General features: G+C 43.0%; 5 protein-coding genes and 3 long non-coding RNA genes across 18 annotated transcripts; 4 read left to right on the top strand and 4 right to left on the bottom strand.

Annotated features, from left to right (window-relative positions):
- The first annotated feature begins 2,983 nt into the window (after positions 1-2,983).
- On the top strand, positions 2,984-75,072 carry MOB1B (MOB kinase activator 1B). Its single transcript, XM_042856338.2, has 6 exons — positions 2,984-3,141; positions 45,183-45,349; positions 56,097-56,190; positions 69,396-69,529; positions 71,353-71,516; positions 72,248-75,072. Exons 1-6 carry the CDS (start codon positions 3,128-3,130, stop codon positions 72,323-72,325), a joined length of 651 nt encoding a protein of 216 aa, XP_042712272.1. The 5' UTR covers positions 2,984-3,127; the 3' UTR covers positions 72,326-75,072.
- LOC135983537 (SRRM2 protein homolog rsr-2-like) lies at positions 50,748-53,228 on the bottom strand. The gene is made up of 2 exons (XM_065595963.1): positions 52,543-53,228; positions 50,748-51,377 (listed from the first exon to the last, which is right to left on the bottom strand). The coding sequence occupies exons 1-2, from the start codon at positions 53,084-53,086 to the stop codon at positions 50,785-50,787; spliced, it is 1,137 nt and encodes a 378-aa protein (XP_065452035.1). The 5' UTR covers positions 53,087-53,228; the 3' UTR covers positions 50,748-50,784.
- A 3,482-nt stretch (positions 75,073-78,554) lies between the features above and the next one.
- On the top strand, positions 78,555-83,025 carry LOC122174298 (uncharacterized). Its single transcript, XR_006175909.2, has 2 exons — positions 78,555-81,756; positions 81,985-83,025. It is a non-coding gene; the product is annotated as an uncharacterized LOC122174298 (long non-coding RNA).
- A 7,284-nt stretch (positions 83,026-90,309) lies between these two features.
- On the top strand, positions 90,310-107,607 carry DCK (deoxycytidine kinase). The gene is made up of 7 exons (XM_005304121.4): positions 90,310-90,713; positions 93,980-94,095; positions 97,459-97,652; positions 98,578-98,725; positions 102,738-102,853; positions 103,435-103,534; positions 106,237-107,607. Exons 1-7 carry the CDS (start codon positions 90,644-90,646, stop codon positions 106,261-106,263), a joined length of 771 nt encoding a protein of 256 aa, XP_005304178.1. The 5' UTR covers positions 90,310-90,643; the 3' UTR covers positions 106,264-107,607.
- A 58,115-nt stretch (positions 107,608-165,722) lies between these two features.
- On the bottom strand, positions 165,723-174,601 carry LOC135983536 (uncharacterized). The gene is made up of 2 exons (XR_010601213.1): positions 173,836-174,601; positions 165,723-172,373 (listed from the first exon to the last, which is right to left on the bottom strand). It is a non-coding gene; the product is annotated as an uncharacterized LOC135983536 (long non-coding RNA).
- A 199-nt stretch (positions 174,602-174,800) lies between these two features.
- On the top strand, positions 174,801-428,523 carry SLC4A4 (solute carrier family 4 member 4). Of its 11 annotated transcripts, none has more exons than XM_065595954.1 (27): positions 174,801-174,934; positions 204,873-204,946; positions 222,261-222,440; positions 281,830-281,965; positions 289,358-289,518; positions 296,333-296,512; positions 305,406-305,501; positions 314,855-314,931; positions 340,356-340,513; positions 348,439-348,526; positions 350,222-350,376; positions 351,165-351,278; positions 352,957-353,131; positions 365,570-365,703; positions 372,659-372,930; positions 384,036-384,106; positions 390,000-390,188; positions 394,562-394,675; positions 395,847-396,008; positions 405,194-405,372; positions 407,141-407,213; positions 412,331-412,399; positions 413,929-414,102; positions 416,213-416,374; positions 419,729-419,825; positions 422,381-422,460; positions 424,102-428,523. In XM_065595954.1, exons 2-26 carry the CDS (start codon positions 204,874-204,876, stop codon positions 422,422-422,424), a joined length of 3,333 nt encoding a protein of 1,110 aa, XP_065452026.1. In that variant the 5' UTR covers positions 174,801-174,934; position 204,873; the 3' UTR covers positions 422,425-422,460; positions 424,102-428,523. The 11 variants fall into 11 exon arrangements, 10 of the variants coding, with proteins under 10 accessions (XP_065452026.1, XP_042712269.1, XP_023964214.1 ...); XM_024108446.3 differs by lacking the exon at positions 174,801-174,934 and adding an exon at positions 175,170-175,304; XM_042856335.2 differs by lacking the exon at positions 419,729-419,825.
- LOC122174297 (uncharacterized) lies at positions 416,946-480,763 on the bottom strand. Its single transcript, XR_006175908.2, has 5 exons — positions 480,177-480,763; positions 465,488-465,669; positions 456,100-456,304; positions 424,080-427,644; positions 416,946-417,335 (listed from the first exon to the last, which is right to left on the bottom strand). It is a non-coding gene; the product is annotated as an uncharacterized LOC122174297 (long non-coding RNA).
- A 25,254-nt stretch (positions 480,764-506,017) lies between these two features.
- GC (GC vitamin D binding protein) lies at positions 506,018-549,329 on the bottom strand. Its single transcript, XM_024108425.3, has 13 exons — positions 549,170-549,329; positions 535,392-535,461; positions 534,416-534,548; positions 529,610-529,821; positions 527,063-527,195; positions 521,809-521,903; positions 518,916-519,045; positions 515,618-515,820; positions 514,711-514,843; positions 514,417-514,514; positions 513,485-513,617; positions 508,363-508,450; positions 506,018-506,222 (listed from the first exon to the last, which is right to left on the bottom strand). The coding sequence occupies exons 1-12, from the start codon at positions 549,228-549,230 to the stop codon at positions 508,397-508,399; spliced, it is 1,455 nt and encodes a 484-aa protein (XP_023964193.1). The 5' UTR covers positions 549,231-549,329; the 3' UTR covers positions 506,018-506,222; positions 508,363-508,396.
- Positions 549,330-558,719: the final 9,390 nt, after the last annotated feature.

Raw genomic sequence — 558,719 nt, 5'->3', positions numbered from 1 at the left:
CACAGCACCCTCATGAAATAGGGAACTATTGTCTTTGCAGCAGATGGGAAACTGAGGCACAGAATGATTATGCGATTTACCCAAGGACAGACATGAAATCTGTGAGTCAGTTGGGAAATGGACCCAGGTTTTCAGAGTCCCAGTCCAGTGCCTTGTCCACTGTACTAATCTTGTTACTGGGAGATGCTAGTGCAGAATGGTGGGTGTTGGGAATGGGGTGTAGTGGGGGAGTCTTCAGTTTAGAGAAATGCTAATGGGGAGGTGTTGAGGGTATGTTATGAGGAAAATACTGGTAGGGGCTTTGGATGGGGCAAGTACTAATGAAGGTTTGGGGGAAGGTCTGGAATGCTGATAGGTTTATTATGAGGGAAATGCTATTGGGGATTTGGTGGAGACAGTTGTCCTGTTGCAGATGGATTCTTGGAGGTTAGGAAGGAGGCAATAGGGGGAGAGGTGGGAGGTATTTGGAGGAAGTGCTGGTAGGGGGGTGCCTTGATTGGGGAGAGGGTGTTGCAGGAAGTAGTGTTAGGTGAGTGAGGTGCTGTAAAAATGGGGTGTAGTGTTTGGATGGGAGGAAGTAGGGTGCTATGGGTGGTGTTTGGAGAGGGGGTGCAGTGTATAGGGGAGGCAGTGGGGCACTGTGGGCAGTGTTTGGGGAGGGGGTGTTGGGGTAGGGTTAGTGCCAGGGGGCACTGGTATGTGGTGTTTGGGGGAAGCAGTAGTAGGTGGTTTTGGTGGGCAGTGGGGGAAGTGTTGGGATGGGGGAGTGTGGGAGAGGCAGTGGCAGGTGGTTTTTGGGGGTGGCAGGGATGCTGGGGGCAGTGTTTGGGGGGGTGTTTGGGGCAGTGGTGGAGAATGCTGGGGGCGGTGGGGAACGGCTGGGACGGCGGTGGGGGTGTCTGGGGGCAATGTCAGGGTGTGTGGGGGGCAGTGGTAGGTGGTTTTGGGGGTGGCAGGGATGCTGGGGGGGGTGTTTGGGGGTGTGTGTGGGACAGTGGTGGAGGATGCTGGGGGTGGTGGGGGGTGGCTGGGGGCAATGTCAGGGTGTGTGGGGGGCAGTGGTAGGTGGTTTTGGGGGTGGCAGGGATGCTGGGGAGGGTGTTTGGGGCAGTGGTGAAGGATGCTGGGAGTGGTGGGGGGTGGCTGGGGCAATGTCAGGGTGTGTGGGGGGCAGTGGTAGGTGGTTTTGGGGGTGGCAGGGATGCTGGGGGCGGTGTTTGAGGGGGTGTTTGGGGCAGTGGTGAAGGATGCTGGGGGTGGTGGGGGGTGGCTGGGGGCAATGTCAGGGTGTGTGGGGGGCAGTGGTAGGTGGTTTTGGGGGTGGCAGGGATGCTGGGGGTGGTGTTTGGGGCAGTGGTGAAGGATGCTGGGGGTGGTGGGGGGTGGCTGGGGGCAATGTCAGGGTGTGTGGGGGGCAGTGGTAGGTGGTTTTGGGGGTGGCAGGGATGCTGGGGGTGGTGTTTGGGGCAGTGGTGAAGGATGCTGAGGGTGGTGGGGGGTGGCTGGGGCAATGTCAGGGTGTGTGGGGGGCAGTGGTAGGTGGTTTTGGGGGTGGCAGGGATGCTGGGGGTGGTGTTTGGGGGGTGTTTGGGGCAGTGGTGAAGGATGCTGGGGGTGGTGGGGGGTGTCTGGGGGCAATGTCAGGGTGTGGGGGGGACAGTGGTAGGTGGTTTTGGGGGTGGCAGGGATGCTGGGGGTGGTGTTTGGGGCAGTGGTGAAGGATGCTGGGTGTGGTGGGGGGTGGCTGGGGGCAATGTCAGGGTGTGTGGGGGGCAGTGGTAGGTGGTTTTGGGGGGTGGCAGGGATGCTGGGGGTGGTGTTTGGGGCAGTGGTGGAGGATGCTGGGGGCGGTGGGGGGTGTCTGGGGGCAATGTCAGGGTGTGTGGGGGGCAGTAGTAGGTGGTGTTTGGGGGTGGCAGGGATGCTGGGGGCAGTGTTGGGGGGGTGTTTGGGGCAGTGGTGGAGGATGCTGGGGGCGGTGGAGAACGGCTGGGACGGTGGTGGGGGGTTTCTGGGGGCAATGTCAGGGTGTGTGGGGGGCAGTGGTAGGTGGTTTTGGGGGTGGCAGGGATGCTGGGGGGTGTGTGTTTGGGGCAGTGGTGAAGGATGCTGGGGGTGGTGGGGGGTGGCTGGGGGCAATGTTAGGGTGTGTGGGGGGCAGTGGTAGGTGGTTTTGGGGGTGGCAGGGATGCTGGGGGTGGTGTTTGGGGCAGTGGTGAAGGATGCTGGCGGTGGTGGGGGGTGGCTGGGGGCAATGTCAGGGTGTGTGGGGGGCAGTGGTAGGTGGTTTTGGGGGTGGCAGGGATGCTGGGGGTGGTGTTTGGGGGTGTTTGGGGCAGTGGTGAAGGATGCTGGGGGTGGTGGGGGGTGGCTGGGGGCAATGTCAGGGTGTGTGGGGGGCAGTGGTAGGTGGTTTTGGGGGGTGGCAGGGATGCTGGGGGTGGTGTTTGGGGCAGTGGTGGAGGATGCTGGGGGCGGTGGGGGGTGTCTGGGGGCAATGTCAGGGTGTGTGGGGGGCAGTAGTAGGTGGTGTTTGGGGGTGGCAGGGATGCTGGGGGCAGTGTTGGGGGGTGTTTGGGGCAGTGGTGGAGGATGCTGGGGGCGGTGGAGAACGGCTGGGACGGTGGTGGGGGGTTTCTGGGGGCAATGTCAGGGTGTGTGGGGGGCAGTGGTAGGTGGTTTTGGGGGTGGCAGGGATGCTGGGGTGTGTGTGTTTGGGGCAGTGGTGAAGGATGCTGGGGGTGGTGGGGGGTTTCTGGGGGCAATGTCAGGGTGTGTGGGGGGCAGTGGTAGGTGGTTTTGGGGGTGGCAGGGATGCTGGGGGGGTGTTTGGGGCAGTGGTGAAGGATGCTGGGGGTGGTGGGGGGTGTCTGGGGGCAATGTCGGGGTGTGTGTGGGGAAGAGATGGGGTGGCCTGAAGCAGCGGGGATGGAGGAGCCCAAGGGCACTGCCGGGGCAGCCGCCGTGCGGACTGGCTGCGGGGATCCCGGCCCCGCACGGCGGAGGGAGGCCCCGGCTCTCCGCGCCCCGCCCCGCGCTCTCCCCCGCCCCCCTGCGCCGGCCGCTGCCGTTGGGAGCCGAGAGCGGAGCCACTCGCTGGTCCCGCGCCGCCGCCGCCGCCTGCGCCATGAGCTTCTTGTTGTGAGTAGCGCCGGGCTCGTGCTGCCCCCGCCAGCTCCCCGCCCCCCCCCCCCCGCCGGGCCTTGGGTCGGGGTCCCCCCGCACCCCGTCTCTGCTTCTTTGCCCTGGAGCCCCCCCCCCCCCCATCTTCCTTCCTTCTTCCCTGTCTCCCATGCAGCCAGCCAGGGCTTGTGTACAGCGCGGTACCCGGCCCCGGGCTGCTGCCTTGGGCTTAGGAAGCCGCTCAGAGGCTCCCTAGTGGTTCCTCACAGCCACCATGAGCGGGTCCCTCTCGCAGCATAGGCGCTCTGCTCACCCCCTTCGCCCGGCTCTTGGCTCCCCGGCTCTCCCCCGGCGCCCCACAGCCGTGCCCGGCTGAAGAGAGCGGCGCTCTCCCTGCCAGGGCTGCCCTCGATTCAAGTAGGCACAGCACGATCGCCCCTGCCACCAGCCCACACGGCTTATTTCTCTGGTTTTGGCTAAGGCCAGCAGTGAGTACAGCCGTTGCTGTAGAGAAATGGACATCTTGGACAATAACCCTGAGAAATCCCCATCCTCCTTTCTATACTGGCCCCGAACCAGCCATGCAAGTGTTGGTGTAACATGGTGTTCTATTCTTCCTGTTACATGTATCTTAACATCAACCCTAGGGTTTGGGGCAATGGGAAGGAATGGTTCTTGTGAGTCCTGTTTTTTTTTTGTTTTGTTTAACTTTTTCTTTTTAAAGGGTAGATTTCTAAAATTAGAAGGTCATGATTACACAGGACTGGGACCACCAGACAGCCTTGTAAATATCTCTCGGGCATGCAGAGGGCACAGTTTGTTTTCATAGAGGGAAACATGTTGGCATATTTCGTTCCTCGAGCCTGTAAATAATAAAATAAAATAAAAAAAACGAAAAGGGAGGGAGAGGTTTAAAGGGAAAAAAATACAGGAAATAAATCACTGCACTCCGTTAATATAGAGAAGTGAGACTTTCTCAAATGTTACTGTGCAAAGACTATTCTGAATTTGCTCAACTGGTAATATTTGGTACGGAAATAGGCCAATGTTCGTAAAAAAAAAAAAAAAAAAATTTGTAGAGGGGGAAAAAAAATCTGTAGAGGGAAACACTATGAAGGTACTAAGTTAGACTTTTTCTTTTCAAACTAAATAAAAATATGTGCAGCAAAAACCTTTTACCATGAGGTATTTTGGCTGATGTGTTAATGTAGTCTATTCAGCCTTATAAAACATTATAAATTAAAAGTTAATTAAGGATTCAGATACTCCTTGTGCAGATTACTACCTTTCATCTGCTATAAACATAGCAAGCCAAGTAGGTAAGAAGGTGCTGACTGGATAGATAATAATGAGAAGGCAATTGTTTACTGCAAGGATACAAAGATCCTATAGGAATTAGTGACAAATCAGATACATGTAATACTTATGTTCTTGCTATTCAGCTTCATAGACTAGAGTGGAACTGAATGATCCTTGTTTCTCCCCTTGGGAGTGGAAAGAAGGTACTTAAGACAATTAATGTAAACCAGTTCAGTGACCTATTAACTAAACTGAGATGCACTCCAAAGAAGGAGGAGGGGGTGGAATTACACAGCTGAAAAAGATACCATTTAATAGTTAAACTCCATTTAGGCCCCAATTTACAAAACCTACTGGTGCTTAAAATTAAGCACATACATAAGTCTTTGCTGGACCAGTGGCATGGTATCTGAAAGTTGGTGAAGGCTTATATTGATAACTGTTAGATGCCATATGGTTGGCCTAATTCTAAAAAGCATGGGAGGAGATACTTTCCTCTTGGGAACTGGAGTAGTAGTGACTCTCTCATCATGGAGAGACACTATTCTCTCTCTAATTAAGATTGATACTAGCTTCCTTTTATAAATCTAGTCATTACATTGATTAAGTTTGCCAACACCAACCCAATTCACCTGAAATTGCAGATGCAGTATCTTAGTCCAGGCTAGAATTGGTAGATATCTACCAGCTGAATGACCAAGCTTGCTAGTCAGAGGTAGATACAAAAGATTATTGGGTGGCTGGCGCACTGTCCTGGTTAGAAGCTTAGCTGTGTCCCTCCTCCACCATCCCAAGCTGCTGGGAATGAGGGAGGGTAACACCAGAATGCTGTCCTTGGATACTGGTGTGTGTTGTGGGGGGCGTTGATTTCATAATCCATGGCCCCTGGCTAATTGGTGTCAGTAAAATATGAAGCTCTACCTTCTTTGGCTGCTGAAAGAGAAAGATAAACTTCTGTCTCTTCTCCTTTTCCAGAGCCTCCTGGCTTCTGGAATGGGGTGAAACAGGTCTCTGCTACTCTACCATTTCCTCCTAGCCTCCATTGGTCATGGTCAACTTCCTGTACGAATAACTTCAGTGCCTGTTTCTGTTGCTGCTCAGCAAAGCTAGGAACAGCAGCAAAGGTACTGGAGCTGTCTGCAGACTCAGGAGGACAGCACTGCATTTGCTTATAATTGAAAGAGTTTCTTTCAAATCTTAAGGTCTAGAAACGTAAATGTTTTTTTAAAGTTTAAATAGAGCAGAAATTTATGCCTGTTCTCTTCCCCACCTTTCAGCTTCCTATTGGCAAGTAGATATTTCAAGCATTTTAGATATTTCAAGCATTCTCCTAAAAAAGGTTAATGTTATGTCTCCTAAATTCTTCTCTCCCTCCCCCCCCCCTCCCCGGAATTATCTTTTATTATCCTGGTTACACCCATCAAAAACAAAATCTTATATAACACATGAATGTGTTTACATATTCAATATCTCACTCACTTTTTAGGCTACAAAATAAACACACTTTTTTAGACATAGCTTCAGGAGAAGGCTTAATTGCTGCTGTAGGTAACAGTGTTTTTCCCTCCTTCCCCCCCCCCCTTTTCTCCAGTCCAATCATACAGTGCTCTCTTTTTATTTTCCAACTGGTTACACATTTTTATATTTATCTGGTGCAGTTTTATTATGAAGGTTTTATAAAGATGCTTCTGTTAGGTGTACCATATGGTGATGTACCAATCCTCTATACAAGTGCAGGTTATATCTTCAGTAAATGCTGTAATTCTCCAATTTGCCACTGAAGAACAAGATAAAATCCCACGTTCTCTTTGTCAACTGGGTTTCCAAAAAACACAGCAGTCATGCTGGGTACTGAGCGCCTCCTGTAATGTGAGGAATATTCTCAATTTCCATTTATCAGACCCATGATTATTCCATTATTTTGATAGGGTCAGTGAGTGGTCAGCATGGAGTGAATTTGGCTCACTCTTATCTAGCTATGTAGGAAGAATTCAACATGACATTTTCAACTGGAAAATAGCATTTCTTTTAAAATAAAAGTGTACCTACTATTACCAAAAATAATATCTAATGTTATCATTGAGAGAAGTTAATGAATTTAAAAAATGTTTTATTTACTGCTTGTATTTGACAGCAGTGTTGCATGTTGTCACTTTCACTGTTTTCTCTGTATAATCAGTATTTCCAGGGTTGAAAAGATCCTTGTAGGGGAACAAAAAAAGAGATACAGAATATACTCTTTAACAGGTCGTGCTATCAAAAGCAGGGTAAAAAATAAAAAAGTTTGACAGATTCCTTTCAAAAAGAAATTACAGCAGAGTTTCAGAAATCATAGTCTGCATCTCCAAGGAAGAAATTAAAGATAGTTCTGTAGGCGTACCATCTGGCAACTTGCTACTGCTATCCTGAATTACTAAAACTGCCCTAGCAAAGAAGCTACATCAAAAATGATTTTTAATAAAAATCCCTGTCATAATTCAGGATCCTAAAGTATTTATCTAACAGTTGTGTACCCTTAAGATTATGTAACCCCCCATCCGTCAGGCCAATATACAGTTTCATATTTTTTATTAAAATGAGCAGTCAGAATTGACAAGTGCAGATTTCCGGTGAAAAAGAGCTGTAGGAAACAATTTCTGGGAGTTAAGAGGGATAAGCTTATATTTGTTGGGATGTATGCATTATTTATTGGTAACATGTATGTGAGCAATCTCCCAATAAACATCAGTGTGAATGTGGCCTGTAAACAAAGGGAAAAAATGTGCTTCTGACGATATCGTTTTTTGTTTCTTCATGATGTATAGATAAGACCCGACTTCTTTGTTTTTAAATCTACTAAATTCAGGCTTCCTTTATACATATGGAGGCCAAAAAGGGAATGTGTCTCTACTCTTCTCCCACCTTCCTTCCTTCACTACTTCTTGCAGGTCCGCTTCAAAATCAGAACTATAAAAATCATAAACACATTTCATAGCAGATACATTGCAGAATACATATACTTTAGACTGATAAGTACTGTCTTTTGTGCCTCCTCTAGCCCACTCAGTGGTCTTGAAGAACTGTCTGGCTATTCTCTACTTTTCTCAGCTTTGCCAGAAGTCAAGCCAGTCTATTGTTCTGCTCCCTACAATAATCTCTCTCTCTCTTTCCTCCTCCCGCTCTAGTGTCCTGGCTGCTGCAATAGGAGGTTGCGGGGGAGTTTCCACTACTTTATCTGTCCCTAACCTATATTGTTGGGGGATCCTTCCCAGTGATGCTTCTTGTAAGATTCTTAAGGTTCTGCAGAATGAAACTGACCTGATTCTGGTCAGTTTCATTGATGCTCATTGGGTTCCCAATAACAGTTGTGAAAACCCACCATCTGTTCAGTTTACACTCTGCTACAGTTTGGGAGACCTCAGAGCTACAGTACTGTAAAGGCATTGGAACACACTGTTTGCAGATTCTGAAGGACACCCATATTGATGACATTCTGTTTGTGTTTGGAAGGTTTTCTTTGCAACTATAAGGGGCTAGAAACTTCCTTTTTTTAAAAACTGAAACTCATGAGAGTTTAGATTTTGCTGAAGCTAATGAAACTTAGCTGGGAAAGCATCCTACTCACCATATGCAAGGGAATTTTCCAAGCCCTGGTGGCAGCAGTGCCAGGTCTCAAGTAAACCTTACTTACTGTGAAATTAAAGTGTCACGACTCATAGACTTTAAGGTCAGAAAGGACCATTATGATCTTCTAGTCTGACCTCCTGCACAACGCAGGCCACAGAATCTCACCCACCCACTCCTGTAATAAACTCCTGACCTATGTCTGAGCTATTGAAGTCCTCAACTTGTGGTTTAAAGACTTCAAGGTGCAGAGAATCCTCCAGCAAGTGACCCGTGCCCCACGCTGCAGAGGAAGGCAAAAAAAAAAAAAAAGGGCCTCTGCCAATCTGCCCTGGAGGAAAGTTCCTTCCTGACCCCAAATATGGCGATCAGCTAAACCCTGAGCATGTGGGCAAGACTCACCAGCCAGACACCCAGGAAAGAATTCTCTGTAGTAACTGAGATCCCACCCCATCTAACATCCCATCACAGGCCATTGGGCATATTTACCGCTAATAGTCAAAGATCAATTAATTGCCCAAATTAGGCGATCCCATTATACCATCCCCTCAGTAAACTTATCAAGCTTAGTCTTGAAGCCAGATATGTCTTTTGCCTCCACTGCTCCCCTTGGAAGACTATTCCAGAACTTCAGTCCTCGGATGGTTAGAAACCTTTGTCTAATTTCAAGTCTAAACTTCCTGATGGCCAGTTTATATCCATTTGTTCTTGTGTACACATTGGTACTGAGCTTAAATAATTCCAGCTGGTTCCATATGCCACAGCCTCATCCAAAGAGTCCTGATAATAATCCCTCTTGAGGCTATGGTATATGGAACCAGTTTGTGACACTTAATTTCACAGTAAGGATTTTTAGTAATTATAAAGATGATTGGATTATGGGTTTTACCAAAAATCTGTTTAACATTATTTAAACAAAGTATTTTCAAATGCTGTAGCTAAAGTACTCAGCACTTCTGAGTACTTCTGTTCAGCTCCTATTTTCAAAGGGTCAGGGTCCAAGGATTTGCTCCCATGCTGGCAGCTCCGGTCTTTCACTTTGTATCCCTTTGTGATCCCTTCTTTGAAAGCTGTCGGAAACCCTAATGCTGAACACAGTACTAAAACCTAAATGAAAACCCCCATTTTCCTAGTTGCCCCATATTTAATATAATTTATTTTGCAATTATCAGACTGTCTTGACAATGTCTCTTAAAATGCTTGTTGCTTTATTTTTCCCTTTTATAATCCCTTGGGAACTCAGAAAAGTTCTAGAAAACTTTTCTTCAGTATTACACATACACTGCCTTATCATAGGGTTGCTCCCAAGCCCTGGGCCACTGGGACAGACTTTCTCCTTCATCAGTGCCACTACCCCACCCCATTCATTGAACCAAAATAAAAACTGAAATACCTCCTGATGCGGGGAACCCCATATGCTCTTACAAAGAACTGTAGGGTCTTTTTTCCCCCCAAATAGATTTGTGTCTACCATGCTTGAGCTCTTGCTCCTTCTCCCTCAGATTATTATTGGTGGGCTGTGGAGCCAAAGCTGTGTGGTATGCTCATTTGAGCTCCCAGGTCCCAGCTACAAGATGAAATAGTACTACCCTGGGAGTGGTAGAATGATGGGGATAACTTTAAAGCTCCATGATATTAGTGATGTTGCAATGAATTTTAAAGTCCAGAGATCACAACTGAAAAACTTCTGCACATAAAATTTAATGTTCTGAGATACATAAATGAAGGACTGAATGGATGCTGCTGTTGGGCTTTGTTATTTATTTATGCCAATTGGTAAAGAAGCATTAGTTTATAAAACAAACAAGAAGACATTGACAAAGAAATGAATAGTTCATTGTGGAGATTTCTTACATGTTCACCACCACAATTTTAACTACTGCATCTTAATTGCTTCCTAAGTGTGTGCTTTTATGCCAAAATTGTTTCATACTTCTAATTTCCCCTTGATGTTTATTTTTCTGAGCCTATACTACTAGCTATTATAGTTGTAAAATGAAAATAAGAACACAACCCTGACCACTTTCAAAGGCAAGATTTCTGTGTGCAACATTGGTTATTTTGATCCTATAATAATATTTCTTTTGAAAGTACATCCTAAGCGTTTTTGATAAGACTGTACTGAGTCCTTTAACTGAGAACTGTACCATTCTACAGGAGATTGTGGTAACAAGATACCAGAGGTACATTTTTTTTGTCCCCTATTTGCAAAGGGACAAAGATGGGTATTGGAAGTGATTGTATATTAACTGTTGTTGCAAATGTTACTTTTTTAAAACTTCATAAACATGGTGATATTCTGGTACATTGACACAAATCGGATATGTTCATGAAACTGCTTGCCTATATTAGCAAATCTTGACAATTCCATTATGTGTTTAGACCTCTACTTATCCTCCCTTGGCACTAGACTATTGTTGTTTCCATTAGTACTTAACTTGCAGCCTCAGTGCTCAACTTTACGCTAAAGAAAATAAGTAAATGAAACTTAACTAGGAAAATAAAACCTCTCTTGATTTTATTTTAAAAAGGAAAAACTAGAAGGCTATTTTTAATTAATTTAGTCTATCTTAGCTCTGCAGTAGTATACAATAGGAAATACTGTGGTACTGGAGATATTAAGAGGACATTTTACCGGCAAATAAAATAAACTGCAACATATGCCTTGGCATGTCTTATTGCTTAATTAACCAAAATGTTCCGACTAAATCTGGGGAACAGTGAGCTTGCTGAAAAAATTAGATGTAACTGTATGAGAAACTTTACTGTCAGAGGATTAGAGCAAGGAAGGTCATCAGTCATATTGACTCAGTTGTTGCAGAATCCCTTTCTGGCAATGAGTGAATATTCCTTTGTCACATCCTACAGACCATCTTTTATTTTCTTCCCATTACATTTAAATTGAGTGGGATTGCATGAATCTAGTGTTTAGCTTTGCCTTCTCATGGTTTTTTTTACATAGCCATCTAGAAGCATCTTGTAGAATCATCGTTTGGCTTGACATTGCTTGCTCTGTACCTGGTTTTGCTTTTGTGGCAATAACACATAACTGGCAAGAGTTGCTCTAGATCAATGGTTCTTAACCTGGGGTGCACGCACTCCCTGGGGGTGCGAGATGCCCTTTCTGGGGGTAGGAGACATGCCAGGATTTTTTAGAAGGTAAATCATCGAAACCTATGTATTTATTAACATTATACATTTTTTAAAGATTACTGTAATATACAAATTTTATCATTCTATAGTTATGATATATCTAGGTTTAAAGAACTGACCTACTTAAACAATTTTTGATAAGGGGTGTGAGAACATATTTTGAGAACCAAAGGGGTTCTCAAAAGGTTAAGAACCCCTACTCTAGATCATCTGTTTCATGACACTGCTAGCACCATTGAAGGAGAACTACTGGAATGCATTTGTATCATCATGCTGAGTATTATCCTCTGGGGAACAGCAGAGACTGAGCTATCAAAAGGTAGCTGAAAAAAATCTAAAAACTCCTTTGAAAGTATGGATGAGAGTTCTTTTGTTCCTTCTTACTTTTCTCACTGACTCCGGTGGGAGCTCTTCCTGAGTAAACCCTTTGTATGACTCATCTTTTCATGAAGAAATACATGGAAGGTTAAAAATGAGATTACTCCTATAGAGAGATACTCTGAAGTATTATAGTAACATGCAGTGGTTCTGACTGAATTTTCTCAAACAGTGTGTGTCCAGCCATTTTGAGTATGGACCAGTTTAAATATAACTGATTACAAGATGGATCTTCTATTCACTTCACTTCTCTACAGGAGGTGCTTTTCATATGACCTGCTTTTTCATTAATAGAGTCCAATGCCAAAAGGGAACATTGTGATCATTTAGTCTGACCTCCTGTATAAACAGACCATGGAACTTCCCCCAAAATAATTCCTAGAGCACATCTTCTAAAAAACATTCAGTCTTGATTTAAAAATTGTCAGTGATGGAGAATCCACCATGACCCTTGATAAGTTGTTCCAATGATTAATTACTGTCAGTTAAAAATTTATCCCTTATTTCCGATCTGAATTTGTCTAGCTTCAGCTTCCAGTAATTGGCTCATGTTATACCCTTCTCTGCTAGATTGACGAGCCCATTTTTCAGCATAACTGTCTTACTGCATTCACTTTCCCAGGGCTGGCCCAGCAGCACTCCCATGTTGACACATCAGGTGCATCCAGAACACATTAAGGTCTATGCAGGGACTCTGGAAGTGGGAACAGAAGTGTGGTAGAAGGGAAGAAGAGCTAGAGGGTGAGGATCTAGAGACACCTGGTGGATGCTTCAAGCCCCACTTCAGAGAAAATTCACCTTACTTCTCTCCTCTCCACCCCCTTTAGATTTTTTTTCTGAACTCCCCACTCTGTCTACAAAGTAGCACTGCAGTCTCCTAGTACTACAGAGCTGCTGTTAGTTTTGCTGGAGGGGCAGGAGTAGCTCCTGTTGCTAAGGTGTTCAGAACATCATCCTGATACTAGTGCATCATTCTGTTCTTGTGAATATGATCATTAACTTACTGATTAGAATTCTCCTAAATTGTTAGCAGTCTCACTGTTCCACTCTCACATATTACATCATTTCTACCAGAAATTATATTTTAAATGACTGGAAGCATTGCTTCCAGTAGTGGGTTGAGTCTCCAATTCTATAGCTCTCAACTTTGTTACACATTTCTGTAGTGCTCTGTTAAATTGGTGGCTTTTCTTTCCATCTAAATGTGTGAATTGACTCAGCAGTTCCTCATTTTTTCATTGTACAAAATCATTGTCTCAAATGCACAAAGACAAAAACCCCATTCTTTTGTAATTAATGAATGTAAAAGTATTTTTTTCTCCCTGAGACTGTGTCTAAATGTTTATAAGCAGTGAATTTTTTGTGATTCAGAAGTGAATGGCTTCCATTCTCTTCTCCCATTCCCTCTCCACTTGCCTGCAGGAAAAAATATGGACATTAAGAGCCTTTTGGTCTATTAAGCCTTGACCTTAAATACATTGACTTATATCACTTCAATATAACTTCAAATATCTAGAAGGTTATAGGCATTCTTCCCTTCCCCCACAAAAAAAATCTCGTTTCCTCTTGAAGTATTTCTGGTTCCAAATTTCCGTCTGTCTTTTGTGTGAAGACATTTCTGCCTCACTTGTTTACCCTCTGTTTAGTCTCTCTCTCCCCCTTTACTACAGTCCACAGCTGCCATTTAGCATCAGTCCATTTATATACTTACTGTGATCCTACCTGTCTTGGTTCTCTTTACTCTAAGCCAGAGGTTCCCAAAGTGGGCGATACCGCCCCCTGGGGGGTGCTGGAACGATCCAGGGGGGCAGTAGTAGCCTCGGGTGCAATTGGGGGGCGTTGAATAAAAATAAGGGGGCGGTGGAAGCATAAAGAAAGAAGAGAATATAAGAAAATTTTGAAAAACCGTTCGTACATGTTTCATCTGTTGTGTAACATAGAGTTAAAGTTGTAGTGATTACTTTATTTTCCAAATAAATTCACAAATTATAACCAATCAGGTGTCAAGTCCGCCAACAGCTCTTAACAAGCAAGTGTTGGCAGGCGAGCATGTCGCGCATTGTCGGGAAGTCCAGCATGCATCGGCAGGAATATGTGCGTGTAATGACTTGTTTACAATACGATACTATAAATAGGCGACATGTATGAAATCTAATTTAGATTGTTTCTGAATTGTGTAAAAAGCAGTTAACAATCGTGCAGTAAGTATTTAAAATTTTTTATTCATATTCGATACCTTCGATCTTTACGGATTACGGATCACATACAAAGCAAATTGTATTATTGTTGTTTCAATAAAACAGCAATTTACACCTGAGTATTTTTATACATTTTCTTACATATCTACCGTACGTTTCTGTGTCTCTAGTGCTTACTAATAATAAAATCGTAGCAGGCTTGTGTCGGTACAGTACTATTTGAAGTGTACAGTCAATATATTTGTCATATTTTTATTACAATATTAATGAAAACGGGAATGAAATAGTAAAAAAAACTGTTAACTATTAACATTTATTTCTATCTATCGAATCATCTGTGTTAATTGATAAATAAGGCGTGTGTTAATAAGGAACAATTATTTAAATAAGGGCAAACTAAATTAAAACTATTAACTGATTTTTAATTGCATATTGATTATTTTTTAAATTAATTATTTCTTGATAAATTTAGTTTGATATTTGACAATTTAATATCAAATACATAAATCTAATGCTGAGCAAAGAACAAAACCCAGTTTATTAGATTCATTAGTATTTTAGTTTGGTTGTCTTTTGCTGTCTTACGCAAAAGCCACTGTATACCTGCTGTCGTGGGCGATAATCTAATAACACATCTTTCTTTACTATATTGTAGGACGTAGGTAGAAATATAGATACATGAAAGAACGCAAATTTGTCACTGCATCTTTCTGTTTGTTCGCTTAAAGAAGGTAGATTTCCAGGGGGGCGCTGAGTAATTTTTTTTCTGAAAAGGGGGCGGTAGGCCAAATAAGTTTGGGAACCTCTGCTCTAAGCAGTATAGCTTCGTCCCCTCTCTCTGAGTTATTTTGGTTGCCCTTCATTGCACCTTTTTGAATATGGCAATATCCCTACAGGGATCATTATCTGTGTCCTGGGGATACAGTCCTATTAAATCTAGGAATTTGCCACTTTCAATGGCAAAGTTGACTAAATTACAGATACACTTTCAAAATCCCTGAACTTCTTGTCCTTATTAAAAGTCTAATTGTTCTGTTTACGACAGGGAGAGACAATGATTCTTAAATAGTTAGGTAACTAGCTGCAGTAGAGACATGCTGTTGCTAAAAGTTAAGCGGGATTCCTTTTGAAGGAAGAGGATTTGGGCCCAAAGCACATTCTGTTGGGCTTCCTTTGTTAAATTTAATACAAATAACCCACATTTGGTCTGACTACTTCTGATTATAGTTAGACTTCTACCAACTTGCACTCTTCAGCTCTTGTTTTACTTCAAAGCCTCATTTATAGTCTTCCATTGTCAAATGCAGTGGTAATATTTTTAGGGTTTCAGAACTTTCCATTCAAGACCAATAAATGAAATTGGTAGTTAGTACGCTTGTATCCTTTCTCAGCACATTTTATGGCTACACAAAGATCTTATTTAAACTTAAAAAACATAAACTTTCAAATTCATCTGATTCCAAACATGAATTTAAAGTAACTTCTGGTGCACTTCCTGTCCTTGATTCTGCTGGCTTATATTTTATGGTTTTACAATCATTTTCCTATATATTTTTTTAAATGTTATTCTTTCCTCTGTTGCATTGTGTGTGTCAAGCAAGGGAATCTGAATAAGTAAACAGGAAAAACAGGAAACTGACCATGTACAAAAAGTGCTGTCAAAAGCACAAAGTAAAACAGAAAAAAGAGAAATAGATATATTTTTCTTAGTCTCTTTTCTGTTGTCTTGTGAGTTGTAATGATAGTAGGTAACACTTGTTCAGACATCTGTATTTTCGTTTTTACTATATGATACTTCTTTGCAGGAGTCAAGCAATTTTAGCTGACATTAGTTATATCATGATATGAAATCTGGTACATGTTGCATTAAATATTGAGGATTATGTAATGAAGCTTTGGTGGTGGTGTAGTATATTATAGTATAGATTTTGTAGAATCTCTGATAGGTGATTCATGATCACCTCCTATCCCTTAAGTCTTTCTGTTGTGGTTTGATTTCGGGCTAGTCTACCCTAGAAGCGCTATACCCATGCAGTTGCACCGCTGTAGCGCATCTGGTGAAGACACTTTATGCCGACGGGAAAGCTCTCTCCCGTTGGCATAATAAAACCACCTCCATGAGAGTTGGTAGCTATGTCAGCAGGAGAAGCTCTCCCGCAAACATAGTGCTGTCTACACCGGTGCTTAGGTGCAACTTGCATCGCTCAGGAGGGTGTCTTATTCACGCCCCCTGAGTGACATAAGCTATATTGTCGTAAGTGGTAGTGTGTACAATTTATCTTGCCCTTAATCTCTTGCCTCTGAGTATTTTAGTCTTTATTTTATTTCCTTAAGTGAACACAATGTACCATTAATCAACTCAGAAGTGTAATCTAAGGCCTGGTCTACTCCTAATAATTAGTTTGACCTAGCTACATTTCTCAGGGCTGTGAAAAATGTCATGCCCTATGCAATGTAGTTAGGTCGACCTAACCTTCTATTGTAGAAACAGCTAGGTTGACAGAAGAATTTGTCCATTGACCTACCTACCATCTTTCGGAGAGATGGATTTACTACATTGACAGAAAAAAACTTTCCAGCAATGTAGGATGTAGCTACACTACAGAGCTACAGAGGCATAGCTGTGCTGCTGTAGTGTAGACATACCTAAGTGTGTACCTTCAGGTTTCTACATGATGTTTGCACTACTTTTTCTGGTTTTCATGTTTGTATCATCAGCCAGTTTTATTTATCTTATAGAAAGAGGTAGAATTACAAACATGTATTTTAATAGTGTGACCCTTTGTGAAATGCATCTCTTTTTTGCAAATCTCTTAACTATTTCTTATTGATATCTTAAAAATAAATAAATAAACAAAGCTTTGAACCCTGTTTCTAAACTATCTAGATAGCGTGGTAACAAAAGAAACTCTGCCCCTGCAGGTCAACCGTTTGTGTGTCCGGTTGGATTTGCCTTAGCTATTCACAGAGTGTTTTTCAAAAAAGTACTGATCAGTTACAGCTGTTTTTTGTGCACTAACAATATCAAATCGGTTCCTTAAATTCAGTTTTGTTTGTTTCTAATTTGCTCTTTAATTCGTTAACTTCAAGAATTTGTGTACAGTTTGAGTTCTGAAAATCCATGATTCCTACCTTCCATTATGTTGTGTCTAAATAGATTTGAAGGATGTTAATATCACAAATAAATTATTTAGGCTGCAAAGGAATATAACTAGAAATAATGAAGTGACATTAAGAATAGTTTGGCTTGAAATTTCTTATCGATGAGATCTGTATAATTATAGAATAGTATCTCAATGGAAGAGGTAGAAGCCTGTTGTATGAAACATTTTCACCTTGACTGGATAACGAATAGGGGGCGGGGGAAGTATTGTAGTGAACACTACAGCACTGAGAAGTCAAAAATGGGAAAGTCTTGTTAATCATCTAGCCTAGACCTATATGAGTCTGTAAATGACATACAAATGTTATTCCTTTTTTAATGTTTCTCATATCTATTGTGTAGTTGCAGTCAGACTTGGTATCAAAAGTGGGCTTGATGTGTTTTTTAATTTCTTTTGGAATCTACATAACTTTATCATCAGTAATGGTGATTTATAATCTTCATAGATTCATAGATTCTAGGACTGGAAGGGACCTCGAGAGGTCATCGAGTCCAGTCCCCTGCCTGCATGGCATGTCTGATCTCTTGTGGACACTGGGCATGTGTGTTGTCCTGTCTGTCTTATTTGTACCCATTTGTCCTTCATCCCATGGCCCCACCACATTACTACCTTCTTTGAAACACTCCATTGTCTCACTCTTACCATTGCATTAAGTGCAGGTTCCTCATCCTCTCAGATACCTACATGTCTGTGCACATGCTTGTATCTCTCCATCTTCCTGATTGCCTGTCCCTTGTCACTTCACCTATGCTACTCTTGTATGGAATGCCTTTCCAACCGTTTGCCACGTGTCCTCCCTCTCTACACTTGAATCTCTTCAGAACTAACTTCTTCTGCAAGAATTTTCTGTGTCAAGACTTCTGAAAGCCTACTGACATTATAATCCCACAAGCAGTCTAGACCTTCTTTCTACACTTTTTCTGTTCTGTGTGTTTAACCTGTATGTGACAAATCTAACAGAACTGCTGTCTAATATTTAGACTTTATAATCTGCAGAGCAGAGACTGTGTTTTCTTCCATGTTCTGTACAGTACTGAGCATGTTGTTGGCATTTGTTAACATTATAAAAATACTGTTCTGTTGCAGGGCTCTACTTTTACTGACAACTAATCTTAGTCTGCCATTGCATAAATTGCATGGTGCATGGCCTTAGTTTTCATTCTTGTTGCAGGATGCACTTGGAATCTTTCTCAGTGGCATATGGACCTTTTCTGATGGCCTGATATTTACAACTGTATTGTGCTCTGCTTCTGTAAAGGGGAATGTACTTTACATTCAAGTACGGTAGAAATATTAAAGTATTCCAATTTCTTTTTTAAGGCCAGATTTTATGTTTAGGGAAAGATGGGCTTCACAGAAATCTGAATGATTTATTGCTTAACCTTTCTTGGCTGATTTGTTTAGCATATTCAGACATTACTGAGTGATTCCCAGAGTCCTCTGCCATGTTTGCATGCCCAGATGCTTGTGGTAGAAAAACTTGACTGCGTTTAAACTTTTAATTTTTGGAACCTTTTCAGTGAAAGGAGGGAGGAACCTTGTTCTGAATATTTTAATACCTACAGGTTGTCAAGGAAGCAAATATCGTCCAACTCTTTCCCTCTAAGTAATTTTGAAAATAAAACTGGGTGAAAATTTAACTCTTGTTTTGAATTTGCCCTATGACTTTTTTAAAAGCAAGTTAATGCTAGTGTAAAGAAATAAGGACGTATGCAAACATAGTAAGTGGAAAAAGTAATACTAGGGAGAAAGTAGTCCTGTTAATTAATTATAAGTAAAATTAAGTTAGTGACTCAGTTAAAATGTTGAACCCCTTCTTTACATCTGTTGTAGAAAAATATCAAAGTTTTAACAGTAGACTAGGAAGGCCAACTCTGTTCATATATTTAAAAATAAAAAAGTTACTATCAATTTTAGAATAGGTAAATGAATACTTGAAAAAATGAGCCTACACAAGTGGTCCAACGTATCTTATACATCCTAGGATATTAAGGAAATTGTCCAACAAATTTATTGGACTACTGACAATTCTATTTGAAAAATCATGGACATCTTCAAGAAAGCAAAGTATTGATTTTTAAAAATTGTTTTCAAATAAGCAAAGACTGATCCTGGCAGTTTAACTTCTTGCAAGTCTAATTTCACTTGGTATTTTTACTCATTTTACTACAGATAGAAAAGTCACTGGACATCTAAAGAGTAGTGAAATCATGAACAACAAGAAACATGGAGTTTGTAATTAAGAAATTATGCCAGACAAACTTGATTTGCTTTTTATAATACCCTTGGTGGAAGGGAATGCAATAGATATATTTAGACTCTAGAAGGAATTTGGAACTGTCTCACAGATTTAATTGAAAAATTAATTTAAACGGTCTTTGAAAAAGTTATTCCAGGTCATTTTTAAAACTGTCTGAAAGTCCATAAAGAAAAAGTAATGACAAACAACAATTCATTGAGTTGGGGCAAGAGGTGTCTAGTGAGCTAGTGAAGGTCAGTGGTAGGAGTGGTCTTACTTAACACTTTCAAGTGTTCTCCCTCTTCCAGAGCATACATGAATTTCATCAACATGCTTGTAGATTGGGAGGAATTGCACACATCACTAAGTATAGAGAAGTAATAAAAAGGGACTTAGAAGTAAGTGTGCTAGATAAAATTGAATTAGAAAGATGTGTAGTAAAATTTCCTGAATAGCTTCTTGTGAGGGACTTTGTCAAAGACTTCTTTAAAGGCCAAATAAACTGTTAATTGGTTCTCCCATATTTGCTATTTCTTCACCTGTAATAATGCATTCAGTGGTGGACACTGTTACCAGAAAGATATTGTCAAACTGAAGGGAATTCAGAGAAGAGGCTAGAAATATTGACTTATGAGGAAAGTATAAAAGAGCAAAATACCTATAGCCTGGAAAACAACTACAGGGATGTAGGAAATATTGCATCCTTTATATGTGTGTAGACTTAAACATCAAAGATGCTTAGAGACTCCGTGTGATATATAAGGGTATTACTAAGAGTAAGAGCCTACAGCTAAGAGAGAAACTTCCTGACAATGAGATTTATTTAACTGTGGAATAACACAACTAGAGAAACTGTGGAAGCCTCATCACTTGGAACTTCTCAGTTTGGCTCAGACTGGCCAAAATCCTAGGAAATTTACTGTAAGGAACAATCCTGTATTAGCAGGGAGATGGACTAGGTGACAGGTTTCTTCTGTTTCTAACTACTCTGAATCTATACGGTATTATTCACTTTCTAGTGTGAAGTAATAGAGGTACCGTAAGAAATTTGTTTCCTGAAACCAGTGAAAAGTATTTCCCCCCCCCTTGCTCTGGATGCTTTTTAGAGATTAAACTTGTACTTCTGCAACCAGTTGTTTGATTCCACCTAGAGCACTTGCTGCTCAACACAGAGCAACAGACACTGAATATTTGAACTGTTGTCTTATTTTTCTCTTCTTCCCTTCCTTCAGAATACAGGGAAATACAGTAAGTTTGTTTTATCTATATGTGACATTTTGAATTGTAGATCAGTTTGTTTTGGGTGAGAAGGGCAGCATAAACCCTACCTTCTGTACCTGCAAGAGCCAAAGTCTGTGGGAAGCTTGAATTGCTTTGGCTGCTAGAGCAGTTTCAGGGGCCCCTTGCCCTCTTCCTGACATGGCACCCAGCCAACTCTTTGACTTCTTGGTCCATTGTAGTTCTTCAGTGTGTGTTGTGCCAAAAGGAAACTTCATCTCCACATTGTGATTGATTTATCTCCTGTCTCTCTTTTTAATCGGTGAAAACAGGAGCACCAGGAAGCAATTGACTAAGTGCTCTGCTGCTACAATATTTGCTGTGTAGAGACCTGCACTGTTTAAAGGCTTTACTCACTGCTGACTGCTGCTGTTGAAGGCTGCTTGTGGCCCACAGGCTGCCCCTTGGCTGTTAGGCTTTGTATAGTTTGTGTTAATTAATGAACAGGCTATTGCTGGTTTCCTTTTAAAGCTGTAGCATAGTCTGTTGCTATCAAGTAATAAATGAAAGTCTATGAAATTGAATAGCCACTTGTTTCATCTTAATGTATAATGATGAAATATATGGTACCTTTTAAAAATAGCCATAATAACCATTCAATCAGTAATGTTGTAGTCTTCTTGTAGGGGAGGCCATGAGGAAAAAGCTGTGGAAGAATCTAAGGGAGATAAATAAGTAACATGGCCATTTTTTCCATTTCTCCCGCCGCACCCCCTCCTTTCATTTCTGCTTGTCTGGGTGATCTAAGTAAGACTGTAGCCTTTTTCATTGTGACCTGCTTTTTGCCTTTTTGATCTCAGCTCTTCCCTGTTGAATCATCCTGTCAGCTTCACTTTCTCTTCACTCCCCCTTCTTCAGTGCTGCTGTTTGTGCTACTGTGGGGAAAACTTTATAAAGTTAAGCCACTTTTACAACCAGTAGGCTCTTCCGGGAGTCAGTTCAGCTGTGTTTTACAGTGTGTGGAACTTGGTACAGTAGTATCCAGTGATTCCAGCTCTGCCTTGCATTGCTCTCTGAAGGTTCCCCAGAGGTCAAAAGTACATGAAATGATCACATGTAAAAACATGGGTGCATTTATTTCAGGGTGTGAGCATATCCAACCTTTGCCTATTTCCTGGTTTAGAAGCCACACTTTGTTTGCATTGCACTATGGAGAAATGCTGCAGCAAACCCTATAAATTCCTGTTGATACCACAACTCTGTCTAGGTACTTGTGATCTCCCATCACCATAGTAACTGTGAACATCACAAATGTTGACGACAATATTTTGAGAAGTAAGGTAAGTGTAATCTTCCTTTTGCAGGTTAGAAAACAGGTACAGAGACTAAGGCTACATCTACACTACAACCTAGGGGTCTGAATCTCCTGCTCGTGTACACATGTTCACGCTAGCTCTCCGTGAGCAAGCACAAACATAAATAGCAGTGTAGCCATGGTAGCAGCTTTAGCTGTGTCAAGTACATACTTCGTCAAGTTTGTACTTGGCATGGCTCAGCCATGTCTCTGTTGCCGCTGCTAGCACGGCTGCACTGCTGTTTATACTTGGGCTAGCCTATTGAAAGTGTACATGTGTATGTGTCCTTGAGCAAGGGAAATCACATCCCTAGCTTGTAGTGTAGATATAGCCGAAGTGACTTGCTGCATAGGAAGCATATGGCCAAGCCAGGCGTTGAACCTTGATCTCCTAAATCCTAGTATAGTTCCTTAACCACAAAGCCATCCTTCTGCCCTCGTTTAAGATAAGGTGTTCAGTAACCCAATATTAAAGACAACACCTGCTCCTTCTTTCTTTCTAACACAGGCATGTTCTTTCTGACATTTGTATGTTCATTACATTTCTGCTAGGTGAATTCTAGACTTGGGGTTTGCTTTAAAGCAAAGCCAAAGTCTAGAATTCACCTAGCAGAAATTTAAGAAGCCACTTCCCTAACAAATAACATCTGTTACTTTGCCAGTGTTGCCAACCCCAAGTGTTAAAAAAAATCATAATTGGCTTAAAAATTATAAATGCGGGGTGCTTTTTATTTGCCTCAACATTTTTGAGGCTTTAGAGTTGACATATTCACGTTTTTCTTAGCAATCATGATGGCTAACTTCTTTCATTGAAATTTGAGGTTTTCAGAATCACGTGACTTGGAGGAGTTGGGGCTTTAAGAGAAACATCAGAAGACTTGCAATAAAATTGCAAGCGTTGGCAGCATTTTTGCTCACTTCTAAGTGTACGTAGGAGTTGAACAGGCTGGAACTGGGAAGTAGGAGTTGCTAAATATACACACACACACTCTGAGTATCCTGACCAGCCTTTTTTCACGTTGCGTACTGTAACATTCCTCCTTGACCTAGGTCTTGGGCACCAAGCCAGAAAGAAAGGTGTGGTCATGCATTGTCTTCAGTTTAAAGTGGTCAAGAGCAGGCGCTTGAACCAGGAAATGAAGCTCCCTTCCTGGCACAGTGGGGTCAAACAGCAGAATCTCCAGGAAGCATTTCAAATGAGGATTTGGAAAGCTGTCTTATTTTGAAGTGTGCAGGAGCTGTGAATGAAATACAGTGTGGTTGAGTATCGGGGGTAGCCGTGTTAGTCTGTATCCATAAAAACAACAAGGAGTTCGGTGGCACCTTAAAGACTAACAGATTTATTTGGGCATAAGCTTTTGTGGGTAAAAAACCTCACTTCTTCAGACGCATGGAGTGAAAGTTACAGATGCAGGCAGTGTGATTGAGTTTGTCTGAAAATGTTTGGAAGCCAAATCAGTATTTTCACTGTAGTATCACATAGTTATTCTTAAGGATTAGCCTGAAGGCTCATTGAATAACACTACTACAACAGGGTGGACCTATCTATGGGGAAAATCTTAATTCTTGTTGCGTGGGTTGCAAAATTTGACAAGTCCTAGGGAAATAGTTGGGAATGAGGAAGAGGTGCAAGCTGGTGCAAGTCTTCCGTAACCTCAACAACTGGTTGAAGCCTTGGTATACAGTAGGCGTGCACCTCGCATGAAAGGGTAAAAGGCATTCCTGAATGACGAGATTGTTGAAAACTCTGGTTGCTGCTGTCTCTAGGTAAGAATACTATGTTATTAGCCTTGAGGAGAGGAACAGCACATCTTCCGTCCCTCAAACAAGTTATTGTTTGAAGTCTAGAGCTCCGACATTTTACTTTAGGTACAATGGTTACATTTATACCATATATTAGCAGCTAAGGGAAATGGCAGCTTTTCAAGACATTTATCAAAGGGCTTGCAGTTGCCATTTTATTTTATGGCAGGTGAAACAATAAATAGCAACTAGACTGTATCCAGAGGTGTGTGTGTAATAGGAAGGATGCTGGATACCCGGGATTAAAAATTAATACCAGACTTTTGCCAGTTGCAGTTCAGAATAAAAAAGCATTTACCCTTGAATTACCTTAATCTAAAAACAACAAACCGTGGTGAATGGAAGGGATGTCTAGGTGAACTCGTTTGTAACTTGCATAGTATGGCATTCTGTTCATTTCCACAGATGTTCCCCTTCTCAAGCCCCTTCTCCAAAATATTGGGATGTGTTTTTGACAGCTTTATGTCATAAATCAAAAGTTTCCATTGGCTGTTTTTTCTTGGCATGTATCTTACATCTGTATGTCTCATCAGTTTAATGCCACTGCTTGATGGGAAACAGAAGGAAGTAAAACTGACACTTCGTACTGAGACTGGAAGCAGAATAAAATGGCCATGCATATGCGCTATTTTTTCTAAATAATTCAGGCGAGTAGTCAGAGAGTACAGTAGGGTATTAATTTGTCATCTTTGAAGACCTGGATTCAAATCCTAATTGGGTTACAGGTGAAAATGACTTGGGATTTTGCAACCTGGGTCCAAATGTATATTGCTATTCTGAAAACTACTGTACAGTTTGATGCAACTGGGAGTGTCCCTTCATTAGAAAGTCCAGGCCTAGAATAGCAAAGGGGCTATCCCAGAGTCTATTCTAGTGGTCAGAATATGGGAGTTCTGAGTTATTTTCCAGGCTTTGCTGCTTTAATCTGTGTGTGATATTGGCAGGGTCACTTACCCTCCCTGTGAAATGGGACTGATCTATACTTTCCTCATGGTGTGGTATAAAATTCTCGGCTTTTGGGGGAAATGTGCTGTGTTAGCAAGCAGCATTTATTAATATTGCTCAGGATGGAGATATAGTGGCAGATATCTGAGGAACCCCACATGTTGTCCGGGTAGGAAGGCTTTCCAAGTGAGAGCTATCAATTTATGCAGAATCTAAGCATTTACTACTCCCATCTCTCATTTTTTCATAATCACCACACAACATAGGATTTTCTGGCCCTGAGAGTTGCGGTGAAAACCTTCCAAACATGAACGGAGTGTAAACCAGTATTGTGCTAACTTCATGCATCTACAGACAAACACTTTTTAGTGCCTTAAAAAACAGAGGCTGGGTAGATTAGCACAGGCCCAACCTCTTCCCTGAGCAGCCTGGAAACTCTTAGGTTAGGAAGCAGGAATACAGAGAGAGAGAATACCTCTTCTGCAGTGTTGTCAAGACTTGCGATTTTGTCATGTCTTGCCATATTTGATGTTTTCCATCAAAACCCAGCACATAGAGAGAGGAGATTATGGAAGAATCCCATCTTTAATTTTTTTTAAATAAAGCATGTTTCTAGACTTCATGGTTGTAGAGAAAAGCTTGAAAATGTGATGTGTGTGTACCCTGAAGGCTCAAATAACAAACAGCAAATTAAGAGCCCAAAATATATTATATTTGTAAAATCTCATGAGGTTTTTGTAACCTGACTCATCCATTTTGAATGCTTGGGGTTGGCAATACTGCTTCCAGCAGCCAAAAGGGAAGGAGGATAGGCTTCAAATTAGTCAGACACTTCGTATTTAGAGAAAAGATGGAGCCTCTGGCTATCCTTTGTTCAGCCAATTTTCATGTCTTGCACATTGTTCATCTGGTCTGTGCATGTATTCAACCAGTCTTATCAATTCTTAATTTTCAAGGATGGTTTTTCAGCAAACTAATCACAAACGTTTTTTTTTAGAATGCTTTGGATTATATCGGGAACTTCTTTCCAACTCCAGACAGACCTTGCCCTTGAAACTGTGATAATTCAGAAACAAATGAAATAACAAAACTGCTGTTGCCTTTTGCACTATAAGCTCACTGAGTGGTCTGCTTCCCGCTGTCCAGTTTGTCTGTTTGGTAAAACTGTGGGCAGATTTTACACTGAATATTCATCTTGACATCTGAGACTTGTAGTAGACTGTCTTGATTGCCTTCAGTCAGTGCACTGACCCAGGACATTGGGAACAGACTGAGTGGCTGTTGAGCTGTTATAGTTTATAGTAGGGTGACCAGATAGAAAGTGTGAAAAATCAGGACGGGGGTGGGGGATAATAGGTACCGATATAAGAAAAATTCCCAAATATCAGGACTGTCCCTATAAAATGGGGACATCTGGTCACCCTAGTTTATAGTAATGTATGGCGGTGCTGCTTTGGGGGGTTGAATGGAAGAGACTTGTGCAAGGACTATGTCACGTTACTCATGTGGCTTTGTCCTCTCGAAATGTTAAATGCTGTATGGTCCTTTACGAGCACAGTGAGTCTAAGAAGGCCTTGAGACTCAGAGTGATGTCCAATTTCCAGAAACTCTAAATCCTTCCCACTTTGCTCTCTTTTCCCAGTCAGACCATAACAGAACTAGAGCCCTGCTTTTGGTCAGGAGCTACATACGGAAGTAAAAATAATACTAGCCTACAGAAAGATTTGGGGTTAAATGTTGCTTTTCTCACACTTGTTCCATTGAAATGAAATGTAGGGATCACTCCCATGATTTGTGGCTTAATTTTCTCTGTTATTTAAAAATAATAGTTTTACCTAAAAAAGGGGTTTGGTAGGAAAATTACAACATGTTACAATTTGTGCGTGTGTGTGTGTACGTGCCCCAATATTTAATGTATGTGGGTGGGTTGTTAGGTGTGCACAGCTGGCCCTGCCTGACTCCCAGTTGTCCCCCTAGTCTTTGCGGGGTGGGATTGTCCCCCCCCCCCACTCCCCAGAGTTGCCCCAGATTCTTAGAGGGGTGGGGGAGAGAGCTGATTCGCCTTCCCCTCTCTTGTGATTTTTGTTAAAGGCTGCCGCCTCTTCAGATGCTGATGTTCCCACTGGCCTCTTACCATTGTGCTGTAGGAATCTACCTGAACGGGGGCGGGGCTTCAGCATGCAGAGAGGAAGTGAAAGAAGATCAATTGCAGGACCCCTAAAATGCATTCAAAACTTTTAAAAATGTATATTCTATATTTTAGGTCACATTTTGCCACTTAACTTGGTGTTCCTTTTTAACAACTATTTATTTAGGAAGTTTTAGCGGTTTACAAATCACTTCCATGTAAATATCAGAAACAATAGCTTTGTTTAGAGAGAGATTGCGCATTAAGAAAATCAGATCTCTCTAGTTAACAAAGTAAACAGGGGTTCTCAAACTTGGGGTTGAGGTTATTATGTGGAGGTCGTGAGCTGTCAGCCTCTGCCTAGCCTCCAGCATTTATAATAGTGTTAAATATAAAAAAAAGTGTTTTTAATGTATAATGGGGAGTCACATTCAGAGGCTTGCTATGTGAAAGGGGTCACCAATATAAAAGCTTGAGAACCATATTAGAGTGAGCCTCTTTACGTCATGTTGTTTTTGTGTATTTTATCAAATTGAGTGAAACTACTCATTCTACTTGTATTGTCTTATTTAATGTTAATATTCAAGAAAATTGGACAGGGGTGCTGTGTTTTTGCAGACAGGCATACTTTGAATATTGAATAAATGGTGACCAAATGTCTAAGCATCTAATTGGCCTCTGTTTTGCTGGGTATGTAATGGATGTGTTATTTTTTCCATAAAACAACAGCCTCCCATAGTTTTTGGAACCATTTCTGTAGTTTTGGACTATTTCTCTTTCCAGTGAGAGGCTACTGCTAGTCCGGTGGCTACTAGCCAATCAGAGATTAATTCTTCATTTCTTTGAGAGTAATTCTTTCTGCTAGGCGGTTTGCCAGAGGATCTTTTAGTAACAGATATCCAACAATTTGTAATATTTCGTTATGAATTGCATTGTGATATTCTCTAATGACTAGACATGTCTACCATATATGCATAAAATCACCTCTATCACCACAGTATCTCCAACACTTATCGCTATTAACTCTCTCTATTTTTAATATTTTTAATGCCGTGAGGTGCCATTGAAACAGTATCTTTAAAGAAATTTTATTTGATCGTGCTACAGACTGAGGTTGCTGGTCTTCTTTTTCATATCAAAGCTCATTTCTCTGGGGTAATTTCTCTGTCCATAATCTTTTCCCACTGTGTTATATATGGACAATTCTTTTAGGAAAGTCGCCTCCAAAGATGGATATTAATTAGTTATACTTTTTTTGTTTCCTCATCAACTAGAAACCCCTATTAAAGTTTGTATTCTGTATGAAACAAGTTTTCTAGGAAGCTGAGAAAAATAATGCCTAACTTGAAGGTATTGGTACCATAGGAGAAGTGGGCCAGTTAAAGTTAGCTTGGATTTCTAAATAAATTAGAAAAGCTTCTTTGGTGAACAACTGGTCAACCATATGTGTTCCATGGCTCTCCCAATCTTTAAACTCTGTGGTTCCAGATTTGGATAGAAATCTGAATTATTTGCAATGGTTGTTACTGGGGAGAGAAAGTAATTTATCTCTAGTTCTATTCCAAACCCACAGAGTAACCTTTGCAAGAGATGTATATACATTTCTGGAGGTTGTGATCTTTTTAATAAATATTTATTTATTAATCTGTGGTAACCTAGCAATATTTACACTGCCACAATTTTTTGTTCAATGAAGAGTTAGTGTTTGACTAGATTAGCGCACCCACAGTCTATTATTGCTTTGAGTTGGTTGGTTTGGTACTACTATAATATTTGGAACAGCTTAGTCTATCCTGTTAATGTTCCTGATGTTCACTTTTATTAAAAGTTATTGGTAAGTAAACCCACACATCAAATATTATCTGTGTAACTTAAATACATCTGGCTTATTGGGAACCTAGTCATACTGAACATAGTTGAAGAACTTTTTATGACCCATTGTTGGGGACAGCATGTCAGAAACATGCAACTGAGGACTTTGTGGTAGCTAGCTCCATGGTGACTGCCATAAAGAGCAAGTGATTGCTGCTCCACCGTGTCCTTTTTTCTTTTTTAAAATTTGTCTCGAGATGCTGCATGATGGCTAACCAGAGGAATGGATGATTTGTAAAGTTAGGCAATTGTTCTAACTTCTTGCATTGATTTGCTACATCCAGATTAAAATGGCCGGATGGAACAGATTTAATTTAGCATGTAGGAGCACAGCTAAAAAAATTAAGATTTCTGTCTTTGTGAACAGAATAAAGTGGCTTATAATGAACTAAATGGAAGCTGAAAACACCTGGCTCACTTACCTTTTCTCTTCAGAGTAGAAATGTTGTGACACATCAGTGCTATGAATAAAAATGTTTAAGTTCAATTCCTAAGTATAGATTTGAGCATGTAAAGTTTTTATTTCCTGCTGTCCCTCAAATATACCTTCATTGCCATGGAGACAACACATCCAAATGCCAAACCTATTGATTTCTTTTTTTAAAGATATTAAAATATTTACCCCATGCTGATATGTTAGTTATTGGGCGATGGCATATTGGAACATAACCAAGCCTAACATAAGTTGTTTTGGTGCCACTGGAAATAAATGACATTACTGTCACAGCTAACCACCATGGCAGATGAAATCTCCATCTCTTTTGCAACAGGTAGAAAGAGGTAGACTCTGTCTAGATTAGTAAAATAGATGGAGTTTTAAAACATGTTAGCTAGCCCATTACGATTAACGTGTTTTTGAACGCCACTTAGCAGCTCATGTAGAAAGGGTTTAACGCTAGGGTTAAAAACACATTAAGTAAAGCATGTTGGCTAGTATGTGTTAAAACATCACTTATTTACCTCATCTAGACAGGGCCTAACATTTTCTCCAATACTGAAGTGTGTGTTTGGCTATTTTTGGCAAAGCTGTATAATTTGAAGCCCAGCATGCTTCATGTTTGATCGTCTAAAATGGTTAATTATCTGGAGTTTAGCTCTGCCTGTCTAGTGTTTTTGTGCATCACTTTAAAAAGAAGCACCGTATGAGTAATGTGACTGGGAGCCAGGAACTTCAGTTCTAATTTTGTATTTAGCACAGATTTCCTCTTTGGAGTTGGGCAAATCACTTAGAGTATGTGCAGAACCCTGCAGTAAAACACCCACAGCTGGCCCGGAGCAGCAGCTGACTTGGGCTTATGGGGCTCCGGCTGTGGGGCTATAAAATAGCAGGGTAAACGTTTGGGCTGAGACTGGAGCCAGGGCTCTGAAACCCCATGAGGAGGAGGAGCCCAGGCTCCAGCCAAGCCCAAATGTCTACGTTGCAATTTTGTAGCCCTGAGAGCCTGAGTCAGCTGACCTTGGCCAGGCGTGGGTGTTTTATTGTAGTGTAGACTTACCTTTAATCTCACTACTTCAGTTTTTCCATCTGTAAAATGGAGGTAATGATGCTTACTTCAAAGGTATGTTGTAAAGATTAATGAATGTTTATAAAGTCCTTTGAAGATGAAAAGCCGGAGTTCTAAGTATTATTTCAAAACCAAGCTGTCCAAGCCCCAGGTACATGTTCTGTGAACTGTCTGAATTATGCTTATTCAGACTGTGCCAAATTGTCACAAATATTTGCTTAGAAAGCTACTTTGAGGGACTCACTTTAATTGTACTGCAGTAATCTCTCTTGAGAGTTTTTCCCCGAGTCCTGCAGCTCGCCTTGTTGAAGTTGGTATGTCTGACATTGCATCTCTGGGGAGAAAAATAAAGACTACGTCCTCCTCACAGCAAATCATATGCACAAATCAAAGACACACAAGTACCCAGGGTGACGTTAGAGAAAGTGATCTGGCCTGCTTAAAGTATGCTGATGGCTCCTACAATAGAATCAGATTCTGCAGATTTTTTTTTTTTAATTTTTAATTTTTTTAAAGTAAGTTTCTGGTCCTTATGATTTCAAAGAAAACTCTCTGAAGATGAAGCTCCTTGAGGATTAAAGTACAGTGAACTACAGTTACTGTATTCCAGAGACCAAGCACCTCATAGGGGGTTTAACATGCTTTAATTTCTGTGCATTGACTTTACACCTTTAGTTGGTTCGCCTTAACTTTCTTGAGTCTCTCCCATGTAAATATACCCTAAGGATGCATCTTTACTACAGAGTTAACCCCGGTGATGAGAACCCAGGCTGGAGCATGCTGGTTAGACTACATTGGGTGTGAGCCATACTTGAGTTACAAGGCCCACTATGGTGCTGTACTCATTCATGAGTGGCATTAGGACTTCTGGAACTTTGGGATGTATTCCATGGTGGTTCTTTGAGTGCTTGCTCATGTCCATTCCACATTAGGTGTGTGTGCTCACCACATGCACCGGTGCTGGAAGTTTTTCCCTCAGCAGTATCCGTAGGGGAGTGGCTCTGGCACCCTTTGGAGTGGCGCCCACACGGCGCAGTGTAAGGGTTGCCGCCGGCTGCCCCCAACCTCCGTTCCTTCTTGCCACCAGTGATGGTGCATGGAACATTCACTGCTCTTACTAGCGTTGCTTAGGCTTCATTCGTACAAATTAGAGTTCTTGTAAAGTTAGTGTACATAGTTAGTAGTTGAGTTAGTTAGCCCTTAGCAATAGTTAGAATTTTGTTAGTCCCGTTGGGGACTTAGCCGGGAGACAGGGCATGCCTCGCTCCCCAGGCTTTAAGCCCTTTGATCACTGCAACCGGCCCTTCTTGGCCACTACGACTTTAATATGTGGCAAGCCACGGCCAAGTTCGAGAATGTCCTCCTGGAAGGTTCCCGTAAAGAATTCCAGGCTATCTTCGATGAGGGCACGGCTTCTGCCAGGGCGGCCCTTCAAGTAGCGTCTGATGCATCAGACTTAGTCGCCTGCACCATGGCGTCCGCCATCTCCATGTGGCAAGCGTCCTGGGTGCTCCTCTCTCGGTTGTCCTCCAAGGCTCAGCAGTCGATTCAGGACCTCCCCTTCGATGGCCAGGCCCTGTTTGCGGAGCAGACGGACAACAAATTACATGGGCTGAAGGACTCCTGAACCACCCTAAAAACCCTGGGGCTCTACGTTCCGGACCCAGCACGTAAGCGGTTCAAACTGCAACTATCCCAGGGGCAAGAGAGCCAGCCCCGGCAGGACCCGCTGCACAAAACGTCCAAGGGCTATAGACGGCGCACAAGCCACCTGCCCCCACCCTCTGCCCAGTCGGGCTAGACCCGCTCCAAGCAAGGAGCTAAAAAGTCATTTTGAGGGTACATGTGAGGGCGACCTACCAGTTTTTGCAACCGCCTTTTCTTTTTCCTCCCTGCATGGTCGGCGATAACTTCGGACCACTGGGTCCTCAGTACGGTGGCGCACGGTTACACACTCCAATTTATTTCCACCCCTCCTCCCACCTTCCCTTCCCGTCCCTCTTCAGACACCCTTCTCATGAGAGTCTTTTTGAGCAGGAGGTTCAGGGGCTCTTACAGCTGGGGGCAGTGGATGAGGTCCCCGCCTCCTTACCGGAACAAGGGTTTCTATTCCTGGTATTTTCTGATCCCAAAGGCCAAGGGAGGTCTGCGTCCCATCCTGAACCTGCAAGACCTCAATAGATACCTAAAGAAGGTAAAGTTTCCCATGGTCTCCCTGGCCTCCATTATCCCCTCCCTGGATCCGAGAGACTGGTATGCCGCCCTCAACCTGAAAGACGCATACTTTCTCTCAGTGATCTTCCCAGGACACAGACGCTTTCTCCGTTTTACTCTGGGTTCGGCCCACTACCAGTTTGCAGTCCTTCCGTTTAGCCTGGCTACAGCACCAAGGGTGTTTACAAAGTGCATGGCGGTAGTCGCGGCCTACCTCAGGCGTCGGGGTTTCCAAATTTACCCGTACCTCGACTACTTGCTGGTCAAAGGCAGCTCCAAGGCTCAGGTCCAACATGACGTTGCGGTACTACAAGCCACGTGCCGCTCCTTGGAACTACTGGTCACCCACAAAAAGTCATGTTAGTTCCAGTTCAAAAGATAGGCTGTGCTTGACTTGACCCGGGCGAGAGAGTTCCTGCCCTTAGACAGGATTCAGGCCCTGACGGATCTCATCATGGAAGTGTCTGCATTTCCTCTAACAATGGCCAGGGTGTACCTGCGCCTGCTAGGCCACATGACAGCTTGCACATACGTGGTCCGCCATGCCAGGTTCTGCATGCAGCCTCTGCAGCAATGGCTGGCGTCAACCTATTCCCAATCCAGGGACCACCTGGAGAAGATCGTCACCATTCCCCCAGCGGGTCTCACCTCACTGTAGTGGTGGATTGATCGCAAGAAGGTCCTGGAAGGAGTCCAATTCGACAGTCCTGCTCCATTTGTCGAGCTAGTGTTGGATGCTTCGGACCTCGGTTGGGGGGCGCACCTCGGACATCTCCGGACCCAGGGGATGTGGACTCTGGAGGAGGCAACGTTACACATAAACATCAAGGAGCTCAGAGTGGTCCGTCTGGCCTGCAGGGTCTTCCTGACACACCTGTCGGGCAAAGTGGTGAGAGTCCTGATGGACAACACCGCCTCGATGTTTTACATCAACAGGCAAGGAGGAGTGCCTTGATGTAAAAGGCTCTCTGCCAAGAGGCTCTCTGCCAAGAGGCTCTCCATCTCTGGGACTTCTGCATCAGCCCCGGCATCCATCTGGAAGCTGGTCACCTCCCCGGCATCAGGAACGCCATAGCAGATCACCTCAGTAGGGACTTCTCTCACCACGAGTGGTGGCTCCACCAGAGGTGGCCTGCATGATCTTCCAGAGGTGGGGAACTCCCCAATAGATCTGTTTGCCACCAGGCGAAACAGAAAGTGCCATTGGTTTTGCTCCCGGCATGGCCTGAGCAAATGCTCCCTCTCCGATGCCTTCCTCATGTTGTGGTCCAAGGGTTGATGTATGCAATCCCTCTGGTCAGCCGGGTCCTAGAAAAGATCAAGAGGGACAAGGCACAGGTTATCGTGATCACCCCTCCATGGCCTTGCCAGCACTGGTTCAGCATGCTCATGAACATGGTGGTGGCCTCTCCCTGGCCCCTTCCCTACTGTCCGGACCCACTGTCACAGGATCACCATTTGCTCCTACACCCCAGCCTCAAGTTTCTACACCTCTTGGCGTGGATGCTCTGTGGTTGAACCTGGAGGAGCGTACCTGCTCAGAGGAGGTCCAGCAGGTCCTCCTGGGAAGTAGGAAGCCATCCATGAGACTAACTTACCTGGCCAAGTGGACGAGGTTTTCCCACTGGGCATTGGAGCGCAGCATTTCTCCCTCACGTTCTTCAGTGCAGTCCATCTTGGACTACTTACTGCAGCTCAGGAATCAGGGTCTGGAACATTCTTCCATCAGAATGATGGCCATCTCTGTGTTCTACCAGCCGATCCAAGGTCAGACAGTCTTTTCTCATGACATGACTGTCAGGTTCCTGAGGGGCCTCGAGAGGCTTTACCTGCAGGTACGGGCCCTTGTCCCACAGAGGGACCTTAACCTGGTCCTTTCCAGGCTCACCGGCCCGCCTTTCCAGCCGCTGGGCTCCTGCTCCCCTTCCTACTTGTCCTGGAAGGTCGCTTTCCTGGTGGTGGTGACATCGGCGAGACGAGCCTTAGAAATAAAGGCCTTGACCTCGGAACTGCCTTACACAGTGTTTTATAAGGACAAGGTCCAGCTGCGGCCCCACCCAGCCTTCCTGCCAAAGGTGGTATCTTGCTTCTACATGAGCCAGGACATATTCCTGCCACTGTTCTGTCCCAAGCCGCACAAGACCAGTGAGGAGAGGCGTCTGCACATGCTGGACATCTGGAGGGCCTTGGCTTTTTACTTGGCGCGTACCAAGCCTTTCCGTAAATCGACCCAGCTCTTCATCGCTATGGCGAATAGGATGAAGGGCCTTCCAGTTTCTTAACAGAGGATTTCCAACTGGATCACCTCTTGCATAAAGACCTGTTACGAGCTAGCAAAGGTCCCACCACTGCCGATCGTCAGAGCCCATTCGACTAGAGTGCAAGTGTCTTCGGCGGCCTTCCTGGCGCACATCCCAATCCAGGACATCTGTAGAGCCACGACGTGGTCCTCGGTCCACATGTTCACGTCTCATTATGCCATTACTCAGCAGGCCAGAGACGACACTGTGTTCGGCAGAGCTGTACTACAATCTGCGCAGCCGTGAACTCCTACCCGCCTCCACGGGAACTGCTTGGAGTCACCTAATGTGGAATGGACATGAGCAAGCACTCGACGAAGAAAAGACAATTACCTGTTCTGTAATGGGTGTTCTTCAAGATGTGTTGCTCATGTCCATTCCATGACCTGCCCTCCTTCCCCACTGTCGGAGTTTCCGGCAAGAAGGAACTGAGGGTGGGGAGAGCTGGCAGCGCTCCTTATACTGCACCATGTGGGCACCACTCCAGCGGGTGCCAGAGCTGGTCCCCTACAGATACTGCTGAGGGAAAAACTTCCGGCACCAGTGCATGTGGTGAGCACGCACATCTAATGTGGAATGGACATGAACAACACATCTCGAAGAATACCAGTTACGGAACAGGTAACTGTCTTTTCTTAATGCTGCAGTAAGCTGAGCTGCTCTTATTCTTTCCAGTGAATTGTGGGAGATCTTATCTTCCTTTTGGGCACATATGAGGAATTGTGGGAAGGCACTGGAGGACTACTAGCATTTAAGTGGTTTAGTGTGTGTCCTCACTGCAAAGTGGACAAGTTACTACCCTGAGGGTAGGTCTATACTTACCTCCGGGTCCGGCGGTAAGCAATTGATCTTCTGGGATCGATTTATCACGTCTTGTCTAGACGCGATAAATCGATCCCGGATCAATCCCGGAAGTGCTCGCCGTCGACACCGGTACTCCTGCTCCACGAGAGGAGTACGCGGAGTCAATGGGGGAGGCTGCCTGCCGCGTCTGGACCCGCAGTAAGTTCGAACTAAAGTACTTCGACTTCAGCTACGTTATTCAAGTAGCTGAAGTTGCGTATCTTAGTTCGAAGTGGGGGGTTAGTGTGGACCAGGCCTGAGTGTAAGCGGCACTTGGGTTTCAGCCTATGCTACAGGATGGACCAGACAGCCTGTAAAGCACTACCACACCCACGTCAGAGGGCTGTGTGTGTTTGTGAATGGGAGTTGGGTAGAAGAGGCAACACCCAAGCAAGAGCATGAGTTAAGTCTGCAGTGAAAATGCCCTTGAAGTTTTAGTTATTGCATAAGGGCCATAGATTATCCTCAATCTCTGTGCAAACCTACCTGGATGTACTGCAAATAATGAGTAGATGGCCCAAACTCTGAAGACCCAACCCATGGAACATAATTAAAATATAATTGGGCGTTTTCACTGAATGAGTCTGACAATCCTTTCCTAGAGTTTTCCCTTAGGAGTAAGGTGTTTTAGGTAGGCATTCTTTTTGGTAATCCCTTTCCAGTGTTAATTAAGGATAGCAAGAACTTAGGTTAAATACTTAGTACTTGGATCTTGATAGCTTTACCTCCATCAGATGTTGAATCTAGATTACCATGGTAGGCTATCCAAGTGGTTTAATGGATTATGACGTCTGATGTTTGCAAGACACCCTGAGAATATTGCTTTTCAGAAATGTAGAATCATATTTCTAGGAGGAAAAGGGTGTAGGCTCTAGCACTCAGACTTCCCCATCAGTAGATGATTTGGTAGAATTGTATCTGCGGAAGAAGTTAGCCCTTGACCACAGGAATGTTGTGATGATTTTGCCAAGGCAATGAAGTGGGTGAGACTGTTAGACAATGGGAAGAATTTGTTTGGCTGAGGGGGTGTGGGCTGCCTGGTGACTTTTTGGCTAGTGAGTCAGTTGCTTAACATTCCACTAGACATATTGCCTGGCTCAGTCGTCGATAAATCTGCATCTGGAGGCTGAATCTCTGCAGTTATTTCCAAGTATAGAACAGGTTGAGAGATGTTTCTAGAAATGTTTGAGGTGGGAATCAGGTGAACTAAATGTACTTAAAACCTCAAGAATGTGTAGAAACTTAGGTCAACTGAGAAGAAACTCATTAAGTTGATTGAGACAAATATTGGGGAGGACCTGATACTTGGATGCGTTTCTCATTCTTTGATGCATTTAACACGGTTACTGAACAATTATCCGTCTATTTAATTTAAAAGAAAAATGGAAGTTTTAGCATTACAAAAATTCCTTTTCCTTTTATTTCTCTTTTGTCCATGAGTAAATGTCATTCACCTGAGTTTGACAGTTTAGGGAATGAAACAGGCAAGGGGGAGTTTCACATACTGGCTCACAATGAAATAATCTTAAACCTTAAATTGGGACACAGAAGAAACTGACTTTATTTTTATATAATACTAGGTTAGCACAATGATGATAATAAATCTATCATTTCAGTGGCCACCAAACAAAACACTCTGTAGTCAGATACTTGGTTATTTGTGTCTGAGGATTTAGGGAAGCTGACATGAGACAATAAGAGTTTTTATAATCTCATTTCACACAAACCAATTTATAACAAATAGAAGGGGTTAAGTGGATTTTTAGCTGCCTCCTGTTGCTCAGTTTTGGAAAGCATATATAGTGTGGGCAAACAAAGACTAAGGTGGTGGATTTTACAATCTATTTTGACACTGCTTAATTTCATTGAGGAAGAGAAGTTACTAAGCGTGGCAAACAGGTGTTGGGGTATAACTGAGTAATGCGATGAAATTAAGAAAAAGATGATTTCGGGTAAGTAGGAGAACACCAGGACAGTTAAGTAGTCAAAACCGTATCAGTAGTGACATTTAAAACCAGACTGGACAAAGCACAAGAAAACATCTGGCATGGAACAAACTTGCCCTGGAAGGGGGTTGGCATAGAGATGCTGTACTAGGTTCTTGCTGCTCTAAACTCTACTGTATGTACAGTATGTGACCTCATGAATGCAATTGGAATACTACTTGTGTGCTTAATCTCCCAATCGCATGGGAATGATAAACCGGCCTCAACATTATAAATATTTCTGTAGCGTTTTATGACCACTGTCCTGGATTTTCCTTCCTCTCTCTACCTCGCGGCTTTGAATCTTTACCTTTTCTCCCTCTCTGGAAATATTACATTACACCATCTCTTGCTGTCTGGAAATGATTGGATTGTGTAGTGGCACAGAGATTGTGGGCTGGAATAGGAGAATGGCAGTGCGGGGTCTGTAACTCAGGGAATTGATTGTATTTAGTCACATGGACCATGTTTGTATTTAGTCACATGGACCATGTTTATCAATGTGGTTTTTGACCAGCTTGGTAGGCGGGGGAAGAAACCAAGATGTGATTGTATGTATTTGGAGGTTGAGGGTGCATATTTGGGGCTAATGTGGGGCTTGGTTAATCTTTTATTTTTTCAAGTCTACAATTCTGTACTTTTTTCATTTAAAGAGACACCCGACCAACATACCGGTTTACTGACTCAACCTGCTACCTACTGAATTGCCAAAATGTCCTACTTTTCCTTTTTTTAAGGAAGGTCTCCCATCCAGGGATTGAACAGGCCTGAGCCTGTGTAACTTAGCTGATGAGCTCTCAGCCTGAACTACGTATGGCTGCAGTCACTTTTTAGGACTGCCGCCTCTCCCCCCCCCCATCTTTTATCTACACTTGCTCTTTCCTTGTCCCGGAAACCTCACCTATGCTTTGTACTTATTCTATGATTATGTAAAAGCAAACAGTTCATCTGTCCTCTATATCAAATATTGAATTTCTTCACTTTTGTCTGATCCCATCCCCTCTAGCACAGAGATGAAGTCTTGAGTGGGACACTGAAGAATTTTATATACCTTTTGTACAGCTAGCTTCTTTGCTTCTAAATCTGCCTGCCAAGATCCACTCTTTGTATCTTAAATTACAAATCAGAGTTGTTTACGTCCCACAGAGATCCATCTGTCGCATAGTCTATATAACTAGGGTGTACATTCTGCCTCAAGCACCGGATTAGTCACAGCAGTTAGTTTTTCAGTATTAATCATTTATATTGGTAAAACGTTGGCCAGGGTTGCAGGCCAGGGTGGGTGAAGGCACCCTGCAAAGAGTGGATGGGTATTCTTGCTCCCTCCACCCTTTTTTGTTGTTGTTTGTTGATGCTTTATGATGCAGAAAGAAGACCTGAAAGGATGGATGGATGGATGGTTGGTTGTTTTTCAAAAGGCATTGGTTTGGTTTCCATTAGAAATATCAGAAGTTGGCTTCCTTGTCCATACTGGAGAAATAGTGGGATGATTGGCAGCATGCGCCTGAAACCTGAGTGACTGAGAGAGGATATGATGTTTGGTCACTATTTAACACTTAACACCTATTTTAATAATCTCTTGTATTTTGGATCCATCACTGTGGCTATTACTATCAGGTTGTCCGGTCCACTCGAGCTTCTACAGAAGCAATTGCCAGGAGCTTTTGGGGATGTTTTGTTTGCCACTCCCCCTGTTGGCATGTTGACTGTACAGCTTGTGAGAGATCCACGTACTGTGGGGAGCATCAGCTTCCTCTTCTTTCCTGAGAACACTCCATTATCAGGCCTTTTTGGTGCCTTTTCCACCTCTGTTGCATTAGTTTGAACCCAATTTGGTTGGCAATAAATGAGGGTGGAGGGCTGCTCCAGCAGTGGTTTCTCCTCCTCCTCTTCTCCGCCTATGAACAGCAGTTATCTTATTTGAGATGTGATTCTCATACCTTTTATGCTCTAGGTGAAACACAAATATTATTGAATGCATTTTAGAAGTGGTCTACATCAGAGCCACCTGTTTCCTGTTCCTACTCAATGACTCTTAATTGCAGTTGCAGTCAGCTGCTACAACAAAAGTGTTCAATACCTGCTGCAGTGTGAGACTCCCCTGCCAAGTCTGCTTATCCCTCCAGAACCCACCACAGTGCTTCCCAAGCTAGCAAATAAGGTCATTAGCGGGGTAAGGAAAGCTCTGGGACTCCAGAAAGAGACACATTAACATGCTACTGTTGCCCTTCATGCCCAAAGGATGGCTCTGGCACCAGTGCTTGATCCTCTTCACAGTCTCCCTCTATATATCCCAACTTCCCTACACCCTCTAAACTTTAGATTGCTCAGTTCAGGAGGGCCCCAGGGGTTTAGCTTCTCTCACCAGTGTTGTACCCTGATCCTCTCAAGCAAAATGTTCATGTACCTCAACAGCCTCTTTGATTGAAAGACTTGGGTGTTCTCATCTTTCCTCTTGATCCAATAACATTTGGGGTTATTCCGTATTTTCCATTTCCTGTTTACAGGTTCCCATCCATACTTCTTCACTCTCCCCTGGAGAAAGTTCTTGCATCTTCATTGGAGAATTCTCTCCCTCCTCTGAGACCCAGTCATCTATTTTCATCATTTCACAGGAAACAGGATTCCTCATCTTTCTCTTTTGAGCCTAATGCTGAGAAAAAGAAAGCCAAACAGAAAACGTACAAGCCCAATATCCCCTCTTACAAATCTAGGCACCAGTGGAATTCCTGCAAGCTAGCACCAAAACCTCCATCCAAAGAGGGTGAGCCCTCAAAACATTCTGATTCAGATGAAACAGGCAACTTCTGCAGTGATAATGACTGGATACTTTGGTCAAGTTGATCCACTCAACCTTGGCCATCACAGAACCATCCATGTCTCTCCTGAATCCAGACAAGAAAAAATTAATTAGTAGGGCATTTTTGTAGTGATACAAAGTACCCCATTACAAAGACGATACGTTATTCTTGGTACCAAAGATGGATTCCTCCTTTCTGCACTGAAGCCAGGGTTACTCCCAATCTAGGAAGTTAGTTTCCAATGGGTGGAGCAGATGTCCTTAAGTATTTTTTTTAAACTATTAAAACTGAAAGTTCTTGCAAACTTGGCTTTGGATATTCCTCCATGGGTTTGAGAGCTGCTGTGGTATGCATGCTTACTGTGTGCACAGTTCTTTTATAACCTTCTGTAGCCTTATAACCTTATAAAAGTCTGACTCAAGTGCAAACCCGGATCCCTCCTTCTCCTCCCAGAATACATTTAAAATCCATTCATCTCACAATGTGTTGAGTTGGCCAGCATGGTTATACTGTGCCCAAATACAGTTCCATGGTAATTGTATATATTTTTAATCTACAGAATTTTGTTATTAAAAATGGGCTTTTCCAGAAAAAAGACATATATGCCCCATGTGCTATCTCTGTCCTTTATAATTCACTTCTTGTCCTGATGGAGGTCCAGATAAAATCTTCCTAGTGGGTCTTCAGACAATAAGGATAATAATGATTCCATTCCATTTGGGAATTCCAAAAAGGCTGGTAATCTCCAACAGATCAGGAGAAACTACCTATTCCAAAATCTCATCATCAGCTTGCTCAAGTTAAAAGTCATCAGGAAACGTTATTGTAATATTGCTCCACAAGATAATACCAAGAGAAGAAGAACATAAGAATGGCTGTTGTGGGTCAGACCAATGGTCTATCTAGCCCACTATCCTGTCTTCTGACAGTGGCCAATGCCAGGTACTTCAGAGGGAATAAACAGAACTGGGCAATTATCAAGTGAGCCGTCCCCTGTCGTCCAGATTCAGCTACTGGCAGTCAGAGGTTAGGGACACCCAGAGCATTGGGTTGCATCCCTGACCATCTTGGCTAATAGCCATTGGTGGACCTATCCTCCATGAATTTATATCATTATTTTATAAACCCAGCTCAAAGGAAGAACTTTAAGCAGTTACTCCCAAACTAGGAACTTGGGTAGGGACAGCCCAACAGTCAACAGTAAAATAGCTGACACTTTACAGTGAGAAACCAAAATTACAGGAAAGGAAACTAATTTTACCTTCAGGCTTTCTTTATTAATCATAAAGCAGCAAGAAAGGGCAGTAATACATTTTTTGCAAGCCACCTTTAATGCCAAAAGTTGGATAGTGACAAATATTTAAATGTCTTAGTTTTATGAATCTCAGATTATTTTTAAAAACTTGTCACTTGTGGAGTTTTTAAGGAAGAAAATTGTAGCTTTACAGAAAAGAAAAGCAGAGTGGTGCAACACCATTTAGGGCTTAGAAGCCCAAGTCACGTTCAGTGTAAATGTTCAACTATCCAAGGGTTCTTCTCTTCCTTTAAGAGGCTTCCCCTTCAACAGAATTTAAGCAACTGACTAATAAACTCCAATTTCAGTAACTTGCTTCTTCCCCTTCCCTTGTTGAGATTTAGCTGCTAAAAGACCTAATGACACAGTTGGCAATTTATCATACGCTTGCTACATAACAACATTAAGTTCCTGTAATTCCTCACTCATCAAACTCTTTAAAAACTTATCTTCATTGCAAACTTTCATGTGCATGTCTCTTCTTCTTAATACTTAGGATTTGTAGAAACAAGTGTGTTATCTTTCGTGTGTGTTTGTTTGTTTTTCTGTGATGCTGCAGTGTGGGGAAAATACAAAGGAAAAGAGACAGTTTATTTACAATACTTTAGGTGAAAATGTAGCCAAACAAACATTGTTCCAAGCATCAGCCCTGCCTTGGCAGTATGCAGTCTCGTCTTTTTGTGACTCCTGTACCACGCAAACACCTGCATAACAATAGGTTGCACTATTAGAAAATTTTGAAAGCCATACCCTTTAACAGATGATACATTGAAAAATTAGAAGGGCTCTTTTTACAAGAGAAGGATATTGGGTGGTGTTTGCTTTGGATGCTCCATAGTGTCTGGATTTAACTTATTTCCCTCCCCCTCCCCCGTCTGGTCACTAGAAGCAAAAAGAATGTAACTTCCCTTTCCAACATAAATCTGCTCTAAAATCACTTAGAAATCATTTATGGTTCCACATATTGGCTGTTCCTATGAAATCCACTTCTGCAAATATTTGGAGCCTCACACTTTGGTGCATTTTTCTAACATTTTGAAAATTAATATGCTATGCTGGCTCATTACCCTTCTTTAAAACTGAAGTAACTAAATTTCCTCTAATTCTATCCAATTTTTCTTTCTGAGGCTCGGTTTGTTCAGCAGCACATGCACACCAAGTTTAAAGTTTTTAAAAAGCCATTTGTAGTTATCCAAGCACAAACATGAAATAATCTGGATTTGTCTAAAACTGAAAAAGCAAGAATTTTCCACCTAGAAATTTTTTCCAACTGCTATAAAAATTTCCACCCAAATATTACTTCTAGTCTGAAAGAAGATGTGAAACCCCTTCATGAAATCCATAAAGAAATGTTCTGAGAAATATACGGAAATAGGGGTTGGAAGTGGAAGTGTCAACTCAGCTATAACCATAGCACTGCAGTAGCAATTCTGTGGCTAAGTATATTTTAATACTTTAATAGTGATCCAAACAATAGTAATTCTTTATAAAGTGTACTTGGAGCTGCTGTGTAAGACTTACCATCTGTGACTGGGGTCCCAGTGGGGGCCAGCTGTGGTCATTCAATTCGGGTGAACTGCAAAGAATGGGGCAGACAATCCCCATAAAGCTGGTGGTTATTCCAATACTTAGATTTACCAAGCCTGCACAAAACAGCTTCTTTATTACCTCACTGGTTACTCAGAAGTCTAAACAACACAGTTCCTTTAAAGTGATCCAGCGTTAGGCCTCCATCCAGATACCCAAGTCAAATATGATGATTTCTGAAAATCTTATTTCATCATATAAAAGAAAAGGTTCTACTAATCCCAAAGAATCAGACACATTACCTCCCAGGTTAATGAATGTTTCAGATCTTACCCAAATATAGGCTACAGCCAATTCTTATTAACTAAACTAAAATTTATTAAAAAACAACACAGAGAGAGTATGGGTAAAAGATAATATACATACAGACATGAGTTCAATTTATTGAGGTTCAGATTCATAGCCGAGATGGTGAGCTTTGTAGTTGCAAAGAGTTCTTTTAGAAATAGTTCATAGGTTATAGTCCAGTGTCCAAATGTCATATTCAGGGCTTATCAGCATAACGGGGACCTCAGTCTTGCGACTCAAACTTCCCTTGACCTGACGAAGCCTAAGCAGATCTGAGATGACAGAATCAGGACCCAAGGATCTTGTATACAATTTCATGTCTTTTGACAAGTTGGGAGTTCAAAAGGTAATTAGCATGACTTTGAAGGAGGTCCATCACCGGTACTTAGCTATAGAATTAACATAAGGCAATTTGTTTGTTCCTCCACCATTCGCAGATTATTTGCTATACATTTCAAAGAGAGATGAATACAGAGATTTACAATTCATTTAAATAATAGGATGTTCTTTTGACCTCTGAATTATCAGAATACAGCATAGACAGGGACTGTTGATTACATTGTCGGAGGACCCTACTCATACATATGTAAATACACAAAACCACAAATATTATCTCCCCACATGTCTTTTGAGGGTTGTTTATTTTGCAGGATGTTTAACCCTTTCTAGCCATGCCTCACACCATCTTTTTAGGGAAGGCAAATATTTGCATGTAAATAGGTTGACGGCAGATTAATATGACCACTGCACTGTTTTTAATCATCTGAGAACCCTTCATAAATAACAGCCACTTCAGTGTAATGTACTGTATTTTCAGTGAGCCCTATACACTACACCCTATACAGTGAAACTACAACTGGTCTTGAACAGGCTGATTTTAGCTTTTAAATGTATTTTTCCCAGAGTTGTTCAATGTTACCCTTTTTCCACAGTGAAAGAAAGTATTTTAAATGTAATGGGTTTATGTCTCTCCAGTCTTCCTTGTCACCCCCCAAGCTGTCTCCTCAGTAGAGCTAGGCAAAAAAAATTCAGCAAAAAATGTATTTTTCAGGGTCTGAAACTATTTGCTTAATTGGGGGAATAGCATCAGTTAGGGGGGAAATTTCAAAGGGTCAAAATGTTTCAATTTGACTTTTACTTTGAATAACATTTCAATTTGGAATCTGGCCAGTTTAAAACAAAACACACACAAAAGGTGAAAAACACCCCAAAAGGCCGAAATCAAAACAAAAAACTTGGGGGGAAAAAAATTGATTGGACTGAAATGTTTTGGTCGACTCGAAATGAATATAAAAACTGAAAAAATGTCCTTTCAGGTCAACTCAAAACGTTTCAGTTTTTTCAAAATCAAATTTTTACAAGTCTTCTGATTCAGTGAAAAAAATTGTTGGTTCAAATCAAACTGGAATTTTTTTCAGTTTTTCTTGTTTGGCTCCTGAACCGAAAAATCTAGTATTTGCTCAGCTCTAATCATTTAATCTTTGGGAGGTGGGAGAGAATTTCTTTTTTGTGGCTTTAAAATGTGGTCATCTTGATTCTGGTAAGCTGCTTTTTAAGGTTTTAACTTTGACCCAGCTTGCAATGAGATGGGATGGTAGGATGGGTATCCCCTTTTTCCAGCTGGCTCAGAAATAATATTAATAGATGAGAATACAATGAAATAGGAAGTAATCTGAGTTCCGAGCAATTGTTTAACAAATATGAGTCAGTTCTGTAATTTGTAGCTCTTTATTTTTGTAAACATCCTGCTTGATCTAAATAAAAATCGGGGAGGGGGGGAAGGTGTTCACACTAGTGCTACACTGATTCTTAACTTCTCTGCTCCTCGCTCCTTCCCCTCAATTCCTACAAGTTCTTTTACATCTTTTTTTTCTTCTCCCCTTCACAGTGGTAGTCGCTCTTCTAAAACCTTTAAACCAAAGAAAAACATTCCGGAGGGGTCTCACCAGTATGAGCTGTTAAAACATGCAGAAGCCACGCTTGGAAGCGGTAATCTCCGGATGGCCGTTATGCTGCCAGAGGGTGAAGATTTAAATGAATGGGTTGCAGTTAATAGTAAGTTGACTGACCTTTTTTACATGAGGTGGGCAGTGATGTGTCTGATAATGGATAAGGACAACTGCATAGCTGTCTCTTGTGCAGTGTGTGGTTCTTAATGCACTGGTCAGTCTATGTTGTACTGTAATTGAAAGAGCAGAACTGTGGTGTCTGTTAGAATTCACAGCAGCTAAGTGGCTCAAGCTAAAAACCCCTCTGTTCCATGTGGTGAAATTATGGGTTTTTCCAAAACTAATTGCTTCTCTTTGTGGTTAAAATCTAAATGCTCATTCACAAATCAGATGAGCAGTGAAGGGGAAACACCAACACTGTTTCTAGCAAATAACTAAGTATCATCCTAGGGTGATTTACTCCTTCAGATTCCAGCTAGAGCTGTGTTTCTCAACTGTACATGCTTCTCCACATTGAGTTTCAAACATTTGCTTGGATGAATACTACTCAGGATCAAGTCTAAAATGGATGTGAAGATTATAAATGTGTATATATAGAATGTCTTCCGTCTGCCCTCACCAAATTCTAAGCTTTTTCTTTACATTTCCAAAGCTAATCTCTTCCTTTTGTTCCTGCCAAGGTGTTAGTCTATGTTCTGGTAACTTCCTGACTTGGTTATTATAACTTTGTCCTTGCTGTTTCTCCTATCACTTTCTTCCCATCCAGTCTATGCAAAAGAGATGCCCAAATTATCATCCTTTCTGCCTGCTCTAACCATGTTTCCCCTTCTTCTTTCTCCCCCTCTAAATATTTACACTGGCTTCCTCTCTTCTGTAGTAAGTTCAAGGCTCTCCTCACTTACAAAGCTCTCTTGAATACCATCCCTGCCTACAACTCCCATACTTCATATTTTGCACATGCCTCTCCTGATCACTCATTTTATCTCCTTTATACTGCCTTTCCTGGTGCACCATCATCTTGGAACAAACACTCAGGGTGCCAGCCCCCTCCATCAAAAATTCATACAGCCCTACATTTCATGGAGAGTTTTGGCTGTAATAATCGGATGCCCCATGTAATGTTGATATTCTACCTGTTTTGCATTTAGACTGTAGACTCTTCAGGGCAGGAACTTGGTGGTTTGGTGTGCTTCCCCTGTTGCACAATGTTGTATACATGGGTGTGCAGTATAAATAGTACTTTGGACGAATGTATATTTTAAACAGTGTGTTTCCTTTCCACATTTTATGCTGCTTGGACAGTAAAGCAATACTGCCCAGCTTGGCCTTCTAGTTCCTATGCATCCGCACGATGCTATGGTACGAGTTTCCAACATTACAAGGGAATATTTAAATCATCGAAATAGGTCATTTACAAAATTTAGCATGAATAGATTTTTTTTTAAACTGTCTAAAAAGCAAACTAATTTTGGTGACTAAACATTACCAAGGATGCTTCATATACCAATTATACTACTTCTGCTTTCAGTTGCTCTCCAGTTTGCCACCATCAAAGCCTATTAAAGGTGGCCTGTAAACGACAAACATTGGGTTTGTTACCTGTTTAGGATATATAAAGAAGGCCTAATATTGTGTGCCCTCCCTAGTAGAAGGGTATGTTCTCCTCATGCTGCAGGCACAACTGTACAAGTAAAGCAGTGTGCCTCAGTCTGAGGGAGCAGAGAGGGTAATGTTTCAAAACTGCTGGGCAAAGAACAATGGAGGAGAAAAATAGAACTTAGGAATTGCCCTGCCAGATTAGACTGGTGCTATGTCTCATCTGATGTCATGTCTCGTGACCGTGGCCAATATTTGGTAATACAGAGGAAAATGGTAGGATCCCTGAATTGGGTAATTACGGAGTTATTTGCCCATATAAGTTTCTTCCTTATCCCAAACAGTGGGTGGGATGGTTGGCTGATGCATGAGGGTTTATGTATCGTTTAACGTAATTGTGGATTTTCCTCTTATCCATATAAATGCCTAACCCTTTTTGAATCTTGCCAGAACTTGACCTCTATGATGTTTTGTGCCAATGGGTTACATATGTGTGTCAAATAGTTGATCCATTTTACAAAATAGTTTTATTGTGGGAACTTTCAATGAAGTTGAAAGGCAAAAAAACTAAAATATTTTTAAATTATTGGGTTTAACGTCCTACATGTGCAATAAACATATGAGCTTAAAAACCCCTTATGAGAAGCCTGCTATTTTCCTTTTTTTCAGAGAAGAAAGAAATTGAGGTACAAAATTTTAAATGTCTTCCCCGAAGACACAGTGACAGATGTGGAAATAAAACCCACAAACCTTGGTTCTTTACTTGTTTTAATCAGCAGATAACACACACTTCCATAACTGAAGAAACTGCTTTAAAAAAATCACTACAACCTTCAGCTCTGTGACTGAAAAGGGGAAATAACAGGCTAAGGCACTGCATAACATATGTCAAAAACGGGTGGCCCACATTGTGCTTGTTTGTCACACACTGATGAATTTGGAGGTTGGGAGATATGCTTCATGCCCTTTTGAAACTCAGAATGTGGGCTTCAAAGCAATAACAGTCATACTTTCAAAGCCTGTGTGGATTTGGGCATGTCTGCATTTAAGGAGACATCGGGGTTAGTGGGGTTTTGGGGGAGTGAGGATTGGAAACCTAATTAACAGCTCTTGAAGACTGGAACGTTCAAAATTGGCTGCAATATACAAATTCTGCTTGCAGTTCTTTTGATATTAAAATTTCCTATTAAGATTTTAATAATTTATGGTGTGGTTTTTTTTCCCCCAACAAGTGTTAACAACCCTCCCTTTCCATGACTACCTCCCTCTTCCCCTTCCCCCTCCCTCCCTGAATGATGTCTTGCCATTTGCTGCTACTGCTTCTCCAAAGAATGTGCACTAAACACACGATCCACCAGTCTTGAGCTGATTTGCTCCTGGGTGATTGTGCTTGCACAATGCAGTTTATAGCCTGTGTTTACTACATCAACTGAAAAGTGGGATGAACTAAAATAACTGACAGGAATTTGCTGGGCATGCTCTGCATATAGTCTATGAAGTAACTTTCCTTAAGTGTCATTTATGGAGCCTAAAGGATCTCTCCTGTCCTCTCCCCTACCTCAGATACTTACCTTGACAATCCTTGAGTTCTGGGTGTGGATCCCTTTTCCATGAGGGGATTGCCCAAAAGAACTCCCTTAAGTTCAGACCTTTCACTGGGGGTTTGTTACTGAGCAGTGCAAGTTATTTTCTTAGTGCCCTGCCCCAAGCTCAACCCCAGCCTTGGATAACCGGTTCAGTGAGGCTGAAATGGCTGAGCATGATGTTTCATGTAAAGACTGCAAAACCCACAGTGCTCCCTAGCGGTCTGCAGATTGTACTTGTGGGAGTGCTGCATTTTGTAACTGATAGCTCTGTAAATGTCACCTTCTAATGAAGGCTATCAATACAAAAATGTCTATCTGAATGCTCCAAAGATGAGTCAATAGGATATTCAGCTACTTGTGCATTGGGAGCGAAGAGCCTTATTCTTAGCTGAACACTCATTCAAATGACATTTAAGGATGTGATTTGTTTGTCAAGCTCACTCAATGAGGGCATTAATTGAGTATTTTGGGGATCCATCTCAGCATGACACAGGCATAGAAGGGGCCCTAATTTGGTTTCACACACCTTGCCCAACTAAGGGTATGTCTACACTACGGGATTAATCCGAATTTAGATAATTCGGATTTGAGAAACAGGTTGTATAAAGTCGAAATGAGTGCGGCCACACTAGCACAGTAATTCGGTGGTGTGCGTCCAAGTACCGGGGCTAGCGTCGATTTCTGCACCGTTGCACTGTGGGTAGCAATTCCATAGCTATCCCATAGTTCCCGCAGTCTCCCGCGCCCATTGGGATTGTGGGTTAAGATCCCAGTGCCTGATGGGACAAAAAACATCGTCGCAGGTGGTTCTGGGTACAGCCTCACTTCCTCCCTCCCTCCCTCCCTGCATGAAAGCAACGGACGGCAGACAACCATTTTCGCGCCTTTTTTCCTGGGTGGGTGAACACTGCAGACTCCATACCACGGCAAGCATGGAGCCCGCTGAGGTCAAGACAGCACTCATGAATATTGCAAACACCTCGCGCGTTCTCGTGGAGTTTATGCTCAGCCAGGACCAGAAAAACGAGGAGAGGAGGCAGCGGCGGCGGCAGCGCAGCGACAAGCATGATGAGGACATGGACACGGACACGGACACAGAATTCAGTGAAACCACAGGCCCCGGTGCTTTGGAGATCATGTTGTTAATGGGGCAGATTCTATCCATGGAACGCCGATTCTGGGCAAGGGAAACAAGCACAGACTGGTGGGACCGCATAGTGTTGCAGGTCTGGGACGATTCCCAGTGGCTGCGGAACTTTCGCATGCGTAAGGGCACTTTCATGGAACTTTGTGACTTGCTGTCCCCTGCCCTGAAACGCCAGAATACCAAGATGAGAGCAGCCCTCACAGTTGAGAAGCGCGTGGCGATAGCCCTGTGGAAGCTTGCAACGCCAGACAGCTACCGGTCAGTCGGGAATCAATTTGGAGTGGGCAAATCTACTGTGGGGGCTGCTGTGATGCAAGTAGCCAAAGCAATCACTCAGGTGCTGCTACGAAAGTTAGTGACTCTGGGAAATGTGCAGGCTATAGTGGATGGTTTTGCTGCAATGGGATTCCCTAACTGTGGTGGGGCAATAGACGGAACCCATATCCCTATCTTGGCACCGGAGCACCAAGCCACCGAGTACATAAACCGCAAGGGGTACTTTTCAATGGTGCTGCAAGCACTTGTGGATCACAAGGGACGTTTCACCAACATCAACGCGGGCTGGGCGGGAAGGGTTCATGACGCTCGCGTCTTCAGGAACACTACTCTGTTTAAAGGGCTGCAGCAAGGGACTTACTTTCCGGACCAGAAAATAACCGTTGGGGATGTTGAAATGCCCATAGTTATTCTTGGGGACCCAGCCTACCCCTTAATGCCATGGCTTATGAAGCCATACACAGGCAGCCTGGACAGGAGTCAGGAGCTGTTTAACTACAGGCTAAGCAAGTGCAGAATGGTGGTAGAATGTGCATTTGGCCGTTTAAAAGGTCGCTGGCGTTCATTATTGACTCGCTCTGACCTCAGCCAAAGAAATCTCCCCATTGTTATTTCTGCTTGCTGTGTGCTCCACAATCTCTGTGAAAGTAAGGGGGAGACCTTTATGGCGGGGTGGGAGGCTGAGGCAAATCGCCTGGCTGCTGATTACGCGCAGCCAGACACCAGGGCGATTAGAAGATCACACCATGAAGTGCTGTGCATCAGAGAAGCTTTGAAAACCAGTTTCATGGCTGGCCAGGCTACCGTGTGAAATATCTGTTTGTTTCTCCTTCATGAAAACCCTCCCCCTTTACTGACTGATTTTCTGTAAGGAACCCACCCTGCCCCTTCCCCCAGCTTTCTTTCAAACCAAATAAAGTCACTATCATTTAAAAATCATTTATTCTTTATTAATAGATTAGAAAAAGAGGGAGGGAACCCGGGTGGTATTTGGGAGGAGGATTGCTGGGAAGGAAAAAGCCACAAAGAAAAGGTTAAAAAAATGACAGCCTTTTGCTTGGGCTGTCTACTGGGGTGGAATGGGAAGGTGTACGGAGCCTCCCCCCCCCGCGTTCTTACACGTCTGGGTGAGGAGGATACGGAACATGGGGAGGGGGGAGGGTGGAACAGGGGCTGAAGCGGCAGTCTGTTTTCCAGCAGCCGTTCCTGAACCTCCACCAGACGCCGGAGCAGCCCCAGCGTTGCATCCTTCATCCTCTGGTCTTCCTGCCGCCATCTCTCATCTCGATCGTCTCTCCTCTCCTCACGTTGGTCCCTCCTCTCCTCACGTTGGTCCCTCCTGTCCTCACGATCACTGACTTCTTTCCTATACTTTGAAACTGTTTCCTTCCACTCATTCAGATGAGCTCTGTCACTCCTGCTGGATTGCATAATTTCAGAAAACATGTCCTCCCGCGTCTTCTTCTTACGACGCCTTATCTGTGATAACCTTCGGGATGGAGGAGGGAGGCTTGAGGAATTTGCAGCTGCTGTAGGGAGGGGAAAAAAGAGAGAATTGTTTTAAAAGCTACATTTTGCAGAACAATGCTTATACTCTTTCATGGTGACCAACACTGTTCACATTACATAGCACATGTGATTTCTGTGCAAGGTCGCATTTTGCCTCTTAATGCTGAGTGCCTGTGGCTTTGCTGCTAGAGATCACAGGTCTGGGCAACAGAATTCGGCTTGCATGCGGCCATGGTAAGCCATTGTTTTACAGCTTCTGCACCCTCCTTTCCCACATACCAAGCATAGCTTGTAGAGTGCTGCAGAAGCCTGGCCAATCTCAGCCAGTTGGGGGCGGGGGCAGTGTGGTGGGGCTTGTCTGGGCCCCTTCAGGCAAGTAGAGTGCTGCGGTTTTTCTGTTAACATTCAGCAGCACCAGAAAACAAACTAACCCCCCCCCGCCATGAATTCTCTGGGATGATCACGGTACCCCTCCCCCCACCGCGTGGCTGGTATCAGGGAAGATCCCTGCAGGCACCAAACTACCCCCCCCCCCCCCGCCGCCGACCCCCCCCCCCCCCCTCGCCATGAATTCTCTGGGATGATCATGGTACCCTCCCCCCACCGCGTGGCTGGTAACAGGGAAGATCCCTGCTAGCCAAACGCGAAAAACTCAGGGCCAATTTCCCATCTGCGCTTGGCTAACTGCAGGGAAGGATTTATTTTCCGCCACAGGCAAACAGCCCAGTAGGAACGGCCACCTCTGTCCCCTTAATTAAGTTCCCGTATTTCAACCAGGTTACCAGGAGTGATATCACTCTCCTGAGGATTACACAACAAGATAAAGAACGGATGTTGCTTGAATGCCAGCAAACACCGGGACCATACGCTGCCAGGCTTTGTCAGGCAATGATACCAGATTACTTGCTGCAAGCATGGCGTGGTCAAGTGTCCTACCATGGAGGAGGGAATAAGGATGCACTGCCCAGAAACCTTCTGGCAAGGCTTTCGGAGTACCTCCAGGAGAGCTTCATGGAGATGTCCCTGGAGGATTTCCGCTCCATCCCCATACACGTTAACAGACTTTTCCAGTAGCTACAGACTTTTCCAGTAGCTGAACTGACCGCGAATGCAAAGTCAGACAAAGTAATCATTAAAAACCGTTTGCTTTTAAAACAAGTTTTATATTTTAAAAGGTAAACTCACCTGAGGTCCCTTCCATGGGGTCAGAGTCTTGGGTACTGGCTTGGGAGGCTTGGGAGGGTACTTCAGTCAGGGTGATAAAAAGATCCTGGCTGTTGGGGAGAATGGAGTGCTGTGTGCTCTCTGCAAGCTCATCCTCCTCCTCCTCCTCCTCCTCCTCTACCCCATCGGCAGAATCCTCAGGCGTCGAGACTATCCCCGACCCAGAATCCACGAACAAAGGTGGGGTAGTGGTGGCAGCCCCCCCTAGAATTGCATGCAGCTCGGCGTAGTAGCGGCATGTCCGCGGCTCTGACCCGGAGCGACCGTTTGCCTCCTTTGTTTTTTGATAGGCTTGTCTGAGCTCCTTGACCTTCACGCGGCACTGCTCAGAGTCCCTATTGTGGCCTCTCTCCATCATGCCCTTGGAAATTTTTTCAAAAGTTTTTGCATTTCGTCTTTTAGAACGAAGTTCTGCAAGCACTGAATCCTCTCCCCATACAGCGATCAGATCCAGTACCTCCCTCACGGTCCATGCTGGTGCTCTTTTTCGATTATCAGCCTGCATGGTTACCTGTGCTGATGAGGTATCTGTGGTCACCTGTGCTCTCCACGCTGGGCAAACAGGAAATGAAGTTCAAATGTTCGCGGGGCTTTTCCTGTCTACCTGGCCAGTGCATCCGAGTTCGGATTGCTGTCCAGAGCGGTCACAATGATGCACTGTGGGATAGCTCCCGGAGGCCAATACCATCGAATTGCGGCCACACTAACCCTAATTCGAATTGCTAAAATCGATTTTGGCGCTACTCCGCTCGTTGGGGTGGAGTACAGAAATCGATTTAAAGGGCCCTTTACATCGAATTAAATGGCGTCGTTGTGTGGACGGTTACAGGGTTAATTCAAATTAAAGCTGATAAATCCGAATTAAAGTCGTAGTGTAGACCAGGCCTTGGATAAGTAGTGGAAGGTCTTAAGTCTCTTAGGGCTTGTCTACACTGCCACTTACAGCACTGAAACTTTCCGTGCTCAGGGGTGTGAAAAAACACGCCCCTGAACGATGCAAGTTTCAGCACTGTGAAGTGGCAGTGTAGACAGTGCTATAGCTCTGGGAGCTAGTCCCCTCGCGGAGGTGGGTTTTTTTTACAGTGCTGGGAGAGCTCACTCTGGAGCCGTGACTACACCGCTGATGTTAAAGCGCTGCTGCAGCAACACTTTAATGTCGGCTGTGTAGACATACCCTAAGGGTACATCTACACAGCAAGCAGCAACCCATTGCAGAGCCCAGGTCTACAGACTCAGGCTTGCACTAAAGTTTTAAAAATAGCTGCATAGATGTTTGGGCTTGGGCTCTGAGGCCCACCCCCGGACCTAGGCATCAGAGCCGGAGCTCCAGCCATAGCTCAAATGTCTACACTGCTATTTTTAGTGCCAAAGTGCAAACCCCACAAGGCTGAGTCTGTAGACCCAGACTCTGAGACATGCTGCCATGGGCTGCTGTTTGCTGTGTAAAAGTACCCTCAGTGCTTTTGTTGAGTCTGCAGACAGGTGGAAACAAAATTAATTGTGCATCTATTCACATTGTCAAAACTAGCCATGCAGCCAAAAGGGCTAGAAACTTCATTTAGCAGTGACAAAATGAAATACAGTAACTCCTCACTTAAAGTCCTCCCGCTTAACGTTGTTTCGAAGTTACGTTAGGGAACATACTTGTTTAAAGTTGTGCAATGCTCCCTTATAACGTCGTTTGGCTGACTTTATAAGGGAGCATTGCACAAGTTCCTCTGCCTCCTCCCCCTCCCTTCCACCCTCCCTCCCAGCGCTTCCCCCGCCGCCAAACAGCTGTTTGGCGGCGCTTAGGACTTTCTGGGAGGGAGCGAGCGGGGAAACTTTGAAGGGGAAAGCGCTGCTTTTCTCCAGCCGCTGGCTGCGCGACTGCCCCTGCTCCTCCTGAGTCATCCTGCCCGTGCTTGCAGGGCCGCATTCTGAAAGGGGCTTTAGAGCTGCAGGCCAGGGCCCCGGGGCCCCCTTAGCCCAGGGCCATGCAGCCCCTAAAGCCCCTGCATTCTGGGTGGCCCTGCCTGCCCGGGGGGGGAGGGGGCAGCTCCCAGAATCGCGGCCATGGGGGCGGTGCCGCGCTGCACAGAGCCACCTGCACACCCCCTGCACCAAACAGGAGCTGCCCCAGGTAAGTGCTCTGCACCTCCTGCCTGCGCCTCCTCCCGCACTCCAACCCTGAGCGTCCTCCTGCATCCTAACTGCCTCCCAGACCCCACACCCCCACCCTGAGCACCCTCCCGCACCTTAACTTCCTCCCAGACCCTGCACCCCCAGCCCTGAGCCCCAGGGGTAAGCCAGGGGCACCTCCCCACTACAGTACAGTACTGTACAGTATATAATGCCTTTTGTCTGCCCCAAAAAATGTCCTTGGAACCTAACCCCCTGCATTTACATTAAATCTTATGGGAAAATTGGATTCGTTTAACATCGTTTCACTTAAAGTTGCATTTTTCAGGAACATAACTACAACCTTAAGTGAGGAGTTACTGTAATAGATTTTGTAAATTGCAGCTGAATCTGTCTAAATTTCACATCAATTTTTGTTTGTTTGTTTTTTGTATGTAAAATATCATAGATCATCTTTTCTTGTGGATTTGTCTTACTTGAGCTCGCCAGCAGAGACTATTACAGTAGCTGGATTCTTCCTGGGTGGAAGGCAGATGGAACCTTTATCCCGATGAAGTGTTATGCATAGAACCGGAAGTATTTAGTTGTTACCAATCACAAATTTGTTCCATGAAATACAGCTTGTGATTGATTCTCCTGTTTTAATTTTGCCTGTAATTTACATTGAACTGAGACAAAATATGCTCCTATATTCCTTTGCGTGGCATTGGAGCAAGCAGGAGTGTGCCAACTGCAATCATGATCAGTCAATGGGGGGAAAAGTAGGTTTATTTTTATAAATTGATTACAGAATCCAAGCCTTTCAAAAACAAGAGTTGAAAGTTAGGCTCCTAAATAAGAGGCCTGATTTTTAAAAAGCACCGAGCACCCAGCACCTCCTATTGCTGCTTGGGAGCCCAGCAAGTTTGAAAAAAAATGTTTAGGCTCTATTTTAAAAAATGTTGACCAAGATAGATTATATATGGTAACTCTTTTCCTTCCTTGCGAAAGGTGCAATATTATTAAATATTTCAGACAGCTCTCTCCCAGAATGTGTAATAAGCATGCCCCCAAAATAAACAAACGCTCAATGAAATGCACTGCTAAATGAAGTGCAATGTTTTTAAATACATTAAAAGGCCAAAACATAAATTCTTAATAGTTGGCTCATAACCAGCAGAACAGAAATCGTTGTATGGCGATGGACGTTAATAGAACATTTACACGCAACTGTCTTATTTTGTCTGAGCCTCACATTTCCTTTGTAATATTTACAAAGCAATTAACAATGTGGAAGCTTCATTACATAACTCTAGACACCTGGTCAGCAGTGGGAATTTTGTAATTAGAACTGCATGAAGTTTGCATTGTTGGCAGACTGTTACCAGACTAACTGACTATTTAAATTCTTACAGCTGTGGACTTCTTCAACCAGATCAATATGCTTTATGGTACCATTACAGACTTCTGTACAGAAGAGAGCTGCCCAGTGATGTCAGCTGGCCCAAAGTAAGAATACTTGTTATATATTATTGAGAGAGTGCAACGTTTGAGATCAATCTCTATTTGCAAACGTGTGATAATGCTCAGTTCCTCTTGCATTAAAGGTGACTTACAAAGATGGAGAAAATGTTGTGCCCTCTCTTGTTGCTTTATGATATAAAAAGAAGACCTGACAATGCGGGGATGGGGGGGGGGAGGTGAGCGGGGGACACTGAGGTTCTCCCCCACCCCCAATCTTAGAAATATCTTGAATGTCCAATTTGATCTTTCCCAGTGAGTTCTCTAACAAAAAAAAGTCTCTGTAAGGCAGACTGGTATCCATTTAACCCCCTAAATGAAGGGTTGGGGATACGGAAAGCTTTCTTTTTTTCATGTGTTTTAGTTAACTAGATATTACAAAAATAATCTACCACAGTTTTAAACAGTCTGACTAGAAATCCCTCCCCCTCTCAATTGCTGAAGTTTGACTCACTTGATACATGTCATCTTGTACTTCTGCTAGTTCTGCAGCTGTCCAGTGTCTTACAGAGCGGAAAATACCTGACATTCTAATGTAAAATAAACTGGGAAACAAATCTTCTGTATACTGAAAAGAGCTTGATATTACACATAAATATTTTATAAAAAAGTGTGCGTGTGCATCTTCCACCTCTCTCTGCTTTTACTTCCATATGCAACATGAACTCTGAATTTGTAATATGTAATTAAGGAATACAGTGAAACTATTCATCTGCAATACTGTTTATCTGATTAGAAGCAAGCATGCTGTGTTGACTTGGTGGGCTTAAGTTAGTGATAAAGATTTAGAAGAGTGCTTGTCTACCCATGCAACCAGCCTAATGTGGTGCAGTTATACCAGTATAAAAGTGTCTTCTACTAGCAGAGCTTGTTCCCCTTTCCATACGAAAATAAGGCCTGGTCTAGACAACAAAGTTAGGTTGACATAAGCTGCCTTGCGTCAATCTAGTTGCACATGTGTCTACACTTAAATTTGTTTCCCGCCGATGTAAGTGCTCTGCTACACTATTAGCACCTCCCCGAGAGGCATTGAGCTATCATTGTGCTGAGGTTGACACAGTGCGAGTGTAGGCACTGCGTTACCTGTGTCAACCTGAACAGATCTCCAGCAGCTGTCCCACAATGCTCGACACTGACTGCTCTGGTCACAGTTGTGAACTCCACTGCCCAGGGTTCACTCAGACTGGAAGCCCGCCCCCTCCTTTAAAGCCCTGTACATTTTTGAAATGCCTTTTTGTGATTGTCCAGTTTGGTGAGCATGCCTACCAGCTCTCCATTGTTGTGTGCACCTGCCCAGCTGACCATGCCGGCGACACTCTCCAGACATGCTCTGGCCTGGAGATAATTGTCTCTCCTTGACCTGTGTGGAGAAGATGCTGTAGAAATGTGGGCATCTGTAAGCAGATTGCATCGGTGATTCAAGAGAAGTGGTACGACAGGGATCAGCAGCAGTGCTGTGTGAAAGCAAAGGAGCTGTGGCAGGCATATCAGAAGGCCAGGGAGGCCAACAGTCAATCTGGTGCCGAGCTGGAGACCTGTCACTTTTACAAAGAGCTGCAGGCCATGTTTGATGGAGACCCCACTACCACCCTGTAGACTACTCGGGATACCTCTGAGGAGCTCAAGTCAGAGGCCCCTGCTGTGAACAGTGAGGAAGAGGAGGAGAAGGAAGAGCAGGAGGATGGAGGACATGCGACCTGGGGGTCCAGTTACGACACAAGCCAGGACCTGTTTGAGACTCCACTACAGTCCAGTCAGCCTTGGCAGTTGAGCATGGGCAAGCCCGATGCAGCGGAAGGAACCTTGGGTAAGTGTTTCAAAGTATTTCCCATTACAATTATGTGCCCCCAGCTTAACAAGACACACCTATTGACTTTTCATTAATTTACTCACTCCAGAAGAGGTAGCAGTACAACAATAAGAGGTAGAGTTACCTGCTTTTCGTTCCCCTGTAGAATTAGGCAGGAGGGCCATGCAGCGCAGTTTGTTTGTGTATACCAGGATGTCTCCTTAATCCTCCTGAGATCTTGATAAAACTTCCATGGCAGTACTCTGCAATCCTCTCCCAAAGGTTTCTAGGGATGGCAGCCTTATTTTTTCCTCCGGGTAGGACTTTCCCACGCCAGTCAGCAATAACTTTGGTAGGCATCATTGCAGGAAACAGGCTGGCGGTATACTGGCCTGGGTGGCTTCGGGACACCAGTAGCAGCTGTGCTCTCCGTGCCTTTGTTACCCTAAGGAGTGAGATATCCGCTAAAATCACCACCGCCTGTGGAAAACAGTGCCAGTATTCAATACCGTTGCCCTTCACTCGTAGTTCCATGCAACGGAGCAATTCCCTCCTCATTTCCCTTCTCCCTGGTGGGCCGTACTCAACCATGACTGGTGCTGTGAGTGGTGCCGTGCATGAGCATTCCAAAGCAGCAGTGTCAATAAGCATGTCTTGTTTAAAACTCATGGGGAGCGAGGGAAGGGAGTTCTGAATCTTAACTTTGGCTATCCGTTGTCATTATATTGACAATGGTACCTCTGGATGTTTTTCTGTAGTTGCTGCTGTTGCAGCCTTGCGGGATTTCCCCTCCACACCTGCGGAACACCTGAGCCAGAGAAGGAGGAGAAAGAAGAGGACTAGAGATGACCTATTCAGTGAGATCTGGGAAGCCAGTGTTGCATCAGACCGTGAGCAGAGGGCCTGGAGGGTGAATATTGCCGACTGTATGGAGAAGGAAAGACCTGACAGGAGAGAGGCACAGGAGTCCCACCAGGAAAAGGAAAGGGAGGGAGATGCACCAGGACATAATGGGGCTTCTCTGGCAACAAACACAGATGCTGCAGACTCTTGTGGACCTACAGGTTCAACAATCCCGGGCTCACCTCCCTTTGCAGTCCATGGAAAACTCCATTACAACACCTCCCTACATCCCCCTCAATGTTCCACATGGCATCAGGGGCCACATCCCGAACCCTACCACTCCTCCCTACAGGAATGTTAAGGAGAACCACAGCTTCACATCCACTGACATGTGAAAGCCATGGTTGCTGTGTGTAGCTAACATGGACCTGAATGTTTTTTCCACTTCTTAAGTTCTGTTCCATAAATTTATTAAGGCTTTAATGCATTTGCTTTTAATTTGCACAGAATTTTTTTTTACAATATTTGCCTTACTCAATAAAATTTTGTTTGGAAAATAATTAATCTTTTAGTTCCCAGCATATGCTGCAGAATGTGTAATGGTAGTGAAAGCACCCACTTGCTGAACGGTCTGACACAACTCACAGGATCAGTGACAAACAGTGTAATAGTCATAAATGTACAGCGAGCACCATGAAATAAATAGGTGCATTGACACTGTTATATTCATAAATGTACACCAAGTACAGTACTCCACAATTCCTAACAAGCCCCAAGACAGCCGGGCTCAGGTAGAGCACAGTACATCACAACCCATTACTGTGGTTTACTGTCAGTGTTTTTTTAAAGGCTCCCAGAGCCATATAGCTCCATGTTGAGCTCTTCTAATAGCCCTTGTGTCTGGCTGTTCAAACTCAGCAGACAGCCGCTCTACCTCTGCTCTTCATCCTGGCAGCAACTTTTCCCCCTTTGCTTCAGAGATACTATGCAGGACACAGCAGGCTGCTATAACCATTGGGATATTTTTCTCACTAAGATCCAATCTTGTGAGTAAACAACACCAGCTTCCCTTCAGTCTACCAAAAGTACATTCAACTGTCATTCTGCACCTGCCGAGCTGGTAGTTGAATCTTTCTTTGGTGCTGTCGAGGTGGCTGGTTTATGGCTTCATGAGCCAGGAGAGCAAAGGGTAGGCTGGTCCCCCAAGATCACTGTTGGCATTTCAACATCGCCTATGGTGATCCACTGGTCGGGAAAGTAGGTCCCTGCTTGTAGCTTTCTGAACATTCCTGTGTTCTTAAGATGCGAGTGTCGTGCACCTTCCCTGACCAGCCCACTTTGGTGTTGGTGAAGCATCCCGGTGATCCAGCAGTACTTGCATAACCATAGAAAAGTAGCCCTTTCTGTAGATTACGCTGTGGCAAGGTGGTCTGGTGTCAAAATAGGATATGCGTAGGGGTCACTCGACTGCGGTTTTGGAACCCTGCTGCTGCAAATCCATCCACTTAAGTCCTGCACGTTGCCAAGAGTCACTGTCCTGCAGGAGGTGATTAATGGCCCTGCACGCTTACATGACAGCAGCCCCCAGAGGGGATTTTGCAACTCCAAAATGATTTCCCACTGACCAGTAACAATCAGGCATTGTAAGTTTCCACAGTATGATTGCCACTCACTTCTCCATTGTCAGTGCAGCTCTCATTCTGGTGTCCCTGCGCTGGAGGGCTGGGACAAGCTCAGCACGCAGATCCAGGAATGTGGCATTGCACATCCAAATGTTCTGCAGCCACCGCTCGTCATCCCAAACCTGCATTACGGTGCAATCCAACCAATCAAGGCTCATTTCTCTGGCTCAGAAATAGTGCTCCACTATCTGCAGCTACTCCTTGAATACCACCAACAATCTTGAATTGGTTCTCGCTGTGTTCCACAGCATCTGACCTCTACGAAATCGTCATGTTCTCTGCTGATTTGATTCTTCTTGCAGCTCTGCAAATACCAGAAGATCATGCATTCTGTGTTTGCAATGCTTAATACAATAGTGCAGAACTGTGCAGGCTCCATGCTTCTATCAGAGATGTCAGACAGCAAGGAGGGCCACACAGGCTTGTGGGATTTTTTTTAAAAAGGTAGGAAAATTATGGGATATAGATGACCTTATGGGACGGAGAAAGTTGCTTGCCTGGAAGGTGACCCCTTGCTCCCAGGTCACCCCTGAGTGACTCATTTCTGCCATACAGTGCATTGCCAAATCTTCCCAAAAGGCAGTGCGCTGAATGGTGGGACCAAGCACCTACATCCCACCACAATGGGATACCCGCACCGCACCGAGCATCAACACACGCACTCCTGAGTGCACGCAGAGCCGACACATGGAACCAAGTATGCATGTGCACAAGTGGTATACTAACTGCATCAGCTTTATGCCGACGTAACTTGTGTTGGCAAAAGTTTGCTGTGTAGACATGGCCTAAGATATACCAGTATAAAGCGCCTTTATTCAAGTATAATTGCATCCACACTAGGACTTTTACCAGTAAAGTATAGTGGTTAAAAATCCCACCTCTAATCAAAAGTGATATGATAAAAGTCAAAAACTATGTAGGCCATGTCTTGAATTTTTTCCTTCAGGTGAGTCACGGTCAGAGCTACTATTTCTAATAAATAAGTAAAATAATGTGAAGGATGTGAGAGCTGCCCGTAACATTTTATGCATGTTATGTCTGTCTGATCGTTAGGGTGTTGCTTGTCATATTTCCAAAGGGTGGAGGATGTACTCTAGCATGTTGGAATTATTAATGTTAGAAATTATTAATATTAACGTGGGAGACCACCAGAGACTAATATAACCATAAATTCCTTTATTAAGTCCAAAGGCCAGATGGTATTTTATACAATTACTCTATACGTGCCTTACGGCCTAAAAATAAACAGTTACTACGCCCAACACCGTAACAAAGGGCTGCTCTACACTACACAGTAAGGTCGACATAAGGCAGTGTCTACACTACAGCCTTCCTCCTGTTGATGTAAGTGTCCTACTACATCGACATAATAACTGCACCTCCACGAGAGGTATAAGGCTTATGTCGATGTAGTTAGGGCAACGCAGTGTGTGCGTTACGTACATCAGCTGTTGGCGCTCTTGTCAATTTCGTGGCTAGAGCCCAGCTGCCTGCTGCCAGCAATTCCCAGAAATGGGGGTGTCACATCAGCTAGGTCTACCCATACTTTAGGTAAGACACTTATGCATATAGGCTCTTGTGTTAAGAGCCCTTTGCTTTTGTTATGCTTTGTTCCTATTGATGAGATTAAGTAATGCTTTGTTTTGGAAAGGCTGTTTTATGTTCCTGTGTTCTCACACTGGTCACAGCTCACGAAGGGAAGAATAGTGGGGCTCGCTGGCTGCGGAATCACAGGTGGTATACAGGACCCAATCTGAGAGTGGGAAAATTGCAGGATTCCACCCCGCAACAGGTGAAGGCAAGAGGTCTTAACACTTAAGAGGGTTGCACTCGGGAAGACAGACAGTAATCAAAGGTACAATTAGCTCTGAGCCGTGACAATGAAAACAGGGAGTATTGACAAAAATAAATAAAGTAGAAATAGATCTTCATGGACCATGAGTCTCATAAGCTGAAGTGAGCTAGGGTTACCATATTTTGTGCCTCCAAAAGGAGGACGCTCCACTAGGCCCCGGCCCCGCCCCCCGGCCCCGCCCACGCCCCAACTCCGCCCCTTCCCCAAAGTCTCCGCCCCCTCCCCTGAAGCAGGTAAGGGGAGTGTGGGGGGAGGAGGCGCGGCCCAGTCTGGCCCCCCCCGGCGTCTCCAGCCTGGGTCGGCTCGGGCCCTGGGGTGCCGGCCCCGGGCACGGCCCCCGGCTGAGCACCCCTGCCCGCCCAGCACTGCCGGTCCCCGGCCCAGCCGAGCACCCCCGGCCCTCCCAGCACTGCCGGTCCCCGTCCCGTCCCCGCTCCGCCGGCCCGTCCCCCGAGCCCCCGGCCCGTCCCCGCTCCGCCGGCCTGTCCCCCGAGCCCCCGGTTCGGCCCGTCCCCGCTCCACCGGCCCGTCCCCCGAGCCCCCGGCCCGGCACTGCTCCGCCGGCCCGTCCCTCGAGCCCCCGGCCCGGCACCGCTCCACCGGCCCGTCCCCCGAGCCTCCGGCACCGCTCTGCCGGCCGGTCCCCCGAGTCCCCGGCCCGGCACCGCTCTGCCGGCCGGTCCCCCCGGCCCGGCACCGCTCCGCCGGCCCGTCCCCCCGGCCCGGCACCGCTCTGCCGGCCCGGCCCCCGAGCCTCCGGCGCCGCTCTGCCGGCCCAGCCCCCGGCCCGGCACTGCTCTGCCGGCCCGTCCCCCGAGCCTCCAGCACCGCTCTGCCGGCCCGTCCCCCAAGTCTCCGGCCCGGCACCGCCTGGCCCCCGAGCCCCCGGCCCGGCACCGCTCCGCCGGCCCGGCCCCCGAGCCCCCGGCCCGGCACCGCTCCGCCGGCCCGGCACCGCTCCGCCGGCCCGGCCCCCGAGCCCCCGGCCCGGCCCAGCCCGGCACCGCACCGCTGGCCCGAGCCCCCGGCCCGGCACCGCACCGCCGGCCCTTCCCGATTTTCCTGGACATGTCTGGCTTTTTGGGATTTCCCCCCGGACGGGGATTTGGAGCCCAAAAAGCCGGACATGTCTGGGAAAATCCGGACGTATGGTAACCCTAAGTGAGCTAATTTGAGAAACTTTTGCCAGGCACCTTTTGGGGGGGGGGGGGAGGAGAAGGGTGGGAGGGAAGATAGGAAGGAGAGTTCTTAGAACTTAAAATGGGGGTGATACTTACCAATACTGTAAAGCACTCTGAGATCATCAAATGTGAAGCACAATATATGCTAAGTATGCATTACTACTGTTACTGATATTTATTATTTAATTTGGTTTATATGCAACCTTCTAGTTAATCACTACAAAAATACATATGTTAACTTCCTTTGTCCTGCTCTCTGGTTGCAACATCCTTCTAGAAAAACTGAAAAATGAAAGATATGTAGATTTTTGCCATAAATTTTTGACAAGATGGGTGTAGCACTATTTAGTTATATTAAAAGGGAAACAAATATCTGATTAGTGATGCACAAAACATGTAGCATATAAATGGTTCACTGTTGCAAATCACTGAGACATCCTATCAGTTTTCAAAGCAAAACTGAAAGGTTTGTTTTCAGAAGCTTATGAAATATGTAACCAAACTGAAGATCCACTGATGTGTGAAAATAACCTTCCCTCTGGCATGGGTATGGAGTCTTGTGCATCTGCTGCACATTATTAGGGTTTAGTCTTTGCAAATCCCAAGATAAATATTTGAGGTAACCCCCTGAAAGTGGACAGATTGGGCTAAAGCACTTTTTTGACATGCGGAATCCTACCTTGTGTTCTGGGCAAGCCTTAAATGCAAGCAGCTTCTGGGCTTCTGTGTCTGGGGTCTCTGCAGCTCACACGCACCACCTCTTTCCAGCAGCTATCTTAGGCCTTGGCTACACTTGCAGGTTAGCACGCCTTAAATCAGCCCTGGGCACCTTAACTCCTGAGGTGTCCACACTGCAAGGCACTTAGAGTGCCTGGACTCTGCAGCTGGAGCACTCCTGGTAATCCACCTCCACAAGAAGCATAGAGCTTGAAATGCCCAGGTGTCAGTGTGGATGAAGTGTTGCATTACTGCGCTGTGATTGGCCTCCGGAAATGTCCCATAATCCCTTGAAGTCAAATGGCCACTCTTGTCATTGTTTTGAACTCGGCTGCAGGCATGGGGATATCCCCTTTCAAAGCTCCGTTTCTGACAGCCAGCGTGCTTAACTGCTCTGGGACAAAGCTAACCATTACTGTGGAATGCTGCTGCTGCTGCCGAGGCAGGCTGTGTGTGGGGAAGGGGGAGCTGGGGCTGATGGGTTTTCCCCCTGCCGCTGTCTGAACTTACAAGACAGCATGCTGACACACTCTGCCTCCCAAAACACATTGTCTCTCCCCCCACATACACACTCCCTGTCACACTCCACCCCCTCCACCATTTAAAAAGCACGCTGCAGCCACTTGCACACTGGGATAGCTACCACAATGCACTGCTCGCTGTGGCGTTGCAAGAGCTGCCAATGTGGTCACGCCGCTGCGCTAGCAGCTGACAGTGTAAACACATGGCAGCCCTTTCCCTGCTGCTGTCTCCGAAGGCTGGTTTAACTCTGAGCGCTCTACATCTGCGAGTGTAGCCATGCCCTTAGGAAGGGACCTTTAAGTACAGGAAGTTATTTACTAGGGTTCTTTGCATACCTCCCTGGCCTGAGATCTTGCTTGGAGATGGGGACCTGCTTGCAGGTATAAGACTGGAATGATTTCTAATTAGCCAAGGGTCAATTTATGTTCTTCACACCAATATACCATGCACTGTGGGCTCAGTCCTGTTCCTGTGGCTCCGGGTCTTCACTGGAGGTTTTACCAGACTAGCCCTTTACAAGCATATTAGGTACCTTGAGCAACGAGCAATCAATTAACTCTGTTAAAAATGCTAGTGTAGACATGCCCATTGAGGTCAGTAGCAGCAGCAGGAACAGTCGTTATGTCCACTACCCAGTCGTCCATTGTATGGCTAGTTGTCAGAAAAATAAAAAGAGGGAAAGAAAATAGTGAGTTTCACTTACTCATGTCTTAAAACAGTGTCTCCTATTCATACCCATATTCTTTCCTCAACCCAACCAAAACGAGCTACACCTGCTTTCAATCATCAGTCCTCATTACTATATTTGCCACATCAACTGTCATGTAACCATAAGCAGAACAAGCACATTGAAAAGTTATTCGTCTGCATAAAATATATTGTTAAAGTAATATGTTTACAAGGAACTAGGAAGGAGGGGAAATTGAGTAATTGCTTCATTTTCCCCTTTTCTCATTGGTTTTCATGTCTGCCAATAGGTACACACTGGAAAAAACATGAAGGCCACAATTTTCACATCTGGATGTCTAGGGTTAGACATCCAAGTCCAAACTTAGGTATCTTCATAAAAGTGGCCTTTTTTTTTTCTCTCTGAGTGAGCACTTAAAGATCCCTTTGACTTCAGTTAGATTTGTGGGTGCTCAGCACGTCTGTATTCAGGCACCTACACAAAAGAGGCCTGACTTCTAGAAGTGAAGAGTATCCACAAATCCCAATTTTGGCCTAAGCTCATAAACTTAAATATGAAATTTCTGTTCCTCTGCCTTACATGTCTGCTGTGAGAACAGTTATATATTCTCATTTGAATCTGCCTCTTTTAATAGCTCCTCTCTCTCAGCAGTGTGCCAACCCACTTACCTTTTTCTGACCTCTTCCTTTGCTCCAGTGTCTCTTGGCAAATGGGAGAGTCAAAACTGATTACAGTATTTTAAACTGTGTCAAATTAATATCTCTTTACTGGGATTTAAAGATGTTATATATAAAGTTCCTATGTATATAATAATACCCTTAAAAATCTTAATCCTAGCCACCTAGCATGGGTACTTTGCTTAGCAAAAGTGATAGTTTTGTTCTACAGCCTTCTCAAAGGTATTTTTATTGGAAAGAAAAAGTGTATGTGCGTATAAGAATTCTGTGGAGGAGGAGTTGGTCTTGTTATCTTTAATGCGTAGGCATATTTTCACATTTAGGTAGAATCATTAGCATATGTGAATAGAAAGAACGATTAACTAATCTGTCTCAATCCTGGTAAATCCTAACAATGTCATTTGGGGCTGTTTGATCCTACAGCTAGTCACTGTAAATGTTATATTTCCTACTCTACCCACTAAATATCATTTTGTCTCTATTATAACATGATCCATGAGCATTACAGAGGTGTTGGGGGTTTTCTCTCTTTTTTTCAAACAAGACCAATCCAACCATAAGGTTGAGTTTTAGTTGATGGCAATGGCATGGTATGTTTGTTTTACTACTAGAGATGTAGGTGCTTGCTCACTCATTTGAGTCAATGTATGAGTCTGGTTTTAATCTTCCATAACTGCCCTAAGGCTGCTGCTCTATATTTTGGGAACCCTCTAAAGAAGTTTCAGTCCCAGAATAATGTTTTGACTAATACATTTAATCATGCGGAAAACACTGATTTTTATCAGCTTCGTGACCCCTAGAAGTACCAAATGTAATACAGCACCCAGGATTCTTACTGGTACCCACACTTTATTGCTGCTATAGATCAAACCATCTCAAAGTTTTAGTCCAGTTTCTTTTATGAAGCCAGACATGTGGGGATTGTCAGAGTATTTGAAGATTATCTCTGCATATTTCCACTTATAGTGTGTGTTGTGGAAGAGAGTATATCTTTACTATTTCTTAGAAGTCATACCACTTCATACTCCAAGGTTGTCAGGTCACACAAGCTAAGCAGGGTCAATACGTGCACAAAAGACCTCAGAGGAACAAAGCGATGCTTCAAGAAATGGTGTGGGTCACTATATGACAGACTGACAGTATCCTGAATGAACTTCATTGAATTAAGTTAAACCTTTCTGAATTAGGATTGCTATCTTTGGGGTACATTACATTAGAAATGCAAATGTTTATGTATTATTGTGAGATTACTCTGGAAGTGCTTTAGCAGGAAGACGGGATTAATGCAATTTCTGGAAGGTATTAGAAAGTTCAAAGGACTTTTTAGGTCAATACCCATGGATTGGATTTCCTAGGAAGTAGCTGGGGAATGCAAGTGACACACTTTGAATCCACCCTTTTGAATGTATGCCTGCGGAAAAAAACTATTGTCTACTAATTACCTGCTCTTGAAATGAAAGGGTAAACATGTCATGATTGTGCATGTTCTGAGCTGAAGCTGTGATGAGCTGGTAACTACCCCAGGTCTCCCCTAGGGCTGGGGTTGCTGAAGGTCTGCTCTGCCAGAATCAATGTTAGGACTGGGCAGTTCTTGGTAAACTCATTAACATGCAGGTAGTCTCTTTGATTTCTCTCTATGCTAGAACCTAAGAACGGCCATACTGGGTCAGACCAATAGTCCATCTAGCCCAGTATCCTGTCTTCTGACAGCACCAATACCAGATGCTTCAGAGGGAATGAACAGAACAGGGTAATTATCGAGCCACTCCTAACTTCTGGCAGTCGGAGTCAAGGGACACTCAGAGCCTGGGATTGCTTCCCTGACCATCTTGGCTAAAAGCCATTGATGGACCCATCCTCCATGAACTTCTCTAATTCTTTCTTGAACCCAGTTACAGTATAGTTTTGGCCTGCACAACGTCCACTGGTAGTGAGTTGACAAGTCAACTGCATTGTATGAAGAAGTACTTCCTTTTGCTTTAAACCTGCTGCCTGTTAATTTCATTAGCTGAGCCCTGGTTCTTGTGTTATGTGAAGGAGTAAATAATACTTCCTTATTCATTTTCTCCACACTATTCATGATCTTTTAGACCTCTATCATATCTCCCCATAGTCATCTGTTTTCCAAGCTGAAAAGTCTTGTCTTTTTAATCTCTCCTTGTATGGAAGCTATTCCATACTCTTCATCATTTTTGTTGCCCTTCTCTGTACCTTTTCCAATTCTAATATATCTTTTTTGAGATGGGGAGACAAGAACAGCACACAGTATTCAAAGTGTGGGCGTACCATGGATTTATATAGAGGCATTATGATATTGATGTCTTACTATCTATCCCTTTCCTAATGGTTCCTAACATTCTGTTCGCTTTTTGGACTGCCACTATACATTGACTAGATGTTTTCAAAGAACTATCCATGATTTGATAAACCAAGAGAAATGTGTAAATAAATGTTAGTCTTGTTTACTGCCGTAACTGATCTCTGTTCTAAAAATTATTGTGAAAAGGTTCTCCTAGTTGCTGATTTAACTGACAAAACACCTTAAATTGTTTAAAACAGACACTGTCTGATTAAATTGTGTCCACCATTTTGCTCTTGTTTAAACAAATATATTTTAAACATATTTTACAAAGATGTATGACCAATAAAATTGTTCTCATAATTTTAATTCTGGAGGAAACATTTTTAAACAAACATTCCCCTGCTGTTTGCCACACAAACATCACAGCATTCTGCTATTGTGTTAAGAATAGAAAATGAAAGTGACTAGGCTATTTTCAGTGACTAGGCTATTTTCAGTCCAAGCTGAAAAAAATGAAGCCTAAACTTAAGCTGTTTAAAAGTTAATAAGATTTATTTAAATTATTTCAGTTCTCATAATTTAAGATCAGATTTGTAGGATAGGTAACGATGTTTTCTCTGAAAGCACATGGTTTTAAACTGGCAGTATCATTCTCTTTTGTATTTAGAGGAATATAATATACTATAGGAATATAATATAGCTCATTGGTTCCTTTGGGAGGAGTTTAGCACTGCAGCACTCAGCAGTCCTTTTCATTCCTGGGTTGGCAATACGTTCACTCCCTTGGAGATAGGGAAGGACCAGGAGTGTGTCTCTCTAAAAGCATTATAAAAATCAAGTTCAATCCTTAAACAGAAACAAAAAAACCTTGCCAAGGCTTTTGTATGAGTGACTCAGTTGTGTGTTAAAGAGATGTCTCCTTTCTGTTCCAACCCAGATACGAGTATCACTGGGCAGATGGGACAAACATAAAGAAACCAATCAAGTGCTCGGCACCAAAGTACATTGATTACCTGATGACTTGGGTCCAGGATCAGCTGGATGACGAAACACTATTTCCATCCAAAATAGGTAAAAATGAACAGTGAAATCAGCATCCTGTTGTACAGGACTATTAAGATCTCTGGGCATTGAAAAGCATGTATAGCTTTGTGTCTGAATTTACAGGAAGGAAAAATATTGATTCAACCCCAAAGGGAACTCAGCAATAAATAGAAATAGTGAACTGTTGAATATTGAGTTGTTATTTAAATGATTAGTGACTACTGTAGCACAGTTAAAGAACAATTTATTAGTACACTGAAAGGTACTTGCATCTGTTTAAGCAGGTACAATTTGTGTGCCTGGCTATCAGACATGATACATAAAAGAGCAATCCTTAATAAAAACCTGTTTAAAATTCAGGATGTAGAAAAAGGGTGTTTCTATTTAATAAGCAACTGTATTTTCATTGATTCTTCAGCTATCTCCTTTTAAAAAGGAGGGTGTTGCTCTAGAGAAATAGGAGAGGAGGAAAAGTCATTCCAACCCCTGTACCCTATCCTCAGTATCTTTTTGTAGAATATAGTGTTTTCCCAACTACCAAAATAAGTTTCTGTGCAGGAAAGATGCATAGCCCCAAGGAGGCATTCCCCTACTGGGTCAGCTTTGCACCCTGGATTGTGAATACAGAACTTATTGTTTACAAATAAATTGGGAAATGTTTTTGTTTTGAGGAGGCTTCTTTAAATGCATGGCACTATTCAGCAAGCCGCTAATGACAGCCCATTTTAAAAAATGGACCATCTGTCAAAATCAAATGGCTTTTGCTTTTACTTGTTCATGGTTTTAGTCAGGTGCAATGAACCTATAATAGGTTTTGTTTTTTAAGTCATCCCTCTTCCCAGCTATACCCTGCTCAGTAGGTGGCAACGTGGAACCGGTTAGCAAGATGGCATTTGCTTTAGTGCTTCAGTTCAGAGCTGTTGGGCACAGCGAGTGGGGGAGAGGACAGCTGCTTTTATTATTATTAACAGTAATGTTAATAGTGTTTTTTAATTATTCAATATTGATCTTACTGTAGTGCCCAGAGGGCTCGGATCTCCATTTTGTTTGGCCCTGTTCAAGTATATATGAAGACTTTTTTTAATAGGATGAGGGACTATATTTTGGAAAGCAGTGACTCAGAAAATGACTAACAGGGTCATAGTGGATAACCAAGTGAACATGCACTGCTAATGTGATGCAGTAGCTTAAGAGAGCAAATGCAATCCTTAGATGTATAAGCAAGGAAATATTTAGTAGGAGTAAGGAGGTTTTATTACCCCAGTATAAGGGTTTAGTGAGACCACTACTGACATACTCCGTCCAGTTCTGGTGCCCACAGTATAAAGGGTATTTTGATAAATTGGAAAGGGTTCAGAAAAGAGCTACAAGAATGATTTGAAGTCTGTCATAAGGTGAGACACAAAAGAAGCTCAATCTATTTAGTTTATCCAAGGTTGAGAGGTAACTTGATCATAGTTATGTACCTATATGGAGAGAAGATTTCTGATAGTAGAGGACACTTTAATCTAGCAGACTAAGGCATAACAAGTGGGTGGAAGCTGAAGCTAGACAAATTCAAACTAGAAATTAGGTGCAATTTTTTTGACAGGAAGGGTAACCATTGGAACAATTTACGTAGAGACGCGGGGGATTTTCCATCATTTGAAGTCTTTAAAGCAAGAATGGGATGTCTTTCTTCAACATATGCTCTAGCTCAGATAGGAGTTATGGGCTTGATGTAGGAATCACGGGTGAAATCCATGGCCCGTGTTATGTGCTAAGTGAGCATAATCGTCCCTCTGGCTTTAAAATCTATGAAGACCCAGTTTTTGCCCCAAAGAGCTTACCATAAATTTGTTTCTTTTTAGGTGTTCCTTTCCCAAAGAACTTCATGTCAGTGGCAAAGACCATTCTAAAGCGTCTCTTTAGAGTTTATGCTCACATTTACCACCAGCACTTTGATCCAGTAATCCAGCTACAAGAAGAGGCACATCTTAACACATCCTTCAAGCACTTTATTTTTTTTGTTCAGGTAAATTAGCATAAGAATGCTGTGATAATGGTTGCCTTCTACTCTGAAGACAGCATATATTAAAATGTCGATATATAAAAATACCATTCTTTGAGTTTTCTAGCAGTCGGTATAGAAGCAGGTGTTTTTACATAACTGGGCAGCTCTAAGCCCAAGATGCTACCTTATTGGTATTGTAGTGTATAATTATTGCTATAAGTATTAACAGATTGCAACAGTGGATTATGACATGTTTCCACAAGACAGACAAGTACCAAAGAAAACCTTAATTCACAGCCAGTAGAAGAAGAAAACTCTGAAATCAAGCTGCAGAGAGCGCATTTACTGGCTGCTACTGTTTTTCCATCAAGGAAGTGGCCCTTTAGAAGTTATAAAAGGGGGAATACTGTCTGAGCTGCATTGCTGGATGGCCTTAATGCAGAACAGGATCTGAGAAGGGAGTTTACTGAGTGTGAAGTAAAATCTTTTTTTGGAATATAGATCTACGAGGCACTTTATTGAGTGCACTGATTCATTTCACATAGGCTGCTGAATAGCCTTCTGATTGTAACCATGTTTAGTCATTAGTGACCTAGATTGGATTTGAACCAGCTACCTACATGTTGAAAATGGCTAACAGGTAAGCCTGGACGATTGCAAACTGCAGGGTAACTTTATAATTAAAGGTAAAGCTGGTACTAATACTACATTGTCTGTTCAAGTAAAATGTTGTTTTTCCCCCTCTTCTACAGGAATTCAACCTTATTGACAGAAGAGAACTGGCTCCACTTCAAGAACTGATTGAAAAACTGACCTCCAAGGATAGATAAAAGGAAGTGGATTTGTGGAAATAGCAAGCGTGTGGTATTTCTGGGGGTTTTGTTTGTTTGTTTTGTTCTGTTTTGAAAACAAAACAAAACCTTGTTCTGTTCTTACAGGCAGTCAAGATCCATTCTTTGTGCTTTTATTAGGGGAAATCTTTGTCTTTTAGTGACATGCAGTAAATGGCTTTTTTTTTCTCATTGTGGATTTTTAGTAGATTTTGAGTGTTTATAAAGGAAGTATGCTTGTTGGGAGATTTGACACTGCTGATGGATGGGTTGTTTTGTGTCAATTGTAGCCCATTCTCATGAAGTCCCTAAAAGACTTACATTCTCTAAGTGCCTTGGCAGACTCACTTCTGAGGTGCAAAGCACACACAATACTGAACATTGCTGGAAACAGAAAATATAACCTATCCAGGACACTTACTGATGCTTGGTTTAGAATATATATGCTTAAAGTACAAAAGCCATAACTTACTTAAATCAGTGATCTCCAGCTTTTAATACACAGCATCACCATTTTTTAAGAGAGATGAATATAAAGCTTCTCAAAACTAGGTATTTCTAAAAAACCAAAAAAGTAAAAATAAAAAATTATAGTGATGGTGACACTTCAGCTCATGTCCTAGTCACCAGACCTAAATGATAAAGATTTTAAAACCATGGACAACCCAGGATAGCAGAGGGCTGGCTCTCCATTCCACTGTAATTTTGCACTGCTTGTTACATATATTTATTTTGTTAATATAAATATCAACTCAGGCCAGCCTAATGTACTGTAAGGTACATTACTTCCTTTAATAAAGTTTCCTAGTATTTCCCAAATGAGCCAACCAATTTGCAAAAGTGTCTTCAGTGAGAAAGAAAGATCTATTTATTCATCATCAAAAATGACACGTAGGTAATATTAAGAAAAATCTTGTTTTAAATCCACTAGAGTGATGCCATTTAAATGTGAACAGTAAAAAGCTAACTCAAGATTAGAGTTCAGATTCTCAAGCTTTTTCGTAAGAGAACATCTCTTTGTAGAAAGATTGTCTTGTGGACCACTTTCCATTTGCAATCAGAAGGCCCACAGCCCATCTCATTCATAATTGTATGAGGTGTCTGGGGTAACTATAGCAATTGTTTACACGGGGAAAGTTATATTAAGTAAGATTTGTATATTTTAGCTGTTTTTAGTGTGGCAAGTGCTTTTGTTCTTTTTGAGAAAACAATCCCACAATTTCCTTTTTCATATCTCCCTCCCTTTCTGGTCCTGTTTCTCTCAAACTGGAAACTGGGAGAACCAGTACCATGTGACAAGACATTTCCATTGACCACCTGAAAGTGGTCCACAGACTACTATTTGGACATCTCTGTGCTATAGCTATGTGAAACTCAGGGGGTTCCCATCTCAGAAATTCATATGGAATGTATCTTTGCTTTCAGTCTGTGTATCTTTGTATCTATCCAATTTTGGCTTCAAATACATTTGTCTTCCACATTTGTAATGTGCCAGCCCCATAGTATCATCAGTATCTAGGTGCCAAATCTCAAAATGAAAAAGTAGCCAGTTTTCACCTGCTCTTGCATCATAACTTAGCACAACCACAGATTTTACATGATTTTGATGCAAAGACGTAAATTGACCCATGATACTGACCTCCTTTGTAAAGCACTTTGAGAGCAAAAGATGAAAAGCACTATAAAAGAACTAGCTATTATTATTATGCACTACCATGGCTCTTGAACCTTGGTGATCTTTAGATTTTTACAGTTTGTGACAGAACAATAGAAGTGTTGCAGGATATCCTGAAACCATGCAAACATTTCACACACCTGCTTGACACACATTTTTGACTTTGATAGTTAGGAGTGGGTAATTATGTATGGAAAAACACAATTACACATGCAAAGAGCCTGCAAAATTTGTAACTGGCCATTTGTGCTTGCAGATGTAACTGGTATTTGCATAAACAGATTACATACACACTTAATTTTGGAAGTCAAGCCTACATTCTTGAAATAGGAAACTCCATTGCTTTACTATTATTTACTGAGCAAAATCATCTGAAGCTTGAAAACAACCTTTTACCTAAACAAATATCCTCCAATTGGGCAAAAGATTTCTAGTGTAGCAAAAGCTGATATTAGCTGACTTTTTGTTTGCTTCACCGATTACTAATATCGTAACCTTATTTATTTCTTGAACTAAGCATAGCTCTGGGAATCCAGCTATGGACTAGCAAACTGCCTTGATAGTCTGTTCATTGCATCTCCTTTATAGAAAGACCAAGTTTTAGATAGCTGTTACCTGAGCTTCCCTTACTAATTTGTAAGCCGTGCTCACATTGTATCTTACAATTGATTACACTAGTATGGCAGCAATTGTTGGCAGCAGAGAAGTTAAAATTATAATTATCATTCAGACGTTGTTCCTTCAGCTTCATCAAAATGTTTCTTTAAGCTATACAAATCCCTTGCATGTCTGTTAGCTGATCTACGTCTTGGATTTATAGGTCAAATTACAGCACAGGGTTTTATCGGCCTTAAAGACAAGCTGCCAAGGAGTGGGGGAAGCAATTAGGTTTGTCTTTTTTTCCCTTCTTTGTGATATATCTAGGTCTGAAAGATGTTACCAAAAAATGGGGTGAAAAGGAGAAGAAGCTGACATTCTTTTGCTCTCTTATATTAGAAATGTCAGTTCTCGGCTTCCTGTTTTTTCTGGAAGCCTCCGTGAAAAACCGGAGTGGGCGCTTTCTGAGCCCACAGTTAAAGGGTCAAGATGTTTGAATCTTTCACACAGATTGATTTTCTTTCAAGTATTTGAACAAAAAACAGGTTTAAAAAGTCAGACTAAAATCCCCTCTCCTCTCAATTGCTGATGTTCCAGTCTCTCCCTTATGTGGAAAAAACAAACAGAACCCCTTACCTGCTTTTGGGAAGAAGATCTTTGAGATCTTCCTACATCAGAAAGAAGTAAAAAGGGTACGAACACAATTTGTTTTCCTGTAACTGGAATATTCACACCCAACTCACTGTTTTACTAACTCACTGTTCCTAGAGTTTATAGGCTCTGGGCCAGTACTACTAGGAAGAGCACAGCAATGTGTAATTTACTTCAGGAGTCCACAGCAAGGGCAGCTTGGATGTGCTTCAGACAGCAGTGCATGTACTAGCTGGCTGTACGTCTGAATGCACTCCCTAGTGTCAGAACATGCCCACTCTGAGACTGCGGTGTACTGGCTTGTGCAAGAACCAGTCCCCCCACCTCTCATTCAAGTGTTGGAGAAAGAGGTTCCCTGTGTGTGTCTCCTGCCCAGCAAACTGTGCTGTGCACATAAAAGGGGTTGGTCTTGGTCTCCTGTGTTAAGTAAGATCACAGGGAACTTGATACTTATCTAGGCTGAGCTGCACAAATTGGTGCCTGAGTATTGGTGTTAATACTTTATTTCCTTGCTTTTGGGGGCTATTCACATGTGTGGGATGGGGTAGACAACTGATCCAGATACTAAATCCAGTTTCAGAACTCTAGCTATAATTAACTGTAGATCTGTTATGGTCCGAGGGTCTCTTTAGTTCCTGGATAATTACTCAACAGGCTAAATGGTGCTGGCATCCATCTGACTATTCAGAGGGCAGAGTCATCCCCTAAAACTTAAACTGAACAAACTGTTCTAATGCACTTCAGGCATGAAGAAAACTAAATTTTTAAATTGCTCTTGGGTCTGTGGCCTTTTATGCTTCGCTTCAGTCTGAAGAACATTTTATAGCTGAAAATTGGGGGCTTGTAATGGAAATACACTGACAGGCTTTTAATCGTATGGAGGCGTAAATGGTGCTGCTTTTAATAGCTAACAGCATCTGCATCGTTAATTTTCATTTCCACTGAAAACTGCTTTGCTGAGCTTACTGTAATCAGTATTGGTTTACAGGCTAGTGTGGGTGTTCAGTGTGCAGATTATGCTTCTGGCAAGAGGAAAAAGATTTTGACCATTGGTAATCTTCTCACATCTCTAGAAGGCACTAGACGTTGGCCTGGTCTACGCTACAAAGTTATGTTGACAAAAGGCATCATATGTTGACCTCGTTGTGCAAGTGTCTTCACTTAAATGTGGCTCCCGGTGACATAAGTGCCCTGCTATGCCAATTTAATAACACCACCTCCCTGAGCGGCATAGAGCTATGGTTGATGATTAGGTCGATGCATTGCGAGTGTAGACACTACGTTATTTACGTTGACTGTTACTGTCCTCCAGCAGCTGCCCCACACTGATCACTGTGGTCACCATTGTGAATTCCACTGCTCAGGGGCACAGAGGCCAGAAGCGTCTCTCCCCCACTCCCACCTTTTAAAGCCCCATTAATTTTTGAAATTCCTTTTTCTGGCTTGGCGAGCACACCTAGCAGCTCTCCATTGTTCAGTTGGACTGCCCAGCTGATGATGCTGCCTACATGCTCTGGATGTGCTCCTGCCTGGAATACACAGGAGGAATTGGATCTCCTGGGCCTCCGGGGAACGAGGCTGTGCAGGCACAGCTCCGAATGAGCAGTAGAAATGTGGATATCTATGAGCAGATTGCTCGGGGGATGCAGGAGAAGGGATACGTCAGGGACCAACACATGAAAGCCAAGGAGCTGTGGCAGGCATACCAGAAGGCCATCAACAATCAATCCATTGCCAAGCCATAGACCTGCCGCATTTACAAATTGCTGCATGCTATATCTGGTGGAGAAACCACCCCCCTCTCTGAAAGCACCATGGATACCTCTGAGGAGCCTGAGTCACAGGCCCCCGCCATGAACAGCGAGGAGGAGGTGATGGACGAGGAAGAGGAGGAGAAGTACGGGGGACAGATGCTGCGGGGATCCAGCTGCCCAGCAAGCCAGGACCTGTTTTTGACTCCACCACAGTCCAGCCAGTCCCACCAGTTGAGCACAGGAGAGCCCAATGCAGGGGAAGAAAGCTCAGATAAGTGTGTAGTTTAATTTTCAATAACAGAGATGCTCCCATCTCAAAGTAGCAGGGCATATCTTTTGAGTTATCAAGAAGAAACTTGTGCTAGAAGAGGGAGTGGTACAGCCAAGAGAGGCAGAGTTGCTCTAGAGTTGGGGGGGCGGGGGAATACAGAACAGTTTGTTTATGTGCGCAGGGATGTCCCTTGAATCCTCTGTGGAGATCTCAATGAAACTTTCGTGGAGGAACTCTGCAATCCTCTGCCAATGGTTTCTAGGGATGGCAGCCTTATTTCTACTGCCACGGAAGGACACTTGCCCACGCCAGTCAGCGATAACTTTAGCAGGCACCATTGCAGTACACAGGCTAGCAGCATACGGGCCTGGGCAGCTTCTGGACACCAGCAGCAGCTGTGTTCTCTCTGCCTCTGTTACCCTCAGGAGTGAAATATCAGCTAAAATCACCACTGCCTGTGGAAAATGGTGCCGGTATTTAGTGCCATTGCCCTATACTACTAGAATCATAGAATATCAGGGTTGGAAGGGACCTCAGGAGGTCATCTAGTCCAACCCCCTGCTCAAAGCAGGACCCATCCCCAACTAAATCATCCCAGCCAGGGCTTTGTCAAGCCTGACCTTAAAAACCTCTATAAGGAAGGAGATTCCACCACCTCCCTAGGTAACCCATTCTAGTGCTTCACCACCCTCCTAGTGAAAAAGTTTTTCCTAATATCCAACCTAAACCTCCCCCACTGCAACTTGAGACCATTACTCCTTGTTCTGTCATCTGCTACCACTGAGAACAGTCTAGATCCATCATTTTTGGAACCCCCTTTCAGGTAGTTGAAAGCAGCTATCAAATCCCCCCTCGTTCTTCTCTTCTGCAGACTAAATAGTCCCAGTCCCCTCAGCCTCTCCTCATAAGTTGTGTGCTCCAGACCCCTAATCATTTTTGTTGCCCTCCATTGGACTCTTTCCAATGTTTCCACATCCTTCTTGTAGTGTGGAGCCCAAAACTGGACACGGTACTCCAGATGAGGCCTCACCAATGCCAAATAGAGGGGAATGATCAGGTCCCTCGATCTGCTGGCATTGCTTCTACTTATACAGCCCAAAATGCCGTTAACCTTCTTGGCAACAAGAGCACACTGTTGACTCATATCCAGCTTCTCGTCCACTGTAACCCCTAGGTCCTTTTCTGCAGAACTGCTGCCGCTCGGTCCCTAATCTGTAGCAGTGCATGGGATTCTTCCATCCTAAGTGCAGGACTCTGCACTTGTTCTTGTTGAACCTCATCAGATTTCTTTTGGCCCAGTCCTCTAATTTGTCTAGGTCCCTCTATATCCCATCCCTACCCTCCAGCGTATCTACCACTCCTCCCAGTTTAGTGTCATCCGCAAACTTGCTGAGGGTGCAATCCATGCCATCCTCCAGATCATTAACGAAGACACTGAACAAAACCGGCCCCAGGACCGACCCTTGGAACACTCCACTTGATACCAGCTGCCAACTAGACATGGAGTCATTGATCACTACCCGTTGAGCCCAATGATGTACCCAGCTTTCTATCCATCTTATAGTCCATTCATCCAGCCCATACTTCTTTAATTTGCTGGCAAGAATACTGTGGGAGACTGTATCAAAAGCTGTCAATGCAGCTCTCATTCTGGTGTCCCTGCACTGGAGGGCTTGGATGAGCTCAGCACACAGATCTAGGAATGTGGCCTTACACATCCGAAAGTTTGGCAGCCACTGCTTGTCATCCCAAACCTCATAGAATATCAGGGTTGGAAGGGACCTCAGGAGGTCATCTAGTCCACCCCCCTGCTCAAAGCAGGACAAATCCCCAACTAAATCATCCCAGCCAGGACTTTGTCAAGCCTGACCTTAAAAACCTCTAAGGAAGGAGATTCCACCATCTCCCTAGGTAACCCATTCCAGTGCTTCACCACCTTCCTGGTGAAAAAGTTTTTCCTAATATCCAACCTAAACCTCCCCCACTGCAACTTGAAACCATTACTCCTTGTTCTGTCATCTGCTACCACTGAGAACAGTCTAGATCCATCCTCTTTGGAACCGCCTTTCAGGTAGTTGAAAGCAGCTCTCAAATCCCCCCTCAATTCTTCTCTTTTCTTCAATCCTGCATTATGATGCAATCCCACCAGTCAGTGCTTGTTTCTTGGGCCCAGAAGCAGTGCTCCACGATTTGCAGCTGCTCCATGAATGCCAACAAGAACCTTGAATTGGTCCTCTGTGTCCCACAGCAATCTGTCATCCAAGGAATCATCCTGTTCCCCTCATCTCTTCTTGTGGTTCTGCAGTTACTGCAGGAACGTGCACCCTGTGCTTGCAATACTCATTAAAATAGTGCAGAGGTGTGCAGGATCCATGCTTTTGTCAGAGATGGCAGACAGCAAGGAGAGCCAAACGGGTTTGTAGGATTTTGAAAAAAAGTCTCCAAAATTATGGGATAAAGATGGTGCTATGGGATGGAGACCGTTGCAAACTGGAAAGTTGACCCCATGCTTCCAATAACCCTGCCCAACTCATTTCTGCCCCATCAAACATGGTCAAAACTTCCTAAAAGATAGTGCACCGGATGGTGGCGAGTTGCACAGTGGGATACTTATCCATGGTGCACCACAGTCTGCATCGATACAAGTGCTCCTGGTGAGTACGCGCTCTGCTGACACAACGAGCCCCGTATGCGCTCACACAAGCGATGCACTAACTGCAGCAGCTGTATGCTGATGTAAGTCTGTAATGTAGACATGGCCATAGTCAGTGCTTTGCTGTATATCTAAATGAGAACGGTGTTAACCAGAAAGCCCCTTCAAAAAACAGTTTACTTGTGATTATCTGGATTAGCATTCTCTATTGAGAGCCTGCAGGCACGGTAAATATTTTTTTTAAAATGCATGGAGCACTAAAAGGTGTTTTTATATGATCTAATCAGAAATAGATTAGAAAGCTTAATGTCCTGAAGAATCCAAAACTTAAAAGCAGGGATTTGCAGACTGTAGCTGAGCCGTAGCTGTATTTATTTTGACGGTCTGCCTCCTCACTTTGGATATTTGATCTCAATTTTAAAACAGCAGCTATAAAAATTCAGGACACTCTTCTGCAGTTCACACTCTCATATATTAGAATTTAATATGTAGAATATTAGTCTCACATGGGCATCTTATTCTTCTGTGTTTGTTACTTGGCATCCAGAAGGCCATTAATTCTGTCACTGTTCAGATAATTTTGGCTCTTAAAACTACAACTTTGAATAGGGAAGACAAACCTTTTTGAAGTTAAGACATGAGTAGTGTACACGAAGTATGAAACGTGGACTGTGAAAAATAGTTGGTGGAAACCTTTTTTAACACTAACTTCTAGATATGTAATAAAAGCCTGGAGATCACTGTCTGAAATAAAGCTGTTTGAATATTCTTTAATTATACTAACCTTTGAAGATAGCATCTAAGATACTAATGCAGTGCATGGGATAGAGTATCCCTTTTTGTATTATACTTGCAGCTTTTAATTTTCAAATATTTTAGCAAAAGACTTGGGACCAGAATTGAGTGTGTTTACATTTGTAGAGCATGGGCACATCAAAATATTAAGCAAAAGTCATCTTGGTTTTTAAACTCAGCTGGACTCTAGTAAACTTGGTAACAGAACAGTATCTTTTAAAAAACGTTAAACCACAACACTAGTCTAGATCCATGTTATAAAGGGATACTCTGTTAGATATTTCATTGTTTTGATATTAAACAGTGGAGCGTTAGGCCTTGTTAACACCGGGAGCAGAACCATGCAAGCCACAGCTGACCTGGTTATGCTCCCAGTATAGGTTAAGGCCTTACAGTTTAATAAGGTTTTAAACAGGTTTTGCTATTTTTCAGCTACCAGCGTGTTTGATCATATTGATGATTTGGGTGGTAACTTCAGGAAGTAATCTACCTTGAGATGAGATCACTGTTGGCATACTGTACTAGTTCTGTTCTGCTATCTTATGCCAGAGGTGAATTTGGTCTAGGGAATTTACACAATTAGGATAGTAGATAAATTCCAATCACAGACATTTTTAAGTCTTTCATAGTCAAGTCAGGGATTCAAGTTAACTGCACAAGTGGAGAAGATGTGCCACATCTGACTTGCTGGTAGCTGAATTGATGTCCAACATGGTAGAGGCGGAGAAAGAAAACAAATCTTAAAAGGGGGCAAATAGCCTGTTTGCAAGTCTCTCTAGTTTATTTTACTGCTTACTATGCAATGTAGAACTTTGAACTTTTGCATTTACCTTGATAGAAAACAGAGGGGTACTGTCGTCTATTTAATATTTTGGAACTGAACACTCACTGTCTCTGAAACTCACTTCACAGGTATAAGATGCCTATTTGCTGCTATTGACTTTCTTTACCTTCCAGATTCCTCCTTTTTCTTTCTTAGCCCCCTTTCGCTGAATCACCATACAAAGTTTTATTACAAATATTTCATTTAGACAGGTTTCAGAGTAACAGCCGTGTTAGTCTGTATCCGCAAAAAGAAGAACAGGAGTACTTGTGGCACCTTAGAGACTAACAAATTTATTAGAGCATAAGCTTTCGTGGACTACAGCCCACTTCTTGCATCCGAAGAAGTGGGCTGTAGTCCACGAAAGCTTATGCTCTAATAAATTTGTTAGTCTCTAAGGTGCCACAAGTACTCCTGTTCTTCTTATTTCATTTAGAGAGTTTTTTGTGCCACCCAACACTGGTGATTTTTTTTTTCTGGAGTGCTATATTACTGTATGTAAAACAACAGTTTTCAGCTGGACTGTTAAAGGTGCAGCATGAATATAGACCTGCCTGTTTCTTCCACCAGAAAATTCCCACCATTATTTAGAGCCTTGTTTTCTTGATTGGTAACTTCATTTGAGTTTTCCAAACTGAATCACTAGCACCTCTAGTGTTGAGGTTTTAAAACTGTGTAAAAGTTTTGATGTTTTATCTTTGTAGTAGATAACTAACATGGACATTCATAGTATTACGCACATTTTTTCTCCTTTTAAAATATAATTTCCTCTTAACAACTGAAGACTGCAAAATGACTAAATTTCAAAAAGCTCATTTTTGTTTTAAGAACTCTCCTTAAATTGTTCTTCATAGATTACTGTATTTTTAGGGGAAATTAATTTTTATAGCCATTAAACTGTACTCATTATTTTTGTACTTGTGCAACTAGGGACATTTTGGGACACAAATCTTGAAGGGAACACTTAATTCTTTGCTGTTTTGATTCTTCCTATATGCTGGAGTTGTACTGCTAAATACTACTACTGGAAGCAATATCTTGATGTGCAATGGAGGTGAGAGAAGAATGCAAAAAAGTGAATGAGGTTTGAATAAAAATTAATTGCTGGAGGCAAAAGGATATTGCAAAAGCGACACTGTAACCTTCATATTCACTTCTTTATACATCGTAAAGCAGCTGGAAGAAAAAATAGGTGTAAAATATTAAATGCAACATGGGAATCCGTACTGTAAGCTAACCGTGCCAATATTGCTTCAGTTTGTAGGCTTTATTGATTGGTATTTTAGTTTTAGATCAAAACAGCTTTTGATTAGAAAGAAAAAGTTGAATGTCTGAAAATCTGCAACATGTTTATTTGAGAGATGTAAATAATGTATACAGATTGCTGTATGTGATGGGATGAAAAAATATTTAAATTCTAGGTTTTTTCAGTAAGAAACTGAATGCTGTTTATAAGAAAAATAATAAATAGCTATGTTTGACCATGATTGTCTTTTTTCTTCCCAGACTTATATTTCTGATTTGTAGATAGAACTCAGTTATATAGCTGCGTATTGTACACACATGAACGTTCCACCTACAAATTAGATTTTTGTAATTACCCCACTTGAATTTGTGAATATTTGTATTACAGGCAGACCCAATAGCAATAAAAGAACCTGATGTCCTCTCCTTTCCTTATTTCATGGTTTGAAATGGTAACTTAGAAAAAGTGGGAGAAACCCGAAATGCAAATTGGACGCAGCACAGTACCACTTGATAAGACTTACTCGCCCATTATCTGAAGTGTTGGCATCTCTACTGGGGTCATTTTGAAAGCTTTGTTTCATACAGATTGTCATTTAAATCATAGCCATGCATTTTATACAAATTAGAACAATACACATTCCCAAGAGGTATTCCGTTTGTGCACTAATCTGAGATTTAAGATTTTACTTTTCATAACACCTCTACTCCATGCAAGCCACATCGCCTCCCCTCTGCCCACAGCTAAGCATGACAGGAGCCATGTGTCTGGGGTTCCAAAGCCTAGTGCCATCCTACCCCTTGCAGTACTCCAACCTCCTGACCACTCCCCTCTTCCCTACCCACCCATGTAATCCCAGCTAACAAGAATGCTTCCCTTCCTCTGCCTTTGTATTGTCTGTTTACGTTGTAAACTCTTTGAGGTAGGGATTGCCTTTTACTATGTACGCATGCTGTCTAGAACAATGGAGCCCCCGTCTCCTGTGGGGCCTCTAGGCACTACCAGACTACAAATAATAAATATTTGTCAAATTAGAGTTAATTTTAAAAGAATCAGAATAACAAATCACAGACACTAAAAATTAAACAAGAAAATGACTAATCAGCCCATATATTAACTAGTATTGGTATGGTACAAGAAAGTTGTTCACCTTAAGTGGATAGCCAAATATATTGTCTTATGTAGTTCCTTTTGTACACCTGGGTTTATATAACGTTCTCAAATTTTGCGCTTTCAGACGGAGTTGAGTATTTTCACGACTAATCGCCTGCATGCAACTCATGGATTCTAGGATTTGTCTTGATGAATCTTGAGTGGTAACTAGGTGACTTCGCCTTGGAGACATCCTTTATCATCCCATGCTTTGATGGCATTATCACGCTGTCTAGAGTGGCTCACAATCATGAGTGCCTACCTCAGGGCAGACTGTTAAAAGCAGGGCAGACACCCAAACTGGTGGTACGTTCTATAATTAGATTTCCCCAAGACAGTAACAAATATGAACTCCTAAAGTCTTACAATAATTTTATAATGGAGTCACAGACAGTCCCCTTAGATACTCCAGTGTGCCTTGCCACCCAGGCAAGATGGACTCTGTGATAAATGGTCATATATACACACACAAATCACAAATATTCCAGGTTACTCCCACTCCCAAGAGACCAGTTACGCACCCAGATTGAGTTGCATTCTAGATCTCACACCCAAGACAATGCTGGTAGCCAATTCTATAGTAAACTAACTAAAGGTTTACTAGCTAAGAAAAAGAAATAAAAATTATTGAGAAGTTAAAGCAGGTAAAAATATGTACAGGTGAGTCACAGTCTCTAATCCCAGATGGTAGCAGAGAGATAAATCTGCCAGTTTCCCAAAAGTCTCCCAGGGCTACCCAGAATAATTCTGGAGAATCTCCATCTTCTCATTCAGTTATTCTGTCTTATTAGAATCCAAACAGTCCAGAGATGAAGGATTTTCCTTTATATCCATATTTATAGCTATCACATAGCTTTTTCTTTGGTGGTGCTGAGAGACAGATGCTTTAGAGTCTTTGAACTCTGAATGCTCCACACTGACCACTCACTTTGAAGTGACCTTTCTGATAAGAGTACAGTAACTCCTCACTTAACATTGTAATTATGTTTCTGAAAAATGCAACTTTAAGTGAAACGATGTTAAACTAATCCAATTTTCCCATAAGATTTAATGTAAATGCGGGGGGGTTAGGTTCCAAGGAATTTTTTTGGGGCAGACAAAAGGCATTATGTACTGTACTGTACTGTGGTTTGGAAGTGCCCTGGCTTACCCCACACAGGCACAGCCCGCTACAGGCAAGGATGCTAGGAAGGACCTTTGCAGCGGCAGCTTCCCCGGAGAAGAACAGGTGCCAACTTTGCCGGGGGATGTTCCAGGCCCGCCTCTTTCTGTCCCTGCTCCACTCCAGGCTCCACCTCCTCTCCGAAACAGCCGCATCCCCGCTCCTTCCCCCCCACCCCAAAGTCCTAAGCGCTGCCAAACAGCTGCGCTTCCCCGCTCCTGCCCCTCCCTCCTAGAAAGTCCTAAGCACCGCCAAACAGCTGTTTGGCGGCAGGGAAGCGCTGGGAGGGAGGGGGAGGAGACGGAGAAGAGGAACTTGTGCAATGCTCCCTTGTAAAGTCGCTGCTCTTCCACAGAATCTTACAAGCAATGGACAGAGCACGCAGCCAAACAACCTTATAAGGGAGCATTGAACAACTTTAAACGAGCATGTTCCCAAATTGAGCAGCGATGTAACTTTGAAACAACGTTAAGCGGGAGGACATTAAGTGAGGCGTTGCTGTACTTCATTTGTATTACATAAGGTTTCTTTCATACTTGGAGGGTTATTTTAGATATTGGGAGTCATATACCATGCAAAATATTAACAAGGTACAGATAAGTGAAAATAATGCATCAAAAATCTCATTAATTTTATGAAGTTTAAACGCCAAACACATTCACACACATGTAGCAGCCTCTTTTGATCTTCTGCTAACACACAAGTGGATTGGCCTGACTTCCAGCTATGAGTTTGTCAGTTTTCAACTGAACCAACTGTTTTGATCAGAGTGGACATCAGCATCACAGTCATTCATTAGGAAACAAAAATTTTCTAGGACAAAGTCTGCAGCGTGTTAGGGTTTTTAATGTTTTCTGCAATGACATTCTAAACAAGTTTTCTTTATCTCATTTTGTTTGAATCCAAATTGTGTTAGATGCTCAATTTAAATTGTTGTATACGCTTAAGAACCCTAACCTGTAAGCTTTAAACTAAAGGCTACATGGAGCTTTTTTTCAAAAGGAGCCAATATGCAACCATTTATACAGCTTTCATAGAAAGTATACAAGAGAGCTACTTAAAACATAATGCTATTTTAATCCATCTGTGCTTTTGTAATCCCTTCCATAAAACTTCCTTCTGTAGGAACCAATTGCACATAAGCTTTTAGCATTTAATTTACAGACTTCAGCATCTGGATACATCTCTCAACAAATCCAACTATTGGGGTCAGCAAAAAAACTGCAAAAATAAAAACCTTCCTGAAAAACTGCATGTACAGGAGGCCAAAGTATTTTATTCCATTTTTAGATGCTATATCTTCATGCTGATGTATCCAAGTTAACAGAGAGAATAATGTTACAAAATTTTGAGAGAAAATCTGCAACATTTCTTTGCTAAGAATTAAAAAACTCACTGATAACATCTTAACTTTTGACATTGATTTCAAAACAGGTCACACTTGTATTTTAAGTGGCCTATCTAGGAGCATTTTGGGACACTAAGACAATCAAATGAGGTAAAGTAATCTGTGTCCTGAATGAATCTAAGCACTCAACATTTACTGTGCTCCAAATGCTCAAAGGTGATATCTCAACCATAAAGCCAGATTTATATTATTAAAAAAAATGGTCTGAGACACAAACACCCCCCTTTCCCCCCGGAAATTGGAGAGAAAGTTCTTGACACAGACAACATGATTTAAGTCCAGCTGCTAGATTTGTAAACAGAGACCTTTCACACTTGAACAAATTTGAAAAAGAAAACGTGACCAGTGTCTGTAATGGTTTCATAAGTAAGCAGGAGTCACTTCTATTTAATCACCTGAGCACTTGGCCAAATCTCAGTTTGATCAGGCTTCTGGAAACATTTAGTTCACAATGGTCAAGTTTGGAGGTTTAACATAAGCAAAGTCACTTCCGGCCTAGTGTAGTTGCTGTTGTTTATTATTTGTATTACCATAGCACCGAGGAGTCCAAATCATGGACCAGGAGTCTATTGTTCTAGGTTCGATATTGCAGTCCTTAAGTTACGTTTCCCTCTTTCTTCCCTCTTCTCTAAATTCTGTTATTTAAGGCAACACTAACTTTGAAATATTAAATAGTTTGTCACCTAAGGTAAAAATGTTCAGAAATGACTTTAATATTTAAAAAAATGATTTAGGAGTGAAAGTGCCATTGACTTTCAAAAGTACTTATGTCACTTTTGAAAATGTGGTTTAGGCTCCTAAATCACTAGGTGTTTTTGAAAATGATGCCCTTATTAACAATGTATGCATACATTGCTGGGTTTTTGAAGACACAGTTGTTAACCTGAGTTGTTCTAGGCTAATTATATTGTGACTGATTACTGCCAGGTACAAGCTAAATTTAGCTGGTAGTACATAACTGTTGCTCTTATTTCATGCCTTACCTCATGTCTGTCCTGACATCAGGAATTTAATTTTGTTGTGACCTATTCAGTTATTGCAGCAGTTTCATTTGGAAGGTTTGGGGTTGGAGTAGGGTTACCATATGTCCAGGTTTTCCTGGACGTGACCTCTTTTGGGGTCTTCCAATTTCTGGCTGGGCAGATTTTTGAAATATGAACAAATGTCCATGATTTTTCCTTGCTCGTCCTTTTTCCAACATCGACTCTGGTAGAACTGCAATTTCTGGCATGCCCTAATAACAGCATGCACATTTAGTGGTTTGCTACCCTTACTTCTATGCTGCTGCTGCTGGTGGCAGCACTGCTTTCAGAGCTGGGCGGACCAAGAGTGGCGACTGCTGGCTGACTGCCCAGCTCTGAAGGCAGTGCCATTGCCAGCAGCAGTGCAGAAGTAAGGATGACATGGTATTGATTGTTGAGTCGCTGAAAGGGATCCTGCTTGTACATATCTGGTAAAGACTTTCATGGCTACTTGATGAGCAATCAACCACTCTGAGAAAGATACACTCCAGCAAGTTAAAGTAGTATGGGCTGGATGAATGGACTATAAGGTGGATAGAAAGCTGGCTAGATCGTCGGGCTCAACGGATAGTGATCAACGGCTCCATGTCTAGTTGGCAGTCGGTTTCAAGTGGAGTGCCCCAGGGGTCGGTCCTGGGGCCGGTTTTGTTCAATATCTTCATTAAGGATCTGAAGGATGGCGAAGACTGCACTCTCAGCAAGTTTGCAGATGACACTAAACTGGGAGGAGTGGTAGATACGCTGGAGGGTACGGACAGGATACAGAGGGACCTAGACAAATTAGAGGATTGGGCCAAAAGAAGCCTAATGAGGTTCAACAACGACAAGTGCGGAGTCCTGCACTTAGGACGGAAGAATCCCATGCACTGTTACAGACTAGGGACTGAATGGCTAGGCAGCAGTTCTGCAGAAAAGGACCTAGGGGTTACAGTGAACGAGAAGCTGGATATGAGTCAACAGTGTGCCCTTGTTGCCAAGAAGGCTAACGGCATTCTGGGCTGTATAAGTAGGGGCATTGCCAGCAGATCAAGGGACGTGATCGTTCCCCTCTATTCGACATTGGTGAGGCCTCATCTGGAGTACTGTGTCCAGTTTTGGGCTCCACACTACAAGAAGGACTTGGAAAAATTGGAAAGAGTCCAGCGGAGGGCAACAAAAATGATTAGGGGGCTGGAGCACATGACTTATGAGGAGAGGCTGAGGGAACTGGGATTGTTTAGTCTGCAGAAGAGAAGAATGAGGCGGGATTTGATAGCTGCTTTCAACTACCTAAAAGGGGGTTCCAAAGAGGATGGATCTAGACTGGTCTCAGTGGTACCTGATGACAGACCAAGGAGTAATGGTCTCAAGTTGCAGTGGGGGAGGTTTAGGTTGGATATTAGGAAAAACTTTTTCATTAGGAGGGTGGTGAAGCAGTGGAATGGGTTACCTAGGGAGGTGGTGGAATCTCCTTCCTTAGAGGTTTTTAAGGTCAGGTTTGACAAAGCCCTGGCTGGGATGATTTAGTTGGGAATTGATCCTGATTTGAGCAGGGGGTTGGACTAGATGACCTCCTGAGGTCCCTTCCAACCCTGATATTCTATGATTCTATGATTCCACAGAGAAATATGCATGGGTACAATGGGAAGAAGCACAGTAAGAAAGGACTGACTGCATGTAAAAAAGTACATTTAAATTTGATTTACATTTATATTTGAGGCCATTACACTTGTTATTTATAAACATTAGATATTCAAAGTTGAAACTGTATAGTAAAAGCACTGGAACAAAGTATGGAGGGAGACTGTGGAATCTCTGTCATTGGAGGTTTTTAAGAACTGGTTGGACAAACACGTGTCCGGGATACGCCAGATATGACTGGACCCAAAGTATGTACCTCATATAACCCATCCAAACACCCAGTGCAGGCTCTTCCTAGGCACAGTATTAGAACCCAAGAATTATCATGCAACTTTGTCACAAGTAAAGATCAAAACATTGCTATAGTTTCAAAAGACGCTTTAGCCAATTCTCTCACTCTGTTTTTGGCAATTCAAGATTTTTCACCATCAGAACTTAAGAAGTTAAAAATTGTCTTCACCATCTGCCCCCAGATAACTTCTTCTTCACTGTCTTTTCTATTTGCTTCTTTCTGGGGTTGCTGCTGTTTGGCAATTAACAAGTGAAAGTCACATTGTTCTGAAGTGGAAATTTGTAAATGCTTTATGGAAAGACTCACAGGACTGTTTCCTTCCTTCCTAGAGGGATATTCTTAAACAAAATTTAAAAAAAACCCTCACTTTAAGATCAAACATACCACACACAGGGGCATAAGGAATTGGCAATCAAGATCTTGAATATATGTTATGATGAATTTGACCTGGTGTTATAGTGTATTTGCCCATGGAGAATGCTATTATGGCAGCTGTCAATTAAACTTCCATTGTAACCCTCTGTTTTCAGTCTGAAAAATTCTCTTTCAGGACTAAACTTTTCCCTAGTGGCTCTCAGCTCCAAGGTGAATGATTCTGGGAAGAGGGAAGGAAATCTGATCCGTGGTTTCTGAGTAACTGGAGTGTGAAAACAAACACCTTTTTAAGGCAATTTTGCTCAAATTTTGCCCTAAACTCAACGTGGTGAATGTCTCCACCCCCAAGCACTGGCAATGGCATGTGCTATCAGGACTACAGGGAAGCTGGACTGAGTTGAAAAACGGGAGAGGGCCCACTGAGCGAGCGACACGCTCGGCACTCAGCAGCTTCCCTTCCTCCGTCGCTCTGTAATCGATTGATTTTCGCTCGCACGCCGTCCGGAGCTGGAGGAGGGAGGGAGCCGCTTAGCCTGCCCCTCCTCCCCCAAACAGCCCGCGAGCCAATGCGGAGGCGGGGCCGTTTCGCTCGCTGACAGCCGTTGGCCCTGGCGGGCACCCAGACGTTCCGCCGCGGGAACAGCTGGCCGACCTTTTGTCCCGCGGAGGGAGGGGACGCGATGTGAGACGCGCCCGTGACGTCACCGCGATCTATAACTACCTCCCGAGCCCCGCGCGCCAAATTCGAACGCGGCAAGCGGCGAGCGCGCGAGAGCAAAGGCTCAGGCTCGGCAGCACTCGCGCGGCTGCAGCGGCGTCTCCATGGCCACCCCCCCCAAGCGCGGCCGGGCCCAGAGCGGCGTCAAGAAGATCGCCATAGAGGGCAACATCGGTGAGATCCCGTAGCGTCTCCCCCTTTCCCCGCCGCGCGGCCCTGGCCCAGCACTGAGGAGCCGCCGTTGCTCACCTGTCCCGCGCCGCCCTCCCCTGAAGTGACCCGCCGCCATCCCTCGGTCGTTGGCGGGAAGCGCTGGGACCCGCCGGGCCAGCCGCTGCCGTCCTGGGATCACCTGCCCAGGGAGCCTCCTTCCGAGCCCGCCCGGTAGCCAGCGAGTGGGTCATGGCGCGAAGCCGGGGGCCGGGCTTTGGGCCTCTCGGATTTTTGATTGATTTATCGGTTAATTTTTTTTTTAATAAACCCTCGGGATGTTCTGGTTCCCCCTGTAACATTGTCCCTTTCTGTCTCTCCCCCCTCCCCCGGGCGGCCTCCAGCCGGGAGTCGCTGCCCGGGTCCCCACTGCCCGCCCGAGCCCGGAGCGTCCCTTTCCCTGTCAGCAAACCCGAGTGCTGCCTTCAAACCGCCCTCAGCCTTGTGGGGGCAAATCTGCCACGGTGGGGGCTGCGCGTAGGCCGGGGACTTCTGCAGCCGCCCCCCGCCTTGGCCTTGGCTGTTCCTAACGGGCACGTTTCAAACACACCGTTGTCTGTCTGCACAGCGCGTTACACACATTAGCCCTTTCCCCATCCCTCAGGCTGTGACTGCGTTGGGGAAATGGACTGGGACAGCTCCCCGTGTCCACACGCTGCCATGCTCAGTCTGCGAGAGCGTGGCCACACGGGGAGCCCTTGCAGACTAGCTTGTTCCACAATAGCTGTTCCTGTTGTGGTGTTGTAGCCCTGCTGGTCCCAAGATATTTAGAGAGGCAGGGCTGGTGAGATAATATTTTTATTGGACCAACTTCTGCTGGTGAGAACAACAAGCTTTCAAAACCTCCCACAGAGCTTCATCTCAGCTATTCCTGTCAGTTTCCCTGCTGAGGCAAGCCCTTGGGTTAGGAAATCTTATCCTACAGGTACATACGCCAGGAAAACAAAGCAGGAAGTAAGTTGGAAAGTTGGTAATAGTTACAAGTACTGGATTGCAAAACTGAAGATGTTATCTTTTGCTATATTCAAGTTCCTGGTTTAAACAAATATATTTCTTACTGTGGTATTCTTGCCAGATTTTTGTTTTGTGAGTTGGGGCATCAGAAATGTTTGTGCAAGCAGATATGATCAGCTCAAATTCCTTTAGTTCCCTTTTAATCATGATAAATAATGATCACTATCTCCTTCTCCAAGTTAGTCTCCTGACCTTTTTTGTTTCTCAGGATTTTCCATGGATTGAATTTTATGCTAGTGAAGAGAAACCAATTTAACTTGCTCTGAAGGCCAGGGAGTGCCTCCGGTTGTTCAGTGACAGGATGAGCTAAACCTTTTTGGCCTCAGAGCTCTATGTAGGAATTGAGATCATAATTTCCTATGGTTCCTACTACTTCACCTATTGCTCTGCCAGCTCTTGGTAGCCTTATTTATTCTCATTTTAATGTCCTTTTTTTGTTTTGAAACACTCCATTTTTTTGCTTTGTGGCAGACTAATCTCCCGGCTTTGTAACTGATACTGCTTGTGGACAAATGACACGATGGTGCCTTTGCAACTTTACCAGGGAGATAACCAGTTGCCCTAACATTTCTTAATTAAAAGCTTTCTTACTTGCCTGAAAATAAGTTAGAAAAAAAATTAGGTGGTACACTCTGAAAAATTAAATTTACTTTTAAAAATTAACTAAACAAAAAGATGAAGTAGGATGTGTCGGTAGTACTTAAATGTCACTTCACCTAGAATACTAACATAGACCAAGATTGTCTTTAATCCATGTTAAACTAACTCATGTTAAAATAATGAAAACAAGGCGCTTGTATTTTTTTTTAACCCATATTAGCTACTCGAAGTAAACCCTCCTTTGGTTTACATTTTTTCTCTAGTGAAGACCAGGTCCAAGCATCTTGAGGCACCTGGGTGTATTGATAGAAAACATTGTCACACTGACAAATGCACAAAAAACATTGTCACACAAAAAAATGCACACAGTTAAAATATAAATCAGAAAATGCAAAAGTTTAAAGTCTACAGCCACAATAGTTTGTCTATGTTGCCCATACATAGTATTGTATAGGATATGAACTTAAGCTGCTAATAACTTACATTACATGGGCACTTACAAAAGAACTCAATGAGCAGTTCATTCCTAGATTCAAGCATTCAGACTTAAAATTTTCTGCAGTGCATGCACAATTGCCAGTTTCCATTCATTAATAACTTAATGTCTGGTTTTTCATACTTGCTCATGTACTAAGTTTAATGTTCATCCATTCTTGGGGCGGGGGGGGGGGGGGGGCAGTTTGACAGTAGCGAGAAGAAGTTTTTTTCACCCTTATAGAAAAATGGTGAAAATTGTTTTTCTGTTTTTTTCTGAAACTATTATCTTTGCTTAGTTAGTTCATAACTTAGAAAGTTATGAATAATTAAAAAGCTATTAGTGAAAATTGTTCTGTGACATTAAGTATAGCATTTCATTCCAGGTGACTAATATAGTGATGTATTTAATGTAAACTTTTCCCCCTTGTTTTAGCTCCACAATGAACACCCCATAATCATTAGCTTCCCTCTTTAATATGTTCTAACATGCTTCTGCTACTCTGCTATAGAATATAGTCTGCACACAAGGTCAGGGTCAGGTTATATTTTCAGAAATTTTACAGAAAATATTATACAACTGATGGTTGTTACAGACAAGGGAAAAAGATTTGTTTGATCTCATTGGTGTTGTACCTTGTTCCAAGACCTAATCTACGTATGGATGCTGTAATATTGTAGGAGGAGAATGTACTGGGGAGGTCTTCTCATGAAACCAGTGATGCATGGGAAGCGGAGGTTGCATTTGATGGAACCTGGAAAATGCTGAGCTCCAGTTCATTTGCAAATTTGACACCATCAGATCAGGATTAAACAAAGACTGTGAATGGCTATCCAACTACAGAAGCAGTTTCTCCTCCCTTGGTGTTCACACCTCAACTGCTAGCAGAGCACCTCACCCTCCCTGATTGAATTAACCTCCTTATCTCCATACTGATTTATACCTGCCTCTGGAAATTTCCATTACTTGCATCTGAAGAAGTGAGGTTCTTACCCACGGAAGCTTATGCTCCCAATACTTCTGTTAGTCTTAAAGGTGCCACAGGACCCTCTGTTGCTTTTTGGAAAGTGTTGTGTCTAGTGGCTAACAACCACTTCCATTACTTTCTGACAGACGTATTTGTTGTGCTCTTTTCCAACAGCTGCAGGAAAATCAACATTTGTGAATATTCTCAAACAAGCTAGCCAGGAATGGGAAGTTGTTCCTGAGCCTGTAGAAAGATGGTGCAATGTTCAAAACTGCCAAGAGGATGATGAGGTATGATGATAGCCTTTGATTTTTATTGAGATTAGTATTTCATATTGTTTGCCCATTATTGAGCAAGGAGAAACTGCTTCTTTGGGATCAAGGCCTCTTCTACTCTAATCAAACAGTAATAGAAATATGAACTGTGCATATATACCTGTGATAGTAACAGTTTCATCAACTCTCATCATATTCATTTGACTTCCTTTCACCTTTGTAGGTTTTGACCCTTATTAAGCAAGCCTGTGATGCTCAAATGGAATGTGTGTTTACACTTGTGCATGTTTAAGACAGAGTAGGTATGGGGAGTGTAGTAATCCTTTCCGCTGTCTAGACTTACAAGTGTATTACAGAGTAAACATCATTTACACCTAATCAGCACAGATAATGGAAAAATGCCAGTCCTTGCTTGCGCAGCCTCTCCCACTTGTGCACCACTGGCTTTGTCTATACTGGCACTTCATCGGCAAAACTTTTGTCATAACTCACACCCCCGAACGACAAAAGTTTTACTGACAAAAAGCGCTGGTGTGAACAGCACTTTGTCGGCAGGAGAACTGCTGTCGCTCGTGTGGGGTGGAAGTTTTTTGTTGGAAGGAGAGCTCTCTCCTGCTGACAAACAGCAACTACACTGTGTGCCTTTTAGCATTACAGCTGTAGCGGCACAGCCATGTCGCTAAAAGTTGTTTAGTGTAGCCATAGCCTAAAACACGACAAGGAAGTATTAGAAAGAGACAACTCAGATTTGGTAATATAGCTCTGTGAAGAAAACATAGAATAGTTCAGATGTCCCAGGAGATATCTTCTGAAACCTTTGGCAAAAGAATGTGAACTGCTGACTAAATTGTTTATATAATCTGGTTTTGATTTTTGCATTCTAAACCTGGATCTATCACTATTTCAGCTTGCTTCATGGCTTCCACCTAATGGCACAAGTCATGATATCTGTGCGCAGTAGTGCTATCACTGAACCATAAAGGAACTTTTTCAAATGTAAAAAACAGTACCATGTATTTTGACGCACTGAACAAAAATTTTAAACAGTGAAGGCATTTGCCTCATCTACCACTTATGGGGAAGAGTATGTGCTTGTTATTGTACTAGATCATCCAAACTAAGCAACTGTTCACAGCCCTTTTGGGTTGCAATGAAGAAGTTTTTGGAGATGAATGCTCATAATGGTTGAGACCGTCTAACTGCCTGTTTCAAGTCAAGGATTGGTATCTGTGGCCATCGATGTGGTAATGTTACTTGTAGCCAAAAAACAGCTGCCTATAGTAAAACTATCCTGTGGAGTTTAGCTTTAACATATAGCATTTTTGACTGAGAAATTTACAACTGAAATGCCAACAATCTGACTACAGTTTTACAGCTAATTAATAATGCAAATTTAAAAGGAAAAGTGAATATTGCTTAATTGTGTAACTTAAGCAGATATATTTCCGTTTATAATAGAAATGTCGCCCTGGAAGGAATCTCAAGTCACTAGTTCATCCCCCTGTGCTGAGGCAGAATTAAGTATGCCTAGACTATTTGGTTGTTTAAGTTTATAAAAACACAAGTTTCTAATGGAAGCTGTGTTGTGACCTTAACAATAGCAGGCGCTAACAGGACTCACTACAATACTTTGTGTTTATATAATGCCTGCCTTCCTGTATTCCAAGGATATCAAAGCATTTTACAAACATCCACATGAGGTAAGGAAGTATTTTCTATTTTTCATGTAGGGAAATTGAGGCATAACAAGGTTAAGTGACTTGCCAAAGGTCACACATTAAGTCAGTGGCAGAGTCTAGATTAAAGCTCAGTATTCTGCATTCCAAGTGCTGTGCTATTAGCGCCTAAGCCATGCTTTTTCCCTTAGAGTCCAAACACTGAAATTTGTCAAGAAAGTATGGATTAAGTCCTTTTGCTGCCACATCCATTTGTACAAACTAAGGGCTTTGTGTTTGAATGTTAGGTCATCTTTACTAGAAAAGCTGTAAAGCATGCAGTGCTCATGTCCCACAGTTAAGTTCTGTTTTCTAAATTTGCATGCAGTGGCGTTCCAGCTGTTAATAATGATACAGGACAATAAAATTAAATAAAATCTAAAGGTAACTCATTCAGCTAAGAGAGGAAGATATCTAATTCTGTGTATAGGGGAATATGTTCTTGTCCTCATATGACATGTTTAGAGTGTATATAGCCATCTGCTTAGATGTCATGTCTGCAGCTGTTATCAAGTGAACTATAACAGATGGCATGTGGTAAGCCAGCTGAATATTAAATTTAACAGTGCTGTGTCGGAGCAAAAGGAGTGCTTGCAAGTGTGGGATTGGCTTTTTGTGTACTGCCAGCTCTTCATTTTGTTTAAAAGATTGTTTGTAAATAGTGACTAAAAACTCCTGAGACAGACAAGCATTTTAAACTTGTAGGCTGAAAGTATCCATGTTCAGCCATATCCATAGGCCTTTCTCCCCCCCCCCCCCCCCCCTAAAAAATGTTGTTGCCAACAATGGCTTCACCATAGCTAGCCAAGAGATAGTGGAGATTAACCTGTGGAGCTCCACCAGGAATAGCAACAAAGTAAAAAGGCTAATGTAGACACAGTAGTTCTTGAAATTGACAAGGGTTGAATCTGTTCCTCAAAGAGAAGCTGACATGCTCTGGGAATATTTGTTCAAAAGAAACAATTTGCCATGCTTCCAAAAGATAAAATATACTGTCAAATGAGTAAGATGTTCCTAAAATGTTATAGTAACAGAAAGACAATGTGGCTGAGGTAATATCTTTTATTGGACCCACTTCTGTTGGTCGAATAAAAGATATTGCTTCACACAGCTTGTGTGTCTCATATCCTGGGAGTAACACGGCTACAACAGCCCTGAAGGCAACAATAGGAACAGAACACTATTTGTCTTTAAAACACATAATTGGTTGCTGAATTTAACTCAAGTGTTGAGGCATTTGACCTTTGGTGTCTCATGCCTTTCAATATGCCTGAGGAAAATATGACATGCAAACCCTTGCGTGAAATCTTCCCTATAGGTGAATAAAGATAAAATGCTGCACAGTTCAGAATTGTGTTTTCCCAAATAAAAACAGGTTGTGTTTTGCTCTCACACACTATGCCCCAGTGTCGCAGGGGGTCTCGGAAAAGTGCAGGATGCAATTTGTAGTGTTTCAACACCTCAGCACAACAAAGGGAGTTAAGATGTGTGCAAATGACACACACACTTTTATAAATGGAGATTGAGAGTAGGTGGAGACAATTCTAGGCTTGAAAAAAGAGGCTACACCGTTTTGTCATGGTAAGCAATTTTGAGCATTTTAGAGCTAAATTAGATAAATTGGACCCCATAATCATTGAGTGACTTACTTTGTTAAAAATAGGAGCTGACGACGTCACAGAAAAGTGGGGGGAATGTGCTCCAGATGATGTATGAGAAACCGGACCGGTGGTCTTTCACCTTCCAGACGTATGCCTGCCTGAGCAGAATCCGGGCTCAGCTCAAATCCCTTAATGGGAAAATCAGAGAGGTGGAGAACCCTGTAGTCTTCTTTGAGCGATCTGTGTATAGCGACAGGTATGTTTAATTTGCAGACACTTGGCTGAGTAGGAGAATCCTTGTAATGACTAGAAAGCAGATGAGCTTTCATAAGCACTTCAGAACCAGTGGTTTGTGACTGGCTCTGGTGAGTTTACGATATTATCAGTGAATCCATTGTTCACTTCCTCTCCGTATTGTTGTACAATGAGGTCATTTTACCAACTCAAACAATAACTTTGTTTTATTAACTGAATTATAGTAAATATATGTAATTTTCTGTCCTCTTAAAAAAGCGGGGGCAGGGTTGAGGGGAGAAAGAAGAGCAAATTCTCCATCTCTCATGAGCTTGTTATTCCCATGTTCTTTGAGAGCTGCTGTATCTTTGCTCCTAAGTGTCGTACCTTTCAGTCTCTGGCTGCAGGGGGTTGAACTTCACTATTGAGCCCCATGTCAACAATTTTGGGGTTAATAGTGCATGAGGATAGTCTTAGCCAGTTACCATGGTGTGACAGATTTCAGAGGAGGAACTATGTGTACTGGCCTAAATGCTCTTGTTGCAGTCTCCAAAAGGTGGTGAATCTAGCAGAGAGGTAATAGAGCATATGTTTGAACCCTGAACATGGCAGCTATGCATGACTCTGTGGGAAACGGCAACTGAAATAGCACGGGGAAGGGGACCAGGTGGGTGGCAAGACTGCAGCCATCTAGAAAGAGAGCAAAGGGTTAAATACAGTCTAGTAATTGTACAATCTACAACCTTCAGGTGAGCCAGTGGAACAAAACTGTTGGGTTTTAGCAAAACTATTCATGGACAATTGAGTTTTTTGCAGTCTAAACATCAATCAGGCTACAAAAGTAGCTCATCCATTTTTTTTCTAGATATTGCAGAGCATATTGAACTGGATACTTAAATAACATGACTTACATTTCCTCATTGTTCAATAAATCTTTTGCGTTTTAGGTATATTTTTGCATCTAATTTATATGAATCTGATTGCATGAATGAGACCGAATGGACAATTTACCAAGATTGGCATGAATGGATGAATAAACAGTTTGGTCAAAGCCTTCAACTAGATGGAATCATTTATCTCAGAGCCACTCCTGAGGTGAGAAATAAAACTTTATGAATTTAGCAAGAATGAGAGTGCGATCAGATTGACCAATCTGAGCTCTGAGCCTTGCCTATAAATCTTTGCCTACATGAGCGTAGAACTATTTTGCCAGGTTGCACTCTCAAATACTCCAAAGAAAGTGGTGTATTTTTAAGGTATCCACAAAACTATTTTCTTGAGAAATCTCAGTTACTTTCCAGCAAATCTTCAACCCACGCGGTCTGTATCAGAATCTTTAAAATTGTGACTGCTCGTGTTGAAACACCAACGCCAGGCATGTCACCTAGTGGCAACACAGCTGTCTGGGAAATAAAGCTGGGGAAGAGAAAGTGGGCTTCTGTCCAGGAAAATGCCTAGAAATAATATTTTTCCTATTTATATCATCAAGGATCTCAAAGTGCTTTACATACATTAGAAAAGCCTCACAATGCTCCTGTGAGATGATAAAGAAAACTGAAGCATAGAGAGATTAAGGAGACAATATAGCTGTTCTGCCCGAGACGGTAAGATGACTTGGATTCAGAGCTCAGCCACCTTGCCCAAAAGAACACAGGACTAGTGGGCAGGGAGCAATGTACTAAAATCCACACGCTGGATGGCGATTACAATGGAAAAACAGTGGAAATTCCATGGATTTTTGGGTCACAGATGGGTATCAGAAGTGCCTCTTTCTGGCTCTGTCATTCTGAAGCCTATACCGATGCAAGCCTTGCTGCCTCATTTGCCTTGTTTTTCATAGGTTCTCTGGTGTTCAGGTTCTTGTCCTTTCTGATGTGGTTCATGTGATATGTAGGTGTAGCTGTTGCTGATATAGTCAGTGTTAAAAGCTGTTTGGAAAACCTGCACTGGGGGACGGGATGGGTTTCAAATTTTCCTATTTTCTGTCAGTATAGTTTTGATACTTTATTACCAGCCCTCGTCAGTATTCCTTTCCAATGCAAATATCTTTACTGCTGCCTTGAGAAAGGGCATTCACTACAAGGTGGCCTGTTCCTGACTCCTTTCCTTTTGCGTGGATGCATACTTTATTCAGTGATTGTCCCTGGCAAGGAGAGAATGGTCGAGGCTGCTTGCTCCCATATAGCTGTTTACTTTTTTGACTTTGATTATAGGCCCATCTGTTCTGTGACAAGGGGAAAGTATGGCCGTAAGCAACTTGTCTAAGGTCACAGTCAGAGGCAAAGCCAGGAATAGTACCCAAGTGTCCTAATTTCCAGCCCTTTGCAATAAACATTTAACCACAGTTAAGACTGTTGGGCTGCTCTTTCCTTATTGCATTTTTCTACTACTGCTGTAACTATTCCTTAGGGGGAAGAATGCTCTTTTTTGGAATCCTATGCCAGTCTGGGACATATTTCTTGATAAGAGTAGATAAGAGCAGTGTCAAAGTATTTGTATGAATGGAGGGGTACTCTCACTTTATAAAGTAATCTACGTATAAGGTATGGTGTAGATTTGGCTTGATCGCTTTCTGTGGGCCTTAGCAAAGCCAACAGAAGAACTTGGAGCTATTGTGTGACTAACTGGTCACCTGTACAGGCAGGATTTAATGTGTCTAATGTATTCCTGGAAAGCTTAGGGACTGCTCTTCACATCTTTGCAAGTCTTCCTGCATCTGTGTGTTTAAAGATTGCTCTGGGTGGTGCTGATGTGTCAAGGGATACTTCAATTTTCCTGACTCCTATTTTGTGACAAGGCAAACACCTTACATTTGCTCTCTTCCTAAGTTCAGGTAATGCTGGATTGGGGAAGGGGAGGGGTATAAGGCTACACGAGCATTGAGGATCATGAAAACTCCAGTGTTTAAAGTTCAATTTAAATTAGAATATCCCCATAAATAGTATACCTGTATAAATAAAGACTATTATAGTATGTACAAAACAGACTATAAGTTTACAGTAAGCATCTTTCTTGCAAATATTGCACCCTGTGTAATTGTAAAGAAATACATAAGTGCCCTTCCCTTTGTGCACATTGTATCAAAGGCACTTAGCTTTTGGCATCTAGTGTTACAACATCGCAGAGCCCTGTGTTCATTCTTCTGAATCCCACACCCTGTTATGTTTTCATATTTGGCCTTGTATTTTATTTGTTATTCCTTTAAAGTATGACTAATTTGTGTATTTACATCTTGTGAAAAGATAACAAGAAGGTTTTCAGACTGTCATTCCTGATCATAATTACTGAGTTTGCAGTGATTACACAACCAGGTGAAAAATATAAGAACATGAAAGGAACACTGTAAACTAGAGACAGACATGTTTAAATCCTTTCAAATAATACTTTAGATTATTAAAATCAAAAGAACTTAAATCCAGTATACTTTACATCATTTATGTTGTTGACTTTTTTTGCATTTCATTCAGCTAGGACAATGTATCTGGACCAGTCAAGTGCACTTCTTGCACTGAACATACTGGCATAATGCTGTGGTGTTTGGGTTTCTATCACTATAGGGGAATATCTAAATAAAAAGTTTGAAATTGCCCCATCACCACCACCAAATATCAAGCCACTGACACATTCTATTCTTACTGAGTTTTGCAATCTTAGCATTTTAAGAAAATCTCAGGTTTTGGCCTGAATTATTTGAACATGCTACTTTAAACCTGTAGATACTTAGATAAGCTATAGACAAGCTTCATAGTAGGAGTGATAGGCAAACTACTACTTAAGCACTGGACCAAGAGTCAAGAATTCTTGGTTCTATTGCTAGCTCTCCCACAGAGTTGACTTGTGATATTGAGCAAATTTAATTTCTCTGTGCCTGGTTCTCAATTCGTAAAGGTTTTTTTATATTGAGTTTTTGCCCCTTTTTGCTGTTTTATTTATAGAGAGAGCTAAAAGGAGTGTGTGTGTGTGTGTGTTGGAAAAATAAGAGTATTTTTTATTTTACAGTAATTGGGAATTTCAAGTTTGGTCTGCCCTGTTATGCGAAAGGGCCTCTTGGTGGGCTCCAAAGATATTTTTCTGAACTCTCACCTTCATTGGAGCGTTTGGGGTTGCTGAGACACCATTTCTCCCAAGGGCTCATGAGCCTTTGGAATTAAGTAGATGTCAGCAAAACAAGATTTAAACAGGCTGACTAAAAATTCCTTTTCTTCAACTCTTAGCTCTTCTGATGGCATCATCATAGTTCTCCAGCAACTAGACAAGACATGAATTTCTAATGCTATAGAGACCGTTTTCTTCTGCCTTCTATTTTAATTGTTCTGGCTCTCTTCATACACCATAATAAAGGGCACAAACCCATCTCTTTTGCACATCACCTATAAAAGATAATAAAAATAATCTCAGGGCAATACTCTTTGTTATCTTCTGATAAAAGGTGCCATAAGTGCAAAGTAATATAAGTAAATACCGTTTTTTAATAAATCAGCAGTAAAACTTTTCTACATATCACAAGGTCTGAAAAATCAAAAACATTTTGTTGGAACTTTTAATTGAACCTGCCCCTTAACACATCACTTCCTTATTGTATGGGGTACAGAAAAATAAACCTTTTTTTATTAGTGTACTGGGGTTGCAGGATGAACTTGAACTTTTGTTTTATATTTTGTCTTTAAGTGAAAGATTTACTTTTTGTGTCCACAAAGGCAACAATAATTTTCAAGAATAGTTGTTCACATTCCCCAATAAAAGGATATAATTGACTGGGAACATGGCTCCACAACAAAAAACTTTTTATGTTGTTTTCAATAATCAAGTGAACCTTTAAGTGCCAATGTTGAAGAATTGATGCAAAGTTTCTCTTAAATTGGGTGGTTTTTTTAACCATTTTTCTGCCAGTTAACCAACACCACCTCATTGGCCTCCATCAGCTAAACATGGAAGAGTCTTTCTGTACTCCCAAAACTCACTCACTAATTTAACGGTGGTAATCTTTGGTAAGAGTGTAGGATATTGGGATTTTTAAAAAAAAAAAAAGCTTCAGGGAGTTGAAAATAAATTGGACTTTAATTCTTCTCTTGTAAATTGGTCCACTTTTTTTTCTTTCTGCTTTTAGAAATGCTTAAATAGGATTTACTTGCGTGGAAGAGATGAAGAACAAGAAATTCCTATTGAATATCTGGAGAAACTTCACTACAAACATGAAAGCTGGCTTCAGCATAGAACATTGCGGTAGGCTTTTTTTTGTGACTAATGCATGCCTGGAAACATTTGATGGTGAAGGTGTTTGCCAGTGTCTTTCCACAAGTTTTCAAATAAGACTTCAGTTGTCCTTGAGAATGTTAAACCATGATGGCTTTTAAAAATCAAGTATCTTATGCATTTGGGTCTCTTATAACTTATATCTGTAAATGTCTTATTGGGCTCAGTCTCACAGGGTGTTGAACATCATTTGGGGGTCCAGGATGCCCCTCAATTCATGTTCACCTCAGCTGGAGCTGAGAGCATTCAGCAGTTTGCAGAACTGAATTCACTGAAATACATAGCCTGGACATTATTGAAGTCACTTGGAGATGCTGGTCAATCAGCACACTGTAAATTCAAGATTATTTATTTAGGAGCCTAACCAAGGAATCTAGCTTTAGGGTCCTGTATTTAAAAATTATGGATATAATTTATTAAGATCTGCAGTTCTCCCAATCTGGAAGATTTTCATTGTTAAGATTGCTGTGATGAAGACTTGATTTATTTTTACTTTGCAATTAATATAATTTCTCTCCTTTTCCTATTCCTACACCCCTATTTCTATATAGGACTGATTTTGAATACCTGGAAGAAGTACCCATCTTAACACTGGATGTTAATGAAGATTTCAAAGGCAACAAAGACCAGTATGAAAATATGATTGAAAAGGTAAAACTTAACAGGAAATACGAACTTTTTGCTATTTAAACATGTTGATATATATTCAATACAAGATCACATTTATGTTAAAAGAAAACTATATACTTTGGAACAGCAGTCTGTAACTTCAAAACAGTCTCTCGCCATAATTTTTTTGAGCAATATTTAACCTAAAGCTTTTTTTAAGGCACATTGGAGACCACCACTGGTAACTGCCTGTGTGTGTGTGAGTGCATGTACATTCACAATGAGTGAATGCTTAGAGTCTCTGAGCAATACGAATCACTCACCCATTCAACCCACTACTATCGCCACTTTGAGTCAGTAACTAATATGTCTGAGTTCTGACCCAAAGCAGCAAGCAGAGAGAAGACCCATTGTAGGCTCTGTGGATTTCACCATTTGGAAAAAGGAAAATTTTGAGTAAATATATAAATCTTATTTGTGACACTGGCAGTATACAAGCCCATTGAAAGACTGTAATTAAAAAATAAAACTACTAATGCAGGGAGGAGATATATAAAATCATAAAACATATTTCACTGTTTACACATTAAGCATGTTTCTTAAACATTAAACAATCAAGTTTTCTTCTTTTGTAAATGATTTTCCAGCTTGATGTTACACTGGTTAAATAATCTTGTGTGCTCTTGACAGAGACAAACTGTTCTTATGTTGCTGCCATTCTACTATAGTCATACATAACTACAAAAATGTTTGTTAAAGAAGCAGACAGAAATGCCACTGAAAAGCAGTTAGTAGGTGTGCAAACACGGTGACTGCTTTTCAAATTTAGTTTCTCAATTTATTTGGGAAATAATGCGGAATATAAAATGGAGCTGTTGCATTTTTGGATCAAATATATTTCTTTGAGTAGTTTGGGAGAAACAAAGCTAAGGGTTTTGTTGCATCAATTTGGTCCATTTCTTAGCTAATGCTAAAGGGATAATTTTTCTGCTATAGACCAACAAGTTGAACTTTCACTTGGATATTAATTGTTCATGTGTGATGTTGGCCAATTAGTTCATAGTCATTTCAGTAAATGTTCAATAGCTCAGATACTTTTATATTGTCTTTAAATTTGCTAGTAACATTTATTTCACACTGCAGTAAGGCTTGTCCAGTTTCTCTGAGAAATGACTGGTTTACCTCACAAGGTGACTTACCTCTTGGTCTTAGTTTATCCATTAGGAAATACGGTCATTTACCTGTAAAATAGCCTGCATGGTTTATGATGACTTTAGAGCTTGTTACACCCTGACTGTGGTGATTGAATACGCTACTTCACCAGCCCAGGGGGAAAGAGACTAGGACCTGGAATTCAACCCATTTCCTGCATAGCACTGACACACTGCTACAGAGTCAAGCCATTGGACACACCTCTTAAAATGTGCTAAGCTTTTGCTAGGGGTATTCTTTTATTTGTTTTTGCACACAGGAGAGCCTCAGATTTATAAACACATCATGAATGGAGGTTGTTCATAACTCTGAACAAAATGTTATGGTGGTTCTGTCAAAAGTTTACAACTGAAAGTTGACTTAATTCAGCTTTGAAACTTTACTTTCTTTCTTTGTCTGGCTTGTCCTCGTCCGTCCCTCCACGAACGCAAGTCGACACTCCGCCATTCCATTTTGTTGCGAGCACATTTTTTCCATTTCTGGCCAAACATTTTTGTCATGGGCTCGGTCTGCCCAGCAGTCGTTCGTGGTCTCTGGGGATCCAGTCACTAATGCGGGTTGTCCACCTATTGTCTTGCCCGTGGACTACATTACTTGCCCATCTCCGCTTTGCATCATACATTGCCTGCACTACATCAGTCACTTCTGTACGCCTTCTCTAATGCTTGTATCTAATGGATGATGAGCTGCCCATGAAGAAAATGAATGAACTGTTTAATTCCACTGTTCTGCCAGCAATGCTATACAGAGCAGAAAGCTGGTCAACGTCGAAAGTGGAGGAAAAAAAAATTCGCTGTTACCCAGAGAGCAATGGAAAGGCGAATGTGTAAGATATCGCTCCGTGATCACATACTGAATGAGGAGATCAGAAGGCATACAGAGGTGACCGATGTAGTGCAGGTGATGTACAAAACTTTACAGAAGAAAAATGCTGCTTTCCCTTTATTTTTTAGTAGTTCACGTTTAACACAGTACTGTACTGGGTTTTTTTCTTTTTTTTTTGGTCTCTGCTGCTGCCCGATTGTGTACTTCCAGTTCCAAATGAGATGTGTGGTTGACTGGTCATTTCGTAACTCTGGTGTTCATAAATCTGAGGTTCTACTGTATCTCTAATCCTGAAGAGCAAATTCTAAAATAGCTGCATAGGAGCTCATTAGTGTTCATATATTTGAAATGTTTATTTTCTGAACTTGTATACATGTTGAATCCGTTCATGTTCTGTAACAACTTTTAGATGTGATCTTAAACAATCTTGTTGCAGTTTAGGACAGTTTCCACATGTCTTAGAAGCACTGAAGAATTCCATATCCGTATAATGTGTTGCTACCTAGGGATCTGCACCTACTGAACTTCAGGAATCTTGGCTTTCTGCAACTCTGGCCACAAAATCACATGCTTTGCCATGAGATTTTATTTCACTCAGTAATTACACCTTGTACAGTATAAGGCAGTGAAGAGGTGAAAAGACAGTTCTCGTAGATCTGTTTCATAAATACACTTCATTTGATTCAAAATATTTGCTTCTTTTGCAGGTCAAGGAATTTTTGAGCACTTTATAATCCTTTTGAAGAGCAAACAGAGTCAAACTGTTCGAAACATCTGTGAGATCAAAGCTTGGGTTCAAATTTGGCTTTCTTATAAGGTGTCTGAAGAGGAGGGGGTTCAGTGTTGTTGCTTTAACAAATTGTGAGGAACAAATACACTTTGTAATATGTTTTACAAAATTTATGTATAGATTATTTTCATAAACCAGTGGGCCTGTTCAGTGTTATACAGAACAGTTTACAAGAGTTACAAAGAGTCCCAGGAGCCCTTAATTACTACTACTGTTTCTGATTAGTGTAATACATTCCCATAGAGCACTCTTCCTGTTTTGTCCCTAATTTGTATTTAATTCCCATGTAGTTACGGGTTTTATCAGAACTGGTCTCCTGTATTTTTTCAGTGGAATTTGAGAGTCTGCAAGGGAAGTTGTACATTCTGTAGCAGCTTCTTCCCAATTAGGGGAAGAGGATATTGAGGGGAAGGGACTTCTGCTGGTGAGGGAATTAATTTACATAAAGTCCCATACATCAAAGTACAAAAACGTGTTTTGATAATTCCAGTATATTGGTGGGGCTTTGCCCTGAATGAGTTGGATCAAAAACCAAACCTAAAGTATAATGCTCCTTCAACAAACTTCTGTGTCTGCCATTTTTGTGTCATTTTGTAAAGTTATTTAAGAATTTCCATCTGTTAGCACTTGTTCGTTTTTGTTTTATAACTTTTCCTATACAAAGTTATAAGATCTGTAGAAATTATCCAATATGAAAAATAATTTATATCTGAAATTTAGGAATCTGTTTTTGGTAGCCAGTAAATCCTTTTTTTTCCTGCAGAGGCCAGCATCCGCTTGTTGAATGCTGAAATAGAAAGTAAAACTATGTAAGCTGTCTTTAGGTTTTAAATTGTGTTTTTAAATGTGATGTGATTAGACTTTTAAATGTTGTCATGGTGGGAGTTACGTTGTTCTTAACTAGCAGTCTCCTGCTGTTTTAATTTCTTCTCTGGTTAAATGTTGGTCTTCCTGCAATGAAAAGGGGAGAACTTTGTGGAGCAACCACTGTTTTAATGCACTGATCTTTGTAATGGTGATTTTTCTTTCAAATTCTGAAAACACCATCAACCATTTAGTACACACATCTTGAAATATGTACTGTATTTTGTGCTGTATTGTTTTGCATTCAATACTTTTTCTTAATATGTAATTATACACTTGGCTTTTGAATGCAAATATTCTAATGTCACAGGATTTTATTATAATGGTGCTCATGTTCCCTGTCAATTGAGATACTCTCATAGTGTGTGACTAAAATCATGTTGGAAAAATAAAAATGGATAGAAACTTTTTGCACTTATTAAAATTGTTGGCTTTCAGTATTGTGTAACAGTTGTGCGTAGATTGGCAATATGTAATATTCATACAAGAGCTGATCTGATGTCAATATATGTCAAGTTCTTGGAGGATATAAATTCACTAATTTTTTTTTAAATATTGTATTACTGAGTCCAGATTTCCCACACATGGAAAATATGGAAAATGAATTACTAATAACATATCTTTTCCAGACTTGTCCAGGACTGCAGAGGCAAAAGGAAAGACATTCTAAGATCTTAGCTCCAGAAACTGAGTTCATTTAAAGCCAGTGTCAGAGATTGATGAAGATTCAGTTTAGATTTAATTAAAAATGCAACAGAAACCTTGACAATATTCTTGCCAAATCTACACCAGACACTAGCAACCTATTTTTAACCAAGTTGCAATTATCTGTTAGGTTTCATCTGCCAGGATTTAATACTTTGGCGTGATCATGTGAGTATTGTTGTTCAAAATCTTATGATAATTAAGCTCTTCATGTTATCAGCAGGTCCAGGTTATAATTAATATTTTTCAAACACATCACAGATTACATCAGAATTCTGGGGGAGATTGTATGCAACCAGTTCCAGAATGCAATGCAAAATCACTGAAACCCAAGTATGAATTCAAAGGAGAAAGTCTCTGCAACATCTAAGAACCATTTTAATTGCTGTGAACATAAGACTGCTTTAGGGCTTTGGTAGTAGCTGGACTGACAGCACTGGAAGGGAGGTTATTAGCGCATAAAATAGATGCGGCACAAACAGCAGCAGATCAAATTTGCCTACGCTGTACTGTCTGTGCTTGAACTCTGACCTTAGAGGGGCCATCTCTAACAATGCAAGGATGATTCAGTCTCTGTGTCCAATCAATCCTTGGTCTCAGCTGAGGTTGACAATTATAGCCCTGCTGGATTTTATGATTAAAAATTGTGTGTTTGTAACTGCCCCCTTTTTGTTTCACTTACCTTACTGAGAGCTCTTCAGAGCAGAAGTTTGTATTCAGGTGAGCGTACGGTACCTAGTATGACAGGGTGTAGATCCTGATTGAGGCTATGGAGTCTATTGTAGTACAGTTAAACTTTTGGAATGTTTATGGAATGAATATACCCTTTCATGCTGGAAAAAGCAATCTGGTATGACACAACATGCATTTTTACATTTACACAGTTGGCCTCGTGTTAGTGGAATTGGGGAAGTGGGTGAAAAAAGGGTTTACTTTTTAAGGGTATTGTGGAAAAAATGGATCAACCAATTTGTATTAAATATTGGTTTTCAGAGACTGCAGAGTGTGTTTTCCTTTAATGTTTTCAAGGATTTCCATCAGGCTGTTCCTTGGAGTCTTACACCAAGATTTTCAAAACATATTTACACACCTAAGTGAACTGATATTCAAGTGTTTTGACTATCAGAAACTACCTTGATTTCATGGGCAGCTATTGGGTGAAAATCAGGTGACATATAGGAGCCTAACTTTATTTAGTCTCCTGTTTCTAAAAATCTTGGCTTTACCAAGTAGTGTTCTATTTTTTTTCCTCATGAACTGTAGGGAAATGTTAAGCTTGAACGTGATAGCAGAGGGTATGAGCCTGATTGACTTTGAGTGTTGCTCTCTTCTTGCTCCTCTCTGTCATGGCATCCTGTCCCTTCCAAAACGCAATCCTCAGGCAGGGACTAACAGTTATACCAAACTGCACAATAAAATAGTAGAGGAGGACAAAAATGGGCATTAGGAATGATGTGGTCACAGCTAAAAACATTTTAATTAAGATTTAAATCGAGATCTCCTTGTCAGTTATTCCCAAGAGTGACCAGTGGTTCTGATTTTAAAATTAATCCATCTTTTGCATTATTGAACCTGTTCCTGGCATGGACATAAAATGTAGTTTGATAGTTCACCACGTTGTCTTCCTTGCCATGCTTAGAATCATTGAAAGTTTCTGAAACTGAACCTGCTGTTGAAATGGTGCCTTTTAGGTCTTGAGTGTTTTATTCTGTTGCCTTCCTTCGCTTAAGATAGTGATCCAGGGTAGAGATGTTGATTAATTTAATATTGAACATTTCAACAGGGCCTGAAAATAAAATTGGCATGTAGAATTAATTGTAGTTTTTCAGTTAGGATGCAGTTCCGAATATTAATAGCAGGTAACATTTTAATCACTGTGCGAAATCATTTATTAGATACTCACTTCAGAAATGCACTTTAACAGTGGTCCCTGTGGTTACATTTTTAATGACGTGGGTTCTAACTTCTTTTAATAATACCTAGCTTTTGTATATTGCAGCTTCCCGTGTGCAGCATGTTGTTTTGGTGATGGAGCTTACTGACTTTTTTTTTTTTTTGAATTGCACATCGAGTAACTTTTCTTTATTCTACATTTATTTAAGCAGATTTCATAATAATTAAATTGTATGTAAAATGTGATTAGTATTGAATTGGTTTTGTTCCTTTCCTGCATACAGAATTAAGGCCTTTTAAAAACAAATCTGTTTATTAAATAAAAATGACAGAGGAAAACTGCACACCACAATTGTTAAATGCAGACTTACTCTGTATACCTTTTCATAATCAATGCCTATCTTATGGAAAGGAATCTTGTAGAAACAACATGGTCAAGTGGTTAAAGCACAGCTGGGAATCAGGATGCCTGGGTTCTTTTCCCAACTCTGCTCCTGACTCACTGTGTGATCTTGTGTAAGTCACTCTGAGCCTATTTTTTTCCATCTCTAAAATATTGATATCTCCCTACCTCATCGGAAGGTTGTGAGGATTAGTTAGTTAATATTTATGCACTGATTTGTAGATCTAAACTGCTTTGCTAAATATTTTAAGGGGCAAAAATAAAGCCATGTTTTTAGTGTCTTCAGTGCAGCATTTTGGTGCTTGCGTAGAAATGGCAAATGTCCCAATGGCACGGCTAGCAGAGATGACTTATTTGTTTTAAATCTGATTGAAATCGATCATTAAAACCCCATTTATATCCAGGTTCATTCATTGACTGTTCCAAGGGAACTATTCTTCATTTCCCTAAACACCCAGTTTCAGAAAATAATGGAATTCAATACTGGAATAAAAACCTATGGAAAAAAATGCCCTGGAGTCTCTTGCTAGTGATAAGGTGAAGCTAATTGTTCAGTTATGTGCAGAAATTGCCACAGGAGGTCATTGTACCCTCAGTTCTTATTTGCTGAGCTGGCTGCAAGCAGAGCATTAGCATTTCAGCAGAGACTGGCTTTGGAAAAGGTGGTAACGGAAAAGGTCAGTTTCTTACTGTGCCAGAGAAAAGGCATTAACTGATTAGTAAATACTGCACTGAATGAGGAAAGTGTTTTTGGTTTTGGGTTTTTTTTTTTTTGTGAACCAACAAAAAAGAAAAGAAGCCCTATTGGATTAAATACGAGGCTATCAAAGGCTGAGCTAGTGGGAGCTGTTTTGATACCAGAAGGTCTATGCAGCCCCCAGCTGGTTCTGCTGTGTGACTGGATGTTAATGCATGGATAATACTAATCCTGGTGTGTCTGATAATCTTCTAGTGCTGTACCTGCAGGCCTGTATGCAAGCAACAAGCAGTACTAATGCTGACAGTATACTGGCAAAAATTAAGCAATTAGGAATGCTATTAACTGAAGCTACACTTTGTGGGCCAAATACAGGCCTGCATTAAGTAAGTAAGGCTCCCCTGGAAGGATGGCCAAAGTCAACAGTGACAAAATGTAAGTTTCATGTTGGGTGGAAGTGGTAAAATTGTAACTTACATTAGGTTGACATTCAGAGAGTGCGTAAAATGAGTGTAACTCGCTCATTGAGGATGAAATCCTGGCCCTGTTGTCAGCAATGGGGCCAGGATTTCACTTTGGGGGTGTAAGGAGCATCACAGGAAAGGAACTAACAGGACAGTGAAAAGTAGAAGTGGCCACCAACTACACCTTTCATGCACCTTCCTGATGGTTGCGTCTCCTGCAGTTCCATCCTGAGTGTAAGTTATACTCTTCTGTATGACCATGGAATATCAAATCAGTGTAGGTAGGCTGCTTAACTATTTAGTGTACCATGTGCTGGGAAAAGACTCCATGCTAGTAAAACTACATTGACTTTACTAAGAGAACTATTTACAGAAATGCTGCATCTGTATGCATTCTTGCCATGTGCACACAGTCTGAGTTCTTGGTGCCTACTCTGTACTCTTCCCAGCAGCAGTCTGTGCTCCTCCGTACAAGTTCCATTTAGGTTGCTACATCTTTCCACTTAACAATTTTTGTTGTCTTTTGTGCAAGTGTTTGCTGACTTGCTGGTGCCAGAGGTTACTAGTATGTGGCCCACCGTAGGACAGGGCCTTTACTGCCAGCCCATTGTGATCTTTTAGGCCTCACTTTCCTTCAAGTGCATTTGTCTTCTAACCAGTCTCCTGTTTATCACTAATGGTGGCAGTCTTGCTTCCACCATATTGCTACCTTCCTTATACTAGATAACATCCTGTTGGCCCTCTGTATTGCTCATGTACCTTGTTTCTTCTGACTCTAGGTCAAGCCAGCTGATGGCTGGGGGTCATTCTGTCCTTCTGGGCCTGGCCTTGTCCTTGTCTGTTGGGATGGGCTTCTACTCCACAGTTATCTTTGCTTTCATCTCTGCTGCTGTCCTGAGTCTAGTTACCTCATACGGCATATCATACAGCTTGGCCTTGGACTGTTGCCTTTTGCATTGCTCTGTGTGGATATTTGATAGTTGGACCTAGACTTGCTCACTTGTGCATAGGGGCCTCAGGTGCTTAAAATGTTGCCAAATGGCAATGGACCTGTAGTAACAGCTATCAGAGGGGTAGCCGTGTTAGTCTGAATCTGTAAAAAGCAACAGAGGGTCCTGTGGCACCTTTAAGACTAACAGAAGTATTGGGAGCATAAGCTTTCATGGGTAAGAACTTCACTGTAGATATGTGGGCAGAGTTGGCAGACCTTGGGAGGCAGGCCAGTCCTCGCCCACAGACAACCTGCCAACCTTAAGCATATTCTCACCAGCAACCACACACCGCACCATAACTCTAACTCAGGAACCAACCCATGCAACAAACCTCGATGCCAACTCTGCCCACATATCTACACCAGCAACACCATCACAGGACCTAACCAGATCAGCTACAAAATCAGTGGCTCATTCGCCTGCACGTCCACCAATGTTATATATGCCATCATGTGCCAGCAATGCCCCTCTGCTATGTACATTGGCCAAACTGGACAATCACTACGCAAGAGGATAAATGGACACAAGTCACTTCAACCTCCCTGGCAACACAATAGCAGATGTAAAGGTAGCCCTCTTAGAGCAAAAAAACTTCAGGACCAGACTCCAAAGAGAAACTGCTGAGCTTCAGTTCATTTGCAAATTTGACACCATCAGATGAGGATTAAACAAAGACTGTGAATGGCTAGCCAACTACAGAAGCAGTTTCTCCTCCCTTGGTGTTCACACCTCAACTGCTAGCAGAGCACCTCACCCTCCCTGATTGAACTAACCTCGTTATCTCCATACTGATTTATACCTGCCTCTGAAGATTTCCATTACTTGCATCTGAAGAACTGAGGTTCTTACCCATGAAAGCTTATGCTCGTAGTAACAGCTGTTTGCCAGAAATTCCCATCAGTGGGCTTGTCTATATTACATGGAGTAGAATCAGTTGGATAGCTCCTTTACAAAATGACTGAGGGCTGACTGAACACATTAATGTTCTGTTTCAGTTACTGCAAGTTCATGATGTCTTTACCTGACCGTATATATTGGGCTGAATTCATGCCGAGTGCAACTGCATTACAATTAATGGTTTTAATGGTGGTGGTATTTGATCATTCAATGACAGCAGCCAACCATTTCAAGATTCAATAATTTAACCATCCCTGATGTAGTGGGATAGAAACACTTCTCTTAATCCATTGGATGACCCATAATTATCAGCCATATTCATACTCGTGTACTGAGTGTGCAGTGCATGTGTTAAGGGTAACATAATTCTGATTGCTCGTCAGAGCTAAGAGGACACTTTCGAGTGCTATCAGTTGACTGTAGTAATAAGGGATCAGATAACAGCAACTAGTCTCTAACTCTCCTCAGGAAAAACGAGGAGTCCTTGTGACACCTTAGAGACAGTGAAAATGAGGTGGTCATTAATGAAAAAGGCCTGATTTTACGCCTGGCCGCAGCAGCAGAAAGGCCCAGCATGGGAGAAACAAGATAAGAGGTCAATGACTGGGTGAGTGTATGGAGAAGGGAGTAAGAAGGAGACTGTAATGAAGAGATGAATGGAGTAATGGTAGTCACAGATAGGTCTGTGGCATTGGATGTCACTGAGGATAATTCAGAGGATGGGAATGCAGAACGCAGACAATCTGTGGTGCTAAACAAAGTAATATGAAAAGATATGCTGGTTTTAGAAGCTCCAGTAGTGAGCCTGACTCTGCTTTCAGTTTAACTCTGGTGTAAATCTGGAGTAGCTCCATTGAAATAAATTGATACATTGATGTTAAACTATTATGCACATGATCAGAATCAGGCCTGATGTTTTGTGCATAGGTATCTATTTAAAAAATATAAAAGATTGGTTAGCCTACTGGAGACAAAAGGTTTGCAGATGTTACAGAGAAGCCTGATGAATTAGTCAAGAGAATTGGAGATGAGCTTGCTGAAGTTGTGCATGTTGGAATTAACACGTGATTTAGTGAGACAAACAGATATTGAAAAGGGAGATTGAGATATTCTAAACCTAATCATGATCTCACTTGCGCTAGTTTTACAGCATTGTAACTGCATCTGTTTCAGAGGAGTTACTCCTGATTTGTACCCATGTTACAGATCAGAAACTGGGCTAGATTTCCAGCTGAATCAGTGTTACTCTACTGAATTCCATGGAGTTATGCTGACTTACACCCACTGGGGATTTGGCCCTATCTTTCCATTAACTAAGAAAAAATGCAGAGCCTAATGTGTTCGCTCTCTCTCATTGGCATAACTTAATTGACTTGATCCCAATTCAACCGCTTTCCCCATATCCACAGAGCCAGTTCTCATCCATAGAAGGCAATCAGGTTGGTCAGGCATGACTTGCCCTTAGTGAATCCATGTTGACTGTTCCTGATCACCTTCCTCTCCTCCAAGTGCTTCAAAATGGATTTCTTGAGGACTTGCTCCATGATTTTTCCGGAGACTGAGGTGAGGCTGACCGGTCTGTAGTTACCCGCAATCTCCTTCTTCCCTTTTAAAAAGATGGGCACTATATTTGCCTTTTTCCAATTGTCCAGGACCTCCTCCGATCACCATGAGTTTTCAAAAATAATGGCCAATGGCTTTGCAATCACATCAACCAACTCCCTCAGCACCCTCTGCCCCATGGACTTGTGCATGTCAAGCTTTTCTAAATAGTCCTTAACCTGTTCTTTCACCACTGAGGGTGGCTCACCTCCCCCCATACTGTGCTGCCCAGTGCAGCAGTCTGGGAGCTGACCTTGTATGTGAAGACCAAGGCAAAAAAAGCATTGAGTACTTCAGCTTTTTCTACATCCTCTGTCACTAGGTTGCCTCCCTCATTCAGTAAGGGTCCCACACTTTCTCTGACTTTCTTCTTGTTGCTAACATACCTATAGAAACCCTTGTTGTTACCCTTTACATCCCTTGCTATCTGCAACTCCAATTGTGCTTTGGCCTTCCTGATTACACCCCTGCAGGCTCAAGGAATATTTTTATACTCCCTAGTCATCTGTCCAAGTTTCCACTTCTTGTAAGCTTCCTTTGTGTTTAAGCTCACAGAAGATTTCTCTGCAGAATGGATGCAAGTCAGGGAATGAAAAAGACAGAATGAAGGGCTGGATAGGACTCTTGTTTGAACTCTGAGCACTTGTCCCTGTTGTAAGAGGATGAAGGCTTTTTTAGCACATACACCATTGCCAAGGATTTCTATAGCACCTATAATTTGTGTTTCTGAGCACTTAAGATGAAGGAAAACTGCTCAGTGGAAGCGTGGATAGCAAACAAGATAATGGAGTTGGCCCTTTTTTTTTTTTTTTAAAGACACTGACCTCAGTTTCACTTTCCTTTCAGAATAAAATTACTTCCCCTCCTCCCCCAGTAACACTAACTAAACAAGACTGGCTGTAAGCTGGGATTTGTTTGTTTGTTTGACCATGCTGTACAGTAGAACTCTGTAAATGTTTAATGAAGGCCATGTAACTTTGTTTTGTTCTGACATTCATACAGTTTAATGTGTTTGGATTCTGCTAGGTTTTAGAATGTAGCTGAGATTGTGGGAGTAAGAGCAAGTGACTTGACCTTGTATAACACAGCGAGTCAGGGGACAGTGGGAAATCCAATCAATTTCTGACAAATTCTCTAGCACTTTGAAGAGAGTCATGCATCTAGCTGCTACTTTTTTCCTTAAATTTCCAAGTTGTGATTTTCAAAAGTGCTTGGTATTGGCCTAACTGTTTCCTCAATTCAATCGGATCAGAGTTAGGTCAACATTAAGTGTTTTTGAAAAATCCCACCTTTAGAAATGTAAGACAAGTGCTTTGAGATCTAGGAGATGCTAAGTCGCTATGTAAATTTAAAAGTATTATGGAAACAAATGTCTTAATTTCAAAAGCATACATCACCATAGTATCTAGAGATCTGTCATTCTAAAACTGCTTTGCTTCTCTGGCTTTGGGAGATTTGATCTAATTCAGTGCTGTTAATAAAGGAAAGGGGACTATGATATTTAATAATTAATGGATTACTTTATAATTCATGTAAAAGTTATTTCTTTATAAAGACTAGTGCAATGATTGCCTTTTTGAATGTCTGATCACGCTTCCCAATGTAAGAATTGTTATAATTGACCACCATCAGTGTGCTCAGTGCTGTATATAATGTTACGTAGAGAAAGGCATGGTCCCCGGCCCACAGCAATATGCTGGTAAAATTTGGTTTTAAGTGACTCAAGCGCTGAAACTTCCACGGATTACCAGATCTTGCTCATATGAAATTTTACCTATTGTCCAGCTTGCTGACTGCATTTTCATAACTTCTGCCTGTTCATTCTGTCATAACTTTCATCATAACTCCCTCCCTGCAACTCTTTCCATATTTTGTTGCTTTTCTATGAGTTTCTTTCCATTTGTTGACACTTTTCTGGCATGAACCTCAAGTGATCACTTTAAACCACTTGATGATTTCTGTTAGTGCTTTCTGTTGTGACAGTCTTTCCAAGCCCTGCCTCCCAAACCGTTAATTTCTACCCTTCACTTCCTTAGGGACAAATCCTGTAATCCTTACTTGGACAATTTCCCATTGACTCCAGTAGAAGATTGCCTGGGTAGGGGTTGCAGGATATGACTAGTGGCTCCCTTTTGCATAAGCCTCTCATCAAATTTCATGTCATTTGTAGAGGAGGTTAGTTTGGGGAGCTCATGTTTTCATATGAATTTTTTCTAATCACCCTGAAAAAGCTGGTTATTTTCTCCTCCCAATCCAGGAACAATTACTCATCACTTCCCATCATTTACAGGAGCTGGCGTGGATGAGGTTTGGGTTTCACAACTGTTGGACACAGACTTTTTTCTTCTACTGAAAAAACCTTCCAGCACTCCTTTTCTCTTAAAAGAAAAATGCAGCCTGTGTTGACATGCTGTTTCACTACTCTTTAGTCCTTGACTCTGCCTAATACAGAGCTGTTTTCTAGCCTGGATCCAGATCTTCCTGCTTCTCCAGCCATTGTGTGCTTTGGTTTACTCCCCCTGCCTACAAAGAGACATGGGCTAAATTCTACTCATTTGGCCCTTTCTGCATGCTGGGCCAGATTTTTCAAGTGCTCAACACCCATCATTGGGGCTGGATTTTCAAAGATGCTCAAGCATCCAGCAGCTCCTGTTGGGCTGCTTCAGTATTGAACCACTTCATTTGGATTCCTAACTGAGAGCTGTTGAGTGCTGAGTTCTTTTGAAAATGTGGTCCTGTAACTTCTAACCAAGTTTGTCACCAGTTTGTGACATGGTTGACTCTAAACATGGATTGTGTCCACACAAAACTTAGATACTATTCAGTAACCACAGCAGCCAACCATGGCTTTGAGTTCAGCTGTCTCATAGTTGTCTTTATCTTTGAAAACTGATGGTGATCGGGGGAGGTCTAGGATGACTGGAAAAAGGCTAATGTAGTGCCCATCTTTAAAAAAGGGGAAAAGGAGGATCCGGGGAACTACAGGCCAGTCAGTCTCACCTCAGTCCCTGGAAAAATCATGGAGCAGGTCCTCAAGGAATCAATTCTGAAGCACTTAGATGAGAGGAAAGTGATCAGGAACAGTCAGCATTCGTTCACCAAGGGCAAGTCATAACCTAATTGCCTTCTATGACAAGATAACTAGCTCTGTGGATGAGGGGAAAGCAGTGGACGTGTTATTCCTTGACTTTAGCAAAGTTTTTGATACAGTCTCCCACAGTATTCTTAGCAGCAAGTGAAAGAGTTATGGGCGGGATGAACGGACTATAAAGTGGATAGAAAGCAGGCTAGATCATCAGGCTCAATGGGTAGTGATCAATGGCTCCATGTCTAGTTGGCAGCTGGTATCAAGCAGAGTGTCCCAAGGGTTGGTCCTGGGGTTGGTTTTCTTCAGTATCTTCATTAATGATCTAGAGGATGGAGTGGATTGCACCCTCAGCAAGTTTGCAGATGACACTAAACTGGGAGGAGTGGTAGATACGCTGGAGGGTAGGAATAGGATACAGAGGGACCTAGACAAATTAGAGGATTGGGCCAAAAGAAATCTGATGAGGTTCAACAAGGACAAGTGCAGAGTCCTGCACTTTGGATGGAAGAATCCCATGCACAGGCGGGGGACTGACTGGCTAAGCGGCAGTTCTGCAGAAAAGGACCTGGGGATTACAGTGGACAAGAAGCTGGATATGAGTCAACAGTGTGCCCTTGTTGCCAAGAAGGCTAACGGCATCTTCTTCAAGTGCTTGCTCATATTGATTCCAATTAGGTGTGCGCGCGCTGCGTGCACAATCGTCGGAAGATTTTTACTCTAGCAACACTCGGTGGGTTGGCTGAGGCGTCCCCTGGAGTGGCGCCCTTATGGTGCTGGATATATGCCCCTGCCAACCCAGCGCCCCCTCAGTTCCTTCTTACTGCCCGTGATGGTTGTTGGAACCGTGGAGCGCAGCTTAGCTGATATCCACCCTCCCTAGCATTAGAACTTTACTACCTGTTAATAGTTCTGTCATTAGATGTTAATAATTGTTTATAGTTACTTAGTGTAGTTAGATTAGTTTACTTAGTGACGGGGAGAGGGGCCATGCCAGGGTCCCTGGGTTTCAAACCCTGCTCAGCTTGCCTGAAGCCGATGCCAATGGGAGACCCCAACGACTCCTGCCTAGGAGGAGGAGAATTCCACCAAACTGCCAAGTGCTGCATTTGTAAAGCTTTCAAGCCGAGGACCAGAAAGGAGCGGGTCTCTAGATTAAAACAGCTCCTCATGGAGGCGGTCCCTTCCTCTTCACGCTGGGACCCATTACCGTCATCTTCGCTGTGGAGTGCCCCTGCGGCACCATCTGGTCCAGCATTGCGTTCGGACGCTACTAAGGACTTGCACCAGATCTCCCTGGCGCCTCCACCACCTGTACAGGGGCTGGTCCCTATCTCCGAGTCAGAAGAAGAAGCAGCTGAAACAGGTGCCGGCTGCTTCTGGGTTGTCAGTTCGCCAACCACCGATGCTTCCCGCGCCACAGTTGGAGCCACGTCCATTGCTGGAGCGCACAGGACAAGTAACGGCTCCAGCACCGTCGACTCTGGCGCTGCAAGGGCCGTCGAGTCCGGTGCATGTAAGCTCCCCGGGGCACACCGTGGTCAAACTGGGACTGCCTTCCACGCCAGAGACTTTCTCAACAGTGCAGGACTTGATTGTGTTCACAGAGCCGACTCTTCACAGATCCTGGAGACTGGTACTCCGCCCTCGACATGAAGGACGCGTACTTCCACATTGCGATCTATCCAGCACACAGACACTTCCTTTGCTTAACCTGGTCCTCTCCAGGCTCATGGGTGTCCCGTTCGAGCTGATGGCTACCTGCTCGCTCCTGTACCTTTCCTGGAAGACAGCCTTCCTCGTAGCTATCACCTCGGCAAGGTGTGTGGCTGAGCTCAGGGCACTCTAGGGTGACCAGACAGCAAGTGTGAAAAATCGGGACGGCGGTGGAGGGTAATAAGATCGTATATAAGAGAGACCCAAAAATCGGGACTGTCCCTATAAAATCGGGACATCTGGACACCCTAGGGCACTCATATCGGAACAACCGTATACGGTGTTTCATAAGGACAAGGTACAGCTGCGACCACACCCCACCTTCCTAAGGTGGTGTCTGCCTTCCATTTCAACCAAGACATCTTCCTTCCGGTCTTCTATCCAAAGCCGCACACTTCTCCACGAGAACAGCTTCACTCCCTAGATGTTCGCAGGGCCCTCGCCTTTTACATCGAGCGAACTAAACATTTTAGGAAGACGACCCAGCTGTTTGTAGCTGTGGCAGACCGGATGAAGGGCCTCCCGGTCTCCACCCAGCACCTCTCGTCCTGGATCACATCATGCATCCGTACGTGCTATGACTTAGCTGGTGTCCCAACTACACACCTTACTGCCCACTCCACTCGGGCTCAAGCTTCGTCCTCTGCCTTCCTGGCTCATGTGCCCATACAGGAGATCTGTAGGGCAGCAACTTGGTCTTCGGTACATACCTTCGCTTCCCACTATGCCATAGTGCAGCAGTCCAGGGATGATGCGGCATTTGGTTCAGCGGTCCTTCGTTCCACGACATCTCACTCCAAGCCCACCGCCTAGGTAAGGCTTGGGAGTCGCCTAATTGGAATCGATATGAGCAAGCAATCGAAGAAGAAAAGACGGTTACTCACCTTTAATATAAATAAATAAATAAATTATTCCTTTGTAACTGTTCTTCAAGATGTGTTGCTCATATTCATTACAATTAGGTGTGTGCGCGCGCCGCGTGCACAATCGTCAGAAGATTTTTTACTCTAGCAACACTCAGTGGGTTGGCTGAGGCGGCCCCTGGAGTGGCGTCTGATATATGCCCCTGCTGACCCAGCGCCCCGTCAGTTCCTTCTTGCTGGCTACTCCGACAGAGGGGAAGGAGGGCAGGTTTGTAATGGATATGAGCAACACATCTCAAAAAACAACAGTTACAAAGGTGAGTAACCGTCTTTTGGGCTGCATCAGGTGGGAGGGATAGCTCAATGGTTTGAGCATTGGCCTGCTAAACCCAGGGTTGTGAGTTCAATCCTTGAGGGGGCCACCTACGGATCTGGGGCAAAAATCAGTACTTGGTCCTGCTAGTGAAGGCAGGGGGCTGGACTGGATGATCTTTCAGGGTCACTTCCAGTTCTATGAGATAGGTATATCTCCATATATTATATTATTAGCAGGAGCATTGCCAGCAGATAGAGGGAAGTGATTATTCCCCTCTATTCAGCGTTGCTGAGGCCATATCTGAAGTATTGTGTCCAGTTTTGGGCCCCACACTAGAAGAAGGATGTGGAAAAATTGGAAAGAGTCCAGCAGAGGGCAATGACAATGATTCGGGGGCTGGGGCACATGACTTAGGAACAGAGGCTGAGGGAACTGGACTTGTTTAGTCTGCAGAAGAGAAGAGTGAGAGGGGATTTAATGGCAGCCTTCAACTACCTGAAGGGGAGTTCAAAAGAGGACGGAGCTAGGCTGTTCTTAGTGGTGGCAGATAACAGAACAAGGAGTAATGGTCTCAAGTTGCAGTGGGGGAGGTTTAGGTTGGATATTAGGAAAAACTTTTTCACTAGGAGGGTGGTGAAGCAGTGGAATGGGTTACCGAGGGAGGTGGTGGAATCTCCTTCCTTAGAGGTTTTTAAGGTCAGGTTTGACAAAGCCCCGGCTTGCGTGATTTAGTTGGGGATTGGTCCTGCTTTGAGCAGGGGGTTGGACTAGATGATCTCGTGAGGTCCCTTCCAACCCTGATATTCTATGATTCTGCTATGTAGATAGAACTCTGCCTATGTAATCAGTCTGATCAGCTCTCCTCCTCCCCAGTTCCCTACACAGGATGACGTCCCATCACATACTGCCCTACATTCATCTTTGTGCTTGTCAGGGCACTATCCCCTGCTGAGGTCGTATTGTGGCTGCGACTTTGCCAGAATGCGGTTAGGAACCAGGTAGCTGGGGATACCTTAACTTCATTGGTACTATGTTGTGGAAAAAGCTGTTCTGTGGATACAGCTCAACCCCGTTTGCTTAACTTGGACAGAAGATGGTGTCACAGGGTTTGTCTACACTTGCAAGTTTCTGCACAGTAAAGCGGCTTTTTGCGCTCAAACTGCGAACGTGTGCACACTGCCAAGCCACTTGGTGTGCAAAAACTCCTCAGTTGCAGCGCTGCAAAAAACCCACCTCAACAAGAGTGATAAGGCTGTTTGCACAGAGGCTCTAGTGCCAGTGTGGACACTTGATTGCTTTCTGCCCTGTAATTGGTCTCTGGAGCTGTCCTATAATGCCTTAAGTGACCGCTCTGCTCATTGTTTTGAATGCGGCTGCCCTGGAGACGCGCCTCTCCCCTTTCAAAGCACTGTTTCTGGCAGCTGTTGCGTGCTGTGCTGATCTGCTCTGGGACACAAAGCAAACCATTAATGTGGAATGCTTGTGCTGTTGAACAGAGAGGTAGGTGTGTGTGTGTGTGTGTCTCAGAGAGATTGCTGTGCAGAGAGCCTAGGGAGGGAGGCAGGGGCTGATGTCTGGGTTTCCCCCTCCCCCTGCCTCAGGACTGGTTGCTTCCTGCCACTGTCTGAAGTTACAAGACAGCATGCTGACGCGCTGTGTCCCACAAAACGCACTGTATCTCTCCCCCCACACACACACACACACACACACACTCCCTGTCACATATACACTTCCCCCCTCCCCTCTTCAGTTGAAAAGCAGCTGGCAATATAGTAGGATGCCCATGGAACAATGGGATTAGGAAACCTGCATCATGTGATGCTGTGCCTGCCCCATGAGGCAGTGCAAACCCTTCCCAAAGCACCCTGTGGCCAGTTGCACAGTGGGATAGCTACCACAATGCACTGCTGTCTTTGCCGTTGCAAGAGCTGCTAATGTGGATGTACTGCAGCGTCACACAGAGCACAGTGTGGACACATAACAGTGGTTTAATTCCAGCGGTTTAATAAAAGTGGTATAACGTGTGGCACAGAAACTTGCCAGTGTTGACATACCCACACCCTGGTTTAAAAAAAAATGGTGGGACATAGAGAGGGCCTTGTAATGATACATCTCCCATTGACTTCAGTGAGAGCTGGGCAGCTTCCTCCCCCCAAACACTGATGAGGTCCAGCACCTCGCCATTGCTCCATACTGGGGATTGCCTGGTGTGTGGCGGCATGGTCACCTGGAAAGATTTGCTGAGAGCACTCCACGCCTGGCTGAGTAAACAGGAAGGGGATTTTCAAAATTCCCAGAGACTTTAAAGGGTGGGTCTAGCGGTTGGTCACCTGAGGGCAGGGCAGTAGAGTTCAAAGTGATGACCAGAGTGGCTAGAACAGGCATTGTGGGATACTTCTGGAGACCGATCAGAGCGCGTTAACAGACCAGGGCATCCACACGGGCACTGTGGTGCTCCAGTGGGGCGCATCACATGTTATTCCACTCACCGAGGTGGAGTACCAGGAGCGGTCTAGCCGTGGAGTCAGAGCGCTCTACGTGCCTTGCAAATGTAGACGCATCATGAGTTAGAGCACACTGGGCTGCTTTAGTGCGCTCTAACTTGTAAGGGTAGCCAAACCCTCAGTGTCTCTCGGAGCAGAATTTGGATGAGGGTTATGCAAGACGCTGACTGTATGAATAGATTCCTTTAACACAATTAGAGGCTGGCCCCAAGTCTTGCCTCAGTCTGAACTTCCCCGAAGGGGGAGGTTGGATCTGCTGTTCGCATCTGGGCCTCTTTCTACTCCAGCTATAACCTGATTATTCCTCAAAAGCAAAGACTATTTTCTGCTACGTTTCTTAGCAGTCCTATCACACTCATCCCATACTTATTTCAGTTTATTGGGGTATGCTATTCATTTGGGTATCAAGAGGACTCTGGGCACTAGGGTCCACTCTTTCTTTCCTATACTTCTTGTCAGGATTCTGGCACCTCACAGGATTTGGGATGTCAGGGCAGCTGGAGCTAACCAGGCCCAGCTACTTTATATACCAGGCAGGAAGAAGCAGCAGTGGGCTCTTGGGGGAAGGAGGCTGCTTTGATCACAGGAGAAGCAGAGGATGCATCAGAAGGTCCAAGTGGGAAGGCTTCTCTGTATTTTTCCCCTGGGGGGGCGGGGGGTGATGGGAGAGTATGCTCCTCAAAGCCTGCATGTCCACCAAAGACACTAAGTGGGGGTAGCAGGTCATTGTTTCTCCCTGCAAGAAGACGGCACCAAGTAGTGGGTGGGGGTTGCTGAGAAAAGTGCTGTTGTAGGGCATGCTGGGTGGAGGGAGACTATATGGCAGGGGTCAACAACCTTTCAGAAGTGGTGTGCCGAGTCTTCATTTATTCACTCTGATTTAAGGTTTCGCGTGCCAGTCATACATTTTAACGTTTTTAGAAGGTCTCTTTCTAGAAGTCTATAATATAGAACTAAACTATTGTTGTCTGTAAAGTAAATAAGGTTTTTAAAATGTTTAAGAAGCTTCACTTAAAATTAAATTAAAATGCAGAGCCCCCTGGACCAGTGGCCAGGACCTGGGCAGTGTGAGTGCCACTGAAAATCAGCTTGCGTGCCATAGGTTGCCTACCCCGCTACATGGGGACAGAGGGTCATGGTTTCTGTAGCTTCAGAAGAGCATTCTCTTTCCAAACCTTTAGCGCTTCCCCCATTGCTACGTTTTTGTGGTGTTTGGCTATGGTGAAGGGGTTTGCAGAGTGCTGCTATGTTAGTACTGTGGTTTGTGTGTTTATTTTATTCCCCCCGCAGACACAGTACACAGGCTGACAGGAAACAAGCTGGCTAAACTGCTGCTTCAGCTCAAATGATAACCAACAATACAAACCGTTACAACCTCAGCTTCCCTTCCTTCAGTCTGACCGCCTGCAGCTCTGTTTTAAAGTGTCACAGTACCACAATTTGCTCCTCCTTTGGATCCGACTGCGGCAGGGAAGGAGGGGAGGAGGAGTTTGCTATGCTAGAACCAGCAGTAGGGTCAGGGGTTGGGGCCTCATTGTAGTAGGCACCTTTCTGTAATTAGTTTATATAGTTCTCACTCCTGGTATTCATACAGCGACTGACTTCTTTAATCACTCTTTAGTTTTAAGTCTTAAAGCTAATAATAAACCTCTCTTTAATTCCCATAGTGCTGTGACTATTACATTTTTTTTACTTATAAGAAACTTGGGAGGAATTTAGCCTGACAGTGATCCACCTTCAATAACATGTTACGTCAATTCTATACTCCTGGGGGAATTCTGCACCAAACAAAAATTCAGCATATTTTATTTATCAAAATAACACAATATAATCCATGCCCGTTTCAATTATTTTGGTAATTTATTTCAAAAGACCGATCAGCAACTGTCTGTAACAATACAGGCAACAAAAAAGATTCCAGAAATGGTTTTTGATAAATAGATTCCTTACTAGACATATTAATACAGAACTTTAAGTAATTATTCATTTAAACTACTATACAGAAATGTATTTCCTGCACCCCTCAGAAGCAGTGCAATGGCTTGGGGGAGTCAAGGGTAACAAAGGAGCTGAAAGGCAGGGAAGTAATTGCTGGGAAGGAGTCTGGGAGTGCCTCTACCCCAGCCTGTCTACCGCCCCATCCCAGCTCTTCTGAACCCCAGTCTGTGACCCCTCCAGCAGCCTTGTGTGCCCTACTCTGTCCGTCCCCACCATAGCCCATGCCTCCTCAGCTGGCCCAGTGGGCCAGGTGCTATGAGAAAGGCAGCCTCTGCCTCCTCTCTCTCTGTGGCTGGCTGCTCTGGTCTGTGAGGCAGCTGCCCTCTCTTCTGGTGCTACATCAGCTCCTGCTGGGCAAAAGGTGTAATTGCAACATGACCCCTCTCGCGGCTTCCCTTCGCCTCCTTGTCAGAATCAATTATTCTGCAGGGAGGAAAAAATCTGAAGAGGACATTAATTGTGGGCATGTGCAGTGGCACAGAATTCAACCAGGAGTAACTCTGGAAGAATCAGGGGGTTAACCCTTTGCCTGGAATAATTTATACAGCAAGTAGAGAAGCATAAACAAACTTAAATTACTTTCTGACAAAAGAACAAACAGTATGTTTGTATAGGTAGAGGCTTACTGGAGAGAGGAGCGGCTGAATTCAGAGCAAACTTTCCTCTCTGAGAAAGAATGAGGAGAAGTGCTCCTGCTCAAGAATAAAACTTGGAGCCATCTGCTCCAAAACCACAGGCTGGTACCTCTTAAACTTAGGTGACTTGCCAAAGGTCACACAGTGAGTCAGTGGCAGAGATCACTGTACAAGCCACACCGCTATCTGAAATGTTTTTGCCTGTTGCCCTGACAGCTAAGATTTACTGGAAGTCTAAGTCGGTGTAGGCTGACCAGCTGGATCAGCAACCAGCACTGGCACAGAGACTCTGTTGACTCCAGGCCTGGCTTGTGAGAAGCTGAGATCATGCGCAGGTATCCAGCAAGGCTACTAAGCATAGAAGGTACCACAGCCTGGGGCTGGAGGGATGGTTTGTATCATGTTTCTCACATGCGTTAGAATGTCCTGTTATACAACCCTCTGAAAATTACTGGTTTTTCCCCCTTCTCACTCTGGCAGCATTGGTTAAGTCCCTGTATGCTCTGAGGCAAGATAAATTCTCCAGCAAATTGGAAATTCCATGGCAGATTCAGAGAATTTAAAAATTGAGGTTTCTATTAAATTAAAAATGAAAAGGACTAATTGTCTTACTGCAAATATCCCTTCTATTATTTATTTTGATGTTCAATTGAATTTACCTTATGCTGTCCCCAAATTTTCAGTTTGCTACAGAGTTTTGAGCGGACAACATAATTGAGTTGTAGAAGCTGTCAGTGGCTCAGAGAAAAGGATGCATCCCTTCCTTCCTTCCTTTCCCCCCTTGTGTCCTGGGAGTGGTGACAACATTGTTGTTTTTTGTGAGGGATGGGGCAGAATGAATGTTCCCCACCTGTGATGTTCCCCTTCTGTGTACCAGGTGCTTTGAGGTCCCCTGCTGGAGGCCTGGCAGTCCTACCACACCCTGCCCCAGGAAAAGGAGCAATGAACGTGGGTCCTCCAAGCCTGCCTAGAAAGGCTGCAGGGAAGCAGCCAATCAGAGCACAGCAGGCCCAGTTAAAAGGAGCTGCAGGGGGTGAGCGGATTAGTTGCTGGCTGAGATTAGGAGGGTGAAGAAGGAATAAAGGGCTGTAGAACTCCACAGGTAGAGAGACTGGGGAGAAACCTTGCTCAAAGAGGGACAGGACTGTTATAAGCTCTCTAGGCAGAGGCCTGAGAGGAGACCCTGAGAAATTGAAACAGAGACTGCGAAACTCTCCAGGCAAGAAGGTCTGGGGGAGACCCTGTTTAAACAAAGAGCAAGGGGCTATGTGGGAAGTGGCCCAGGGAATAACAGCAGCAATTTGTGCAGGAAGCAGCAGGTGGCTGCTATTTGTAGGGTTCCTGGGTCAGGACATGGGGTAGTGGGCTGGCCCCAGTCCCCCATGTCTGTAGCCAAAGCCCTGAGAAGGGGATAAGGCTCGTTTAGAGGCCCAAGTGAAGGGCAGGACTTAAAGGAGTCAGTGAGAGCTGCTCAGGACTTAGCTTCTCCAGGGAGAAAGGGGGCACTGCTCTATACCAGGACAGACATGGACTTAAAGCAAGCCCAGAAAGGGCTGAGAACTGAGCCCAAAGATTGGGCTAAAGATACCAACATGGCTACAGTGATAGGCCCTGTTGTACTTTTGTTACCCTGGAAGGGGTTGGTTTGTTCGTGCATGTTGATTGTGTGAGACTCTACCAGAGGGCTGAGCCAGTGAAGACCCACCTGACAAGAGCAACAGGGGGCACCAGGAAAGGAGAGTGCAGGATCGCATGCAGCCAACAGCAGGCACTCATGAGAGGTGAGTGCATAGTCAGACCACCTCACAACTGTTGACAGCAACTTTCCACCCCCTCAGCCACCCTGACACAATATCCCCCATGACACAAACATGTTACTGACATTTCAGTAGTTAACTATCTTGCTGACATCTAAATTGCTACCCCAGGGGTTCAGAGTAACACTTTTGTGATGAAAGGGGTAGTTCACACTCGTCAGTGCTATTGTTTCAGGCTGTCTAGTGTTGTGCTGTATTCTGTTCACACTTAAGTTTCTTCACAAGCATAAAGACAAGAAACTTAATTCTTTTTACTGGAAGCTTGGATTCTGCACAAGTAAGTGGTAGACTAGGAAGTAATTCCCAAACCACCCACGCAGGTACTACAGGTGCAGTCCCACCATTGACTATAAGCATGTCACTACATCCCTTGTATTGGTTTGTTATTCCTGGGTCAATTCCACCTTCTTCCAAGGTATAGAAGAGAAACAAGTAGGTCAAGTTGAGAGACTTGTAGGGTTCTCTGTCTTTCTGGGCTGTTGCATGGAGGTTGCTGATGGTGCCCTCTGTAGGAGCAGCCACACTTCACTAGTTATGGTTGGTAGGATCTGAACATGACACTAATCCTATGTTTGATGAGTGCTTAAAGATGGAGCCCAGGGGGAAGCTGTGGTAGTTCTCTCTTGTGTCTGTGCCAGGGACAGAATTCTTGTCACTCTCCAAAAGAGAGACTATGGCCTAAACTTTCAAAAGTGGCTACTAATCCTGGATGCCTCCATTTTGGGGTGTTGAACTGTGATATGCCTGGCGTGTCATTGTCAGAGGTGCTGAGTACCTGCAGCTCTGATAGAAGTCTGTGGCAGCTGGAGCAGCTCTGCATCGCTGACCATCAGGCCCAGGTGTCGCAAGGTAGGAACCCAAAATTGAGGTACCTAGAATTAGTAGCCACTCTTGAAAATTTTGGCCTAGAACCGGGCCACTGGGTGGCACTGTGGTCCAGTGGTTAGTCCTTATGAAAGGCTCTACAATAAGAGTAATGAGTGAAAACAGTACAGCTTGCATCAGCGACACTGAGGAATTACTGTAGAAAACTAGTTCCTTAAATAACAGAGATCTAGCAGTTGTGATCTTGAACAAGATTTTTTTTTTTTTTTAAATGATCTGATTTTTGGTTACCTCAGCCTTAGGGTGCCCAAGTGAGACACCTGAAAGGGGCCTGATTTTCACAGGGGGCTGGAAGTGCTCAGCAGTTTCTGAAAATCAGGTTCCTCAGTTGGACATCCTAAATCACTAATCATTTTGGGAAATCTTGTTCCTTGGCATTGACCCTGGTTGTGACAGTGACTTTTTTGACCTTGGGGATGTCACCACATCTCTGACCCTCCATCAGTTAAAAAAGGAGTCGATACACACAGTGGGATGTTATAAGGAACAACAGTTACATGTTTGCGAAGAGCTATATAAGTACAAAGTATTAAGGTCTGTCCGGGCAGAGATGGGAATAGAATGATCTCCCACCCCTATACTGAATCAACTAGAATGTGTAGCTTCACAGGGGAAGCAACAGAGACTGGCACCTCCTCCAGCTTTTTTTTTTTTTAAACTATCCCCGAGTGTGGCTTTTCATACAAGAGGCTTTTTTGCATATGTCACTGCCAAGAATGTTCATTATGCCAACGGTATTGTGAAAAATTTAAATTTCAGGGATGTGAAATCAAATTGCAAAATGAATTGGTAAAAAAAAAAATTGGCCTTTTTACTTAACAGATTTTAAAGCCATTTCTGAAAGATGAGCATGCACAAGGACGGGGTAAGTGTCACTACTTCATTTGCTACATTAATGTGAAAATAAGCCGTTGCATCTCATGCACTACCCTATCCCATGTTCACTGCATTGCATGCATGCACAGCCATATACCACATCCACTGCCTCACCTGCATTGCACTGAAAAAGCTGTCCAGAACATTATTGTACCTGTTTTTCCCTTGGCACTTGGAAGAGGTTCTAACTGGGCCTTTCATCTTATGATAGTTGTGGAATTTCCAGTTTAATTAAAAATTCCTGACTCTGAGCAGTTGAAGCATCACATTCATGTCCATGCAAAGTCTTAAAAAAGCCATAATGTGCTACTGATAGCCAGAGGGTTAGTAAATTGTGCTTCTGAAGTTGAACAATTAAATGGGGTCAGTTATTGCTCTTGTTGCCTTTTAAAGCGAGCTACCAGCAATTTACCAGCCACGTCTCATGCTGAGGGTGTTCCTGGGAAAGAATACTGCTTGTTCCATTTCTTTATGAATGCGATTTAGTAGAATAAGGCACTAATTCTTATTTCCTCATTAACTTATTTCCTCATTTTCCCCTCTACATCCCTTCTCTTCCTCCCCAAATGAGTAGCTTTGGCTACACCCACCCACATCTCTGTGTCTTCCATAATGTTGTAGATGAAGTGGGCATGTCTAACTTCCGGTGTAAATAGCTTAGTATGGGAAGAGAATTCAATATAATATGTTTCGTGGGACAATGGGGTGAGATCCCCTCAGCTGACTAATGAGGCTAAATTAAAACCTTGGCTAGGACGTGGAGTGATTTAGCACATCCTCAACTGGCAGGGCTTCTGTGGAACTCCTAGAGCAAATTAAAGTTGATCTCCATGCATAGAAGGTGGTACTGAGAATGCTGCCTGCTTCTTTCCCCCCTCCCCCGCCCCAAATAGTGCAGCAGATCTTAAAGTACTATGAAATTTTTACATAGGCTTGGCAGAATTCAATTTTTATTTTTTTTATCATTTTAATGGAGAATATTGATGTTTGTTTTTAAGCATTTTTAAAATTCCTCATTTAAAATTTCACTGCTATGCAAAATTATAGGCTTTAAGCCTTTTTTTTTTTTTTAATTTTATCCATTTTAAATTTTCACAGTTGTGGGAAAATATGGGTGGGGTCAGACCATAAGGAGAGTCACATGATAATTATTTAACAACACTGAGATTCCACTAGTAAAGCTTGATAACAATTAAAACACAAATTGTCAACATCATCTGTCAAAAAAATACAGAGCAAATATCCTTAAATCAAACTCTAAGTTCTTAGGCAAAGGAAAATACTGCTTATCTATATATTTTGATTATTGTTGATGGAAATAGACTTTCACTGATTTGTGTGCATATAGTGAAATCAACATTTAGCAATAAAACTCTAATCCTGCCAAGCCTAAATTTATACCTCCCTGTGTCCGCAGGAGGCCTGGCCCATACAAAAAATCTTCCCCCATGTATATTGGTTGCTGGTTAGCCTAGAGCTGTGTGAATTTATAGATGGCAGTGAATGGAAGTATAAAGAATTTAAATGCGATATGGGTTCCATACTTTGGACTTGTCCTCACGTATGTTATAGAATAATGCAATTCAGATAACAGTGCATCAAGTTTAGTAATGCCTTATGTTTAGTAATAGCCCTATCTTTTGGTGCTCGATTTCAGCTGCATACCAAAGGTGAGTGCCTGTAAAGGAAAAATGGATAGCAACATCACTGTCCTATGCAAAACAGTCTGCGTCTTAGATGGGAACAGCCATTGCTGACTAACATTGAGAGATTTGATTTGGAAGAGTTGATGGACAGAGTCCATAACATACGTATGCTGTGTCAAGAAACATGGCATGATTCCAGCAATATATGAGAGCAGCATTCCCATGCTGTGGTTCATGGAGAACTTGCTGGAGGTTACATTGAATTTTGCAGCTGTAAACAAGAAGGCATTCTCCTAAGGTACCTGGGATAAGCGTGAACAGCAATGACTCCTATTCCCAGGGGTGAGTGGGTGGGTGTGTGTGTGCATGCAGAAGTTAGGGAGGTTCATACAGTAGTATCAACTATGAAAATTTTATCCAGTAATATATTTCCATCAGGGCCGGCTCCAGCATTTCTGCCACCCCAAGCACAAAAAAAAAGCCATGATTGGCAGTGGCAATGGGGGGGGGGGGGGGAGCCGTGATCAGTGGCAGCAGTTCAGCGGCAGGTCCTTCACTCCTAGAGGGAGTGAGGGACCTGCTGCCCCCGAATTGCCGCAGGTGCCGCCCCTTTCCCTTGGCCGCCCCAAGCACCTGTTTGTTAAGCTGGTGCCTGGAGCCGGCCCTGATTTCCGTGCCTCTTACAGCTGTAAATTATAGCCCAGCTATAGTAGTTGACACCAGGATTAGCTAATATGTAAGGGTTGAAAGATTTCTAAAAGGAAATGTGAGTAGGTGGGATTAGAAAGGGAATACCACAATATGGGTAAGGATCGATTTTTAGCAGTCAGTGGCTTTAAAATGGGCATGCATGAGCACATGCACAAAATTATTTTTCTGATTCAACTTAAATGCTGATTTTTTTATTTTTTTATTTTTTTAATTAACCCCACAGTCAGCTTTCCTTGCTACATTGTGGAGGCATCATAGGAGCTGCATCATTAAGGCTGGGGTGAGTCTTGCACTTTAAAGCAGAAATTAAATCACTTTGTTATATATGAATAATGTAGCATGTTCTCACCAAACTTACCACACTAAAAATACAGAATTAAAGTACTGGAATTGACAAATAGTTGTCTATTTACATTGCAATGTTTGCTATTAAATGGATTTGTTGACAAATGTTTGTAAAATGCAGGGGGGCTATAGTATATACAGAGCTTATAGATTATATAGAGCCTATCACATCCAATTTACACTTGAAGACCACTTTTAGTAGCATTCAAAGTAAAATATCCTTTGTTAAATGACAGTGGTTGCTATGTGCAATTCAAGCGGGGATATTAAGCACCTTCTTAAAAACTCAACATATATAAAAGCATGGAAAGTGCAAGCTAAGGTTACAGAAACTATTTTGCCACTAATCTTAACACTTGATCCCTGCACACAGACCATCAAACAGAAACATTCTCAATGACCATCACCCAAACCACCTTGACTCTGACCCTGGATTGGTGTAGTATGTAGCCCCATCCAACTTCCACTGATGTCTTTCCATTGACTTTTTAATAGATGTTGGACAGGACTCTTATGTGCTAAGGTTTCTGCTCAAGGAAGGAGGGGAGGGAATCCATCCAAATACTCCACAGAAAAGGTTCCCAAATGTTGTTTTTTCTTTTGTTTTTGCTGTGCATCCCTTGAGAGAGACTTTTTAGCCATGGGTGGCCCTGTTCTAAGAAACAATAATTTTGCAGATGCCTGGGGTCCAAGAGCCCATCCCAGCTAGACCACCCCACTACTCCCTGGCCTGCAAGCATCCCCTGATTGGGACATGAGCTGGGCAGGTGTTTCTTCATCCTTCTTGTTCTTCCAGCCTGGAAGCAGCAGCACGAGCTGACATGGGAAACTGTTGGTGAGAGGAATTCTTAATTTTTTCTTGTTTCTTCAAAATACTGTTGATAAAGTAACTCCTCAGGTCCCCCTGATAACCTGGTCATGCCCTCAATTTGAAAAGCAAGGGTCTACAATACAGTTACAGAAGGACACCTTTCTCTCTTCTCAGGTCTGTGCAATCCTGTACGTGTGTCTCTTCTCTTCTTTATGCTCTGGCCGTGGTGCTGAATGGCAAGAGAAAATATTTGGACCAGCCCAAAACAATAATCACGGACACCTGGGTTGGACACTAACCTCCCACCAGAAATTGCTGGGAGGGGATATCACTCAGCACACCAGGGGTGTTCTGGGTGTGCACAGTTGTCTGCCTATTTGGTGACTTGCTTGCCTTCCCAGGGGTATTTTGGGTTCACCCACTTCCCTCCCACTACATTGTGTTTGCCAAGGAGTCTCTGGATCCTTGTTTAAAGGCTTAGAATAAAGCACAACTGATTGAATCACTTACGTAGATGGCTCTCTTTGTTGTGGTTGGATCTCTTTGTTGTGCTAATGTAAATCAAGCAACAGTAAACAGCTCTATCAGAGGAAAGACAGCAGTGTCAAATGTCTGCTTGAATGCAATGGGTCTTGAGGGCTGTAAGGAGTGCCATAGACAATGATTAGGACATTGGAATTGTGCCAGTCCTTAGTCTGATGTACAATTTCAAAGCACCAATTAGGGCCAGAAGTGCAAATTCTCTGCCAGTGTAAATTAGTATAGCACTACTGACTTGAATAGAGCCGTGCCAAGTTACACCAGCAGAAGATTTGACTTGGAATGTGGAGAAGTTGTTTAGCTGGATGTTTGAGGTTAGGTCACAGGGAAGAGATAAAATACTTGGACCCTCTTGTACCCATGTTCCCAACAGGACTCAACCGTAGAGACAGATTCAGAAGGCAGAAAAGCAGTCTATAGCTCTGAAACACCTTTCCAAAACCTCTTTATAGCTTGGCTGTCCTCTTGTCTGATCTAATTTTCAACTTGCCTGCACGCACTCATATGCAAGTCTTGAGAATAGGGACCGTTGTGGTGGTGTGGAGATGTGTGTGGCTTAATACCTGCTGGTAAAAGGGACTTTGCAAGGCAGATCTTCTGAAATAGTCCCTGGGGCGCTCTGTTGTGATCAGGAGGCAAAAAACACTCCTCTGAAAAAAGCACTGCCCTGAAATCAGAGGGCACTGTCTTAACACCTTCGGTAGGGTCTGATCATGAAATAAACAAACACTGAACACTATCTATTCCCTTTGTGGCTGCCTGAACCAACTGCCCTTATACCAGCACTTCTCCAGAAAGCTGAAAGTGTTGTAGGTAACACACGGAGTGCTCTGCCCACCACTAAAATGCAGCTACATGTGGGGTGAAATGCTTAAGCTGTTTGACAGTAACTAACAAAACTACGTAAAGCTAGAAGAGGAACTCTAAATTCTTCCCATTAAAGCCCATATAGATAGCTGGAATGCAGCCAGCTGAGTTAGAATGTGGCCAGGGCACTGGAGTTAACAGCAGTACCCTTGTAAAAGGGCTCTGGAATCTAATCCCCACAAGGGCTAGGAACTAAATCTTGTGGCTTCTTCCCCGGACAGCACCTCCAGCTGCGCAGGAGGAGGCTGCATTTCAGTGATGGTAAAAGGGATCCATAGTGCCCATCTCAGGCTGTGTCTACACTTAGGGCTTGTCTTCCCATACAGTACTACAGCCGCACAGCACCACTGTAGACCATTAGTGAAGATGCTACTATCCCGACAGGAGAGCTTCTGGAAGAAGCATTCCAAGGGGAGCAGTGGGGGCAAAAAAACCTAACTGGCTTCAAGACTGAGCTTGATAAGTTTATGGAGGGGATTGTATGATGGGACTGCCTACAATGGCACATAAGTGATCTGTGCCTGCTAACAGCAAATATCTCCAACAGCTGGTGGTGGGACACTAGCTGGGGAGGGCTCTGAGTATCTACAGAGAATTCTTTCCCAGGTGTCTGCTGGTGAGTCTTGCCCATATGCTCAGGGTCTAACTGATTGCCATATTTGGGGTCAGAAAGGAATTTTCCCCCAAGTCAGATTGGCAGAGACTCTGGGTATTTTTTTTGCCTTCCTCTGCAGCGTGGGGCACAGGTCACTAAATAGTGGATTCTCTGTAACTTGAAGTCTTTAAATCATGATTTCAGGACTTCAGTAACTCAGCCAGAGATTAGGGGTCTATTTCAGGAGTGGGTGTGAGGTTCTGCGGCCTGTAACGTGCAGGGTGCCAGACTAGATGATCATGATGGTTCCTTTTGACCGTAAAGTCTGAATCTATAATCCCTCTCCTGTCAACAGAGCACTGTCTACACAGGAGGTTCGGTCAGTATAACTACATTGATCAACGGTGTGGATTAGGTCTGTAGTGTAGACCTGGCTCCTAGCCCTGTCTACACTGGGGGTTAGATTGGCTTAACTATGTTGCTCGGGGGTGGATTTTTCACATCCTTGAGTGACATGGCTGGGTCGACCTAACTTTTTAGCGTAGACCTGGCCTTAGTGTTGTTTGATACCAGTTTTGTTCAGGCTGATTCCAAGGGAAATGTGCCACCTATCAAATCACAGATCCCACTTCTTGTAGTAGCCGTATGCTCCTCTGAGAGCTTCCACCCTGTGAGATGGGGTGCCTACTGCACCCAATGCCTGAGTAGAGAGAAAGGGCCAATTAATCCTGTCACAGGCTGCACCTGGAGGAGAGTCTAGGCTAGGTGAGAGAGGGGATTTTTCTGGCCCCAGATGAAGTCATTCTGGAAACTGAAGAAGAGTCTATTAGAGGGGGAGAATGTGTACAAAGGAGGGTGCGGGGAGAAAAGAGCAGAATCAGAGGATGATCTCAGCAAACAACCAAAGCAGAGGAAGGAAAGACACCAAAATGATGATGATGTAAAATCCCTAGCCAGAGAAATAAGATTAGGAGATAACCCTGTCAAAGTAGCTGACTGGATTAAAACTAGCATAGGGGATACGGTAAGAGCCAGGAGGCTGCAAGATGTGGGTCTTTTAGTTGAATGTAGAAACAAGCTGATAAATTGCTAAAAACTAAAATGCTAGGGAAAGGTAAAATAAGTTGCCAGCTACTGAAGTATTTGACTGAAATAAAGAGGGTAATATATGGAGTGCCATTAGCGCTGACCAGTAATGAGAGAACCAAAAGCATAGAAGATTTGAAGGGTTAGTGAGCAAGTAAGCAACTAAGCAGTAAAGGAGGAGAAAGCAAGCCATCAATAGCTGTGCTGATTACATTTAAGGAGAGGCTCCACCTGAGAAAGTAGCAGTAGGGGGTCAGATATTCAGGAACCATGCCATATAGTCTCCCTTAAAGTGTTATAAGTAAGGCTGCAATTTTGTCATGGAAGTCAGACTCCGTGGCTTCCAAAGACCTCTGTGACTTCAGCCCCAGTGGCTAGGAGCTGCAGGGTCCCGCTGCTTCCCACAGCGGCCGGGAGCTGTGAGGTACCTCCACCGCCTGAGGCAGCAGACCCCCAAGCTCCCCGGCCGTTGCGGGGAGAGGGCAGGGCAACCCCGGCAGCTCCCCTTCCCCATGGGGGGCAGGAGGACCCTGAAGCTCTGAGCCCGCATGGGTGCAGCTGCCCAGCCCCTTCCCATTTTATCATGGATATTTTTAGTAAAAGTCAGGGATAGGTCACAGGCTTCTGTGAATTTTTCTTTACCTCCCATGACCTGTCCGTGACTTACTACAAATATCCGTAACAAAATCTTAGCCTTAGTTATAAGTGCCAATGATATGGGTACGTAAGCCGCTGTTTGTGAAGGGGAAACAAGCTGTGGTAAATGTGGGAGAGAGCATTCCTGTGAAAACTGTATAAAAGGGATAGAGCATGGGTGGCGGGTATCATAGGCATGGGAAGGCTTTGCCTTCCCAAACAGCCTGACGTCCCCCCTCCCATGCTCTACCCCCAGACCCCATCATGCCTGCTGTTCCCTTTGTGCCAGAGGGTGGGGGCTGCGGTGCGACCCTGGGGCCACACCATGCTGCCCTCCTCCCAGCGGTGGGGCTGGGGACACTCCTTTCCCCATGTCATTGGTACCTACATGTACCCTGACCACTGACTCCTCCCTCCCCGCCCCCCCAGCACTACACATAAGCCTGTCTAGGTGCAATTCAGACTAAGATAACCATATCCCAGGTCTTGTTGGGACTGACATAGTTAGAAGTTCTGACAATGAGAAAGCGGAAACTTTCTGAGGGGTAAGTAATGATGAAAAACAAAATTAAGTTTTCCACCAGACGAAAAGACAAGTAATTGAAGAGAATCGTGATCTATTATGTAGTTGGGGGTCAACGTGAAGATTCTATACTGTTTGATTTAGTGTGGATGCAGGAATTGCAAGACAAGGAAAAGCTGAACAAAGTCAAAACTTTTAGTCATGGGAAAATTTAGTTATGGATGGAATGTGGCTTTAGATTTTATAAGCTTAAGGGTAAAAAAGAGACAGTAGGTAATAAATGAAGTGTACCAGTATATAGATAAAAAGTGGAGTCGATTTGGTCAAATATATACAGATGGGTCCAAAAAAGGAAAAAAAACTGGAAGAGTAGGGGCTGCATATTATATACTGAAATTGGGAATTACTACATCTAAAAGAATTATCTGACTATGTGACTGTCATGAAAACTGAACTAGTAGCAGTAATACTAGCATTAAATTGGATCTGGGATGTATGCCCAGCAGCAGTGGTCATTTTTTTTCTCAGATTCAATCTCTGGCCTTATGGCAATAAAAAAGGGTGTCTCAGTATATAGATGTGATTTAATCAACGAAATTATATTTCTAATAACAGAGTTAGTACAGATGGGGAGACATGCAGCATTAGCTTGAATCCCATCCCATATTGGGATAACGTGGAATGAAATGGTGGACAAAACAGCTCAAAATGCTATAAGAAATGGAAGGGTTGACATAGAAATACCCTCGAGTAAACAGGAATTCAAAACCCTAGTAAAGAAAAATTTAAAAGATAAGGTGGAAGAAACAATTGATCTCCTGTTATGGGTCAGTCAGAGCTTTGAAGAAAGGGAAAAGCTTTTTGAGGAATTCAAATGTCTTAAGGTAAAATATATATATAGTAAAATATCAAAGAAATGGAGTATTATTAAAAAGGTGCTGTTACATTAGCTGAAAGACACAGGGCAGACCAAGAACAACAGTGTGCTCTTGTTGCCAAGAAGGCTAATGGCATTTTGGGCTGTTTAAGTAGGGGCATTGCCAGCAGATCGAGGGACGTGATCATTCCCCTCTATTCAGCATTGGTGAGGCCTCATCTGGAGTACTGTGTCCAGTTTTGGGCCCCACACTACAAGAAGGATGTGGAAAAATTGGAAAGAGTCCAGCGGAGGGCAACAAAAATGATTAGGGGGCTGGAGCACATGACTTATGAGGAGAGGCTGAGGGAACTGGGATTGTTTAGTCTGCAGAAGAGAAGAATGAGGAGGGATTTGATAGCTGCTGTCAACTATCTGAAAGGGAGTTCCAAAGAGGATGGATCTAGACTGTTCTCAGTGGTACCCGATGACAGAACAAGGAGTAATGGTCTCAAGTTGCAGTGGGGGAGGTTTAGGTTGGATATTAGGAAAATCTTTTTCCCTAGGAGGGTGGTGAAGCACTGGAATGGGTTACCTAGGGAGGTGGTGGAATCTCTTTCCTTAGAGGTTTTTAAGGTCAGGCTTGACAAAGCCCTGGCTGGCATGATTTAGTTGGGAATTGATCCTGCTTTGAGCAGGGGGTTGGACTAGGTACTTCCTGAGGTCCCTATATTTACTAAATATTGAACCATAGTTGTTAGTGGCTATAGACTATTCCAGGGGTTCTCAAACGTCATTGCACCGTGACCCCCTTCTGACAACAAAAATTACTATATGACCCCAGGAGAGGGGACCAAAGAGCCTGCCCGAGCCCCGCCACCCTGGGTGGGGGAGCCAAAGCCCAAGGGCTTCAGACCCAGGCCGCGGGGGGACGGGGGGCTGTAACCTGAACCCTGCTGCCCAGGGCTGAAACCAAAGCCTGAGCCATGCCACCCAGGGCTCATGCTTGGGCTCAGGTTTTGGCCCTGGGTCCCACTAAGTCTAACACCAGCCCTGGCAACCCCATTAAAAGGAGGTCCCGACCCACAGTTTGGGAACCGCTGGATTATTCACTCAAGTCTGCTTTGCCATTTAAAAAAAAATCAAAAAGAGGAGAATGGGGGGGGGGGGAAAGAAAGGGCTGCAGTGTGAAGGCCTGCAGTCACTCTATGGGCTTAGAGAGGGAAAGGAGGAAGCCAAGGGAGAAGAGAAGCCCTGGGATCCTGGTCCGGAGGGAAGGATGTACCCAGAGGAAGGTAGAGAAGGAGTCTGATAGAGGCAAAGTAGGAAGCAGCCCAGGGAAACGGCAGCAAGGTTTGGGATGGTGCAGACCTTGGCCACTGATTGTAGGGTCCTGGGGCTGGATCCAGCCACTGAGGAAATGGCACAGTCTGGGCAGTGGAACAGCAACTGCCTGAGACAGATCATCCAGTGGGACTTTGGTATGCTGGAAAGGGAGGACTACAGTGACCTGGACAGAAGGCCAAGCCACAACCAGCACCATGAGGGAGAGGGAGTAACCTCACCCCAGAGGCTCAGAGAGACATGGGACAAGCAACTGAATGAGGGGGTGTCAGGCTTGTCAGATATGGCTACTAGGAAGCGCCACAGCAATGAGTAGCCAACCCTGTGACGGAATATATCCTTGTGTCCGTACCCTACTGTAATAATGTTTGTACAAGGTATGTCTTGTGAGGTATCATTTAAAAACTCATAACTTGCTGATCTAGAATATCATGGCCAAAATGCACTTAGCAACATTATATATAAAGTTATGAGCATAAGCTGAAATCATGACTGGAATATGCTTCCCAGGAAAGTGTGGGGAGTGGCTAAACCAGTTTCTCAGAGACAAAGGGCAAGCTGATGCCTTAGTCAGGTGTCAACAAGGCTGATGGACTGTTACCTGCTAACAGGGACAGGGACAAAAATCTACATTTTAGCAACAAAACAGCATGGAGTTTCCTTTGTTTACTAGACTGCATGTCACCTTGCTCCCAACTGGAAATGCTTCTGAAAGGTGGGGACAGGACTATAAAAAGAAGGGGCAGACAACCCTTTCTCTCTCCCCGCCCATCGCATTCTCTGCACCCGAGAGGACAAAAGGACAGAGCTGTTGGACTTTGGGGGGAGGGTTGGTCCTGACCAAGAGTTTGGTCAGTAACCTTGCTGGAAACGCGTGGTGAGAAATTTTGCTTCTATCTAATATAGTTTTTGGCATTAGTAAATGTTTTATATTTATTTTTCTTGTAACCATTTCTGACTTTTTAAACCCCATTACTTATCCTCACTTAAAATCTCTCTTTGTAGTTAATATACTTGTTTTACTGTTTTAGCTAATCCAGCGTGTTTAAGTTGAAGTGTCTGGGTAAGTGCATTTGAGGTAACAAGTTGTGTGTGTATTACTCCTTTAGAGGAGTAATGGACTCAATATATTTGTAATGTACTGCCCAGTCCTCTCCTGGACAGGACATATATTTCTGGGGGGAAATCTGAAAGTGTGTTTGGGTCATCCTGTGGTAATCTTTAAGGCTGGCTGTCTGGCAGCAGGTCACAGATACGGCTGGGAGTGATTTACATGCTGGAGACGGTTTGTGAGCGGCCAGGTTGAAGGCTAGTGCAGCCAGGCATTGTAAAGGGCCCCCCAGGTTACAAGGCAGGTGTGACGCAGCTACTCATTAGTCTGGATTGTGCACTGGTATGTCACAAATTCTCAATACTATGATTATGAATTATTATTACAGAGACCCATTTTTGGACCAGGACCCTGTTGTCCTAGGCTCTGTACAAACTCCAAACAGCAAGACAGTCCCTGTCCCAAAGAGCTTACAATTGAAGTACTGTCTCTGTGAATCCTGCTTAACTCATAAGATTTGATGGGCTCACAACTGGGGTGTAAATGTACCCCACACTAGCCTGCTGGGCACTAAGTGCCCATGTGGACCCTGCTGCTGCCCACTAACAGTTCCCTAGTGCACTCTGATGTACCCTGCTTTAAAAGAGGAGTAGGTTAATGCCCGCTAGGGAACTGTTACTGCCCAGCAGCAGGGTCTGCATGGACACAAAGTGGGTGGTACCCTAGTGCAGGGTACATCTACACCCCAGCTTACCGTGAGCTAAATGTTTATGTAGACAAGCCCTTAATATCATGGATAAGCTTATGTTTTTGGGGAAGTGGTTGTGGAGGTTGTGAAATACGTTTTCTGGCAATCAGCACAACATCAAGCTTACAATGAACAGAGCTAAATTGCTCTAACCGCGGTATAAAATGAAGATAGCATATTATTGAATAGGCTTATGGCTCCAGAGGGCATAACATTACCTAAGAAGCCAGCGTGATTTACAGACGTACTCTATTGAAGCGGTTTCACATGATATCCATCACAAACAGTCCCTTGTTACTATGACACAATCAGCCAAGATCAAATAGCAAATAAACATTGCATAATTTACCAAATAGATCAAGGGAAGTGTATAGCTATGGGATGGAACTAGTAGTGGTGTGTGTGGAGAAATAGCCTCAGACTAGATGCCAAAGGACAAAAACCAAGACACAGGTGAGCAAAGTACACTGAAGATTCCAAAATAGGACCAAGTGGGGGGGTGATGTGACCTTAGGGGCCATTTAGGCAGGAGTGGATAGGCAGCCCAGTTATGAGTATGCTAGCAGATGTCAGAGTAGCAGCCATGTTAGTCTGTATCTGCAAAAAAACAAAAACAAACTAAGAGTACTTGTGGCACCTTAGAGACTAACAAATTTATTTGATCATAAGCTTTTGTGGGCTACAGCCCACTTCATCGGATGCATAGAATGGAACATATAGCAAGGAAATATATATACATACAGAGAATGTGAAAAGGTGGGGATTGTCCTACCCACTCTAAGAGGCTAGCTAATTAAGATGAGCTATCATCAGCAGGAGGAAAAAAAAAAACTATTGAAGTGATAATCAAGATAGCCCATTTCAGACACTTTAAAAACAAGGTGTGAGGATACTTAACATGGGGAAATAGATTCAATGTGTGTAATGGCTCAGCCATTCCCAGTCTCTATTCAAACCTGAGTTGATGGTGTCTAATTTGCATAATCTTCACATACAGGATTTTTTTTCTTTTTTTTTTTCTCACCATGATATGTTAGCAGAAGGAACAGGGACCTTCTCCCTCACACACAGGTTCTGCAGGCCTTTCTTGGAAAGAACTCCCAGCAGAAATACTCGAGACAGTAAATTGTTTCAGTATTGAGTTGCTTTTCTCATCTACTCCTAACTTATTGGTTTATTTAGATGATTTCTCTCATTAAAAACCTGATCACAATGTTAACACTTCACATCTTTCTTTGCGTGATGCAGCATTTCCTTGTGACAGAGCGACCAGCATCATTCCCTAAATCCATTCTAGTCTCCAGTCAATTTTCTCTCTTGTTTGTTTATACTGATTTATCCTGTGCCCATCCTCATAGCCTCTGGGCACCCTTACATTAAGCTTAAGCCAAACTATTTAATGTCTGAAGTAGCAATCACTAGTTGCTCTGCTGCCTAACCCTATCTTTCTCTTAGATGCACCTTACTCTTTCCCACATTCAAGAAAATGCTTGGATAATAGATAAGCTTTGCACTGTGTCCTAAAGGTCAACAAATATGACAGACTGATAGAGGAAGGGATTTCCAGCAAACCACAAACTTGCCACAGAAATTGCCTTGGGCCCCGGTCTCCCAAAGTTCAGATATAGGGACCCTCTATAAGAGGGAAATAGCTGAACTCAGCTGTTGGGTTGGTACATAAGGACTGAGGCAGTATCTTCAAAACACATAAGTGATGTAATGGTGTCTGCCTGAGTTTTCAGAGAGCCAAAAACAATAGCTTTGGAAAGGGTGAACTTCCCCATTTATTTCAATGGAGTTAACTCAGATACCAAATGACAGGAAGTGGGTTGTAGCCCACGAAAGCTTATGCTCTAATAAATTTGTTAGCCTCTAAGGTGCCACAAGTACTCCTGTTCTTTTTTTCAGATACCAAAGATTAACTAATTTTGCACCTCATTAACACCCATAAGAAAAGAGAGACAGTTCCTAGTATGAAGATCTTCACAATCTAGTCTCAGTGACTGTTCATTTTGGATGGGCCTTTCACAACACATGGCAGGCCTGAAGGGACGTCATTGGGTTTATTTGCCTTAAGTGGGACTCAGTTTTCAAAAGTGGTCTATTCTTCTCAGGAATATTTATATTATGCCACCAAGCTGCTGCCAGAAAACCACGGAGTTATAGGTGAGGTGAAACCCTTCTCTGCATGTCTGTGGCTTTAGTTTCACCCTTACTGCTGATTAATCTGCATTGTAACAATTGCACAAATGTAAGAATTGTGCCTCAGCTGAGAAAAGTAGCATCCAAGACCATTCTAAACTGTCTAGCCTTGAGGTTTTGTTTTGTTTTTTGATGGTTTCTAAACCCTCGTGTCTGAGTTTTGGCATCTCTTATGGATTACTCATACTCCAATGGTGAAAAGAAATACTACAGGGCTAATTATCATCCATTTTAATAAGATCTTGGCACAATACACTTTCTCAGGAAATAAAAAAGAATTAACCTGGTGCCCATGATGACAGATCTCAGAGTGAAGTTAGTTGGCAGGAAGGGTTGAAAACTGAAGATGGGAAAGACGTAACATTTGGATTCAGATCGCCTGGGGAATTTTGTATGACTTTCATTTCTTACCTTTCTATAATTGTCTTTAGAATGCTGTTTAAATGATTGTAAGGGTGGAACTAAAAGCCACAGAAATGCAGGTAAAAGTTTAACATACGCCTTAAGGCCTCAACGATTTGGGGTTCAGCTAAGTGGACAACCTTCCCTTTATAACCAGCTTCCCACTATGTACTTGAAGTTGTCTTCAGATGGGGCAAGGGAAGGGGAGACTTGCCTGTGCTGGCCCATCAAATGCCTAATATCTAATTTACATAACATTTGCATAGTCAGAATCTCTTGCTCTTTCCTCCTCTGTCCCGTTCCTCCTCCCATGAGGTACCTTCTTCCTGTGCTGAAGCAAACCCGTTGGTAACTCTTAGGAGAGAGAATGTCTCCCTCACAAGTTAAATACTTCCACTATGCAGCTCTCTCCCTGTACATCAATCCCACTCCCCCATGGCCATCAGGTATGCCTCTCCACACATGGCCAATCCCCCTGCTCCCCAACACCACTTCTCTCCAACAATCCATTCTCTCCCTCCACAGCACAATCAATGCCCCCCAAGAATCAATCACCAGCACAAAATTGGCCCCTTCCACATATCAGTGTCCCTTCAAAATACTTCCTCTCCCCAAAATCTACTTGCCTTCCCCTCATCCCCCATTTAATTAAGAACATAACAGCCATACTGGGTCAGACCAGTGGTTCATCTAGCCCAGTATCCTCAGACTTTAAGGCCCAAAGGGACCATCTTGATCATCTAGTGTGACCTGCTGTGCATTGCAGGCCACAGAACCTTGCCCACCCACTCCCTCCTGTAATACACCCCTTTGGCTGAGTTACTGACATCCTCAAATCCTGGTTCAAACACTTCATGTTACAGAGAATCCACCATTTACATCAGTTTAAACCTGCAAGTGACCCGTGCCCCATGCTGCTGAGGAAGGCAAAAAAAATCCCCAGGGTCTGTGCCAATCAGACTCAGGGGAAAATTCCTTCCCAACTCCAAATATCATGATCAGTTAAATCCTGAGCATGTGGGCAAGACCCACCATCCCGTCTTCTGACAGTGGCCAGTGCCAGATGGTTCAGAAGAAATGAACGGAACAGGGCAACTTTGAGTAGTTCATCCTCTGTTGTCCAGTCACAGCTTCTGGCAGTTTGAAGATTAGGGACACCCAGAGCATGGAATTGTGTCCCTGAGCATCTTCACTAATGGCCAGTGATGGATTGAATTTACCTAATTTTTTTAAAACCAGTTATACTTTTGGCCTTCACAACATCCACTGGCAACTAATTTCACACGTTGACTGTGTGTTTTGTGAAGGAGTACTTTTGTCTTGTTCATTTTAAACCTGCTTATTATTTTCATCAGATGACCCCTACTGTTATGCAAAAGGGTAAATAACAGTTCCTTTTTCAATTTCTCCACACCATTCATAATTTATGTAGACCTCTATCCTATCCTCTCTTAGTTGTCTCTTTTCTAAGCTAAACAGTCCCAGTCTTTTTAATCCCTCCTCATATGGAAGCCTAATCATTTTAGTTACTCTTACCTGTACCTTTTCCAGTGCTAGTATCTCTTTTGAGATGGTGTGACCAGAACTGCATGCAGTATTCAAGATGTGGGCATACCATGGATTTATATAGGGGCATTATATTTTCTCTTATATCTATCCCTTTCCTAATGGTTCCTAACATTCTGTTCACTTTTTTGACTGCCGCTGCACATTGAGCAGATGTTTTGAGGGAACTATCCACAATGACTCCAGGATATTTCATGAGTGGTAACAGCTAATTTGGACCCCATCATTTTAGTTGGGATTATGTTTCTCACTGTTCATTACTTTGCATTTATCAACGTTGAATTTTATTTGCCATTTTGTTGCCCAGTCACCCAGTTTTGTGAGATCCTTTTGTAACTCTTCGCAGTCAGCTTTGGACTTAACTATCTTGAGTAATTTTGTATCAACTGCAAATTTTGCCCTCACACTATTCAATTGTCTGTCCAATTCTGTTCCCCTGCCTCCCTCCACCCCATGACTTGTGAAGAGTTCAACTCCTCATCACAAATGCCTTTCTCCCCACACCCATTGGCAGGGAGGCAGAAGTAGTGAAAGCATATTTGGTAAAGAAAGTGGGGTTTTGTTTGTTTGTGGAGTGGGAGGACATTTGCTTTTATTGAATGCAGGTGTTTAAAAATGTTCCTAGGGAAAATTTCCTCCTTTTCCCCCCTCTTCCCTATGCACCTCTTCACTACATCTCCTGCAAATGACTCATTTCAAACATGGATCACCCCACATAAAATGACTATGTGCCATTGAAAAAAATAGTGTGTAGCAAACAGAGTTGTGACAACAACGTTGACTATATAGTGTTCTGTTGTTACCATTCAGCATAAACAATATTCCAGTAGCCAACTGCAATTGAGGTTCCTCTGAGCTGTACAAACAGAGGTAATGAGAGCCCTTATTCCAAAGAGTTGATAATTTAAATAGACCAGATAGACAAAGGAAGGATCAGTCTCTTGATTTTACAGGTGAAGAATGGATGCACAGAACGTTTAAGTGACTTGCTCACAGGCAATCTGTGGAGTGGCAGACCTTGAAATTGAACCTAGATCTCCTGAGTCTGACTGTCTGCGTTAACCACAAGATCATCCTTCCTCTCTAAGCCCTGGTCTACACTACAAAGTATAACTGCATTGCTCAGGGATGTGGAAAATCCGCACACCCGACTAAAGTAGTTATACCAACCTAACTAATTCCCAGAGCAGACAGCGCTTTGTAGACAGGACGGCGTCTTCCGTCAACATAGCTACTGGTGAGTACAGGGAGGTGAAGTACCTATGCCAACAAGAGAAGCGCTTCCATTGGCACAGGTAACCTCTTCACTAAGCATTACAGTGGTGCAGCTGTGCCATTGTAGCGCTGTAAGCTAGACAAATTCTCAGTATCTTACTCACATTTCTCCTCCCTTAAGGTAACAAAGACTCATTCCTAGCCCCCTTAATAGGGTAGTGTGACACTCTGAACCTCAAAGTAGTACTCTGGAACCTCCATATTCACCACTCTGATATTATATGTTTTGTACAAAGCATGCCCTAAAAGTCTTGATCTGTTGAACATTAATATCCTGTTGGATTGTAGGTGCTATTGTTATATGTGAAGTTAGGAAGCATTGCTAGATCTGTTACTGAACTATATTGGGAGGTTGGGAAATGCCCACAGCCAACCTTTCAGTTGCAACAAAGGACCAGCTAGAATGTGCTGATGGCCCATTAAAGGGAATCTACTCTCCCCCAACGGCCATCCCAAACACTTCTCAGAGAGAGCATGTATGCAGTGGGGACTGCCTGACCCCCACATCACAGGAAGCTGGAAGAAAATATCAGAGGGGAAGTGCCATCACAACTTGGTCTCTCCCCCTGTCACACCTTTGTCAGGAGGACAAAGACTTTGACCTGGGGAAGGGTGGTCCTGGGCTGGAAGGTAGTCCCAGCCTGTGTATTAAGGAACTGTAACACTGTACCATTTGTCAGGGTGAGCGAAGTTGTTCAATTCAACTCTTGCTTAGACTAAAAGGATTTAGAAAGCGTGCTTACTTTTTATTTTCTTAAGGTAACTATCTCTGACCTTTTATGCTTACCACTTATTATCACTTACAAGCTATCTTTCTATAGTTAATAAATCTGTTTTATATTTTACCTAAAACAGTGTGTTTTGGTTGAAGTGCTTGGGAAATCTCAGCTCAAGTTAACAATGGCTGTTGCAGATCCACTGCCCTTTTGTCTCAGTGGTGAACAAGGTAATGAGTTTACACTGGCCAGGCTTCTGATCAGTGCAAGACAGCACAGTTCTGGGGTGCAAGGTTGGGGGGAATTGGCTGGAGCCTCCCTATTGATGGTACATGAGTGGCTGGGAGCAGGGCCAGCTCCAGGCACCAGCAAACCAAGCAGGTGCTTGGGGCGGCATGTTTTCAGGGGCGGCACGTTTTCAGGGGTGGCATTCCATCCAGCCTCTTTTTTGGGGGGGAGGCGCTTGGGCGGCAAAAGCCTAGAGCCGGCCCTGGCAGCAGCAGCGCGTTGTGCGTGGGAGGCGCCCTGGGGCCGCTGTGTTTCGCATCGGGGAGCAGCGCCCGCAGCTTACGGCTGGACGGGCTCCGAGCGTGGGACACTCAGGTTGGGGGCCGCCCCTCGGGGCACACGGAGCCGCCTGCAGGTGCCGCAGGGCTGGGCGAAGCGGCCAGAGCCGCCCAGGGACTGCGGCAGGGCGGCCAGGAGCAGCAGCAGGAGCGGGGCCATAGAGGGGCCATGCAGGGCCCGCGTCCCGCTCTCCGGGGCTCTGCTCCCTCTGGCGCTGCCCTGCCCTGGCTCCTCAGCCCCCTGCCGGGGCGGTCCCCTGGCTCTGCCCTTCCAGGTCCCGGCTGGTCCTGGAGGCGGGAGCCCCAGCTGGAAGGACCCTGGGCTGGGGCACGGCTCGGGAGCCCCGCTGCTTATCCTGACCCTGCCAGCACTGGACCGCCTGGAGACGAGGGGGGAGCGTGCGGAGTCAGCGCTGGTGGGGGGAGAGCCCAGCGCTGGGGTGGCAGGTGGGGTGGGGTGGAGAGCCCAGGGCTGGGGTGGGGGGCAGCCAAAAATTTTTTTGCTTGGGGCGGCAAAAAACCTAGAGCCGGCCCTGGCTGGGAGATCGTTCATGTAACACAGTTGGGTGGGGCCATGCCTGTGGATTCTGTGAAAGTGCTGTCCCTTTCAGAGGCTTGTAGCTTGACATCAGTGTCACAATGTGAGAGACAGCCCAGGTTGGTGGGTTTGGAGTCTCATGTTCAAGGTTGCACGGTCAAGGTAGTTTTAAGGGATTTTTCTTTAAACCTGGCTATAATAATTAGTTCTTCCCAACATTTTATCTTTTGCTTGCCTGTGCAGTGTGTGTGGGGTTGTGTTTTTTTTTTGTTTGTTTTTTTTTGTTTGTTTGTTTTTTTTAATGGAATGCTCCAGCAATTAATGTAAGGTGGCGGAGAGAATTGGTTAACTATGTAATTCAGGAATTGTCTGTGTTAATGTGGCATGATGCATTTAATTCAGTTTGGAGTTCTGTGACTACCCTCGCTAGCTCATCAACATTATAGCAAGCAATTAACTTGTCCCTTCCTCATTTTTTGGGTTATTCTGTTTTCCTTTGGAAAGCCATGATGGCATACTGCTAGATTAACAAGCTTTTATTCAGGCATAAAGTCGAGTTACTGATCCAATAAGATAAAGGGCGTGATAAAATAGGTATTTGGAATAAGGCTAGGGAGGGTGCCAACTGTGAAAATACCTGGTAAAAATACACAGACCAGGAGTCAGGATTCATTAGTTAATCTATCCTCCTTCTTTAAATCATAATGCCTGTTAAGGATATGGGTGGGGTGGAAACAAGTAAATCCCTGCTCTTGTCTTTCTCCAATGTTAAAGCATTTTCTGAAGTCATTAAGTGCTATTTAGAAAATGGTACTTTCTAAATTCAGCCTGCAGCCATCGCTGATACTGACAAGCGTTCTAATGCCTCAGCTGCAGGTTGCCGTTCCAATTCCCTGGAAATTAGCGTCCGACGCGGGAGAGTGCTTTGAAATAACCTAAAGCTACTTCTAATGGAATGCAACTCGCGCTGGCTGGAACAGCTAGAACTTAATTGTCAACGAGCGTGCAATGCTGACTCGAGCACATTAGGCATGAAATACGGTCTCTTTTTAAAGCTAGATGAACCATCAAGGAAAAATAAAGTGAAGTGGAACCATCTCCCCCTTTCTAGGGATCCATCTTAGTCGGGTAGGGAGGAGCATAAATTCTATCGCTGCCAGGGCAGGGCTAAGACTCCACCAGGTGCAGGCGGTATGTACGAGGCAGGCAGAGGTGGGGACCAGAGGCAAGGAGAGGCAGCTGCTTGTAAAGAGATTGCTGGGTACAACTGCCTTCTGAACAGTCCTGAGAGAGCCAGGAGCGCCTCGGGGACAGTGTAACCAGGCACATGCCCAGGCTTCTCCTTAGCAGCCAGGAGAAAAGAAGCCCATAAGTCATGCCAGGTGCAGGGAAAAATCACTGCTCAGCCTCTCCCCTGGTTCCCTAGTAGGACTTTTTGCAACCGCTTTTGTACTTGTATATGGTAAAATACTTCATCACAGGGAGCTATACATCTACATAGCTATATTCTATAGAGTTACTGACCACCTGTTAAAGAGGGACTCTTGCCACTAAACCAAAGATCAGGATAGATCTAATCATGTCAACGTTTTAAAACAAATGTTATGTTTGAGATTTTTTCCAGCACCCATTGCTACTTCCTGGGACATTGTTCTGAAATTTGTGACAGATGCCAACAGAAAAACCGCCAGGGGCCTGAGGGATAGTCACAGCTTAAAACACATTCTGTCCATAGGAAGAGCTCTGTCCTTTCAGAAAGGGTGGCCCAGTGCTTTGTTGTTAAGTGGTAGTGCAAATAACCCCCCTTGGAGGCTGGGAGAAAGGACCTGAGTAGGGCATCTGGGATCAGCAAGGTCACTTCAGAGGCCCCGTAAACACAAGCCCCTTGAGACCTGCCTTCTGCCCAAAGGAGGAGCCAGTTGTGGAGAGTGTAAGCGAGAGACCCTTGGTCCTGATGTTTGAGCCTGCTGAGTGGAGGGGGGTTGTTACAAGGAGGGAGAAAATTGTTCTCCTTAACTTCTGAGGGTAGGACAAGAAGCAATGGGCTTAAATTGCAGCAAGGGCGGTTTAGGTTGGATGTTAGGAAAAACTTCTCAACTGTCAGGGTGGTTAAGCACTGGAATAAATTGTCCAGAGAGGTTGTGGAATCTCCACCATTGGAGGCTTTTAAGAGTAGGTTAGATAAATGTCTATCAGGGATGGTCTAGACAGTATTTGGTCCTGCCATGAGTGCAGGGGACTGGACTAGATGACCTCTCGAGGTCCCTTCCAGTCCTTCGATTGGGTTTTTTCAAAACCCATTTTATTAATGTGGTTTCCATTCAGCATTAAGGATGGAATTGGCCTATTGCTCTTCTCGTTGGAGTTGGAGGCTTTTACCAACTACTTCAAGGGCAACAGAGTTAGGCTCACACCAAGTGCTTGTGAAAGTCTAAGCACAAAGGCTTTGGATGGCGTTGGGGTTAAGAAAAGCTGGGTTGTAGCACAAAGATCGGGTGGCTTGTAGAATAAGAGAATCCTGTGCAGGAAAGAACCCTCCTGTCTGAAAGAATCCATGTTGGTAGAGAGGGATGAGGGAGTAAATCCTTAATTAAAATGAACCACAAAGAGGAACGTCTAAACTAGTGGGGTTACGCTGCAAAATGAAGATTATCTTCCACAACCCTACAGCAGATATAGGAATCCCTCACTACTGGGATCAGGCATCTGCAGTTCATGTTTATAGAAGGGGGTTGTCCTCATAGCATTAACTCTTGCATTGTATTGCACGCATTGCTTCACGTTGACTCCATAATCTCAGATTACATGCAGGCAGCCCAATCCAATGCGTCAGAAAAGTGGCACTCTTTGGTTAGAGTTCTACCTGCTTGTTGCCATGTATTTCTTTACAAATCCCCACTAGAGAGGAAAACTCCTGGGGAAAACATTCCTCACAGATGCCACCTATGTAAGCAGTTCAGAGATGGGTAAATGAAGTGAAAGGAATGGCAAGTCTATTGCCATCAGTTATTTAAGGAAGTGGTGTCCAGTGGGGAGGCAGTGTAGTCTAGTGGATATAAACTAGGATTCAGGAGAGGTGGGTTCTGTTTCCTGCTCAGCCACTGGCCTGCTGGGCGACCTTGGGCAAGTCACATCACTGTTTTGTGCTTCAGTGTCCCCATCTGTAAAATGGGGATAATGATCCCAACCTCCTTTGTAAAGTGCTTTGAGAATTACTAATGAAAAGTTCTATGTAAGAGCTAGGCCTTGTTGGAAATAGGAGTGAAATCCTGGCCTCTTTCAAGTCAGGCGTAGTTTTGACATTCACTTCAGTGGGGCCAGGATTTTGCTCCAGAGTTCTACTTCAGATACTGCTACTGAATAGCTGTGGGCAAATCACTTAACTTTTCTATTCCTTGATTTCTGTATCTATAGGTTGGGTTAAAACCTGCCGTGTAGTGCAGGACTAGCATTTGTAAAGCACCCAGCAATCCTGAGTTGAGGAGTACTCTGTACTATAGTAGCTCCCCACTTCACGTCCTCTCGCTTCATGTTGTTTCGATGTTATGTCCCTGCTTCATTAGAGAACATGTTCGTTCAAAGTTGTGCAATGCTTCGCTATAACGTCGTTTGGCTGCCTGCTTTGTCCACAGCTGGCAGCTCCCCTAAGCCTCCTCAGCGCCTCCCGCCCGCCGGCAGAGCCCGCGGATCAGCACCTTCCCCCTGCTCCCCCCGCCTCCTGCACGTGGCAATCAGCTGGTTTGCGGTGTTCAGGAGGGAGGGGGGAGGAGCGAGGACTTGGCGTGCTGGCTCCCCTTCCCTCCCCTGCCCCCTGAACGCCGCAAACCATCTGATTGCCGCGGGCAGGAGACGGGGGAGGGAGGGAGAGGAGCGAGGATGCGGCGTGCGGAGTAAAGGGGGAGGAGGTGGGGGGGAGAAGAGGCGGGTTAAGGGTGGGAGCTTGGGGGAAGGGGTGGAGTGGGCGGGCCAAGGGTTGAGCCCCCTGCCCCTGGTGCTTGCTCAGTAGGGGAAGCTGCCGCTGGGCAACGTACTTCGCCTAGCCTACGGCACCTTCAACGTCCTTGCCTGCCTCATCTCCAGTGCCAGTGGGCTGTGCTTGTGTGGGGTAAGATGGGGCACCTCCCATTGCTTCATACTCAGCAATGATGATTATAGTATTAAATTGTTTCTTTAAAATTGTTTAAAACTTATACCTGTATTAAATTGCTTGTTTAAAATTTATATAATGCCTTTTGTCTGGCAAAAAAAGATTTCCCTGGAACGTAACCCTCCTGCCCATTTACATTAATTCTTATGGGGAAATTGGATTCGCTTAACATCGTTTCGCTTAAAGTTGCATTTTTCAGGAACATAACTACGCCGTTAAGTGAGGAGTTTCTGTATTCTAGACGTGGTATCAGTGATTCCAGAGTTAAGGCTGTGTTCACTCTTACAGTGCAGATTTAATTTTCTGGAAGGTTGGAGGTAAATCTTTCCACTCGTTTATGAGCTCAAAGCACTAAATGTTACTCCGTTTTTACATTTGAGGGCAGATGTCTCATTCTTCTCCCCCAGCTTTGTTTGGACACTTGAAATTTTAGGTGGCTGTCGATCTAAACAAAATCTCATGCTTTGGTGAGCATTCTTTTAAAATAACTTTATTATAAACAAAATTATTTGCATTATTCGTCATTCCAGTTTCTAAGCATGCCATGGAAGCCAGTGGATAAAACATTATTTGTGAAACACTAAGAGCTAAAATTGTACACATCAAAACACTGGCATTAAAAATCTTAACACTCGTCTAAGAGGAAGAAAAATATGTCTGGTTAGCGGAGCTCAGAGACTTGCAGAAGCAGGGAGCTTATTCTAGCAGCACCTAGAAGCCCAAACTGAGAACAAAGCCTCATGGTGCTAGGCACTGTATAGCCCAAGTCAGTATAGATAGATTGCTGAGTCTATTAGACTATGTGAATAACGTACCTTAGGGCGAGTTACTGCAGGGTCTACACTGCGGGGAGTCGACGGGAGAAACTCTCCTGTCAACTTATCTTACTCTTTTCGTCGGGGTAGAGTACAGGGGTCGACTGGAGAGCGATCTGCTGTCGATTTTGGCGGGTCTTCACTAGACCCACTAAATCGACTGCCGGTGGGTCGATTTCAGAGCGTTGATCCCGGGTGTAGTGTAGACATCACCTTAGGCCTGGTCCACACTAACCCCCCACTTTGAACTAAGGTACGCAACTTCAGCTACGTGAATAACATAGCTGAAGTCGAAGTACCTTAGTTCAAACTTACCGCGGTTCCAGACGCGGCAGGCAGGCTCCCCTGTCGATGCCGCGTACTCCTCTCGCCGAGCTGGAGTACCGGGGTCGACGGCGAGCACTTCCGGGATCGATTGCTTACCACCAGACCCGGAGGTAAGTATAGACCTACCCTTAGTTTCAATACCACTAGGTGAGGGTGTGACGGGTTGGATCACAGAAACCCCCTTGGGAGCTGCCACCTGATGTGCCAAGACTACCCCGTTCCTGTTTTCCCTGCCAGCTCAGGCCTCCAGCACCCTGTCTTGCTGAGCCAGACACTCCTGTCTGCTGCAGCACAGACCCAGGGTCTGAATCACTTGCCCCAAAGCTGCAAGTTTACCTGAAAACAGTTCACAGAAGTGTGCTTGTCTTTAGCACTCAGATGCCCAACTCCCAATGGGGTCTAAACCCAAATAAATCCGTTTTACCCTGCATAAAGCTTATGCAGAGTAAACTCATAAATTGTTCGCCCTCTATAACACTGATAGAGAGAGATGCACAGTTGTTTGCTCCCCCAAGTATTAATACATACTCTGAGTAAATTACTAAATAAAAAGTGATTTTATTAAATACAGACAGTAGGATTTAAGTGGTTCCAAGTAGTAACAGACCGAACAAAGTAAGTCACCAAGCAAAATAAAATAAAATGCGCAAATCTATGCCTAATCAAACTGAATACAGATAATCTCACCCTCATAGATGCTTCGGTAAGTTTTGTCTCAGCCTGGACACCTTCCAGGCCTGGGCACAATTCTTTCCCCTGGTACAGCTCTTGTTGCAGCTCAGGTGATAGCTAGGGGATTCTTCATGAGGGCTCCTCTCTCCCCTTGTTCTCTTCCAACCCTTTATATATCTTTTGCATAAGGCGGGAACCCTTTGTCCCTCTGGGTTTCCACCCCCCCCCTCACTGGAAAAGCACCAGGTTAAAGATGGATTCCAGTTCAGGTGACATGATCACATGTCACTGCAAGACTTCATTACTCACTTGCCAGCACACACATATACAGGAAGACTCACAGGTAAATACAGCCATCTGCAGACAATGGGAGTCATCAAGATTCCAAACCATCCTTAATGGCCCACACTTTACATAATTACAGTAGGCCCTCAGAGTTATGTTTTATATTTCTAGTTTTAGATACAAGAGTGGTACATTTCTACAAATAGGATGATCACACTCAGTAGATTTCAGAGTAGCAGCCGTATTAGTCTGTATCCGCAAAAAGAACAGGAGTACTTGTGGCACCTTAGAGACTAACAAATTTATTAGAGCATAAGCTTTCGTGCCCCCCCGCAATCTACTTGCTGGCTTTTCCCACTCAGAACTGGTTTTTACTGGCTAGGTGACTGTGTGCCTCATGTGTTCTCCCAAGGTTGATTGGCCAAATAAAGTAAAACGTCATAATGAGAATATTTTGATCCCTTATTCATTGTGGGAGGGAGAAGGGGGCCAAAATAAATGGTGTAATAGGCCTCATTTTCAAAAGAGTTTCTCCAGCCTGGTTCATGCACGCTGGCCTGTGATTGTCTTTCATGAGCTGGGTGTACATGCAGTGTGAGCATTTGTGCTTGCTTTCCCTATTGCACTGAGAAGTGGAAGTGACTGGCTGGGTTTGAGGCTGGATTGGAGATGGGTTACTAAGCTTGGGTTAGGCTTGGAAGCTGAGTTTAAAGCTCATGTCACAGCAGACACTTGGGTCTTTTCAGCTGAGGGAAATCCTTGTGCCTCACAACACCATTGAAAGAGTGCAGGTATTCAATTTGAAATACCTATCCTGTCTTGCACTATTTCTGGCATATTAGATACTATGTAGATTATTAAAAATTGTTTGTTTGACGTAATTTACATGCTGTATATTATCTGGCCAATGCTAGCATATTACAGGGACTGCTTGGACAGCATCACAGTAGTGGTTTGTTGCTACTGCCAACGCTGTTACCGAGCCAACTTTTCGATCAGTTGTAACCATTAAGCTGAGTGGCTTGCCATGTTCATCTGCCCTGACCTTCATGATGGCATGATAAACGGAATGTGTGAGAACAAAATTACACATCTATTTCCACCCAGTGTTTCTCAGAATAGTATCATTATGGTTTTAGTAATCAGAATTAAAAAAAATTATTTAGTCCTTAATTGGTAGCCATAATTGTGTGATTCTAACCTGCAATTATCGAATGGAACCTTTGGCAGCATGAGATGCAAAATTGGAACTGATATTCTGAGAATTATATAAAATAAAGCTGGGTAGTGTGTTGGTGCAATTTGTCTGCGATAGTTACACGTACCAGAAACAATGAAAAGCGGAAGGTAATAATAGAGCTATGAAATAGGCTCTATTTTTGAGAGGAGATCTAGCTTGAAAAAATATGGGACAAATGTACCTTTGAGTCATTCGATGCTCCCTCTTAGAGAGGCTAAGAAACATGTAGCCACAAAACCTGCTGTAGATGTTAAATTTGATAAGATGTGCTTTATTGTAGTATAATTGTGACACCCTTAAAGGGCATGTCTAAACACAAACATTTTCCTACTCCTGTAGAAATGCTAGCAAGTGAAGAAAACATTTATGTATATAAGCCGATTTCAGATTTGTCAATCAGAGAAATGTATAACTCTGCACAAAGAGAGTGGACCTTTTACTAAGACATATTAAATGCAAAAAATAAAACCTGCTTAATACAAGGTTATGGCTGAGAGTTTAAAGGCAGAGTTCTTTCCTACACACCTGTGCACAGTGGATGTAAAATGCTACCACTGGTATAAAAGTGTGAAGAATTCTCAGCTGGTAGCATTTTTATATCTATTTTGTACACAAGCCACATGAGTGAAAATGACTTCCTAAGGCAGTGATGAATCAGGTGCATATACCAGGAAATTTATGGCCTGAGTCTGTTACACTGAGTAGAAATGGTCCCCTGAGTTGGCCTCTTGCACAGGGGGTCTCCCTGGGTGATGCAGAGCAGGCATAGGGGCTCCATACCTCCCTACTCCCAGGCTCCACCGTAGGTGGTGGATCAGGGTCTGACCAACAAGAGTGGCTGGCGGGGTGCATTGCACTAAGGCAATAGTCTCTCCTTCCTAGGGCCCTGATAAGCAGATAATAAATTAGAGGAGCCCTGAACCGCCTCTAACTTTACCAGAGACCAGGTTGGCCCCTGCGTGGTCTTGGAATACAGGAAACCTAGAGGTGGCTAGAGACACATTTTGTTTCCTCTTGCCCCAGGCACAGGAATGGAGTAACGGAAAATCAGGCCCCGAGTTCCCAAAGTTAATTATAACTCAGCCACTGAAAATAGAGGCTCAGAATGAAAAAGTGCCCCCTCAGCCATTAGCTAGTGTCCAGGCACTGTTTCTTTCCCCAGTAATATTGACAGAGGTGAGCAATAATGGACTCGTTGGCTTGTTACTGTCTGATGTTCATGAAAACCTCTGCTGCAAGGTTTTTTGTTTTGTTTTTAAATTTGATATGTGATAAGTGAGTCTTAAAAGCCTCAGAGTTCAGGTTGACTTCAGATAAGCACCCAAACTCAGATGCTTTCGGGATCTACAAAATTTGGCTGGAAATCTCATGGCAACCTTTCCTGTTGTTGTTTGTCACCTCCTGGTTCCATTTGGAACGTGGGAACGCAGATGTGTGCGGAAAGGAATGGGGCTGTGTGCATGGGCAATGGAGGCACAGCCTAACCAAAAATTTCCAGAAGCTACAAAATACGTTTTCCCTATACAGTAACTCCTCACTTAACGTTGTCCCGGTTAACGTTGTTACGTTGCTGATTGATTAGAGAACATGCTCGTTTAAAGTTGTGCAATGCTCACTTATAACGTCATTTGGCAGCCGCCTGCTTTGTCCACTGCTTGCAGGAAGAGCAACCCGTTGGACCTAGCTAGCGGGGGCTTGGAACCAAGGTGGACCGGCAGCCCCCCTATCAGCTCCCCTAAGTTCCTGTGCAGCAGCTGCCCAGCAGGCTATCAACTGCCAGCAGTTCAGCTGTCCCTCCCCCCACTGCCATCTGCTGCTCCTGCCCTCTGCCTTGAAGCTGCTCCCGGGAGCTTCCTGCTTGCTGTGCGGGGGGGGGGGGGGGTGAGGAGAGACGGAGGCTAATGTCAGGGTGTCCCCCTCCCCCCTGCTCCTTTACCCCATTTCCAGGGGTGGGGGACACAACAGGGCTCAGGAGGGAGGACGCTTGCTGGCAACAGCTGCTGTCTCAACTTGCTGATCTACTTAAAAAGGCAATGTACTTAGAGTGGGGTCAGCGTACTTAAAAGGGCAATGCGTGTCTCTCTCATTCACACTCACAGGTGTGAGTCTCTGTCTATCTGCCATACTATCTCTCATCCTTCCATTCGTGCTGCCTTGTAGAGTGCAAGGCTACATTAACAACATGTTAACCCTTGAGGGCTCAGCCGAGTGCTAGTTCATCATTTAGCAGTAAGGCATCCCCTGGGAAATATCCCACCCTCTGACTTCACCACCTCAATCGAGCTTCACAATCATCATTGCTGTGTACAGTATTTGTTTGTTTAAAACTTATAGAGTGTGTGTGTGTGTGTGTGTGTGTGTGTGTGCTAACCCCCTCCCCATTAACGTTAATTCTTATGGGCAAATTGGATTTGCTTAACATTGTTTCGCTTAAAGTAGCATTTTTCAGGAACATAACTACAACATTAAGCTAGGAGTTACTGTATTTTATTTAAGGGCAAATTGTGATTTAAATCACAACTCGCTCTCTCTGGTAGCAAAATCCAATGCCAGAAAGGTTGAGGAATGAAGTGCTGCGTGAGGCTCAAATCTTGGTATTGCCAGTAGTGCCTCGAGAAGCTGCCTTGTTACCATGGCAGTTGACCACACCCATAAATCACTTTCTAAGGGCATTGCTGTGGTAAGCTCTGTATGGTGAGGCTGTGGCAGGATTGTAGCAGTTAAGCCTGGACTGCAGGGAGGTTACAGGGAGTGGCTGCATTCTGGGCCCCCTTCCTCATGGGGTGGGCCTGAGCATGTGCATGAGGAGCTGCTGCCGAGCCTCTGGGCCTGCTTCAGACTCCATCTCCTGCACTGGCCTAGGTAGCAGTGGCGCCACAGTGGCGGTTCCTGCTCCTGGCTCTGCTTGTGCTTTTCAATGATAAATACGGTAAGCTTTTAATAGCTATGAAATTACAGGTTGGGCAGGGGTGGAAAGAACTCTTTTTTGTGATTTGTGCCTCACCTGTCAAAAAGGTCATGGGGGGTGTTTGGGAGTGAGGGGGAGGCTTGGTATAGGAACTCTTCAGCAAGGTTTGGTATGTATTCAGGTCTAGGACTGGACAGAGATTTGGGGAGCTGACTTTTAAAATTAAAACTCAAACCAGTTTGCCCATCCCTGCAATTAATATAATGAAGAAAAGTGTCCTTTGAAGTGATTTCAAACAAAAATTAACGTTCCTTGGAATCGTCCCATAAGTAGAGCGTGGATGCTTGAGGAGATGGAGCAGGCAGAATTTTAACATTAGGAAAAAGGATAGAGTGATAAGGTAGAACAAGTTTCTTGATTTCATTCACAATGGAGTAATGAAAATACCATCTTCCCCCTGTCCATTCCACTTACTATCCATCCTCTAGATCCCTACCACGTTTGATTCTATCTAACCTTCGCCGTGGATGTCCCCCCATGACAGCTGCCATTCTTCTGGCCCAGGAGGTTACGTTTAAAACCCTGGTCGAAGGACGACCGAGAACGAGTATGCACTGGCCAAGAGAAGGACTAGGTCAGAAATTCTCAGATTTCTTCAGTGTGGGAACTTCTGCTAATGTTTATCAAGCTCCATACCTCCCCCGACCTTGTCAAACCCCTTGACTAATTTTAAACTTTATAAGTTCCTTGCCCCGCCTTCAGTGGATTCCTGTGTTGTTGTCATGGCTTAGAATCTGGCTTGGCTTTCTTTAGTGTGTGTTTTTTGGCAGCTGCAAATTGGCCTCGATGATATGTTTTGACCATATACATACGTACGTACGTACGTATGTATGTTGTATGTGATGGATTTTGTATTGGGCAGGGTGACCCAGAGGTATCTGCCCCATGCAGAGCCACTCCACTTTGCTGTTTGTTTAGCACCCAGCACAACGGGACCCCATCCTGATGGGCCTTCTGGGTGTTACCGTATTGCACATATTAAATACTACTAATAAATGGGAGGAAGGAATGGGGTTAACTAGACTGGGGAGAGGGTTGGCTAGAGTTGTTGCCAAATAAGCCTAAGGACATCGCTAGTGTTGAAATCTCTATTGCTGCTGCCTGTGCTGTATCCTTTATTGAGGGAGAGGGGGGTATAGAGGTCTTTCCTATCCCAGACTGCCTTCCTCTAGCAATGCATTAATTGAAAATAAAAGAAGAATCGTGTCTTTTTTTGTTTACTGAAGGGCTGTCCATGCCCTCAGCCCCACAGGGGAGGGTGAGTCTCAAGCTGCTCCACAGCGAAGAGCTGGCGAGGTGCCCTGAAGGAAGTCCTCTCCCGTGGTGGAAGCATGGGAGCTGGGATGTGGGACTATGAGGGTGGGAGGGAATGCAGGGATCTCAGGGCTCTGACAGATGTAGATGATCAGAGTGTGTTTATCTTAATGAAACGATGTGCGAGATTCTCCAAAGGAAATATTTTATTCTGGCGCTTTGTAAGCAAAAGAACAAAGGCGTGCCCTTTGACAGCATCACTATTTTCATGCATGTGCTATACCAAAACATGCTGTCCCTCCACATATATCAATATTCGATGGTGTCCTATTCGAGTCTTGCAAAGCAAGCAGAACAGAATGTTGTCTCAGGGCAATGGTGTCCTATTGCTACGTAAATGTTGAAGGAAAGTCTCAAGTTTATTATTTTTTAAGGCAGCAGATACCAGTTCTATGAATTTTTTTTTATTTCAGACCGTGCTTTTATTTCTGTTATGTTGGCTGTCTGATGTGGCGTTAGCTATTTTGCTTTCTGGAAGTTGATGTATTTGAGTCCAGGTGCTCACTTTGTCTTTTCTGTGTGTGTGTGGCCTTCTGCAGTATGTGTGATTGCTGTGACCAATAGCCAAAGAAGCATCTATAGGTGGTTGAGACCATAGATAGATTGGGCCAAATTCTCTTCTTGGTTACACCTGTACAATCCCTTTGAACTTGGTTGCCAATGATGCCTAGAAGCTGCAGAGCCCCTCGGTTCTGGGAAGGAAGGCCAGTGTGTTTCAGGGCAGGGCCAGGGAAGGTTTTAGCACGTGAGGGTATCTGGCTGCAGGCTTGTGGTGAGGGGATTCCTGCTTGACAAACCCTGTCCAACCAAGCCACCTTTCCCCATAACACCCGCTGGTTGGCTTTCCAGCCTCACCACACAGGCATTTAGTTTCTTCCCACCTCTCTCCCCAGCTGCCAACCTCCCTGTCTCAGCTTGGATCATCTGTGGATCAAGCTGCCACTATGTTGGGCCCCCAGTGTGGTATCTCCAGCTGCTGCCTATACATGATTAGCTCCCTAGCATGGGATCCTGGTCTTCTGCTGGAGTCAGCCCTTTCCCCTCCTCCCCCCCGCACACACACACAGGAATGGGCCTTTCTCTGCTGATCTGAGTTGGCTCTCTCATCTCTTCAAACTTGGGATGAATTCTTGAGCTTGTGGACCAGCTTGAACTGCAGAGTCCTTTTCTCTCTCCTCCCACACTTGTGGAAGCCGCTCTGCCATAACTCTGCAGTGTGCGGGAAGAGCAGCAGACTCTTGATGATACGCTTCCCTCTCAGCCTAGCACATATTTGAGCAGCTATGCAGCAAGCAGTGTTCATTTTTGTTTTATGCCTTTGGAGAGCGTGAGAGTAGGGAGTCCAACACCAGTATGGCTCCGTCGGGAACTTGCTGCCTTGGATAGGAGGAGAGAGGGATAGTCACTGCTAAAGGCAACATTCAGTGGCACCCTACCATCCTTAGATTGCAGATCCACAGAGTCTCGGGGTTTGGAGGCTGCGTTGCCAGGACAAACAAAATGAACCTCCCGGTTTCCTGGCTCCCTTGTCCCCTTTCTGCAGGAGGAGAGAGTATGGTCCTTCATTAATAGCGCCTTACATTGTTCTAAATGAAATAATTCAGTGAATTCCTTCCCATCTCTTTGCTATTTGTGCCATGCTTACTTTTTCCATTTATCTGAACTTGGACAATGAAACTAAATTAGTCAGTTTTTCACTTTTGATTTGCATCTCTTTTCTACTCAGCTTCACTCCTGAGATTTCCCTGTGCTGGCAGAATTTGGCAATGTTCTTTGGGTTGCAGATACATCAGGGGAATGCTGTTTGTTTTAAAAATTCTGTTTCCATTGGAATTAAACAAAACCAAACTTTTTTTTTTTTTTTAACGCTTTAGATCTTCAAAAGCTTATGTATACAAAACCTACATTTTAGGTCAATTTTGTCTGACAGTGTCCCCTTTAAATGTTTTCTTTAGAACATGTTTGTATAAAAGAGCCAAGAAGGAGTATGAGATTGAAAAAGAAAGATGGGTGATAAAGCTGCTACTTTCACTATACATCAGGAAAACACCATCAATGGTGATCCAGAACATATGAGTGAGTAATAGATTTAAACTCTTCCCAAAGAAGTGCACAGTGAAGTTCTATAAATCACTGTAAATTATATACAACATAAAAAGATAATGAGTTAAGAAAGCAGACAAAAAGGGCAACATAGTAAAGGTAAATACAATACCAAATGTATAGAAAACCTTAGGTGCACCACTTACATTTTCTCATAAGACCAGAAGAGGGCACCCAGTGATGTTAAGAGGCAATACATTTAAAGCCAAGCAAAAGAAACACTTTTGTACACAATGAATAATAGAGCGTGTGTTACTACTACAAGAGGTAAAGCTGCATTAGATGGGAAAAAAGGCATAACATTTACATTAATATCTGTAGTTAAATCAGCTAAGGTATTATGTGTAGGGGATGACAACTTACAAACTTCAGGCCTTTAGTTAACCCCAGGGAATTAATGGTTAAGGAAGAAACTTTCCCAGGGACATGTTATTGTGTAACAGTCTGTAATGGGAGTTTTGCACCTTTCTTTTCAATATCTGGCATAGGCCTGTCTGAGACAAGAGATTAGGAGAATCATTGGTCTGATCAGATATAGCTGTTTATGTAACTTACCCAATAGCCAGGGCTCCATGAACTTTCTTCTTAACCCTGCCTTCATAAACAGAGAGAACCACATCTTTATGTTGCGGCCCTAAGACTCAAACTATGTTTATCAAGAGCGTATGCTCATCATCCTAGCCAATTCCTCTGTAAATGGTTTATTACATAGCATGCAGTAGCTATTACAGCAGGGTTTTATTTTGTTTACTAAGGGCCCTATACAACTCCCTGGTCTGCCCTATGGTGCAAGTGCCCCGGAGTTATCTACATGTCTGCAAAGATAATTACCTGAGTGGTGGAGTTCCAAAGGGGGGAGACCTTATCACAATGCCATGTGATATGTTCCAAAGTTCCTGCTGCCGCTGTCTTTGAGCATCTCCAGCATTCTGATGAGACGTTTGCCAAAAAATTTATTTGTGACCAGTGGTTCAGATAAAATACATCCTTTGAGGAAGCTCATAATTTCTGATCTGGGATTTCGCTGGCTTTGAAGCTGTCAAGTTTGAGTCCTATACCTCAAACCAGGGCTACTTTGTACAACTTGTAAATAATCACATTAAGAATTGAGTATTGTTACAGCAGAAGGCAACATTGCATCATCTTTCTGGGATATGGGGACTTGGCACCACGTCATAGATTTGTATCCCCTTTTCTGTCAGGGAAGGAAATAGTCTCAGGCTAAGAGAATATCAGTGGTCTGACATTCAAGCTACTTTTCCCCAGAGGGCAATGAAGGCTCAAATAGAGCAGGCTAGGTATGGATTCCAATTCCAGGCTGGGAAGCAGAACTTCCTTTTGTTAACATGTTTTTTCCCTCAACACCACCTGTCTCCATCTACTTTATGGAAGGATTCCTTGGCCGGGGGGTGGGTGGGTGGGTGGGTGTGTGTGTGTAAAAGGGTGATTTCCCAAATGCTGTTTATTTAGGGTAGCCCATTGGAGGCTTTTTATACAAGATACCAGTGAAGTTGGTGGATTGGCTCTCAACACCACCGGGATCACATGTAGGCTGGACCAGAGTTCAGTGTTTTAGCCAGGGAAGAGCTTTTGGCAACTTCTTGGGAGAGAGACAAGCTCTCCTTAGTTGCTGCACTGTAGTAGCTACTTCACTAATAAAGACTATTATTTATTATTCATACTGTAATTAAGTGGCGACCAGAGGACCAAGTCAGCATCAAGGACTCATTGTACAAGGTGCTGTATAAAATCTTATGAAGGCCTGGTCCCAGCCCCAAAGAGCCACATTCTGTCCGGGATGCTAAGAAGTGTTCTGACCTGAGGAAGAGGCTGAGAGGGAAAGTCAGCATCTTGATGATGATTTGAAAGGAAACTGGGCAAAGGAATAAATCTTCCTGATATACAAACCCACCCATCTATTTAATATGCTGCAGTCTCTCCACCTTGATCATATTGGTAATGTGGGTTTGAATTTGAGAGCAGGCTGAGGTTAAAGTCCTGTTACCTTTCCCCTTCCTGGGACAATGGAGAGTAAGAAAGTACCAAGAACCCCTGTACTGAACTGCTTGCTACATTCATTTGTTATGAGAGGGCAGAGAAAGGAGGCAGCACAGTTTAAAAACCTAAAGATACCTAAGAGAGTTGGCCTGCTCTGTTCTTTTCACTCCTCTCAGGTTTTATTTATTAGCAGCATGGGTATTTGTTTCGGTATCCTGATAGTTGTGGGTGGAGGAAGTGTGTGTTTCAGTGTCCTGTCCTCTGATGCTCTTTGGCATATAAATAAACACCCTTTATTTTAACAAAGACCTATGTTTTTGGCTCGATGACCAAAGCCTGGTTTGGTGCCTCTTCCTCTAGCGCTGCAGCAGGGGGATAAAACGTACAGTATACAAAACTGGTTACTTTATACACTGCTGTAAGTGGACATAGCGCTTTAGCAAGCCTACAAAAAGCCACATTCCTGATTCGCTGTATTTCTGTGTTTCACCTGGCTTTCATTCTAATTCCATGTCCATGTGCCTTTTCCAGTTGATCATTTAACAGGATGGTAGATGATGCAATTATTAATGTGTGGGTAAATTCTCTGGTGCCCCAGGTTGCGTATTGTATGGCACATTCCAGTAGCAGGCTCCAAAGCTGCAGAAGCAGGACTTCAGAAATAGTAATAATAATATTAGAGACAACATGGTGAGGTAGTATCGTTTATTGGACCAACTTTGGTTGGTGAAAGAGACAAGATTTCCAGCTCCACAGAGCTCTTCTAAGCTCCAATAAAAGATATTTGCTCACCACCTTTTCTCTAATATCCTGGGACCAACCTGGCTACAGCTCTGCTAATAATCATATGGCTTCTCTTCACTGAACAGTCTTCTAGCCACAGCACAGTAGGAGGCGTTTTCCCAAGTACCAGTAATAGATAAGGTAAGTTGTTATGCCCCACCTAAATTTTACAACTAGTATTGCCACCATCCCTGCTCTGAAGAGTTTACAAGCTCTTTGCCTTTTTTTCACACTATTAAACTCTGCAAGGAGGTCAAAGCAATTTTTGCACCATTCCACTCTCTCTGGTGCAATGTTTCCAAAAGGTGATTTTAATCTCACTACAGAAGCAACAGGAAAAAGGCTTTATTCTTCCCAACATATAGAATCTGGCAAGCAGATCTTTTATTTAACAAATATAAAGGTATTTGCAAGGATATTTCAGGCCACCAACCAGGCCCACAGGTTACAACATAAACCTAGCAAAGCAGACAACCACTGCGTATTGTAGAGACAAAACCACTGCTAACTTTGAGTTCAAATCCAAGGAACAGGTTTATTTCAGCATAGGGTCAGAATGCCACACTCCAGAGATCAGCCGGGGTATAGCAGGCCAACATTTACACAAGCAAAGGCTTAAGTCTCAGTACACTCCTTTTACACCCACGATGACACCGTATCTTTTATTACTACCCTCTGATTTGTTTAATAATTAATCATATTTATTACCACACATGAGGTAAATTCACCCAATCACTGTTTCACTTCCGTAAGAGTTGTAAAATGTTTGAGGTGATTACTTGCAAGCTCTTACATAGCATATTTCTTGACCTAGAACATATATCCATAAAAATAAATGGGTCTGGTTTAAATCCCCTACAGACAGAAAGTCAAAAAACTCAGACTTATAGATAGGGTGCCTTCCTTAAATCATCTGTTATCCCTAGTTATTGCAGCACATGTAGTAGATGAATATGCTCTGGCTGAAATTTTTTAAAACGTTCAGCGTTGGGAGCCCTGCAGTACTGAAGCATTCACTGAGAGTAAATTACTGAAGAAAATAGTCCTTCACTGGGGCTGCCTGTGTTCTGAATGGATGTGAGTTACACAAACCCATAGTGTGTGAACTTTGCTGCAAGCCATTTTTAAAAGTCAGTTTAGAGAGTATGAAAGGTGCCCAGGATGATAGTGCTACAGACCAAAGTCCTCAATATCAGCACTGAATGGGGTCAACAAGAGTCAGTAGCAATGCCAGCTGTCCCAGACCCTTGTAATAATGGGGCCATACTCCTATCCTGGAAGGACCACCTCTATGTATGAGAGGATAATTTATTCTTCATTTAATTCTTCTGTCTCTTCTGAGATTGCTACCAAGTGGTGTTTGGTGATGTGAATGTTTGTCTGCTAGCAACTGGAATAAGGTCATCAACTCATCTCCCAACATGTTACTGAACAGCCAATAGAGAGTGACTAGTGCCGTGCTCCTGAGACATCTAGTTCACCCCTTTTAAATTATTACTATATTCAAATTTCTTTTATTGATTTGCTTTTCAAAGGAAGCTGAAAACACTAAAACAACATGGATATCCGTCTCTCAAAATTTAAATTAAACAAATGCTTAGATTTTCAAAGGAGACACAGACAGGCAATCCCAAGCCCCATTGAAATTCAATGGGAGTTTGGTGCCTAACTACCTTAGGCTCCTTTGGAAATCCCAACCTTAAATCTTAAATTTAAGTTAAGTTTGCCTGAGTGTGTCCTTTCTAACGTCTTCATAGCTTTCTGAAACTTTCACCTGTTGGGCTAAAAAACCTTTCCAGCCCTAATTTCTATTCAAAGCTGAATTTCTGGAATTCTGAACCAGAGCGGATCAGCTGTTTACGGGTAAAAGGACAATGGGAAAAATATTTTTTCCAATTACCTAAGCCCCCCTCCCTCCCAATGACATTATGTTGAACAGCTCTACAAAATGGTTGTTGTTAGACAGTTCAAATAGGGCCCGGATATAACCCTCAGAGGAGCAATGCTTAGAGCATTCCACTAAAAACTGGTGTCATAGTTATGAGCTTTCATAAATTGCTCTTCAGACATACAAGCAGCACTCTTATTAATAATACCACTAGTATGAACAGCACAATGTTCTGAATTAAGGTTGGGCGACCCATATGTACATTGCTAACTTCAGCTGTATACTGAAAAAATTAATGGAAGGTTGTGGTGAAAGAGCATGTTCCCTGGTGCAGTGACTGTTGGACCCAAAACCCACTGAAATCAATGAGAATCTTTCCATTGACTTCAACGGTCCTTGACTCAGACCCTATATGAGGAGGGGGGCCTCTGTGACCCTGCCTCAGTCAGGCCCTGATTCAGCAAAGCACTTAAGTCTCACTGACTTCAATGGCTCTTAAGCACAATGCTTAAGTACATGCTTTAAGTTAAAGTTATATATACTTAAGTGTTTGGGACTGTGGCCTGAAGGAGTCCTTAACTAACTGAGTGCTCACCCTGCAAGAGACAAGATGTTTGGGTGGAGGGTAGGTTTTAAATTCATTTATTTTTCTTAATTCCTTTAAAAGGCCCTGTTAAAAGAACATTAAAATTGGATGGTAAAAACTTTCAAAAGCCAGAAAATGTCAAGGGTAAGGTTGCACAAATAACCTTAACTCTGTCCTCTTGTTCATAGGTGTCCAATTTCACGATCACACATTATTTCTCACATAATACACTATAATGTCAAAAAGTGTTTCCTACATCCTTGTAGGGCACACCTGTCTGAGTACCCTGACAGAAGCTCTTGCCTTGTTCATCACAGATATTTCATATAAATGACGTTCTTGGGCTCCCTTTCTCTGACAAATACAGAGCCACAGATGATACACATGCGTACCTAAAGTTGCAGACATTTTTAAGGTTCTTATATTTGAAAAATAGCATATTATCATGTAATTAAGCTGTATAGCAGTGATTCTCAACCTTTTAGGTACTGCAGAAAGTGTTTGTTTTTTTTTGTTTTTTTGGGACACATCTCCCGTAAGTTTCAGGCCTTCCCTCCCACCCAACCATACAAATAAGACAGGGTAGTCACTACTCCATGAAACCTGCTTATGTCCCCCATATTGAGGTGTTCTGCTGTATGTAATGTAACTCGTGTATGTGGACTAGCTGCTATTGTTTTGTAAGGATGTGGGGCGTTGCTGCAATGACCAATGGTGGTCCTCCTTTTTAGAAAGTGGGATCCTGGACTGTAGACAACAGTTCAAACACTGCCATGCTGCAGTTTACAACAGGCTCTGGTTATTATAGGACAATGTAATTGTTAAATACAAGCTCTTGTTGATTTAATATGAAGAACACCCTATGTCACTTTGGCATTTCCTGTTTTCTGAGTACTTAACCTTGCAACCTTAATGTTCAATTAAAGTAGCTTTTCTGGCATATGGAACAAGACCAGCCACCAAAGTGGCTGATCTAAATCCTGTATTCTCCATAGTAAGCCCCTCAATTGACATGAATGAAGAGACGGCTCTAGGATATAGGGCTGTCAAAATGCTCCGGGAGCAGTTTCTTCTCAAAATGGCTAACTGTACTTTTGGTTACAAAGTACATCAGCTTATAGCTAAATCTGTATAGTTCCTGCATGTGATTCCACTTTAGCAGAGCAGCATGGGATTTTAGCTCCTTTAAGTATCAGTGCCTTTGAACTCTATGAGGGGCCTGATCTTGTACCACTGAAGTCAATGGGAAATTTGCCATTCACTTCACTGGGAATGGGATCAGGTTTCTTAGTGAGTGTGCAGATGCTCAGAATTAGGCTCTTGAAACCTGGTGCTTACGAAGGGCTTTAACTGCACTTTATATTGAATGGTGTTCACAGCTAGCCAAAATACATTGGACTAGAAGAATACACAGGACCTGCTAATCTAGTTTTGAAAGCAAATAGGTTTAATCACATTACGCCCATAAAAGAACGTTATCTTGGTAGCAGGTTACTAAGAAATACTGTTCTATTTAGACTTCCCTTCAGTAATCGAGGCTGGAGATTAAAGAGAGCACTACATTTCTGGTTCTTGGAGGCTCAAACAAAAGCAGACAGTACAAATATTCCTGAGAAGCTGAAACACATCACATAGGTCCTTCTCAGAGGACGATATTGACCGCAAAGTCTAGGTGCAATGGGAAAAATTCATCTGGAGATTTGTGCACTGGATACAAAGAAATAAAATCCTTTTATCATGTACTGCACCCATAGAAATTAACTGATGTTAAACATCAGATCCTAGAGTCTCTACTCAGGCTAAATTCCCAGTGACTTAAGTAGGAGTTTTGCCTTCGTGAGAAGTGCAATCTTAGGCCTTGGTTCAAACAAGTCACATGCTTAACTTGTATCTCTATTCAGCAAAACACTTAAGCATATGTTGAAGTCAGTGGGACTTAAGCATGTGCTCAAATGCTTTGCTGAATCAAGACCTTAATGTGGTAAAGCATTTGCAAGGAATACTCTAAATGGCAGCTCTAGGAGAAGAGTGTTGGCAGGATTGGCCCCCCAATGAAGAGGGCGCCCGGATATACTGAATGCAACAAAAAAATATTGAGATCAACAAGGAAAATTAATTTTAGGTTAGAATATAAGTGCTGAACTCTCTCATTTATACCAAAATCTGCAAGCATACAACACATCATGCAAATCAGATTGAATTGATTCAGTCTTGTTTCTTCAATCACAAAGTGAGAGCTAATGCTGAACTGGATTATTTTTACATTTTAGCTATAGATTTCTCCATAAATAGGTCACCAATTCAAATTTTCTGTATGTGATGGTAAAGAGACTCTGTCTGTCTGTCTGTCAGTCAGTCAGCTGATTACTTGGTAGGAGAGTTACCTATAGAAAACAGTGTGGCCTACAAGATGGGGCACTGAACTGGCACTTAGGAAACCAGGGTTGTATTCCTTACTCTGCCATTGACCTGCTGTGTGATCTTGGGCAAGTAATTTCACTCTGTGTTTTCTCTCCTGCCTTTTGTCTGTTGAGACGTAAGCTCTTTGGGGCAGGGCCTGTCTCTCACAATGTGTATGCACACTGCCTAGTACAATGGAGCTCCAATCCTGGTTGGAACCTCTAAGAACTATGCAGATATGAAAAATGATGTACAATAATTTAAAATAATCGAAGAAAGCCCCAGTGACAGATGTCATGGCAAATCCAGATTCTTTATCAAATTCCCTACTATATAGGTAACAATGACTGTGCTCTTCTTCTTCTTGGCTCAGGTCTCTGTGTGGCTCTTGAGACAGGGACTTTTGGAAATGATTTTGGGGGGCTTTAGATCATTGAGTAGGGACAGTATTTTAAAAATTGAGTTAATATGGTGCATAATAATGCAAAATCAGTTTTTAGGCTAAATGAATATCTAGGTTTAAAATGATAGTATTTCAAGTTATAATCACTTATGTGGGAAAGAGGAATTGTTTTTGGCAGTTAATTTCTTCCAGTAACAAATCTAAGTAAACAAATCTTCTATGGATGCTCCATGAGGTGCTTTACTTGTGGGTCTGAACGTGATTGAGAAGGAGCATTTGACATCTATGCTGCTTGTTTGAATGGCAAGAAGCTACAGAGCTACTTGGAACAGGTAAAGGAAGTGACTTCTTGTGACTGGGTGCATTAGGCCCGGAGGCCCCCTGTTGGAGGCCTCGCAGTCCTATTGCCCCCAGAAAAGAGCAGTGGAGGTGGGTCCTCCAAGCTGCCTAGAGCGGCTGTGTGGGTCGCAGCCAATCATAAAGAAGCTGCAGGGAAGCAGCCAACCAGGGTCCAGCAGACTCCTATAAAAGGAGCTGCAGGTCCAACATGAGTTCAGTTTGTACTCCTGGCTGGCTGTAGGACTGGACAGAGCAGTTGTTGTCAGGGTCTGGGGGAGCAAGGAAGGTGAAGGTGCAGCTAGCTGCCTGCCTGCCAGGACTTGAGTAAGACAGGGGCCCCAGGGAAGTGGCCCAGGGAAAGGCAGTTAGTTAAAGGGATGTGGCACATGGCTACTACTTAGAGGTCCCTGGGTCTGGACCTGGAGTAGTGGGTGGGCCAGCCCAGGCTCTTCCCCCCCCCTACACTCCTCCAAATAGCCATTGGGGAAGTTTAAACAGGCTAGGGAGTTTAAACAGGCCCAGGGAAGGGCTGTATCTGAACTATTACCCCAGGAAGGGGCCTGAACTGAGACTGTCTCAGCTGAAGAGTTGGGGTTAGTGAACTGAGTTCAAGAGTAGCAGCTTAGCGGGAGAGCTGGGGTCACTGAGGAATCAAGTGAAGGCAAAGAGTCTCCAGGGAGGATGGGACGTTGCTCCATCCCAGAGCAGGAACTTTTGTCAGGTAGCCAGACCCCAACTGAGGGCATCATGAGGGGCCCTGTTGGATGGATTGAGCCAGAGAGGGCTTAACTTCAGAAGTTAGTTTATTAAAAGGGGACACAAAGTTAAAGTTCTATTTGATCTAGATTATAACACCACCCTCATCACCGTAGGATCTGATTACCTTCCCGCAGCGCGTTAAGTGACTCGACTAACCTCTGTCTCTTTTTAGACGGTTTTCTCTCATCTGAGACTGGAGGAATGATGAAGAGGACAGGCAGCACCAAGAAGGGCTGGGAATTCTGCATAAAGGCTGCTGCAGCCTCTCCTTAACCCCACAAATCCTGTGTACCCTCCTGCTACTGACTGCAGTTGCTTTTCTGGTTTTACAGCAGGCCAATCAGTCTCCCCTTATGCAGCATTCATAAGGACTACAGGAGGAGAGCACTGCTCCTGAGCAATTTAGGAGATACACAGGTGAAGAAAGCAGATGCCATGTCATGATCCCAAGCATTGCTGATGGAGCGGGATTTTACGTCACGTGGCAACTTCAGCCTTCTGGTCATCACAATTATGATGTTCTTTCTGCTGCTGGTTTCCTGTTTCCTCATTCTTCTGATGAACCACAGTCTTTACTTAGGGTGACCAGATGTCCCGATTTTATAGAGAAAGTCCAGATATTTGGGGCTTTTTCTTATATAGGCTCCTATTACTCCCTCCCACCACCGTCCCGATTTTTCACACTGTCTGGTCGCCCTATCTTTACTACTGCAGAGTCCTGGAGCTTAGAAGCTGTTGCATGCCTCACTTCACCTCTGCCTGGACAGTAAATCTCAGCAGAAGAACCCCATCTGAGAGAGAGAGAATTTGGGAAGGTTGGTAATCATTTTTATCCTTGCCCCTGTTTCAGTTTGGGAAGACTTCTTTAGCACGACATTAATGTGGACTATGGAACTTTAGTGTGCACCAGCAGGGTCTATGTGGACCAATTAATGTGCAACATATTAGTGCACTTTAGAAATCGCTCCCCTGTAGTAGTCCATGTTACTGCTCTGTGTATATAAGCCCGGGAACGGGGACATCTCCTGCATAGGGAAAGGGGTGAAGTCAACACCATTTCTGGTATTTTCCCAGCATTTATTGGATGTACACCAATTTGATTTTTTTTTGTATTGGGGGTGTTGTATTGGGTGTCTACCTAAAATCAGAAGCCCTACCTATTCTACATGAGGCTTTGCTCACAATGTAGTCAAAGGCTCCTGGTACAGCTAAATGTCTTGTTATTTGTTATCATATTACCATTGCCATGCTAGAAATTAGAGACTGTTTTACCAGCACTTAAGAAATTATTTCCTTTTTCTGACAAATATTATTGTGGACTAACCAATTGGTGATTCTTGCTTTAAACTAAATGATTGTGTTCCTGGGTTTGTTTTTTGGTTGAGATGGTAGGTAGGCTGTGTATTTTCAGTGGCACAGTGGCTGTTAGGACTATTGTACATCCTCTAGTGGATTACAGCCTGTAAGATGAGAACCCTTGAGTCTAGTTCTCTCTTGATACTGGCAGATCTCTGATCATGCTGCTACAGATAACAATCACTTTCTTATAATCACAGCTGAAAACCTTCACCGTTAGAGTTGTGGAATGTTAGCAGTGTCCCTGCAAAAGTTCTTCCCTTTTGGTGGAAAACTGATAAATAGGGTACCTGTGAAAATGATTTTTGCATGTGATGGTAAAAGGAATAGGTATAAAAAAGCCAACCAGCAAGTAAGAATTTATGTAGAGTGCGCTGTTGTCTTACGTCTTTCTGGGAGTGTAATGTGGCAGCCAGCAGCCCATTGTGTTTAAAGAGAAAGGGAGTGGGTGGAATTGGAAATGTAAAATTTTATGATTAGAATTCTCAGATTAGAATAGGATTTATTTTTTTTAAAGGTCATACTTGTTAGGCATCTGAATGGGGGTTTTGTTGATCCAAATGCCTTAGTCAGGTGAAGTAATCTGGGAACTGGATTGTGTCATATACACCTATTTTCCCCAGCATAATGCCAGCATTCACAGCTGCTGAAAGGTGGCCTTTAAAAATAAAAAATGAGCTTTTGGAAAAAAATACATTTCCTTCCACACCTGCATTGTTTGAGGCTATTGAACAAAGCTAAGCATTGCAGTTTGCAATTCTTTGCACTCAAATACTACATCACTGTATTATGAAGGAAACGCTCCTGATATAATTATGCATGGCATGTTGGGGTCAGCAGCCCTGGAGGCTAGACCTTGAACCTCTTTTTGATTTTTTGCTTATCTCAATAACGTACCTTTCACTTGCCTTCCCTGTATCTTGTCATCTTTCACTAAACCACTGCGTGGGTTCCTGAAAACCAAGGTTAAAAAAAACAGCTGTCATTAATCTTAGACTTTTAATTACCATAATTCAAAAATGATGTAAAAAAATTAATTCTGCACCAGTATCCTATACTCTTAATAAAATGCTGCCTGAGGGGGAGTGTTAGCTTCCTATCCGCTCCCCTTTCACCCTGTACAGTCCCTCCTGTAGAGCTCTTTACAACTTTCCAACCAGGATGTGCCAGGCAGGCACTTTGCACCCTCACTACCACCCCACCTTCTCAATAGGGCAGATACCTCCCCAGATTTTTGAGGGGGAGGAGCAGGATGCAGATTTACATTCCCCCTTCCCCCCCCCCGTGTTCTTCTGCAATACTAGCCTGCAGGGTTTCATATTCAGAATTTAATGTAAGGGAAAAATCTGCCTCTGTTATGGGATGTCACACTTTTGTCCAACGTTATAAAATATGAAAGGTGTCAAGAGCCCACAACCCCCCCTTATTGTGACCGCTGTTTAATGGTATCACTTAGTTCCTTTGGCGTGGCTTGTAGGATTGAGTAGCTTTAGACCCCGGGACAGCTGGCCCGTTTCGTTCGTTGTTTCTTTTCTGTAAGCGCTTGAGTTAGCAGGAAACTTTCCATGCGGGATAATCTCCCCCACGGGGGCGGGTGGGCATAAAGCCCCCGCTGTTGTGCAGTGTCTTGGATCCCCCCCTTTCCGCAGGCCAAGACGAGAAGCAGGTCTCTCCCCTCGGTTGTGCAAGGCTGTGGTTGGGTCACTCCACTTGAGCCAGCAAACTGTGTGTGTGACTCTTGTCATCACCGGGCTTAAAGGCAATTGGATGAACTTAAACTGCTCCGACTCCAGCTGGAGGGGCCCCTCCCCGCGGGAGGTCAATGTGTCTCCGTGGGTCGGGGGGAGAAAAAGCCCCAGAGGCGCTTCGGCAAACCGGACCCATCTCCCCCCGGGGGGCTCTTCCCCGGGACGGGAGCAGGCGAAGCCGGGAGAAGTTGCTGCCCGGCCGGCGCGGCGCGGGAGCCGGAGCCGGAGCCGCGGCGAGCGAAGGGAAAGTGAGTGAGCCTGTAACACCAGCAGCCCCGACTCCGCCCCCCGCCCCGCGCCTGCCCGCGGCCCCGTGACGCCGCTCGGCAGCAATGGCACGGGGGCAAGGGGACGGCCCGAGGCTACTCGCGGCTTTAAAACGGGAGCGGGGCGGGTGCTGCCGGCAGTGCACCGCGGCGCTCAGCAGCCCAGCCCGGCTCTCCCCTCTCCCGGCCCCGCCGCCAGCCCGCCCCCGGCCCCGTCCCGGTCCCGCGCGCGGGGGCCGCCGCAGTTCCCGCCTGGGCAGCCGCCCCCCGCCCCGCGCGCCGAGTCCCCCGCCGCGAGCGCGGCCCGCCCAACCGCCACGCTGGAGGAGCGCCGGAGGACCGAGCCCCGGAGGTGAGCGCGGGGCTGGGGCAGGTGGGCTCCGTGCGGAGCCGGGCTGCGGGCGGGGCGGGGCGGCGCTTCCTCCCCTTGGCTCGGGGGTTTCCTGGATCCCGGGGCGAGGTGCCGGAGGTGAGCCGGGTCTGTGCCTGGGGAAAGCGCCCGCCCGGGTACCTGCCCGCCGGCGCTGCTGGGGCTTATCGGGCAGGGACTTGGGGTGTGTGTGTGTGTGTGTGTGTGAGCGGCATGCACCCTGCCCTTGCGTTTTACATGGATCCCCTCACTGCAGCCGGCTCCCCAAAGCAATGAACTACCCACCACGGGCCACCTCCGAGTCCCGGCGAGGCAAAGATCCGACAAAAGGAGAACTTAACACGTGCGTTTTTCAGGCGTTTCATGGCATGCGCTGCATACTGGGCATTTACAGGTTCGACAAGAAGTATAAGTACAGACACTCCTGTGTCCAAGAGAAAATGCCTGTATTGCACAAGCGTGTGTGTGCAAGACTTCGAGTGCAACTGGATAGGTCTGTGTGTGTATACACATGCACACACAACAGACATGTATATTACTTAGGTATACAAATTGTCGCCCAGATCCTGCACCCTGCTGTGCACAGCAGGACCCCAATAGCCATGCAGAAGCCAGTGGGGCTCTCAGAGCGAAAGGATCCATCGGCATGGATCGGTTTGTAGGAACTGAGGCTCTTGTCTGTTGCGTGTGTACAGTTATTTTATATCGCTTTCCACAGTGGTTAAAGTAATTCTTCCATTAGCATTCAATTTGTCCTATATCTGATGAATGCAGAATTTTACTTGCATGAAGAAACCACAGGCTTGCCACTCTGAGAACTGCAAATGCAATCACTCTTTCTGTGGTAAATTTAACTGTAAGTGGCTGTCTTGCGCTGGCGAAGAGTGCTGGATTGGACCTAAAATGGGAAATGCATACCGCTAAGTCTGACTTTTTACACTGGATAAAAAAATAATAATAATCTTTTTCCTCAGTTTAACATCTGTGTAAAAAGTGACATTGGACCTTCCCCCCCCCCCCTTCAAACACTTCTATCTGGTGTTTACCAGTTGATACCTGACAGTATTTAAACAGATATTATTTGGAAACTTTTGATAAATCAGTAAAGCTTACTAATTAAACTGTCAGCAAGAACCATTTCAAGGAGATCATATTTCCTTAAACAGTCTTCAAATCTCATCTGGCATTTTGCTGAATGGGAATATTCCACTTCCATAAACAAGCTGAAGGTGTCAGTTTTGCAACAAAAAAACTTCAAAAACAGACTCCAAAGAGAGACTGCTGAACTAGAATTAATATGCAAATTAGACACAATTAACTTAGGTCTAAACAGACTGGGAATGGTTGGGTCATTACACTAATTGAATTTTTTTCCCCCCATGTTAAGTTCTCCTCACACCTTCTATGGGTCATCTCGGTTATTACTTCAAAGTTTTTTCTTCTGCTGTTAGCACATCTCAATTGATTGGCCTCTTACAATTGGTATGCGTACTTCCACCTTTTCATGTTCTCTGTATGTATAAATATCTTCTGTCTGTGTGTTCCACTCTATGCATCTGAAGAAGTGAGCTGTAGCCCACGAAAGCTTATGCTGAGATAAATTTGTTAGTCTCTAAGGTGCCACAAGCACTCCTGTTCTTTTTGAGGATACAGACTAACACGGCTGCTACTTTGAAAGCTGAGAAATGTTTCTTGTCCAATCTTCTTGCTCCTTTCTTTCTTGAACTTCCTGCTAACAATTCTAGTCCTCAAGTGTTCCTCTCTCAAGTAAAGAACAGACATGGAAATGAATGTTAAATCATCCTTTTGTTCTCATAATCTTGTTTTCTGCTGCAACATTAAGCATTATTCTATGTTTCCTTTGTTAGGAGGGCATTCTTTTAGCACCTGTATTCAAAAATTTTTTATAGTATTTGATAATGTCCGTAGAGCTTCATGGCAACTTTCTGTTTAAAAAAATATGGAACATATCAGGCTTGATGCTGCAAGGAAGGTACTTAGCACCCCTGAAATTGACAAGCACATTCAGCTTCCACTGAAGTCAGGGAGCTCAACATCTCCAGAGGATTGTGTCCTTAAGCCTGATATTGCAGACACTTATGAACTGAGTAACTTTATTCATAGACATAGTTCCATTAACTTGGAGGGGATGTCTCCTGTGAGTAGAGTTACTCATGTGCCTAGGTATTTGCAGTGACCCTAAGGCACAATGGTAGTAGCTTCACTGGATTTGTGTTAAGACATATTCCACGGAGTACAGACTCTTAGAAATAAGAGACTGACATGTACAGTTTGCTTTGTATCTAAAAACTACTTCACACTTACAACATGCTTACTACTTAGGCATAACTGGAACAATTAAGTCCTATTTTTCCCATAGTTAAAGTTGGCTTGAAGAATTTAGCAAAATGTTAAAGAGCCAAACATTTTGTGTGGGAGCAGAATTTGCTACTTGCTAACATGCAATCTCATGCAAATCTATCCAGTTCTTATTTTGTTTGGAAACCAGAAGTTATCTGCATATAAAAGAGGTAAGAGTCTCCATACTAGCAATAGCTTAGTTGTAATTACCTCTAGTTCCCATTCAGATGCAGAATCTTAAATGGAATTTTGTTTGTATATATTTTACATTGCAGATTAAGGGACTTGTTAATTTGCAGTGGTCTGTCTCTTTCAATATCTTACACGTGTTTCAGTGCAGAAGTAAGTGCAGTGTCTTTCAAAGTGACTTTTGTGGTTTTGTTGTGGAATCACAGAAATGAAAAGACTCAGTTTCATTTCCAGGTTTTTGCTGACATTAAATTGTAAGGATATGGCTCTAGGTGTTTGTGAATGGCAGTACAACCCCGAGATTCAAGTGGTGCCTTGTTTGTTGTTCCTTCTATTTTTTTTTCCAGACTGAAAACATGAAACAGTAACAGATTTTGTTTTTGTTTTCAAAGGAAAACAATCTTCCCCCCCCCTTCCCGATTTCCACCACCTTCATTGTGTGTGAATTTCCACTCTCTAAAAGAGTTGGTAGAGATGACTGCCTGATGTGTTGTTGGGATTATAAGCTGAAAATGTGGTGCAAGGAGAGCATAGGCGCGTGTTGCTTTTATTTGTTTTTTTCCAAGGGGTGATGCAGTAAACATCCTGACTTGTTAGTTTTGTATCATCTGGAGGGTATTTTAAGTAATTGGATTTTAAAAGAAATACTGTAGGGGAACCTTCAAAATACATGCTGATAATCTTACCGTCTGTCCATGTATGGCAAATACTAAAACTGCTGATACCTTGCACTGACAACTAAGGAGGAGATTTATGCACAAAGTGCATATTCAAGGAAAACATCTCTTAAGAATTGAAAATGTGTTCATTTGTGAATCATGTTGTTCTCTGATTTGCCAGCTTCTCAATGAGGGCGCTATACTCAAGTATGAGAAGTTTCTTTCCGTGAAAGCAGGTTAAGTTTTCATCTCAAGGGGTCCCTTGTTGCAATAAGAAGTTGAAGATTCATTAATATGACATGTTTTTTGTTGATTTTATGAATGGAAAACTGTTTTTTTAAGAATAAAAAGACAGACATTCTTCTATTTCAGGAAAAAAGTTACATCAGGCAGCTATTCTTAATAGGTAAATCTTCGTCTAAATGACTTTTATTTTACTACTTGCCTGTTTGTCTACAAAAGAAATATTTTGTATTTACTATGACTTGCTGGACTTGCTATTTTCTCAGGAAGCTGGCATTAATAAGAGTATATGCATCTGTACTCACTTTCATTAATTATCTCTGCAGTTTTTTATGTGCCATTCAGTTAGTGCAGATTGATGCTCTTTTGACCGAATCTTAAGCCTTTTTGTCACAATTGCATAGGTAAAAGGATTTGTAATTATCAGGCAAACGAAGTCAGTTGTGTTGAACTACAGCATGCACTTTGCCCATCTGTTGCAGTTTTGGATGTGACCAGGGATAGGAGGGAAGAAATGATGTAAACTCCCCTCCATTTTGGCGTTTGGGTTATGTTCTCCTCTGAGGATACTTTATTGAAAATTAGTAGCCCTGATGCCTTTTCTATGGCCCCATTCCTTCCAGTCTGTCACTGTGCACCACAGATTATGGTGACTTAATTATAACAGATGGCTAGATCCTTGCCCTGCTCTGGTGGCCTGGCTTTGAGGTATTTTCTTTGTATATTAACTTCAGAATCTGGACTCTTGCAGCCTGATTCAGTGTTCCTGTAATTGCCAGGATCAGGTCCATCTTATTATTCTGTGTCAAGAGCAGTCATCAGTTGCTGTGTGGCTTAAAATTTGTGCAGAAAACTTGAAAAGTATGACTTTAAAATCCCACAAAACCATGGAACTTTAGATTTAAGATTGATAGAAGTAGAATGTCTGGATTATCTCATGTCACTATACTAATCTTCGTGGTTTTGGATACAAAAGTGTGATGGGGGACCAGCTCTATCTCAGCTATTTTAAAAAAAATACACACCCTTCTGTAATAAAGAAAATTGGGGTGGGGAGAAGAGAAATCCCTCTCTTAAACTTGTCCTATTCCTGTGTGGCTTGATAACAAAATAGAGATCTGCACCATTGGTGTAAAGATTGAGTGAAATCCTGGCCCTATTGAAGTCAATGGGACTTTTGTCATTGGCTTCAGTGAGACCAGGTTTTCGCCCTGAACCTTCCTCTGATCTATCCTTTGTCTAATCTGTATTTGCTTTCGATTTCAATTTCCTTGGGACAGGGGCATTCCTTCTTGCGTTAGCACAGTGCTGAGTCTGCTGATAGCACTTGGTTTAATAATAAAAAGCTGTTAGTGTGTTGTGTAAATAAGAAGTTAGAGCTTTGTAACTATTCAGATGAATCTGTACTGTGCTCTTTCCTCTTAAGTATTTGCTAACATATAAATATGTATCTTGGACTCTTTAGAACTTATTTACTCAGTATTGTATGATGGCTTCAAAGGAAGAATCATGGTCTATCAGGTCAAGGCTAGTATACAGACTTTTTAGTTCAAAGATGCATCTGTTGGGTCAGTGTAGATGCTGAGAACGCACTGTAAATTCATATAGGTAAATTGCTGCATGTGAACACTAAGTGTTCATTTTTAAAAACCAAATACCTTGGTTACTCTATTGTAAAATAATAAAATTATTGTTGTTTTGAAAGGCTTTAGGGATTATTATTTAATTTTTTAGTTATACATGGGCATCATACCTAACTGGGTTTTTTCCCTTCAACCGGTGAATTTTATTATTTGCAAAAGTCAGTGGCTAAGAAGTGCACTGTACCTTGTATCCTATTTATCTGGACCATGCATCTAAATATTGACTTAAAATATCTCAGCAATTCCAGTACTGGCTGCGGCTCATCTCCGCATAGGCTACCAATTGTATTGGAGGTTCCCAAACTGGACCACTGGTGTCCTGCTAAGAGTTAACTGACCACATAGTGAGGGCTATTCCTCCTTGTTTCCAGCTGCTACGCAGCACTGAAAGACAGCTAAAAATACCTTAAATACTCCTCATATTAATATTTCTTGTAAGTAATTGTTATAGTTGCCCCAATGAGGTGTTTACCAAGATGGTGGATGGTAGTCTGCGCAATTCTTAATGAAAGAAGAGGTGTCTGAGAGTGGCCCTGATTCAGATCTCATGTTTTAGACTTCAGTACCATTCTAAGATTCTTACCATTATAAGTAAGATGAGAATCAGGCCCCTAGTGTCTGTTAAAATGTGGTCCATACTGTGGAGAAAATCTGAGACCTCCTGAATTATATCTAATTGTGGGCCTGATCCTGCCAGGGACTTCAGGGGAAGAAGGAATAGGTTCTGTTTTCTAATTTTTCTGGTGAGAAAACAATTCATTAAAGAACTAGCTAAATTGAGAATCCTTTTTCATTTTGGGTTCAAACAAAATGTGAACCCCAAATTCCAGAAGCACCTGGCATTAGCATTAATTTGGCAGAGTGAGGGAGAGAAGTCAGGGGGAAGGAAAAAAAAAACATAGGAGAGTGCTACTTCTGCAGTATTGGCCTCTCTCCCTGGGGTGTAGGGCAAACTCTGCTTCAGTTTCTTCCCTCCCTCCACCCCAGGAGATAATGTCGTAGAAGTTCTCAGCGGGGGCTTTCCTCATACAGTGGGAGATCTGGCCATAAACCTCAAAAGCGTTTGCATAGCACCATGTACACCTATGGCAATTAATACGTAATGTGTGAGATTATGCTTGAAAGATGACACTGTTTTAAAACATTTTCAATATGTCTTAACAATCAAACCATGTTATGTATTTTGATTAACTTCTCTATAAAAGCAGAAAACATCCTTCTATGCTTTCAGGATGTATTTGTTTGTCTTCCATTCAGCTGCATTTGGTGCACCTGGCTAGCTACGCTGCAGACAAATGTAAAGTTTACACTTCAAACTCCTGCACAGATTCCTGGGACCTACATAGTCTCATAGTCCAAAGGACAGTGGTCTAACACTCACTATAGGCCTGACCCAAACGCCACTGAAGCCAATAAGGGACTGTCCATTAACTTCAGTGGGTTTTGGATCAGGCCTTAAACTAGCTCTTTCTTTCTTTCTTTTTTTTCTTTTGTAACTTTATTTTGTAATTCAGTGGACGACAGGGGATGGATCACTTGATTGCCTGTTCTGTTCATTCCTTCTAAAGCACCTGGCATTGGCCTCTGTTGGAAGACAGGATACTGGGCTGGATGGACCATTAGTCTGACTCCGTATGGCTACTCTTATGACTTAGAGTTAGGAACAAATCAAAGATTGCTATGCTTATTTCACTTATGATTGCAGGCATATGCAGCTATGAGATAAGATACTTGTTATTTCAGTCCCAAAATATTAACAAAAAAATGTTTAGAAGTGTGAGCAGGTTCAGATTTCTACTTTGTTACAATTTAAAATGTTTGTCAAACTCAGGAGCATCTCATACTTTAAGTAATTCTTAATTGTCCTGATATCAAAAAATCCTAATCCATGAATATCACATCTGGATGATGGATTGTGACTCCTGGAAATACAGACTTAAGACTGTGGATTACTAAAATCCCTTTACTTCTACCATTTATCATAATTATAATAATTTTCATTCAATTCTAATATAATTGTTGCCTTAATTAAAATGTTCTAATTCAAAATATTCTGAGATTTAAAATGTTATCTTGAAGCTTTATAATAATGCCCTGCTTCCCGAAAACAAACTGACTAACTTGAGGTACAGTCTACAACTCTTTTTGTGTGTGATTAATTCTTTATTGAGTTTCATAAAGAAACAGACAATGAAAAATACAGAAAGGTAAATGATTTACAGCTTGTATAAGTTTTCAAATACTGCATGCTTCATGGGATCTCCAGTAAAATTATGGAATGATGCAATTTTATAACTTTTCAAAGCTGCAAGAGCAGACAATACAAAACCAGACAATACTACATAGATATAACCTGTTAGGGTGAAGGTAACAGTAATAAAATGGGAGAAGACCTATATGAAGAGGGTACTGGATGGAAGAGGAGGTGTTCGGAGGAATAGAGGCCTGGCATTCTTTGAGCCAGCTCAACTTTTCTATCCAAATGTACCTAGAAACAGGGTCCGAATTTCTTCAGATTCATATAATTGCTATCTACTGCAATGACTATTCATTCTTTGGTTGCTAACTAAGGCAGGTCTGCATGCCACTCTCTATTCTCGGCATAAACCCGCTCTTCCCTTTTTGTAAAATCATGTACTTGTTGATCATTGCAGCCCTCAAGAACCCAAGTCTTTGTGGTGGAGTTAAACCCAGTTTAGCGGGTCAGCCCGTGGAATTTAATTGCCCTTTCGGGTTCTGGTAAGGAAAATTGAGTGGTTTCTGATCCAGCCATAAGCTATGATACAAATTACATTTCATTATAAATCAGTGCAGCTCCTCTAGTTTCCGTTATCTTTTTTTTGCTTTATTTAAGGACCACCTTTCCCGTTTAGCCTAAGTTGGACTCCATAGTTGGGGACAGTTTGAAAACTGCACTATGTCACTTTTACATCAGAGCTCCTTCCTGCAAATCTAGGACTTTGATATTTACCTTACCTAAATGGTGAGTGACTTAGGTGGAAAACTCAACAGAGGGTCCCGTGGCACCTTTAAGATTAACAGAAGTATTGGGAGCATAAGCTTTCGTGGGTAAGAACCTCACTTCTTCAGATGCAAGACATGTGGAAAACTGTGCTTATAAATATGGAGTCCACTGTCTGAAATATGGCTCTGGGTGTACAGTGCAGAGTATAACTTTTTATCGGTTACAGGTTATTGCTACTAATCTGATTGATTAACTAATCTAACTAAAATTTGACATGCATCCACTGACGTTCAGCCCCCACCGCCTGTACCAGAGTTTGACATTTTTCTGCATGTTAGCACAGTGAGCCAGTATTAAGTCATAAATCCTATTCGGTTTGTATGTGCAACTGATTTGGATGGCTTTTTCCATGGTTTTTGATCCTTGTATTCTGCGCCTCTGGTTTAAGTCACTACTGATTCTTGAAGAAAATGGCAAATAGATTATTTTGGAAGATACCGATAACGTTATACGTTTCTGTGTAACCTTTAGGCAAAAGAAATAGAGCTGAGCCCTAACTAGTATATTTTCAATAACATGTCTAGCTTTTGATTGTTTCTCATTGTAGATGCAGCAATAGAATTTAAATACCCTAAATAAGGTCATTTTTACCATTAGTGTATTTTAGTTTTTATCCTCTCTGGAGTTTCCTGATCTCAGTGTTTCTAATCTTAGTATTTAACCTTGATCAGAAGGTTTCGGTTAACTGCTTTTTATTATACCTGAAGCTATAAAACTAACACTTCAGCTACATTGTTAAACCCTTATATCGAAAGCCAAGCATTCTGGGTCGGTCACTGAGGTTGCTAAATATAATTGGTCTCTGTGTGTAGGTTGGAGTTGTGTAATGCTTGCTTAACAGCCAAGTGACAAGTAGTGTTTCAATATATTGAATCACCTCTCGGTGCACTGGGATTAGGTAAAACCCATGTGTGCTAAATGTGAATTCATAAGAATATGTGTTGAAATAGAAATTTCACACACAAATTTCACTTAAGCCCCATGGTACGCAGATGTTTTTGTAACCACAATGCTGTGAATTTTGCTTGTTATACAATTAAACTGACACAAGTTCCATTTCGGACAACTGCTGTCCTCAGCTGTGACCGCTATCACCACTCTAGAACAGTAGCACTGTCATACTGACCATTCTCGCGAATTGTCTGTTTCTAGCCAGAAACAATAATAGCAGGAAACAAAGATATGTAGTCATTCTCTCCAATACTTAATGAAATCATTCATTTGAAAGTCTTAATGGCACAAACATAGTGTCCCGAGAACGGGATTATATGTATTATGCAACATCTCATGATCTATATGGGTGATGGTGTGTGACTATATCCTGGATGAATTGTGAATGATGTGATCCACAGTAGCAATTCCTCCCAGATACCATCAAATGAACAGTAGAATGTTCTTGATACAGGGACTCCAAACAAATCAGGGGAATGGAATTTTCACACAGTAAGCACTTGTATAAACCAATTTATAATGTTGGGAAAGTCAAGGAAGTATAGCAGTCAAATTGGCTGAATGTGCTAAAGTGCTTTATTCATAATGCTGAAATACAACAGGCTCAGTTTTGCCACCCTTACTTATCCTAATTGGGACTACTCACATAGGCCCCAATCCAGCAAAGTGTTTTAAGCATCAGCTTAATTTTAAGCATGTAACCCTGTTTGGATTGGGAAGGAATTTTCCCCCAGGTCAGATTTGCAGATACCCTGGGCGTCTCCCCCAAACCCGTTGCAGCTTAGGGCATGGGTCTCTTGCTGGTTTGGACTAGAGTACATGGTGGATTCTCTGTAACTTGAGGTGTTTAAATCATGATTTGAGACTTCAGTAACTCAGCCAGTGGCTATGGGTCTATTACAGGAGTGGGTGGGTGAGGTTCTATGGCCTGTGGCGTGCAGGAGGTCAGACTGGATGATCATGGTGGGCCCTTCTGGCCTTAATGTCTATGTGTCTGCTGCTGATTTCAGTGGGACTGCTCTTGCTCAAAGCTAAGCCTGGGTTGAAATGCTTTTCTGGATTCAAGCCTATGTGAACCAGCCCCATTGAAATGAATGTATGAAATGCATGGCAAGGTAATTGAATAAGGGTGGCAGAATTGGACCCTTAGTAGGCATAAAAACTTTTCTCTTGACCAACATTTAGACCCTGTTATAAATTGCCTGTTTTCTGGGGTTGAAATTCCCCTCAATGCTGATGGCCTGGCCTGCACATGGTCCTGTGTGACACACAAACGCTTAATCAGGGGGTTAATTGTGGTGTGAAAGGTGTATGGGGCCTTATGCAGTGAATTTCACTTTGAAGACCTATTAGATGGCATCAGTAGTAATAGGAAAATATTTAGTTATTAGCGAGATTTTAAGTTAAAGTGCTTTCACTTTATTTATCTAATACATTAGTGACACATCATCAAAGCAAGTATGAAAGGGGAAAATTAATCTTGTTTCAAGACCAGTAGGCTAATTGCAGAAATACAGTATTGAGATGAATTGGGGAGTCTGTCTGTGCACCACTTCGGAATTGTGGATAATTTTATGAAACTGTGTTGCGGAAAGCCTATATGTATGTGGATTCGCCATCAGACAGCAGAGTTGTCATGTCTCTGTCAGGCCAGAGACAATGGTGAGTGGTCAGCGCTCAATAGTCATCTATTCAAGTAGAAAAACCTTGGGGCAAACAGTTTGCTCTAGCTGGGAGAAGACATTTTCTCCTCTTGTCTGAAAGGAGTGGGATGTGAGAGCAGTGGAAAATTACCGAAAGCCTGAAGAAAAGAAGCAGGTGACCCCCAGCAGAAGTCTATAAAGTAGTTCACAGGGGAAACTGGAGAGAAAGAGACATCTTAAGATAAGAGAGGCTGCTGCAGGGGCAGGATGGGGGTGGGGAGGGGCAGAAGATCTGGTGACCTTCCAGACAGAACAGTCATGATTTCCCCCATGGACTCTCAAGTGATGGGTGAGCTAATGACGGACATTGTGTTTTAGGATGTTTTATTTTGTACTTTGCATGATTAAGTATAAATGAGCATAAAGGTGTTAGACTGGGGTGGGTGGATGGACTGCCTCACAATGGCTGTGGGTCCCTGACAGAGTTAACCTGTATCCAGAAGCTTTGCACCTTTGGGGTGGACTTCTGGGAGATGGGTGTGTTTAAGTTCTGGAGAGTCTGAAGGGTCAGTGCTGCACCCGGAGGTGCTAGGCAGCTGGCCAATGGGTTCCAACACTTGGGATGGGGGTTTGCCAAACAGCAGGACTGCTTGCTGAGCGTGTGGCTAGGGAGCTGACACTGGGGCAGTGGCTAGCCTCTGTTCGGGTGCCAGGAGCTTGAAACACCCAGGAGCACAGGGGCTTTGATTCTCCTCACAGCAGTCCTCATGCATGTCCAGGAAAGGGCACACTAGGATCTGTGACTTTGCTCTGCATAAAGATTTCCCTATAGCTGTACACATGTTTTTTTGTTTAGAGAGGTTAAAAATTAGTATTGGCCACCTCCCTTCCCTACTCTTGTCTGAATATTAACAGTGATCAATATGAAATATAAGTTATGATTGTTGGACTCGTCTGATTTATGGAGGCAAGGACAATCTGATTCAAACAACACATCAGTCTTCCAAGTCATGGAAAACATTTTCAGAGCTTCTGTGGCCTTTGCTGGACAGTGTATTTTATATTTAGCCTTAGACTCATAGAAGATTAGGGTTGGAAGAGACCTCAGAAGGTCATCTAGTCAAACCCCCTGCTTAAAGCAGGACCAACCCTAACTAAAAACATCCCAGCCAGGGCTTTGTCAAGCTGGGCCTTAAAAACCTCTAAGGATGGAGATTCCATCACCTCCCTAGGTAACCCATTCCAATGCTTCACCACGCTCCTAGTGAAAAAGTTTTTCCTAATATCCAACCTAGACCTTTCCCACTGCAACTTGCCCACAGAGATGGATTATGACACCTTTTTGAGGAGAAGCTGTGTTCCGGTGCTATCTCTCATTTCAGTCGAGTGATTTCATTTAGTGTGGTAGGAGAAAAGTCTTGTTTTTTGATTTTTGATGTGGAAATATACTTCCTTTTAGTTAATGCAATACTCTGATTCTCTCTCTCTCTCTCCTTTTTCAGTTTAATGTGGATAGCTAGCAAAACTGGAAAGGATTAACATAAAAAGTGATGAAAAACATTTTAATCTGAAAACTGATCCATTGGGAAGGATAGATTGCTTTTTAAAATCATGCATTACACAGATTAAAACATACCCTTTTTTAGAGAAACTTAGTTTTGAATCCAAAGTGAAGGAAGAGAAAAGCCTAATGAGATCAGGTTAATTACTTGTGTGTCTCAGAAATGTGATTTTAAAAAAATCGTAAAATGTTAAGTGGGAGAAGGGGGAAAGCACCACTTTGAAAGTCAGTTTCATAAAAATATAACAAAATGGTTACTTCAGAGAATGATCCATAGCACATTGACTCCACTGGGCTTTGAATTGGGCCCTTGATGCTCTCTGATCCTGCATCACAGACAGTCCAGTTTGATTTATATACAGCTCTAGTAAAGCCATACCCTGAAAATACACTTTTATGTGCAATACACATAAATTAATAGGCACATAACTTTGAATATCATTTAACATTTTAAAATGGGAACAGCATACTAGATTCTTGAACAAAATCATAGGCCCTTAGGCATCATTGCAAAACAAAGCCTTTTTGTTCTTTAAATTTTGCTTGGGTCACCACCACCTCTCCATCAAAAGTTCAGTGGTTCAAGATTAATTTTGGTTCAAGATACAGAATCAGAAAAACCGCTCTGTGGAAATCCTAGCCTATATCTTGTAATATCTTCTCCAGAGACTGAATAAAGAGAGGTCTTGTTTGTAGCTTTTACAAGTAAGTTAGGGGAACTCAGAGTCCATGCTATTCACTGAAGATTAACTGTACATCATACTTTTTATTAAAAAGCAGTGCAATACCAACTCTTGCACATCACGCTCAAAATGTATACACTAGTGAGCATCCTGAGTTCTGTGTGGTCCTCAGGTAATGGTGAGATATGTGGGTCTCTGGGGTTGGTAGACTTCTGTACAAGTAAAACCAGTTGTCTTACACTGTTTTTGCTTTTTCACATTTGCAAATGTCTTCTGTTAACCAGGACAAGGGATTTAGTATTTTCTTGGGGCCGGATCCTGTGAGGTGACGAGCACCTTCAACTTAGCAGAGGCTGCTTAACATCTTCCAGGAGATGCTCAGCACCTTTCAGGATCAGAACTTGGCTTTGAAAATTCCAGTAATAGATTTGAAGTCTTGAGCTGTGGTATCAATCCAGCTTTTCTGGCTCTACTCCAAGGATAATCATTCCATTTAGTCAAGCAGTACAAATGCAAGATAATGGGTACAGATAACCAGGATTTAATATTATATTAGAGTATTTTCCTTTTACCTTTAAACAGCTGTATTCCGATTAGATGTTCCTTATAAAGCAGTTCATTGTTAATAGGTGTCTCCCAGAAACTGGTATATAGTGTTACAAAGCTCAGCTGGAGCATAGTTGGCTATAATCTGGCAACAAATTTCAGGGCGTTACCTGCAACTGGCATTTTAAGATGCATATGTCTCCGCCAAAGTCACCTGTTGGTAATTTTTGCCTCTCTTGATATTTTCAAAAGCACGAAATTAGGCATCCAAATGCCATTGACGTCCAGTTGGAGTGGGGAACAAAGTTCTCATTTGTCCCTTGCAAAATCTCCCCCCCTCTATTCTTAAAGTAGATTCCAAGGGAAAGATGGCCAGTTGAAATTTGTGGGAATGAACTTCTGGGTGCCCAATATTTAGATATCTGTGGCTAGTGGTATAAAAGATTTTATTGTTATGAGATTGGGATGATCCGATTAATTATTTGTGTGGCAAGACCATGAGCAAGTTATGCCAGTTCATGCCAATTAAGTGCTGATCACACACTTCTGACTGCATGACCTGCCCCCAACCCACTAACCCATTTTCTTGGTAGTTACTGTAACATTCCAAACACAACTGCTTCAGAGAGTTGCCACTTTCTTTGTAATCAACATGCCAGGGAAATATTTCCCTGGCTCTCTAAGGATAGAAATGGAAGCATCATTTCGCACCATCATGTGTTCTGTATATGCCATATGGATTATAGAAAATAATATTTCATAATTTTTTTAGAACTGTGGTTCTCAGACTTGAAGACCTATTTTGTCACATCTTAAAACTCAAAAGTACTTGGCCCGGCCACCTTTACAATTTTAATCAGTGTTGTTATAGTGGGTTCTTATTCTAACATTGTACTTTAAATCAACGTGCGTACCATTTCACTATTGCCCAGGTACCACCAGTGGTACCTGTATCACAGTTTCAGAAATGCTGTTTCAGTGCGTTTTTTAAATGTATTGTGAATTATTTTTTTTAATGTCGTCCCCCACCCCCCCGCCGTTTCTAAAGTAGAATTGTGGGTCCTACCATACAGGGCTCAGATAACTATTAAAAGCATTTTAAAATGACTTAAAATAATCTTTCTAGACTTAAAATGTCCTGATTTCAAATTTCAGGCCCTTCCATGGCTGGAAATGAGGGCTGTGTCCCCCACTGCAAAGCAGGGATCTCCCCTCTGGAGAAAAGTTTGCAGGCATGTTGGGAAAATCTGTGCATATGGACCGGTCATCCTATGAGTTTGGAAGCAGTTGCAGCTAGCTTAACATCAGCATTAATAGGGACCTGTTCCTCAGACCAGCTTGCTTGAATAGCTGTAAAGTTTCTACAAGAACCTAAATATAAATCCTCTGAAAATGTAGGATACAGATGCTCTCCATTTCAAATACGTACACTTCATTCTCAGAGCTGTGATTTCTCATATCTGTATCTGGCAGTTCTGACGGCTGTAGTGTTTGGCCTGGTTCGCAAGCCCATTAGTCCTTGCACTGACGCCTGGATTACTTTGTGGAGAACTCAGGCCTCCTGGGCTAGTGTGGTAAGGAGTATCACTTGGCTGCCTTTCATTTTTCTCTCACTCCTTGGCAGTAACAATTAGCAGAAACAACATGTACCGGTTGGCTGTGGATGCTTTTAGACACAGTTTAGGAAGGCAGCAAGACGGTCCCTGATATCAAAAAGATTGAGAAACACTGATTTAGAGGAAGGTCTTGTTGTTGTGAGGGTTCATTTGCCCATCACTGTGTTGTGCTTGCTCAGCACATTAGCTCTCTGCTTCTGCGTGCCTGTTATGTGCACCTAGGGTGACCAGATGTCCCGATTTTATAGGGACAGTCCCGATTTTTGGGCCTTTTTCTTATATAGGCTCCTATTACACCCCCCCCCCCTTTGTCCCAATTTTTCACACTTGCTGTCTGGTCACCCTATGTGCACCACATGTGAATATCTAGCTAGGTCCTGACAGTATATTGCTCCTATCACCGTATCATGGAAGTACCTAAGGACAAGAGTTGTTTCTCTGCTTACATGAAGAGTCTTTCTGCTTCCTACACCAAAACAGTCTTCTTATGTCCACTTGTCAGTTTACATTGAAGATGGCAGTGAACTTATCCAACACTAGCAGTTCTGTTGAATAGTGTATGAAATCATTGGTCTTGTTGCTTGTAGCTCCAGTCATCTTTTGATGCTGCTGTTTTGGTGTCTGCTTTCAGCCCCTGAATGAAGTGTATCTCTAGTTGGGTGTCCATGCTGCTGAGGTTACAGTTCATTATTACAGTTTCCCATGGTCAGGTTTGGTGTATAATCCCCTGGGTGATCAGCTGTTCCAGTAGCCATCAGCCTGGAGAGGAGGGTACTGTGGCTGAGATGGGTATCTTCTTCTCCTGGTGGCACTGGGCAGTCCTCAGTGCTTTAGTGTGAACCATTGTGGAATTCTCAGGTGACACTTTGCGCAGGGACGCATTTCATACATGAGATCCATTGTGCCAGTTAGCTGTAGCGGGCTTTGAATGGGATGATTTCTAGTCTGTTTGATTTGGTGAAAGCTTACCAAAACTGTGTAGGGGCAGAAGCACTTTTGGGCTGATCTGAACTCACAGGTGATGCAGGGTTTGAGATGAGCATATGCTGCTACTCTTGAAATTTATCATAAATCTGTGGTGGTGCAGCAGACAGATTGCTTGAGAACATAAGAATGGTCATACTGGGTCAGACTAATGGTCAGTCTAGCTCAGTATCCTGTTTCACGATGGTGGCCAATCCAGGTGTTTCAGAGGGAATGAACAGAACAGGGCAGTTATTGAATGAGCTATCCTTTGTCATCCACTCCCAACTTCTGGCAGGCAGTGGCTAGAGACACCCAGAGCATGGGGTTGCATCTCAGACCTATCCTCCATGAACTTACCTAATTCTTTTTTGAACCCAGTTATAGTTTTGGCCTTCACAACATCCCCTGGCAACGAGATCCACAGATTGACTGTGCGTTGTATGAAGAAGTACTTCCAGGTTTATTTTTTAAACCTACTGCCTATTAATTTCATTAGGTGACTTCTGATCAGAATGTGTCCTGATGCATATCATTCATATTAGGTACATTTTGAATCCCCGGGGATCTGAGGTTAACATAAGTTTAGTCAGTATTTTGTTAAATACTCAGAATTGTTGAGACACAAAATGATTCTTCTGGATGGTATGGCTTGTGGTATTTTTTCTGTGCTGGTCTGACCTGGAGTGTGTGAATATACCTCTTTTTGAGTTGCAGGAGATGGGGAAATTCGTCTTCGTCATGCCTTATTTTCTTACATTAAGGCAACAATCCATACTATCATGACCCAAGGTCATCTTTCCTATGTCAGTCTTTCTCTAGTTCACTACTTGTCTTTTTTCCCCAACTGTTTTTGATCTAGTGCTAAGATCTTACAAAGTCGTCTTTGCAACTAAGTTAATCTGAGCAGTATTTGTCTTGAGAGCTTCCTACAGCTGAAATTGAGGTGCCATTCTCACCCCATCAACCTTACCTCATTTGGCCATGCTTGAAATGCATCTCCTTAAAGGCAGAAAGCTAGAGGGGGAAAATTAAAAAATCACTGCACACACAATTGGTTAGATAACCAAATAGGAAATCTTGCAGATTTCACTGAAATATTAATATGTAGGCCTTATTCTCCACTGCTTTACATCCGGTGTAATCACAGAGTGGGCCAGATCCTAACATGGTATAAATGATGTAGCACCTTTGAAGACACTGGAGTTATGCTGTTTTACACCAACTGAAATTTGGTCCTAGTGATTGGATTTAAAACATGAGTGGTGTAAACATTTTATATAGTCATTTACCCCGGTGTAATGTAGGAATAAATGAAACAGTGGAGAATCAGCCCCTTTCTACACAACTACTCACTGGTCAACAGTTAAGTTGTATAAAAACACAAAGCTACTTGAAATATTAAATTTAATAATTTAAAATCTCTTCTACTGTTGTTTCAGTTGCTTTTTATATTTCAAGGAGGTTTTCTCTTAACCTGCGGCAAAAATAATTGTTTTTTTTTTAAATCTTGCCAGATAATTCCAAAGATAAACCAGCTGATTCTTGTATCTTCTTCTTTTTTTTTTTTAAATTAAAAATGACTAAGAAATTATGGTTTTATAAACTGGCCATATTGCATGTTGAGAAACTTCTATTCCCCACAGATACTTTAAGCTACAAAAAACCCATACTGTTGTAGACCAGAATGGAGCCATTCATAAAATGTATAGTTAATAAATATTATGTCCTTAAATGTGCAAATATTTCACCTACTTATCTGACCAATTGGGAACTTTAAATGATCAGTACCACTATTTTGCCAAAATATACTTTTAATAATTCCTATTACTATGGTGTCCGGCAAATGCCCTGATATACTGAAATTATAAAGACAATACCTCTTTAGAGTTTTTGTGACTGCAGCCACTGAATGTATTTAATCACTGTTAGTCAGGTCCCCGATTCAGCAGTGCACTGAGGCAGTGCTTATTAATGGGTCGTAAGTATGTGCTTAAAGTTGCACACACTTGAGTGGTCTGCCGAGTCGGGTCCAGATTCTGATCTCTCACACTGATAGATTGCACCATGTGTAGATTAAGGTATTATTCCATGTGAGTAAGAGTTGCAGAATCTCTCCCTATGACTGCAGAAAGACACCAGCTATAGAAGTGTGGCTGACCAGAATAAAGGAATGAAGAGAAGTGGAATGATTTACTGTCAGTATTAGATGAACTCCTCAAGTATTTGAGCAAAGTTTGGCTAAATGGAATGAAATGACTTTTATATTTTAAAAAAAAAAAAATCACCCAGTGTAACTCGTATTTTTATTCTATCTCAACTTTTCTGCATTCACTTCCTTTTTGTATTATGTAAAAAAATTATATTGTCAAATTGTTTTTCTTTCATAAAAAATTAGTAACTAACATGTTCAAGATTTCCCCCCAACAGCTCGATGAGGTCAAACATTTCATGAAGTAGTAGTGTGCCTTGACTGTCAATTTTAAATAAAGTTAATTTAAGATGTGTTCAGTGATTCTAAAACCACTTTAATTGATCTAAATAACAGTGTAACATGGTGATACCGAGCATATATCTCTCCCCCCTCCCACCCCCTTTCAAAAAAATGGCAGGTTGGAGAATTTTCCCTAGTGGAAGATAATCACAAAACTGACCTTTCACTGTCCTTTGTGTCCTGTTTAGTGTTACTGTTATTCAGACCATAGATTTGGTTTGCATTTGCACTAGGTCCTAATAACCGGCTTATGAGACTACAGTGACAAGAAGAATGTTAGAATAGAATGAATAGGCACTGGTGTAAGTTGTTGGAAAAGACCATTTCTAAGAAATGCAACCTTGCTAAATGAACATTTTTTTTTTCCTTTTGAAATTGAACTTGATTTATCCACAATTACATGATAGGAGAAAAAAATGAAGAAAATAGTAAGATCCAAATCTTATGTGAAAGCTGTATATTTAGATACCGAAGGGTATATGACTAATACTGCGTTGTTGTCACCATTTTATGAAGACTAAGGCAATGACACTGAACATGAACTAGTAATCTGGAATATTTTGTGTCCTGGACAAATCCATCTTGGGCTGGCCCATTTGGTTGATTGCCCCTTGTGGTATCCTTTACTGAAGTAAAGTTGACATGGCTAAACTATAATGAAAGTGACAATTGAGTGCGTGAAAACATTGGGCATAATCTGATTCATGCGGGTCTTTTGAAAAGACCATATACCCCAGTGCTTTGCTCATTTTGTACTCATAAATGATCTGGAAAAAGGGGCAAACAGTGAAGTGGCAAACTTTGCTGACAATACAAAAATTAGACAAGATAGTTAAGTCCAAAGTAGACAGCGAACAGTTACAAAGCGATCTCACAAAAATGGGTGACCAAGAAAATGGCAGATGAAATTAATTGTTGATAAATGCAAAGTAATGCATATTGGAAAATATAATCCCAATTTTGTGTGTGTGTGTGTGTGTGTGTGTGTGTGTGTGTGTAAAAACAATGGGGTCTAAATTAGCTGTTACCTCTCAAGAAAGATCTTGAAGTCCTTGTGGATAGTTCCTTGAAAACATGTGCTCAATGTTTAGCAGCAGTCAAAAAAGCTAACAACGTTATTTTCTATCCCTTTCCAAATTGTTCCTAAGACACAGTATCATCATGTCCCTATGTGAATCCATGGTACGCCCACATCTTGAATACTGCAAGCTGTTCTGGTCACCCCATCTCAAAAAGGATATATTCGAATTGGAAAAGTTAGAGAAGGGGAACAAAAATGACTAAGTGTATGGAACAGCTTTCCTATGAGGGGAGATGAGAAAGACTGTGACTGTTCAGTTGTTTCTTTTCCAAGCTGAGGGGCGATATGATAGAGGTCTATAAAATCATGAGGGAGGTTGTGGAATCTCCATCTCTGGAGATATTTAAGAGTAGGTTAGATAAATGTCTATCAGGGATGGTCTAGACAGTATTTGGTCCTGCCATGAGGGCAGGGGACTTGACTCGATGACCTTTCGAGGTCCTTTCCAGTCCTAGAATCTATGAATCTATTGAGGGTGTGGAGAACGTGAATAAGGAAGTGTTATTTACCCTTCACATAACACACAAACCATGGTCACCCAATGAGATGAATAGGCAGCAGGTCTAAAACAAATATAAGGACGTACTACTTCACACAACACACAGTCAACCTGTAGCGCTCATTGCTGGGGATGTTGTGAAGGCCAAAAGTATAACTGGATTAAAAAATGAATTGGATAAATTCATGGAGAATAGGTCCATCTATAGCTATTAGTTAAGATGGTCAGAGATGCAATCCCATGCTCTGGGTGTCCCTTAACCTGTGATTTCCAGAAGCTGGAACTGGATAACCGGATGGATCACTCGATAAATTGTCCTGTTCTGTTCACTCACTCTGTAGCATCGGTCATTGGCCACTGTCAGAAACAGGATACTGGGCTAGATGGACCATTGGTCTGATCCAATATGGCTGTTCTTATGGTAACATAAAGGCCCCTTTACCAGCTGTCTGCACTGTTCATTGTGATAGGTGTACGTGACCAACACATTTATGTGGTGTATACCAAAAAGGAAGGTGAGTCTCCAAGGCGTCACATGCCCTTTGGGCAAAGACGTGATCCTCAGAGGGAGTTCTGCCGCACCGATCAGCAAGTGCATTCACTGCATCCTGGTGACATAAACCAACAACTGTTGTGGAAGCAATGAGATGGGGGTCCATATTTAATAATTACTATGAAATAAAAATAGTCCATGCTACTTTGGAGTTGCTTTGGCTCTGCCATCTCAGCCTTTTCCTGTACAGGATACATGAAACCTCTTAGATTTTTTGGTTTTGTTTTTAGTTACATTTTCTAGACTAGTTGGAGTATCTCACTAGATACTTAGTGGCTCCCTGTAGTATCTGAGGACCTCTGTATCTCACAGCGGTGTCACAAGGATAAGATCTGTGAAGTGGACTCCCCCATTTTACAGATGGGGAAACTGAGGCACAAGGAAGCTGAAGTGACTTGGCCAAGGTGACATAAGAAATCTGAAACTGAGCTGGTAGTTGAACCTAGCTCTCCTAAGTCCAAGTCCAGTGCGCTATGCTGTTATCCCATCCCTTATTCCCATAGCAGAAAGGTGTGTTTTTTAGGACTTAAACCCAGTAGATTATCAAGAGTTACTTTTGAAAGGGAGCTAGCTTTGTATTCGTAAAGAAGAATAGAATAGTTGGGGACCTCTCTGGAGTAGAATGGAAAAGTTTTTTTCTGTCCCTGCTGATCATAGCCTCTTGCTGAGAGTGTACACAAGTAAATTGTTCTATAACCAAGGGAAAAATACATTTAACAGAACTATCTGATTTATAAACCCACAAACCAGGCCATTCAGAGTGAAGAGAGATTGAGCAGCTCATACTTCGTCTTGTAGCCCATATGTGAATTTCTGTTGAGAAAAGAAGACGAAATGAACCCTGTGAGGAATTGGTCACATTATGTATATATATTTTTTCCTCAACAAAAATTCAGATATGGGCTGCAAGGTAATCAATTCCTCATTAGGATTTAATCTAGTTAATCTCCCCTTCCATTTAATATCTGAACCCCTCCCAGATATTTAAAAGTAGAAATAACTTTTCTCTTTCTTCCTTATTAGCCTTTGGAAGAAACAGCTTGATTAGTTTGCAGGGTTTTTGTTTGTTTGTGTGGGTAACAGAATGAGGAAAAGCTCAGTCAAATCACTATGGTTTTGCATTCAGCTCTGGGAGTGACACGGGCCAGAGTGACTCGCCTCTTTAGGGGAAGGAAGTGCAAGAATCGGGGTCCCGCTCCAGTGACAATTGTGTGTCTCACTTTGATGAACCTCCTGCACTGGCCATCAGTTTCATTGTTCCAGTGGAATGTAGCTGTCATGGAAGGAGTAGTGGTCGGGTAGCCAGGTCTGGTCCCATGGAGGAGCCAGTGCGGGGAGTGGTTTTTTGGTGATGTGCTCGTGGCAATCTGTGTTGTACTAGCTGTAGTCTGTTCAGGATATGTGGTGTTAGCCATATATATGAGAAGCAGAAGCCCAGAGGTCATGAGTGATTGGGCACAAAGCTGGCCATCCTGATCCAAGAAGATTGGATGCTATCTGCTGGGCAGTCGCAAGTGGAAGAGGGGTGTCTTTTGCTGCTGTTGGTGTTCGGATAGCCAGTAGCCCTGAGTCCAAAGGGACCCCAAGTCTGCAGACTGATATAGTCTGAAGGCAGCTGCCCTCGGGACTGAGACGTTGTTCTAAAGGAGGCAGACACTTCAGTTGAAAGCTCTGTATGAATAGTAGAGGGCAAGGTTCGCTTCTGCAGAGGACATACTGTTTTCTCAAGTGTTAGATTCCCCAGCCTCCCCATCAATGATGGAAATTCTAGGAAAAGAAGGTCTAGCATATTAATGTAATCTAGGCCCTGCAAAGCAAATGGCCTTTATGAAGGTGCAGGCTTCAGTACAGGCTTTGTTACCCAACTCCCACTTTTCTGTATACAGGTCTCATTTGGCAGTGAGTAGAGGTCTTATTTCTTAGGGTTGGGAGTCCATGTTTCACAGTCAGTGCTGAACTGACCTCCCTCCAGAGTTCTGCTAATGTCGTTTGTTTTGGCCAGTAGGCATTGCTATTAAGTGACTTGATGTTCACAATCCCCTTTCCTCCTTGGAGCCTTTTCATGGTTTCAACCCCTGGGGACTTCATTGACTGCAAAGGGATTGCTATTTTAAACTTGGTTCTCTCATTGGAAGAACTGTGTGCTACTCACATAGGTTGTTTGAGCTGGCTGAATGTCTCTACATTAAGTCTAAAGCTTATTTGGGTTTCTTCCCAATTTCAAAACATGTTTAAAATGGGAAGAATAACAAAGTCGTATCGGAAACTTCTCGTTTATTATCGGTGTTCTCTAGCAGTGTTGCACATTTATGAACTTGCGTTGGTTGTGTCTCAATCTGATAACCAGTGCTATCACATCATCTTTTCTGCTCTTCTTATCACAGTCGTCATCTTCTCTCCTGTCATAAATTCTAAAGGTATAAAAAGCACTAGTGTTGTTTACTCTGTGTGAAAGACTGAATTAAGTTCTTTACAATAAACCATTTCAATTAAACATGTAACAAGGAAGTACTTTTGCTGTAGCATGGCTTATTTGCATAAAACACATTCTTCACCGCCTCTGTGCTTAGGCTATATAGCCAAAAGGTGGCAGCACTCCATCTGTTTAGTTGTTCTGTATTTTGTAGAGAAACAACCTTTTTCTTTAAAACCGGTTTTAGAAACCTTCCTTCAGTGTTCACCTTCCCACTATAACTTCCGACGTTTGTATTAAACAGACCTGTTCTGCATCTCGCAAACTTTCCAGACCCTGAAAGTGATTTCCATTAGTATATTAGGCAGGCTTTCGGAGCCAGAGGTTCTCAATGTGTCCTATAACATTCAAACAGATTTGTCTTAATTTTTAAAAAGATTCCTTTCTTGCGTTGTAGACTGAGCAGTGATTCCTAAATTGTAGACCTAAACTGTGAGTAGTATGACAAATACAATATAGAAAAAGTAATACTTCTCAGTGCTATAGTAACTTTCAAATGGTGATCTCAGAACATGTTATATACTCTAAGCCTCACTACATTACTGTGAGTTGGGCATGAATTTTCCCTAGGTTAGTGCTGGGGAAACTGTCTGAGGCCTTGTCTACACTAAAAGGAAAAATAGATCTAAGCTACGCAATTTGAGTTGCGTGTATAGCGTAACTCCAATCGGTGTAGCTTAGATCTACTTACCACAGGGTCCACGCTACGCGATGTTGATGGGAGACGCTCTCCCGCTGACTCCCCTTACTCTTCTCAATCCGGTGGAGTACAGGAGTCAACGGGAGAGCGATTGGTGGTCAATTTAGGGGGTCTTCACTAGACCTACTAGGTCGACCACCAGTACATCTATCCCCGCACATCAATCCCCTGATAAGTGTAGACAAGCCCAGAGGTTAAGTTTGCTTCGTTCAGGGTCACTCAAGAAGATGTCAGTTGGGACTTGTGCTCCTAACTCTCTCGGAAGCTTTTGAATTCCATCCAAAATCTGCATCTCCTCCCAGTTAGGTATTTTAACAACAAGACCATCCTTGGCAGGAGCTTTAGAATATAATGTGCAAAGTGGAGACCACTAAAGAAACTTAAAAAGAAGAGCGGTCAGAGGCAAGGAACAAGAGTTCTGTGGTAGTTTCAAAACAACAAAAATCCATTAAACAAATTAATATTGAGTCACTGCATGTCCTTTAGGAAAAAAGTCGGGTTCGATCATAGGAGAACTGAACTTTCTGAGGTGCTTTCCCTGGCATGACTTCAGTCTCACTGAGAACTACGCAGGGTAGGGAGCCTGACTTACCTGATGATTCCCTTGGGAGGTCCTCCGGTTTTTTTGGAATAGCAAAACCTTCTCAGGTTTTCCCTCCACTTTGCACTACTTCCCTTCCTCCAACTTTTCCTTTTGCCCACTGTTAAACCACCGTGCCCTCTTGACCCGATGTTGTAGCCACCATTCTTATGGATTTAGGAGAGGCTGAGACTCCCTTTAGACTAGTCAGTCCTGCTTCTAAATTGACTACTAGAGGGTTCCCGTGGATTCTAGCACTCAGCAGGGGAAGGTACATTACTGCCTGAGCTGGATGTTGTATCTTGATATGATGATGGACTTTGGTCAAAATCTCATATATATATATATATAGGGTGGGATTTTTCAGAAGTGCTCAGCATTGGACGGCTCAGCTCCCACTGAAGTCAACAGGTTGACTTTTTTTTGCCCCCAATTTTTTCCCATTAGAAAATGGTTTCCCCAAATCTAGAAACTGAAAATGGAAAACGGATAGACTTTTTTTGGTCTTCAACAACTGACACAAAACATTGTAAGTCAAAATGAAGAAAATTTTCTTCCCAGCTCTAGCAATTGCTATTGATGTCAGAGTTAGGCCCACCCATATGGCATGACCTTACCGGGATAGCAAGCCTACTCCACTCTTACTCTTTTCTCTCTCAGAGTTGAGACCCTTTCCTCTCTCAGGACTAAGACTCTGTTCGATCTAATAGCTCCAGCTTTCTCCACCATGGGACAGGGCAGCTTGCTCTACCTAGCAGCCACGGTGTGCTGGTATGACGATACACAATTCTCCCCCTTTTCCACATCTCCAATAAAACTCTTGAAGAGTTTCACCAGTTTTATTTCTTTGTGCAACTGCTGTCCCAAATTTAGCTTTTCTCCCCCCCCCCCCCCCCCCAAATATTTTTTAGGAGTCTGAACACTTTTTTGGTGAAAATTTGTAATGCATCTTTTGTGCCAAATTTTGGCCAGAGGGAGTCTTTTGACAATCTGAGAAGGGCAGGAACGTCAGTCAGGAGGTGTGCCTCTGGATGTAATTGCTAGTCTCCCAGTGGATTAAACACAAGGCTGGGAGCCAAGGCCGTCAGCTCAGTGCCACTGACAGCTGCTGCCTCAAGCTTATCCATCAATCATTGAATGGTGGTATTGAACAATGATTGTGACAGAATACAGTCTGGCTGCACTCCCAGATAGGAAACCATTCTGCTCTGAGATCCTGAATATACCAGCGACATTGTCTGGCGAATTGTTGCAGCTGATCTGGTTGAGGGATAAACAATGGTTTGAACCCCTACCCATTATCATCAAGTGGCCTCCAGCTCTGCATTGCAATCAGCTCAGTATCAGCCTATCCGGGTGAGGCACCGATATTTGGGCAGTGTGATAGTGCTGGAAGAAAAGATGTGGATGCTTGTATAGAAGCAGCTGCCGCCATGTTTTAGGCCCTTCAACGGCCTTTGTTGGGGGCGTTGTGACATCAAACTCGCTGAGGATCTGTAGAACCACCGTTATACAAACTCTGTTGTAAGGCAGTGAACCTGGGCTCCGACGAAGGCTGAAGAACACTGGATTTATGTTTTTGGTCCCTTCCAACCTTGAGATTCTATGATTCTTGTTGACTTTGTTAGCTGCTCCATATCAAGTGGCAGGACAAGATCAATAATTAGGCTATTTGAAGCCAAACTCAGCCACTGCCTCCATCAGCACTGGTTTGGCTTTGATGGTTTTCTTGGTGTGGACATATTATTAGACGGGAAGCCCAGCAGATTCTGAAGCGTGTGTACCAAGGAATGCTGCTACATGGCTGGTGATCAGGTGGGCGTTGAAAGCTTTGGGGACGTGACAGTGATGGACATAAACAGAGTTTACCATCTGACCACTTTAAGCCTCTTTCCAGAGATGGATCCAGGTGCTGCTCAATTTGCAAGGAGGCCATGTGCCTCCGGGATTTACCATGATGATGATGATGATGATGATAGCCAAGGCAACTGAAGTACTAGTTCTGGCCATTCAACCTGTATCTCCCTCTGCATGCTTTGGTGAAAGCATAAACGTTGACATATGCTGTAAATAGTTAAGGATCCTCTGAAACTAGAAGCTGTTATTGTAAAAGCATATAAAATGCTAAAGATATGAGAGTGTGAGTTTTTGTCCTGAACTGTGTAATGCAGGTGCCTTTTAACAGTAATGTCTAAAGACAGTTGTTCACTGCAGTTTGTCTGCTGGCGGCTTGTCACTCGCTGATTAGCAGCTGGTAATGCTGTTCTTGGAAAAGCTGTGTAGTCAATCAGCAGCTGGAGGGGGACACCTGAGGGGAAGTGGAGGGAGATGTTTCTCTTCCTCTCGTAATAAAAATTCTTACAGCTGAAGATTTTCATGATGTTTCTCATGAGATCTGTATGTAATGGTGCGGTGTCACTCAAAGTAGCTTAAAGGGACTGTCTGATTAAAACCATATTTAAAAAGCCCCAAACTTGCCAGTGTTGCATATGCTGTTTTAGATAGCATTTTAAAAACTAAATCTTCCCTTTACCATTCATTCACCTTGTTTGCATTTCACTCCTTGTGGGCAGTTCTGTTCTTCCCCCCCCAGTCGCTGTCACTCTTTGGTTACGCTACATTACCACAATACTGCAATGTTTGGGAAGTGGGGCAATGTTTAAAACTGGACCGGAAAGAATTTTTGAAAATATTCCTATTGATGTTATGTTTATAACACACATTCATAAGCGCATACAATCTGGGTCCTAAATGAATTGATATTGCTTCTTTAAAAGAGGATCTTATCCTTTGACATATTGGCAGAACAGTTTGTGAGGAAGCCTCTGTAAGAATAGCCGTTTTGTGAAGTAATCAAGGGAGAAATACATGTGCATTAGGTTTCTATTTGGTCTGAAAATTCAGTGCCATCTGTTCCAGATGTTTTCAGCTGCATTTATAGCAAGCAACTGCTATGCTGCTTAAAAAGAAAAACAGTTTATTTTACACTCTTTCTCTCACCCATTGCACTTAGACGACCAGCCATCGAATCAGTTCCTTTGTCTGCGTAACAAAAGTTGCGCAAATAGTGTTGAATAATTTAATAAATGTGAACTCTGGGGCAAGGCTTTTGTGCATGTGTGCTGGCTTTGTATTTGTAGCTGCTAATGCTAGCTTGTAGAGCATGTTAAATCTTATATCATCGTGCAGGGGAACAGCAGCTTGTAAAATGGTACAATGTTCATACATTGTAAAATAATAGGACTTTATCCTCCAGAACAGACTTCTGGTTACCTGCTACATACAGTATGTGAGGAAACCATCAGACTATACTAACTAGAGATGGGCCTGTGCTGCAAAGTTCAGAATTGGATCCAAACTTTGTGGGTGCCAGGATCTGGGGTGTTGGTTTGGGCTCATCTCTAGAATTAAACATGTCAGATGGTGATCTAGTAATTATTATCCAGAAGAAACAAATGCACTGTGGGTGTTCACTTATTGGTTTTGAATCTGGCCCCCTCTCCTCTGCCCCTCCCCCTATATGAAATATTCGGGTATCTGCTGTGCGAAGTGAGCTTTTCTTAGCTGGAAACTAATAGCTAAAGGCTATAATAATGTGGCTGTTACTAAGAGTCCAAGCTGGAGGAAAACACAACTGTTGATGGGAGAATTGCTGGTAAACTGTTAGCTGGAAAATGGAGAGACGAGGGGGAATTATGAAGCTTATTGGCTTATAAAATTCTTGGAATGGTTTTTGCTCAGAGAAAGCTTGACATCTTGTAACAAAGCAGACACCCTAGTAAACAAATTTGTTCGCTAGGTCTCTATATGCGCAAGATTACCCTGAGCTCTTGAAGATCTAAATCAATTTACTGGTAGCTGTTTTTGCTTTTAGAGCACCCTTTTGGGGGGCATGATTAGAAGACCTGATAAAGTGTTAGTATGTTCTCCAGGGATTCTCCCACTTTGGGCTGGCTCTCTGAGCCTTTGCAGGAGGGTTGCAATTATTTCCCAAATGCCCTTGTCTTTCACAGTTGGTAGAAAACTTTAGGCCCCAGTTCTGCAGCGTTACATGCTCTGAAAAGCCTCATTGACTTCAGTGCTGTTTGCAGTGTGTAAATTAAGAACCCCTATTTGACAATTAGCACTGAATGGTTTCCCTATCCTAAGAATGGTAAAGGTTGACAAATGTTTACTTATTGACATTAAATATAATTAAAGTATTTAGCATAGTATGTTGCAGGCTTCCTTTAATTTTGATTGTAACTCTTGATATTTGCTAGTCAGAAGTAGGTTTACAAACACTCACTAGGGAAGTTTCAGCGATCTTATTTAGTGGTGAAATTGTATAGTGAAAATCACATTTAATTGAACAGGAGGACTTCCTGGCATTGTTATAAAATTAGGAACAAATGGGAGGTGAGGGGAGAGAGAAAGGGGGAGAGAAGTGAAAGAAAGAAAGTTAGAAAATCAATACATGAATGAATGGCCTGCACACACAAATAACTGCTGTGATGGCCTGACTTGCTGTAGCTTGGTCTCTGGATAATCCTCAGATGTCAGATTTCCGTAAGGCCAACATGTGACACAAAGCTTGCCTTTCCACAGAGAAGTGTGCTTTACTGGTATTAAGAGGCTGGCTGGCGCCTCGTCTCTCACCGTGCATGAGAATGTGTGTGTGTGTGTCTGTCTGTATGCATTATGTGTGTCTGTTTGTGTAGGTGGTTCTACGGGCAGTGTGTTTTAGAAGAGCTTTTAAGTGAAACCGGATTTCCACAAGCTATCGGCTAGTGTATAGACGCACCAAACTACTATGTGCGTCTCTTTTTTTAAAGAAAAGACTCCGAGCTGGGATTACCTTTCTCGCACCTGCCACCACTGATGTCCTCTCAAGGTTAGAGTTTGAGCTACGTGGGACCAGCTTAATACCAAACGCCATTCAAAAGGAGCTGCATGAAGGAACAGCAGACACGGAAAGAAGAGCACCAGCACCCACCCAATAACATGAACAATAGTTTGCAGGTTAACCTGCCCAGGAGTTGGGCTGGTTCAAATAGCTCACTCCAGGAGAAGTCTGAGCACTCTTTTTTTCTTTTCTATTACTACAGAATGGAGGATGAGGCGGTGCTGGACAGAGGGGCTTCCTTCCTTAAGCATGTATGCGACGAAGAAGAAGTGGAAGGTAAGAGATCTATATTTCTTGGGTTAATGTGTGTCTTTAAAATTTAATATTTATATATTGGAGCAAAACAAATTGCCACAGGCAGATTCAGTGAAAAGGGATAGTTCTTTTTCTGAACAATTAAGCTTAAAAATGATTGAAATGGCGGCAGCCAGAATTAGCATAGACCTGACTTTTTACAGCTTAACTCTCACTTTGAAAACGGGACTCTCTTTGTGCTGCTGGCATTCTTTCTTTATTTCCAAAATAACATTCACATGCCTCCACAGAATAGCCATGAGATGCTGTGTTTTTGTTTTTTTACATATAAATGCATTTCACAGCACTTACGAATCAATATTGCACCTTGTATGGCATACATTGGCAGGCATCACAAATGGAGGAGACCCTTGCACAAAATGATCCCAGCTGAGTCGGTATTGAGTGCTGGCCTCTGGGTGCCAGACTCCGGGCACTAAGAGGATCATTTTCTGTGGGATTCTTTCGGCTTAGAAGAAATACAGGCCATGACTTTCTGTGAGAAAAGGGACCTGTTTAACTAGGCCAAGAGTTGCTCCATATTTAAAGAAATGAACAAGAGCATCTGAATTTTTTTTCTTTTGCATAAACTAAATATATTTATATAACTCCCACCAAACTATGAAAATAGTTTTAGAAAATATCTGCAAAATACAGTGATTGGGTCTCTGAATGCAACTATCAAGCTTCCAGCAATTCAAAATAATCATTTCAAAAAATAGCCTGGAAACTGCCAGATATGAGAAGCACAGTGTTTTGTTTCCTCAACTACGTCAGCTGTGCTCCATGGCTATAAAAACCGCCCTGTTGGTTTTAACGAGGCCATTTACTGTCTATAGGGGTTGGGGTGAGCGGGTCTCCTGTTGGAGGATACTGACCCCACGGGTGTGACAGCCTTAGCATGGAACGTAAACATGTAAATTTTTCTTTAAACGTTTCTCCATATTTTAAAGCCTAAAATGGTGACAAATCCTGTAACTGCAGGTGGAAACAATGTTAATAAAACCTGCCCTCTAGCCTCCCCTGATAATAAAACACAGTTATACCGGTAAGGAGCAGAGCAGCAAAAGGTCATGCCAACCCCCTCAAGGTGTATTAAAAATAGAAGGGTTTTGAGTGGCTGTTAAGACTTTGATTTTCTATCTGACCCTTCTTTAATATTCTTTCCAGGTGAATACGCAAATGTGATCTATCATTAAAGAATCGCAGTCCAATTGTTATCACCTTGCTGGGGGCAGGGAGTAAGAGTAGGTGAAAAGAGATGAAATATCTATATAATTCCTCAGCACAGGAGACTGGGAACTGTAACTCCAGGTCTGAGCCTTTTGATAGACTCAAACTTTGGGTTGTATAACTAACTCCCTTGTTCTCATTAATGGCAGTGCCTAGGTACTACAGTGAAACTTCTTAAACACCCCCAGATAACTAGTTAAGGAAGCTAGCACATGTAAAGTTTTGAGTACTTGCAGTGTAGCAACTGCCATTGTATCGGAATAGGAACAGGTGTGCTAATGTGAAAAGACTTCAAGTTGCCACTTCGCCTCTGCTGTTCTTTGGGGCATGGGTTGTCCTTTTCGTATGTGCTTTGACAGCACCGGGCACATTTTGGGCACTTTGCCATATAAATAATTATTCATATGTGTTGGCCTTTTGTATACGCTGCATTTGCCTAACCAAGAACACACCACGCATGCATGTACCTAATCTACCTGTAACAGTAACACTAATGGGAATTATATGAGAGCATATGTCTCTATGGCATGTCCCCAGACTTTGAAGATAATTTAAGATCTGTGTGTGTATCTGGCCATTTCCTGCTGATTGTCATGAAGAAGTTATCATTTCACTTCTGGTGTTAATGGGTAAATGCTACCTGCCTACCTTGCTTTAATATCAAAAGGGCATAGGTAATAACTACAATACATTTTTGTTATGAAGAGCTGCTTTGTTGGCGGCTGGCTGATGTCGTATAGAGATGCTCGGAAATATGGCTCAGCATATTTTAGTGAGGTTACTTCCCAATTCCATTTCAGAGAATGGGAAAATATAAGCATTATTGCGAGAATGAGGAACAAACGGAGCTCCAGGGTCAAGTTTTTCTAAAAAGAAAAGCAGCCCCATTTATCGACAGCACTGTACATTCTTTTCTTAAAAGGTAGTGACGTATTCCTAAAATTCCACCAAGTCAGGAATCTAGATATGTGAGACACACAGATTACTTAACTTGTTTTGGAACAAGGGAAAAAGTAAAGCTCCACCTTATCCCTTGTGATAAGATCTTGCCTCTCTAACTCCCCTCAAGCCAGTAGTAGCTCTGACTTCATAGTGGGGCGGAGGATACTTGATTTCAAGTTTGGCAACTCAGTTAAAACTGTAAAGAAGGAGGGGCACTCTGACAGGGTTCAGGTATGTAGGTGAATGTGGCCTGCATTTCCGCAAGTTTCCCCCCACCCTGTATCCATCTACTTTAATAAGTTATGGATACCATGAAGATGGATGCAGTATTGGAACCCGACTAGAACAGAATTCTCTGTTACACTGGAAATTTGTCTGTGGATCTCATCAATGTTAAGGGGAGTTATTTACATAAACGTCTGTACACATGGATCAGAGAAACATGTGGAACTTAATTAGGGACTTTGCAACAAGAGAAACTTTAATAAAAAAACTTCCCAACCCGTAAAACCATTTGCCATTTTTGCTAAACCTCTTTTTCTTTTGCTTGCCCCTGTTGTGATGTCAGTGGATTTGTGTTATCACACATTTGGGGGAAAAAGTTGTGTAATGTCATAAAATGCTACCCTTAATTTTGCTTCACTCAAACATCACTCATTTTGCAGTAACAATGGGAGACTGTGAATTACTGATTGATTGATTTTTTTTAAATATAGTATAAATGAACAAGAGAAATTAAAAAATATAAGCAAGGAAAAATCACCACAGAATGTACTTTGTTAATTTGTTTTGATAACTTAGCTTAGTTTAAATTGCACAATAGAAGAGGGAGCTGCGTTTTTGTGTCTTCAAAACCTCCACAGACTTTGATTTTGCAGTTGCAAAATTAGGAGTGATTACTTAAAGTGTAAGCTCTTTGGGGCAGGGACTGTCTTGTTTTGTTTTGTATCTGTACAGCACCTAGCACATTTGGGGGGGGAGGGTCCAGATATGGACAAAGCCCTCAGTGCTGCCACAATACAAATAGTAAATAGCAGTAGGGGTTTGGGTTCCAATTCTGGTTTTTATGTGAACCTTCAAATTTTGAGAGGCTTCAGATAAAAGATTTCTATTTCAGCTCCTCTCTAGTTTTAATTCTCTGTTACGCTTTGTATACTATTAAATATGCTGTAGTACAGCTTGGATAAACTCTCAAGTCCTGATTCCATACAAATGCAGTAGAACCTACCTTAAATGGTCTAATAGGAGGTTCTTTGCATAATACCATCTTTCTAACATTTGATAGCTTGACACTAGTAAATCTACCAGCATGTTTACCATCCGTTTTTTTCAACTTATGGCTAATCTTCTTTATCTGTAGGTGAGATGTCATTCTAGTCTGCTGCAAATGTCTTTTATCCGTCGGCAGGGTAGTTGGCAGACTTCAGTGTTCTCTTAATGTGCTGGTGTCGTGTCTGACATCAGTGCTTTCTCACTTCCACTGCTGTGACACTTTAATGTCCTATTTGAAGGGCTCGGATTTAAAAACTTGGGTCAAAATTGGGATGACTGTAAAGTGATTTTATTTAAAATGGTACTTAGCTGAATGTGCATTTTAAAAAGAACTGTCAGGGTTTTTCCTTCTGCCTTTTAAAGAAAGTACACCTTTGGGAAGTGTCATAGAGTTTAGGGCCAGAATGGACCACCAGATCATCTAAACCTCCTGAGTGGCACAGGCTACTCACATGCTAAACATGAAAAGGCAGTGTATAAGTGCTGAGTGGTCTTTCTTTTAAAGGAATATTAAATTCTCCAGTGACAGAGCCTTGTACTACAAATTATTTTACATCAAATCTGAGGAAAGTGTTTTGTAATACCATAATGGCAATAACATGGCTTTTTTAACCCCCGTTTTAAAGGGAGAAGATAGGAATTGCTGATTTCCTTAATTAAAGGCAAGGAGCAAACACTCAACCAGCATTAAAAACACTTAATATGGTATTAAATGATCAATTTAAAAACAATCCATCTCTGTGCAAAAGTGACACGAATGAGATGCGCACCTGCTCTCCAACTTGGCGGCTTACCAAACTTGGCTGAAGGCCATGCTAGTTGAAATGGTGACAGTCAGACGGCGGCATTGTGCCCCTTGGTCTGCTGGTGTGAGAGAGTGTTCCAAGTGGAGGGCTTTGGATGTACTGATGGAGGCAAACCAGAGCACCAGGCCTGCCAAGGGAGCTGCTTGCACAGACTCCAGCTTGACAGGCAAATTTGCTGGGACTGTGCAGGATCCCTTTTCAGGATCATGGCCCATACTATTTAACTGTACGCATAATAATATACATTTACTGTGTGTGGAGCAGGGGTTCTCAACCTTTTTCTTTCTGAGCCCCCTCCCCCCCAACATGCTATAAAAACTCCATGGCCCACCTGTGCCCCCACAACTGGTTTTCTAAATAGATTCATAGAATATCAATATAAAAGCCAGGGCCAGCGTTGCAGGGTAGCAAGCAGGGCAGTTGCCTGGGGCCCCACACCACAGGGGCCCCGCAAAGCTACATTGCTCAGGCTTCGGATTTAGCCCCCGGTGGCATAGCTCAGGGCCCCGGGCTTCAGCCCTGCACAGCGGGACTTCGGCTTTCTGCCTTGGGCCCTAGTGAGTCTAACACTGGCCCTGCTTGGTGGAGCCCCTGAAACCTGCTTGTGGCCCCCCAGGGGGCACCGGACCCCTGGTTGAGAATCGCTGGTGTATGGGACAATGCTATGGTCCGCTTACCCAATCAGGTTGTGTGTCCGCTGCCTCAGTTTCTCCAGAGAAGTACATGTAGACTCGTGGTTTGTCACATCCCCTTCTTTGGATCTGATTTGCTAAGAAAACATAACAGTTCAAACATAACTGCCAGAACAAATCTACCAGCCCTCTCCCCAGACTCTGACGTTCCTTCCCCAAACCATTTCATGTCTAAAGCCTCTCCTAGCTGAGACTTGTTCTGCACCCACTTGGCTAGTATGGATTCCACTGGCCCTGGGTTCTCCTCGTTCTGTATGAATAGCCGCTCTCTTATAAGTGCTGCACCCCAGCAGTTCTCACGTGACCCCGGTCGTTTGACTCAGCGGCAGGCCAGAACCTGGAAACAGGATGCTGGGACATACATGTGCCCAGGAACTCTGAGCACCATTCGCTCAGAGGGATCTCAAGTTGCTCTACAGATTTTACAAACTCTTTCCGTTGGACTCTCTTCCCTCACTGCTGGCATGTGTCTGCCTCTGGGGTGAGACACAGCAACTCTTCATTAGTGCCCAACAACACTACATGACTGCTTAGGACAGAAAGTGAAGAGTATATAACATTTGCCTGTCTCTGCTGTGCTTGATACCCCATCCCTTTCTGAATTCCTTTAGGTTATTTTTAAACAAATAACCTAAAATACATATACAGAAGGTCAGACTAAATGATCACAATGCTCCCTTTCTGGTCTTGGACTCTGAATCTAGGAAAACTTAAAATATGGCAGGGAGGTCCAGTCACAGCTGTGGAATTTCTAATGGAAGATGGAGTTGTATTTTAGTGACTTTTCATTCGGTTTACTGCCGTCTTGGGCTCACTTTTTATTTTCTTCTCATTAATGATCTAGAAATAAATACCGAGAAGCCACTTAAGCTAATACCTGCTAAAGGGAAAGAGAGACCAGTTAAAACCGATAATCTGTGCAATAAATCAAAACCTATAGAAACAAAGTGAAGTCATTCCTAATTATACCTGATAAATGACAAAACTTATCAAACAAACAAAACACAAAAGCCTCCTGGGAAGCAAAAGGTAAAAATTAAGGCAATAGACTGACTGGATGAATAAACTCTATTAATTTAATCAGTTCTAATTTCAAACCGGAGTAGAAAAGATCCCAAGAAGGGCAATGAATATGGAATGCTAGAGAGCTTCCATTAGCGGAGAGAATAGTAAGAGCAAAGATAGGTTAGTGTATAAGATAACAAAGGGTATAGAGAGAAGGCCCAGTGGGTGCTTCTGTTTAACCATTCCTCATGAAACAAGAATGAGAGGGCAGGTAGAGCAAAGACCTAAGGAAAGGGGAGGCTGAGCCTGAGAGATCAAGGTTGGAGATGGAGAGGAGTGAGAGGAACAGAAGTAGAATTGGCCTAGTGGATCAAGTCAGAATTTAGGACCAATCCTGGTTTCTTGCTTGACTTTCCCTGTTTGTGTGTTCACTGACCATTGGGAAAGAATCTTATTCTTCATTGGTCTAAGGGAAAGAGAAATATTCATTGCTTTGCTCTGTGGGCCTGTAAGCAGCAAAGCTGGGCTTACTCTGGTGAGTACTGCCAGGGCTGCCTTGTAACTCAGTGGCGCTAATATGGGCTCTTTGTGTTTAGAATTCTCTTAACAATTTCTAGGGTATGTATGTTCTCTTCACATGGGTCCGGTGGTATTCCAAGACTTTTTGGACAATATTGTGGGTATAAGAGGCAGTGTAAAGGGACTTTAAAATGAGCATACTTAATATTTATGTTCACTTGAAGGCCCCTTCACCGTGACCGAACAGAGTAAAATGGCCTGGGTATAAAATGAGAATCAGACTATTTAGGATACATCTACACTGCAAAAAAACAAAACAAAACAAAAAAAACCCCAACAACCCTGTAGCAGTGAGTCTTGGAGTCCAGTTCAACTGACTTGGGCTCACACTACGGGGCTAGAATAGTACTGTAGACATTCCTGCTTGGGCTGGAGCCTGGGCAAAGGGGGTTGGTCTCAGAGCCCAGGCTCCAGCCTGAGTGGGCATGTCTACACTACTACTTTTAGCCCCGTAGCACAAGTCCCAGAAGCCCTTGTCAGTTGAACCAGACTCAGACTCTCTGCCATGAGTGTGATGTTTTTTGTGCAGCCATCAGCGTGGAGGGTGGACATGGAGATAAATGGGGGCCCTGTATCAAGGAGTCTGACCTTGGAGTACTCCAGAATCTAGGTGCAATTTCCCTTTTAAAAGAAAACTGCGTCCTCAATATAGTTAACCATAATTGCATACCCAGAAGCAGGGTGCCATTAGGATGTACTTGTGATGTACAGTAGTACTGCAGAATTAGGTGCATGATAAGGGCTTTTATAGAGGCACCCAGCATTTGCCAAAATTGGTGGCAGGGTACTGGACTGGGTGGATCCTTGGTCTGTTCTGGTCCATCATTTCTTGTGTCCATCTTTCTGTTAGATCCTTATAGGCATTTTCTGTACCTTTTTTCTTGTTCATCCTGTGTACTTTCCCCAACATTCGTGCCCCTGTGTGTGCTAGCAGCGGCTTTCAGTGATAGTGACTCACATTTCCGTCTCTAAAGCACAGGGTGAGTGTGCCTCCAAATTTAGGTGGCTAGTTTCACTGACAAACACTTCTGTTGCTCAGTCATGCATGCATGCTGCAGCTCTGCTATGATATGCAGGAGGCAGCTTCACATCTCCCAGTCCTGACCACCTGTGCTTACCTTGTGAGTAGCAGAGTTCTTGTGATGCCCCAGCTGATATGCCAAACACCTGGGCAGGCACTGAAATGACAGCAATTTACTCTAAGTATCATGGGGACACTTTTAGTGCACTACAAACCTTTTTTGAGGCGGTGAGATAGAGGCTTGTTTAGGTTAAACATTATGTATTGATTATGACTCTACAATAATAACCAATGGCCTAGTTTTGTCCATAATCACAGGAATTTAGTGCACCTAAGGGGGAGGAAAGACTATCTCCTCTAGACTTAATGGCATGCAGTACAAGTCTCCTGTCCTCCAACACAGCTCAGTGCAACACACTTGCAAAATTCAAAGTCCTTCCTGCTCAGACAATTAGAAGAACTAGGGTCAAAATTTTCAAACTTTCATGCCTAAAGAAGGGGCTTAATATATTCCGAAAGGCTGAACGCTGAAAGCTCTCACCTAAGTCACTGGGATCCATAGGGCTCAGCAACTGTGGAAAATCAAGCCGCTTATTTATACCTAATATGGCTCCTATCTGCATAGATGCATTTATAATGCCAAACACAGTTTAATATTGGGTCTGTCTGCCTTGATGATTTCCATACTCAGAAAGAGACAATTCAGGCCAAGGTTTTCAAAAGCAATACGTTATTTTGGATGCCTTGATTTTGGGTGCACCACTTAAAACGCCTTAAGGGAGTCTGATTTTTAAAGGATGTGTGTGAAAATCAGGCGTCTCAAAAAAACCAGAGGTACTCAAAATGAGTTTTCATTTCTGGAAACCGTGGACTAACACTTTGTATAAGATTTTATAATATATGTAAGCTGCTCTTTCAGAAGTCATCCTCTTCTTTGATTAGGATCCAAGCAGCGTTGACCTGATTAGATCAGCTCATGGCATGGCAGGTTCTGTAGGTTGTCTAACCTCTCACACTTGAAGAGTCAGAAAAGCTGCTTATAGGTTTGTGGGTAAGAGTCTAACAATAGATTATAAAAACCTCAGGTTGAATACCCAAAACATGCTTGTCGTCTTCTATCTTAACAGTGTTGACCAATTTATCATTTGCCAACTATAGGCATTTATCTGTCATGCAGAAACTACACTCAGTTCTGTGAGTGTCTGTCCCAGATTCCACTGCACACATTCTTTCCTTCCTAGATCAATCCTGCATCTTTTGGTCCCTTATACTCACTGTTTCATTTAAATGTTCAGGTTTGTATATGTTCTTTTAAGGTGCCTGATAAAGAATGCACCTTTTATTTTTTAGTTTAAGTTCTTCTCACTTCTTAAATCTTGATGTATATTTTTTTTATTTTTATTTTTTTTACTTTTAGCGTGCTGCCTCCATACTTGAAAGGAATTGTAGGTACAGCACTAAACACCTCTACAATAAGCTTCAGAAAAGCCATGTTAAATCTTCTTAGGAATTTTTCAGTTTAACTCAATGGTGATCAATAGGTATTGAGTGAAGGAGGGAAAAATCATGCTTTTGGAATTGAGAGAGCTTGAGATTCAAACCATCTCCTTTATTCTACACTCATCCTATCCAAGTGCCTTTCAGCGCAAGCTGACTATAGTGTCATTACATGTGAACCGTTAAGGACTGTAGAGATCGTTTTTATATGAAGAGTAAATTGACTTTTGGGAAGACACACAATTTCTGATGTCTCATCAGGTCACTGGAACTTATTTCTCTTATTTACATGTTGTTTTCCTCATCCATGCCCCCCATTCATGCTGTCATCATTATATTAAACGTCCCATTGTAAGATATAAAAAATAACATGTAGAAGCTTTGGTAGAGTTCAGCTATTGAGTAACTGACATGGGGGAAGGTATTATGCTTCAGGAAATGTCTTAGTTGTTTGAACAAATGGGGCTTTAGAATAGCAAGTTAGAAGTGTTGAAAAGTACATCTTCTCCCCCCCCCCCCGCCCCTTTAAATCTTTAGATATGTCTGAGCCCATAGAGGAGAATGGGGGCACAGGGCACTCAAACTACAACTCAAATGAGGCACCTTAATGACATGTTTATCAGCCAAAAATTTATTGTTTTTCCGTTGATTTTATTTATTTCTGAAATGTTGAAATTTCCCATGGGAAATTATCTTAATTCTGGCATTCCCTAACTTTTGAGTGCTTGACTTTGCAAACAGAACATTATTTTACCATAGCTGGTGGTGGTTTTTTATTTTTATTTTTATTTTATTATTATTATTTTTTTTATATAGGTATAGATAGTTGTAACGCTGATCACTGGTGCCCTCTTGTATTACTGTATCTACAAGCCTGACAAATCTGTCAGCTTTTCTGCTGAGCCTCTACATGTCTGCTGCTTCAAACTTCATACACTCTCTAGTTTGCTATAGAGCCTGGGATCCTTCATCTCTTTTACATTTGAAATTTCAAACTGAAAGCACATGAGACTTGCAAAAAGCTCCTAGGCCTGCATAGCCCTTTCTGAGACCATCTTGAAAGTGGTTAATGGAATTTCAGGAGGCTTTGCAGGGGACAGATTGATGCACCGGGTCTGAAGGCAGGTCCAGAGAAGAATAATCTTACAACCAAGTGAAAATGGCATGCTCCCCATACATATTAGGCTGTTTCCCATACTGATTTCCCATACTGCAGGCATACTTAAGTATCTGCAAACAGTCTTCACCAGCTCTTTTCAAGATTAGCAAAGTGCTTTTTACTCACTGAGGGCTAGGTATGCACCACATTAGAATGTTTAAATCCAAACTGGGGTATTAGAGTGCAAAAAAGCATCTGAACAAGCGTCTTAAAACATTAAAAAAAGAAAAAAGCCCATTTTCTTCCTCCTGGTTTAAAAAAAAATCACCCTCAGACTGCCATCCAACATGATAGAGTTTGGCTCCCAAGTAATTTGTTGTTGGAAAATGATAATAAACCACTGAAAGTGGGGGCTTACAATGAAGCTCCCTGCTGTAATGCTTGCAGTGACCTTCAAGTTTATCACATCATCATTCTGGATGCTAGGGTGTGCTAACCTGCTGTAGTTGATGTAGTGAGTAGAACTTCCTGGAGAATCATGCAGAAAGAATAGAATTCCTCTCTTACTGCTCTATCTTTGCAAAAGTGTTAGCAAAAATTCATTACACTGAAGTAAAGAAATTAGAGTGTCTAGATCGAGCCATTGAGAATAGTAGTGCTGCTCAATAATTAACCTAACCAAGAACACATTAATAAATTAACTTGTCCTGGTGTGGTGTCTAGAGGTCCTGTTGTGCTGCATGCAATCTCAGTAGATGAGACCGAGGATGGGAGGGGAAACAAAAGGCACACAGAAATGAAGTGACTTAGCTAAGGTCAAACGGCAAGCCAGTGACAGAACTCATGGAATTCAGGTCTCTGGACTTCCAGTCCATTTCCCTATCCACTGGACATGCTGCCTTCCATATGTAGGAGCAAATGACTGAGGCGTGGCTCCCTGATGAATATTATGGCTCATCAGCTGTACCAAAGGGTGGAGAGTCCAGAGAATTATAGCGCTACAGTAAGGACCAAGTTCTGTCTCCAAGATGAACACACAGTTTTGTGGTTTCTGTAGGGGTCGCACCCATGTACTTGAAGATACAACTTAACCCTGATGTGTTGAGGCACCACATAAAAGCTACCTGAGCATTTGGAAATGTCAGCAAGGGCACAGTGGATAACTTCGATTGATGTGTGGGAATCTAATATCAAAAGAAACAGCAGGTGTAGGGTGGGGACCGTATCCACAACAGAAAGGGCAGTTAGTGACTCTTGACAAGGAAATCTTATTGCCCTGACCAGATGCGAAAGCCAGATATAAGAGGGTGAGGTGCTTCCCACGGCTGCATTAAAGCAACCTCCTTTTTTGAGTCACTTTAATTCTGTGGTCAGCTTGATAATAGAAACACATCATAGTAAGCCTGTAGACTTAATACCTTAATATGCTGCCAGCAGAACTAGACAATCTCTTTAATCCTTTTGATCACATGTGCACAGTGCAGATTTTGGTAACGTGAAACTAAGTTGTGTATGTGCAGGCAAGCATCTGCATTACTTAGCTGCAGTTCCCCATTCTGCAAGGGAGAGAAATGTTTAATGTTCCTTTCCCCCTTCCGCTCCCCCTCCCTGAAGGGAGGTGGCTAAGTAAGAGATTTTCCTGTTCAATGTACTTGAAGGAAGTGGTTGGCATTTGTTTACATTGTTGTGAGTTCTGAGATAAACTTCTAGACTCTCCTCCCAGAGTGCCTGGCAGGAAGAAATTGACACATATTCTCAATGCACTATGTTGAGACATTTCCTACTTGTTGGGATAATTTAGCTTTCCCATGAGAACCATTCAATGCAAATGGTTATGCCTGATAAATTTCACAAGATGCATGTACGGCATGTTAGCATGCTGCAACTTAAGAGGCTAGGAAGAATGAAAATGGCTGTTTTAGTTCTCCTGCTGGCCTAGGTATTACCCAGCAGTCAGTAGGGTTTTTCTTCGACACCTGTGTCAGTCCAGATAAAGGTTTCTTCAAAAGCATAGGGTGATGAAAATAGGGGTGCTGCGGGTGTGGCAGCATCCCCTGGCTCAAAGGGGTTTCCATCATATACAGGGTTTACAATTTTCTTCCTAAGGATCTGATTAGGTTTAGAAACTTCTAATAGATCAGAGTTGTGTATTGATTTAAAGTATTATAGGTGGCGTGCGTGTTGATGCCTATCATTGAAGGTTGCCTTCACGTTTCCATTCTGAAGAGCCTTTTGCAGTTGCTTACCACTTTCTCAAACTTTTTCCTGTTGGGGCTGAAATTTTTGAAGATGGATTTTCTGTCCAGTGGTGATCTTGTGTGTGATTTTGAGCAAAAATGGGTCAGCTGGTTTTGACTGTGAAGAGAGTAGACGGTGGCTACTGATGGTGAGGGGCAGATGGTGCTCTCTCTTTTTTTTTTTTTTTTTTTTTAAAGAGCACCAAGTTCTTCTAGCAACTTTTTGTGACTTTTTTTTTTAATTTAATTTTTTTTTTTAACCGCTCTAGCACCTTAGCAATTTGGGGTAGAAATTTGAGATTTGTTTGCGTTTCAGTGGTGAAAACCCATTCTATTTTACTGCGTTGTAATGGTTTGTTTAAAAACAGACACTGTCCGTGCAGACTGAGTTCTCTCCCTGCCTCTGACAATAACTGTTGATCTCCGCCATTGCATTTGTACTGAACCTTTGTGTAGACAAGCAGTTTGAGTGGGTTCCTCAATGTCTGAAGGTGTGCATTGCCTGAGTTCCAGGTGTTGGTCATCAAGAATTTCACATGGTGCCATGTGTTCTGGGATGTTCCAGCCCATGTGGGCCTGGGAATCGGCTGAAGTGGCTTAAGTTAGTTATGCAGATGGAGCTAGGTATTCCCATTTCTATAGCAGAATCGCCAGTTTTTTTAATGCATTCACAGCTTACCAGTCACATCAGTCCTGCTCATGAATGAGATTGAAACCTCATCCACAGCAGGAGGGATCACATGAGACCCATGTTGTGTGTGGCTGTGAAGTGCAGATGGATTTATTCATGTTACAGCTTGGTTGCAAACTTGATAAAACCTTCTAGTGCTGAGAGTCCTAAAGTTTTGTCCACACTAAGGCCTTGGCTACACTCGCGGATTCACAGCGCTGCCTCGGCAGCGCTGTGAAGCACGAGTGTAGTCGCGCTGCCAGTGCTGCGAGAGCTCTCTTGCAGCGCTGCAAGTACTCCACCCCTCCGAGGGGAATAGCTTGCAGCGCTGTGAGTGAGCGTGCAGCGCTGCAGGCGCTGATTACACTGGCGCTTTACAGCACTGCACTCGCTGCGCTCGGGGGGGTGTTTTTTCACACCTTGAGCGCAGCAAGTGCAGCGCTGTGAATTGCCAGTGTAGCCAAGGCCTAACGCTGAAGCTGTGTTAGGCCATGTCTACACAGGGACACTCGGGAAGATAAAAGGGCAAGTTAACTAGAGGTGTGAAAAGCAACAGAGGGTCCTGTGGCACCTTTGAGACTAACAGAAGTACTGGGAGCATAAGCTTTCGTGGGTAAGAACCTCACTTCTTCAGATGCAAGTAATGGAAATCTCCAGAGGCAGGTATATATCAGTGTGGAGATAACGAGGTTAGTTCAATCAGGGAGGGTGAGGTGCTCTGCTAGCAGTTGAGGTGTGAACACCAAGGGAGGAGAAACTGTTTCTGTAGTTGGATAGCCATTCACAGTCTTTGTTTAATCCTGATCTGATGGTGTCAAATTTACAAATGAACTGGAGCTCAGCAGTTTCTCTTTGGAGTCTGGTCCTGAAGTTTTTTTGCTGTAAGATGGCAACCTTTACATCTGCTATTGTGTGGCCAGGGAGGTTGAAGTGTTCTCCTACAGGTTTTTGTATATTGCCATTCCTGATATCTGACTTGTGTCCATTTATCCTCTTGCGTAGTGACTGTCCAGTTTGGCCAATGTACATAGCAGAGGGGCATTGCTGGCATATGATGGCATATATAACATTGGTGGACGTGCAGGTGAATGAGCCGGTGATGGTGTAGCTGATCTGGTTAGGTCCAGTGATGGTGTTGCTGGTGTAGATATGTGGGCAGAGTTGGCATCGAGGTTTGTTGCATGGGTTGGTTCCTGAGTTAGAGTTGTTATGGTGCGGTCCGTGGTTGCTGGTGAGAATATGTTTAAGGTTGGCAGGTTGTCTGTGGGCGAGGACTGGCCTGCCTCCCAAGGTCTGTGAAAGTGAGGGATCATTGTCCAGGATGGGTTGTAGATCACTGATGATGCGTTGGAGAGGTTTAAGCTGAGGACTGTAGGTGATGGCCAGTGGAGTTCTGTTGGTTTCTCTTCTGGGCCTGTCTTGTAGCAGGAGGCTTCTGGGTACACGTCTGGCTCTGTGGACGGGAGCTGAGGAAGCGTTGTTCCAGGTCAGCCATAAAAATGTTGGCATATTGTGGGGCCATGCGGGTACCCATAGCGGTGCCACTGGTCTGGAGGTATATATTGTCACCAAATTTGAAATAATTGTGCGTGAGGATAAAGTCACAGAGCTCAGCAATAAGCTCAGCAATAAGCTCAGGGATGATGACACAGCACAACTTATTGCTGAGCTCTGTGACTTTATCCTCACGCACAATTATTTCAAATTTGGAGACCAACAGCTACAAGATCTTCACCAAGCATTCTCAAAACTACAATACCCACACAAGGAAATAAAGAAACAAATCAACAGAGCCAGACGTGTACCCAGAAGCCTCCTGCTACAAGACAGGCCCAGAAGAGAAACCAACAGAACTCCACTGGCCATCACCTACAGTCCTCAGCTTAAACCTCTCCAACGCATCATCAGTGATCTACAACCCATCCTGGACAATGATCCCTCACTTTCACAGACCTTGGGAGGCAGGCCAGTCCTCGCCCACAGACAACCTGCCAACCTTAAACATATTCTCACCAGCAACCACGGACCGCACCATAACAACTCTAACTCAGGAACCAACCCATGCAACAAACCTCGATGCCAACTCTGCCCACATATCTACACCAGCAACACCATCACTGGACCTAACCAGATCAGCTACACCATCACCGGCTCATTCACCTGCACGTCCACCAATGTTATATATGCCATCATATGCCAGCAATGCCCCTCTGCTATGTACATTGGCCAAACTGGACAGTCACTACGCAAGAGGATAAATGGACACAAGTCAGATATCAGGAATGGCAATATACAAAAACCTGTAGGAGAACACTTCAACCTCCCTGGCCACACAATAGCAGATGTAAAGGTTGCCATCTTACAGCAAAAAAACTTCAGGACCAGACTCCAAAGAGAAACTGCTGAGCTCCAGTTCATTTGTAAATTTGACACCATCAGATCAGGATTAAACAAAGACTGTGAATGGCTATCCAACTACAGAAACAGTTTCTCCTCCCTTGGTGTTCACACCTCAACTGCTAGCAGAGCACCTCACCCTCCCTGATTGAACTAACCTCGTTATCTCCACACTGATATATACCTGCCTCTGGAGATTTCCATTACTTGCATCTGAAGAAGTGAGGTTCTTACCCACGAAAGCTTATGCTCCCAGTACTTCTGTTAGTCTCAAAGGTGCCACAGGACCCTCTGTTGCTTTTTACAGATTCAGACTAACACGGCTACCCCTCTGATACTAGAGGTGTGAAGTTAACATGAATTAGTTAAAGTGCATTAACCCATTGTGTGGACGTTCTCAATTCAGAAGTAAAGTGGTCTTAGTTCACTGTAGTTTAATTTTCCTTGAAGAATTTCTCTTTCCCCAACAGAGATCCCAGCTGAACTACGTAGGCTGCTGGGGTGAAGATTCTGGCCAGAATGCACACAAGTTGGATTTTCAAAGTTTGGGTTCCCACAGCAATTGCACCTCTGCCCACTTTTGCATAATCAGTATTTTTTTTCTTGCTGTATATGTGCCAAGATTTAAATGAATAAATATATGCAAGGCAACTGAGATAGATGATTGGCTATGGGAAACAATAACTATGAATTTCTGAGCTTAAGGGAAAAGAACTGATCGAACTTTCAGATAAATACACTTGTTCTCACATGTGAATAGGATCACCTCTTCAGATAAACATACTTCAGTCAATGGTCAAACAAGTGTGTTTATCTGAAGCTCTGCAACGGCACATTGTAAAATGAGTGGATAAACCAAAGTTGTTCAAACATATCAAAGGCACTTGTCTTTATCAGGGACTGAATCCATGGCGGGTGTGTCTGAAGTTTTTAAAAATAAGATGGTTGAGTTATCAGAGTACACAAGAAATGTCTGAATAATTTCCTAAAGTGTAAAGAATCTCTTTATTTTAGGCTGGTGTTGGAGGGGCAAGGAACTTGGAAAATAAAGAATCAAGAACTTTTTATCCAACTCAAATAATAGACAAGTAGAATTTTATCCCATTGCTTAAAAAAAAAAAAAAGCGGGAAGGGGAGGGGGCAGTGAACATCTTTATATTTGAGAACAAGCATAAGCAATTCTAGGCCAAACTGTAATTTGTTTTTTAAAGTTTTGGAAAGGGTCTGTCAGATACTTAACAGACAGGAGCGTAAAAGAGAAGCCTCTTCCTCAGCCATAACACTGCTGCTCTGATGTAGTAATACACATGTATCTTAGTGCTTCCCCCCACCCCCTCCAGATTTGGGCTATTACTTGGCATATTGGACACTGGTCCAGATATTCAACTGGTGTAAATCATCATAGGTTGATTGACGTCAAGCTATGTTGGTTTGCACCAGATGAGTGTCTGGCCCAAAAAGTGTATTTGTTTAAAAAAAACAAAAACAAACAAAACAAGTAGGTTCATGGGGAGAGTTCTTGAAGAGTGAGACTGCAGAAATACTGTTTTTTTTTTTTTTAAGAAAAATAGCCACAAATATTGAATAGCCAGCAATGAGTCTACACTTGCATGTACTGTCAGTTGTGATTTTTTTTTTTAAAACTACTTGACCATAAAAGAAATAACTAACAAACCAAAACCCACAACCAATGGGGATTCAAAAGCTGCTAATTAATGTTTGAGTAAAGCAACAAGTTGACCCCCTGTTTAGGGATACTCCTACAATGAAATGTGATATAAACTAGACTTCTTGGTATTTCTGCAAATTGCACATGATGAAAATTAATGCTCCTATTGTTCCATAGGCCATCACACTGTCTACATCGGGGTCCACGTGCCTAAGAGCTATAGGAGAAGGAGACGCCACAGAAGAAGACCTGGGCTAAAGGAGAAGAAGGAAAGAGAAAAAATCTCCGAGTACTACTCCGACAAATCAGATGTAGAAAATGCGGATGAGACGAGCAGCGGCATCCTTAAACCACTCAGTGAGTACCGTCGCTTTCTGGCATTCCTTGTGATACTCTATTGATGTGCAGTGCTCTTGTCCTGAGCATTTAGAAAGAAACTGGATCCCTGAAAGAACATCACCAGCATGTGTTGCGGGGTCAGCATGTGTTTTATCAGTTGCCAGGGAATTGTTGTTTGGAAGAGACACCACCCAGGCACTCCAGGTGAGCGCTTCATCTTTGTTCACCGTGAGGTGTCATTGTTGAGTTAGAGGTTGTCAGTGCAAATTGTCAAAACCAAGCTGATGCGGTGTGTGAGGAGACAGCAAGCAATTTGAAATTTAATTACCCATTCTGACTGATCCATTGCCACCCCTCCTCCTGCACACAGCATATGCACAGTCTCCCAGGGTAGAAGGATAGTCACTTGCCCAGGGGGGTCAGCTAGAAATAGAGCTAGCAGTGGGATAACAGAAGAACCAAGCCCCCTGTCAGAGGCCATAAGAAATGTTTTGACTTGGAATTGCAGAATTCTATACCATGGTGCGTGCGTGCCTGCCTGCCTGCTTTAGTTGGAGGGAAGCAGCTGATAAACACCAGCTAATTACTATTTATTGAATTGACTTAAGAATAAGAGTTTTTTATAAACAAAAGTTAGAATGAAAATGTAACTTTAGTCGTATGAATCAGTTGTATACTGATAGATTGGGCCTCTGATTTGGGATATTCAGCTGGGGCTGGGAGTATTAGAGATGAGACACCTGAATTGTCTAGTGGAGTACCTTCTCTCGAGTGCCTTTCTAGGGGACAGTCAGTGAAGCCTGATTCCCAGCCCCTTTAGCCATCTACTCAACTGGCTGTAGGTTCATTATTCTGAAAAGTGGTTGCTAAAATAAGAGGCTGGGGCATTAGAGAACAGGAAGAGAGAGACTGTGATCAACTATTGAAAATGGTGTCACACTGTAGAAGTTTGGTGATATAGGAAGAATATAAGGTGATAGTCTGCACTATATCTGCCTGCTTTCTTCACCCTGCCTTCCCAACCTCTCCTGTCTCCGAAGCATTCCTAAATAGATTTAACCCTATCAGTCCTAGTACAAAAACCTTTTGGCTACTATTCTGCCCTTGACCCCTTCTACGATTTAAAAACTGGCCATTTATTTCTACTTTGTTTTCTGTCTGACTGTTCCTGAGCCATGATTACTTTGACTCTCAGACTATGACTACTTTAGTAGTCTCTTGTGCAGGACTTTGTCAGAGGCCTTTTGAAAATCTAAGGAGCTGGTTCTCTGTTACCTGCTATTCGACTATGGCACCAATTTTCAGAGCAGACCAGTTGCTCTCCGCAGTAGCGGGGAGAGGCAGCTGAAAGGAACCCTAGCGATAGGAATCCTCCACGATCAGATTCTCAGACCCACAGTATTCCATTCTGTTAAATGGTCACAGGATAATACCCCCCCCCCACCCTTTCGTGTAAGAAGCGTTCAACTTAAGTTATGGCCTTTAGGTAAGGATCAGTTGCAGTAGATGACTGAGAATATTAGAATTAAAGAGCTTAGGGATTTTGAATAGTAATTTTATGGAGGTAAATTAAGAAAGCTGACATGAAGTCTTTCATTTAAAAAAAAAAAAGACAGTTGTCAGAGAGCAGGTGTCGTAAGAGGCTGAAGTAGATATTGGATCACAATCACACAGTAAGAGTAGGACAGAGTGGAGAGTTTTGATATGGATCACTGGAACAAAGGGGCGCTACAGGTGGGTAGGTTGGGGTCTGAGAAGCAAGAAACTGGGAAATATAGAGCATCAGTGTTTCCTGTGAATGAGAGGAATGTTGGAAATAAGACAGTGGAAAGAAGGTATCTCTAAAAATTGCTAGAGTGCAGAGAGTGGGAATTGGTATACCAGGTCTGATTTTTCATTTACAGTAACCCATCTTTACACTGCCAAATATATACAAAGGAGTGCCCTAGTATAGAAGAGAATCAGGCTGTGGACTGGCTTGCTCGATGGTTGTATGAAGCGAAATGTCATCAGAAGAGGAAAGAAAGGTGTTATGCACCAAGGTGAAAATGAAGTTACAAATCCACCATGCAATTTGACACAGTTGAGCATAATAGTCAGTCTCTCTCTCTCTCTCTCTCTCTCTTAAAGACGCCCAAGAATAGAATAGCAGGGGGTGATGCAGTTCACGGGATTAAGGGGCATCGGGACAGCAATACGGATGACACTTGCATAACACTGATTTGGATTGAGGCTGACTCTAACCAACTGTTATCCTTCACTGTAATACTCAAAATGTATTGTATTCACGCAATTTGGAAGAGGTTGAGTGACTCAGACTTGGTGAATGTAGTGTAGCAAATATTGGATTCATGGAGAAGATGGTCTGTGTATATATGTAATGAGAGAATAAAATAAACACTTTTTTCAGAAGCATTGTGGTCAGTGCTCATGTATAATTTGATTGGGTAATGTTTGAGATGTGGTGCATTGGAGACTGAACTGAAGGATAAGTGAATCTTGTGTTGTGAGAAGATTTATTTTCAGTGGAAACATTTAAAAATCACACTTTAAAATTAAAGAAACTCCAAAAAATTCTTAACCTCATCTACTTGTAATAGAAGTATTTTTTTAAAAAAAATCTGTTTTTACTGCTTGCATTTCTCTAGTTTAGCCAATAAAATTGAATTGTCAGTGCAACTTACGTAGGTAGTTAGTTTGTAGTCTGTTTCATGTTCAGGTTTCCAGGCACTAGCACAGTACTGCTTGAGTTTTAGTAACTATTCGTTAAAATCATTTCCAAGAATTAATGGAAATATTTCATAGAATAATGTCTGGAAGCGACCTCGAGAGGTCATCTAGTCCAGTCTCCTGCAGACCTAACAGTGTCTCTTTTAATAATTTCCTGTCGCTGATGGGCAGGTATCAAATTCAGCCTTAAATATCCCCACTAAAGGTGATTCCATAACCTCCCTTGGCAAATGTCCTGAAATCTTGTCAGTTGGAGTTTGTGTGCAAATCTGCATTGAATCACCAGGTTGGGTTGCTGTACCACGCTGATGAACCCAGATAAAATGTCAGTGGAGACAGGCAAGAGATTGAACAAGTCCATAAATGTAGACCTCTTCTAAGGGCACCTTGTTAATTTAGAACTGGTAGCGTGGCACAGCTGGTTTTGGGAACTGTATCTAGTAATCTTTTTCTCTATGTCCAGTTTCTGCGAACAACTCAAAAATTGTGCGAGACAGAAATGTACAGTCTTCAGTTCTTCCAGCCACAGGAGGATTGCGTAGAAGGGATTTTTGTTTATATTATAAGTGATTTAGTGTTCATGAAAGGTGCCAACCTGATATCTCTGGTGCAGGAGGCCCTCTTTCCACAGAACTGGTACAGAATGGGCCTGATTAGTGTACATTTTCCCCAACACAATCTCATCAATGTGCCCCAGCTCTGCAGGAACTACTTTTTAGAGATGAGAAGGCAAATCAGTCTCTGTGCTGAGGATTGCATCCTTAGCCTGTCTGTGCCGAATGTCAGTGAGGGTACCAATTGTGGTGTGGTTTCCTATCTGCTCAAAACTAGCCCAAGAACACCTAATTTCCAAAAATGACTTTCGCTAGCTGCTGGCCTGAACCTCGTTGATATGTATGACCTCAAAAAGAGAGATGCTACACATTAACATAAGAACATAAGTTAAGTCTTTGAGCTATCCAGTCCCTGATATACACACATTTTAACATTTTGGGGGGGGGAAATGTAACACTGAGTACAGTTTTGTATTAAACAGGCTTTCAACTTCCTCTTCCCCCTTCCCTCAAACACGCACTTGATAATTAGAATGAAGAAACAGCTTTACACTAAAACAACTGAGAAATTCTGAGTTCAGATTTCTAAATTTAAGTGCTACATAGCCACCAATGGGAGAAGGGTAGAACATTGAGACCACAATGGGAAATGCAAAACTGTAGGGTGGGGGAAGGTAAGTAATGTTGTAACACTAAGAGCAGAAACAACAAGGAGTCCGGTGGCACCTTTAAAACTAACAGATTTATTTTGGCATAAGATTTCATGGGTAAAAAACCTCACCTTTCACCCCCGAAAGCTTATGCCCAAATAAATCTGTTAGTCTTTAAGGTGCCACTGGACTCCTTGTTGTTTTTGTGGGTACAGACTAACACGGCTACCCCCTGATACTAAGAGCAGAAGTAATGTTGGGCAGAAATTTTAGGCTCACCAGATCCATCAATCCGGGCTGACCCATTTAATAGAGAGAAGGAAGGAATCCTGAATGGGTGGTGGTAGAGAAGCTGATGGCTTTGTTGCCTGGAGCAAGGTTGACAATGGTAGTGTCTTTCTGGATGCACAGAAATCTCAAGCCAAATTCTGCCCTCTGAAGTAATTAAGGCTGATTGTCTCTGCATGCAGCTGAGGGTAGAATGTTGCAAAGAACAAGATAAGGGAGGAATTGCTTGGGTGGAGTACTGATCCAGACCACCCCCCACTTCTCCACTAAAAGTGTTTTGAAGACTTTCCTGGGAGGAAGGGCATCTCTGCTTATGCTTTCCTCCTTTCTTTTTAGTGGAGCCATAGTCTGATTGTTCTGTGGTTTCAGTTGGGTCATCTTGATATTTGTTTGAGATGGAAAAGGCCACTGAAATTCTTTCTTTGGCTGAGTGCCCTGGGAGTAGGGAGTATGAATGAGCTACATGTAAAAGCCACAAGCCAAATTGTGATGACCATATGTCTCTCTTTATTTTGAGGCTCTGACATCATAGTTTTTCCGAACAGAAATGTTCTGAATGTGATATGTAAACTATAGTTGAAGAGATTGACTTTAGCGACTGACAGCTTTGGCAGAAAGTAGAGTAGAAAGTTTAATAGATTTTCTCAGTGATGAAAATTCTTACCTCTGTTTGGTTTGTCTCTCTGGTCGACATTATTTGAAAATAGTAAAACTATCCATCTGGACTGATGGATGTGAGTTTTATAGATACAATTTAAAGACATTTTCTTATGCAAAGGTCACTTGGGACTACCATGTGCGGAGGAGAGAGATCATCCTGAAATATGCAGCACTTTGCAAAACATCGTAGAAAGTTTTGCTATCTTGTAGTATAGAAGGATGGAGGTTAGTATTCTTGCAAGCTATTCAAGATAGCGTGTGGGATAATAAAACTCTGATCTCAGATAGGCATTATTGTAATACAGAGAATAAGTGTAGAATGTTATGCAGATAAATATGCAGAGTAAAACTGGAACCTCTGCGTTCTTGATGATTTTAAAGCAAGATGTTTATTTCTGTGGTCTTACCATGCCTAAAGAATGAGAAATCAAGATTTAAAAAAACCTCTGATCTATTTGGTGTGTGGGGCAGGAATTAAATTCTCCCACTTTGATGCATATTGCTGGCTATAAATGACCTATATCCCTCAGCACCAAGAAACTAATGAAGGGAGCATGGCCCTTTTTTTTTTTTTTTTTTTTTTTTTTTTTTTTGTATAAACAGTTTGAGCCTGATTCTGCATTGCTCTGCACTTTGTGTGGTTGTACATTGACTCCCTACCATTTTGATTTGGGAAGATTTTATAGCCACTTCATGCTGTTATAAATGACTATACAAAGCATAGGACACGTGGGAATCAGAGCCCGAGTTCATTGTGTATACAGGGAAAGTGACAAGCAAATGGATTGTTGTTGGATCAGTGTTATCAAACTTTTTTCCTCCCTGAAACACACATTTTCATGGACCATCTCTCCTTAATGCCCCCACGTTGCAATTTTACACCTTGCTTATGAAAACCACAGCATGGTTACACGAAAATGTAATTTTGGAACAGTGTTCATGAAACAAGATGTAAATAAATTTGCCTTTAATGATATGGTCCAGCTGGCTTGTTACATATCCTCCTCCCATTATGTACACATAATGGATGTGTGGACTTTATATATAGTGTGTGTGTTTTTTTGTTTTTTTTTTTAAATGCATTTCCTGCTTAGGGACCAAGAAGGTATTTTCAGGGGTCTTTGTTTTTTGCATGGGCATGAGCTGAGTATATTGGTTTCAACCCAAAGGTCACTGAACCTAAAGTCTTGTTGTCCCGTTATATGCTTTTCCTACTGCCTTTGTGGTAAAACCAAAGGCAGGCGTGAAAATGTTGGCACTAGTGCAGGGCACTCGGGTTCTGGCCTGTAAGGCTTCAAAGCTCTCTTTGACCCCAAGTTCGTGCCTTTAAATCGAAGGGGGCGAGAGAGGGATCATGAAATTTTAACACTGTTTAATTTTGAGTACAAATCGGCCAATTTTTCTAAAACTGTAGTATGATGCCTTCTGCCCCATGCTTTGCTAATGGTTAACGCTGATCAATTGCTGGTGCCCTATCACTCCCATTGCAGAAGATAATGAAGTGCCGTACTTGGTGCCTGACTTCAACTATTTGACTAGTCCCCCTGAAGTCAGTGAGGCAACTCATGGAATGTGACTAAGTACCTTGTTAAGCTGCAGTCTCTGCTTCTGTTAGATCAAGTTAGAAGAAGTTTTTGTGATATGTAAACAGGTTCACCCTCTGCATATATGCCACACCGTGAACTTTTAAATAGAACAGTGAGCCATATTCAAGAGTTGGGGTGAATCCTGTTCCACTATAAATATCCACTATGAAGCGTTATATTTTATTGGAAGCCACTTACAAATCTGTGTGATTGCACACCTATCATCCTACTCCTGTTAGCACTTGTTCTGATATTATACATCTATTAAATGAGGTAACGAAATCTTAGCAGTAGACTTTTCAGAGGTGGGGAAATTGGGCACTCACATCTATATGAGCACATCTCTACATGTAGATGTGTGGTCACCAAGCAAACATGAATAAACTTGACTTTCAGTTTGGTTATGAATGCTCCCTGGGAATCAAGTTTTTTTTAACCCTACCAAATTAGATTGACAGTCTATGAAAAATATAATAATCTTGCTCCCGTTTTTCTCATGACATACCATAGGCCGTAGCACTTGGGCTTCTCTTGTCAACCCTCAGAAATGTCCAAGAACTCTCTTTACAGTATGAAGAGAAACAAACACACACTCAGTGGCTTGCCAGAATTCCATACAAAAGCAGGCCTCAGCAAAGAGCCAAAAGGAGATAGGTTTAACAATTGCTGAATATGTAAGAGTATACCACAGAGCTCCAACTTTCATTCATTACATGAGTTTCCTGTTACAAATGTGCTTAACATTATTGCATGCCTATCAGTGAAGTGAGGATAATATGGCACACCTAGTTTGTGACTATCACATGCAACCCACTTGTTAACTTGTGGCATGTTAGCCTGTCAAACGCACATCATTTGTTGCATTTTTTCCACCCTCTCCTTCTCCCCCACCCTCATTTGCATGAAACAGGCCAAACAATGCTCCCTTACAGCTTTCTCTTGAAACTCTCATTCTCAAAGCCGGTAGATCTGATTTGACAGTGTGTCCAAAAGAATAGAGCGCAATTTTGGCCAGTGATTACAAGATCTCATTTTTGGAAAATCATCTATGTCAAGCGATAACTAATTGTGATCAAATTCATCATTCAGTTTAGCAGTTATGACTGTCATCTTCCAACACCGATATAAACGTGTCCCAATTAAGATGATATTCTGTGTACAGTTGCATGAGGGCTAACCTTAGGAGTGAAAATGTTCTTTACCAGTTGACGGAAGGTACTCTAATCCCAATTTACTTGTAAATATAGCCTCAACTATTGACTGAATCAAAGGGGGTACAGATATGGCTCTGCCTATGGGAGAGGTTTCCAGAAGACCCAGTGACAGATAAAGGAGCGTATGAAATGAGATGCATTGCCTTATTGGTATGCTCCTCTTTCTTTCTTGTTTTATTAAAAGAAGAAAAAATCTCTCGACCCTTTGGGTGTGGGTTAGGTGGAGCATTTTGTTGAGAGAGTTAACGTAAAAGAAACGTGCCATTTCAGTAAAGTGCCATATGAGGTTTGTGCTGTGTTTAGATAGAGTGCAGCTTTCAAAATGAAGTTGTTGATTAAGTCTGGTTGGACAGATGAGTGGCTTAAATCTGAACACTGTACATATGGGTTGTTTCCATTTTGGGAAAAGGGACCTCTTTTTACATGAACCTAATTCAGCTTCTGGTAATATTTGGATCAGCATCCTGTCTGTGTAGCCATTGTTACCTTCGGTAATGATAGCAAAGGGTCATTCAAAGGCTGGATTAATGTGCAGCTTTTAACATTTCTGATTCAAAATGCAGCTTTCCCTCTAAAGTAAATTCTGTATAATCTGATTATGGTAGTAAACTAGAACTCCAGAGAATCTTGCTTTCATGAACCCTGCTATACGTTTTGGTGTGGCTGTTGATGCTAGCCAGTTAGTACCTGCCTCTAGACGATGCTCAGTAAAACAAACATTTCACATGGAGAGAGAATGATAAATACGTGGAATAGTGATCCTGGAACATCTCTCAGCACCCCTTTTGAAAGCTGGTTGATCTGCACTTGGTTTATCCATAAATCTGGAGAGTGAAAAGATTTTTGTGGTAAGTAATCTCATAGCATGACTCCACCATGCTGATTTGTTAAAGTGAAGGGCTATTGTCCTCTTTAATCCAAATAAAATACTTTGCTTACTGATCCTGGCTAATGTGATGAGTAGTAGCTCATTGCTTGCTACTTTGACATGGGAGCTCTGGGTCCTGCTTCTGGAACTGGGTGGTTATGATGTGAGAATGTGTCATTATTATCCTTGGTTGTCTTGACCATGTGCTTTGCTTTTCTTTAACAAAGAAATTGTTTGGATACTTGCAAGGTTTTAAAAGACACTTTTTCCACCTAGTGTCAGTCTCTAAATAATTATAGACACCAAAGAAATGTAGGACTGGAAGGGACCTCAAGAGGTCAGCTAGTCCAGTCCCATGCACTTCTGGCCGGCTAAGTATTATCCGGGCCATCCTGACAGGTGTTTGTTTAACCTGTTCTTAAAAACCTCCAATGATGGAGATTCCACAACCTCCCTAAGAAATTTGATCCGGTGCTTAACTACCCTTACAGTTAGGAAGTTTGTCATAATGTCTAAGCTAAAACTCCCTTGCTGTAATTTTAAGCCCATTACTTCTTGTCCTCTCCTTGGTGGTTAAGGAAACCAATTTTATCACTCTTCCCTTTAAAACAACCTTATACGTTCTTGTTTTTATATCCCCCCTTGGTCTTCTCTTCTCCAGAGACTAAACAAACCCAATCTTTCCTAAGAGGTCATATTTTTTAGACCTTTAATCATTTGTGTTGCTCTCCTCTGGACTTTCTCCGGTTTGTCCCAAAGTGTGGTGCCCTGAACTAGACACAGTACTCCAGGTGAGGCCTTATCAGTGCTGAGTAGAGTGGAATAATTGCTTACAATACTCCTGCTAATACATCCCAGAATGAAGTTCACTTTTTTGGCAACAGTATTACATTGTTGACTTATATTTAGTTTGTGATCTACGATAACCCCCAGTCATTCCCCATTTTGTATTTGTGCAGCTGGTTATTCCTTCCTAAGTGTAGTATTTTGCATATGTCCTTATTGAATTTCATCCCATCTATTTCAGACCATTTCTCCAGCTTGTCAAGATCATTGTGAACCTGTCCTCCAAAGTACTTGCAACCACTCCAAGTGTGGTATCATCTGCAAACTTTATAAATGTTTTCTCTGACATTTATGAAGAAATAGACTAGAACTGGACGCAGGGCAGATCCCTGTGGGACCCCACTTGATATGCCCTTCCAGCTTGATTGTGAAGCATTGGTGACAACTTTCTGAATACAACCATTTTACAACCAGTTGTGCCACCCACCTTCTAGTAGGTTCATCTAGCCTATACTTTCATAGATTATGAGAAGGTCATGAGAGACCATATCAAAGGCCTTACTAAAATTGAGATATTTCACATCTACTGCTTCCCCGCACATCTGCAAGGGTTGTTACCGTGTCAAAGAAGGATATTAGGTTTTTTGACATGATTTGTTCTTGACAATCCATGTTGACTGTTACTTAGCATGTAATTTATTTATTTTATTTATTTATTTAATTAATTTATTTATTTTTGGTACTAACAAATTGTTGGTTTGCTCCATTAACTTTCTGGGTACCAAAATTAAGCTTGACTGGTTTTATAATTCCCTGGTTGTCCTTATTCCCCTGTTTAGGTAGGTACTATATTTACCCTTTTTTCAAGTCCTCTGGAAATGTGGAGACTGGTGCTCCCTAGGTACCTACATCATTTGAAAGTTGGGGGGAATTTATTTTTTAACTTCTGTAACATGTATTATTTAAAAATCATACTAGATTGACAGCCCTAGATTATGCGTTAACATTTGTACATACGTATGTACCTCTGTATACTCCCTTGTACTCGCACTCTTTTGTCAATGTACCTTGCCCTCTGATCTGGAAGAGATCACCTATAGGGTTGAAATACTGGTTTAGTCTCTGTGGCCCTGATTCTGCAAAGCACTGCAGCCTATGCTTAAGTCCCACTGAAGTCTATGAATCTTAAGCTCGCATATAAAGTTAAGCACGTACTTTAGTGCTTTGTTGAGTCGAGCCTTAAGCTAATTTGCTCCTTTATTTCTGAGACTCCCAGCAAAGGTTTCAGCATAAGTCTGTTCGCTTTATGCTTTAGTTTCTGTTGGACATCTCACTTTTTTGGTTCCTTTTGCTCAGCCTTGCTTTTTGTAAACAGTCTCCTGACCTTAAGTAGGCTGTGAAATATTTCACTTAGTAAATACATAACTTAAACGAAGGACTGAAATATGCAAGTCTGGCTCAAAATAAATGTAAAGTATAAAAAAATAGAGAAATGTATTAAGGTCGAAGAACATAGGAATGGCCGTGCTGGTTTAGACCAATGGTCCATCAAGCCCAGTATCCTGTCTTGACAGTGGCTAATGCCAGATGTTTCAAAGGGAGTGAACAGAACAAGCCAATCATCAAGTGATCCATTCTCTGTTGTGTTGTCCAGTCCCAGCATCTGGAAATCAGAGGCTTAAGAATACCCAGAGCATGGGGTTGCATCCTTGACCACCTTGGCTAATTGCCATTGATGGACCTACCCTCCAACATCCACTGGCAATGAGTTCTACAGGATTGACTGTGCGTTGTCTTCTTTTGTTTGTTTTAAACCTGCTGCCTATTAATTTCATTGGGTGACCTCTGTGGTATGTGAAGGAGTAAAAAACACTTCCTTATTCACTTTCTCCACACCACTCTCTCCCTCCTTAGTTGGCTCTTTTCCAAGCTGAACAATCCCAGCCTTTTTAATCTCTCCTCATACGAAAGCTGTTCCATACCCTTGATCATTTTTGTTGCCCTTCTCTGCACCTTTTCCATTTCTAATAATCTTTTTTGAGATGAGGCAACCAGAACTGTATGTAGTATTCAAGGTACAGGTGAATCGTGGATTTATATAGTGGCATTATGATATTTACTGTCTTATTAGCTGTCCATTTAATAATGGTTCCTAACAGTCTGTTAGCTTTTTGACTTCCTCTATATATTGAGCTCATGGTTTCAGAGAACTGTCCAGAATGACTCCAAGATCTTTCTTGAGTGATACCAGCTAGTTTAGACTCCATTATTTTGTATGTGTCGTATGTATTTTATGTTTTCCAATGTGCATTACTTTGCATTTATCAACATTGAATTTCATCTGCCATTTTGTTGCCCAGTCATCTAAGTTTTGTAGATCCCTTTGTAACTCTTTACAGTCTGCTTTGGATTTAACTATCTTGAGTAGTTTTGTTTCACCTGCAGCCTTTGCCACCTCACTGTTTACCCCTTTTTCCAGATCATTTATAAATATGTTGAACAGCACAGGTTTCAGTACAGATCCCTAGGAACACCACTATTTATCTCTCTCCATTCTGAAAACTGACGATTTAGTCCTACCCTTTGTTTCCTATCTTTCAACCAGATAAAAATACTAATCCAGGAGAGGACCTTCCCTCTTATCCCATGACAGCTTACTTTGCTTAAAGGCCTTTGGTGAGGGACCTTGTCAAAAACTTTCTGAAAATCTAAGTACGCTATATCTACTGGATCACCCTTGTCCACATGCTTGTTGACCCTTTCAAAGAATTGTAATAGACTGGGGAGGCATTTCCCTTTACAAAAATCATGTTGACTCTTCCCCAACAAATTGTGTTCATCTATGTATCTGATAATTCTGTTCTTTACTCTAGTTTCAACCAATTTGCCGGGTACTGAAGTTAGGCTTACCGGCCTGTAATTGCTGGGATCACCTCTGGAGCCCATTTCCATAGTATCCTAGTTCTATTGTAGCTGATACTATCATGGGAACTTAAGATCCAGTAAGTTACTTACTAAGGAAATCCTAGGCAAACGATAGGCAGTGAATCACTGTTCGTGAACTTAATTATAAACTTTTTTTTTAAGGTGAGCTGGTGGCCCACACAGGAAGCCTTGGCAGGCCACATTTCACCCGCAGGCCACCTATTGAATATCACTGTTGTGAGGAAGCTCTGTTTGTAGATCCTACACCATATATATAAATACCTGCTCACTTCACCTGAACTTGTATAGATTGTTTCTCACTAAAAAACAGTAAGAAAAAAGAAGCTCAGAGAATCTCCTTGAGCGCACATGGAAGTCAACACTGCAATGAAATTTAGTATTTATTTCAAAGAATCACTCTAAAGTAAAAGGAGAACCTCTGCAACTGCATAGGTGCATCTTTCTCTAAAATAAAGAGGTTGTCTAAAGCTGCTTAGAGAGAGGCAGGTTAAGGGGTAAAGTGCTGGTGAGGTGGTCAGAGGTGCATGGTAAATACAGATGTATCACATGGACATCACCATAACGTGCAGATAAAGCCATAGTGTATCATATGATATAATAATATGAAGTAGATATTATGTAATGGAATGAGAATTCTTTAATTTTATTTACTGCAAATCTCACTAGGCAGAATCGGACTTGCTGCTTTTTGGCTCTGGATATGTTACCCTACACAGTAGAGATGTTCCCTTCAGGGTTTGATTGATTTTTTTTTTTTTTTTTTAAGGCAGGACCCCACCCTGCAGTTATACCGCAATTTTCATAAGGGGGGGAGGGATAGCTCAGTGGTTTGAGCATTGGCCTGCTAAACCCAGGGTTATGAGTTCAGTCCTTGAGGGGGCCATTTAGGGATCAGGGGAGGGGAACCATCAGGGACAGTACTTGGTCCTGCTAGTAAAGGCAGGGGACTGGACTCCATGACCTTTCAAGGTCCCTTCCAGTTCTATGAGATAGGTATATCTTCACCCACTGCCTTCTCCGTGGTAGATGTCATCATTCCATGCCAAAGAGTCAATTAAGAGCTGTGGAAAACAGGAACGTTAGGATATTCTCTTGCCCTATTGAAACTGAGGGGCTGAGAAGCTTGAGCCTTCGTTTGAGAGACAAGGTGAGTGAGGCAATCTCTTTTATTGGACCAACTTCTGTTGGAGAGAGAGACAAGCTCTTGAGCTTACACAGAGCTCTTCTTGAGGTCTCAGTGGAAGCTTGAAAGCTCGTCTCTTTCACCAGCAGAAGTTGGTCCAATAAAAGATATTACCTCACCCATCCTGTCTCTCTCATCCCTGGGACTCTCACAGCTACAGCACTGAGCCTTTCTTTGGCATTGTTGTTTCAAGAGCCTAACCTTTACATATGTGTAAAGAGATGGCTTAAAGGAGAGAACCAGAGGAAAATGTGAGGGAGCAGGGTAAGCAGACTGTGAGAGGAGTTTGAAAGTAATAAAAAGGTGGGTATTTTGGGGGGAGAAAACCAAGTTTCAGTAAAACAAAAGGAAAACAAATCTTTTAACTTGCTACCCCAAACCGCAGTCCTCCTGAGAGAGCGTCTCAGGCCAGTATTCCATACCTTCCCTTGGCCCTGTGACTGGATGAGGCCCTGCCCAGGTACAAGGTGGACCTGACTATGAAGTGCCTTCCTGGGAAAGTCTTTCTTTTCTTTCTCCTGGCAAGAGCACGGTTTCTCTCACTGGGAGCTGTGTAAAGAAAATGCTGTCTGCAAAAACTTTTTTTTTTTTTTTTTAAAGTAAACCTGTATTTATAGACATCATCCAGGTTGGTGGATGGCTTCTTATTGCATACTGTATGTATTTAAGCATCTGCACTCACATTATACCTTGTTCATGCTTACATCTTGCTAAATAAGGTCATCACTGATTCTTAATTTTTTTTATGCATGCCAGTATTTTAAGCACAGATTATTGCAACCCAAAGGGTGACGTTTGTTTTTATTTTAATTTTTTTTGTAATGGGAAACTTATGCATGTTGAAGGCTATATGCTAATGAGCACTGTTCCTTGAGACTAGAACAATGGATGCCAGTCGGCGATCCAGTTACATTGAGGAAACTGGACTAGAGGAGTCGGCAGCTGCTTTTTGTTCAGTATTTCCGGGTAAGAGAACAGTGCAGCTTTTCATCAGTGCCAAGAATGTTCACTGCCCAGTCACTCTTCCCCCCCCATTATGCTTTCCTCTTCTCACACTAATGGATTTTCTAAAGTAATTATTTCAGTGCATTTTAATATTTGGGTTTATAAAGTGAGGGTTCATGGCCTCCAGCCATTCACTGCTTGATTTGAGCAGCTGGAAAGTGAGCTAATATGGTGTATGTTGGTGGAAGGGAGGCGTGATTTCCACCCCTCTATTCCCCAAATTCCAGGTTTTGGGTATATATGTTACACAATATGTCTGTGCTGCCTTGTTGGACTGTGGGGACGTGTGTGTACCCACACCCCTACCTGAAGTGATCTTTCTTGGCTGTGGTGGTGGTCACTCAGGAAAATAGCTAATATTTCTGGATTTCAGTTTTGGAGGATTAGCCATTTTCCTGTCCAGAATGAACAGGCTCATTATGAATCCCTCACCTCACCCTGAAATGAAGTCCCTAGGTCAGTCATCTTAAATTGTCTTTTTGAGAAGGGGGGGATGCCAACATATATTAGTCCTCAAACCAGTACTGACCATGTTACAATCACAAAAGGGGCTCCTTCTGTCTCCCTGTTGTAATGGCCGGTGGGATTGAACCTGGGATCTCCGAAGCTTAGTGTATGAGCCTCTACTGCACGAGCTAAAAGCTGTAGCCCTCTGAGCTAACACTGTAGCAGACTCATCAATCTCTAGATGGTCTAGGTGCCACTAGAGGGGGACAGAGCACCACACCAAGCAGCCCTGGGTTACACTGTCACCAGGTGACCCTTTGGCAAGTTATGAACGCCTGGTGTTGAAAGTCTTCAGAGGGACAGTTATGTGAAGGATCTTGTGTGAGAGAAAATAAATCTCATTCTAATCTAGTATCATTTCCCACATGATCCTCGCTGCTTGTCATTCTTTATAGATAGTGCCTCACATCCGACACTGGGCAGGCCTCTGCTTTGGGAAAGAAAACAGAAGCGGTACAGACTCCCTGCTGCCAGCTGAACGCTGCATGGCATACGGGAGCCAAATACTTTTGTCCCTTCAACTTTCAGTTCCTTGTAACATCTATTGTACTTCCCTTTGGCCTGAGCATTGCAAATTCTTGTGGCGATGAGGGCAAGTGGCAAGCAGCTATGGTGACTAATTTGTGTGTTGAATTCTTTCGTCAGCTGAAAATTCCCAGCTTGCCTCCAAAGCTAATTTTGTCTCCACAGTATCAGTACGATTTTTTTTCTCTCCAACAGTAGCCTCGTGTTATATTTTCTACCATACTCACTCCATCAGAACAGGAATTTCCTTAGAAACTAGATGAATATTAAGTCACAAAACCAAACTGCCTTAATATTATGGCTTTGGGTTTTTTCCTCAAAAGAGCCAAGAAATTCACAGTTCAAGCTGAAATCCTATCCTCAAACTTCATTCCATTATGCCAGAGGATTGTGTTTCAGCTTAATGTGCTATCCCCCAGTGTCTGTGCTCGCCTACTTAACTGTGTCGGTGCTAGTTGGTTCCCCAGTAAGCTTTCGTGCTTATGAGGAATTAATAATGCGAGTGTCTGTCTCATATAAGAATTCTAATACCTTTGCTATTTATAGGACTTCAGTATTCCCAGATGAATTATGTAGTCAAGGTAGTGTATGTAACGCTAAAAAGATACTTTTGATTTGGGGATCGGAAAAAAGAGAGAACATTGTGGCTTTGCTGTCATGACGTAATGTCAGATGAATAGAGCTGGAATGCTATGAATACTTTGCAAGGGAGCTTCGTCACCTGTACGCTAGCAAGAACAAGTTGTGCTGGTCTGGGTTCCGTTTGTAAAGCTTTCTGTGTGGAAATGCACAGAAGCGAAAGTAGACGAAGGAAGGAATGTGGTCACTTTATTCTCAGTAGAAAAGACAATCTGCTTTTGATAAAGATCATTTATAAGGGACACTATGAACTCAGAACCTTTAAAGGCACAGTGTCAACTGCTTAGATCCATTTTTTAGCTTCCCTCTGATGATCTTTTCCCTTTCAAAAAGAATTCACAGTCATCAGTGTAGTAAGGTCAGTGGAGAAAGTGCAATTGATTATACACTTGCAGCTGCAGTATTGCCAGCCATGATTGCTCAAAAATGAGTTATTACATCAAAAAATCATGAGATTAATTTAAAAATCATGGAATAAAAAAGGGGGAATTTCTTTTGCCTTTCTTCTGGTTTTGGCGTCTTTAAGTCAGTGGTTCTCAACATGTACCCCTGGGGGCACTCAGAGGTCTCCCGGGGGTACATCAACTCATCTAGCTATTTGCCTAGTTTTACAACAGGCTCCATAGAAAGCACTAGCACAGTCAGTGCTAAAATTTCATAGAGACGATGACTTGTTTATACTGCTCTGTATACTATACACTGAAATGTAAGCACAATATTTATATTCCAATTGATTTATGTTTATAATGTGGTAAAAATGGGAAAGTAAGCAATTTTTCAGTAACAGTATGCGGTGACGCTTGTATCTTTAGGTCGGAAAGGGGTACAGTAGTCTGGAAAGGTTGAGAGCCACTGCTTTAGGTCACATATGAATAAGGTTAAGATCTTGTCAGGTTTTTTTAAGTAAAAGTCGCAGACTGCTCATGGGCAATAAACAAAAATTCATGGAAGTCTGTGACCTATCTGACCTCTTACTAAAAAATAAGGGGGTGAGGGGAGCTGTTAAGCTCCGGGGCCCCTGATGGTGGCTGGAAGCTCTACACCCCCTCACCCCCACCCCTGGCAGCTGACAGCTTTGGCTCTGCTACCCCAGGGTACGGGGTTGAAGCTGAAGCAGAAAATGTCATGGAGGACTCTGAAAGTCGGGGAATCCATGACATCTGTGACCTCCATGACAAAATCAGGTTTCAGCAATGCCCCTCTGCCATGTACAGTGGCCAAACCGGACAGTTTCTACGCAAAAGAATTAATGGACACAAATCTGACATCAGGAATTATAACATTCAAAAACCAGTAGGAGAACACTTTAACCTGTCTGGTCATTCAATGACAGACCTGCGGGTGGCAATTTTGCAACAAAAAAGCTTCAAAAACAGACTCCAGCGAGAAACTGCTGAGCTTGAATTGATATGCAAATTAGATACTATCAATTTAGGCTTAAATAGAGACTGGGAATGGCTGAACCATTACAAACACTGAATCTATCTCCCCATTTAAGTACTCTCACACTTCTTATCAAACTGTACTGGGCTATCTTGATTATCACTTCAAAAGGTTTTTTTCCCTCTTACTTAATTGGCCTCTCAGAGCTGGTAAGACAACTCCCACCTTTTCATGCTCTCTGTATGTGTATATATATCTCCTCAATATATGTTCCATTCTATGCCTCCGAAGAAGTGGGCTGTAGCCCACGAAAGCTTATGCTCAAATAAATTGGTTAGTCTCTAAGGTGCCACAAGTACTCCTGTTCTCATGACAAAATCGTATCCTTACACATGAGTCATGTGTTTAAGGTTTCATGTACCACAATGAGGAATTCTTTAATTTTAAGTGAAGACTGAGGTATTCTCCTAATCACGGATTTCTGGGAGATGGGGCTTTAAGAAAAACACCAAATGTTGCATGACTTGTGATAAAATAAAGAGAGGTGACAACATTGCACCTGGTGCATGTGGCCTACAAAATGGGGGAAATTGGAAGGGATGAATCAGCTCTCTAAGGGACTGTCTACACTGTAGTTAAAAACCCCTGGCTGGCCCGTACCAGCTGACTCGGGTGGAGTATGGGCTCTAGGACCCTGCGAGGTGGGAGGGTCCCGAGCTCAGACTGCAGCTTGAGCCCGAACTGTACTGCAGTTAGACAGCCCCTTAACCTAAGCCCTGCAAGCCTGAGTCGGCTGGAACGGTGTAGACCTACCCTTAGAGAGCTTTATTTCGTTTAGGTGCAAACAGTAACATAATCCTCATTTAATTGTCACCGTTCGTTAGCCAACCTTGTTTATTAATGGTCTTTATAGCTGCCATTTTCTTTACCATGCCATTTTTAATAGAAACTTCCCACGATTAGAAGCAGCATGATATATCATGCCAGATGCAGGGGAAAGTAATTAAATCTTATAGACTCCACCCTTGATTCAAAGCCACAGGGTGATGTAGCCATCTATCCTGTGTATTTCTAAGGTGCCTATCTCCTTTTCTAAGTACAAAATATAATTGAATAGAAATGGCTTCTTAATGAAGTTTTTTAGTGTGTATAGTTCCACTGAGCAATGTACCTTTAAAACAAAGGTTATGCTCAGGAAAAAATGAGGCTAGCTTTTTTCACAACACATGGGAAGACCTCCTTGAACTGAAAATTCACTCTGTTAATCCTCTGTCTTGGACTGATAGCATGTGCAGCTATAATTACCTAAGCCACCTTAATTCTTTGCCTAATTCTGTTCTGTGCATTCACGTGAAACTGCTGAGGGACAGAAAAGTCTAAGGAATGTGCTGGTTTTTTTTTTTTTAAATTCTCGTTTAGAAATGTTTCAGTTCTAAGCCAAAGATACTTTTCATAGCTGAGAAGGGCTGGATTAGGTAGGTGATAGCTGGTACTAAAGAGCTACTCCTTTTTGGATTAAACTCTCTCCAAATCTGTTGAAAAGTGTGGGAAAAAGCCATCAAATGTTTCTGTGCTCCTCTGTGTGTGCATGCAAGCAAGATTTTGGAAGCATGTAAGCTAAACCTGCCCATGTGCTGTAGGAACTAATTTTGTGTTATACACCTGTACCCCGATATAACGTGGTTGTGGGGAGCCAAAAAAACTACCACGTTATAGGTGAAACGCCGTTATATTGGGGTAGCGGTGGCAGGGCTGCAACAGTGATTTAAAGAGCCCGGGGCTCCCCCCGGCCAGAGCCCCAGGCCCTTTAAATCTCCGGCTGAGCCCCGCTGCTGCAGGCCCGGGGTAGTGGCGGCAGGGCTCCAGCGGTGATTAAAGGGCCCTGGGCTCCCCGCAGCAGCAGGAGCCCCGGACCCTTTAAAGCACCGCCAGAACCCCGCTGCTACCGCGCTATATGTGAACCCGTGTTATATCGGGTCGCGTTATAGCGGGGTAGAGGTGTATGTAGAATCTTTGTAGCTCTTACAGCATTCCACTAATGTTTTATATAAAACCTATTTTTTGTAGTGAGTTTTCAGACTCTTGTTTTTCCAGACTGAGTAGCTTTGTTCTGAGTGACTGCCGGTCAGCCAGCCATTATTTTATTGATAAACCAGGAAATGGAAGTGTTGTTTAGGTTGCTTTAGTATGGAATCACACAGGTCTTGTGGGTGTGTTTGTATACAATGGATTTTAGTGGGACAGAGGGCTGTTGATGAGTTTTAATCACCACTTGAATAGAAATAGCCATCACAGACACCCTTAATGGTTTCTAGGGAGATGAGTGTATAAGAAATAACTCTTTGAAGTCATGGAGGTAACTGTTTATTATCTCAGACAAAAAGGTCACTAGAGGAAGTTAATGTTGAGCCAGACCTAACACTAATATAAAAAAAAAACTTTCAAAATATTCCAGCTTTAAAAAAAGAAAAAAAATTGCACTCTAAAGTACTGGGCAATTTTTTTTATATTTGCTTCACTTTATGGTCATCTTCACAATATTATTTGCCTGGGAATTTCCTTAGTTTTGTGTGTTTGATGATTAAGGAATTGCTCAGACACTGGAATCTTGGTGAAGCTTGCAAGCTGTGCCAAGGTAGATGCTTTTCTTCCCCAGAGTATCTTTGTCTGTGCAATATGATTCCCTGCACGATGCTCCCTCGTCATTGTCCATCTGACTTTGATCTATGCAGGTCTATGATAAAGTACATTTTGGGTCCATGCAGACTTTATTAAGTATAGGAAGAATGCTGCTAATAAATAAATAGTTTGCTAAAGTCCCCCCAGTCTGGTAGGTGGAGAATGGGGAGAGGTGTGGGTTGTGTGTGTCTGCAAACCGCACTTTAACTGTAAAAGCCACGTGCGGCTCACAAGCCACAGTTAGGCCATGCCTGGCCTATAGTCTACGAGCTATATGTGGTAGCCCAGAATGAACTCAGTGAATGCTTTCTTGGCAAACTAGGGTGTCATGTTTATGGAATGCCCTGGTGAAAAGAGTGCTCTCCAAGAGGCTGTTTAGAGGAACGGATTGACCCGTGATATGAGACCGCTGTTCTAGGTGGTTGCTGGAGAAGGGTTACTAGAGTTTGAATGAATGCAGGATGTTGGAGAGGGCACCTGAGACAAAACTGTTACACACAAAATGATATGTGCTAGGCCTTACCTTCGCGCTGTGATGCTGGAGGGGATTGTGGTGGCAAAAAGAGATGTCCGAATGAAAACGTGCGATTCCAAAGACCCCTGTTTCATTCAAATCATATCACTTCTGTAGAAGTTACTTGCTGTACATAACAACGTGCCTCAAGAGAGGCCTGATCATTGTGATCTGATGCAAGGAGTGATGATAAATGTAAAACGAAGTGTTAGAGACACTTGCAGTAATTTATGGTGTGATTAAAATTCCAACTCCTCCTGCCCAGAACACTGTGAGCCTGAGCAGCAGCTGAGAGATCCAGGTTTGCCTGCTTACTTCAATGCAGAACTCTCAGCTGGTGGGTGTTGGATTAATTGGTGGCCTGAGTGGCTTTTCTATGGAATAGTATTAAGACCCTGATCTTGCAGTGACGTGTGTGGGCAGACCCCAGTTTGAGTCAATAGGATTCCAGGCACGTGCAGGGGGGTTGCCAGCATACATTAGCATCAGTGCTGTAGTGAGTGTGGCCCTGTCTGCAGTAGAGAAAATTGCACTGAGTTTACACTCTTGCAGAGCCCTAATGTAGACTCATTATATTGTTGTAGAGTGGGGTTTACTGCTGCAATTTATACTTGTGCAAATTTCTCTAATGTAGACAAGGGCTGTGTTGTTGTCTAGTGGTTGAATGCTGCAGTAGATAGTCTTTGCAGCTTCAAGAGTGACATACTTTTTCTTCTCACTATGTAGGAAGACTTGACTAAACTTGGATTCCTTCTGGATCAGACAGACCCCTCTTCACACAGGCAGGCCTGGCTCTGCTAGAGGGCTTTTACAAGGTTGTTTCTGAAGCTAGTATCTTTCTGTTTAGCATACCAAAGTCTACTTATTCATCCGCTGAGTTCTGTTTTTTCAGCTGTTTTCTCTACACCTCTCTCCTCTCATTGGAGGGGCAGGTCAGCTGCTAAAGTGATTGTAGCTTCTTAGATCCACTGGCAATGCAGCAGGAGGGGGGTGGGAGCAGGTGAGATGGATGCTGTGGGAGCATGGCACTGTGCAGAGGGTGTCTCCTCCTATCCTAGGAGATGAAGAGAATTACCTCCATGACCTACTAACCTCCTCGAGTCTGGTTTGCAGTTTCTGAATACTGATGCACAGATGGCAGGTCACTGGGCAGCAGCAGCTCTAATGCGTAGGATCAGAAGACGTTTTAGCAGAGTTGCAAGGAGGTGATATCTGTAGGAAAATATCTGGGTTTTTTTTTGTACGTACAGTATCTGTTTGCATGCAATAAAATGATAGAAAAGATGCTGCAGATAATTTTGATTGCACAATCAAGTGGTAGGGAAATAATATAATGGAAAAGCAATGTTCAGAGAGAGCCACAAATGTATATGCCAAAAAGCTGCTATACCCAGAGGTCAATAGGTTGTTATGATAGTGAGGAATATTACTGAAGGGAAAAGAAACGTATACAGTATAACTCGCATACAGAAGAGTCATTTTCTGTTTACCTACAAAACATCAAGTTCCGGTTCACTTGAATTGCAATCTGCACAGTAAAAGGCCTTAGAATAAAATTTCTTCCTTCGTAATTTACTGTAAACCGGTTCCATTGTATTCTCCAACATTGTATTCAGCACTTCTGCTCAAACTGTGTCCCATCTGGCTGTGGGCTTTGCTGTGGGATCCACTCTGGCCTACTCCTTCTGAAGAACTGTGCTCCAGAAATAGATTTTTTTTTTTAAATTAAAGTTTTATCTTCCTGAGACTGCAGACCTCCTGATGAGAAGTGTTTGAATAGAGTGCTAACTCAGTCTATTTCATTGCTGATCATTTGAGCAAAAGATCTGGAGGATTTGGAGCATGGGGAAAAAATGCCTAAAGGAATGGAGATTAAAACAAACCTAAATTGACCATGAGTCAAATGGTAAACCTCGAAGAAGCAGAAAATTGATTAGGGGTGAAAAATGACTTCTACAAACACATTAGTTGCAGAAAATTACTTTTTCCTTCTATCAATTATTAAATAATAATATTAAAAACCTGTATTGTAACAACGGTAACACATTGAAAGATGCAGGTCAGCTAGGGATGTCTTTTTGGGACCTGATCCAATGCCTATTGAAGTCTGTGGGAGTCTTTCCATTGGGCTTTTACAGTGGTTTTCAACCTGAGGTCTGCAGACTGTTTAAGGTTTCCAAAGAGATCCGCACCTCCATTTGACATTTTTTAGGGGTTTGCAAATCAAAAAAGGTTTGAAAGCAATTGGTGGTATTGGGTCCAGGCCCTTACTACTGAATTCTCATCCAGTAAGTCAAGGGGAAGAAAATGAAATTATGACTGGGAAAATGGAATCCCTACTTCAGGGGAGGGATAGCTCAGTGGTTTGAGCATTGGCCTGCTAAACCCAGGGTTGTGAGTTCAATCCTTGAGGGGGCCATGTAGGGATCTGGGGCAAAAATCAGTACTTGGTCCTGCTAGTGAAGGCAGGGGGCTGGACTCAATGACCTTTCAGGGTCCCTTCCATTTCTATGAAATAGGTATACCTCCATATACGAGTTCTCATGCACAAGGAAAGTGAAGTAATTGCTTGACGGAGGAGTTCATATTCGGACACTTTGCAAATATCACCAGATTTATCACTATAAAAAAAAATGGATCCAGAGTTCCCTTTGAGTTTTATATTTACTGAAAAAGTAGTACTATAGATATGAACAGAGAGATGGAAATCAAAGCGGAGAGTAACCAGCGCAGTCTTGCTTTCTCTTCGTAAAGAAATGTACGAATAGACTTGCCTCAGATTGAAGGCAGTGTTGTGCTCGTGTTCAATTCTTGCTTCCACCTAGAGAACTGGGTATTTAAATACTGTCATGGGAGCTGAGTTCATCCAAAACATGAGTGGTGTTGGATGTAGTTCTAAGCTGTTGGTATGTAATACCCTGAGAGTTACAGGGATGGTGCATGAAAGGAAAAGTATTTTGAGCAGCTTGAGCAGCAGTTGTCATGTGTTGGGCTCATGCTCAACAGCTCCATAATGGTCTGACTTGTTAGGCATAGGTTGCAGCTCTGGCTAGTAACTTAACTGTTACGTGCCAAGCTGCATGGGTGTTTTTCACTATGTAAAGAGTGTGTCTTTAATGTATACTTACAGTTCTACCCGTGAGGGCTGGGATTGGTGGGACTTATAGCTTGGTTCCAGTCAAAGGGACAGTTGGAATATTCACCATCTCCACAATTTGAAAGACTGGAGAAATTGGATTGATGTGATTAATAATACAGTGTTATAAAAGCACTTTGGGATCTACTGATGAAAAGCGCTATGTAAAGAGCTAGGTATTCTTATTTTATATCAGGAACACAAGCCTTTTTATGAGCGAATGAGGAATGCAGTCTAACCAGAGTATGCAAGTTATCCATTCTGTCTTTAAGTTATTTCTTACTAGCTAAGCTTTCAAATAGGAATCCTGAGGTCCATATGCAAACATGGCAAATGCAGAAGTACATGGACAAGTGCTTGCACAATTTATTGTGATCGCAAGCATAATTCCCCATGCTCTTCTGTGCATGTGTTTGGGTTTTTTTGGTTGGTTGGTTTGTTTTTTTTCTCACAAACCTGGGCTTCTACCTTTTCTTAAATTAAAGATTTAACAAAGCGCATACAAGTCAGTGGAAAGACACCCATTGACTTCCATGGGCTTTGGATCAGGCCCTTAGCCCTTAATGTTACAGTTTGGCACTTGCAAGATCTAGGGCCTGATTTGTAAGGGGGCCCCATTTGTGCACATGGAAGCAGTAATGTACTTTCTTTTCAAGCATTAACACTGGTGCACACAAGCAATACAAATGGAAAGCTTATAATTGTAAAACCTGTTTGCACACAAATGGAAACCATCGTCTGGAAATTAGGCACTACTGTGACCCAACAATACATTAAACCTCCAAGAACCACACATCACAAAGAAAGTACATCTTACAGTGTCTTAGCACTGTTACAGTATTGGACAAACATGGTCTGACAAAGGTGGGTGGCAGTAGTTAATAGACCAACTGTTATGTACAAAATAAATATGGTAATTTCAAAAATTAGTGGTACTACAATATTTTGGTTCATTGCTGAAGAACACTAATTTTTTTTTTATATATGGGTAAAGAGCTCTTAAGAGTTAAATCACCACGATTAAGGAAAAACAGGCACACATTAAAAAAAAAAAAAAAAAAGTATAGTGGAGAGAATACACAAGAGGGAAGTCAGAATGGTTCATTATAGAGCCTGAAGTTTTTATTTGCAAAAAGGCTAGAAAATCTTTATGGAAAGCTGAAGGCTTTAATTTGTACCAAATTGGAGAGGGGATAGATGACCAGAAGTTTTCTGAGCTAGGCATGGGGGAAGGTGTGGTGGGTCAGACAGGTGCTAAAGGAATGAAAGCAGAATTCTTTTGTAGAGCATTCTTTACATAGTGGTGACGGGAGTGAATTTAATATCTGATTCAAAATAAATGTCGCAGAAACAAGGTAGTAACTACATCATAATTCTCTTCTGGAAGCAGCATTAATACACAGTGAAATGTTTTACCGCTGCTGCAATTTCTGGATAATGGTGTAATTAACTACACCCTGAAGGTGGCAAAGAATGATCTGAAAAAGTTGGACAAACATTTGAAAGAAAGTTACACAGCCAACTCCTCAGTATAAGGGAATGCACTGTCTTTAAGAATATAGCACAAATCCTTGTGTCTAGAGCTCCATGGAGACACCTGCAACCTTTTGGCTAGAAAGGAGTTTAGTTAATCAGGGAGGATTTCAGAGAATGTTGCTGGTTTTGCAGACCATTCAGTTTTGAAGGGCCCATGCTGATAACCCGGCCTCTTTAAAACCAGCCAGTCTGCAAATCTGGATGGCATACAGTTTCCTCCGCTTCAGGTGTTGCAGATGGAGCCTTTCCTCTCTTCCTAGCTTTGGAACAGACAACGGATGTTACTTTTTCAGCTGGCCAGTGGCTCTTCGCTGTGCTTGGGGTAGCTCATTCCTAGAGTATGTGATGGAATCCCGTTTATTAGGATTGTATCATTTTTTCTCTTTCTGATTGTCTGAGACCTGCTGTATGCAACCCTGTAGTGCATTATTTCTTGTTCCAGCCTGTCTCTATGTAAAGGGCTTGGAATGGGATACTTCATGTGGATATTCTATATAAAAATAAATGCAGGAACTGATTTCACTCCAGCATCCATTTCCATCTATGGGATTTGGAGCTATCTTTGCACAAAAGAAAATGCTAACCACCAAGCAGTGTGAACTTACTTAAAGACCGCAATTATTCCTGGTGTAAAGTCTAGCTAAAGCTGTGTAGGGGAATTAGTTTAGGCTTTTCACGTAAGTTGTATTGAAACATGCTTTGCATTCCTGGAGGGAGAAAATTTGTACTGGCCAATGTAACTAGGGTGACCAGACAGCAAGTGTGAAAAATCGAGATGGGGTGGGGGGTAATAGGAGCCTATATAAGAAAAAGACCCCAAAATCGGGATTGTCCCTATAAAATCGGGACATCTGGTCACCCTAAATGTAATTGTGCTGGACCTGCTTGAAAAAGTGTGGATTCTGTTGAAATGGACGATTTAAATAAGTGGCAATCTGGTTAGAGAGGCCCAACTTGCAGAGTATATTGTGTACCAACTGGAGCTGAAAGAAAAGTCTGCAAAAATGTATACAGCACTCATTTTAATTCTTGATAGGACTAGCGTTTTTAGAGTTACATCTAATAGCCTCAGGATTCAAATCCTTAACTTCTTCATACTGGAAAAAGCATTACCCTTACTCGGCTAAGGGTCTGTAGAAATTCTTGCTACTCCAACAACCAGTGTGGATGTGGAAAGCTTTATACTCCAGATGCTGAATGAAGGGACAGGACAGGATTTGCCCCCCAAAATGTAACTGATGATGGAGAGTAAACGGCTACACATCTTAGTACCTTTAAAAAATAAAGGGTAATGTTTACACTTATTAAGCTGGGAAACTGTTAACATCCTAAATATGTGGGTTTGTCTTTAACTTGGTGGGCGGAGGGCATTTTGGATTCTTTTACCTCTGTTTGTACCAGATTTAAAAAAGAAATAATCTGAAAAATACTGGTCCCCTAATTACTGATTTATACTTGTTCTCAAAATTAAGTTGCATTCTGTTTCGTTTTATTCTAATGTGGTGGCATCTCCGATAACAAGGAGGCGGCTGTCCAGCTGTATGCTCAACCATAGTTGCTGTGAAGTGGTGAGCAGTTGTGACTTCTGGAGTTTCTGTAAGTGTAGGACCGAGCTAGATCCACGTAGGGCTTGATCCTGCATTTATTGACTGGGAAAACTCCCATTAATTTCAGTGGTGCAGGATCAGGTCTTCTGTGCAATGTCCAGCACAATCCTATGGGTGGAAAAACCAGCACAATCCTAGTGTCTGTGAGCAGAAGTGGAACACAATCTTTGGCCCTGATCCAGGCCAGCACTTAGGAACGTTCTTCGCTTAAAGTGTATACTTAAGTCCTGTTGATTTCCAAGAAGATTTAAGCACATGCTTAAAGTTAAGCATCTGCTTAAGTGCTCTTGTGAATAGAGATGCTTTTCCTGAATTCAGGCCTCTATGTTTATATGGAGAAAAAGATGAATTGCACCAGTATTCAGTGAATGCCTCCAGTCCCTGTAAGTGGTATGACTTTGCTGTACAACTGTTGCTGGTATAAATTCTTACTGCCCACTTGCCTTTTCTTTAGCTCACTTACTGGTGACCACTACATTTCAGAGCTGATTAAGAATTTATTGTGTCACCAGCAGGAGAATAGAAGGATAAATTAGATTAAATTTTGAAGGCTGATCACTTCACTTCTTTTGTTGCAGTTTTTCCATTATGTCTCCAGTCATGCATGATGTCAGTCTCCTGAGAGTTTCCCTGCAGAGTTCAGTGTAAACTGATCCTAGAAAGATGAGCAGAGCTATCTTTTAACAGAAAAGTTGCCAATGAGCTTTTTATAGCTTGTGGCGGCTTCTCGCTCTACATGGAGCAATATGAAAATCTTTCCAGTGTTTTCCCAGCCTTCTGTTTTAGGAACAGACTAACTTCAGTGCTTCCCCTGTTACGTTGCTTGTCCTACTGCCCCAGAAACATCCTTTGAACCAATATAGAAGAGTAATTAATGAAAATTTATTAGCTATTGGTATGCGTTTGGTTCTAGAAAGTGAATAATGGGTATGGCTATGCCATGACAGGCTGTGATCTTTCCAGAATTCCACGTCTGGGATGGGTTAGGTTGGTCAGCCCTTGGATAGCATCTGACTCTTTTGGAACACTCTGGGTTTTCCTCGGAAGTGGTGGTTCAGTTGATGAAGATTTTCCATCTGAGTCAGCACTGAACCAACGTCCCCACCCATTGTTAGGGGATTCTGTCCTGCTGGTTGTGCCATCTTCCAAATAAAACATTCACCAGGAGTTGTTCATCACTTTGGTCACTGAGTATCTTGCAGTGCTTTTGCCAAGAACTAATCTGGTCAGTCACATGCCTCCTACTGTAGCTAAGATTTCCTGTGTAATTGGGAAAATTAGCCTTCATTTCCATGCCTAACAAAATCAAACAAATGAAATGCCCCTGTTGTTTAGTGTGCTAGTGTAGAAGAGTCAATGTATCCCAGTCTTAGTTCTAAGTGAACCCTATATATTCAGATTATAAAGCACCTTGTGTCCTTTCATGATGTGCTATATAAATGAAGGTTATGGTACAACTTGTAAGATTTACCAGTGAAGAAAATTAGCTTATTAAACTTTCGTGAAATCCTTTTTAGGACTGTCATTTAATCACAGTTAATTTGTTTTGAGTTGATCGCTTGAGGTAACTCGATTAAAATTAAGAGTGATTAATCGCAGTATTAATTGCACTGTTAATAGATGACAATTTATTTAATTTTTTTGGATATTTTCCTACATTTTTCAAATATATTGATTTCAATTTCAACACGGAATACAAAGTGTACACTATTCACTGTATTTTTTATTACAAATATTTGCACTGTAAAAAACAAAATAAATAGTATTTTTCAATTCACCTAATACAATACTGTAGTGCAATCTTTTTATAGTGAAAGTGCAACTTGCCAGTATAGATTTTTTTTTTTTACAGAACTGCACTCAAAAACAAAACAGTGTAAAACTTTAGTGCCTACAAGTCCACTCAGTCCTACTTCTTGTTCAGTCAATCGCTCAGACAAACAAGCTTGTTTACCCTTATGGGAGATATTGCTGCCTGCTTCTTATTTACAGTGTCACCTGAAAATGAGAACAGGCGTTCCCATGGCACTTTTGTAGCCAGCATTGCGAGGTATTTACGTGCCAGAGTCTGAACATTCGTATGCTCCTTCATGCTTTGGCCACCATTCCAGAGGACATGATTCCATGCTGTAATTGAAATCAATTTATTTTCCAATGTAGAAAACATCCAAATATTTAAATAAATGGTATTTTTTTATTTCTTAATGGTGTGATTAAAATTGCAATTAAAAATAATTGTGATTAATCTCACGATAAATTTTTTAAATTCTTGATAGCCCTACTTCTTTTACTTATACACTTGTGAACAAAATGTATTCTAGCTAATAGCATCCCAGTTAAACACCATGCCAAGGAGTGCTATACTATGGGAAAACCTGGAATCTAGTAGCAGCTTGAGTTTGTTACAGTATATTAGGATAGTTGACTTTCAAGACATCCCATATCTCGGAAGAGTTGCAGTTGTAAGCAGATGGTGGTGAATCTTGGCAGAGTTTTGGAATTTTTGTTGTTGTTGTTTTTCATTTCATACATCCTCTGCTGATATGCTAAGGAATTTTTCTTAGGCTGGTTGGCACAAAGCTTTAGATTTTGCGTCTTTTCTAAATGGAATACGTTAAAGTTGGTATTCTGGTATTTTCAGAAACTGAATGCTGCACCAGAAACAGATCAATGCTTCATCTCGCCCTGTGTATTCTCTCTGACTGTGGTTAATGCCAAATGCTTTAGAGAAAAGGACACATAGGCCATGAGAGCAATATGATGCTATTTGGTATGAGGCGGCTAGTAAGAGTTTCCTTCTGAATGGCAACTGGTATTGTGACTAGAAAGCCGAAGAGACTGATAGACCTTTTAATATTATCTTAGCTGATTGTCTAATCTTTTTTAAAACAAAGAATATGAAGGTATTTGCTTCACTGTTCTGTGGCAAGGTTACTACCTGTCTTCCTTGACTATGAAACTACTGTATAAAACTCTCATATTGATAGCAGAAATGCTAAGGAATTTGGCACGGAAAAGAGCAGAATTTGGCACAGAAATTCAAGCTGAACAGTTTCCCCCCCCCCTTCTCCAGAGTATTGCATTCATATTGTCTCAGTGGAATATGGGCCTAATTTCATTAAAGTGTCTTGAAGATGTAAAGAGCTATCTCAGTGCTAAATAATATTAATATTTATGGTTTCTTAAATTATGGACTGATTATCTTTTGGGAAGGGGATCAGGAATTCCATGTTGTGTAGACGCCCAGAATGTTGTGTAGTACCTCCTTTGACAAATGTGTAAACATTCCGTTGATAAATACTTATATTTGCCCCATTATCCTTGAATCCTTGGTAACTGTCTTAGAACATCCTTTGGCTTGGGAAACTGAGATTCATCAGCAAATATGCCTTTGTATTTATCCACGTTTTATTTCAGTGGAAAATCACATGCATGAAAGACCATATTGGCACTCAGGTTACTTGTGAATTTTCACAGTTTAAAATGTTTGTTTGTATTACTTTAGTTGAAACACATGAATCTTGTCTATACCTTGGGAGACGATAATTGTATTTGGTTTGCTTTGAGGTCTGTTCTTGGCCCTGTGAAAATTTCTGTGGTTGAGATTTTCAAAAGCGCTCCGAGTTTTTTAAAAGTTAGGCTTTTAAAATTCTTGCTGATTTTTCAAGGCACACCAGTCTTTATTCAGGTAAAGATAAATTGAGAGCTGATCTCTGCATTTAAAAAAAATGGGTACCACTTGGCTCAAAGATCAGTAAGTTTATCCATTGTCATGATAACTCTGCTGTGATTGTCATCTGTTGCAACGTTACTTTTCCCTGCGTCCCTATGTGACTGTAAGGAAATGCAACTTATTTCTTTGTGATTAGGACAACTAAATATGCATATCTGTTTAATTATTTTTAAGGGTTGCCTTGATGCTCCAGGTTTCACACTGGGAAATGCGTGATCCTTCCTGTGTCTGTACATAAAAAGCAAACAAACCAAGAGCTGAAGGCTCTATTCCTACTTTTTCTCACCATTGGACCAGAATGAGAGTTGCTGTGGCTGCTGTTGGGAGCACCACTCTCTCACCTGGCTAATGTTTTTCCTCATCCATCTTTGATTGATCACAGAATTAGTCATGAGATTGCAAAGGTGCACACGTTGGCTTAATTTTGTGCCGATGAATAGTTGTAGGCTTTAAATGTACGCTTACGAGGCTGCTTTTTTTCAGTTCAGTTTCAATTTTCATCTCACTGATGATCTTATATAGATGCATGTCCTTTAATTAACTAATACCGGCAATTTGGCTGGTAATGGCAGGCTTCAGTGTCTAGCATGGCTTTTATTTTCCTCTCCTGCCCTCAGACGGAGTATTATTTTACATAGCTGCTTGTTTTCACTTAAAAAGAAAAAGCCTTGAACACATCCGCAAAACAAAAGGAGAAAGATTCTTCCTAGCAGATGACATTATAGCATCTGCCTTTGAGACTGATATGTATGAGTGATTAGTGACTAAGCTGGTATGAGAACTGCTGGGGTTTGGTATGTCGTGCCCTTTTTATGCTCATGGGAGAACTAGCTTAGAGTGGAATTTTGAAAACCACTCAGCGTTGGCTTAGCTCTGGTCCTACTGAAGTGCCTGTAAGTTTTACCCTTGATTTCAGTGGGAGTAGAGTTAGGCCAAGACTCGTGTGTTTACTTTGTAATCAAGAGGTGTGATTGCAGCATGTGTGGACGTACCTGAGCTAGCTGCTCTGGCTTGACCAAAGCTACTATGGGTATGTCTTTATGTGCTGCAGTGACACCACCTGATTGCAGTGTAGACGTACCCTGAGTATGTAGTGACATACCCACTAACCCATCTTGTCTGGTGTGCAGGGCAGTAAGCACAGTTGTGTTTTGGAATCCATTCCGCATAACGGCTGTGAGTTCTCGCTCTGCTGGCGTCAGCATGCTGCTTTCCTTTTAGAAAAAGTTGTGAGCTCAGTGGCGTTTGTTCAAGTAAAATAGTAATATTGCCTTTTTGTCCTTGTGCTATAGAAACCAATCCGTGTTAGAAGCATTCATGTCTGCAGCAGGCTGCTTTATCAGTTAAACTGTTAAGATTTGTGGAAGAGGAGACATTATGTTGATGTTTTAACAGAAATCAATGGCAAGTCTGATTTTATGTTTTGAAATGAAGACTTTAGAAGTTTGAGGTCACAGTTTTACTGTGCTTACTTACATCACTCCCTGATGAAATCCAACACAACATTTCTCAGGGCTACATGGATTCAGTGTCCTTCATTAACCAAGAACAGCCAGATTTACAATTGCAATAGGAAGAGTAAATGTTTTGGAAGAACTAACTATTTTGCTTACCACCAAGGTCATGTATTCTCTTTTAGTTATGCAGAGCATTTACTTACAATGGGACTCTCCTGTCAAGGACCACTTTCAAGTGCAGCAGGCTCAGAACAGAAATCCTTGGGCTTGCTGCACGATTGCTAATAACTGAAGATGTTTGTTTTAGAAAAAGGACTTTCTCCTTCCTAGATAATCTTCTCGTCTTTTGGCAAATCTGTGGTGAACTTTATAATAAAAAATTTGTAATGGGATGTTAATTTCTATTGAAAGACTGAAGTCCTAAACTCAGGATTGTGACTTCACTATGGGATCAAGTAAGAGAATTGGGGCTATGACAGGCTAAAAATATCTAAAGCAGCCATTCCCGCTGAGAGACTACAGAGGCATGGCTTTGACTCTGTCTAGCTGCTCCTTTAGGCATGCACTGATTGTATTTTTAGCTACCTTTAATATGAACACGTTTTCATGATATTACTTTTTCATGTCAGTATGTAATATAGTGGTTGCAGCCATGGTACACTATCATGCATGGGAAGTGGGGGTTGTTCATGACACAGTCTCTGTTTTCTTAGCAGATGTGTCTCTGCTATTATAAACATTTGGGCCAGTCTGTAACAAAGTAGATACACACAAATCAAGTGGTTAATTTTTTTTAACATGTTTTTAAAATTTGCTGCAGTGCAAAAGCTGTTATTTACAACTGAGAAGTAGAGAATGGGTTGAAAAGTGGTTGACATTCAAGCACATGTGCTGCCCTGTAATTGACTTCACATACGCCTCTACATCAATCAAGTTTTTAAAACCTTTCTTAGCTCTTTTATGCATTGTGGAAAGCTAGTGCAAGATTTGCTGATGTGGTTAGTGATTTGCTCTGTACATTTGAATGGATCCCTTCACGGGAGATAAAATTCAAGTGTTTAGCCTATGTTTCTCCTATAAGTAACTGAAAGAGCAAAAATCTATCCATTTAATTATCTCTGACAGCAAGTGGCTGATCTGCCTCTCATGCCATGTGCTCGCTCCGAAATGCACAAGGAAACTCCCCTTCCCCCCAAATAAGCTAACATTCCCTCCCTTAAACTCCCTGAGTGTAAGACGTGACAGAATGATATGGCACTATGTCCTGCCAGGCAATTGTGAGAATGTGTAGTAGTGTTGCTGTTACTCAGAATTGTATCCATGGAAATGTTCTGTGGGTCACTTTGTTAGAGGGAGACCAGTGGAATTAGAAGATGCCACCATCTCTTCTTGGGGGACCGGTATCAAATATAATTTAAGAAACTACTCTGAACTGGGGGTATAACATTTCAGTGCCTCTGAAAACAAACCTCAGTTTCCTAACATAATTTTGGCATCTCATTGAAAAAGCTCTAGAGGATGTAAGCCATGATCCTCAACTGATCTTTTTTACATTTTTTTATAAAAACGCCAAACCCTCAGAATCCGCCAGTCAGAAACGGGTGGGATTTTCCCATGTGTAATTTAGCAAACAAGCAAAGAAGCCAACAGATATTAGATATTTTGCATTCTGAAGAGTCTCCTATCCCTCTTCCTCCATATGGCAGCACTGCCCCCTCAGGCTTGTTGAGGTTTTTTCTTCACAGATTTGTGTCTCCTGATTAGTGGGTCCTGCTGCCAAGAGTCATGGAAGAGGACTGCTCTTTTCTTTCTCCTGATGAGGAATCCTCTAGGAAGGCCCAGTCCAGGAAACTTCTGATCTGTCTTGTTAAATGTGCTTAAGCACCCATAAAATAGACACTTAAAAAAGTCAGTATTTTTTTTATTTATTTAAGGCTTTTAAAGCAAATATGGGTTAATTGCACCATGAAATTTGCACTCATGTAATTTTCAAGTCCTGACGTTTAGTATATTTGTCAAAGTACAGGAGCACTGGATTAGAAAGAAATGTTTAAAATCTATTGGGTGCAGCAAGTAGTATATTGAAGGAAATAGTTAACAACTGTCCATCTATTTATAAGGCTGGAGGTGGCAGGCAGAGGTGGAGGAAGAAGAGAAATTAAAATGCAGAATACATTAACTGGAAATACTACGATCATTTGGAGTATAACCGAATAGCTAATATGGAAATTAAACATTTAAAAAATGTTTGACTTCTGTTAAGTAAAGCTACAATTAGTGCATATTGTTGTCATTTGTACACACCATAATGTTACATAGGCAAGAACATATGAACAGATGTGACTGCAGGGGTTGTGTTAAATTGGTAGTGTAGTGCTGGTGGTGCACGTGCAACACGCATCCACCTTTGAAAATCAGAGATCAGCTTGTTAGTGTTGTCATTGTATGCATTGATAACATGATTGTTGCTGGTAAGTCCCAGTTGTTGTTTGCTGAATTCCATGTCGCGTTCCCTATGGGCTGCTCAACATTCATGGAGCAGTAGAGGAAAGAACCATAGTGAGGTGTTATCCCTGGATGCCGTGCTAGTCCAGTCATTATGAATAAGCAAGAACTCTCTTACTTGAATCAGGAGTGTGACCAGGTGAAGTTCAGAGCTATAACACAAGTATTGATATTAGTAGATGATATGGTCAAGAGTGACTGTTCCCAGGAAATCAAGTCCGATAGTAAGTGGATCTTTGCATGTGAGTAGTTCTACATTGCTGAACTTGGCACTTAAAATACAGACAAACTCAAATTCCTTGACACTAAAAAAGTGAAAGCTGTTGATATTCATGTACATTTTAGTTGTCTCTTTTTAGATGGGAGGGTCTGGGAGTTATTTAGTTGCTAATTTAAATTTTTTACTGGATAGAACAGAATAGCATGGCTGATATTTCTCTGTGTTTTATTAAGATCCTGGTACTGGGAGTTAGGAATTAGCTGGCATTAGTCATGAACATTGAACATACTAGACCAACAGAGCTGGCTACCCATAGAGGTTGGCATGGCATGCCATCAGGGTTAGTATGTTTAGTAAGTGAATAACATACTGTAATTATTGTGGTACGTCTTATCAGATGATTGTCATCTGGTTCACATTTTTAGACTAGTAGATATAGTAATGCAGAAAAAGGCCAAATGGCTGTTATGCTCAAATGCAAACAAGATGCTGCTCAATATTTGTGCTACAGTTGTACTTAAACTATTTGTTATAAAGTCCATTGTGTGTCTGTGTAAATTACAAAAGATCAGGGCCGCTGATCTATTTTATTTTACTTGTTGAGAGCCTTTCAAAGTACCTTGCATGAGTCCATTGGCTTCAATTTTTGGAATGTACTGGATCCTGTATGAGGTAAATGTTGGGGCAATATAAAATGTACTTCAGAATGTAAGGGTGGGATCGGCATGGTGAACAGATTGCATTGATTGACTGGGGTTCTGGCAATAAAGTACACGGCGTGTAAATTTAGGATTATAAAGCAGGTTAAACAAACACAGCCAGTACTTAAAATATCTGGGCCTTTAGGCAGGAATGGAGATGGGCTACATACAGAGAGGGCAGTACTGTATGTGAATTGATTTGGCTGTTATCAGCAGATAATGCCATAGCATTAACATTGGTCACTAAATCATTATCATGGTTTCCAAAAGGGTTGAATTAACCTGGGTCTAGTTTTGATTTGAGTTCAAGTATTACCATTCAGTGAATTTGTGGCCAAAGGGCTGCACATGATCTCACTAAAACATGGTGGGTGTTTTTTTGTTTTTTGTTTTCCCAACAGGCCTGGAGTTAGGTGGATTTATGGTCAAACTGTCTATCCAGCTCTCTCTCTCTCTATATATATATATCCTCAATATTTATTCCACTCTGTATGCATCCGAAGAAGTAGGCTATAGTCCACGAAAGCTTATGCTCCAATACATTTGTTAGTCTCTAAGGTGCCACAAGTACTCCTGTTCTTTATCCAGCTCTAGTATATTTACATTCCCTGTAACAAATATCCCCGCTATCCAGCACCCCAGACCATCAAATTAGGATAAATATGGAAGGCTTGAATGAAAAGCTACAGGAACAGATATCTTTGTGTGTCTCTGTGTTCCTCCTTTCACAGTTTTTCTTCCTTCCGTTTTTTTTTTTTTTTTTTTAAGTAGTTAGCTACTTATAACAGTAGCGAGACAGGTACTTTACATTTTTTTTCCACTTGATGTAACCTATAGAATAAAATATACAGAATAAAAGTTCCCTTTTCCCCCCGATGCTTAATTCTTCTGTTTAATAGAAGTGTTCCGCTACTGGACAGATATTAAGAGTGAAATCTGTTGTGTTCAAATTCATAGCTTTGGTGTTTTTTTAAAATAAGCAAAGTCAAGACCTTGAAGATGTTAAGGATGAAACTGTCAATGGAACCTAACTACCTTTATTTTCCTTTGAAAAACCCAATCTAAACTATTATACAAGATTTAAATTAGTATAGGTTCACATTTTGCTGGCCATGATTTTTTGCAAGTTGAGAATTGAATATCTGCATTGCTAACTGGAGAGTTTGTCTCCTATCCCTAGCACAGCTCTTCATTGACTTGAGTGGGGGAAGTTACGCATGTGGATGGACTGCAGGAATAGATTTTTACATTGACTAGTTCAGCACATCTTAACACCAAGGGCAAAGTTTTATTTATTGTCATCACGAAAGTATGCCTTCCTTGATCCCCAAAATTCTAAACCTGTGACTTTCCAGAGGCCAGGAGCACTCCTGTATTGATTTTGACTTGCAGCCTTATTATAGACAAATTAATGTACATGACTGACAGCGTGCCAAAGAGAGAAGAGAAGAAAATGAGTAATTAACATATATAGGGTATTACTGATTGCTTTTATGATTATCTGGATTTTAAGGTATTAGCTGGAAAAATATCCCTTAATCCCTTATTAAAGATAAAAGGCAAGTGATTACAAAGTAGAAGGTTGTTTTTAGTACTGAGAAGTACTGAAAATATGTCTTGGCTCAAACAGCAAACTAACCTTGAGAGCTAATAATACCAAGTAGCTCAGCTTAGTTGTTCTCCATGGTAAGGGAATTTCTAAAGTTTCCCATGTGTTGGGAGGGGGAGCCCAAGACAAAGCGACCCTTGTAGGACCCGACTAGATGCTTGGCACTGGGACAGAGTCCTTTGAATATCTGCATTAACTGAGTCCTGCTCAATCGCTGTGCTTCAAACTTTTCGCAAGCGGCATACACAGAGGTTGCTTAATTTCATACTGTAATTCTAGTAAGTGCTACTGGAAGGTCTGCAAGCTGACATGACCCATTGATCCTCCGTGTGTATATTGGAGCAATATACTGCATCCTGCTCCTGCTTTAGAATAAATTTTATAAATACAGATCACATATTAATTATCTCTTAATGGTCTTGTCCTCTTAAAAAAAACAAAATAGACAGAGCTCTTGGTTTGTTTCTGTAAGAAATTCTAAGCTACTCTGAACAACTCAAGTAGATGTTTAATAATTTTCTAAGCTTAGATGCGAATTTAATCTTTGCAGAATTTGTTTTATTATTTGTCTAAGTGTCTAAAATTTCAGAACAGGAAGTATCTGTGCTCCTGAACTGCAAAGGAACTAACTTAAAATACAGTTATGGGCATGTATACACAATTTTAAAAATAATAAAAAATCATTTTATTAATGGAAGTTAAGGAGACTAGTACTACTTTAAGTGACTCTGTCATTTAAGAAAATGAAAAGGTTTGTTTTTCTCTTCAGGGTTTGTGTTTTTAAAAAAAGTGACTTAAATTTGCTTTGCTCTTTCCAGCTCAAATTGGTTAAAGCAAGGTCATTAGATTCCTGAGCAAACACTTTCAAAAATGTGGGCTCCTAATTCCATATTTAGAGGTACCTGAATAAAAGGGGCAGATTTTCAAAGTGGCAGAGCCACCCTTTGCAGACCCCAGCAGTCCCCAATAGGCGTTTGGATGTTCAGCACTTTTGAAAATCAGGCCACTTATTCATATGCCTAAATATGGGTTTAAAAGTCTAACTTTAGGTTTCTGTTTTTGAAAATCTTGGCTTTATCCGTTCCTGGTTCAAAGATGTGGTGACGTGTGTTAAAGACATTTTCTCCACAATCTTTCCACCTCCTCAGAGGAAATACTTGAGAAAAAGCCCGAAAGAAAATGTAGTCTGCAAAACAGGTGTGACAATTGGTCAAGTACAGGTGGTGAATAGGGGCATGTGTTTCTGCTGTTACAATGGCATCTGTTGTCTTCTCCTGTTGAAAACATGTACAAAGTAAAAATTAACACACTAACCGGGAGTTATTTTTCTGCTATGGATGGTTTAAAATTGAAACTAAAATTGCAGTCTTGTGGCTTGTGTTTCCGAGCTTGTTCCCTTTTATCAGTCTTGAGAGATCTTTTGACGTCAGCCCTGTGATGGTCTGACAGCGCTTGGTATCGTCTGATGCACTGCCTGCATTTAAAACTTCAAAATGCAGAAAAAGGGTTCACATTTGTCAGCAACAGGTCTGACGTGTACAGTAGTAAACGTGGTATTTAAATTGTAAACTCATTGGGGCAGGGAAAGACTTCCTTATGTGTGTGTACATGCCTAGCACAATGAGGCCCTGATTGGAGCTGTGAGGTGCTACTGCTATACAACTTTGTATTATTTATTTATTAATGACACTAGCTATAGACCAGTATTTAGGGTCCTTGTGGCCTGGGGGTGGGTGGGGGAGTAGTGAGTTGCTGAGCTCTCACTGAGAGAGAAGGGATATAGAGAAGAAAAGCAGAGTTGTAACAAGTTTGATGCATTGCTTTCATGTGAATGTTTTTAAAACACAAAGTTGGCTTTTTTCATTAGCACCCTTTCTGATCTCAGCTCCTAGACTTAATAATGTACAATACAGAATAGAGGTGTGTGGAGAGGCAAAGGAAGGCAGTGTTCTGAGCAGGGGCCAGGGTAGTTTTAGGATGGCGTTGGGAAACTGAGCTAAAGAATCGGGGTTTAGATTTGATGTCACTGGAATCTCATGAGCTGTTCACATAAGATTTAAACCATTTTGGGCTGAATTAGGACCATATAGGGAAAATAAGGATCTGAATTCCCAGTAGTCAAAGATGAAGGCCTCATTGTGATGCTGTCAAGCAACGGTCTTATTGTCATTTTCATTTAACATAAGCAGATTTTAGTTTTTCTAGCACATATTTACAATACTTCTAGAAAACACACATTGCAATGCCATTCTCAGTTTTTATGTTGAAATATTGTATGTAAAGCATCAATAAAAACAGTGTCAACCAGGAAAAATAGATCAAATATGCCTTTCAACCAGGGGAAAACCCCTCTTCACTGTCCCCTGGTATGAAAATAAAAAGCATCCTGTATTTTAGAATAATTGCAGGGTAATCAGAGTAGGGCATGCAATGAATGCCTCTAAATAAATAAAGATCTCTATAACACACTGCTAAAAAAGCAAAATGAGGTGAACGGTATCACATTTAGTCCAGAAACCACCATGGCAATTGGCTGGCCAATATGAGAGGAAGATATGAGCATTAATTTTTGAGTAGCAGACATCATAGTCAAAGGGGGATTAGATCTCACTAATGTTGTCCAAAGCACCATCCTGAAGGAAAAGATTGAAGATGAGACAGGAAAGAAATAATAGAATATCAGGGTTGGAAGGGACCTCAGGAGGTCATCTCGTCCAACCCCTGCTCAAAACAGGACCAATCCCCAGACAGATTTTTGCCCCAGATCCCTAAATGGCCCCCTCAAGGATTGAATTCACAACCCTGTGTTTAGCAGGCCAATGCTCAAACCACTGAGCTATCCCATCCCCACCCCCCTTGGAATAGAGAATCAAGAATGAATATAGAGTAGGGTACATTGCTTTGCATCTGCAATGTAATTTTGGTCTCCTGCTATCATTGAGCCAGATTCCAATACTCTTATTTATGCTGAATAGTTCCTTATTGTGTAACTAGACCCATTGTGCAAGAAGCCCCATTGATTTCAATGGACTTTTTGCAAAGCAAGGTGCAATCCAGTGTGAATAAGGGTGTCGGAATCTAGCTCTTTCCAGATGGACTGGGATTCTATGTAATAAGGTGAGCATTTTTCTATTGTGTACATTTTGTTTTGAGTTTCCTTATAATAGGTGGAGGGGAGGGTGCCAGGACACAGGGATCATATCACTATCCCTACAAGGGAAAGGATAGGTGAGGAACCTATAAAATGTGGACCTTTTTCTTCCAGTGCCCTGTTTCTTATATAAAATGGAGAGTAGGAAGATAACCTATCTAATCCAGCATGTAGGAACTAGGCTATTGGATCTGATAAGTGATCTATCTAATCTGGTATCTGATAAATTCCTGGAGGATAGGTCCATCAATGGCTATTAGCCAGGATGGGCAGGGATGGTGTGTCTAGCCTGTGTTTCCCAGAAACTGGGAATGGGCGACAGGGAATGGATCACTTGATGATTATCTGTTCTGTTCATTCCCTCTGGGGCACCTGGCATTGGTCACTGTCAGAAGACAGGATACTGGGCCAGATGGACCTTTGATCTGACCCAGTATGGCCGTTCTTATGACAGTGGACAAGACAAAAAACTTCCCGGGTGCTTCAGAGGGAAGTGCAAGAAAAACGGTCAGGGGACAGTGAGGGAATAAACTGCCCAGAGTGGATGTTTCCTGATAACACTCTTTAGTTAGTGGCTACCAGGTGCCTTGAATCATGAGGGTTTATATCCCTTATAATTCATCCTTTCTACAGAACTGTTAATGATTTCAGCACTCAGATAAGTGTCTTAATCTTTTTTTTTATTTTTGTTACGCTCTTGACCTCAATGAAGTCTTGTGGCAGAGAGTTCCACAGGTTAATTAGTTGTTAAAGTATTTTCCTTTTTTGTTGCCTTTACATTTTGTTTAATTTTATCTTGCTCTTTCGTATGAGAGAACCAGAATATCCAATTCAGTGTTAATCATTTTGTGAACTTCTGTCATGTCCTTTCTTATTCATCTCCTCACCAAACCAGAAAGTCCCAATCTTTACTGTTTTTCTTCATACCAAAGTCTCTTCAACCTCTAATCCCTTCAGCGTCCCATCTCTGTACTCATTCTGTTTTGATAGAGAGTTGTGTGAGGGTTTTTTTTGAGTGGTGGTGTGCAGAACTGAACACGTGAGATGGCCCAGAAGGAAAGCACTGTGCAGCCCTCCCAGAGAAAACAGGACTGAAACAAAGCCTTTGTATTTCTAGATCAACTGGACTTTTCTTTGCTGATAATTTCTGAACTTTGTTTGCACAATGAGATTGAAAATGAAGGCTACAACAGCCACTGGAAAAAAAATTCTCATCCCAAAGACCCTCCTCTCTCTGTCGGTGCTTACGAAGTCAGACCATACAGGTGGTAAATTTGCCTCAAGTGTGAATTAATAGTAATATAATCTTGGGAGGATTTCATGTAGGCATGGTGGGCACATTCATGGCCTTGCACGCTGGAGGGCCAGCAGTAGTTCTATTTATGACTTGGATGCACATTTTAACTGGGTTCTGCAGCAGACTCTGCTCTGTCAGCACAGAGTGTTGTATGAGGGCCAGGAGAGGGACTGTTGGATTCACGCAACCTCCTCAGCCATAGGGGTGCAGAAGGGCAGCAGCTTCTGCTTCAAGCTAGAATAGCAGTGGGAATACAGCCTAGGAGGTGGATTCCATTCCTACAGACCCTACTGAGCTCCCTGAACAATGGCTGTGCAGAGAAGAGAGGAGTGAATGTCATCCTAAATGCTTAAACAAGCATGTGCAAAGTACTAGAAGCTGTGAACATAGTAGAAGATAGGTGAAGTATATTTTAAAGCTATCACATTTTAACTGTACACAAACTGTAACAGTTGTAGATTCTCAAAAAGAACTTTTTTGCTCCCTATTGACTTACCCTTTTTTATTCAGTAGAAATTAATTCCCGCCCCCTCCTGCCTTGTGTGTTGAGATGAGGTTCCAGCTGTTTTGCTCAACAACAAAAAGCTCAATGTATATATTCCTTTGTTGTACAAAAGCCTGCTTTGCATCTGTGTAATCAGTTAGTGATAGCACTGTGCACTGGCCACTGCTGAAGAAAAGAGATTAGACCAGGCAAAGTAGAGGTCCAGTATGACAGTCCTCTTGAGGTCCCTTCCAGTCCTATTTTTCTATATTTGTACCAGGGCTAGGTAACTGTGGGTGCAGTTTCAAATAAGAGCTAATTAGAGTTCAGGCTTGATGGTTGGTAGGAGATGGTGGGTGGTACTCAGTGCAGAGACTAGAAAAGCTGGGGCACTGACTTCCCCTTTCCCTTTTTGAGGTAGAGAACAGACTGGGTAGGAAGTATGGGGAAGCTCATACGCGGGCTACGCATTTGATGTTTGGATAAATACAGAGCTCCTTCTCCGGGGCCATCAAACCAGAACCTTTCACAAAGCCTTGAATTTCCTTAGGACCTGATCCAAAGCCAACTGAGTTCAGTGGGACTCTTATCGAGGATTTTAATTGGCTTTGGGTCAGGCTTTTGAAGTTTCTGAAGAACAGCAAAAAATATAAAACCCCAAATAAAACCAGAAATGTTTGGAATAAATTAAACTCACCAGTGTAGTGCTGTTTTGAAGAAAGGCTCCTGGACAGTTCCATTACCCAAGCAATGACCCACTGGAAAAAGTCCATCTTGATCTTTCTCACTGTCCCTATTCCTAATTATTACATTTTGTCTCATGTACCCTTAAAAATCCTGACATCATTTTCCTTCCTCTTTGTCAAAATGCACAGGGTAATCTTCCATATTTTCTCTCTCCTTACACACTCAAACCCATGTATATTGGTCTATCTTTACCTTGTTTACACACACACACGCACGCACGCTTTAGGTGATTAAAATCAATAAGTAAGTCTTCAGATGTCCTTCCTCTGAAAGGCAGAATAAAGCAAAGGTCATGATGTAGTAAGCTTATCCCACTCACTCATGACCTACCTGCATTAGGCCCAACCACAGAGTTGATCATAAGGTCAGTGCTTGTGCCAAGAGCAACCTGCATGCATTTCACTGATTACCAATAGCTGCTCCATGCAGTCCAAACTACTATCAAAAATGACCTCCCAGTCATTCCCCCCTCCCCACTGGTGTCTAATAATTAACAAACTATTTAATCCATGACAAGAAGACCAATTAACCCTAAAGCATTTAGAAAACTGCATGTAAATTACTTGTAATATGTTTCCATAAACATTAAATGTTGGGCAATTACATAAAGCGATAATTGCTAACGTTTAATTAAAGAGCTCAAAAGAAAAGCTTGCTTAAGTAGTGCTTTAATTATAAGAACCCCACTAATGGTTTTGTTTTTAATCACAGTGACCCTGGCCTGTGTGAGTTTAAACAGGCTGACGCAGCTCACATCCATTGTATTTTTAGTAATAGAAGAAAAATAAAGGTGCTTCAACTTTGTGCACTTTAAACCGTAATTTGGTTGATCAGAGTAGCATAAAACCTTGAGAAGGCAATATCAGGAATTAAAAAACAAAAAGAAATAAGACACAAATATTGTCTGGGCTTTGTTTCTAGTTAAGTGGGTGACACCCAGGGATGCAATGTGCTGACTTGATTGGATACCCACTTGTGGGTAAATTTGATTTTTTATTTTTAGCTTTACACTATACAGAATGTTGATAAAATTTGAATATTGGATGCGGTCTCTTATGGATGAATATTATACAGTCTTAGTGACTTGCTACTTGGTTTATAAATTTGTTCCAGCTCCTCCTCTTTACTTTAGGCATCCCAATCTCTGATTGTGCCTCACTTTTATTACTTGGAAAAAGTGAGTCTGGCATCAAGCTCTGTGATGAAGATTGAAGTCATTTAGTCTCTTTGCAAAACCCTTCTCCTCCTTTAATTTGCTCTCTTTAGTTCCTGGTGGTCCGGGCTTCTTTCTGCTAATATACTTAAACAATTTCTTGTCATTTGTGTTAATGGCTTTGTCTGTTTTCAAATTCCCTCTTAACTGTCTTTATTTCCATCTTACCTTTCACTTACTAAAGCTTATGCTTCTTTCTATTGACTTAAACTTTGGTTGGGTTTCCATTTGCCGAAGGATATCTGTGTGGCTCAAATAACCTCTTGAATTTTGTCATTTAACTATACCTTTCATGCTTTCTGTACTGTTTAGTGGAATGCATACGTTCTCTGACGCATTTATGGTTGCTGAATTAGACCTTTGTGCTGAGTCTATGGATTGAAATGTTCTTATTTTTGATTTTAGGGCCTTCTGACTAAGCTTTCTCACTTTCTTGAAATCCCCCTTTCTGAAGTTGAGAAATATAAATTGCTAATTTTTGGTAATATCCTTCCCCTGAGGGTGGTGAACTTAATTATAATGTAGCCACTTACTAAGGGCTGGCCTGGACTACACTTACTTTTACTGGTATAACTACGTTGGATAGAGGTATTATATTGGTTTGGTTTTGTTTGTTTTAACTGACATAGTTACACCAGCAAAAGTCCTCATGTGGACACAGTTATATAAATATAAAGGTGCCTTACACTGGTCTAGCTTGTTTCCGTTTCTCCAACTGGAATACGCTATACCAATATAAACACTTTCATATACTAATATAACTGTATCCACACTAGGATTCTTTGCTGCTTTAGCTATAGGAGTATAGTTAAATCAGCGAATCTTTCGAGCGTGTAGGAGCCCTCAGTGAATCAACTATAGTTACTTACTGAACCAGTTCCTGTGTGTTTATTCTCCGCTTAGCCTTCTCCATGCTGTAGAACCAGAGGTTAAAAACAGTCTGGTGTGTTCAGATTCACCCAAGGCATAGTGAACATCTTGAATGTTTAGTTATTATATGTTCACATTTCATTGCCCAAGGTTGTTTTTTTCTTCCATTTCATAGATGTCTTCCTATTATCTCAGCTCCTCTTCCTTTTTCAAAGGTGCTTTTTTTGGTGCTGACATTTGCATCGATACCTGCTGTGTGATACCCTGCTAGTTTATCTCCCTGACTCTCACTAATGAGTTCTGCAAGATCAGCCATCAATCAGGGACTTACTTAACAGGGTCAAAATCAAAATATATTAAGCCCTTGCTCTGTGTATGCCAGCATCTGTTGGGCAGATTGCTAAATTCACAATGGCAGAGGTATACGGTAACTCAGGAGACGTAATGTCCTGGTCATGCAGTTTAGATTCTGCTTCAGAGTAGCCGTACATCTGAAGGCACAATCCCCTGAGCTGTACTCTTCAACAAACCAGCACACTTGCTTTTTCCAGCTTAATCATGTTCTTTGGAGGTTTAGTGGGTGACATAATAGTTGAGAGAGGGAGAGACTGTGGAGCTAAGAACAAAGCATGGGGGCAGAATCTTGAACTTCACTTGCTGTTGCATGGGGAAACCAGTGAAGAGCTGAAGATGCAGAAATGTCACCACGCTTTTGAGAACAAGTTAAATCCTGAGTTTCTTTATTTAAAGCCAGTTGGAGGTGGGGCGCTGCTGGCGGTGCTGAGCTGCTTAAAAACAAAAGTTACTGTTATTAATTTTTGAAACCACCAAAGCAGGAAGCAAAGCACTTAATAGTGTCAATGTCTCAGTAGGCACTGATGTTTAGTGAACTACCGAGGCAAGAATGGTTTTTTTTAATTGTTTTGACAGAGAGAAGGAAAAATTCCCTCAATAAGATTTAGCCACCAGCAACTTCAGGGTTGTCGTACTAAATAGCAACAAAGTGACACTTCCGTTACCGTGGCCAGACAGTCTCTGGCAAACGACTTAGTACTGGAAGTAGCCAGCATGTGCATCTATAGAGATTTTAAATAAGGAATGAATGAATGCAATGCTATGCTACCAGGTGCAGATCTAAATAAGCATCTTCATCACATAGTTACGGCAAGGAAATTATGTGGACAAATACGCTAACACGTTAAATTAACTGGGGGATTGCAGCCACCATTGTGGGACAGATCTCGCGGCCCTTACTGTAGCAAAATTCTCCTTGATTTTTGGATTGGGAGATTTGTCCGAGTCAGAGTTTGAGGATTTGGCTGTGTGACTCTTTCAGAAGTGGTACTTAACCTTCAGCACCCAAAGGGGCAGTTTGTCACTGACTGAGGCTGCAGAGAGCTACAAAAGAATGGAGGCTAAGATTTTTCTAAGGGCACTAAAGAAAGTTAAGTGCCTGACTCCTATTGACATTCAGTGAGATTTGGGTGCCTAACCCTCTTAGGCTCCTTTGAAAATCCTGGACTAAATCTATTTTAAACTACAAAATGCACATACAAATTGTTATGAAGGAAAATGCTGTTGATGTAACTGCTACACATTTCTGTATGTCTTTGGGGTTTTTTTTCTCCTGTGGTAACTCCTAAAATGTCACAATGCTGTACTTTATTCCAGCTATGCAAAAGAGCCACATGCAAAATTATTCAGAGCCATGGCCAGTGTTGACTATTACTGCTTTAGATAATTTCCGTAATGAATGCGAAGAGGACGTCACAATAAGTATGTTGAAGAATGGTTTGTTGCCCGTACGCTTAGACTTGAAATGTGATTCACCTCTGTCTAGCATTTCTTGGGTGGCTCTTCTGTTGTTCTTCCATGTTTCCATCTACTGGAATCTAGCCTGAGTCTCTGACATTGGGCACCTTGTGAATCATTTGTATCTGTGCAAAGTAAGTGCAAGATGAAACCAAATCAAAATTCTCCACTCACACTGTGTGATAGCCTTCGATGCTTATTGTGCATGCCCTCAGTAATGAATTTGGATTATTAAGCTTCCTCAGAGTTCCAGCTAGTGAGATACTATATGAAGATGGCATCTCTTTGCTGTGCTTTAAATTCCATCAGCTCAGAATTTCAAAACCTGCAGGCATCTTCACAGATCACACAATGTGATGCTGTCACACACAAGTAAGGTTCTTGGAACCATTATAAATAATAAACACTCCCCTCCCCCAACATGCCTGATGCTGATGAGGTTTTGGCAACATTTAAACAATTAAAATGACGGGGAGGAGAGGTAAGCCAAAGCTAACACGTTGGGTGTGATAGACATTTAGCACTCCTGGAAATGCATGTCGTGATGCAGTGTGTCTCCGTTTCAGCAGATGTTGCTTAAAACACCATGGAGCTAAGACTCAGCACATATTAAAGATGTAGAAACAAAATGGAAAATTTTCCATGTGCCTGCAATTGGTTAAACAGTAGCTAATGAAGACTTCCGAAGTGCTGAAGTGGTCAGGGCCTATGTGGAAACTGATTGAACAGGACAAATAAACACTGATGAGACTGAGTTTATAGAGAGATTCTCTGAAGAGTTTAATAGCCATAAAATTGCCTATTGCAGCCAGAGGGTTGGAGCTGGAGTTGGGGGTGTGTGTGGGAGGAGGGGAAAGAACCATTTCACATTATCAGAGGATAAAACTTAATATTCAGAGGAAAAGCCTGAAGTTATTTCAGTCCCATCTTTGAGTGTGTCACTGTGCTCTCATTCTTGTCTCAAAAGGATGAGAAACAAGAAGCAGGTGAACAATTCCTGACTTGTAGGCTTAAGAAATAATGAATAATTTAGCAACTGAAGTTGTAGCCTGTAAGAGGAAAGATCTAATGTGCTACAGGGCATAGGTACCACAGTGATACCTTTCTTAGAAATGTGTTAGAAGTGAGATGGGTTTCAGCATGTTAAAGGAAAACTTGTACCCACTTGGCCCATCAGTCTAAGGCCAGATTCCGAAATCAGTGGGACTCTTTGTGGAACATATAATAAATTTGTTAGTCTCTAAGGTGCCACAAGTACTCCTGTTCTTCTTTTTGTGGAACATGGTGCTAATTGATGTGAGTGACGGTATTGGAATCTGGCCCCAAAGGGTTTAACCCCCCCCCCCAACTTGTCTCTAAATAAACTGAAACGCCTTTTGTTTATTTAACGGGGGGAGTGAATTACTTGTGAGGTATTTTTGAGCTTTGTTGTTCAGGCAGCCATCTTTCTACAAAGTTATTTTTGTTGAGACAGTGGCAACATTAAACTTGTGAGGAGTATGACTCCAATCAGCATTTAATACTGGTGTAATAATGGGAAGAGCAATAAAAATTCATTTTAGAAAGGGAAATATTTAAATATTGAGTTTTTTTTTATTCATTATTAAAGTGGATTGGAAACTGGCTAATAGTCCCTTAAATCGGGCTCCAAAATTTGCTAATGTTGCAGCTTGACATCACTTTCAGCCTGCAAATTTAGCATAAAAACTGTCCAATATCTTCAATGAGGTCCAATGTACATGCCCATTGTAGGTTAAGTGGATTTATGTCATGCGAGGGTTTGTAATCTCTACTTTGTAATAATATATACAGTCTATAAAACAAAGTATGTGTTGGCTGCTGGACTTGAACGCCAAAAACAGAAATGTCACAGGCATATTAAAGGCATCTCTGTCTTTCACAGTGCTTAAGTTGAAACTTGATGAGTCTGGAAAAAAAAATGAGGGGGGAAAGGGAAATTTCCCAGTTTAATAGCAATTTGGAGACTGATAATTGCAGATTAGCATCTAAGTACAACAGACACAAACTCATCTCCACATGACGTGATGAAACGCCTCATCCTGCACCATTGAAATCAGTAGGAGTTCTGCCATTGACTTCAGTGGGCACAAGATCAAGCCCATAATGCATTAAATATTCACTCTGGTGCAACTTGATAATCATGTGCATGCGGGAGGCTATTAATAATGCATCCCTTTTGAAGTTGTATGCAGCTGCCTATGCACATGACATGTTCTGTTGGTATTTTTATTATCTGCTTCCTGAACATGATCTACAAATTTCTGACTTCATTGACTAGGATCTCTATTAAGTAGATCTGTGGTGAAGATGTTTAGGGTTACTATTTCCCAGAGTCGTATCCAATTGTGAAAGGAATCTGCTTGGATCAATGAGAGAAGGAATAGATGTTTGTGGTCTGCATTCTACCAAGGAGCCCTTCTCCTCTTACTGCATCTTCCTATCCCAGTCCTGACCAAACTGGAGGTGGCCATGGAGTGGGTGAAGAACTGGTCTCCAGGAGAAGTTGTCTTGCTGTGTCTCTGAATCCCTAAGAGCATGGTGATTGTGTCTACCCCTCCTTGCCGTCACGCTAGTAGCAGCACCAAGGAAGGGGTGTAGTTTTCACAGCTGGATGCTGTTGTAGAGTAGAACTATTTCTGTGGTGGGAGTGCAGGTGAGGAGGTGGCCTAGGCTGTACTGATCTAGTACGTTAGCCGGCTAAGGAGAGACTGAAAGGGCTCTGTAGAAGTCCAGAGTCCTAACTCCAGTATCCTCCTCCTCCTCCCATCCTTTCTAGCTATAAACTCAGGCTATGTGAGAAGCAATGGTATTCCTCCGTGATTAGAACGGGAAAGTACAAGATTGCACATTGTAAAGGCACTGGATAGACCACACCAGCTAGCTGGAAATGAGGAGTCACTGGAGGAAACTGATGAGATGCCTATTCAGGAAGCATGTGCGCTAATTGTATGTGTTGGCAGTGTGAAAAAAAAGTTAATGTTAGAGTGAAAAAAGTCTGTAACTTTCATGAAAACTGCCCTGTTTACTATGCTCATTAACGGTACACCGCTACCTCGATACAACGCGACCCGATATAACGCGGTAAAGCAGTGCTCCGGGGGAGTGGGGCTGCACACTCCGGTGGATCAAAGCAAGTTCAATATAATGCGGTTTCACCTATAACGTGGTAAGATTTTTTTTGGCTCCCGAGGACAGTGTTATATCGAGGTAGAGGTGTATCCGTAGCTGTAGCATCAGCTCCCCGTCTATCACCTTAACAGTTATCCTCTGTGGGAACTCAGAACCAAATAATTGCTTGAATCGTGACCAAATTCTACTTGGAATAACCAGAGTACAGATCTGTGCTATTTTAACACTAATGCCTTGGAAACACACATTTTACGAGTACAGCCATGTGTGGTGCATGTATATTATTGTGGTAGGGAGGAGTTCACTGGGGAACTTTGTCATTTTTGGAACCGCTGATTAGTACTTTATATCAGGTGGAATGCAATTCCCCTAGGCCTTCAGTGGTTGGGTGTAGCGGAAGTATCATACTGCAGGCTCTAATGAGAGAGAGAGAGAGAGAGAGAGAGAGAGAAAATATAAGCCTAAATAACCATAGAGCAAAAATCTTTTGTGGGGGAAGTTGTAAAATTGTTTCTAGTAGCGGATAAAACTATTGTGACTTAGGAGTGAGGTCAGTAATTGAGTCAATGTCTTTTGTTCTTTCTTTTCCTTTGGCAAGGAGCTGAACAGAACATGTCAGAAAAGATCACGAACATAATGCTATGCTAGTTTCTAAGCAAAAGTTATTAGTGATTTATTAAATTCACTGCTCCTGGAACAAAACCCTTTTAAAAACATGTCAGTGATTTCTTCCCCGCGCCGTCCCCTCTCCCCCATTCTCCAGTGATATACTGTTATAGTACAAACCAGAAAAACTTGAACTGTGACCTGCTCCATTCTGCAAACATCACCCTGAACTCTCAGAGCCCCGCCGGATTCTTTCTGTCTTGCACATCCTTGTCGGTAATACAGATTCTGCAGGTGAAATGACGTCACCCTTTCTATAGAGTGGGGTTGCAGTGGTGAAAATGAGGACAGAACTTGACTCTGCAATTAGAATGTAGTTAACATGTCTGTTGATACTGTGTGAGCCACAGCAGTGTGGACTCTCTAGGGTTCGTGGGTGTACAAAGTAGTGAGGTACTTTTATCACTGAAGTCAGCAGATATGAAACTAAATACACATAGGGAAAATCAGATTGGTTGATTTAAGAAGCTGCCATTTTTGCTTTGTGGTAGGAGAGTGTAAGCCCCACCCTGACAAGGCAGGTGCCAGAGAGGCCCATGGGACAGGGCTAGCCTTGCCCTTCTGGCCTTGTCAGTCATATATGATAGGGAGCAGGCCTTAAAAAGGGAGGAAATTGTGGTCATCTGGGGAAGGGAGTAAAGCAAAGTGATGCAATTGCCCTAAGCAGGAGACTCTTGAAGCACCTCCTGGAGCCATAGGGGGAACTCCCATCCAGTAGATCACCACCCCCAACCCTACTGGGAGTACAGCGAACTCCCAGGGTGAGACTTAAGAAGGCCTGCCAGGGGTGGAGCCCCTGATAAGAAGTAAGGAACTAGGGCCTATGCTGGAGCCACCCAGTGGGTGTGGTCAGGTTCTCCCACCATCTGGGAGAAAAACCTGAGGTGGCTCCTTTTACCTACATACTCCCTTGTCAGACCAGAGTTGCACTTTAATACAAATGATCTCCCCAGCTATACAGAGAAGAGGCTTTAAAACCCCAAGTGCCAGTTTGTGAATGCCTTAATTACAGCTTCTCAGTTTGAGGAAGTCATCCATAATCTGGCCCTAAATTAGCAGGTAATTTTAGGATAACTGGAGCTCTCTTGGTGCCTCTGTGTATTTGTGCGAGTAGTGAGGAGAGCTACAGACAAATGGGCTTTCTTCTTTACCAGGCAAGAATAGTGATGGAGGCTCCTAATGACTGTAGACAATTGCAGCAGCGGTACCTTGATGTTGAAGTTGTAAATTTAGCTACCGTTAATATGAAGTAGTGGTGCTAGAATGTCTCTCTGTATATCTGAGCTCCCTGAGATTTCTGCGTGTTGATGGAAATTGATTTTGCCTTTGGGAACCTGAGGGTATAAATTGTACTCCTAATTGGCCTGAGCTGAACTAGGAGAAACTGCTGATGTGTTCGCTCTCCTTAGCAAGTGATTTATTTTATAAGCCATAACATGGGCCACCTCCAGCTGATGGGGGTAGGAGGGGAAGGGAGATTTAAAAAAAAACTGCGACATGAGTGACATACATTTAAAAATGTTGCATTTTACCATCTGCAATTAATACTTTAATTCCTTGCATGTTGAGGGGAAAAATTATCCATCAAATTATGGATTAATGCTTTCTCAAATGCTTACGTCTGTCTGTTGTCGGGTTGTTTCAGGGATGAGACTGCAATAACACTGCCCACCTTCTGCCTCTCTCCCTGCCCTGTGCCCAGGACTTCTGAAAACCAGCGGCTGTTCCTCTGGTTAATGGTGCTGGTTTCAGCAGCTTCTAAATTGGGTGGACAAAGGGAAAGGATTGAAAAGCATGGATGAGGGTGACATTCAAAGGTCAGACAGTAGGAGGCCTTCAGAGTTCAGCATGGAGGTTAATTGCACTCTGGTCCTCCGCCTGATATTAGGCTGTATACTTAGTACATGCTGTTTGCTCAGGGGATTAAGATGAAAATATGTTCTCCTTGCTTAAGAGAGCACATAAACAACCCATAAATGGCCCATTAACCTACAAAACTGCACTAAAGAGCATGTGGTAAAGCAAGCCATAGGAGACCTGTGACCCAGCAAATTCCTTAATTGGATTGTGGACCTTATCATCCGTGCTAAATGCAGCTAATTTGAAATGAGCAAAGACAAAAGAAAAAAGAGCAAGAGACTTAAAGGGTCTAGTCTAATGTTTAGCTACAGTATTTTGAGGCTGCATTTAGCATTGAGTACCTTGTCATCCCTGCTATAAAACAGTCCTGGTGAATGCTCCGTAGTGAAAATTTCACATCTGAATGTGGAGTTATTAAGCAGTTGAATAAGACATAAAGGCAATAACGTTTCCTCTCCTCTAAATGATTTAAAAGAGAAAAATCTCCATCAGCTGTACGTACAGAAGATAGTTCAGAACTTTAAGGGAACTGCTGGGTCACTTTTGAAAACGTTTAGCATGCCTAAGCTATACTAAATAGCTTTGTTACAATACTGATTTTTGAAGAACTGGCAAATCATTAACTTTGTCTGTTTTAAAGCTTTTGACATTTTAATTTTTTAAAGACCTTTAAAAAAATGTAAGAAGTGAAATTAGTGCAGATTGGCAGTACCAATGATGGAAGTCCCCAGAACAGCTACATTACAGGTACATTTAGAAGCACGAACTTCCCCACACTACCTTGCCAATGCACCTCAGTCTTGATCTGGAGTGGGAATGGGTAGCTCAGTCTCTATACTCATTCCAGAGACTGGCATCAATGGTGGTGACTGTCCAGTTTACTTCACCTAGACCACGACAGAGCCATGAAGCCTCTGAGAGGCTATGAAATGGCAACTATTTTTAGTTGCAGCTTCCGGAGCTGAATTGGAATAAGTTACCTAAAGGAGAAAAGCTAGATCACTGAAACCTACATCCCAACCCATTGCAGCTGGATTTTGGGTGTGGGTGTGTGTGAGAGAGAGAGAGAGAGAGAGAGAGAGAGAGAGAGAGAAAGGGACCATCATTTTTTGATTGTGCAGTGTCTAACACAGTCCATGATTAGGGCTCCTAGGTACTACAACAACGCAAAATAAATAATACAATAATATGTCATTGTGCCAGGCATTGTGCGTAAAACAGTAGCATCCCTGCCCTGAATAGCTTACAGTCTATATAGACAAACCTATTATTAGCTCTGTTTGACAGGTGGGGGAACTGACAGACAGACTAAGTAACTTGTCCAAGGTGACTGGAATTGTGTGGCAGAACTAGAAATTGAACGCAGACCCTCAAAGACCCAGTCCACTGCCATAGCCACAAAATCATCCCTCTCCCCCTCCGCTCATAAATAGTCACTTCCATTTTGCAATTAACAACATTTTGGCTATAAGATCATTTTTCATCTACAGTGCAGTGGAAAGCTAAATATTTAGGAAGAGTTCTATTCTAGCACTATTTAAAAGCAGCGATGGTAATGGTATTTTGGCTTTTATAGTTTGCCAGTACCTGAGGAGGGAGGCTGTGGCTCTTTAGAAAAATTTTCATTTTTTTTCAAGGTCAGCACTTTTCCTCCTCCTTAGGGTCCTGATTCAGCAAAACACTTGTGTGTGTGATTAAGTCCCATTTGATTTCAGTGGAACTTAAGCAGTTCCGCCCCCAGCAGTACCCCCTTACTCTGGGTTTCCCCTCCCAGGGGAACCTTCACCCTTTTAAGCCCACCATACCTCAGTGGTTACTGCCAGTCATTATCTGGGGTAGGACCTGCTGCCTTTGTCTATTCCCAGGCTGTATCTCTGCAGCCCCAGTATCTCTGTAGGCCTGCAGCCTGGATTTTTTCCAGGCTGGAGTTCCTGAGGTCCCTTGCCCTTTTCCCCAGCCCTGCTTGGCTTCAGGTACCTTGCTCCCAGGCACCTAGGCCCTTCCCACTTCAGGGTTAGAGTGAGACTCTTCTAGCTCCTGGCCCCCAGCTCTCTTATCAGCGCCAGCTGGGCCCTAATTGAGCTGGCCACAGTTGTGGCTGCTTCTCCAATCAGCCTAGCTTGGCTGCTTTTACCCCTGTTCTCCAGGAGTGGGGCAGCTGCCCGACTACATACCCTTTAGGGGTAAACACAATGAAATGACTTGCAGTTCAAAAATGACAGGGTACATCAGTATGTTTCCATATATATTCATACAGGTGATGAACAAACTGATCTGGCTCACATTCTATTTGAGGGAAGGTGAGAACTCATTCAAGTATAGTAACATTGTAGTGAACAGTTACACAGATCGGTTATAGAATAGGCTTCTAGGTGATATACCTGGAGGATGGTTACAGTGGAAATGGGTCGGAAAATAGAATCACTGGAACTGTTGCTGAGCAGCGGGACTATGGTTAGAGGGTTTGGCCTTCATGAGGTGTGTGCTTAGAAGTCCAGTGCTCCGTACTGGGCGGACTGCACCTCATGTTCCTGCAGAGATCAACTGAAAGAGAAGCAACATCTCAAAACCGAAGAGGATAAACAGAAGATTAAATTATGTATTTACAGGGCCAAATTTGGAGCCACACCCATTGACAGTGGTCCAAATTTTGGTCCATAATGTAAAAATGTGGTGTTGTCAATAAGCATTTATAGCTCTCACATTCAGCCAGAGAGGGAGGAATTTCCGGCAGTGCCTTGTATTGTTCTCTAGTGTTATCCAGGGTTGCTCTTGATTTGCTCTAGAGCTTGTTGCCTTCATGCTCATCAGGAAAAACAGGGGAGTCCTAAAAAACAAAGGTTTCAGAGTAGCAGCCGTGTTAGTCTGTATCCGCAAAAAGAACAGGAGTACTTGTGGCACCTTTAGAGACGAACAAATTTATTAGAGCATAAGCTTTCGTGGACTACAGCCCACTTCTTCGGATGCATACAGAGTGGAATAAATATTGAGGAGATATATATACACACATACAGAGAGCATAAACAAACAAGCTTTAAACCAAACTGCTGTCCACCTAATGGACTATGTACTGTTAAGACATATTCAGAGAATGGCTTTTCCAGAGTTGTTATAGAGTATGAAATGAGAGGGGTGGGGGAGAGAGCTCAGTGGTTTGAGCATTGGCCTGCTAACCCCAGGGTTGTGAGTTCAGTCCTTGAGGGGGCCATTTAGGGATCTGGGGCAAAAATCTGTCTTGGGATTGGCCCTGCTTTGAGCAGGGGGTTGGACTAGATGACCTCCTGAGGTCCCCTCCAACCCTGATATTCTATGAAGAGAAGAATGTACAAACGTCAGATGAATGCTAAGGCCATTGGCTTGATATTGGATCCAGAATTATGATGTATCCCATAGCAGATCTCTGGGATTTTTCTTTGAATCCCCCTTTTCATAACTTATATCAAACTTGATTTTAGTGTCTTTTTTTTAAAACAGAAGTTGTTCAAAGGCACAAAGACATTCCTATTGAAAGTCAGGGGGAAGTGTACCTGTCTTTGAAAATCTTCCCCATAAACAATATATGTTCATCCCCACACCTCTGCTTCCACCCTCCCCCCTGCTTTCCCCAAAAAGCCAGAGGAAATTAAGCAAAGATTCAACAAGTACAATGAAATTTCAGTCAAAGTTAAAAACACCATCTCTGCCTCACTCTGTTTTGCCTTAGTGTTATACGGATTTTGAAACATGGAGGTTTGTATACCACGGTCTGATTTTGATTTTTTTTAGACCTGTAGTCTGGATCCTGATAGTCAGCAAATGATTGCAGCTACATTTTGTAGCTCTTAGACTTCCAACTGCTTGAGCTGCAGGCACAGTGAGTAACTGTACAGTTAGATGTCCAGTTGCTATGAAAGATACATGCAGTTAAATATGAGCAAAACTATTAGAATCTGTTTCTCAAGATCGGGACGGATGTGCTGTCAAGCCCTGGATAACAAGGAAGGAGTTAGATGATGGTAAAGGTAAAGAGACCATATGTGCCAGTTTTACTGGGGCATTTCTGTTTTTTTCACAAACTTCTTCTGGGGTATCATTTAATCATTCAAAACATTTTTTTTAAAATAACTCCTTAACGTTGCTATAGCAAATAGAATTTGCACTGTGTTTACCAGGAAAACTAGAGTGGAACAAGTGCTCATTGTGATGACCAGTATTTGGTATGAAAAGAGAAGTCAAATGAGTGTAGATCCCATGATTGGTGGTGTTTTGCTCAGTACGTACCGTTTTTCAAAAGTGGCCAAGCCGCACTTTCAAAAGCGATTGAAAGGCCTAAGTCTCATTGACTTGGCTTCTAAGTGCTGACTAACTTTTGAAAATGGGACTTAAGCTTCTAAATCATATAGGCCTGGTCCACACTGGGTTGGTATAACTATGCTGCTCAGGGGTGTGAAAAATCAACACTCCTGAGAAATGCAATTAAACCAATCTAACCCCCAGTGCAGACAGCGCTAGGTTGGTAGGAGAATTCTCATGTCAACCTAGCTACCGCCTCTCAGGGAGGTGAAGTACCTCTGTTGATGGGAGAACCCCTCCCATCGGTGTAGGTAGCATCTTCAAACGCTACAGTGCCGCAGCTTCAGTGAAGTGTAGACAAGCCCTTAGGCACTTTTTAAAAATTTTACTCAAAGTAACTGTTAGCAACACTTGATCAGTGTTTCATGCAAAAAATTGATCAGAGACCAAGGATATGATTTCTATGTATGATAAGGCCCCTTTACGTTACCAAAGGGCTGTAAAGTGGCCTTACTGTGAATGAGAATCAGGTACTAAGTTATTGGAAAAAATTCTCCATTCTGAGAAATATTCCTAGGTTGCAGTAGTACTGGGAGTTGGCAGTAGCATTGACAGTGCTCATTTAAAAACAAAAGTGGACTTTTATTTTTTGTATAGTGTAAATAATGGCAGAAGAGAAATATTGGGGGTTTTTTATTATAAAAACATGGCCACCTTAATTAAAGGTGTAGCTGCAAATGAAAAATAAGTGCATTTAGGCCCACTTTTGCTTCATAATGTATAGAAACCATGAAAGGTCTCTCTTTAGGGCAGGGGAAATTGTTCTTGCTTGTTTCTTTACATTAGAAGTTCAGATCTTGTCTATCCTGGGAAACTCTTATGGTGACTGGAGAACTGGTTAAATGTTTCTATTGCAAGAGAAGGAAAGTTGAGCTATCGACAGGGAAGGATTTTGTTTGTTTTTCTGTTTGTTTATTTAGGACGTTTTAACAAGTTTACAAATCCTTGCCATGTAAATATCAGAAATAAAGCCGCCATTACAACAGGAGCTTTTATTTAAAGAGACTTTATACAGGAAAATAGGCATCAGGTCTTTCTTTTTAACAGGATGTTACCATATTACAGAGGGAGAGTTCATTAGAAAACCTATAATATGTTGTTTCTAGTGATGTTAAGTTGAGTGAAATCCAAATAGACATATATTTAACAGACCAGGGGTGCCTATCAAATGTTAATTGGACACATGTGTTGGTGTTTTTCAAGGTGAATGTACTTTGAGTGTAGAATAAAAGATAACCAAATATCTAAATATCTATCTGTCCTCCGTCTATTTTGTATGTAAGTGGTATGTTAATTTTTTCATAACCATGGCCTCCCATATTTTTTTGAATCATTCTTGTATGGGAGAGGGGAGGAATTTTTAGTTAGACTGATTAGAACGCCTACTTTGTAAACTTCTATTTAACTCTAAGGCCCAATAAACACTCAGTTGAAAGGATATCTTTCTTTAGGTTTCAACACTCCACTTCATCATTTTAAAGTGTGAGAACTTACAAAAACTTCTTCGATCTCGAGCAATCCCCTAGTAAAACCGTAGGGAAGGACCAGGCTTGACATTTCTGATAATTGAGGTTAAAAAAAAAAAAGGGGGAAAAAGCGCTTTCTCCCTCTTAAAAATCAGAACCAAACCCAACAACCGTCCTTTACCTCTTCTTTATACATGAGAAAGAAGCAAACAAGAGCACAAACCACTATTTTAAAAGTCTATTGCAGATTACATTTAAAGTCAATTGAAGCATGAGGTTTTGTTGTTGAGGGTATAGTTAGACCTGTAAAATACCTAGAGTGAAGCTGTAAGTCCTTTATTATGAGGATAAGATAACTACTCTCTTTTCCCCCTTGAACTGGCGAGAATTTCAGTTAATTTTTCCTTAGCTAAGAGGTCAAAAGGAGCCCCACAGAACTTTCAATTATCTGCTTTAGCACGGGGCCATATGGCAAAACGAGTTTTCTTTTCCTTGAATGGACAATATTTTACCTGGGGGTTGTTTTTTTCCAGTGCGTTGATGCCTGACTAAATACGTTCGGGCACAGTCTTCATGTAAAGACGAGGCAAACTTTTTTGTTAAATATTCCTTTCACGAGTAATGAGTCTTGGAGGGTTACAGATTGGCTTGCAAACCAATTAAAAAGCCAGCTTCATCCAAAGGGAGGGGAAAGCTGGCAGTGGGATGCTGCTGCTTTTCTTGTGCTGTATACCCCCAAAACAGTTTGGCTTAAACTGGTTTTATGTCATATAAAAAAAAAGGGCTGGAGGACCTCAGCTGATCAGAGTAGTAAAGGTCCTGGGCATGCACCATAGAACGTATTGGTTTTGAGCTTGATAGTTCTCTTTTTACAAGGGGCTGTGGATTGTTGTAACACAGTTAGGGACTGTAGGAAGAGGCAAGTCTTCCTGAACTTTACTCCCAGCTTGAAGTTTTAAGAAGTAAGTGGGAGGAGAGGGAAGAGAGGGAACTATAGACAAAGAGAGAATTAAAATGTCAAGTGAAAAAGGCAACACGGAGAAAAAGCTAAATAGCTTTGGGGAGAAGGGGAAGGAGAGAAGCCGAACATCCCAGATCATCATTCAGGCTGTTAACCGCAGTATTTTCACCTCTGCAGTCTCCCCCGCTGCCGAGCGAATCCGCTTCATTTTGGGTGAAGAAGATGACAGCCCTGCACCCCCTCAGCTCTTCACCGAACTGGACGAGCTTCTGGCTGTTGATGGACAAGAGATGGAGTGGAAGGAGACGGCAAGGTGAGGCATTTTTCCTTTACTCCGAGAGGGAGCACTGCTTGGGAACCTTCCTGGGAGTGTCGTAGAGAATAACATCCCTGTTCAGAGGATGGTTCAGAAGTTGTCCTCCTTTCAAATTCAATGAGGCTCTTCCAAAAGGTAGACCTTAGTGATTCATTCCAGCCTTTATTTAAATCTTCTCTAAAAACAGAAGATCTAGAGTACCGGATTTGTTCGAATTTATACTTTCTCCAGAGCCAAAAGTGTACCTTGTGCTTTGCAAACAGGTAACTCATGCTGGCCAAAATTGGGTGCCTGAAGTTAAGCTTTTAAGGCCTCATTAAAGCTACTTTTGTTTTGGTGCCTAAACATGAATCTTGGAGCCCAATTTCAGATACGAGTTTGAAAACTTCAGTCTTGGTCTTTGTCCTGAGTAGCTAATAATTACATTTAATTTTAAATTCTTTTTTTTTTTTTTTGTAGCCAGTTATTCTCTCGGGGTATTTGCTAGAATAGGTGGACCATTTTGATTTTTCTGATTTTTTTTTTCTCTGTGTTGTACTCTGGAATTAATTCAGAACTGCATGTCTAATAGTCCATGCAAATTGATTTTAGACCATTTTGTGAACAATGCATACAGATAAATCAGATTGGAATGTTTAATCATGATATCTGTAACTAATTTAGTTGGCAGTATTAGCTGTTCATAATTGCTTCTATTTAGCATCTCAGGCTTGCTAGGTTGAAATTTTTCTGTACAGTGACAATAACTGGTCTTGAAATTTCATCTCTTTGTGCTCTGTGGGAAGCTGCATGAAGTATTAGACTTGGGTATTCCACTAGAGAGAGGAATTCAGAGTAAATATTTTCCAGGGCTTTTTCCTCTCTCTCTCCCCTCCCACAACCTTTTGAATATTAGCTTTTCATTTTCCTTTATTGTCGCTCTGCTAAGCTCTCTCTCCACCTTCCAATCTTAAAGGTCTCTGACCATGTTCGTGTTAGTCCCTCTTATTTGGTTACCTTAATCGTCTTTTACCTGTGACTTTTAATGAGCCAGTCTACTTGTCCCCTTATCTTCCTCATTTCTACTTTTCAGTCTCCTGTAGAGCCTATTTAAAGACTCTTCACCTTTACTCTTTAAATTCTTGCTTATTGGTCTTTCTTTTCTCCCTGTATTACTCTTTTCCTTATCATTAGTTCAGTATTTGTATTTTGTCGTGTGCATCACCTCTCTGCTTTCTAAAGCAGATTATTCCTTCCACTGACTATACCACGTTTCCCTTTTAGAAGATCTAATGAGAAAAATTAACCATTTATCCATTTTCATGTCTTGTGTCTAAACTTATAATTCCTTACGTGGAACAGAATGTGCCTTCTTCCTTCAGTGTGAAAATAGGCCAGGAGGTTTCGCTTAACTCCACAAATATTGCATATTAGGCTGCTCTTTTATTTTAATTGTGATGATAAAGAGGTAGGCAGTGTACACCTGATGAGGAGCTGTTGGGGTGAATTTGATTTGGCTTAGTGGGTAAAAGACAGTATTTAATTGTAAGCACCCTCTTTCAGAGCCAAAGGAAAAGGAGTCTCAGGTAGGTTTTTCATGAGGGATCACCAAAGTATCTTGAAGGATACTTGCCCACAGTTGTCATGTAATTTCAAAGAAGCCTTCAGGTAGATATAACTTTGGAGGATGGGTTCTTCAGTTTGCTTTATCAAGTCACAGTAAAATGAAAAGGAATAGTTTTCCTTTAAATGCTGTATGCTTTATGCAGTGTTCTGCTGCTTTGCTGGAACTGCTAGATAGGACTGTGTATATGAGCATCCTAGTGTAGCCAAGGTTCACATGGGACCATGTGAATTCATCAGAGCCGTTCAGTAACAGCAGAAGTCATGGCTGTTGAAAGGTAACAGCTGAAGGTTTGGGTCATTAGCAGTTTTTGTTCATTGGGTTGATACTAATTGTAATTAACTCAGTTGGTGTCGATGTTGAAGCTGTTGTGCTTCCAGGCGAACGTCTTTGCAGTTCAGCAGTAGTTAAAGGACACATGGTAAATTGGCAGCAAAATGAAAAGGCCTGAAACCTTAGCAGTGACCTGTGGTTACTACTTGAATTTTTGGATCCACTGGAGTACGCTCAGGAGCTAGTCCAGTGTACCAGTAATGAGGCTATCATACCAAAACTCTGGTCCTGTGATCTCACCAAAAAGACCTGAAATGGTTTTGTGGTCTTTGGAATTCTTTTTGCAGTGTTCCTTGCTCTTCTGGTGAGCAATGTCAAGCAGCGTGTTACCTCCCTTCAGTGTGTTCCTAGCTAGGGTTGCCAGGCGTCTGGTTTTTGACCAGAATGCCTGGTCGAAGAGGGACCTTGGCGGCTCCGGACAGCACCACCGACTGGGCTGTTAAAAGTCCGGTCAGTAGTGCAACAGGGGCCCAGGGCTAAGGCAGGCTCCCTTGCCAGCCCTAGCTCTGCACGGCTCCCGGAAGTGGCTGCCAGGTCCCTGCGGCCCCTACGTGCTGGGGCAGCCAGGGAAGCGCCGCACGCTGCCCTTGACCCGAGTACTTGCTCTGCAGCTCCCATTGGCTGGTAACTGTGACCAATGGGAGCTGCAGGGGGTGGTTCCTGCAGGCTCAAAGGCAGTGCTCACCGCGCAGAGCCACCTGGCTGCCCATGTGCCTAGAGGCCACAGGGACCTGGCGGCCACTTCCTCAAAGCCGTGGTAAGAGCTGCCAGAACACTCCCCTGCCCCGTGCACCCCAACCTCCTGGCCCAGCCCTGAGTTCCCTGCTTCACCCCAAACTCCTCCTCCCCGACCCCAGATGGAGCCTCCTCCTGAACCCAACATCCCCAGCCCCACCCACAGCTGGAGCCCTTACCCCTCCCTGCCCCACCCAACCTCCTGCCCCAGCCCCTTGAAAGTGAACGAGAGTGGGGAAGAGTGAGCGATGGATGGAGGGGGGGATGGAGCAAGCGGGGGGCAGGGCCTTGGAAAAGGGGTGGGGCAAGGGTGTTAGGTTTTGTATGATTAGAAAGTTGGCAACCCTATTCCTAGCCTTGTGATAGACTGTCCAAGAATTGTATATAACAAGGATCATTGGGGGGAAAAATAGGCTTCTTCAACCACTTTTTGCGGAGACACAAAATAATTTCATCACTTGCTTGGCCTATTGACCAGAGCAGTTGTTAGCAATGTTAAAACATGGTGAGCTTTGAACTGGCCCATAGCAAGTTCTCAAACCAGTATTAGAGTGTTAGGAGATGGTTTTGGGAGCATTTAAATGCATCTGCATCAGATTTTTCTAATGTACCAGCAGCTGGCTCTTTGAACCGGGACCGGCAGTGTAATTCTGAAATCCGAAGCATGCCGTGTCTCTGGGCACTTCGGGGAGACTTTGGATGCTTCAGTTACTAAATCTGGGACATTGTTGAGGCCCAGGAAGCATAAACTGAGGTTTTAAAGAGTGGTGGTTTTTTTTGTTTTTTTTTTTTTGCTCTGAATTAGTCAAAGTGATCAAAACTGGGTATTGGATGGGAGTTCAGTGCAGTGCAGCCAACGCAGCGAAGCCAGGTGTGTAGAGGTCAGGAGTAAAACTGGACTGAGGTGATGAAAAATATTTCAAATAATCAAGCTAGCAACTTCTTGCCCTGAGTCTATTTGTTGTTATGCTGCTTTTATAGACGTTCTCTCTTCAAATACCCAGGAAACTCCACAATTCCGAATTCACACCACAGTAAATATTAATGGGTACACGTACGGTAGACCCTCACTATAACACCCTTCGTAATAGCGAACCTTAGACTCTAGCAAATGTGGTCCCTGGATCCCACCTCTAGCCCTGCCTACCGTGTGGGGGGCTGAGATCTCCTCCAGTCCCAAGGCTGCGGGGTGGGGAGGTGACAGGTCCTCTGGCCCGGGGCCATTGCTGGGCAGAGTGCTCTCCTGGCCCTGGAGGATCGGTTTCCCTCCCCCCCGCTATAACAAACCCCTGGTTATACTGAACAGGGTTTGGATTATTATATTATTGGGGTTCATTATAGCGAGGGTGTACTGTAGCACTTACACACATCTCCTCCCCTTTGATCCACTTGAAAGTTCTTCACTTGTCCGAGAACGTTCTCTTTGCTCAACCAACTGCAAATGCAACTTCCTGCATTTGACCTCCAAAGTTATGTATCAAAAATGATTCGGACACCTAAAATAAATTCTGGCTTGGGCCTTGGAAGATCGGGACCTTGGTTATTCTTAATAAAAGAGGGTTTTGTATCCCAAGCTGAGAGAGCTTCTTTTAGTCTCGTCTTTTGAGACTTGGTATCAAGGTACATAAATAGCAGCTGTAGTGAACATATCTGTGCTATCTGGGTATCTGCTCAGTGCTAACTGAACTCCCAGCATTCTGCTCCAGCATGCAAGGGATTCACTTCATAACCCCTAATAAGCTTTTCAGGGGTATTCCAAGAAGAGCGGGTCCTGTCTAGGACATTGCATTCCCATAAGTAACTGAATGATTATAATATTATTAGCAATTCTGAGATGGCTGAATTATTTAAATGATTAAGTTACAAGAGTTACACTAGGCCTGAATCTCATTCAATTGCAGTATTTTTTTTTTTTTTTTACTCTGATGGGGCTTTAACTTGGTGATTTTTAGCTCTCCTCATACTAACTACAGGTAATGAGCACTGACTAAGCACTGAATTGAGCCAGGCAACTTACCTGTCCCTCTGGACTATTGAACCTCCAATTTAGGGGCTACAGTTATTTGTAAAATTAAAATATTTTTAGAGTCGCCCCAGCCCCTGAATCAGAGCTAAATTTGACTAAAATTTGGATTAGCTGAGGTTTTAATTTTTCTGCTAATCTCTGTTCATCCTTCCATACCATCAGCAAACAAAGCCAGGTGAACAGGTGGAAATTAAGAGCTCTATGGTATGAGGGAATGTGAAAAAATATAACAACTAACAAGAAATTCTTTAAATGTATCAGAAGCCTGAGAGATTTGGTTGGTCTGCTGGACTACCAGGCAGTAAAGGAAATAATAACGATATGCGGAGAAGCTAAATGATTTCTTTGCATGAGTCTTCACCACTCGGGTATCACACACAACATCCTATCTTGGACCTACTCTGTTTTCAGGTATCAAAGAAAAGGCATAGTCAGAGATTGAAGTGTCAAAAGAAGAGGAATTGGAACAGCTTGCTAACCTAAATAAATTTCCAGATTAGGTGGTAGACATTCAAGAATTCAAAGGGAATTTAAGAATGAAGTGACTGGGAACCAGGTTTTTATAGGTATTTAGGTGCCTACAGATGCAGATAGGCTCAAGCTCCCATTGATTTCTATGTGACTTGGCTTGAACTGCAGGAAGTCTCCACCTAGGAGAATGTTTGGTTTGTGAAACAGAATTTGCAGGAAAATCTATTCAGTAGAGCTTTAGGAGTGCACTAAATATAGCAGTTAACAGTTCAAACACTTATAAAAATAAGTTAAAGCTTACTTTATCAAAGCTAAATATTGCAGATTATATGGAGAAAAACAAATAAAAACCAAATCCAAATCAAACATGGGAAAGTGCTTTATTGTGAATTACACACCTTCAACAAAAATGTCAGTTTTAATTTGCAGACTTTATGTTCATGCAGGGTAAAATTCAGTAAACCGGGAAATCCCAGCCTCTGTAAACTGAACAGTCCTCCTTGAGTACTTTCAGACCAAAGTCACAACATTTTGTTTGGGTAAAAAGTAGTTTTTTAAAAGTTTCAAAATCTGTTAAAATAATATCCAGGAATGGCTTAAATTAAGCATGTTTTTACTCTGAAAATCGATTTATGTAAAAAGATGTCCTCCTTACTCATGGTTCCCTGTGTGTATCAGTCACATCTGCTTTCTGTAGAAAAAGAAATTTAGTTTTTATGGGTTTCCCTTTCTTTTGCTAGCACTGTAGTAGTTAACATGACTAAGGAAGAAAGCTGAATTTGTTTCCTTCTTATGCCTCCTTGGAACTTAGTAAACAATTCCAATCAGTCACACCTGTGCAAACCAATTGACCGCATCAGCGGTTAGGCAGGGGTTGTTGAGGGCAGAATTTGACTTGCAAAACTTTTGTTACCTGTGTTGTATGAGAAGGAAAGAACCTGTGTTGTATGAGAAGGAAAGAACCCACCTGGCTGTTGGCTGTATTAAGTATTGGCCTGCAGGTCACACTCCTGTATGATCTGCTATACTTAGGCACAATAGCGAGAATTGAAGATATTTTAGTTTCTTTGCTTTTGAAGGTTTAGGCCTGATACTTTAATGTTTTAACCTGATGGCATGGTTTTAGGTGTGTAAATAATGTTTTACACGCAATGGTATTTAACCTTTGCTCTAATCTTCTACTAGAGAGATGAGCTTGCAGGTTTTTTTTTTTTCCCAGGAAAATGTCATTGAATCATTAAACAACTAGATACAGAATGTAGAAAACTAATAACTTTTTTTTTTTTTTTTTCAATTAAGAAAGGCTTCATGAAAGCTGATTTCCCCCCACTCCCCATTTTGATTTTGGATGTTTCCGGCAAGCTATTGAGTTTTTTGACAAAGAACTGTCTTCTTTATTTATAAGTTTAAAATTGACTGTACATGGTTGTCTTTCACATACTATATAGTGAGCAATAATGTGCCAGAGAGAATGTAAAGTGGAGGTTCTGTGTTTCTTGACCCAATGGACAGACTCCAAACTGGGAATTAAGAGACCTGGGTGTTAATCCCAATTCTGCCAACAGAGCTGCTGTGTAACCTTGGACACATCACTTCACCTCTTTGTGCCTCAGTTTCCTCCTTTGTAAAGTGTTTTGATGTCTATGGATAAAAAGCACTATATAAGAGCTGGGCGTATTTATTTATTTATTTATTTATTTTATTGGCTATTCCCCTCTTATGTTCAAAGAGTGACCAAGTGTAAGAAAAATAAAAATCCGTGAACTAAGATCCATTTTGTAATTTCTCTCTGATATATTTCAGTCGTTTTACTTTTCTGCTTGTCACAGCTTACCTGGTACCTTTTAAAAACCGTGGCCAAAATTTTCAAACTTAGGTGTTTTAGGTGCACCTAAATGAAAGTGATCTTATTTCCAGAGGTTTTGATAATCCATTGTCCTTTGGGGAGTCAGCACCTCTGAAAATCAAGTCACTTTAACCTAGGTGGCCCACTATGGATTAGGTGGCTAACTTGCAAACCTTTGACCTGTTCAAATAGTGGGTGGCATTGGTATAGTTGTCGTGTTTCATTTCCTTTGTCTTAATTTAGAGTGACGTGTCCATGACCTCATGTACATTTAAACCTGGCAACACCCTGTGACAATCTGGCTGGTTTTGCCTCTTTCAGAAATGCCAGAGACAGCATTTTTAACTTTATTCTTGCTGCTCTGCCCTTCCATAGGTGGATAAAGTTTGAAGAGAAAGTGGAACAGGGCGGAGAGAGATGGAGCAAGCCTCATGTCGCGACGTTGTCCCTGCACAGCTTGTTCGAACTGAGGACGTGTATAGAGAAAGGATCCATCCTGCTGGATTTAGAGGCCACTTCTCTCCCTCAGGTAGTGGGTAAGTAAACTTCCATGGAGGCTCTTTCAATAATCCCCCCCCCCCCCAATGCTCTCTTCCTCAGAGCCTGAATAATGGATGTCAGTGAAAGTGAAGGAATGAGCTTGTTGGCTTCCTTGCCAACCCATGTGCCAGGCTTTCTGGAATGACAGGAGTAGCTTGGGCTGGGTGGCTTGGAAGATACAAAGTCCTTCACCTGTAGCATACAGCCCTGCTTGGTTGTGATTGAAAGCTATTGCCATTCAATGGCTCTTCAGTAGCCTATGCAAAACGATTGGTGCTTTCAGTCCAGCTCTGAGTGAATAGACGTCCATGTCATAGGAACCACCGTTACATTTGCCATGAACGAGCACGTCTGTTGGCCATCTCGCCTGAGAAGTGGAGCAGTGGATGAGAATGGAGAGTGACTTATTCTCTTGCTCCTAGAGGTGATTGCTCCCAGTCAGGGTTCAGGCACGTTAGAGCAATGCGGGGTAGCTTGCATCACTGCTACCGGTGTTGTCACTGTTCTGTGCATGAAGGGGGATGCGCACTCCACTGCTGTCAGACTTTACATGTTGGGCTTTGCAAAAGCGCTCAGTGTTGGTCTATCTCTGCTCCCAATGAACTCACTGGTAATAGTACCATTGATGACAGAATTAGGCTAATGCTGAGCGCTACGTTCCACAGTTCCTCTTTGAGGGACTCACTCTACTTGCCTCTAAAACTACTATAGCGACTTCAGGGTAGAGTTGTTCCAGGGCTAAGTATGAGTTTGTCCTCAAAATATCATGGGATTGATTTTAAAAATGAGATTTTAAAAAATAAGAAATCTTAGGTTATTTTTATTTTCTTTCACCTTTTTGAGCCTGTAGGGTTCACATTTCCAAGACTTTCTCTGTAACCATGAGTAGATTTTTTATTATTAAATCTCTCACTTAATGACATGGCTCCAGGAGCTGAGGCTTGAAGAAAAACAGCAAATATAATTAGTGGGCAACACTGCAATTTAATCTTTGAGAATATTTACCCTCTACTTGTTTAAGGGAAAAACTATAGACACATTTAATGAGAGAAACTGAATTCCTTTTATAATTACCCTGTGAATTGGTATTTCTCTTTCTGTTTGTTATTAATTCATGGTGCAACAGAATAACAGAGAAATAGTTTCCACATCCAAGGTGATATTCAAGCACGTCACTAATACCAGCTACAAGAGCGCAGCAGTTACAGTCTGTGTTAGTTAAACCCTCATCAAGGGCTTTTTGCTTTGTGGCATTAACGAATTCATAGATTGGATCTCACTTTGTAACAGCAGAACTGAGCATAGTCTTAGTGGTTCAGTTTTACCTATTTGCTGATAGTGTTGGTACTTGTTTGAGGACTTCTGAGCTCTCCTCTGCTCTGTGGATTCTCTAAGATTCCTTTTTCTCATTGTTGCGGGGGGGGAGGGGGGCGGGGAATACCCTTGAGTGATATGTTTGTGACTCAAACCAGTGACCTATATCTGTCTAAAAAGCACGTTCCCCAACTCCTTCCTATAAAACAAAAAATAAATGGCAGCATGATTTTATCTAAAAAGATGTAACTGGCAACATCAGTAAATTTCCCCAGCCGCCTCTTCTGCCTGAGCTCCAAGCCAGGGCTAAATTCTTCGCCAGGTTGCTTTAATATCAATTTTTAACTTCCCTGTACTCTGGATTTACTCTTAGTTAAAAGCATGTGCTTATTATCTCTTCTTGACTGAGGGAAATTCCTTAGCCCGATCCCTTATCACCCGGAAACCCACTTTTGTTTCCACACCTTTGTTCTTACAGGAATCCCAGTTAAAAGCACAAACTGTTTCTCTAAGTCATCTTCAAACCCAAACTGCTTCCTTTAACTTGAAACAACTTTAAAGATTTCTCCTCAAAACTTTGAGCGTGCACCCTTCCACCCCCAAGAAACTGGGCTTGTCTACAAGGGGAAGTTGGTCCAAAATAGCTGGGGTATGAATTTAAAGAGCAATAGGTGTTCCGCACTAACTCCTCTGTGGACACTCTTATTCGGCACTAGGGGTGCCCTTTTGCGGTTTAAGGTTAATCCACTTCTGCATTAGCTATTCCAGGCTTTTCCTCTGTGTAGATAAGGCTCATCTGAAAAATGGCAGGAATAATGGGTATATGTAAGTTTGTTTGATTATTGCTGAAAATGGAGCCAAAGCAAGTACTATATCGACTTGATGTGGAACATTAGACATAAATGAGGAATGCCCTTTAAACTAAGGAGCACCCCCCATTCTAAGCTCACCTTGCAACTGGACTGTGATCACCAGACGATAGGCCACCAAATAATCATCAGTTGGTATCCGCTTTTACTTGCTACTGTCCTGATTGGCTTCAGGCTCTATATGGCAATGTTACTTCCCTAAGCCATATAGACCCTCTCCGCAATTTAATTTTAATTAATTCATGCAAGAAGGTATCAACTGTATTTTGATTGACACTAGGTGCTGGGTGGGAGGAATTTCAAATGTCAAGTGTTACCTTAGACACTAATCATGCAAAGACCCATTGACTTCAGTGCATTTGCCCTGTTACCATTAGAACAGCTCAATGCTTATTTTCTCTATTGACTTCAGTGGGATTACTCACTGCATAAAGTCAAGCATGTGTACATTTCTGCAGGATCATGATCATCAATTGTAAGCTTATTAGGGCAGGAACAGTTTTCCTCTGTGTTGTGGATAGCACTGAGCAAGCTATCTGTGCTCCCCACATAAGAATTGATATTTATAAATAACTTGTGTGCACATACAGAACAATGTACAAGAGCCATTGATGATGTACAATTATTTGTCCAGCCACAGCTGGCAAATAATAAACCATTAAAAAACAAAATAAATTGCACTTGTTTATACACAGAACTGTCATCTTTGATGATAGAAAAAAAATTGATACAGTCTATGGCAATCTGATTCTGAAACAAGAATAGTTACCAAGAGTGCACCTGACCAGAGCTCTGTGCTCCCCTCGGGTACTGTTACCTTATGAGTTCAATAGTTGTGGACCAGGCTAAGGCTACACTGGCAACCATCAGTGGTTTGAGCATTGGCCTGCTAAACCCAGGGTTGTGAGTTCAGTCTTTGAGGGGGCCATTTGGGGATCTGGGGCCAAAAAAAAGACAACAAAAAACTGTCAGGGACAGTAATTGGTCCTGCTAGTGAAGGCAGGGGACTGGACTCGATGACCTTTCAAAGTCCCTTCCAGTTCTATGAGATAGGTACATCTACCTCATCATCCATGATCCTCCAAGACGGCTTTGTTCATGAAGGACACGGAAACTAGAAAGGAGTGCAGGGTTGGAAGTAAGAGGAAGAAGTGTCATGAATGTTTTTTTCTTGTGCTTTATTTTTATTTTATTTCAAAGGTAAAAAAAAAAAAAAGTGCCCAGCTCTATAATTGGTTGAAAAATTGGGGGGTGGAGGAGAGAAGGGGAAACAAACATTTTATTAGCCATCCCTCACCCCCTTTTTTGTTTGGATGCCAATATTTGAAAAATTTCAACCAGCTCTATTAGAAATGCTGCAGTGGCATTTTGAGAGCTAGAGACAGAGCTTTTGTGATGCTGGGTCTTAGGTTGTGGAGCACCTTACTGGAAGAGGTTAAAATGAGATAGCCCATCCTTTTTCAGAGGAGACCCCAGTGCAAAACCAACCTTAGCAACCCTACTAGCAATAACAGGAAAGCAGGAGGTAGGAGGAGGATGAGAAAAGAAGGGAAAGAAGAGAAGGAAGGAAAATAAAGTTGTAGCACCAGAGCATAGGTAGGGATGAGGGGACTCCTCCACATTGATTGTTATGCTTATCGTTGTATTTCACATTTAGATACTCAGGTGATTGGAATGCTAAAAATAGCTAAGGGCTTGTCAACATGGTGCCGCAATCTCGACTACAGGGTTGTGAAATGTAGTGTGCCTTTAACATGTCCTCTGACCCATATAGGCCCTGCTGCTGTGCACTAAAAGGTTTCTAGTTCACGTCAGTGTAGTTCCGTTTCAAACAGGGCTATGTTCATGTGCACTAGGACCTAAGACAGCGAGTCAGCTATGCATTAGCAGCCTTCTCTGCGTATGTGTGAAGGGAATACTACAGGCTGTGTGTAGCATCAGAAACATAAAACTTTCAAGTTCACATCTGTTAGGAAAAGACTACTTCACAATCACTGCTTCATAGAGAATGTTTCTCATATTTTTGACACAGCTGGCGAGACCCAAAATTGATATGATGGGCCAGTTTTCAGAATAGGGTGGTAAAAGGGGGTAGGACTTGGCCCATGGTGTGAGTGCTCTGTGCCTACAATGGAGGGGACTGAAGGGAAGTGAGGGGATTGGCTCCACAGAGCTGATGTTGTCTTTTGAGCACTATGGCGAGATGCTTTTTGTATGAAAAGAACTATAGTATTGCATGACCTCTGCTGACTGCTGTAAATACTATATTCTCACTGATGTATGAGAATTTTCATTAAACGAGAAACAGAAAACAAGCTAGTTAGTCTTTAAGGTGCCACCAGACTCTTTGTTGTTTTTGTAGATACAGACTAACACGGCTACCCCCTGATACTTGACAAGCTAGTTAGAGTAATCTCTGGTGGAAGCACAGTTAAAATAAACAATAACTTGGTTTTAGAATCAGTAAAAATAGCATAATTGATTAATTTCTGAAAGTTCTCCACATAAAAACAGTGAAATATTGTCTAGGGTCCAAATGCGTCGTGGTATAAAGTCACTATCAAGTGAGGCATGTTCCTTTATAGTCTAAGAGCCAGATTTACAAAAGCTGCCTTTAACATGAGGCTTACAATTTTGAAGCACCCCAAGTTGTGTGTGCTAATAGGGTTAAATAGCTGCTTTTATGTCCGTATCTCATACGGCACCAAGCACAGTCTTTGATTCATAAATAATAACTGTGAAATTTGTATGCAAAAACTGGAGATAAAATACCCGAAAGCCAGCCACTAAAATTGGAGACCCAAAACTTTAATCACCCAAAATTAGAGGGCTGGTTGAGGCCGCTTTGAAAATGTGGCCTTAAATATTCTTTTCTTCCCCTTAAATCTGTGCTCTTATCACTGATGAATTAAATAAAAAATTAATAGCTATGGCTGATATAACCATATTTCTTGCTCTGCTGCTGTAGAAGCCAGATAGGCAGTAGAGGGACAACTAGTTAACTGCAAACTCCTTTCCTGGAGTTATGCAGTCACTGATGACTTCATTAATGATGATGACGACAAACAAGAAAGTAAAACTCACAGATTTTTTGCTTTGTACTGTATCAGGAGCATGGAAGGTGGGGAAGAGGAGTTAGTTTGCCAAGTGGAAAAAAAGATAAAATTGACAGGGAAAGAAAAGTTGAGCTTCTCCACAGGTGTTTAAATAAATAGAATACAAACAGTAAAAATTAAATGGAAAAATGCACAAAGCCTCTTTTTTGCAAAATGTCTTTTGTCTGCGCACATGTACACGCAAGTAAACACAAACACACACACGTGCTCAGGTGAATTGGAGTAGAAATTTTAGGCTTTTTTCTTAGTGATTTGAAAAAGAATTAATTCTAGGTTGGCATATGAAAACTGATGCCCTGAACTAATTGAGTTGGCAAATTTTTGCCCATTGTGTTTCTAACTTCCCACAAGTTTTTTTTTTTTTTTTAATTAGCACAAGTGAAAGTAAGAGCTGAGACCTTCCCTCCAGGAACAAAAACATTGAATTAATAAAATGGGTAACGTGGATGGGGAATTAAGATTCTCAGTAAATGTGTCTATCTCTTTTGTTTTTATAAGGATTTCCCTGATATAGGGACAGAATGAGAGGGTTGATGAGAAGGGGGAAGATTTAGAATGGGGCTGGAAGCAGTTATATGGAGACTCAGTTAAGGCAGAAACATGCAGGTGTTAAAACGATACATTTTTGCCTGAACTGACAATACTGATGGTTAGCAGAGGTGATAATTCCAGTGCTGCTCCCTTCTGCAGATAACTTGAATGAGGCAGTGGTTGGGGGTTGCAGGAAGAGTCTTAGTAAAGAGCAAGAAAAAGAAAATGCTCTTGGACTTGAGACCCCATAAATCCTGGAATATTTGCCTTTGGATGACTTTCCCAAGTTCATATTATTTATAAGAGAATCTCTTTAGGGATCATAGAGTTGAGAGTGAGTTCTACCTCATGTAGTTGATGTTAATTTACTGTGGATGTAGGGGTAAGCTGTAGTTTAATTGTTCAGTCATTCCCAGGAATTTTACTCCATAGTTCTTGTTAAATTGCATTTAGCTGGAAACCTCTGGAGTGAAATTCTGGCCCTGTTGAAGTCAATAGACGTTGGAGCCAGAATTTCACCTGTGGTGTTGCTGTAGCATCTTGATGACAGTAGGTATCCATGAGCATTTTTCATTTTGTGTAGCAGATTCTTTCCCTTTCTGGATGACAGAGAGCAGTCCTTCCCTCTGAAGTCAATGCAATTACTAGTGTGAGTGTTGTGGGATCTAGTCTTATATTGGTATGATAGCAGTGTTTCTTTTAGGGGCCTCCTGGAACAGGGCTGGTGACTTTTGGAAGACAAACATACTTACGTTTTGTTTCAAAAGAAATTCTTAAAAGGGAAACCTACTTTTAAACATAAAAAAATCACGTTATTAAAGAGAAAAAATGTTGGGAGAAGGGGGAAAGCCCTGGAACAAGTAGGTTGAACTCAAGAAACCAGGCACTTAGCTGAAGCTAGCAGGCTAATAATTGTTTAAATAACTTTGCTCTTTGTGATTTTTCTCCCCTTTCCATTCCCTTATTTCTTTTTGTAACAGAGATGGTTGTTGACAATCAAATTGAGACGGGCCTGTTGAAACTAGACATGAAGGACAAGGTCACTTACACGCTGCTCAGGAAGCACCGGCACCAGACCAAGAAATCCAACCTACGCTCTCTGGCTGACATCGGGAAGACCGTCTCCAGTGCAAGTAGGATGTTTACCAACCCTGATAATGGTAATGCAGAGGCCAGTTGGCTGTAGCCTTCCCTTTGAAAGAAACCCACAAAAACTAACTCCATTGCCATCTCATGCCCATGCTTTTTCTAACACGCAAGTAGTGTAGTGGGCCCTACTGATGATGCATCAGTTATGGGCTCTGCTGCTGTGGCATGTTGCTCTGTCCATATCTTTGCTGGACTAACTGGGTAAACACGAGAGGGTACAGTGCTAGGTATCTGAGAGCAGAATACAGTAATCCATGGGGCTCACAGAGTAATACTTGCAGTGACACTTTCACGTGATGTCGGGGAGGTGATAAAGATCAGTGAGTGTGTTCAGTATGAGAACATATAGGGGAAAAAAGTGCCTGAGAGACCCTAAAGGCTAGTTGTGTAATCTTTTTTATAACTATAGACCATGTTTTTATGCATATTAAAGTTTCTTCTAGAAGGTACATAGACCTTTAAAGCAAGGCCCCTGAATATAATTATCAGATAGTAAAAGCGAGCTCAGTTTTTATACACTCTGACCATTGTTCGGTGTGGTGAAAGCTGATTTCCGTGAAGCTTTGTTCATCCTAAGCGAAATCATCGTATGAAAGCGTCTGTATGTATATAAACAGATATAGGGGTGTTTGTGTCCCTTAAATATGCAGTTGTATGTGTGTATTTGTAGGCACGTATGTGTGTGTATAGTTTATACTTATACTTTATGCACAAGTAGCAACTCCATAGCTAAAAGTGCATTGAGATTTGCACTTAGTAAAGCAGACCTGTTAGAAAATAGTATCCAGAAAAGCAAGAACAACATGTTAAGCCAGTGAGAGGGCTTCGGCATGGTTTGGAATTTTGCAAACTGTCTAAGTGTTGTATGAAGAACATTTACAAGTTACCGTTTTAAAATAGCAGGAAGTCAAAGTGAGGTGATGGTAATAATACCGTACTAATGGCAGTGAAGTCACTCCGCTTTCTGCATTCTGCCTCAAAATGCATGCCAGCATCTCCCCCGTCATCTTTTATTGTTTAAATAACACTTCCTCTTTCATACTGTCCTTTATTTTTGGGGCTTATTTGTGTGTATTTGTGAGAGAGAGTGAGAGAGAAATACTTGCATTCAATAATAAAAAAACCTTATTGCATACCAGTGCCTTGAATAAAGCTGCATTCAGAACACAAAAATAAGGGGGGAATAGAATCAATCAAGGGAGTGTCTCGGGTGTGAACTTTTTCAGAAAGTCTGCATTCGATTTTGGTAGAGTGAAAAAGGAGGCTATGGTTCCAACAGCACTGTACAGAAAGTTATACTCCTGCTGAACTTCAATATAGAGGAAAGAATGATAGGATTTGCCATGTTAGATCAGATGGTTGGTTCATCCCAAAGAATATGGGGCCTGACGAAAAGCTATTGAAGTCAATGGAAGGACTTGCACTGACTTCAGTGGGCTTTGGATCAGGCCCATATTGCAAGTAGAAATGTCATGCTATACCTGATGCTTCAGAGAAAGATGTATAAACTGCAGGTCATGCGCCTAACCTACTGTATAATGTACATTTGGTTTAGGGTACTTAATTCTTTTATGATCCCACAGAAACCATTGAGATTTGATTGCCCTTATCTTAATGTACATAACTATTCAGAGTGTAACCTCTTACTGTGTGCTTGGGGCCTCTAAGTGCTACTGTAATTCACGTAGTAATCAAACAAATATTTTTATTAGTTACAAATAAAAATAATCCAGCCATAGTATTTGACTCTGGCCTCTAGTGTCAGTGAATTCCACAGGTTTAAGTCTATGGTGTCAGGAGTGCTAGAAACCCTTGTGATGATCTGATATTACTGTGTATGACATGGTTAGGATTGAAGACTCTTCAGAACTGGTAAGGGATTCATTGACACTAAAGGGGGAAAAGTACATTGTATAGAATGTGCATTCCTCTCCCACACTTCATTTTCTGTCCTTTTTTTTTTTTTTTTTTTTTTTTTTTTAAAAACACTGCCCCATGTGCATGAATGGTGTCTCTCCTCTTTTGCACCAGCTCTTCGTTCAGTTCTTCACTTTTGCAGCTAAACCCTTCGGTGATGAACCACCAAAATCTCCAACCATTTAACAGAAAACCCAGCCAAACAAAAATCAACCCCAAAACCCTGCAACATTATGAAATTGAATCATCAGCAGATCAGTTGTGTATTATGTATCTTAACAGTATTCTCTATCTCTCATAGCTTGTAAGCCCCTGAGGCAGTCATGGTGTCTTCCTCTATGTATTGTAGAGAACTGAGTTTCTTGTCAGAACTGGTTAAAAAACATCGCTGATATATTTTGGAAATTGTGTGAGTGAGGGATAAGCACATAACTCTCATCTTTATGTAAATTAATTTTTAGCCTAAAAAAACAACCCTTACTCAAGTTGCAAGTTGGGTCACCAATATAATGGCTAGATTTTTCATTCATTTCTTTTTAGTGTTGGAAGAAACATTGTGGTCCAGTGGCTCCACTGAACTGGACTTGAGACCTAGTCCTGTTCCTGGCACTGTCACTGATCTGCTGCGTGACCTTGGACAAGTCAGTTAATTGTTCAGTGCCTCTGTTTCCCCATCTATACATGGGGGTTAATAAATAGTGAAGTGTTATAAATTTGAAGTTAAAGAACTTAAACTTTAAATAAAGTGCTTTGAGCTCTAAGGTTGAAAAGGGTTATATAAAAACTAAGTATCAATAATAATAATAATAATAATAATTATTATTATTATTTATCAATGCTTTAATTAAAAAAAAAGTAAAACCAAAAGTGCCTTTGGATGTATGTACATCACTGCTTAGATTTCATTGGGTGAGCCACATTTACATCTGAAGGCAGAATTTGGCCTTTAAACCTATAGAAATGTAGTGAGAACAAGACAACAGCTGATTTTCATCTTGCCTGATAACAATAAAAGTGCCACCAGCCCATTGTGATTTCTGCCATGTAGATGATTCCTTTCAACAGTTCCATTTTGTTTGCATTGTTTTGAAGCTTTCATACAAATTTAAAATTTTTATTAAAGCTAATGTTATAATTATATAATACATAGGTTAAGAAAAGAGTGTCTGTACATCTGGGTATAGTGCTTAAATGATTCAAAAGCACAAAGGTTGTTTTAAAAGTAATACAATATGTACAGTACATTATCAGCAATAACCCAAATAAGATTAATAAATTTAACGATACAATTATTACTACAGTGTATAGGAGGTTAATAAGAATGGCAGTGATAGTTCCTCCAGAGAAGAGATTTGTGCCTTGTCTACTTCTCACCTCTCTGTGTAATAGGTTTATGGGCTGATAAGATATTTAAACAGCTGCTCTGTGTTCTGCCAATATTAGAACAGATAACTTCTAACCTCCAGTCCACCCTTAAAACAATTTAAACTAAGTTACCAAACTGATTTTAAAGTTACCATTAATTTGACTCTGCTTATACAATGATGTGTATATTCATTAAAAAAGTATTGATGAAGTGACATTTAATGAGGTATAACTAGTTTATATACCATACTACATGTCCGTTATACCTCAACATTTTATGTAACTTATTGGCACTTAATGTGCAATAAATATTTTTAAATGTGTGTTTGGAACCCATGATTTAACATGTTATCCAGTCTTATTAAATTGTTCCTGAATATCATTTTCTTTACTAAACAATATTTTAACTGTATGACTATGCTCTTTTTTTAAAATGTGGATTGCCCATCTGCCACTGGATTTCCAATAGCTTTTTTGGGAAACATTACCTTTATAAACTAAAAATAGAAAACATATGCACAATTATAAATATTTACTATGTTGCAATAACTTAAAGAGGGGAGGAATACTCCATTCAGAATACAATAACTCCTCACTTAAAGTCATCCCGGTTAACATTGTTTCATTGTTTCGTTGCTGATCAGTTAGGGAACATGCTCGTTTAAAGTTGTGCAATGCTCCCTTCTAATGTCGCTTGGCAGCCGCCTGCTTTGTCCACTGCTTGCAGGAAGAGCAGCCCATTGGAGCTAGCTGGTGGGGGCTTGTAATCAGGGTGGACTATCAGCTCCCCTAAGTTCCCTGTGCTGAAGCTGCCCAGCAGGCTAGCAATTGCTGGCATTAAGCTGTCACTCCCACACTGCCATGTGCTGCTCCTGCCCTCTGCCTTGGAGTTGTTCCCAGAGACTCCTGCTTGCTGTATGGGGGGGGTTAATGTCAGGGTGTCCCCCCTTCCCCCACTCCTGTACCCCGCTTACCCCATTTCCATAGAGCAGGGGGTACATACGACAGGGTTCAGGACGGAGGGAGCTTTCAGGCAGCAGCTTTGGTCTCAGCAAGCGGATCTAATTAACAAGGCAGTGTACTTAAGACTGGGGTCAGCTACTTAAAGGGGAAATGTGCATCTCTCGCTCTCAGACACACGGTGTGTGTCTCTGTCTGCTATGCTCTCTCCCCTCCCTCCATGCCTGCTGCCTTGTAGAGTGAGGCTACATTAACAACCAATTAACCCTTGAGGGCTCAGCCAAATCCTAGTTCATCATTTAGCAGTAAGGCATTCCCTGCGAAATATCCCACCCTCTGACTTCACCACCTCAACCCAGCTTCACAATCATCATCGCTGTGTACCAGTATTAAATTGTTTAAAACTTATACTGTGTGTGTGTGTATCTATATATATCTTTTGTCTGGTGAAAAAAATTTCCCTGGAACCTAACCCCCTCATTTACATTGAATCTTATGGGGAAATTGGATTCGCTTAGCATCGTTTCGCTTAAAGTCACATTTTTCAGGAACATAACTACACCGTTAAGTGAGGAGTTACTGTAAATAGCTGCCCAAGGAAGGCCAACCTGGCAACCTCAGTGCATGGTGAGACCCAGTTGCTCACAATGATTCTTTAAAGTACAGTCACCCCTCGCCTAAACTGCCCTTTAGACAAAATGGAAGTGCTCAATGGAAATGGAATTTTGGGGCAGCACAAAATTCTTTTTTCCCCCCCCGGCTTCGCTGCTTAGGGCGGCAAAAAATCTGGAGCCGGCCCTGTACATTAGCAGTTGTGGTGCATCCTAGTGATTTAGGATCTTCCTACTGTGCTACAGCTCCCCTTCTGTGTTATCTTTACATATCACTATACTGTGGCCCTGATCTTGCAAACACATGTGTGAGTCACCATTGTCCTCCATGGGCCATACATAAAATTACTCTCACGTGTAAATGTTTGCAGGGTCATGGGCTATTCTTGTTCATTGCTGCTAGCTCTAGAATTGAACTCTGTTATATATTTAATGGGACACTGTCAGGATGAAAGTCATTTTTTTTAAATATTGTTAAATGGAAATAATTTTTGAAAATAAAATTTACCTGTTACCCATTTTGATTTTTGCTCTTTGGTTTGGAAAATAAAACTAGGCTTAGAAGTTTCACTTTCTTCTCTATCTTCTCCTTAGCACTAGGTCACTTACTATTCTAAAAGGAGGAAGACCAGTTTAAAACAAAACAAAAAAACCTTGAAGGGAAAGCCTCAATTTTTGTTTAAAGAGCATTTTGTCATTAAACAACTGCAATGTAATTCTCCTTTAATTGTCACATGTCTGGAATTACAGATAATTTTGTTTTGAATCATTTAAATGGTATGAAGATTAACATCCTATAACTCGCTTCATCTGGAAAAGGGTTAACTTTTTAAACTTATTTTTTGTTTTTTTAGAACAAGAGCATGGGCAAGTTTAGGATTGATACACTTTAACCTGTATGAAGAAGAACAGGAGTACTTGTGGCACCTTAGAGACTAACAAATTTATTAGAGCATGCATCTGAAGAAGTGGGCTGTAGTCCACGAAAGCTTATGCTCTAATAAATTTGTTAGTCTCTAAGGTGCCACAAGTACTCCTGTTCTTCTTTTTCGGATACAGACTAACACGGCTGTTACTCTGAAATTTAACCTGTATGCTATCAAAGCAAGAAAAACAAGGAATATAGAAATAATTATTAGAAACTAAACAGAGAAATGAACTATTTGTTTATATTAAGATTGAGGTAGCAAATTCAGTAATATAATAAAACTAAGAGGGACTCAATCCTGCAAACCCTGCATATTATAACAAAGGAGCTGGTGATATTACAAGCATTGACACATTTAGGCTTCCGTTAAGTTGATTATTATATATATCTTTGGCGTATTTGGTTTTGTTCATGTCGTTTGTGGGGAAGGAATCTGGGGAGTTCTGTATACATTACAGAGTAGGAAAATTTGAACAAACGGAAGTTTAATAATTTCTTAACTCTTAAATTAGTTATTATTGTACTCTCACTTTATAATGTGCAGTCATGAAGTCCCCATGGGATGACTCCTAAGAAGCATCTCACTCAATGTGTTCGACTGTTGTCCTGTATTGGCTAGCCCACAGAGGAGCTCATGCCTCTGTTGCTGATGTCTCATGGATAATCTGCAGCTCAGGTGGTAGAGGCCTATATATTTGGAGCCAAAGAACTTGGGTTCTAGCTCAGGTAGTGACCATGATGTCTTTAAATTGCAGACTATGGGTTTATTACAATTTGATGTGATGCACAAATAGTTTGGGAAAGACCATGGCGGTGTTTTTAAAATCCATTTTCATATTCGCTTTCATTAAAATCACTTGGAGATTTGTGAAATGTCTGTAAAATTCAGCATTGTAAGAGGGGGAGAGTTTCAAAGGCACAAATAGGAGCTAGGTTCCCAACTTCCAGAGACTTTCAATGGCAGCTGGCTACCCTATCTGCCTTTTGAAAAATCTCACCCAGGATGACCATCTCTTCATTACACGGGTTGGCACAATCATTCTGTTCCTAATTCATTTGTTTAATTACTTCTCTTAAAAAGACATAGTGATGATTAAATTGGCCAAAACACTTTTCAAGTTTAAAATCCTTCAGTGGCAAAGGTATGCAATAAATGTTTTTATTTACAAATGTGTAATTAGGGTTGAGACTTGGTCTTGCCCAGCCAACATTGTTTCAAGAGGAATTTTCCCCAGAAATCATTTTGCTTTGATTGGATCCACTGATATGAAAGAGGCTGTGAAAATCATAATAATTTCCTAATCATCATCATAATTTGATGGAGGAGAGAGTCAATATGGGCTATTTATTTCAAGTACTCTGTTGCTTGAGCAAGAGGCAGATGGTTATCAAAAGCATACAAGGCAAAGATCTCCACTTGGATCTTGTTGGCTGGAGCTACCAAAAGTTGCTCTTTCAAAGGCACTGTCCTTCATTTCTCTTCATAAAATCTGCAATAATTTCAACAATAGCTTCAAAAATGTTTAATCAAAATATTGGTTTCCAGCATGAGGAAGAGGACTGCACTATTGCATCTCATTTTGTAAGTTGACTCCGAGTGTTCATCATGTTAATTCTAAGGTTTCCTTTCTGGTCACTGAATATGGCATTATTAAGAAAGATGGAACAGTAGTGTTAGGCACTGGATTTCACAGCCAGTCTTTGGCGATCTGGCAAGGCATTCCAGTCCTGAAATTTTAGAGGCTTTTGAACATCTAGTTAGTGTATTGGGCTGCACAAAGGACTAGAAGACAAGAATTCCCGAGTTTTTAATCCTCATTCTGACACTGACTCACTGTGTGCCCTGGCACACATCTTAGTTTGCCAACGTGTAAAATGAGGATAATACTGACCTTGCATTGCACAGGTATATGAGGATTAGTTAGAAAATGCTCATCGGTGTTTTTTGAAGCTGAAAAATACAAAGCACTATAAATTTTAGCCATTATTAGAAAGCTAGTTTTCCTTCTTGCTAGAATCTTGAAACACCGACACCATGCGAGCCGACAGTTTGCCAGATAAATGAGTAAATCAATCAAAATGAGCAGAAAAAAGGCAATAGAAAATGTGTGTGTGTGTGCGCATGTCCTTAATATATGTCATGTTACAAAGCACTGTGTGTAGTGTGTGTATGTTTTTTTAAATACCTAGTGCACATTATGTAGAGGGTTGCCAAGAGAAGAAAGCTGAGTTGGTTGGTTGGTTTCTCTGAGCTGACGCGAGTAGTTTGCAAGTAGAAATGTTTAAAATAACCATGTTTATTATAATGCTTCTTATAGGCTAGAATGTGTTCAAGAATACAACAAAGAATGATGGATATTGACAATGGAACACTTTTTTCTTTTATTTTTAAATGTTTTACTGTACAGTACAATACAGTTTTATTTTGTAGAGTGTCTTTCATACACACTGTGTCCCAAGTCTCTGTAGAGTTGAATAATACAGGAACAGAGTCAAATAACAGTGCAGGGAGAGAGATTAAGGAGGAAAAGAGATGTTTTCAAGTGATATTTGAAAAGAGCAGGAGAATTAGTCATTAGCATTATTTAAAGTGCCACAAAATGGAGTACATTTACAGAACACTAATTGGTGTATATCTGGCTATGTGCAGTGGCCAAGATTTTCAAAGCTGGGCTCCTAAAGAGAACTGATTAATTTTTCAAAGATGCTGGCCACTTGCAGCTCCTATTGATTCCACTGGGAGCTGGGGCTGCTCTGTAATTCAGGCTACTTCTATTTAGGTAAATGAATTTGGATTTAGATGCTTAACTTTAGGCCCCCAGGCGTAACATTTTTGACCAGTATGTATTAACCTACAAGACACGGTGCCCAAGTGCTGAAGAGTGAAATTGGAATGGGGTTTTTCATGCCCTCCCAAGAGCTATTCCCAGAACAAGGTTGCTGTGTGGAGAGGTGGGTTTGTGTGTTTAACAAAGTGAATGTTCGAACGCTGTCTTTCCTAACTTGCTTGTGCAATTGCTTTAGCTTTTTTCTTCAGTTTTTTTTACTACTTAACTTTGCTCTCTTCCTCCTCCTCACTGCTGCTATCGTCTCCTGCTCTGTCTTCTGCTTTCAACACTAAAGCACGCAGCCCACTTGAGAGTTCTGTGCCCTGCCTAGCAACCCGCACGTTGGATGATGAAATCCGAGTGCAGCGCAGCCCCAGCGTGGGATGGCTAAGTAAGTCAATGATTGGGGATGTGGGGAGGAGGGCAGAGCCACTGCAGGTGAATATAGGGTGACCAGACAGCAAATGTGAAAAATCGGGATGGGGGTGGGAGTAATAGGAGCCTATATAAGAAAATGACCCCAAAATCGGGACTGTCCCTATAAAATTGGGACATCTGGTCATCCTAGATGAATAGGTTAGTTTGGAGAAACATAGAAAGGGGGAACACTTAGCAGTTAACATTCTTAAATATGCACTACCATAGTAATAGCCAGAGAGATTGGAAATCCGCTCTGCATAGACTAGATCAGGGGTCAGCAACCTTTGAGAAGTGGTGTGAATTCATTTATTCACTCTAATTGAAGGTTTTGCGTGCCAGCAATACATTAATGTTTTTAGAAGGTCTCTTTATAAGTCTATAATATATAACTAAACTATTGTTGTATGTAAAGTAAATAAGGTTTTTAAAATATTTAAGAAGCTTCATTTAAAATTTAAATTAAAATGCAGAGCCCCCGGACCGGTGGCCAGGACCAGGACAGTGTGAGTGCCACTGAAAATCAGCTCATGTGCCGCCTTCGGCACATGTGCCATAGGTTGCCTACCCCTGGACTAGATACAGCGATAGGTGTTCATGTGACCCTGGGATGCCCCAACAGTGTTTCCTGCTCTTTTCTCAAAGTTCCATCCTCTAGTGGTGAAAGGGTAGTTCAGGTTCCATTCCCATTCAGACTCTTGTCTCTCTTCTAAGTCAGCCGGTGAAATTATCAATGAGAGGCAATGAATGTCGTGGTTTTTTGATTGAGACACCTTCCTACTTGGGACCAGACCAAGACTATCAACTCATTCACTAGGTCACTAAACAGCCAACACATAGTAACAGCTTCCGGTCTGGAACAAAGTCAGATTGTCAAACTACGGGTGAAAGGCCCCATAATCTCATTACCGATCCCTCAAAGCTGCTATTACTGAGGAATTAAATTTAGTAAGTTACCTGTTATTTATGTATTTAAATATCTGATATTATTAAGGAAGTTTTTAACAAGGTTTGCCAGTTGTACAATGTATTACAAATGCAAAGTTGAATTTCGGTTCCTTACAAATGAAATCTGCATCTATGTAGGTTTCCATATACCACAGAGCTGGCAAAACTCACCAAATGTATTGTTCAGTGATGAGTTGAGCTTTGTTCAGGGCCTGTTCCTACCACTGTTCCTCATGTTGTCTTGCTGATTTCAGTGCAACTGTTTTCAGAGCAAGGTACCATCAATACAAGGATGATAGCATCGGGCCCTTTACAAAGCCATAGTTGTTTTTAGTAATCATCAAATGTTTGAATCGTGAATGTTAAGTTGTCAGAACAATAAAAGGTAATTATACAGTTTATTAGTAGAAAGAAATGTCAAGTTGAAGAGGTTTTGATTGGTTTATTTTTTGTGCTAGCATCTGATTGTATAAATCCAAGGGGTAACATTACTGATATCACAGATATGGTGAGGTGACTTGGCCCATATTCAGGAAATTATTCCTATTTAGCAGAGCACTTAAGCATATGTGGCACGTACTTTAAGATAAGCATGTTCTTCAGTGCTTTGCTGAATTAGGACTCTAATGCAGAAATTCTTTCCCCCCATCTAATTGCATAGAAGAGTGCGCTTCTGAGGATTGACACAGCATGGTTTCTTGTTTCTCTGCTCCCAGACTCTGCTTTACTTGCATCTGAGCAGCGTATTAGCTGGGCTCCTGATGGTTAAATCCCCCCTCCCCCCATTTTCTGTTCTTTCTCTCTTCTTCTGAGACAGTGCTGCTAGAGTTTCTAGCACATTGCCTCTATATTGTATTTATTTCAGTAGCAGGACACCACTGGGTATGAATAACATTGTGTTAGTTCAGGTCTGGCACATGGTCATTTTAAAGCAATCTCTAGGGCTCCATTTCTTTTTGGTTGACACAAAACCATGGAACTTCTGTGCAGTGTTGGCAATTTCCCAGGAAAAACTAGTTTAGGACAGAGTGCTGGTAAATACCGGCTTACATCTGGTTTAAACTGGGAAATGCGGGGGGAGGGGGGAAAGGGTGGCATCAGTGTTCAACAAGCACGGAATGAATCTTTTCAAACTTTGGATACATCCATTCAAAACTGAGGAATAGGCTCGGTCTATCCACTACATCAAAGTTGGTCTTCTGCTACAGAATACTGCGTGGCCAAGTGGACCTGGACTGGCAGTCTGCAAATTTGCCTCCTTCTGATTGCTTAGTGCTTCAAGCCTACTCCTCTGCATTACTGTCAGGTTCATATAACCAGATGTTTTTGACTTTTTTATATAATATTGAAAACGGAAATGAGTCATGACATGTATACCTTCTTTGAGGAAAATACCGAGCCAAATATATGCAGACATTCTGAAGTTCGGTATAATAATTACATATATTAGCAGTACACCCACTGCAGTTGTACTTTAATTTAGGGTTGTACAAATAAAATCGATGAATCTACTGCCTTATGTAACCACAATTTGAATATGTAACTAAAATTACATGTAATGGGGTGCGTGTAATGAAACAGCTTTATTTAAAAAAATGCCTTCAACTGGGACTAACTAGTTTTTCATGGGGTGGTAAAACCATTTTATCTTGTAAAAAACTGCCTCTGGCCATCCCGGCTTTTGTGGCAACGTTGTTTAGCAAGGATGCCACATGCTACTAACAGAATCTACTCAAGTTTGTATTTCTCCAGCTGTTGATGATGTCTGCATGTTAGGTGGGTCCGCTTTTTAGTTGCACACTTTAACACAAGGCCATTTAAGTGCTTCTAGTTTTTTGCTTGCTTGTCTTATAAATCATATTTCTTCTTCTCTTCCCTCTCCACGGCTCGCCACTAGTCCTTTCCTCTCTTTAGTATGCATTTTTCTTTCTTGTAGCAAGTGACACCATTCATATCTTACAGTTTGGTTTTTCCCACAAGGAAACACGCTTTTTTTTTTTTTTTTGGTGAGCCTATGGAAAAATTCCTAGATGTAACTCCTGCCAGTACTGGAAAAACAGCCTGTAGGAAATGGGATCTTAGCTCAAGGATAAGTAAAGTTCGGCTTAAAGATCTTTGGTGACTTGAGGTCAGGGTCACCCCAGTTGGAGTCGGGAGGTGCAAACTAGAAACTGCAGCTCCCTGAACCAGCAAGTCTTGCTTATACTTAAGTGTGGATGGATGAGAGATTGGAGTCCCTACTGCTGCTTCCTCTTAGGGGTTCCTCTGGGGAAGAGCAACTTCAGCTTCCACTGGGGATTTTACAGGAGGCTGGCCAGTGGAAGATGTGGAGGAGGGGAGACGCTGAATCCACACATTGCCCTGCTGACCAGGGTCGTGTCACCATGGCCCTGCTCACTTTTTGGGTAAGCCTGGCCCTTTGCTGGTTCCCTGTGTGCAAGGGAGGTTTTGGTAGCATTGTGATACCCCCATAACCTCTCCCTGGCAGTCTCTAATGCAGTGAGCCTGCCACGGTGGGGATATTGTTACATTCACACAAGAAGCAGTTGCAGTGGCACTGATTGCATGAAACGGTGGATTGTCTTGCTTGTCTTTGCGACAGTCCGTGCAGCAATACTGTTTTTTTGTCAGAGAAATGTGGTCAGGTCCATACAAGCTGCATCTGTTATGCCGTTCTGGGAGTCCTGAAGCACCCATGCCACATTGCCCAGCAGTCGTCTTGTATTGAGAGGCCTTTGGGTAACTTCTAAAAACAGGGCAGTGCATGCTGGGATGGAGTTCATAGGGTCAGCTCAACTGGTAGAGATACAATGCTTGCAGCTTCCCATCCATGCTCTGAAGAAGCCAGTGCAGAGAGTGCTCATTTGAGCCTGGCCTGAACTGAAGACCTTGTCCCAGAGTTTGACACCAATGCTTATAAAATGTCTTGGAAGACTGTGGTGCGTGGATGTGAAACTTGCAAAGTGTTGCAAGCTCAAGGTGTTGGAGCCTATATTCTGCCTCGGGCAGGTGGCCAAAAGGAGCTGAAGATGTGCGTCCTCTATACCTGGCAGCTGTATTCAGTCAGGATTGTGAGAAGCTCACATCACATCCCATCAGCTACAGGCACTTCCTTAGGCTCTGATATGCAGATCTAAAGGTGAACAGAACAGTGAGTGAAGACTTTGTAGCTTGTTGTGCCAAGTGAAGATAGAAAAAATAGGCCTGAATTTGACCGGTAGTGTGTTTCATCATTAAAGACCCAGGATAATTAGGACTGATAGCTGCTCATATCAGGACTGAATGTTGCCCTTTACCTCCTGCTCTCAAGTTGTCTTATCTATGAAGAAACTCAAGGAATTGTGACTCTTGAAAAAAGAGAGGCATGAGGAGTTAACCTGAAGATGACACTTGCCCTCCATACAGTGTTCCTTTAAAAGAAGATTCAAGATCTAAGAACCTATTTGTGGCTATCTGTTCAAACTATCTTCATGCTCCTTTAGGGTCAGTTCTCAGTGAGAGTCTGAATTCAGGAGTCCGGTTTCTTGTGCGCTTAGTATTTCCAACACCTGTTGCTCCTAAATTTCCAGAAGTAGCTGGTGATTTAGCCACGTGGCTGTTACTGAAAGTCAAGAGAAAGGACTGGTGTAGCTGACTCCCCTGCAGTGTTTTGAAAATGTAGGGAATTAGGGTTAAATCTTTCCCCTGATATCCAGTGGGTTGGGATGGGAATGAGTGTGAAGGTGTTGGGAGCAGCTGTGCATGCAAAGTGCACTAGCTGCTGTGTTACAAAATGCAGAGTGATGTGCTAGCAGGATCAGGCGTTCAGTCTCCATTAAAAAGGATTCATAAACGTAAAATCGGATAAATGTACAGCCATAAACATTAAAAACAAGAGTTCACACTTGAGCTTTAGAGTAAATGGTTGTTTTATGGTCTCTTGTTTTCCAGCTGTGACTGTTGGCTCATCTTTAACACTGAGGTTAGCCAACTAAAGATTGAACTACCTGCATTTTATTTTGTTGGAAGGTGAAAGCCTTTCTGCCTGAAACAGAAATGCCAGGGTTAAACCTATTTATTTTTCACAGCGGTTAGTAGAATGTCTGGACTTAGTTTCTGGCTAAAGTAAGTCATTATAGCATCGCAAGTAGCGATGCCATAGTTACAGCTGAGATGGGTACAGCTCTACATCTCAGAAACAGAAGGTGATACAGAATATGGCCTTTTCTTTAGGGTCACTTCCTTCCCCGCTGAATTCAGTGGGACTTTGGCCCCTAAGACCAGGATCACAGAGCCCCTTTTGAAAAGTTTCAATTGGAGGAAACATAGTGCAGTTACTGTGATGCTGCGTTTGATCTGAAGGCCCCTCACTAGCAATATGAGCGGTAGCTGGAAGGGCAGGGTTTTTTTTTTTTTTTTGGAGAGCCCCTCTGCTCTGGAGTTCACTTATCCCATTGGATTAACAGTTTTCTACTGATGTACTTCAATCGTAAATCAAGAGTGGATGTTTTCCTGAAAGCTCTGCTAAGGTTCAAACAGGAATTAATTCAGGGAAATTCTATGGCCTGAGTTATACAGGAGGTCAGCCTTGGTGATCACAGTGGTGCCTTCTGGCCATATAATCTGTGAATCTATTAACCTAAAATACAGCATTCCAGGCATGTTAGTTCAGTCTTGGGCATCTCATAAGAAAGATCCCACCAAATTTTGTGATGTGGACAGATATCTATTGGTGAGTAGCTGGAAATGGCCTGACTCAGTCCATGTGTGGCCCAGTCGAGATTTGGAGCTAGAAATCCAGATGTTAGTTCATCAACAGGACCATCTTTTTTTGCCAGTGCAGCCAACAGAAAATGGAATTACACCTTCAGCAAATAGCCTTCCCCATAGCAGCACAGCACAAGCCGGCTCCAAAACTCTTCTGAATACTCTCAAATGTGTTAAAACAGCTTGGAACATTGTTTTAAATAAAGCAATTGGCAAGTTTTTAGGTCCCCCCCGCAAAGTTTACTTTTTTGTTTTTGTTTTTTAAACTTGAAGCCACTCGTGTAGTGGCCTCTGTGACCATATGACATGGCTGCAGACACTGCCAAGATTTGGAGATCATATGACAAGAAGAAAAGCTCCTTGGACAATGAGAAATCAATCCCAACATCTCCCTGTATGCTGTTGCATCCAACGAGCAGCCCAAACTACCCAGCCCAATAGCAATGGGTAGGTGGTAAATGTGGGATACAGCAATTGTGCCCGACCCATGAGCATTCCCATCTTTGAAGGTATGTGAACTTCTTCAAAGCTGTTTAGCTCAGCTGTAGTCAATATTGTCTGTTTCATCTCTCATTTAATAATAGGAAAGGACACTCAATAGGAACCTTTTGCTTCAATTCACCCAGCTGTGTGATACCAATTATTGGTTTGAACAAGTTCTATATTTACAAAAAAAAAAATGCCTTCCCGTGTCTTTATTTGATTTCAGATTTGCAAAACTCCCCTCCATGCTTCTCCATGCAGTTCTATTGTTTTCTTTTTAACCCATATGTACATTATGTACATATATAAAAAAATGCCTAGAATTGGCAGCCTGTCTGTAACTTTTAAAAACTAATGAATCAACTAAATGCAAGAAGAAAAATCACTGAGTTTTAATAATACACTACAGGATTTAAAGAATCCAGCCTTATTTTGCTTCTCCATTTCCTCTATGCTCTGTGGCAAATATTTCTTTACGTTCTGTTCAAAATGAGGAAGGTTGTTTTCAGAAAAACAAAGCAAGGTATATATTGTAGAATAGATGCAAATATGCTGACAGGCAAATTTGTTGGATTTTTACCCCCTATGAATTTTTTTTATCATGTATCACACATACACAAAGCACAAATCAGATACTTTACTGAAACTTTAGGGGCACCACTAAGGTTGGCATACTGAAACCAGGGAACATTTGAGGCTGCACGTAACTGGTCTCAGACATGTAATTTCCCACCTGACATGTAGGCACTCTGGGAAATTTTTGCATAAGGTTGGCTTGGATGATGGGAGGAAGTTTGCAGGTCTCCTCGCATAGCATCTATCCAAGCTCAGCTGCTTACTACTGTTCTTTAGCCATTCTTGTTCAAAGTAATGCTGAACCCTGTGAATATTGTAATTAAAACTGAATCAGGAAAATAATACATTGAGTCTGTCCATTTACTTTCCTCCCAGTGAGTCCAAACCCTTTTGATTACTTGGAAGCTGTCTCAATATGTATCGACAACCTCATCTTAAAAGGGGAGGTATATGTATGTGCATGCTGTATGCACAAGTAAGGTTAACGATGGAGATAAAAAGGAAAGTAAATTGGAACTTCCCTAAGCACTGGAGACTCTCTGATAGGACCTCTAGGAAATCCCTACTGAAAGTCATTTAAATTGATGAAATTTGGGAAGATCAGAATAGCAATTTGCTGATCCCCATCCTGGATAAGTAAGTTAGGTAGACATGTTCAAGGACCCTGGATTTTGTTTAACTTGCACCACTTCAGTGTCCCGGAAGAGATATACTTATTGGAAGATGATACAAATTGTTGCCATAATATCACTTGCGCCCCAGAAGTTTTTAATTGAATTCCTTATCAGAAAAGGGGGCTTGAGAGCAGTGGTGTTGCCTTAACAAAAGGTGCCAGTGGCTTACCAATCTTGGCACCTGAGTTATATCTCCAGCAGTGCGAAGGTGGCTGAACATCGTAACATTAGGAGTAGATTTTCAAAAGAGCTCAGTTCCTAGTTGTGCACCTGAATGGAGTAACCAGGTTTTCACAGAGTGCTCGCTTCCAGTGAGAACAGTGGGAGCTGCTCGGTACTGATCTCTTTTGGAAGCCTGGTTTTTGGATTTTAGTTTGAACAAACCTCCATAAATTAAGAAGCTTATTTTGAGACATATCCCAACCTAGAGTCTGAAAACTCGGTTGGAAAATCTCACAGCAACTCTTTGAGATTTTTCTGTAGCTCTACTTCTGGTCATGACTAGAAAAATCTGTGATAAGAGGCTCTCTTGCTGTATGTCAGAACTTCTGGTTCCAGCAGAAGTCACAGAGAAAGTATCCTAAAATTTCAGAACCATAAAAAGAGCATACTCAGAAACTGACATGCCTTTCAGATTGAGGGTATTATATTTGTCGTCAATGTCTCTCTTTGGCCGCTGTTAGATTGTTTTTTTCTTCTTCTTGTAGTTATGAATGTTCCTGTGTGTGGGGTTTTTTTAATAAAAAATTTAAGGGTTCTAATAGAATTTTAGAAATGAGTGAAGGTTTGGTTGCATCTTATTTTTCCAAGTTATTTCCTCCTCTCTGCCGCAGTGTCTGAAAACATAAAGGTTCAATGGGAATAATTGTCCATAAGCTTGTGCACAATTACTATCTGGCTTTGCTGCCTTGAGGTCTGCTAGGTTACTTTACTGACATTTTAAGGCTGAGCAGTGTATATCTTGTCAATCGCTTCTTTGAAAGAAAGGTTAAGTCCACCTATTTAAACTTTTGGTCTCTGTCTTTTGGTTAATTTCAGTCTGCGATCCTATTGATGACAGTGGTTTACACCAAGTTGCTGTGCAGATAGTTTTGTCTCTTCTGTTCAGCAGTCTCAGAATTAGCCTATGGTTGACAGGGAGGGTCAGTTAACAAGGTAATTGGAAGAAAAGTAATTTCTTCTAAACAGCATCAGCTGATACTATAGACAAGCTCCCAGTATGCAGTGTTGATTAAACCAGCTGTTCTGTCAGCTTACTTAGAAAGCTTCCTATTCTCTTAACTGGGGGGGACTAGTGTAGGAAGGGTTACCTGTCAAACATGTCCAGGAGCAGCGCTCAAACTCTGTTTTTTGGAAGTACCTTAAACTTTATTTTATTTCTGTTTCATACTGAGGGCGTGTCTACACTACCCGCCAGAACAGTGGGCAGCAATCGATCCAGCGGGGGTCGATTTTTATCAACCACTGAGCGCTCTCCCGTTGACTCCGGTACTCCACCAGAAGAAGGAGCGCAAGCAGAGTCGACGGGAGAGCATCAGCTGTCGACTTACCGCAATGAAGACGCTGCTGTAAGTAGATCTAAGTATGTTAACTTCAGCTACGCTATTCATGTAGCTGAAGTTGCATATCTTAGATTGACCCCATGCGGTAGTGTAGACAAGCCCTTAGTGTGGGAATTTTGTGGACCAGATACTATGAATCTTTAGTTTCCTTCTATCCCCTTTGCAACTTTGAACTCCATAAAGCACGCTGTATCTGGCTCTACAATTTTTCCAGTTTGGCCCACTACCCTGCCCGCCTTATGCAGCCCTTTGGAAGGTAATGCTATAGCCAGGCCCTCTGTGTTCTTTTTGCTGGGTTGTAACAGATGCCTTAACTGGTATTGACCTTGTCCTTACAGGCAGTCCAGCCATGACTCATAGAAACCTGACTTCCACCAGTCTGAATGACATCTCTGACAAACCTGACAAAGAGCAGGTAAGCTTCAAATTCTGACTTCATTTGAAGTTGTGCAGGGGGAGGTGGGTGAGTTTGGACCATAAAACTGGAGTGCAAGAGATGGGCAAGAAACAGGTAAGTAGATGGGTCAGGTGTTCTGCATAGCCGGCTTACAAAATGCCCCAATTGTAAGTATCAGCCATTTATAAAGCAGCAGCTGTGGTATTATCAGGGATGAAAGAACCACTGCTTGCGGTAGTTTGTGGTGTGACTAAGAGATTTGGCAGCCATATTGCTGATTTACTGGTTAAGCAAAGTACGTTGTCCTTTTCCTTGAAGTGAATGGATAACATCTAGCTTCTGATAATCTCCAGCTTTCCTCTACATGTTGAAAGAGAGATGCACACTTTCAGCCTAGGTTCCACAACACACTTTATAGTAGATGGTATGACTTAGAGCTGCTTGTACCACAGGGTGTGCACTCCCATCTGGTGGGTGATAGATTCCTTATCAGTGATCACGTCAAAAACGCACATTTGACCAAAACGGGCTTAAAGAAACCCAAGCTGATATAAAATAAAAGTTTGATTGGGTAGACCTATGATGTCAATGAACATAAAGCCTTTGTTACCAGCCTCCAATAATTTGCCTGTTTGAGGTTCTCTGAATGGGACAGTGTTTGTGGTGCCTTTGCACGTGCTAAGGGAATCATACTTATTTCCTTGGTGCGTTGTCTCATCTTTTCAGAGAGTTTAGGGTTTTAAAGAGTAAGTTCATTTGAACACTTTGAAAGCTAGCGTCTGAATAAATGCTCTGTGCAAATTTCGATTATCCTTTTGTTACAGATTCAAAACCAAGTTATTCTCAAGGTGTGACTGTTTCTTTGGTGGCATCTTTTCTTTTTCTTCTTCTTCTACACTGTTTATTCCCTTGGTTATTTCTTGATGCAAAGGAGAATTACATAGTTAATGTATTTCCGCGAGAATGTTATGATCAGCCAGGCGAGAATGACTCAAGTCCTTCACAGTGATCGTTGCTGGCAATGTTGCTGCTGCTTATTTGAACAGAGCTGAGTTTTTGTGTTAAAGGGGCACATGAACACAGTCACTATAAGAAAAATAGTTCAAAATAACTTCAGGTTCTACAACTGCCTTTCAGTGCCCACAGCCAAATTTTGTTGTTTATGCTATTGCATATTTCTCTGGTGTAAAACAAAAAAATTCTCTCTCTGTTTGCTGGATGGAAGATCCACACAAAAGTGGGGAAATGACTGACTGGAGAAACACCGAAATGGACTATATACAAAAACTGCAGTCAAATGCACGGAGTAGAAAGAATAGAGACAGACACATAGTTCGGTTTTGTGAGAGAGCAGGACACCCTCGCTGTAGATGGGTTGGGAGTCTGCCTTGGAATCTTTTAGACCCAGGTTCAAGTCCTCGTTTTGCCTGAATCAGAGGAATTGGGGACGAAGAGCTCTGCTGTAATTCAGGCAGAGCAAAAACTTAATCCTGAGTCTCCCACATCCCCCATCAGCACCCTAACCACCAGGCTATAGAACGAAAACACAACAGTGTGTTTTCAGAAAGATGCTTTCGTTCCAACGTGGAACAAAACCAATTGCAAAACCTCAGAAGTACCACAGGATGGAATTGCCATCCTCTGTGCTCTGGTTGGTAGTGTCTTTCAAAGTGTGTGTGTGTGTGTGTGTGTGTGTGTGTGTGTACACATACACTCTCTCTGATTGTAAGGAAGCCTTGATGTATATTTTTATTGATAGAAAGGAACATGAGGCAAAATCCTGTATTTAACAGGAAAGGCAGCAATGTAATATAGTATAAAATGTTTCGTAATCTGGACCCCATATCTTCAGTAGCAAGCTAGACCTAAACACTGCAACAGTTTCCTCAGTTTTATGCAGCAGAAGCGTCACTGAATTTTGCATCACTGAAATTTTAGTGGCAGCATCAAGTAAATCCAGAAAATAGGTTTTTTTAAAATTGCATTTAATATAAAAATGAATAACACAATCAGATCTATTAATACTGTGTTTATTCCCAAAGTGAGATTTGAAATGTGCAGTAGAATTCCGTATGGACAATGACTGTCTGTTTATAGTGAAACACTGCTGGGTTTCAACTAACTTGGTCTAAAATGTTTGTTAGTTATTTAGCAGACATCCTGCTAATGAGCTTTTCACAAAAAAACTCTTGCCACATAAGTTGGTCAAAGTTAGCCCAAGAAATCACTTTGGACCCGAACTTTAGTTACTCATTGGCTCACATGCCTACTTTGATAAAATTGGTGAAATTGCGATGATGCGTTGTAACTTTCTTGAGCTAAGCACTTACCAAGCAACCCAGGAAGCTAGGAAATAAGTCATGATTTAATGACAACAGGGTATGTAAAAAGAACTGATTTTCTTGCCTTGACAGCTGAGTAGCTGGGTTTCATTATTTTGGTTCACAAGGCTGTATATTGGAATGTGATTCTACTTAAAAAAGAGGCTCCCCCATTTGTATTGATTTGTTTGTGTGCATTGGAGACCATCCTATCTTTAAACGGTGGTGTACTGAAGTTTGTTTATGGTGTGTGTGTTAGCTCAAGACAGGAAATCACTTGCAAATAAAAAGGGGAAAATTGTGTTTACCTGTTTTAAGTGACAAAAAAGTTTTGGACTAGTTTGTGTTTTCTTCTCCTGCCTATTTATCTTTTTATGCAAAGTACAATGATGAGTTAATAGCAAAGTACAATGAGTTAATAGCATAATAAGATTATAACCAGAACTTGGGTTAATCTGTGTTCCAGTAGGCTCTTAGTAAGCAGAAAAACACCTGGGGAGCATTCGAGGATCTGGAAAAACATATACTGTTTGCTCTCTGTTCACAGTGAAGCTGTTTGTTCCTCTGAAGGGTTTTTTTTTTTTTGTTCTTTTTTTCTAAAGGGATTTAGTGTTGGTGTAAAGTGTTTGAGTGATTGCACTGTGTCCCCAAACAGTCGCTACACATGCTAATGTCTGTCAGTAACTGCTAGGCTTCATGTGAAAGGCTCCTTATCCAACTACCAATCTCTGGAACCATCAGGTCACATCTTTTTCCATACTGGGGCCCTGCAGCAGTTCCCTTCCATATCTGGGATGCCCTCCCATTTTAGTAATATAGAAGAACGGGGGTCATGGCCCTCCGACACAGATTTCTGACCCTGACCCCAGGGGTTTGCACCCCTCAGGTTGAGAACCTCTGCCTTAAACCAATCTCCCTATTTCTCTGAAGTTCTCATTTGGAGAGTTGCTTCTTCCAGGCACCCAAAAATGGAGAGGACCCCTCCCATATTGATGTACACACTACACTTCCTGTGGGTCTTCCTAGTCCAGTCTGACTTTCCAAGTTGGAGGAAAGTGGAAACTCCTCTCAAATATTGGAAAAGCACAGAGGCCTGGATAGTGGGGAGGTGAATTCCACCACACATGCCTGGAGTTCCAAAAGGAGGATTGTAACTGTCACAAATACTTTACTTCTGCATTTTGTTTTTCTGACAGACTGAGAGGTTATATACACTTCACAGTAGGAATGAACAGACTAAACCTAGAAAGTGTCAAAAGAGGACACTACAGCGGGGACAAATGCAATCTACAACATGTGAAATATGCTGGTGCTTTTATTTAAGTGCTGCTTGGTTACTTTTCTCTCCTTGGAGTCATCCTGCTTCTGGCTGCAGTGGTGAAGAACGGTTGTCTGGGCCTGGCAGCTTTCAGGTGACCTAGGTGTTCTCACAGACTTGGGAGAAAAAGCTGCTGAGAGGCTGTTTGCTGGAATCCTATGAAGAGCACTAAGAAGCCAGGACCTCATTACAAAGACAGAGGAGCTATAAGAGGCAGTTAGTACTTTATGTAATGGCCGCATTTGTGGTATGGTGAGCTCCTACTGTCCAGAATATCCAAACAAAGCCAGAGTTACTATATTTGCCGGAATAGCAAGCTAAATAGTAGCTAGGGCAGGGCTCTCTAGGGCAGCATATTAGTGGGAGCCACTGCCCAAAGAGAGTGAGTTGAAGGCAATTGGACTGTCCCTCTCCATCCCACAGGGCTGGTAAAGGGTGAAGGGAAGGAAGAGGAGAAGGTTGCTCCCCGTTTTCATTGACTGAAACAAGTGCAACTCTGATGCAGACTTCCCTCTGATTCACTGTGCTTAACTTGACACACTCTGTGTAGTTCCATTCAGCTCAGTGGGCCTGCTCAAGAGTGCCTAAAGTTAAATGTGCATATGCCTTTGCAGGACTAGGGACAAAGATAGGGAAAGAACCTATCAGCAGGGACCTGGGAGACACACACACATCTGTGCAGACACAGGCTCCAGTAATGTCAGACGGAGGATATGTCCACACTACAGCAGCACAGCTGCAGCTATGCCTCTGTAGTGTAGACGCTTCTTACATTGATGAAAGGGTTTTTCCATCACTGTAGTAACTGTAACTCCTTGTCGTAGCCAGGTTGACCATTGACTTAGCGGAGTCTACAGTGGGAGTTAGGTTGACCTGACTACGTTGCACAGGGTGTGAAATTTTTCACAGCCCTGAGTGATGTCACTAGGTTGAGCTAAGTTTTAAGTGTAGACTGGGCCTTGTTCTTTTGCTAAAATGGTATATAACTGAGATTTTCCCATAGCGTGCTAGCAAGGCTGGTTACCTAGACAGGAGGGTCGGTAACGTTCCATGCTGCTTACCTTGGATTTGCTTTGTGTTTTCTTCTGATTGTTTTCATCATTGCCTTCGTTAATCTACGTTTCAGAATTTAGTCTAACTGCTGATGGGGTAAACTTTAGACTGTTTCCAGAGAGAGAGAAAATGAACTTCTGACCTCCAGTGGAAGGCTAAAGTGGAACGTGTGGGGAGTGGCGAGCGGTCTCAAGGAAGGGCAGAAGGTTCTCACCTTGGAGAACTCATTCAGAAATGTAGAGTGCATGCTGTCTCTTCCCCAACTGCCAGGGTAGCTGATAGTCAGTTAGTGGGCCTGGGGAAAAGCTTGTTGTCTGAGAGGAATGAAAGGAGTTGGATACTGCAGATCACAGTTACACGTTGGGATTTTCAGAAGGGTTCAGCGTTGGCTTCATTGCTTCCATAGAAGTCAATAGTGGCCAATGCAGAACTAGAGCAGTGCAGAACCCTTTAGAAAATCATCCCACCCATAAAACTCTCTGCTTTCAAATGATTGTAACTTGATGAAACTTTCACCTTTCAGGCTGAAGTTTTCCCGTGCTCAGTGTGAGCTTAAAGATGACTTTTTTTGGACATTTTTAAACTCTGACCACAAGTGACTTGAGAGTGAAAGGAGCTTGGAAAAAATTTTTAAGAGTGAGAGAGAGAGCATGCGTGTGCACTCTTAATCTGAAACGGCTGAGGTTTGCAATTTGAAATGGAAATAGTTCTTGCCAAGGGGCAGTATGTGGCCTTTGTTCTCAATGAGATTGGTTTTGATTTAACTGAGTTAAGAGAACTTGAAAATTATGTATATACTGAGCCTGAACAGTACAATTTTTTTGCTAGGCTGGTTAAGTGTCCTCCTTCATGCTATGTGCGTGTGTGTGTTATTACCTAGGGCCCCGATTCTGCAGAGCACTTCATTACATGCTTAACTTTAAGCATGAGTTATCCTATCCCTGTTCTGCAAAGCACTTAAGTAGATGATTAAGTCCTATTGACTTCAATGTATAGAAGAAAGTGTAGAGAAGAGTTTGTGCTAATATACTATGTTTGAGAAATTGTTTATGATTATGTAATTAAAAACTGCTGTGATGCCCAGGGGGACAGAGTTAAAATAAACTTGTTTAGCCTTAATTTGGTGTTACTAATTTTTGAGTGCTCAATTACACAATGGTTTCTTGACATACATTTGTTTTTCCAGGTAATTTGACTCTTAGGGTGGGATTTTCTAAAATGCTTAGCACTGGCCTAACTCTGTTCCTACGGAAGCCAATGGTAAAATTCCCGTTAACTTTAGTGGGGATGAAGTTTTACCAGCGATAAGTACGACTGTCGATCCCATCCCATTGCTGTATTTTTGTCATGTCATAGTGTAATTTAGTAATCTAACAGCCTAGCTACATAACTGTGTAATGAAGTGTGCTTGGTTTGTTTGAGTGTTACTTTTGATTCCATCTTCTGATACCAGTATCCGTGGTGTAAATCATCACAGGCATGAATAAGGCATACATGCCTGCCTCTAAAGATGTAAAGAGAAGACCCTGTTCAGGAATGACACTTATTGAAGTCAATAGAACTTAAGCACATGCTTAAAGTTAAGGACATGTTTACGTGCTTTTTTTGAATTGAGGCCAAAATGTGTAAACCCCACAAGTATTAGATAGTTGCAATATACCTAACTGTGTTATTTTTATGGTTGGTTGGGATCTAAATGGTTAATTTCCCCTTAGATAATTATAGACTAACTTTGCACTTTATGCTTATCTTTGGAAAACAAATTGCCTGCATTTATTACCACTGACTTAAAAAAAAAAATCTTGTCACTGGTTTAGTGTAAATCTGCCTCCCTCTCTCCCAATACAAAATATGCTTTATTGACTACAGGTTATTGACTCCATGTGATAAGCAGTCAGATTAGACCTGTATCAAAGAACAGGTTGCTCCATAAATAGTGGTGGGGTTAGGAAATTTCCTTTGCATAATACTTTATCCAAGGTCTCTTTCTTGTACTTGGAATAAGATGACATGGCATTGTCATGAGAAGCAGATATAGCCGATAATAAAATCATGTGGAAAGCCTGAAGCGATAAAGCCCTGTGCTGGGTTTCTAAGATAGAGAAAAGAGGAATGTCTAGTTTAAGTTTAAAATCATACGTTTCACTCATTTTCCTGCACATAACTCATAGAAAACGGATTATTTTGAAGTCGTAGTAACAACAAGAATAAGTAAAGTCTGTTGCCAAAATGGTGAGTTCGCAGAAAAGCTGAACTGTGGATCTTAACTGCACACAAAGAACACCTTGAATTTAGATCTTATGTTTCCCCCACAGACACATACGACATCATATATATATATATATATATAGTCTGTGTACGTATCTCAAATCTGTATATTTGCAGATGTTGCTGAGGCTGTGATTATGGTTTTAGGCCGCACTGTGTAGCGGCTTATCTGCTGAAGGAAGTCTCTTGTGACAATGCAGAGTCTGTCCCTGTCAGGGGAAAGGTGTTTTATGTTGTCAACACCATGGTTAAAAGGTGTCCCATCATTTGGCATTTCTCGCTTTTTACAAGGGGAGTGTCAAACTCCCCATGATCATAACCAGGCAAAAATTGTGAAACAGTCTAATTTGCTGCACGCAGGCCCTCAAATGGTTGTATTTGCAGTGTAGAAAGGGCCATATTGCCTCCCTCTCCCATTTTTCTTTTCTTCCTATTATAGTTGAGCCACAGGAGTGGGGAATGTCTGTATCCTGCTAGAAGGAAATAACTACTCCACATCTCCCCGTCAGGTGCAGGGTGCTGTTCGCTTGCATAGCTTTTTAAGGCCAGAACGCACCATTGTGATAATCTCGTCCGACGACCTGCATAACAGAAGCCATACAATGTCTTCCATTGTTTTCTACATCCAGCCCGTAACTTCTGGCTGAACCAGAGCATAGTTCTTTTAGAAAGACATCCAGTCTTGATTTAGTCTTCAGCTAGCACTTATTAGGGCACTGGAAGCCTCAGTGCATTGCCAGAGGGTCTTTTGCCTTTAGGTCACCTGCTCAAAGCCAGCCCAGCTCAATAGGGAATGCAGGTTGTTTCCATCTGTTGGATGTTTGGTGACCCTTATGTGAGATGAGTTTGGTGGGGCTCAGTTCCAGCTCCTGTATCTCAAAATCTGCTGGCACCCTCAGCAGAAAGGTCAAGAACTGTATGAGCATGCCAGCGGATGTATCTCTTGAGCTCTAAAGGAAGTCCTTTCTCCTCCTTCCCCAGATCTGGGTTGGGACAGGCTGGCAAGGTAGTGTGGGTGGGAAGTTTGCTCTGCTACTGTCTTGTAGATAAACAAACGGCTTCTTTCGCCCGGGCTGCTAATCCAACTCCTTTCACCAACACTAAATACACACACACCGGTTTTTTAAATTAAACTCTATGGTGAGCTGCAGGTGGCTTGTAAGCATGAAAATTAGTTAATTAAATAATCAACATTCCCCCCACCCCCGCGGCAGTGAAAAACTGACTTATTGTGCCTTGTTAAATTTAGATTGCACAAATAACTGCAAACTGATTCTGCATTATGAACTTCTTTCAGAAGTGATCATGGTCCTGAGTCAGTCACACCTCTCCACTAGAATCTATTGCTGCCGATTATTAACCTGAACTTAAATGAATCACACACAGTGCTATTTTTAAGCACGATTTATCGGTTTTACTTTTTTCCCTGGCAAATCTATAAAAGATAATTAAAGAGGAGGCGAGTTCCATTTTTAGCATGTGCTGGTGTTGACAGAACACCCATTGCTTCCCTCCTGATGTCGGAGCTTACACAAATCATTTGCCTTCATTTATCTTGTTTCAAAAGACACCAGCTGTGGGCAACATAGCAATCATTTATGGTTAGCCCAACAAGCAAAGGCTCTAGTGCTTTTGGACACATTTTGTTTTTCTTTTCTGTTTTCCAATTTATAAATAAAAGTCCGAAGTGATGTTCTATGTGCCCCAAGAGCAGAGCTTAGTGGTTGGGGAGATTTCAGACTATATGGGAAGGGAGAGAGACTATTTCTTGTCTTTAACACCATATCGGAGATGCACCAGTGTAAGGGACATAATTAACATTTTGAGTACTGTCAAAAAATACAAGCCTCGCAAATTAACTTGGATAGCTCCTTGCAGGGTTTGTTCTAGAAAATGCAGGTGAATCCTTTTGGAAAGGAAAACCATTACTGAGATTATTATTGCTGCATCAGGTTGTTTTTGCTTCCTTCCCGTGCTCCGCCAGTTTGGGATGTGCTCACGAAGAAGAATCTGACAAGCCTTGGAGTGTACAGTTACCATTAACTGCTTACATAGGAGAGAACCCTTGGGTACCCTGGAATCCTTTCCCTCACAGTGAACTGACAGTAACCTAGTCAAGTAGAAGGACGACATGGAAATACTTTAATGTTCATGGTGTAGTTAAGGGGGCGTGCCTGCTAAAAATATATGTAAGGATCATTTTTAAAATATATTACATAATGCCTGGATTGCTAAACCTGATATAACTTGAAAAAACTTCTCAGCATTTAGCCAACCATAGAAGAGAAAAACTTCTTAGTCCACCCAGTGCATCTCCCCGCCAATCTATGATTTTTCTTCACAGCAAATATTCTAATGCTTTGTCCAGCTTAGTTTGCAATGTCCCAAGGGATGGGAGGGTACTCCACATCCTAAGAGATTTCAGTGAATGTTAGGAAAAACCTTCCAACTACCCACATTTTACTCCATTTTTGCTAGTTTTATCACCCACACATCACCCTAATTAATTCCTCTTCCTCCTTGGTGTTCAAACCCTTTAAATTGTCCTAGGCTTTCTTATGGTGTAGTCCTGCTTCCATGGAAAGCAATAGGTGTTTTCCCATTTACTTAAATGGGAGAAGGATTGGGTTGCTAGTCATCTCTGAATCAAGTTATACATACTGTATATTTAAGCGCTTTTAAACTTTCCTTGTACGTTTACCCTCCCCCCACAGCCACTTGATCATTTTTATTGCTCTTCTCTGAATTACACCAGCTTGTCAATATCCTTCTGGTAATGAGGTGCCCAGAAATAAGTACAATATTCCAGGTGCTGTTGCAACAGAGTTGTAAAGAGAGGGTTATTAGATCCCTTCTTTGGGATATTTTAATGCCTCTGTATATGCAGCCAAAACTGGAGTGACCTAGTTTTACTGCTGTATGGGCATTGCACACTTCATTCAGATTTTCGGTTAAACACCACCACATGAGGTTTTTCTTAGCATTCTTGCGGTCTAGGTTTATCCTTCCCATTGAGTGTATAAAAGTTTCAGACGATATGTCTTCAGAGATGTTCGCTCGTGTTCTTGTATGTTTGGATTTATAAAGTAATAAAAATGGATGCCTATGCCAGGTTAAAAGCACCTCTGCCTCACATTGAGTCTCATCTTTTTGTTTTCTGTCTCTGGTTTTAATTGCTGTAGGTAATTTGTGTCATCTTTCTGTCATTGCTGGTGTTTATTACTCTTCCCAGTGTGATGTCTCTGAATTTCACTAAGAGTCTCTTCACCTCTAGCTCTGATTTTCAGTGAAAAGAGGCTAGTCATTTTTGTAGTTACTCTACTTTCTGTTCTGTTTTGTTGTAGGCTCTCATGCACTGGCATGCTGTTGCAATATTTGAGTTGCCAACAAGCAGGAGAATGTTTACAAATGAGCTAACATATGATTAATTCAAGGAAATATTATAGGACTTATGTGAAAGCTTATTTTTACAAGATCCAGATCTAGGCTCAGTTTCCATCTGACAATGACCCTTAAAATCTAACTTTGGTAATTCTTAGCTGGAAGGGTCAAAGTGCAATATACCTATAATTAATTGTCTCCCAACCCCCCTGTTAGGAAACTGAGGCACAGAGGTTGAGGCTTGACTAAGGTCCTACAAGTGGTTAGGGTATTATAGAGCTCAGATCCCTTAAATCCCTGTCTCAGGCCTCGGTCCTAAACAGATCCATCCTCCCCTTTGTGCAGCTGACCCCCACAGAATTTGAGGGGCACAAGCTGGTTATGCTGTTTGATTCACCACATACTACCTTACCCACATTGTTAGTGACATGATACGGAGTCGGCTCTTACGTCAACTGCCGATTTTTAATAGTTTTGTATATCCTGGGGATTTTTTTCAGTGGCTGTTTGGCTCACAGGACAGATCTTTGTCTGCAAACAGAAGTTGAACTCAATGTCTTGTATGTTTCATGTGAATTAGAATCTATCCTTTGTCAGTCTCTTGAATCTCAAAATGCTACCTCTGTTTGAAGACATAGTGAATACTCCACAGGAACCTGGGAATCTGATGCTCTTTACCACATAATAGTGCTGGCATTCCCAGTACTGTGCAAAATCTGTTGGTCCTTCATGCTTTGTTAAAATGACCTTGGCAACCCCTAAAGGCTTTTTCTGGTGGTTTATATTTGAAATAGAAGAAAAGACGGGAAAATATCTTATTGGAGGTCTGTTGGGTGTGTTAGCGTCTTTCGTTGTTGAGTATGTGCACTAGCGTATTCATAATGGAATATGTATTGATATATAGATAATAGAGTGAACTGGTGTATTCTCCAGCTGGAAAGACTTGTGTTCAGGATGTGAAAAGGCTTTGAATGAGTGTGGTCGGCTGGAGTGCTTAGTCAAAGAGATGCACAAAACCCTTCTTATTTGTTGTGATGTGTGCAGTGCTTACCCAAATCAGTGTTTCCATATCAACAGAAACCTCAGCCAAAGCTAATTCTAAAGTTAAAAAGAAATTGGCCTGGATCAGAGAAACACTCATTCTCTTCCCGGGAGGGATGGGCTGAGGACTTCCTGCTGTTTGGAACTCAGTTCATTGACTGATTTTTTTTTTTTTTGTGAGGGTGCTTGGCTGATTTTGTACTGTTTAAATGGAATGGACTAATCTGCCCAATCACCAGCAGGGATTCCTAATTTCTATATCTGTCAGCTTGGATGACCTAGTTTTACTCCATGGGTCTCAAATGAAAATGACTTTCTCTTCCTGTACATTTAGCTGACGCCCTTTAAAAAAAGGGGAAACAGACATTTCCAGGGAGGCTAGTTAATGCTGAGACTTCATTTATTTCGTTTATACGCATAGATACACAGATTGCCCAACAGACTAGTTTTTGCTTGCTCAGTTTTTCCCACTACTCAGCAGCAAAAAATAAAAAATAAAAAAAAACCACCAACATTTCTGTGTAACGGGTGTGAGTACGGTCAGGCAAAACACGTAGCACTAAAAGAATTCCAGAATGATTTTTTTTCAAATTCGAGTGAGAACTTTTTTTTTAACAAATACACTTGTTACAAAGTATTGGTTGCTTGTGCTAGTGCCCAAGAATCTGAAAGTGAAATTGACTAGAAGCAAAAGTGAAATGTACTATACTGTGATTGCCTGAGCTGAAATACAAAAAGTAAAGGGCATAAAGTAGATCAGATTTTTAAAATGCTCCGAAAGGTGTTATTGGTAGCATAGGCAAGGATGTTTCTTTCCGCAGTTATTCTTTTTAACTTGACAGCATCCCTTTCAGTAGCCTTAGATACACTGTCCTCCTACCATTGTCAGAAATGAGATTTTCAGTATAGCATAATTTGTTCACTTTGGAAGTGGAAGGAAGCCAGGTCCTTTCTTCTTGCACAGAACATTTAGCCTTCCATTAGCCATACAGAGAACTGATTAGAATGTTACTGATACTGAGATTCATGGGGAAATACACCTTCAAGATATTTGTTTTGGCCTCCTTCTGATCCAATTGTAACTGTATCATTTCTCAGTTTGTGTTGTGTTAAAATCTTGTATGATTAATTGCACTGATGGCACTTCATGTGCTGGGGTGATTTCAAAGCGCTATCCATATCTGTAACCGGGTCGGACAACTTGTGGCCAGAGGTCACTCTGCGGTACCCTGCTAACAATTCCTCCCCCTCTTCAGGGCCCCTTACTAAAGTTTGGTCTACACCACCAGCTTATGTGTCTGTATAACTAACTGCTCATGGGGGTGAACTGCGCACTCTTCGCCCTCTCTGCTGTCCCCAAGCAGCCCCCTTTCACTGCGGCGTCCCGCTGCTTTTATAGGGGAACCGCCTGATTCAACCCAGCGCTGGCTCCTCCGTAATCAGGGTTGGCTAGTCCTAAAGAGCAAGCCACCCTGTTAGAATATCCCATTGTACTGAATTGTTTAAATTGGTGATGCGTTTCTAAGTGCCAGAGGTAAAGGGTGCTTAATTCAGAGACCAGCTCCAAAAGAATTCCCTCGAGCTGGGGGAGCTGTTTTATCTAGAGTTCGGGATCATACCATGCTGATGTTGCTCTCCTTGCTAAAACAGCACTTACAGGTACTTGCACAGGAAGAAAGATTCCCTGCTTGTCTGCCAGGAGAGCAAGAGATTTAACTGCTGTGACATTTACAGGGGTCAGTGAGAATTCGAGTCAATATTAGGGTGTCTAACTGATGCCCTCTCTTGCACAGAGGCTTGGACAAGACAGATGTTGGCGACGTCTCATCAGCTGTGAGGGTGGAGACTCCAATAATACCTTCCTCTTGCAGGTCCCAAGCCATCGCCCATTAAAGTCAATAGGAGTCTTTCAGCTGACTTTATTTTTCGTAGCCTGACCCAACTCCCATTAAAGGGCCTGATTTTGCTCACGCACACAGTGTGAATTGCCAGCAACTCCGTGTAAGTAAATGGAGTTACACCATGGTAAAATCAGCGTGACAGCAGAATAGGGTCCAAGGAGCTAGCGTGACGGTGATGGTGAGGAATTAAGCACGCACTAAGACTAGACAGCAGAGTCTTCTTGGAGGCCCTAAACCAAAGTCGATCGAGGTCAATGGAAAGATTCCCGATTTCAGTGGGCCTTGGGTCAGGCCCATAGTGAAGTCACTTTTTCCCAGAACACCTTCTCTAAGGTGAAGTGCAGTTTATTTGCTCTGCTTTAAGTGGAGCTTCTGTCCATCTAAGGTTACTATAAGTAGTGCTTGGGTTTTTACAAAAAACAAGTAGTTGTATCAGTGAGCTGAGTTTTGATCCGACCTAAAGTAAAGCTTGCATGTGCTGCCCTTCCTCCAAAGTGAAGCAGCGGGACCTTGATAGAGAAAGGACACGTTTCTGAGAAATAGTCAGCGTAAAGTGTTCTGTAAGGTAGAATTTTGCTCTCTGCGTAATGAGCTGGCCTTGGTAGTTTAGCTTTTCCAGAGCATGCCTTCCACAAGGTTACATTCTTGGGCTTTTGTTCCTTCACTGTAACTATACAATTTCCTTTTATTTATTTTTTCCCCTAAGTAAGCAACATTCTTGATGGTTAAACCCAGTAGTGTTTACTTTGATTGTGTCATTCCAATGGTGATGATGTCTAAAATTAGCTCAATGGGATGGGGAACTGTAACCTGCACTTCAAAGATGACAGGAGGAAGGCATGTCATGAATTTACTGCAGCAGATGAGTTGCAAATAGCATGCATCTCTGATCTTGTTTTATTGATGCTTTTGTTATAAATCTGGCCACATATATTAATGTTTCCATGTCCCTGTGCAATGGTATCAGTCTTGAATAACTGTTTTTTGTCTTTCCTCAGTAAAGCAGCTGGGTCTTGGGGTAATGGTTTTTCATGCAGATAGCTGGCCTGTATACAGTTAAGGATAGGACAGCATGTGTGATCCTTTCCTTTTAGGTCAGATCAAACAAGTGACAGGAGCTTAGGTTTACAGCAATTTTTTTCTTTCGTGCTTCTGTTTGGGGCTAGATTTTCAAAGCAGGGTATAACTGCAAAAACACCCATTGGCAGAGAAATGCAGGGAGTGAAATGTGTCAAAATGTGTGCAAGTACAGGTACAATGCGTGTGCATATTTTGGTGAGAATACGAGTTGTGCCCTGCCAATATAGCATGAAATCTTCCATTGTGCTGAGATCATCAGTAAGTGTTGCTCTTGCTATTTGTCTGGTAGCCAAAGTCAAGTAGCAATAACAAGAAGCATCAGTCACAATTCCTATCAAGTTATCCTATGCAAATGCATGCTTAGTAGGTATTTTGTTGACGCCATCTGGCATCAATGCAGCACACAAAGGAACAACCAGTTTAAGCTTTCTCAGGTCTGTAGCCTTGAATTTCTGAGAGAGCTGCTGGCAGTTGTTCTGCAACTGGTGGTGTGGTTTACCTTGACTTTAGCTCATGTGACAAAGGTTTTTATTTGGCAGCTTCTCATTAGGCCAGAAGTGATCAAATATTAATACACAAACACGTGCAAACAGGCTCTTCTTAAGATTAATTCTAAGTATTATTTACAGGCTGCTTCTCAACAGCTGAAACGTCATTAAAATAATGTGATTAGCTAAAGGGCTTCTCAATTCAGCTTGAGGGGGTTCTCCAGTTAAAGTTTTAGTTCAGCTGTATAGGTTTTTTAAGTGCCGTAGTTAGTGACTGATTTATTGAAGTTCCTGCTTTCCCAGAGTCGTCTTCTGGATTAGCCTGTGAAATACTGCTCATATGTGCTGGGCGCCACAGAAGAATAGCAGTGTATCTTGAGCGGTCCCTTCCCCTCTTCTGCGTTTTTTTGGTTTGTTTTTTTGCAGTAGCACCAAAGGCCTCAGTCAGAGTCAGGACCCCTTTGCGTAGGGTGCTGTACAGACACCTAGGAAGAGATTGTTCCTGCCCCAAAGAATGTAGGCCAAGATTTTGAAAAGTGATGAGTGATTTTTGGAGAGCAGGGGAATCCAGGGGACTTGTGCTTCTAAGTCACTTACGGCCGTGTTTCACAACCTTTTCAATACCGGGGACTAGCGCCGGTCCATGGGCGGGTTGTTGAAAAACGCTGACTTAGGGTAGGTCTACACTGCAGCTGGAAGCATGCCTCCTAGCCTTTGTAGCTCCCGGAGGCCAATACCATCGAATTGCGGCCACACTAACCCTAATCCGAAATGATAAAATCGATTTTGGCGCTACTCCGCTCGTCGGGGTGGAGTACAGAAATCGATTTAAAGAGCCCTTTATTTCGAATTAAATGGCTTCGTTGTGTGGACGGGTGCAGGGTTAATTCGATTTAACGCTGCTAAATCCGAATTAAAGTCGTAGTGTAGACCAGGCCAGACACTCGCTAGTTCTGCTCAAGCTAGTGTGCTAAAAATAGCAGTGTGGATGCTGCAGTACAGGCAGTGGCACAGACTAGCCACCTGACTACTGGGTCTGTTCTCGGGTGGCTAGCCCAAGCCACCACCTGTGTCACTACAGCAACGGTTCCATATAAGTACTTTAGACACACAGACAGACAGTGCTAGATTTCAAACCAGTTAAGTTGCCAGTACAGAATGGGAAGGCAAATGTGAGATCAGTATCTCCAAATGTGCTTGGGGCCGCCCGACCTCCAACTGGCATAGCTTCCCCCTGCACACGCTCCTGCCAACTGGCACTGTCAGTAGCCGCAGCACTGAGGTAAGGCCTCAGCTTCCCAATACCCTCCCAGGACCGGCAGACAAATGCCAGGAAATGAAGCCCCACCATCTTGCTGCCCCTTCCCTCTGGGTGCCCAGTGCTCCATAGTGCCACGCAGGAGTTGAGAAGCTAAGAGCGCTCATCTGGCCCACTCTCCAGCCAGGTGCACGTGGCTGGGATGGGAGGCATTAGGTCCCCTCACTGAGAGTGAAGAAAACTGTTGACTGACTCCACTTGCTCCATGCAGGGCTCTGGGAAATGCACTTATTGTGCTGACCCGAAACTTGGAAACCTCACTGTTGTGGTGGCTATTTATTAGTGCCAGAGTGGGAGATATGAGAATTGAATTTAGGACCCCATGTGCTAGGCACTGTACGTTTCCTCCCCAGGAATTACAGTCTAAATAGAGAAGACAGACAAAAGGTAGGAGAGAGGCAGTGATGCTATTTGTATTTTACTGAGGGGGATCTGAAGCACACAAAAATTGACATGCCCAAGGTCACACAGGAAATGTGTAGTAGAACAGGGAATTGAATCCAGGTCTTCTAATTTCTGGATCACTGATTTAACCACAAGAAGGTTATCCTGCCTCTCTGGAAGGCAGCGTCTCTGCTGTTGTGTTGCTGGCAAGCACATTCAGGCTCTGAGGAGGGTACAACCATGATAGCCTTGTGCTAGTACAAGAGGTAGGAAGTATAGCTGGTCATCACCAAAACAGTCAAGCCGACGAGATATGTAGTGCTATCAGATGCACATAGTAAACAAACTGACCTAATAGAAATAATATTTGTTCATTAATCTTTCACTTCCTGTAATTGGAGGGGAGGCTTTTAACAATAGTTGGTTAAAAATATGTCCAGTGGAAGTGTGATTTTTCTAGTTGACTGTGCCTAGAAGTTCAGTGTTAAAATGTTGGCTGTCTAATGACATCAGTGGTCAGATCAGAAGAACGTGTTCGATTTAGCGGTGCGCAGAAAAAGTAGCAGGAGTGGTTATGATTGTGATTTTTTTTTTTATGCTGTTTCTGCTGATGACATGGATCTTTTTAGAAGCTGCTTGGGGGAGTGGTTCAAAATGGATTGTAAGCACCAATTTGCAGTTGTCCCATCGTTTAACTTGCCACAAATGAACTAAGAGGAAGCTTTGCACACTGCTGCGAAGCTCATTATTAACACGTTTTCTGTTCCAGCTATCTCTTCACTCACGGTACTTTCATTTTAAAGAGTAGGTTAAGGATAAATGGGCCTGAGGCACCAAAATGACACACCCTCCCAGGCTCAGGCCTTGAGCTTCCTCACCTAGGCTCTGACTTGTCAAAGCACTTAAACTGAAATGCATGTGTATCTTTATTCAGCAAAACACTTAGCCTCATAGAAGATTAGGATTGGAAGGGACCTCAGGAGGTCATCTAGTCCAACCTCCTGCTCAAAGCAGGACCAATCCACAACTAAATCATCACATGTTTAACCTAGTGGCTCTCAACCTTTCCAAACTACTGTGCCCCTTTCAGGAGTCTGATTTGCCTTGCGTAACCCCAAGTTTCATCTCATTTAACTACTTGCTTCCAATATCAGACATAAAAATACAAAAGTATCTCAGCACACTATTACTGAAAAATTGCTGACTTTTTTTCATTTTGTTTATTTTAAATTTTACTTTGCACTGACTTAGCTAGTGCTTTTAATGTGGCCTGTTGTCAAACTAGGCAACTATCTAGATGAGTTCATGTGCATCCTGGAAGACCTCTGCATAGCCCTGGTTGAGAACCACTGGCTTAACCTGTTCAGCAAAGCTTTAATGCGTGCTGTTTTGCTGAAGCACAATCACAGCCCAGTCTCTTATTCTCAGTCCCAGTGCCCTGGACAAACTATTGCTCCGTTTTCCAGCCATCCCCTGATGGAATTATTGATTCTTACCCTGAGAGTCTAGCCAAGGGAATGTGCACATTCAGCCTGTCTGGAGCCTGGGAGCCCAAATCGTCTGACACAGGCCAGTCGTGAGTGTTTAACTGCAGTGTAGACGTACCCTGAGAGTGAAATCTTGAAGTCCGTGAGACGAGGATTTCACCCTCAGGTTCCTACTGTTGAGCAGAATGCGTAAATCTGCTTTTTTTTTTTTTTTTCAATCTCTCTACTTTCTGGAGCAGCACTTGAAAAGGACTACATAGTGCTAATTAGGGATTCATAGCATGCTTTCATGTTATCAATTGCTTGTTTTTTGAGCAGTATCTCCTCCCTTGCCTCTGTTCCCTAACCTCGGTACCAGTCTGCCAAATATGGAGCCTCCCCAGACTTATTGGGACTTATTATACGTCTGGGTTTCTCTTGCCTACAAATTCAGTGAACTACCATGCAGTGCCTATAATCGCCCTCTTTTTTTTTTTTTATGTTATTTCACAGTAACCTCAAAACTGCTAAGGGCAGCAGTAAATATAAAGGGCTAGATTGTCAAAAGGACTCAGCGTTGGCCTATCTCGACTGCCACTGAAGTGGATGGTAAAAATCAAAATTAGACCAACACTGAGCATTTTGGAAAAGCGTGTCAGCACGGGTTGGTGTCCGACTGATTTGGGAGGCTGCATAGTAGGCCATACTACCAGCGTGTGCTGATTTCTGCACTTCCCATTGCTTTCCCACACCCCCGTTGTTCTTTTATTTGCCTCGCCCTTGCCAAAAACGGGCACAGCCCCAAGTGGAACAACGGTGGCAGCAGTCACGTGAAAATGGACGTGCTCCTCCATGAGATTTCCTGCTGCTGTCACTGGGGAAGTGCGGTGAGCAGGACTAGTGGCTCAGGTACAGGCCTGCCACGCAGGAGTCCCTCTTGGGCTAATTTAATAAATGCAGCAGAAGTGTGTGCAGTCCAGTGCTAAACCAAAGTCTGTGCTCGTAGATTTCTACCGCCAGGAAGATACTGGAAAGCAGCCAAGAGATGCTTTTTTTAATTAGACTTCTACTGCAGTGTTTTCCTACCTAAGAAGTCATAAGTAATTGATTACATTGACTTCATTATTTAGCCTACAACTTACATTTTGTTGCCTAGACAATGCATGTTTTCTTGCGCTGTAGGTATGCTCATTTCCTGTGTGGTGCAATTATGGGATGTAGGTGGAGAGATTAGAAGAATAACCTTCAGGCTCTAAGGAACTATTTTTAGTTTCAGAGAAGACACATAAATGAGAATAACTCTGGCAGTTGGCTAATCAGGGAGAAGCTGGTTAGTGAAGTCCCTCCGGCACTCAGCTACAACAGTGATGAGCACAGTATAAGACCTTAGATACAGTCCCGTCTTGTTTAAAGAACAATCACTGGAAACACATAAATAAAACGTCTAAACCCCCTTCAGGCTCCTGTGTGTTTTTGGCACTGGGGAGCAATAGCACAACAGATCCTTTGTTGCGTTTCTAGAAGCACTGCTAAGATTGTGACTGAAATCTCAACACTTCTTCCCTTACTGGTGTCTTAACCCTATGTCACCTCATCTAGCACTGCTCCTGTCTTTTAGGCTTTCCCTGTGCTTATGCTGACTGCAGCCAGTGTTCTTAAAAGCACCTTTGAGGACAGGCCTTCTGCTTACCCAACCTTAGATTAAATGCAAAGACCAGAATTTTTCTCCCTGTTTCTGATCAGATCAGAAAACAGGGTTTCCACCTCTGGGGCTGCCCCAAAGTGATTATCCCCTTATGTAACCGTCAGCAGTGACCATTATTGTAAATGAAACCAACTTTTTTTGGCATTGGAAATAGGAGAAAATATGAAGAATGTATAAGTATTCTTTCTCTCTCTAATACGTACACACGTGTGTGCATGGGCACAATCTGACCCTGGGGTGGGGTTAGCTCTGTAGGCTAAACTTTAGGGCTTGTCTTCACTAGAAAATTACCTTGAGTCAGGATATAGCCAGGAGGCATGTGTCATGTGTGATTCCTTCAGGATCTTCCCCTATCAACACTTCCAGGTTCCTGGTATAACTTGAGAGTCACTGTTCATTGTCCCTTGGCATCTTGTGTTCGGGTGTGAGATCCCGTCAACATAAAGGACATTGTCTTAGTGATGCACAACATAATCACCACCTGGCCCTTACATGCAGGGCCGGCTCCAGGCACCAGCGAAGGAAGCAGGTGCTTGGGGCGGCCAATGGAAAGGGGCGGCACGTCTGGGTCTTTGACGGCGATTCGGCGGTGGGTCCCTCAGTCCCTCTCGGAGGGAAGGACCTGCCGCCAAATTGCCGCCGAAGAATTAAGCAGCGCGGTAAAGCTGCCGCCGAAGTGCCGCCGATTGCGGCTTTATTTATTTTTTTCGCTTCGCCGCTTGGCGCGGCAAAAAAGCTGGATCCGGCCCTGCTTACATGGGTCAGAGTTCAGGTTCTTGGGATTGATTCTGCACTGCCCAACGCTTGGCATAGTTATGTACCCCTGGGGAAAGTGAGTGCAAAATGGGTGTAAAGTCTTACTTGGTAGCATTTTACACCCACTTTACACTGTGGTACCATGACTACACAAGGGGCTGGGCAGTGGAGAATCAGGCCCCTTGTATTGTGATTATGCATATTCCTAAGTAATGGGAATAACACCTCTATTATGTGGCTAGTACAAGATCGATGATGTCCTTAACAATTCATTCTCTTGCTATTAAAATGCCTGAGTTTTATAAATGACATAGTAGAGTAAGGTAGCTACATTGCTCTAAGTTTAACTGACTTTATTAGAAAAGTTTTGTTTTGCTTTGTTTTTTGAATAGCCTAAATTTTAACCTTGTGAGGTGGTGATAAAGGAACTGGAGATCTGGAACAAGGAAGGATGAAAGTTTTAGCAATATGATCCCACAGTGACTTAGGCAGTTTCATGTGCCAATTGCATGGTTGTTTTTCAGAGAGTAATGGTCCATTTACTTTGATCCTGTTTGCTGTTCATGCCTTCAGGATCATTTAAAAAGGCACCTCCATCCCTAGGGAGCAAACATCTGCTTGGAGAATGTTTATCAGCATGCTGTGTCTCACCATAGATGGTCTTTCTGCACCCTTGATATTGATGGAAAGGTAGACATCTTAATACTTTCATCCACACGCCAGGTATAGTTGGCAACATTAGAGTCATTTGTACTGGTGTAGCTAGACTCATAGAAGTGTAGGACTGGAAGGGACCTCAGCAGGTCATAGAGTCCAGTCTGCTGGACTCAAGGCAGGATTACGTAATAACTAGACCATTCCCGATTCCACCATTGCTGATGTCTGACATCCCTGTAAAGGGAGGCACAGCAATGCGCCTTACCCCAGAAGTTGAGAAAACACTGGTTATGAATACTAACAAGCCTTTCAGTGTTTGCTGTACTGATAACCTCCAGCTTGATACTCCCCAGAAACTAGTGCACAAACTAGTTTCAAATCCGCCTCGTTAAAGGTGGCTTTGCTAACTCTGTTGCACAGCCCCACTGGGAGCAATTCACAGGTCCTGATTCCTGAGCCACTCTGATTTCCTCATGACTCCTCCGTGGGGAGATGGAATCACTGTGAGAGAGATGGGGTTTGAGGTCTCTTATAGGTTTGATGTCCTGTGTGCTAAGGAGAGGAAAGCATGTTGCCTGGAGAAGGAGACCTGCAAAGCAGGTATTCCTTCGTGCTGCTTGATCAGAGGCACTGAGTCTCTGAGCCTGCTCCTCCACCCAGCAGCAGGTCTATCCCTGTTGGATTTTCCTCAGGGCCAGCCTACAGGAAATGCTGTGCTTCCATGCACCAGTGGACCCTGCTCACTGCCTCTCCCCACCCCTTCCTGGCAATGTAAAGCCTTCCAGAATCTACCCCTTTCGCGCCCCTAGGCACAGCATCTTCAGCACCCCCACCTACAGCTGAGCTTCGTGTTTTCCGTAAAAAATGAAACTTTCAACTTTTAGGCGCCCCTAGGCATGTGCCTACAGTGCTTAATTGGAAATCCAACCCTGGCTAGTGAGAAAATTCCTTGACGACCTCAGCAGAGCATGTCCTGACTCCTGTGTATGTGTTGATTCTTCTAGCATTGCTTTAGCAAGCAGGGAATTATTTAGCAGCCTAAATTTAAAACTAGCAGAGATTTGGTTTGGGGAATTAGCATATGCCTCATGTTTTTCCTGTGCATTTAATGTTTTCCTGTTTATAAATATTAAAACATGCTGTTCACATGTACTCTGGGGCTTTTGGGAGGCAGTGAGGCCAGATCCTCACTGGTGTTGTCTTAGCTCCATTAAAATGAATTTCTCCACTGAAGTCAGTAGAGCGCCACTGACTCACAACAGTTGAGGATTTGCCAGAGTGGTGGTTATGGTTGCTCGAAGTACATATTCCTCATTAACAGTGTATTTATTTAGCTTGAAACTTCCATGCAAAGTTTGGTTCAGAGAGGAAGGTATTCTGAGCCAGAGGAAGGGGGGAATGGAGTCCATCAAGTTGGTAGTTGTTCTGGTGGGATGAAACATTAACTGTGATGGCTTGATTAAGAAATAATGGATGTCTGCTTGGTTATGGAAGCATCAGGGGACACTTTAGTTGCACAGCTAAAGTACTACCTGCAATGACATCTGTAGCTTTCATAGGGTTTGGGCTGTGTTTATTTTCATGTTTAAATAATGTGGCAGGAATAAGGGAAATGTGTCTATTATTAGGGTAAGGATGGGGGAAGAACAACAGTCCTTGCCTAACATCTGCTTCCTTTTAGATAGAATAGTTATGTACAGTTTGTTTTTAAATATCTGGGATCACTGTCACGTAGACACTTAAATACAAGTTGAATTTTTGTTTTGTAACGTACATGAATTCATTGAGGGTAGGCATGGCTGATCTTTAATGGATTAGCTGGTCTTGTCCCCTACATTTCCATCCTCGCCTTGACTTACACACCTTTGCATATCATCTGTAATTCTGCGCGGACCCTCACAGATAATATTCCATACTCGCCTGCACATCAAATGAGAAATTCTGCTCGGTGGATTCACTCTGGCATGTGTTATGCCAACAGAATGCTGGGAGATTGTTAGTGAGTGAATCTGTTAACATGTGAAAGGGGGGTGGGGGAAAAGTGTGTGTTTCCAAAAGCCTTTTATTCATCCAAATGCAAACAGATTTTCATTGGGCTTCCAAAGGGCATGCTGGGGATCTCAGGGGGACACATCTCTGCCAATTATCAAGAGTAGCTTTTGCTGAACCTGTGCCTCTCTGGGGGCAAAATGGTCTCTCTTGGGCTGAGACTAAACACTGCAAATCTCAGATCAAAAGGCAAATGGTTGAGAAATTTTGAAAACAACCGAAGAAGACTCCATCGGGGAGATGATTAGGCAGCCCTAACTGTAGGCATCACTGTGGGCTCTACCTTAAATAAATAAATAAACCCTCCTGCATCATGTGAATGGAATTATCACCTGAAAAAACGGAAGCCTCAGGAAAACGTCTCATGATATGATAATTTCTAAACTGTTTTCCAAATTATATATTTATAAAATTATAAAACTCCTGCAGCTCCACTACTGGATGGGTGGGTAAATAAATAAGTGTGTGATTGGTTGGTTCGTTGGTTCGTTTCCAGTGGTGGAGCTGCAGGAGTTTTGCATTACAGGGACCACAACAGGATAGTACAACAGTTGTGGGGGAGGTGGGAGTATTGTGAATGTTAATCCTGCCATCTCTAGCAGGTTCACCTCGGCTTCCCAGAGGGCTTCATGTGCATTCTGGGGTGCAAAATGGGGATACTGATACTGACTTCCGTTGTAAATCTACTGCTGAGACTCGCTGTAGAAGAGCGAGGAGTCACTATTAGTATGTGATTTAATAGGACTGTTTGCAGATCCTCCAAAAGTTTGGGATATGGATTAATAGCTAGAAGTTTGGATGCTGAGGCAACATGCGCAGGAGACGTTTGATCCTCCAGCCTCGCTAGCCAACCTGTATTCGAGAACTGGTAATCTGGGTCTTCATTGGAGGAAGGGCCAGGGGCTTGCTCCCCCTTTCTGGTGTGTCTGGGGGAGAATGGCAGGCGTTTGAATAGCTGCATGAGACATCTCCCCTTCTCTCGCTTCCGTCAATAGAATGGGACTTTTCCTCCTCTGCATCCCATGGGAACACATGAATCCCTCCCCATCTTTCTCCTGCTCTGCCTTCCCCCACCCAGTCCTCCTGCTTCTCTCCTCTCTCAAATTCTCACTCGTTGCTTTCTTCCCCATTTTTACCTCTGCTCCCTCCCCAGAGTTAATGTCTCTGGTCCCTGCACCCTTTCCCTCCCCAGAGTTGAGTGTACCTTTGTTCTTCTCGGTCCCTTTAAGTCATGGGGGAAATAGGCCACATCTCTTTCCCACCTCCCCCACCCCCATAGGATAAGTTGTGCTGCACTATCTGCTTCTAACAACTGCTCCCATCCCGTCTGCCTCTTCGCTATTCTCTACCCTGCACTGAGACCGCAGAGGGCATTAGGGAGAGTGGAGGGCAATTGCCAGCTAGCCTCCTGCTTGCTTCAGTACTCCACCCTAGGGGCTGGGGACCAGCAGAGCTGTTACAAAAAACTCCTGCAGTAGTTGCCACAGCTCCCAGTGGGTCAGTGAATGGGATGGCTCTGGAAAGATGGGGTTGGGGAAATCTGGGTTATCCACATCACAGCTCTGCTGCTAAAAGTCCTAGGTAGGCTAATAGAGTGCTCCATCCTTCCATTAACGCTTTCACACTGTGCAAAGGACAGAGGAATATATACTATGCAAATACTGACTGGTTCTACAAAGAGGTAGAAATGGGCCGTAGTCCCCATTGGTGCCATCCGATCCCGCAGAACGTAGGGTGTCATTTGTTAAGTCTCTAACCCTTATGGTTGCAATGAAAACTTGAAGGTGACCTGATGCAATGCTGTCTTCCTGAAACTAGAAGTTCAGAGAAACTATAACCAAAAGAGGCATGACCTGTCCCCATTAATCCAGTAGCATCTTGGCTCTCCACCCTAATGGTAGCATTGCTAACTGTTTTATTGGGGAAAAATATCTGACTTCTTTTAGCTTGTGGGGGGAACGATACTACCACTGGGCGGGGAGGGGGTTTCCCAGTCTTACCTCTGCTTGACAGTTGTGAGTGGGGCGGGGTGGGTCATACAAAGAACAGTGTACGTGTCTATATTCCAGTAAATAAAATAACATGGCTATATTAGATATTGGCTGCAAAGAAGTGTTAGTGATACGTTCAGGTGGATGTTTAAGATCATGGAAGTGTTACAGGAGAGGGGCTAAAATTGGATTAGTTTGATTATGTATTCATATTAATCTGCCTAATTAACCATTTCCCCCCCCACCCTTCTTCTCACTGCCACAGCTGAAGAATAAATTTATGAAGAAATTGCCCCGTGATGCTGAGGCCTCCAATGTGTTGGTTGGTGAGGTAGATTTCTTGGAAAACCCTTTCATTGCCTTCGTCCGGCTGCAGCAGGCAGTTATGCTGGGTGCTCTGACTGAAGTCCCCGTTCCTACCCGGTAAGAGAGCCTCCCCCACATGCAACATGAATCAGAAAAGTGTTTTCACCTTTAAAATAATGACACCATTCCAAAAGGGAACCGTCTCCATTGCTTTCCATAATGCAACTTGCAGTGGATTTATATATTTTACCAAGACTATCAGAACTGAGCTAACAGATCACCCCTGCTGTTTCTCAGTCAAATTGAGATCTTGGATTTGTTGTAATACCTAATCTATAAAAATATGAATCTATGAATATACATAAACACTTATTAATGTAACACTAAAGGGACACTATTAACTTGAACTCTAGTCGGTTTGGGGGGAGGAAGGAAGTACTACACTCATCCCTGAATTCCCTGGTATTTTTTCTGGTTTTATAAGTACATTTTCTTCCTCTTAAAAATGCTTTTCTCTCCCTTGTTGTTGTCTCAAAGAACCCTAAAAAATAAATGGGGGACAGTGAAACTGACAAGATGCAAAGGGTGAAATCCTGGCATTATTAAAAAAGAAAAGAAAAGTGCTATCCTATATAAAAAGTGAATAAATTGTACAAAATCTTTCAATAATAGTCATTGTAGGTGTTGCTTGTTATTACAAGGAGTGCAGATTTTTCAGGCGGAAGTGTATTGTTGTTTTTTAAAGTAACCATGTCCCTTTTTGTGTTAGAAATTTAAGGCCTGATCCTGTAAATGTGAACATACTTAACTTCAAGTATGTGAATGAGCTTGCTCATATGTTTAAAATAAAGCATATGCATAAACATTGGCAGTATCAGGGCCATTAACTCACAAAATTGAATATATGACAGTTAAAGGTCTATTCATATGCATAACAATAGTCTTTAATTATGCAGTTACATACTTATTCTCTATGCATTATATGGCAATGTCAGTTTAAAAAAGTGTAGAACCTTAGATACATGTACTGCATTTTTTGTGTGTTCTAGACAGAAATCATGAAAGTAATTAGTATTAAAAGTATATAGTAAAATGTACTTAAACTACCAGTGAAGCATAATGAAGTTATAATGAAAAGAATTACAGGCTGCATACAGATTGAATTTCAGTTAAATCACAATGTTCTTTTTCAATTCCACCTCACTAGCAGAGGTGCTTCATTAATATGTATTACTGTAATATAGGTATTACTGTGTGTATATATATACAATTACTACTTAATGCCATTACATATTAGCACCTGGCAACATACACTTGTTTTAATATCAATTTACAGATTTAGTTTACATTGTAAATACTGAGTTTGAAATGTCCTAATAACTTCTAAAGTATTAGTGTGCCAATACTTATTTTTACGTGAACATTAAAAATTTTTTTAATGTGCATCCATTATATGATGAAAGTAATATTTGCACAGTGCTGAGAAAGTTTGAGGATATATATATAAAATATGAAACGTCATAAGAGGAGACATAAAGTACTTACTTGAGCAAAGAATAACAAACTATTAAGGCACAAGATAAAACTGATATGGGAAGATAAATTTGTCAAAAGTCCACAGGTCTAAAGTTTATAAACTTATATGACTAAGATTAGAAATACACCAGAATCAAAATGGCCCGTATTCAAGTTAAATAATCATGGGTAAGTGGCAACTTGTCAGTAATTGTCATGAACTGGGCTCAAAAAGATTGACCTGTCTGATGTTCGGGTAACATTGCTTATTAACCATGGTGCAGTGTGCATGTCTGAAGTCTAGTTCACTGGAGCATTAGAATGGAAATGCTAAGAAATGTTTGCGTATGTTTAATTTATTTATATTTTGGAGTATTTTTTAAAGAATACATTGGAAAAAAATAGGGTGGATTATTTTTAGCAATAACTGTTTTTGCTGTCTCAGCATTACTGGTTGCTGTACATTTCAGTACTGCAGTCACTAGTCTGATCCTGCTTATTTCTTTTTTAATACATGTCTGATTGTTTCTCAGTAGAGGTAAAATTAGACATCCTTTGTTCTGGTAGTGAGAGCTGAGAAGTTGGATATAGAAAAGCTTAATAACCTCATGAAATTATTCCAGAGTTTATTGAAAACAATACATCCTTCCATGTTAACATTTTTTCCAGGAAATATTATTATCCATTTGCTGACCTCCAAACCAAATGTTAGCTGTAATCAGAGTAGGGAGGCTCATTAACGTGCTTCTGTGAGGAATGAAGAGCCATTTGCAGTGGTTGCATCCTGTGAAATCCAATAAAGGAAATCCCAGAAGGGCCCACAGTGGCTATGATGGACTACCTCATCATTCAGTCATTTGTTTTAACCTCCCTGTGCAGTGAACATGTCTGCTGTAAAGTGTACTTCAGAACTCGCAAATCCTAAAAGGTGCAATAGGTGGAACCTTTTCTGGTTTTTTTAAATTTAGGTTTCCCTTGTTCTGTTATCTGATAAAGACCGCAGCCAAAACTTTCAAATATAGGTGCTCAAACTTAGACCTCCTCAAGCCATATTTAGTCTCCTACATAAAGTGGCCTAATTTTTTTGAGGAGTTAGGCTGCAGTTGTGCTGACACAGCAATGTAAGCCTAGGGTTAGTGGAACTCGAGTCAGCTGACAGGCGTCAGGGAACCCCAGGCTTGAGCGTCTTCATCGCGTTTTAACCTTAGGTTAAGGATTTTCTGACCCATCTCGAACCTAGGGCACTGGTGTCCATATTGCAGTACACAGACCCGAGTCAAAGTAACCCTATCTGGACTTACATTGCTGTGCAAACATACCCTCACTGACTTCAAGTGTGGGTACGGATTACTGCAGCCTGAGACCAGTTGGTGATTGCAGTGGGAGCTGCAGCTGCTCAGTGCCTCTAAAAATCAGCCCACTTCTATTTAGGGGCTAAACATGGAGTCAGAAGCCTAATTTTAAGCTCCCAGATTTGAAAATGTTGGTGTAGAACTGTGAGCGATGGTTTATTTGGGGTGTCTGTATAATTTCGTAGTGTTACAATTGGAAATTTATTTACCAGGTGACCCACTCATTGCTTCTTATGCTCTTAATTAATTAGCCTATTTTTCTTGAGCATCCATAAATATGTTGAGTGCTTCATAGACACAAGTGTAAACCCCAAGGAGTTTACAATCAAGGATCCTGCCTCATCCTGCATCAAGGAACTTGATGGGAGCTGGATCCTGCTATATGGGCATAAACTGAGGTCTGACTCCAGTAGAGAAGGTCATAAATAACCTGGGGGAAAGCGAGGGAAAAGAAAAAGCTCCTAGTAATAAGATGACATAACATGGCTACTCAGAAAAGTATGTTAGACATCTTGGTGCTTCCACTTTCAAAGCAAATGAATCTTGATTCCCATGGACAACATATCAGCTGTGACTTTTCAAGGGGGTGGGGCGGCATTTGTTGAGGAGGAGGATGCAAGCACCAACATCCTATAGTTTAGAGGTAAGCTTTGCACTGAGCTCTCCAAAGGGTGAAAGGCTAATAATATTCTGTGCACCCCTTCATCCTCATTCCTTTTCTTCATGTTGCTTTGGAAATGTAGAACAAACACATTTTACTGTATGGGTTATTTAGACTGTATCAGGCAGACTGATGGCTCTGTAGTCCCTTTTTTATTGCCTCTAATTGTTGTTTGGTTTTGATTTCAGAATAATGTTTAGTTACAGAGCAGCTGATGCTTAATGGAAATCTTTGAAAGATTTTTCTATTTAAAAATCACTCTGCCTAGGCTTCGTTACTAAGAATATTTACATGAAAACAGAATCTTTGTTTAAAAGAAAGAAGCAAGAGCCCATGAGCTCTGACTGAACAAAGACCCTGTTCTTATGCCATCTTACCATCCTTGGCATTAAAGAACAGGGGAATTGAAATCCACATGAGGAAGTGTAAGTACAGCTGTTTTGCAATAGAATGTTTTTCAAAGTTTTCCATGAGGCATCATTGGCCCTTCACCCTGTGCTGTGTCTGCCCATTACAGATTGGATTTCCCAGGCTTTTAAAATCGTGTCTATTCTGCTCATTTTGGTCTCTAATAATTAATTTTAAGTCTACAGTGCTAAGAATTTCTCACTTTCACAAGCACTTATTTACCACATTTACGCTAATGACTTGGGTGGGTCTTAATGAAGCTTCTAGACTAAAATTCTGCAGATTACTTTGAGCTCTCCCCCATCTGCAGCATCAAGATGGGGGAGAAGGTAAAGAAACACCAAGAGAGGAGTTTTAAGGGTATGTGGGCGGGGTTTATCAGTACAGAACTGCATAGTCGAACCTGTGATTCTGCACCATTATTATGCCTTGAAACCTCAACTGAAATTTAGTGACTTGTCCAAAGTCAGACAAGAAGCTTGTGGCAGTTGAGCCTTGATCTCCAGACTCCCAATTAATTGGTTAATAACGAGATCATCCTTTTCTTTGGTCTGATTTTTTTTTTTAAGTGAAGACACAATCTGTGTGTCTTGCTCATTGTTCAGGATATCAGCCTCGTCCCAATGACTGCGGCTCACTCAAACTTTTCCAGCTTTGGGGCATTCTCTGGGGAATCCTGACTCTTGGCAACAAGGGTTTACATTTCTCAGTCTCTGCTTCTGTATAACACCAGGCAAGCAACCGGCTGGGTGGCATGTTGATAAGGTGCCCAAACAATGAATCATCATGTGTGGTGAAGGAGGGAAAAACAAAAGACTTCACCTGTCTGGAGTCTTCATTTCCTTCTCCCATAGATCAATAACAAATAGCGCCCCAGCCATCAAGCAGTGTCCAGTCCAGCGTCCATCGGTTTCTGATGGGAAAACTAACCCAGCTGGCCTTTCCCTTCCGCTAAGGAGGCATGTGCAATCACTCTGTTGATCAAGGGAACAAGATAAATAGCAACAGCGATACAAACCAGAAAACACCACCCTTTTCTGAAGTAACTGCCGTTAACCCTTAGAGAAATCCCGTCGTTGGCTTTTTCCTGCTTTGGAGTGAGAGGGGTTCTCCCCATGTGTGGGCAGCCCTGGATTTCACCCTGTGATACTTCCTGCTCTGCCACGGTTATTTGTATATGGCGTGCCCTGCCTCCTGGATTAGCAGCTACCGCACAGGGATTGCAGGCAGGCTTGGCCCTAGGACGGTGTGGCTCACTCATGCCTCAACCCAGTGTGGGGTTTCTACACCTCCTCACAAGTACATTTCCCCCCCAAATTGAGCCTGATGCTTGTTTACGCCATTTAGCAGAGATTTCGGTCCACATTCTTTAGCATAAGCAGGCATGGCACCTGACCCCTCATGAATCCCTCCAGCAAACTGGGTTTAATTTCGGCACCAAAATCTCTGGAGTTTACTCCCACTTAGATGGATGAGGATTGTGTCCATTTACACCAAGCTGAGTTTGGTCCTTAATCTCTTGCTAGAAAGCAGGGCAGTAATATGGCTGTGGTGCCTTTCTTTGGACCCTTTTCCAGACAGGCTGGATTTACAGTGCACACAATCTGCTTGATTTGCACTGCTATGTAGTGTTTCTCCATCAAACCCAGCGTGAGACACAGGTTGGTGAAAATTATTGTCGTTTGCAATAATTCCCATGCTTTGCTAAGTCAACTGAAATCCTAAAAACAGATCTCCTGTCTTGTCTTCTGTTGCCACGATCTAAGAGAGTGGATTGGTAACTGGATAACAGCATCTTTCATATCAAGATTGCATTGGATGCCAGATTGGCGTTGTCTGGCCTGCATTGTCTCAAATCAGTTCCCGTGAAACAGGTGGCCATATCACAAAACTGCCATCAAAATGAATGGGCATTTTTCTCAGCCAGTGGTTGGGCCTGGGGATTGAACTACCCTTCCATGGCTCAGCTGTGACCCAGATCATTCATGGGTGAGCTACAGGGCAGGGTGAATGTAGGAAGCTGGTATTCCTGCTGCCCGGACTGTGGCTGTTCGTGGATAGGCAGCTGTCAGTCTGGCACCTTTTAAAAATAAAAACGTGGCCATAGGACCTAGATAACAGGTCAGCAGGTTGTACTGGTTAGCACCTCAGCTTTGGCAGCCTTAGCTCGCTGAATGCTACTCTCTCCCATTCAAAATACACGAGCAGTGATTAGAAGCAAAGGCAGAGAAGGTAAAGAGCAATGATTTCATATTGAAGATATTATCAAGTAAGTGTGTACATAGTAATAAGCAATTGTTGTCTAACAGGTAACAAATAAAGGATTACGCTTAATATATTGTAGATAGTGATCCCTGCAGTATGTGTAAGTTAAAAATATAATCCACTTACATGAATATCTGCCATGAACAGTGGCTATGGAGGATTTACTATCAGCAAGGCTGTGTTGTGTCCCCACCAGGAACACAAGGCATGCCAGGCTCAATCAGTTTAGCTAAATTATTAAGAGCTAAAGGCTGATTTAAAAGAATAGTTTTCCTTCACACATGAGTAGCTGTCCTGGATGCTGAATCCTACAGATACTTCATCCCCAGAGAAGCACTGATAAGCAAATGCAGTGCAGTGTGTTTGAGCTCTGTGGGATTGATGGCTCTAGAAAGGAAATATTAGATGTTTTCAAGGATATTGTTTTTAATAAATAATTTAAGAAATTAAAACACTTTCTTCCCATCACAAATGCACCCCCGCCCCCCACTGCCCTTCTAGCTCGCCTGGATGTCTGCTGCTCTCCTAAGGTGACCTCAGGAGGCCGGTCTGTTTTGCTGGCTGATGGATGAGGAGAGTCGCGGTCCCACCCTTTTTGGGAGCGCAGGGGAGCTCTGAGGGATAAGGGAGTGAGCAGCGGAGCACAGGGGCTAGAACTCTGCCTTGCTTGGGTCACACAAATTGAGGGTCACTCTTTACATCCCTTCCCCAGCCATTGCAGCAACGACACCCATCATTGACCGGATTAGTTAGGAATAGGAATAATGTTGGCAAAGTATTTAATGTAGCTGTCCTTCTAAGGGAATTTAGCAGCTGGAAATAAAAAGGGGCCAGCACTATGTGACCAGCCAGACCATTAGCAAGGGCTTTCCAGACTTCCGGGGGTCTGCAGAGCCCAGTTTGGGAACTTCTAGGCTATATCACACTTGGACAGCATCTGCACGTGATCAGTACATGTTCCTGGTCTCTGAGCATTTGAGGAGTATTATATTTTAACAGCTGCCTGCACCTGGCTCATGAATTAGGTTGCAGGGGTTGCTGCTGCAGGGGTAGCAACATGACAGCACAGGTTTGATGAAGAAAATACAAAGAAACCTGATTGATATCTGAGCCAAGGTGTCTGTGTGTAGTGGTGACCTAGGTCTTTAGAGGAAAGACTCCGAGGACCACATAACTGAAGGAAGAATTTGATCCCCTAATTTGCTAGGGTAGCAAGTTTTGATTAACTGAAGTGTGTGAATCTCCGAGGAAGACACACACTAGTTATGCTGTTGACACAAAGGCCTAGTCTCATTCCTCCTATGGGCCAATGGCGTGACTATGAAGGGGGCTGAGCTCCCGTTGAAATCAGTGGGAGCAGTGGTGACTCTCCAATTCTGAAAACCCAAGCTTTAAAATAATGCATTTTGCAAATTTTCCTAGATTCCTCATATTTTGTGCAACTTTTACCTGAATTTACTGTACACTGAAACAAGATTCACCTTGTTTTTTTGATGAAATACAACTGCGTTGTGGGTTTAGAGTGAGGTCTTCAAACGTGCCCAGTGCTGGCCTAAATCTGGTCTCGTTGAAGTCAATGAGAGTTTTACCACTGACTTCAATGGGAGCAGTTAGGTCAATGCTGATTGCTTTTGAAAATCTCACTCTTAATATCTGATTATATCCTGTGTATTTTACAGGGATGTGGAATGGATTGCATCTCTAACTACTACAGTATGATCCTTGTAAAGATGAATCTCTGTGTTCACGCCGTTTATTGATTGTATATGAATTTATGGTACAATGAGTAAACAATACAGTTTGCTATTCTGGATGGTGACGATCCATTTGTTTTTGGTCAGATTCCTATTCATTTTGCTGGGTCCGAAGGGAAAAGCGAAGTCCTACCATGAGATTGGTCGATCCATTGCCACTTTGATGTCCGATGAGGTAGGCATCTTTGCATACAATGTCCAATTGTTTTCTGTTGTTGTTTCATCAACCTAGATGGTAGCCATCCTCTTCTTTTGCTGTATAGTAACTTTTTGGGTTCCACATATCAGTACCGTACACAAGGCTGCTTTGGATGGTAAACTGGGTGATGGATCCATGAGTGCTGACTTTATGTACAGCTGAGATATCAAATTCTGATTATCTTTAAATTCCTTTTCTTAATTATTTAATCTGCCTCCACACTTCTGTAAATATGTAGAACTAGAACGTGTTTCTTTCCTGCATCTTTCCCTGTAATCTGTAATTCTTTCAAATACATTAGAGTTAATTTATAAACTGATTTTTTTATTCACATTCCAAGATCACAGGTACCCCACAGCAACTCTGACAGTGCATTTTATTGTCGAAATAGTTACACCCACCATGTGTTGCCCTGTGTCCCAGAGCACTGCTTTAACTAATAATTGTACATTACCCCTTTGTACCTAGTAATTACTTTCTAATAATACACACCAATAATGTGACATGATGCTATCTACATTAAGTTAAACATGCTTCTTCTCAGTGTCTCTTGGGCTCTGCACAACTGTATCACCAACATCTTAGCATTTTCTCTTTCTTCTTGTGCTCCTTTGTTCTCTGACAATTCCCTTGGTTTCATTCACCCACTTCAAACTCTGTCTTTTATTATATTCCGCCCCTGTGCTCAGAACAGTCTCCTAATTTCCCATGCACCAAGTGCCCTCTCTCATTCCTCCAATGCCTCTTTAAAGTCCACTAGTTTTCAAGTACTTCCATATGCTGATCTCCCCCCGCCACCTGAATTGTCATTCTGAAAGGTTCAAAATATGTTTATGAAAATAAATCTTAATATTCTTTTGTCTCTCTTTAACCACTGGCTTCAGCCTCACTCGTTTACTTCCAGTTGGCCCACTAAATTATTTCCCTGTGTTGCAGAGACCTTTGACACTGGTGCACCTCAGTCCCTTCTATTCTCTGCCTATGGCCCACAGTAGTTTAGTGTCCTGTGGGCTGTAATAGTCTGGTCTAGTTTCGATGGCTGGGTTTAGTGTGTGGATGCTGGGTGGTATTGGTGGCCTGTGGTATACAGGAGGTCAGTCTAGGTGATCTGGTGGTCTCTCTGGTCTTAAACTCTCTCACTCTATCAGTAGAGGTAGCCAGAAGACATTTCATTAAAAATGCTGAATAAAATGTTGAAGTTGTTTCTGTTTCATAGGGTTCAGAACTGCCTCCCCCTCCCCCCCCCCTTTTTTTTTTTTTTTTTTTTTGGTTTCTTGACTTTTTAAAATTGGGTGACTTTTCCCCGACCCCACACAAAGCATTACTGAAATCCGTTGAAACTTTTTGGCTAGTGAAAACTGGGTTTGTGGCAAATGAAAAATTTTGCTAACATTTTTCATAAAAATGTTGTTAAAAACAAAGCATGTCAAGAAAGTCGTGTTTTTTTTGGGGGGGGGGGGGGCTTAAAGGCCATTTTTGTTTTAAAGTCTTTTTGTTCAAAAAACATTGGCCAGCTTTGCTCTGGGCCATATCTGATTGGCCCAAGCACCACTGATTTTTTTTTTGTAGTGTATTGAGTGTATGAAAGCTTTTCTGAAAGATCTGTTGTAAGCCTTGGCTGTAGAAAATAGTAAACCTCTTGCTGCATTGAGATTTTTGCTTCTCCTGCAGGTGTTCCATGACATTGCCTATAAAGCCAAAGACAGGCAGGACCTGATCGCTGGAATCGATGAGTTTCTGGATGAAGTCATTGTGCTTCCACCTGGGGAGTGGGACCCTGCCATCAGGATAGAGCCCCCCAAATCTCTCCCATCTTCTGATAAAAGGTAACAGCAGGGAGTAGCAGGGCTCATGTCAGTAACAACAGAGTAGGATATCCTGGGCCGGCGTGTTAACTAGAGAAGATGAAGGGAGTGCGATAAGTTGAACCCAAGAACATGTGTTACATTAAAGCAAGAGATGTTTATGTAGGCAGGGCTGACTCCCGTTCTCAGTTATATGAGAGTGCAGGGCAACAGGGGTTGAGTATCTTGAGGAAAACATGCTTGGCCACGTAAGTTGGATCCACAGCATTTACTCTCCGAGCTTGAGGAACGAAAGCAGGTGAATGAGGGTTGCAAGTGCAAACAGTGCAGTGGAAGGGGAGGGATGGGAAGGGAGCAGAGGAGTTGTCATTTTTCCCCCTTAGCATTGAATTTTCCACATGAGACGGTAGAAGAGAATGTGCCTGAAAGCAGTGTCTGAGAATGTTGAGTTACGCTATAATTTCAGGTCTTTGCTAATAACCCTGTGCGGAATGTCCCTGCAGCACTGTGCTCGTACCAGCACTTCTTTGGGAGAATCTGTGTGTCCTAATACAGCAAGCCATTTGTAACTGTAGTTAAGCTCAATATTGAATTTTATTTTACAACTTCCAGTATGCAATGAGTTAATCCCTTATCTGCAGCATGCCAGTCTGGCTGCTTGTATAGCAGGAGCATTCTGTGTTGTTTTATGTGCCACCACTTCAAAAAGGACATGACATATAAGGCTTGTGTGATGGAGCTGGGTATAGATTTTTGTCCTATAGTGTGGAACATAGCGAATCCTCAGTGTGACTTGTCTTTCTGCATAGGAAAAACATGTATTCGGGTGCGGAGAACATACAGATGAATGGAGACACGCCTCATGATGGGGGCCATGGAGGTGGGGGCCACGGTGACACTGAAGAACTACAACGAACTGGCAGGTCAGTGACGAATTCTCTGATTTGTTCAGCATGATGGTTTGCCCTTTTAGCCCCTTTTACTTTGCATCTTATAATATTGTTCTCACCTGCTAGGCACATGGCTACCATTTTCAGAAGTGACCTGTGATTTTTGGGTGCCCAGCTTGAGAACTTTTAAAGTATCCCAAGCACCAGCCCTCTGTAACTCAGACCCCTTCAAGGTGTCTTAGATTGGAGACTCAAACAATGAGAACCCCCAAATTGCTAGTCACTTGTGAAATGCTTGGCCTATGAATGTGTGAAATTACGCTGATCGTTATGAAGTGCGTACATCCTAAATAATGATTCGTTTCCATTCATATTTGTGGAAATGTTTTAGCTGTTTGAAGCTATCACAAGTTTATAAAATAAATGTTCAAAGCCATCAATTGTCAATAAAAGAAAGATCCTGTTTCCTGACATTCCCATTACAATGTAGAAGAGCCCAAAAGAGAGATTTAATAGAACAGAAACAGAGAAGATAATGTCGCATGAGGCTGGATTCCCTGTTCTGTTACTTCGGTTTCGTGCCAGTGAACTCCATTGGTTTCGATGGAGTTATGCTGGTATCAATCTATTGTAACAGAATGTAGAATTAGGCCTGGTTCAGTTCAGCAACTCAGTCAGTGTAGTGTTCTACTGTAATTGAGATGTGTAGCTCAGGGAGATATCTAAAACTATTCTCTTTTCCCACTCACTAGACTGTCAGACTGGATGGGAAGCTGAAGTAACATTCCTCAGTTTTTGAGATGATGGTTCCAGGCTACTACTATTTCTTAGTAACATGGTGCTTTGAGATCCTAAGACTATTCCCAAATATAAAACTTTGCTGAGATATAAAGTTAAGGTTATAAGTCAGATATCAGTTAAAACATTATTAGAATGTTTTTGCAGGTATTAAAAAAAAAAAATAAAGCTGAAAGCCTGCAATTACAAGTTAGAGTTAATGTTCCTTCTAAGAAAGGCAAGAAATTCATGTTGTCATAAAGAACCATAACAGTAATCCTGTGTGCCTGTCTATCATCATATCTCTTTAATGTGCTGTGTCTGAATCGCCTGAGAATGTTACCGATTTGTTATCTTCCAATCAGTAAATAGTTTGGAAGGTAGATGGGTCAAATGCAATTATTCCGATGAGGTTGTGGTGTTGGTGGACTATATGTGAGAGGATAAGAAGTGAGATATGTGTTTCTCATGCTGACAGTGGGTGATTGATGCCAATGGGCATCGATACCAAAGTCCCTCATGTAGTGTGAAGTTACTTACCTTGTCCTCTGTACAATGCCCACCGGAAACTTATACAAACCAAATTCTACTCCGTTCCTGATTATTTAAAAAGAATGTGCTTCCTATTGCTTGAGTTTCCCTTGCCCTCCAAATCAAGGAGGAGCCATTGGACTTGTGATCCCTTCTTACCGTTTTACTCCCAATTCTACTTCTGGTGAATATTTTGAAGCATTTTCCGTTTAGCAGTTATCTGACTCAAACACCCATCGATTTATGCCTTGTGTAGAAATAACTGCAATGACCCATATCCTTTCGGATTGCTTAGCCCCTCGTTTTTGATGATGTCCCTGTTTAGTTCCTCATCATGGTAAATGTTATTGTAGGACTTTTTTTTTTCATCTTCTTCTTCTCTTGCCTAATCTTATTTCCTCAGATTTTGTGGTGGTTTAGTCAAAGACATAAAGAGGAAAATACCTTTCTTCGCCAGTGACTTCTATGATGCTTTAAATATCCAAGCTCTTTCAGCCATTCTCTTCATCTACCTGGCCACAGTGACCAATGCTATCACTTTTGGAGGTCTGCTTGGTGACGCTACAGACAACATGCAGGTTAGAAATCATTTCGAACTTATACAAACAATGTAGGCCCAATTTTCCTCATTTCAGGGAAGCAGATGGGCCATGTATAAAGAATGCTTACTTAGCACAAGATTTATCCTGCTGCTCTAACTAAAATTGCCCTCACTTCTGTGCCTGTTATTGTACTTCTGTTCTTTTAGCAGTTGCAGATGCAGTTATATTAAATTGTGTTCGAGCAATAGGCAAGAAAAAGAGGGGAGGCCATTTTTGTATCAAAATTACTGGTGCGCTTCAAGTGTGCTAACTGCTTTTGTGCATTATTTAATTTGAACCAAGTGTATTAATTCTGATTCACACTTTCCATGTCATCAGAGCTTAACAGGGCATGTTCTGCCTGATGCTTAACTTTGTTGGGTCTTCTGTCTGGCTCAAAAAAACACTGCTGTGTGGTTGTCCACCAGGAACAGAAGGGATAAGGAGGTAGACTGAGGAATCATTTAAAAGGTGTTTTGAGACAGACACTACAGACAAAATGTAAGCTGTTTAGAATGATTAACTTTATAATAAAAAAAAAGGGTCAAATCCTTATGCTCAGTGGTTTGAGCATTGGCCTGCTAAACCCAGGGTTGTGAGTTCAATCCTTGAGGGGGCTATTTAGGGATCTGGAGCAAAAATCTGTCTGGATTGGTCCTGCTTTGAGCAGGGGGTTGGACTAGATGACCTCCTGAGGTCCCTTCTAATCCTGATATTCTATGATTCTATGATGCTTTTACTGCATACTCAGGCAGTTTTCCATTGAAGTGGGAGTTTCGCATGAGTAAGGATTAAAGTGATAATGTCAGGATGTGGCTTGATAATACATAAATAAATAAATAAAATATTTGTGGGTTTTCTATTTTAAAAAGGCCAAAGGAAAATTAAACACAGTTGAAATGTAAGTACACTTAGGTCTCAGATAAGCAATAGACAGTAATGTTAACGTAGAATTATTTTTGTTTTATTTATATATATAAATTTATATTTTGAAATGTAAGTACACTTAGGTCTCAGATAAGCAATAGACAGTAATGTTAACGTAGAATTATTTTTGTTTTATTTATATATATAAATTTATATTTATATATATATAACTAAAACAAAAATAATTCTACGTTAACATTACTGTCTATTGCTTATCTGAGACCTAAGTGTACTTACATTTCAACTGTGTTTAATTTTCCTTTGGCCTTTTTAAAATTGAAAACCCACAAATATTTATTTTATTTATTTATTTAGATTCAATTGCAATTAAATAATGTCCATTGAGCAGCTCTGATTGTCCTAACAATAATTAAATTTACAATAGCAGTAATGAATTTATTTATTTACTTAGATTTATTTAAAAACAAACAAATACCAAGGGGTGCCTAGCCAAGGTTCTAGACTCCCCTGCCATAAATTACAGAACCAAATAAAATACAGCAGCCTGGAGAAGATCAAGTATCAGGGGGTAGCTGTGTTAGTCTGTATCCACAAAAACAACAAGGAGTCTGGTGGTACCTTAAAGACTAACAGATTTATTTGGGCATAAGCTTTCGTGGGTAATAAACCTCACTTCTTCAGATGGAAGAACATCAAACTTCCTTTCTTCATACAAATCTGACTAATCTCAAAAGCTCATCTCCACCGCCGGCCCATAGGGTAAATTGATAAGAGAAAATAGATATAGAAGAGAAGGACCCACAACCACCAATGATCATCTCTCTACAATTGCTGAGCAGTGATCCTGTGGCATATGCTCTACTCCAGAAGAAGGTGAAATTTCCTGTAAAAGGGATGCTGATTCCCCAGAGTGTTTAATGCACCGGAGAAGAATATCAGCACAGCCATTTATTTAACTCAGGCAAAAAACCTTTGAGGTTAATGCTTAACTTTTTACCCAAGGAACAAAAAGTGCATTAGCAAAACTTAAACGCTACAAAATTCAGAAATCCACAATGAAGGTTCTTGATGGAAAATGCTAATGACCATTACATATTAAAAAAAACCCTCTTACCTGTCGCGTGTTCATTACAGATAGATTCTGGACAACTCCTAGATTTACCATTCCTTTAGCAAATAAAAAAATAACATTTTGGGTAAGCAAAACAACAGCAGCAATAACTGTGTGCTGTCCATCCTTTGAGGACTGCTACTGATGTAAGGTTGTGATACTTTGGGTAAGTTTATTGTGCTTTCACAATGAATTTTGGTAACTGGGTAATAACTTCTCAGTGTCAGGTCTGATTGGGTCTGGGGCAGAGAGTTATTTCCACTGCCACTCTGCTCTGAGGTTTCCATCAACAGAAGGGCATCTCTAAAGCCTTCATAGAAGACCCATATGTGGGAGCTGCTGAGGAGATGCATTGAATTGGCTCCCCTGGCCATTCTCCCATCCCACACTTTGCTCTCCGCCTTTGGGCCTACTCTGTCCACGTGCAGAGTGTGTGGCCATTTTTTGCTGCCTCTGCCTTTTCCCTGGGAGACTTTATGCCACCTGGGGCCCAGTCTGTGAGACATTGAAACAAAGCAGTGATCGAATGCGGGAAGTTTCCAAAAGAAAAGTTGGATCATCTTTATTCTCCAGTAGGAGCCCTTTGTTATCTTTCATGATATTGAGGCTGCCAGGTGCAGAGAACGATGAATAAACACATTTTGTTTAACATCTTGCAGGCTGGGCTAATGTTATTCTTTCAGGAACCTTGTGAATCTTCTTTATATCTGATTTAATCTGGAATTTGTTTGATGAACATGACAGTCTTGTTTCTCACAAGTGTCTCTGAGAATCTAAAGTCATGATTGGGCACGAGAGGCGGCGTGAAGAAGGACAAAGAGGGAAGAAAAGAGACTTCGGTGCACTAGTTTGCTTGCTTTGTGTTATGCCTAATCTAGCTGTGACAAAGATGATGCCCCGAGAAAGGCAGTATCTACCAGATTGCACTTTTCAGTGCGAAATGATGTACTTCTAGTTTTGAAAAAGGAACGCGCTAGTATCCTGCATTTAAAAATACTGGTTTAGTAACAGCAGTTCTGTGGCAAATATAAATAAAATGGAGCATCTTATGACAGAATTCCAGGAGAAGCAGAGAGAAACCATGACTGAGTCCTGTGATGCTTTCTCTCATTTGTTTGCTTGTCTTTCAAATACCTCTTTCACCCTTACATCTTCCAGAGCTGGGAGATCACCATCAATGTGTGGTGTGTTCTTGTTTATGCTGGCACTTTTTAAAAACCTCTCACCACTGCACTCCCACATATGGTGGGAAACTAGTGCGTTTAACAATCATTACTCGGAACAGGATTGGACAACATGGTGGTATTAACACCAGCTACCTCTCTACACTAATGCTGCCACCAGCGAAATCGCACCAGGGTTCATATGCTGTTGGAGTAGTTTTAGAAAATTGCTAGTGTGGACACAGCCTCCGATATCCGAAGTGTAATTCACTTCTCCAAGTGTTCTCTGCCTTAAATAGATTTCCCCAAGTTATCCTGAGTGAGTACTGGCAAAACTCAGAAGACCAGGATCCCTTCCATGGATTTGTATGAAATTCCTAGCTACTGTACACAATGCTAAGTTTAACATCTCTAGATGGTGTCATTGCTGGCTTGATTTCCAGCATGCAAACTGAATGGGAAAAAGTCTGCAATCTTACTTCATTCTGCCAGAATTCTGTCTTGCTGTCAGCCTGGAGTTGGAGAAGAGAAATAGAAGCAATCTGAACACTTGTTTTTATAAGTTTCTTTGGGTCGTTCTGTTGGAGAATATGTCCCCAAAGTATGACAGTTCACTTTCTCCATCTTCCTTCCCCATCCAGCGAGGACTCTGCTAGTGCATGGCAGAGCAGATTGACACCAACATTTGCATGGGGCAAAGTCAATATACAATCTCTTATCTCTTCAGAAACTAGGTTCATTCTCTGGGCTGTCCCTGCTTTGCAGATGCCCTTGAGCAGCACCACACAGGCCAAGGAGTTGTCTGAGATCCATGCTTGCCTGTCTCTGTATACTTGGAGATTACTTCTGTCTAAATGAGCGGCTGGGAAGCTCACCAAAACAGAAAAGGACAACGGAAGCCACAGCTGGTTTTGGTTCAGGGAAGCAAGAAGGGAGCGGATGGTTTCTGCTTTGAATTAGAGCATCCTCACCACAATCTTCCTGAGTTATAGAAGTGAACCATATGGGAAAACGGCCTGAGATTGCTCTTTCCAACTCTGTTTACTGCTCAGTGAGTAACACGCTTTCACGGTGCTCTGACCCTCTGAGCTGCTCAACATCTGATTGGATCATTCTCCAGTCAATCTTTCAGCCACTCCCTATTCATGCATTTTAATGCACTCAGGGCTTTCCCAGACAAATGCCTTTTGTACTGCAGAAATGAAGCACTGACACTGCAAGGGATGTTGTATGTACTGTGCATAGCAGCTTGGGTTGGTGATACCTTTAGTAGAGGTATTTAATTACTGAGATTGTTCCACAAAAAAACATTATTCCAATAAACCAAAGCTGCCCAAATCTGCCTGGGCATCATGCATTGGTGGATCAAGTACTAGAGAGTCTCGGCAGACATCCCAAAGCAGTCTGTCACCACCTGCTCACACTTTAGATAACACTGGTCTACAATTTTTGAGAAGTCATCTGCTTCAGAGATAAAATGTGCTATTTATTATGTATTTTGATGTGCTGAATTCAAATATGACAATTAAAACAACTGATTGGCTACTGTTTCTAAGATATTTAAGTTTTTACATTTTATGTCTATGTATATTGTGTAGATAGTAGAGGTTTAATCATAAATTGTAAACCTAGGTCTTTTCATGTGTTTATGGTTGCTTTACATGATATTTCACCTGTCCTGTTTATGTAACACTTTAAAAATCAGCAAAAGGGTTATATAAATAAAATTTATTATGAAACAAAAGGCAAAAAACTATTATGTACATAGTTTAGTCCTATTGAGTGTCTACTCGGCGCTTCTTGGCTTGTCTCTTGTATTCATTAAATGGAGCATCTCTTGTCACTGTCCAGCAATAGTCTGCAAGCATTGATGGGCTCCATTTGCCCTGATAGCGTTTCTCCATTGTTGCAATGTCTCGTGCTCGTCGCTCACTGCTCCGCAGTTCGGTGGAAAAAAATCTAGATGAGAGTGCAAAAAATGTATCTTTAGTGACATGTTGCAACCAAGGCTTTTGTATGCCTTGAGGAGGTTTTCCACCAACAACCTGTAGTTGTCTGCCTTGTTTCCGAGAAAATTTATTGCCACTAACTGGAAGGCTTTCCGTGCCGTCTTTTCCTTGCCACGCAGTGCATGGTCAAATGCATCATCTCGAAGAAGTTCACGAATCTGAGGACCAACAAAGACACCTTCCTTTATCTTAGCTTCACTTAACCTTGGAAATTTTCCATGAAGGTACTTGAAAGCTGCTTGTGTTTTGTCAATGGCCTTGAAAAAGTTCTTCATCAGACCCAGTTTGATGTGTAAGGGTGGTAACAAAATCTTCCTTGATTCAACCAGTGGTGGATGCTGAACACTTTTCCTCCCAGGCTCCAATGACTGTCGGAGTGGCCAATCTTTCTTGATGTAGTGGGAATCTCTTGCACAACTATCCCATTCGCAGAGAAAACAGCAGTACTTTGTGTATCCAGTCTGCAGACCAAGCAAGAGAGCAACAACCTTCAAATCGCCACAAAGCTGCCACTGATGTTGGTCATAGTTTATGCACCTCAAAAGTTGTTTCATGTTGTCATAGGTTTCCTTCCTATGGACTGCATGACCAACTGGAATTGATGGCAAAACATTGCCATTATGCAGTAAAACAGCTTTAAGGATAGTCTTCGATGAATCAATGAACAGTCTCCACTCATCTGGATCGTGAACCATGTTGAGGGCTGCCATCACACCATCGATGTTGTTGCAGGCTACAAGATCACCTTCCATGAAGAAGAATGGGACAAGATCTTTTGACGGTCACGGAACATGGAAGCCCTAACATCACCTGCCAGGAGATTCCACTGCTGTAGTCTGGAGCCCAACAGCTCTGCCTTACTCTTGGGTAGTTCCAAATCCCTGACAAGGTCATTCAGTTCACCTTGTGTTATGAGGTGTGGTTCAGAGGAGGAGGATGGGAGAAAATGTGGGTCCTGTGACATTGATGGTTCAGGACCAGAAGTTTCATCCTCTTCCTCTTCCTCGTCTGACTCAAGTGAGAATGATTCTGGTGCATCAGGAACCGGCAGTCCTTCTCCATGGGGTACTGGGCGGATAGCTGATGGAATGTTTGGATAATGCACAGTCCACTTTTTCTTCTTTGACACACCTTTCCCAACTGGAGGGACCATGCAGAAGTAACAATTGCTGGTATGATCTGTTGGCTCTCTCCAAATCATTGGCACTGCAAAAGGCATAGATTTCCTTTTCCTGTTCAACCACGGGCGAAGATTTGTTGCACAAGTGTTGCAACATATGTGTGGGGCCCACCTCTTGTCCTGATCTCCAATTTTGCAGCCAAAAGAAAGGTGATAGGCTTTCTTAACCATAGTGGTTATACTGCGCTTTTGTGATGCAAAAGTCACTTCACCACAAACATAGCAGAAGTTATCTGCACTGTTCACACAAGTACGAGGCATCTCTGCTCACTTTGGCTAAACAGAAATGTGTCCCTTTGCAAAATCAAACACTGAGAAATAAGAGAGCATGATACTGTATGATTTCTAGAGCTGATATAGGGCAATTTGTTCAGCAGAGTGATGTAAGCTTCATTATGATTGCATCATCCATGACTTCTAGGAATAACATGATGCAATTCATATCGTGTATGACGCAATACCAGCTTCAGATTGCATCATTCATTGTTTTGCCTAAAAAGCAAGTACGTCCAAACCCAGTCATAGATTTATTCATAGATCCAGTCAAAGATGTATTTTAGTCATTTCTGGTTTAAATTGAGATCCCTTCCCTTTATAACTCACTTATCCTCCGCCATTCCCAAGTCAAGGGTCATATATACGGACCCAATATCATATCTTGAAAACTAGAGCCAATCAACAGTTTTAAGCATCATTTTCGTTCTCAGTGACCCAGAATTAGTAAAGTTTGACTACATTTATTTCAGAAGCGTTTTTGGCTGTAGAGCAGTGTAACCTGCAGGCCGTGCCATTATTTGAAAAGAGTGGTGCATCCACTGGTCAAATCGTAGGATTCCACATGAAGCAAAATGCCACCTTCCACTTCCCTTGGCTCCTTTGGAATGCAGAGGCATAGTGGAGCATTCTCTGTGCTGAAAGCTTCTTGAATTACCATGGGGGTGATTTTTCAAAAGCACGAAGCCCTGGCCCAACGTTGGTCCTCCTAAAGTGGATGGTCATTGACTTCTGTGGGTGAAAGTCCAGGCCAACATATGAGTGCTTTTGAATACCCCCCCTAAAACTTTTAAAGTTTCTGAGGTGGCTACAGGTTCATTTACTTCTCAGAAAGTGCAGATCTAATTGAGCAGATGTCAATAAGGCCCTGGGCCACTTTGAGTAAATATTTGGAAGCTTTATTTTCAATAAGAAACCTTTGAGCATGAGCAATACCTTTTAGTATCAAAACCAAATGTGTTATGGGGTCAGAAACTGCTGTGGGAATTGATTCTTCAGAAGAGAGAGGTTCCATCTGTCTGGGCTACCTGAAAAGAGGAGTAGAGGAAACTATCTGTCAAATGTTAGGACTTTTTTCCAAGTTTATTTCCCTATTACAGGCATCAAGACTAGGTCAGACTGTCAGCTGGGGCATCGACTGCCGTAGCGTTGTTGATTCCAGTGGAGCTATGCTGATGTTCACCAGTTGAGGATCTAGCCCTGAGAGTTTTCCAGTAGTTTGTCACCTATACAAACTATGTTTCAGGAAGTGAGATGCATGCCTATTGTTACGATTTATGGCTTTTGTTTCTTGCGGATAGTTAAATAATATCACGGGGCCTGATATTCAGAATCAGTGTTTATCATCACAGCTTGTAGCATTTGACCCAGGGAGCTGGCCAGAAAGGAATAGCAGATATGGCCAATCTTTCTTTGGAACCTTGCATCAAGGTTTTTCGTTTCTAAGAAAACACACTATTCTTAATTACAGCCATGTTAAGGAATGTGGAGAAAAAGAAATTCCAGATGCGTTGGAATCCATGCCGTGGGCTGTGATGCTCTTGTTGTGATTAGTGCTGAATGAGAGAAGAGAAGTCAGTTGTACAAATGCCATTCCTTCTGTTGAGAGGAACTGTATCATTCTCATGAGCCGCTCCGCGAAAATGGACAAAGACTCATAAATTTCCGGGACCCCTTGTAATGCCGTCTGCTTTTCAAGGAGTCTTTGCTATAAATTTTTCAGTAGAATTGCTCACAGCCACAATAACGTGCAAGACTGGGCAATAATGAAGTCAGAGAGTGCAGCCACTAATGCCTGCCACTAGCATTTAAAGCTGAAAAAGACCAAGAACATAATCTAAACCATCCTCCAGGCAGGGAAGGATTGTTTCCTACAATACATTTTCTATATCCAAGTGTCAGGAGCAATGGAGCTTCCACTACTCCCTTTTGCAATTCTGTTCTACAGTCTAATGTTTCTCACTCTCAGGAAGGTTTTCCTGATGTCCAGCCTAAATTTCCTTTATCTTTAAATCATGTTGTTGCGTCTCTAAACCTCTCTTTTCTTGGTGCTCAGACATTCCAAGTAATGCTGTGTTTGGCAACTAAAGCATGATTACCATCAGAAAAGAGATTGATGCGTTACCTTATACAAAGCTTGGTTTTTAATTTTGGGGATGGTGATTTTTGCATTACACAGGAAAATAATGGTTTAATAGTCTATGGTAATATTTATGGAAGGAAAAATTACTTCAAATATTGTCTTCTGACTCCACAGTAGGACTGGTTCAAAACTGGGGGGATGGGGGGGCTTGCACAGATTCCCACCCCTTCTTCTGTCATCACCACTGCACCTCAAAATTCTGACAAAATATTTGAAGTATAAATATTCTGACACCAGCACTCAGGAGATCAGCTCCCTGTGAGGCGTCAGGTGCACATTCATCCTGCAGCCTGAGATGCATGGAACAAGGGTCAGTCTGCAAGCCACTCATTACAAGACCCGGGACCATCACCATGTCTCCTGATGATATTTTGGCATGTGCCTCATTAACAGAATTGTGAACTATGGTCCTGATTCAGCAGAGCACTTAAGCACATTTAAATCCTCCCCTTAAGTCTACCCCTAGTCAGTGGGAGAAAATGTGCACAAGTGTTCTGCTGCATCAGGGCCCAAGCTGTGATTGCAGAATGTTCCTGAGGATGTGAGAGAGGGGGGGAAGGGGAAGAAAACGTGGCTTGACTTATGATCCTTGGGACAGTTTACCATTTTAAAAAATATCCTAGAAACGGAACACATTCCATCTGTGGAGTCATTCTGAGGGAATAAAAGTGGAGTCCCATGATGCAGTGTTTACAATTAGTGCTCAGAGTATAACCACACTGTAAAGTGGAACTATGAATGAGACATACCAAGCAGGTCCTAATCCTGAAATTGGATCCACTAATGTGAACAGTCCAATTGCAGGAGCTAGACCATGGCTGCTATTTGGGGGGGCAGGGGCAGAGATGTCATCATGCTCTACAGAGTTGAATACAAAAGCTAAAGAACAGAACTGCTTTATGACTCAGGTATACATTTTAATAACTCTTCCAGGCATGAGAATATTTCAGAATTTCTGTTTTGCAGTTTAAAGAGCAATATATCAAAATAGCTCTTTTATGAGGGGCCCTGGAAGTTTTTCTGATTTTTTTTTAAAGTTTCCAGTGCAGTGTTTGTAATAAATCAAATGTCTCCATTTTAAAACTGTAATCCACAAAAATGGAAACTGTAGCTCCTTTTAACAGAGTGCAGAAATAAAATAAAAAATGGTCTGTAAAAGCGGACTCTATAATAAGTCAAAGGTCTCTGTGTTGATCCAAGAAGGCAAAAACCCATGTCAGAGCGAGCTGATTCCAAATGGAAGATATCGTCTGTAACCCGTTGGTGCAGGGAAGTTTTTGTTCAGCTGTGTTAGGGCTGTTTCATCAGTGCAGTGTGGTTCCTCCCTCTCCATGGTAGTGAGGTTATGAGCCGGTTAGCCTATGGCACAAGCGATAGCCTTTGAAGTGTGCACTAACTACCCTCTAAACTATGAAAAGGAAGCATTGAGGAGGATGAAAAGGGAAAGTAGGAAGTAAATCAAGGCCTTCTCCACAGTGGGTGTAGAACCATGCTCTGTGATGTGGAGAGGAGTGATGGTCTTGTGTTTAAGGCACTAAACTGGGACTCAGAGGATCTGGACTCAAGTCCTGGTTATGCCACAGACATCATGCCTGACCTTGGGCAAGACACTTAATCCTTTTGTGCCTCAGTTCTCCATCTATGACATGCAGATAATAATACTTCCTTTCCTCTACCGTTTATCTGCCTGGTCTGTTTAGACTGTACACTCTTCAGAGCAGGGACTGTCTCTTACTGGGTGTTTGCACAACGAGTCCTGGAACATGGCTGCAGCCTCTAGGCACTATCGTAATATTAACCAGAGAAACCTTGCTAGAACCTTCTAGCAACCTGTCTAAACTTCAGTTCAGTCCTGCCTAACATGGCTCTGCTTTCAGTGTGGACAGGGTTTTTAAGAATAAATGAAAAGAGCCATTAATGATAGAGAACAGGACTACAACAGGCCGGGTGCCTGAACTGAGCTTTTTCTGAAAACGTTCCCAAAGCTGCTGTGGTACGAGCACAGCTCCTCTAGTGCTCGTGGTGGTGTTCTTGCTGCCGGGTTCTCGGAGTGGGATGAAACGACAGCTGGACTACATTAACATTCCCACCATTGAAGAGTGGGCTATTTTCAGTGTAGACATGGCCACAGATCAAACGGTCGTGTGTAAAACCCCTTCCAGACACATCATTACTATTGGGTGTAAAATGTAATGGATAAAACTTGGCAAAACATTTAAAAGTGTTGATAGCAATAAATTTCTCAATTGAAATACAGTTTGGGAAATCACCAGTTACACTGAGCCAACTTTACACCTGTGGGGAGTGACACATTTTAAGTAATGTCAGTACACATTGCAGATTAACTATCATTGATGATGGATGTGATAAAATACATTGACTTTTTAAAATCAGTTGTAGTCACATAGTGGCATAAACAATATCCTTCTATTTAAGAAAATCTCTCTCTTCTTGCATAGTTCAGCATGGTACTTAAGTAGCAATTTTCATGTGATTTACAAATAATTTTGTCTGGGAAAAAATTATGAATACTTCTGCTTTGTTTCTGAAAGGAATATTAATAATATTTTTGAAAAGTAGACTTAACTACCATGTTTTCAGTCCTTTGGACAGTGGAAAGAAAATGTACTTTCAATTAAAGACAACTTTTTTTCCTGTAGTTGTTTTTTAAAAGCTCATATGCGCAAGTGTATTTATGGGTGGGGTTGACCTAACTCTGCTCCCGGTGGTGGCTGAGTGCTTTATGCAATTTCCATCCCTTGTCTACTACCATTTCAGTGAAACAGTAGGTTGTATTGTCAATAATGCTGTTTACATTTTATTGGTAAACCAAACCTGCCACTAAAGTTGTATTTGTGCTTTGCATTATAAAAATAAATATCGTTCAGTAGTAACTTACATGAAAATCCAAGGAAATGTCTACAGCATATTCATTTATCACTCCTCGGTTAGCTTGTTTCATTACATATACCAAAGGAAATGATGGAGACCATAAAATGTGGAATTTATTACTTTCTGATGACATCTGATGAACTTGGGTCTTAACACTTCAATGCTGGATGAATTAGTCTTGTTTGATTTGAGTCTCACTGGTTAAAACCTGTTATGAAAAGAGGAATCTGCTTTTCTTAAACCCATTTATTTATTTGTAAAATATTCTGCTTCACCACAGTACGGGCTAAGCTTGGTAGAGTAACCTCATCGGTGTAGCCCTGACACAGTTTTGTTGTCCCCCAGCCATGTTGTACCATGTTTAAAATTATGTGTATTGTGAGGCACCTTGCAAAAGAATGTATTTGGGCTCTGTCATCATAATGTGGGAGATTGCCAATGGGACTTGTGCTCCTGCATCCTTCAGGCCCTTTTTGAACGTCTCCACGGATAACAAAAACAATGCTAAAGCCCAAGGTATCTGGAATAACCACAGTGGTGGGGTGTGTTGGTTGGCTGATTGTCACGTGTAACTAAAGATTTTATGAAATCAATAACTGAAGGCATGAATTTATGCTAGATACCAGCCCTCAGATGAGCCCCTAATCTTATGCCCACCTAATACGGTCTGTAGGTATCTGATATAACCCCACACGTTCTTGCGGTCATGCTTACAGAAGGGAGAGTGAAGTGGCGCGTCCGTTGAAATTAACATCTGTACTGTATGTCTGCCCTAGGGCGTGTTGGAGAGCTTTCTGGGCACAGCAGTCACTGGAGCGGTCTTTTGCCTTTTTGCTGGTCAGCCACTCACAATTCTGAGCAGCACAGGACCTGTCCTTGTCTTTGAAAGACTCCTGTTTAATTTCAGCAAGTAAGTAAAGGGGGAGAGGAGTGTTTCCAATGCAATACAATGTTAGCTGTGAATGAGCTATTTGAAGGGGGGAATTAAGCGCATTGATATTGAACATTTCCTGGTGTGAGAGAGCTGTCAAACAGTGGCTAGAATTTTCCAAGGTGCCCATAGAGTTCCAGTGCGATTTGGGTGCCTAGCTCCCTTTTGCGCCTTCGTTAATCTCAGCCAGCGTCCGATTTCAAGAGACATTTTGCTGAGCTATAATGAATCGGACAAGATGGCAGTGCAGGGTATTACTGACGACAGCGGAACTAGACTGGTTGGTACAAGGGGCCTCCTTAATCACTCTGTTGCTCAGGAAGATGATCAGATTTCTCCATACGCTAAAGGCAGAATCCCACTCCATGAATTCAGTGGCAAAAGTCCCATTGAGTTCACCACCAGCAGAATTTGCCATTAAACTGGTGGTCCATGGAAATAGTGGCTATTTATGCATAAAAATAAGTGTCCATGGCATGCATAGATATCGTCACCAAATCTCCTAGATGGGATTTTGTTGTATTAAATAGTTTTGTTTATCGACTCTGAATTCAAAGAGGGCTTTGTCTGTGAAATGTTTAGGTGCTACCCTAATATAAATAATAAAGTCCACAACCAGATTTGCGCCCCTTTGTGTTAGGTGGAGGACCAACATCGAATTTTCATTTGCTATTCCAATAAATAATACCAGTAGCATGACATATTGGGAGATGGCTGTTCTAAAGTAATCAGGACTAAGCTTAGTTATTGTTAATATTACACCTCTACCCTGATAAAACGCGACCTGATATAACATGGGTTCGCATACAAGGCGGTAAAGCGCTGACACGCCGCTCTGAGCAGCGTGTTAAGGGTGCCGGGGCCGAGGGGTTGGATAAGGGGCAGAGGGTCTCGGGGACGGTTAGGGGCTCCCCCCACCTCCAGTGTCTGGGAGGCAGGAGCTTTGGGGGGCCACTTTTGTGGGCCCCGCAGTCCCAGAGTGGCCCTGGGGATTAGTGGGGGGCTGGGAGCAGCCCCCTCCGCTTCCCTCGCCCCGGCCCCAGCCATGTTGCTCGGGGGAGGGGGCTTGGAGGAAGGCACTCACCGGCAGCGACACGGCCGTGGCAAGGAAAGTGGAGCAGGCTGGGGCCGCGTCGCTCTGCTTCCTGCCACAGGTGAGTATGGGGGGGCATCCTTTCCCCAACCTCCCCGCATTCACCGACGGCAGGAAGCGGAGCACCGCGGCTGGGAGATGGTGGAGTGGAGCGGGCTGGGGCCGGGCTGCTCCGCTTCCCACCGCTGCTGGTGAGTCCTGGTGAGTACCTGTCAGGGGGTGGGGTGTGTGGATAGGGGACAGGGAGCAGAGGGGTTGGGTAGGGGGTGGGGTTCTGGGGGTGATTGGGGACGGGGGTCTCTGAAGGGGAGCGGTCAGGGAGCAAGGAACTGGGAGGGCCAAAGCAAGTTCGATATAATGCGGTCTCACCTATAACATGGTAAGTTTTTTTTGTCTCCCGAGGACCATGTTATATCGGGGTAGAGGTGTATCTGCTGCGCTGTTGACATTTTTGATGCCATACAAAATGGGAGTGTGTTAAGTTAAACAGAACCAACCAAACCAGGTCTCTTTCATCTCCCTATAAAGAGAGAACCCATGATTATATATTGTTAAAGATCTGAATTTCAAAATACAAAAATATTCAGTGTTAAGGAAATAGTGGGTTCCCTACCAAAGCAGTTTGTAATACGAGACAGCTTTTTAACTGATTGTAGTTATACATGGAAAAGGCCAAATAGATTTTTAAAATGAACAGGGCTGTAAATTGCAATAAGAAAGGCGGCATAAAGTGAGGTGTCTAGGTAACTAAAGCGTAATTTCATTACTTCCTTCATTATATCGAGGTTTCTAGGGAAATTAACCTTTGTGGATGTTTAATAATCTCGCTTGATAATTCTAGTTATTTTCTGGAGACTATTTTAATTACGATGATCTAATATGACCATTCCTGTCTCTCTTCTACACAACCTGGAAAATATTAGACATGTTTGTATATGCTTTTGAGATATAGTAATGCTGCCATGTAAAAATATATTTGTGATCTATCTATAGAGTTCTGTATGATGCTCATTTAGAAGTGGGATGAATCCACTTGATTTCATCATTAATCTTACCACATTTGTGGTGGTGTGACTGTGTCTGAAAGTAATGTGATACAATTTAAATGAGGGCCTCAAAGGACGGCATGATCTAAGTGTCTGTCTCATCACATTTAGCAGTATTTCAGAATCATTAGTGTTTGAAGCACGTATGATCACCCACTGTTCTCAGCCTCTGAGACAGAGAGTCTGATCAATTTCAGCACAGCGAGATGTTTAGCCAAACAGTGTCCATTCACCCTTTTGTGAGTTCAGCCATCAACTTTTATTCTTTCCTGCAGTAACTTTCCCCAAAGCTTAGTAGTATACAACTGTGCAGTCCTACAGAAATCATTTGTGCAGGGATCCCATTTGTTTCTATAATACAAGCAATATTGTATGTATTAAAATTCATAATCGGTTAAATTATCTTCCCAAACTCTTTTTGTTATCAAAAGCGTGTTCTCCTACGGCCTTGGTTCATATCACTCCACAGACTTAGGGCTGGTCTACACTAGAAGCTGATGCACTGATGCAGCTGTGCTGCTGTAGGGTGTGTGGTGAAGACGCTCTATGCCGACAGGAGAGCTCTCCCGTCAGCATAAGAAAACCACCTCCACGAGAGGCAGTAGCTACGTTGGTGGGAGAAGCTCTTCACACGGGCACTTAGGGCGGTGTAACTTGCATCACTCAGGGGGTGGCTTATTTACACCCCTGAGCGATGGAAGTTATACTAACATAACCTGTAGTGTAGACAGGCCCTTAGTTGTGGTGCTACCTGCTGAGGCACTGAAACACCAAGTTTATGGGAGGCGGGGGGGAGGGGAGAAAATCCATCTTCCTTTGAAAAAAGGCCACAGAAAAAATCCACAGCTATTTATGAAGCTGCCAGTTTCTTCCCTGCCTGGCAGTGTGAGAGGGGCTCAGGTGACAGAGCCCGTCAGCAGGAAATCCAGTGGAGGCTCTGCCTGGGAGCTGGGTGCCAAACATAAGCACCGTGCTCCCTGCACATCCTTTTCTACAGGGGAAAACTCCCTTCTTCTCCCCCACCTCCACCCCTGGTTCCCTCTGTCCACTGTGGATCTCCTGTCTCTCTCCTCCGCCAAGCACAGGCAGAAAGACGCTGGAGAGACGTGTGTGTGTGTGTGTGTGTGTGTGTAAATAGATTAGAGGGGCAAAAGCAACTCCTTGGGACCTCTGCAAGAGAAGGGCACCCTCTCCTTTTTCTTTCACTGGTATAAATTAGGACAACACTTTGGTGTCACAACATGCCTGTAGCCTGGATGATCTGCTCCAAATCCAGGTACTGTGAGCAGCAGAAAAAAACAAGAGATACAAAATATTGCTCTTTTTTCCTGAAAGAGGAGATGGTTTTGCTGTGACTATACCCTTTTGGTGTGTAGCAGTGGGATTTATGGAGAGCCACTGCCACGTGACCGTTGCAGTCATACACTGTGATTTTTCAGTAATTCATTTCAGTTCTTCTTGCTCACAAGAACGTCCTGTATAGTGGCAACAAAATTAGAAAGAATTCCATGGACTGATGCACAGAAAGTTCAAAAGTCCTTTGTGGAAACCATGGGTCTACTCCAAAGAGGCATAAATGTCAGCAGGCCTTCCCTAAAGATTTATAGAAGGCAATGTGATCAAGGTCTTAATCTACAGAAAATGTTTGCATGGTGGTTTTCTGTGGAGATCTCTGGATTAGACGATATTTCATTTTATGAAATAAATTTCTCGCTTCTCCTCCCTCAAAACCCACTGCGATTAATCAAGTAAACATTAGAAAACTGATGTGAATAAATCTATTGGTGGCATGAAGTAAAATAGATTAGAGGAGGAAAAACATCAGAAATGTGTCCTTCTTCAGTAATGGGGCCATATAAGTACCTCAGTGTCTGAGTCCCTCATAATCTTTAATGCATTATCCGCCCCTAAGGGTACATCAACACAGCAGCTGGGAGGTGTAATTCCCAGCTCAGGTAGATGTACATGTGCTAGTGCCTAAAAATAGCCGTGTGGCTGCAGGAGTATGGACCCAGGGGGTTGAGCAGAATTGTACTTGGGAAGCGAGCCATAACTGCGGTGGCCACACTGTTATTTTTAGGTGCGAGTTCAAGCAGAGCTAGCTGGGAATTATACCTCCCAGCCGCTGTGCAGACATACCCTTAGTGACTTGAGGAAATCGGTGGCAGAGCAGCGAATTGAACACAGGTCTCCTGAGTCCCAGCCTAGTGCTCTGACCACTGGATCATCCCCTTCTCTATCCGTAGTCTCCAAAGATATCACCACAGCACATTCTTTGTAGTTTGCTGCTCTTTTCCAGCCCTTCAGTTGCCCCTTTTTTGCCCATAGTGAGAGACGTGGACTAGTGCTCCAAGCAGAGGACTAGTAGCCAGCAAATCCTGGGTTCTGATCTGTGCTGTGCGTAGGGCCTGATTTTCAGGCTAGCTGAGCACCGATAGCTCGAGCTGAAGTCAGTGAGAGGCTGCGGATGGCTCTGAATATCAGGCTTCTAACCCCTCTGTGTCTTGGTCCCCCCGGTCTATAAAATGGCGATGAGGGTAAAGTTTACCTCCCAGGGGTGCTGTGAGGGATAATTAATTAATCATGGGAAAGTCCTTAGTAAATGAAAAAGTGCACTGTGCTTATTGTTGGTCGAGCTTGTGAGGCCCTGTGCTTAACTTGATGGTATTTCTCTGTTTGTGAGCCCTAGGCGTGGAGTGGGAGGATGATGTGGAGGGAGGGGAATATGCAGGGGACAGTGAGCCCAGGTTTATGGTATAGGGATGTGGGTGCAGGGCGTCCCTGAAATAGAGAGGGATGGGGGGCTGGCACACAGGGAGCTTGTGTGGGGTGGACATTGGAGGGACTCAAGGAGCTCTGGTGTGTTCAGTGAGCTTTGCTGCAGAAGCTGGTGAGGGATGCCTGGGTGGTGCTGGAGGGCTGGGGCGCAGTGAGGAGAGCCGGGGCAGTATATGCCATGTTCTGTTTGGACTATGCTGGGGAATTCTGTGCTATGATTGTGGGACTTTTGTTATGATTTACATGCATTCACCCCACAAGGGCTATTTGCCCTTAGAAAGTCTCTGGGGACTATTTCTGGGGATTCTGAAGCAGGGAAACTGAGGCAGGGAAACTGCCTGTCATGCTATGGCCTGCTGCAAGGGGACACGCTAATCAGGGCTACCCTCTGACTGTTCCCCTGCATCCCTCATCTAATGTTGAAAACCATTCAGCTACTAGTGTAGATATGAGGAAAAGGCATTTTCAACACTGTTACACAGAGATTTGCTTGGCGGTAATTTCCCCATTCCCCTCACTTTGAAAGCATCTTCTCGTAATGCTGCCACAAACTGTTCTGTTAGGGTTCTGGGCTAAATGTGAAGCGAGTCCTGAATTCCTAAGGAGTGCTTGAGTAGAGCTCTTTTTTCAAACTACAGTAAAAGATTTTTACCTGCGTTACAGAGCAAGCGGAGGGTTTTTTTTAATCCCCTTTGTGATATCCTCTCAATTCCACTTCTCTGGTGCAGGTTCCACCACCTTCACCCCTCTCTGGGTGGAATCACGCAGTCCTATTACCACCCTTAGACTGGGTCGGTGCGTTTGGCACCTGAGAGTCCAGCAGCTGGTCCAAGTGACTCAAAAACCGCTTCTTCAAAACAAAGCATTATTTTATTCACCCAAAGGCATGTAGCAAGCAGAGAGGGATAAAACAACAAAAGGCCTATGCCTGGGTCTTACCTAAACTTTATTATTTTCTTGCAAGTTTTGCATAAATTCCACTCAATCCAGACCCCTGTGCTCCTGGCCTGGGAGAGTCAGACAGCCTCTGTAGCATTCTCTCTCTCTCTTTGTCAGAGACTCATCTCTAGCTGCTGCGTGCTCACCTCCTCTCATCAGCTAGGGTTTTTAATGGTTTAATGCCTCTTTGATCCTAGGCTCGGAAAAATTAACCTCCAGCCTGGCTGGAGCCCAGTGGGTGGACATGTCCCAATTAATAGCTCCCCCATTGTTTCCTTTAAGATTTTGGCAGGAACTTATCTTTGTTGTTGTTTTTGTTTCCTGTTTGCTTCCTCCTAGCAGCCTCTTTTGATTAATTCCATGCAGTTAGGCAGGATAATATTAAATAGGTAAACCGAGTCATAACAAATACTGTAGGTAATTCCTTTGTTCCCTACAATTTGCAAGCCCTGAGTACAGGGCCCCGAGCTCAGACTTGTGTATTTCTTCTTTTGATAATATGATTGATGTTTAAAGGAGGGCAGGTCCTGCTTTCCTTTTGCTGCTGCATGGGAAACTCTGAATCCTGATCTTGATATTTGTCAGGGAGGTTAATTTTCAGTTGGTTTTCTAAGATCTGTTGTAAACTTTGGGCCTGATGGTCAGCTAGTATAAGCTGATGTCAATGGAGTGACACTGATTTGCACTAGTTGGAGGTTTGGCCTTTTATGTCTCCATTTATATTTTCTCATTGATCTTCTGCAGTGCTAAACCATGTTATTTATTCTAAAAAGCACTCCAGTTTACCGGTAATACACAGCAATGGAGACTGAAGCAAAATTGGTCAGCCCTAGGTGTTCAATTGCTAACTCAGCTGTTAAACTAAACCCCATCATTATCATTGGCTAAAAAAAGACCGAGCCTACTGTTTTAAATGTTACAGGAATTATTGCTTTTTATCTATCCTAATAAACACAGCTCTTATAATCCATACATTTCCCAGTTTCACTTTGGGAAGTTCTCTAACCCTTTCTGGAATTATCCAGCCTCCGGTATTTTTTTCCTCATTGTCACCTATTTTAAAACACTTGTTTTGCAGAGACCATGACTTTGATTACTTGGAGTTCCGTCTCTGGATTGGCCTGTGGTCAGCCTTCCAGTGTCTTGTTCTGGTTGCTACTGATGCCAGCTTCCTGGTCAAATACTTCACCCGCTTCACAGAAGAGGGATTTTCCTCCCTGATCAGCTTCATCTTCATTTATGATGCTTTCAAGAAGATGATCAAGTTAGCAGACTATTACCCAATCAATTCCCATTTTAAAGTGGACTATATTACATTTTACTCCTGTGTCTGCATGCCACCAGAGCCAGGTAAGAGAATACTGTATTAGCTCATTGACTTTCAAATATATGCTCTCACTTGCGTGCTCTCTCTGTCATGCTATCACTGTGACATCTAATTTAACCATTAAATTGTGACCCTATGCAGATGAAGCCAACACGGGGGTGGAGGGCTGAGCACCATGTAAGTTCCAATAAAGCCCTTTAATGAGGCTTTAAGTGGCACATAGCTCTTGTGAATTACACCCTAAGTGCTGATCTAAATTTCTCTGTAGGCCTGGCATCTGGGGGCCATCATGTACATCATTACCAAGAAGGGTAGATGGTCTCCTGTGTTCTCATTTCCTCACATATCTGTCATCCTTAGTTTTGAATGACATTTCTCTAAGATCCTGGGGAAGGACTGAAAGCAATCATTACGTCAACAGGCTGGGGACACAGTCTCTGTATACACGGCACCTTTCTTCCAAAGTGCAGGGGATTGGCTACGCAAGGCTGGTATATGAATAAGAGGGGTGTGTGTGTGTGTGTGTGTGTGTATAATACAATATTTTTACGTAATAGTCGTAGGGGATCAGACCAAACATTTTTGCCTATTACTGTAGAATGTGCGTAGTGCAACTGAAGTTTTAATAGGCACAGATTAAAGCTTGGAAATACAGGTGGAAGCAACCAGCTAAAAAACCGCAAATACAAACAGGATGCTTTATGCTGTGTGCCAGCTTTCTTCATTATGGGTGAGTTGGTTATTCCTGAAACATTTTAGACAATGACGACTGAGTAAGAAATTTGGCATTCAGACAAAGTAAACGGAGTGTTACAGCATTGTACCTGCCAGACAGGAAAATAATCAGGTCAGTGCTATCCATGTATCTGCCACGGGTTGACTGTAACTGGATCCATTGAAGTCATGTATTTGTTATCCATTAAATGTAGATTTGTTAAGGGCGGGATTCTCAAAAGTGCTCAGCATTGGCCCAGCTCTGCTCCCATTAAAGTCAGCAGTAGCTTTATTATTTATTCCTCATTGGGAGAAGAGCCGAGTTAGGCCAACCCTGAGTGCTTTTGAAAATCCCACTCTAGACCGACAGCATTTTAAGCTGTCCATTTAATAGACTTAGATTTTCAGTTAAACGGATCCAGGCGGAGTGGGGAAAGGAAGCGGTGCAATAGGAATCTGTATGCGATTCTGTGCATTTGGGGCGGGGAACCCTCGTGCTTGTGTAAAAACAGATTTGTACCTGGAAATGTGTCGCTAATCCTTGCTTTTGTGGTGGGAGGGGAGGGGTGATAGTGTTTAATTCAATCACAGTCATGAATTCCTGATTTTAGAATTTCCATTTCACCTTGTTTACATTGTAACCATATATTTATTGTAGAGGAAAAGGCAGAATAAATGAATTACTGGTCTTTGGGGACAACTGTAGTTTGCTGTTGCTCACATCACCCCCTAGAGAAATTTCCAAACCAGCCTCTGGTGGAATTCAGGCTTTGTTTAATTCACGAGTGTGCATGTGGTCTCATCCCAGCCCTTACACTTTGGTGCACACCCTAAACTCACTGCGTAGTTCGGCAATCGCACATCACGGGGAAGGGCTGGTGTGTAGGAGTCGATGCTGTGAGCCTGATTCGCTTCACAACGGCGAATCAGGCCCTCTGTCTGGCTTGATCCCATGCTTCCATGTTCCGTATTGTGAGGAGCACTGAACTCTCACAGATGATTAGGTCTGAAATCCCAGTGCAACAAACACTGTCTATAAAAATTCTGTCAAATACCTCTCCATGTTTTCTTGCTCTCCTAACGTGCCCAGGTGTGTTCTTTCCTTAGGGCTCCATTGCACCTGGAGGCCCCTGCACTGCCCCAGGAAGAGTACTGGAGGCATTCTGCCTCCCACAACTCAGTGCACAGGGGAACCCACAAGCTGCTACACTTATTTAAGAGATGTTGCATATTCCCCGCCCCTTGTGTCACCTGCTGTGTAGGGGGAACAGAGCCCTGGCTCTGCCTGCCTGCCGCCGGGCACCATGCTTCTCTTTTTGATTGTCTTGGAAGCAATCCTGTGTCTCCATGAGCACACACAAGCTAGACAGAACTAGCCCATAGCTAGAAGAGTATTCTCCACATTACATCAGTCAGAACGAGCTATAGGTGGGATTTTCAAAATCTAAAGGAGTTAGGAATCTAACCTCCATTGACTTTCAGTGGAGCTTGGGTATCTAACTCCCTTAGGCACCTCTGAAAAGCCAATCCTATAACCTTAATGCTCCTTGGGAGAAAACAGAGACATTATTTTGGAGGAATCCAATTGTTTTTATGGCCAGCATATTCTTATAACAATAAAAACCAGGTCTTTCATCCCAACGTGCTTTCCTAGCAAAAGAATGTGGTCCTTGAGTAAATAATATTTTAACTGGCAGATTACTTGTTTTTCAGCACCAGGATGGTATGTAATGATGACTTAACAACTGCACACAGGGAGATTGTGACATTTTGAACCAGGAAGCAAAGTTATAGGAAAAGAATTAGAAAATCTCATGAATAAACCCCTTCCCCCTCCTTACCTAGCATTAGCACATTCCTTATTCAAGGGACAAGCTTGGAATTTCATGGAGGATACTCTCTCACTCCTCCAGATTTGCACATCAGTCCATGTAAACGCCTGGATGACATTACCAAGATCTGCATCGGAAAGATAAGGCCTTACCCTTCTGCCCAGGCATAAATGGAGACAGCCAGTCCTGACCATGGCTGTAATATGGTTATCTACATGCTATCCATAGTTCAGTCAGACCCGCAAATTCTGAACTCTGGTACAAGCATCAGGCACTGCCCCTTCACCAAGATGTACTGTAATCCCTGCCATAGCTTCTGGTTGATTCTCCAAACCTGTCAGTGTTGCCTCAAGTTTTCTCTGGATTGAGCCTCAGTCTGCTAGCTCTCAGCCATATTCCTCTACACATGGGGTCGGTGACTTCAACATGCCTGCTGGATCCGTTGAGATTGGAGCCACAAAACTGGGGGTCACCAAAACCCTGCTCCTGATGTTCCTTGCTCCCCTCCCCTAATAGCCTCATCTAAACCTTGAACAAAAAGGGTGACAAGATGGGTTACCTGTGGTAACCCGCATCAGAGTGCTCTCGGGGCTGCTGAGAGATCTCTCAATGTAATCTTCTGGGATCTCACAGCCCAGAATAACGGGAGCCACTCGAGCAGCGCTGCTCACTTCTGCGTATACCTGCTGGTAAATCTAGAGTACCCGAAGGACCACTGTGTCACAGGCTTTTTGCTGGAGTGTTGCGGGTGGAACAAATCTTGTGATTCAAAGATTAACAGAGTGTGGGGGAAGGACTGGAGAAATTTCCCATATGTAGCTGTGGTGAACAATGGAAAGAAGAAACATCATCTGGAAGGAAGAAGAAAATAATCTGCTCCAGGTTTTACACTAGGCTCAGAGCAAGCTGGGAAAGTAATGTGCAAGTCTTGTTCCTGGAAAACAGTGTCACATGACAAATCGCCCATCGCAATGGCATTAACTGCCACCCGTCTAGGTAGTCTCAGCTGAAGGCCAGGGGTTAAGAGGGCATGCCAGCTCCACTGCTCTTATCTCTGTGGCTGGGCCTTTGGGCTGGGTCTGAGGCACATTAGCAGGGAGGTTTCCACTGGCCATATCTCATTTATTAAATAGCTTGTTTAGTACTTCAGTCTTGATGCTGGCCAATTGACACCTTTCAAAAGCCTTAAATTGATGTGTTTTTCTCTCTCTCTCTCAAACGTGTGCGCGCCAAAGGGAGCGTTCTCTTTTCTTCTGAGTCTGTTTAAAAAAAAAAAATTGGAATACATTTGTATTTAAATGAATCGTTTTCCAACTCAGCAGCTCCTTGTGGTTACTAGGAGAGACCGTTCCCCTGCAGCTCAACAGTCAGTGCAGCAGCAGAGTCACGGGGGTGTGGGCAGGGAAGCACCAGGTAGGAAACAGCACATTTTCAAGGTGTGCAGCCTCCTGCAGTTTGCTTCCATGCTGTGTCTCATTGTTGACTTTTCTGGGGTGGGCATGCGTAAAAACCAATGATGATTAAAGGCAAAGCCACAGAATGCGTCACTGCAGTTTCTCAGGGTTTGTTCATAGTAAAAGCACTAACTTGTCCCTAGTGTGCCATATTCAGAGAGCTGTGTGTGACTTCAAGAAGTTATATGTATTCAGACCCGTTGTACTATTTAAAGCATAAATGGTTTTCTACAAAAGAAACTGCTTCATTTTAACCACAATATCTGTAGATCTGCATGCTACATGCAGTGTGGTGCACTATCCTGCTGAATTTCATTTTTACTTGACTCTGTTAATCGTTTGAACACACTGGCTTGAGTAGTTCAAACGGTTTTATATTGCTGTTGTGGATCATCTGTGAACGACACACAACCATATAGCATTGCTGGAGATGTGTACCTTGGAATCCAGAGGGGAACATGCTGTGCAAAGGCAGGATCTGGTCCGATACCCTTGCTTCCCCTGAAATCCCCAGGACAGAATTTCTGTCAGTAGGGCACCTTGTAATAAGTAAGCAATGACAAACAATAGATTGTTTAGTTTTCTCTTGATGCTACTCAGGGGCTCTCCAAGTCAACTGGCTTTTCTACTTGAGAAAAGTTAATATGTAGGCTAGGAAGAATTCAACTTCAATTTTTTATAATTTTAACTGATATCGATATTTATTTTTTCAATTTTTATTGATTTTACATTTTCACAGTTGTGGGAAATTATGGAGGGGTCAGACAATTTAATGACACTAAATGTTCAGATTCAGAAAGTTAAAGCTTGATAAGCATTAAAACACAAATCGTCAACATCACATGTTAACATATGCAAAGTCAGTATCCTTACATCAAATTCTAAGAAGTTCTCAAGCTGCACTTTTTTCACTTGGCCTATCTGCAAATTTTGATGATTATCGATGGAAATATTTTTTTTGCTGGTTGTGGTTATGCCTGCATGACGTGCTTCTTTCAGCGGCGTGCAGCGTACATACGGGTGTAGTGCCCCAGCACAGGTTAATACAGCTACGTAGACCATGAGGCGCAGCATAAAGGAGTAACGACATGCCTGAAGTACGTGCTTGAGTACGTACCCGACACAGCTCTCCACTTGCTGGAGCCATGTCGGTCTCTCCATCTATGCCATTATTCTTAGAAGTGTCCTGCTGCCTTTCTTCAGGCCCTTCTCCACCGCAGAGAAAGACTCCAGCAGTGGGGAAAGGCTGTGAGGTGTGGTGTAGAGGTGTATGGTGAAATTGATGTTATCAACATTTACCAATAAAACCTAATCTTTCCGGATCTCTTAATATGTATGACAATAGTGCCTGTAGTCTCACGGCGGCAGATCCTGATGCCTAAAACGAGTAACACTTTACACTGCTAGTAGTTGCGCTGAAGTCAGCAGGGTGACACGTGGAGTAAGGTGCTATTCAGTGAGAGTGAAGGATATCGAAAATGGACCCACAGTAATTTGAAAAGAGGAGCCTTTTGGAAATGGAAAAAAATAGGGTTGAGATTTAAAACTTTAAATTTGTGCAAATAGAATTATACTTCATTGCTTCTATAAAGCACTTGATAGGCATTTTATTGCTTACCTTCCTAGGCTTCAATCAGAGTATTGATATGCATTTTACCAATGAAGAAGTTGACTACAGAGAGATTCAAGGTCAGTTTCTGCCAGCCTTATGGTATCTTACTTTGTGAATGATCCCATTGATTTCAATGTGTCTACCCATAAGGTGCTATTTAATGAGAATTAAAGTGGCAGGATCTGCCCCTAAGGGCCTTGACCAAGACTACTTGGCTAGTCATTAACAGAGGAGGGAGCAAGTCCTGGCTCATGGTTCCCTTCTGTAACCACCGCTGACCGCATTTTCCTCTAGACATCATTACTAATACCTGCTAAAACAACTCCATAATCATCCTTTCTTTAATCAGTGTCTGCTTTCTTTTAAAATTTGTAATAAATGACTCCACTGAGAGGTATTTAATCCTCTTATTTAGTCTTTATGTAACACAGAAAGGATAGGTTAAAAAGGCAAAAGGTGGCATGGTCACAGACGAATAGTTTCTTTTGAGGAACGCTAGATGCTGTCTCGGCTTTCAGTTGTGCTTTCCCTAAGCTTTGCACCTTTTTCGCTGTTCCTTTTTCTATTGCAAAAATGAACCCCAGGTCATTGTAAACCTCCCTGCTTAGTATCTTTAATACTAAGTGAAAGTGAAAAGCAGTGCAGTCATGGGTGAAGTGAGCTGAAAACCCACAGTGGGGCTGTTGTTGAGAGGAGACATGCAGAACAGGAAGGGCCAGGACACTCAGTGGTTTTTGAAGATCTAGAAATGTGCTTATCTAGTTTTTCTTTATTCTGAGAACATATGTGTATATGGTAATTGGATTCACTCTGTACCACTAGGCTCATTAAATGTAAAAGGCCTGACTCTCTATTGTCCTACACCTTGCGTGGTCACCTCTACCAGCGCAACATAGATGTAAAATGCTACCATTGTGATTTTGTAGCATTTTACACCCACTCTGCCCTGCATCAGTGACTGTACAAGGTGCAGGGCAATGGTGAATCATGCCCCAAAGCAGCAGATTATGCCTCTCTCACTGATGCAGAGTCTACACCAGGAGTTAGGTAAGTGGATTTTTCACACCTGTGAGCGATGTAGCTTTGCCAATGTAAGTTTTCAGTGTAGACCAGCCCTTACTCTGCAGGAAGTTCCTCCAAATTCAGTCTAAGGAGGAAGGTGCAACTCAACATGAGCAAGGGGATCAGACTGTGGCGCAAAGTAACTTGGAATCCTAGTGATACTATCAGTGTCTTCAGAGCACATCTCAGGGCTGTAAAGCCTCATGGCAGAAAGTATCATAAGCAGGACTAGGACACCCATTATAATACTTTTTTATTGTCAGCAAAAAACTCAGTCCCCCTAACTTTACCGTAAGCATCAGAAGATGGAATAAAAAGACAAATGGCAGATTAGCTAAAAGACATTCCTAATTCTAGGGGATTTTGCGTAACTCCGGAGTAGGTGATCTCTTCCCTGTGTTCTTTATTATACATATAGAACATATCAAATCTTACTGGGTGTGAAAATACAAGAGGGTGATAAATTGCCAGCGACTGTGGTGTTGTGAGGTTTGTTTTTGTAAAGTAGGTTCAGGTAAGGTTTTATTGACTCTGTAAGTAGTCAGCTCAGCTGATGGTGAGAGAGAGAGGTCTTTGCTCATGCTGAGATTTATACTTTCAGTTGTTTTTGTTCTTGTTGCAATTAAGATTTGGCTCCAGAGCTGTTGAACCAGCGCTCTGTTTGCGTTGTAAGTTATTACATCCTGCTCTGCACATGGCAGCTTCAGAAGGCCACGGAACAAGATTTCCATAGAATTGCGTCTCGGGCCTTTTGGCAGGGCGTTGCCTGCAAAGAGCGAACAGGGAGTTTCATTGTCATTGATTTTTTTCTCCTTCATCATCCTGGTACTCTTCTACATATGTTTATGGCCACAAAAGATTCCCCCCACCTTTTAAACTAACGCAACTTGGGCTACATCTACACTACAGGGGGGAGTCGATTTAAGATACGCAAATTCAGCTACGTGAATAGTGTAGCTGAATTCGACATATCGCAGCCGACTTACCCCGCTGTGAGGACGGCGGCAACATCGACCTCTGCAGCTTCCTGTCGATGGCGCTTACTCCCACCTCTGCTGGTGGAGTAAGAGCGTCGATTCGGGGATCGATTGTCGCGTCCCGATGGGACGCGATAAATCGATCCCCGAGAGGTCGATTTCTACCCGCCGATTCAGGCGGGTAGTGTAGACCTAGCCTTGGAGCTTGATTAGTAATTGTACGTCCCTGTTCACTAGAGATGCCCCTGTCAGTCAGTTGACGGGGTGACTGATGTTTAGATGCTCTCATCCTAGAGTTCTGCCTTCAGCACATATAGCTGATGCCTCATGGCTGCCTGTCCTCTGTTCAGTTAGTGCCAAACAAGGACTAATTTTAGGTGAGCAGGTTGCATTATGTTGCAAGTGACACCTCCTCTATGGAAATTTCCCCCATATGGTGGCACTGAAACATGCTCATACCATGCTTACCTTCATGATGGAGGATAGAGAGACGTCTCTCACTGCAAGCCTGATTGGCTTTGTTCTAGGGGACGGAGGAAGAAGGTGCACATTAAAAACAAAGCTGTTGACATCGTCAGCAGGATTTTTGGTACCCTGGAGTCACTGCATGTCCCCGTACATGAGAACTTCCCTTCAAGAGCTTGATCCTCGCACTCAACCAGTCTGGATATTATACAGAAAATGTGCCCCAGTATGTAATTTGGGGGTTGGGCAGGGTGGGGGAGAGCGGGAGGTGTTGTTTAAAAATACCCGTTCAGTTCCTGGAGGAAAGGAAGCCGGGCTGGCCGTGATGCTCCTGTGCTTCCCCCTGATTGTCAAGGCAGTGTTCAACCTTGTTGCTCTTCTGGACTCTGCTGCTGGCCAAAAAAGGCTCCTTCCCTATATGGCTAGCCATGAAGCTGCACTCCATCTTGACTGACATGGCCCTGAACACAACTCGCCTATGCTACTCATGAACTCCTCGCTTGATTACTGCAATGGCCTGAATCTGGGAATGAGTGGGGCTGCTCTGAGGAGGCTCCAGCTAGTTCAGCGTGTGTCTGCCTGCTTGCTTAGCATTGCATGGGGACATGAACGCCACCGCTCAAATGCTCCAGACTGCACTGACTGCCACAGAAATTTGGATTTAATTCAATCTCCTGGGTTGGCTCTTCCAGCCACCCAGTAGCCTTGGGTCCAAGTTATCTCCAGCAACATCTCTCCAATAACAGTGAGGTCTTACTGGTACCACAACAACTGCAATCATCAGGAACAAGAGAACTATAAAGATGGAAAGTGAGAATGGTGAAAGCAGGGAATAGGGGTTTCTCTGTGGTTGGCCCACAGCTGCCACTAGAGATTAGAATAGCTTTGAATTTTACCATGTTACAGACTCATTGTAAGACCCATCTCTTGAATGTAGCTTTTCCCCATAACTACCACCTCAGGGAAGGTGATGGGGAAGAAAGAAGTGGGGCTGGACAAGAATCACTGGAGGAAACAGAACAAAGACAATCCATTGCTGTGTACTTAGGGATAGGAGGGACTAGAGGAAAGAAATGCAACATGTTGCTTTTAGATGCTGCTGGCTTTGTAAATTTTTGTAAGGCTTCCCAATACCACAGTGATGAGCACAACAAATAGAGAGGTAGAGAAGTCCTTCAGGAATGAAGCCTGAGTAGATAATGAAGAGTGTATGCTATGAAAAGGGGAGAGGTTGCTGAGTGGTGGAGCGGACTTCAGGTTTACAAGATTATGACTTCTTGGTTTCAGTTCAGTGCAGTCCTTCAGTGCTGGCCTTCATTTTAGGATGTGACAGTGCAACGGTAATTGTTGGACTCTACCTTCTTGTGTGTTTCTGCTCAGGGGGAACAAACTATTCTGTGCGATAGATCTTTTACCTGGTATGTCAGGTCTGCACATAGGATTTTGACATGATTGGAGATGCTGAAAAAGGAACTTTAGTGCCTGAAACAATGCCAGAAGAGACATTTACTGCATTGTCTGTAGTGCTGTTGTTGAAGGAGGGGAATGTTTCATGTATTCAAGCCCAAATCCTCACTCCACATTTCTTGATTGGTATATTTTTCATCATTGCATTTCATCCCCACTACCAAATAGGTTTGCATTTGAGATACAAACATGTTTTCATGCCAGGCCTGTATCAATAGGGATGAAATATGATCCTGATGGAAATCCGCTTGCAAAATCTGGAGTAGAATTTTAGGGCAGGAATACATGACATCTTCGCAAGGAGAAGGAGGATAACTCACTTGTTGTAGAACTGGAAATCTTCTCTAAATTTAAATATATCCCATTAGTTATATAATCCACCTTGCTATCATAGTGCTATAAAACAAAATCATACCTGTTTAGTTTCTCTAATGCAGTACGGTTTATACTGTGCGCTGTTTTAACGTAACTGAAATATTCTTATTGATGATAAAAGTATTTATTTGAGTTTTGCAAAACACAGAAACATGCTTGGAAAGTATCGCTTTCAGGCACAGTCCCCTGTCTAAATGAACCTTAAAAACCCAACTGACTTGTAATGCTACAGTGGTAAATTTCATAGGGCAGGGTATATCTGTAGCACAGTGAGAGTTGTGACTGTTTATTTACCAAGCTGCTGGCTAGTATTATCGACTGCTCCTTTGGTTGTTTGACTTTAAAAGTTTTATCATGTCATGTAGCCAAGAGGTTTACATTTGGAACAAATGGGCATTTATGAATTCTGAGTTTACAATGAAATACCAGTGAAATTGCATAGTCTTGTCATGTGAATAGCAAAGTAATCCATTGTGATTACTTCTATTATTTTCCTGTCAATGCCAAAAGCAGTCGTACAGGTTTAATTTTGAAGTGTTACCGAGGTTTCTTATGATGCTATATTTTTTAGGACGTGTCTTCACTGCAATGTTAGCGCAAGCTATAACTTGAATTTCCCCCCTAACTTGATGCCTGTCCAGTCCCTGCTCACAAATTTGTATCTCAGATTCAGGAGTGCTTGAAGCTCGAGCTGTCCTGGCAATGGGGACTCGGGGAGGTGTCCTGGCAATGGGGACTCGGGGAGGTGTTTGAAGCTGGAGTGCTGCTGATGCTCAAACTTCTCGTGCTACGAGGATGCAAGAGCTGAGTTACAACAACTCATCAGCTGCTAATCCAGTCGCTCTGAGAAGCTAATGAAATCGTTCTGTGTCGCTCTCCAGTGTCGTTTTGCCATCTGGTTGCTCTCACTTGAGCTAGGCAGCTCCCATGGAGTAATCTGAGTGATGGACTAACTCAAGCTAACTTTTGCAGGCAGGCAAGCCCTCAGGACTTGTGGGTCATTTCCAAACATTCCTTTTGGCTGTTTTCACTTGAGCTAAGACGACAGCAAATATTATTTGCTACTACTTTAATAAATGATGATAGTTTTTTAACATCTTAAATTTGTTCCCATTCTTAGCTGTTTAAACACCACTTTCACAACGCTTCATTTTCTGTCTTCTCTTTCAGATAATAGTTCAGTATTTAATGAGACGACAGCAGCGCCAGTTGATTGGCTGACCAGTTCCTCTGCTGAGAAGGTAAGTGAGGCTTACAGGAAAGCCGGCATTGAAAACCTCAGTGTGCTGTTCAATTATGTGTTTGGAATAGATTGGCACCTCTGCACTACTGGCGCTTTTACTCCAAAAAATGGATTAAAAATAGAGGGGCGGTTTCTAAGCAACGTTCTAGTCCCATTGCAGAGAGCCAGAGAGGGAGTTATTGCTCCTTTTATTAAAAATAATCAAAGCACAATCCCATCCTGGATAGTTACTCCTACGTTGTTTTTCCAGTCTTGCTTTGGGAACATGTGATGTATCACCTGCTGTTTGAGACTGTGGCCTTGCATGGAAAAAGGTGGCACAGATGTAAGTGAGCTTACCATCTCACTTTCTCTCCCGTAACCATGACGCAGCATATCCAGTACTTTACAACTGAGTTTGATTTTAAGTGTTCCTCTTACCCGTAGTGCGATTTGTGCACCTATGATATGTGGTTTGCCCACAGAGATACTCTCCCTTCTTTCAGAGGCCTTTTCAACTGCTAGCAGTGCAGGCATAGGAGGATAGGTGCCTAATTTTACAAAATATATTATAATTCTGGATATCCCAAAAATCTGAAACGCTAGTGGAACTCACGAGATGTGTGCAGACGTAAACAATTTGAGCTGCATGATTTCATGTCACTTCCCTCTTCCCTGCCGCTGTATGTTTATTGTCCATCTTAGATCTTAAAAATGTTAGGGCAGGGAGGTTGTCTGTGATGTCTTAGTGCCATGCCCTCCTATGGTGCTATAGATATAGTTTGGACACCATTAATATCCTCACAGTGGTGTTACCTTTTGCCTAATAGGAAACAGCATCATAGTACCAAAATTAATGCTGTAGTATTGTTAATTACTTGCAAACAGTAAGCCTCATCCTTGTGATTGGGGTTGGTCCTGCTTTGAGCAGGGGGTTGGACTAGATGACCTCCTGAGGTCTCTTCCAACCCTGATCTACTATGAGTCTATGACTGTATAGGTCAGCACTTGTGCCCATGAGGCCAATGGACTCCTTGTGGCTGGAGGGACCTTCCCACGCAGATCTGCTCAGGGTTGTAGTTCTAAAGATGTTAACAAGGACCACGGTACTAGTTCTCTCACTACAAACTTTAATTTGCTGTAGTTTGGGCACATGAGAGCTCACCTGGGAGGCAAACTTCTGGAAGAGAAGGAGAAAAGAATATAACATGGTGGTTTCAAGCTTTTGTTTGGTTTTCCTGAATGAAGACTAAGTTTAAAACAGGAAATTTAACCTAAGGATGCAGAGCTGCTGGCTGGGTTTTCTTCATTATTATTTTTGTTTTTGTTTCTGAAATTGAGGCTCTGTTGTGCTACACCTAGTAAGAGAGAATCCCTGCCCTAAGGTGTTTACAATCTTAAATAGACAAGACAAAGGGTGTGTGGAGGGGAGGAGACAGAGTCCAAGTGACTTGCCCAAGGATACCCAGCCGGTTGATAGCAGAGCCAGGAATAGAAGCTAGGTCTCCTGATTCCCACCTAGTTGCCCTGTGCGCTGGACTACGCTGCCTTCCTGGTGTCTCCTTTTAGTCTTCCATGATTTTGTTACTGTGCGTATGTGCAGTCATTGTGGTACTTCAGCAGCTGAGTTCCGCTCTTTCACTGGGACTAAAAATTGGGTCCTAATTGTTCAGCTTCCCTTCATAGTAAATGATGCTTTTAAAAATGATGAGCAGCCCCAAGCGCTAGTACAACACTACCTGTCAAGGCTCTGGAGGCCGCCTGTCAGGAAAAGAACGCCAGTTGCTACTTCAGTTTCATTAAGAAGAACAGCTCTTCTCGCTATTTGTGGAGTTTGCATTCGATTTTCAGGCTTGGGGAATGGCTGGAGAAGTGCATAAGGGGAAAGTGACTGATTAATTTAGGGGGGTGAAGATATAAAAAAAAGCCCAGTTCAGAAGAGGAAGCTGGTGCAAATAACCCAGCAGGTCATATTTCCAGATGCTCTTCTGTGGGATAGGGTCCACAGCACCAGATATCCCCCTCCCTTAAAGCCCCACATGCTACCATCCTTCCTGCGACTTAGTAGGACTGGCCGGTGCTCCCTTCAGAGCTGATCAGCATCTCTCCTGGATCAGCCAGAGAGAGACGCATCAGGCAGCGCTCTCCCTTCGGGAGCTGAACAAGCTGCTTCGGTAGCTCTCCCAGCCCGGGGGAGTTGGACACTGGACCCAGAGATTAATACCTGTTCCCTTGCATGTGCCAGTGTAGAGAAATAACTCCAGGACCAACTCAGTGTTTTCCCTCTAGCACTAAGCTTCCTTATAGTTTTAGAACAAAACAAATTGTTAGGGGCACGTGACGATGTTAGGACTGGGAAGAACAGTCCTATTATAAATCCTTGTAGACAGTTAGCCAGGGAAGCAAATGTGCTGAATCTTTGAATGTACTGTGACAAAGTGAGAGAGCTTCAGGGTACTACTTGGAGTTGACATTGCAATTGTATCTGAAAATGGCATATCTCATTTATCCGCTGGTGCAGAACCCTTACCAATGTACTTCCACTGACAGCCAGCCACAGTGGAAGGTCATCTTGTTGGTCCATGTGTTGCCCGCTTAGTGCGTGCGGTCTAATCTCAAAGCTGGAAAAGGAAACCTCTGTAATAAAACATTGTGATTCTTTGGGTAACGACAGTGCAGCCAAGTAGTCCAAAAACTTTCCATCTATTTTAAATCTATGAACAGACTCTGGTACTTCAGAGTACAGAGCCCTTCAGTGTACCTGTCAGTTTCAGATGTGCTGCCTCTTGAATGATTTAGTTAATGGCAAATGCTTCTGATGATGGGTGTTTGTTTTATTTTAACAACATGGTAATGGGGAAAGGGCTCATGAGGAAACCTTCATTTTGTCTTTTGTGTGTCTGGTGACCCGAACACGCATTTTCTTTGAAACATTCAATTAACACTAGAGTTGTGCATTTATGAAGCCATTGGCGTCCAAGACCTAGTGGTTTAACCCTCCAGGAATACACATTCAAAATCAGCATGCGGGAGGCAGGCACAAAATCTTAGTTCTGTCTTTATCTCCCTGCTCTGAAAACACCCACCCACTTAGCCTATTGTTCCAGGCTTGAAGTTAGCAGTCCAGGCAGATGGGTTTCCTGTCAACAGGATTTCTCCCTGTTTTTGCTTCTTTGTGCTTCAGAGAGAGAAAATGCTGAGAGAGCAAATGTGGCAGCACCTTGTCAGGTGGATAACTGATAGTCTCCCCCCCTTCCCTACACCCTCCATCATTGTCAGCAAAATCACACCTCAGTTCAACTACAACTTTCTGGATTGGTGAAATTTGCTGAGGAAGCTGCAATATAATACAAGCAGCCTTCCAACACAATTCGATATGTGCAACAATGTTTAGTTGCATGCCTGATGTATATAAGTGTATGAGATACTAACAGACACGTACTGTGGTTACGTGTGTGTATCCTCCAACAGTAGGCATCTCCGGGTTGTGAATCAGTACTTTTAAAATATCTCCAAGGTTTCAGTACAATTTTGTCTATCCACTAGTACAGGATTCCACTTCTAAGCCACTGATTTTTTTTTCCTGATTCCTTGTGTGGTTGTTTAAGGGAATGCCATCATATTGTATCTCCTATTTCAATCTGAAAATGTTGTGACTCGTATAGTAATAAGCAACATCTAAGATTCCTGTAACTAAAAAGATTAATAGTCTTTTTTTGTTTGTTTGTGGACTTTGTGCATTTAGCAGCACTTTGTACATAGCTCATTTCACTGCTTCTGTTGTTAGTCAGTTTCCTCCATTTGAGTTTTTTTGCAGCATAAGGCAGAAAACATGTTTTTGAAATAGGAATATGTGACTGTAAACTCCCCCAGAATTGGCAGGAGGTTCGAGGATAGGTGTAGCTACCTGAAACTACTTCAGTTTTGTTTAACACTGTATTTTGAGTGGACTGTGTCCCTTTAAACTGCCCACACCTGTTTCTCACAAGTTTATTCTGATGATGCACATACACATTTTGTATTCTTCATTCCTTATGCATTCATATTTGTTCTCTCCTTCTCACCACACTGACATTGCTGAGAATTATGTACACATAGGGAGAGGAGAAGAGAACTCCATAAACTCTGCTGAGTATTAGGCAATAGATCATTTTCTGACATAACCACGCAAGGAAATGAGGAGTCTATAATGTAATTATAAGTACAAATTGTGTTCCTTATTGGGAATTACAACGTTATCTGTTCTAAAATATTTGAATTCATGTGTATGCAATTAAGATTTGCTCACATGTAGAATCTTTTCCAGTGCTACGATAAAAAATTCAAGTCCCACAGAAGTCGGTGGAAATATTTGTTTTCAGTAGGAGTTGTACTGAGTTCCAGGTGGGCTCGTGCTTTAAAACATTACTGCAGGGAATGCCTTAAGACTCAATACAGACACATTCCACTACTGTGCTTTTCTAATGGCCCCAAAAAGGAAAGTCAAACTTTATCTTGTATATTGCCACTAAATCCATGCAGGGTCTTTATGTATGGTACAACAGACAGCAGAGCTGAAAGTCAGGGGGTCTCTCAGATAGATATATAGATGTATATAAAAGAGGAACACTTCCCTGTCAGGTGTTGGTGTTGGGAAGAATTCCATAGATTTTTTTTTTTTTTTGCCAGATTTAGGCAAACTTATTTTTATGTTCAGTTTTTCAATGGTAATTAAACCAATATCAGTGAAATCATACATCCCCTTTTCTCAAAGGAGGTTGCAATTTCATTGTTGGCAGCTACAGTTTTCTGAACAGTACTAGATGCAGCAGTGTTAAAATGAGTCATAAGAAATATAAGGCTCAGATTGCCTGACGATGCCCAATACAAAGTCTGGTAAGGGAACTGTTTTGCAGTTCTGTACTTTGCAATTTAATGTGATTACCGAGACGTGCATTTTGTGGTGGAGTCTGGTGTTCTCTGGCCATTTTGTGCTCTGCACACACTGGTAAACTGAGGGTTTCTATGAAATATATAGAGGAACCCCAGAACTGAATTAGAGCTTTGTTTTCAATATAAAACCAGGAATGTGTGAAGGGCCAGTGTGTTGGTTCACCGGTAGGGCTACACGTTACCCAGAATTAATCAGACTTTGCATCAGTAGCTCAACATACTTCTACCCAGACCAATAAAACATGAGAACTTTGTGGAGGTGATGCTCATAACTCCGTTACAGAGGGGTCTGAGCTGCTGCTGCTGCCCAGAGCTTGCTCTGGAGTGGAAGCTTCCTACTGTCAAACGACATCAGGCAGTCTTGGGACCCACTTCAAGGAAGTGCATAGGGTCTCTTCTGCTAGAGGGCCGGCGTGTTGTGGCTTCTCTGATAGGAATAGGTTTTGATTAGGTGGTGTGGGCAAGAAGTGAACTAGAGAAAATTAAATCTGAGTGTCGAGTTTGGGTCCCAGGCCAGCTGTTCCACTTGCACATCAGAATTCTGTATCTGGTTTCCAACTTGATCAGGCAAGCCACAGGGAAGCTAGACAATGCTTGGCTGAGGGGGATTGACAAAGATTGGGGAGGCCTTGCCAGTGGAGAAAGAGGCAGTTCTCCTTATCCACTGGAGAGGACAGGGATGAAACGATATTCTCGCTGAAGAGATTTGTATTGTTGGTTGGTATCACTGACTTACATTTTAAATTTAAAAATCTGAGGGGGAATCCAGCTTTGCCTTTTGTTTGTGCACACGCACCTGCCCTGCTGCCCGGTTTATGTTCACTCACTACTCAGTAAACAGCCACACCACTGCAGAGACTTTCATCCTCAGAGCATATCATTGTAGCTCTGGGCTCTCTCTGTTCCAGCTGCTATTTTAGTGAATAGCAGAGTTAATATAACAGAGCACAGCTTCATGGGATATTTTCTTTGCTCTTTAGTACAATAACACGGTCGACTGGCCATCTCTGACAAAGAAGGAGTGCTGGAAATATGGAGGCTACCTTGTGGGCAACAACTGCAACTACGTCCCTGACATCACCCTCATGTCTTTTATCCTCTTCTTTGGCACCTACACCTGCTCCATGGCCCTGAAGAAATTCAAAACCAGCCGTTATTTCCCAACCACTGTAAGTATCTCTCTGTTTATCACGTGGGGGAATTTCCTTATTCCTCCAGAGCACATATAGTATTGTACTCTTGTTTGCAACCCCTCCTTTTGCAATAGATACAGCCAAGAAGGACAAATTGCACCACTACGCGGGGATGCACACACTGACACCAGATCCTATTTGTTGAAGTTTGTTGTTGGCAAAATTGCTTATTTTTCAGCTCTAAACTTCCAAATGTTCCTGGAGGGCACAAGTCAGACAGTGGAAGAATTGAAAACTGGCTGGAGTCTGTAGTGACAATAACGCTTAAACAGACAAGAATTCCAAGCTGAGGGGTGCAATGATACAGTTGATTCGTACAAATCTCATCAAAGCTTTTGCTTCCAGCATTAAGAATTCACCAATGCAGAGCTTATACAGAAAACTGAGCTGCCAGTAGTAGCCAAAGGCCATTTTCAGTGTCCTGATAGTAAAGCTGAGTGCTGCTCCCATTGCATGACTGGATACCTGGTGATCAACAGTCTCCTGTGTGGTATGCCTGAACGTATACACAGAAACCACTTGATCAAGTGACGCAAAGGTGCAGCAAAAACATAAGTAAGCAACTTCCTACCTGTACAAAAAGAAGTTAAAATAGTCCAGTGTCTCATAATGCCCTAGAAATAAATCTATCTAGAATATGAAAACAGACACCTCATAATATTAAGGTTGCAAATTTTAAATGCTCAGAAGTCAGAATATGAAAAAGTTATGGTCCTAGTAGTAATGTTACCTCAGCCATGATGCATTTCCTGTATATCTTATGATATGCATTTAACAGCATAAATTCTATTGAATGAAAAAGCTAATGTTCTCATAGCAATGTTTGCTCTCAGCCATATTTTACCTCTTAACAGCCTAGATACTGAAGTCCTCTCTCTAGATCAGGCACAGCATGGGCAGGTAAAGGAGAGACATCAAGCTTCCTCAGCATGCAAATGTGCTTCTATCTAATCAACAGGAGTTGGTGCATTAAAAGCTGTATCTCGCCCACCTTGTTTGTCTCTACCTAGAACAGTCAATTTAGGTTTTTCTGTGTATCTAAGTACTCACTTGGGATGAGAGACTCCATTCAATCTCCATTCCCAACTGGTCTTCAGCCACTTTGCCGTTTCAAGGGAGATGTGACAGCTCCCCAGAAGACGTTCTACTTCTTGCAGTGGTGGCCTCTAACAGCAGCAGTAGCAGCACTGGGGCTGTCTCAGCAGTCCTAGGAAAACAGCACTACTTCCGTTATTGTCAGTTTCTATTTGGGAGGTTTTCTTTGTGACCATTGGTTCTGCAGAAGTTGACTGCACATGCCCAGAGTTCTGCAGTCTTTGAGCTAAAGATTCCTTCTCCTCCTACATGAGGTGGATTTCTCGAGCCCTGCACATATAGATATAATAATTTTAGTGCAGATTGGGTCTCTTGCTCTTCATACTGAAGGCAAGTAGGGAGATATTTGATCTCTGAATAGAGGTGTTTCAGTAACACAGCTCTTAGTACTTCTCTCCGGACAACAGACTCTTAGCCAACTGATACATAGCGATGGTGGGTCAGCAAAAGTTGCTTGTTCTGTTTGCCCAGAGTCATAGTGACAGCTGTCAAAGGTGAGAAAGGTTGTGAAAAAAGTTCTACTCCTTCCCTTTTAGAGAACCCAGTTTGCAATATTTTGGACAACAGCGTTCCCTGTCCCCAAGATCCAACCCTAATTTCATCAGAGCGAAAACTTTAAAAACAAGGGCACTAGTTTCAGGTTTCTGTACATAACAAAACTCTCTCTCAGAACCCCCCTGTGGCATTCTGAGTGCAATAGGATTTATAGTACAGTGATGTTTATGCTCCTGCAGCACTGAAATGGAACTTTTATTATTTTTAATGAAAAGAAAACAAATTCCACCCTGGCTGGAATGTAGTTCAGTTTATCTGTAACCATGTGAATCTGGGGAGCCTGGGAGGAAGAACTCTGAAAAGTTGACACAATAGTCTATAAAAGTCCAATGAGATCTGGCTAGTTAAATTTCAAGAGCCAGACCCTGAGCTGGTGAAAACGGTCACAGCTACATTGACTTCAATGGAGTTACAACAGTTGACACAGGTTGAGGATCTGCCCCCAATTTCTTTTCACTTCAGTTTTGTGGTTCATTTATTACCTTAACACCATAAAAAAGAAACATCAGGGTGTGATTTTAAAAACTCTTCTCTTCGGTACATAGCACCACACCCAGATTGAAATGTTTTCTGCTCCTTTCTTTTGAGTTCCTCTCTCTGACCTCCCCATGTGAGTCCCTTGGTGACTGTTTCCATTGCTGATGTGAAATCTTGATTTCTTCCTTGCTTCTATAGCTTCATATTAAAGACCCAATCTGCCTTGCAAAATAGGCTATATTAAAAAATTGTTTCGGGAATTTTTATTTTGAGACACATGATCACAGAAGACACTCAACTTCCTTTTTCCCCCTTCCCCCCCAAATGAAAGTTTCTAGCCCTGATGGTAGCAATGAAAAGCTTGAAAACATAAACTCTTAAAAAAATAAAAAAATAAATATATATATATATATCTCAAACATCAGGAGGCAAATAAAAAGAGCCCAATATTTATTTGTTTAAAATTTCATTATTTTGGAGAGACCTGATTCATACTTTTTGAACCCTTGCTGGCAATACGGGGAGTGATCTTGAAACCCCTTTAATTTAATATGGTTGTACAAGACAGTGTGAACAGGATGAATTTTACACACACATACACATCTCTCTCGCACATGCACGCAAACAAAGATATGGCCCATCCATACTGGTTGGTAGCAAGTCAGCCCAAACATTTTAGTTCAACCTGTTTGAAAGATCAGTTCCTGAAGGTAGTTTTAACATGCCATGGTAATGGTATTTGTAACACTGTTGCACTCAAGAATGAGAGAATTTCCCCTCTCTCCTTTCTTCCCTGACACCTTCCTTCACTTGTAGATAGACCTGTAAACATTCCTTCACTTGTAGACAGAGCACGCTTGATACAGAAAATTGACACACTGTAGAAATTAAACCCTTTGATGATGATTTTTTTTTAATTCTTAGGGCCCCAATTCAGGAAAGCATCCCTACTCAATTTTTCTCTGCTTAAAGTTGAGCATGTGCTTACGTGCTTTCCTGAATTTGGGCCTACAGCTACACTTTAAATTATTGTGGTCTATCCTGCAGCACACATGGGCTTGTCAGCCTGCTTACTGGCACCTTTACAAAATGCCCATAGGACTGTGGGGTCATTGAAGTAACAGAACTTGCTAAGCAACTGAAACTGAAGATGCTGGCTGACAAACGTCTAGACAAAACCTGCGGTTGGTTAATTGAAGCCCTTGTGGGGGTGGCTGCAGGTGTAAACCGAGTCTGTCTTGGAAAATCCATTTTTTCTCTGCTGTAGGTTATTCTTTACCCAGCAATCTATGAACATGAGCTGCAGCGGCTAGGTTCCTCTAGCAGGATTGTGTTTTTAAATTTTAATTCTGAGGGTTGGGCTGTGCATTGATCCGTACAAGGCAGGTAGCATGAACCGGGAATTAACCTGTTGCATACAAGAGACACAGCTCCTTTATTTCATTCAGGCATGCAGAATGTACACATTGTTGCATTTTTCCTTCTTTAAATGATTGGCTTTCTGCAGTTTACCATTGTTTACAAACTGACAGCACTAGAAACGTACCATCCAAAGATCCTCAGACATCCTTATTTATCCCAGCCACTGGCTTGCATCTAATATTGACAGCTGACAAATAACCCTGACAGCTGACAAACAATCCCAACAGTGTACCGCTAAAAATATTACTACAGCCGCAAACACCCTTTTTAGTCTCAGTAACGATCTGGCATCTCATTTTGAGAACTATTCAGAGATCTTTGATCAAAATCTCCTCCCACCACCTCTTCTTCCAGACACATCTCATCTTACTTAAGATGCCTTTTGTTTTAATAAGAGGCCCATTTTTCTTGATGGAGTTCCATCACAGCTTTTCAGAAACCATTCCTGTGGGGAACTGGGTCTGTATAATGGGAATTGTTAGCCAATGTAGAATTAGATTATCAGTAAGATTGCATGGGAGAATTTTTGTGGGAGTACTTTGCAACAGAAGCTGTTTTTCCTTGGAGTTGTTTTTGTAGTTCTGTTTAGGCCTAATTGTTTGGCTTTCAGACCGTGTAATAAAGTATCAAAGCACATTTTTTAAAATCACTTCAGCCACTGCAATGTGCCCCTTTTGTCCCTACAGAAAGGGAAATGTTTACCCTGAATTGCCACCAACTACAAGAACAAGGGTATCACATTGAATTTAAACGGTTGCTCTTGGTACCAGCCACTGTTATGGTGTCACCTTCTATTTCAGGCCAGGAAGCTCATCAGTGATTTTGCCATTATCTTGTCCATTCTGATTTTCTGTGGAATAGATGCCCTAGTAGGTGTGGATACACCGAAACTAATTGTGCCAAGTGAATTCAAGGTAGGTAAAAGTGGTCTCTCAACACACAACCGTTATTTTACTCGGTGGCTTCTGTCGCACTCTGCTGTTTCTATCTTCCTTCTGTGAAATTACCAACCATGAGACCAACAGTCATACAAAAATAAGCTATCCAGGAAGGATTGTATTGCTGAGCCAGTTAGAAAGCAGTTTATTTAGAAGTGCAAATTTATATCATCTCCATTAACACCATGTCAATTGGCTGAAATGTCTTCTAAAATGTAATGACAAATCTTGAACGTAAAGCGGGATCCTGCCAACCTCGCTCGTGCTCGGTAGCACCTTACTCCATGATTTCAATGGGCCAAATTGTGTTGTGTTTACTCACAGGGCCGGCTTTAAGCCGATTCCCCGGAATGGGGCCCCGCAATGTCCGGGGCTGCTGGCGGAGCGGGGGAGGGGAAAAAAAAAGCCGCATCCTGCTTCTCCCCCCTCCCTCCAGTGCTTGCCATACAGCTGATCAGCGCAAGCCTGGGGGGGGGGGTGAGGAGGAGGAATGCGGCGTGCTTGAGGAAGACGCGGGGCCAGGGCAGGGATTTGGGGAGGGATCCAATGGGGGCAGGGAGTGGGTGGGGCTGCGGGAGGCAAGGCGGGGATTTGGGGAGGGATCCAATGGGGGCAGGGAGTGGGTGGGGCTGCGGGAGGCAAGGCGGGGATTTGGGGAGGGATCCAATGGGGGCAGGGAGTGGGTGGGGCTGGGGGGGCAAGGCAGGGATTTGGGGAGGGATCCAATGGGGCAGGGAGGGGGCACAAGACAATTGGCGTCCCTGGTGTGGGGCCCTGCACCTGCTAAAGCCGGCCCTGCTTACTCACACCGGTGAGCCTTCACTCGCCCATGTAGTTTCACTGCTTGAATGTGCTCGAGAGAGAGAGACCAGCAGGACTACTTGAAGAGAGTGCTGCTACTCATCATGAACAAGGATGGCAGAATCTGACCCCTAATAACCACTTCCAGGTTTTAAACTTCAGCTGACGTTGGTATATGGGAAGAATTAATCCCAAATTGTCAGTGTCCTCAGGAATCTTCCTTTAGTCAGCTTGACGTATTAGTGTTTGGGTCCTTTTGCTGCCTGGATAAACATGCTTTGGTTGGGGGGGAGGTCGTTAACATGTCGCCACTCTGATGCCTGTTTTCCTCTCTTTGCGCCTGAAGCCAACCAGCCCCCACAGAGGCTGGTTCGTCCCACCCTTCGGAGGGAACCCCTGGTGGGTGTACCTTGCAGCAGCCATCCCTGCACTGCTGGTGACCATTCTCATCTTCATGGACCAGCAAATCACAGCCGTCATCGTCAACAGGAAAGAGCACAAGCTCAAGGTGGGTGCCTTGTACCTTGCATGAGTGCAGCAAAGTAGCGCCTATCCTCTCTGTGACAGAGCCGGAGAGAGAGCCTGTGGTGGTAATGGGCACCTGCTCCCTTTGAAATACTATGATTGGTATTTAGTAATAGCATGTATTTTGTTCTAGCACAGATTATTCTTCCAGATTTGAAAGCAAAGTCATCACTTCAGCTTGAAAGCGACCGTATTTCTCGAACAACGCTTGTTGTTAAAGCAAAGGACACAGACGGTGGGCCAGATTCTGATGTTTTTACTCTGTCACAACTCCTTTTGACTTCAGTAGGCGTTCTTTCTGAGTGAGGACGGAATAAACCCCGAGGTCCAGATCCTTGACCGTCACCAAAGGCCCCAGTGCAGGGAATCCCTTGTAGGGCATAACACCAGCATGATCATTGCTAGCCACATACTCCTTCCGCCATTGGAGTAAGGGCCTTGTCAGGCTTATCCACACAGCACTCCTGCTGCTGCTTGGCTTGCAAAGAGGTCCCTAGGGAGCCGCTCTAATCGCTGCAAATTAGAGCAGCCTTATGCTGTGAGCAGATACTTCTGCTTACACCCACCTTTGATTCCCCAAGTGTGCACACGGTACATCTTAAAACAGCTCTGAGTAAAGCTTGAGATACCTTGACCCTCTCCCTGCAGGAAGTGGACTGTTAACCAAACAAACTCCCAAGTAATGGGAAAAAAGGCTATTAGATTTCACATGTGAATCAGTTATTCCAAAAATTCTCACCTGTGGCTTCTGCTTCTAGTGCTGTCTCATTGGTTTTCACCACCACTGCCATGGCACGAAAGGAAAAGATGACAAAGCAACACAGAGGGGGACTTAGGAGAACAATAGTGAGAAGAAAAATGGTTTTCCCAGCATGGATGCCCTTCTTAACTTAAGTTGGGCACACTGGTGTGTCCTGCAGATAGAGCACAACAGCAGAGCACAGGAAGCTGGTCATCCCTGTTGCAAAGGTGTTTCTCCTTGGATTTAGTGGTCAGAGTTTTGGGGGAGATGGCTCATCGTTTCTACCTGCTGTTTGCTGTCCCCTGGGTCAGCAAGTGAGGTGCAGGTGAACGGGGCAGATACATAAGGTGAGATCTTTTCTGAATTCATCTTTAACTAACAAAAGGGGGGCACTGACTGCTTGAAACTGGCCTCTCTGTCTGCAGTAGTGCTCTCAGCAGTACTAGATGTCTATGGTAGACAGTTCCTGTGGCAGAGGGAGGGTAAACAAAGCTCATTCCAGAATCCATCCGCCCTGGTCCCTGAGTTGGCAAGAGGTAGTAAAAAGCATTTCCTCCCACCCACAGCTGAACGTCCTCAAATCCCCAGCCCCTACTGGCTTGGAGCTCAGCCAGGCGCTTGGGGGAATAGCAGTAATTTCTAACAGAGCTGGTCTCAGCTGAGTTTTCAATTCCTTGTCCAGTGAAGGGTCAAAAAAGGCCTTTTATCACGGAAAGATTTTTTCAGTCTGAGGACAGAATAAATTGGCCTTGATAGTTGTGCAGGACTCTGTGATGTGAAGAAAAGGGGGAGGAAGGGTACTCAAATCTGTGCGTCACACCAGGAGGTACTGGAGCAGGGGTGCTGCTGCTGCTCCTTTTTCACTTGCCGCTCCCTGATTTTCCAGGAAGCCGGTTAGAATTGTGAGATTTTCCAGAACCCATATGCTGAAGAAGGAAAAGAAAATGCTTAAGAACATAAGAACAGCCATGCTGGGTCAGACCAGTGGTCTAGCTAGCCCAGTGTCCTGTCTCTGGCAGTGGCCAGTGCCAGATGCTTCAGATAGAAGGGACAGATCAGGACACTTTTGAGTGAGCCATCCTCTGTTGTCCAGTCCCAGCTTCTGCCAACGGGAGGTTTAGGAACACCCGGAGTACGGTTTTGTGTCATGGACTATCTTGACTAATAGCCATTGATGGATCTATCTTCCATGACCTTATCTCATTTGATGTGAATATGCAGGATAGAAGTATGGTGTCCACTTAGCCTTTGAGACGTATGTGATGAGACCCACACCATCCCTCTGGTGGAAAGGCTAATGTGCATTCCTGCAGTTATGCAGTGCCAGTTAGCCACATTGGCAGAACCAGCTCCATCTGAAGAAGTGGGGCTTAAAAGGGTGCGAGTGGCAGCAGAGATGGGGGTGTTTTCCTTGGAATGGCGTAGCTGCCAGGGTCTGTTAGCGAGCTCCAGTAACAAGGCAGCTCAGCCTGAGGCAGCTGTTAATCTGGTCCTTCAAGCCCCCTCTTTGAGGCAGACAGACACTCAAGCTCAGTATGAACAAAGGCTCTGGAGGGCTGCATCCAGCCAGTGCCCTGCGGTGGGTACTGGGAAGCACCGCCAGGGGCTAGGGACAAGGGGATTGTAAATTGGGCTCTGAAAGGGTCCTGGGAGTGAGCTGGGCTCCTGCCAGGAACAATAAGATTGCTCAGGAGTGAGGGCAAGAGACTCAAAGATGCCCGGGCTGAGGGTTGGCTGACTACAACATGGTTGAACCAGTGTTGCCAGTACCTGCCATTCATCCCTCTGAAGCATTCCCGACTGTGACATCAAAAGGCACCTTGGAGGATAGGATTTCTGCCAGCGTGGCTGCACTGCTGCCTTCCTGGGTTTCCAGTTCACTTTCCTTTTTATTTTTTTCCAGCAAGAAATACAGATAGTGAATCAATGCCAGCCCCACGCTGATCCCTGCATGAGAGATTCGTGAAACCTGTGGGGTGTGGTCCGTGGGGGTGTTTCTAAACTGCTGTTTGCGTCACAGGGGTCGGACTTGGCTGCTCACCTCATGGCTGGGAAGCTAATCAAACTAGTCACTAGCTCAGCCCTTTCTCTGGCTGCCACTGATTGACAACTTTCCCTCCCCAGAGAAGCTATTGACTGTTGCTGTCTTCAAGAGGAAGAAGCTGCTTTGTGGTGGTGGCTGGCTTTCTTCGTGTGTCTTCAAGGGATACTGGGGGGTTGCACCGCCCATCTTGTATCTTAAGGGCTCTCCCCCCTACCCCCCAGATTCCCAGAGTCATGTGAGGAAGGGGTCAAAAAATAATCTGACCCTGTTGTCCCACAGGGCAGGGGGAAAGGAAGAGAGTCCTGCCCCACCAGAGTGGCTGTTACATTAAGCCTAGAGAGCTACATTGCCCCCTAAGGGTACGTCTACACTACCTGCCGGATCGGTGGGTAGTGATCCATCTATCGGAGATCGATTTATCGTGTCTAGTGTAGACACGATAAATCGATCCCCGATCGCTCTGCTGGCTACTCCTGTACTTCACCGAGGCGGAAGCGGAGTCGACGGGGGAGCAGCGGCAGTTGACCCTGCGCCGTGAGGACGCGAGGTAAGTCGACCTAAGATACGTAAGATACGCTATTCTCGTAGCTGAAGTTGCGTATCTTAGGCCGATTTCCCCCCCCCGCCCTCCCAGTGTAGACCAGGCCTGAGACTTCCTTAGTCACTGGGACTTCCCTGCCTAATGTGTGTCAACAAAGCAATGACTTAGGGTCCCTGAGTTTCCACACTAAGTCTTCTCGGTGGCTGCTGCTTTTCTTGGGGAGCAGCCACTGGAAGAAGGGACCCATGGCCCTACGTGTGTGTGATGGGTAGAGGGCAGGGGTTAGTTGTCATGCCAAATCCTGACCTCTACGCTACAAAACTCAGTAAATCCTAGAGTTCGAAGGGATGACAGGACACTGGCTCTGCCCTGTGGGCCTCTGTCACCCCCTGTACTTACAAGATCAGGGAGTGGCCATAGGGTGACCCATCAGAGAGAGGCACTGGGCCCACCAGGTGATGGCGATAGGGAGTCAGAGGGTTCTGGGGCTCGTTGAGAGGGAAGCCAGCTGAGGGAGGGTCCTATGGCACATTAGAAACATGTATAATAGTGAGACAGAGCAGGGTGTGCAGACTTTTCTGTTGTGTAAGCCTCTTGCCACCATGCTGGAGGAGCACCTTGAACCCTGAACACCGGCTCCGTATGGGTGGGTCCGAGATTCAGTACGAATACCCTTGTACAGCTCTAATTATTGTCGCTGACATCCCCCGTCTGACCATTTCAGATGGGAAGATGATGTGAATTAACTGGGCAGTAACTAGAATCCAGTGGATAGAGCTGAGGATACCACCTGACCTTATGCTTGCTGGTAGGCTCATGCATAGGGGTTTTTGTTCATTCTAAAGCCTGCCTTTCTCTCAAGTAAAAGGATCCTTAAAGCTGGAACCTTAGATTGGAGCTGATTTTTGCTTTGACTGTTTTGTTTTTATTACAGCATAAGGGTCAGGGTTTCTCTTGCCTTATCAAAATGAGCAAAGTTTCTGTAGATTTGACAAGCCCCTATTAATATATATTTAATAGCATGGTTATCGTGCAAGGAAATCACTGATCGATAGCTTTAAGCAATATGCAAAACAAGGTTTGTTTGTATAACCATTACACCTGAGTGAACTCAGCATGTTGGTCTGACTGTCTGATATTCAGAATCTAGGCCTCGGAGACTTTGGGGTGATGAGATAGTGGGGTAAATCCACTCTAGACTGGAAATGCCAACAGGCAGACCCCAGTGTGACAGTTGATTTTTTGTTTTGTTTTGTTTAACTGCACAGTAGACTACAAGGAAAGAAAGTGAAGAGACTTTAATTAGAATCAATAAGGAAAGTAGCCTCAATTGCCCATTTATGAATGTTCTTTAAAGAACTTTGTAGTCACTAATATAGTCACAATATGGTATGTAATGATATTTTTTAAAGAAACGCTCTAAACTGGACCTTTACAGTTTCTCATACCCTATAGAGTTTTGCCTGCCCTGCAGGATGAATTCCATTGAATAATACTGAGTTCCTGTAAAAAGGACTCTCCCTTCTGCAGGACGGGAGGCATTTTAAAAGGGCTGGAATGTAGGAATAAAGACTGATGCATAATGAGGGTTATATTGGGGTCATTATTTAGGTGTGAACCTAATAAATAATATAATTACCATGATATGGTAACGATTGGCATTATTTCACAACACATGAAGATTTAAGATCAACCTGAAATTGACCTCAAAGAGTGGGTTAGAATAATAGGGGAAAGGGAAAGATGTTTTTTGTTGTTTTTGTTTTGTTTTTTATTAAAAGATTGCCTTTGATTGGGATCGGGATCAAGAAATGCTGGCTGACTGCTGAGATTGGCATAAAATATACTTCTGGACTCCTTATTTCTTTAGCAAGGTGAACATCAGTCCTAGTTCATCTTATTCCAGGCCATCCATGTATTATTATTCTTCACACAGCTTCCTAAAGGTTAAAGCCTTTCTTTAACCTTAATTAGAAGAACACCATAAAAAGAAAGTGAGTATGGAGGCTAGGTACAGCCAGGAACTGTACAAACAGTTTTCTAGAAGATCCACCAAAAGGTAGAATCAGCGTCCGTATGCATTTTGCAGGGGGTTATTTCCTCACCCACGATTGTGAACTTCCTTTCTATAGCCTCCATTTCAGACAGTGTCTCTTCTCGCCAACCCAGCATTTATGCTGCTTCACAAATGTAGCCATTTTATCTCCATTAGGAGTAAGCCTCAGGGAGGCAGTGGATGACTGAAAACGGCATCCTTTTATTGGTGGCGTCCATCTCCTCCTCAGGACTAATGTCTCAGCAGTATTGGTCATTCAGGCTCTTTGGTTTCCTGTACATTTCCCGGTGAAGTTGTTGTTTACCACTTAAATGATGACTAGCAGTGATATGCTGTGGGTGAGTGGGGGTCTCTCTCTCCTCGGAGCTCATTAAAATTCTCCCACCAAATTGAAGGGAAAGTTGGGGTAATCTCCCTGCCTCTGACAGAGACGCTGTTATTCTGGCTACTGCTGGAGAGACATCCCTGGGCTCATTAAAGTGTCTCTGAAGAGATAAATTTGCTCTTGCTTTTGAGTAGATTGAATCTAATAGGCAGGTATTTAAAAAAAAAAAAAAACTGCCGGGGAAGAATTCCTACCATCCCTCTCTGCAAAGTCGACACCTCCATGCCAACTTGAGTTCAGTTTAATACAAACTGAACGCTACTTTTCTAGCAACACACTGTATATTTTTTCCAGTAACAAAGTATAAACTTTTGACCAAAGTGCTGTTTAATGTAAAAATTTGTTTCCTGCTTCCTTTGTTATGGTTATGAGAACATGTTTTGTTTAAATGGTGGGTGGGAGGGAGAGGGAGAGAGAAATGAATGGATTTGTAGTCTCTCTCTGCTCATCAGCAGCAAACATGGCCCTGGTACATAAAATCTACTGGCAGGCTAAAGTGGGGACAGTTTTCGTGGGAGTCCCTTGTTACACTATTGGCAGCGTATCACTGTCTAGCAGACTGAATTTTGCTGGCCTGTTAACCAAGGTAAAGTGGTACACGTGGTAGGAAAACAATGGACAGTATTCAGGTATTGCCAAGTACCTTTCCCTGCTAGAACATCACTCAGCAGGTCTGACTCACCTGTTACTGCTAATAAACTCAAATTTAACAGATCTTAAAACATCTAATCTTCAAAATATGAAATTTTGTAGATCCCGTTCTTAATAATGCTCTCTCCTTTCCTGTCTCACCCCTTATGGTTCAGTGATTTGGAGCTTTTTCTGTTGTCCTCTTAGTCTGCTTGCTCTTATGTATACCAATAATTTTCTCAATTTCAATTTCCAAAGCAATTTCAAGTTATTAGAAGACTGCATATTGAGATTTTAAAGCAGCCTGGAGAATTTGGACACCATCCTCCCTTTAAAATTAATGATCCCCTAGATTGCTTTGAAAATCTCAAACAACAGTACACAAATCTGGAGGCGGTTCATAAAAATAAAGTACCGTGGTGGCCATTTATGAAGTCAGCATTTTCCCACTGTAGTCACTAAAATCCTGCACTTGCTTCCTGTTCTAAGTACAGGATCTTCGATACCACAGTGTGATAACTGTTGGTAAACATTGACTTTTGGCACTGTTTGGCTTTGATAACCCTTCTAGCTTAAGTGTGCTGTCAGGTAGACTTTAGTAAGTCATTATGCTCTTACTTATTTCACAATAGGTTCTTAAAACTAATGTTAAGCTGTGGACTGGTTTTATTAAGGGGTACCCTGGGTTTCTAAAGCTTTGTGATGTCCAGGGTGTCACTTAAGCTAGCTGGGGGTGACTTTTCAGAAAAAGACACTGTCATAGTTGTTAATATCAGGTGAAAGGATCTTTGCAAGGAGTAAGGGCTTCCATTATGTGGATGGATGTGTGGAATTTGTATTATGAATAACTATCTATGGGATTTGTGGATGCTTTGTAAATCAGAACACAAGAGCCCAAGAAGGAGAAAATGCATGTAATGTATCCAGCCCGCGGATGATTTGGGGCCTTCGTTTCTATGACGGATTTCCAAATAATGAGTCACTTCATTCCTGCAGATATTTGTTCAGCTTTGCATTCACCTTCACACTAATTGACGTTGTGTCTGAGGCTTTCCTGTAAATGTGCTCTCTGTGATCATGACTAGACCAGAGGTAGGCAAACTACGGCCCGTGGGACCGTCCTGCCCGGCCCTTGAGCTCCTGGCCAGGGAGGCTAGTCCCCAGTCCCTCCTCCCCCGCAACCTCAGCTCACCGCGCTGCCAGCGCTCTGGGCAGTGGGGCTGTGAGCTCCTGCCAGGCAGAGGGGCTGGCTCCGGCCGGGCGGCGCGGCTGCCAGTCCTGCTGCTCTGAGCAGCCTGGTAAGGAGGCGGGGAGCGGGGGGGTTGGATAAGGGGCAGGAGGTCCTGGGGGGCAGTTGGGGGACAGGGAGCAGGGGGCGGTTGGATGGGGCGGAGGTTCTGGGGGGGAGGGGCGGTCAGGGGATGGGGAACTGGGGTGGCGGGGGTTGGATAGGCATGGGAGTCCCGTGGGGCCTGTCAGGGGGCGGGGGTGTGGATGGGGTTGGGGCAGTCAGGGGACAGGGAGCAGGGGAGGTTGGATGGGGGGGTCCCAGGAGGGGGGTGGTCAGGGGACAAGGAGCCGGGGGGGTTGGATGGTTCAGGGGTTCTGAGGGTAGCAGTCAGGCGGGAAGTGGGAGAGGGCAGATAGGGGGCGGGGGGCCAGGCTGTTTGGGGAGGCACAGCCTTCCCTACCCGGCCCTACATACAGTTTTGGAACCCCGATGTGGCCCTCAGGCCAAAAAGTTTGCCCACCCCTGAACTAGACCCATATGCACAAGCAGGATACAACTCTTGGCCTTCTGCTGTGTCTAGAGAAATGCCCTGTTGTAACTGGGTCTGTAGGATAACAGCTAACTCTCCCTTATAAACCACCGTCTTGCTTTTTAGGTAGTTGCTTCATGCCCCAGCAGTTTCCAAGTTCTCTTGTTGCCATAACAATCTCATGGGGTGCAAATGGACCATTCTGTTTTCTAAGACACTGCTGCAATTTTGTAGCGGTCTTGGACATGTGATTGATAAGAGCAGAATTTCTGAGGATGGGAAAGTGGACAATGTCATTACAGATCATTTTGCAGGGGTCTTGGGCATGTGATTTCCTTGTCAACACAATCGCTAATAAAGTAAGGGGGACAGTTAACTATAAAATAGCACTATACAATGGTGTGTTTGGGGGTGGTTTTTTTTAAAAGGGCGTATTACCAAGTGAAAAAACAGACAGTCTAAAGCTGCGTTGAAATACCCTGCAAGATTATACCCAGAAATATATATATATTTTTAGTACTTGAACATAATATTGTTTGGATAGTTTAAATTCCTGCCAAGATTCAGTGTGCATCCAGTTTTAATTTTTGCCGGGTTGTATTACTTTCTGTAGCTGTTCTCAGCCCATAGTTTGATTTGACTAATACCCTTTGTATGGAATTATTTTGCTGGTTGGTGGGCTTGAACTCCCCTCCCCGCATATAGTATAAGTGCATGTTTTGTATATATGGTGATCAATTAATTACTGGTGGACTTTCTGCAATTTTGATCTCTTCCTCACAAGGCTGCCTACCCCCTTTATTTGTTAAGTCACCCACCACTGTAATATATACCTGTGTACATTGATAATTCAGCCTCTGAAGGTCATCCGGTCATACTCTGCTAACTTCTGATCAAGATGATTTGTGTGCAATTACGATCAGTCTAGAACTATGAGAAGGTCCTGGTGCTCTAAAACGTTTGATGATTAGCTGAATACTAGAATGTTTCTTGCTTGTCTCCCTCCACAGAAAGGTGCTGGCTATCATCTGGATTTGTTTTGGGTGGCTGTTCTGATGATTATATGTTCCTTCATGGCCCTGCCCTGGTATGTTGCTGCTACTGTGATCTCCATTGCCCACATCGATAGCTTGAAGATGGAGACCGAGACCTCAGCACCTGGAGAACAACCCAAGTTTCTGGGAGTGAGGTACGGCAAACCAAAAGCGGCCTTGTTTGCATGCAAAGATCAGTGTGTGCTGTAAGTGATCGAGCACCAAACAGGGCAAAGGCAGAGAGACTCAAGGGGAAGAGATGTGAGATTTACAGCACATTTTCAGCTTAGCTGAGATTTCCTCAGAACTCCTTTAGTCCTCATTGGTTGTATTCGCTTAGAAGTTTGTATTGAGTAGATCCTCTCCAGGGTTGTTTCCTAAGAGGGAAAAAAGTTGTCTTAAAACTGTGTGTGTGTGTGTGTGTGTGTGTGTGTGTGTGTGTGTGTGTGTGTGTGTGTGTGTGTGTGTGTGTGTGTGTGTGTGTGTGAGAGAGAGAGAGAGACTGAAAGTTTTAATAAAAGTTGTATATTGTTTTTCACTGCTTTGAGAGTGAAATATGTAGGCTGAGATTTTTCAAAACTGACTAGGAGACTAGCCACACTCCTCTGGGAGTTTTGTGGCCAAATTTCCCTGGGTGGCTTTGAAAAGCTGATCTGTAATGATAAGAGCAGGCTTTCTGAGGATGGGAAAGTGGACAATGTCATTACAGATAATTTTGTAATTGGAAATTAGTCAGATGTACATGAACAAATTCAATGGCCAAAAAAAATCAAACTTGTGGCGCCTAAAGCAACCAGCTCTACCTAATCTGGCAATTTAATGCAATATGTAGGTACCCAGACTGAGTGGCCTTAAGTGACTTTAGCCGGAGCAGCTGTGCATCTGAAATTCAGGCCACTTACCTAGGTGCTTAAATGTGAATTTAGGTACCTAACTTTACATACTCGAAAATGTTGGCCAGTGTATTTTCAGACTCACTGAGCAACCCTGGCCCCCCTGAGGGCAATGAGAAGTGCAGACACTCAGCACTTCCATAGAAAGTCAGACCAATAGTGCATGACTTTCTTCTGTAAGTGTGCTGACCAGCATACAAAATTGTGGTTTCCTTCTTAGACGAGGATTCAAAATATGCCACCAACTCATGAATCAGTAGCCAATGATTTATCATTGATACGCGTATAACACACATTGCCAATCACCAGGGGCGGCTCTAGCTTTTTTGCCGCCCCAAGCACAGCAGGCAGATTGCCTTCGGCGGCATGCCTGCAGGAGGTCCACCGGTTGCGCAGCTTCGGCGTACCTGCCGCCAAATTGCCGCTGAATCCGCGGGACCGGGGGACCTTCCGCAGGCAAGCCGCCGAAGGCTGCCTCACTGCTGCCCTCGCAGGGACAGGCAGGGCGCCCCCTGTGGCTTGCCGCCCCAGGCACGCGCTTGGAGTGCTGGTGCCTGGAGCCGCCGCTGCCAATCACGTACAAAGAATTTAGCCTGCCCGTTGATGGCTTGTGACATTACGCTTTCAAACATGTTCCCCCAAAATTGATTTGTAACATCCTACTGATTTGCCAGTAATTTGTTTGTTATTTAGCTATCTGAGTAAAAATGACACTGGGAATTGTCTCCATTTTCAAAGGAGCCAGGTTTTCAAAGATGGGTGCAAACTGCTGCACCCACAAATCAGGCAATTGGACAGACGTGCAAATACATGTTTTTTGCATTAGCAAACAGTGTGCATGTTCAACGTGTGTGCATGATGTTTCTGGCCGTACCATTGCCACCCAACTTTGAAAATCTGGCCTCAAAAACTAATCGTTAGAGTCTGGTGTTTTGTTTTTGTTTTGTTTTGTTTTTTTGGAGAGTTGAACAGAGAATGAAACCTAGGTTAAAGCAGGAGCTAGACCAGTAACTGTCTGATTTGGTTTCAGGGAGCAGAGAGTCACTGGAATCATTGTATTCATTCTCACTGGTGTGTCAGTCTTTATGGCTCCCATCTTGAAGGTAACTATGTTAAATTTTCCCCTTTTCCTCCTTCTTGGGACACTGAAAGATCAGGAAGCTGCCCACACTGCAATAACAGACTGTTTTATGATAAGACTGTCATCATAGCAGTATGGAAAAGGAGATTAGGGAGAATTATTGATGTAGTTTTATAATTTATTGAGAGCTTAAAATACATGATTTTTCCTCCTAAAAAGTTTATCTGTAGGTTGATACAGTGTTGCCAAGAAATTTTAAGATTGGGTTTTTTGGTATTCTTTTAATACAAGAGTTGCTTTAAATGTTTGCGTGCAGCACTGTTATATTGTACTTCATATGTTTCATGCATCTGCCACATGCATGTGCTCATGCAAAATATACTGCAGACAAATTTAGAGAGCTTCTTGGAGCCATGCTGGAAGCATGGTTGATAGCACAATGTATTTGCTCCATGGAAGACACCGGTTTACAATGAATGTATAGTCAAGAAAAAGAAATGTGAAATTATATAAGTGTATGTGTACAGCTATTTACATACTGCTTTGCATCAGTGGCGTGGCACAAAGAAGTCAGGTATACCACTGAATCTGGTCCTTGCACTTTGAGTCAATGGGAGGTGAAGGAACGGCAGTACTGTGGTATTGATTATCTTAGCCTGGGGGTGACAGAGAAAGTTTCAGACTGATTCCCTTTCCAAACTCCCCTAGAAGCCAGAGTGACTTCACTTTATAGTCTTGGAGGAGGCTGCCAGGTGAAGAATTAGGATTGTTTCTTCAGCATGCATCAGAGGGATGGATATGATGTGAGATGTGCTTTATGCATGCATCCAGGGCATCCACATATTGTATGTACCAGAAAATCATTGAGCATATCTGAAATAAGACAAATCCTTTAGCTCATCCTGTTAGTACTGTGGAATCCAATTCCTGTAGTACATTAATTGCCATGAATAACTTTTTAGTGATCTCACATATGAGTGTAGAAAATTTTGCATTTGGCACCCAGCTCATGGTGTTACAACTCAGAGTGTAGACATGACTTTAGATGATGAAGAGTATAAAGAATTATTGGCAATCCATAAAGTTCAGCTGGTCTGAACTAACAGAGCTACTCCATGGGTAAAATTCTGACCCCACTAAAGTCAATGGGAGTTTTCTCACTGACTCCAGTGGGCCTGGATTTAAGCCCTTTAGGTCCAGCTGTCAGAGCGTGCATCTGAGCAGTGCTAGGTTCATAAAACTTGCTTTGCCTTTAAACAGAACAACCAAGAGAACTGAACTTCTAGGCTTTCTCCTCTTAAATCAGCAATATTTCCATCCCTCAGAAATACTGCCCACCTGAGCAGTATGCAAAGTGTATGCATATGAGGAGGATGATATCCTAGAAATACAATTTCTTAATCTCCCCGTTTTTCTTGATGGCCAACTAGTAGAGTTCTGCCCAGGCACTGATCAGCTCTGCCTCTGATTTCTTTTTTTAAAATTCATTCCCCTTGGGTTTTTGTCTGTTTGCTACAACATAGATGTTTGCCTATTTTTTGAGATCTGGGATTTATTTGCCTACAGCTACATACATATAGGTTACCGTTAATACATCATTAGATCATAGAACAACACTAGGGAAGCTAGTTACACATCTCCGGTGCAGGAACTCTTCTATTCATGTATTAGACTTTTGTGATGACGATTATTTATTTATAGCATCCAAGATATAGACAGTAATGGGGAACAGGAGAGTTGTGCCCTGCGGATTTAGAGTTTAAAGGCACAATCGGTCGGGAGCAGTGCAGAACAGTAGCATACGTTACGATATAGAAACAGCGGCAGGGCCATAGTAATTGAATTATGTAACAGGTAGGTATTGTAAGGGAGAAGGCAAATGAGAACTTTATGTGTATTAATCAGAGAGCAGTGTCGTGGAAAGGCATGAGTGAGCAAAGGGGAAGATGTGACCCTGGGGTGGAGAGGAGGCAGCAGGACCAAATATGGGGAGGGGCCGGTGGTACCAAGTACCTTGAAGGGGAAGAGAAGAAGCTTTTAAAAAAAAAAAAAAATCAAACCTTTCCTATTCTAGATTTCAGTGGCTGGTTTTACAAATAGTAAATTCCTCATCATGGTTCTTCTTAACTCTTCTCCTCCTCCCCCCCCAACCCCCCGTCTTTAATTTCATGCTTAGTTTGATGTATTTGGTTGTTACTTTGTGGCCGTCCCCGATGAACTTTTATATTTCTAAGCAAGGATTGCTCTGTTCACTGATCATTTTACACACTTGGCTGAAGGACGTGTATGGGATTTGTGGGATAGATCTGTATGATTCCCATTAAGGTCACTAGGAGTTACTTGGCAAAATTCCAGAACCTTTAACAAAACTCAGCAGTGGATTCTGCTCTTGTAAGAACTGCTTCGTGGAATGCCTTGTCAAACCTACACACCTTATGATGCCAACAGTAAATTGAATACTAACAAGCCCAAATTCAATAAAACAGTCCGTGAAATGAATAACTGCATTACTGCGGTTTTGGGTGTTTTTTAATGTCCCTGATTCTTCCACTCAGTCATGGCAGATCTTAGTTCCTGCTAAGAGAATGATAAGCAGTTTCCTATAAATACATTTTTTTTCTTTAGTTGGCCAGCAACAGGTTTGCTTTGAGTCTGTCAGCTAGCACTCCCTTCCCTTACCAGAGAATACATTGCCGGAATGAAATCTTCCAGAACTAAAGCACTGCACTTTTCCTACACAACTGGATTAGCTTAAGCATGATACTCTACCTAGACTTCACCGAGGAGTGAGTTACGTGTTTGTTTATCCTGAAACAGTGCGATGATACTCAAGTACTTTTTATTTTAAAAAAGAGAGAGAGAGAGAGAGAGAAACAGCACAGAAAAGCTTAAGAGCTGAACTAAGATCTCCACAAACTTTCGACCCATCTTGCTTTAGGAGACATTGTCTCGTCTTATCCCTCAGACACCACAGTAATGCAAACAACACAAAGTGATCCATTTTTTTCCTTTCCTACAGCATGCTGTCAGAAGGTTGCGGCAAGCAGGCTGCAGGAAACTCATTTAGCTTTTAATAATGAATATAAATGAATCACATTCAGTGAAGCAAGTGCTGCAAACAAAGCCACAACAAAGGATTAATGTACAGCAGAGAGACTTGCAGAAGCTGGTGGGGAAATGAGGCAGAGTTGAGAAATGGGCAGCACGTCCTCATTAAGGCCTTGATCCTGCACAAACTTACCCATGCTTAACTTTAGGCACATGACAGGCTTCAGAGTAGCAGCCGTGTTAGTCTGTATCCGCAAAAAGAACAGGAGTACTTGTGGCACCTTAGAGACTAACATTTATTTGAGCATAAGCTTTCGAAGAAGTGGGCTGTAGCCCACGAAAGCTTATGCTCAAATAAATTTGTTAGTCTCTAAGGTGCCACAAGTACTCCTGTTCTTTTTAGGCACATGCTTAACTTTAGTCCCATTGACGTCAGCACAACTACTTCTATTTTTAAAGTTAAGTGTGTGCATAAGTGTTTGCAGGATCAAGGCCTAAGGAGGTACTTGTGTGCCACTGTGTTTATAACCTAGGAAAGGGTTAATAATAATGTGGTGGGAATACAATAAAACGTTCTATTGTCCTGCTTTAAAAGTTGTGCATCGAAGATGTTAAAGAAATGTGTCACTCAAAAGAAAACTGGAATGTACTTAGTTCAGAGCGGCATTGGATGTGCAATGCCTGCCCTGCAGTGGTGGTTGCGAGTCATTACATTAACTGCTTTTCTCACCGCAGGGTGACTGATGCAGGAACTGCTCTTTTGCTTGGTGTCAAAGAAATTATATTAAGGATTTTAAGCAAATCTTGTATTTGGACCATCGTCTGATATTTTGATTAACCACATGTCATGTTTATTACAAATAACTTTGCTGCTCAGCTGAGGGACTCTTTCATTTTTGGCAAGCTGCATCGTTATTTTGCTGCTGATAAAGGCTTTTGTCTGCAGTTGGAGTGCCAGATTTAAAAAAAAAAATTAATTTCCATGTGCTGCCATCTGTTCCACAATGTGGTTCAGTGCTTTGAAACCGCTTCCATTCCATGCTAGGGGGATTGCGTTCAATGGGGGGTGAAGTGATCCCTATGTATCTATCACCTGCCTCGGAAGGGTATTGGGTTTGTACTAATCAATGAATATTTATAAAGCACTTTGAGACCTTTCGATTAAAGGTAGATCCCGACCAAGCAGCTGGGCTGGGTACTTGGCAGATGCATGGTGGGTTGAAATAGCCTATATTGAAGGGAGTGGGATAGCCCTCCTCTAGCATTGACCCCTCTAAGCCATGCAGGGAGCACACATGGAGCAAGGCTATGTGCGATGCAGAGGGTGGACCCAATCCCTGTCTGGTTCCCCAGCATCCAGCCTAAACATTACCCATTCTACTGCAAAGGGGCCTGTTGTGTAGGGTGGGCTGGGCTTGCCACTTATGTGAGTGCAAAGTGGTGGTGGTGTTTGGAAGGCAGGTTTGGCAAGTGAGATGATGACTCTCAGTTGTTAGCCCGTGACTAGTTATGAATTAACGCGGGTCAAGGATTGGACAAAGAGTAAGAGGTTTGGTTCACATCATTATCTAATCTCTGGGTTGGAACTCTTATGAGAACAACCTTTCTTTGCAGATTTCTAGTCTTTCCAGAGGCTGGCAATATGATGGGAATATAGTCTCTTTCCTTTTGGGAGGCAGCATTTCTGCATCCAGTTTTATTCAAACCCACAAGTGAAGGGACACAGGCTCGTTTTACAACTTTTAAAAAACTTTTAACCTTATTGGAACGTTTTCCCACTCCCTGACTCTGCCTCCTGGTTGGGCTGGCTTCACTTCCCTTCTCTGTTGGGCAGATTTTTGTGTTGTATGAGCCCTGTTGTCTCCCAATGTAACTACATCTGCCCTTTAGCTATTTATTTTCAACACAAGTGCTCTCCCATTCACTAAAATACTATATAAAACTTGCTAATTTCTATGACTTGGCATTACTCGTGTGTACGAAATTCAGGGTTAGCACAGGATATGAATTATGTTACTCTCTGTGCACCAACTAGATGATTGTTTGAGGTTATTCACTGTAGTTTTTCCACTGTTCTTTTCCTTCCCCTAGTTTATACCGATGCCTGTGCTCTATGGAGTGTTCCTATACATGGGTGTTGCTTCCCTTAATGGAGTGCAGGTAAGTTCCCATAGCAACCAAAGCCACTCTGATATTTAAGGGTAGATTCTTTAAAGGACCTTGTCAAGAGGATGGTAATCATTAACCATTGCTCTTGTTTTAACTACTTGCCCTTTCCCTCCTCCACCTCATTTTCATTCCAAAGGCTCTTACCAAGGCTTCACAAATATTATCACACAAATATTGTCTTGTAGATGATACCAAATAAAAGCAGCCTTTCCACAGGAGAGCACCAAGTTCCGGTCTTCTGAGCAGCGTCACTGCCACAAGAAGCAATCGTAACCTTTTAAGTGTGTTCTCAGAGGGTGATTTAAAACCATCTCTCTGGCCCCTTCCTGACAAAAATGCTGAGAACAGTGCGTGTTCACTTGCCATAGTCCTGCTTCTTAGATGGCTCGGGCCTGTAACTGGGCCTTCTGCTTTGCATTAACAGGATTTATTGAGGTGGTATTATTCTCCAGCATGAACTGGTGGGAATAACTGAGCAAAGTCGAGCCCCTTTTCTTTGTCACTGAGGAAATGTTACATAAGGGAGCCTTTCTGCCAGGGCAGCCGCTTTAATTGGCATTAGGAAGCTGGAAGTGGTTTTGTTACTTTCTATCACCTGCTAATTGCAAACTTCTTCTCCACTTAGCAGAGTTTTAATGGGAAAAGACTACATGTTCTGTGGATGCATTCAGAATTTACTTAGTCCTTTTAAAAATGGCCCTTTCACCCCCTAGATTGAGATTAATCTGGTTTCAGAATCAGCCAGAAGCAGGCATCAGGCCAGTGCTCTGGCAAGGGACAAGCAGTCGATTGTAATATTCACTACCCCTGGTTCTTCCAAGCAGAATTTCTCAGTGCTCTGGCCCAGGTGGCCCTTGTGCTACAGAATGTTTGTTTTTCAGCTGTCCAAGGACAACTTCTGAGTGACAGGAAATCCTGGCTGGGGACTCGCTTCAACCCGTCTCTTCCAGTAGGGCGAGAGGCACTTCCCCTCTTACCAGCTCCTCAGGCTGCTGGTCCTCCGCTGCTGGCAATCAATGCCACTCCTACAGAACTATACCCTTTGCACCAGCTAAGAATCTGGCCCCTAGGCTCGCATTTTACACACTGTCCAACATTTCCAAACCCGGATGCCTAATGTTAGGCACCTAAATCCATATTTGGGCACCTTAATGGAACTGGCTTGACTTTGAGAAGTGTTGGGCAACCACAAATCCCAGTGAAATCCATGGGAGCTACCGGTTTTTAGCACCTTTGAAAATCAAGTAACTTCTATTTAGCTGCCTAAATATGGATTGAAGAGCCTAACTTTAGGCACCCAGGTTTTAAAATGTTGCCTATTGTGCAGAAAATAAAGGTTACTTAAGAGGGAAAGAACTCAGCCACGGGGGGCAAGGGTGTGTGGGTGGGTGTTGTTTTTGCAGGAAGAGCAGGTCACCATTAGTTCCCAAATTAAGGGTCAACAATGCTTTCACTCCTTTTTGTGTATCAGCTACTCTATTGTATCATTTAATTTTTTCTTTCTTCCCTCTCCCGCTCAGTTCATGGATCGTCTGAAGCTGCTTCTGATGCCTCTGAAACATCAGCCTGACTTCATTTATCTGCGTCACGTCCCGCTGCGCCGGGTCCACCTGTTCACGTTCTTGCAGGTGGTGTGTCTGGCCCTCCTCTGGATCCTCAAGTCAACTGTGGCTGCTATAATCTTCCCAGTCATGGTAGGTGGTGTGTCCAGTTTCTACTTCGTTTCAGGCTCCCTTTACTTAAAGCACCCCACAAAACACATTACAGCGCTAAGCTGGTAGACCCCTAGCAAAGAACTTTTGTCAGTCCATCCATCACACTGATACAAGATTACAAGCGGATGCTCTCCACGCCCTCTAATCTTCGTGTTCGTGGCTGCTTTTTCGCAAATCCTTTTGGGGAAAATGGGTCCATAAAGTGAATTTTTTTTCTCCAGGAAACCACAATTAATTTTGACCCATTTTTGCTGCCACAGTCAGATTTCCCACACCCTCCCTCTGAGCTATGTCAACATATAAGAAGTGCATTGTTTTCCCTTGATAGTTCACATTAAATACTGCATAGAAGTCTTCTTCCCTGCTTCTGAATAACACAAACTGACAAAAGCGAAGGAATTTGAGGGCAGAGCTGTCCTCAGTGTCCTTTGCTTGTGTGCTGCTGTAACTCAGGGTGGGGAAATTGAGAAAGTTAATTGACTAAGTCAGGAATGAGAAGTCGGCTTTTCTTGGAACTGTTTGTCATAAAAAATTAACAGTGGTTCATTTACTCATTCCAGCTTTGGGGAAGTGTTTTTTATTTTTCAATATTACATCAGATTCACTCTAAAATGTTGAGTAAATGTTGAAGGACAAATTATTCACCCAATATATCATTGTGTAAATGTATAAGGTTCTTATATGGTATTTACTCATACCATATAAGTATGTATGGGAGTGTTGGGGATTCTGGTCTTGGTGCTACCAACCAGAGCACCAAGACCAGAAACCCCAACACTCCCACACTTCGGGGGAATTCAAATGCACACTTTGCAGCAGGTTCTCTTTTATAATGGGTCAGAGCAAATCCCCAAACCTGAAGAGACACCTACACAAACACATGATCCTTGGAAGAGCTTAGCTGCAAAACCAAACAGCACAGCTCAGGCCCTTCTCTATTATGTGTTTTATCTTTGGTATAACTAGAACGCTTGGAAGTGAGGGTTTCATTCCAAACCTACTGTGACCGAAACAATACCTCCATTAATGTATACTCCATAGAGTCTAGCATTCAGATTTCAGCTAGGCTCATGCCAGATGGCTCATCATGAAACCGGGGCTAACCTTACTTTATTTCAGGCTTAGTTAATAGGTGAGTCAAAGCCAACTGTAGTTGTACAATGTATGGTTTGTCTAAAAAAGGGAGAGAGAGAGAAACAGAGAAAAAAAAATAATGGGACGCATTTACTCTTGTGTTGATGCTGTTAGAAGGAACAAAGCTGATGCAGTTAAGAAAATTCACTGTGGTTCCACTGTGGAAACATTCCTATGTAGAAAGATACCTTTAAAATCAATATATCTGGTCTGCTGGCATATTAAGAGCCATATCTTTACAAAACAGGAGTAAAAACATTTAGCAAAGGCATCTGAGAGACACTGAGCTGGATTCTCTTCCTCATGTGCACAATAAGCAGAGATCTGAATGGACTCCAGTTACACATCCCCAGTTTGTTACACCTGTGCAAACCCCCGAAATGCGGTGGGGCTGCACAGGGGTAACTGAGAGCCTGGCTTGGCCTGCAGAGCTTCAGTTGCTGGTGATGGTTCACAAGAAGGCAAGAATCCAGCTAGACTTTTAGTTCCCAAGTTAAGTTTGAAGAACTGGCAGTTAGAGAAATCAATCCTGTTTACTTGTAACCCAAGCACCTTTTAATACAGAAATAACTGGGACACAGTAACCATGGAACCACTCAATGCCATGTTTTCCAAAGTCATTTTTCAGGGTAGAATTGTAACCTACCTGTGACAGGTTATAGTGTAACCCCGTATATTATTCCTGTTTACTCTGACTTGTGGTCACCTAAGACATTGAAACCTGGAGTCCAAATCAGCTCCAGGGTTTAGATGTCCAACCTGACGTGAGCTATTGCAGTAGCCTATCAGATTTCAGACGTGTTAATTTGCAGACAGGACTGAGGCATTTGTGAAGAACAGTGTCGGATTGAATACACAGGGTAAAGCCAGAATCCCTGACTAAAGGTAATGTCCTCAGTGAGTTAGGGGAATGCTAACATTTAAATAAGGGAATGCTGAATTTCTGTCCCACCAGATCCTGGCACTTGTGGCAGTCAGAAAAGCCATGGACTACCTCTTCTCCCAGCATGACCTCAGTTTCCTTGACGACGTCATTCCAGAAAAGGACAAGAAGAAGAAAGAGGATGAGAAGAAGAAGAAGAAAAAGAAGGGCAGTCTGGATAGTGACAATGATGATGTAAGGAGCTTCCTGCCATCGTAAAGTAATGACCTCTAGCTAGCTAATACTGGGTGTCCCTAGGTGCACTCCCTCCTCCCTGCCTAGTTTGACTCAGACTCAGCATGATCTTTACCCGCTGCAGGCACCTGGCCCTGAGCTTGTCATCTTTCAGATGTCCCTAACCTCCGCTGGCGGAACGTTCATTTCCGAGAACCAAGAGTCCCGTTTTCACAAGCACACTCTACTCCGTGTCTATTGAAATGTTATATGTTCTGAGTGCTCTCTCTTCCCCTAGTCTGTTTACGCCCTGACTCTTTCACTTCTGTTTTTTGTTTTGCTCTTTAGGATGTAAGAGCTCTGGGCAACCAGCTCCACTACCAGCGAAAATAATACACTTGTTTGGAGTATTCCACAGCTCTTTAATTCATTCATTTCATTTTTAAAAGCGCACAAAGATGTGACTTGCTTAGTCACATTCTGCAAGGTCTTTTATTTGTGGCTGGTAATCCTGGCTTGAAAATTGAGAGAGGATAAGTGGCTGTCTAGAGTGTGATTTACTCGGAGCTCTAATCTCTGATTGTCGTGTGCATTAAAATAATGAAGCATAGCTGCTAATGTTGCTCTTAAGTGCTGTGACTGATCCATGTGCCTTAGAATACTTCAGTTGGGTTTTTTTTGTTCCATATACACTTAAACAAAAATATTGCCCTTGTGCCTTTAAAGCATTTTCCTACCAAGGCTCAATTTGAGGTCACCTGTCTATTAAATCGCCCTCTTTCTCTTGGGGAGTTGGCTCTCTTTACCCCCAGCTGAATGACAATGAGAAAGGACAATGGGGCTTTAACTATTAAAGTACAATGATGCAGAGAGTTTGGGCTAGTGTTAGTGGGGTTACTTCTTCCTCTGCTCCATGAAGAACCTGACTCCTGTGGCTGGGAGAGGAAGGATGCTCCCCTGAAGAGGAATGCTGCCCCTCCTCCTAGGAGAAGAAAGAGGTGAAAAAATAGCACAAATTGCACATTCAACCTAGAAATTCCATGCAGGTACTTTTACAGTGCACTCTATTATCCCACCAGTCAGCCCGTAGGATGCAAGTTTCAAAGCTGCTTCTAGGCTCCATAATCAGCTGATCCATTGGACCAGCCCATGTCAGACAGCTCATTATAATATTCCCAGAACGTCCTACATTGCCCCCAGGCCCACCAACGTTCCATGTACATCACTGGAGCTAAGACACATTGTGCATGATTAAAAGGAAGTTACTGGATTGATTTCTAACACTTTCAATGATTATAGCAATATGCCTGAGTGCAGGGTGGTTGTGACTGTTGTGTATTTACTCAGGATATCTAGTTACTGACATTTACAGTATTTGGTTGTATGGGAGGCTGGCTTACCTAACATTCCCTTTAGTTAACATTTCTTAGGACATTTTTTCAGCACTCATTGTAACAGGATTCCTGCAGATAGTATGTGGTGGTATATTTTTTCTTTTATTCTATAAACTTGCCCTCGGGAGATGGCACAAAGCAGGTTGGGTATAATGTATCAATGAACACGTGTCCAAAGATGACATTTTAGGGCATATAGAATATATATGGCCTTAGAGAGAATGAACGAGGCAAGACCTGTTGAGTTCTAAGTAAGGATTTGTTAGCAATTAGGTGCAAAGGCGGGAACAGCTCAGAAGCACATGCAGGTATCCCATCCCTGGTTCCCTAGCCTACATGGGTGCCCATCATGAGACACCTTCAAGGAGTGCCAGAAGCGGAGCATGTTCTGAACATCAGACCTCATGAAAGTGTTTCAAGTTGGGCTCCCAAAAATTACTAGTAACTCCTTTAAAAAAAAAAAAAAAATTGGACCACTATGTTTAGATCAGGATTCACATTTAGTAACCTTGTCAGAGCTGCCAAATGCTGAAGATGCAAAACCTTTAATGCTTTTCTTTTTTTGCATATTGAGATTTGAGATCTCTTTTCTTGCAAATGGTAATGTATAAAGAAGAACCTCTAGTGTCAGCGTTTTCATCAAATTTATTATATTCCTTTGCCTGGAAACTGTGATTTGTTGGAGGGTAATTTGGGATGGCTTCACTACCTCTCTAGATGTTTGCTGTTAAACCATCCCTGTCAGAACTGAAGCTCACAAAAATATTTCTGAAGAGCAAATGTTTTGCCTTTGAAATGTACCAGATTCCCACTGGAAACATTTGTAAAATACCCAACAATCAGTACAGATACCACAAGACCTCTGTACAAGGTCTTCCTACCCAACCTTTCAAATGGCATACTGTGCCGGGTCCGTCAATGCAGGACCTATGTCTTTTCAGGAACAATGTCTAAACATTTCTAGCAAAGTGCAACTTAATATTAATTGCTTTCCCAAGTGCTGGTATGCCCTTCCTCGGTTATGAGAAAGTGTTTTTATTTACATGGGTAACCAAGGCTTTTAACTTTTAAGCGTGTTATTTAAGTTCCACTGAAGTCAATAGGACTTAAGTATGTGCTTAAGTGTTTCCTTGAATGGCAATCCAAATTAATAGAGTCTAGCCCTTCCTGTCGGTACACTATTCCTGGAACATGGTGTTTATCAGTTGCTACGGGTCTGAGCCAAAGCCCCTTAAAGTCAAGAGAGGGCCCTCAGGGAGAAAACGTGTGGGACTCACTTGCTAAAGTACTGGCAACCCCTCTCTGCACTGAAAATACCTCAGAGTGCTGTGTGATGGTGCTAGCTGCTTAGTCATGCTTCTGCTGGATTATAAAAGCTCTTACATGGAGTGTGGAAGTAGGGAACTAAATTAAATGTAACTTGAATTGGAATTGGGACTGGTCATTTTTTTGAATGGGGGGGATAAGAAAGCCCACCTGACAGGGGATGCTATGGGACTCTGCCCATCTCAGTTATAGCAACTTCAGAGGAAAAGAAACATCCCTGAGGCATTTCAGAAAGAAATGGCAGCAGAGGAATACTTCTGATGGGTTTTCACACGCCGCAGTCCTGTGTGATTTCTCACTGAGAATGCAGCATACATCTGTATTTTCCATTCAGCTTGGGGCAGTTGCCCCTCTGGCATCTTTGAGCTGGACACAGGGCAGAGTTTTATAAATTGGGGACAAGGGGCGGGACAGAAGGTGGAAAGCTCCACTGCATGCGTCTTTAATCTGTCTTGCTTTTGTAGTAAGGGAAGGGGAAGTATGGTGTGACGGGGCTGCTGAGCGCATGGAAACGACTGAGGTGGACGATCCCTTTTTCCCTTTCTCACTCCTCTCCACCAGTGGCGCTGTGAAGGATGGATTGAATATGTGGGGGACACTAAGAGAGAGAGAGCAGTGGCAATGTTCTAAGACCTTTTGCACGTTTCTTTCACAGTCCGACTGCCCCTACTCAGAAAAAGTCCCAAGTATTAAAATTCCAATGGACATCATGGAACAGGAACCTTTCCTAAGTGATAGCAAACCTTCCGACAGTGAGTAGAACTAACCTCTTGCATGCCTGCTTGAGTGTGTCTTGCACTGCCAAAAAGATACACACACGTGTATATACGCACACAGAGATTGAATTAAAAAAAAAACAAAGATCTGTCCTATCCCTTAGAAGTTTTCTCTTTTCCTTTTTAAAACAATTTTCAGGCCTCTAGTTTTTTGGGGGAGGTTTGTTTTTTTTCTTTTTCTTTTTGCAAGTTTTGTGTTATCCTTCTTGGTGCCGCCACCTTAACTGCCTCTACTCAGCTACTAACAGGTCTCTCGCTAGCTCTCTCTCTCTCTCTCTAACCCTCTAAATCATCCAGTCCATTTCTGGCTGTTGTTGTTTTTGTGTATGTGTGTGTGTCTTGGTGTGGTATCTACTTGGTTTCTCTCCCTTGCTGTTAATGTTCTGGATTGCAGCGGGTAGAAACAGCACCACTGTCCATTACTGTTTTTGTTTCCTTAGGTTCCAAACAATCACAAAAATCAGCGCTTAACAAATTAGGCCTGTCATTGATCTTCTTAAATCATTTAATTGACAAGGCGGTGATCATTTAAACCATGCAGCATTAACATATTTGCCTTCTTAGGTGACTTGCGTTTGGTTTTTTTTATTCGAATATCCACAATTGATTATATTTTTTCCCCCTTTTTAACTTTTGTTTATAGCCATTTGCATTTTCTAGTGTTATAATTTGTTTAATAAGCCTGGAATTTCAGATTAATTGCCATGAGTTCTCAGGGGGTCTGTGTCAGCTTTTTAAAATGACAAGCAGTAGATGAAAATGCTGTTTGGGAATAATGGAATTGGAGGGGAAACCCAAATTATTGTATTAAAACAATTATTGAGGTGCTGGCAATGAGCATTTAAGGGTCAAATAGTAAATTATCTTTTTGACTTTATGTTCTCTGTTGATGAAAGCTTATGGTTGCGTTGTACTGCAATTTGAAATTTCATAGCTATCCAATTTCCTTTTTGTTTAAAGGAATTCCGTCAATGTTTAGGCCCAGAGGATATAATTTTAAAAAGTGCACAAGTGACTTAGGCTTTGTCTACACTACAATCTTAAATTGGCCCATTGATTGTAACCAATGAGATGTAGGTGCTTTTGAAAAGTGTACCTATAATTGTGTGTGTGTTAAAGAGACAGAGAAACCTGATATGTATAGAAATTGATAGAAATCCAAATACAACAGCATTATTGTGATTGTGAGAACCAAAAAGTGATGCAGACAATTCTTGTTTCACTGATCAAATGGCCTGAAATGCTAAAAATTAGAGTTGCACAACTTACTCCATTTGAATAATTTAAAGTGTTGTTAATGTGACAGGCAAAAGCATTTTTCAAATATGATTTTTATTTTGACATTGCCCCAGTACTGTAGATGTAAAATCTGATTCAGCCTCCCTGCTGATCAGATATACCAGAAAAATAAATCACCCAATATGGTGAACTGCACAGAATTACAGGAGGGTGGCTTATCATGGCGCTTAGCCTAATGATCCCACTTTGACCCCCTTTGCAATGTCTGTGCATGTAAAAATAATCTAATGCTGTATTACTATAGTTCAGGATCTGTTGAGATCTTCATAACAAGTCAAATTATCAGAGCACTTTCCACTCAGAGTGGTGAATAGCTAAAACGTAGAGTGGCTTGAATAAATATTTTAGATGTATTTTTACATTTTGAAAAATAAAATTGACTCTTATTTATTGGCAAGGCAAAAATTATAATGGAGGATTTTCTTGCTCTTGAGAGAGTAGCTGGAATCTGTCTACACTGTGGTATCATCCTGCAAAAGGCTTTGTTCGAAAGCATAATACAAATAATACTTCTGCAGCATGTTCACAGCAGTTTACAAATATTTAATTCATCCAGTAGGATGGAAGGATTAGATGTTTATCAGTACATGTCCATTGATCCATTGATAATTGAAATTTGCAGCTAGGTGATGTAAGAAAAATGCACTTAGAGTTTGATTTAAGGATATTTACTCTGTAGATTTTGACGGGTGTTGACAACTTGTGTCTTAATAGTTACAAAGCTTAAATTTTTTCCATCTTTGCGTTTGCTATCATTAAATTATTCTGACCCTCCCATATTTTTCCACAAATTTAAATCAATAAAAGTTGGAAAAAAATTTAAATTGAATTTTGCAGCCCTAATTACACCACCCTCCAGTTAAGTATGGAGTGAGTTTTCATGCTATGTTTGGTTGGTCAGAACATTAGAGGTGAAGTTTCAAACAGTGCTGGGCCAATGAAATATGCATGTAGTGGTGGGTGCATGGGTATCTACTTTTTAAACTGCAACCAAAAACTTGCCTCTGTGCATGCAAAGTGACGACGTTTGAAAATTAGCATTTTGTGTCACACTGATGGCAGAGGTTTTTTCCCTTCAATTGACTGTCTCAGCTTGATTCTGTTGATGTCTTCCATGCTTTTTCAGAATCTGTGAAATTCCATGGTTAAATATTTGGGGACTTGCTAGAGGGGAACTTTATATTTTTAATGGCTGAATGCTGTGACAAACGACTTTGTTTTTTCTTAAACAGGAGAAAAATCACCAACATTCCTTGAACGCCATACATCGTGCTGATAAAATTCCTTTCCTTCAGTCACACACTATGCCAAGGTAGGAGCTTCCACAGCACGGTCTCATGAGATGTATTGTACGTTCAGTAAATACAATGGAGGTGTGGCTTTCATGAGGTATATGATAGGTCCAGGCTGAAAGGGTGGCTTGCTTTGCAGTGGGGCAAAAAAAAAAAAAAATCTGTATGGGGTTCAATCCAGTTCCCATTGAAGTTAATGGGAATTTTGCCATTGACTTAATTGTATCAGGACACACAAATAATAAAAGCTGAGTTATAACTTAGCAGAGGGACCTTGAGGAACTTATTACCCTGAAACAATTGCTGCCACAAAAGCAAAGTCATCTCATTGACAGATAGGATTTTCTTTAATTGTGTATCAAGACAGACTGTGTGCACCTGTAAGGAATTATGCCGGGCCACAGTATAAGAAAGTTGAGATACTTGCTGTTGTTTAACTGCATCTATCTGCATGGGTGCGCATGCCTACTAGGACCAGACATTCAGGAGATGGTGATGCCCCTCCTTCGTATGTTTGAGAGCATTCTCCAGAACAGGAGGAGGGTGGTGGCTCTCTGAGTCCCAAGCAGTACTGCCTAACATTCCTCCCTCCCAAACACCTTCACTAGCACTGGAGCAACCGGCTGTAGTGAGGTTACTCCAGGATTGGTTTTCAGGGGGGTGAGGTGCTCACAAGCACTTTACACAGGTGCTATGAGCGCAGAACCCAGACTTTGGCCCCTCGAGTAGCAGCAGATTGTAGGATAGCCTATTAAGTAATAGTCTGTAACATGAGTTTCATAGGCCCCAATTCAGCCAGGTACTTACACACATGCTGCAGTTTAAGGAGTAAGTGCTTATGTACCTGGCCAAACTAGGGCCACAAACCGGTTTCCACAATGAAAAAAAAAATCCCGTCCCCACTGGAGTGGGAACTGTGATTAAAAACCCTTTTACCAATCACCCTGTTTAAACATGGCTGCAGTAGCATGTTTCAGTAGGTTCTGAGCCTAGCACTGACATGGCCTTGCAGTGCTGCTGGTGGGAGAGTCAGACTATTGAATTTACTACTCAAACAGCCAGAGAGATTTTGTCCAAGAATTCCCAAAGATTAGCAAGTGATCTCTTCATGTTAAAACAAAAAGCAGCAGCTTTTTATTTTGAGTGCATGACATGATGGATCTCAGGTGTAATGAAATAAAATATACATATCTGTAATTATTCAGTGCAGGAGAATTGTTAGCTTCTTGCAGGATTAAGCCCTGAAGTTGGATTTATAAAGGCATGTAGGATTGTGTTAGGAATAGATACCACAGACCGCAGCCACCACTGAATATTTGGGCTGTTTTAATATACAGAGGACTAAAATCCTGAATACTCTATTATTTATGTATGAATTGAGTGAGACTTGACTATTCATCCCATTTCTAGACATACCATCATCTCTTAGACTAACCAGCATTATTTGGCCAGTAAGAAGTAAAATGTTAAGATTCCCTCATGTTAAAACATAGTGAATGCACTTTATTTTCAAGTGACTTGTCAATAGTTGCATGCACTGGTAAGTCAGAAGTGGTATTTTGTAATGAAGGAGTTGGGGAGAAATCACTTGATCCTTTCAAAATGCACTAGAAACATAAATTCAGTCCATATGTTTTACCTTGTTTTCTTTTTGCATTCAGCCCTCCACGAACTCCAGTGAAAGTTGTGCCTCAAATTAGAATAGAACTTGAGCCTGAAGACAATGGTTATTTCTGGAGGAGCAGGGGAACAGAAACTACTTTGTAACTTTTTTGTTTGTTAAACTTATACTGAACTTTTTTTTGTCACCAGCCAAATATTAAAATGCTCTCTGCTTCCCTGCCGCATAGGTAAATCTGACACACACTGTACCTTCCCTCTACCTTTCTCACCCAGTTTTTCCACTCACCAACATTCATTTTTGCCTTCTGTCACTCAGACACTCACGCATCTCTCATATTTTTTAAGCAGAGGGCAGAAGTATTAAGGATATATTATAAATACCGTTGTGAAATGTCAGAGGAACTGACATTACCTTAGTTGTGAATCAGTGTTTGTTTTTCTTTTTTCTGTCTGGCAGAACAAAACTGACCTCCAGGCTAATTCAATGTCTTTACTACACTACTGGAAAGTGCTGCTATACTAACTTGCTCTTAAAGTCTATACTTGTAGTGTCAAGAGAAGGAAATCTTAAAGGTACTTCACTCCCAGCACAGACAAACTATTGCCAGCGTTGTAGCTTGTGTTCTGAAATGTCCCTTTCCTATGCAACTTTTTTTTTAAAACACTTTAATGGACTTATCTGTCAGGTACACTGAAGAGTGTTATTTTCCTAGATTATTTTGTTTAAATTATGGGGCCTAACCTGCAACTTTTTTGTCAATTTTTTAAACTTTTTTTTAATTACTGTAAAGAAAAATGAATTTTTCCTGCAGCAGGAAACATATAGTTTGGAGTAGTTCTACCTCTTATTGCTAGATGCCAGGCTTTCTGTAAAAATGTATTGTACGATATATAATGTGATTTTTACAAAAATTACACAATCTCCAAGTCATGGCATAGGGCTGGATCAGTTTTAATAATACCTTCCATCTGAAGCCTCTGTTTGTTTTTAAAGACTCTAGCTGTACATGAAGGTGACAGGATGTAGGTTAACTCTTGTGTGGTTTAGGAAGAGACTTGCATTTAATGGCAATAACTGATGTACTGACTGGTAGTGTCAGTGGACAGATGCTGATTGTATTAATTTTGTTGCTTTCCAATACAGTACAGTTAGAATTATTTCATGTACAGACGTGTGTGGCTGTACACATTTGCATGTAATACAGCGTGGGCACCATGATCATATGGTTAAGAGGAAGATAGTTTTTAATCTTACTTATCTGGATATATACATCCATAACATTTCCTACTTAGGAAAGCCACCAATCAGTCATGAAAGTCTACACTCTGAATGCAGATAACTGTACTGTACTCCCCCAGATCCATTCACCATTGTGTATAGAACTTAGAATCCACCATGACAAAGATACCATTTAGAATGCATCTTTTTAAATGGATACAATATCCACATTACTTTGCTTCTAAACAAAGCAGGCAAATGTCACTTTGAATGAGATTTTTTTTATCCTCTCTTGTATATACTTTAAAAAAATAAACATACCAAACCATTTTGGAAATTGGGCATTACACTGACCTTTATCCAGGTGACTGTCTGACAAGGTTCCATTGTACACACAGTATGCTCTGGATGTGCATTAAATGTAGCACACAGTCATGGCATCGTTTATCCTCCCTGGGGGACTCTTAGTTGCTACTCAGCTAGGGGTCTGCTCCAATTTCCACTCCATTGTTCCTTCAAGGGCCCCATGCATATCTTTCCAGCCCCTTCGCCCACCCTACCAACAGGGGTTCTAGAAGAGCCCAGATGCTCAGACCTTCCCAGCTGGTTTTTACCTCCAAACTCCTCTTCTCTTGGGGAACAGTCAGGAAATGCTGACCCTGTCGACAGCATCTTACCACCTGTTTCTCCACAGCATTTGGAGAGGAGACTGGGCACGAGATAGCACTGTTTCGGGCAGAGACTTTTATAGGGTCAAGAAACCCAGGGATTGGCACTCCACTTTTATTTGCCCCTCTGCCAGATCTACTGTGTCTGTGAATGAAAGTGAAGAGAACAGTCTGGCCCCTAGCCATTGATAGTAGCCGCACCTCGGAGGGGTGTCGGAAGTGTGGTAGCATGCAGCTGCTCCTGTTGAAATCAATGGGAGTCTTGCCACAGGCTGGGTTTCCTCCTAGTGGCTTTAAGGGGCTGGCCTAATATTTGATACCATGTGCATTTAAAAAAAATAACCTGTGCCCCCCCACAAGCTACTTTCTAACACTTTGTACTCGATGCCTCAGGGGAAATGAAACTGCTGCAAGAGGACTAATGGCCTGCAAAGCTGTAATGAAAATAACACAGCCCATCTTCAACTAAAAACATCAACGTCATGAGAGTTCTGAGACCCGATAGACCATATTTTAGCCTCCCATCACTAACAGGCACAGAATAGTGTAGAGGGGTTTTTTTTTCTTCGTCCAAATGTGCTATAGCAGTCTCTGGAAATGTGATTTTTAAATAAAATGCTGTATTAAAAGACAGCAGAAATATGGACCATAATAATTGCAGCCTGACCTTATTAGGGCTGTTGGGCAGGTATAACTGGCATTGCCCTGTTGACGCTACACCAGTTTGCACCCATCCAGAAACCAGCCCATTATTCTCTGACTGTCACTGGTATTATTTACGAGCTACACCTGTAACACACCAGTGTATCATGTTTAGCAACAACATTGCACATTAGAAGTTGGGGGAGGGGTGGTAAATACTTTTTTTTTTAAAATGCCAAATTCAGCATCCCACCTTACATCAGCATTTAAAAAACAAATATACACCCTCCCCCTCCAAAGGAGGGGATCTAAGGTCCAGCCCGTGGTCAGTCCAAAAAGTTAGTTCTGCTTTAGAGGGACAAAATAAAGAGTAATTAGCTATCACTTGGAAAGTTCTGAAAATTGGTGACCGTGACAAAGGGAAGGAAATGCAGCCTTCCTTCCTTGGCAGATTAGCATCCAATAAACAGTCCAACCCTGATTCTCCTAAGTGACAGCTGAAACCTTCAGGAAGGGAGTGTATATTGCCTTCAGCTAACCGAGCTGCCCAACTGGAGGATGGATACTTAGGGTTGTGCTGTGTATCTGGATGTACTATGTTAATTTAAAACATAAAACACTTTTCATTCCTCTATAAAAATCACAACCCACTATAATGTGAAACAACAGAGCCAAGTACCATGTACAAAGTATGCGTGTGTAGGATTTTGTTCTCTTCTGCTCAGACCCTCTGATTTTGGTTTAGAGAAACCCACATGTGCTTGCTGAGGAAGGATTGAAATAAATTAATTTGTGTTGGACAACAGCAGATTTTTTATTTTTTTTAGAAAAGCACTGAAGGAAGAGAGAATAAGAACTGCTTACAATGCACCCTCCCGCCCCCACACACATAGCAGAGCAAATCTTTACATTTGCTATTACCTGGTGATCAATCTCCAGAAAATGAGGTCTTCCACTTTTGAACCATGTTAAATGTACTTGAAATGTATTGACTGCTGATTTCTGTCGTCTTCTTTGCTTTAACAGATTGAGCTCTTGTACAGAGGGTGACACTGTTTAGGGATGGGATTAAAAAATAATAATCAAAGATTGGTATTTTTCTCATCTATACACATTTAATTCCTTTGTGGCAGAAGCCTGGGATTTTTCACGACAGAGCACTAAGATGAAAGGTTTTTGTTTGAAACAAACAAACAAACAAAAAGACCTGCTGGCTCCAAAAGGTGAAATGCAGCAAAGTGGCCCTTTGATAGCATCAGCCTAGGGTCTCATGAACTAGCATTTCATTGCACTCTTTCAGCCTTGTGACACTAAATAGCAATTATGTCAAAAAATCGTGGTGGTGTTTGGATGGGGGAAGTTTGGCTCACCAAATTTATGTTTTGAGAGTGCGTTTAGGGGCTGAATCAAAATCCACTGAAATCAATGAGCACCCTTAATGAGATGAGCTTCTGCTACTCAGGGCTAATATTATCCAGTGAAACTTTACAGCTAACTCTGTCCCAGACCTACAATGTGAAAATGGTGATTGTCTCCCTCTGTCTCATCTTTGTAGCCATTCCTATGGCTGATACATATATGTATTCATTACATTTTTGGAATCAACACGCACTTTCAGATACTTCTATTATTTTAAATCCTCTTAAGTCTGTATTTGCTTTGGAGGAGAGAATAAAAACTTATTTTAAAATGAAGTAGATCAAGATGGTGGAACAAAAAGGAAAAAAGCAGAAAACATTTCAATATATTAATGATTTTTTCCAGTAATATAAAAACGTGAAATTCCTTATAACATTATAGTATTTTACAGTTTTATGAAGCTTTCTATTGTGACTTTTATGGAATCAAGAGATGAACAAGATGAGATATTTTAGCATTTATATTTTTCAAAATTAAATGTGTACTGAAAATAAAGTAACTTTATGCATTTATTGGTGAGTTGGTTTCTGTTGCGACTCTCAGTTACTGCATTAAAGAAAGATCATTAGTATGCACAGGGCAATGTGTTTATCTTTCTGGGCAAAATATTTGACAGATCCCTTAGCAATTACCCCACTTTTAGGCTCATGGAGATAAATAGGAAACAGTTGTTGTGAATCTTAGGCCAAGATCCTCAGTTGGTGTAAATCTGCATTGATCTCAGAGGAGGATATGGCCCTTAGGGTTTCAAAAATGTGCTTTAATATGATGGAATTATCATCCCGTTAGGACACTTTAAAACAAGAATCTTTCAGTATAGACTCCATATAAAATATTCTATACAGCAACAAACCCCACAGGGTCTCTGCAGAACAAGGTTCAGCATAGGCAAGCACTCTGCCCCTCTGTCTGGAGAGGCCATTTCTAGGAGCAAGATTTTCATTCACTCACTTCTAATTATTAAGATAGCCATGTGCAAGCCACAAAAACTACCAAGAACCAGACTGAACATCAACTGCCCTCAGACAGACCACCAAATAGCCTCAAAATGTTACTGACTCAGTTACTATTGACATCATAATGAGTTTTTAAAGTCTCCCAGCAGTAGCGCTGGTCAGGAATTTTTCAATTGATTGTTTTATCCAAAAAAAAAAAAAAAACCCACCAAAAACAACTCCCTGATTAGTCAAAGTTCTTTGTGAAAACAGCATTAGGGTTCAACAAATTTCAACTTGAAAAGCTACAAAACTGTGGAAACGTTTTGACATTTTCATTTAGAAATTTAATCTAATCCCACTGAAAAAATAATTGTAAAGTCATGATCAACTGGATCAACGTTTTGAAATTATCAAAATGACTTCAGTTTGAATACTTTTGAGATTGACTCCTCCTTCCCTCCCTTCAGAGTAAGGAAATTTTCATGGTATGGGAAAACCATTTCCACCTATCAGTGATCATAGATTCATGAGAATCACTTTTATCATAGCACTTCCTGCCCGCCATCGCATTAGTTAGGTTTGAGCAAACCAGACTATCCACAAGTCATACAAGTAAAATAACAAACAATGTTTTTTCCTTTTGCAGTAAACCAGATATCAGAGTTCCATCATGACCCCATATTTGTTTAACAAAATTCATTCTGGGTAGTGTAAAAAAGTATTGACAATTTTAATTTTTTGTGTGTGTGTGTGTGGGGAGGGGGTCATTTGGGTCCATTTCTCTCCTCTCCGTGATGCAAATCCGTAGCAGTTGCAATGAAATACAGGCTTACACGGAGCTCACATTGGTGTCAGTATAATCAGAAATCAGGCCCCATGGGCCCATTTCTTTATTCCATTACGCTACTTTAACGCTAGCGTAAGTGCACTCAAGTGTAACAAAGTAGAGCATCAAACCCATTGTCTTCGGTGTTTTAGACAGAGGGATCCCCACTCCCTGAGGGGGAAAAAAAAACAATGGTTTGCTCACACTTCCATTTAAGTTAGTTACTGGATCAGTTAAATGACGATAAATACAGGCCAGGACCATTGAGTTTGGTTGGGGGCTCTAGATGCTCCTGCAAGAGAGTCCGGGATGGTTCCTGTTCCGAGGAGCTTGCACTCTAAGTACATAATGTTCAAAACTGTTCTGAAAGGTCTCAAAGGACAAATAGGAAAAGCCAGTACATGCCCAGTAGAAATAAAGGACAGAGAGAGCCCATCCTGCCCTCTGGAGCCTTGCCTTCCTGATAGGCTGAGAACAGAAGGGGTGACTTTAAACCCAATCTCCATTTGATTGTGCTGTCAATAATTAAGAAAAACCTTCACTTTATTTTAGTTTTTCTGCCGCTTTTTCCCCAAGCCGCACCTCTGAAGTACGGCATTGCGGTGTTTGTAGTTGTGCTTTGCCAGTGCCCAAGGATGAATTGTTTAACGTGCACAAAGAATGCTGTAATCACTTTCTTAGGACAGTGGTTTTCAACTTTTTATCATTTGCAGACCCCTAAAAAATTTCAAATGGAGTTGTGGACCTTTTTGGAAATCTTAGACATAGTCTGAGGATTCTCAGGGGTCTGCAGACCACAGGTTGAAAACCACTGTCTTAGGAGGTTGCTGGAGGCTAATCAGATGTTATAAAGGCAGTTTGAATTTTTCCCCAGCATGGGTTGATGTGTGGACACCATCCTCTTAAATCACACTAAGCGGTGTTTACTTCATACCTGCTTAAAAAAAAATTGAATACTAAAAATATTTTATATACTAAGTGACCATGTGGCATATAAAGCTCCTTAGGAAGAATAGAATTCTTGCTACAGCTAGCGTAACTATATTGCGCTAGATACGCCGCTGGTGTAAGTCCGTGCAGTGCCATCAAAATCCAGTGTGGTGCTCATTTACATCACCTAGAGTCCTTGCTCACTATACCTACAGTGTACAACTCCGAAAACAAATGTAAGTTGTACAGGGTCAAATGCTACAGCTCTTCATGCTGAGCGCTACTTGCTTACCCAGGTGTCCTCACTGATGGCTATGGAATAATGTGCATGATTTAAGTCCTGCTCAACATGACCAAAGATTGTAGAACTGGGCCCACAAGTACATCCTAGCAATGCAATTTAATCTGATGAGCACAAGGGCCTTGACTCAATAAGCTAGCAGGACCTGTGGCAAGGAGTATGTAACAGAACAGTCTGTACACAGTTTAAGGGGCAAATTTTCAGAGTAGATTGTAAGTCAAGGGGAGCTGCCCTGTTCCTAACAGCCCTCTGGACCTTTAAAGTCTCCACCTAACCTCAAAGGCAGGTTGGACTTCTCTGAATGTTCTTAGCCATCAGTGGTCACAACACCTGCCCGTAAAGACCATCAGCAGGCAAATATGGACTGCTGCCGAAGGGAGCAGGTGGAATGTCAGGCACCACGCCGCCGCCTCCTGTTGCCATTTGCGGCTTTATATATTACTACCACCGTGTATGTAAGTTAGTTTACATAACAGCACCACAACAGGCACCTAAAGCCCACAAGCAGCTTATCCTGTAGAGCTGGCACATAGTTGGGTCTGCTGAGCTGTGCCTTTTCTGCCAGGAGAGCTTGTGATTAACAGTGGTACATTCAAGAGTCTAATAGCTGCTGGGGAAAGTCAGGAGGGCTAACAGGAACCCCTTGTTAAAGGAGCATTTTATTGCTAGGTTTTTTAACTGGCACCAGGCTGAGCAGATGCACAAATCCACTTCTGGCAATTGCAATAGCCACGCCAGTCACAGACTCTAAATAAGCCCCTGACCGACAAAGCTCTGCAGAATCGTGCTCTGATTTGGTCACTCCTCCTACCCCCTCCATCGTCATGCACCACCCACTGAGTCCCAGGATAGCCCTTCTTTCTGGAACTCCCTGCTCGGAGACGTCTGACCTGCTTTTCTCTGAGCAGAAGATGCTCGTTTATCCCCTTGCTTTGACTCAGTAGCTAGGCACTACTGGGTGAGTTAAATTATTCTGCACTTTATGATAACACATCCCAGGATGTTTCAAAATTATTTGTTGCTTTGGAAGTCCTATTATAATACCTTCAGCATGAGAAGTGCTGTATTAAATCAAGTTCTACCCCCTTCCACCCAAGTTGAGATTGAAACCAATCATTTGATTGGGAACAACCCTGGTACTGTCTTTTTTTAAAAAAACAGGAAATATTGCAACTTTTCTTCTGTTAAGAACAATACTGATAATGACCCATTGATTAGAGAAGTGCAAATTTTGGCAACAGTTCAAGGAGATACGGTGAAGGTTGTATGACTGCTTTCTTTTGGTCAGTTTTTGTGGGTTCATGCCTCAGGTTGCAAGTTTCAGGTGAATTAACTCAAATTCTTAATATGATTCTTGCCACCTAGTTTGGGTCAAAAAAACCACTAAGTTTTTGACTGTTTTAAGCTGCAGCTTTAAGTCCCAGTGGGGACTGAAACTCATTTGCTCAATTCACATTCCCAATTCTTGGCCAATATTCCAGTGAGCCTATTTCAAATCTTGGATTTCACTTGGAAGATTTCACACAGTGCCAGTTCTGATCCTTAGCATCAGACAACAGCAACTAGACCTCCAGTTCTTAAATAAAAGTTGCCCTCCATTGGCCTTTACCCCAGGGAAGTGTTTGTCCTCATTGCTGTTAGGATTGGCCCATTCTGATGGAACTGCCGTGCAGCACACTCAAGCCTTTCTCTTAGCCTCTCACTTTGAAATTTGTGCCAGCTCTAAAAAAAGGAGGCACGAGGTAGCCTGTATCTCCTTCAATGTTACCAGACCTAGTCCATTTCAGAAAGGAATTCTCTAATGACAACAGGAAGGGAGGGTCAGTGATTGACATGTTTTTGTGAAGATAACCCGAGCTTCTTGTGTTATGTTAGCTGAGACCTGCTCCAATTTAAAGAGCAGTTGGGGACAGAAGCCAATGAAAATCACTAGCAGAATCCTTAGAAGAAGTTCCATTTACTATGGCATTAAATGACTCCTGCTGTTAAAGGAAGGCATAAAAGATTTTCGCTACAGCCCTTGTTTTCATATTGAGGCGATCAGAAACTATAACCACTCTGCTTACTAGGAATCATCTCAGCCTTGCCAGGAATCCCGTCAGTGGAAGCCCAGAGCACGGCAGGGACTTGTCCTTTGCTTTCTTTCGAGGGACCGTGGATCAGGTGTGCAGGCTGTTGGTTACTTCCTAAGTCACGGCGTGTTGTACTGCAGCCTAATCTACAGTGTGGCGGAGTTTTGTCTGGTTTCTGAACTGCTGGCTCCTTTTAACTCCTTCCAGAGAAGAGTATAAAGAGGCAATCCAACGAGGAGAGGACTGGGGGCTGAACAATGGAAAAGTGAGCCAGAAAACCAGGCAAATCTCCTGCGTGGTGTATGGAAAATGCAGTGAGTGGGGTCAATGGACAGGTGAAAGGCAGCGAGAGGGGCAAAGACATGTTGCCAAACACCCTCGTGTGGTATTTTTATACCATTTCCTAATGATGCACCGGGAGGAATAGAATCCAACTCAAGCTCCCTTACCTGCAATGACCGCACACGCACCCCTTGGTAAGAAGGTGTCACTTTATGCACTTACTTGTTGAGTAGAACTGCAAATTGAGATCAGCAGCCTTCTCTGCTGCTCCATAATGGACTGGGGGGGGAGAGGAGTCAGACCAGGAAAGGCCAGTCACCCTGCTCCTGCACCTCATTAGGGGCTGTCCATAAATTACATAACATGTTTTTGGTGAGTTTTCAAGTCCCACCCACACTCTAACAAACACACAAAGGATCCCCCGCCAATTTATGGACAGCCCCTTACTGGGGAAAGGCTCAGAATGCTTGGGAGACCCTACAATAACAAACCCATGTGCAGCTGAGATAGTGAAACAAGATTTCCCTAGAGCAACAGATTTTGGTTTCAAGGACTCACGCTAAATAGGGAAGATACGTACTCCTTTTTTAAAAAAATTAAAAGTCCCCTGAGAGAGTCCTTTAAAGCTGTGTGTGTATTTATAGTCTAGTGGTTACAAAAGGATGGCTTCTGGTCCCCAGATTATAATTTGCAGAGGTATTACACTGTCTGAATCCCTTAATCTTTTAAAGTAGGTTTTTCATGATCTGGTAGGCAATTCCCTCGAATAGGGGCATGAGCTCAAAATCCGAGCTAAAGCCTGCCGAGCTGCCACAGACGAGTTACAGACTCCCTCAGTGGCTGCTGGATGGATCTGAATGCAATAGGGTAATGGTGAATGCACCCGGACCCATCCCATTTTGATTCACGTCATGAGTATTGCATCCCCATTTATTGAACGAGGGAGGCTTCATTCACAACATTCATGGGAAGCAAATCCAGGATGAATACAATCAGTAAATTTGTAAACATATGGAGACCAGCAGGGTAGCGGCAGCCATTTTGAGAAACACTTGCTATTGTTCACACAATACAGTTGTTGAACAACTGTGTGTGTTCACTGATAATTTGGGAGCAGAAGAATGTCCCTGTGATAAAGGACATCCAATTAAGAATGCGACTGGCTTGAGGGACTAATTTCAAGGAACAAATAGAGCTACATAAGGACTATTTTGCAATTACACCCGGAGGTTTCACTCAGACAAAATTACACCCCTTTGAACAACTCCACCTAGTGAGCAACATTGTAAAAATCACAATCTGCTGTAGATCATTCATTCACCAGGGAAAAGGGCCAAATTCAGCTAATAAATTGTTTGCTGTCGATAGTTTTTTCATTTCTGGTTTTCACTGTGGGCCTCCGTAGTACAATATAACCTCTGTTAAGTACCTGGCTTGGCCAGCAAAGTGGAAACTGCAAAACTACAATGACTAGGGTGACCAGACAGCAAGGGTGAAAAATCGGGACGGAGGTGGGGGGTAATAGGAGCCTATATAAGAAAAAGACCCAAAAATCGGGACTGTCCCTATAAAATCGGGACATCTGGTCACCCTAACAATGACCCAATGGTGTTCAGCACTTACTAACTGCAAAAACGTACAATGAATTTGATGCTCAGAATCACCTGTCTTCATATGAGCCTTTAGAAGAAGCCCTGCATTGCATTGTTTATGCAGCGATAGTTCTCAAATGCCCTAATGGTAGAGATTGCCTCTTAGTAGAGCAATTGTCTCAGGAATCCCTCTCCTTGAATTTACAACTGCAAATGGCACCCCGCCTTTGCCTGCTATCATGCAATAGCCCTGCAGCAGTTACAGCTATTGAGCACAGAATATTAGGGAAGTATTTCGTGTGTGGCGTGCTGCCTTTCAATGCGACTGAGCTGCTGGAAAGAAAGAGAGCCATTGCCATTGCCATGTGACTAGCAAGTACTCTGGACCACCAGCAAGGGCTCCCTGGTCCTCAGAGTAACTGGCCAGGCCAATAAAGTTCGGGTGACCACATCTGTAAAATCGGGACATCTGGTCACCCTAAACAAAGTGTTGCTGAGAATGGGCTTAATGATACAGCTGAATGACGGTCTAAGCAAAAGCCAACTCACTTCCTGCTTTGAGCTGCACATGTCCCTGAATACAACAAAAAGTTACTTTGCTTGCTAGAACGGGCTGAACCAGTATTGCAGATTAATGGCCCTTTGATGACCACAGCGCATCCACTGAGATTACAGACATTCCAATTTCTCCCGTCGATGGTACGTTCCATGTCCCAGAACACCCCAGCCTCGCTCACTAACACAGAGACTAACACAAAGCTTAAGGCCATATTTACTGAAGAACTGAGCTATGCTAAGAAGTTTTCCTATCACATCAAGCAGCAAGACACTGCATCTCCAGTAGCGCGCACAGCATGCGTGATAGCTTTAGTTGTCAAGAGACACCGTGCTGCAAAGTAAGTGCCTGTGGACCAGATTTTCAAAGGTATTTAGGCACCCGATGGGATTTTCAAAAGCACCGAACTGAAATCAGTGAAAAGACTCACGAGCAAGGTCATAGTCAGCACGACAAAACGTGGCAGAACACAATCTCATCTCCCTGTCATCGCTGAGATATCCAGCCACAGCCAGTGCACTGCTCTCAATCCCCAAAGTGAAACTCACAAGTCAGAGTGCTCGGTGTTGAGCTGCTGCCTCTGGGATTCGAACCCATTTTACGCATGAGGCCAAAAGAGCTCACATCTCTTGCTAGTGGAAAGCCTGGACAAACTGCAGTACTTCAAATCTCCTTACACTTACGACAACGGTTGAAACTATCTGGGAATTTGGGGTTAAGCGACACAGGGTTCTCTACTTTACATAATGTAGAATGGTAACGAACAAAACTGATAACCTGAAGTGCTTCCATACAGCACGAAAATGGCCTTATAAAAAATTGGCCTCACTTAAGTGCAGCCACCTCTGGAGTAGATTATGGCAGCTGGTTAACAGCACGCAGTAACACTATATGACAGTGGAGATCACATGGTGAAAGAGTGCCTTTATCGCAGCTGCCAAAAACAGGGATATAGGATGTATCCCCTCTATGACCCCTGCCCTTGAATATTACCTGGCCTCCGATCTGCACCACTCTATATTCCCTTTCTTAGCTGCCAACAATTCAGGGACATTACAGCAGGGCTATGTATTAATTGGCTGACTGGATAAACAAAGCAAAGGTGCAATGCAGAGCTAAGAATTACTTACTTATGTCTTAATGGCATCATATTTAGTGTACGAATAACCCCCATGCGCCAAATTAATTCCTGATATAATTTAATTGAAGTCAATGGTGTTACATCAGGGATGTATTTGGTGGTAGAGAGCAAACTCTGGCCCTAATCACTGGGGAAATTAGTCATTAGAAAAAATCAAACACAATAGAGATAACTTTTATAGCACCTGTGGCACAAGAATTGGCTAAGACCAATAAACGTTTTTCTTTTTAAACACCCATAAACGTTTAAAAACATTCCTTAAACCAATCTTTGCAACTGATTAAAAAAGTATTCATTGTTTTAGCCCTGACCTACTAAACTTCTCCCCAAAAAGTACATGTTGAGGACTAAGTTTTAATCCACTAAACCAGCATCATAGGTAATGAAAAGGGACATAAGCCTAGTGGGAATGGTGCTGATTACTAATATGCATTAGCAAAATATACAAACATTGCAGGTTCTGTTTTTCATTCTAGATAGTAAGAAACAAATGAGTATTGTTTGCCCAAAGCACTGTGTGTGTTTTTCCACAGGGACAACAAGAAATTTCATTTGAGTACAACACCTGGTCAATGCACCGGAAGCACTTTATGCCCACTTGAATAGGCCTAATTTATTTGGCCTATGCAAGCCAGTCAAGCCAAGCCACAGTGTTCTTATCCACAATGTTAAAGGCACAAAGACCTCCAGGAAGTAGCTAACACTTCCTTTGCCAGAACACCAATACGTACCCAATGGGTCTAATAATCTAATATATACACTTGCATTATTTGTTTAAAGTTGTATTGTTGATTCAACTACACAAATAATATTTAATTCATCCAACTTTTCACTACAGTCGGCGCTCGTAGTGACAACTAGTTAAGATTGCCTGACACTTCTATTTATAAGACCCTGTTTCAGTTCCTTATAAAATTTTGTCAATCTTTAACTTTCTGGGCTGAAATTTTCCATGCCAGGGAGTCTGAAACTTTCAAAAAAATTCAGCTTGGGGCAACTAAAACAATTCAGTCATGTTGGGACATAAGATTAAAGGACAATATTTTGTCCATGTTAGAAAAAAAATTCTTCCATGCCTTGGAGCAGTGACTTGAAATTTGGCACTGTGATACTGCCTTTAATTACTTAAAGTAAATACATTAATTACTATTTTTTCCACACCACTTCTGCCTCAATTGGTGGACAGGATGGACAGCGTTCAATGAATGGGTAGTTATTCACTATCACCTTTTATCCTCATCATTCAGTATGTAGCCCCGGCATTATTTAACATACACCACTCACACACTGTACTGAATACAAAGTTCTTCATTTCCTCCTGGGCATTTCTACGGTGATCTCACCAGGGTAGCTGAGTGCTTCACAAACGTTAATGAATTTATCTTCACACCACCCCTGCGAGATTAGCTGATATTTCACCCCCCACACACACTCCGTTTTATAACATGGGGAACAGATGCCCAGAAAGAGTAATGGCAAAATGGTCAAAAATAGTCACTGAATTCAGGTGTCTAATTTGAGACATCTCGGGTCTGATTTGTCAGAATACGTAGCTTTTTACAGTAGAAGTTCAAAGCACAGCTCCCATCAACTTCAGCTGCAACTGTGACTGCCCAGCACTTCTGCAAATCTGGCCTCAGGCGTCTGAAACTGGACACCCCAAAAAAATGAGACCACCAATTAGTAGCCATCTTTGAAATGTGTGCTTTTAGCGACTTCCCCAGCATCACAGGGGATCTTGGTGGCACAGGCAGGGATAGATTCCAATTCTCCAGGGCAATATTGACGGCCTTACCCATGAGACCCTCTTTTCTTTTGCTGCAACCCTCCGCCTTATTCACTCCACACCATCCAACTGCTGCAACAAAGGAGGCAGGCTATTGTCTGTAGGATCACACATTCACTACACAACTCCAGTTCATTCCTTAGACTTGCCTTTGACTTTAATGAGAGTTGGTTCGGGCCCTAAACTGGGAGCACTTCCATGCATGTCAATTTTGTTTTCATAAATAGAAAGTAATCATTGGGTTGCAAACTGCTACTGCCATGGCAACAGGGTTCATGGGGAACTGGAGGTGGGCGAAAGGGTCCCAAAACATTAACAACGCAAGGACTCAAAAATAGTACAAAAGCATTTCCTACCACATTCTGTTCTCTTTTTACTTGGAATTACTTTTCGTAGCAGAATGTTACATTGCATAGAACTCCCCTCACAATTCACTCAACCGCAATGCGCACCCTAAGTGCTACATGAGACTGAACTGAAAATTGAACGAGGAGATGGATTTTCATAGCACTCTGCATTGTCCTAATGCTTGTTTATCACTGACATCAATGAGGGCAGATTTAGGCTAAGGCTAAATGGCGTGAAAATCCCACCTACTGCGTATGAATCCCTTAGGTAGTTATGTGTCACTAGAATTCCACAGTGGTAGCATTTTTCTATTTCTGGTTCATTTTCCCTGTTACAATATGATTATTTCTATTGCGGCAAATTATGGTTTTATTACATTAGATTATTCTGCCTTTCAGGTAAGGGAAACATTTGAAAACACTGTATAAGAGGTTTCTAAACCTTACAACTGATTATATCTATTGTTACTTTTGTCATGCAAGTGCCATAATTATAATAAATGTTGCTAACCCTCATGGTTAGTGGTGAGCGTGTGAGCGAAAGAACCCTTGCTCTAGAATTTTTATTTATCATTCATTACAACAATCAGCTTATCTATGTTTTGCAGTGGTATCTACCTGTGCTTTTATGGCCTTTGTTTGAAAGTACCATCCATGCCCTGCCATATGCACCAATGACAAGATTGATCCTTTTTTCTAAGTAGGATGTTAATATTAACTGCAGTGTTTGTGAGAAATGTTTACATTGCAAAGGCATTTTTCTTGTGGGTCTCTCTGTGCCCTTCCATTTATTAGTGTGCAGGGCAATCCATTCATCAACTGGTTCCATGCCCTTCCCTCGATTTTTGTATTTTTACAAAAATCTACCACAAAAATTGCCCAGCCTTGACAGCCCCATAAACCATAATTGGAAGTATAGTCTTTATGCACCTTCCTATCTCTGCGGCCTGAAGCACTTTAGGTCTATAATAGGCATTCAGACACCATGGTGATGGGTGTTATATAAGGGAAGAAAGACTAAAGGCTATGTCTATGCTACATACCTTACAGCAGCACAGCTGTGCCATTCAACATAAAACTACCTCCAACAAGGGCTGGTAGCTTTGTCGGCGGGAGAGCAGGAAAATACATGACCCTGCCCTTTGCTGGCAGGATAATATGTTTGGAAAAGGTCTCCTGTACCACAACTGTTAACTACATTAAATCCTATTTCTGTTTTCATTATGAACAATACAGACTATGGAGCAGGACCGGGGAGAATAGAGCGTTAGGCCCTGATCCAACAAAGCACTTAAGTACATGCTTAACTTTAATATTGACTCCAACTGAATTACTCCCATATGCTTAAAAGTTAGGCATATGCCTAAGTACTTTTCTGGATCAGGGAGTTAATGTCCTTCACTTCTAGAGACTTGAGGCCAGATATGGATGAAGTCAACTATGAAATGAGTTTGATGGGCTCAACCTACTCTCGTGGAACATATATTCTCCAATTACATTGGAAGAAATTGGAATGTCTGTGATGACCAGAGCACACCCTCTGGCATTAAAGGGCCATTAATCTGCAATACTGGTTCAGCCCATTCTATCAAGCAAAGTAATTCTAATAAGATATTTGACCACATTACAAAATCATCTCTACCCCCAATATATTGGGGTAGTTGAGGATGTCCACCGCATCTCCACAGAATAGGTGGTCAGGACAGAGGTACATTGGCAGATGGTCCAGCTACTGACATCACCTACGTGTCTGGTTCACAAAAGATGGCATTGTAAAGGTGGTACAATAAAGTGTCCTAACATTTGAAGCAGCCATAAAAGAAAACAGGTTTCAGATGAGAAAATTAAAGTGTTTTCTGCCCTCTTTGGAAAAGAGAGGATAGATTCCATTTCTCCAGGGCAATATAGACGGCCTTACCCATGAGACCCTCTTTTCCACCATCTGCCACTGTACCTCTGTCCTGACCACTGGGGTATTTTGCATGTCAGAAAAAAATAAATATTGCTGGGTTGCACAAAGGTTAAAGAATATTTTGGGGAGAAAGGTCGCTGCTAGCACTGTCTCTGTTCAGTGACTAGATGTTCTGTCCATTCCAAAGGACCTCAGAAGCCAATAGGGCTTAATTAAAAAAAAATTAAAAAACTGGAAAAATTAAATGGTGAGAGCCCTAGTCCCTTGAGTCATTTGCAATTAACCTGATCAAAACACCTGAGTAAGTACCACAGGAAACAATCCTGCACTGGAAGGGAAGAAATTGACTTGATGACCCAGTATTTCCACCTATAAGGTTGTTGATTACCATTGCATAAAGACAATAAAGAAATTCACCCCACACTTTGTCTATGCATCACTTGCATCCTACTGAAGCTCTCCAAATAGGGCTTGCCTTAATTGGTGCATAGTCTTGTGAGGGTCCTCCACACAGGGATGAATTTCACCTTGAGCCTGAACAGTGCAAGGAATGGGGTCCAGATCCGAGGTCATTGGTTTGAGTTTGACACAGGTTAGCGTTGAAAGAAAATCACCGATTGGCCAGCTGTTTTGTGGCCTTTGTCAAAGGAGCTGGCAAATTCAGTCCAGTCTCAAGGGACAACTGTCTGCATTACACAAACAAACAGCAAGTAAATGTGTGTTTTCCAAAGCAGTCACCACAAAGCTACCCTAGGGGAGCAGCATGTTGGGTAGCACCGTCATACGGATAATCAGATAGTCCTCAAAGGTCGCTAGCTGAGGCTTTGGCTATTTTCACTGACAGACTAAACCATCAAAATGCCGACTGACTCGCAACTCTTCTAGCTAACAGGCTTCTCCCCCTTGGACAACCAAAGCTTAAAGAAGTGACTAAAACCCCTGGATGTCTCAGCCCTTCCAATGTGTGAAGCAGCAGATGGTATTGCTGGGATAGGTTTAGGCCCAGACTTCTGAGGCCCTAGACCAGGCTGCAGAATGTAGGGAGTGGCCGCCGCGTAAGGTAAGTGGAGTACGCTATGCCTCTTCATTTTAAAAGACGTGTCCAGTTACCAAACCGACCTATCTAACAGAGGGAATTTCTAAGGCTCACCTAGCACTTTGTTACCTAAGTACCAGTGCTAACGGATGGTGGCTACTGACATTCCCACCAGGGTTGGGCCAAACCCTGAAGTCCTCGCTCAGGCAAGTGGAATTTTACCTGAGTAAAGGCTAACGGAAACATTTTCAAAAGCGCCTATGTGACTTAGGACCCTCAGTCCCATTTTCAGAATAGGACTGCAGCCCTTACGAGCCTAAATCCCATTGACTCTCAGTGAGACATAGGAGCCTAAGTTCCATTTTGAAAAGAGCCTAAGTCACTTAGGATTAAATTTCTAAAGCACCGAACGGGAGGAGGATTTGACCCCATGGGGAAAAAAAGTGTGATGGGTGAAACTTCGCAATGGCCACAGAATTCTGAGTTGCAAAAGGAGCCCATGTGTCTGTCTCTCACACTTGTGTTATATATATATATATATATATATAAAACAGGTGTGTGTGTGTGTACACCCCCCCCCCCCCAATAACTATAGGCCCCAATTCAGCTAAATGTGTTTAGCATTGAAGTCAATGGGACATAAGCCCAGATCCCACCACCTTTACTCCATGAGTGACCCCCTGGACTCGAGTGGAGTAAGAGGTTATTCGACCTCAGTTAGGGTCTCAGAATCTGGCCCATTATGTTTGTCAAGTGCTTTGACCTTGTCAAGCACATGAGGAGTGCTAGGTATTATTACAGAAAGAATCTGTGAGTGCCTCAGAGACCCCTCCCCCTCCCAGTACAGACCTGTTACTTATAGTAGATTTCAGTGTATTCCCCTGGTTCGTGTAAAAGGCATGACTTGGATGTTAAAAAGCACCATGTGCCTCCGGGTGCACATACAGTGACTGTGTAAGGAAACACTGTGAGCCTCAAGTCTGTCTTTTTAACGCTAAGGCCCTGAATATTCTAAGTGGGAAGAGCCTTACATCACTTCCCCTGGGAGCCTATTCCACAGCCATCTAGATCTCATTGCCAGGAAACAGGTCAGGTGAGTCAGTCTCGGTGTTTCCTTTCTGAATATCGTCCCATTACTCCTGGTTTAACCTCCACGTACTGCCCTGTAAGTGATCACAGTCTGCCTTCCCGCTGCAGTGTGCTCTTCAGAAAGCTCACATTCGGCATTCCCCCTCTTGCAAGGTTTCTTCCCTCCTCTTGCGAAGCAGTTGGGGTGGCCAATGTCAGCGGAGTAGATGGCTCACCAGTCCGGCAATTCCTACTTTTTATTACCAGCGAAGAGCAAGCATGAAAATCACTGCTTCACCGTGGAAAACTCCTTGTGGCATGAGTGTAATGGGAAAACCTTCCTTAGGGTTCATTCCAGTTCCCATGCAAGTCAGTGCACGGACTTCCCGAGGAGCTAGAATCAGACCGTAGGGCCTGATGCAAAGCCCAATAGGAAGAGCCCACTGCGGGTTTTGGATCAAGTCCTGAATGTGAAGCCAGGCTCCTCTATGTTCATCTCAGATACTAATGCAGAACAAAAGGCTTCCCTCTGCTGATCGACTATTTTGTACACTTTAATGAACCCTTCTCTTCTCCCTTGTTAACAGCGTTGGCTAAAGAGAGCCTCGCTTGCTGCCGATGAACTCTCGAGGAAGGTACTAAAGAAAAGGGTATTTTGGATAAGGGGTCCATTTCTAAATGAAATTCTCAATAATGGATGCAATCTCTTTCACAGAGTTACACGATCACTTGTCTAATTATTCCCTTTGACGTATGGTAATGAAAGTTAATGGAAGCCCACCCACCTCAGATAAAAATAAATAAAGGTAGGAGTACGTCTGCCATTGTTATTCACAGCTGCAGAGGGCGTGCAGTGGGACGCTAGACTGTAATTCTGTAGCGTTTTTTTTTCCCCATTTGCTTTTCTGTGGCGTTAATGCCTGTGAAAGATGCTGCCGGGTGAAGTGCTTTGCTTTGCTAGGGAGCAGGTATAAGACATGAATGCAAGTGCACGCTTCCCCAATCGTCACCTGGAGGGAGCAGACCTTAGGGGACAAGGAACTTGCTGGATCCCCAGGGCCCATCTAGGTTCCAATCCAAAGCCAACTGGAGTCAGTGAGACCTTTTCTATTGGCTTAGCCTGATCAAAGGCCCATTCAAATGCATGGAAAGACTCCCGTTGACTTCACTGGCCTTTGGCTCAGACATGCAGTCCTGTGCTCAGACTGGCACCAAGGTGGCCAACTAGTGCCAGTCACAATGGTGGGTCTTATGTTGATGCCTACCATTACTTTTGGTAAACACCCACCTCACCTGGCCGGGAATGCGTGGCCTTGCCCCTTACCAGTGCCCTGTCTAGCAGCCTCGCAGGGCAATAGGTTTGCCATTCAGGGTCAGATTAGTCCAATATTTGCCTTTTCATTTTCTGAATTATTTTACCTTAAAACAGTTGAGTCATAAGCTGGATATGAGTCGACAGTGTGCTCTTGTTGCCAAGAAGGCTAATGGCATTTTGGGCTGTATAAGTAGGGGCATTGCCAGCAGATCGAGGGACGTGATCATTCCCCTCTATTCAACATTGGTGAGGCCTCATCTGGAGTACTGTGTCCAGTTTTGGGACCCACACTACAAGAAAGATGTGGAAAAATTGGAAAGAGTCCAGCGGAGGGCAACAAAAATGATTAGGGGGCTGGAGCACATGACTTATGAGGAGAGGCTGAGGGAACGGGGATTGTTTAGTCTGCAGAAGAGAAGAATGAGGGGGGATTTGATAGCTGCTTTCAACTACCTGAAAGGGGGTTCCAAAGAGGATGGACCTAGACTGTTCTCGGTGGTACCTGATGACAGAACAAGGAGTAATGGTCTCAAGTTGCAGTGGGGGAGGTTTAGGTTGGATATTAGGAAAAACTTTTTCACTAGGAGGGTGGTGAAGCACTGGAATGGGTTACCTAGGGAGGTGGTGGAATCTCCTTCCTTAGAGGTTTTTAAGGTCAGGCTTGACAAAGCCCTGGCTGGGATGATTTAATTGGGAATTGGTCCTGCTTTGAGCAGGGGGTTGGACTAGATGACCTCCTGAGGTCCCTTCCAACCCTGATATTCTATGATTCTATGTTATAATAGCCTCTGAGGTTTCCTCGTTCCCCCCGGCTGCCAGGAGCTGTTCATGTCCCCTCCTGAGGAGATCACACAGATGGACACACTGGGATTCGATCCGGATCACCCCAAGGGCCACCCGGGTAGTGCAGTACTGTGAGCATGGACGGAATTGGATGGATGAATCACCATTTGCAGCCCTGTCTAGTCTCCTGCTTACTGCTAATAACTGCACTCCTTTCTGGGTGCCCCCAGGAGCCTTCATCCCTAGGAAGGGGATAGCGGAGGAACTGCTGCTGACCCAGACCTGAGTGAATGCAATAGCAACCATTACTGCATCTGCAGGCCCCTTCTCAATGGAGGCATCAGGGGGTTTGAAGAGTTCCCAAGTCTTATATTGTGCCTGACCTCTTAAGACAATCTTTCTAATCAGGCTTTAGCCAAGACATGAACTCTACATGTGTGCTGGCAGGGCTCCCTCTGGAGGAATATTGAGGAAATTGCAGTGGCAACCAGAAAAACATCTCTTTATAAGGTTTGAGGCCTAGCATTAGTTTACTTTAAACCCTGGCATTTTTGACTGTTGCGAGCTGCTGAAATCTCAGCCAGAAGGAATTTGTTACAGAGAGGAAACCTGGCTTCCTTCCTCTGGGTATCAGTCCCCACCCTCCCCCCAATTATATTCTAAAAGTCTTGCATTGTTCATCTCCTACCTGAATAAGGCCAGGTCTACACTAACCCCCTAATTCGAACTAAGGTACGCACATTCAGCTACGTGAATAACGTAGCTGAAGTTCGAAGTACCTTAGTTCGAACTTACCTTGGTCCACACTCGGCAGGCAGGCTCCCCCATCGACTCCGCGGTACTCCTCTCGCCGAGCTGGAGTACCGCAGTCGACGGCGAGCACTTCCGGGTTCGACTTATCGCGTCCAGACAAGACAAGTCGAACCTAGAAGTTCGATCGCTCGCCGCCGAACTACCGGGTAAGTGTAGCCAAGGTCTTATGCAGCCCCGAGGCAGGAAAGCACCAAGAGCACAGCTGATAGGCTATGACAGGCTGATGAAAGCTCTCTCCTGCCACATGCCACTCAGTCTCTGTTGGCACCAGCTGCCCAACAAGATTAGGTTGTTAGGGATGTTCTCCATTGCGCTGCATGGAGAGCTGCATTACATATGATCTTCAGCAACGACCATCACCTGTTAATGATGGAACAGCAGAGGTACCCACCCACACGGCACCAAGCCATGTCATTCTCCTCCCCCCGCCATAAACAACTAGAAAACAGTTGTGGTCAGAAAGAGTAAGGCCCCCCAAATCAGATTTCCATTGATTTACCTAAAAATCCGGTGGGCTCAGAATTAGCAGGGATTCCCCATGTGAGTCCATTTATGTTTCTATACAGGAGATGGGCGCAGAAATTCAGGTCTGGCTCCAAATCCTGATCCAATATCTATGGCTCAAGCCCATCCCTGTGCTTTACTTCTCAGAGTGCTTCGCTCCTCTCCGCTGATAAAGGGTGTGCCCCTTCCCACTGGGCACTTACCTAGCAGCTTACTTCTGAGTGGTCCACGGAGCTTTGCAAATGTTAATTAAGCCTCACAACACCTTGTATAAGTAAATATTATTGGTCGGTAAACTGAGGCACAGAGCTGCCACGTCCTAAATTTGCAGAATGGCCTCAAGTCCCCGATGCCAACTTCAGACTATTCAAACCTGGTTTTCAGAAGGTGCCAAGCAACCACAGTGCTAACAGAGCTCAACAGGAGTATCACGATTTCTGGGGCTGCTGAGCAAAGTATTTGGATCTGTCAGCAGCCCCAGAAAGTTTGTGGTGACCTATGTGTCTAAATCTTATCCAGCAAAAGCTTAAAGTGGTTGGAAATGTTAGGGTCTAAGACCAGAAGGGGTCATTGTGATCATCTAGTCTGACCTCCTGCATAACACAGGACATCATCCAGCAATCCCTGCATCAGGGTATTCATTTTGTTGTGAATTACTCGTGTGTAGAGGCAACACGTGATTACTTTCCATGGTTGAATTCTCCCATGATGTCAGAGAGGAGACGGTCTGTGTGTTTTGCACAACATCAGTTCAAGAGTCTGGTTCCTACAGTTCTTGAACATACTGTCATTTATCTCTGTCAGCCCTTTTCAGAGCTGCATGGGCAATGACACCATGTCCTCTAGAACTGCCTGTTGGCATCTTGACAATCCCAGTTGCCTTTCTACGACTTGGCATTTTGGAATGGCAAATAATTTGATATTATGATACCCAATCACACCCTCTATTTCAAGCACTAAATACCGTGCAAAATCTTATCAAACCAACTCTAAATAACGGTAGAAACATACGCCCAAGTTATAAACCTGGGTCTGGATTTTCCTAGAGTTTGGGTTGTGGCGACTGGGGTTTAATTTTAGGCCCATTTTTAATCTAAACATATCAAATGTTCTTATTGATGGGCTTCTCCTTATGTCTGTGCCATGTAATTACAGTTGAGCCTGTTTTCTGAACCTCACGTCCCCTGTATTATCCAAAAGTTTCATCTGGTCCCACAGGTGAAATGCATATAGAAACCAGCATTATTCATATTGACCAGTTCTATAAAGGCTTCAGATATCCTCTGTAACATGGCCACACACTCAGGTTTTCTCTCTATTCTTGTCCTTCTATGAGCTTTTAGGATGTCACCAAGACATCTACCAATACAACCCTTCAAGGTACTGCTCCACACATATGCTGCCTCTGGAAAATCCACTGTTTCTGAACAAGAGGTATAGACAAGCTAAAATTTCAGGTGATGGGGTAGAAGTTATCTAAATTTAGTTCTTCCCCCTTACTTTAAACACTTTTCTTACTGGCAGGAATGAAAGTCTTCTCTAGGGTCTAAATTCCCTTCAGTACCACAGCACATGCTTCCCTAAGGGCAGAAGCACAATATTATGAGAAATGCATTCTGTCCCCAAAGTATGTAACAAATCCCCTTCAGTGAGTCCAGCTTGTGTGACATTGGCACTAAGTGGATTAATGATTTGACTTTTGAGCTGTATCGTGAAGGGAGAAGGCCTTATTTTATTTTCTCTGTGGATTTAAAGAGGCTTAGTTGGGTTATTTAAAATGACTGTTTCTTTCTCTGTACCAGAAACGTGGTCTCCGAGACGCTTTCTTGTATTGTTCTTGCCCTGGCAGATGTCAGGAGATTTAAATGTGGCAAATCCACTGTAGACAAGTTACAATATTATTTTTTTTATCAATTGCCAGAGGATATATTTCCCAGGATAGAACAGTTTATAGAGGAGATGTCTCTCTGCCTATTTTAACAGATTCCTTTCAATTCTTTGGAAACCCAAACGCCCGCTCTGATATAGAACAGTTACCTGCTTTGGAAACAGCAGGTGTGAGGCTACAACAAGAGGTCATCTTGGTCACAGTAATAGGCCTCCTTTTAGTCTCTCTGTTACTGCTGGCGTTCTATGCTCAAACAGAGGGCCAGATGGTGGCAGAGGACTCAAATTTACACCACAGTCTGCTAGGTGGGAGCCCCCGTTAAGGGTAAAATGCTTATGTAAACACAGGTAAATGACACTCCTTCTGGATCTTATGAAGGCCTCTTCAGAGGCCTTGTCTACTCAGGCGCAAGGTATGAGTGGCGGTTATCCTATTTTATAGCAAACCTCCCAGGATGACAAAGCACTGTATCCCAGAGATTACTAGGGTACTAGGTTGAAATAAATGAAAGGAAAATGTATACTGAAAGGGAAGGAAAATTTGCTAGCAGTTAGAGCCATTACACTGTGGATTTGCTCTCCCAAGTGAAGGAGGGGACGCAATGTAATTTGATCCCTTTAAGGGTATATCTTCCAGGTGGATCTGCCCGAGGAACCCGAGGAGACATAGGCGCCGACTCAGTGGGTGCTCCAGGGCTGGTGCACCCATGGAAAAAAAAAGTTAGCGGGTGCTCAGCGGCAGCCAAGCTCCTCCCCCTCTTCCCAGCCGCAGATCAGCTGTTCCACGGCGTGCAGGAGGTGCTGGGAGGGAAGAGGAGAAGCGGGGACGGGGTGGAAAGAGGCGTGGCAGGGTGAAGGGGTGGAGTGGGGGTGTCGAGCACCCCTTGGTAGAGAGGAAGTCAGCGCCTATGCAAGGAGACATATGTGCGCTAGCTCTGATTGAGCTACCATGCTAAAAATAGCATGTCGTCGTGGCGGCACAAGGGGCTAGCCACCGGATTACAAATCTGTCCAAGGCACTAGGCATGTACTAGAGGCAGCTAGCTCCTCCCCCTGCAGTAGCGACACCCTATTTTCAGCACACTCGCTCAATCAGATCTAGCACAGGCATGTCTCCTTGATCTGCAGTTTACACCTTCAGCTCAAAGTATAGACGTACCCTCACATTTTACTGAACAAAGCACTAGACAGTATGCTGCTGGCAACAATCCCGTATTGGCAGGGGGACGAGCTAGAAATAAGAGATAGATGAACTAATATGTCTTGTATGATTATGATGCAATGAGGAAAATCCTGCGTTACACTATTTGGTCCCCGCCTTTGTGTTGTTATCATGGAGTGAGCTTGTCTCACGTCCAAGTAAGGAGACAAACCCTTATTAATAGGCCTCCGTGTCTGACAGAGAGGTCACAGAAGTAATGAATTCCATAACTTTCCGCAACCTCCAGGACTCCTGCAAGGACCAGTGTGGCTGATCCCATGGCTGCCCAAGCAGCTGCCTCTGGGACCCGCTGCTCAGGTGGCCTCCAGGACAGCCGCACCGGGCGCTGCTGGAGCAGCCCAGGGGACAGCCACACCAGCTGCTTCTCCAGCGCCCCTCGGCAGCTGTCCCTGCCATCCAGAGCAGCCGTGATCCGGTGCCGCTGGCCCCGGGCATGCCCCCCATGCTAGCAGCAGCTCCCTGATCCCTTCCCAGCAAACCTCCTCACCCAAGATTTAATCACAGGTACTTTTAGTATAACTCATGGACTGGTCACTGGCCATGAATTTTTGTTTATTGCCCAGGACCTGTCCACTAAAAATACCTGTGACTAAATCGTAGCCTTACTTATTAAGCGTGTGTCAAATGTTTCCGCTGCTTCAGTCGTATTTTCCCCCCCGTTTTTAAAGCGACAGATCAATCTTTTGTGTACCCAGAGTTGAAATCTGAATAAGTGTTTGCAAACCACCAAGTAAAGTCAGCTATTAGAGGAATTAGGATTTATAATTCCAATGGGAACCAAATTCTGCACTCAACTGCATGAACGTGTGACTCGTATGAAAATCAATAGGCCAAATCCTGATGTCGTTATTATGTGTATTGTGGTAGCACCTGAAGGCCCCAACCAAGATCAGGGGCCCATTGTGCTAGGCGCTGTACAAACACATCACAAGAGGCAATCCCTGCTCTGAAGAGTTTACAAGCCAAATAGAAAAGACAGCCAAAAGGGAGGGAAGGGAAACAAATTCTACTCCGTTTTTATTCATCCCTCATTCAAACAAAACTCCATGGATGCCAATGTGAGTTTAGCTCAGATAAGGACGGAGTAAAATACTTAGAACAGGCTTGCACCCGAGGGTAGATTTTGGACCCAAGCATCCTAAATTGGTATCTATCATGCTGCCATTAAAACCAATGCGAACAATGCCCATTGACTTCAACAAGCGTAGGATCAGAGCAGCATTGTGTGTCTAAACACTCATGGCTCGATCTTGTGATGTGCTGAGTGCCCTCGGCTTTCACTGAAGTCAATGGCATTCAGCACCCAGAAAGCCTGAACGCTTGTATTACAAAGTCCTTAGATAAATCTGCCAGTAAATATAATCACGGTCAAAGGTGGGTCAGATTATTTTTTGCTTGGAAGCCATCTGCAGAGTGAGTAATGATATTAGCTCTGGCGTTCTTTAATGTCCTTGATATGCTCTAAGGAGGGCATAGGAGCATGACATTCTAAAACAAGTGACACCGATTAAAAGGAAATTAATTTGCTGTAATGAAGGCGCTCTTAGTAATACTTTAATCCTGCAGAAGGAAATTATGGGTAATTAAAATGTATATAAAACGGAGAAATCAATGTTAAAACTGCTGAGTGCAATAGAAACATGTACAAAGTAGCAAACTGGGAGGCTTACATACTTAAGAGGAATGCAGGGACAGAGTCAGATTAGTAGAACCGTTGTGAACACCTGGTTTGACCTCCTGTATAATACAAGTCATTCACCCAGTAATTCCTATATTAAGTCCAGTATCTTGTGGATGTGCCATACTGGTCTCTCCAATCCAATATTCTGCCTTGGGCAGTGGCCAATGTTTAGCACTTCAGAGTAATGAAGGAACCCTCCTAACTAGTTATCAATGCTCTACATATGGCGAGAAACGTCCTTCTTGACATCTGTGGTGAGGAGCGTACACGCTGCAGCACCACATCTCAGATCTTGATCCCCTGCAGAGCGCCATGCAGGCAGACCCCCTGGGTCCACACAGAGCTCATTACAGAACGGGGCCTTGAGCAGTCTGAGCAAGGGAGCAGAAGGTGGAATTATTTCATGTGCTGGGACTTGAGGGTTTCGCACACTTCTAAAAAAGATTTTTCATAGCACGGAGATAGGAGATCCAGTGAATAATGACAGTGATGGGCCCTAGCCACTCAGTTCAAAGCCCAGATTCAGCTCTGGATTTCAAACATCCAGTCCCTCACTGGCTATGGGAGACCCCTAGCAATCAGAATAGGAAACCCCCCCCCCCTTGTGAAAATCAAGAAACACACTGCCCAATCTAACCTGCCCACCCCCTGAGGGACTGAATCCCCAGGCTGACCTGCCCCTACCAGAAGCATAAGTTGCAGGGCATCAGACTAGCACCGCTGCTCTGAGGAACAGCTGTTCATGCAGAAGCGATTCCACGAGTACCTGGAGGAGGAAAAGCACGATGGATTGCGAGTGGCTGGATGGAATTTTTGTGGGAAAGAGGAAGCAATGCGTGGATTGTGTTGGGTTTGTCTAGGAGGGGTGTTAACATCACACACATTACGGACTGAGCTGAACATTCAGCTAAAGTTTTGGCAGCCCATCACTGTGCTTTGGCTTTCTCAAAGCTCCCCAGAGCTCATGGAGTCCTTTTGGGAACGAACATAGCAGATGGTGGCAACCAGTCTCTTCCCTGCTGGTGCCTCCAGGTGGCGACTGTCAGTGACAAGCTCACTGGGGGCCCTTATGAAGCAGCAGCCTGTAATGGAGGTGACAAGATGGGCTCCTCCTTCTTTCCAGCTGCCTCGCAAGGCATCTTCTCTGCCATGACATCTGTAGCGACAGCTGTGAACATGCCTGAGAACCAGGTCTAAGCTGCTGTAACTAATCACGACAGTTTAACTTTAAAGACGTACAGCTGTACTTAAAAGGGGTGTCAAACCTCCACTGGGAGCACCTGACTAAACCAGATGTGACCCAAGCCAGATGGTTCAGGTTTGCTTTGTTCCCTAAAAGAAACAACACTACAGTGAGATTCAGTAACACATACCACCCCCCCCCCCGTCCTCCCAATACCACGGTAGGAGAGCAAGGATGTGAGTAGAGCCAGAGACCCGGGGCAGGTTGCTGGAGTCTGCGGGGTCATGGCATGAGGCACAAAGGAGAACAGTTGGCCTGGAGGTAGAACTTGCCTGACTAGGTAAGGGGACCTGTGAAGGGCTCTGAAGGGGAGAGGGTGTTGCTAGCCAGCCCTGTTACCCACAGCAAGGTAGTGTGCCAGCTGCAGTCTGGCGCACTAGTGCGTATCACAACTGACACTCTCCTGTGTTCCTGTCTCAGCCAACCAAGCACATTCAGGTGGCAGAAGTGTGAAATGCAATAGCAGAAACACCTCTTGGAATCGACTTTCCTAAATACAACACGTCGCAGAGGTGATGGATCAGAAGGTATGGAGCAAGCCATCACACGGATGTCCGCCAGAACTGAACAGCGCACAAACAAACTCCAGCAGAACAAAAGCAGCATAGGGGAAGGCAATGAATATTGTTACTATTAATGTGACGTGGGTGACGGATGCCAGCCATTCAGTAACCTAGTATATTGCACTGAAATGTACAGCTGTGTTTCCTCAGCTGAAAGTCACAAGATCAACTGAAGTGTAATAATTTATACAGATGACACACAAAGATGGAAACAGAAGGAAAACTATGCAATGCCCCAGATTTAGACTTGCAGTTTGTACGTCATGCACGGCAGAGCTTATCTTCATCATAAAACTCTCCACGCTGTGCTTGAATCTACTTCAGTGGGATATGTAGGATAGGAAAAAAAAAAAAAAAGACCCCTGAGGTCAGCAATGGGCACTTGGGGGTGTGTGTGTGAGAGAGAATTTTAAAATGAACACTTTGACATTTTGGTGCTACCCTGGTTGTCTATTATCGCCCGGTTGTTTTGTCAAGTTAGACTGGAAGGGTAGGGATTGTGTCTTTATACTTGTTTGGACAGTACCTAGCACAGTGGGGACCGGATCCTGACTGGGGTCTGTGTGCACTAGTGCTAAACAAATTAGCAACAATAATTCTGGGTGTAGGACTCCCATGGAGACAGGGCCGGCTCCAGCTTTTCTGCCATCCTAAGCGGCAAAAAAAAAAAAAAAAAAAAAAAAAAAAAAAGGGACAAGCGGCCGCACTTCGCTGGCAGCTCAATCACGCTGCTTCTTTGGTGGCACTTCGGCGGCAGGTCCTCCCTCTCTTCCTCTTCGGCAGCGGGTCCTTCACTCCCTCTCTTCCTCTTCAGCGGCAATTCGGCAGCAGCTCAAAGAGGAAGAGAGGGATTGAGGGACCTGCCGCCGAATTGCTGCCGAAGACCCGGACGTGCTGCCCCGATACTGGACAGAGTGCCTCCCCTTTGAATTGGCCGCCCCAAGCACCTGCTTCCTACGCTGGTGCCTGGAGCCGGCCCTGCATGGAGACCACTGAGAGGTTCTTCACAAAGACAGAGGGAAAATGCACGTTTTGAGATGGAGTCTTACTTGGTGTTCTTAGCCAAAGCTGGGAGAAAGTATATTGTCTGTCTGTTGACTTCAGATGAGTCCCCCCAAGCAAAAACTGCAGCCAAAAACAAACACACACACACACACACCCCACCCCAAACCCAACAGCAACAGAAGAATAGAAGTGACAGGACTCACCCACGTGCACATAAAGGGCCGGATTCTAGCTTTTAAGCCACAGACAAGCTACATTGGGAGATACCATGCTCCCCACAACACCTCGGTCAAACAGACTCTGAGTTAACATTGCAGCATTGTTAAAGTAGAATTTCACCCAATTGGAAGATTGAAGACAAATTATAAAACTCAGCTGAGGGGGAGAAAAAAAAATCAAAGTTCTCTACTTTATTCTCTATCCCACACTGTGGGTGATGGAGAAACTACAGTATTATCCACCCCCAGCCAGATCTGATGGAGTAATTTGAACCCTACCGTAAGGCAAATATCTCAAGCTACATGCCTGTTTATATTAGAAAACAATATTTCTCTAATAGTTTTAGACAAATTTCATACTAGACTGGGTAATATACAGTCGGGAACAGCCCTGCATTGTTGGAGTGGTATGGAATGACCAAGAGCAAGGGCTATTCAGTCTCTAATTTCTAAACCAAAGATCCCACCCATCCAAAGTGGGTGTAAATCTACATAACCTCATTGACTTCAATGGAGCTAAACCCATTTACATCAGCTGAGGATTCATTACCACAAAACTGAATTTCATGAACAATTTTTTACTTTGTGCACACACAGTTTGGGCTGAACATTCCTAACGAGCCAGAAAGCAGCCTCTGAGTTTGGACATGCAGGGTCAGATTTTCCGCTGGCATAAACGGAGCATGGCTCCGTTCGCTTCAGCAGAATTATGATTAATGCTAGCTGGAAATCTAGCCCACCCATTTTGCATGGACAACCATTTTTGCTCGTACAACTGCTACATTTGTGCGCCCAAGTCACTTAGCTGGGTCTTTAACATCTGTTTTGCATTCAAAAATATCCATTTCGGTGTGAAAAAGCTGGAAAGGGTGTGTGCAAATTATTGTACATGTTACGTATGCACTAGTACAGCAAAGGTCATGTTGTAAAATAATTAAACGTTAGAAAGTTTGATAAATGAATCACAAATGAGAAAAAAACTCTCTCTTTTAAAGCACATACAGTATGCATGGTATAATCATTGTGATCAGTTATGCTCTCTCTAATCCGCAGAGTGGTATTTTTATGTCCCTTGAGAAGTCATTCTTTTGCTCACTATCATTATGTGGTTAGGTACTGAACAATTGCAATTATTGTTATTCTTATGCCAAAGTAAATACAGCCATTTCCCAATTACTGATGTAGACAGGGATAAATCGGAGCAAAGGCTTTTACTTTTCTTACTCACAACATCTGAGATTTTTATTTAATGGTCTAAAACTGGTGAAATGTTCAGAACGATCTTAAACTATTTCAGGCAGCATGGCTCGTATCTTCCCCGTGGTGTTTCCTCATCATTTGTGAGGTATGTTCCGAGACAGGCCGTGTGAAATCAGACGTTTTGCCACCAATATGCAGATAAGATTTCAGAAAATAAGTTTATTTTCCTTACTACAGATTTGGGGCCCAGTCCTGCTAGGGGTCAGACACCTTCTGAGAAGTGCCAATAGGAGATGAGGGTACTCAGCATTTCACAGGATAGAGCCCGGAATTAGCTTTGAACCTGTAAGGGGCGGGGGGTTGTATTAATTTGTAACATAACGTCTGAAGTTGGCATCAGCCCTTCTCTCACCATTAACACTTGGAATAGAGACGGTACTATACAATGTGAGGTTGCCATTGTCTTTGCAAAGTCGCACAGTTCCCTAAGAAAACAGATGAGAACATTCAAAAGCATCTGGAATGACTGGCCAATGCTTGGTTCACCCCACACACGCACACATCTTCCTTCGGGGCAAACAATGTAGCACTTGCAATATAATATATAACATGACCTCTCAGGGGTTCGGGGCTCATTCACACCTGCTGCTTCACCCATTGTCTTAAACTGATCATGCAGGATTTTCTCACCAACGAAAGGCATTTGGTAACCGTTTGAGGCATGGTAGAGTACACAAGACTTGCACACATTTTAATCACCTGCTGACAGCTTGTGAGACTCCTGCCTCAGTCGAGCAAAATGAAACAATAAATCTTGCCATGCAAGAGTTCATCCAGAGAACACAAACCAGATGGAATTGTACCTACCATATGACTCAATATTCTCAGAATCAGAAAGTAGCTATCAAATACAATGGAGAGGACATAGTTGTTCATTCTTCTTAAATAACCAGGCTGAAAAATCGCTTTTGAGCTCTTGAAAGCCCCTTCTGATGTCCACCAATGGAAGTCAGGGTTCAAAAGACCTTCTGAAGACAAGGTAGCCACTCCTCCACATAGAGAGAGTGGAAATCTGCACAAAATGAGGAAAAAATTGAAATTCAGTCCCTGCCTTACATCAAAAATTTGCTTGCCGTTGACAGCTGATAAACTGGTACTAGCACCAGAGGAGGTTGGGGAAAGGTTACATTTTTTAGATACTTGCTTCCTGTACAAACACTGATATGGAGGACTAAACAGTCAGCAAGATACCAGCATCCTATTTACCAAGTCTGGTACCTTCTACCCCCTTTAGGATTGCAATATTCATATTGAGAATGCTCTCTGGGGCAGGGGTGGGCAAACTTTTTGGCCCGAGGGCCACATCTGGGTATAGAAATTGTATGGCTGGCCATGAATGCTCACGAAATTGGGGTTGGGATGCGGGAGGGGGTGAGGGCTCTGGCTGGTGGTGCGGGCTCCAGGGTGGGGCCAGAAATGAGGAGTTTGGGGTGCGGGAGGAGGCAGAGTGCAGGGGGGGTGAGGGCTCTGGCTGGGGGTGCAGGCTCTGGGGTGGGGCTGGGGGATGAGGGGCTTGGGGTGCAGGAGGGTGCTCCAGGCTCAGACCGAGGGGTTTGGAGGGTAGGAGGGGGATCAGGGCTGCGGCAGGGGGTTGGGGGGGAAGGGGAGTGGCTCAGGGCTGCAGGCTCTGGGCAGCGCTTACCTCAAGTGGCTCCCGGAAGCAGTGGCATGTCCCCCCCTTCGGGTCCTACATGGCGGCGCAGCTAGGCGGCTCTGTTGCAAGCTGCCCCGTCCGCAGGCGCCGCCCCTGCAGCTCCCATTGGCTTAGGGCGGGGCAGCATGCGGAGGGGAGCCCCCTGGCTGCCCCTACATGTAGGAGCCAGAGGGGGGGGGGGAGACATGCTGCTGCTTCCGGGAGCTGTGCGGAGCGGCCCCTGACCTGAGCATCGGAGCGGGGTAAGCGCCAGATCCCGCTCCCCAGCGGCAACTTGAGGGCCAGATTAAAACGGCTGGCGGGCTGGATCCGGCCCATGGGCCATAGTTTGCCCACCCCTGCTCTAGGGTCACTTAAATGAAACTGAATTATCAAAGGGACACATGCACTGCTACTACAGGTAGTTCATTAGCTACATGGATAGTCAAAAGAAAAACACTTAACATACTAGCCATATGGGTCAGACCAATGTCCATCTAGCCCAGTATCCTGTCTTCTGGCAGTTGCCAGTGCATCAGATGCTTCAAAGGAAATGAACAGAATAGGGCAATCATCAAGTGATCTGTCCCCCATCGTCCAATCCCAGGATCTGACAATCGGAGACTCAGGGACACCCAGAGCATGGGGTTGCATCCTTGACCATCCTGGCTAATAGTTGTTGATGGACCTATCCTCCAGGAACTTATCTAGTTCTTTTTTGAACCCAGTTATACTTTTGGCCTTCACAACATCCCTTGGCAATGAGTTCCACAGGTTGACTGTGTGTTGTATGAAGAAATACTTATTTTTGTTTGTTTTAAACCTGCTGCCTATTAATTTAATTGGGTGATCTCCTAGTTCTTGTGTTATGTGAAGGGGTAAAGGACACTTATTCACTTTCTCCACCATTCATCATTTTATAGATCGCTATCATATCCTCCCCCTTAGTCATCTCTTTTCCAGGCTGAACAGTCTGTCTTCTTAAGCTCTCCTCATATGGCAGCTGTTTCATATCCTTAATCATTTTTGTTGGCCTTGTTAAATAAAATGCTAGAAGTTGAGTGTGAATGGAAGGAAGCGGGGGTTGTCCGAGAACTGGTTGCAATGTCATATGGAATAATGGGCCAGATATAGCTGGTATAAACTAGCATAAAACGTTATTGAAGTCAGTGGAGCTATAGCAGATTTACAGCAGTTGAGATTCTGGTCCATTGTATGGATTCCCTTTCACTATCTGGCAGACATTTGTTGTATCACGTTAAGAGGTACAGGGCCACATTTTCAACTGGTGTCTGTAAGGAGGCTGTAAAATTTGCAGGTGCATCAATTTAACGAGCATTTGCTATTAGCCATATTTGGGAGGTGGCAACGTCAAGTAGTTAGAGAACATTACTATGCCCAGCTTTCTAGTAACTTGCTGCGTGTAACAGGGCAAAATGGTTACCTTGCATGTGATAATACCAGTTACCTCCCTCACAAAGGAGCATGAAGCATAAAGAATAGATAAGCTGCTCAGATTGTTTTCAGTGTAGCAGCCGTGTTAGTCTGTATCCGCAAAAAGAACAGGACTACTTGTGGCACCTTAGAGACTAACAAATTTATTAGAGCATAAGCTTTCGTGGGCTACAGCCCACTTCTTCGGATGCATATAGAGTGGAACATATATTGAGGGGATATATATACACACACACATACAGAGAGCATGAACAGGTGGGAGTTGTCTGACCAACTCTGAGAGGCCAATTAAGTAGGAGAAAATTTTTTTTGAAGTGATAATCAAGCTAGCCCAGTACAGACAGTTTGATAAGAAGTGTGAGAATACTTACAAGGGGAGATAGATTCAATGTTTGTCATGGCTCAGCCATTCCCAGTCCTTATTCAATCCTGAGTTGATTGTATCTAGTTTGCATATCAATTCCAGCTCAGCAGTCTCTCATTGGAGTCTGTTTTTGAAATTTTTCTGTTGTAAGATAGCCACCCGCAGGTCTGTCATTGAATGGCCAGACAGGTTAAAGTGTTCTCCCACTGGTTTTTGTGTATTATGATTCCTGATGTCAGATGTGTCCATTAATTCTTTTGCGTAGAGACTGTCCGGTTTGGCCAATGTACATGGCAGAGGGGCATTGCTGGCACATGATGGCATATATCACATTGGTAGATGTGCAGGCGAACGAGCCCATGATGGTATGACTGATGTGATTAGGTCCTATGATGATGTCACTTGAATAGATATGTGGACAGAGTTGGCATCGGGCTTTGTTACAAGGATAGGTTCCTGGGTCAGTGGTTTTGTTCAGTGATGTTTGGTTGCTGGTGAGTATTTGCTTTAGGTTGGGGGGTTGTCTGTAAGCGAGGACAGGTCTGTCTCCCAAGATCTGTGAGAGTAAAGGATCATCTTTCAGGATAGGTTGTAGATCTCTGATGATGCGCTGGAGAGGTTTTAGCTGGGGCTGAAGGTGTCAGCTAGTGGTGTTCTGTTATTTTCTTTGTTGGGCCTGTATTGTAGGAGGTGACTTCTGGGTACTCGTCTGGCTCTGTCAATCTGTTTTTTCACTTCAGCAAGTGAAATAACAGAACACCACTAGCTGTCAGTATCTATAAAGTGCTTTGAGATACTTGGAAGGAAAGATGCTATAGAGGTGGAAAATATTACTTAGATTATAAGATCGTCAGAGCAGACATCACCTTTGTTACAGCTCCGTACAGTACCTAGCACTATGGGTACTGTTGGGGCCTTTAAGTGGTACAGTAATATGAGGGGGTGAAAAAAGTGTCCACGCAAATTAAATAGTTGCACACTTACTATTCTGCATGCACAATTGCTTGTGCACACCTCCCTCCGCATGCGGTTGTGATCATACAAACAGATGCATCAGCACATTACTAAACACATTATTGGAGACTTAGCAAATTATGTATTTACATGCATTAGACATGGTTTATGTACTGCTCGCACACTGACTTTGCACATGAAACTGCAGTTACCAAGCCACTTACAGAATGTTTTGAGAGAGCACAGGATTTGTCTACATGGGTGGGTGGGGAGGGGGGAAGAGATAGGACTCAGAAATGTTAAGCTAAATTAACTAAAGGGGTGAAGCTAATGTGCATTAGTTAAAGAGCTTTATTTCAGAATTAGAGAATTCACATGCGGTTTAAAGTGACCTTAGTTCTCCTTCAGAGAACTAAGGTCACTTTACTTAGAGCATCCACACAGGGGCTTAATCCACTTTAAACCAATGCCCTTTAAATTCATACCTTTAATTAATTTGGCTTAACTTTCCTAAGGTTTTCAATGTAGAAATACCCACAATGATTAGTTCATCGCAAAGTAACTTTGGAGCTAACCAATATGGAGCAGGTCATCTTCTCACATCATTAATGCAGTCTTCTTACTTCAAAAGTGAGTTTCAGATCTCCATTTAAACCAGTTCCATAGACTCAATTTTATTATTTGTACTGCAGTAGCACCTAGGAATTGTAATTATGAGGGACACAGACCTGTGTGTGCAAATGAAGTGTACCTAGGCTCCCAGTGAGAGTGAGGCAGTAGCATTTAGCCCCACGGCACGCTCTAACTTTATTAGCATTTTAAATGTCAAACAGAGGTGCAAGATGGATTACAGGACACAGAACAATAGTCCTCATGTGATTTCAGGATTTCTTCACAAGTCAATAAAGTAAGAATTCTATGAGACAAATCCCCATTCCTGATATTAAGAAATATGGCCCTAAAAGAAATGAGTAAATACAGATCTTTGTGCTTTTCTAATTGAGTCTTGTCCATCAGCCTGGCACTCGCTGAAAGCAGGAGCGGAGTTGCAGCTTTAAATAAAAAGGGTTGAAGGCTCATTCCAACGTTTGTTCACCACTGGCTTGCAAGGGGTATTTACGGCACGGTACATATCATCACACCCATTTGTAGTGTGCTGAAGTACACTTTAGTATTTACAACTCTGGGGCAAACCCACAGAAATAAATCCCCAAGACAGCAGAATGGCCTGCTAGTTGTAGACCTTACAAGAAGATGTAGATTTTCAGAAGGGGTTAGAATGAGAAGACGCGATACTACAATTTACCAGCTTACAGCTAAGGGTCCTAAATATGATGTACTCTGCATACAAGTTGACTTGACCATTTGATGACTTGGCCTACTGGATTAGCTGTTCCAAAGTGTGCCTACTCTACATCTCAACTGTTGACCTAGAGTTCTACATGCCCCAGTGTCCTAGACCCAATTCAGTGGGAGTTTTGCTTGAACAAGGAGCATGTGAAGACTGGGATGTTGGAGGAGAGATGTCAGGGATGTGCAGTTTGAGCAACATTGACCTGGCCTACTATGTGTCCCCTTCCTTCCACATCTCACTGTCTAACTGGTGAAGAGAGGACTTACCAGTTAGGGAGGAATCTGAAGTGGGAGTATAAGGAGCAGTTATCACATTGCTTGGGCCCCCAACCTTCTTGCCAGCAGGTGGAGTAGCAGCAGCATTACACACTGGGAGAAGAGGTGTCCACTTATCTGTAGTGTGTGTGTGGGAGATGTGGAATAAATTAAGCTAGGATGACCAGACAGCAACTGTGAAAATTTGGGACACGTGTGTGTGTGTGCGCGCGCGCGTGGGGGTGTGTGTGTGTGTGTGTGTAATAGGCACCTATATAAGACAAAGCCCCAAATATCAGGACTGTCCCTATAAAATCGGGACATCTGGTCACCCTAAATTAAGCATAGGGAAAATGGAAAAACCAAGAGCGAGATGTGGAGAGAATTAAGGAAAGAAAGAGGAAGAACAGAAAACTTGAGACTTTGTAAGGCAAAGGCTTAGACTTTCTGTTACGGGGATCCTTGTGCGTGGTCAAGCCAGCAGTAGCCTGGTGGGGATATAGCTACCAACTATAGGACAGCTAATATGTTTGCAAAAATGTCAAGCTGGGTGACTGGATGGCTTACAGCATAAGTAGTGGAACAGTGACCTTTTCATTTGAACTGGCTTCCCCCTCACATTATAAGAGAGGGGAAGCCCCTGACAGGGCCCTCTCTGTGAGGGCTCCCCAGACTCTGAATTTACTCACCATCTTGGTCCAAAATAACCCATATTTGGTGAATTTCTATGCATGCTCAAAACACATCCAGTGGGTGGACAGAATGAGTCACTTAGATGCTGCTGCTAACTGTCTTGTTTATGGTACGTTAGGATCCCGCGGATAGACATCTTTTAGTATTTAAATAAGATAAAAATAAATAATTCTGGGTCACTGGTTTGAATGAGTCCAAAGGCTGGTGGTGACTGGAAGTTAGTTGTCATCTAACTGCTGTTCCACGCCTGTGTTAAATGAGCTGGTGCCCCCATCCAATTCTTAGTGGATGCATACTGGTTTTAAAATGGGCCGTGCAGTTAGAATTCTTGCTATCTTAGCTGATGGACCATAGATGATGGCATGGAAACTACACCGTTCTCTTGCAAACCTGGAGATGGTCTGTCTAGGTTAGAACAGAAGCAGATGCCCGAAGCTTGCCCTACCTTTGCCTGTGCCGTACCTGTTCTGTGTCTAAACAGAGGCCCTTTGTCTCCAGGCATACAGATACCAAGGTGGTAATGGCCCTATAAGAAGAGATGGCCAGAGGATTCCAATTTCATTTCGTGGCAGCGTGAAATGAAACAAAACCTTTTCAAATGCTTTTGCAAAAAATAGAATTGTGTCAAAATGTACATTTTTTGGATCAAAACCTGAGCTTTTCAGTTCAGGAAAGTACACATGGGGGTAGAAAGCTCAGATTCAAACCTCTGCTCTGGCTAATTCAGAGCAGTGTTTTTCCACCCAGATCATGCTGAATCAGGCAGAGCAGGGATATGAATCTTTGTCTCCCACAGCCCAGGTCAATGCCCCAACCACAAGGCTACGGAGTCAGTGTATAGGCTTCTATCCCTCTTTCCACCCCATGTTCCAAAGTTTTTGCTGAAACAGACATCTCCTCAAAATGCTTCAAATCGCCTTCATTTTGTCAAAAAGTGTTCGAACCAACGCTACATACAAGAACTTAGATAGACAGGGTCGGGCAGCCGTAGCTTATCTAAATGGTAAATTCACTTTGAGCCATCTTGAGTTTTCAAACTTGAAGTACTTATGAGGAGTCTCTCACTACCAGCAGCTAACGTTAGTGAAATTACGTAAATACGTTTCTGCACACAAAAAACTAAACTATGCTGCTGAGAACAGAAGGACTCCTCCCACTCATATTTCGTGAAAAGCTTCTACCCTTTCAGTTACTTAAATCTGTCCACAGTGACCGCCCTATACTACTGCCTGGTCTATAGGAAGTGTCTGTTGTGCATTAAGGGCCCACTTTCGCCACTACTGCTCGGGCAGTTAAGCAAGTTTTATGGCCCCTTCACACTGCCATAACGAGGCCGGAAATCTGGCCTATTTAGTGTTAATTTAGGTCCCTACAACAACAGAAGAGCATCTGAGAAAACGCACTAATTCACATTAAAGAGGAATCTTTGTTTGTTATATGCATTAGTTGAAGCATACAGCAGGATTTTAGCTGGAAAACATATGGCACATTAGACAAATCTTACACTGCTTTATCAGTTTAAAAAAATAAAAAAAAAGGAGTGGAGCTATGCTACGGATCTGGTTTTCCAGAAGACGTACGCAGCCTGACTGGGTTGCTAGTGCCCATTACAAGTCATTATACCTCCTCTTGTAGGGAGCATGTACCTACTCACAAACTCGTTTTCCAAGTGTAAGTCAGATACCGTTTCTGCAGACTGAACAGATTTGTATGTGGCAGCTCACAGGGAATTTTAACATTTGTTGCCAGGTTGCTATAAACTCGTTGTGACGTTGCTGTAACTTGAGAAGATGCTCCCAGCTGCTGCCATTATGAAGTCACCAGCAGCAATTTTTGCCACTGGGCATCACTCTGACACACGTGCCTTACAGCATTTACCATGACTGGCAGTATTTGGGCTGGAATGTATCACTCCCTTAGCAACATTATTAAGCTGACAACTTTAGTCGTCAGCTGCTCCATTACTAGACTTCAACCAATCCTGCCGCTTGATGTTAGAAGGTGAAGAAGTATTTTAATAGATACAATATGTAAAAGGATTCATCACACAGTCTATTGTAAAAGCTGTTAGCTCTCTGCCAGATTTGAACTGAACACTGACTTTGCAGTCAGCATTGATATTAGTTCCCTAACTTATATTCAAGTGATATTTTGCAAAAAAAAAAATCTATAGCAGACAATTAAATATATATTCCATTATTGTAAAGTGTAAACTCCGCAGATTGCTGGTTTCCTTGTCTCCCCTACCAGCCTTAACTTACACTTGGATTGTAAACTGTTCAGGGCAGGGACAGTCTGTTTGCTTTGTGTCTGTACCTCTGGCACAATGGGGTCGCCCCAGTCCACAACTGCGACTACTAGCACAGGACAAATAATTATTTCAGACCAGATTCTCCCATCCTTGCTCATGCTGAGAAGCAACCTACTCAGCAAGTAGGACCATGGAGTCCAAGGGCTACACACCAAGCAAGGGCTGGTAAGTGTGAATCACAGAAATGATTCACAGGAAGGAAGGGGACCTCAAGAGGTCATTAGTCCAGTTCCCTGCACTGAGGCAGGACCAAGTAAACCGGTCCCAGACCCCAATGGGTGTTTGTCCAACCTGTTAATAAAAATCTCCAATGATGGTGATTCCACCCTCGGAAGCCTATTCCAGAGCTTAACTACCCTTAGAGTTAGAAAGTTTTTCTTACACCTAACCCAAATATCCCTCGCTGCAGACTAAGCGCATTACTTCATGTCCTATCTTCTGATAACCGTCTTCCAATATGTTAAGGGTTGTTATAAAGAGGACTGTTATCAGTTGTTATCTGGTCCCTCCTCAGTCTTCTTTTCTCAAGACTAAAATGTGCCCCGTTTTTTTAACCTTTCCTCCTAGGTCAGGTTTTCTAAACCTTTTAATCACTTTTGTTGCTTTCCTCTACATTCTCGCCATCTTTCCTAAAACGTGGTGCCCAGAACCGGATGCTGCACTCCAGCTACTTCACCAGTGCCCGGTGGAGCAGGACAGTTATCCCCCGTGTCGGACATATGACACTCCTGTTAATACACGGTCATGGGCTGGTCCCCCAAGCATCTTTTCTGGCCTTAAATACAAAGCACTCCACTTCAGGTCTCCTTCAGCACCCCCATGTTTGTTTTGTTGTTCCATCAGGCCTCCACCTGTAGTGCTACGTACATATATTTACAAGCCCCAGCCAGGAGTGGTGGAAGTGCCCTAAAAGTATGTGGGGGGGGAAGGAGAGGGGCGGCAGCACAGGTGTCCAAACCATGACCCCGCCCCTTCTCCCCAAGCCCCCGCCTCATGCCACCTCTTTCCCTGATGCCCCGCCCCCTGCTCCCTCCTTTCCACTCCCTTCCCCTTCGCACACCCTTACGCCCAGTAAAAAGTGGGAGGGCCATACGCCCCCCACCCCCGTTCCAGCACCACTGGCCCCAGCCAGCTCCCCCACTCGCTTCTGGGAAAAGGAATAGAGCTCACAGCCTACCTTCCTTCTGGCTCTCAGCTCCTGCTCCTTCCGGGGCTTCCTTCCTCTCAATTTATGTGCCCCTCAGCTGCAGCTCTGCTCTGTTGATTGACATTCCAGTTTGGTCTCAATTAGCCAGTACTGGTGAGGATTCGAGTGACAGGATTCTGAGCCAGCTCCCGACTCAGCACATACAGTAGAACCTAAAAGATACAAACCACCAGAGTTACAGACTTACCGGTCAACCGGACACCCTGAAGAACCAGGTGTAATCAATCAGGCAGCAATGGAGACAAAAAAAACCCAAACAAAAGCAGCAAATACTGTACTGCCCTGAGAGCTTCAGCTGTGGGGGGTGGTTTGGGGCTGCAGCTGCGGGGGGGAAGGTGATCAGGGCTTCAGGCAGGGGGTGGGAGTCAGGGCTTCTGACCCTCAGGAGTACCAGGGCTCCGGGCTTTAGACTCGCAAGGGGTGCCAGGGCTCCAGCCCCACAGCTCCGTTCCCGACTTCAGCCCCACGGGGGGTGCTGGGGCTCAGGGTTTTAGCTACAAGGGGGAGAGCCGGTTTCAGCCCCAGCACTCCCCCCATAGCTAAAGCCCCAGCATGCCCCCCCGCTGAAACCAGGAACAGAGACATGGGGAGGCTCAAGCCCCAGTGCCCCCTGAGGGGCAGAAGCTGGGAACAGGCCCCCTCGCGAGGCTGAAATCAGGAGTGGAGCCGCAAGGCTGAAGCCCTGCGCTCCAGCCTCCCCCCAGGTCTAAAGCCCTGAGCCCCGGTGCCCCCATGGGGCAGAAGCCCCGACACCCCCCCTTGTTCAGAGTTATGAACAACCTCCATTCCGCGAGGTGTCCGTAACTCAGAGGTTCTACTCCAACCCCAATGACATTAGCATTTTGCAACTGCATCCAATTGTTGACTCGTGTTCAATTTGTGAGCCACTGAAACCCCCAGATCCTTTCCAGCAGTACCCCTGCCTAGGCAGTTAGTCCCCATTCTGTAGTTGTGCATTTGATTCTTCCTTCCTAGGTGAAGTACTTTGCACTTGTCTTCATTGAATTTCATCTAGCTGATTTCAGAGCAAGTCGTCAAGGTCATTTTGAATTCTAATCCTGCCCTCCAAAGTGCTTGTAACCCTTCCCACCTTGGGGTCATCTGCAAATTTTATAAGCACACTCTCCATTTCATTATCCAAGTCATTAATGATAGTAACATACCCAGGACGGACCCTGGGGGAGGGGCGGGAGCGCTAGATACACCCTCCCAGTCTGACGGTGAACCATTGATAGCTACTCTCTGAGAACAGTCTTTCAATCAGTTGTGTCACCCAACTATAATAAAGGTGGCAGAAGATAGCTCCTGTGATGCCCCAATCCTGCAAAAATGAAGGCTTGTGTGTCATTTTAGACGCACTGAAGTCACATAGTCAGGCATATGAATAAATCTATACAGGTGTTGGAGGATCAGGGCCTTAGTGACACTACATGGCCACCATTGCTCAGACAGCTAAGCCTGAGACCAAACAATAACATTTGGCATGAATTTTCTATTTACCCTTCATCCTCCCCCTATGGGCAGGACTCCTGTTGAAGTCAACAGGAGCGGTGTGTGTGGTGCATTCGTAAGCTTGTCCCCTATACTTATGAATTTAAAAATGGAACTTTTTTCTGAGCATTGTTACAATTGCCATTATGGTAGCATTTAAAGTTCCCTGAGCCCATTGTGATAGGAGCCACACAAGATACATCAATCCCCAAAGAGTTTACAAGCTAAATAATTAAAATAAATCGCAAGGAGTCTGATTAAAGCATCTCATAAGACATTTTAACTATTCCAGTCTGTTTATGATGGATTTGCTGTGAGACCCGCTTTTCTGTCACAAGGGATATGGCACTTTCTTCATGGGCAGTCTCCCAATGTGTGATTTGTGGTCTAGAGAGCAAACCCAAATATAGAAAAACGTACTGTATTGATGGTGTCCGAGTTCCACAGATCGATATGTGGTCACATCTTTCAGCTTCCTGAACACCAGGGATGAGATCTTCAGCTGGCCTAAAGCAGCATAGCGTTTAATGGAGTCAGGACAATGGGGGTCTCCGGGACTTCCAGCAGCAGGGGATCTGCTCCCACATTTGTAGGAGACTCAGCCAACATATGCAGTGAATGGTCAAAATCTGCAGTGCCATGTGCATAAACTCTGAGACAGATACACCCTTGATGATAATTCATAGTGTGGAATTTGCTTTACTCGTTCAATGTAGTTTTGTCACATCACTAGATAAAACATGAGTTGCTGTTCGATGGTGGACTGGACTGTAAGAAAACGAGACTTCGCTGATGCGCTCTGCTTAGCACTAAAGAACGACAAGCCCAATACCGTAATTGGCTCCAGTCCTTCCCCGCTGCAGCTGTAAACGTGTTGTTCAGCTCCAGGGCATTGTCCCTGCTGTTTTAGAAGTCATGTCCCTCAATCCTTCCTTTCACTTCACTGTCAGCTCCCACCCTATGGTGGTCCATACAGGTGACAGTGGAGCAATTTCAGAGCACAGATATGCACAGCCTTGCAGTCAAGAGACTCCTGTGTGGTGCTGATCATAGTAATTAGGATGCCTGCTGGAATTCACATCTGTGTTGCCTGTTGCTTTGTCAGTGACATGGCAAAACAGAGTGGTTGAAACGTGGTTATTTTCTAGTTGTTCTACCTTGTACAGATTCAGGAAGCACTATGAGTAAGTACTCCAAGTGCTGGGAAGCGGAGTTATTCAGTCCTGAAAGCTTCATTTTCGGGGGGAAAAACCCTTGTTATGTACATGCACATGAGTCTCCGTGTACTAACCATTCTCCACCCATCACACGGACTTGGACATTCCCGGATGAAGGAGGAGTTTCCTGATTAGATCTCTCCCTGTACATGATCAATGTTCAGCCAATAGTAAATCTCCTCTCTTAAGAGCGAATATAAATCTTGTTCCTCAGTTCTCCCTCTTCTGAATATAGATGGATTCTTACTTTAACTCAGATTCCTGGACAATATAATACAGTGAGGCTCGGAAGAGTTAGATTTTTATTGGCAATATCGCTATACATTGGATTTCACCGTACTCTCAAACGAACAAAGAAATATTTCCATCGTTCATAATCAAAATGTACAGATAGGCAAAGTAAGAAAAATGCTACTTGGGAACTTCTTAGATTTTGATTTGATAAATCTTGACATATGTTGACAGTTTGTGTTTTAACAGTTATAAAGCTATAACATTTTGAATTTCAACGTCTACGGTCATTAAATAATTATTGCCTGATACCCCCCCTAATTTCCCACAGTTGTGAAAATGTAAATTGACAAAAGTTAAAAAAAAATCCTTAAAATAAAATATCATTATCAAAATTATACAAAAAATAAAATTCAAATTCTGCCATGCCCAATGATAATCACACACAGGCCATACATCATGCAACTCTCCTGCTGGATCAGTCAAGTCATATTAACGAACAGCGACAGCATAAAGGAAAGTAGCAGGGACTGCATCATTTATTAGCCTGTTGTACGCTTATCAATTAAGTGAAAAGACTGACATCTGATTTTGTCTACATGCCACCCAGGGTGTAAGAGGCCACAAGTGAACCACAGCACAGGTAGGTTCACTTGTGTACAGATAGTGTACACGGGGCTGTGACAAATCGGCGTGTCACTGACATGAACAGCATATACAACATTTGCCAAACTTCCAGCAGGAAAATGGGGCTCTAGATAAGATCTAGAATCACATGGTTTTCTATTACACATGCTGTTTGCCTGTGTTTAAACTGCCTGTCCCCAGTTGGCTTTTTAAACATAGTCTGCATTTGTAATGGATAATATGTGTGGGATCAAAGTAAGTTATTTTATTCTGTGCTTGACAGAATAAAATAACTTTATTCTTCATGCTGACAGATGAGTCGTTGGCAGTGGCAGATTAGCCACTGGGCCAACAGGGCCTATGCCCAGGGGCCCCTGGAAAAATGTATACCCCCCACCCCACTCCTCAGCAGGAATGCTGGGCAGGCGGATGGGGCAAGCCCTCATGCCCTGATCCCATTTCCCCAGCAGGAGCGCTGGGGAAGCCGGGGGGGTGGGTGGGGGGGAGAACTACAGGCAGCAGGGGTGGGGAGGGGCCCCCTCCATTTGCTCTGGCCCAGGACCCCACAAAACTCTAATCTGCCTCTGGTGAGGGATCTTTCCTCATTTCTTTGATCGACACATAGTATATGATAAAATCCAGAGAATAGTAAGGTTCAGTGGCAGCTGTATAGATTTTCTAACCTTAACTACAATAAAATGTACATTTAATACACAGAGCCAATGGCTGCCATTAGATATTGGTGAAATGTCCATTTTATTCACTTTGTTCTTGTTACTTGTTCAGGAGGGCTGGAACAATCTGTGTAGTGGGGGTGCTGAGAGCCATTGAATCAAAATGTAAACCCTGAGCATAATGGAAACCACTTCAAGTCAAGGAATGCGGGAGCACACCCCGCATTCCTAGTTCCAGCACCTATGTACTTGTGTATTGTGTTTTGAACTGTCTTCTGTTTTATCTTGCAGACTGCATTGTCCTTCCTTATATTTGTGTTCTTACACTGCCTATAGGAATAGAATTCAGAGTTTGTATTTCAAAGGAGTTACATTAATGTAAGACCAGAGTAACGGTTATGAATCAGGCCCTATATGTCTAATCAAACTGCTCCAGCTTTGAACAACAAATGCTTGTTACAAACTGTTTGCAAACAACCTATAGGATAAGAATTATCTGGAGAAATGATTCACCAATTAATTAATGAATTTGAGAATTTCTGTGGACCAAAAGAGGCAACATTGATGAAATTATTAATTTAATTTACTCAATCCTATTTGTATTCTTTCATATACTAGATCAGCGGCAGTCAATTACTTTTAGTCAAGGCCTAAATTTCTTGGTCAAGGTATAGTCAAGGTCCAGACTCCAGAGAAAATACAAAAAATAAACAACAAGTAAATAAAAAGATTTTGATGTCTGTTCAAAAGCATCTGGTGGCTGGGATTTGGCCCGCAGTCCGCCTATTGACTACCCCTGTACTATATCCTTGGGTACTATCTTGTGTACTTTATTTTCTATGAAGATTCATACACTAAAGACATCTTGACACTGATTTCATCATACTATAAAATTTGCATTTTGGCCACCTAAAAAGTTAGAAATGTCATACCTTTCTAATGATATTGACCAAGTTGCTTGAGATTCTATTGAGGAGCAAGTACAGTTTTCTAATCATGCGGCCAGATACCTAAAAATCCATAGTCCCACTAAACAGTATGGGATAAAACCTGTGACATTTCAGAGAGAACTTTATTAACCTATAGCATTCACAGAAAATAGAGGCGAGAGAGAAACCTGTTATAGATCATGTCCTTTCTCCCACACATGCAGGATAAAGTTTGAGAGCCTCTCTCAGATATTAAACAGCCCCTCAATCACAACACTCCTTCAGCATCAGATGCAGCAACCATCCACAGTGACCTCTTAGACAGTAGAATTGTTAATTCCGCTACGATTTAATTTAAAATGCTGTACATCTGAAGGCCTTCCCATTGCTGAGACGGTCCCGTCCAAATAAGTTTCTTCCATTGTTTTCCATGGATAGACGTAACCTGCCTGGACTCAACGCAGGACAAATGACAGCAGCTTAGCAGTGTCCTGCGTGAGAGCGTCACACTTTCACCACGGTAAGTTACTCAGGGCTTGTCTTTTCCCATTGGTAATGTTCTTACATGCCTTTACCCACTGGTAATGCCACACTGACCTTGGACATAGGAGATAAGTCTCTGCTTGTTTCAGTACTTTGTAATTATGACACATTAGCACACACTTTGATCTAGCATTGCACCCACCGCCTTCCCACGCTGTACTCCATTGGCATTTTCAGTGGAAAGTTTGTTAATGATAATGTTTGCAAAAAAATGTAACCAACAATCAGCTGCCTTCCCCCCCCCCCCCTTTAAAGGAATCTCTCATGGTCCATTGATTTGTTTATTTTTCATGAACACTAACTAGACTTGGATCGGCTGACCATTCCTGAAAAATGGCAGAGTCTGAAATAGTCATCATTCTTCCCTCACTACACATCTGAGACTTCCACCAGGCTCAGCAGGAGTTATGTACACATATCAATATGTCAAACTGTAGACCACGTCATGGAGACAGCAGTTAGCACAGCCTCCATTTTCCAATCCACACTTCACTTCGCTCTCTGTTCTGCCAACAACGTAGTTGTACCAACGGCTCTATACTTTCTGTGATGGCGACTCCTGTACACAGAGAACCCCAAACAGCCAACCGATGGTGACAGCTTTTACTTAGTACTGCCCTGAGCCAGATTTGAAGTGACAACTTTGAGGTTGTATATTCCATTTCCAAGCTCTTGTGGACATAATCATGGTTGAAAAATATCTTTGCTAGAAATGAATGAGTTGTTCACAGAGGCAACCAATCTTTTTGGCCTCTCTCTTTTGCCATGAAGACAGAGTCCGATGTATGGCTACAACCAATAGGTATGTGATCAAATGCAGGGCCGGCTCCAGGGTTTTGGCCGCCCCAAGCAGCTAAACAAAAAAAACAAAACAAAGAAAAAAGCCGCGATCGCGATCTGCAATTCGGCGGGAGGTCCTTCGCTCCGAGCAGGAGTGAGGGACCGTCCGCCGAATTGCCGCCGAACAGCTGGACATGCCGCCCCTTTCCGGTGGGTTCAAAAAAAGAAAAAAAAGTCACATAGGGCTTCATTTTCAAAGGTATTTAGGTAACCTAAAATACAGAGAAACACCTTGTGGGATTTTCAGAAGTGCCTAAGTACCATGGAAATCTTTTTGAAAATCCCACTAGACACTTACCTGTATCTTTAGGCACCTAAATACCTTTTCCCAAATAAGGGACTCAAATTGTTCAATGTGACTTTCATCACCAGCTGGTGCTCAAATATATCCATATGATCCTTCGGACATGTTAAAGGCAGGCAGAGTACGTCTTTTCTCATGCATCCACCTTTTGTGTTGGCACACTAGCTGGAGTGAGGCTATATTGCCACTAAATCAATCATTGCATATTTAGTATTTTGTGGGGAGGGAGGAAAATAGGATGTCAAGTCCTTGGAGTCAATTCTGAGCACAAGACAGGCATCTACCCAAGGGAAAGTGGACAAAGGGGGTCCATTAACTGAGCAAAGATCACTTTCCCATTAAAAATATGCCAACATTCATGCTTTGAGAATTTAGTGATTTTTGTCAAAACAGTGATAACACTAAATTTGGGAAGTTATGTGCAAGTTGTGAATTTTGCACAGCTTTCCACAGCAAGAGTAAGAAGTGTCCAAAACAACTCGCAAGGCAGGCTGGTCTTATGGTTAAGATACTTGGACGGGGTCTTGGATTTGGGGTCTGGTGCTGGTTCTGCCACAGACTCCCTGTGTGATCTAGGGCAAGTCATTCAATCTCTGTGCCTCAGGTCCGAGACTATAAAAGGATTACTCCCTTTGTCTTGCCTACTTACACTGTGATCTTTTCAGGGCAGGGACTCTCTCTCACTATGTGTACGTACAGCTCCTAGCACAATGGGCTCCTTATCTCAATTGGGGCCTCTAAGAGCTACCATAATCCAAATTAATAGTGGATTTTCACAATGCCTAAGGCACCGAAGAACTCGAACAACTTTTGTGCCAGTAGGAAGGTAGAATGTGATATACACAGGATGAGGGTTAGATTTTAGGAGGTTCTGCTCCATTGCAGACCACACTGGCAGCCCTGGAGAACATAAAGGCAGGTTAAGATCAGCTCTGTCTCCTAGGGTGACCAGGCAGCAAGTGTGAAAAATCAGGACAGGGGGTGGGGGAGGTAATAGGAGCTATATAAGAAAAAGACTCAAAAATCCAGACTGTCCCTATAAAAATCGGGACATCTGGTCACCCTACTGTCTCCCCTCCTGCCAGGTCCTGCACTGAATTCAAAGAGAGCAGAAATCCGGGCCCGATGTGGCTGAAGTGTGTCACCTGCTATTTGGAATCTGTCTTTTGCCTTTTAAGCTGAATATTTAAAGGCGAATTAGCAAATCCCTCCTTCATGAGAAAACACGATGGAGATCATGAAATCACTTCAAGGTCATTGCAGGGCAATGGGTAGCGTGACTGCAGGTCTGTCTTTATAGGAATTTTCTATCAGGGATTAATGAGGTGCCATGAACGTTCCATATGTCTGTATTTCTGGCAATTAGCTGTATTCATGGTATTTGGAGGTGGGGGTCATATTAAGAGGCCAGAGGTACCTCAGAAATGTTAGCTGGCTTTTATTAGAAAAGTTTGTTTTCTCTGAAATGGCAGTCAGCATACACCTGCAGTTTTAAAGGATTGTTAGGGACTCATTTGTGTTTTTTAAATATGCATCCCCTCTCTCAACATAATTGCATCAATAAATGAAGCGTCACTAAGCCAATGACATGTTTCAGACACTCTGCAGGTCACTAACCCGCGAAGCTGGGTGCAAGCAGAGAAAAGCAGACAGTGACATTCGGTAGTTTAATTTCCCCATGCAAACAGCTATAATTCTGTGCAAGTACCAGTGCAGCAACCCTTACCCTCTTGGAGTGAGACATCAAAGAGACCTCTGATCTGGCCACGAAGCCTCTACGGTAGAATCTAAGTCCCAGATACACCCAGGCTCCTAAGTGGTCAGACAAATATCTGATCCACATTTTGACTCAGGAACAGTTTCAGGCATTTAGAAGGTATTCACTGGTTCAATGAGAAATGTATAGTTCTCTTGCCATTTAACCTTGAGATCTCAGTCCTGGTAATCCACATTAGAAAAATAGTTTTATAAACTTGTAGAAGTATCTTCTTTTCCCCATTTTTTGCAAAAATGGATCTCTGTCAGGTACAATCAGTGCTATTAAAAATGGGACATTTATTAACACTATTTAAATTTAGAGTTTGCTATTCTTTGGCTAGGGAAATAATGCAAATACCAGAGTAGAGATAATTACCATGGTGTGATAAATATCCATTTTTAATGGTGTCCAGTGCAAATGGGCAGCAGGAACCACACCATAGGCTGTGTTGAACAGAGGCCAGTAAAAACACACCATCTACTGGATGGCAACGCAAACAAACACTGGAAGGTAAGTGCACTTTTATTTTACATTGTTTATGGAAAGAGAACATTGACTTTTATCTGCCTTTGAGTAATGAACTGTTCAGATTTACTGTACACTTACATCACCTTCCATAACTGGCTGTTTTACTTAAGTTCCTCAATAATAAAATTAAAATTACCTTGGGAAGATACTATAAAATGTAATTGTCGTCTTATAATTTGGATTTATTCAAGATGAAGGCCCCTGGGTAGTACATTTTAAGGCCCTTGTATAAAAGGGTGTTACAAAAACTGGAATAAAAGACATGAGGTATAGATTCCTCAGACATTTCTCACACACCTTAAAAAGAAAGAAAATGCTTATCAAGGAAACACTGAGCTATATACTGCTTATGCAATTCCCACCACTGCCATGGAGGGTTATGCATGCAGACTGAAGGCCCTATATAACAATCAACTCTATGCAAGTACTGCTTCTACAATCAGTTTTGAAGACAGCTGAACCAACCCTTCATGGCCTGGGAGAAATGGTGTTATTGGAAATACATTTACAGCACTGATGGCAAGCAAATTCAGTACTGCAACTAGATCAGGCCTCCTTCTACATGTTTGATATAAGGTTCCCTCCTCACTCAACTAACTGCGAGTCAATACAGGCATCCCTCTCTCACCAATAAATGGGATTCAAAGGACAGATGGGGGGTCACAATGCTGAGAGTAACTTCAGGCAGAGACTTTGGCCAATCTTCCATCTCAAAAAGCATATATGCCCCAGCTTCAAACCCATACGCCAGTGCACAACTTCAAACACTGACCTCATCTGCTTTTATATCAACAGACCAGCTCATCTACTCTCTGTGCATTGCGACGGTTACCCTACCTTCACATTCCTGAACTCACTGTTAAGGTTTTGCATTAGAGGGAGAGTCCGATGGAACTGGGGTACGTATTGCTTTTTGGTATCATTTGGAGATGAAATATGGGCCAAATTCTCTGCTTGAAGTTATTCCCGCTGTTGTGATCCCAGTCAGTATTGCTTTTGGATGTCACAATGTTGACAGTAACTTCAAGCAGAGAATACGGCCCATCTTCCTTCTTCAACAGAGACCAAGAAGCAATAGACTGTTGGAGCTGGAAATGAACATCTTATGCAGCGCTGGAGGGTGTTTTTGCCAGCATCACAGGCAATATGGAGGAGGAAAGGAATGCACAAACGATCCCCCTTAATTTATTTGTGTTCTTGTAAGGTTTTGAGTGGATAAGGTATCTCCTGCCACAGCCTTAACTGCCGCTATAACATATTTTGCTAACATTCATTCCCATGAGGGAAGCCACATGTGGAGGGAAAGGGCGTGTTTAGGTGATTTACACCTAGCCAGCCAGTATCTGATAGAGTAGGGTTACCATATTTCAACAAGCAAAAAAGAGGACGGGAGGAGCCCCGCCCTAGCCCCGCCCCTGCCCCTCCCACTTCCCGCCCCCCCAGAACCCCCAACCCTCCCCCCGTTCCTTGTCCCCTGACTGCCCCCTCCTGGGACCCCTGCCCCTAACTGCCCCCCGGGACTCCACTCCGTATCTAAGCCTCCTTGCCTCTTGTCCCCTGACTGCCCCAACCCTTATCCACACCCCCACCCCCAGACAGACCCCTGGGACTCCCACGCCCCATCCAACCACTCCCCACCCCCTGACAGCCCCCCCCAGAACTCCCAACCCATCTAAACCCCTCTGCTCCCTGTCCCCTGACTGCTCCGATCCCTCTCCGCACTCCTGCCCCCGACAGCCCCCCCCAGAACTCCCAACCCATCTAAACCCCTCTGCTCCCTGTCCCCTGAGTGCTCCGATCCCTCTCCCCACTCCTGCCCCCTGACAGCCCCCCCCAGAACTCCCGATCCATCTAAACCTCTCTGCTCCCTGTCCCCTGACTGCTCCGATCCCTCTCCGCACTCCTGCCCCCGACAGCCCCCCCCAGAACTCCCAACCCATCTAAACCCCTCTGCTCCCTGTCCCCTGACTGCTCCGATCCCTCTCCGCACTCCTGCCCCCGACAGCCCCCCCCCAGAACTCCCAACCCATCTAAACCCCTCTGCTCCCTGTCCCCTGACTGCTCCGATCCATCTCCCCACTCCTGCCCCCTGACAGCCCCCCCCAGAACTCCCGATCCATCTAAACCCCTCTGCTCCCTGTCCCCTGACTGCTCCGATCCCTCTCCCCACTCCTGCCCCCTGACAGCCCCCCCCAGAACTCCCGATCCATCTAAACCTCTCTGCTCCCTGTCCCCTGACTGCTCCGATCCCTCTCCGCACTCCTGCCCCCTGACAGCCCCCCCCCAGAACTCCCAACCCATCTAAACCCCTCTGCTCCCTGTCCCCTGACTGCTCCGATCCCTCTCCCCACTCCTGCCCCCTGACAGCCCCCCCCAGAACTCCCGATCCATCTAAACCTCTCTGCTCCCTGTCCCCTGACTGCTCCGATCCCTCTCCGCACTCCTGCCCCCGACAGCCCCCCCCAGAACTCCCAACCCATCTAAACCCCTCTGCTCCCTGTCCCCTGACTGCTCCGATCCCTCTCCGCACTCCTGCCCCTGACAGCCCCCCCCAGAACTCCCAACCCATCTAAACCCCTCTGCTCCCTGTCCCCTGACTGCTCCGATCCATCTCCCCACTCCTGCCCCCTGACAGCCCCCCCCAGAACTCCCGATCCATCTAAACCCCTCTGCTCCCTGTCCCCTGACTGCTCCGATCCCTCTCCCCACTCCTGCCCCCTGACAGCTCCCCCCCAGAACTCCCAGCCCATCTAAACCCCTCTGCTCCCTGTCCCCTGACTGCTCCGATCCCTCTCCCCACTCCTGCCCCCTGACAGCTCCCCCCCAGAACTCCCAGCCCATCTAAACCCCTCTGCTCCCTGTCCCCTGACTGCTCCGATCCCTCTCCGCACTCCTGCCCCCTGACAGCCCCCCCCAGAACTCCCAACCCATCTAAACCCCTCTGCTCCCTGTCCCCTGACTGCTCCGATCCCTCTCCGCACTCCTGCCCCCTGACAGCCCCCCCAGAACTCCCAACCCATCTAAACCCCTCTGCTCCCTGTCCCCTGACTGCTCCGATCCCTCTCCCCACTCCTGCCCCCTGACAGCCCCCCCCCAGAACTCCCGATCCATCTAAACCCCTCTGCTCCCTGTCCCCTGACTGCTCCGATCCCTCTCCGCACTCCTGCCCCCTGACAGCCCCCCCCCAGAACTCCCAACCCATCTAAACCCCTCTGCTCCCTGTCCCCTGACTGCTCCGATCCCTCTCCCCACTCCTGCCCCCTGCCCCCCCTTACCCTGCTGCTCAGAACAGGGTGTTGGGCTCTGTGCCAGCCGGACACATGGCTGAGCTCCCCTGCACAACACAAAACCCGGTCCCTGGCCCTGCACAGGGTTGCCGGAGCGGGCTGCAGGAGGAGGAGCTGCCGGCCGGCTCAGAATGCAGGGAAGGGGGGGTGGAAGGAGGAAGCTGCTCCGGAGTCCAGCCCGGGACTTTCCTGCAGCCCTCCCAGCCGTTCGCTCTGCCTGGGGGGAAATCCCGGACATTGTGAGTGCTTTACAAATTCCCCCCGGACGCTATTTTTAGCACACAAAAGGAGGACATGTCCAGGTAAATCCGGACGAATGGTAACCCTATGATAGAGTTACTGCCACTCCATCACTTTGCACTACTCTGTTGAGTTAATGCCTGTTGGCCAGGTTCAGTTAAGAACTAGGCTAAACCTGTCACAAGACAAGAGATCAAGGTTTGAATGGGGATTTTAAATAAAATACAGAGCCTCGATCAAATTCAGCATTTTCAATTGCAATTATTCTTTTTATTTGATATTTGTAGGCAGTGAACAGTGCAGCACAGACCTATTGGATGTAATATTGGCTAGGATAGTCCATTGTTTTGCAGTCTGAACTAAAGCATACCAAAGCCAGGGCCTGATCCAAAGCCCATTGAAATCCTGAGAAACAACAGCCCCAGGGCAAATCATGGAATTCCCCCCAACCGTAAAATAATCTCTCTTTTCTCTCATCCTTGTCTATTTAGAGTATACAATCTTCAAGACAGGGACTCTCTCTTACTAAGCATATACCTGTGCATAACTCTATAAGGCCTTGATCTCAAATGAATCCCCTTATTACTGCAATATTTCTACTACTAATGGTTATAGATTACACGGTGCATTCTCATTTTGAGTTCTAGTGGTACCATATGAGACTATTACACACATTTCTCAATTTTCATGCACTATCTTGACTGCAACTGGAGCTGGGCAAAGCCCATTCTCCGAACGCTCCTCTGAGGTAATAAAAAACCAAAAACAACAGGCAGCCAGTTCTGAGGCCATCTAACACACGTGACACAAAAAGAAAGGTTGTCCCCCTCCCAACACCACCTGCAATCACAACTGTGCAGTCTGCAGTCACTGGTACTGAGTAGGTTTTTCTAATCCATGTTATCAAACCACAGCAAGGAAAATACACCTTGATCACCAATTAGCTACAGGGAGTTTGGAAATTCAGGAGGAGAAAAGCCATTTTACCGAAAGACATCTTCCTAGTTTCCATTATATTTAAGGCTCTTCCTTTATTGAATGGCTCAAGAGAATGCCAATGGCCTAGAATACAGATCATTTTATCTCAAGTTAGTGGCAACCAAATTAATTCACTGCCACCTGTTCAGTGGACAGCTTCTAGAAGCACTTCAGTCCCTAGCAGACAGGTGTTCATCCTACAGTTCATGCTTGGCTGTTTCAGCACTGAGGCCAAGAATTGACTGTACTTGAAGACCATGATACCCCCCACCAATAGACCATTCTTCCAGGCCAAACACTGGTAGGTTACTGTGGGCATGCTGCCTGCGCTGTTGCTGCATGTTCTGGACCCATTCTGTGGATTTATACAGGAGTTCAACTTCCAATACTGTCAACCTGCACTTCTTGCAAGTCTGGAGAGTGCTCTTCAATTCTGCACTAAAGACAAGGAGCCAGCCTCCAGTGAACTCACCAGATTTGTGCCAGGGATGAATTTGACTCAGAGTCTGAGAGCCACATGTGAAAATCACGGAAACCTCCCAAGCATGCTATACGTGGCTGCTGCATTTATCCTTTCCTCAGTGTCCCCTGCACTCTGGTCTGTTCCAGGAACACGGGAATTGCCTTACTGAAACAGTGGGCACTACCAGCTGCCTCAGAAAAAGATACAGCGCCTCCCCATGACAGTCAAGTCAAAGGAGAAATCTCATCCTAGCTCTGCCTGTTAGTGGTTGTCTCATACCCAAAATCATGAAGAATTTTATTCTCCCCTCCCCCCCCCCCCTTTTTTTTTTAAAGTCTTACTGCCATAGATTGCCCACCTCTGCAGTGTCACTTGTGGTTGCTGCCTCAGTTTCCTATCTAGTTCACAGTCTCCTTCTGCTGGTAGCATGCATGGGTGATTTAATTTATGCCTCCTACTACATTAGGAAAACTCCACCCCCTTCAGGATAAACAGAAGTCCAACAAAAAGGCCAAAATGAATACTGGTACCAACCAGCTGTTACTCACCCCTTATGGGTCACAATCCCTCTCCTAGGATCTGTAGGGCCTTCACCCCGTTGTAGCAGGCCTCCTCAAGGTTCTTCTTCCCTCTGCTGCAGGGTCCAAACCAGGCTGCACACAGCTGAGCAGCTAAAGAGTCTAGTCCCAGCTGCTTTGCTAGGGATATAATCAGCTCCCACCCAGCTGCAGAGGGGACTGGGTGAAAGGGGGTTCTCTCTCCAAAAGCACACCCCAGGCAGTCTGCATGCTCTGTGTCAAGGCCCAGGCTCATTTCCTTCACCTGCATATGCAGCCTGTCTTTAGGCCTCTTCCCAGCTCTGTCTCAGGCTTCTCTACACAGCTGCTCCTGACTGATTTCTGTAGGTCTCCCCATTATCAGGTGCACTCCCAATCATGAGGCTCTTAGTTAGGGGGAGGGAGTTCTTGCAATTCCTGCCCTTTAGGAAGCCAAAGCCTGTTGTTTCCGAGGCTCTTCAGCACAAACTAGGCCCTTTTCCAATACTCACATAAAAGGAGAACCACTGCAGAACCTCCTTTCAATGAGAAACAGGTGATTTTTAGTTCCCTGCTCCCGCTTTTCAGCATACATTGCTGCCCAGGCTACAATGTCCAGGGTCACGGTGGGAACTACACCTCCCAGAATTCCATTCCTTGCTGAGCCCAGATCTGGCCCATGTTCCTTGCTGAGCCCAGATCTGGCCCATGTTTGACCTAGAGCTCCATAAAGGGCCAGCGCCCAGCAACACCCAGCTAGTGGAACTCTGCGTGTTCTCATTATGTCAAATCCTTGTTTTGAATCCTGCTAAGAGACGGGTGCCAAAGATATCTTGTGGCAATGAGGTTAATTCATTGAGTTAAAAACACGATGTTTTATCGGTTTAAAATTTGCCCCCTTTTAATTTTACTAGGGGTCCCCTGATTCTTAAGGGCATAGAAATGGCCATGCTGGGTCAGACCAGTGGTCTTCTAGCCCAGTAGTTCTCAAACTTTTGTCCTGGCGACCCCTTTCACATAGCAAGCCTCTGAGTGCGACCCCCCCACATACATTAAAAACACTTTTTTATATATTTAACACCATTATAAATGCTGGCGGCGAAGTGGGGTTTGGGATGGAGGCTGACAGCTCACGACCCCCCCCCCCAGGCAATAACCTCGCGACCCCCTGAGGGGTCCCGACCCCCAGTTTGAGAACCCCTGGACTAGCCAGTTTCTTGTCTTTTGACAGTGGCTGCTGCCAGATGCTTCAGAGGAAGTGAACAGAACAGGGCAATTATCGATTGGCTAATACACTGTTGTCCAGTCCCAGGTTCTAGCAGTCCGAGGTTTAGGGACACCCGGAGCTTGAGGTTGCATCCCTGACCCTATTGGCTTATAGCTATTGAGGGTCCTATCCTCCATGAACGTATCTGTTTTGAAACCAGTTATACTTCTGGCCTTCACAACATCCCATGGCAACCAGTTCTACAGGTTGACTGTGTGTTGTGGGAAGAAGTACTTCCTTATGTTTGTTTTAAACCTGCAGCCTCTTGTGTTATGAGAGAGTAAGCAGGAGCACCCCATTTACCTTCAGTGTACCACTCATTATTTTCTCTGCCTCTATCATGTCCTTTCTTATTTCTCACCTCTCGAAACGAAGCAGCCCCAGTCTCTCCTCCAACAGAAGTCTTCACATGGCTCTAATCATTCTGGCCTCCCATCTCTGGATCTGTTCTCTTCTTGCTATATATTTCTGGAGAAAGGATGACCATCAATGAATGCAAGGTTCTAAATGAGGCCCACCATTGATTTTCATTATGGTATTCTAATAGACATACTATTATTTTCTGCCCCATTCTGTAGACAGCCCACCATTTTATTTGCTTTCTTGACCATTGCACATAGAGTAGAGGTTTGGCTTTAGTAGCAAAGATGGTCTAGTGGTTAGCGCACCAGACTGGGACTTGGGAGACCTAACTTCACCATAGACTTCCTGAGAGACTTTCACTTCATCCACCCTCTGCGTTGTTCCCAATCTATAAAATGGGGATAATACTTCTCTATCTCACAGGAGCATTGTGAGGATAAAATCCATTAATGATTGTTAGGACTGTGGTGATGAGGGCCTTATAAGTACCTAGAAAACTATCTTAAGTGATTTAATTTTCCTGACCCCAGTACAGTGCCCTAGCGTTGTCCATTCACCTAGCTTGGTTAGGTCCCTTTGAAGCTGCTTCTAGTTTTTAATGGTCTTGACCAACCTGAATAATATTGTGTCTTCTGCAGATTTACCCACCTTACTGTTCTCCCTCTTTTCCAGATTACTGTCAGTCCTGCAACGGAACTTTATGGCACCCTCTTGTTAACCCGCTGCTGTGATGTAAATGGTCTTACTCTTTGTTTTCTGTTTCTTAGCCAGTTTCTAATCTCAGTTTCTAAGTCAGCATGTTGCCTCTCATTCCATGTGTGTTTAGACCCTTAACAGTCTTTGGAAAACTTTCACACCTCATCCTAAGAAGTAACAGACACAACATAAGAAATGCTTGTTTTTGTTGTTTCAGAAGGTTTCCTTGGCTCGCATGTAGTGGAGGAGGAGAGAAACCTACATACAGTAGCCTAGGGCACTTTGTTTATTAGAACATTCCTTCAGTAATCCAGACTGACCCCAGGTGGGAGCATGGTTTCAATTCTTCCCTAGAACAATGAACCAAGCAGTATCCCAATGTGTACAGCCTTGGTTGTAAGGATGAGATTGTGACAATGGCAAGCTGACCCATCTGCTCTGATGTCTCATTTGACCCCTGACCTCTTGTCTGCTGTGAACTATATGATGGACCTGGCCACTACTCCTCCCATATTCTCTTTGCTGTTTTCTAAATACTTAGGGCAAGACAGAGTCTGTATGGAAGTGCTGAGGAGGATGGAACATAAATAATTATAAATAAGAGGCCTTCCCAGCATTCGTCCCAAAACAGAGCCTGCCCCCTTCTAGCCCAGGTCAAAGTCTGAGGCCCTATCTCCACAACTGAATAGCCTAGCACACCCAGCTAGACAGTTGGGGACGGGGCACACAGTAAGCTCTCACTGAAGTGAATTGCATTGGGTCATGGCCTTACACCACAACCCTGGGAAGGTCAGCAGCAGCAGCAAGGATCAAACCTGGGACCCTACCATCCTAGCGGTCTACTACTTGAGCTAAATGATCCAGCGGTGCTAGCTATTGTCGTAGCAGGCTCCTCAACCTCCATCTGCAGCCCAGCCACCAGGAGAGGAGGACAGAGCATCACGCTGAGTCGGTTACACTTACATCACATTACTCCTGGTTTCATCCCATTGTGCCACCCTGAACAGTCCCCTCTTGTTAGAGCTCGGTCTGCTTTGGCTAATTGTCAGTATTGTGCCATCTGTGAGGATGCCGGGGTGAAATGGGCACGCACTGTCCTCCGGCATATCTCCTCAGAAAGCATCCTGAGCGTTCTCACTGAGAGAACCCTCTGAATACAAGACGTGCTGCAGGATCACGCTCCCACAGATTAGACTGTCCCGGAATGTTTTCACCTTCAACGGCAAGTGAAATGAATTCTTGCCGAATGCCTATCACTTGCAAAGCTGCTTTTCAAGCAACTCCTCCTTTGTTCCTGTCAAAGAGCTCCCATCTTAACCAGGAGAAGAGTTTGCCAAATAATTTAAATTCTTTTGCCTAATATAAGGGTGCGGCCGAAAACCTTTTTTTCAGATTTGTAATCAGCGGCCTTTAACATTTTTATTGCTTCTACAAATGGAGGCTGGAATGAAATGTTAGGTATGTCAGCCATGAATTATGGGACGAGAAGTCTGCCTTGAGGCATATGAATAGATACCTGAGAAGATGGAAATAGGTGCAATAGGAGTTATTGCTGGAGACCCATGCTCATTGCAACACTGCATAGTTCTTTGGCTAGTGTTTAATGCTATGGAGAGCACTGACTGAATGCTGCTACTGAGATAACAGAGAATTCATAGCCCCAGACCTTACAGATGTGATCCATTTTTTTAAACAATGTAAAGAACTCCTTGAAATGAAACTTTTTCTTTATTTTAGATCAAGCTCAAACAAATAGCTATGAATCACAGCAAGGCTAAGGAGACAGGGATATAATATCAAACATGTGTGTGACATTCAGGCCTGGCTCCAGGCACCAGCCGAGCTAGCTCGTGCTTGGGGTGGCAGATTGTACGAGGCGGCATTTGGCCCAATGCGGTCCAATTCTAGGGCGGCACGGCCGCTTTTTTTTGTTCCGCTCCGGCTGCCCAGTGCGGAGGAGGGGAGCCCGCGTCCTTCCCTCCCAGCCGACCGCGGCGCGGAGCCCTCCCGGCAGGCGGCTCGGGCCAAGGACAGCGCCCCACTGAAGCCCTGGCCGCCCCCTTCGCTCTCTCCCCCGCTCTCTCTCCCACTAGCCGGGGCACCAGCGCAGGGAGTCCCCCTGCACCCTGGCTCCGGCTGCAAGTTTTTTTTTTTTTTTTTTTGCTTGGGGTGGCCAAAAAGCCAGAGCCGGCCTTGGAGACATTATATAAAATAATTGAGAAGAGCAAGGTACTAGTGTTTCAGCACAGTCTTATTCTGGTTCTGATACTGGCTCCCTCTGGAGCCATGGGCAAGACACTTCACCTCTGTGTATCAGGGACACCGCTTCCAGAGTGCCCCTTCCTGGCATGGGGGTGACACCACCCCATGCTCAAATGTTTCCCTCTTGGCTAAGGGATTCCACAGTCCTCTTTCCAAGGCTTGTGTGTGCTTCTCCCTGGTCCCTTTAAATTGCCCTCCATTGGTTCCACCTGAGCTGGTCACAAAGTCTTTCAAGAAACAGAACTCAAGGCCAGAACCTTCATAATAATAGTCCCTCCTTCAAGGCATTTGTGCTGGGGTACACAGTCTTCGTCCTCAGTGTGGAGGCCAAGTAGGGTGACCAGATAGAAAGAGTGAAAAATCTGGATGGGGTGGGGGGTAATAGGCGCCTATATAAGAAAAAGCCCCAAATATCGGGACTGTCCCTATAAAATTGGGACATCTGGTCACCCTAAGGCCAAGTCATCTCACCTCAGTCCTTTCTCCACTGGGCTGCCTCCCCTAGTGCCTCCTGCAGAAGCCTTCCTTCTCCTCTGGCTCAAGCCTCTCCTACATCCAAAATTTTAACCAACTGGTCACATGAACTTTATTTATTTTTGCCCACCTCACGAGGTAAGTTAATTGTGTCACAGGTAGGGCTGAGACCATCTCCCCTTAAAGGGCCAGACACTCTGTGACACCCTGCCTCAGCTTCTCCTTCTGTAAAATGGGTAGAACACTCCTCAAAAGTATCAGTTGCCCATCTTCCAATGAAATTAATAGGATTTAGGTGTCCAAACACCTTTGAGGATCTGGGCCAATTAGTCTGACCTACCTCACTGGGATGTTTTGAGTAAGAGCCTTATGAAAGCTGCACTATTCCTTCTCCCCCGCCCCCCAATGAATTTGAAAGGCAAATATAAACCTCATTGTAAAAGTTACACTCATCCATTCAGGAAAGACAAAACATATCACCTGACCCATTTGTCCACTCGAAGTTAACTGACACAGCTTGAAATTCAAATGCCCTATACTCACAATGAACTGCTGTACACAATGAACACCCCAAAAATTACTCTCTGAAATTATTCAGTCAATAATTCTGAATAGTGAATAAATTCAAGAAAATTATGATTGTCTGTTTGTGGCTAATTTGGAGACAAAAAAAAGGGGGATGAAATTTGTCAGAATAAATTGTTCATCAATTCTTCACTAAGTTCTGGTTGTGAGCAGGGCCGGCTCCAGACACCAGCCCAGCAAGCAGGTGCTTGGGGCGGCCACGGGGAAGGGGCGGCATGTCAGGCTCTTCGGCGACAATTCGGCGGCGGGTCCCTCTCGGAGGGAAGCACCTGCCGCCGAATTCCCGCTGAAGAAGAAAGCGGCGCTGTGGAGCTGCCGTTGGAGTGCCGCCAATTCCCCCCCGCTGCTTGGGGCGGCAAAAACCCTGGAGCCAGTCCTGGTTGTAAGGGTTGAAAGTCAGCGGGCCCAAGCAAGCACTCCTTACCAAAGCAAAACTCCCATTAAGGCATTGCTCTTACAAGGTGGAATTCAACAGTAGAAGTTTTATGAATCACATAAGTTCCACTAAAGTCATATGGACGTAAGTGGTACATAGGGATCCTACAGGCTTGAATTTTCCTCTTAGGTCCAATCCTGATCCCATTGAAGCCAATAGGAATTTTGCCACTAAATGTCCATGCAATTAGGTTATAAAAATGCAGCATATTGCGATACTTGGCTACACCCAGAGCGCTGAATATGAACCACTTATTCTAGCACCATTGTAAGCGATAATTTGTAGACCAGGAATGAAATTCTGGCCTTGTTGAAGTCAATGGAAGTTTTGCCACAGATTTCAGTGGGGGGCCAGGATTCCACCATCTTATATTCCATGACCGGTGGTATTACGCTGTGACATCTTAGACACACTGCAAGCTGCACAGAAGAAGCTGCTTAATTTGATCGCTCTGAGTTTCTATTAATAAAACAACTTTATCTCAGCTGTGCAGATCATTCTTTCCCCCCTCAAGCTGGTCCAGAAATAGTAAAACTATAAAATGCAGGAGCCAGGCACTTCTGGGTCTGTGGTGTTAAACACATCACTGCAGGGTTAAAAAACAAGGCCCATATCAACATCAGGCAGAGATTAGCATGGTTCTCTGGAGTGAGCTGAATGAAATGTACAATGACTAAGTCTGAAAGTGCTATTACATAGTGTAGCTGATAGGGTGGTGTGTATCCCATTTAACCCTTTAATCAATGTTCACTTCATCGTTAGGGGCCATATATAAATATTTTATGCTTGCATATTCTAGTTTATGGCACTTTAAGAAATAAGGGACGATGACAAAAAATTCCCCCTACCCCCCAACACACATATTATAAAGAGGAATGCAAAACTGATGTAAGCAGTATCTTGATGAAATGCACAGGTGGGGGAACACTGCAACCATTTTTCAAATGACTTTGCTTTGACTGTGTTGCAATCCATTTGCATTTGCTTTTGGCTGATAGTCCAGAGACCAAGTTCACTGGCAGGAATATTCACAGACGTAATGAATTTTAACCTGATATTGGAAAATAATGAAAGAAAATGAGTTCTGAATTCATTAGCATTAGTATTTGTGTCAGAAATTATTCTAACACGTATGTACATCCAAACAGAGAACACGGGTGAAATCCTGACCCTATCAAGGTTAATGGCAAAACTGCCATTGACTTCAGTAAGGCACGATTTCACTTCATGGGCCAGATCTTCAGCTGGTATAAATTGTCAGAGCACCATTGAAGATTTGTCCCCATGTATGCAATTTTTTTTTTGACACTTGTAAACAGCTACTTATAACCAAGCGGCAAATGACAAGTTATTCACAGAAAGATTTTGGGTGAATAATTTCAAACAACAAATAGCGCTAAAAAAATCTTGATCTGCCCATCAACAATTCACCAACAGAAAAAGAGGCAACATTTGTCACATATGTTATTCATTAGGATGTTCTTACCCAGTTTTAATTTGAAGCATTAGAAAGCTGACAGTTGGGAGGTATTTCCTACAGTTTCAAAAATAGCTTGCTTGAAGAAGTAGTTTCTTTTATTGTTATAAAAAGGACTTTTGCACATAAAACAATAAGATTTGAAATATTGGTGTGGACAGAGCTGGGCCTATTGTACGTAGCACAGAAACAATGGGTTGAACTGTGCACACACTTTATCCAGTGTGTGTTGGTAGGTATGTGGTAAGAAGGGTTAGCGCCACAGTGACAATTGGTTTTATTTATTTGGTTATAGAGGCAAGGATGTACATACCACTCAACCTACATGAAGGCCCCAGACCAGCAACATGCTTAAGCAGGTGCTGAAATTTGAGCATGTGAGAAGCCCCGCTGAAATCAATACAATTCAACAGAAGTGCCTAACGTTAAGCATGTGCTTAAGTGTGTTACTGGACTGGGATCATAGGACTCAGCCCTGCAGCTTCTCTATGTACAGAGCTCCCCTTGACCTCACTGGGATTTCAGGGGATGGAATGATTGCAGGGTTGGACCTTTAGTTTTAGCTTTTGGATTGAGTGGATCGAGTGTGAACTGGTCAGCGTGATTATGCTCCATATACAGCAGCTCAAAAAAGTTGATATGAACCACTCTCCTACACTTTGAGGAGTAGGCTGATAGCTAGAAACCCTAACACCTTGTGGTCTCTGCCAGAAGTTTTCATTTTGGTTTCCTTTTTCTTGGACTTGGATCCATCAGATTTCTGTGACCTTGAGTAACAAGGAGTCTTGATAGACGCTTCAGAACAATTTGACCCTTCGGGGGAGCGTCTCTGCTCTTTCATTGGCCAGATTTTGGAATTTTTATTTTCTCTCAGGACACATAGTTCTTTGGGTTCGTCTAGTCTCTTATCAGTTTGTAGAATAGAGCCAGTGAATTTAGCCAAATATCTCCAAGGCGTGGCTTAGAACTGCAAGCTAGCTATCAGGAAAGCAAGGACTAGGTAATAGCTGCTCATTTAGTAGAATCTGCCATATGATCTGGCTTGTAAGAAATTAAGTTTTTAAATGAATTTCAACAGATAATATAGCAATGTTAATACTGGGGTTTAAAAAAAAATTAATCCCATTTTGGGCATGCAGAAAAAACGCTTTGATACCAAGTATGATTCCAAATTGAATCAGGAGGAAGTATGTGGTGAAAGCACTGAGTGGGGACGTGGGAAAACTTGGGGGGAAAATCGCACAAAATACCAAGACAGGCATATTAATAACACAACAACACATGAGTGGGTGAGTGTCAGGCTGCCAACATTATGCCCCAATGGTTGCTTTCTAATAGCATTTTTATGCAGCACTTTTTATTCACATTGAGATGCATAGCCATGCCTACAAGCTATAGACGAGGGGCCCAATCCTGAGGCGCTCACTCAGTTTTTACTCCAGTCTTACTTAGGAAACACTTCTCTAGAGTCAAATCCTGAGCCCCTTACTCAGAGCACCATTCTCCCCTGTGTGGAAAGAGGAATTGTCATGAGTTTCCACAGTGTTTCCTTCAGGGGTGGGGTTTGTCCTTCCCCCATTGGAAGAAGCTCGGGGTTCCAGCCTCATGGTCACAGAGCGTTAGAGAGTTGCACAGGTTGGGGAGGATCCATAAGAAGTAAGCACTATCTATGTAGACACCTCTTGCCTCTGTTCTGCTGCCCAGCCCTACAAGCGCCTGCCTGCCCCTGGCCTACAAAGGTCCTGCTTCCAGCGGTCCCTGCTGCAGCTGTCCCCAGAACCCCACTTTGAGAGAAGGGAGTTCTGACAGAGTGGAAGGAAAAGCAGCGAGCAGAGTTATGATAGCATCAAGCTATATGGGTTCTTCCTGTACCTTCCTCCGACACGTAGGACTGGCCAGTGTCGGCCAGAATATTGGACTAGAAGACCACTGGTCTGATCAAGTATGATTATTTCACCCAGGCCTGAGATTTCTGAGGCAGAAGAGGGCAGCCTTTAGCTAGAGCACAGCCATACAGCACAACACTTCAGGCTTTATAGTACATTTATAGCAGTGACCCAACTGGAATCTGGCTAGAACCCTGGGCCTCACACACTTACCCTTACAAAAAGCCACTAAGGATACTTAACCACTATAAGCAACCAGTTTTACACCTTATCCAAAACAACGTGCACCTGTGGGTCAGATCCTCACTCAGTGGGTCTTGCCAATTTACACCAGCTGAGGATCTGGTCCATGGCTGTCAGTAAGAAGAACACACATCTAATCAAGAGAACGATCGGGTATATATATAGACGTTACATCTTTTTGCAGAAAGGCGTTGATGTCATGGGGAAGAAAAGCCCTGTAAACACTTAGATTAGTACTGGGATCTTTACTATGGCAGAGTGACGCTGCAACACTTTGCCCAAGGTTGGGTAACATGGAAGAATGGCACATGCATCTTAATTTCATGCTCCATTCATGCTCTGCAAATAATTATACCATGTCAGAGTTCAAAGATTGTGGTATTTACAACTCTGGCACGTTATCGTTTACTGCCCGGATAAGCAGAGTCATTCGTCTCAGACTTTGAACTACCTTTATGTGAAATGAGATTGCAGGAATATCATTATTTTAATAAACGATGGTGACTATTTACTTTCAAATGACAAATGGAATTTTCTTTGGGCGCACGGCTGAGACTGCAAACAAACATGACTCAATGAGAACTTATTTCATCTTGTATCTCAGGTAATGCATTATGGTCAGGAAACATTGTATTGATGCCTGAACAGTGGAGTTGTGAAATTTATAACCAGTGGCCTTCACACAAAGGACTTGCTCTACAAACAGACTCCATTTTGCAAGTGCAATTTCCTGTGGTCTTAGCAGTTTGAACTCTAACTATCTAATTACCAGCTAATTAGGGAGGAGCCTAAGGGATTTAGGAGTACAAGTCCCACTGAAAGTCACTGAGAATCAACACCTAACTCCCCTATGGGCTGTTTAAAATCTCTCCCTGTATGTTTAACTGCTAGCACTTTCAACCAGCATTAATTTCAGGTACAATTAATTGCGATCACCCACACACGCTGTCTGCTGAGCGAGAGAGGAGCCAACCACAGCTCCTCTCGAGGAAGGCTGGGGCTTCCCTCCTCCCTGGATTGCCACTCCCTGTGTCCAGGCAGGTGAGGTTTGTCCTGGGGGCAGGACTCAATCCCCACGCACCAGAGTAGAGTTGTCTGTGGATGAACATGCTGCTCAGCAACATGAACAAGGGAATTACAGACACTGGAGCAAGGTCACGAATAGGAGGGTCCCATTCCACACAGTTACTCCCTCTGAGCCATGAAGCACAGATATAACCACCGTCAACTTCAATCATTACCGCCCTCCCCAGTGCATTCCCCAGCACCTGGCAGACAAATTCGGACGGTTTCATGCACTTGCATGCTGGGGTGGAAGAAGCTCCCTGTGTCCTCTTCATTCATTAGCAGAGCTGTGCAGGCCCAGCCATTGCCTGAGACCCGATTTACACTTAAAAGTTTCCCAGCGTAGCTATGCTACGGTCAAACACACGTGACTGCTCCCTTAACACCCCCGAGCTATTTGTTTTGCTCCTGGCATGGCTGTTGGTATTGCTCCCTGAACCATGCCGAGATGCTCACTGAGATTTAGATCTCTGAGGAGGACTTGGCTCTTTGATTAGTTTTAAATCAGTTCTCTAATTCTAGCCCGTATTCCTATGCCCCTTTCACAGTTTGCTTCTTTGGACTGAATTCTGTCCCCTTTGTTCTTCGTTCCCCTTATGAAAAGGCAACGCATATTACCACCTGCGTGTCCGTTGATTTTATTTATCACATTATAAAGCAGATCCAAATTCAGTTACATTTTGCTTAATGCAATTTTTCCATCTGTCATGCTGACTCATCTGGGTTTAATCATTAGGGCACAGAGTATAAATTTACAGTTATAACTGTATAATGACAGGCTGAAACAGAGCAGGCCCAGGGCAAGCCCTGGGGAGATACCCTTTGAATTAAAGCCGGGTAAATTAAGGCTAGGAACTAATCTGAACCTCCGCCCAAGCACAGAAGTGAATTTGAATCAGGACATGATTGGTTTAGGTCAGTGCTCCTCCCAACTCTCCAAGAGTCCCTGGATCTTTCTGATATCCCATGAAACCCATCGTGGAGTCCCACTAAAGACCAAATCCTGGTCCTGTTGAAGTAAAAATAACTTTTCCTATTGATTGCAAGGAGTACAGGATTTGACCCATAATGAAACACCCTCTGATAGTTCAGTTGGCATCTTCAAAACTTGTGTGCTCCTGGCAGCAGACTGCTATACATTCTGGAACACCTGGGGAAAACATAACGTGTGAGGCTTGCCAGGAACAGCCAGACCTGCTGAGATCACATGCTGGACTGATTGGATGTGAATGTCAGCCAAAGAAATGGCATTTAGTGGGAGCAGTGAAAGAAGGGGCAGAGAGGAACAAGAAGCCCTGTTATTGCTGGGAGTGGTAGGAGGCAGAAGTTACTGGGTCCAGCCAGCACGTCCCTGGGCTCGTGCCACCTCCTGCAGCCCCCATTGGCCTGGAACCGCGATCCGCGGCCAGTGGGAGCCGTGATCAGCCGAACCTGCGGACGCGGCAGGTAAACAAACCGGCCCGGCCCGCCAGGGGCTTTCCCTGAACAAGCGGCGGCCCTACTTTGAGAACCACTGCTCTAGAGGACCCGCTGGCATTACCTGTGTATACACTGCATTTTCATGGTGGTGCAATTTAATGGGAGTCAAATGGCAAAGAGACGTAGCCTCCGTTTTCAAAAGCGACTCGTGATTTTGGGTGACGCACCTCAAAGGGGCCTGGTTTTCAGAAAGTCCTCGGCCTCCATCGTCAGAAAATCAAACCCCTTTAAGGGCTCAGTCTGGCACCAAAAACAGACGCATCCAAAGAACACTAGTCACTTTTGATCATTTAAGCCAATAAGTCACCGCTCTGCAACTGTGGAACTTAATATCTCCCCCTTAATATTCCCCTTTCTTTCCCCTGGCTGATCACAAATTCTTTGTCCGGTTCTAGTTCCGACACTTATCTGATCCCTCCAGCTTATACTTTGAGAAGAGGTCTGTCACTTGGAACTCTATCAAAGACTTGCTCCCTACACTGGATCATAGACACAATATGATCTGCCACAACAGCAGTATCAACCGTTTCTAACCTTATAATCAAGAGGATTAGTTTCTCGGGTCCTCCTGCCGATGCTAGCGTTTTTATTTGATCAGATTCCTGGGTTGTAACAACCATTCCTCTGAGTTTGGAAGCTAGCGGTTTTCCCCCCTCTCATTTCTCAAGTTATGGAATTTACACAGAAAACATTGGCCCAGAGCCTCAGAGGATGCAAGTCAGCATCGCTCAGTTGACTTCAGTAAAGCAGCCCCAATTTACATCAGCCGAGGAGCTGGCTCCAGTACAGTTGTTTTTCACACGATGCCGTGCTCACACACCAGGTCTGGGACTCAGGACACTGGAGTTCTATTCCTGGATTTGCCATGGGTCTGCTGTGTGACTTTGAGCAAGACACGGTGCCTCCATGTCCCCACCTGTCAAATCAGGATAACGCTACTGATCATCCGTTGGGAAGTGCTTGGAGATCCATGGATGAAAACTGCTGTATAAGATCTAGGTATCAATTTCTGTAGGTTATACATTCTGTTTTCCCAGTCGTCTGGTAGCCTTTGGGTGTCCAATCTTGTCAAGGAAACTATGCATTTCCACAAGTAAATTAATCTATGTAATTGACTCAGATTCATAGACTTTAAGGTCAGAAGGGACCATCATGATCACAGTCTGACCTCCTGCACATTGCAGGCTACAGAACCTCACCCATCCACTCCTGTAAAAGGTCCATAAAGTCTGGCTGAGTTACTGAAGTCCTCAAATCTTGATTTAAAGACTTAAAGTTACAGAGAATCCACCATTTACTCTAATTCAAACCCGCAAGTGACCCACGCCTCAGGCTGCAGAGGAAGGCAATGCCCCCTCTGCAGGGTAGCTGCTGATCTAACCTGGGGCAAAATTACTTCCTGACCCCATATAGCGATCAGTTAGACCCTGAGCAAGTGGGTGAAACCCACCAGCCAGACACCTGTAAAGGAATCTGTGTAGTAACTCAGAAACCTTCCTATCTAGTGTCCCATCTCCAGCTGTTGCAGATATTTGCTGATAACGGACATGGATGGGCCGTATGCCATTGTAGGCAACCTCATCATACCATCCCCTCCATACATTTATCAAGCTCAGTCTTGAAACAACTTAGGTTTTTTGCTTCCTTGGAAGGCTGTTCCAGAACTTCACTCCTCTGCTGGTCAGAAACCATTGTGTAATTTCAAGCCCAAATGTGTTGATGGCCAGTTTATATCCATTTGTTCTTGTCCACATTGGTGCTTAACTTAAAATCACTCCTCTCCTTCGCTGGTATCTATCCCTCTGATGTATTAATAGAGAGCAATCATATCGCCCCTCAGCCTTTGTTTTGTTAGGCTAACCAAGCCAAGTTCCTCAAGTCTCCTCTCATAAGGCAGATAATGATTGGATACAATATATGGTACTTCACTAACTTGGGACTTATCGGGTGTGGTGAATGCAAGTGAATTTAGAACTTTTCATATGGCCTTTTAACCAGTTATATTCTAATTCTCCCCAGTCCCCGCAGAACTGTGAAAAATCCATTACATTTGTCAGCAGTGAGTCCCAGGAAGGATCCCCCTGGTCACAGTGAAAGCCGATTGCATAGAACTGGTTGAAATCCACACATATTTGTGTCATCAGCAAATCTCCTGTAAGTCGTTTAGTTGCTCAGTCACTGTAAAATATGGGGATTAGAACAGAAAGTAGAAGATTAGATGAGAAACTGCAAATGTCAAGACTATAGTCTTGTGCATAACCCCAATGATGCCCTGACCTCCCCTAACCCCGCAATGGGACTAGCAGAGACAGGACCCTCCTGTAATGTGTTGAAGTTGAAATCCAGTTTGCATGTCATTTGTGGCCGTTGACTAACTTTAGAAGGGGCTAAAGTCCCTCTCCCAGAAGAAGCCAGGTAAGCCAGATAGGTACAAAATATATACCCAGCTTTTAAGACAACACAAAGAATTCTTTATGTATCCAGCACTTCTAAAATATAGCGTCTGATTCCTTGTGGAGTCATTTACAGCTGCACTGATGTGTGCTATTGGCATTTGGATAGTGTTGTACATTCATTTTTGCCCTGGTGTAACTGACGCCGCAAGAGGCAATTGGGAGGAGAATCAGGCCCACAGAGCGCTTTCGCTTAACAGCCAGGCCCTCTTGTTCCTTGATCTTCCCAGCAGTCCAATCCATGGGCTCCCTTTCATCTCCTGCTTCCTTGCCTCAGGGACAGGCAGTCACATGGGGAATAGAACTTCTGCTGCTGCTCCTGCTTAAAGACGCAATGCACTGCTGGCCCAAGTCTCACGCTCCTTCGTTCAGCTGACACCAGTGAGGCAGACAGACCTTGTGATCTGAGTGAGAACACTCGTGAAAAGAGGAGAGGGGATGGGTTTGATCTCTGGTCTAAGATAAGAGCTGTCCATCATGAGAAGCCTTTACGCATCCCTGCAGACATGCTTTGTATGTTGATCACTTGATAGGGTCTAAGAGCTGCGAGGCCTATGTGTATGCGGCAAAACAATTGCAGACCAGGTTTCTATAAAAAATTGAGAGCAGCATGGCAAAGGAACCAGCCTCTCTCCTCGGTATCCACAGGCATGAGCTCAAACTCTGTTCTAAGCACACACCTATAAGAATCTTGAGAACCACCCCCAGCGCTTGGGTTTGCAGTGCTGGCCCCAAAAGGGGCCTGCCTGGAGAACAGCTTCGGGCTGATGAGCTTGCTTTCTAAGAGCCAGTATTCCACATTTTGTTTTACCCTACCCACAGGGGACGAGAAGGCAGCAGACATGGCCCCCAAGAAAGTTGGTGCTGTCCTGGTGGACCTGTCAGCTGCATACGATGCAGTTTGGAGCTGACTGCCAAGTTGTTGCAAGTATTTGTTGTCAGTCCATGGTGTGGTTCATCGTGGAAATAATAATGAATCAGAGCTTCATCTTGCAAGCTGGAAACAAAACCAGCCAGCTTAGGCATCTCTAATGGACTCCCACAAGGACCCATTCTAGCTGCTTTTCCCTTTCAACATATATACTTATGACCTACCAACAACAAGGCCAATAAGTACATATATGCAGGTGACATCTGTCTTGCTGATGTGGATAATGATCTACATATACTGAAGGGTCACTCAGCCAGGACATAAATGTTCTGGCCACTTACCTTTTCAGTGGAGACACATTAAGTGAGTCTAAGATGGTGGCCACAACCTTCCAGCTGAACTAACTCCCTTTCCAGCCAGTTGCCACTTATTTTGGAGTCAAACTGGACTGTAATCTAATATACTGCTTGCATCTAGCGCACTTAAAGAAAAAGATCATTGCCCGCACTGCCTTGGATCTAGAAGCTAGCAGGAACCTCCCGGGGAGCAGAGGCAAATGTTCTATGAATCTCAATCCTGGTGCTGGTATTCGCTCCAATGGAATATTGGGCAGCAGTTTAGGGCAGAAGTTAGCATATTTATCGTGTTGATTCAGAACTGAACACAGCCACCCCTATCACAAATGGTTGCCTTAGCCACACATAAATAGATGTTAATGTGTGTTGGCTCGTATAGCGCCTCCAAAAGTTTGATGAGATGCCATCATCCTAAAAACTGTCTGGAGGGCTATCAATGGATTCAACCAACCTGCTGTCCACAATGCTGACAATGGATCCAACAGGGGCAAATAAGCAACCCACACTTCCTACACGAAGATCAGCCCAGTGCCAGAAGAAAACACCTACACCTGCAGTGCCTATTGACCTGCCATGCTGACTTCACCACAGCCTTTTGCATTGGCCATTCATTTCCAGTGCTGCCAGTCTCAGATGACCAATGGCGTATCAGGGCCATGTCCTAGCAGAGTGTCAGAGACCCAGGGACAGAGAGGCAAACTTGCTGACGAGCTTCAGAAGCCCTAATTTACACCCACTGGTTTGCAACCTGGGATGCAGATGCTGGACATGGCTTAACGGGCTGCTGTCTGGAACTGCCAAAGTAGCTACCACCATGTAGAAATTTGGCTTAGCCCAGTCTTCACAGTGTGTTGCAGGGCAGCCATGCAGCCAGTCACACATGATGGAAGAGTGCACAGTTGGAAGATTGGCAGGTGGACGGCCACACCTTGCTACCCTTGATGATGCAGCAGCTAGATGGCTGAACAATCTAGATATTGGCATGTGATGCAAATGAAAGAAGAAGATCTATAAAACATTCTCATTGGTCATGAAGTAGCTGTATGGCTGTTGGACAATGTAATAGCTCAAGCATGTGTACAGACGATGGATGGGGCAGGAACTGATAAAACATCCAAGCTGCCAAATACGCACAGTACAGGAAGGGGACTATTGACAAAGTCGCAGGCTACAGTGCACATGTTATCCCATTTTGCTGCTGGCCTCCATGTTGGGACCTTACCTCTAGAGCATGAAGAGGAGAAAGGTTTTGAGGCCTGGCTTACCTGAACTTGTTAACACACCAATGCCCCTTCTAAAAGCTGCTCTAAAGCACGGACTCAAGGACTAATGCTTACTACAGTGTTTGGCTACTGCTATAGGCTACCTGTCTATTGTGACGTATAAGGGTATGTCTGAGAGCAGGGGCTACCTGTGGCCTGTTTCTTTACTGCATTTACAAATGGAAGGTGCAGACATATTGTTGTGTTACAGGTTTTGATAAAGGGAAGTCTTTTGGATTTGTCTAGTTCGTTATGATGGATTTACCATCCCATTAAACGCTAATTTCCCACCACACATTTCAACCCCTGGACCACACTGGCCGATGAAGCTAAGGGACATTTGACTCTGCTTGTCTTATACACAAAGACTTTTTCTTTTAGAAAATGTTAGAGATAGACTCAAGCCACAAAACCCTGGGTCTGGACTTTGAATTGCCCCCAAAATCTGGGGGTTTCAGAATCAGATCGTGTTTTGGGCCCTGCTTGAGAAAATATGCCCTTATATAATACATTTGTCCAAACGCTGGTGAGTGCCAACTGGGGTTGGATTAGTATTTAACTTTCTCAAAGTAAAGTGCTTATCTTATTGCCAAGTGAAAACAACAAGCAATGGATTAGCAGTAAAGAGACAGCTCTAACAGAGGAAATCTACCACCATCTAGTGGACAAATCGAGGATATTACAAAGCTAACAGGATGCCTCTGGGATAGGGGCATTGTTGTTGGAACTAATGAGTTTCCTTAAGTGATGGCTCTTATCTAATTTGGCTTTATTAGTTATCTCTAGGGCTGTCGATTAATCACAGTTAACGCATGCAATTAACTCAAAAAAATTAACTGCATTAAAAAAATTAAACATGATTAATCGCACTGTTAAACAATAAAATACCAACTGAAATTTATTAAATATTTTTGGATGTTTTTCTACATTTTCAAATATATTGATTTCTATTAAAACACAGAATACAAAGTGTACACTGCTCAATTTATATTATTATTTTTATTACAAATATTTGCACTGTAAAAATGATAAAAGAAATAGTATTTTTCAACTTACCTCAGACAAGTACTGTAGTGCAATCTCTTTATCGTAAAAGTGTAATTTACAAATGTAGATTTTTTTGTTACATAACTGCACTCAAAAAAACCAAAACAATGTAAAACTTTAGAGCCTACAAGTCCACTCAGTCCTACTTCTTGTTCAGCCAATCCCTAAGACAAACAAGTTTGTTTACATTTACGGGAGATAACGCTGTCTGCTTCTTATTTACAATGTTACCTGAAAGTGAGAACGGGGGTTCGCATGGGCACTTTTGTAGCCAGTGTTGCAAGGTATTTACGTGTCAGATATGCTAAACATTCGTATACCCCTTCATGCTTCTGCCACCATTCCAGGGGACATGCTTCCATGTTGATGATGTGTGTTAATTAAATTTGTGAACTCCTTGCAAGAGAACTGTATTTCTCCTGTTCTGTTTTACCCACATTCTGCCATATATTTCATGTCATAGCAGTGTCAGATGATGACCCAGCACATCTTTGTTTTAAGAACACTTTCACAGCAGATTTGACAAAACGCAAAGAAGGTACCAATGTGAGATTTCTAAAAAATAGCTACAGCATTCGACCCAAGGTTTAAGAATCTCAAGTGCCTTCCAAAAATCTGAGAGGGACAAGGTGTGGAGTATGGTTTCAGAAGTCTTAAAAGAGCAATACTCCGATGTGGAAACTACAGAACCCAAACCACCAAAAAAGTAAATCAACCTTCTGCTGGTGGCATCTGACTCAGATGATGAACATGAACATGGATCAGTCCGCACTGCTTTGTATTGTTATCAAACAGAACCTGTCATCAGTATGGATGCATGTCCTCTGGAATGGTGGTTGAAGCATGAAGGGACATATGAATCTTTAGTGCATCTGGCATGTAAATATCTTGCGATGCCGGTTTCAACAGTGCCATGCAAATGCCTGTTCTCACTTTCAGGTGACATTGTAAACAAGAAGTGGGAAGCATTATCTCCTGCAAATTGTAACCAAACTTGTTTGTCTGAGTGATTGGCTGAAGTAGGACAGAGTGGACTGGCAGGCTCTAAAGTTTTACATTGTTTTATTTTGGAATGCGGTTATTTTTTATACATAATTCTACATTTGTAAGTTTAATTTTCATGATAAAGAGACTGCACTACAGTACTTGTATTAGGTGAATTGAAATATACTATTTCTTTTGTTTTTTACAGTGCAAGGATTTGTAATAAAAATAAATATAAAGTGAGCACTGTACACTTTGTATTCTGTGTTGTAATTGAAATAATATATTTGAAAATGTAGAAAACATCAAAAAATATTTAAATAAATGGTATTCTATTATTGTTTAACAGCGTGATTAATCGCGCAATTAATTGCGATTAATTTTTTTTAATCTCTTGACAGCCCTAGTTATCTTGGATGGAGTTTCCTTATCTAGTGGTTGAACTGATAGTGGAGCAGTTGTCTAGTGGGGGAGAGCATGGGAAAGGCAAACCTGAGCTCTTCAGGTTGTCATAAAGGCCAACTACATCCCTTGCACGGGAAATAAATCGTTTTTAGAAAGATAGCTAGATCTCTCACGTACCCTCTAGTAACCAGCCTGTCCTCTGCGTCAAGGTCAGTTGTCGGCATGGAATCCATTGCGGAATGCAAAGTGCCTTTTCATTCCCCTGCAAAATGGAAATGATCTAACAGAACAGACACTGATTGGTAATGCTGGTGTTTTTCAAATTAACTGGCAGGTTTGGAAAGGGACAGCTTATTTTACAAAGCCTTCAAGGCGATGTGAAAGGGGGTGGGTAGAAGCTGAACTGGAACCCATTGGAAAGGCTTCTGTTAGCCCTAAAAACTGATTATATTGGGAGGGGCTGCTGATCAGGCAGGGGCGGCTCCAGGCACCAGTGCAGTAAGCGCGTGCCTGGGGTGGCAAGCCGCGGGGGGCGGCGTGCCGGGCGCTGTGAGGGCGGCAGTCAGGCGGCCTTCGGCGGCATGCCTGTGGGAGGTCCACTGGCGGCCAGTCCCGCGGTTTCGACTGCAAGTGCTCTGAAGCCACGGGACTGGCAGACCACCCACAGAAACGCCGCCGAATCCGTGTGACTGCGGACCGCCCGCAGGCATGCTGCCGAAGCCCGACTGACTGCCGTGCTTGGGGTGGCAAAAAACATAGAGCCGCCCCTGTGATCAGGTCATTTACCAGATTACTGCCTTTGCAGTCTCCTGGACACTGCTTTCTTCCGTTGGGTTAATGTGCTGTGGCTCCCACGATAGCCCTGCGTTCTCAAACTTAAAAAATAAAAAAACTCTTAATTTTAAATGTAAGCAGGACACGGTGGGATCATGGGACTTTGCCTGACAATTTCTTGGCTTTTGCTCTGCTATTCCTAGTGAGAGAGACACTGCACAGGACCAGGCAGAGACTGTGGGGTTAAAGGGTGGGCCTAGCAAGTGTTTAAGCATGTTTGTAACTTTAAGCACCCAAGTGCCTGCTTTGAAGTCAGTGCTAAGTTAAGTCCATTGCTAGGGTCCATTCTTCATGCTTCTCTGGGTGCTCACAAGTTTTTCTGTCACTCTCAGCTCTTGCCTGGTTTTTCCTGTCTCAGGATAAAACCAAGCCATGCTTTGCCCTTGGAATGGGCACTCATGCTACTTCAGGGTTTCCGGGGTATGTCCTCATTCAGGGCTGATGGGTAGGCACCTCTGGAACGTCAGTGCTTTTGGATAAAGGGGTAACATATTATGGCCAATTTTTCCAAGCTTTGGGGGGCACCTAAACACGTGGCTTGATTTTCAGGGGTGCAGCCCACCCACAACGGCCAGAGCAGTCAGTGGAGCTTCCCTGAGTTACACCCGCTGATGATCCGGCATTATGTTTATGCCACCGTCTCTTATTATCTTGTGATAATGTCCTGGGGAGGGGCACCGTGAGCACATCATCTCCCTTTCCATTAATAAAAGCCCTTCTCAGGGCTATATGATGGGAGCAATCTGATGACTATGTAGTCAGCCACACCTCCCAGTGTTAGCCATTTTAGGGCTAACAAAAGCCCCTCCCAGGGAGTCCTGCTCAGGCCCATTGAAGAGCTGTGGCTCTTTGTGCCAGCAGAGAGAAATGCACAGCGTCAGCCAAGCAGTTGGAGAGTGGAGAGGAGCGGACTTACCCCTGTGGCGCCTCCTGCTGGTCATCCATGGGAATTAGCTCTTCCAGCATCCTGGAGCACCCTCTGCAGGCCGGTGGTCCACCTGTCCTCTGGCCCCCATGTCCCTCCGTGGACCATGGTGCCCTTGTACCTGGGGTGCTGCCCCCTGGCAGTAACCCCTCAGTCTTAGGGTCTCCTCTCCTCAGGGAACCCCCACCCACTATCCCCACCTCACCTCAGTATAAAGCTACTGCCAGTCATCAGCTAGCCCCATGCCTTGGGGCAGACTGCAGTATCAGCCTACTCATCACTGGCAAGGTTGGGTTTGGACCTGCTGCCTTGGCCTACCCCTGGGCTGCCCTCTGCAACCCCCAGTACCCCTTGGCCTCTGCTAGGCCACAGCCGGGGGCTTTCCAGGTTGGAGCTGCCCAGCCTGTCCCCAGCCCTGCTCCACTCAGGTACTCTGTCTCTAGCTCCCTGCAGCCAGGCCCTTCTCCCTCTGAAGGCAGAGAGACTGCTTGGCCTCTGGCTCCCAGCCTTTTTATATAGGGCCAGCTGAGGCCTGATTGGAGTGTGGCCCAACTGCAGCTGCTTCCCAATCAGCCCAGCTTAGCAGCTGTCAGCCACAACCTTCCCCCAGGGCTGTTTTAAGCCCTTCAGGGCAGGAGCGGGGTAACCACCCCGCTACCGAGAGGAACAAGTCAAAGGTTAAAATACACCGCAGACCCTTATGGCTCACTGTTGGAGTGCGTGGCTGTCCCTGCTGTCAGCCTTGGAGGGAGGCCACAACTCCTCGCGGTCTCGTTCCTAAGAAGGCAGTCTGGAAAAGTGGGAAATTAGCTGTCTCTGGCGCCCAGGCCCTCTGACCGGGCTGGGCCCTAGTCAGGCTCTGGGGCTCAAGCCCTCAGGCCAGGGGTAGCCCCAAACAGTCTAGGGCTCTGGCCCTCAGGCAGGACGGAGCAGTCAATAGTCTGGGAGCCAAGCTCTCAGTCAGGATGGGGCACCAAACAGTCTGCGGGGGCTCAGGCCTCAGGCAAGGCAGAGCACTAAACAGTCTATGGGGGCCCAGACCCTTCGGCGGGGCGGGGCGGGGCGGGGCACCACGCAGTCTAAGGCTCCAGCCTGCAGGCAGGGCAGAGCAGTACAGGGTCTAGCGTCCTAACTTTGGTGGATGGTAGATTAACACAGGCCTCCTGGCCTAAGGTGGTGGTCACGCCCCCCGTGCTACACTCACCATGAATTCTATCCTGGGCTAACTTGAGGGCTGACCTTTCCTTTCAAGGGGTCATTTGATAGTCAACCAATTCTGGCTGGGGACTTTAAATAGGCCTTACCTCTTACTACGTGAATCGTGTTTGGGCAGATTTTGGAAGAAGTTCTATTTTAACTACTGACGGTTGATAACGTTTTATGTTTCAAAACACTGCCAGTGTCTTCCATTTGTCATCTGGTGACGCTCAACGTTTCTTGGGGCCTTGAGCCTTGGTTTGGACAATGCCATGGTCAATTCTTGAGTCTGTGGCATCTTCTTAAATTGGGTGGGTACCATTACATGGCTCATATTCAATATAAAGTGTCCATGCACCTGCTTTCATATGGAAGATCCCATGAGAGGACTGTTAAGGATAACATAGTACTTCTGCGATGTCCATGTAATGTATGTGCTCTGAGCAAACCGTATCTACTAACTGACTTATCTGCGAAGTAGATAAAATAAGTGCAACCCACCCAGTTTGATAACTGTATAGGGAGCATAAGTTCGCATTAATAGCTCCTCACTTTTCCAATGTGGATTTTCCTCTTTCTTAAAGCGTAAGTGCCATCTGTTGGCGATGTGGTGCATTATTCTGGATAGTTTTAAGGGCCAGATTTCATTTGCAATTTTTTTCCTGGAAATTGTACACACACACTCCTTCACCCAGGGCCGCCCAGAGGATTCAGGGGGCCTGGGGCAAAGCAATTTCGGGGGCCCCTTCCATAAAAAAAAGTTGCAATACTATAGAATACTATATTCTCGTGGGGGCCCCTGCGGGGCCTGGGGCAAATTGCCCCACTTGCCCCCCCCCGGGCGGCCCTGCCTTCACCCTGAACATTTTGATTGGTCTTTTGAGACTTTGGCCCTAAGTTTGCTTTAATGGATGAGGAAATGCTTAAGTGATTACCCGTGGACACAGGTAGGCAAACTCGAGAAGTCTGGGCTGGAGCTCTGCTGTTGTCCACAAAATTTGGCAGCCCTACACCTGCATTTATGTCCATTCTCTGCAGCTAGGCTTGTGGCTAGATGTGGTTGAATGATCTGCGGTGAGTAAAATACCCAATGAATTAGTCCTTTGTCCATGAGCAGTTTGTGATTTGTTTTAAATGGTTTGTTTATTTGCCATTATCTGACAAATAGTTTGTGCAAAAAGAAGTTCAGCAACCAGAAGTTCCCTGTTACAAATCTCAGTGCCACCAAGTGCCACCTCACAGTATAGTGGGACATTGCAGCCTCAGTTTCCCCTTCTCTTTTGTGACTCCACTCAGCCACAAATGCCTTCCAGACTGCTTCAATGACTTAGTCCAATGCCTTCCAGGGTACCAGTGTCCACAGGCCTCACGCTCAGGCCTATCAGTACTTCTTCCTCCCTGTCACTACTTCTCCCCCACTCCCAATCAGGACACACCACATTCCTTCTTCCCCTTGACTCAAGGGGTCCTCTATAGCCTCTCATTAGGGTCTGTGCATAGTCCTCTTTGTTCCCCCCTTAGCTCCAGAAGTCCACAATAGTCCCGCGCAATCCCCTGGCCCTCTTAGTTGGCCGCTAGACCTGGGCTAACTCAGACTCCTTCTCCACACCCTTACCAAGAGAGACCTGACAGCTGCAGATGCTTTCCCTTAGTTCTTCCAGCAGGAGAGTCTCTGCTGTCCCCTGACTCATTTCCTCAGGCAGCCCAGTAGAAAGGGCTTTGGCTCTCAGGAAAGAGTTGTCAGCCCACACTCCTTCACTCACCCCCTTACTGCTGGGCTTTCTTCCTCTGCAGTCCGACACCCTGTTCAACCGTGGTGGGGTGGGGCTGGCCAGCCACATACCCCTGGGCCCGGGCCTTAAAAGGGGCAGGCTGCCCTGTTACATTCCCATCTGCCATGGTCAATCCACTGCTTTATGACTGCTTTGCAATGGTGGGACAGCACAAAACAGGTCACGTCCTGCTAGGGATCGGTTTCAGAAAGTCTAATGGGAACTCAGTACTGTACGGCTCCTTGACCGGCATTGGTTGCTGTAGCAATTAATATGTACATGTTTCAGAATACAGGCTGAGCTTCCTTCCTGACACTGAATTAGCTCTGTCCATCAGTAGGGCACCTTCCTCTTGTGGTGTCTCACTCTCCGTCACTGCTCCACTGTCTCTGCTATCTGTACCCCGACTCCGTTGTCTCCCCACTTCCGGGGGAACCGGCAGTCCTTCGCCCGGCCTTTCGCCACAGTGGCAAACTGCAGCCCCTAGTCCAGCCCCTTGCTCAGGGGCAAACTGCAGTCCTTTGGCTGGCCACTTCCTTCGGCAGCCAATGGGGCAAAGGGGAGGGGGGGGCCCAGGCCCACCCGCGACTCTGGGCCCCGACCCAGGAACCCTATAGCCGGCAGCCGCTCACTGCCTCTCCTTCCCCTCTGCCGCTACCTGCTTTCTCTGGGCCACTTCCCCATAGCCCCAGCACTACTCGGCCCCTGTATCAAGGCTGCAGTCTGTGAGCCAGCCAGGCTGGAGCTCTGCTTGCTCCCCTGACCCTGCCCAGCACTGCTCTGTCCCAGGTACTTCTCCCTCAAGCTCCAGGGAGAGACTGAGCTCCTCTCTGCCCTGCAGCCCTTCTTATAGGGCCCAGCCTGGCCCTGATTGGTGGCTTCTAAGCCTCTGATTGGCTGGGTTCTGTGCCACCACTTCAAGGGCTGCTATTAACCCTTTGCCAGAAAGTGAGTGGCAGCTGCCCCGTCACACGCTCTGTTTTCCCTTGAGTTGTTAAAATAAAAAATGGTTTTCCATGACAAAAGTTCTGGTGAAAGCTGGAATGGAAACTGGAAAGAGAACTTCTGTCCTCAGTTGGGTCAGATCATCAGCTGGTATAAATGGGGGTAGCTCCACTGAAGTCAGGGATCTGCTGTATAGCAGTGGGGATCTGGTCCAATCTAACTGAAAAGAGACTTCATCTCAGGGCAAGTCTTCACTACGGGGGGGTCGATTTAAGATACGCAAATTCAGCTATGCGAATAGCGTAGCTGAATTCGACCTATCGGAGCCGACTTACCCCACTGTGAGGACGGCGGCAAAATCGACCTCCGCAGCTCCCCGTCGACGGCGCTTACTCCCACCTCCGCTGGTGGAGTAAGAGCGTTGATTCAGGGATCGATTGTCGCGTCCCAACAAGACGCGATAATTCGATCCCCGAGCGATCGATTTCTACCCGCCGATTCAGGCGGGTAGTGTAGACCTAGCCTCAGTGTTTGCAAGTATGGATTTTCCATTTAAACATGCCCCTGTGTTAACCTGATCACCTGCAAGGAGGTGCTCATGAAGCCTTTATTGAGGGTGCAATATACACTGGTCACATTGCTGTAGTAATAGATAAGAGGCCGTGAGATTGATTCAAGCTCTTAGTTCTTGTGACTCAGGAAAAGCAGAGGTCCTCATGCATCACCATGAATGGAGGATCATTCTTCCTTTTAATTGCTGTTTTCACTTTGTGCCTACAAAGGTGAAACAATTACCAAAGGTTATGATGTTTACAGAAATGAGTAATCCAAAGGAATTCATTAAGTGTTCTGTTTCTCTCACGTAACCTGGACTGCAGTGTTGTAGGGCTGAAAGGAACTTGCTGGTACAGTTTGCTGGGTAAAGTGTAAAAAGGATTTCCATGTATCAAATATACGTTGCTTAGTTCTGTAAAAGGCCCATGAAACATTGCATGAAGGGGAGAAATAGTCAAAGGGATCAGTGGAAGCTAGACATGCAACTCCTCCTGAAATTTACTGGGATTTGGGTGCCTAACTCCCATTGGCAGCTTTGAGAATCCCAGCCTGAAACGTCAGCTGCCAATTTTGAGAATTGATTTATTAACAATGGAGAGTGTGGCATGTTTACCTCTCATTTCAAAAACTGTCACCCTCATAGAGAAAGTTAGGTTCTATTCCCGGCTGTTCTGCTCTGCAACCTTGGGCCAGTCACTTACCCTCTCTATCCCCATTGGTAAAAATTATACACCTCCTTCTCCTCCTCTTTGGTTACAAAGGCTTTGAAACCTCTGGATGAAAGATTGAACAAACACTAGTAAAGATCAGTAAAGGTGCTAATCATTGCTTTTAAATCCGGATTAAGTCTAGCTTCTAAACCAGGATCAAAGCAGGCTAGAAATTCTTTCTGCTGTTGGTTTTTTCCAATGTTAGCTTATCAGTCAAACTAAACAAATGATCAAAATAATTATAAGGCAGACATTGAGCTGAGCCATGATGTTTGGATTAGGATACAAACTTCCCCAAAGTATGGGTGCGTTAGGAGCAGGGGTTAAGTTTGGGCCGATCTCAAGTAAAATAGTGACTGGAACAAAGAATAACGGTTGTTTTTCTCCAACATGCAATCACATAGACTGAGGTGGAAAGAATGATTATTACGTTCTAAGTAACTCAACCAGTCAATTGATTGGATGACTCTTGACTCAAAATGCTTCCTGGCAAACTCTGCATTCTGTCAGCAAAATGATCAAAAGAAAAAAAATATCAGAACTGGTTTTTTTGTGTTTATACAAGGAACAATATGACCCAAGCACATTGTTTATGTTATGTCCCTTTCAGAACATAAATGTTAAGTCTTAAAAATAATACAGTCCTGTGAAGAAATACATTTGGTGAAGACAGGAAAGATCTTGATTCAAGTCAGGATTGTGACAGAACAACAACGATGGTTATTCCTCAGCTGATGTAAATTGGTAGAACCCTATTGAATTATATGGAGCTACAGTGATTTACACCAGCTTGAGGATCTGACCCCATAGATCAGTTTCCTCTTTAGCATTACCCTCACTATGTCTTCATGGCAGACTTCACTTAAGTTACGTACACTTCAGTTACTGGTCTTGAGTTATCCTAGCTTGAGTGAGAATGGCCACACTGAAATAATACTTGAGTTGCTGCATCCAGGGTGGCACTGTATTCATTGACATGAGGTACGAAGACTTCTAGGGCACATCCCATGCTTCTTAGCACTTGCAGTAAGCTGAGCCACTCTATGAATTCTCTCCCAACGAATTGTGGAAGAACGTTGTGTATGGACAGGATTTGAGTTATGTGCAGCACACAAGTTATAACTCTAGTTAGCTTCTGCAGTGCTCTGTTGTGACTGTCCTTCCCCGACTCCCAGGTGCCCTGGGCGAATGTATTGCGGTTCACCAGTGCGGTTCACCAGCACTGAAGGAGAGGCAGGATTAAGCTCCCACTCCAAATCACACTCCCCTTGCTCAACCCAAGTCCTCGAGTTTAGCTGCCAGGGGCCTTCAGTGTTGGTGGGGGATGGGACAGGGCTTATTCCTTAGTGATACATACTAAACCACATAATGTGTACTCAATGTTCATACATTTTTAAATCTCAAACTATAATGACTAAGCCTAAAAGCGGATTTTAAAAAATCACACTAATTGCACTAAACACCATTCCAAGGCAAGCAATTCATTTACTGTGCTCTCTAATTCTCCCAATCTGTGTAAAGACCTGACAAATAGCAGCAGGCAGTTTCAGTCTTCAGCAGTCCTGTCCTTGTCCCACAGAGCATTTACCAATTAAAACCCGCACTATAAACTGCCTGCATACAAAGTCCATGTTGGATTTGACACCTACCTAGGGAGGTTTTTTTTTGTTTGCATTTCCACAGCTAGATCAACGTGCAGGAATCGTGGTCACATGTGTGTCCAACTTCAGCGTTAATCTGAAAATGAGGCAAAAGATTCCATTATTATTCTGTAGCCTATTTAAAAAGCAATAAAGGACTGTTGGAAGGAGAGGCTAGGTCCACACTACCCGCCTGATTCGGCGGGTAGAGATCGATCTTCTGGGATCGATTTATCGCATCTCATCTGTACGCGATAAATCGATCCCAGAAGCGCTCCCCCGTCGACTGCAGAACTCCTGCTCGCCGAGAGGAGGAAGCGCTGTTGACGGGGGAGCTTGCCTGCGCCACGTGGACCCGCGGTAAGTAAACTTAGTTCGATTTAGGAAACGTTGACTTCAGCCACGCTATTCTCATAGCTGAAGTTGCGTTTCCTAGATCAATCCCCCGCCCCAGTGTGGACCAAGCCAGACTCTTGGTTGTGATGGAATTTGATAGTAGACTCTGGATGAAATTCACTCCTCTGTAGAGCCCAGCGCCAGGCCTATGTGTCACTTAACTCCCATTTAAGCTCTATTTTGAGGGAAGTAAGCGGTGCCTATGTGAGGTACTGGCCCTCTTGATTGGGCAATATCATGCTCTATGAACAAAATGGATGATCTGCCTGACTAGTGACCTTCTATTCTAGTACTGGAAGAAGGTAGGCCTTGTGGTTAAGGAACTGGCTTGGCGCTCAGGAAATCCAGGGTCTACTTCTTGTGTGCCCTTGGGTATGTTAGTTTCATCTTTCTGTTTTGCAGTTCCCCATCTGTAAATTGGAAATAATAATACCTTCCCCCCCCCCCCCCCGCTAGCTTTTGTCTAGTTAGATTATAGGATGCAGCCTTTAATAACCCAGAGCCTCAGCGTCCTGGTGTGACAGCAATAGATGTGCGAAAGGAGCAAATACTGATCAGCTCCACTTGTGGTTTTTGACAGACTGTTTTGGAAAGAGAAACATAGAACCTGTCTCTGTCCCTCACTGTGAGGCTCTACTAGCAGAAAATGAACCACAGTGTTAGTTTGCATCCCATGCTCACTGGGGAAGCATAAATGCATCCGAGGCAATTATCCACCTACAGAGCATGTAACAAAGAGGACGGATGGTTATAGCTATTAGAAGAAATGCTTATATTTATTCAAAGTGATTTTAATACTGTGTATTCTTAACAGGAAATCCTACACAAAACAGACTGACTGACAATGAGGAGAATCGTTTATTCTGAGCACGCTTCTATTGTTATAGAGCATCAGAAAAGTGCAACAGAGCTACACAAACACAGAAGAGAGGAGATCCAAGCACCCAAGTGTTTACAATCTAACTCAGCTAATGACGCTTCGCAGAACACTGGTTCAAACACAAGGGGACATGGAGACCTCACCAGTGATTGGATTAGGTGGTAAGGCATCCCCTTACACAACAACTGCACAGGCTGTCTGGGTCACAGTACAGTGAGGAGAACAGCTTTGCTACCTCCCTTCCTAAGCAGGTGAGCAGGGAGACCCTTGAATCTGCCCAACCGGAGCAGCTCAGCAGACGCAGAAGGGAAATAATTTACTATTGGCATTGATCACTCACAGATTACTTCCCTGTCCACCCCGGCCCCTTTCCACCTGAGCCAAAGGAGGGAACCAGGAAATGAATTGTGACTCTCCATCACAATTCACTGCCTGGTGTGCTCACAGGACAGCACAGCTATTGGGTGCCCTGTGCTCAGGGCAGATAAGTAGTCGTTACTTACGAGGCCATAGTTTGGCCAAAAAAGTAATAAGGGAAAAAGCTGTCAGGAAAACCAAAGTACTCTCTGAGAATGCAGGGAGATTTAGAAACACTACTATATAACAGAAACAGACCCAACCACACACTAGACCCTAAAATAAAGCCCATTCTCTTGCTCATAACAATTGTATATTTTAAAGCTCCTAAAAATTGCTCTTTTAGCTAGCTACAGCGTTTGGGTCTATATGATTTTACAAGTCAGACGTACCAGGGAAAGGCATCCTATTAAAAAAACACACACGCCCCAACCAATGGAGAGTAACTTAGGCCTGTGTTTCATGTGTATGGGGAAGAAGTGGCAATCCAGTGCTAAATTTCAGCTCCTACGTGAAAGGACTGTGGAAGTCCTCCTGTCAGACTGGATACTCATCAATACCCAGACAATTTTAAATGGTTGCCAAGAAGACAAAAAAAAAAGCCATAAAACAAAAAGAGGCAGAAAAAGTAATTTTTTAGCAGTATGAATTAGGGAATAGAAGGGAAATTGGTTGGCAACTTCCTACTAAATCAAAGACATGCGAAAGTGATCACAGGAAGGAGAACTCCAGGAGAGGGCCATGAGGATACACACATGGAAAAATGATCAACCAAAAGGACTTTATAAACCGCTCAACTGACTGGGCTGTTGTAGTTTATCCTCCAAGACCTCACAATGAACTCAAACAGGAACAATGGGCTAAACTGAAGGAATATATAATGTTTGACTATTGTGCGGTCACTTAAAGGTGTGATGAAGGTGGACAGATTATCACCAGCTAGAATTCTGTCAGTTGGCAATAAATAAATAAATAAATAGAGTTCCCAAATTAGCTTGCTACTCTGGTGCTTCTGGATGCAAGAGGTCAAGAGATTAACCAAGCTTTGCTGGGGGTGTATTTGGGCAGATGGAAGACATTCTCTGAGCTGTCTCCTAACCATGCAAAGGCAAGACTCTGACCACTCACTGCTCCCAACCTCTGGCCTTGATCCTGCAACTTTTATGGGTGAGCATACCCCCTTCATCTGTGTGGAGCCCCCGGGACTTCAGTGAGGTGCCATGTGGGCTCAGGGATCTCCCTGCATGGCGCCAGTTTCAGAATTGGGGCCTTACAGAGTATGTGTGATGAACAAGATCTTAAATAATTTCTGTCTGCTTATGTTTGACTTGATATGGGCCAAATCCAGGTGTTTTTACTCAGGCAATTTCTCATTAAAAGGCAACAAAACCAGAATGTTGGGCTCGAGCTTTGCCCCTATATTTGTGACAGTAAAATTGTCAAGCTTCGAGCCAAGAACTGGCATACTCAATTCCTTCCAAAACCAGGAGAAACATAATGCAGTCACATATATTCATAGAGTCTAAGGCCAGAAGGGACCATTGGGATCATCTAGTCTGACCTACTGAATAACGAAGGCCAGAGAATTCCCCCAAAATAATTCCTAGAGCAGATCTTTTAGAAAAACATTCTGCTTTGATTTTAAAATGGTCAGTGATGGAGAATCCTCTATGACTCTAGGTAGATTATTACAATGGTTAATTACTCTCACCACTACAAATTTACACCTTATTACCAGTCTGAATTTGTTAGTGTCCGCTTCCAGCCATTGGTTCATGTTATACCTTTCTCTGCTAGATTGAAGAGTCCATTAACTATTTGTTCCCCAGGGAGGTACTTATAGACTATAATCAAGTCACCCCTTAACTTTCTCTTTGTTAAGTTAAATAGATTGAGTTCCTTGAGTCTATCACTATAAGGCAGGTTTTCTAATCACTTAATCATTCTTCAGAGGGGTAGCTGTGTTAGTCTGGATCTGTAAAAAGCAACAGAGAGTCCTGGGGCACCGTTAAGACTAACAGATGTATTGGAGCATAAGCTTTCGTGGGTGAATGCCCACTTCGTCGGATGCATTCTTGTGACTTTTCTTTGAACCCTCTTCAATTTATTAACATCTTTTTGAATTGTGGGCACCAGAACTGAACTCAGTATTCCAGCAGAGATCACACCGGTGCCACACACAGGTCAAATAACCTCTCCACTCCTCCCTCGAGATTCCCCTGTTTACACATCTCAGTATGACATTAGCTCTTTTGGCCACAGCATCACACTGGGAGCTCATGTTCAGCAGATTGTCCACTGTGACCCTCAAATCTTTTCCAGAGTCACTGCTTCCCAGAATAGAGTCAAGCATCCTTTAAGCATGACCTACATTCTTTGTTCCCAGACGTACACATTTACATTTAGCCATATTAAAATGCATATTGTTTGCTTGTGACCAGTTTATCAAGCAGATAGTTCGGAATCAGTGACCTGTCCTCTTCATTATTTACCACTCCCCCAAATTTTTTGGTCATGTGCAAACTTTATCAGTGATGATTTTATGTTCTCTTCCAGGTCATTGATAAAGATGGCTTATTTGTAGAGCTACTGGCTATTTGCCAGGAAAGTAAGAAGCATTAAGTTTAGCAGTTGAGTCAAGAGGTCTTAATCACCAGGTGATCACTGCTGGGTGCTGTCTGGACACCAGCCATAAGTGCCACCTAGAGGATAACATCACCCCTTGTTATTATCAGATATTGCTGGAGCAGTTCCTCCACCCAAACTCGCCCAAGCCTTGCTCTTGTCCTGAAATCAGACATTCAGTGGGTATCCTGAAAAGCAGGCTAGACTGTGCCCAGCTAAACAAATCCACAATGCAGGGAGAGGACACCAGGAGTGTTCTTTCTCTTGGGTCCCTGTATGGAGGCTAAGCATAGCCCCCATCATGCCCATGCTAATGCTGTAGTACTACTCTCCGGTGGGCATGGGGTGAGGGGGAGTGTGGGCAGCATAGGGGCAGTGCGTGGTGCACCCAGTCAAAGGATAAGGGAGCTTCTCCTCCCGGGTACACCCTGCTTGGTGGTCCAGGAGGAGTGTGGCTTTTGTCCTAAGGGTGGAGGTAGTACCCTGGGAAGGACTTTGGAGGGGCCATTCAGGGGTGCTAGTTCTGCAGGAACTATCAGGAAGAGATGGGGTAGGTCTGGGAAGGAGAGGATGCAGGGCCAGAGAACCCACTGGTACCTGCATCCAATGGTCACTGGCCTTCCAGAGCAGAGATGGAATCAGCAAGGAAGCTATGGAAGTGTAGGGACTCCATGACCTTAGGGGCAGGGGAGATTCTCTCCTTCATGGCCTCATCATACAAAAGATTGCTATTTGGGCTGTGTGATGATTTGCAGGATTTGACCCCAAATGCAGAGTCGTAGCAGCTGCAGGAGGAGTCACATGACAGATGACAACCAAATAAACATCCACTGAACATCACTGAAGAGAGCAGAGAAAGAGAGGGCACTTTACCTTCAAGCTACAGTACACTGGAGGTGCATTCATAATACAGCACGTGGAGGCGATATTGGCTCTCCGCTCCACCAGCTCTGTAAGGGAGGCTGGGGTTGCATCAGGCATAGTCTTGCTGAACCTTTCTTTTAGTCTGCAATGTGGGGGCAACAGGTCAGATTTTAAAGGACACTTTAGTGACAGAATAAGCACAAAAAATGACACTGATCTGTTGAATTCACGTACAAATACATCAATGGTAAAACGCTCACTGATTCTAAGGAGCACAGAACAGCACTCAGTGGGCCTGATTCACTGCACCCACCATCAACCTCAGCTACTAGCAGCCCTGCCTTAAAACTAAAGCGGGCAGAAGAAGTCATTGCCTTGTCCCCTTTCAAGAGAAATCACCTCTGAGCCACAGCTAATTTACACATCCCTTAATTTCGAGCACTTTTGGCCGAACACAGGTCACATGGGCTTTTTCTATGCTGTGATTTGAGGAGCATAATTCTCAGTGAGGTTTCTGGTCCAAATATATCTGCTTTCTGTGAATATCCGCCATTATTCACTTCACATTTCTATCAGAGGGGTAGCCGTGTTGGTCTGGATCTGTAAAAAGCAACAGAGTCCAGTGGCACCTTTAAGACTAACAGATGTATTGGAGCATAAGCTTTGGTGGGTGAATACCCAGTTCGTCAGACGCATGTCACACTTCTGTGTTTCCCAAAACACTCGTGCCTGTGAACTTGGTCACTAGAACATCTGTAGAAAGTGAACTTAGAAGGGGCAAAGACACAGCTGAAATGAAGTTGTTTAAAAAGGCGTAGGAATATTCAGGACATATTGTAGGCAATGCCCTATTGGTCAAGAATGGAGGAGAAGCTTTAGGAGCAAATGGTGGAAGTAGAAGAGTAGTAGAGGATCAGGAATGTGTAGAATTTAATTCTTACCTCTGTTTGAATTCAAGGAACGTCAGGTAATTATATTCTCCACATATCTCATTGGCATTTTTTAGGAATTTTAATATCTCCCCTCTCAGCTGTGGCCTCTGCAGTGCAGAAAGAAAGGAATATTTCTATAATCAAATAATCTCCTTGTCTGTCACAATGCATTGTACTGATCCGCTAGCTGTGGCTGGCGCATACAAGCTCTGTGTAAGTTTGGGAAAGATTTTAGGGGAAGGAGAAATTTAAGAGCAAGGCAGAGGGCATGTGAATGTGAGAGAAAAATATGACACTTGTTACCTTGCTAGAGACACAAGCAATGGAATCCGCACCGGTACAGCATCCATTGACAAGATTATGTGTAGCATCATACACCTTACTTAGGAACACCTCTGGGATGTTGGTTTGCCTTCGTGCTATCTCAAATGTGAATCTGCAATAGGAGAAGAAAAACATGGTACCCTCTAGTTTGTGTGTTCATCATAGGATGAAAACAGATCCCTCATTCCAGCATTACTGACAAACTTTAGATGGATGCGATCTTGCAACTACAAAAATACCAATTTCTCCAGTGTGTATTACATTATTAACATTTCCTGATACAATAATAATAAGAAAAATAATTACAATGGGAAGTAAGCTCTTTGGGGGAAGGGACTCTGGTCCAAATCCCCAGAGATACCCAGTTGCCTAAATATCTTTGAAGATCTACCTCTTTGTGTGTCAGTACAGCAACAAGCACAATGGGACGCTGATCCTGTTGGGAACTGCTGGGTGATATTCCTGAAGAGAGGCAGGATGGTCTTGCGGTTAAGGCACAGGACTGGGACTCAGGAGATCTGGGTTATATTCCTGGCGCTGGCACTAACTCCCTTGGGTTAGTCGCTTAATCTCTCTGTGCCTCCGTTCACATCATAATACTTCCTTCTCCCCCCCCCACTCTATCTGTCTTGTCTATTTAGATTGTTAGGTCTTTGGGGCAGGGACTGTCTCTTATTAGGGTTATGCAGCACGAAGCATGATGGGGCCCTGTTGCAATGAGGACCTCTTGATGCTGCTGACATACAAATGATATGAATAATCATAAACCAAAGGCAATTAACCCAGTGCTCTTGCGAAGTGTTAGACTGAAACTAAGACTCTGCTTTGACAGGGAGAACCACTGTTCTGTCTGGGCTAGGGGAAGGAAGGCAATGAGCCTACGTACAGATCCATTGGATGGCTCCCATCGTTCGTGCACAGCTGTTCGTCTGTGGGACTTTGGATTTCCGGCAGTTGAGGGGGTTTAGGAGGTTTCAGTGAATATATGCACAAGTAGTTTTTCAGGAGATTTTTTCCTTTGCAACAATCAGAAAATTTTTCGTCCTTGGATGATAGTTTAGTGCAGATTTTTGTGGTGAGTTCTGATAACTATAAAGAAGACAGCAATGAGTTTAAGGGCTGAAGTATAGGGATAGCTGGCATTTTTACAATGGTTTACTTGTTCTAAGCAGTGTGCAGACACCGACCACTGAATTCCCACTACGCCCTTAGGAGGCATGTGAATAAATATTATCATCCCCATTTACAGATGGGGAAACAAACTGGAAGGTGAAATGATTTGCTCAAGGCCAAACAGTGAGTCAGTGGCAGAGCTATGATTCCTACTCAGGACCGCCTGACTTCCAGCCCTGTGGTCATTCCTCCAGTGCCTTATCTATTATTAATAAGAAGTCTGTTGTGTTTGGAACAACAGCATTTCCAGTTACTGCCTGGGCTTTGGATCCAGTTCCTGGAGTTCAGAGTGAGAAAAACAAGTGAGTTCATAAGACCTTAAGTGAATTGCACAAGCTGGAGATAAATTTACCTCTGTACTGTCAAACAACTCCAGATCCCAAACAGTCTCAAAATGACAATGTGTCAAACAATAAAAACACATGGTAGAAGGATTACAATATCAGAACCAATTCCTGATGTTGAGATACTGAAAAGGCATGACTTTGGCTTTTGTAGCCTCTGAAAACTGGCTTAACTTTTTCTATCTGCCACAAACATCACAAAGTCCAGCTAGTGAACTTTGGTACTGGACTTCGAATGCAAGGTTGGGTGCAATGCTCAGGGTTACATGTCAGTTTTCAAATGCTTATCATATCATCTTAACAGTAATCAGTCAGAGCCAACTTTGTTTGCACACATGGATGTTACTGTCACAAGGCATCATTGTAAAAGCCGAGTAGATTTTAGAAGAGATTAGACATTGAAGTCAAGATACTCAAAAGTAACTTGTGAGTTCTGGTGCCTCCATGTTTAGGTGCCCAACATGGGATACCATCAAGGTGATTTTTTTTTAGAAAGCATTGAGCACTCACTCTCTGAAATTGAGACCCCCGTAAGAGTCAAGTTGGGCACCCCAAAATTGTGATATCCCAGATCACTAGTCACTGTTGAAAATGTGAGGTACTCCCTTCTTTTCATGTCTCATTATATAATGCTTGCATCTGTAACTTTCACTCCATGCATCTGAAGAAGTGAGGTTTCTTACCCACGAAAGCTTATGCCCAAATAAATCGGTTAGTCTTTAAGGTGCCATCAGACTCCTTGTTGTTAATCTGAATAAGAATATCATCCATAATTTGACTATTTAGGATAAAACAGTAGAACTGATATTAATCCCCAAACTTTAGGACATAAAGCCTAAAGACTGAGGTTAGGAAGACATTTCCCCAACAAAAAGCAACAGAGGGTCCTGTGGCACCTTTAAGACTAACAGAAGTATTGGGAGCATAAGCTTTCGTGGGTAAGAACCTCACTTCTTCAGATGCAAGTCTTGCATCTGAAGAAGTGAGGTTCTTACCAACGAAAGCTTATGCTCCCAATACTTCTGTTAGTCTTAAAGGTGCCACAGGACCCTCTGTTGCTTTTTACAGATTCAGACTAACACGGCTACCCCTCTGATACATTTCCCCCACAGATACATTACTGCCTAGGAGGGAAACTAATGGGTGAGTTAATATTGAAACCGAATAAAAGAATTTTCAATGGATGTATTTACTCATACTCCACAGCAATGTGATGGACACCTATCAAATCCATCTGCTAACTTCTTCTTCCATGAGGAAGAGAAAATAAAGAAATAGGGAAAACAGTTAGCAGCACAAGTGATTATTATACTAATAAATTAGCTAGTGATTTGAAAACTCAATTACAAATACAGAAATAAATACATGAAATGGGAAATCAAATGGAATCACTCATGCTACTCTCTAGAGATCCCATTTCAAAGAGGTCTTTATAATTAATACAGTCATCTGAAACTAGGGCTGGTCTACACTACCGCGGTAAATCAATCTAACTTACGTAACTTCAGTTACGTGACTAATGTAACTGAAGTCAATGTAGTTAGATCCACTTACCACAGTGGCTACACTGCGCTGTGTCGACAGGAGAGCGTTTCCTGTTGACTTCCCTTATGCTTCTTGGGGAGGTGGAGTACACATATCGATGGGAGAGTGCTCTCCCATCAATTTAGCGTGTCTTCACCAGACCCACTAAATCGATACTCGCTGCAGTGCTAATCTACCGGTAAGTGTAGACATGCCCTAAGAGAAAAGAAACCCAGAGGGAATAAGCAGCAGAAACAAACCAAGCCCCTTTGAAGAATGAAATGATAGCACTTATGAAGTTTATGCACTTCAGGCCTGATTGTTAAAGATGTTTAGGTTCCTAACTCCCATTGGGCAGCCAAATACTTTCAAACTCTGGCCTTCTCCTAAGAATTTTCTAAGGGAAGTGGTCGTGGAAGTTCAACTACTTGAGACATTTTAAACAAAACTGCACCAAAGCACGACCAAGCGTACAATGTGGTATAATCCTGCACCAGCAAGGAGGCTAGACTAAGTCAGTGTTTCTCAGTCTACAGCGTGTGACCCTTATTTCATGGACTGAGGGGAAAAAAAGCCAAATCCTGAGGTTTATAGGATCCAGGGAGCACATCTTGCTCTCTCTCTTCCCTCTTCTGCTGCTCCTGCCACCTTATCCCTCTTCCACCTCCCAACCCAGTCACTACACAGCTCTCTACCTTCCCCTCCTCCCACTTGCCTAGAGAACCTAATTCTGGGACAGGGAACCTGGTGTTTCTAGAGGCTTCAGAGCCAGCCTCCCAAAGCAGCACTCACTGAAGTGAGTACTTAGCAGGCAGAGGTGGGAGAAGAGAAGGGAGACAGCCTCAGCAGCAGCCCACCATCCCCTAGGCTCCTAACCCCCCACCCAGTATCAGGCCCCTGCCAGCCCCACTGAGCATCCCCACAATTCCTATGCCCAAGTCCTCAGGACCCGACAGTATGCCCAACCTATTGCTCAAAGCATTCCAATGCCTCCCATTGTTTCTCCCTTTGATCCAAATCCCACAAGCTTTTGTGGCATGACATTTGGGGCCATTTTTTTGGCTTGTGGGGTCAACAAAGTGAAGAGCCACTGTGCTAGGTGACTTAAGAGGTCTGTTCTGTCTAGAATTCTGGGATTCCTACCTCCTTCTGCATGCAGTCTTCAGCCATGGAACTACAGCACTTGGAAAACACCTCAGCAGAGGCTTCCGCTAGCGGGGAAATGTCCTCAAACGAGGCAGAGGGTATCTTCTGAGCAAACATCGTTAAGACGCTAGACAGTCACAAAATGCAAAATGGAGTTAGGTATTTTAGCCATTCCAAAGTCTGCCTACCATTCTTAAGTCCTGTCCATTGATATTTGTAGGATAAGTGCCACGAATTTAGAACATGAGTCACTAAAAAGAGATTTGCTTGTTTCATCCTATGGCTGCCGAAGGTCTGAAAAAACAAATACTGTATATTCTTTATTGAATGTTGAACCAGGAGCAGAGAAGGGCAACAAAGTCTTTTATTGCAAATACTTTAGCTCTCAACCTACTAAGATGACCCGCATATACCTTACGGCTTTTTAAAACACGGACTAAAAATAGAAGAGCAATGTGATGGTGTTTCCCCACCTAGGTGACCACCTAGGGTGACCAGATGTCCCATTTTTATAGGGACACTCCCGATATTCAGGGCTTTGTCTTATATAGACTCCTATTACTCCTCACCCCCGGCCCAATTTTTCAAACTGGCTATCTGGTCACCCTACCATCACCTGCTAGAGAAAGGGAAGAACCTCAATTAGAAACACAACCCACACCAGTGGGGTGAATGACTGATTGCCTCCTGGGCTGAGTTAGGTGGTGATCCATCAGGCACTTGGGCCTTAAAAGCAGGCTGTCAGGATCCCGGGTGAAGGTAGGTGGGACTAGTGTCAGGAACTCAGTAGGCAGGCACAACCGCTGGGCTTCAGAGTAAGTACCAGTGTCAATAGTCAGGCAGCGAGACAGGCCAAAGGACAGAGCTAGAGACAGGTTGGGGATCAGGCTGAGGCCAATACCAGGTATCGGGGGCCATGTGGGTATTCCAGGGTTTGAACAGGGGTCAAGATTCAAAATCAATACTGGGAGTTCAGGAACAGAGAAGGTAGGGTGGTCATAGCAGCCAGCTAGCGCTCTGCATTATTGCCTAGACACTTCCTGGAATGGCCTTTGGGTTGAAGAAGCGTGATCTGGCTGGGGGGTCCTGCTGGGCGAAGGGGGAGCCCAGAAGGGGGCAGCTGGGGGCATGGGCTCCCCCTTCACCCAGCAGGGCCCCCGGGCCAGATTACGCTTCTTCCTGCCCGGCGACGAGAGCCCCAGCCAGGCCCTGCGTGCCTCCGTCATGCCTCTGGGGAGACAATCAGGTGCCATGAGGCTGTTATCTGTCAAACCCCTAGAGGTGAGACTTCCTGGGGTTGGTGTCTGCAGTGGGTCATGGGTTGGGGTGCACAAGCTGGTAACAGGTGTCAGTGTGGAGGTGGTGTTCACTGCCTGGCAACCCTGCGGGCCTGTGTATAGACCTGCTGTTCCTTACACAGGCTGAGGGAGCTCGGTGTGGAAGAGATTGTAGTGGCAGTAGTATTTGTCTGTGTGGGAAGGCACCAATTTGGTGTTGTCTATGGCTGAAAAACTGAGCTAACTACTGTGGCGGACCCTTGGAACAAGGGGCCAGGGAGACCATCCTGGGCCTGGGTCTTCTGAAAGGAGACTAAAGAATAGAAGAGACCCGCAGGGCAGGCTTCTGTATGGGGGAGGCTATAAGGAGCAGGGAACTGAAGAGAAGTCCAGTAAGAACGGTGAGTTGGGACTTTGAGTGCCCTGAAAGGGGATTGAACTTTGAACTCTTAGGTGACTTGCCTGGAGTGCCAGGCTGTGGAAGACCCACGCAGATGGGGATGGCCAGCAGAAGGGGCTGTAACTGGGGATACCTGCAACATTATGCCCTGTTGCAAGTGGCTGCTCTAATGGGGAGTGCACCATAACAAACTGGAAGACTGAAATGCTTAACATGCTTGCATAAACAAGGATCACTGGGCCAATTCCTCCTTATGTAGTATATTGTTCTACTCTGGCAAGCTCCCTGTGCAGTCACTGGGAATGATAACTCAGTCATTGCTCAGGCACAAGTGAGTAGAGATGTCATACTTTAGCCCTCTCTAAAGATGGACTGATGGTTTGAAAGATGCATACCTTAAACAAAAAGAATCTCATTAAAATGGTGTAGTTGGGAAAGAAAAAGACCAACTTTTTCAAGCATGAGTGCCTAAATTTAGGTACCTCCCTCCCTGTGTAAGTACTTAAATAAGTGGTCTTGATTTTCACAGGCACTGAGCACTTGTGATTCCATATGGGCGCTCAGCAGCACATTAATTAAAAGGGCCAAACCTAAGACATCTCATTTGAAGATGTTGGCCTAAATAGCTGGAGTTGGGAAATCCAGAGGCATGGCTCCATACCCAAATTTAACTCTGAAACCAAGAGTATATATGAGCACTTGCCACCTTTATCCTTGATACACTCTTGTACTCTTATGTTACCCCACCTTCCGGCACTAATCAAGAGCCCAGAACATTAATATCTTGCTCTCTGTGTTCAGTACACAAACACCACCCCCGCTGTTCGCAATGCCACTACAAAGCCGAAAGTCCAATCTACTTTCTCATCTCTACAGAGTAGAAACAGTATATGCCTCTTGATCACCCTTCTAATTGGATGTGAGACTCCACCAACCATATACAAGAGAGATCTCTAGCCATGTCAGTTGAAATAATCTTGGGTTGAATGAGAGCCCATCTAAACAAGGATTTCACAGCTCTGACATGCTACAAAAGAATGGTAATAGGTTAAACTGGTTGCTTTGTACCTCTACCAAATACAGTACTTTTCCACAGAATACAATAGTGCACTTATTTTTCAAATCCTGCTGAATCTTATTACAAATTTACAGTAAACAGGAAATTCAAATATGAAACACCTTCACTTCTGAACATATAGTATTGCCTTTGTACCTGAACTTTGATTTGTCCTTCCCATATGCTGCATAGCGGGAACAAATTCTGGTTGACATGGTGGTGAGTAAGGATAGAGTCTTTCTTTCTAATTTCTGGAACAGAAAGGAGAAGAACTGCATTAGGCACAGATTGACTCCTTTACTTGTAGTCTACCGGAGCATTCCTATCAGTCAGTGTGTCATTCAGTTTATTATCCTAAATGAGTCTAAATATCCCCATTAACTCTCAATGGTGTTCAGTACCAAGCAATGCTGCAATGACAGTTTTCCTAGCTGTCCACTATCACAGTAATTCTCAAAGTTTTGTACTGGTGACTCCTTTCACATAGCAAGCCTCTGAATGCAACCCCCCTTATAAATTAAAACACTTTTTTATATATTTAACACCCTTATAAATGGTAGAGGCAAAGCGGGGTTTGGGGTGGAGGCTGACAGCTCGCGACTCACCATGTAATAACCTTGTGACCCCCTGAGGGGTCCTGACCCCCAGTTTGAGAACCCCTGGGCTATCCTTTGTGGTCCTTCAGTTTTGTGATGGATCAAGGAGATAGGTATATAGTCCTTAGGCTCATGTAAGATGTCCGGTCACTTGGGGTACTCCAACTGGAGCCCCTTCTTCCTGTCATGAATACCTTTTTTACTGGTTGCAATGCTGACGAACTGCTGCCCTCTTCTCTGTCCTGAGGAGTGTCAGAAATTCAGGCCTGAAATGTGTTAACTTGGCAGTTCCCTTCCTAGTAATTCACTCCTTTTCAAAAGTGGCTTTTAACTTCTGAATCTCTTTATTTTTATTTAGAATTGCAAACTTACGCTTCTCTATCTTTTACAGACTGGGATCTCTGCTTCCGTACCAGGACCATCTCTCATCTAGCCAGGCCTGCTTTAGTATTTAGCAATATGTGATCCCCTCTCACCAATCTGTGATTCCCCGCCCTGGGAGATCTTGATCTCCATGCTGAGAAGCTCACAGCAGTGATCCTCCACCTGTGGCTCTGGACTGGAGCTTGTGGTGTGCTAGATATAGGAGTGCTGCCCAATATTACTGACATGCATGTTTCACCCAGAGCAGGGAACTCTAATCAAGAGAATCTGGTAGCGTCAGACCCACTGAAATCCATTTCCCAACCTTTCTTCTCTCTCAGGTAAGAGTGGAAACAACACCCAACAGGCAGAGCGAGAGTAAAGATACGACTCTTCCTTCCCAGCAGCCAGAAGTGGGACAGACTGAAGCAGGGTTGTATCCCACACATCACGAAGCACCATCAGAACACCATGAAGACATAGATTTGTGCAACTCCTTTCAATAGTGAAATTGTTCTCTATTTGCTAAAGTTTGGGAACTACTGCAGTAAACGCTTCAAACCTGTTCCCCTTGTTCTTGGATTTTATGCCTTCATGTGCCATGGCTCCACGTGCTAGCTAAAGACTAGAACGCCTTGTTCTTAGGCAAATCTGGCTGCACATGGCTACAATAAATACATTGCATGGCACGTCAGAGCTAGATGATATGATCTGTTCTCATGAATAATAGATACTTTTCTGTTTGGTACTTCAGCTTTGGAAATAGTCCTGTTTCAGCCATAATTGTTTACAATCTTTCTGGCTTGCTAACCATCGCACGCTAGATCCTCAGCTGGTGTGTGGCATGGCACAGTGCCACTGAGGTCCATAAGACAATGCTAATTTACACCAGCGGAAGGTTTGTCTCCAAATGTCTAATACTGAGCAAGCCAAACCGTGAACTTCAGGATTGCCACTGGATCCCTTTAATTCAACAGTTTGGTTGTCTTTGCTTCCTTCCCTCTTTTCAAACAGCTAAATGGAACTAATTGGCTCTCAACATATAAAATAGTTTTCCAGGTTGCTGGAAATGACCAGAGTGATGATTAGCAGCTGCCACTTAGTAGGAAATGAACATCATGTTTGTGATGTTTACTTAATTTCCCGACAGGCTGAAAGCGAAGGGAATTGGTGCACCTGCCTCCACTGCATTAGCAGCAAACCCTATTCCAATCTGGGTGCATGGTGATGCTAGGAAACCAAATAAAAACTATAGACCCTAAATGCGATCTTCCTGAACTGCACAGCGAGACAGTGTATGGAGGTTGATTCAGAGCAAACCCCCTTTTTGGTACCAGTGGCATAGTAAACGTCTCTCCCACCTCACTAATTTCCTAGCTCCCTTTCCACACCAAGGAAATGATTTTGCATGCTCTCGTAGTTTCCCTTAAGGGATTGTGCAGTGTATTACAGTGAATCTCCATAGCAATAGAAAGACTCTACATTATTCAGCTATATCTTGTTTGATGTGTGGTCCGTCTCGCTGAACTTTACTCTTTTGTCTTTTTAGCTTCCCCATTCGCTCTGCAGCAACACTTCTTTTACCTAAGCTAAAGATCCCTGTAGCGCACAAAAATACTGAGGGATTTGCTCATCAAGTGGGTTACTACCAGAACAATTGTAATGTGAAAGTGGGGATAGGGACGTGCTGAACCTGTGGCATATAAGGGTGGCAACTGAAAGTGCTGCTTGACCCAGTCCGCTCAGACTTGGTGTGTGTGTGTGCTCATCTGATTCTGGGGCTGAAGGAACCCAGCCCTGGGGAACCTAGGTCCTGCAGGATAGCTCCATTGGGAGTGGACTTGCAGAAGGGAGAAGTAGAGCCCCATATGAACACACAAGTGACACAAGCAGTACATTAATAGAATTACAGAACCCCGCCCCCCCCAAGAAGACTAACCCTAATAAATTAGCATACCCCAAAGTAACTGGCACATCTGGTAACACCAGTGCCAGGTGCCCCAGAGGGAATGAACAGAACAGGTAATCATCAAGTGATCCATTCCCTGTCACTCATTCCCAGCTTCTGGCAAACAGGCTAGGGACACCATTCCTGCCCATCCTGGCTAATAGACCGATCCTCCATGAATTTATTTAGGTCTTTTTTGAACCCTATTATGGTCTTGGCCTTCACAACATCCTCCGGCAAGGAGTTCCACTGGTTGACTGTGCATTGTGTGAAGAAATACTTCCTTTTATTTGTTTTAAAGCTGCTGCCTATTAATTTCATTTGGTGACTCCTACCTCTTGTGTTATGAGAAGTAGTAAACAACACTTCCTTATCTACTGTCTCTACACCAGTCATGATTTTATAGACCTTAATCATATCTCCCCTTAGCCATCTCTTTTCCAAGCTGAAAAGTCCCAGTCTTATTAGCAGGGCCGGCTCCAGGGTTTTGGCCGCCCCAAACAGACAAAAAAAAAAAAAAAAAGCCGCGATCGTGATCTGCGGCGGCAATTCGGCGGAAGGTCCTTCGCTCCGAGCCGGAGCGAGGGATCATCCGCCAAATTGCCGCCGAATAGCTGGACGTGCCACCCCTCTCCGGAGTGGCTGCCCCAAGCACCTGCTTGACAAGCGGGTGCCTGGAGCCAGCCCTGCTTATTAGTCTCTCCTCATACGGAAGTCATTCCATACCCCTAATAATTTTTGTTGCCCTTTTCTGAACCTTTTCCAATTCCAATATATCTTTTTTGAGATGGGGCAACGTCATCTGCACACAGTATTCAAGATGTGGGCATACCATGGATTTATATAGAGGCAACATGATATTTTCTGTCCTATTATCTATCCCTTTCTTAATTATTCCCAGCATTCTGTTCATTTTTTTGACTGCCACTGCACATTGAGTGGTTGTTTTCAGAGAACTATCCACAATGACTCCAAGATCTCTTTCTTGAGTGGTAACAGCTAATTTAGACCCCATCATTTTATATGTATAGTTGGGATTATGCTTTCCAATGTGAATTTCTTTGCATTTATCAACATGAAATTTCATCTGCCATTTTGTAGCCCAGTCACCCAGTTTTGAGAGATCCTTTTGTAGCCCTTCACAGTCTGACTGGGTCTCAACTATCTTTAGTAATTTTGTATCATATGCAAATTTTGCCACCTCATTGTTTACCCCTTTTTCCAGATCATTTATGAATATGTTGAATTGGACTGTTCCCAGAACAGACCTCTGGGGGACACCACTATTTACCTCTCTCCATTCTGAAAACTGACTATTTATACCTACCTTTTGTTTCCTATCTTTTAACCAGTTACCAATCCATGAGAGCACCTTCCCTCTTATCCCATGGCACCCTACTTTGCGTAAGTGCCTTTGGTGAGGATCTTGTCAAAGGCTTTCTGAAAATCTAAGTACACTGTATCCGCTGGATCCCCTTGATCCACATGCTTGTTGACCCCCTCAAAGAATTCTAGTAGATTGGTGAGGCATGATTTCCCTTTACTAAAACCATGTTGACTCTTCCTCAACAAATTATGTTCATCTATATGTCTGACAATATTGTTCTTTACTATAGTTTCAACCAGTTTGCCTGGTACTGACGTCAGGCTTACAGGCCTGTAATTGCTGGGATCACCTCTGGAGCCCTTTTTAAAAATTGGCGTCACATTAGCTATCCTCCAGTCATCTGGTACAGAAGCTGATTAAATGATAGGTTACTGACGACAGTTAGTAGTTCTGCAATTTCACCTTTGAGTTCCTTCAAAGACAACTGAGTGTGACAAGATTGAGGTTTACATAAGAGGGATATTTTTTGATTATGTTGCAATCAAACCCCTTACTGAGCTCGTTTTCATCATGTGTGGCAGCATCTTATAGACAGTTGGTAAGATGACGAGAGTGGTGTGAAATGTTATGGAGTGGACTTTGGACAAATTTAGATTTTCTATCAAAATTCATGATTTAGCAAGGTCCTGGTGTGGAACTTAATGGTTTTAGCTGAGTTTCATTTGGAGTGTTGGGGTTTGATTTCAACAAGTACATATTAAAGGAGTGCAAACCCCAGGGGATCAAATGCAGAGCAAATGTTCCCTTGCTTCCTCATGGAGCAAAACTGGCGAGAGCCACACAGCTTAATCATGATTAAACGTCAAGTGGATGCCAGGACTGAATCGCTACATCCTTTGGTAGCCTTCCAAATGGCACCCTGAATGTTCTAAGGTAACACTCCATCACCGTTTTATACAGTACATATAACTTATGATGCATGGTGCTGCATTTTGCACACACACACACACACACACACACACACACACACACACACACACACACACACTCATGCCACTGGGATAGGGACTGTATCAAGATTAAAGACCCAATAGAAGAGACAATTTAAAAAAAAAGTTTTAGATTTGTTCTGCTGTAGAAGTTGGCAGGAAGCAAGTGAAGGCGGGACACACTTACCTCTTTCAAGAAGCACACAGTAGGGCGTGGTGAAATGCAGCAAGTTCCAACCATGGACAAGTAACTCTTTATAGAACCCACTAATATTGGCAGTGGGGCTTGTCCATAGTTAATGGAATACTCATACGTAAACCTAGAAAAGAGACAGTACTTGGCTGGAGGATTTGTTAACTCAGAGGGATTTTCAAAGACATCTAAAGGAATCTGGCACCTAATTCCTGAAGAAAGTCAATAACTTTCAAAGAGTTGGGCACCTGACTCCCTTCTGGGCTTCTGAAAATCCCACCCCAGTGTTTTTGCAAAATGTAACATATGCTATTTTCCATTTTTTTAAAATGGTGGTAGCCATGAACATATAGCAGTCTGCCCACACAAACCAGTTCACAAAAATGGGCTTAAACCCATGTGAATGAGTCGCTGCTCCACTAACTGAGATCAGAACAGAAATACTCCAACGAGTTTGTTTATTCGTATGGATTTTTTGATGATCATTACAGTTTGTAAGGTCAGCCTGACCTTACGGAGTCTTCATAACTGCCATGGTATAAGAACTATTATGTTGGCTGGTTTAGTAGCATCCTGATTAGTTTCAGATAAATTAATACATGGTTTAATAAATTGCATTTTTGTCATGACTGGCATCTGCCAAGCCTGATGAGCGAATTAGGTGGGCTAGCAATAAAAGATAAATATGTAGAGCTAGGTTATGGCCCTGTGCATCAATGGAGTGCAGAGTGAGAGGAAAGAGGAGAGACTCTGTAGTGCCTAAGTCATATGGAGGGAGACATTATGATTGTATAAAGCATAATGCCAACAGGGGAGCTATGGTCATGTCCCTTCCTATCCACTGTAGGCCTGTGAGTGCGGGCAGTAGTTCTGACTGCCTCTCCCACACAACTTACTGCCATATTGTTGCTGTTTTCTGTGTGTTACAGGGATGCATCCTCTCCCCAGCCTAGCTGTGCACCCACACAGAGGTGGCCCTAAATATAGTACATGAGCTCCAAATTCTCCCTGGTTTTGCTTGGGTGAAATGTCAGAGTTAATGGATCTCTCTTTTATCCCTGGAGCATGAGACAGTTGCTTCCTTGACAGGCAATCACATTGGACACTTTATCTTGTAGTTTGGTTACATTTTCTTAGATTATTAAACAGCAAGCGCAAGGAGAAGGAAAGAAATCATAAAAGTAAATGTATTCATAAATCGAACAACAAACAGCAGGATAAGTCCAAAGTTGGCAAACTTGGGTACTTAACATCAGACAACTCATTCGCACACTGATGTGTCTAGGGAGAGATTTGCAGAGAGATTTGCAAAGACAATCAAATACTTTTGATAGTCAGTGGGAGTTGTGGGATTAAATCACTGTTGTACCTTTGAAAATCTCTCTCTAAAGCATCTAAAAAGAAATGTTACTATCAATCTCTACAGAGAGATTCAGGGCCAGATTTTAGGGGTTAGAGATGCAGATAGGTGTCTAGCAGAATTTATAAAAATGTCTACCTGGTTTAGGGGCCTATCTCCCATTCATTTCAATGGGAGATAGATACCGGACTCAGCTAGGCATTGCAATTCATTTGTATTAGGTGCCTATCTGCAGGTTTAAGTACCTAAACGCCTTTGAAAATCTGACCCTGAGTCCCCATGTTAGTCCCTCAGGAGAACCCAGGAATGCAACAATAAGTCAGAGATTCAGGATCTACAAAGGGCTCTCCGCTTTCCCTCCCCCCTGTTACTTTTCCCACCATCTCTCCACCACATGAGTCAGAACAAACAATACAGATGCTCCCCGAGTTATGTAAACCCGACGTACCCAAATCCAAGCTTACGGAAGAAGTTCCGTAAGCTAGAAATAGGAGGGTATTTTGTGTGTGTGTAATGGTTGGAGATACGTTTCCGACTTATGCAAAATTCGAGTTACGCAAGGCGTTCCGCAACGGAACGCTTGCATAAGTCAGGGAGTGTCTGTAGTCCTAACTTCTTGAACCAAGAGACACGCAGCCTTTCATGGTGCCTTCTGACCCCCAACTACTACAATCCAAGCAGAAGATACTCTTAAAAACTGCATTGCTGAGAGGCACCACAGAGACCCTTCTTCAGATCGCACAGCACCCAGAAGGACACTCCGACTCCATTGTCTTTAAGAACGTTATTGCTACACCATGTAATATTTTATTCAGCTAAGCCATGGTCCTTTCTGCCCCATGATGAGTGTACCCTTGCAGCCTTGTGCATCCAGGCAGGAGCCAGAGACAATAAAGCACACAAAATAAACTTCTATCCAGTGCTTAACGCCCATTTAATAGCACTTCCACTTGTCTGCATCCCAACCATTCGTCAGAGAGAAAAAAACAGAATCTCATGGAGACAATCTGTTGACTTGGGGCCTCTGGAGTTTAAAACATGAGCCTCTACTGCATGAGCTACAAGCCAACTGGCTGTTAAGGCACTAGAGTAAACTCATCTATCTCTCCCTCTCCCTCTCTCCTCAGTGCCACTAGATGGGACAGAACACCTCACCCAGCAGGTGTGTGGGTTACACTTACCTATCTGCAAAATCCTGGGGGTCCTTCTTGAAGGCCTCACAGAGTTCTTCATTTGATGGCTCCATGTATGTAGGGAACTCTTTGGGCGGTTGGTGCAGGGCGGCCAGACAGAGCTTTCGCTCTAACCCTTGGTGGGTACAGCAAGCCGCAATCCCTGGGTGATCAGGATAAGGAGAGTTTTCATCACAGGACTTGGCAGACAGAGCTGAAGACTGGGGTAAGGTGGAATGGAAGGAACGGAAATGAGAGAACGTTAATATCCAAGTTCTCAGTCTAGCAGTAATTACAGTTTTCACATTCTTTAAGTAAAACATCACCTCCTTCTATAGGTGAAATCCACTTCTGCACACAGCTCAAAGAAGCGGGCTCTGTGGTGGTTGGGCTGGGGATACCTCATCTTGGGGACATAAGCACTGATATGTTGTACAGAACCACAGTGTCATTACCTTATTCCTCTGGGCTGGCTGCAACCCCTCCCAGTCACTTATGGAGTTTATTGGTGCCACATTATTTAGTAATTCATTGCATACCCATGAATGTAGCACAGTATACTTTGTCAGTGTAATACAGTCTTAGTAACATGAGATTTCCCCTTCTGCTATTCGTTCTCTGGTGAGAACTGGGACAAGATAACTTTCAGGGGTGGTGGTGGTGGGGGGGAAGGAGATGAATGGGTTGTGTGAGAATTTTGTTAACCATCTTGCTTAATCACTTGGTAAGCACTGTAGCTCCGGCCAAATTCTGACTTTTGTAAAGCCAGCTTATGTCCAAGGTGCTTCTAAGAAGGAGATAACACAAAACATGCATTGAAAGGTATCTGACCCAAACGTCTTACATTATCAGCAGTAAAAAACCCAATTGCTTAATGCATAAAGCAAGCCCCCAAAATAGTGGGGGCTCCAATGCAAAGCAAGAAAAGAGGAGAAGGAGAACTACAGTGGTTGCGTTACGGAGTCAGTGTTTACCTTCTCTGACCACACTGCTATCTTAGAAGATACCTGCAGCATTTCAGACACCAGGGTGTGGTAACTGTGGGAAAACATTCCATTTTTAATGGTAATCACTGTAGAAAGGGGTGGATTCTGGAGCCCTAATGAAGGCAAAACTCCCTTTGACTTGTTTTAAGTGAGAAGACTGCAGGCTGTAGCTCAAAGTGGATGTGGTTGTGTTGCTTAGTGTCAAAATTCTGCCTCTATGGTTGCACAGGGTCTTCCGGCAGTGGATCTGACGCATTTCTGCTGTAGAAGGGAAAGGTAGGATTTGGGGGGCTGTAGTGCATGGAGCCAAGGAGGCTGCAGGGCACATACAGGTGAGAGCAGGCCTGTTGGGGAGGTGGAAGCAGATGATCTGCCATTCATGGTCCTCCAATTCTCTGTCCCATGTTAGGAGCATGTAACTGTCATCGAGAGCTACTTAGCCACATAGCGGAAGTAGCCTCCACATAGTGGGTCTGCAGCTCTTCTGTGCCTGGGGTGAGAGTATGAAGATTCCTCACCCACATCTGTGCACATGCCCATGCCCAGTCCAGACACTCAAGCTTGGCGCTGGCATGATGGAGTTGCTCTAAAGAGGAAAGAGGCAGGTGTGACTCCAAACATGGGTATTTAAATTGGCAGAAGTGGGCCACCCTGTTTCCATGAGGAGTTGGTCTGTTAGATATCAGTCATACCAACGTTTTTAGTTCTCCAGACGCAATTAAAACAGAACAGCAATCTGTGCTCAGGAAATGTGGCCCAGTCCTTTTTGGGGCTCCTCATCCATACTCTGAATATGATTTGTAAAACCGCTTAGCCATTGGCACTATATAACAACATTTAGTTCTTATATAGGTTTCAGAGTAGCAGCCGTGTTAGTCTGTATCCGCAAAAAGAACAGGAGTACTTGTGGCACCTTAGAGACTAACAAATTTATTAGAGCATAAGCTTTCGTGGGCTACTGCCCACTTCTTCGGATGCATATAGAGTGGAACATATATTGAGGAGATATATATACACACACATACAGAGAGCATGAACAGGTGGGAGTTATCTTACCAACTCTGAGAGGCCAATTAAGTAAGAGAAAAAAAATTTTTTTTGACGTGATAATCAAGCTAGCCCAGTACAGACAGTTTGATAAGAAGTGTGAGAATACTTACAAGGGGAGATAGATTCAATGTTTGTAATGGCTCAGCCATTCCCAGTCCTTATTCAATCCTGAGTTGATTGTATCTAGTTTGCATATCAATTCCAGCTCAGCAGTCTCTCATTGGAGTCTGTTTTTGAAGTTTTTCTGTTGTAAGATAGCCACCCGCAGGTCTGTCATTGAATGGACAGATAGGTTAAAGTGTTCTCCCACTGGTTTTTGAGTATTATGATTCCTGATGTCAAATTTGTGTCCATTAATTCTTTTGCATAGAGACTGTCCGGTTTGGCCAATGTACATGGCAGAGGGGCATTGCTGGCACATGATGGCATATATCACATTGGTAGATGTGCAGGTGAACGAGCCCATGATGGTATGACTGATGTGATTAGGTCCTATGATGATGTCACTTGAATAAATATGTGGACAGAGTTGGCATCGGGCTTTGTTACAAGGATAGGTTCCTGGGTCAGTGGTTTTGTTCAGTGATGTGTGGTTGCTGGTGAGTATTTGCTTTAGGTTGGGGGGTTGTCTGTAAGCGAGGACATGTCTGTCTCCCAAGATCTGTGAGAGTAAAGGATCATCTTTCAGGATAGGTTGTAGATCTCTGATGATGCGCTGGAGAGGTTTTAGTTGGGGGCTGAAGGTGACAGCTAGTGGTGTTCTGTTATTTTCTTTGTTGGGCCTGTCTTGTAGGAGGTGACTTCTGGGTACTCGTCTGGCTCTGTCAATCTGTTTTTTCACTTCAGCAGGTGGGTATTGTAGTTTTAAGAATGCTTGATAGAGATCTTGTAGGTGCTTGTCTCTATCTGAGGATTGGAGCAAATGCGGTTATATCTTAGAGCTTGGCTGTAGACAATGGATCGTGTGGTGTGTCCTGGATGGAAGCTGGAGGCATGTAGGTAAGTGTAGCGGTCAGTAGGTTTCCGTTATAGGGTGGTATTTATGTGACCATCGCTTATTAGCACAGTAGTGTCCAGGAAATGGACCGCTTGTGTGGCTTGATCTAGGCTGAGGTTGATATATATATCACTTATATATAGAAGTTCTTATATAGCACTTCTCATTTTTAGGTCTCAAAGCACTTTACAGAGGAGGTCACAATGATTATCCTCATAGTACCGATGGGGAAACTGAGGCACAAGGTGGGACAGTGACTTGCCAAAAATAAAAAATAGAGATGGTCCCAACCCAAAAGCTTGGATCAGGATACCTCAATCTTTTAGCAACATGAGGTTATGTGTATTGTTCCTTTAAATATGTAGCAAGGTGCCAGCGGCAGGTTCTAGGCAGAAGCTCTGAAGTGAAGCATAGGGTTGAAGGAAAGAAGGGTCACAATAACTTTAGGGATAATACCATTTCCCTTATTCCAGGAAAATGTAACCCTTTCTGTGACTCTTAACCACCATCACATGACAAGCTGCTTGAAATCTGGATCCAGACCTGATTTTTGCAGCTGGATCCCAGCTCTATTAAATTCCATTAATATTAATGAGAGTTACATGTATGCACCGAACAGACAATAAACCCCACCACCTTTCAGCCATAGTCCACGTTACCTTTTAAATTAATTTCAAGATGTTTCCATACGTATTCACCTCCCCTCAGACTTCTCCACCATTTTCTCCTGAAACTTTCATTGGAATGTAAATAACATTGCACATACATAACTGTACATAAATTGGAATCATCACATTGTTTCTCTCTGGTAAGAATGTAATGATATGGTTATGTGCAATATATTATTCAGCCAGTAGATGCCTCTGTATGCCATTCAGAATTCCAGATAGTGCTCTTGGGAAACTGCATAATAAATTGTGTCAAATATATATATATATATACATACTAAATAATGTTAGGGACATGAATATTAGGTGTAGTACTATAAGACAATAGAAAGGAATTTGTGTGCGTCTCTGATGATGCAGCATTCCTGAATGTAGCTGGAAAAACTTCAGAGTTTTTACAACCCTGAAACCTGGTTTGTGTGTCTTGCTTTGTAAAACCGTGGTCTGTGTAAATAGCAAAGTGAAACAGAGCGTCATGAGGGAATTGTTAAGTTTAAGGTGCTCCCAAGACAAGCAAAAACCCAAGGCCACAAAAACAGACCAGTAAGATTAAAACAACTGGAACGAGCCAGTGGGATTAACAGCAGAGAGCAGATGATATAAATAAGACAAGTAAAAATAAGTTTTAGCAAGGTAAGCAAAAATGTATTTGTTTGGGTTAATTATTGTGATTTGTGCATAAAAATGTTTAGTCAGGGGTTTAGAATGGATAAGTTCACAGATGAGGTAACTTGGTAACTGAGTCTGCGCAAAGCTATGGAATAGGGTATAAGAGATATTGACTGACAACAAGAGAGTGGAGAAAAAAAAAAGGGGGAAGAACGTAGCAGAGACCAGAGACTTGGAAAAATTTCCCTCTCCCCAGAAGAGGTCATTTATAGCTGGTAATAGCATGGTATTAAAATGTACAAAAAAAATGCTACAAGAAACTATTTAAGCCTAAATTGGAATGGATCTCCTTTGTCATCATACAGGATGGGGCCTGGTAGACAAGGGAGAAAAAGCTGAGAGCAAAGCTGTATGGAAGCCGGTTTCTTTGTCTAGCGTTAGACGCTGTTTTCTTTAATAAATGCATCGTGTTTAAGATACTATGATTCTATAGAGCATGACTTACCCCAGTTTCATAGCAGATGGGGTCAGCCCCTTTGACACAACACGTTTCTGCCAAGGAGACCACGTCTTTCACAACGTGACTGATCTGTTCAAAGGTGGCATTGGAGAATTTCTTGCTGTTCATGATGATTGCTCTGAGAGCAAAAAGAAGGCAAAGATCTCAGGGCAAGTTTGGGGAAGTGTTTATTTTTCACTGAAACCCTGTTGACATAAATCTGTCCGATTGCAGTTACAAGTTTTACACGAAGAATAGCAGCTCTGGGTCTGAAATAAGAATAAGGGTTTTCTTTTAAAGCAACATTTTTTCTTTAAAATGTCATCAGAATCTGTGCTATAGCTGTAGAGCCTTATTTTCAGCATGCCTGTATCCAGGCTTCCAGTTTGCTCCACAGCTTTGCAGCCAGAAGTAATTGTGGACACAGATTTCCTTCTATAATTCTCTATGGATACATCTGATGTCACATACGTGCCTAAGTACTGATAGTCGCTGTAGATCAGGCAGTTAAATGTCTAAGGGTACATCTCAACTGCAGCTGGGAGCATTTCCCAGCTCAGATAGTCACATGCTAGTTTTGCGCCACCTAGCTTGCTAAAAATAGCAGTGTAGCTGGGGTCAGAGAGACAGATGCTGCCATTGAAGTAGAAGGCTGGGATTTTCAAATCCTAAGGGTGCTAGGCACCCACATTCCATTAAAATGAGATAGGATTCAGGTAATTCACTTCTTTTGAAAATTCAAGGCAGACAAACAACTGACAGTCTAAGGCCCTGATCCTGCAAAGATGCAGGTGTTTAACTTTGTTCGTGTGAGTGGTCCCACTGAAATCAATAGGACTCCCCCTTTAGAAAGTTTAATTATAGTTAAACCGTCTAACATTATTTTTTCTTTTTATAATCATTTTCTTTAACTTGGTTTGTGTGCGGTGTGTTAGCAGGCTGGATTCAAAGTCAATGCTTCAGTGTTCTGGGGGGTACATACAGAGATCGGAAGTTGTCTTTTCCCAGGCTGTTGAATTCTTGACAGACTTTGTCCCGTACGTAGTCTCGACCTGCAAAATCAGTCACAGGAGGATTTATGATCAATTACTTGTTTTGATAAAACAGACACACAAGAAAACAAAGCATATCTCACTCTGTCCTCTTGAAGACAAAGATGGGCTTGAGTGAGACCAAAACAAAAAACACACCAGAAAAACCCTACCCAAACAACATAGTCTACTGCACAAATCTCTCTTTTTGGGAAAGGACGAGAGAACAAACAACATAACCAAATGTTAGTCACGTTCCTTACTGAGGTTCTGGAAGGTGCTCAGATCCATGGTGATGAGTATAGTGTAAAAACCTATTATAATAGAATCTGTATGTTCTTGAGGGTCTGGTCCAAAGGCCACTGAAGTCCATAGGAGTCTTTGTTACTTCAGGTTAGTCTGTATCCGCAAAAAGAACAGGAATACTTGTACCACCTCAGACTAAATTTGTTAGTCTCTAAGGTGCCATAAGTACTCCTGTTCTTTTTGTTACTTCAATGGGCTTTAGATCAGGCCCTTCTTTCCAAAATGAGAAGATACAAGAGAGAGAGAGAATGAATTAATGTTGGTTTATTTTTTAAATGGAAAGGGGATGACATGTCTATTCCCACATTCCAGCCATCTCGTCTGGAAAAAGAAAAAACACATTTTCCCACTATTATAATTAGAAAATAACTGTCTAGGTGCATGTGTTGTTAGGGTATCTTTGTAGAAAAGCAGTGGGGTGAAATTCATCCCTGTGCCAAGGGCCAGCATCAATTTCTAAGTATCAATGAGTTCCCTCTTAAGCCCTCAAAATAGGATTCTAGTGGCACAGAAAGCTTGTGCAGGCCCGCTGTATGGGGATGAGTTTCATCCCAATAGCATTTAATACAAAATAACATATGATGGTTCAAAACAGCCTGTAGAGTTCAATACAGAATTATATCCCTGCTGCAGATTTCCACAGAATGGTGTAAAACAAACCAACTCCTCAAACCACCTCCTGAAAAGCCCCACAACTCTACAAAGAACATATTTCTCTGTTAAATTTGACACTGTAGGCTCAGAGAAATTTTCACAGAATTCCAATTAATTGTAATGAAACCCTATTGGTTCCACCCCTAGTTAATTCAGTGCATGGTTCTAGAAAGTGTATTTGTCCATACAAAAAAGGTACACACTGAACTTTGAAAATCAGGATAATTTGGACAGCCCCATAATAGCTCAGGTACAAATAATATACAATTATAAAGTACTACTCAGAAGGTGGTTTCCATCTCCAGCAAGCATCTGACTTCCTGCTATTTCTTACAAACTATAGTTTTGTTGCCAGTTTCAAATGAGCTTTTGAATCGTCTTCTGCTTAACACAGAAATCAGGTGGCATCACTACCATCTGCCTGCCCTAAACACAATAGCAATGGATCCTGTAAAATTGTCTTCCCGGTATGCTGGCCGACGCCCTTTTTAATAAGCAGATTTTCCCGTATGAATGTTTGTAATGGAAAAGCAGGCCCATTTGAACAGCAGGAGTGAGTTCTGTGACCATACTGTACTTCCCCAGGAAGAGAAAGGCAGACAAAAAAAAATGTATGAAAAGCAGGACCTGCTGCCTCAGAGAGCAGGAGCCCTGAGAAGTGACACAAGCAAACTTAGGAAAGTCGGCTCTACTGCGCAAAAGCGTGAAGATGAAGGCGAGGTGACCCAGTGTAGAACTGCACTAAAACAAAAGAACATGGATTATGAACCCCGGCAAATGCTTTTTTGTAGCGCTCCTGGGTTAGGAATAGGATTGCTGCTGCTTTTTATTCTGCAGTAGCTGCCATAGCAAATCAGTATTGCTTTCTTCCTGGCTCTCACTTACACAATGTCTCCCCATTGATTGAGGGTGGGGGCGGGAAGTGTGTGGCTTAGACTCCCTTGTTGTTCCTTGGCACTAGATATGACAGTGTAAAGACGTGGAGAATTCCTTCCCTGCCCCCATAGGTAGGAGACATGAACCATAATGAGCTCTATTAATGGATAGAGCTCCATTAAGGACTGTCTGGAGGTTCCCATAAGACTGCACAACTGAGAAAAGCTTACCTAATGCATCATTGATGTACTGGGACACACTCTTAGTAAACAAAAACAACGGAGGAGTCCTTGTGGCACCTTAGAGACTAACAAATTTATTTGGGCATAAACTTTCGTGGGCTAAAACCCACTTCATCAGATTCATGGAGTGGAAAATACAGGGGCAGGTATAAATACACAGCACATGAAAAGATGGGAGTTGCCTTACCAAGTGGGGTGTCGGTGCTAACGAGCTAAATCAATTAAGGTGGAAGTGGGCTATTCTCAACAGTTGACAAGAAGGGGGGGAATATCCAGGGAAGAAAAATCACTTTTGTAGAGCTAATGAGGCCAATGTAATCAAGATGGCTCATTTCAAACAGTTGACAAGAAGGTGTGAGTATCAGCAGGGGGAAATTAGTTTTTTGTAAAAAGAACAGGAGGACTTGTGGCACCTTAGAGACTAACAAATTTATTAGAGCATAAGCTTTCGTGGACTACAGCCCACTTCTTCGGATGCATATAGAATGGAACATATATTGAGGAGATATATATACACACATACAGAGAGCATAAACAGGTGGGAGTTGTCTTTTTTTGTAGTGAGCCATCCACTCCCAGTCTTTCTTCAGGCCTAATTTGATGGTGTCCAGTTTGCAAATTAATTCCAGTTCTGCAGTTTCTCGTTGGAGTCTGTTTTTGAAGTTTTTTGTTGTTGAAGAATTGCCACTTTTAAGTTTGTCATTGAGTGTCCAGGGAGATTGAAGTGTTTTCCTACTGGTTTTTGAATGTTATAATTCTTGATGTCAGATGTGTGTCCATTTATTCTTTTACATAGAGACTGTCCGGTTTGGCCAATGTACATGGAAATAAGTGGGTTTTAGCCCAAGAAAGCTTATGCCCAAATACATTTGTTAGCCACAAGGACTCCTCGTTGTTTTTGCTGATACAGACTAACACGGCTACCACTCTGAAATCTGTCTCTCTTAGTAAACACTTCACCTCAGGCTGAATGCACATGGAATGACTAAATTCTTCTCTGTAAGGCACTTAACAGGTACTACAGGGCATTTTCAGAATTTAAATGATGCTTGAAAAAAATCAGAGGGAAAATGACAGCATTTTTAAATATAGAACCTCATCTTGTTGGTCTGATGAAATTCCAGTTTGCTCAGTGCCTGATCTGTCTTCATTTGAATAATTCAAGCTACTAGCAGGGCTGGAATGATCCAGTCATCTCATCTGCCTCTTTGCTGCGTTACACTCACATTTATCTGCTTTAGACGGCAGCGGAGAAGGATGTGTGAAGCTCTTCATGCTAGAGGCCATTCTTCATGCACAGATGTCATGAGGCAATTCTCTGCTTAGGGAACATTTTGTTAAAAAAATAAAAAAGCAGGCAGACAGAAATGGCCAATTTCCAGCTGAGGTAAATATAGAATAAGGGCATCTTTGTCATGAAAAGCCATGCTTACTTGTGGCAAACACAAAGTTTGTCTTTGTGAGTGTTTGTGAAAATTTTAACTTGGCCACAAAATGAAAAGTGGGGAGCTTAGCATAATGCTAATTGGAGCCTGTTTTACTGAGAGCTAAATTTTTGACTTTGCCACAAGCCTGAGGGATGGGGTGTAAAAGCAGCCCAGGGAAGAAAAAAAGGCACAGTTCCTTTCCACCTTCCCCACTTACTTCTGGCAGAGACTCATTTGTTGCTGGCACACATCAGTAGCAAATTATAACCTCCCCTGCACCGATCCAACAGTGCTGGCTTATGCATTGGCTCCGCCCATTTCCCTCCCATCCCCACCTACCCGCTTGGTGTTTCCCATGGGGCTACTCATGGAGTTATGTACTACCCAATGCAAGTAATGGTGGCAGAGTTGGGCCCTTGGCGTCCTAGGGAAGGGCAAGGATCCTAGTGTGGGTGGGGAAACCATTCTGGAAATGAATGTATTGTCATTTTGGAGAAAGACTTCTTTTAAAATCAGTGGGAGACCCACTCAGGAGTATAATTTAGACCTCAGTTTCCAATATGATAGATTTAATTTTTTTTTAAAATAAACTTTTCTTCATCTCTGGCTGAATTTTAAAACACATGCTCAAAATTTCCTATAAATAAATGATTTCCCCCCTCTCTTTCTTTTCATTTAGCCATCAATATACAATTCCCAGTGCAGGACACAGGTTATTAGCAATCTGAGTGAGGGACAGTCCCATTAACCTGACCACCACACAAAAAGGCTTTGTCAGCGTGAGGTTAAAACTGTAGGCACCCTATCAGTGATCTGAGTGTATAGAACGTTCCATGAATATTAGCGTCAGAAAACCATTTCAAGGTATGGTGAGTCACCAAGTGACCAAATCACTGAGCCCCAAGGCTTATAGGAGTGGGGGAAAGGAAAAGAGGATCACATATCCTCTGTGTGGGCCCAGGGAGGAGGATGGAATGGGAGAGAGGGGAGAGGTCAAGAGCTCAGGGATTCTTCAGTACAAGGGAATCCCTGTTCTCTTTGGAGCCGGGGAAGTAGTAGGACGTGGCCAGACTGAGAAAGGTGGAAGGTGTTTTTCTTTTTTTTGACCATTACAAATCAAAACAGAACATATATTAGAGCGTTAGAATATTTCTTTAGGGAAGGAGAGCAAAAGGGAATAGAGAAGACAGCACTGCTGCATTTTCAGTTTGTTACAGAACTCGCTGGCTATATTTGATCAGGTTTCTGGAAGACCCATTCATGTTTTTCCATATGGTATGTAGTTGTAGCTCTGAAGTCTGTGTTTACACATCTAAATAAAATTATAGCCCTAGTTTCAAAGAGCTGGGAACCAGCAGCTCCCATTCACCCCTAGAGAAAATTGCATACAAAATGTGTGCACATTACAATTTAATGGGTGACATTCTTTTATCCTAGTCCGGCTAATCCTGAAAAATGTGGGGTCATGTCTGATAATTACTAACAGATACGTTCTTTTATCACAAAAACCTTATAAAACTTGCTTTACAACTTAGTCAGAGAGAAATTAGTATATATTGGAGACTCCCACTGTAGTCAATGTACAAGAGACAGTTTTTTTCAGTGTGTCTTTCAGTGCAAATATAAGTCAATGAAGGATCTGCAGATGTATCTGCACATCAGGCAGACATGCTCACTTGTTTTTGCCACAGCCTGCTTTCTTGGCTCGCACTTTTCTTTGGCTTTTTCTGTTCTGCTGTTCTCAATGGCTTTAACTGCAGACCAGTAGGTCTGCCACCATCTTGGTCTATCAGCAGCAGCTTTCCATGTGCTGGGGTCAACTTGGCCAGCTTTTAAATGAGCTTTGAGAGTGTCCTTATATCATATTCATTGGCCTTCCAGCATACATGCTCCCATTTTCAATTGTCCATAAAATATGACTTTGGGAGGCATGTATTACCCATATGTACAAGCCCAGTAAAGTTGCACCTGTATAATTAGGGATTCAGTGCTAGTCCTACAGCTCTTGTCCAGGACTTTGATGTTTGGTACCCTGTCTAATCACTTGATGTTACAGATGAGATGTAGCCAGCACACGTGAAAACACAAAATATATATACACAAAATACACAATTATAAAATTGCCCTATGGAAGTGCCTAAAACTGTATCAATGAGACCTGCTACCAGTCAGTTTCTGCAGCTTTATGGTATTAATCACATATTGCGGTTGATGCTTTTCTACTCTTAGTCTTCCTCTTCTATCCTGTCATTTGATAGTGTCAATTAAAGTCTTTCATTGTTTCACATTTAGGTCCAAACTTCTGTTTTTCTTACATTAAGGTAGGTAACCTGTTTATTGGTGGTCCTATCAAAACTCTGTGATATTAAGCTCTTCTCCTTTTCCCTCTTCTCTATTTTTATTTTGAGTTTAATAGTGACTATTGTTGAAGGGGGTTCTCCTTTCATTAGTACTAAAAAAGTTCTTAAATTATCAGGTTGGGTGATAGGTGATGACCGTTTTCTTTCTGGCTTTTATAAGAAACAGGGTTTTCAGGACAATCTAATAAAAATAGTAAAGGGTTATCTGAGAGAAAAGGTGGGCAAGCTAATATTTTTTATTGGACTAACTTCTGGTGGTGAGAGAGACAAGCTTTTGAGCTCCACAGAGCTCTTCTTCAGGGGTTCTCTGACAGCTGACACCCCATTCGTAGTTTTGTTGAAATCAATGCCGTTACACCAGTGTAAAGCCAGTGTGAAAGAAGAAGCAGGCCCAATTAGAGTTTTAGTTAAAGAAATTAGGTAGACATTCTCTCTTACTTCATCAACTCTATCTATCCATCTGTCTTCGTGTTTTGTTTAGTGGCCATCACTGAAGACTAGGATTTTCAAAAGGAATTAGGGCTCCAGCTCCCATTGAAAAAAGAAAATTAAAAGGTGCTTCTGAATATCTCCCTCTAATTGTCTAGAGACACAATTGTCAAAAGTGCCTAACTAACTTACAGCCTAGGTCCCATTGTCTTTTAATGAGACTGAGGCTGCTAAGTTCCTAAGTCACCTCTGAAAATAGGACTCCGTCTTCTAAGTCATTTAGGCACTTAGAAGAAATTTACCCTTGTTTTATTGATGTTAGTCTTTTTCTGTATTGGCTTTCATTTTTTTCAGCTGCAACGCTGGCTGCACAAAGGTGTAGATTGCACCGGATACATGGAAATCAATTGCTGTTGTAATAAGAACCAATAGAGGGTGCTATGAACCATATATGTTTGAAAGGGAGCTCTCGATTTTATGTTCAATCTGGAAAACGCACAGGATTGAATGGATTTATTAAAAGACATATCAAGCATCAGGACAGACAGAATGAAAATGAATTGCCATAAGTCTTTGCAATAGGTGAACGTTAATGCTAAATTGCAATGGAATTGCTATAAAATGATGTAGTGTGCCCATATTACCAAACCTAAGCAGAGAGCACTATGATTCATGTAATTACAGCAAGTGCCAAAGGAATGATTAATAAGCCACTAATCCCTGTAAAGTGCTCCTGATTTTGCTACAAACTGTCTGGGGTGGGATTTGGTACCAGCAGGTTAAATATCAGTATAATTTTAGAAACTCTGCTGTAACATTTACATTGTTTTCACAGTGACTTTCACACCCGGAAAGGTGTTTGTAGTGAAGACAGGATGAATCCAGTTACTGCAAAAAGCTGAAAGGATAAAATTTTCAAAAGCACCAAAGTGACTTAGGAGCCCAAGTTCCATTTTCAAAAGTCACTTAGGTAGTTAGGGCCAGATTTGCTAAGGTTTTTAGGTACCTACAGATGTGAATAGGTGCCTAGTAGGATTTCAAAAGCACCTAGGGCCATAGGCGCCGAGTCCATGGCTGCTTTGGGGCTGGAGAACCCACGGGAAAAAAAAATAGTGGGTGCTCAGCACCCACCAGCAGCCCCATTGATCAGCTCCTCCTCCTTCCCCGCAGCCCTCCCGCCTGCTGCGGATCAGCTGTTTAGCAGCATTCAGGAGGGGGAGGAGCGAGGGTGGGGCACGCTCGGGGGAGGGGGCGGAATGGGGGCTGGAAGAGGTGGGGTGGGGAGGGGAGGAACCTTGGGGGAAGGGGTGGAGTGGGGCAGGGCCTGGGGCGGAGCAAGGGTCAAGCACACCTGGGGAAAGTGGAATGTCAGTGCATATGCCTAAGGCCCAGGTAGAGGCCTAAATATCTTTGACTAACTCCCTTTGAATTTAATTAGGCACCTAAATACCTTTGAGGTTCTGGGTCCAACCTAGTCACTTTAGAAAACCCCACTAGGCATCTATTTGCATCTCTAGGAACCAGAATATCTTTAATGTCTGGCCCTACCTTCCATTTTTAAAAATGACTTGGGCATTTGGGAGCCTAAGTCGGATTGACTTTCAATGAGACTTGGACTTTTAAGTCACTTTTGAAAATAGGATTTAGGCACTTTTGAAAAAAATTCCCATGTTCTCTTTTACCCTTAAGCTGCCATTTCTGGAAATACTTGCTCCAGGAGATTCTTTAGAAAATCTGAATCACACAAGAATACGGGGCACCAGTGGGCAGTGAAAAGTGTACAGCCCAGATCACCACCTGGTGGAAATCACCACAGTTCCATTGGAACTTCAGTAGAACTAATCTGATTTACACTATCTGGGGACCTGGCCCACAACATCTAGAAACCAGCTAGTCCTATGGAAGTCTGGGTCTGGTTGAAGATATAAAAGTCCAAGATCTACACAGACCCCAAATGGAAACACACTAAAATTAGTAATGCTGGACATTTACTATGTTGTAAGAACCATTCATGTAGTGAAATTAATGCTCTCTCAAACCTCCCTGTCACGATTCTTTATTTCTGATGCAAACAGTTTCAACAATAAAAATTAGGATACCAAATGTGCATAGAGTGCAAGGATCTCTGGGATTAAAATGGGTGATATCCCTTTAAATGAAGTACAGTTGAGTGGTAGGCTAAAATTCATACATTTGAAGGCCAGAAGGGAACATGACCATGATCAAGTCTCTGCTAACCCACTGTTGTCAAATGATGCCCTCAGTTGCACAGATGTAACTCATTTAGAACTTAAACAATTCTGATGGTGATGACTAGAATTTAGCTCACTCTCTCAACTGTGTTGACTTTGCAGAACAAAGCACCAGAATAAAAAGCAGCGAAAGCTTATTTTCATCATTAATATGATCAGATTCTGAATGCACATAAGTAGCATAGCTGCTTAGTAAGAAGGTGGCATTTTTAGAGCAAAAGTGCATTTTAATGCATCAGCTGCATAGACTTTGCAGGACGCAAATTAGATAGATGGATGGGGAAACCCCCAGGTTTCCTGAAATGCTTCAAAGTGCTATCGTTTGCTTTGTGTTCGACATTTTTGATTGTATTAAAGTCTGATGCTATCTGATTATGCTCATGTGTCCCCAACAGACAAGTGATGATTCTGCTGGTGTGGCGAGGTGTCAAGCTATAAGATATTAATCAGTCTGTATCCTGTTAATCTATTCGAGTCAAAGAAGTTTGACCCCTCTCCCCTGTTGGAACAAGTAGCCTCTGAGGGTGACAGCTCTCTGTTAGAACACTTTCCCCTCACAACGAGGGTGACCATGTGTCCTGTTTTGGTCGGGACAGTCCCTTCTTTAAGACCTGTCCTGACTTTTTCCCCAAAAGGAGGCATTTGTCCCATTTTCTGACTTGATCAGTTGGCAGGACAAATGCCCACTCTTGTCAAAAAATTGTGGTGCAGTGTGGAGGGGGTGAGCAGAGATGCCAGACCCCCACAGCGGGGAGCCAGGGCTGTGGGGGCAGCGGTGTTCCAGCATGCATAGGGGACCCCGCATTGCGCAGCGGAGCAAACTGGTTCCAGCAGGGTTCCAGCAACTGGGCAACAGCCTGGCGCGCGGCAGGTGGCGGCAGGATTACAGCGACAGGCAACAGCATGGAGGTGCCCTCGGGCAAGCAGCTGGTGGTGTCCCATTTTCTCTTTGGGAAATATGGTCACCCTACTCACAACCAAAGTAAACAAAATACATGTTTTGGACCTGGAATAGCTGCTCACTGATACACTTTGATATTGTCGCTTAAATCAGCTAAACAGAGACAAAATAAATATGGGATTCAGCTGCTCAGTGTTTATAAAATAATCTGGTATGTGCTTATAAATAAGGTGTTAATGATAGTCCACCAGCTGTGAAAAGGACAGAGACCATTATATTACAAGTGGAGGCTTGGACTCAAACAAAACATACAGCCATGTTAGGTTATTTTGATTTATAAAATGGCTGCTCAGCTCAATCAAATAACCCCTGCTCACTAAGAACCTCATTCAAAGCCCATTGAAATCAGGGGAAAATCTTTTTATTGACTTGTGATCAGGTCTTTAGATTAGACATCTTCATAGTCTTCCAGGGCCAACACCACAGCCTCTTCTCCTGCCCTCAAAATTCAGCTCCATACAGCTCCTTCTTGCAGATAGAGAGCTACCTCTGAGAACCACACTGGGCCTTCTCCTCTCTTCTGTGACATACTGGAAGGGAAATGAGCACGTTTACCTGCCAAATGTGGTCGGGAAGCATGGGTGGAAGAGACTGGCAACTAGATGACTTCCTCCAGCCCTGAGCCAGTGCCAGCCTCTTGGAGGGAGATATGCTTGTCTGGGGGTATGCATGATTTCAGGGGTATGGCCAACTGGTTAGGGCAGAACAGGGGAGCAGCTCCTATAGGCAGCATGATCTCCTCAGAAATCCATATAGTTGCTGGCAGAAAACACTATGGAAATTAATGCTTCCCAGAGCAGCATTGATGGTACGTACTCCATTCAGGGACGGTCCGCAATTTAGACTCTCCCCTAGAGCTCACCTTGACTAGCTAACGTGTCCACACTATAACTTGTCCTGTCTACACTAGGGTTTTTAAACGTGTTAGCGGTCACATGTTAGCTATCATGTTTTAAATACACACCTTTTTGCTAGTGTAGATGGTGCTTTGAGTGGCATGATGCCAGTGATCAGGGTTCAGTTGTAGTAGGACTACAGAGCAGACTGTGTTTTAGGGAGAAATAGTTTTCATCCCATAGGATCTCAGAGTGTGTTACTTATTTAAACAGACATGCTAACATATCACTTCAGCTCTCATTGAAAGGTAGCTGGCTCCCTTCAACCTGAAACACATCAGCTGTTTGAGAGGGCACAGAAACACCACCAAGAAGATGATGAGGACAGAAGTGACAAATCTCTTTTCCAGCTTAACGGCTGTGAGGACCTCCAGATAGTGGAATGGGAATGATCTGACACCGGGACACATAGTTATAGCCTTAGTTCTTGTGAAAAATGCCATAGTCTCTTTAATGCCCAAAAGGGGTGAAGCGCTCAGCTTAATTTATGGCTTCTTTTTGGCAATTTAAAAAATCGGAATGGGTTAATAAGGGTATGATACTGATGTGGGGAAAAGCGTTTATGTACAGGAGAACTGCCTGCTATTAATACTGCCTTCCAACTCTTGCATTACTGAGACAGCATGGAACACCCTTCCTTCAAACCCCATTATTGCTGCTTGGATTACCTGGAGGGATCACCGCAGAGCATTGTATGGCATTTGCTCAACAGGGACTAGGCCCTACTTTCACCACCATCCTCCCGAACCACAGGAATTGGGCTCAAGTTTCTTATGGCATGAGAGGGCACAAGTCACAGGGTGGGCCTGGAGATGACCTTTTTGTTTCTTTGTCAATAAGATGTGAAATGCTTTCAAGTGAATGCGTTGGTTGTGAGCCTGGTTTCTTACGTGGCTGATGCAAGCTGTCTAACTGTGGCTGTTTGAAAGAGGGAGATATGGAAAAATGGAGAGTGAGATAGTTGAGTCTTTTTGGTCCGTTCAGATCTTGGATTTTCTGTTGGGACTGCCACTCAAAGCTGCAATTAATGCGAGCGGTAGTGGTAATTTTGTCATACAGGCACTTGTCCACTGTGATTGGGCTGAGACCAACAACTCATTTTATGCAGGTCCCCAAACAAGGATGGGACAATAACTTTTAGTCAGATGCTCAACTTCAGTGAAGTGATGTTGATGTACACTAGCTGAAGATCTGACTAAGAGTTCATAGCTTCTGAAAATTTGCTCATTTTAACTTCCCAATTAACCAAAGTAATTACAATATTAATTGCTGGGTAATCTGCAGCATTCAGATCTCATGATAAAACTTTAGATTTTTGAAAGGGAAAAAAATCCATCATGGACCAGAGCCTCAGATAATGTAAGTCAATTGCAGTTCTATTTAAATCAGTAGAGTTACACCACTTTACAATCCGCTGAGGATCAGGCCTCGTGGGATTACAACGGCCAAGGCTGTACAAAGTTGTAATTATAGGACTGATTGTCCTGTCAAAGAGAGGGGAAAAAAATCTCTAGTTTCCTGCATTTTTCATTCCAATAGAGGTTTTGTAACACTTCAGATTCTGGGGCATTGTTTAATTAAATCAGCCCTCAAGTTGTATATTGGCATCAAAGGCAAGGTTTTCAATCATAGAACCAAAACAACTCTGGTTCAGCAATGTGAAATAACCATATATTCCTTTTTAAACTTGCAGTGTTAAAAATTTAAGCAAGAAGTCTCTGTGAATCAATACAAGCAAATGGCAGTAAGTAGAATCTATTAATGTCCAGTTTTCTTTTGTTGTTTTGTACGGAGACTAACCCCGGGGAGATATTCCTAACATGATCAAGTATTAGTTTTAATATCACCACTTGGCAGCTTTCAAGGGCAAGGTTACTGGAATTCATTTTCACTTTCGTAAACTGGTGTGCAATAATGATAAAATACATAAATATATGTTTATTTATTTATAATTTATATTCTTTTTGGCAGAGCTTCATTTGTGAGTCTGAAACTACAGACCAAGTAACCAAAGTGAGAATTTGTGGTTTTGCCCTGCTCTTTCTACTCAAAGTCTTTCATTTTGTAAAGCAAATAAAAGTGTTTGCAAAAGGTACCAGACTGAAAGCCCTAGAGAGAGTCGTGTTCTCCACATGAATCCATTCCTGGCAGAGTCAAAGCCTTGAACTAAAGTTCTTTTTCTCCCCTAGCCTGGCCAACAAAAGCCACGCAATCAATCTCTCCCTTCACATTGTTGAGTAATGTGCCCCACTTCTGACAAAGATGATACATCAATCTTCGTGCCCAATCAGGACTTTGCTTCCCAGTTTGAGACTCCCTGCAAAGGTGGCAATTGTGATATGTCATTTTGATGACACTCTGAAGCCCACTCCCCCCCAACCCCAGTCTTCAAACCCCAAGCTCCAGCCCAAGCCACAACATCAAAGCACTGTTTACAAAGCTGTTTTGAGAGTGCTAGTGCAAGCCCTGCAACCCTGAGTTGGTTGACCCGGGCTGGGAGGCTCACTGCCGTGGGCTGTGCAGACAAACCCTAAGAACTGGAGAGAGAGCAGCAATTCCTTTTGGACAGGCCGCAGAACAGCTATCAGGTCATAAAGAGCCAGATCCTCAACTGGTGTAATTGTTGTAGTTTACAACTGACACCAGTGAGGAGCTGGCCCAGTAAGTTTAGTTCACTACCCACCTTGGCCACAGATGCAAAAAGGTGCAAAGTTCCATTGCCTATGCAGAGCCATACCAAGACGTTTTCTATTTCATGCGTTCTGAGTTTGTGTTGCAGTGAGAAACTCTTGTCATATTGAGAGTGCAATTAAAAATTCAGTTCATTAACACTTTTAAAATAAGTGATTATGATTCTATTAGTTATGCCAATCAATTGTGCGACTGCACTAATCACTACAGTATGTGAAGAGGTTCCTGTTAGTGCCTTTGAAAAATCAAACACCTTAACAGCAGGGGCATCATTTGCTACAGGGTAAAAGGGGCAGTTGCCCCCCCCCCCCAACTTGGTTTGCCCCCTGCTTCAAAGTCTATAAAAGACATAATGGCGCATACTTTTGCCTCCACCCAGTCTTTGCAAGATATCATATAATAAGCACCCCGTGTTCCATATGCTAACACAACTTTGCCACCCCTAGAACTTTTCTGAAATGGCTCCCATGCTGAACGATACCATTGTCTTTATCTAAACAGTTCTTCTGCTTGAGGACTTGATCCAGCTTCCATTGAAACTGACAGAAATCTTTCCTTTGATTTCAATGGAAGTTGGATGGAGCCTTTCAAATGGAAAGTTTCACAGAAGAAATGCAGAGTGGAAGCCATCTTACCTCTATGTTCAGCATGACTCAGCGATACCGCAGCAAGCAGCAAGACTATTACTACCTTCATTTTGTAATTACACTGGGTTTAAAGGGATGGTTTAATCACTTTGTCTTCTGCAGATTGTTTCCCCAAAGGTAGCACTCTAGCGGTCGTTCTGCCATTTATATCAATTACATGACTGCAAATTACCCGATAAATGATTAATCTAGGTCGAGGAGCAGAGGGCATGCATCCTTGGTCTAGTGGAGATAAAATGGAATGACTAGTAAAGACAAATAGACATTTACCGATGCCAGTGTATCCAAAAATCACTGTGGTTTTATTATTAACTCTGCAAAACTGGGATTCTAGCTATACAATTCCAATCAAACTTTATCCTACCAATGTTTTAATGCAAAAACAATGTAATAGGAATTTTAAAAGTGTGTGTGTGTGTGTGTGTGTGTGTGTGTGTGTGTGTGTGTGAGAGAGAGCACGAGCGAGCGAGGTGGAAAACCTACATTCTACGTGTCATCTTATTGCACAGCAGTTTTAAGCTTCAAAGTGCTTTATGGACATTAACCGATTCTGACAGCGCCTTGTGAGGAAGAAAATAAGATAGTTGCCCATTGCCCTCGAAACTGGGATTTGGTCAGCACTTCCTGATATCTAACAGTCCCGCGCAGACCATTACACAACAATGTCTTTATTCACCATTTTTATCAGCTGGAGAATTAAAGGTGACTTGCAAATATACTAAATAAGGAATAATACATCAGTTTTACCAAAATAGCAAGCAATGGGAGTCAAACTAAGTGGTTTTGCCAAATTCCCTGAAGATCAGCAATATTTGGATTTACATGCACATCCTGGCTAGTGCTGTGATAACTGGAGTATTTTTGGAGTGTGCTACAAGAAGCAGAGCCCCTGTTGAGGTTGCTGCTTTGTGCTCAGCTAATGGAGAACTAGGGATGTGTTCATCGGTACATTCCTCAATCTGCCCATGAAGACCCAACAGTGTTCAACCTGTTGAGCTGGGGATCCTAGTCACCATCTCTTTCAAGAAGAGAAGAAAGAATGCCAGGAGGGCTGGCTCTCTCTCTGGTCTCCGTGGGGAGGAGAGTAAAAGAACATGGCTGCTGTCATTTCCATGGCCTATGGGATAGGGAAGGGGAAAGATACAAGGCTGCTCCCTTGGCCTCCAGGATGGGGAAAATGAAAGTGCCCCTCCCTCTCAATGTTGTCCATGGGGAAAGGCGGCAGACTTCTGTAGGCTCCTCCTCTCACCCCTGGGGAGTAGTGAGAGAGAAGTGAAGGGGGACGGGGAGGTTCAATGGCATCCAACGCTGGATAGCAGCTGCTGCAGGTAACAGAAGTATGGCTGCCCAGTGCCCAAGGTTGCATTCATCCCTCCTGTAACCCCATTCATCCCACCAGTAACCCCATTCCAACTGAATTGCTCCCAGGATAACTTAGGTCCCCACTGTGGTTGTGTCTCATATGTCGAATGTGGCTAAATGCCAAACCTTGAGCCCCCTTGCACATTCCTAATAAGAGGTGCACATTTAGCATATACTTTTCTTAACATTTGTTCTTTAAGGGCCTTCCAGGCTATGGGTCACTGGCTCCTGCTTGATGCCTCACCCAGGGCTTGAACTGAATTAAAAAAGCCTATATTTTTTTTCTCAGCCTTTCCCTGTTCATAGAATCCCCCCTCCCCCCAATAAAAAACACAAGACTAACTGCTTAAATTACTAGTGACTGTTTCAGATGTGGTGGCCTTCACCACATAAATGGGAAGCAACAGAGACAATGCCACCCATACCACATAGCTACCGAGATTTTATTAAACTAGCCCTGCCACAGGAGATTTTAAAATCGCTCCTCATGTTAGTTTCAATTTCTCGAACAGAAGTTTATTTTGCAGGATTAGCAGGTACAAAACCATGACAATCAATGACACTTGCATAATGCCTTTCACTCAAGTGCTTTACAAAGCCATTTAAGCGCACAAAGCAACAATACAAACAGCTTAGGACTGGACATCAGGAGTGTATTCAGTTTAAGTTATAGGAGGAATTTAAGCCCTCCCACCAAAACTCTTTAGAGTCTATGGAACAACTTCCAACCATCTGTACATGTCTGGTATTTATATGGTCCTCCTTAACATAGCATCTCATAATCTTCAGTATATTGATCCCCATGAGGTAGGAGAGTCCTATTATCCCTATGCAGCACTGTGGCACAGAGAAATTAACTGATTTGCCCAAAGTCAGACAAGGAAGGAACTGAACTCAGGTTTCACAAGTCCTAGGCCAGCACCTTAACCATACATTTCTTCCCCTAAATCATCTGGGATTTGAACCTGACACTTCTTAGGCTACAAGAGCAGCCACCTTTCCACTAGACCATCACAAATGGGTTCAGAGTGTGCCCTTAAACTATACGTTTTTCAAGAGTCAGATTGTACCTGGCGCTGGTGCATATGGAGGGCACAAAGGCCTAGATTCTTAAAGGTATTTAGGCACCTAGCTCCCATTGATTTAATGGAAGACAGGGGCCTCAATACCTTTGAGGATCTGAGCCAAAAATCTCTTTTCCTTCTTGTCTCTAATGCAAAACTCAGTTGCTCTCTGTCTGTCCTTGTGCACAGGAATGGAATGGCATATCCAGCAGCACACATCTCCTTAACATACTGGGACACATGTTTAGTCCTAAAGCAGAGGAAACACTGCTACCTGCTGCACCATGAGCATTACTCACTGTAGCACCTGGATTTTTCCCTGGGGGAAAGAAGCCAGACTTCAGTAGGCTCCTCCTCTCCCTCAGGGGGAGTAGCGAGAGAAAAGTGAAGGTGGGGGTGGAGGGAGGTGCAATGGCTGGATAGCAGCTGCCGCAGGTTACAGACGTTTGGCTGCTCAATGCCCAAGGTTGCATTCATCCCTCCTGTAACCCCAGCTTGGCTACTTATAAGAGATCTGATAAGACTGGAGCCGCATGCCCTAGCAGCAAATCCTTACACATTAATTTCCTTTGCACCGTGAACAGAGATTTTTAGAGCTCTTCAGGGAACTGCCATTACAGCACGTTATTTCTGGGCAGACCTCAGAAGGTCTCTGGTCTAGAAATTGGGTTGGAAACAGGGTCAGACTAAAAGGGTGGGTTCTAATTCCAATAATGATAAACAGAACGCCATACATGCAGATACACACGTGGCCAAATTCTGCCACTGAAGGGGACCGTATTCTGCAAGTAATCCCATTGAAATAAGTGAGATTGCTCACAACATTGCTCACAATGTAAAGTGCTACTCAATAGGAGTAATCACGGCAGCCTCTGACCCTTCCAGAATAGTTGTATCACAAAATGTTAGACAAGCTCTGATGATCATTGGAACCAGCAGTTGCTATGTACTTGTTTACCATGCATTTTTGGTAGATAATGGGTTATTATTTTGGTGTAAAATATGGAAGTTATGTCTCCTTGCAGCAGACCCCTACCTATTTAACTGTAATTCAGCAGAGAAAAAAGTTAGCATTGAAGGTGTGTTAAAGAAAATTAAAATGATGGTTCACAAAATTACGGAGAGCCGAGGGGAATGCTTAGCAACGCATTAGGCTGTGAAATGGGACTTGAGTTATATTCAAGATTATGGCCCCAAACACTCCTATTCCATGTGCCAAAGGCACTAATTCCTAAACTTTTGGGCTGCTGCAGGATATACAGGGAGCGCCACACTGAAGGTCCCTTTGAGTACATCTGGTCTGGTCTGGGTCAGCTGACTCGGCTCGCGGAGCTCGGGCTGTAAAATTGCTGTGTGGACATTTGGGTGCAGGTTGGCTCCAGCCCAAGCTAGAACGTCTACACAGCAATTTTACAGCTCTGTAGCCCCATGAGGCTGAGACAGCTGAGCCGGGCTAGCCGCAGATCTTTTATTCCAGTGTAGACACACTAATTGTCTCCATGTTGCTGCCCAGCCAGCCCTGAACCGCAACTAGCCAACAGGGGGACTCCACAGCATAGGTGCAGAGAGAATCTGTCAGACCTTAAGGCCCACTCCCTCTCTGCCTCCTCCCCAGCCCTTCCCTAATTGCAGAGTTCTTCAGGGTTGGGGAAAAGAGGGAAGCATGTCAGGGAAAGGGCAGTTCCTTCTTCGACACCCCCACAGCAGCGATCCAGACTTCTCCCTGTAAACATATGCAGAGGGGCGCAAGGAAGCCTCATTTTGACATGACCACTGTCGGAGCAGAGTTCGGCTTAGTGATGGATTCCATTTGCTGCATGCCCAGTGTTGACTGCTAAAGCATTACGGAAGACAATGCCAAGAAGATTTCATCTCTATGCTCAGCCACGTGCAATCACATTGCTATTGCTAGCGAGGTAACACTGCATTACATTCACACCAGTTATCAGACATGGTTTACATGCTTTCCCCCTTCCCAGATAGGACTGTTGCAAATAATCAGTTTTTGAAGGACTAAAGAGGATCTGAGGAGTTTAACAATGGCAGCTAAGGGGAAAAAAATACATGTCCGCTGAGAGCCAACAGCAGCCAATTCTGTTTAGTTAAAAACACCCAGCCACCCACCAACAACCTCCCTCCCATTCCCATAACACAAAAAGCTCTCCAAGGAAAAACAAACAAACAGGTCACACACCAAACCAAACGAAACCTCACTTTTACATAGTGATGTAGAGATATCTCAGGAGGAAACCCTAATGAGTCTCTCTCACACCTCTCCTTAACTTTAATAATAATATAAAAGGGCGAGGAGAATTGTAAGAGGGATATTAAAGGAAGATGATGGTTTTGATTTCAACCAGCATAAAAGTAGACACACATCTAATATTTAACAGGAGCAAGAAGAGTGTGGTGCTTCCAATATCTAGCAATAAAGAGAGGCAGAAGCGGAACTATGGCTCCCACCCCCTTGATTTTAGGACAGTAAAAGCTGTAAAAGACGTTCAGATTTGAATCACGTGCTTCAAACTCATAAAGGGCCTATTTTTCCTGAATAAAGCCTTGGCAGTTAGCAGCTAGATCCTCAACTGGTGTTGACCTCAATGGAGCTATGTTGATGTACACCAGTGGAGGACCTTGCCCGCCAGATTCTTTGTTTCTGTGTGACAAGTATATTTGCCAGGTTTCTAACAGAACAAGTGACAACAAGATGCTGTTGGTTACTTCTTGTGGCCGGTGGAACCAAGGGGTTTATAACCTCAGCCCTCGAGTAGAGCTATGGTTTCCTGGAAGTTGTTTTTGTTGCAATAAAATACATAAACCAAGTCCCGCGTCCCTCAGAAGCTCTCTGCCCCATATTTACTTCCTGTGGTTCCAGAAGATTTGTACCATCAAGTGGGGACGTAGTGCAGCTATCACATGCACAGTCTCAAAGTTAAAACGAAAATAAAACAACATAAAAAGGTACTTAAAGTAGCCGTAAGGGAATAAAGCCTTCGGTATCTGGTCATCCTTCCAGCGAGCACTGAGAATACTTTAAAAGCTGCCACTGCTGCTCTTTACTGGGCTCAGAAGACCATTAATTATTTAAGCTTTAGCCAGTAGTTATGTGCAACCAAAAGCATCTAATATATTATCATTACAAGCTGTTAATGGAGCACCATGAACTCACTCACTGCCATAAGAATGTTACTGAGCATTTTGAGCAAAATCAAAAGCAACAAGGAGCAATTCAACGCCAATTTAAAACGTGATCAGACTGATATCTCCAGGGCCCAATTTTGAAGCCAGGTTCTACCGGTGTCCAAAAAATATTTTGACTTTGATAACTAGAGTTGGACTCCCAAATTCATGTTCAGGCTCCTGGTTCAAGTGCAGCTAGAGTCCATGTTGAAGTTTCTATTTCGGTGCCTAAATATAGCTGTAGAAGCCCCCCCATCTTTGAAAATTTTGTCCTGCATTTTTATACTGTGCTCGTGGCTAGAATAGCAGAACACCTCCAGGGTAGCAGTGCCTGATCCGTATACATGATCCGTCAGTCCTCGGAGGAGTCTCTGAAATCAACAGGATTCCAAGCAGCAGTACGAATTCTCAGGTGCAGATTTGGTATCAAAGAGCCCGGTCCTGCACACAAAGCGCCTACATGCTAAGGTGATCGATAACTTGTCAATACCACGGCATGTTGCCAACTCTCCTGATTTGATCAGGCGTTTCACAGTAGCTGGTGCTTTTCTTAAAGCCCCAGCTCCTGGATGCCTATAAGTAGATAAGAATCTCAGCTTTCACCCAAAAGGCTCTAATGCAGAAGAAATAATGCTACCTACCGCGTACAGGAGGTAAAAAAACCAAAAACAAGCCCCCCCCCATTGTTTAGTGTTTTTAAAATCTTATGATTTTTAAGCCAATCTTATGGTTTTTTGGCACTCCACACTGGGAGTTGCTATGACTGCCAAAGGTAGGTGGGCAGATCCAGCTAGATGGAAAAGTTTCAGGTTTCATTACAAACCTGAAATTCTGCCTCGGGCTGCTGCCGTTTGTGAACATTTCGGATGAACCTGGCTTAAATGTTAGGCCCCCCCCATGGCTGCAAGGAAGAGATTATCCAGTGATGTGCAATCTTTGCAGCCCTCACATCATATTGATGCGTAGTAACTGACACTCACCACAAATGTTATCCTTAATTTGCATCTGGATCCAGAGCTTCCCCCAACCTCCAAGTTTTGTTCCAAGGTCTCTTTCTCATAGATGTTGAGAGGCTGAAGGGCCGTAGTCTGTGATTTCCTTCAGCTGCTGGGTGCTATCCCCTATAATGCCCAGGATGAATCTAACACCCCTCTGGCATGGCATGGAGTCACCATCCTCATCCTGGCTCCCAATCTTCACCCACTTCCAAACAGCTCACAGTCCTATCACATGCTCTTCCGCTCAACCTAACGAAGGGTTTCATTTAGCGGTGCTACCTTCACAAGGACTCATCCCTCATTCAAAGCATGGCATATTAAACACGTACAGCATGATTTTCAAAGATGGGTGCATTGGAACGTGGAAAACGGAGTACTTGTGCATCAACATGCCATGAGTGTATGCAAATACATGATTAAGTGCAATTTGCTTGCACCCATCTTTGAAAAGCAGACCCCTGTGGTTAGGGTCCAGTAGTAGCAGTCATGTCACTATCAGCACTTCAGCCTATTCTAGTGTCTCTCGTTGCTCTTTTCTGATGACAAGGCACTCAAAGACCTAAATAAATATTTTATTTATGATCACTTTAAATGATCATAAATCACAACCAGGAAATTAACATGCAGTGCAGCATGGAGAGTATATGTCATTTCTTATCCATAAGTAATCTGCTAAATATATTTCTAATTAGTTCTTGCAGTGTAATTTGATTAACTACATTGGTGGCTCTTTATAATAGTGTAAGTAATTTCTTTTGCAGAAAATGAAGTTAATAAACCATTTCTAACCCCTTGTAACCGTTGCTTTCTTTTTGACAAGACTGTTCTTTTCAGAAACGAACCCTTTTCGGATTTATTGCGTTAACCAGACCTGCCTCTTTTTAAGCACCTGTGCCCTGCAGGCCAAGGTCAACACATTTTTGCTCTTATGTATTCCTGCTAATTAAATAATTATGTATTACAAATTTGGATGGCCGTAATCTAATGTCTGGCACATTATAAGGCATTCTTTAAGTAGATTCAGTGTGCTAGAGACAATACGGATCCTGTTTTTAAAAAACATAATTGACCTATTTTCACAGACCCTTTAATTTGCTGGTGTTTTTCTTTAAATTGTCAAATTTCCACATTTACTAAACAGTGTCACCCTCTTTTGCCATTGCTTATGTTCCGCGGAGCCCAGAATTTTACAGATAGTAAGGTCCAAGTTAGAAAACCCTTATAGAAGTTGGGGAGCACTTCCACACACTAGTAGCCTTATTGACTTACTTGCCGGAGTAAATCTTCACCAAGGTAGATGTTGCATAACTGGCCTGACTCTTCTCTTTCTTACATCAGTTTCACCACAAGGGAGTTCCAGTAGAACCTCAGAGTTATGAACTCACACCTCATTTAGAACCAGAAGTATGCAATAAGACAGCAGCAGAGACAAAAAAAACAAAACAAAACAAACCCAAATATAGTACAGTACTGTGTTAAAAGTAAACTACTAAAAAATAAAGGGACAGTTTTAAAAAAAAGATTTAACAAGTTAAGGAGACTGTTTCTGTGCTGGTTTCATTTAAATTAAGATGGTTAAAAGCAGCATTTTTTCCTTCTGCATAGTAAAGTTTCAAAGCTGTATTAAGTCAATGTTCAGTTGTAAACTTTTGACAGAACCACCATAACATTTTGTTTCGAGTTATGAACAACCTCCATTCCCAAGATGTTTGTAACTTTGAGGTTCTACTGTAGGCACAGTTGTAAATGAGAGTCTGAGGGTACATCTACACTACAGCGGGGAGTCGATTTAAGATATGCAAATTCAGCTACGTGAATAGCGTAGCTGAATTCGACGTATTACAGCCGACTTACCCCGTTGTGAGGACGGCGGCAAAATCGACTTCTGCCGCTTTTTGTCGGCGGCGCTTACTACCACCTCCGCTGGTGGAGTTAGAGCGCCGATTCGGGGATCGATTGTCGCGTCCCGATGGGACGCGATAAATCGATTCCCGAGAGGTCGATTTCTACCCGCCGATTCAGGCGGGTAGTATAGACCAGGCCTGAGAGGAGAACTGTGGCCAGAGCTGTGTCTCTGATTTACATTAAATGGCTGTGACTGCAGAGTCAATAGGGCTATTGACAGGGGTAAGCGTTGAGCGATGGGGGTAAGGATTAATCAAGTGAGGTCTATAGACTTCTGCATGTGCTTAAGACCCTGCCTGCCTATGAGAATGGGAAGGCACATTCTACAAAGGAGCAGAAATGTATTGTTTAAGTAGACATGATTCTTTTCTCCTCTCTTAAACTACTGATGATTTTTAACATGGACCAGATTCTCCCTTATGTAGAGGCACATTGGGAGCAGATGAGGGCACAAGGGAAACACCCTGCCTTCTGGGGGCCTGGCTAAATTGCAGAGGAGCAGGGAGAAAGTGAAGTCAAGGTTTGGCCCATGAAGGCCAGTTCCTTGCCGGGGGAGTAATTGTAACTTTTTTCCCCTTCCTGAGCCATTTCTGAACCAGTCCAGTTATTTGCAAATCAAGTTGGATGCAGGAAACACTGGGTGACATTTTATGGCCTGTGTTCTGCAAGAGTCAGATGAGAGGATTATGATGGTCCCTTCTGGACTTACTTTCCATCATAGTATCTGAGATCAGTCACAGGTTGGGATAGGTGTGACCTGCTGCAAAGCCTGCATTGGGCCCCAGTGTGGGAGGGACCACATGAGGGGAGGGTTACACATGGTTTGCTCCTCACTCCTTCTACTCCAGTCTGTATCAGGAATGTGTGAATGAACACTGCCTCCCGGAGATGGTCCTGACAGACTAGCCTAGACCTATTTAGCAAGCCAGGACTTTTCAGAGCTAGCGTGTGTGTCCAACCATGTATTTTAGTTATTGTTACAGCAGGCAGCACCAGGTGGTGCTGGTATGATCTCCCACATTCTTTTTC

This window comes from Chrysemys picta, chromosome 5, assembly GCF_011386835.1.
Source record: "Chrysemys picta bellii isolate R12L10 chromosome 5, ASM1138683v2, whole genome shotgun sequence".
Classification (NCBI taxonomy): Eukaryota; Metazoa; Chordata; order Testudines; family Emydidae; genus Chrysemys; species Chrysemys picta.
The sequence above is the reverse complement of the archived record's forward strand: the minus strand, read 5'-3'. Positions and strand labels throughout refer to the sequence as shown.

Excerpts from the sequence above, each read along its gene's own strand:
- MOB1B (XM_042856338.2), top strand. Across the intron at positions 45,350-56,096 it reads TGAATGGGTTGCAGTTAATA|CTGTGGACTTCTTCAACCAG; the intron begins GTAAGTTGACTG and ends AAATTCTTACAG. Across the intron at positions 69,530-71,352 it reads ACTATTTCCATCCAAAATAG|GTGTTCCTTTCCCAAAGAAC; the intron begins GTAAAAATGAAC and ends GTTTCTTTTTAG.
- LOC135983537 (XM_065595963.1), bottom strand. The coding sequence starts at position 53,086 with ATGCAGGCTGATAATCGAAAAAGAGCACCAGCATGGACCGTGAGGGAG. Across the intron at positions 51,378-52,542 it reads CCCCATGGAAGGGACCTCAG|CAGCTGCAAATTCCTCAAGC; the intron begins GTGAGTTTACCT and ends CCCTCCCTACAG.
- DCK (XM_005304121.4), top strand. The coding sequence starts at position 90,644 with ATGGCCACCCCCCCCAAGCGCGGCCGGGCCCAGAGCGGCGTCAAGAAG. Across the intron at positions 90,714-93,979 it reads CGCCATAGAGGGCAACATCG|CTGCAGGAAAATCAACATTT; the intron begins GTGAGATCCCGT and ends CTTTTCCAACAG. Across the intron at positions 98,726-102,737 it reads ATCTCAGAGCCACTCCTGAG|AAATGCTTAAATAGGATTTA; the intron begins GTGAGAAATAAA and ends TTCTGCTTTTAG.
- SLC4A4 (XM_042856335.2), top strand. The coding sequence starts at position 204,874 with ATGGAGGATGAGGCGGTGCTGGACAGAGGGGCTTCCTTCCTTAAGCAT. Across the intron at positions 412,400-413,928 it reads CTTCCCTTAATGGAGTGCAG|TTCATGGATCGTCTGAAGCT; the intron begins GTAAGTTCCCAT and ends TCTCCCGCTCAG. Across the intron at positions 422,461-424,101 it reads CAGTCACACACTATGCCAAG|CCCTCCACGAACTCCAGTGA; the intron begins GTAGGAGCTTCC and ends TTTTGCATTCAG.
- GC (XM_024108425.3), bottom strand. The coding sequence starts at position 549,230 with ATGAAGGTAGTAATAGTCTTGCTGCTTGCTGCGGTATCGCTGAGTCAT. Across the intron at positions 527,196-529,609 it reads CCCCAGGATTTTGCAGATAG|GTTTACGTATGAGTATTCCA; the intron begins GTAAGTGTAACC and ends TCTCTTTTCTAG. Across the intron at positions 514,844-515,617 it reads GGGAGCCATCCAATGGATCT|ATTCACATTTGAGATAGCAC; the intron begins GTACGTAGGCTC and ends CTCCTATTGCAG.